The 564,230-nt window shown below is 49.3% G+C and overlaps 6 protein-coding genes and 3 pseudogenes across 21 annotated transcripts; 5 read left to right on the top strand and 4 right to left on the bottom strand.

Annotated features, from left to right (window-relative positions):
- The first annotated feature begins 96,823 nt into the window (after window positions 1–96,823).
- On the top strand, window positions 96,824–229,257 carry LCOR (ligand dependent nuclear receptor corepressor). 10 transcript variants are annotated; one of them, XM_062214384.1, is made up of 10 exons: window positions 96,824–96,939; window positions 97,907–97,980; window positions 98,284–98,348; window positions 151,154–151,219; window positions 151,555–151,634; window positions 179,697–179,829; window positions 186,953–187,240; window positions 189,885–189,978; window positions 192,505–193,509; window positions 195,963–201,881. In XM_062214384.1, the coding sequence occupies exons 3-9, from the start codon at window positions 98,303–98,305 to the stop codon at window positions 193,472–193,474; spliced, it is 1,677 nt and encodes a 558-aa protein (XP_062070368.1). In that variant the 5' UTR covers window positions 96,824–96,939; window positions 97,907–97,980; window positions 98,284–98,302; the 3' UTR covers window positions 193,475–193,509; window positions 195,963–201,881. The 10 variants fall into 10 exon arrangements, with proteins under 10 accessions (XP_062070368.1, XP_062070359.1, XP_062070358.1 ...); XM_062214375.1 differs by lacking the exons at window positions 192,505–193,509; window positions 195,963–201,881 and adding an exon at window positions 216,769–229,257 and having other exon boundaries at window positions 96,824–96,935; XM_062214374.1 differs by lacking the exons at window positions 192,505–193,509; window positions 195,963–201,881 and adding an exon at window positions 216,769–229,257.
- On the top strand, window positions 117,005–117,689 carry LOC133776040 (large ribosomal subunit protein uL6-like; annotated as a pseudogene).
- Window positions 229,258–234,753: 5,496 nt separating the features above from the next.
- Window positions 234,754–397,108, bottom strand: SLIT1 (slit guidance ligand 1). The gene is made up of 37 exons (XM_062213973.1): window positions 396,924–397,108; window positions 375,216–375,287; window positions 373,216–373,287; window positions 370,374–370,445; window positions 287,475–287,546; window positions 285,452–285,523; window positions 284,408–284,479; window positions 283,846–284,009; window positions 281,068–281,215; window positions 280,539–280,610; window positions 280,350–280,421; window positions 278,471–278,542; window positions 277,674–277,817; window positions 271,909–272,072; window positions 271,209–271,232; window positions 270,955–271,099; window positions 270,423–270,497; window positions 270,123–270,266; window positions 267,794–267,937; window positions 267,375–267,541; window positions 265,128–265,260; window positions 263,406–263,474; window positions 260,895–260,966; window positions 259,300–259,371; window positions 258,602–258,673; window positions 250,646–250,809; window positions 249,001–249,125; window positions 248,649–248,746; window positions 245,720–245,859; window positions 245,493–245,586; window positions 243,065–243,202; window positions 239,575–239,812; window positions 238,123–238,253; window positions 237,540–237,694; window positions 236,316–236,604; window positions 235,765–235,976; window positions 234,754–234,992 (listed from the first exon to the last, which is right to left on the bottom strand). Exons 1-37 carry the CDS (start codon window positions 397,106–397,108, stop codon window positions 234,754–234,756), a joined length of 4,593 nt encoding a protein of 1,530 aa, XP_062069957.1.
- A 21,023-nt stretch (window positions 397,109–418,131) lies between these two features.
- On the bottom strand, window positions 418,132–483,540 carry ARHGAP19 (Rho GTPase activating protein 19). Of its 7 annotated transcripts, XM_062214043.1 has the most exons (14): window positions 483,463–483,535; window positions 476,853–476,962; window positions 457,467–457,732; window positions 455,087–455,167; window positions 451,889–452,101; window positions 448,657–448,883; window positions 446,590–446,676; window positions 435,812–435,877; window positions 435,243–435,434; window positions 429,447–429,545; window positions 425,793–425,903; window positions 424,983–425,061; window positions 419,822–419,975; window positions 418,148–418,225 (listed from the first exon to the last, which is right to left on the bottom strand). In XM_062214043.1, exons 2-13 carry the CDS (start codon window positions 476,903–476,905, stop codon window positions 419,857–419,859), a joined length of 1,593 nt encoding a protein of 530 aa, XP_062070027.1. In that variant the 5' UTR covers window positions 476,906–476,962; window positions 483,463–483,535; the 3' UTR covers window positions 418,148–418,225; window positions 419,822–419,856. The 7 variants fall into 7 exon arrangements, with proteins under 7 accessions (XP_062070031.1, XP_062070027.1, XP_062070025.1 ...); XM_062214041.1 differs by lacking the exon at window positions 476,853–476,962 and having other exon boundaries at window positions 483,463–483,540; XM_062214042.1 differs by lacking the exon at window positions 476,853–476,962 and having other exon boundaries at window positions 451,889–452,098; window positions 483,463–483,540.
- LOC133776284 (large ribosomal subunit protein uL15-like) lies at window positions 438,691–439,098 on the top strand (annotated as a pseudogene).
- On the top strand, window positions 458,374–459,024 carry LOC133776283 (phosphoglycerate mutase 1-like; annotated as a pseudogene).
- A 19,243-nt stretch (window positions 483,541–502,783) lies between the features above and the next one.
- Window positions 502,784–505,332, top strand: FRAT1 (FRAT regulator of WNT signaling pathway 1). Its single transcript, XM_062214049.1, has one exon. It carries the CDS (start codon window positions 502,877–502,879, stop codon window positions 503,738–503,740), a length of 864 nt encoding a protein of 287 aa, XP_062070033.1. The 5' UTR covers window positions 502,784–502,876; the 3' UTR covers window positions 503,741–505,332.
- Window positions 505,333–516,017: 10,685 nt separating this feature from the next.
- FRAT2 (FRAT regulator of WNT signaling pathway 2) lies at window positions 516,018–518,213 on the bottom strand. Its single transcript, XM_062214197.1, has one exon. It carries the CDS (start codon window positions 518,077–518,079, stop codon window positions 517,360–517,362), a length of 720 nt encoding a protein of 239 aa, XP_062070181.1. The 5' UTR covers window positions 518,080–518,213; the 3' UTR covers window positions 516,018–517,359.
- A 16,158-nt stretch (window positions 518,214–534,371) lies between these two features.
- On the bottom strand, window positions 534,372–563,211 carry RRP12 (ribosomal RNA processing 12 homolog). The gene is made up of 34 exons (XM_062214411.1): window positions 563,003–563,211; window positions 562,443–562,672; window positions 560,772–560,855; window positions 559,608–559,684; window positions 558,133–558,238; window positions 557,840–557,956; window positions 556,625–556,763; window positions 556,406–556,533; window positions 555,198–555,296; window positions 554,519–554,610; window positions 551,746–551,857; window positions 551,434–551,531; window positions 550,282–550,396; window positions 549,212–549,354; window positions 548,902–549,023; window positions 547,365–547,429; window positions 547,111–547,273; window positions 546,545–546,699; window positions 546,252–546,319; window positions 545,643–545,736; window positions 544,683–544,841; window positions 544,478–544,558; window positions 544,201–544,306; window positions 543,959–544,066; window positions 543,253–543,410; window positions 542,611–542,702; window positions 542,337–542,498; window positions 542,061–542,236; window positions 541,721–541,843; window positions 540,376–540,425; window positions 537,234–537,303; window positions 535,832–535,899; window positions 535,463–535,545; window positions 534,372–534,777 (listed from the first exon to the last, which is right to left on the bottom strand). The coding sequence occupies exons 1-34, from the start codon at window positions 563,139–563,141 to the stop codon at window positions 534,675–534,677; spliced, it is 3,885 nt and encodes a 1,294-aa protein (XP_062070395.1). The 5' UTR covers window positions 563,142–563,211; the 3' UTR covers window positions 534,372–534,674.
- Between the last annotated feature and the right edge of the window lie 1,019 nt (window positions 563,212–564,230).

Below are 564,230 nucleotides of genomic sequence, written 5' to 3'. Positions count from 1 at the left end.
TTCCTTGGATCTGGCCTTAGCCCGTGAACATTGGTCACCATCTCATACGATAACTGGTGGGGTGACCACCGCTGTTCACCGTGCTGCTGTATGCTGGGCAAGGTGCTACACGCCCTTCCACACGTTAGCGCATTGCTTCTTCAGCCCTTTCTGTCTTTGCGTTGGAGCACGAGCAAGCCAGCACCGTGCTCAGCCTCCACGGAGAGTAAATGCTGCTCAGGCGCCACACCAGCGTCCAGAGCCACAGCACCTGCCCAACCCTTCCTACCCCCTTCTTGTCTCTTTCCTTTTCCGGCTCCTGTACTTGACATGACAAGCACCTGCCCTTGGGTCCTCAGGAACCCAGGGTCCAGAGGATGGCCCCAGCCAGCAGAGAGAAGGGCAAATTAGGGTTCAAGTCTAAGTGGAAATAAGTGAATCAGATTTAAGAATGGAACTACTAGAATGAAGGTGTATTGGGTTTTTACTGTTGCTATAATTAATTACCAAAATTTAGTGACTTAAAACAGCACAAACATGGCCTCTTACAGCTCTCCAATACAACAACCGTGTGGCATGCTCTCTTAGGGCCCATGAAGATAAACAGTGCAGCTGGGCCTGCAGAAGGTGCCCTGCACTCGTTCGCAGAGGCACTAGTACTCTTGGATTTCACGCATTTCTTCTCTTTGCAGTACTTGGTAGTTTTTAACTAAATGCATGCTTTTGCTTGCTTTTCCCGCTCTGCCTCCCTCCTCTACAACGTGTCTGTGTCATTCATCTTTGCAGAGCTAATGTGCTCTGTGGAGTTATGCATCTTTAAAGGAATGACTGAAGTATTGAAGCTTCCCAATAACAATAATATAGACAATGAAAACATCACTCTCACTTTCTGGGGGATAATTCTTATTTTTCCTAAGATGCTGATGGATACTATTTTTGAAGCCAGAAATTGTAGTTCAGCTTTTTTTTTTCTGTCATCACAACAAACCCATATGACAGATGTACATTGCTATTTATATTTTATTAATAAACTGAAGCTTGTATTTGTAGAAAAAACAATAGTGTGACATGAATGTGGAATATTCTCAGGTTCTAGGGATTAGAGTGTGCATGCACATCACCAGGAACCATCTCTGGCTCCCACAGGCTGGGGATTCCTAAAGCATATTTAAGCTTGTTGCCTGCAACCTGCTCCTGTTCCCCTGGCCTCCACGCCCCATCAAATACTACCACAGTCCTATGCTCTTGTTTAGTAGAAATTATATAGGGTTTGAGTCATTTTGTGTTTCCTCCACTCAGTTATAAGCACCCCAAAGGCAGAATCCAAGTCCGTCTTTTTCACTGAGAAACCTCCAGCACCTGGAGCTAACTCTGGATAGAGACTACGCTCAGAAAGGGTTTGCCGAGTGAGTGGATAAGTGATATCACCAGCAAGTCCTCAAATTTCAGACTAAAGGATATGAGGGGTCTTTGGGCAGTGAACACTTTGGAAACCTGACACAAGTAGGCCATTCAGAATAACAGCCATCAGAGTAAGGGTGGAAAAAAGCTACAGTTTGGAAGTGTTGAGTTTGAGGTGTTCAGAGGATGTCCTAGGAGTGGAGTCTGTCTTTTCAGGACAGACAGATGGGGACTAATGGCTGGTTGAGGACGTTGCCCTTGGCACTGAAGCTGCTCGAGTGGAAGGGGACAGGGGACAAAGAGCCCAAGGGCAGAGCCATGGAGAGGAAGGACCCTGCTTAGGGCCACAGGCAGAAGGGTCTGCAAAGGGAACCAGGGCAAGCAGACAGGTGGATGAAAGGCAGGGCTGAGTGGCCCAGAGCCCTGGGAAGGAGAGTTTGGAGAAGGTCACCAGAGGGTGGATCCCTGGGAGGGTCTGGGAGAATGAGATCTGATCTAAAAACAGCAGGTCACTGGGTCACCAGTAACATCCAGGAGTCCAGCCCGGAGCAGCAGAGGCCAGGCTGCTGGAGGACGGGGGCTGTGAGGAAGGCAGCCTGGGGCAGGGGACAGAGATCTGGACAGAAAGACACGGGCCTCAAAGTCTCACCTCAGCCCTCCCCCACCCATGTGGGGCCTTGGACAAGCAGTACCTCTGCAAATGCCTCGCTTCCTCGTGTGCAGTGAGGACCCACAGCCCAGTCAGTGCCAGGACTCTGGGAGATACCCTATTTGGAGACCCCTGAGTGAACACCGACCTCCAGATGCTACTTCTCCCTGCAGCCCCCTCACTCCTCACAGGCCTCCATGGCCCTGTGGAGTCATCTCTACCAAAGGTCCATTCATTCAGCCAAGGCCAACTCCCCTGAGGCCCCCACTGAAGGTGTGGTCCTCCCTCCAGCTCCTGATACCTGGGGATGAGGGCCCTTTCCTGCCTCCTAATCAGGAGGCTCTGGACAACTTTAAGTTAAGGAGACCTCTGCACCGGGTACCACTGTTAGAGGGCATTTGCCAGGTGTGAGGGAGGTCTTGGGTGCGGGGCCCACTCTCCAGTTCTGCTCCCACTGCTGCGCAGCACTGACCTCTGGCATTCGGCTGGGAAGGGGATCCAGACCAGCATGCCCCTGGTGAGAAGACACGACTGCTTCTAACACGGGAAATTCTACCCCCTTTTCTTTTTGCAGGTGGGTGGGTTGAGGGAAGTAGTGTCTGTTTGCTTTTGCACCTCCATTTAGTGGGTTTTGCAGACATGGTGGGGGTGGGGCGGGCAACAGCTTCTCTAAAATGCCCCACCAAATGGGTTTGAGGAAGAGAACCTGGACTTGAATACTGCCCACAGACCCATCTGGCCTGGCAAACATGAGGGGCCAGAGTTGGATGTCTGTCATGCAAGGAACAAGGGGCGGGGTGGGGCAGGGAATTCTTGTTTGCAGATACATCTTGAATACATTATATCATAAGCTCTCAAACCTTGGGGCCAGTCTTTTCTCTGCTTCCAGAAGCCTAACTTGCTAGGCTAAAAGGTGGAGACAGAGGACAGAGGACCAAGGCAGACTGGACACTCCCAAGTTGCCTTAATTCTCCTAACTACCCTTTGAGGTTAGGGACTAATAGTAAACCCATTGTATTGATACAGAGGTTAAATAGCTTTTGCCCCAAAGCACACAGCCAGGAAATGCAGAGCTGGGTTTTGAACCCAGAAGGTCTGGCTCCAGGATGTGTGCTGCTGTCCATTAGTGCAGGTGTAAATGCACAGCAGGCCCACAGTGACCGAAGGCCCCGTGCTGGCTTCTCCTCTGTGGCAGGTGGGCAGAGCATAACTGTCACCCAGGGGCTCCCACCTCACTCTCACAAAACACCATCAAAGGCAGAAGGTCCTCCTTGGGAGCTCCCCTTGCATTCCCACTTCCTGTTCAACTCCCAGTTAGTGTCCCAAGACCCTCAGTCCTTTGAGAGTGGGCCTGTGTCTTTCACCACAGCATCTCCAGTGCTTAGCATGGGGCTCAGACCTAGGGGAGGAGTCATTTGTTTTTGAATCACTGAATCCAACCTACTTGTTTTTATATATGAAGGTACTGAGTATGTGAAGATTGGACTGTATGGGGCAGGCAGATGGGACATCACAGGTGCAAAGGTTGGGAAGAGAATCCCAGAGCACCAAGAGCCTGGTCTGGCCTGGTAAACACCCTGGATTAGTAAAGAGTGCCCTTGGGGCCCACATTGTGGCGCAGCAGGTTAAGCTCCTGCCAGCATCGCAGATGAGCACTGGTTCAAGTACCAGCTGCTCCAATCTGATCCAACTCCCTAGTAATCTACCTGGGAAGGAAGCAGAAGTACTTGGGCCCCTGCTACCCACATGGAAGACCACATGGAGTTCTGGACTCCTGGCTTCAGCCTGGTCCAGCCCCCTGCAGTTGTGGTCATCTGGGGAGTAAACAAGTCTCTAACTCTGCCTTTCAAATAAATAAACAAATCTTAAAAAAAAAAAAAAGACTACTGCCCTTTCTATCTGCTTGAGACTGTTGCAACTCAACCTAGTAAGGCATCATATTAAAACCCAATGCAGGGGCTGGCACTGTGGTATAGTGGGTAAAGCTGCTGCCTGCAGTGCCAGCATCCCATATGGATGCCAGTTCTAGTCCTGTCTGCTCCACTTCTCATCCAGCTCTTTGCTATGGTCTGGGAAAGCAGTAAAAGATGGCTACTGGCTTCAGATTGGTGAAACTCCGGCCATGGCAGCCATCTGGATGGAAGACATGTCTCTTTCTCTCTCTGCCTCTGCCTGTCTGTAACTCTGCCTTTCAAATAAATAAATAAATATTTTTTTTTAAAAATGCAGGGGCAGGTGTTTGCACAGCAGTTAAAATGCCACTTGAGATGTCCATATTTCATACCAGAATGCCTGGGTTAGAGTTCTAGCTCTACTTCTGATTCCAGTTTCCTGCTAATGCATACCCTAGGAGGCAGCAAATGATGGCCCAAGTACTTGGGTCCCTGTAACCCATGTCGGAGACCCAGATTGAGTTTCAGCCTTGCCCGGCCCTGGTTGTTGTGGGCATTTTAGGAATGAACCAATGGATGGAATATATCTCTTTTTGCCTCTTTGTCTCTCTGCCTTTCAAGTAAATAAAATACAGACAAATAAATTTTTAAAAAACCATTTTAAAATAAATAAATAAAAAATAAATCCAATGCATGCCATTTGAGAACATGTACAGTGTTTCAGGCACAGCAACTTTGCAGATTAAGCGTAGAAGCCTAGCCCTTCCAAGAGTGCAGAATTCTTCCCAACTCACCAAAATGGCCACTTCTCATGAATATTCTGCTACAGCCTGGCAGTCCCTACTTGGGCCTTTTGGAGCAATGGCAGTGCCCATTTCCAGGTCCTGAATGTTGGACACTTGCTAAGTGGCTCTGAGAAGGTAATCTGCCTGATCCATGATCACTTGGTTAGTAAATGTCAGAGTTGGATTTTGAATTCAAATCCATTTGTTGTCCGAGAGCGGCCTTCATTGACCCATGCTGTGAGCCCTAAGCTATGCTGGCTACCATGTGGTGGTGCTGTGATCTGCAACCCAAAAGGAATGTTGGTAACCAGGAAAGGAAGTATTAGAGAGATGGCTGGTTGTTCCCCCACTATCCAGTCTCCCTTGTGTCTTGGTGACAGAATTATACTTTTATTTGTGGGCAGCAGTGCCCTGCTAAAAGACTCTATTCCCTGGGGCTAGCACTGTGGCATAGCACATAAAGCTGCCACCTGCAGTGTCGACATCCCATATGGGTGCCGGTTCGAGTCCCGGCTGCTCCACTTCCAGTCCAGCTCTCTGCTGTGGCCTGGGAAGGCAGTAGAGGATGGCCCAAGTGCTTGGGCTCCTGCACCTGCATGGGAGACCAGGAAGAAGCTCCTGGTTCCTGGCTTCGGATCAGCCCAGCTCCGGCCATTGTGGCCATCTGGGGAGTGAACCAATGGATGGAAGATCTCTCTCTCTCTTTCTCTCTGTAACTCTTCCTTTCAAATTAATTAATTAATTAATTTTAAAAAAGATTCTGTCCTGGCATCTCTTGCAATTTCGAGGAGATCCATAAAATGTAAATGGAAGCCATGGGCTGCATGCCCATGGAAGTCCTTTGCAAGAGGCTAGACTATGAGGCAAATACACTCTTTCCCTTTCTCTTTCTTTAGTCCTGCCTGGAATGTGAATGGTATGGCCAGAGATCCAACAGCCCTCTTAGGTCATGTGGGTGGAAGCCAGGCACTACAGATGGCAGAACAGAGCCTGGGTCCCTGCTGACCGTGGAGCTCCCACACAAGCCCCATGTTTCCCACCTCTGACTCAGTTTACATGAAGACAGAAAGACATCTCTAATGATTTTGGTGTTTTGCTATATTTACCCAAACCTAATTCCTTTCTGAGAAGGGAATACAAGCAAACGTTGACTGAGCATTGACTATAATCCATGAACCCTCTGATGTAGTCTCACATGATTCTTACAGTAATTCTGCATCATAGGAAGAATCTCCACCCCACAGATGGTGAAACGGAGAGTCAGTGATGTAAGACCACTTTTCCAGGGTCATTCAGCAGGGAGCAGAACTATGACTCAAACCCAGATGGGTGGGAACTCAGTGCCCATGATCTTTCCATTATATAATGACACATTGGATGCCTTCCAGAGAGTTCATTTGAAAGTACTTCCTCCAGACATGTGGGTGCTCTCAAGTGAATCCTCGGCACTTCAAGTCGTGTGCAGATGGCACCTGCAATCGTGCATGAAGGTGTGTCGTGTACATTTTCTACTTCTGCCTTTTGAGGCATTAGAGCAGAAAGTCTAGGCAGCTGTGACCAAAACTTTAGGACTTAACCTCGCAGTGTCAGAGCTGGAAGAGACTCCAGGGGCTCATTATTGAACATATGTGGCATAGGGCCAGGATGGGCAGAGAGACCTTTCCGACATCATACTTCAGTGTGGGGGCAGAGCCAGGACTGGAACTCTTGTGATAATTCCTAGGCGTGCTTGTTTGCTATATCCGATCACCTATTGTTTTCCCTACCAGTAAATTCAACAAGCAGCTGTAGAATGTGTTTCTTGATCTGATGCTTTAAGTTTGTAGTTTCTTCCCATAAGTCTATCACTAGCTCCTAAAAGATTAACCCAACCTTGAATCCCTGGGATAAACCTCACTTCATCGTAACGAATATATTACCCATCTGCTAATATTTTGCTAAAGTTTTTTGCATATACATTCACAGGAGATATTGCTCTGTCTTTCTGTCTGTGTTTGTTTGCAATAACTTTTGTCAGTGTTTTGCCATCAGCATTAATCTGGCTTAAAGAATAAGTTGTAAGTATCCCTTCTTTATTTCCTCTACTTTTTTACACGTCTATGGTTTTTCTTTAATCATGTCTATGGTTTTTCATCTTTCATCAAGGACATTGTTTTTAAAGTTTGTGTTTGTTTTCATTCCATTTGAATAGTAAATAGATGGACAGAGATCTTCTGTCTGCTGATTCACTCCCCAAATGCCCGTAATAGCCAGAGCGGGCCAGAGGCTTGGAAGGGTTTATGAAGCTTGGAGTCCTTCCTTGATCTGTGTTTTCTGAGATACAGCCCCTTCTTTCCGGACTTGGCCCTTCCTGTTGGCTGGACTGTACACTCTGAATTTTAGCTGCCTCCCAGGGCACAAGCTAGGGCCTGCTTGCTGTGGCCAAGTCTATGAAACAGAGAGGCCCAGTGCTGTTTCCTTCTTCTGTGTGTTGACTCTGCTTTAGGGTCTCTGCTTGGTACTACTCTGCTGGGCCTTTTGATCCTTGTTTTTGTTTATTTTGTCCAGCTGCTGGTGGGAGGGTTGGCCTGATAGAAGCTCCCCTTCTATTGTTGGAAGCTAGAACAGCTGATATCTCAAGTCCACAACTTGACTGCTGGACAGTGCCTGGGGTGCCATCTGAACAGAATCTGAAACATCCCAGGAATAAATGAGAAAGACAGTGCCAACCAACTCGTCTTTCTGTGTGTGACTCCTCAGACATTAGAAGAAATGCAAACTGTTTCCTGCTTAAGTAAACACAGTACTTAAGTAGACACGTAGGAGTAAGAAAATTCCACTAATCCAGGCATACTTCTAGGTCAATATGTATCTACTAAACTCGTTCTTTTATAGTTGTATAGAGGCAGGTGTTTGCCTAGTGGTTAAGATGCCAGCTAAAACACCCGCATCCCACACCGCAGTGATCGCGTTTGACCCCAGCCCTGGCTCCTGACTCCAGCATCCTACAATGCAGACCCTAGGAGGCAATGGTGATGACTCAAGTAATTGGGTTCCAGCAACTCACATGGGAGATTTGAATTCCCAGCTCCTGGCTTCAGCTTAGCTGGGTCCCAGCTGCCAGACATACTTAAGAAGTGAACCAGGCCGGCGCCGTGGCTTAACAGGCTAATCCTCTGCCTTGCGGTGCAGGCATCCCGGGTTCTAGTCCCGGTTGGGGCGCCAGATTCTATCCCGGTTGCCCCTCTTCCAGGCCAGCTCTCTGCTATGGCCCGGGAGTGCAGTGGAGGATGGCCCAAGTGCTTGGGCCCTGCACCCGCATGGGAGACCAGGAGAAGCACCTGGCTCCTGGCTTCGGATCAGCGAGATGCGCTGGCCGCAGCAGCCATTGGAGGGTGAACCAACGGCAAAAGGAAGACCTTTCTCTCTGTCTCTCTCTCACTATCCACTCTGCCTGTCAAAAAAAAAAAAAAAAAAAAAGAAGTGAACCAATGGATGAGAACACTCTCTTTCTGGCTATCTGCCTCTCTCAAATGAAAAAAAAAATTAAGTTGCATGATACTCCGCATTAGATACACTGTTGTATGTCAATTATCTGCTGATGGAAGTGGAGTTCTTTTTCTTCACGTTAGCTGCATCTTTTTACTCCTACAAATCCATGCTATAATAAATTTCACTGAACATATTTCTTTATATACTGATGCTATTCTTTCTATAGGATATTGCTAGATCAATGGATATGTGTATTTTAAAATATGTATTACTGAGTGAATTAAGCCAGTCCCAAAGAGACAAATATCATTTGTTTTCCCTGATCGGTGACAACTGAGCACCAAAGGGGAAACCTGTTAAGTGAAATGGACACTACAAGAAACAATGACCTGATCAGCTCTTGTCCTGACTCTAGATGTACAATGTAATACTTTATCCTTTTTAGTATTTGTTGTTGTTGTTGTTGTTCTAGTACTAGTGGTTGAACTCTGTAATTAACACACAATTATTCTTAGGTGTTTAAATTTTAACTGAAAAGTGATCCCTGTTAAATTTAAGAGTGGAAAAAGAGAGGGAGGAGATGTACAATTTGGGACATGCTCAATCGGACTTGCCGCAAATGGTGGAGTTAGAAATGTGTCAGGGGATTCCAATACAATCCCATCAAGGTGGCATGTACCAATGCCATCTCACTAGTCCAAGTGATCAATTTCAGCTCACAATTGATGGCTCTGATAGGTCTAAGAGTCAAAGGGATCACACAAACAAGACAAGTGTCTGCTAATACTAACTGACAGAATCAAAAAGGGAGAGAAGGATCCAACATGGGAAGCGGGATACACAGCAGACTCATAGAATGGCAGATGTCCTAAACAACACTCTGGCCTCAGAATCAGCCCTTAAGGCATTCGGATCTGGCTGAAGAGCCCATGAGAGTATTGTAGGCATGGAAAGCCAAGATACCATGGGAAAAAAAAAAAGACCTAAATGAAAGATCTCTGAGAGTGAGATCCCAGTGGAAAGAACGGGGCCATCAAAGAAGGAGGTACCTTTCTCTGAAGGGAGGAGAGAACTTCCACTTTGACTATGACCCTATCGGAATAAGATCAAAGTCAGCGAACTCTAAAGGCTTCCGTAGCCCTGACAACTCATGAATAGAGCCTAGGGAGATTACTGACGCCATGAACAGGAGTGTCAAATTGTTAAGTCAGCAACAGGAGTCACTGTGTACTTACACCCCATGTGGGATCTGTCCTTAATGTGTTGTCTAATGTGAAGTGATGCTATAACTAGTACTGAAACAGTATTTTTATACTTTGTGTTTCTGTGTGGGTACAAACTGATGAGGTTTTTACTAATTATATACTGAATTGATCTTCTGTATATAAAGATAATTGGAAATGAAAAAAAACAACCTGGTGTTAAATTGGAAATGAAATAGAAAATTAATTAATTTAAAAAAAATATTATATAGGATCTCTGTCTTTAATGTGCTGTACACTGTTATTTAATGCTATAACTAGTACTCCAATGGTAGTTTTTTCACTTTGTGTTGCTATATGGGGCAAACTGTTGAAATCTTTACCTAATATATAATAAACTGATCTTCTGTATATAAAGAGAATTGAAAATGAATCTTGATGTGAATGGAAGGGGAGAGGGAGCGGGAAAGGGGAGGGTTGAGGGCGGGAGGGAAGTTATGGGAGGGGGGAAGCCATTGTAACCCATAAGCTGTACTTTGGAAATTTATACTCATTAAATAAAAGTTTAATAAATGAAAAAAAATGTATTACTATATACTTTGCAGAGTGGCTGCCGAAGTTCACATTCCACATGCATATTGATAGTCTCACCAACCTTTTTCTATTGTTGCCAATCTGATGGATCAAAAATGTTATACTCATTATTGTTAGCATTTCCTTGATGACCAGTGAGGTTAAGTATCTTTTCATTTTGCCTATGATTTGCATTTTGTTTCTGGAATTTCCTATTAAAGTGCTATACCAGATTTTATTTGGATTATATTTTTGATTATTATTATTGGTTTGTAGAAGAAAAGACACATTAGTAATTCTCATCCTTTGTCACATATATTTTAAGTATTCATGCTCATCTATTATTTGTCCTTTGACTTAGTAGTTCCTTTCAGTATTCCAAAAAATGTTAGCTTTTAGCATGAGCATGACTGTGATTTTAGATCATGATCCTTAGAGCTTTTGGGCTTAATTTTTTGCTTCAATTTCTTCTTTACAATTTTATAAATAATTCCTCACATTTGCATCTAATATTTTTATTTTTCACATTTAGACTTTTAATCCATCTGGAGTTTATTTTTGCCTAGAAGTGGGAGAGACGTGTAACTGTGTATCCTTCCAGATGGACAGTCACTTCTGCTTGCACCATACAGTAAGTAAACCATCTTCCCTCTCTGAGATGAAATGCCATCTTTATTTATGTTAAGTTCCCATTCACATTTGGTTTTGGACTATTTATTAAGTTCTACTTGCATTGCTCATTCCTGTGTTATACATGTGGCTTTTATTATAATACCATGATAGTAAGTTTTATTACTTGTGTATACTTTGAAATTGCGTTTGATGGCTAGTCATATAGATGCAGATAACAGAAGTTTGTTTTTTAAGATTTTATTTATTTATTTGAGAGGTAGAGTTATAGATAGCGAGAGAGAGAGACAGAGAGAAAGGTCTTCGTTCTGTTGTTTCACTCCCCAAATGATGGCAACAGACAGAACTTCACCGATCCCAGGAGCTTCTTCCTGGTCTCCCATGCGGCTGCAGGGGCCCAAGCACTTGGGCCATCCTCCACTGTTTTCCTAGGCCACAGCAGAGAGCTGGATCGAAGGAGGAGCAGCCAGGACTAGAACCAGCGCCCATATGGGATGCTGGTACAGCAAGCAGAGGATTAACCTACTGTGCCATGGCACTGGCCTCAACAGAAGTTTTAACAAGAAGTAAATTCATTTATTTCCTGCAAGGAAGTCTTGCATGTGTAGTAACCCCGACACTGGCACGGAGGCCTCACTCTCATTAGGAAGCCAGACACCTTCTGGTAGGCCCTGGCATCTTTAGGAATGGCTGCCCTTGCAGTCTCCTCATACTCCAAGGTGTCTGCGGAAGCTGCAGCCATACAACTCTCTTTCCAGGTAGAAAGCAAACAGAGCGTGGAAGGACCAAGATATCTTTCTTTTTTCTTTTTCCCTAAAGATTTATTTATTTATTTGAAAGTCAGAGTTACACGGAGAGAGGTGAGGCAGAGAGAGACAGAGAGAGAGAGGTCTTCATACACTGGTTCACTTCCCAATTGGCCTCAACAGCTGGAGCCAGGAGCCAGGAGCTTCTTCTGGGTCTCCCACTCGGGTGCAGGGGCCCAAGGCCTTGGGCCATCATCCACTGTTTTCCCAGGCCACAGCAGAGAGCTCTATTGGAAGTGGAGCAGCTGGGAGTAGAACCATGCTCATATGAAATACCTGCACTGCAGGCAGTGGCTTTGTCCACTATGCCACAGTGCCGGCCCCCCTGACTTTGTTTTTAAGAGCTTTTATGAAAGTCTCATGTGGGAAGGTTATTTCTATTTTTATCTGAAAGGGGAGAGGGAAATGAAGTCCTTTAGATCCCAGATATCAGAGTTGAACCGAGTTAGTCTCAACCACATCTAGGAAGGTAACTCCTCCCTGCCCTCATTCTTTCTGATGTTGTTAACTGCTTATTCTCAGACTTTTATATTTTTTCATCAATAAATTTTAGAATAGTTTTAGATTTATGGAAAAATTGAGCAGATAGTACAGAGACTTTTCATAAATCCCCTTCCCACAACTCCAGGTCCCCCTGCCCCCTCTCCCCACAGTTTCCCCTGTCACTAAGATCTTGCATTACATAGTCCATGAATCACAGTTAATGAGCAGTCCAGGTACATTACCATGAACTAGAGCCCAGAGTTTTCACCAAGGCTCTCTCTGTGTTTTGCACTTCCATGAGTTGTGGCATAAGTAGAATGTACTACAGAGTATCAAACAGCATCAATTCATCACACCCAAAATCTACTGTGCCTCGTGCACACATTTCTGCCCCAAACATGCCTAAAGTCCTGGCAGCCCCTGATCCTGCTACTCTCTCTCTACAGTTTTCCTCTTCACAAAACGTCACGAAGCATGTAGTCTTTTCAGATGGCTTCTTCCACTTAGCAACATGCATTTTAGTTTCCTTCATGTCTTCTCATGGCTTGTGAGCTCATTTCTCTTTATTGCTCAATAATATTCTAGCATGGATATACCAGTTGTTTATCCATTTACCTATTGAGGGACATTTTGATTGTTCCCTGATGTAGGTGATTATGGTTACAGTGATTGCAAACAATTGTGTGAAGGCTTTTATATGGACATCATTGCAAACTGATTGGGTAAATACCTAGGAGCACAATTGCTGGATTGTAAGGCAAGATTATGTTCACTTTGGGGACAGACATTTGGCCTAATGTTAAGACACCAGTTAGGACCACATCAGAGTACCCAGGTTTGACTTCTGGCTCTGGCTCCTGATTCCAGCTTCCTGCAAATACAGACCCAGGGAGGCAGAGATGATGGTTCAAGTACTTGGGTTCCTGCCATCCATGTGGGTTACCTGGATTCAGTTCCATGCTCCCAGCTTTGATCTTCTTGACTCTTGAATGAAGCACTGTTCTAAACTCTACAAATATTGACTCATGCAATTTTCTATTTTAGAAAAAAACTTTTATTTATTTATTTTTCTTATCTGAAAGGTAAGGAGACAGAGAGTGAGAAAGAGTGATCTCATCTGCTTGTTCACTCCCCAAATGCTTGCAACAGCCAGGGCTAGGCCAGGCCAAAATGACAGGCCCAGAACTCAATTCAGGTCTCCCCTGTGAATGGCAGGAACCCCTGTACGTGTTCCATCATCTACTGCCTCCCTGAAGGTGCATTAGCAGGAAGCTGGAATTGAAGGGGAGCCAGAACTCTCACTGGGCCACTCCTATATGGGATGTGGGCATACCAAGTGGTGGCCTAATCACTACAACAATGCCTTTCCCCTCCTCTGTGTTTTCTGTTGGCTTAGGAACACTTTCCTTATCACATCTGGCTGATCTCTAGGAAGATTCATTAACAATCAGCCAATCCACATTCAACAAAGTTAATTATTTAAAATAAGTAAAAAGAGATATAGATGATATAGATATAGATTCTTTCCAATAGTTCTTGTTTTTCATCATTTTTAAAAAATATTTACTTATTTGAAACTCAGAATTACAGAGGGAAAGGCAGAGACATGGAGAGAAAGAAATCTTCCATCTGCTGGCTCACTTCCCAGATGGCCACAAAGGCCAGGGCTGGGCTAGGCTGAAGCCAGGAACCAGAGCTTCATCCAGGTCTCTCACCTGGGTGGCAGGGGCCCAAGTACATGGGCTATCTTTTGCTGCTTTTCCCCGGCCATCAGCAGGAAGCTGGATCAGAAGTTGGAGCAGCCAGGACATGAACTGACACCCATAAGGGATGCTAGTGTCACAGGCAGTGGCTTTACCTGCTGTGCCATAGTGCTGGCCCTGTTTTTCATCATTCTAAGAAATCTTCAACCACACAGATAGCTGACTAGAAGACTACACATACCAACATCAAAATTTCCTCCTGGACTTGTCTTTTCCCTCCTTAAATTCTTCATGTACCCAAGTAGTTGCTCGGGAAAAGGCTCCTTATTTCAGAAATTGTAGAACTCAGCAGGTATCCTGCAGAACCTGCTCCACATTGCCACTTCCACTTCAAAGCCCTGAGCCTCTTCTGGCGTCAAACAGATGTCTCTCCCTCTTCAATTGACCACAGCTTTGCCCAACACTGTTTGTCTGTCTCTCTTTATTTGAAAGGCAGAGAGACAGAGACAGAGATCTCTGATCCACTAGTTCATTCCCCAGATGCCTGTAATAGCCAGGGCTAGGCCAGGCCAAAGCAAGGAGGAGTCTGGAACTCAGTCTAGGGTTCTCACATACATGGCAGAGATCCAAGGACAGGAAACTAGAATTGGAAGCAGAGCTGGGATTTGAACCCAAGCACTCTGAAAGGAAATGTGGGCATCCTGAGTGGTGTCTTAACCATTGTGCCAAACATACACCCTCAACACTCTTTCCTGGCTCCTGAAGGAGTTCACTCCTCTCTGGTTCTCCATCTCTGTCCCTTCATCTGTTCCTTTTCTCCCCTATCACTCCTAACTCAAATCCTTCCCTCTCCAGTGGAAGGGACCTCAGTGACTTCCTTTTTCCTGGTTCCAGTCTTGCTGTCACAGACCTCTTTCAGTTTTCTCCACGGTCTCTTCATTGCATCTGAAGTTGTGGTTGTTAATGTTATTTCACATTTTAATGCAAAATGAGTCTATACATTCTCAGGAAAGAGTAAGTAGGGCAAACCTGCACTGAAGGAATAAGGTTCCAGGGGGCCTGATCTTACAGGATATTGATGACTGTATTGGCAGGGATCAATCTGAAGCTCAACAAAAGGATTTGAAAAACCCATTCCACCTATTTACCTAGATTCTTGCTTCCCCATAAAAACACTTTCTTGAGGCTGGCGCTATGGCATAGTGGGTTAAGCCTCCACCTGGCACAGGTGCCAGCATCCCAAATGGGCATCAATTTGAGTCCAAGCTGCTCTACTTCCAGTCCAGCTCCCTGCTAATGCACCTGGGAAAGCAGCAGAGGATGGCTCAAGCCCTTGAGCCCCTGTACTCACATGGGAGACCTGGAAGAAATTCTTGGCTCCTGGCTTCAGATCAGCTCAGCTCTAGCTATTGCAGCCATTAGGGGAGTGAGCCAGCGAATGGAAGACCTCTCTCCCCCTCTTTCTCTTTCTACCTCTCTCTATAACTCTGTCTTTCAATTAAATAAAATAAATCTTTAAAAAAAAAACTTTGTTAAAGTCTCAAATGAGAATTGTGAACCTAGTGCTGATCACAGTGTTTTTGAGGTCCACTGAGCAATGCAATATCTACTCATGTGAAATCCATGTCACATTTATCTGAATAGATGAAAACTCAAGAGTACTAGAAAAGGCCGGCACCGTGGCTCACTAGGCTAATCCTCTGCCTGCGGCACTGGCACCCCGGGTTCTAGTCTCAGTTGGGGTGCCAGATTCTGTCCCAGCTGCTCCTCTTCCAGTCCAGCTCTCTGCTGGAGGTTGGCCCAGGTCCTTGGGCCTTGCACCCGCATGGGAGACCAGGAGGAAGCACCTGGCTCCTGGCTTCGGACTCGCGCAGCATACCGGCCGCAATGCGCCAGCCGTAGCGGCCACTTGGGGGGTGAACCAACAGAAAAAGGAAGACTTTTCTCTCTCTCTCTCTCTCACTAACTCTGCCTATCCCCCCCCCCAAAAAAAAAAGAGAGAGAGAGAGAAAGACTATAAAAAAGGAATATATGATCATGGCAGGAAAATTAAAATAGAGCAAAGAGAAGAGGCTAAAATCAAAAACATCTGCAGTCTCCGGAGTCAGCAGGAGCAGCCACTCTACCAATACAGTGCCTGCAGGTATTCTTGATGCCTGTGTATACAGAGACTCATATTCTTTCACGCACAATTGCAGAAAGTAGAAACCTCTAAAAAACACAAGGTTGTTTTGATTTTGTTTAAGTTTGTAGCAAATTTATTGGGCTACAAAGCCCCATTCAAACTGCTGTGATGCTACTTGTAGTCTTCAGTTATTCTACTTTATGTATACAGTCTCATGTTTCACTGCACAAGTATTAATGAGCTGGATTTTGCTGCCTCAGACACACCAAATGTGTACCATCATAATGTGGTGCCTTTGGAAAAGCTGAAAATTTTGGATCACAAAGCAAACCTCACCCCCAGAAGTCTGAATGGTAGACCTGAGTGCCTAAGAAAAGCCATGAAGGTAACCGTGGTGCTGTTGAGAAGCTGTGCAAAGGCACTGGGAAGCACTTCACACGTATTCATCAGTGGAACCCTTGCAACACCCCTACAAAGTAGAAGCTATCATCTTCATCTCACTTTACACAAGGAGCAGGACTGCATACGGTCCCCACAGTGTTATTACCGCACTTAATCTGTCTTAAACATCTTTCCGTTAAGGGAAGATTCATGTTTGCATTATCTCTAGCGACTGCATCATATCCTGCTGTGTGGTTGTGCTGATGTTTTGCCAGTTCCCCGGTGTTGGATATGCAGGCCGTTTCCACACTCTTTCCGTTGGATGCATTTCTTGGTGAGACCCTTCAGTAGAGACTTGACTGCCCTCCCTCTCAAACCTTTGACCCTGAGAAGACAGTATATCCCAGGACTCGCTGGCTCCTTGAAAGGAGGTAATGTATTTCTTCCTCTTGACCATCTAGTTTCACATTTTTCATTTTTTCTTATTCTAACAGAAATATGCTCATCCTCTGTATGTCCCAAAGGTGCTGACAGCTGAAGGCTCTCTGCTGATGGCACTCGCGGCAGCTGAGCAGCTAGCCCTTCCCGATGTCCTCACCAGTGATACACTGGGACGACTTAGCAACACAGAGCCCGGAGCTGCTCACAACTGCCCCGTGAGAACTGCGATGACCTGTCAGCACCTGGCTGCCATGGCCTGCTCCTGTCCCCAGACTCACAGCTGTCTGTGCCTTCCTGCCATCTGGAGACAGGCACCACCACCTCATCTTCCCCTTTTGATGGCAGAAATTCTGGTTCCTCTTTGGCTGGGATGTGTGGTGCAGAGCAGGGGGAGAGGAAGAACTTAGTTTTCAAGACACATTTCTCTGACAAATATGAAAACAGAAATGGCTGAGGATTCCCACCGTGTTTAAGCCAAGCACAAAGGGTCATTCACATATGCGACAATGGGCCCTTTCTATCCACTTCCCCTTTCAACCATCTTTTAGTATTTTCCTTTCTTCAGCACTTGCTGACCCAAATCCCAAGTTGAGAATTTGAAGCCACTGTCCCATGGCTGGAAAGGGGCCTGGCCACTGCCCTCCCCGGACACACCCCCAAAGGAGGCGGCTGTGTATCTTGGCACACTCAGCAGGAGCATTCAGCTGGTGGCCCTGCACCTTCCGCAGCCCTCTTATCCTTCTTCCTTCAAACATGGGTCTCCACTTACCCACAGAAAAGTGAAGATTGGGGACGGGGAGCGGGGAAGAATGCAAGAATTAGACCTTCACCATTATTAAGGATGAGATAGGAATGTAGACTGGTTCAGCTATTTTGAAAAACAGTATGGCAGTCTCTTATAAAGTTAAATAAATACCACATGAACCAGCCATTCCACTCCTAAATAAATGAAAGCCTACATTCACACAATCACTTGGATGTGAATGTTGACAGCAGGTTTATTCATAATAGCTCAAGCCGGAAACAACTCAAATATCCATCAGATTTTTAGAAGTTCGATATAGTCTTACAACGAAATGCTAGCCAGTAAAAGGAAGGCACTAGTCATATATAAAATTAGTTCCAAAAGTTCATAGAAAATGTAATTAAAAGATAAGTTTCTGTGCAAAAAAAGCCACATAAAATCCATGCAGTGTTTTTAATAAAGTATTTTTCCATGAACTTTTTGAAGACCCCTCACACTCAAAACATGGATGAATCTCAAAAACATGTTGAACAAAATACAGATACATGAGTACATACTATATGATTGCATTTATAGAAAACTCTAAGAAAATCTATTTAGGAGTGGGCATTTGGACTACAGGCTAAGACACCTGCAACCTATGTTGAAATGCCCCATGTTAGAGGCCTGGCTCCTCCTCTCCCTCCCCCTCCCCCCTCCCCTTTCTCTTCTTCTTCCCCATCTCCTCCCCCTCCCCCTCCTCCTCCTCCTTCTTTTTTTTTTTTTTTTTTGAAGATTTTTATTTATTTATTTGAGAGGAAGGGTTACAGACAGAGAGAGGGAGAGACAGAGAGAGAATCTTTCATCTGCTGGTTCACTCCCCAAATAGCCACAACGGCTAGAGCTAGTCTGATCCAAAGCCAGGAGCCAGGAGTTTCCTCTGGGTCTCCCACATGGGTGCAGGGACCCAAACACTCTGGCCATCTTCTACTGCTTTCCCAGGCCATAGTAGAGAGCTGGATAGAAAGAGGAGCAGCTGGGACTTGAACCAATGTCCATATGGGATGCCGGTGCTGCAGGTGGAGGCTTAGCCTGCATCACAGTGCTGGCCTTTGTTTCTGGCTTCTAACTCTAACTCCCTGCTAATGCAGACCCTGGGATGGGGGGCAGCAGGTGATGGTTTAAGTGATTGGGTATTTTCCACCATGGGGGGAGGCTGGGCTTTGGCTCCTGGCTCACAGCTTCAGCCTCTATCCAGTGTTGGCCATTGCAGGCTTTTGAGGGCTAAATGGGTAGGTAAAAGCTCTCTCTCTCTCTGTTGAAGAAGATCAATAAATTTTTTAGACTACATTTTAAAAAATGACTTCTTTAAGTTATCTGTATGTCTATTGCAGCTCAATTCATACTAGCTAAGCTATGGAATCAATCCAGATGTCCATCAGCTGATGAGTGGATTGTGGTGGTGTCTATCTAGTATGGAATACTACTCAGCCATAAAAACAAATGAAATCTGTCTTTTGCAACAAAATGGATTCAACTGGAAACCATTACACTTGGTGAAATAAGCCAGTCCCAAATGGACAAATACCATATGTTTTTCCTGATCTGTGGTAACTAATAGAGTACCTAAACTGTAATATATAGGAGTGAAATGAACATTTTGAGATCCTATGATTGTTTACAGCCCTTGCCTCTACCATTGAGGAACAATTTTTTTTTTCTTCTTCTATTTGTTGAACTCTTTATTTGTTGTAGGGTTAATCTTATGAGCATAAAGCAAACTGAAACTAGATCCTTGTAAAAAAATAAGAGAGGGTGGACTGGCACTGTGGTGCAGCAAGTAAAGCTGCCCTCTGTGACGCTGGCATCCCAGATCGGTGCCAATTCCAGTTCTGGCTGCTCCATTCCCGATCCAGCTCCCTGCTAACATGCCTGGGAAAACAGTGGAAGAGGATGGGCCAAGTATTCGGCCCATGTGGGAAACCCAAAAGAAACTTGGTTCCTGGCTTCAGCCTGGCCCAGCCCTGGCTGTTGTGGCCATCTGGGGAGTTAACCAGCAGATGGAAGATCTCTCTGTAACTCGGACTGTCAAATAAATAAGTAAATATTTGGCCGGCGCCGCGGCTCACTAGGCTAATCCTCCACCTTGCGGCGCCGGCACACCGGGTTCTAGTCCCAGTTGGGGTGCCGGATTCTATCCCGGTTGCCCCTCTTCCAGGCCAGCTCTCTGCTGTGGCCAGGGAGTGCAGTGGAGGATGGCCCAAGTGCTTGGGCCCTGCACCCCATGGGAGACCAGGAGAAGCACCTGGCTCCTGCCATCGGATCAGCGCGATGCGCAGGTCGCAGCGCCAGCCGCGGCGGCCATTGGAGAGTGAACCAACGGCAAAAGGAAGACCTTTCTCTCTGTCTCTCTCTCTCTCTCACTGTCCACTCTGCCTGTCAAAAAAATTAAATAAAAAATGAATAAATAAATAAATAAGTAAATATTTAAAAAAAAATAAGAGAAGGACGAGAGGAAGGAGGAGGAAGGATGGGTGGGAAAGAGGGTAGGGTGGGAAGTATCACTATGTTCCTAAATCTGTGTACATGAAATTTATTCACCTTAAATTTTTTTTTTTTTTTTTTTTTTTTTACAGGCAGAGTGGATAGTGAGAGAGAGAGAGACAGAGAGAAAGGTCTTCCTTTTTGCCGTTGGTTCACCCTCCTGCGACCGGCGCATCTCGCTGATCCGAAGCCAGGAGCCAAGTGCTTCTCCTGGTCTCCCATGCGGGTGCAGGGCCCAAGGACTTGGGCCATCCTCCACTGCCTTCCCGGGCCACAGCAGAGAGCTGGCCTGGAAGAGGGGCAACCGGGACAGAATCCAGCACCCCAACCGGGACTAGAACCCGGTGTGCCGGCGCCGCAAGGTGGAGGATTAGCCTGTTGAGCCATGGCGCCGGCCCACCTTAAAAAATTTTAAATAAAAAATAAATAGTATGAGATTAAAAAAATGACTTATTTTTTAAAAAGAAAATTTATTTAATCTACAGTGGCAGAAAGCAAACCTGCAGTTTCCTGGGGCTACAGGTAGAGGATAGAGAGCACTTGACTATAAAAAAGGTGTAAGACCAAAAGGAACGCCCTGTATCTTGACTATGGTAATGATTACATGGTATATAAATTTGTCATAATTCATTGAGGTGTAAATTTTTTTTTAAGATTTATTTTATTTTTTTGAAAGACAGAGTTACAGAGAGAGGTAGAGACAGAGAGAGAGGTCTTCCATCCACTGGTTCACTCCCCAGATGGCCGCAACGGCCAGAGCTGCGCCGATCTGAAGCCAGGAGCCAGGAGCCAGGAGCTTCCTCCGTGTCTCCCACATGAGTGCAGAGGCCCAAGGACTTGGGCCATCCTCCACTGCTTTCCCAGGCCATAGCAGAGAGCTGGATCGGAAGAGGAGCAGCCAGGACTAGAACCCACATCCATATGGCACTTCAGACCAGGGCTTTAACCCGCTGTGCCACAGCACTGGCCCCCAAGATGTAAACTTTAAATGAACAGTTTTATTGTACACAAATTATTCCTCAAATGAGTTGATTGAAAAATAGAACATATAAGTCAGAATATTCAAGGAATGTGTGAAAAATTAAACCAAAGGTTTTGATTTTCTAGTTATTTTAACTTATAAAACTTACCTTTTAACCATGTGATAAATATAAGAAAAGTTATTAATATAAATAATCCTAATAACAAAGGAGTATAGTCCCAAGATCATTTCAATAGGGATTAAGAAGATATTTAATAAATCCTTAAGACTAACATTTTAGAAACAGTAAAATGAATAGAAACTAATAATAGAAAACTTTTTTTAGAAAAAAGAAGGCTTATTTATTTGAAAGAGTTACAGAGAGAGAGAGAGAGAGAGAGAGATCGATCTTCCATCAACTGGCTCACTACCTAATGGCAACATAGTTAGGGCTGCACCAGGCTGAAGCCAGGAGCCAGGAACTCCATTTGGGTCTCCCACGTGGGTGGCAGGGATCCAAGTACTTGACCCATTACCTGCTGCCTCCTAGGATGTGCCTTATTAGAAAGCTGGAACCAGAAGTGGAGGCAGGAAGGCAGTGATGGCTCGTGGATCAGTGGGTTAAAGCCAGGATTTATAATGCTGGCATCGTATATTGGAGCACTGGTTCCAGGCCTGACTGCTCTGCTCCCAACAGATAATGATCCACGTACTTGGGACCCTACCATCCATGTGGGAGACCTGGAAGGAGTTCCAGGATCCTGGCCCAGCCTCGGCCAGCCCCAGACATTTCTGCCATTTGGGAAGTGGATGAAAGATCTCTCTCTCTCTTTCTGTGTGCATGCATGTGAGTGTGTGTGTGTGTGTGTGTCTCCACTCTCTCTGTCACTATTCCTTTAAAATAAAATTAAATAAAATTAAAAAAAATAAATAAAACATGAAGAGTAGAGGTGGGACTCAAATGGAGGAAGTCCTAGATGGAGTTCCTGGCTCCTGGCTTCGGCCCAGCCAAATGACCCAGCCCATTTTTGTGGTCATCTGGGGAATGAACCAGCAGGTGGAAGATCTCTTTGTCTCTGTCTCTCTGCCTTTCAAATAAATGAAATAAATAAAAATTGTTTAGAAACTTTAAAAAATACTACCACCTAGTCCACTCCTAGATATATAGCAGAAAAAAATATATGTGCACAAAAACTTGAAGTATTATTAATAAGAGAAAAAAGTGGAAATAACCCAAATGTTCAAGTAATCAATGAATAAATCAAATGAAGCATGCCCGTTTGATGGAATACTCTTTGGCAACAAGAAGTACTGATATGTACTGTAGAATGGATGGTCCTTTCGATTATCATAATAGGTGAAACAGTCAGTTTCATCATATATTTTTCATGTATATGAAATTCTCAGAGCAGGCAAGTCTGTGGACAGGAAATCAGTGACTGCCTAGGGCTGGGTGAGTGGAGGCACTGGCGGGAGAGTTATGGCTAAGTGGTGCAAAGTTTCTGTTGGTAGTAATAAAGATATTCTAGAATTAATTGTGGTGATGGTTGCACACATCTGTGAATACACTAAAAGCCACTGAATTGTACATTTTATTTACTTATTTATTTTTACTTGAAAGGCATAGAGACAGAGACAAACTGAGATCTTCCATCCACCCCCTGGTTCATTTTTCAGATGCCTACAGCAGCTGGGACTCAATCGAGAAACCAAATACATCACCTGCTCCCTCCCAGGGTGTGCCTTAGCAGGATGCTAGGATAAAAAATGAAGACAGGACTTGAAGCCAGGCACTCTGATACGGGATACAAATATCCCAAACACTGTCTTAACTGCTGTGTCCAATGTCTGTCCCAAATTGTACACTTTAAGTGGGTCAATTTTATGCCAGATGAATTATATTTCAATTAAACTGTTAAAAAATTTACAAAGAGTACATAATCACTTTTATACTAATTAAAAATCTAGTGATGTTTCGGATAAGTGTATATCTTATCATATGTACTCATTATGTTTTAAAGGTTTGCCCCCAAAACATCCTAACTACAGGCTCCACCCTGAGTTCCCTGGATAATTAGTCTTCTAAGTAGATAAGTATCTAACAAAGGTGAAAAGGAATACAATGCAGTATTGGCAAAAAGAAAAAAAAAAGGAAGAAGGAAAAGAAAAGCAAGATAAAGCAATGAACAAAATGGAGACTCCAGAAATAGCCTTTGCTAACTACAAACTCATTAGATGATTGTGTAAGCTTTTTAAAACTCTGGGGTGAAGACATTTTCTTTGAATGATGTTTGAATAATTAGATAGTATTTTGAGGGAGAAATTAAATGAGATCCATATCTTAACAACATACTGCGAAAAGAAACTCCAGATTGAAGTGTTAAATATAAAAATCACATTAAATAAAAATGAATAGAAATGAGAATGGAATATCCGACAGATCTATGAAAGCTTGGTAACTTTCTCCACCCTAAAAGCCACAGAAACTACCACTAAACCCAGACATTCAAATATTAAAAATGTCTCATTTCCACATCTAAACAATGAAACAAAATTAAGATTTAAAAAAATCAAACTAGATTATAGCAAACTCAGAAGCTTCTGCAAATCAAAGGAAATAATCTTATCCGACCAAGAATTAATATCCAGAATATATCAGCAACTCAAAAAGCTCAACAACAAAAAAGAACCAATACAGTTAAGAAATGAACAAAGTATCCCAAATAGACAGTTCACAAAAGAAGAAAACCAAATGGCCCACAAATATAAGGAAAAAATGCTCAACATCACTCAACATTGTAAATCAATCAAAACCAGGATGAGACATCACCTCACTCCCGTCAGCATGGCTATTATCCAAAAGATAGAAAGTAACAAATGCTGGCAAGGATGTGGAGAAAAGCAACTCTTTTTTTTTAATTTTTATTTTATTTATTTATTTATTTATTTTTGACAGGCAGAGTGGATAGTGAGAGAGAGAGAGAGACAGAGAGAAAGGTCTTCCTTTTTTGCTGTTCGTTCACCCTCCAATGGCCGCTGCGGCCGGCGCACCGTGCTGATCCGAAGCCAGGAGCCAGGTGCTTCTCCTGGTCTCCCATGGGGTGCAGGGCCCAAGCACTTGGGCCATCCTCCACTGTACTCCTGGGCCACAGCAGAGAGCTGGACTGGAAGAGGGCAACTGGGACAGAATCCGGCACCCTGGCCGGGACTAGAAACCGGTGTGCTGGCGCCGCAAGGCGGAGGATTAGCCTAGTGAGCCGTGGCGCCAGCCAGAAAGGCAACTCTTACACATGGTTGATGGGAATATGAATTAGTGTAGCCACTGTGGGAAACAGCATGGAGATTTCTTTAAAAACTAGAAATAGATAGGCCTTATGATCCAGCAGTCTCTCTACTGGGTACATACCCAAAAGACCTGAACACAAAGTATTATAGAGAAACCTGCACAACCACGTTTATAGCAGCACTGTTCACAGTAGCCAAAATATGAATAAACCAAGGTGTCTATCATCAGATGAATGGATAAAGAAAAAAATATACTCACACAAGTGAACATTATTCAGCTTAAAAAAAATGAAATCTATTATTTGAGACAAAATTGTTGCAAATGGAAGACATCATATTGAGTGAAACAAGCCAGACTCAAAAAGATAAATGCCACATATTCTCTCTTGTATGTGAGAGCTACAATTAAAAAAAAAAAAAAAAAACTCAAAAAAAAGAAAAAAAGAAATGCCTATGTGCATCAGTTTTACTGCAAATTTAGTGTTTTGTCAAACTTTGTTTTAAATCTTTGCCAAATTGTTAAAAATGTTTTACTATTGTAATTTTAATGATCCGCGACTATTTTAAAATCTATTGTATATGATGGGGCCAGCACTGTGGCACAGCAGGTTAATGTCCTGGCCTGAAGCATTGGCATCTATATGGGCGCCGGTTCAAGACCCGGCGGCTCCACTGCCAATCCAGCTCTCTGCTATGGCCTGGGAAAGCAGTAGAAGACGGCCCAAGTCCTTGGGCCCCTGCACCCGTGTGGGAGACCCGAAGAAGCTCCTGGCTCCTGGCTTCGGATCGGCGCAGCTCCAGCCATTGCAGCCAATTGGGGATTGAACCAGCAGATGGAAGACCTTTCTCTTTCTCTCTGTCTCTCCTCTCTCTGTGTAACTCTGACTTTCAAATAAATAAATCTTTTTAAAAAAATCTATTGTACATGAGTGAAATCAACTTTCCATTTGCTTATTGTTTTTAGCCCTTCCCATATTCCGCTGGGTTATGATCTTTTTACTTTTTATTGTTCAACTGTTTAGTGGAGCACTAAGCCTTTTACTATAATGTAAGTTAAGAACATGTTATCTCAGAAATAAAAAAGTGAAAAAAAAGAATATACAAACTACTTGTATATTCTTGATGCAAATGGCCAAAAAGTTAAATTACAAAATATTTATCATAAATATGACAAAAGATTAATGGACAAGTCTCCTACCTATTAAAAAAAGAAGAAGAAAGAAAAGAGCTCAGGGGGTAAGTGGACAGAGAAAATGAACAATTTGCATTAGGAGAATTCACAGTAAACAAATATTTATTAAAAACACATAATTTCTGGTAATCAAAGAAATGCAAATTAAAGCCATTGTGGGCCTGTCACTGTGTTAAGCCACTGTCTGCAGTGCCGGCATTTCATATGGGTGCCAGTTCAGGTCCTGCTGCTCCACTTCTGATCCAGCTCCCTGCTGGTGTGCCTGGGAAAGCAGTAGAAGAAGGTGCAAGTCCTTAGGCCCCTGCACCCATGTAGGAGACCTGGAAGAAGCTCCTGGTTCCTGGCTTCAGATCAGCCCAGCTCCAACCACTGCAGCCATTTGGGAGTTGGGGAGTTAACCATCATCATAGACGATCTCTCTCTCTCTTTCGTGCTCTCTCTCTCTCTCTCTCTCTCTGACTCTCCCTCTCTAACTCTGCCTTTCAAATAAATAACTAGATCCTTTAAAAAAAATTAAAGCCATCTCATTCTGAATATTAGCACTACTGTATTAATCCACATGGTTGCTGTGGATCCTAGATCCGTATGTGGTTCAGCAGATACACTGATTTCCAGTCTCTCCTATATCACAGAGTTAACCTCCTGCTCAAGTACAATAACCTCACAATCTATACAGAAATTATCTCCTTTTTATCCTCCTTTTTTCTATACCCTCAAGCCCTATTTTTTCCTCTGAAAAAAAGTTATCAAATGTTTAAATATACTTTGCTTTGAATTTTTTGTCAGCAAATTTAAAGTCCATAAAACATATAACCTTATGTGATCTTTTATGAACCTTTTTTAAAAAGATTTATTTATTTATTTGAAAGGCAGAGTTACAGAGAGGCACAGGCAAAGTGAGGGAGATATCTTCTATCTGCTGGTTCACTCCCCAAATGGCTGCAATGGCTAGGCCTGGGCCAGGCAGAAGCCAGGAGCCAGGAGCTTCCTCTGGGTCTCCCATGTGGGTGCAGGGGCCCAGGGACTTGGGCCATCTTCTGCTGCTTTCCCAGCTGCATTAGCAGGGAGTTGGATCGGAAGTGGAGCAGCCGGGACTTGAACTGCACCCCCCCCCCCCCCATATAGGATGTCAGTGGTGACTCTACCAGCTATGCCATATAATCGGTCCCCTCATGGGAACTTTTTAACCCAGGAGTAACCAGATTTCTCAAAATTCCTTCAGGCCCTACTAAGCAGGCCCATGAAGTGACTCTGATGGGAGTGGCATCTCTCAGCACCTGACCAGCTCTCTGCCTCACAGAGCCCTCACCAGTTCCCCAACTCAACATCAATCACTCTGGAAACCCTTTCTCCTTCACATCTCACAACTTTCCTATCCCAACATGGGCAGTGCTGCTCTGATACTGACCCTTCAAGCCTCTCATTTGATTCTTGCCACATTTTCTCTCTCTCTTTTTAAAAAGAGGTATCTATTTATCTAGCTATTTATTTGCTTATTTGAAAGGCAGAGAGAGAGGCTGTGTGTGTGTGTGTGTGTGAGAGAGAGAGAGAGAGAGAGAGAGAGAAAGAGAGAATCTTCCTTCCACTAGTTCACTCCCTAAATAGCTGCAGCCAGGTCTGGGCCAGGCTAGAGCCAGGAGCCAGAGCCAGGAACTCTATCCTGGTCTCCCACATGGGTGGCAGGGGTCAAGCACTTGAGCCATCCTCTGCTGCTTGCCATGCCCTTTGATATGGCATTGCAGGTTAACCTGCTGTGACACAATGCTTGCCACCCCCCACACACCGTCTGTTTTATAAAGAAAGTTATTGTTTTGTTTTTAAAGTGTTGTTGAATTAGCTAAAAAGTAAAAATAATTTAATGATTAATTTTATAAAAGTGCATTGGTATACTCTCATATCAACTAATGGAAGTGGAAAACCATACAAGGGTCATAAAGTTGTGCATTCTTTTTAATCAAAAAGATGATGTGTGTGCAATGGCAACAAAATATGGCATTCTCTAAATGCACAGCCATAGGGAAGAGTTAAATATATTGTATTATGTCTCCTTGCAAGGATTGATGGGAATAAGGATGCTATCTGTCCCTCAAGCCATCAGCCAGCCAGGGCCTATAATTTGTATGGCCTGGGAAAAAAATAAAAGATAAAATGAGCCTATTAGAGCCAGCCTCCCCAACCAACCTCAAATCAAGGAATTCTTATTGCCAACTAATGTAGGACTTGGGGCTACACCAGTGGTTCTCTAACTTCAACATGCACAAGAATCAGCTGGAGAGGGGCCCAAATTGTGGTGCAACAGATTAATTCTCCACCTACAATGCCAGCTTCCCATACAGGCACCTGTTTGCGTCCCGGCTGCTCCACTTTCAATACTGCTAATGTGCCTGGGAAAGCACTTGGGCTCCTGCCCTTATGGGAGACACAGGGGGCTTTGGCCCCCCTGGCCATTAAGACCATTTGGGGAGTGAACCAGCAGATGGAAGACCCCTGCCTCATAATTCTGCCTTGCAATAAATAAGATAAATCTTTTTAAAAAAAAATCACCTGAAGAGCTTAAAAGAGATTTCTGTGTCCCCCAGAGACACTGATTCAGTACATCTAGTGTAAGGCCCAGGAACTGCCAATTCTATTGAACTCTCAGGTGATTCTGAAGCTGTTGGTGGGGGACCACCAACTTTGAGAACCACTGTTCTAGAAATTGCAAAGCAGCAGCTATTTTTGGACCATGAGCAGGCAGCAGATGTTCCAAAGGAGGGACAAGGCCACAGAGACCAGCTGGATTCCTGACTACTTCCCAGTTGCCATGAGCCCAGTTGTCTTTGGACTTCCGTGTGACCTTTCTTTGCCCTTGTACTAAACTCCTCTTTATTTGACTTCACTAGAGTGAATCTCCTCACAATGTCAAACTCCTGCCAGGAATACAGTTGGAAGGGTACTATGTCCTCCAAAGGAGAAAAAGTTTATTTCCCCACTCCATTCCAATCCTCCCTCTGGAAACCAAGCTTAAGTATCCTTCTCTAAATTTTATATACCCATGTATGCCAGGGTTTTTACTATTTCTTTTATAAACATTAAATTGTTCAGATTCTGTTCCTGAAATAGACCAACATACCTGTGGCTTAAGACAGAATTTATTTCTCTGCTACATAACAGTCTTGAGGTGGGTGGCCCAAAACCAGCAAGGTGGATTGCTCTCTGAGGTCACTGTGGAACCCAAGTTCCTTCCTTCTTGCTGCTTCAGCATCTTGGAGGTTGCCTCAACCACACTCCCAGGGTGGTTCATACCTTGTCTGTATTCCAGCCAACAGAAAAGGAAGGGGGGAAGGGGAAGAGAGCTTTCCTTTCTGGAGGAACAGAATCTCAAAGGCACGCAGATCAGTCCTGATTACTACCCTTTGGCTATAATTTAGAATCATGCAGACAACTAACTACAAGGCTGGAAATAGTGTCTTTAGCTGTTAGTCATTAAAATTCAGATGGTCTATTCCCAAAGGAAAGAAAGCAAATGGAACTTGGGACACATTTAGCAATTTCTGCAGATCAGACTATACACATGCTCTGTGGTTTGTCCATTTCACAATAAATGAATGCCAATAAATATGGAGCCACTTTGGTTTAGTGACTGTCTAGTATCTCATTGCATAGTTATAGCATAATATATTAAACCATTCCTGTATTTATGGATATTCAGGTCAGGTCCATCTTTTTGTACCCATAAAGTTTCTTCAATAAACATGCTTGTTCATGGATTCTTGTTCCCTAAAGCTTTTGTCTCTATAGGGTAAAATGCCCCAGATGAATTAAAAGATATATGCAGTTTTTACTTTTTTAGGTATTGCTAAATTAAGTCCTCAAAAGTCTAGACTTAATAAATTATACATTCCTCAGCAATGAATAATATGAGGATATTATCATTCATTCTCTTATTTTGGCTCATGTGAATGGATGAGAAATTCTAATTCATCATTCCTTAAGTGTGAACTCCTCTGGATACAAGTGAGGTGGGAGGTGTTGGTACATCTCTGTTGACATGCATTTCTCTTCTGTATGCTGCTGGCTCTTATCTGTATCTGGTGGGGTCCCAGTGGAAACAGAATCCTCTCTCTCTCTCTCTCTCTCTCTCTCTCTCTCGCACACACACACACACACACACACCCCTGTCCATGGTTCAGACAAAGGGATGGCAGTGAAGTGACCACTCACAGAGCTGCGGGCAGGATGAGGGAGTGTGTAAGACAGAAGAAGCTGGAAGCTGGTTTGGCACCTGGAGCTGGAAACTGTGGGAAGCTGATTCTGTCTCCCTAGGCTGAAGGGACATAGTGGGGAACAGGTGTTACCCAGTGAGCCCTGTGAATTCTGGAACATGGAGGAAAAGCTGTCCACTCAGAGCTGCTGAGGTGGAGCACCTGCTTCTGCCAGAGACAAAATCACCAGACAGGGGAAACAGCCTGACTTCTCTCTCCTTCAGCTCTTTAGTGACCTGCTGGCTTTTCCCATTGGCCAAACCAAACGGGGAAGCCAGACCAGCAAGTATCCAGGGCATGCAGTACCACATGAGCAACTTCCCAGGACATAGATGCAGGCAGGAGAGGGCAGAGATCTGGGAGTGGGGCAAGGGGCCAACATTGTAGCCCAGTGCATTAAGTCACCTCTTGCATCACCCACATTCCATATTGGAGTGCTAGTTCAACTCCCAGCTGCTCCACTTCCAATCTGCTTCCTGCTAACGTGCCTGGGAAGGTAGCTAAAGATAGCCCAAATTGCTTGAGCCCCTAATACCCATGTAGGAGATTTGGAGAGAGTTCCTGGCTCCCAGCTGCAGCCTGGCTCAGGCCCAGCTATTGTGGCCATTTGGGGAATGAACCAGTGGATGAACCAGTTTTCTGTTTCTCTGTGTCTCTCTGTTGCTCTGCCTTTCAAATTCATCTTTTTTTTTAATGAGGATATATAAATGTCTGAGACTGTTTTATGGTGCTATAAGAGAATGCCAAAGACTGAATATTCTGAAAAACAGAAATTCGTTGGCTCACAGTTCTGAAATCTGAGAAGTCCAACATCAAGGGACCAGCATCTAGTGAGGCTCTTCTTGCTGCATCCTCTCATAGCAGAAGGCAAAGCACAAGCCAGAGAGAGCGAAAGGGGCTGAGCTCCCCTTTTACAATGAGCCCACTCTTGAACTGATGGACTCATCCATGCACTCTGCCTTCGTGGCCTGGTCACCTCTCATTAGGCCCCACCTCCCAATACTTCTACGTTAGGAATTAAGCTTCCTACACACTTTTGGGGAAACACATTCAAACCACAGCAGTAAGTGCTTCCCTGAGATCTGTGTGCCCTCCTCACACATTAACTGAACCCATGGAGTGTGTACCCCCAACTTAAAGCGCACTGGTCAGAAGCACAGGTCACAGGCTGGGGCTTGCAACTGGCATCTAAAGTAGGAGACAGTCTTATGGGACTGAGCCCTCAGTAGTATCTGAGTCTAATCCCAGGCAGATAGCATCAAAATTGAATTGAAGGGAACTGGTTGTTAGTGGGGAAATACCTCCCCCAGTGGTTTGGTGACTGGAAATGAAGTATGACATCCTGTGTTGAGTGATATGAGAGTGGAAAGATTTTGCTGTTTTCCCTGTATCTCACAGTGTGTCTTTTCTCTATGAGTTTGTGGGAATTTGTAAACATAAGGGATACCAAACCTTGGTCTCTAACGTGCATGTAAATTATTTCTCAGTCCATCACTATCTATTGGTTTCTGTCTATAGTTTATTTTCCACATAAGCCACTTTTGTGGTTTAAGATTTCCTACTGTTTCAGAAAAATCCAGGATATGAGAACCAGCTGTCAAAGGCAGAAGACGCCATGAGACCGAAGAATGCAGACCGATCCAAGATTACACAGAGTGTGATTCCCTGGGACTCACAGACACAAGCGCAGTCTCAGGCAGATGTTAGACACATGGATCTCCATGCAGTGAGGCAGAAGAAAAAGGGTTTTATAGACAAAGGTGGCTGGTGTCTAATTGGAATGCACCTGGACTTTTTAAAGGAATATTAACATTCATAAGAGATATTCCTGTTATCAGATGAGTCATCTCAGATAAGAGTGTCAGATAATAGTATCAGATAAGAGCGGCAGGTTGTCTTTATTACTTTGTTTTGGATAACTTCCAGGGTCACCTAAAAGACAACATGTTAGTTACAACCAAAATGGCAGCGGTCCTGTCAAGCTGAACCCTACACTTCCCTTGTTCAAGACATCTCCACCTTGGGTGGCAGGTATCTAGTCTAGCAGTTAATACACCTGTGTCCCACATCAAACTACCTGGGTTCAGTCCAGCTTCCTGCTAACGCAGACCCTGGTAGGCAGCAGCGATGACTCAGTAACTGGGTTCCTGTCATACACATGGGAGACTCAGATTGTGCTCCTAGCTCCTACTGGCCCCAGCCCAGCCTCAATCATTGCAGGCATTCAGGAGGTAAACCAGTAGATGAGAGAAATCTCTCTCTCTCTCTCTCTCTCTCTCTCTTTCTCCTCCACCCCCCTCTTCCTCTTTCTCTCTGTGTCTCAAATAAATAAAATAATAATTTTTAAATTAAAAAAAAAAGACATAGCTCTGGCCTGGCATTTGGCACAGCAGGTAAGACACCACTTGGGACACACATGTGCCCTATCAGAGTAGCTGGGTTTGAGTACCCATTCCTGATTCTAGCTTCTGGCTACACCCTGGGAGGCTGCAATGATGGCTCCAGTGTCTGAGTCCCTGTTACCATGTGGAAGAGCCAGATGCAGTTCCACGCTCCTGATTTCAGCCTGAGCCAGCCCTGGCTTGTTGCAGGCATTTGGTGGTGGACTAGCAGATGTGAGAGCTCTGTTTTCAGTCTTTCAGATAAAATGAAAGTAAATAAAAGAAAAACTAAAAGAAAACTGGTGTAGACATCTGGCACACTGGTTAAGTCACCACATCCCATATGAGAGCTTCCTACTAATGCATACCCTGGAAGGCTCAAGTGGTTGGGTCCCTGCCACCCACATGGGAAACCTAGATTGAGTTTCAGGCTCCTGGCTTAATCCTATTGCAGCCATTTGGAGAGTAAACTAGCAGATGGAAGATCTCTCAATCTCTCTTACTCTGTGTGTGTGTGTGTCTTCCTTTCTTTAAATATATATATATATATATATATATATATATATATATATATATATTTAGTTGAATCTTCAATCCACTGGTTCATTCCCCAAATTGCCACAATGGCCAGATTTGGGTTGGTCCAAAGCCAGGAGCCAGGAGCTGCTTCCGGGTCTCCTACATTCCAGGTCCAAGCAATCGAGCCACCCTCCACTGCTTCCCCAGGTGCATTAGTAGTGAGCTAGATCAGAAGAGAAGCAGCCAGGACTTGAACCAGCACCCATATGAGATGCCGGCTCTGCCAGCTGTGGTTTAACTGCTGCACCACAACATCAACCCCATGTCTGCCTTTTAAACAAATGCAATTTTAAAGTAAATAAATAAGCCACCACAGCTAACCCACTCCCACAGTGATGGTATTAATGCATTCCTGAGGCTGCAGTTCTCCTGATCTAATCACTTCTCAAAGGTCTCACCTTTAAAAATTGTTGACATTGCCACAGTGGCAACTGAATTTTAGCTGAGTTCTGGGGGGCGGGATATTCACTCCATAGCAGGGAGGTTGTTGGTTTGATTACTACACCAAGAAGAGGACTCTGAGGAGAAAGCTATTAGAGAATTCTGAGCAAAGAAGTTATGCGGTTTGATTTATTATGAACACCAGATATGGCTGTCAGATTACTGGATGGATCTAGAAGATTATGGCGAATTTATCCTGAGTGCCCTTCATTTCTCAGTGCTCAGAGTTCAGAAGCACAGTGAAGGGAATGGGAAAGGAAAAACAACACCGTCTCTTCCAACACCTCCTCTTCTTCCCTGATCTGGTTTGAAGTTAACGCATTTCAGTTCCAAGGCACATCTTACTGTATGCAAACAGGAAGGAGGGAAGCAAAGAGGGAAGGCAGGCAGGCGGGCTATTCATGTAGTGAAGAAAGAGATGATGAGAAATAATTCCTGTGAAAACGATCACATTTCTGCTCCAGAAGTCGAGATTGAATGTAGGCTTATCCTGAGTTCCCTTCATTATTATTATTTGGCACTGCCTAATAATGCTCCCCAAGATTGCAGCAAAAGTAAAGGAAGGGAGGAAGGGAGGGAGGGAGGAACAGAGAGGGAGAGAGAGAGAGGGAGAGAGAGACAAAGTTCAATATAAACATTGTGTATATGAACAGGTTTGTGGCACCCCCATTGTGGTGCAGTGGGCAAAGCTGCCTCCTGCAACGCCAGCATCCCACATGAACTCCTGTTCAAGTCCTAGTTGCTGCACTTCCAATCCATCTCCCTACTAATGCACCTGGGAAAGCACCAGAAATAGTCAAAGTGCTCAGGTCATTGTCACCCATGTGGGAGACCCAGATGGAGTTCCAGGCTCCTGGATTTGGCCTGGCCCAGTCTGGACTGGTGTGGCCATTTGGAGAGTGAACCAGCAGACAGAAAATCAATCTCTCTCTCTCTCTCTCTTTCTCTCTCTAACTCTGCCTGTCAAATAAGTAGATAAATCTTTACAAAAGAAGAAAAAAAAAGGTTTGCTTAAGGATGTCTGGATTTATTCTATCACATTCCTTTTTTTCCCCTAAATTAAGCAAACCTAACTCAGTCCCCAATCCCTCCAAAGATTGATAGAAATTCACCTTTCATCATTTTGGGAGGTCTTTAAACCCTCCAAGAACCCAAAGGATTTATGGGTACCACCGAAGTCATTTCCCTAACTGAATCATGATTCCCAGTTCAGACAACAATGGCCTATTCAAGAGCGGACCACTTCCATTGGTGACATTCATTCCTTCCAACAAAAACTTCTGTGGTCCCCAAAGCTAGCAGGCTGGTGCCACGACTCAATAGGCTAATCCTCCGCCTGTAGCGCCAGCACCCCAGATTCTGTCCCAGTTGCTCCTCTTCTAGTCCAGCTCTCTGCTGTGGCCCGGGAAGGTAGTGGAGGATGGCCCAAGTGCTTGGGCCCTGCACCCGCATGGGAGACCAGGAGGAGGTACCTGGCTCCTGGCTTCGGATTGGCACAGTGTGCTGGCTGTCGTGGTCATTTGGAGGGTGAACCAACAGAAAGGAAGACCTTTCTCTCTGTCTCTCTCTCACTGTCTAACTCTGCCTGTCAAAAAACAAAAAACAAAAAACAAAAAACCCACAAAGCTAGGGTGCTTAATACCCATGTCCCAGGCAACCACAGGCCACTGTATCCATTATCTAGTGCTATATAACAATGAAAGTTTTGTTCTTCAGTCTAGCTTATTCTGTCGGGTATAAGCAAATGACGCCCCCAGATAACAGAAAACAGGTGAAAAGGGCACTATTGAACTTGAAAATCAATGCTCAGCTTTAATTCAAATGGGGATTGTCCCATGGGGATTATCTTATTTCTCGTCATACAATGGCCACTTTGTATTAGAAGTTTATCATGTAAATTTGCAAAACACAAACCAGTTTCCCAACATATAAATCCTCCCCAGGTATAAGCAAAGTCACTCTGGAGGGATTTTTTTAAATTTTAAAATTTTCAACTTCCTAAGAATGGAATATTAATATGTAAGTGAGCATTGTGATTGTTCAAAGGCTATTCCACAATATTAAAAGTTAAATTAATTCCCAAAATGCCTATATAACCCAATGGCAAAACTCACTGCCAGTATGTCAAAAAAATCCAATAGGTAGAATTCAATGCAAATCTGTTAAAAGCAATTTAGGGGCAGACATTTGGTGCTGTGATTAGATACTGCTTGGGACACATGCCATAGTGGAGTATCTGGGTTTGAGTCTTGGCTCTGTTCAATATTCCACCTCCCTGCTCATATGCATGCTGGCAGGGAGCAGGCAATGGCTCAAGTATCTGGATGTCTGCCACCCATTTGGGAGACCTGGATGTGTTCTAGAACTCAATCTGTCACAATCCTAGCTACTGTGGGCATTTGGGGAGTCAACCAGCACATGAGAGATCTCCGTCTCTGTTTCTCTGTCTCTCTGCCTTAAAATGTAAACAAACAAATAAATAATTTTTAAACATTATATTATTTGGGGGCTGGTGTTGTGGCGTTGTGAGTGGGGCCACCCTTTGCAATGTCAGCATCCCATATGGGCATCGATTCATGCCCTGGTTGCTCTGCTTCTGATCCAGCTCCCTGCTAACGGCCTGGGAAAAGCAGCGGAGGATGGCCCAAATGTTTGGGCCTATGCCACTCTCTTGGGAGACCTGGAAGAAGTTCCTGGCTCCTGGCTTCAGCCCAGGTCAAAACTGTGGCCATCTGGGGAGTGAATCAGTGGATGGAAGGTTCCCTCCCTCCCTCTTCCTCCCTCTCTGTAACTCTGACTTTCAAATAGATAAATCTTTTTTTTTAAAAAAAAGAATGTATTACTTTTAAAAAGCTATGTAACTTACCACTAACTAGTTAACTGACTATAGATGCACATCATTTAACAACATATGGTACAGACATGGTTCTCAAACTTTAACTGGCATCAGAATCACCTCGAGGGATCATCAAAAGCCCGACGGTCTCAAGCTCCAAGGTTTTCTTTGAGCGATCTGAGATGGGGTCCTGGGTTCGTTTTTCATAAGTCCCAGTTGGTGAGGAGGCTACTGGGGAACCACACAGAGGGCCACAGTCTTCCTAGCTGTTAGGTTAACCATAAAACGGGCATAAACTATTTTAGTTAGGGACAGAAGGGGCTCAAAATGTAGCTCTAGCTTGGGAAACAAACCGAGGTTATCTGTCAGCCTTTTCTTTGGGGTTGTTTCCTACAGTTCTAGGGCACTGGGGGGCGAGGTTCCAACAGAGGTGAAGAGGATGCTGCTGTCACACTTAAATATGTGAAACCAGGTTGCTGAAACCAACGGTGTAGAGGTGCAGTGGATGCCACAGACATTGAGATCTCACCTCAGCCTAGCCTCTGTGCCCTGCCTTTCCCATCACGCTTGCCCTTAAAAAATGAAATCAGATTGATATCTCAGAGCCAAGGTATGAATTAGGTTATCTGTTAATGCTTATCAACATTCTTACAAATTATTTGTCATTAACACAGTGAAAAGCATTTTCACAATAGTATTGTCTTTGATACTGTGGAAATAAAAGGAAAGTTACAAAAAAGCAATGAATGAAAGAACCTTGCAAAAGGGAGACAGGAATTCTTTAGGAAACAGAATTTATGGGGCTGGTGCTGTGGCACAGTGGGTTAAGGCCCTGGCCTGAAGCGTCAAAATCCCATATGGGCACCGGTTCTAGTCCCAGCTGCTCCTCTTCTGCTCCAGCTCTCTGCTGTAGCCTGGGGCAGCAGTGGAAGATGGCCCAAGTCCGTGGGCCCCTGCACCCACGTGGGAGACCCAGAAGAAGCTCCTTGCCCCTGGCTTCGGATCGGTGCAGCTCCAGCCATTGTGGCCATCTGGGGAGTGAACCAGCGGATGGAAGCCCTCTCTCTCTGTCTCTACCTCTCTCTGTAACTCTTTCAAATAAATAAAATAAATCTTTAAAAAAAAAAAAGAGAGAGGTTGTCCAATCCTTGTTTTATAGTCATTTTCATTTTGTTCATACATTTTTGTTGTTTTCTGTCTCATTGTGCTTGTTCCTTTTTATAGTTTTTATAGAAGATAAAAGCGAAGATATAAGCTCCCATTTTTTCTATCTTCCTCAGAACACTTATTCAGAGTTATTCAAACCTGTGTCTCCAAAATTGTGATTCCTAAGATGACAAATAAGGTCCTTCTAATTTGGCAGTTTCTAAGTCTAGATTAAACAGCAATCCTCAAAACAATCCTACTAGGTAGACCTCATCACCCTCATTGTGCGATTGAGGAAACTGAACCACACCACAGATAAATCACTGGCCCAATATTAGAGTTAACTGATGGCAGTGCCAGGGCTCAAACTAAGGCCTTTAAAGACCAAGTACTAGAAGTTTAAGATGTTCAGGGGCCAGTTCAAGTCCCTGCTGCTCCACTTCTCATCCAGCTCCCTGCTAATGGCCTAGAAAAGCAACAGAAGATGGCCCAAGTGCTTGAGCCAGAGACTTGGAAGAAGCTCCAGGCTTCTGGGCTCAGCTTGAATCAGATCTGGCTATTACAGCCATCTGGGGAGTGAACCAATAGATGGAAAATCAATCTCTCTCTCTCTCTCTCTGTCCTTCTTTCTCAATCCCTCTTTCTCTCTCCCCCCACCCCTCCCTCTCTGTAACTCTTTCAGGTAAACAAATAAATATTTTTTTTAAAAAATGGGGCCAACACTGTGGCATAGAAGGTTAAGCCTCTGCTGTTCCAGTATCCCATATGGGCATCAGTTCAAGTCCCAGCTTGTCCACTCCCAATCCAGCTCTCTGCTAAGGCACCTAGGATAGCAGCAGCAGATGGCCCAAGTGCTTGAGACCCTGTATCTATGTGGGAGACTGGAATGGAGCTCCCAGCTCCTGGCTTCGGCCTGGCCCAGCTCCCATCTGGGGAGTGAACCAGCAGAAGGAAGAATCTCTCTGTCTCTCCCTCTCTCTCTTTGTATAACTCTGCCTTTCAAATAAATTTTTTAAAAAGTTTAAGATGTTCAGATATGTATATTTCCAGAAGTACTGAAGCTAAGAATAAAGTCTATTACCCTTGTTACTGTTGCTTCACAAACATGTTAGAAGTGATTAATGACGGTTAAATACATGTAATACCTGTTTTTTTAAAAAGGAAATAGTACAAAAATTGAAAGAGAACATTTCCCAATTTTTAAAAAGGTTGTTAACTTTTATTTTCATTTTATTTGGAAAGTAAAAAGAGAGAGAAGTTGACAAGAGAAATCTTCTATCCACGGTTCACTCCCCAAATGCCACACAGCCAGAGCCAGTCTGGGTCTCCCACATCAGTGGGAGGAGCCCAGGTACTTGAGTTATCATCTGATGCTTCTCAAGGGTGCATATTAGCAGGAAGCTGGATCAGAGCAATGTAGCCAGGATGTGAACCAGGCACTCCAATGTGGGATGCAGGCATCCCAAGTGGCAACATGAGCTGCTGCACCAAACACCTGCCCCTCAAGACAGCCATATTTAGAGAAGATTATTTGATAAGTTTTGATGGACAAACACACCAGTGAGACTATCATCACAATTAAGATAGTGAACACATTAATCAACCCTTCAAAGTTTCTCTGTCCCCTTTGTCCTCTTTCCCTCTCTCATCCCTCCAAACACAAACCTACCCATCCTTGGGCAATACCTGATTTGCTTTCATTCAGTATACATTAGTGATGCTTTATGTAAATGAAATCATATCATATGTACTCCTTTTTGCCTAGATTCTTTCATTCAGCATAATTCTGATCCTCTTCTATATTACCACATGTATTAAGTGTTCATTCCTTTTCATTGCTGAGTGGAATCCCATGATACACACTACAGTTGCTGTATGCATTTACCTATTGGTAGACATTTAAGTTGTCACCAAATGTTGGCTATTTCAGATACAGATATATAAACAATCATGCACAAGTCTTTGTATGGACATATGCTTACATTCTACTGGGAAAACGCCTGGGAGTAGAATGTATGGGCTGTATTGATAGCTGAATTTTAATTTTTAAAGAAATTGTTACTCTGTTTCCAAAGTATTTGTATAATTTTACATCCCCACCAAGAGCATAAGAGAGTTCTAGTTGCTCCATATCCTCATCAATCCTTTTAATTTTGGTCATTCTAATGAGAATGTAGTAATATGTCAATGGGATTTAAACTTATATTTCCCTATGGACTAACATGCTGTTAATCTTTTTGTGTGTTTATTTGTCATCTGTATATCTTCTTTGATGAAGTGTTTTTCTTTTTAGTTGTTTATGTTCTTATTATTGAGTTTTGAGAGTTCTTTACATAATCTGGGCACAGGTCCTTTACCAGAGAGTGGATTTAAAGTTATTTCCTCCCCATTTATGGCTTAGTTCTTCTTTCTTTAAACTACTTCTTATTAAGTGAGGAAATTTTGATGAAGTCTAATTTATCAATTTGTTCTTTTATGGCTTATGCTTTCGGTGTCATATTTAAGAAATGTTGGTTATTCCCAAGGATATAAATATTTCTCCTACGTCTTCTTCTAGAGGTTTAACAGTAATGGATTTTACATTTTGGAGTATGATACTTTCTGAGTTGATTTTTGCTATATAGTGTGAAATATCAATTGAAGTTCTTTTTTTTAAATAGGCAAATTGTTATTGAAAAAACTTTCCTTTCTACAGTGAATTGCAGCTTTGTCAGAAATCAATTGTATAAGTGAAAGTCTATTTCTGGACTCTCTGTTCAGTTTGATTAATCTGTTTGTCTGTCTTTGAGCCAATACCACATTGTCTTGATTATTGTAATTTTATATGTCTTAAAATCAGATTGTGTTACTAGAATCATATTGTGTAAAATGTGACGATATCCATATATATCAAGGGCAATGAAAATATTAACTCCTCCCCCTCCTCCTTCCCAAACTGCACATTTTTGGGAGTTCATTATTAAGAAAATAATTTGAAACAAAAATAACTGCTCTATTTTAAAATATTTTATAATAATTTCCCCTCTGTGGAGATAGAGGCAATATTTTAAAATATTCAACACTAGAGAAATGAATAAGTCAGTTATGTCATCTCTATGTGATGGTGCTATACAGCTTTTCTAAATTTTTATTTAGTTTAATTTTATTTGAAAGGCAGCGACAGGTATTTTCCATTAGCTGGTTCACTCCCCAAATGCCTTAACAACCAGTAGTTAAAAGTCAAAGCCGGCCGGTGCTGCGGCTCAATAGGCTAATCCTCTGCCTGCGGCACCAGCACATTGGGTTCTAGTCCCGTTCGGGGTGCCGGATTCTGTCCCGGTTCCCCTCTTCCAGGCCAGCTCTCTGCTGAGGCCCAGGAGTGCAGTGGAGGATGGCCCAAGTCCTTGGGCCCTGCACCCGCATGGGAGGCCAGGAGAAGCACCTGGCTCCTGGCTTTGGATCAGCGGCCGTGGTGGCCATTGGAGGGTGAACCAACAGCAAAAGGAAGACCTCTCTCTCTCTCTCTCTCTCTCACTGTCCACTCTGCCTGTCCAAAAAAAAAAAAAACCAAAAGAAAAGTCATAAGCCAGGAGCCCATTACTCCATCCAGGTCTCCCACATAGGTGGCAGAGACCCTAGTATTTGAGTCATCACCTGCTACCTGCCAGGGTGCACGTTAGCAGGATTGGAAGCAGAACAGAGACTTGAATCCAGTCCCTCTGTTATGGGATGAAGTATCCCAATAACATCTCAACTCCTATATCAATGCTTCTTTAAGAGACCTTCGTGGTTGTAGTATTCTAGAATTTTGGGCCACTGTAGGTTAAAGTGAGATAAGCAATTTAGCATGACTCTCCAAAGGAAAGACAAATTTCTTCCTTTTTTTATTTTTAAGACTTATTTTTAAGGGCCAGCGTTGTAGCATAGGTTAGGCCTCCCACTGCGATGCCAGCATTCCATATGGGCACTGGTTCGAGACCCAACTGCTCCGTTCCAATCCAGCTACCTGCTAGTGCACCTGAGAAAGCAGCAGAATATGGCCCAAGTATTTGGGCTCCTGCATTCACTTGGGAGACCCAGAAGAAGCTCTAGGCTCCTGGCTTCGGACTGGCCCAGCCCAGCCATTGCGGCCATTTGGGGAGTGAACCAATCTCTGTAACTCATTCAAATAAATAAAAAAAAAATCTTTAAAAAAGAGAGAGAGGCCGGCGCCGTGGCTTAACAGGCTAATCCTCCGCCTTGCGGCGCTGGCACACCGGGTTCTAGTCCCGGTTGGGGCGCCGGATTCTATCCCGGTTGCCCCTCTTCAGGCCAGCTCTCTGCTATGGCCCGGGAAGGCAGTGGAGGATGGCCCAAGTGCTTGGGCCCTGCACCCGCATGGGAGACCAGGAGAAGCACCTGGCTCCTGGCTTCGGATCAGCGAGATACGCTGGCCGCAGCGGCCCTTGGAGGGTGAACCAACAGTAAAAAGGAAGACCTTTCTCTCTGTCTCTCTCTCTCACTATCCACTCTGATTGTCAAAAAAAAAAAAAAAAAAAAAAAGAGGCCGGCGCCGCGGCTCACTAGGCTAATCCTCCACCTTGCGGCGCCGGCACACCGGGTTCTAGTCCCGGTCGGGGCACCGATCCTGTCCCGGTTGCCCCTCTTCCAGGCCAGCTCTCTGCTGTGGCCAGGGAGTGCAGTGGGGGATGGCCCAAGTGCTTGGGCCCTGCACCCCATGGGAGACCAGGATAAGCACCTGGCTCCTGCCATCGGATCAGCGCGGTGTGCCGGCCGCAGCGCGCCTGCTGCAGCGGCCATTGAAGGGTGAACCAACGGCAAAGGAAGACCTTTCTCTCTGTCTCTCTCTCACTGTCCACTCTGCCTGTCAAAAAAAAAAAAAAAAAAAAAGAGAGAGAGAGAGAGAAAGAGAGGGAGAGAGGGAGAGAGGGAGAGAGAGAGAGATCTTCCACTGCTGGTTCACTCCCCAAATGGCAGCAATGGCCAAGCTGGGCCAATCAGAAGCCAGGAGCCAGGAGCTTCTTCCGAGCCTCCCATGTGGGTGCAGGTGCCCAAGCACTTGGACCATTATCTGCTGCCTTCCCAAGACATTAGCAGGGAGGTGGATCAAAACTGGAGCAGCCAGAACTCAAACCAGTGTCTATATGCAATACTGGCATTGCAGACAGCAGCTTAACCTGCTACACCTCAGCACCAGCCCCAGAAAGACAAATTTCCAATTCCCTGGAATTAGTGAAGTGGAGTGGGTAACAAAAATGGGGGGATGCTGGTAGAGATGAATGGTCAGATCAGAGAAAGAGGGGCCAAAGGAGGGGAAGTGGAAAGTTTAGGAGAAATGACCTATGAGGGGCCAGGCGTTTGGTGCAGCAGTTAGACACTGCTTGTTCAAGTCCCAGCTCCACTTCTGATTCCAGATTCCTGTAAGTGTGCATCCCAGGAAGCAACAGGTGATGGCATAAGTACTAGGGTCTCTGCCACCCACTTGGGAGACCCAGATTGGTGTCCAGTCTCCTGGCTTCAGCCTGGCCCATCTTTGGCTATTGCAGGCAACTAGTGAGCAGCAGGTGGGAGATCTCTATTTATGTTTCTCTCTCTGCCTTAGAAATAAATAAAAATAAATTCAAAGATGTTTTAAGTTACAATAATGTTAAAATTAGCCTCTAAAATACTGAACTAATTTTCACTTTTACCTACAGTGTGTGGCTGCCTATTTCTCTTGCTTCTTTGACCTTACTTGACATTTTCACACTTTTTAATACTTATCAATCTTATTGATAGAAAAGTGGTAATTTTTTAATGAATGAAATGGATCATCTGTTAGATTTGTAAAGACTCATTGTTTTTAATTAAGTAATTAATTAATTTCAAAGGCAGAGTGACAGGGAGAAAGAGATATAGAGGGAGAGAGAGAGAGATCTCACGTTCGGTTGTTCATTCACAAAAACCTGCAACAACCAGGGCTGTGCCAGGTTGAAGCCAGGAGCCAGGAACTCCATCCAGCTCTCCCACATGGGTGACAGGAACCAAGTACTTGGACTATCATCTACTGCCTCCAGGTACATTGGCAGGAAGCTGGATTGGAAGGGCAGAGTATCCAGGACCAGAACTTGTACTCCCTGGGTGTTCCAAGTTGGGGTTTATCCTGCTGCACCACAATGCACTCCCCACCATATCAGCACCTTTTAAAGCAATTTGCCTGCTCACAAGCCTTGCCCCTTTTGCAGTTATTCAATTTTAAATTACAGCTATCAGGGGCCTACACTGTGGCATAGTGGGTAAAGCCACTGCCTCCAGTGCCAGCATCCCATATGGGCTCTGGTTCAAGTCCTGGCTCCTCCACTTCTGATCCAGCTCTATACTATGGCCTGGGAAAGCAGTAGAAGATGGCCCAACTACTTGGTCCCCTGTGCCTGCATGTGAGACCCAGAAGAAGCTTCCGGCTCCTGCCTTCAGATCAGCGCAGCTCTGACCATTGTGGCCAATTGGGTTGTGAACCAGTGGATGGAGGACCTCTCTCTCTTTGCCTCTCCTTCTTTCTCTGCATAATTCTGACTTTCAAATAAATAAATCTTTAAAAAATAAAAAAAAGAAAGTGGTTTATGTCATGCACCAAAATCAGCCCTCCCAAAAGTCCTGTCAACTGCCTCTAGTTCTACTCTGACAGCACACAAGGCCATTCCTCCTCCAATCTGCCACCTTCCAGTGAGTGAAGGCTCCTACCTTCCCTCCCTCCCTTTGGCCTGCTTTATGGAAAACTCAGGCACTGACTGAAAAAGTTCTCCACTCACTGACGGATTAACCAGTGAATGTACTTTTCCGCTTAATTTACTATATTTCAAAAATATGTGCCTATAAAAAACTCAAAATCTTCAACTCCTTTATTCCAACCCATTAATTCCGTCTAACTCTGTGGAAAGCCTAGCACTTCCTCGGAGGTCTGTTCGGGTCCGTGTACAGACACAGGCACACACAGGAAGAGCTCCTTTAATGATGTGTGCCTTGCCCCTTCCACTCAGCCAGCGTCATGAGCAGCTTCCTTAGTGCACACAGAGCTCTCCAGGATGCTGTGAATGACTTCATAGTATCTCACAGGATGGAGCTGCCATCATTTATTCAACATTCCCTCTCTACAGTCCTGACGACTCCAGATTTTTCTGGATCTTACAAAAGAAACAGTACGATGGACACCCTTACAATATAGATTGTTACGTATTTGCAGCTTTTATTTTGACAAGACACATTTCTAGAAGTAGAACTGCCGCATCAAAGGATACGTGCATTTCAAGCCAGTGGCTATGGCCAGACTGCTTTCCAAGAAGACTGTGGAAATGTACACATCCTCTGAAAGGTGGAGTGTGGGAGTGATTCTCCAACTGGGAGGAAATTAGGTTGGAACCTGGCTTCACACACTACTCACACTATAAACAACAAGCAGTTCACAGAGAACGACACAAATTAAAAAAACAAAAAACTGAGAACTATGGAAATAGAAGAAAATGAAAGATAACATTTCTCTAACCTAATGGTGGTGTTAGCCCTTTCGTTGCTGTTGTTGAAGATTTATCTATTTATTTGAAAGGCAGAGTAACACAGAGAGGGAGAGACAGAGAGATATCTTCCATCCACTGGTTCACTCCCCAAATGGCAGCAATGGCAGGAGCTGAGCCAGACCAAAGCCAGGAGCCAGGAGCTTCATCCAGGTCTCCCCTGAGGGTGCAGGGACCCAAGGACATGGGCCATCTTCTGCTCCTTTCCCAGGCACATTAGCAGGGAGGTCGATCAGAAGTAGAGAATGAGGCTGGCACTGTGGCGCAGCAGGTTAACGCCCTGGCCTGAAGTGCCAGCATCCCTATGGGTGCCGGTTCAAGACCCATCTGCTCCACTTCCGATCTGGCTCTCTGCTATGGCCTGAGAAGGTAGTGGAAGATGGCCCAAGCCCTTAGGCCCCTGCACCCACGTGGGAGACCCAGAAGGGCTCCTGGCTCCTAGCTTTGGATCAGCACAGCTCCAGCCACTGGCGAGTGAACTATCGGATGGAAGACCCGTTTCTCTCTCTCTCTCTACCTCTCCTCTCTCTGTGTAACTCTGACTACAAATAAATAAATAAATATTAAAAAAAGAAGAAGTGGAGCAGCCAGGATTTGAACTTGGCACCCATATGGGATGCCAGCATCATACCAGCAGCTTAACCCACTGGCCGGCCAGCATTAGCCCTTCTAAAAACAACAGGGAATTTAGCAGCCTTAAAAGAAAAATTGATGGGTTCAAGCACAAAATCATTTAAAATACTATAGTCAAAGCCAAAAGATGACAGACTTGTCATATTGCAACATATGACAACTTCGAAAAATTTCTAAAATACAAATGACTCCTTCAAATTAAAAAAAGGGAATAAATAAACTAATAAAAATGGGCAAAGGATAGGAACAAAAATTAGTAGAAAGCAAGCAGTCAACAAACTAGAGGCAGCATTGTGGCGCAGTAGGTTAAGCTGCTACTTGTGACACCAGTGTCCCATATCAGAGGGCCGGTTCAAGTCCCAATGACTCCACTTCCCATCCAGCTTTCTGGATGCACCTAGGAACACAGCTAATGCTGCTAATGCACAGATGAGGGCCCAAGTGCCTGGGACCCTGCCACCTATGTGAGAGACAAGAATGGAGTTCTTGGCTCCTGGCCTCAGATTGGCCCAGCCCTGGTTAGGGCACTTGGCATTTGGGGATTGAACCAGCAGAGGGAAGATCTCTATTTCTCTGCCTCTCCTTCTTTGTTGTTCTGACTTTCAAATAAATAAATCTTCTAAAAAATAAACAGTCAATAAACTTATGAAATGTTTGTCCTCAGAGGTAGTACAGGAAACACACACTTACACTACTAGTTATCATTCTTGGTCATGAGATGGACAAACTGGCAAGTGCTGCTGATTCCCAGTGTACCTGAGGAATAAGGACACTTGATCACTCTCACAAGTGACCAGTTTGAAATAATCCATGAATCAATTTTTCTTTTCTTGCTTGAGCAGCTGTCTTTCCAAGCAAATGATATTTTATCACCAGCCACAGAAGATAGTACCTGAACAAGACGTGACAACGAATCTGAAACTGCGGCACACGGAAGCCTGCGCTCCGTGCTGGGTGGCAGGGTGCCGCCCCCCCCCCCCATTTCCCACATATTCTGCACAGTGGTTTTCGTAATTCAAGAGGAAAAAAAGGCAATGGAAGGAAGCAGCATTTTCAGACTGTTTCCCGAGCACGCTGCCTGTTGGGAACCTCATGGTGCAATCTGGAAACTGTTTCTGTTTCCACCACCACCAACACACACTGGCTAAGAACAAAATTCTCATTTCATAATAAAGCCTTTCGTTTTCTTGTTGCCTTTACTTGCAGGTAGAGAAAGAGGAAGTATCAGGGGAAGTATCAGGGGAAGTATCAGGGGAAGCTTTTGAGGGGGTTTTTGAGCCACAGAAAGAAACCCAGTTCAGAAAGAGAACCTCAAGTTTATCTGGTTGCCTGGTTCATCCAGAAGAGGAAACTAAGAGAAGACAGACCTCAGATGTCAGAAAATACACAGGTGGGTAGCAGCTGCTGCCAGACCTTGTCATAGCTCATCCAAAGCAGGGCTACCCTCCTGAGGGGGCCCCTTCCGTGGACACACACATTTTTCAGAAGACCCTTTGGCACAGACTCACCACTGGGTGGCACTGTGCATTACTGGGCTAGTTCTGGTTAAATACCCCTGGCCTAGTTACAACTTCAGTTTCTATGGATACGTCCTTTTCAGGCTTGCTAACTCTTAATTCTCCGAAACCAACAAGCCCAGCCAATTTTGAGAACCCTATTATTTTTGGAAAGAGTTGGGGTTTGTGGATTGGAAGACCCTTCCACTTGGGACATCCTCTGGAATTAGTCCACTCCTAATTTGTTATGGTAAAGCTTACCCAGCGTCCACGATCTTGTTGAGATGCCCAGGTGGCAAGCAAGGCCTGAGCTGTGCAGCTTGAGGACAAGTGTGTAGGCAGCAATGTGTACAGAAATGCTTCTTGAGTCCAAGAGAAAAGGAAAATCTTCACAACAAACTGTGTCAAACATCTCACCCTTTGCTGGGATTAATAGTGTTTCAGCTTCTGACTCCAGCTTTCCTGGGATGCAGCAGGTGACGGCTCATGTAGTTGGGCTCCTGACACCCATATGGGAGACCTGTGCTGCATTTCCAGCTCCAGGCTTTGGCCCTTGTACAGTTCTGGCTGTTGCAGTCATTTGAGAAATAAACCTATGGATGAGAACTCTTTTCCACATTTCTCATTCTCTGGCTCTCTGCCTCTCATATAATAAATTATTTTTTTTAAAGATTTATTTTATTTATTTGAAAGGCAGAGTTACAGAGAAAGAGACAGAGAGAGATCTTCCATCCACTAGTTCACTCCCCAAAATGCCATAATAGCTAGGCCAGGACAAAGCCAGGAACCTAGAACTCCATCTGCATCCCCCATGTATGTCATAGGGGCCCAAACACTCGGGCCATCTTCCACTGCTTTTCCCAGGGCATCAGCAGGGAGCTGGATCAGAAGTGGAGCAGCCAGGACACGAACCAGGGCCAATATGAAATGCCAGTGTCACAAGCAGCGGCTTTACTCACTACGCCATAATGCTGCCTCCCCTAACAATTTTTTTTTTAAAAGTAGGAAACAAAAGTAAACACCAACTGATGGGGGTCTGGAAAGGAAGACAGGAATACATTCATTGAAAATGAAGGAAAGAAAAGTGGGGGAGAATGCAGAGGAAGACAATTATTTATAAAATTGAAGTCCTTGAAGAAGGAAAACGAAGAAATGGAACAGAAACAACACTTAAAATTGTAACCCAGGGGCCAGTGTTGTGATGTGGTAGGGTTAAGCCAACACTTGGGACATCTACAACCCATATCAGTGGTGCTTCCAGCCCAGTTCCTCTGCTTCCAATCCAGCTTCCTGCTAGCATATCCTGGGAGGCAGCAGATGATGGTTCAAGTACCTGGGCTCCTGCCACCCTGTGGGAAACCTGGATGGAGGTTCTGGTTCCTGGCTTCAGCCTGGCCCAGCCCTGGCCATTGCAGTCATTTGGGAAGTGAACCAGTAGATAGAACTCTCTCTCTCTCTCTCTCTGTAACTCTGCCTCTCAAATAAATAAATCTTTTAAAAATTTTCCATATAAAATTAAACTTCTGAGTGGGGAAAAATACCATAAACAAAGTAAAAAAAAAAAAAAACCTGATGACCTATGTTCAAATGTTTGTGGCATATATTACAGATAAAGGGTTAGTATAACCAATATTTTTAAACAATTGAAGAATAAAGGTCCAAAATCTCCATAGAAAAAAAACAGAAGATCTTAAAAATGTAAAGATATTCAGTCTCATAATTGGAGAAATGTAAATTTATTTTTTATTTTATTTTATTTTATTTTTAACAGGCAGAGTGGACAGTGAGAGAGAGAGACAGAGAGAAAGGTCTTCCTTTTGCCGTTGGTTCACCCTCCAATGGCCGCCGCGGTAGGCGCACCACGCTGATCCGATGGCAGGAGCCAGGTGCTTCTCCTGGTCTCCCATGGGGTGCAGGGCCCAAGCACTTGGGCCATCCTCCACTGCACTCCCTGGCCACAGCAGAGAGCTGGCCTGGAAGAGGGGCAACCGGGATAGAATTCGGCGCCCCGACCGGGACTAGAACCCAGTGTGCCAGCGCCGCAAGGCGGAGGATTAGCCTAGTGAGCCGCGGCACCGGCCGAAATGTAAATTTAAACTATGCTTCATTACTATTTCTTCCTATCAGATTGGTAAAAATTGGGGGAAAAAAAACCACATGACTCTGTTGGAGAGGCTATGGGGAAGCAGATACTTTTTTTTCCTATTTTTTTCCCAAAGAAACTTTCTATTTAATGAGTACAAATTTCATAAGTACCAACTTTAGGAATATAGTGATTCTTACCACCATACCCGCCCTCCCACTCTCACCCCCACCACACATCCTCTTCCTCCTCCTCCCATTCCCAGTCCCATTCTCCATTAAGATTCATTTTCAATTAACTTTATACACAGAAGACCAACTCCACACTAAGTGAAGATTTCAACAATTTGCACACATACACACACACACACACCCTCCCCCCCCAAAAAAAGCTGTTTGAGGATAAGTTTTATAGTTAATTCTCATACAACTCATTGAGGACAAAAGTCCTGCACTGGAAGTAAGTGCACAGTGACTCCTGTTGTTAATTTAACAATTAACACTCTTATGTATGACATCAGTGATCACCGAGGCTCTTGACATGAGCTGCTAAGGCTATGGAAGCCTTCTGAATTCACAATCTCCATCAGTATTTAGACAAGGCCATAAGCAAAGTGGAAGTTCTCTCCTCCCTTCAGAGAAAAGTATAGCCTTCTTTGATGGCCACTTCTTTCCACTGGGATCTCTCTCACAGAGATACTTCATATAAAACTTTTTTTTTTTTTTCGTCTTGGCTTTCCATGCCTGAAATACTCTCATGGGCTTTTCAGCCAGACCAAAATGCCTTAAGTGCTGATTCTGAGGTCAGAGTATTATGTAGTGATTGTCCTTCTGTGAGTCTGCTGTGTGGACAGAAGCAGGTACTTTTGTACACTGCTGGTGGAAGTCTAAATGGTACAACCGTTAAAGCGGGGAATTTGACAATATCCAGTCATGTACATAATGCACTTACTTCTTGTCCTAGCAATGGTACTCTAGGACTCTACCTTGACTCTCCACCTCCACCATTATGGCACCACATGAGAACAGGGTGGCTCACTGCAATATTATGTCTAATAGCAAAATATTGGAAACAACCTAAATTCTCTGCATGAGCAACTGGTTGAACAAGCGGTGACACATCTGCGAAGTGCTCTGTCTCTATAAAAGAATGAGGAAGATTTATGAATTGATGTGAAGTAATGTTCCAGCTACATCATTAAGTGAAAAAAGCAAAGTGCAAAAGGGGTTTGTTGAAAGGCACTGGAGCTCAGCATCTCTCTTCTGAGTGAAACAATCATCATCAATAAAAATTATTAAAATAACAATAATCATCCTCCCCCCCAAAAAAGCCATTGAAAAGTTCTGAAAATTGCCGTAGGACATGCTGGAAATGAAGAAACATTTATCCAAGAACATCTGCTAAGGGTTGGTAAGGCCAGCGAGATCTGTAGCACTTGACCCACTCCCTCTTTTTGTCCACTCTGAGTGACAAAAGCCATTCCCAATCGGTGTGGCACCATCTTCCCCCAGCACCCAGGCCAGCACTAGGGTATCTCCCCAGGAAGGTCAAGTCATCAGCACTTCTAACCCTCCCCATAAATTCAAGGTGAATGTTGACAAGAGGTTAGAAGCTGTGGCACAGTGGGTTAAAGCCCTGGCCTGCAGCACCAGCATCCCATTTGGGCGCTAGTTCAAGTCCTGGTTGCTCCACTTTCAATCCAGCTCTCTGGTATGGCCTGGGAAAGCAGTGGAAGACGGCCCAAGTGCTTGGGCCCCTGCATCCATGTGGGAGACCCAAAAGAAGCTCCTGCCTCCTGCGTTTAGATCAGCTCAGCTCCGGCCATCGCAACAATTTGGGGCGTGAACCAGTGGTTGGAAAGGTCTCTCTATCTCTACCTCTCTTTGTAACTGTGTTTTTCAAATAAATAAAATAGAAATCTTAAAAAAAAAAGGGGGGGGTTGGAAGAGGTTGGAAGCTGCCTGCTGATACTCCATGTGGTAGAGATTGTACCTCAGGCACCAAGTCCAGGACCCTGGGACCCTCACTGCCCTGAGCCTGATGGTAAGGTGTAAGTTCTATAAGAGCCACTTCCTCTCCCCAGTGCCTTGTTCATGAAGCACTGCTACCAACTAGGAGAAGCAGGCCACTGTCCCCACCCCCAGCTCTGCAGTTATGTACGAGGAGACCCCACTTGTTACCTGTAACAAACCATGGTTCAAAAATATTAAACGGAAAATTCCAAAAATAAACAATTCATATGTTTTGAATTACCTGGCCTTCTAAGTAGCATGATAAAATCTTTCACAGTCCTGCTCCATCCCACCCAGACTGTGAATCATCCTTTGTCTAGCTTATCTGAGCTATATATATACTACCTGCCCAATAGCTACTTCCTAGCTGTCTCTGTCATCAGATTGCCATTGTATCACAGTGTTTGTGTTCAAGTAACCCTTACCTTTTAAAAAAGGTTTAATTGAAAGGCAGAGTTACAGAGAGAGAAGAGACACAGAGATCTTTCATCCACTGGTTTACTCTCCAAATGTCTGTGATGGCTGGGGCTGGGCTAGAGGCTGGGCCAAGCAGAAGCCAGGATTCTGGAACTCTATCCAGGTCTGCCACATAGATGGCAAGGATCCATACACTTGGGCCATCTTCAGCTGCTTTCCTAGGCAGGTTAGCAGGGAGATGGATCAGAAGTGGGCAGCCAGGACTCAAACGGGCACACATTTGGGATACTGGCATCGCAGGTGGTGTCTTAACCCCCTGTGCCACAACACCAACCCCTCAAGAAACCCTTATTTTACTTGATAATTGCCCTGAAGTGCAAGAGTTCTGATGCTAGCAATTCAGAAATGGCAAATGGAAACTATAGGTGCTTCCTTTAACCAAAAAAAGTAAAATAAGTACTTTTATCATAGTATATTGCTATAAGTGCTATATTTTATTATGTTATTGCTGCTAATCTCTTACTTTATCTATAATTTATAAATTAACTTTTTCATATGTATATAGTATATGGGGAAAAATACATACTGTATAAAGAGTTTGGTACTAGCTGAGGTGTCAGAATCCACTGAGGGTCTTGGAACAAATCTTATAAGGATAAGGGGGGGACCAATGTATTTTAAAACAATACAAGAAAAGGAATACTGTAAGACTGGATATAGGATTAAAAGAAACTAGAGGGGCTGATACTGTGGCATAGCGGGTAAAGCCACTGCCGGAGGTGCTGGCATCCCTTATGGGCGCCGGTTCTATCCTGGCTGCTCCACTTCTGATCTAGCTCTCTGCTATGGCCTGGGAAAGCAGTAGAAGATGGCCCAAGTCCTTGAGCCCCTGCACCCATGTGGGGGACCCATAGAGGTTCCTGGCTCCTGGCTTTGGATTGGCCCAGCTCCAGCCACTGCTGCATCTGGGGAGTGAACCAGCAAATGGAAGACCTCTCTCTCTCTCTCTCTCTCTCTCTCTCTCTGCCTCTCTGTAACTCTGCCTTTCAAATAAATAAATCTTTAAAAGAAAGGAAGGGAGGAAGGAAGGGAGGGAGGGAGGGAGGGAGGGAGGGAGAAAAAAGAAAGAAAGGAAAAAAGAAAAAGAAACTAGGGGTTGGCAGCCATAGACCTAGCGGTTAAGATGCCTCTGGGGAAACTGTGTCCCTATCAGAATGCCTGTTTGAGCACCAGCTTCACTACAATTCCGGCTTTCTGCCAATACAGACCCTGAGGGCAACAGGTGATTGGTCAAGTACTTGGCTCCCTGTGGCCCACATGGGAGATCTGGATGGTGTTTCAGGCTCCTGGCTTCGGCCTGGCCCAGCCCTGGCTGTTGCAGGCATTTGGTGAGTGAACCAGCAGATGAGAACTCTCTCTCTTTGTCTTTCTCTGTCTCTGCCTTTCAAATAAATGGAAACAAATAAATTTTAATAAAGTAATTTTTAAAACTTCCTCAAACGTGTGAAGTCTTCACAACATGCTCCTGTCTAAGACGGGATCAACAGGAAAGTGACTGGACGTTCTGGGTCTGAGGGGGACTTTTCACCTGGAGGTTTCATCATGGAGTGATCAGAATGGACTGTTTTATGAGAAACACTTGAGGTCACTATCTTTAAATCGTTCCTAAAAAAGACTTTAGTGACAAGTGTGGTAACGCAAGTAAGGCCACCGCTTGTGATACTGGCATTCCATAAGGACACAGGTTCAAGTCCTGGCTGCTCCACTTTTAATCCAGCCCCCTGCTAATGCCCTGAGAAAAGCAGCAGAAGATGACCCAAATGTTTGGGCCCCTGCCACCCAATGAGAGAGATATAAATGAAGCTCCTGGCTCCTGGCTCCTGGCTTAGGCCTGGCCCAGCTCTGGCCGATGTGGCCATTTGGGAAGTGAACCAGCAGATGGCGGATCTCTCTCCCTTTCTCCTTCTCTCCCTCACTTTCTTTCCCACTTTCTTTCTATGTAACTCTGACTTTCAAATAAATAAATAATTTTTTAAAAGAGAGAGTGAGTGAGCAATCATAAGGTAGTTGTTAAGAGCACAGAGTTTGAGATCCACCACCCATTTGCCAAGTGACTTTGGTCAATTTACCTAACCTCTTTGCCACAGTTTCCTTATCTGTAAAATGGAGATGATTACAGTGCCTCCCCCTTAGCATGAAAACTAAACAGAGTTCTATATACAAAACAGTATTGAGCATACAGTAATCACTAAACAAACATTAGCTATTACAGTTATCATCAGTATTCTGGGCAGAGTTCCCTTCTCCTACCTTGAAAGCATAACTCTGGCTGCCACTCTTCCAACGGGGAGCAGGAGACAAGAGCTGACTGCAGAGTTGGCATTGTGGAGCAGTGGGTAAACCACTGCCTGCATTGCCATCAGCCCATATGACCACTGGTTTGAGTCCCAGCTCCCCCTCTTCAGATGCACCTGGGAAAGCAGCTGAGGATGGCACAAGAGCTTGGGCCCCTGCACCTATGTGGGAGACCTGGAAGAACTCCTGGCTCTTGCCTTTGGACCAGCCCAGCTGGGGTCGTTGCAGCCACTGGGAAGTAAACCAGCAATGGGAGACCTCTCTGTCTCTCCTCTCTGTGTATAACTCTGCCTTTCAAATAAAATAAACAAGATTTTTAAAAAGAAAATGACTACATAGGGAGGCAGCTGACCCGCTTTCTTTGCCCTTTCCTCAGGGGGTTATGCCCTTATTTCTCTATGTTGTCTCTTAGTGGGACTGGGAGAAAGAGCAGAGGCTAATGTCCGTATCAGACCCACACTGTCATAATGATTTGCCAAGCAAATGACCAATGGAAAGTCTCACTATTGAGATGTTGAGTAGATTAGATTACAGAGAAAATCTAAATCATGTATATTAAAAACATTATAAACAAATCATAAAATCATTTTCAAGAACTAAAATTCAAGAAAAGCAACCAAGAATGAAAAGGACATGCAACACATGTGGTACAGAAATGAAGTCCTACCTGGCGAGGACTCAGGGCCTGCTATGGCACAGGAGCCAACCAGTCTCTTGCTTTTGGCAGAGATTCAAACCCTGCCAGGGGAGTGGCAGAGCTTAATAGTGAAAAAAAATGGAAGGTTTCACCTCTGCTCTGAGTGGAGATTTTGGGCTCAGGAAGCTGGAGGGGAGACAGGCTAACTAGAAGCAAGGCATCTAAGGTGATATTTGGCTTTCTCTGGTTGGCCTTGAGTTGGAAGTTGGCGGGAGGGGGCAAAAAAGTAAGGAAGCAATCAAGTCCTTGCGATTCTGAGTGGACTGCTGCAGAAGGCATGGCTTGGCTATTGGGGTGGGTAGCTGCAGAGGCTGCGGGTCAGAGTCCTATTGTCATACATGGCCTGTTTTGTTTTTTAAAGATTAGTTTTATCTATTTGAAAGGCAGAAGGACAGAGAGAGGGGGAGAGACAGAATGAAATCTTCTATTTGCCAGTTCACTCCCCAAATGCCTGCAACAGCCAGTGCTAGGCCAGGCTAAAGCCAGGAGCCAGGAGCTCCACCTGGGTTCCCCACATGGGTGGCAGGAACCCAAATACTTAGGCCATCATCTGCTGCCTCCCAGGTAAGCAGCAAGTTGGATCCAGAATTTGATCCCAGGTACTCCAATATGGGATGTGGGTGTTCCACGCAGTAGCTTACCCCACTGCACCACAATACCCATACCACGATCTGTTTTATACTGTGCTCAGTGGCTGCACTGAAAGATTAAAAAATCTCCGATAGGCCGGTGCCATGGCTCACTTGGTTAATCCTCTGCCTGTGGTGCCGGCATCCCATATGGACACCAGCTTCTAGTCCCGGTTGCTCCTCTTCCAGTCCAGCTCTCTGCTGTGGCCCAGGAAGCAGTGGAGAATGGCCAAGGTGCTTGGGCCCCTGCGCCCACATGGGAGATTGGGAGGAAGTGCCTGGCTCCTGGCTTCAGATTGGCGTAGAACCGGCTATGGCAGCCATTTGGGGAGTGAACCAGTGGAAGGAAGACCTTTCTCTCTCTCTCTCTCTCTCTCTCTCTCTCTCTCTCTCTCTCTCACTGTCTATAACTCTACCTGTCAAACAAAACAAAACAAAACAGAAAAACCTCTGTTGTCCCAAATAGTCAAAGGCTATAGATATATATTCTATAGATTTAGAATTGTAAGTAGCCAACAGTTCAGTAGATTCAAATCCGTTAAATTTGATTTTTTTAAAAAGATTTAATTATCGGGCCAGCGCTGTGGCATAGTGGGTAAAGCTGCCACCTGCAGTGCTAACATCCCATATGGGCACCTGTTCAAGCCTCGGCTGATCCACTTATGATCCAGCTCTCTGCTATGGCCTGGGAAAGCAGTAGAAGATGGCCCAAGTCTTTGGGCCCCTGCACCCACATAGGAGACTGGGAAGAGGATCCTGGCTCCTGGCTTTGGATTGGCACAGCTCCAGCTGTTGAGGCCAATTGGGGAGTGAACCAGCAGATGGAAGACCTCTCTCTCTCTCTCTCTCTCTGCCTCTCCTCTCTGTGTGTAACTCTTTCAAATAAATAAATAAATCTTTAAAAAAAAAAACAAAAAAACAAGTTACTTAGTTACTTAGAGAGAAAAAGAGATCTTATATCTGCTGGTTCACTCCCCAAATGGTTGTAATGGTGAGGAGTCAGGAGCTTCATCTGGGTCTCCCACATGGGTGACAGGGGCCCAATTACCTGGGCCATCTTCCACTGCTTTCTCAGGTGCATTAGCAGGGAGCTGGATCGGAAGTAGAACAGCCAGGACTAGAACCAGCTCCCATACTGGCATTGCAGGGAGCAGCTTAACCCATTGTGTCACACTGCCAGCCCCCTAGATTTGATTTATGTAAATCTGATTGTAAATGCTAAAGCAAAAAAGAGAAAATGAGTCAATTTGTATTCCCCTAGATGAGACGATGTCACAGGTAATGAAGACCACTGTTCAGATGATCTTACAAAATGGACAGGGGTGCGGACGGTTGGCGTTTGGCACAGTGGTTAAGACACCACTGGGATGGCTGCATGCTGTGTCGGAGCGCCTGTGTCTGAATCCCTGATCCACTACCAATTCCAGCTTCCTGCTAATGCATAGCTTGGGGGCAGGAGGTGATGGCTTAAAAACTTGGGTCCCTGTCACCCACATGGGAGACCTGGCTCCTGCCTTCTGCCCCACTCAGGCTTGGCTAATTGCCGGCATTTGGGAGATGAACCAGAATATGGAAGATTTTTCTGTTTCTCTGCCCTTCATTTCTGTGCCTTTCAAATTCAACTTTAAAAAACTTTTTAAATGGATTTGAATGGGGGCCAGCTCTGTGGCATAGTAGGTAAAGATGTTGCCTGCAGCACCAACATCCCATACAGGCATGGGTTCAAGTCCAGCAGACTCTTTTTTCTCTCTTTGTCTCTCTGCCTATCAAATAATTTGAAAAGCAAACAAACAAACCAGAAAATAACAAATATTGCTGATCATCTGGAGAAACTGGAAGCCCTGTTCACTGCTCTCATATTGACACAGGGAGGCAGAAGAAGCAGCTGAGCTACATGGAGGTACTAGTTTTATTATCTCGAAACCTATAGGATACAAGATTGGATTCCCTTGCTCTGAAGATAAACAGACCCCCTGCCTGCATAAGGTTCATACCACTGTAGGGGACTAAGGCTGACCTAGATTTACCCACAGTTCATTATACATTCATTGTAATACATTAGCAAACTAAATAACATACCTCCCAGTGGCCATCACAGGAAATATCAGACCATATACAGAGCAGGTTAGCTAGATTCTGGGAAATCTCCACTTACTTCCCAGAAAACCATGAACATTCTTCCCTTTTATTAGAATGTACCTCCCCTTTTATTAAATGACCCATATGTTAAAATGTAGTTCAGAGACAGAGCCACTCTCCACCAAGTAGGCCCACACTCCTTTCTCTTTCTCAATAAAATGCTTGCTGACTTGCTCCTGAATTCCTTCTTCAGAGGAAGTCAAGGGTCAGCTTCACTGACAAGTGCCAACATGCTTATAGCAATCCCATTTCTGAGTATGTGTATATATATACACATAAATATGTATATATACATATTGAAATAATTAAAAGTGAAGTCTTAAATATTTGCACAGCTACGTTCCCAGCAGCATTACTCATGATACTCAAGGAGTAGAAACAATCCGGCCGGCACCGCGGCTCAATAGGCTAATCCTCTTCCTGCAGCACCGGCACACCGGGTTCCAGTCCCGGTTGGGGCGCCGGATTCTGTCCCGGTTGCTCCTCTTCCAGGCCAGCTCTCTGCTGTGGCCCGGGAGTGCAGTGGAGGGTGGCCCAAGTGCTTGGGCCCTGCACCCACATGGGAGACCAGGAGAAGCACCTGGCTCCTGGCCTCAGATCAGCGTGGTGCGCTGGCTGCAGCACACCGGCCAGACGGCCATTGTGGGGTGAACCAATGGAAAAAGGAAGACCTTTCTCTCTGTCTCTCTCTCTCACTGTCCACTCTGCCTGTCAAAAAAAAAAAAAAAGAAAAGAAAGAAAGAAAGAAAGAAACAATCCAAATGCCCACCAATGCATAAACAAAGTATGGTATATAACTTCAGTGAATATAATTCTTTAAAAAACAAGGAACATCTTCTGCTTGCTACAACATGGATGAATCTTGAGGACATTATGCCAAGTGAAATAAGTCTATCACAAAAAGAAGTGTATATGAGGTTTCTAAAGTAGTTCAATTCATAGAGACAGAAGGCAGGACGGTGGTCATCAGGGCCTGGGATGGGGAGTGTGGGAGCTGTTCACTGGGGGCAGACTTTCAGATTTGCAAGACAGAAAGGTTTTGGAGAGCCGTTGCTCAGCAATGTGAATGGACTCAACACAACTGACCTGTTCACTTGAAAATGGTGAAGATGAAATATTCTACATTATTTTTAACTGCAATTTTACAAAATGATTTTTAAAAACTAGAAAGAGCGGAGCCGGCGCTGTGGTGTAGTAGGTAAAGCTGCCACCTGCAGTGCTGGTATCCTATATGGGCATTGGTTCAAGTCCCAGCTGCTCTACTTCTGATCCAGCTCTCTGCCATGGCCTGGGAAAGCAGTGGAAGATGGCCCAGGTCCTTGGGCCCCTGCCCCCAAGTGGGAAACCCACTGGTTCTGGATAGGTGCAGCTCTGGCTATTTTGGCCAACTGGGCCACAATGAACCAGCGGATGGAAGACCTCTCTCTCTCCACCTCTCCTTTTCTCTCTGTGTAACTCCAACTTTCAAATAAATAAATGAAACTTGAAAAAAAAATTAAAACTGCTGTAGGCAGGCAGATAGGAAAATTTGATTATATTTATGAGCTGGAAGATTACACCTTCACCACACCCCTGTGTGATCTCATCCCCCTACCTGACCCCAACTGTACGCCCACCTGCCAATCAGGCTACGTTACCACGCCCCTTTGGAAGTGGATAAAAGGCCTAGAACAGTGGGCCTGGCCCTTTTTCCCTTCTTTGCCCTTACTGCCCTTTGTTGCCTTTGCTGGCAGCGCCTCTGGGAGCATGGCTTTTGGGCCACCCGCTCTCTCTGTCTTCACTTCACTGCTTGTGCTAAGCTACCTGTGGCTGCTCATAACCAAAAGCTCACTGTATGTGGCTCCTGGCCTGCTCTCTGCTTGGCATGGACCCCAACTTAGTCTCTAGATCTTTCTTTCTCCATTAGACCAAGCCCTCACTCCCCTATGCATTTCTCTCACTGAATAAAATCCTTAAAACTTACCATACTGCCTGGTCTGTTTGAGCCAATATTCAGAATTCTTCTCTGAATTTGTGGCAAGAGTCCACACCCTTATTGATATGGGAAATATTGATAAGCAAAACAGTTTCAGAACAAGATACCATTTGTCTATTAACTTCCTAAAGCTTTTAAGTAATAATGCTAAATGATGGTGGGAGTTTAATGAGATGAGGAGTCTCACACCGTTGGTAAAAGCATTTCCTACCAGAGAGCAGTTGGGCAGCATCTTTCAAAAGACTTAGAAATATTAATAAACCCTCAGATCAGTAGTTCTGTTCTTAAAAACCTATCCTATGGAGTAAAAAAATATAGACAAGGAACTTACAAATGAAGATGTTCATGACATTGGTTTTTCATGTGTACAAAAGGAAAAAGGGCAAACAATCTAAATATTGAGCACCTGGGGAACAGCAGGAGCCCATTCCCATGAACCCTGAAGGGTGGGTAGGTCACCAGTCATGCATTTGTATGATGTAACATCAGAGTCACTAAAACTATATTCAGGAATAATTTTTTAAAGGAACAATATTTATGAAATGTTAGTTATTTTAAAATCATGATTCTCAGACAAATACAGTATAAATACCCTTCAAGATTTTATTTAACTCAATAATTAATAAGATACAGTAAGATACAAAACCAGTTTAAAAGAGAATTCAAAGAATCCCACATGAATTGGTCAAGCAGGGATACTTTAATGAATTGACAAATAAGCACAAAACTTTCTCCACTTGGGGATCTGGAAGTCATTTGTGCCTTCACCCTTCAGGAGTCACTGCCTTGCTATCCCTTAGCAGAGATGTGCAATAGACCTGACATGAAATGATCTTTTTTCTCCCCTTTCGACATCTTTTACAATTTTTCCTAACAGTAGAAGTAATCAGAATATAACATTTAATATGTAACATTGCCCTAGTTAAGGAAAGAAAACATACTCCAAATATTATTTGTGATTTTTACCTCAGTGGTAGATTTACTGGTTTAGTTTCTTTGGTAATTATTTCTTTTTCATATTTTTTACCATAGAAATCTAGTCCTATTGGAATTTTTAAAACAATTTATAGTTGGGGCTGGCACTGTGGCACAGCGGGTTAACGTTCTGGCCTGAAGCACCGGCATCCCATATGGCTGCCAGTTCGAGACCCGGCTGCTCCACTTCCAATCCAGCTCTCTGCTATGGCCTGGGAAAGCAGTAGAAGATGGCCCAAGTCCTTGGGCCCCTGCACCCATGTGGGAGACCCAGAAGAAGCTCCTGGCTCCTGGCTTCGGATCGGCGCAGCCCCGGCTGCTGTGGCCAACTGGGGAGTGAACCAGCGGATGGAAGACACCCCCAGCCCCACCTCTCCTCTCTCTGTGTAATTCTGACCTTCAAGTAAATAAATGAATCTTGATAAAAAACAATTTACAGTTATAATTTTATGTAAATCAGTTTACAGGAGACAAAAAGACATAAAGAACAACATCCCTAAAATTCAGTAGTAAGTGTGAAAATTTATATCCAGAAATCTAAAGTTAACAACATCAATACAAAATGTCTGGGATTAGCTACTTACAGAAATATGCCTAAAGGATTCCTCCAAGGAAAAAATTTCATTATAAATGCTTTTAAAAAATTTTTTTTATTTTATTTATTTTTATTTATATATTGTATTTATTTGAAAGAGCCACACACAGAGAGAGACTCAGAGAGAGAGAGAAAGAGATCTTCCATCCACTGTTTCACTCCCAAGATGGCCGCATCTGCTAGGGCTGGGCCAGGCAGAAGCCAGGAGCCAGGAGCTTCATCCGGGTCTCCCACACGGGTAGCAAGGGCCCAAGCACTTGGGCTATCTGCTGCTTTCCCAGGCATATTAGCAGGGAGCTGGATCAGAAGCAGAGCAGCCAGGACACAAACCGGCACCACATAGGATACCAGCATTGTGACGGCTTTACCCACTATGCCAGAATTCTGGCCCCAATAGTAAATGTTTTTGAGGAGAAAAAAGTTTTCAATTTCCTTGATCATAATCCAGGTCTAACATAAAAAAGATGAGTATATTTTGATCAACTGTAGCAAATTAGAGTAGAACTGAGATCTGTTAAAGGTAGATTTTGGTCTACATGCAGTAGGAGGATAAAAGAACCAGAAATAAATAATTTGCCCATGTTTCTCATGTAGATCTCAGAGGAAGGAATGTAGTTATCTGAGATGGTTGTTCCCAAATGTTTCAGTAGAAAGGCTGTTTAGAGTCGAGTAGAGTGGAGCAGGACAATTCCTCTGCATATTGTACTAGAGGTTACAAGAAGTACTTGTAAAAGAATACACAACTCCGTTTGCTCTCATTCTATCTTCATATTTTTGGGCTTCTATAATCATACTTATTACAATGGCCAGTCGTGTGCACGTGTCATTTTCTATCATAAATACTACCACGTACCACATAAGGATGTTTCGGCCAACAAGAACCCCATATGCCACAGTGATCGCATGAGTTTATAATGGACCTGAGAAATTCCTATCACCTAGTATTTTTTTCATATCTTTCCTGTGTTAGATACACAAATACCATTGTGTTACACAGGGCTGTATGAAATCATTTGGTCTGGCCCTGCTAAGGCAATTGCAAGTACAACTCAAAATTCAATAAACCTTTATATAGCAGGCTAATTTTTAAGCTGATAATTTTACATAGCCTGTGAATGATGTTATAAATATCCAAATGGCCCTGGGAAGAAAAAAAAAAAAGTCCCCCACCCTTGGTACAGTATTCAGTATAAGAACATGCTGTACAAGTGTGTAACCAAGAGCAACAGGCTATCTCATGTAGCCTAGGTATGTGGTAGGCTAGGTTTGTTTAAGTACACTCTATGATGTTTGCACAATGATGCAGTACCCTAATGACACGTTTCTCAGAATGGATCCCCATGTTAAATGATGCGTATCTGTATTAACAATGGACCTCAAACGTGGTTGTAGTAGAGTCTGCCTCCCTCTTTGAAGTTCATCCTGGACCTGTGCTAACAAAGAGGAATCAAATGTCAAGCTGACTCTCTCCAGTCTTGTCAGCAGCTACAACAGTGAGATTCCAGGAGGCCAGGGCTCAGGGCCAGTGGAGGGCAGAAATGGCTGTATGTGGGAGAATTGCTTCCTCACCTATCAGGGTCAGTGTCCACATCCCACAGCCACCATTTACTGAAGGGACAGCATTCCCTGTCAGACCCCGAGGGTGTCTTGGGCAAATGAGCCAGGAAAGGGAAACAAACTAGAGAGAAAAGATATGATTGGGAAATCATAGGAAGACATACATTTCTTTCTGTCCATCATTTTCTGTCCATACAGTTCTGTCCATCATTTTCTTTTTTTTTTTTTTAAGATTTTAATTTTTTTTATTTGACAGGTAGAGTTATAGAGAGAGAGAGAGAGAGAGAGAAAGACAGAGAGAAAGGTCTTCCTTCCGTTGCTTCACTAGCCAAATGGGCACAACGGCCAGAGTTACGCAGATCCGAAGCCAGGAGCCAGGTGCCTCTTCCTGGTCTCCTATGCGTATGCAGGGTCCCAAGCACTTGGGCCATCCTCCACTGCCCTCCCAGGCCACAGCAGAGAGCTGGACTGGAAGAGGAGCAACCGGGACTAGAACCTGGTGTCCATATGGGATGCCGGCGCCACAGGCGGAGGATTAACCTAGTGTGCCACAGCACCGGTCCCCTGTCCATCATTTTCATCCATTAGACTTGTGATTTGTCAGACTCATAATTTCACTGTGTAGTTGTGATTTTATGCTGCTGTTTACATAGTAAAGACTTTCCTGACCTTTTCTCAGCAAGATCAGAAGACAAAGTGTTTCTCTGACTCTACCCCCAACCCTCTTCAATATAAAGAAGGACCTAGGATTTCTCAGACTTCAGTGAGTTTAAAGATCACCTGCTGCATTCGAAATGAAGAGATCTCTCTCCCACCACTAAGATTCTGATCTTTTAAAGGGCCCCAGATGATCCATTGTGCAGCCAGAATAGAGAACTCTGACACCTAGAGTTTTGCCCTCTTTAAGGGGCTTTCACTTGTCTTCCTTAAAAGTGTGTTAAGTGGTTCACTCCCTAATCCCAAGCAGCCAAAGTGTGCAGCATGATCCAGTGCGGCCAATTACATATTGAGAACTTTGACTTCTGATGGAAAGGGTTCAAAGTCTCAGGGCCAATTAGAAATCACTGCTGAAATTGCAGTGGAATTGACTCAGTCCAGAGCACAGGACCTGGTGGCATACTGAGCAGAACTTTCCTGGGTGGGGTTAAGCCCACCGATTTTGCTGAACCTTGAAGATGTTTTTTAACTCCTTATTTGACAGTTGGATGTGACACTTTGGACATATCAATTATTGCAATTCCTTGGCACACAAAAATCCTTTTTCTAAAATGCAAAACTACATTCGATTTAACAGATTGTCCTTGTGTTGTGGGGCAGGTTGTTCCGGGCTTTTATAAAAAAGAATGAGAAAGATTTCAAGGAAGAGACATAAAGATGAGCAGGAAAGCAAGATATATTTAAAGTGGAAGAACATACTCAAGGAATAAGTAAAGAGAATGAGCAGCAATTAGCAAAGTTTAGGGTCGTCCTTTTTATAGATCTGGAGGCAGGAGGGTGATATCAGGGCAGTGTATGTTCTCCCTGATCGGTGACAACTAACCGAGCACCAAAAAGGAAACCTGTTGAAGTGAAATGGACACTATGAGAAACAGTGATTTGATCAGCCCTTGCCCTGACTGTTGATGAACAACTTAATACTTTATCCCTCCTAGTACTTTTTATTGTTTGTTCTACTTAATACTATTGGTTGAATTCTGTAATTAATACACAGTTATTCTTAAGTGTTGAAACTTAACTGAAAAGTGATCCCTGTTAAATATAAGAGTGGGAATAAGAGAGGGAAGAGATGTACAAAGTGGGACATGCTCAAGCTGACTTGCCCCAAACAGCAGAGTTAGAAACATACCAGTGGATTCCAATTCAATCCCATCAAGATGGCATGTACCAATGCCATTTCACTAGTCCAAGTGATCTATTTCTGTTCACAATTGACCATAATGATAGGACTAAGAGTCAAAGGGATCACATAAACAAGACTAGTGTCTAAAAATACTAACCGATAGAATAAAAAAGGGAGAGAAGGATCCAACATGGGAAGCAGGATACACAGCAGACTCATAGAATGGCAGATGTCCTAAACAGCACTCTGGCCTCAGAATCAGCCCTTAAGGCATTCGGATCCAGCTGAAAATCCCATGAGAGTATTTTAGGCATGGAAAGCCAAGACACTCTGGCAAAAAAAAAAAAAAAAACAAAAAACAAAAAACAAAAAAAAACAACCTAAATGAATGAAAGATCTCTGTGAATGAGATCCCAGTGGAAAGAACAGGACATCAAAGAAGGAGGTACCTTTCTCTGAAAAGAGGAGAGAACTTCCACTTTGACTATGACCTTGTCTAAATATGATCAGAGTCGGCGAACTCAAAAGGCTTCCATAGCCTTGGCAACTCATGACAAGAGCCTAGGGTGATTACTGATGCCATAAACAAGAGTGTCAATTTGTTAGGTCAACAACAGGAGTCACTGTGCACTTGCTCCTCATGTGGGATCTCTGTCCTTAATGTGCTATACATTGTGATTTAATGCTATAACTAGTACTCAAACAGTATGTTTCACTTTGTGTTTCTATGTGGGTGCAAACTGTTTTAATCTTTACTTAATATATACTAAACTGATCTTCTGTATATAAAGAGAATTGAAAATGAAAAAACAAAACAAACAAAAAATGATGGCAGAGTTTGGGTGGGGCCTGAGTACCAGCCACTTCTGTTCCCCTTTTTTGGAAATTCTGGAAGTGTCATGGCATCAGGTACTTGATGAAAGTGTGGTTCAAGTATATGATAGGAGTGGGTGTGGCAATCATGGTAATTTTATTATTATTGCAGGCACCCAGACTGCAGCCATATAGCATATGTCTAGTGCAGGCTGTACCTGCAAGGAAGTGGGTAGAGACTGGGTGGTGCACACTGGGCTGCAGTGTAGGGGCTGACAGTCATCAGTTCCTCTTTGCTCAGTACATCCCTCTCTATATCACTTGGGCTAGTAGCTTAACCACACAAAGAATGGTATTTCTTATATGTGAAAAGGAAGGCCTGGAGTATGCATTTACCCTTGTGGTGAAGATGCTTCTCAAGATGCCTGATTCCATATCAGAGTACCTGGGTTCATATCCCAGTTCCACTTCCAATTGCAGCTTCCCACTAATGTACAACCTGGGAAGAAGCAGCGAGGGCTCAGATATTTGGGTCCCTGCTACCCATATGGGAGACCTGGATGGCGTTCTGAGCTCCTGTCTTCAGCCTTGTCCAGCCCCAGGCATTGCTGGCATTTGGGAAGTGAACCAGCCCTCCCTGGCTCTCCCCTGCCTCATTAATTAATTAAAAAAAAAAAAAGATGTGTTGGCTGGTGCCGCGGCTCAATAGGCTTATCCTCTGCCTGCAGCGCCAGCACCCCAGGTTCTAGTCTCAGTCGGGGCGCCGGATTCTGTCCTGGTTGCCCCTCTTCTAGGCCAGCTCTCTGCTATGGCCTGGGATGGCAGTGGAGGATGGCCCAAGTCCTTGGGCCCTGCACCCACATGGGAGACCAGGAAAAGCACCTGGCTCCTGCCTTTGGATCAGTGAGATGCGCCAGCCGCAGCGGCCCTTGGAGGGTGAACCAACGGCAAAAGGAAGACCTTTCTCTCTGTCTCTCTCACTGTCCACTCTGCCTGTCAAAATAAATAAATAAATAAATAATTAAAAAAAAAAACGATGTCTTAACAATACCTACTTCATAGGCTTTTGAGAACATTAAACAAGAATCTGTGTATGAAAGTCCTGTGTGAACTACAAAGAACTTCATTAAGGTTGGCTGGGTGTCCATGTTCATGTGCTTTCATATACACAAACTTTGTAAAAATGGTGTGATTCAGATGATCTTTATAGAATGACTAGGATTTAAACTGACAGAGAGGGGGAGCAATAAATTACCATGTAGGAAAAATGAGTGGATGTGCTAAAGAGTAATTAATCTAAACCATATGAAAGGAGAAACATGAGAGGCCATGATGATGCCCGTTAATTATTATAATGATTATTTACTGTTTTGAAAAGTCTTTCCAATGCAGTAAGAAAGGAAGTAAAAATGAGGAATGACACAAAAAAGGAAGAAACAAAAATCATTATCTGTAGATGATATAGCTTCAATGCTAAAACCAAAAAGGATTGGTTAAAAGTATTGCAATTAGAACTGTAAATTTCTTGTTAGAGATGCCCCCTGCCTTTACCTGGCCAGCTCTCCTCCCAGGCCAGCCAGGTAATGAAAGTCAACAGAGTGCCTTCCCCTAGGAGGTTCACACCTCCCTTAGGATGTACCCCATGCGAAGAGATAGATAGGTCTGGGCCTCTTAACTTACAAGGCCTAAAGCCCACCAGATTATTATCAAGCCCCTTCTGTCAGGTTCTATTTGCCTCTCAATCAGAAAACTTAATTGTAGCTTAGACAGCACCTTTCTTAGCTCCTCTAATAATGACTCTGTCCTTTGTTCTAGACCCTGTCTAGCGCACTCGGGCCTCATTCCTTTGTAATCATAACCTCTACTCTACCACCAATGGCTCTACTCCCAACCTGTGTGTACTGATGGTCCTCTTCCCCACTTAATGCTGTATAATTGTTCAGACCTGGTTAACGCCACTCTTAGGAACATTAGTTACTATCCTCACCCTGTCTTTTATGACCTTGTCTAAATATGATCAGAGTCGGCAAACTCAAAAGGCTTCTATAACCTTGGCAACTCATGACGAGAGCCTAGGGTGGTTACTGGCGCCATAAACTAGAGTGTCAATTTGTTAGGTCAACAACAGGAGTCACTGTGCACTTGCTCCTCATGTGGGATCTCTGTCCTTAATGTACTGTACATTGTGATTTAATGCTATAACTAGTACTCAAACAGTATGTTTCACTTTGTGTTTCTATGTGGGTGCAAACTGTTGAAATCTTTACTTAATATTTATTAACTGATCTTCTGTATATAAAGAGAATTGAAAATGAATCTTGATGTGAATGGAAGGGGAGAGGGAGCGGGAGAGGGGAGGGTTGCGGGTGGGAGGGAAGTTATGGGAGGGGGAAGCCACTGTAATCCATAAGCTGTATATTGGAAATTTATGTTTATTAAATAAAAGTTTAAAAAAAAGTATTGCAATTAGTAAGTGGATTTAGGAAAGCTAGAAAAAATTGATATACGGCCGGCGCCGTGGCTTAACAGGCTAATCCTCCGCCTTGCGGCGCCGGCACACTGGGTTCTAGTCCCAGTTGGGGCGCCGGATTCTGTCCCGGTTGCCCCTCTTCAGGCCAGCTTTCTGCTATGGCCCGGGAAGGCAGTGGAGGATGGCCCAAGTGCTTGGGCCCTGCACCCGCATGGGAGACCAGGAGAAGCACCTGGCTCCTGCCTTCAGATCAGTGAGATGCACCGGCCGCAGCGGCCCTTGGAGGGTGAACCAACGGCAAAAGAAAGACCTTTCTCTCTGTCTCCCTCTCTCTCACTATCCACTCTGCCCGTCAAAAAAAGAAAAAATTGATATACAAAGAAGCAGTAACATTTCTGTAACAGGTAGGAAAAGATAGTACAATTTTGCCTACCTATGATTCCAAATACACTTGCCCTTCACCAGTCAATACATGGTCCAAACCCAGTTTCCCCATTGTCTCTCCTTTCCACTGCCGTCTCCTTCACCCCACATTGACTCTTCCTTGAAGACAATTTCATGTGTTGCATATATTCATTTTTAATGAATAGTATTGAGAATAGCTTTTGTCTTACAGGTTCTGTGCCAACACTTTGGGTGGACAAAGTTTCCCCGAGAAGAGAGCCCCTCATAAAACTGTGATTGTTGTTTTTCTTGATGCTTATCTCCATTCCAGTTTCTCTTAGGTCTCCCTTCCCTTCAATCCCTCCAATTACTATTTATGGTGAGACATAATAACCTGCAGACTGTGTGATAAGCCTGTCATAAATGCCAGTGTCTGCGCATACAAGCAGGCAGCTCAGACTCAGGGAGGGTTTGCACTCCGCTCTCAGCTGAAGCCTTCCCGGAGTCTACCAGCCTCGCCCGCCGAGGCCTGCCGCCTCCCCGCTCACATTAGGGTGAGCACCTTCAGGGCTTCCCTCTCCAGTCTACAGAGTTGTCTTGTCTCTGGCCCCATGGGGACTTTGGCCCTAAACTTAATTTGAAGTTGAAGAATGTTGGAGGCGCTCGGGCTCTGACTGAGAGGGCTGGGTGACCAGTCAAAATGTAGATGAGGGTGGCAAACGGCCCCTTAGCAATGTTTGCAGGGCCTCCTTCCTGGGGCAAATTCAGAACCAGCAGAGGCACATGGAGGGGTCTCAGGAGGGCTGAGTGAGGATGACTCCTCCAACTCGCAGTTCCTACTCAGCTTAACTGCTCTTTCCTGCTTCTTCCTCTGCCAGGTGAGGTGAAAGAATGAGTGGGGAATGAATGTTTCCAGGCTTTGAGGATTTGCTTTCTGGCCCCATAGCTCCATCTACTGCAGGTCCACACAGCTCCTGACTCCAGCTCGCGAGGTTTCCCAGGAAGTTGCAGGAGCGCCAGGGTGCCTGGTCCCCACACACCCTTGACCACCTTACATGGATTCATGTCTTACTCCATGCCTGGGCAGTGTGCTAGGCACTTTGTTTTCAAAATCGAATTCAACCTTTCCATCAAACTATTGAAATAGAGCTACTATAACAAGGAAACAAAAAATTAGAGAAGTTAAATCACTTTCCTAAAATCACTTAGCTAGTAAGTATGGTAGGAGCAGGTCAAACTTTGGTCTAAGGTGATTTTGTAAAATTAATATTTTAAAACTGTACAATTGCTTTAGATTCACAGAAAAGTTGAAGAGGTAGTACAGGAAGTTGCATATAACCCCCCAGCTAGTTTCCCCTATTGTTAACATCTTCCATTAACATGATTCATTGTCAAAATGAAGAAACTAACCTTTGTATGTTGCTGCTGACTAAACTCCAGACTCTGTCACTACTTTTAACTAGTATTAACTAAACTTCAGACTGTATTTCCCTAGTTTTTTTTCCACTGTTTTTTCTGTGTTTTAGGATTCAACCTACAACATCACATTATATTTAAGGAACAAGGTTCTTCAAACTATCATATAAAACTGTTCACAGGCCACTTCCAGTTCCATACTTATACTCCCTTCTAAGACTTTCCATCAAATCTAGGGTAGGAGAAGGGACCAACATCCCAAGAAGATCTGCTCTAAAAGTTGCCTGGGCACTTCTCATCAGCATTTCCTGAGGTATTCTCTCCAGATTAGTATCTAACAGGAAGGTGCTCTACTATTAAAGAAAAGGGGAGAAGGCCGGCGCCGCGGCTCAATAGGCTAATCCTCCGCCTAGCGGCGCTGGCACACTGGGTTCTAGTCCCGGTCGGGGCACCGGATTCTGTCCCGGTTGCCCCTCTTCCAGGCCAGCTCTCTGCTGTGGCCAGGGAGTGCAGTGGAGGATGGCCCAAGTGCTTGGGCCCTGCACCCCATGGGAGACCAGGATAAGCCCCTGGCTCCTGCCATCGGATCGGATTGGCTCAGTGCGCTGGCCACAGCGCGCCGGCCATGGTGGCCATTGGAGGGTGAACCAACGGCAAAGGAAGACCTTTCTCTCTGTCTCTCTCTCTCACTGTCCACTCTGCCTGTCAAAAAATAAATAAATAAATAATAAATTAAAAAATTAAAAAAAAATAAATGCTAGATGCCAAACCCTTTCCTGAAGGGGCAGAATGCCCACCAACCTTGCCCAAAATGTCCCAAATCCTTGAGAAGTCCTGTAACAAACAAGGCCATTTTAATTTCATTTCACAGAACTTTTCTCAAATTCCAGCCATCTGTGTACTACCTTCATGCCTTTGCTAAACTTGCAGACAAGCTGTACTATGATCAACTTAAACTTTTTCCTTTAAATCTACTCACTTTTTAAAAAAAGACACATCCATGGGGCTGGTGCTGTGGTTTAGTGGGTAAAGCCACCACCTACAGTGCCGGCATCCCATATGGGCACCGGTTCGAGACCCAGCTGCTCCACGTCCAATCCAGCTCTCTGCTATGGCCTGGGAAAGCAGCAGAAGATGGCCCAAGTCCTTGGGCCCCTGCACCATTGTGGGAGACCCGGAAGAAGCTCCTGGCTCCTGGCTTTAGATCAGCATAGCTCCAGCCTTTGTGGCCTTCTGGGGAGTGAACCAGAGGATAGAAGACTCTCTCTCTCTCTTTTTCTACCTCTGCCTCTCTGTAACTGTACCTTTCAAATAAATAAATAAATCTTTTTTTAAAAAAGACACATCCTAAAAGGGATCTTGCATTGCTACTATAAATGGAGAATTAGAGTCATTTGCGAAAATTCATTAGAATGGAAAAAATATTCCATTTCAACCCAGAACCTCCTAAGATAATCTCACTGAATACCAGTGATTTACATATAAAGTTTTAGGACACAATGCTTAACGGAACCCTATTTCCCTAACTCTAGTTCACATCCAGGAGATACTGAAGATGCTAGTCTAACTGGTCACCTCTGAGGCCCAGAGGGTGGAGAAAGACGCCCCGGGTCATCCATGTGCTAGCAGCAAAGTCAACCAAGGCTGAAGGTGCCCAGCTGCTTCTCTAGTGCTCTTCCCTCAACTCCACTCTGCTCTGGGTGTCAGACAGTTCCTGGGCATGGCTGAGACACCATGAGGGCCAGAGTTTGTACCCAATAAGGTTCAGATTCCAAGTGATCAGGTTTGATCCCATTTTGGGGATTTTAAAGAGAGTTCCACACCATGCCCAGAAGGTTCCCTGTCTTTTTCCACTCCAAGGGACATTTGGATTTTATTCTCTATCAAAGTAAACAGGAAGAAAGTGTTTCTGATCTCATTTATCATTGCTGCTGGCATCACTGTGACTCCCAGGTAACTGCACTTTGTACAGTTCTTCCTAAAGTCATGTTACTTCTAAATTTAATTGTGTCTGAGTAGGAGGATGTGGCAAGAGGAATGCCCAATAGTTAATCAGTAACAGATAGCAGTAGATAAAGCAGATGGTTCCAGCTGGGCTGGGCACCATTTGGCCTTCCCCTCTCCCTACAGTGGCCCCAAAACATGAGTACTGGCCGGCGCCGTGGCTCAACAGGCTAATCCTCCGCCTTGTGGCGCCGGCACACCGGGTTCTAGTCCCGGTTGCCCCTCTTCCAGGCCAGCTCTCTGCTATGACCCGGGAGTGCAGTGGAGGATGGTCCAAGTCCTTGGGCCCTGCACCCCATGGGAGACCAGGAGAAGCACCTGGCTCCTGGCTTCGGATCAGCGTAGTGCGCCGGCCGCGGTGGCCATTGGAGGGTGAACCAACGGCAAAGGAAGACCTTTCTCTCTGTCTCTCTGACTGTCCACTCTGCCTGTCTAAAAAACAAACAAACAAAAAACATGAGTACTCAGTGCACTTGTTGCATCTTGGCTGCCTTCTCATCCCAAGAGCCTAGACCGTGGATATCACTCTCTCCTCCATTTGTCCAGTTTCTTGTTATGTTGAGTGGGTTCGACAATGTAATGCCCACTACTCCTAGCTCAGCTGGTATCCACCATTAAGACCCGAGTCATCCTTTCCTTTCCTCACTCAAAATACTGAACACCTACAGCAAGTCAGGCTGCACCAGGTGAAATGAGTAATGATAGATAATAGTTACAGATCTCTTGCTCATGTGTTAGGCATTCCTTGTACATTACCTCATTTAATCCTAGGACAACCTTGTGAGATAGTCTTTTTCCCCCCATTTTAGATCAGGTAAACCAGGGATCAAACAATGTAAGTAACTTTCAAATTTTACATAATTAACAAATGACAGATCTGAGATGTGAACCTAGGTATACACTTAACACCAGAGCCTATACTCTTAGTCTTACCCTATTCTACCAGCTTGGGAAAGGCATGGTTTTGATCCTCAAAGACCTCATGTACTTATAATAGCTATTTTGATGTCCTTTAAAAATCTCTGCTGTCTTTTGGAGTGTTTTATTTTCTGTCTTTCTCTATTCGTTATCATATCTTCCTCCTCCTGTCTACTAATTTTTATTGATTGTTATACATTGTAGATGCATTATAGAGCATCAGGACTTCATTGTCATTTTGTAAAAAAAAAAAAATGTTAAGGCTTATTTTTTTCTTCCTGGCATCAAATTAATTTAACTTAGAACACCTTTATCATACTACAGCCTTGTTTTGGCTTTTTTTTTTTTTTTAAGATTTTTTATTTGAAAGTCAGAGTTACACAGATGGAGAAGGAGAGGCAGAGAGAGAGAGCGGTCTTCCATCTGCTGGTTCACTCCCCAATTGGCCACAATGGCCGCAGCTGTGCCAACCTGAAGCCAGGAGCCAGGAGCCAGGAGCCTCCTCTGGGTCTTCCCATGCAGGCGCAGGGGCCCAAGGACTTGGGTCATCTTCCACTGCTTCCCCAGGCCATAGCAGACAGCTGGATTGGAAGTGGAGTAGCTGGGTATCGAACAAGCGCCCATATGGGATGCCAGCACTGCAGGCAGCGGCTTTACCTGCTACGCCACAGCACCAGCCCCTATTTTTGGCTTTTTAAAAGGCTGGTCTATAATTATCTTATTTCACAATTAAAATAGCCATTTTCATAAGGCATTGAAGTTTGGGGATTCAAACTTGAAGTCCTGGGTGTAAAACATCAAAGTCTCCCAACTTTTGTGGTTGGAACTTGAATGTCTCCCATCAATCTCCCAGTGTAAGCTGTATGCTTACAACCCAGAAGTGGCTGTTTTCTGTCAGGCCTTGAGCATGTGTTGTACACGCAAATCAGTTTCGGCCAAAGCCTAAGGAAATCCTTTTGAATATTTCTTGACCTCCTTTTCGATGCAGCTCTTTCTACCCAGAGCAGTTTGGATCTGATCTCTGTCTCCTCAGCTTAGCAACCTCTTTTATGCTCCTCTTGGGCTCCCCCTCCACACAGCATGACTGGGAAAGTGTGCCCTGTACCACAGCTGGGGAGGATAGTTCTGTTGAACATGAAACTCACATCATGCAATTCCATTGGTCAAAGATCACAGCTAAGCACTACCTAAAAGGCATTGTCCAATGCCTAAAAAAGTTGCTTTGTATATTTTTCCAGTGTTATAATTATTAATAGTGAGAGTAAGCCTAATACTCACTACTACTACCACTGCATCTGGAAAGCATATTCCTAACAATATGATGATTTCTGCATTTTAATTGGAACTTTAGTCCAATTACATTAATTGTGAGTATTGATATATCTGATATATAGATATATCATTTAACTTTTTATTATATATAGTCTTCAAAATTTTATTTATTTATTTTCAAATATTTGAAAAGGAGAGAGACAGACCTTCCATCTATCTGCTGGTTCACTCCCCCAGATGCCTGCAAGAGCCATGGCTGGGTCAGGCCAAAGCCAGGAATCTGGAACTCTATCCAGTTCTCTCATTATGAGTGACAGGGACCCAGGTACTTGAACCACCACCTGCTGCTTACTAGCGTGCATATTAGCACAAAGCTGGATTGGCAGAAGAGGAGCCAGGATTCAAGCCAGGCAATCTGATATGAGATGTGGGTGTCCCAGGCAATGTCTTAAGTGCTATGCCAAATGCCCACCCTTGATCTTTATGTTCTTCAGCACTTGAAAGATATTATCAATGAACACATATTTTCCAACATTTGCTGTTGTAAAATCTGTAACTGAGTGGTCATTCATTTATAGTTGATTATTTTTCCTTTTAGGCTGCTTTAAATAATTTCCTTTGTATTTTTTACTATAAAGGTCTACAGTTCTTTTCATTTATCAATTTTGCTATAAATCATGTTTTGGGTATTTATGGGTTTACATTATCAAAGGACAAAATTAATCAACAGAGTTAAATTGGCTTTATATTCAGTTCTAGAATCAAGCAAAACTTCATTCCATTAAATAGAATAAGCATTTTGATGGCCTGAACAAAAGGCATGTTTTATAGAAAAAGAAGAAAACAGAAGCAAACAACAAAATGATTGGTCATTTCTTTTTTTGTTTTTAAGATTTTATTTACTTATTTGAGGTAGAGTTACAGACAGTGAAAGGGAGAGACAGAGAGAAAGGCCTTCCAAATGGCCGCAACGGCTGGATCTGAAGCCAGGAGCCAGGTGCTTCTTCCTGGTATCTCATGCAGGTGCAGGGCCCAAGCATTTGGGCCATCTTCTACTGCTTTCCAGGCCATAGCAGAGAGCTAGATTGGAAGAGGAGCAGCCAGGACTTGATCCGGCGCCCATATGGGATGCCGGCGCCACAGGTGGAGGATTAACCCTACTGTGCCACGGCGCCAGCCCCAGATTGGTCATTCTAAGTTACTTTCCTTGTAAAGTAAAAATGGACAGAGAAAGAGAACAATAGATAGAAAATAGCTGATTGGTTCATGTCAGGTTACTTCAAGTTTCTTTTTGTGAGGATTAAATCATGTAAGGATTAAAGCACAGGGAACTTTATTGCCCAACCATTGTCTGTTTGGGAAACCTAGCCATCTCTCATTCTCCTGACTTGCTAGTCTAGGTTGTTGTTATGGAATTTTAGCATGGGTAACTGCATGCAGGAGCCTACTACTCCAAAATCATGATACTCTGCATCTACTCAGATAGCTTTTCTGTACCAGTATTTTTCATCAGAATTGGAAAATTATCATCTGTTAACTCCAGTATTTCCTTTCATCTATCTATGCTCATTAATGATTCCCCCAGAAATCCATAAATTAGATTTATTGTTCTATTTTGTATCTATCTTTAATCCCGCTTTCATACTTTTCATCTCCTTGTTTTCCTTGGAACATTCCAGGTAATTTATTCAGATCCAGTTTCCATGATACTATTCTTTTTCATCCACATGTAATCTGTTATGTAATTCATGGTTTTATGAAGGATTTGAATGTCAACAGCAGTATTTTTATTTTTAAAATTTTATTTTATTATTTATGTGAGTGGCAGAGAGAGACAGATAGTGAGAGAGAAATCTCCCATATGCTCTGTGTATATATGTGTGTTTGTCTATCTCTAAAATAAATACATTAAAATTTTAAAAAGTAAAATAATTCTTCCAGAATCCCCTTATTTTAGGGTAGTAGAGTACTTTGTAGTTAAAGTCGCTGTATTGACTAAAGTTGAAGCCCTATAGACTGCTTTTTTTCTTTTATTTTTTGGAAAAAACTATTCCTGTGGGACACATTTGGTACAGCGGTTCAAACACTGCCTGGAACACTCATATCCCATATTGGGGTGTCTGGTTTGAATTCTAGCTCTGTTCCTATCCTAGCTTCTGCTAATTTGCATCTTGGGCAGTAGCAGATGATGGCTCAAGTACTTGGATCCCTGACATCCACATGAGAGACAATAATTGAGTTCTGGGCTCCTGGCTTCAGCCTGGCCCAGTCCCTGCTATCTTAGGCATTTGGGAAGTGAATCATTAAATGGATAATCTCTATCTGTCTGCCTTTCAAATAAATTTTTTAAAAAATTTTAAATGATTCCTGTGCATCTCAGTTAATAACAGTAAAGAAGGTAAAACATGCATTTGAAAAATGTGGCAGATATATATTCAAAAATAATAAAATCATAGTAAATAAGATGAAGTTATGTAAACTAAGATTTATATCTTAGTGGAAATTCAGAGGAGGAGGTGGGAGGGAGAGAGGGAAGGAAGGAAGGATGGATCAAGGATAGGCTTCAGGGCAGAAGGTCCCAGGACAGGGAACAATTAAATCACCAGAGATTTTAGTAGGTGGTGCTGTGTCGTGAGACAAAAGAATACTTCAGGAGTCAAATGGAAGCATCTTCAGTCTCTCTTTTCCCTTAACATAAGAGCCAACTTTTGAAGCTGCTTGAGGTAGGAGACTGAAAACTTCCTAAGGGCAGAACATACACTGCAGAAAATCTTCAAGAAAACAAACAAGATAGGGAACGAATCAGAGTTAGATTGCTTCTAACTCATTCCCATTAAACCCATCTCCCCATTCTCCCTCTATCCCGTGGGTCAGTCCCAGACTGAAATGAGATCATTAGCTCCTTCCTCCATGAGTTCAACAGATTAAAGGGTGAATTCCCTATGACAAAAGTGTTAACAAAAACACTTGAGCTCCAATACATCAGACTTAAAATCAAAAGGAAGTTACCAAGGCTAAATTTCATGTCATCAAATCAAAACAAAGCTGTTATTCTAATCTCCTAAGAAACCAGGAGGTTTCTAAATTTCCCAAACTGGACAGTCTCAACTGGCATGACAATGAGGTTCCCTTTCCCTTAATCCTAACACAGAAAAGGTAACCAGAAGTAACCTGATGTTAGCCAGTTATTTTTCTATTGCTTGGTCTCTTCCCCCATCCCTGTTTTACAAACAAAGTAACTTTTTCTATTTTTTAAAAAAGATTTATTTATTTATTTTTATTTGAAATTCAGAGTTACACAGAGAGAGGAGATGCAGAGAGGTCTTCCAACCGTTGGTTCACTCCAAATGGCTGCAATGGCCGAGATGCACCGATCCGAAGCCCAAAGCCAGGAGCCAAGAGATTCTTCCGGGTCTCCCACGCAGGTGCAGGGGCCCAAGGACTTGGGCCATCCTCTACTGCTTTCCCAGGCCATAGCAAAGAGCTGGATCGGAAGTGGAGCAGTTGGGACTAGAATCGGTGCCCATATGGGATGCCGGAGCTTTAGGTGAGGGCGTTAACCCACTGCGCCACAGTGCCGGCCCCCAAACAAAGTAACTTTGAAATAACCAATCTGCTTTTTAGTCTGTTTCTGCTTTTTGCAGCTCTTCTCTGTCTAAACAACCAACCCCCTATAATAAGCCCATTGGAACTTACTCCATTTATGGAATGAAGTGCAAACTCACTTTTAGAATTAGGAAAAAAAAAAAAAAAGCCAAGTATGACCTTTAAACTAAAATTGTAATTTTGGCTTTATTTTTTTTTAAATATTTATTTGAACGACAGAGTAACAAAGAGAGGAGAGAGAGAGAGAGTTTTTTCATCTGCTGGGTCACTCCCAAATGCCCACAATAGCCAGAGTTGGGCCAGGCTGAAGCCAGGAGCCTGGAACTCCATCTGGGTTTCCCACTTGTGTGGCAGGGAACCATGTACTTGGACCATCATCTGTTGCCTCCCAGGTGCATCAGCAGGAAGCTGGATTGGAAGGGCATCAGCTGTCACTTGAACCAAGCACTCCAATATAGAATGTAGGTGATCTAAGGGGTGGCTTAACCCTCTGTGCCACAATATTCACCCCTAATTTTGTCTTCAGATCTGGAGCATGTATAGTCATTTAGACATAATCCATGACACAGAACTGACAATATTTGAACTTGTGAAGGCCAAGACCATAAGACAAATCCACAATTATAATGAGAGTTTTCAATATATCTTCCTTGAGGATTAAATTAACAGAAAATAGGTAAAAATATAGCAGATTGAAAAACACTATTAACCAATTTGATTCCACGTAACAGCCACAGAACACATTCATTTCAGGAGCACTTGCAACATTTACCTAATGTTTTATATATATTCTGGTTACAAAATAATCTCGGTAAATTGAGGAAGATTAAAATCATATAGTAGGTTCTCTGACTACTAGAAACAGAACAATCTACAGAAAAAAACTGTAAATTTTTGGAAACAAAACAACTCTAAATAATTCATCAGTCCAAGAAGAAATGGCATAGTGGGTTAAGCTACTGCTTGGGAGCCCACATCCTATACCGGAGTACCTGCTCGAATCCCACCTACTCAGCTTCCCTCTGGCTTTCTGCTAATGTGCCTGGGAGGCAGCAGGTGATGACTCAAGTACTTGGGCTCTGCCACCCATGTGGGAGACCTAAATGACCCAGTTCTGGCTCATTTGCTACCCAAATGCCTGCAACATTCAGGTCACAGCCAGGCTGAACCCACCAGAAAGGAACTCCTTCTGGGTCTGCCGTGTAGCAGGAATCTAAATAGTTGGGTTATCATCTGCTGCCTTGCAGGCACATTGACAGGAAGCTGGAGTGGAAGCACAGAGTAGACAGGACTCAAACTGGCACTATCACATGGGATCTGGGCATGCCAAACAGCAGTTTAACTTGCTGGGCCACAATGCCCACACCCATTCTGTGGTAGTTTATAGTGATTCCAGGAAATTAATACAAGACCCAAACTGGAAATAACCTAAATGCCCATCAACAGATAAATTAACACGCAAATGTTAGTATATACGTAGAATATAGCTCCACTCTGCAATCAAAAGGAAGAAATTAGTGATACAATCAGCAACATGAATTAATCTCAAAATAACTATACTGAATTAAATACATAGACAGAAAGTAATGCACATGCAATCTAATGTATAGTAACAGAAAACAGATCAATAGTCAAGGATTGTAGGGGGAGTATGTTAGGGAAGGATTGAAAAGGAGAACTTAATTTCACTGCCACTGGGTGTGGGCTGACCTTAGTAACCCCATCCAGAGTACAGAGAACAAAATTATAGAACAGGAGAAATATTTTACAGTGGAGAAATACGGAAGACATCACTTAATGAAGTGGTACAAGTTTGTATTGGCCAGTGATAAATCACACTGATACCATGTGCCACCTGACATCATGCATGGAAAAGGGCACCTCACCTCTGTGATAGTCCTCTGCTAAGCCCCAACCCTAGTCTAGTCATGAGAACATATCAGACACACTAAAACTAAGGGCGTTCCACAAAACACCTGATAAGGAGTCTTCAAAAGGCTCAAGGTCATGAAGAACAAGGAAAGATTCATAGACTGGAGGAGACAAGATGATAAATGTAATATGACACTCCTCACCAGACCCTGGATCAGGAAGGCATTTGTGGGAAAACTACTGAAATAAAGTCTACAGTTTAGTCTATGGTATTGTTTCAATGTTAATTTCTTAGTTTTGAGAAGTGTACTATGGTTATGTTAACATTAAAGGATGGTGAGTAGTATAATCTTTGCAACTAAATTTAGATTTCTATAAAATCTAAAATTATTCCAAAATGAAAAAAAAATGTTAGCCGGCGCTGCAGCTCACTAGGCTAATCCTCCTCCTGAGGCGCCGGCACCCCAGGTTCTAGTCCTGGTCAGGGTGCCGGATTCTGTCCCGGTTGCTCCTCTTCCAGGCCAGCTCTCTGCTGTGGCCTGGGAGTGCAGTGGAGGATGGCCCAGATCCTTGGGAGACCAGGAGAAGCACCTGGCTCCTGGCTTCGGATCAGCTCAGCAGCGGCCACTGGGGGGTGAACCAAAGGAAAAAGGAAGACCTTTCTGTCTCTCTCTCTCACTGTCCACTCTGCCTGTCAAAAAAAAATTTTTTTTAAAGTATGTCAATGGATGGACCAGTGTTAAACAAATGTAAAAGACAATTTTAAAAATTTTAAACATCATCAAAAATCAAATTCTTGGGGCAAGCATTTAGCCTGGTGGTAAAGGCACTGGTTGGACACTGGCATACCACATTTGAGTGCCAGGGTTGATTCCTGGCTCCACTCACTCCTGACTTGAACTTCTTGCCAATACGCACGCTTGTAGAAAGCAAGTGATGGCTCAAGTAGTTCCTGCCATCCACATGGGTGACCTGGATTGTGTTCCCAGCTTGTGGCTTCCTTGAGACATTTGGGGATTGAACTAGCAAAACGTAACTTTCTCTGTTTGTATGTTTCTTTCTTTTTCTCTCTCTGTTTCTAAAATAAAAAAAATATATATATATATATATATATCAAATTCTTGGGGCTTGCATTGGGGCATAGTGGGTTAAACTTCCACTTGCAACACCAGCACCATATATGGATGCCAGACTGCTCCATTTTCCTTTTTTTTCTTTATTTTATTTTATTTTTTTGACAGGCAGAGTTAGACAGTGAGAGAGAGACAGACAGAAAGGTCTTCCTTTCTCCATTGGTTCACCCCACAATGGCCATTACAGCTGGTGCATTGCAGCCGGCGCGCTGCGCCAATCTTTTTTTTTTTTTTTGACAGGCAGAGTGGATAGTGAGAGAGAGAGACAGAGAGAAAGGTCTTCCTTTTTGCCTCCAATGGCCGCTGCGGCCGGCACATCGTGCTGATCCGAAGCTAGGAGCCAGGTGCTTCTCCTGGTCTCCCATGCGGGGCTGTGCCAATCTGAAGCCAGGAGCCAGGTGCTTCTTCCAGGTCTCCCACGTGGGTGCAGGGGTCCAAGCACTTGGGCCATCCTCCACTGCACTCCCAGGCCACAGCAGAGAGCTGGACTGGAAAAGGAGCAATCGGGACAGAATCCAGCACCCCAACCGAGACTAGAACCCCGGGTGACGGCACCGCAGGCGGAGGATTAGCCTAGCGAGTCGTGGCGCCGGCCAGACTGCTCCATTTTCGATCAACCTCCTTACTAATGCACTTGGGAAACAGCAGAAGATGGCCCAAGTGTGCCCTACCACCCATGTGGGAGACCCAGATAGAGCTCCAGGCTCCCAGCTTTAGCCTGGCCCAGCCATGGCTGTTGTGGACATTTGGGGAGTGAACCACCAGACATATCTCTTTCTTTTTCTTTGTAACTCTTTCAAATAAATAAAATAATTTTTTAAGATTTATTGTATTTATTTGAAAGTCAGAATTACACAGAGAGAGAAGAGGCAGAGAGAGAGGTCTTCCATCTGATAGTTTACTCCCCAGATGGCCGCAACGACTGGAGCTGCGCAGATCTGAAGCCAGGAGCCAGGAGCTTCTCCGGATCTCCCACGTGGGTGCAGAGGCCCAAGCACTTGGGCCATCTTCTACTGCATTCTCAGGCCACAGCAGAGAACTAGATCAGAAGTGGAGCAGCCAGGTCTTGAACTGGCACCCATATGCGATGCCGGCGCTTCAGGCCAGGGCGTTAACCCACTGCGCCACAGTGCCGACCTCAATAAAATAAATCTTTTAAAAAAATTAAATTATTGAGAATAAATCTAATGAAAGGTACATGACACATCTATATTAGAAAACAGACAGGGGCTGGTGCTGTGGCGTAGTAGGTTAATCCTCCACCTGTGGCGCCGGCATCCCCTATGGGCGCTGGTTCTAATCCTGGCTGCTCCTCTTCCAATCCAGCTCTCTGTTATGGCCTGGGAATACAGTGGAAGATGGCCCAAATGCTTGGGCCCCTGCACCCACATGGAAGACCCACAACTCCAGCCATTGTGGCCATTTCGGGGGTGAACCAATGGAAGGAAGACCTTTCTCTCTGTCTCTCCCTCTCACTGTCTGTAACTCTACCTATCAAATAAATAAATAAAAAAGTTAGAGTATATCATAGCCCAACTAATTTAAAAAAAAGAAAACAGAATGTTATAGAGATGAATTTTTAAATACATAGAGGAAACAGTCATGTATTAGAAGTCTTATTATTATTAAGATGACAATATCCTCAAATTAGCCAAACATTCAATCCAATCCTAATCAAAACCCTAGCAAGGGCTGTGTATGTGTGTGTCTATAAATAAAAAAGTTGATTCTAAAATTCAGATGGAATTGAAGAGCTATAAATAGCCAAGGAAATCTTGAAGAAGAACATTAGAGAACTTAGATTAACAAAAACTATAATGATGCGGTAGTGATTAAGACTGTATATAGGGGGACGGCGCTGTGGCGTAGCGGGTAAAGCCACAGCCTGCAGTGCTGGCACCCCATATGGGTGCCGGTTCGAGTCTCAGCTGCTCTACTTCTGATCCAGCTCTCTGCTATGGTCTGGGAAAGCAGAAGAAGATGGCCCAAGTCCTTGGGCCCCTGCACCCACATGAGAGACCCAAAAGAAGCTCCTGGATCCTGGCTTCGGATCGGTGCAGCTCCAGCTATTGAGGCCAATTGGGGAGTGAACAGCGGATGGAAGACCCCACCCCCCAATCTCTGTAACTCTGACTTTCGAATAAATAAATAAATAAATAAATAAAGACTGTGTATACCGGTACAAAGAAAGAAAACTTGGTTACAGAAGATAAATGAGCCACCAGAAAGAAAAACATATACAGTTGGGGCTGGCACTGTGGCATGAAGGTTAAGCCTTTGCCTGCACTGCCGGCATCCCACAGGGGTACTGGTTTGAATCCTGGCTGCTCCACTTCAGATCCAGCTCCCTGCTAATGTGGCTGGGAAAAGCAGCAGTAGATGGCCGAAGTACTTGGGCCCCTGTACTCTTTTAGGTAACACAGAAGAAGCTCCTGGCTCCTGGCTTTGGCCTGGCCCAAAGCCATTTTGGGGAGTGAACCAGCAAATAGAATCTCTCTCTCGTGGAGGTGGGACTGTGGCATAATGGGTAAGGCCACTGCCTTCTACAATGCCAGCATCCCATATTAGCACCAGTTCGAGTCCTGGCTGCTCCACTTCTGAACCAGCTCTCTGTTATGGCCTAGGAAAGCAGCAGAAGATGGCCCGAGACCTTGGGCTCCTGCGCCTGCATGGGAGGCCCAGAGAAAGCTCTTGGTTCCTGGCTTCAGATCTGCCCAGGTCTGGTTCTTGCGGCCATCTGGGGAGTAAACCAGCATACAGAAGACCTCTCTCTCTCTCTGCCTCTGCCTCTCTGCACTCTGCCTTTCAAATAAATATATCTTTAAAAAAGAAGAAGAAGAAAAGGTTAAAAAAAAAAAAAGCATCAGCTCTGCTGAAGTATTCATGGGCTTTAAAAAAAGATCTGTCCTCTGTATCTCTGTCTTTTAAATAAATAAATAAATCTTTTAAAAATATATGTAGTCGATTTATGACAAAGATGACACAATACTGCAGTTGGGAAAAAACGTTTGCTAAACAGTGTTTTGGTAATAAGGTAAAAATATGGAGAAATGTATATCTTGATCCCTACCTAGGATGGCTCATAAAAATCAATTCTAGGCTGGCGCCGCAGCTCAATAGGCTAATCCTCCGCTTGCAGCGACGGCACCCCTGGTTCTAGGCCCGGCTGGGGCACCGGATTCTGTCCCGGTTGCCCCCTTCCAGGCCAGCTCTCTGCTGTGGCCCGGGAGTGCAGTGGAGGATGGCCCAAGTGCTTGGGCCCTGCACCCCATGGGAGACCAGGAGAAGCACCTGGCTCCTGCCTTGGGATCAGCGTGGTGCGCCAGCTGCAGCGCGCCGGCCGCGGTGGCCACTGGAGGTTGAACCAATGGCAAAGGAAGACCTTTCTCTCTGTCTCTCTCACTGTCCACTCTGCCTATCCAAAAAAAAAAAAAAAATTCTAAATGTATACTGTAGATATAAAAGTGAAAGATAAAATAAATGTCTTGGAAGAGAACATCTCCTTCACTTTGGAGCAGGCAAAACATTTTTTGAAAAAGACAAAAGCACTAACCAAAAAAGAAAAACAACTGATAAATTACCGTATATTAAAATTAAGAACTTCTGGGACTGGCGCTGTGGCACAGTGGGTTAACCTGCTGTCTGTAGTGCTGGCATCCCATGTGGGTGCCAGTTCAAGTCCTGCCTACTCCACTTCTGAACCAGCTTCCTGGTAATGCGCCTGGGAAAGCAGCAAAAGATGGCAAAAGTGTGTGGGCCCCTACCACGAACATGGGAGACCCAGAGAAGATCCTAGCTCCTGGCTCTTGGTTTCAGACTGGCCCAGTTCCAGCTGTTATAGCCATTTAGGGAGTGAGGCAGCAGATGGAAGATCTCTCTTGGAATAATCCTGCAAAAGACCATTTTGATAGGACAACACTTGGTAACTGGACACACGAGATTTATTTCAACTTTTTTTGTTTTGTTTTAAAACTTACTTTGCTAGATTTTGTTGTGGTTTATTTGTTTTGGGTTTTCCAATTGATGTTTCTATTGAAGCTACTGGTTTATATGGTTTTTGCCACAAGGCAGGCATATATTTCCTTCATATACTGTCTTCCTCCTAGAAAATTACAAATGCCTTAAATTTTGCAGGTGTCACACCATCAAATTAAAATGTGTACGTTCCTACAGACTTGAGTCTACTATTTTACTTAAGAAACTACAGAATGTATTACTAAAACTTTTCAATTCTATTTTACATATTGGGGTATCTTCTTAAAATCTACAAATGCAAAATTGTTTGAAACAACTGACATTGATGAATCTTAATAACTTACACAACTGTGACCTAAGGGAACTTGGGAACCCCCACTCAACCTTCTCCTTGTAGAGAAGTGGATAATAAGTGATAGAGGAATCCAGTTATTTCTCAAATATAGCAAAGCAAATTGATCAGCAAAGGAGATGTCCAATATATTTTTTTAAAGTGTAACCATGACTATGGTCCTCAACTTTCTGAAGGAGTGACTGATCACAGAACTAACCACTCGAGTTTGTCAGAATTAAGTGTCACACAACATGAAAGAGCATTTGTGCAGCAACATCATTATCTGTTTGGAACATGCAGAGCTTCCTGGCATCATTAATACTGAATCTACGAGAGCATCTGTCAAGAAGAATCTGACTGAGAAAAAAGGTTTTCAGAGAGATGTACAGAGTAATCTCCATGAGGGAAATTTTTTATACTAAGGTGACATAAGCTGTAAAGCAACTTGTAGAGATTATGTTTTCCTTTTTAAAAAGTGAACGCATGGAAAACATAGAGCTCTCATTTATCACTTTAGTGCCCTTATTCTCTTTCTTTTGAATACAAAATGTCACCCATTCCATGAACAGATGAACTGCTCTTTGTTTTATGTTGTACCAGTTTATTGACAGTATTGCAATTCTTTCACAGTGTGCACTTTGGAATTTGTTGCCTCTGCATTTCAATTGATTTGGGAAGAACTGGTATTGAATCAACAAGACAATGCTCAAGAAGAAAACTGTAGAAATTATAGACCTTTGTTGCAGGCAAACTAACAGGAGTCATAAGCATATGTAATCATGTTTAGATATTGACGAATACTGAATAATACCCCTTTAGTGACTGCACTTTTTTTTTTTTTTTTTTGACAGGCAGAGTGGACAGTGAGAGAGAGACAGAGAGAAAGGTCTTCCTTTTGCCGTTGGTTCACCCTCCAATGGCCGCCGCGGTAGGCGCACCACGCTGATCCGATGGCAGGAGCCAGGTGCTTCTCCTGGTCTCCCATGGGGTGCAGGGCCCAAGCACTTGGGCCATCCTCCACTGCACTCCCTGGCCACAGCAGAGAGCTGGCCTGGAAGAGGGGCAACCGGGACAGGATCGGTGCCCCGACCAGGACTAGAACCTGGTGTGCCGGCGCCACAAGGCGGAGGATTAGCCTATTGAGCCGCGGCGCCGGCTAAGGTAGAGGTTTTTGTTTTTGTTTTTGTTTTTGACAGGCAGAGTGGACAGTGAGAGAGAGAGACAGAGAGAAAGGTCTTCCTTTGCCGTTGGTTCACCCCCCAATGGCCGCCGCAGCCAGCGCGCTGCGGCCAGCGCACCATGCTGATCCAATGGCAGGAACCAGGTGCTTATCCTGGTCTCTCATGGGGTGCAGGGCCCAAGCACTTGGGCCATCCGTGACTGCACTTTTAAAAAGGTATTTCAATGAGAAATCACACATTTAAATATTAATAGAAATTTATTTTTGGAAAGAGTGTGGATTAACAGAATTATTAAATATATTCTAATGTATTATCTTTTTTTTTTTTTTTTTGACAGGCAGAGTGGACAGTGAGAGAGAGAGAGAGAGACAGAGAGAAAGGTCTTCCTTCTGTTGGTTCACCCCCCAAATGGCCACTACGGCCAGCACGCTGTGGCAATCCGAAGCTAGGAACCAGGTGCTTCCTCCTGATCTCCCACACGGGTGCAGGGCCCAAGCACTTGGGCCATCCTCCACTGCCTTCCCTGGCCATAGCTGAGAGCTGGACTGGAAGAGGAGCAACCGGGACAGAATCCGGCACCCCAGGACTAGAACCTGGGGTGCTGGCGCCACAGGCGAAGGATTAGCCAAATGAGCCGCAGCGCGGGCCCTAATGTATTATCTTTTAAAACTAGATGTTGTTTGGGGCAGGTATTGTGACACAGTGGGTTAAGCTGCTGCTTGGGATACCTACATCCCTTACTAGGTGCTGGTTCACCAGACACCTCCACTTTCCATCCAGCTTCCTACTAATGCATCTTTGGAGGGAGCAGATGAGGGCTCAGGTGCCTGGGCCCCTGCCACCCATACAGGAGAACTGGATGGAGTTCTAGGCTCCTGGCTTCAGCCTAGCTCAGGTCTGGCTGTAGTGGGCATTTCGGGAGTGAACCAGTGGATGGAAAATCTCTTTCTCTCTCTGTCACACTGCCTTTCAAGTAGATGAAAATAAATAAACAAACATTTAAAGAAAAATAAGTGTTATCCAACCCACTGGTTTTTACATTCTGAAGACCTAAAAATTCCAATTAAATGATATAGAACTTCAAAGACTTTGTGGGTAAGCATTTATTATATGCTAGTATTATAGAGTTTAATTTATATAGACCAAATAAAAGGCAAGTTTGGCATCTACCTTTTAATTACATTCAGGGCCAAACTAGCTTTCACCTTGATTTGTGAGGCACTATAGTGAAAGAAATAAAAAATCAAATTACTGAAATATCTCGAGTTCAAATTCTTCCACATACCTGTTTTGTGACCTTCAGTAAGGTATTTTTTGTGGTAATAAGTATTTTGTATGAATTTTATTTTTTCTCCAAATATTTAATTTATTTGAAAGTCAAAGTTACAGAGAGATGAAAGAGAAAAAAGAGAGAGAGGGGGCCAGCACCGTGGCTCACTTGGTTAATCCTCCGCCTGTGGTGCCAGCATCCCATATGGGTGCCGGATTCTAGTCCTGGTTGCTCCTCTTCCAGTCCAGCTCTCTGCTGTGGCCTGGGAGGGCAGTGGAGGATGGCCCAAGTGCTTGGGCCCCTGCACCTGCATGGGAGACCAGGAAGAAGCACCTGGCTCCTGGTTTTGGATCGGTGCAGCGCCGGCCATAGTGGCCATTTGGGGAGTGAACCAGCGGAAGGAAGACCTTTCTCTCTGTCTGTCTCTCTCACTGTCTGTAAGTCTACCTATCAAATAAATTAAAAAAAAAAAAAAAAAGCATGCGCGCTAGAGAGAAATAGAGAAATCTTCTATTCACTGGGCTGGAGCTGGGCCAGGCTGAAGAAAGGAGCTAGGAGCTTCCTCCAGGTCTCCCACGAGGGTGGCAGGGACCCAGGGACCTGGGTCATCTTCCACTGCTTTCCCAAGCACATGAGCAGGGAGCTGGACACGAAGTGGAGCAACCAGCACCTATATGGGATGCCATCACTGTAGGCAGTGGCTTAACTTGCTGTTTTTGAGATAATATATTTTAAATTTACATTATATTTAAGTTTACATTATAGTAAAAGGTTTATGAGCCCCACTGAAAAGTAAAAGTGACAATAGTTCCACAGGAAAATAGGCAAGGGCTATAAATAATAATCAGATAAAAAGATGTTCAAGTTCACTCATATAAAATAAACTTTAAAAGTCACAAAATCACTAAAACTATGGTAATATATAATTCCTATCCATCTGTTTGACAAAGATTTAAAACAAAGTTTGATAAAACTGATACACATAGGAATTTTTCAAGTTTTTTTTTTTTTAGCTCCCACATATAAGGAAGAACATGTGATAATTGTCTTTCTGTGTCTTGCTTATTTCACTTAACATGATGTCCTCTAGTTTCAACAATTTTGCTGCAAATAATAAAATTTTTTTAAAAATAGCTGAAAATAATCCATGTGTATGCACCATATTTTCTTTATTCATTCATCTGATGATGAACATCTTTCATGAACTTAAAAAAAATCTATTTACTTATTTTTATTTGAAAGGTAGAGATATAGAAATAGGATCTTCCATCTACTGATTCACTCCTCAAATGCTTGCAACAGCCTGGACTGGGCAAGCAGAATGCTGGAGCCAGGAACCCAATCCAGGTCTCTTACAGGAATGGCAAATACCCAACTTCTTGAGCTGTCACCTGCTGCCTCTCAGTAGGAAGGCAGCTTCCAGGTAGGAAGCTTGAATAGGAAATGAAGCTAGAACTTAAGCCCAGCTACTTCAATTTGGGTTGACAGTGTCCCAAGTGGTGTGTTAAGTGCTGTGTGAATCATTCACCCAGAGTAAATTATTTAAACTCTATGGGATGGACATTTGGCTTCCCAGCTGGGATACATATCCCACACCAGAGTGCTTGGGCTGGAGTCCTGGCCCTACTCCAGAGTCCAGCTTCCTGCAGATGCACACCCTGGGAGGCAACAGGTGGTGGCTCAGTGTTGGGTCCCTGTCATCCACGTGGGAGAACTGGTTTGAGTTCCTGGCTCCTGGCTTCAGCCCGGCCAGTCCTGGCCATTAGGGGCATTTGGGAAGTGAACCAATAGATAAAGTTCCGTCTGTTAGTCTGTCTCTTTCTGTGCTCTCTGCCTCTCAAAACAAACAAAATTCTGAGTTCTATGTTCTCTATCTCTTAAATGAGACTTAAAAAATAGTACCATCTTGGGGCTAGCATGATTGCACAGCAGGTTAAGCAACCACCTGAAGTGCCAGCATCCCATATTAGTGCCTGGCTACTCCACTTCCAATTCAGCTCCCTGCTAATGTGCCTGTGAAAGTTGTAAAAGACGGCCCACATATCTGGGCCCCTGCCACTCATGAGGAGACCCAGAAGGAGTTCCAGGCTCCTGGCTTCAGTCTAGCCAAGTCCCAGCTGTTGCAGCCATTCAGGGAATGAACCAGCAGATGGAAGATCTCTTTCTATCTCTCCCTTTCTCTAACTCTGCCTTCAAATGAATAAATAAATCTTAAAAAAAAAAAAATAGTGCCATCCTGCAGAATTGTTTCAAGGTTTTTTTTTTTTTTTTTTAAGATTTTATTTACTTATTTATTTGAGAGGTAGAGTTACAGACAGTGAGAGGGAGCGACGGGAGAGAAAGGTCTTCCATCCGCTGGTTCACTCCCCAAAGGGCTACAATGGCTGGAGCTATGCTGATCCGAAGCCAGGAGCCAGGAGCTTCTTCTGGGTCTCCCACATGGCTGCAGGGGCCCAAGGACTTGGGTCATTTTCTACTGCTTTCCCAGGACCTCTTCTGGACTCTGCACATTCTCTATCCAGACCAATGACAGCCAACTCTCTGCAACCTGTCATTTGGAGTCAGTCTATAGTAGGCTCTGAATAATCAGTCTTTTCACAGATTAAATGAAAGATAATTAGAATGGTTGCTTAGTATTGAGGAGGCATTTTTGTTACATAGGAAAATAAACAAGTGGAAATTTTCAAATATACATTTTTTACTAAATCTCAGTGAGGGCATTTAAGTACTTTCTGTGACCTTTTTTTTTTTTTTTTCTTAGTTAAACATTTATTTGAGGACTTCATTTGCTTTTAGACACTTTCATTTAGCCTAATTCAGATGCATTTTACAACTTTTCAAACATAAAAATTCTAACAAATTTTCCATGGAAACAGCTTTTGATTGCTACCTAGTTATAAATAACCCTTCTCTGGTTATTCTTTTAAAAAATACTCCGTACAGTCATCTAACATAGACAATAGTAAATGATGTTTGCTTTTCCTGAAAACTGGAACAAAATATCATGAGTTCTGGTAAATATAGATCAGCATCAAATTTGATTTTTGAAGGCTTATTTAACAGACTAATTTCTTTAAAAATCCAAAAAGTATATTAAAGACAAATATTTTAAAATTTTTACTTATTTCCTTTTTTTTTTGAAAGATCTTCCATCTGCTGGTTCACTTGCCAAATGCCTGCAACAGCTAGGATTGAGTCAGACTGAAGTCAAGAGCCCAGAACTAAATCCATGTCTCCCACTTGGGTGGCAGGGACCCAACCTGAGCCATCACCTACTGTCTAGCAGCAAGTTGCATTAGCAGGAAGCTGGATTAGAACCAGAGGAGCAGAAACTTGAATTTAGGTACTCTGATAGGGGATGTGGGTGTCCCAAGAGGTAACTTAACTGTTGGACCAAACGCATGCCCCTTAACACTGTTTACATCTCAGCCATTAAATTTATTTTACTGTTTTTTTGGAAAATATCTCATTCAAAATATCTTTATGTAGTTTGTGTCATATATTCTTTCTATATGTTCTACAGTACTGTTATTAATGTGAAAGTGCTGTCATATTTTATGATTTTTTGGTTACTCTTACATTAACTGTAAATAACCAGATATCATGTGCTTATCATTCTAATTGGGTAGGTCATTACCCTATTATAATGCTTTAATGTAACCTTTGAGTAGCAAAGATCAAAGACAAATGAACATTCATCAGGGTGCCCATTTTTTAACATGAATCAGTCTAGCAATGCAGGACTTTTTCTGAGTTATATTATCATTTTCCATATCTTTGGGGATAGTGCTAACCAGATTTCACTTTTATTCTAAGATTTATTTCTTTGAATGGCAGAGAGAGAGGGAGAGGGAAAGAGAAAGAGAAAGAAAGAGGAATCTTCTACCTACTGGTTACTCCCCAAATAGTTGCAACACCTGGGGCTTGGTTAGGCGGAAGCAAGGAGCAAGAAATTCCATCTGAGCTTCCCATGTGGGTGACAGGGACCCACATATTTGAGCTATCACCTGCTGCCTCCCAGGCACATTAGCAGGGAACTGCATTGGAAGTAAGGTAGCCAGGACTTGAACCAGCATTCTGATATCAGATGCAAGCATTGCAAGTGGCAGCTTAACCTCCTGTGCCATAATGCCCACCCCAAGAACCCAAATCTTGATTTCTAAATACTATCCTCCATCAAAAGAAACCAGAACTCCTTGGAGAACTGATTTCAGTGCTGAGGCAAGAAAAATACAAGGTGAGACTAGAGCATGTAGTTGCACCAGAAAATAAGAAAATGTTTATAGAGGGACTGGTGCTGTGGCATCGTGGGTAAAGCTGTGAACTGCAGTGCCAGCATCCCATACGGGCACCAGTTCAAGTTCTGGCTGCTTCTCTTCTGATCCAGCTCTCTGCTATGACCTGGGAAAGGTAGAAGATGGCCCAAGTCCTTGGGTCTCTGCACCAGCGTGGGAGACCCAGAAGTTCCTGGCTCCTGGCTTTGGACTGGCCCAGCTCCAGCCTTTGTGGCCATCTGGGGAAAGACCTCTCTCTCTCTTTCTTCTTTCTTTCTCTGCCTCTGCCTCTCTGTAACTGCCTTTCAAATAAATAAATAAATCTTAAAAAAAAAGAAAATGTTTATAGAATGAAGCAGCCATGCCAATAGGACCAGGAAATCAGCTTGAAGGGGTTCCCACTGGCCAAATCAGGAATAATTTGAAAATGAAAGTAAGTAACCATGGTAATACATTACAACTCACTGAATGATACAGGAGCGCACAAGTCCATACTGAGATCAGCAAGAAACTGAACAAGTAAGTAAAAAGGGACAAGAGAAACCCTCCCTTTCATTAGAATGCTAACTAGTAAATGCAGAAGAAAGGATGAAGGAAACACAATCACCATGTGACCATCATCGTGATGAGTGACCAGCCATTCATGAACTTTAAGGCTGGCATGTGAGGGTTTAATGAGGGATGGGGTGTTGGCATAATCTCAGACTCTCTCCTCACAAAATATTTATCAAGTAGAAAGGAAGCAAGGGTGATTTTGGGTGGAGAAAATCATTTGACCAGATCAGCAAAGTTCTCATCACGATGCTCTGGAAGGTTCACACTGAGTGCCTCCTTGTGAGGACGGGTCCTGGAAAGAGCCTAGCTTCCTGTCTTATGGGTTTCCTGTCCAAACATGTGGCTAAGCCTAGTCATGAGCAGACTGGATGGGCCCAGGTGAGGAACAGCTTAAAGAATGCCAGGCCTAGGGGCTGGTGCCGTGGCTCACTTGGTTAATCCTCCACCTGCAGTGCAGGCACCCCATATGGGTGCCGGATTCTAGTCCCGGTTGCTCCTCTTCCAGTCCAGCTCTCTACTGTGGAGGGCAGTGGAGGATGGCCCAAGTGTTTGGGCCCCTGCACCCACATGGGAGACCAGGAGGAGGCACCTGGCTCCTGGCTTCAGATAGGTGAAGTGCCAGCCATGATGGCCATTAGGGGAATGAACCAACAGAAGGAAGACCCTTCTCTCCATCTCTCTCTCTCTCACTGTCTATAATTCTACCTGTCAAACAAATATTAAAAAAAAAAAAATGCCAGGCCTAGTCTCCCCAAAACTGTCAAGGTCACAAAAGACATGAAAAATCAAGGAAATTTTCCACATTGAAGGAGATTGAAAATTCATGACAATTAAATTTAAAGTAAGTTCCTGGATATGATTTCAGGCCAGTTGGAATGTTGTTGAATTAAATGTTAAGATGGTCTGTGTTATGTCAACGATGATTTCCTGGTTTGAAGGGCTGTACCATGGTCAAAAAGGTATTTGTGCTGTGGACACATACACTGGATATTTAGGGCAAAAGGGCATCAAGTCTCGAGTTTTCTTTCAGATTGCTCAAAAGGACTCTAGGTAACAAGAAAATCATGTGTGTGTGTTTGTGTGTGTGTGTGTGTGTGTGTAGAGAGAGAGAGAGAGAGAGGTGGTAAAACATTAAAAACTGAGGAATCTGAGTGAAGAGGACATGAGAGTTACTGTGATTAGCCATTTGAACTTTTTTTCAAAATATATGGAATACATTCATATTCACATTAAAACAAACATGAAAACAGGTCTATTTAAAACTTGTATACGGCTGGCGCCGCGGCTCAATAGGCTAATCATCCGCCTAGTGGCGCCAGCACACCAGGTTCTAGTACCGGTTGTCCCTCTTCCAGGCCAGCTCTCTGCTGTAGCCAGGGAGTGCAGTGGAGGATAGCCCAAGTGCTTGGGCCCTACACCCCATGGGAGACCAGGAGAAGCACCTGGCTCCTGCCTTCGGATCAGCGTGATGCGCTGGCCACAGCGCGCTGGCCGCGGTGGCCACTGGAGGGTGAACCAATGGCAAAAGGAAAACCTTTCTCTCTCTCTCTCTCACACTGTCCACTCTTCCTGTCCAAAACAAAACTTGTGTACAAATGTTCATAGCAGTAATATTCATGTCAAAATGTTGAAAGCAGTAAAAATACTAATCAACTGGAATTAATGAACAAAATCCTGTGTAGTCTTATGATGAAATATTATTTGGCAATCAAAAGTGAATCCTAATACATGCCACAACATGGGTGAATCTTGAAAAATTCTCAGTGAAAGCAGCCAACTCTCAGAATATAACAAAAATTGCTGAAGGGTACACTTTAAATGAGTGAATTTTATGGTGTATTAACAAAATTATGAAATAAAATGAATTTCATATACATACAATATAAAGTAAAGCAATAAAGTTTTCTAGGCCAGTAGTAATAAGGGCAGGCTGAGAAGAGAGGGGCTCTGCAAGTCTTTCACTAAGCAAAAGTAACAATGATATGAGTAGTTTCTCGAAAATACCAAGCCACCAACTGACATGGCCTCCCTCCCATCTCTCATTCCACATTTCCATTGGTTGCACTGGAGGCAAAACAGTACAATAGCTGACTCCGCAGCCAGGTTGCCTGTGTTTGAATCCAAATCTACAATAACCTGTGAGGCCTTGGGCAAAGTACTTGACCACTATGTATTGTTACAAAATGGGGGATAATTGATTGTGTTGTTGTGAGGAATATCACATTATCCATGAAAAGTGCTTCAAAAAGAATCTGCTACTTGCTAGACTTCAGTAGAAGTCAACTGTATTGTTAAAAATCTCCCATCAGGATGTTTTCTTCCTTGGAAGGCCCCGATTCCCCATTTATCTAAGGTCATTTCCCTATTGCCTGCTATTTCCGCCTCATCTGACACAAGGTAGTGTTGGTCTAATCCAGACAGACCCAGACTCACAGTTCACAGACAAATTGCTCCCCTTCTCCACTACAGTTTCTCTGTAATCTATTTCTTCCGGCATCTGGAGCCCACTGAGAGCTACAGAGCACAACTCAGACTACGTTGTTTTCAAAGAATAAGGTCATGGCCGGCATTCCTTCACACACTTACAGACAGACTCTGAGCTGCACAAGCGTCTTGGTCTCCTGTCATGCTGCAGGCTGGGCAGGTAGACAGGAGTTTGGGAAACCTAATCAAGAGATGTGACATGAACCTTATGGGGACAACATGTCAGCAGCTGCAGGGGGATCATTTCATTTCACCTTCACGCAAACCTGGCTTTGTGAAGTTAACTTCCTTTTCACACAAGGAAATTGATGACTAGAACCACACAGCCCCTAAGAGATGGAACCAAGATTGTAAGCAAGCTCACTCTGTTTTCAGTTTGGTTTTTTTTTTTTTTAATATTTTTTTATTTATTTGAAAGGCAGAGTTACCCCAAATGGCTGCAATGGTTGGAGCTGGACCAGGTTGAAGCCAGGAGCCAAGAGCTTCTCCCAGGTCTCCCACCTGGGTGAAAGGGCCAAGGATTTGGGCTATCCACCACTGCTTTTTCCCAGGCACATAGCAGAGAGCTGGATGGGAAGTGAAGCAGTCAGGACTCAACCTGGCATCCCCGTATGGATTCCAGCACTGTAGGTGGCGGCTTAACCCACTGAGCCACAGCACCAGCCCCCCAGCGCTTTTTTTCTTAACTGTTGTATTCTTAACCCTCCCCAGAAGGGGAAAGAGTTTACAGCTAAGGCCCCCTTCCAGGGTGGCCAAAGGTAATGCAGGTCACAAATTAGGACTTTGCTATGTGCTTGTCCTCAGCACGGAGGACAATGCCTAACATTTGACAGGAGCTTAGAATGTGTGTTCCGACTGCTCACCTGGGCAGGGATCATCTCTTCTGCTTCCGCTTCCAAGGCAACTTAGAGGGGTTTGCAATCAGAATGATCTTGGATAGAATTCTGGTCTTGCCATTGCTAATGATGTGACCTGGGACATGGATATATACAACTCCCCTGGAAAATATCGTAAAAAATACCTACTTCATTGCCTTGCTACTCAGATGGAATGGAATCATGTAGTGATGCTAAACATACACAGCAGGCATTCAATAGACAGTAGCTAGCTATTATCACCCTCCTTATCTTTTCTTCCAAAAAGGCCTTTATAAGGGATCAATTATATGTAGGTTCCCAAGGTAAAATAAGTGGAGTAGAGACTGGCATGCAAAGTGAAGCCGTGGAAATAACACTGAAAAGAGAGTTGGGAAACTTGTCTCCTGGCTTTTGCTGCCCTCCCTGTCTGGGAGTTCTGCAGCCTTGGTCAAGTCAGTCACCTTATTTGTCAGGACTCCCAATTCTATGCCACGTATCTGAGAATCTATGACTTTATTTAGAATTGACCTCTGAAACCTCTAGGATTCTCTCCTTGAGACTCTTTAAGACATTATGTTGAGAAAGAATCAATCTTAGTTTGTTTTACACCAAAATTGTGTGGGGTGACTAGAGAATACATTCATTATCAATTCATTTTTTAATTACATTGTTCTTTGCGCCCTGGACATTTTAGGAAACTTACTTCAGATCACAGAAAAAGCTACAAAAAGACTCAAACCCACCACCTAGCGGTGAAGAAAGGACGTTTCCGGATGGGATGCAAGGTGTGGTGCCAGGACTCGGGACAGGACGGTTGTCCCGGCAGCCTTTCGTCTCCCACCCCTCTCTCCTCAGGCCCTGGGATAGTACTGCGTGCACAGAAACTCGACACTCCCTGACTTAACAGCCCGACCATTTGACAGTACTCTTTCGCCCATGAAATACTGTGGACTTTCTAGAATTGCGAAAAGGATTATTTTACACTGAGGGGTGGGGCAAGCCTCTTTCTGCCTAAGCAACTCAGACAGCCCTACCCGAGGGGCCCACCGGTCCCTCTCTTATGGATAGCTTCCTCCATTCCACGAGAGAATGGTTCAGAGAACCAGGAACCAGAACTTTTGAAAAGATCTGATGTAAACACCAACGGGATCCTGAACGACATTGCTTTCCCACTATAGTAATTAAAATTGAGTGTCTGAATTTAAATATCTAAAACCAGGACTGTGCTGTCCTTAATCTTACACCCAAAAGGGGCTAGGAGGCCAGAATCCTAGGGTACCAGTTCTTTGGCGGAGGGCTCTCTTTTCCTTCGTTTTTTCTCTCCCTCTTCTCTCCCCTCTTTCTCCTTTACCTTTTCGCCTTTCGTTGCCCCATCCTTCTTTCTTCGCTCCCCAGTAACAGGTAAGCAATGCACAGGCAGTGCCTTGTGCAGAGACTATTTCACGAGGTACTTGGAAATCCCCTTCCTCATCGAACATGCTTCTCTTCCAGACCTGTGCCGAAATCAGGAATTAGAGCATTTTCCAGCTGTCTGCTTTGAATAGTTCTACCTGAGCCTGCCGTTGACCACCGTCCTCTTTCCCACAATTTCCTGAAACCCCTTGAGAATGTCGCCTCTGATCAGCCTTGCTGGGGAAAGCCTCCCGGCTTTTTCGCTCTCTTAATTTACGGATGTCGCCCAGGTCTTCCAATGACTTAACAGTTGCGTCCAGTTCACCCTGGAGAGCCTCAGGGCCTCCACGGCCCTCCGGGCTTTTACTCCTGCTCCTGCCTCTCCCGCACGCTCCGGGAGGAGCAGTTTCGGCCGAGAAGTTCCGAGGCGCACTTAAGCGGAACTTGCAACAGTTGGTGTCGGGCGATAGGCAGGTGGGACGTGACCAATGGGCCCGGGGAGGGAAGGGGCCGCCGTGGCCTGGGGGGACAGCGCCAGGCTGCGCCCCGGCCGTGGGAAGGCGCCCTCCTGGGCAGCCGGAGGCGGCGGCGGCCGCGGCCCAGCACAACAAGGACGGCAGCCCGACGGGCGCCGACGCGGGGCCGCGGAGCGTGCAGGCCTGCCGGCGCGGGGACCCACGGCGCCCCGGAGCCACGCCGGGGCCACGGCGAGGTGAGGCCGGCCCTGCCCCCGCGCCGCCCCCGGCGGGAGGCGCGACGCCTAGGCCGCGGGTGCGTGCGCGGCCCCGGGCGACGCGGCTGGGCGTGCGCGGAGCCGCGGCGGAGGCAGGGCCGGGCGGGCGGCAGAAGATGGCGAGGGTGTGTAGGCGGCAGCAATGCTCAGTTGAGAGACGCGGCTTTCGGCAAGAACTGGACTCGTGGCGCCACAAGCTCATTCACTGTGTAGGTGAGACCCTCTCCCGGCCGCCGCCGCCCCCTAGGCCGCCCCGCCGCCGACCGCCCCGGGCGGGGGAGGGAGCCGGGGCACAGGCAATTGCTGCTCCGGCCCGCCCGCCCTCGGTGGCTCCGGCGCCCCCTCCCCCACCCCCCGGAGTGCGAGCGCGCGCGACCCCCGGGCGGGTTCTCCTCCCGCGGCCGGAGCGCGCGCGCCGGCCCCTCCCCTCCGCGCGCCTCCCCGGGGCGGGCTCTCGGGCGGGAGCGCGAGCCCCTCCCCCGCGGCCCGTCCCCTCCCCTCCCCCTCCGCGCCGGCCGCCCGGCCGCTGCCGGCTTATTGTGGAGTCTCGGGCCGCGGTGCTGCCGCTGCGGCCGGACGAGGGGTGGCGCGAGGGAAGGGCGTGCTGGGCCGCGGCTCGGCCCCCGCGGCCGCTCTCCGGCTGCCGCCGGCCTCCGCCGTGCGCCCCTCCCCCACGCGCGGCGGCGCGCCCCGTCCCCGCGTGCACGCGCTGCTGGCGGCGGGCGGGCGCCCGGCGCTCGGGCGTGTGCGAGGCGTGAGGTGGAGATGGGGGCGGAGGGAGCCGGAGCTGTCACAGGCCCCGGGTCCGCCTGACCAAGCCAAGTGGGGTGTCATGGCCGCGGGGGGCAGCGGCTGCGCTTCCTCTGCGGGTGCTGGAGGCGGCCGGGGAGTTGGTCCTGGACGCACGGGTCGGTGTGTGCGTATTTGTGTTCGGTGTGTGCGCGGCGCGGAGGCGGGGGTGGGACCGGCCGGACCGCGGAGCCCGGGCGGGGGTGGCTCTCGGCCGCTGCCCGGGATTGGCCGGAGCCGCCGCCTCGCGGACCGCCTCGCCCGCCCTCCCCACCCCCGCCTCCCGGGCCGCGGGCCGCCCGCGGGTGGCTTTTCCCCGGGCAGGAGGGAGGGCGGGCGGCCGAGCTGCGCCTCTCACGCTGTGTGTTTTGTCTTGTTTTTCTCTCCCAAGGTCCCGTTTCCCTCTGTGCGGCGGCCGGCGGGACCATAAGGGCTTAACTCATATATTTAACCCCCCTCCAAAAAGTAAGTGGCCCGTGTGGTGTCTCCGCTCCGCCCGCCGCCCCCCAGCCCCGGCCCGTCCCTGTGTCTGCCTCGCCTGTCCTTCAGCATTGTTGTTTCCCGGTCTGGGCTCCGCTGCTGCCGGGGTTTGGGGAAATGCCCTTTGGTCGTCCTCGGTCCCCCACGCCCAGCCCTCGGGGAGGCCCAGGATTCCGGCACCCCCGCCCGCCCCCGCCGGGAAATAGCCTTGGGAACCAGGTCTTCCCCAGCAGAATCTAGGCGATTGCACCCGTTCGCTTGGGCCCCTCATCCCCTCCTTCCCGACAGGGTTTCGTTGGAAGGAATTATGCAAATCCTGCTTTCTGGTGTCCATTCAGCGGCAATTTCATGCGGTGAGAAGTTCTCTTTGTTGTGCGAGGGGGAGAACAGACACTGATTTAATAGACATATCTGTTGGGGGGAAGGGTGGAGGGGGTGTGGAGAGGCTCAGTTTGGAAGAATTACAGCACTTGGTTAGCGCGGTGTCTTTGTGTTAGACTCTTCTGGCCTGACAGGAGGGTCTGCCCTCTGCAGTGTCCCACAAGGGATGATTTCTGTCACGGATTAAAAAGCAAAACTGAAACTTTGAACAAGTGAAAAATAAGGTAGCCTTTACCTCGAGAATTACAAGCCTTTCCATTTCCGTAGTGCTCATCAGAATGTGTTATGTGAGTTTTGTGGAGGATTTCGACTGTAACATCGAAATGAACGCTCGCATAGGCAACAATGCTTTGCGGTATCTGGTATCACTTTGGTTGTCCAAAGGTTAAAAGTACGTTTGAAAGCATATGCTTGTGTAAAGAATAAAAGCATGGGTCGGTTTTCTGGTATAATATGTCTTGTTGGTTGGATTTAAAAATTCTCCTGTCAGTCCAAACCCAGCTTTTCCCTCCAGGAAATAGCCTTTTGGCTATCAGTTATCATAAACTCTTCTTGTTTATTCTTTCAAGCCTGTCATACATTTGCTGAAATGTTTCATTGGGTTAAGCCCTTCTCAGAATCATGTGTTAGTAGTAGCCCGCACGTAAGAGCAGATACAGGAGGTTCTGAGAAACATGAAATGAATGCGTTGACAGAATTGTGGTAATATAAAATGCTAAATTTTTACTTGTATTTGTTTGAGTTTTCTTAGTGATTGGTTTCTTTCAGTAGGGCTTACTTATTTTTAGAAGATTTTGAAATGACAAACATAACCCTGTAGGTTTTTAAAGTTAATGTTGGTTTATTTTAGGTGGTTTTTAATAAGTTGTTTATCTTATTCTAATTCTGTTTGCTTTGAATCCCTGCCTTCTGCCTCAGGTCCCCTTTTTATCAGTCATTGCTGCCTATCCTTAGTGGTTAGTTGTTCCTGCTTGACAAGATGTTTTAGGGGTTTCTTTGTATTATGGCTGGTAAAATAATTATATAAATACATAAGTTGAGCATTAAAATTTAGATCCACCTTTTTTGAAGGAGCATTTTAATCCGGAGTTCAGTTTTTAAGATCATATTCTTAACTCCAGATTCCCTCTTCAAGGTAGTAAAGTTCAAGAGGAATTGAGTCCAGAGTCCAGAGCAGTATTTTATCCTGAGCAGTAATATGTATTGATAGTCTTCCAACTAAAATCAGCTGAGCCTCACGTTTTTTTCTTTTTATTATTTGTGATTTTGTCGTGTAAGAAGAGATGCTAAGAGAAAGAACTCTGTGCATTTACAAGGAATGGCAGTGGTCTTCATGAAATCCAAAAGGTGACTGTGTTGTTTACTACCAGATGTAGTAATTCCTCTTTATTTTAATGAGATTGGTTTTGAACAGTTAGCCTTCTGTTTGATTTCTTGACTGATTATCTTAATACTTAAGGGTCATTTAGTTTTTAAATGATACTTAATTTATAATAATCTCAGGATTAAAAATGCATTCTCATTTTCAAAATCTTATCTCCCTCTTTTTTAAGGGAAGAAAGGGATGCTGATTGTGGAGAAGGAGCTGTTGATTCTGTGACTGGTTTGGTTGAATTGGAGTTATTGAAGGTTTATTATTCCTCATCCAAAATGCTTGGGACCAGAAGTGTTTTGGAGTTCGGACTTTGTTGGATTTTGGAATATTTACATAGTTTTTACCAGTAGAACATCCCTAATTTGAAAATCCCAAATCTGAACCCTTTTGAGGGTCATGTTAGTGCTGAGAAAGGTTTGGATTTTCAGATTATGGATGCATGACCTGTAGTGGGTTCAGACAGTGATTGTGATCAAGATGGATATTTGGTTTCCAGGTGACTGGTTACTAAGGGGTCCTCTGGGACTCGGATGATCAGTGAAGATTCTGGGAAGACCTAGGCGCGCTCTGCTGTGTGATGTGTAACCTATTGCTGGGCTGCTCCTCACCCTAACTGTATTCTCAGGAAGCTCTCTTCCCGCTCTGCAGACACTTGTAGTGATTTCATTTTAGCTCCAGCTTGGCCAAAAAAGGACAGTAGAACGAATCTCTGTGAGTTACAGAAAGTTATTTCCTGTTTCCCTAAGCCCCTCAAATGTGCTTTTATTGGAGCAATTCATTTGTTAGCCTTATGGGGCGATATAGGATGGACTGGAATTTTTTACATAGTGAGAATTGGTTAGTCAATATCTATGGGAACTTGCCACTTTTGAGTACCTGCCTAATATTAATGCTCTTTTTAGGAACCGAAGGCAGTGCTAGAATGCTTACTTCACATAATTATTTATTAAGTGGCTGCCTTGTAACAGCACTGTGGGCAAGTAAGGCTATTTGGAGAAACTGCCCTAACCTTCAGGAGCTTTATGTTAGTGAAGATTCAGTTACTGTACAAGGCCAAGTGTGTCATTTGATGGTGCAAACTCATGCTAGGTGTGTTTAGAAATTAAAGAAATCTCCTAGATGAAGGAAGGTCTTCAGAAAGTGGTGGATTTTTGGTGAATCTGGACAAGACATTGCATTTGTGAGAGGGTGAGCAGAAGTGGAAGAGGACAAAAGTGAGTTGTTTGAATTCTCCATCACGATAAGTGCCGGGGACGTGTAGGTAATCAGGTTTGTAAAGGTAGGTTTTAGGATTTGTAAATGCAGGTTATGAAGAAGAGAGTTTCTGTTAGGCAACTTGGAGTTTGCAACACATTTCTCTCCTTAGCTGGGAGGAAGAATGTTTGCTTTTTTAATGTTTGCTTTTTTAAGGATTCTACTAACTCTAAAACAATGACACAGATTCTTTTTAACCAGTCTGACAGAGACATTAATATCATCTGCAACAATACTGTCTTCTAATAAATAGGCTCAGTTGGAGGTTACATCTATTTCATTGAACAAAACATGACACAGTTTTTGACATTGTGTAAAATCAGTGGCATAGTCATTCTTTGAATACCCTTAGTATTGGTAAGTTTTCATCCATGTATGTTGGATTTGGTATTTGGAAACCGTCAAAACATAGTTGTTAAGTGTGGCAAATAAAGGTGTATGTTGAATAATGAGATTGCTTTTTTTTGTTGGCACGCAGACTGATTCTGGAAGCTCTGCAAAGGGGCTTGATTTGTTTTGATGTGCCTCTAAACCTGTCTTGCTTCTTACTTCCTTTATATCTGTCCATCTGGATTCTTTCTTTTTCCATCCATCTGCTGTATGGAGTCTGAATTTGTGATGTTAGATAGATGAGAATAAACAAAGCTGTTATTTTTTTTTTTTGTAGCTTGAAGTTAAAAGTTTAATATCGCAACTGTACAAATTATCTTGTCTATCTGCAGATATTTAAGAAACCTTTTTACCTTTCCATGTTCTATATACTTGGACGTTTCCTTGGAGGTAATTCCAGTGGAATCTTAACTCATTTTATTGACTTAAATCTTGCATTTAGGAGGTATCCCAAATACTGTAATCCATACCTTGTTTTTTTCTCTTTTTAATTTTTATTGAGATATAATTTACATGGCATAAAATTCACCCTTTTGAAGTATACAATTCAGTGGTTTGCAGTTAATTCACAAGGTTGTGAATTATTATATCACTGTTTAATTCCAGAGCATTTTTTAAAAAAGATTTATTTATTTATTTGAAGGGCAGAGTGACTGATCTTTCGTCCATTGGTTCCCTTCCTGAATGCCTGCAACAGCTAGGGCTTAGGCCAGGCCAATGCCAGGAACCAGACTCTCCTTCCAGGTCTCCCATGTGGGTGGCAGAAACCCAAGTACTCAGAGCATCATCTGCCTCCCAGGCATATGAGCAGAAAGCTGGATCAGAAGTATGGCGCCATGGCTTAACAGGCTAATCCTCCGCCTTGCGGCGCTGGCACACCGGGTTCTAGTCCCAGTTGGGGCGCCGGATTCTATCCCGGTTGCCCTTCTTCCAGGCCAGCTCTCTGCTATGGCCCGGGAAGGCAGTGGAGGGTGGCCCAAGTGCTTGGGCCCTGCACCTGCATGGGAGACCGAAAGAAGCACCTGGCTCCTGGCTTTGGATCAGCGCAATGCGCCGGCCGCGGCGGCCATTGGAGGGTGAACCAACGGCAAAAAGGAAGACCTTTCTCTCTGTCTCTCTCTCTCACTATCCACTCTGCCTGTCAAAAAAAAAAAAAGAAGAAGAAGAAGTATGGAGAAGCTGGGACTTGAACTGCCACTCCATTTAGGAGTGCATGGGATGCAGGCTTCCCAAGTGGAAGCTTTTCCTGCTGCACCACAATAAATGCCCCAAGGATATTTTTGTTACCCAATAAGAACTACTTACAGGTAATTATTTCCCATTCCTTCTATGAACCAGTTCCTAGCAACCACTTATCTACTTCCTATGTGGATTTCTCTATTTTGGAAATTTTCATGTAAATGGAATCATATAGTATGTGGCCTTTTGATGTCTGGCTTCTTTGTCTTAGCATGCTTTCAAAGTTTTTCTAGGCAATAGCATTTATCAGCATTTTTATTCCTTTTATGGCTAAATAGCATGCATTGAGATACCACATTTTGTTTATTCATCAGTCAGTAGACATCTGGGTTGTTTGCACTGTTTGGATGTGAAGAATAATGCTGTTGTGAAAACATGTTTTTAATTCATTTGAGTTTGTGCCCACGATGTAATTGTTGGATCATATGATGTGTTTTTAATTTTTTGAGGAACTACAAAGTGGCTGCTGTATCTTACATTGCCATCAGCATTGCTGATGTGAGGGCTTCAATTTCTCCACATCTACAACAGTTTCTTTGTGCTTTATATTTAATCTCTCCTCTGGATTTGAAGTGGTACTTCGTTGTGATTTTGATTTGTATTTCTCTGATGACTAATGATGTGAGGATCTTTTTACCTGCTTGTTGGCCATGTGTATATCATCTTTGGAGACATGTCTCTTCAGATCTGTTGCTCATGTATTATTTGGGTTGCATTTTTGTTGAGTTGGTGTTTTTCGTATGTTCTGGATACTAGACCCTTACCATTGTATACCTTGCAAATACTTTTTTTCTCATCATACCCTCAATTTGCAAATGATTCCAGATTAACACATAAGAAGATATATTGTAACGAGCTAAACTACAGATTGCCATGTGAAGGAAATACTGCAATGATCCTAGTGCCAGAGTTGCTCGAGAAAGACTTCCTAGGACTGTTGTTGTGGCACAGGGGATTGAGCCACTGTCTGGGATATGTGCGTCCTGTATCAGCATGCCAAGTTGAGTCAAGGCTACTCTTCCAATCATTTCCTACAAATACACCCTGAGAGGCAGCAGATGATGGCTTGGGTGCTTGGGCTTCTGCCACCCACATGGAAGGCTAGGATCCCATTGTGGATTCCATACTTTGACCTGGGCCAGACCTGGCTGTTGTGGGCTCTTGGAGGGTGAACCACCTGATGAAAGTGTGTGCGTGCTTTTTTTCTCTCTCTTTCAAGTAGGTGAAAATTAAACATGTTTTAAGAAAATTCCTTTCAACCCTTTTCTATGAATTATTAAAATTATTAGTTATTTGGGCCGGTGCCGTGGCTCAATAGGCTAATCCTCTGCCTGCAGCGCTGGTACCCCGGGTTCTAGTCCCGGTTGGGCCGCCGGATTCTGTCCCGGTTGCTCCTCTTCCAGTCCAGCTCTCTGCTGTGGCCCAGGAAGGCAGTGGAGGATGGCCCAAGTGCTTGGGCCCTGCACCCGCATGGGAGACCAGGAAGAAGCACCTGGCTCCTGGCTTTGGATTGGCGCAGCGTGCCGGCCGTAGCAGCCATTTGGGGGGTGAACCAATGGAAAGGAAGACCCTCTCTCTGTCTCTGTCTCTCTCTCTCTCTCTCTCTCACTGTCTAACTCTGCCTGTTAAAAAAAAATTATTAGTTATTTGGTAGAATTGTGCTAACAATACAGCTATACCTTGCTATATCTAAATCTACTAAGTTCTTGCTATTCTAAAGTGAGGGATCAAAATACCAAGTTCAGATAATATGGTTATGCCATATTATTTGAATCTGTTCTATGCTAAAATTTTGGATAATAAATAATGGGTTTGGGTAGGATAGGATTACTAGTATATTGCTGTATCACAAATGTTTTGTCTGAATCTGTTCTACTTTTGGGTAGTTTGCATAGTGAGAGAAATCTGTGCACTAACTGTCTTTGAAATCCAAGATTACTTTTTTTGCCTTTTATAAAACTCAGAAATCTGACAAGTTACAGTTTATGGTAAACAATTTTATGATTTTGTTTCCTGATGCTAAACTAAATACTGTTTTCAAGGGTTGTTTTGCATTTTGTTGTTGCTCTTAGTTCCTCTCTTTTTTTGGCGTGATCAGATTTGGTCTGACGTGAAGTGGTAGATGTGATGATGATTTTCAGGATGCGGTTGAGCATCCTGTAAGGTAGGTAAAAGAATTTTGCAAAATTTTTTTAGTGGATTGTGAGGGGCAAGTTATGAAAAGTATGTAACGATAACTCACAGTTTCCAATGATATTTGTCTTTTTATGCCTTTTTTAAAGATTCATTTATTTATTTGAAAGGCAGAGTTACAAAGAGACAGAGATCTTCCATCCACTGGTTCACTCCCAGTGGCTGCAATGGCTGGAGCTGGGCTGATCTGAAGGCTGGAGCCAGGAGCTTCTTCCAAGTTCCTTACGCAGGTGCAGGGGCCCACTTTTCCCAGGCCATAGCAGAAAGCTGGATCGGAAGGGGAGCAGCCAGGTCTTGAACTGGTACTGCAGGTGCTATGCCCCAGCACCAGCCCCTTTTTATTACTTTTGTTCCACATTTTTACTTGTTTTTAAATAAGGAGAACTGTGGGTTCTGTTAGTATATCACTTAATCACTTTTTTGAACTCAATGTTTTGTAATCCAATGATGTTTCAAGTATAAACTGCTTTTATATTTGTATTAACTGCTCTTAGTATAATGAAATTCTTGTAATTCAGGGTAACAGAAGGGTACAGTTTTATGTTATGTGCATTTTTTAATTGTAAGAGCAGGGTGAATCAAAGGTGTGGCTGAAAGAAAAAACTGCAAGTGTAACCATTGGTTTAGACTGACATTTCACATTTTCATTTTGGGGAAGTAGGAATGAATAATATGCTTGAGACATCTCATCCTAAAGAGAAAAAAATTCCCAGTTATACCTTACAGTCCTATAACCACTATTACAGTACAAAAACTCCATTTGAGGTAAAGCAGCATTTCTTAGAAATTTCTGAATTGTTAACAATCAGCCTGTCACAGTTTTGCAAAGTTTTAAGAGGATCATATAAAAAAAGTCTTACAAGATTTTTTGGCAAGCATTATAAATTGCCTTCCTAAAACTTAACACAAATAGCATAAATTTATTAACAAATATATTGATGATATTACTGTCTTGTCTTCAAAGTGCACTTTATACTTTTCAGAAAACTTGCACGCATTTCATTATCTTTATTTAGAAACATAGAAGAGTGGGTTTTAAAGAACAGTTGGTCAGTCGGAAGACATTTAAAATACTCTTAAAACAATCAGCTTTTGTATAGCTTAGCATAAATAAATACTTTCCTGTTATCCACAGAAATAATTGTATAATATTTTAATGTTAGAAATATCTGAGATATTTAACTTCTCAGGTAAGAATGAAATAGAAGTAACTTTTCTGAAAGCATACTTTTCTGTTTAAATTGCTTAAAGTACTATCTAAAATTAGGCATTTTTTTAAAATAACTTCTGTTAAAAATGATATACACCACGACCTATTTTTTGGGTTAAAAGATGCTTTGAACACCAGTGTTTTCTCATTAGATTTACTATTATTGAGAAAACTATTGTATAATTAGTATTGCTTTTGTTGGTATTATTAGATAGGCTGTGACTCAGGACTGGCTTATTTTTCATAAAATTTGAATCATTATAAACCAGTTGTTACTGTGCATAAAAGTAGAGAGTGTAAAAGCATATACCTTTTCTAAATTCACGATATAAATGGGGAGGAAAAATTCATTAAAAGAATGTGTAGGGGATATCTTGCTTGGTTAAAGAAAAATCTCATATGTGTAAATTTGAATTTCCATAATGAAATGTGTTTTAATTTACAATATAATTCACACCTATTTTAAGTAACAAGTTCAACTAGTAACATTTAGAATGGTTTAAAAAGATTTTTGGCATGGCAGACAATATGCACGCAGGAAGGAATTACTGAATTTGTTAAATTAAGACCATACATTCATCAATTTTTTTATGATTCATTTTATTTATTTGAAAAGCAGAGTGACAAAGTGAGAAGGAGAGACAGAGAGATCTTCCATCTGCTGATTCACTCCCCAAATGTCCATAACAGCTGATCTGGGCCATGCCAAAGTCAGAGCTAGGAACTCTATCTTGGTCTCTTATGTGGGTGACAGGGGCCCAAGTATTTGGGCCTTCCTAGGTGCATTAGCAGGAAGCTGGGTGGGAAGCAAGAAGCCAGAACTTGAACTGGGACTTCCGTATGGGATGCTGGTATCACAAGGGACGTCTTTACCCACTTTGCCACACCACTGGCCTCTACATTAATATTTTTTAAAATTATTGTTACTTATGTGTTTGAAAGGGAGAGAGAGAGAGGTCTTCCAGCCACAAATTCCCTCCCCAGATGCTCAAAACGGCCATGGTTTGGTAGGCCCAGTCCGTAGTGAGAGGAGCCAGGGAACTGTAGTTGGTGACAGGGACCCAACTTACTTGTGCCTGATGCTTCCCAGGGTACTCAGTAATAGGAAGATGGATCAGAAGTAGAGATGAGAGTTGAACCCAAGCTCTCTGATGTGGTTGTAGGTGCCCCAAATAGTGTCTTAACCATTGCTTCAAATGCCTGTCCCTGCATTTATTGATTTTGATGTTCTTGTTTTTCTTGTATTTTTTTTTTTGTGTGTGTTAATTATTCCCAGTACATAGATAGTTTTGGGCTTTTACCTTCATATTCTTCCTTCAGTTCAATCAAGCATATTTGCTAGGTCGTATGTAGCTTTTATCTTTATACCTTCCCCTTGAATATTCTCTAATTCTCTTTTTTTTTCCATATTTCATGTTCATTATTTACTAAAGTTAGAGGGGATGCTAGAACTTTTTTTGTTGTTGTTCAACCAAATCAAATTATTAACAGAAAGGAGTTTCAAAGAAATTTTCATTTTGGAAGACTTCAAGCATAGCCAAAGATAGAAATAATAGTATAATGAACCTAGCTACATCAACTGAGATCATTCTTATTTTTTCTCACTGAATTGTTTTGAAGCAAATGCTAGACATTGTATGTAATATTGAATCTTTTTTTTTAACAACCTTTTGTATGAGTGTACTTCCAAAATAAATTCACAGAAAAATGGAATTAAAAGCTAAGTTTATATTGGTGCAAAAATTTTTAAACCCACAAATAGTTTTTTCCATGATAAGCACTTTTGGGAACTTTTTGAATCTCACTGTATAGTACCATCTTTTTCCTGTTTCCTAAGTCATCAGGTGATTCGTAAATTTAAGGAGATAAATGAAAAATTAAAAATGGAGAAGACAAATTTTTGCTTTTGTTACTAATTTAACCAATTTTTCTTTGGCAGGCAGAGTTAGACAGTGAGAGAGAGAAAGAGAGAGAGAGAGAGAGGTCTTCCTTCCGTTGGTTCACTCCCCAGATGGCCACCACGGCTGGTGTGCTGCGCCAATCCGAAGCCAGGAGCCAGGTGCTTCCTCCTGGTCTCCCATGCGGGTGCAGGGCCCAAGCACTTGGGCCATCCTCCACTGCCTTCCCAGGCCACAGCAGAGAGCTGGACTGGAAGAGGAACAACCGGGACAGAACCGGCGCCCCACGCGGGACTAGAACCCGGTGTGCTGGCGCCACAGGCGGAGGATTAGCATAGTGAGCTGCAGCACCGACCTAATTAGTATTCTTAAAATATGGCACATATTCTGCCATATGTGCCAGAGAAGTGGAGAAGCAGATTTAGAGAGATTAATTATTTCATTCATGGTCATTAAGCTATAGAGTAGTAGACCTGGGATTGGAACTCAGAATCCAATACTCTTTAATCTTAAACTTTACACATATGGGTAAATTCTTTTAGAATTTCTTGTTGCTTTGCCTTTGTTTCTAGTTACTGATTACTTACTGCTTTATGTAAATCAAGAATTCTGGTTTCTTTACCCATAATCTTGCCATAAATGATAAATTACTTTCTGTTCTCTGGGCTAGAATTAAATCCCTTGCCACTTTCACTTTCTCCTCAGCCATTATAGTACTGCTTGTTTTTCCTTTTTACTTTCTTGATTTTTTTTTTTTTTAAAACAGGCAGAGTTAGGCAGAGAGAGAGAGAGAGACAGAGAAAGGTCTTCCTTTCCATTGGTTCACCCCCCAAATGGCCGCTATGGCCGGCGCGCTGCACCAGTCCGAAGCCAGGAGCCAGGCACTTCCTCCTGGTCTCCCATGCGGGTGCAGGGCCCAAGCACTTGGGCCATCCTCCACTGCCTTCCTGGGCCACAGCAGAGAGCTGGACTGGAAGAGGAGCAACCGGGACAGAATCCGGCGGCCCAACCAGGACTAGAACCTGGGGTGCTGGCGCCGCGGGTGGAGGATTAGCCTAGTGAGCTGCGGTGCCGGCCGATTTTTTTTTTTTAAGTTTTGTTACAGTATTTGGAGCTCAATAGATTTCCAAAAATAATGTTTAGCTACTTTAATACTTTTTATAATTAACTGAGTTTTGAGTATATGCTTGGAGAGGAAAGACAGCAAAGAATATCCAAGGGATGCTGGTTCTAGGCTTCAGGTGTGCACTAGCAAAGGCCTTAGGATAACAGTGTACAGGTGTTTGGTCTTGTCTTCTATTCATATCCTTCCCAGAGACCACAGTGGGGTTGGAGGGGCAAATAAGGGAAGGCACATTGAGGTCAGGATTCATGACTCCTGGATGTTAGCCAATTGCCTTCTTGGATCTAGTCTTCTGTGACTTAGCTTTGGTGCATTTGGCAATAAATATTTTTAAATGTGTGATATAAAGGGAAGTTGTTGGGGCCAGTATTGTGGTGTAGTGAGTAAAGCCACCACCTGTAACACCAGTAAACCACATGAGTGCTGGTTAGGGTCCCGACTGCTCCACTTCCAATCCAGCTTCCTGCTGATGGTTTGGGAAAAGCAGCAGCAGATGACCCAAGTTCTTGGGCCACTGCCCCCTTCGTGGGAGACCTGGAAGAAGTTCTGGGCTTCTGCCTGGCCCAGAGCTAGCTGTTTTGGCCACCATTGTGAACCAGCAGATGGAAGATCTCTCTCTCTCTCTCTCTCTTTGACTTTGAAAATAAATAAATAATTTTTTAAGAGAAGTTGCTGAGTACTACTGCATACTTGCTGAGAAGGGGAGACTGGGCAAATCGAAAAAATGATAAATTGTTTAGACAAAATAATGCTTCCTTTAGCAGGCACAGGAAGATATCTGACAAAGGTAGTAGGGAGACATTCCCATCTAAATAAGCTTTCACGAAGAATTTAAAAAATGAAAGGAGCATAAATGTTTGTATTTCCCTTTGTTGAGATGTGGCTTCTTTGTAACTACTAATTTCATCATGTATTAGGTTATGTGGATTTTCCTTCAGCTAATAAGGAAGCTGACAAAGTTTCACTTGTGTGAAAAGTGTATCTGATCACAGTTGGTGATCCTTTAATTATGGGTGGACATTGGAAGAAGTCCATGAATCATTGGTAATCATTACTGACAAAGTCTTCAAAGTAGTCATTTCTCTATGAGTATTTAATAGAACAATATGTCTTCTTTTTTTAAAGATTTATTTATTTTATTTGAAAATCAGAGTTACACACAGAGAGAAGGAGAGGGAGAGAGAGAGAGAGAGAAAGAAAGAAAGAGAGGTTTTCCATCTGATTGTTCACACCCCAATTGACCAAAACAGCCCAGCTGTGCTGATCCAAAGCCAGGAGCCAGAAACTTCTTCTGGGTCTCCCACATGGGTACAGGGGCCCAAGACATTCTGCTTTCCCAGACCATAGCAGAGAGCTGGATCAGAAGTGGAGCAGTCAGAACTCGAACTGGCGCCCACATGGGATGCCGGCATTGCAGGCGGCAGCTTTACCTGCTACACCACAGCACCGGCCCCTAGAATAATATGTCTTTTAAAAATGCTTTTAGTATGTCACCAGTGGCCAAATAGTGCATTAAAATTTTATTTCATGTTTATCTATTTGGAACTTCTCAATTATCTTCAGCAATATTATTTTTTATTGCACTTACATCTATCTAGATCTGGTTTCTGTTCTTCAAAGAGAATACATAGGATAAAATAATATGGAATCATTTCCAACAATTTTTAAGAGGTGTTAGAATTTTGCTTTATTGACTTTTTAAAGGTCAAAACAGGTATGAGTAAAGTGATAAAAGCTGTTTTCTTTGTGAGCCTTAGTGCAGCCAGTTTTTATTTGTATATTTATGATGTACAGCTTTTCACTGTATGGTATTTATTAAAATAAACTCTGTCATGTTATGAAAGCTTATCTGAGAACCAGAAATCAAATATTTCTTCTGAAAACAGTTTCACAAAGATCTATAGCTATAAATGTATAGTCTTACCTAAAAGATAACATTCTCTTGGCCTCCTTACCCTCTGATGAAGAATTGTTTACTTTTATATAACATTTCCAAATTAGAGATTAATACGTTTTATTGATGAAAGGCAAAGGTAGCTGCATAAGTAGGTTAAAGATAGAAAAGCAAAGCTGAAATTTTTTGTTAGATGAGAAGACTTTAGGCAGTTTTCAGGAGTTATAAATAAATCTCTGTGGGACTTGTGTTTTCTTTAAAAAAACAAAACAAAACAACAACGGGGCCGGCGCCATGGCTCACTTGGTTAATCCTCCGCCTGCAGCGCCGGCATCCCATATGGGCACCAGGTTCTAGTCCCGGTTGCTCCTCTTCCAGTCCAGCTCTCTGCTGTGGCCTGGGAGGGCAGTGGAGGATGGCCCAAGTCCTTGGGTCCCTGCACCCATGTGGGAGACCCGGAAGAAGCTCCTGGCTCCTGGCTCTTGGCTTTGGATTGGTGCAGCTCCGGCCATTGGGGAGTGAATCAGTGGATGGAAGACCTCTTTCTCTTTTTTCTATGTAATTCTGTCTTTCAAATAAATAAAAGAAATCTTTTAAAAAAAATTTATCAACCTGCTACCATAAGATAGTGTCTCAGTTATCTGTTGCCACAGTCATGCTGCATATTAAACCATTTCACAACTTTAGTGACATAACTAGAAGTGTTTGTCAAGTTCACAGGTCTAGGGTTCAGTTGATTTGGGTGGGACTTGGTAGTTGGCTCTGTTGATCTTAGCTGACTTGCTTAGGTTGACTTGCTTCATGTCTGGAGTAGGTGTGGTTGGAGTCTGGAGTGATGTTGGTTGACTTTAGTTGGTTTTCTGACTGTTATACTTTACCTTCAACAGGATAGCTGAAGAGTACAAAGTAATGAGAAATTAGGAAGCATTTTTTCAAGCCTCTGCTTATGTAATGTCACTAATATTTCCTTGGCTAAAGCAAAATGCATGATAGAGCTGACAGTCTATCAAGTCTATAAAGTTATATGGCAGGGGCCGGCACCGTGGCTCACTTGGTTAATCCTCTGCCTGTAGCGCTGTTATCCCATATGGGCACCGGGTTCTAGTCCCGGTTGCTCCTCTTCCAGTCCAGCTCTCTGCTGTGGCCCGGAAGTGCAGTGGAGGATGGTCCAAGTGCTTGGGCCCCTGCACCCGCGTGGGAGACCAGGAAGAAGCACCTGGCTCCTGGCTTTGGATCGACGCAGCGCCAGCCGTGACGGCCATTTGGGAAGTGTACCAGCGGAAGGAAGACCTTTCTCTCTGTCTCTCTCTCTCACTGTCTGTAACTCTACCTGTCAAATAAATAAATAAAATTTTTTAAATGATGGAAAGGGCCATCATTTTTTTTTTTTTTCTGACAGGCAGAGTGGACAGTAAAAGAGAGAGACAGAGAGAAAGGTCTTCCTTTTCCCTTGGTTCACCCCCCAATGGCCGCTGCGGCCTGCGCACTGCACTGATCCGATGGCAGGAGCCAGGTGCTTCCTCCTGGTCTCCCATGCGGGTGCAGGGCCCAAGCACTTGGGCCATCTTCCACTGCACTCCCGGGCTATAGCAGAGAGCTGGCCTGGAAGAGGGGCAACCAGGACAGAATCCGGCGCCCTGACTGGGACTAGAACCCGGTGTGCCGGCGCCGCAAGGCGGAGGATTAGCCTGTTGAGCCACGGCGCCGGCCTAAAGTTGTAATATTTCTTGATAGAGGATTTCTTTTTTTTTTTTTTTTTTAAGATTTATTTATTTATTTGAAAGTCAGAGTTACACAGAGAGAGGAGAGGCAGAGAGAGAGAGAAGTCTTCCATCTGTTGGTTCACTCCCCAATTTGCCCCAATGACCGGAGCACTTTCATCCACTGGTTCACCTCCAGAACAGCCAGGGCTATGCTAGTCCAAAGCCAGAGGCTTCATCCAGGTCTCCCACATGGGTACAGGGATCCAAGTACTTGAGCCATCTTCCGCCTCTTATCCTGGTGCATGAGCAGGGAGTTTGATTGGAAGTAGAGCAGCTGGGACTGCATTCAAATGGGATGCCAGCATTTCAGGCAGCAGCTTAAAAACCCTCTACCACTACACTGACTCTGAATAAGGGTTCTTTAACCATCTTGTAAGACCTTCCAAGATACCTGATTCCAACCTACTTCTTTCCCACCTCTCTATATCCTGCCAGTCCTCATTCTCAATTTAAGTCTTAGAACTACAAAACACAGCCTTTTTTTTTTTTTAAGTGTACAGGTATAATCACTTGTTATATTTTATTTATTTATTTTTACATATTTATTTTATTTATTTGAACAACAGAGTTACAGAGAGAGGTAGAGACAGAGAGGTATTCCATTCGCTGGCTAACTCCCCAGATGGCCGCAAAGGCCGGAGCTGTGCCGATCGGAGCCAGCAGCCAGGAGCTTCTTCCTGGTCTCCCGTGTGGGTGCAGGGGCCCAAGGACTTGGGAGTAGAACCGGTGCCCATATGGGATGCCGGTGCTTTAGGCCAGGGCTTTAATCCACTGTGCCACAGCGCCGGCCCGTGTATTTTATTTCTTCCTTCCCCTTTCTTTGTCCTGATGCTGCCAGCAAGAATCTGGTCAGCAAGACCTTTGAAATCAACAACCATATCATGTTTTACTTAAAAAAAAATTTTTTTTTATATTATTTGGGAAGCAGAGAGAAAAAGAGAAAGGAAAAGCAATATGGAGAGAGATCTTCAATCTGCTGGGTCAAAACCAAGAGCCTAGAACCCATCTGGGACTTTGGATTGACAGGCACTCACGTACTTGAGCCACCATCTGCTGTCTCCCACAGTGCACATTAGCAGGAAGCTGGGTGGGAAGCAGGAGAGCCTGGACTGAAGCAAGCACTCTGGTTATGGTATGTGGGTGTCCCAAGTAGTATCTTCACTGTGTACCATTTGCCTGCCCCTAGAGATTTCTGCTGTGTATTCTTTCAGTTTTGTTTACAAAAATAAAAGCAGACATTACTAGTTTTTTTTTTTAATTTCCCTCTTACATGTAATGATTGCTTATAAAATACACTGTTGTGTTCTTTGCTTTTTTTCACTTAATAGGTCTTAGCTGTCTTCCAATATTAATATATGTAGAGAACATTCTTTTTCACAACTGCATTGTATTCCATTGTATGGGTGTACTTTTTATTTAACTAGGTGGTTATTGAACATGTGAGTTTACACTCTACACTTATCCTTAACTACAGCAGAGAATAATACTATATTTAAGTTATTTCCTATGTGTGCTGGTGCTCGTAAGATACATTTCCTCACCGCCGCCGTAGCTCAATAGGCTAATCCTTTGCCTTGCGGCGCCAGCACACCGGGTTCTAGTCCGGTTGGGGCACCGGATTCTGTCCCTGTTGCCCCTCTTCCAGGCCAGCTCTCTGCTGTGGCCCGGGAGTGCAGTGGAAGATGGCCCAAGTGCTTGGGCCCTGCACCCGCATGGGAGACCAGGGGAAGCACCTGGCTTCTGGCTTTGGATCAGCATGGTGCGCCAGGCGCAGCGCGCCGGCCATGGCGGCCATTGGAGGGTGAACCAACGGCAAAGGAAGACCTTTCTCTCTGTCTCTCTCTCTCTCTCTCTCACTGTCCACTCTGCCTGTCAAAAAAAAAAAAAGATACATTTCCAGGAATGGAATTGCTGAGTTAATGTGTAAAAAGTATTCGGGGCCAGCACTGTGGTGTAGTGGGAAAAGCCACTGCCTGCAGTGCTGACATTCCAAACAGGTGCTGGTTCAGGTCCCAGTTGCTCTGCTTCTGATCCAGCTCTCTGCTATGTCCTGGGAAAGCAGTAGAAGATGGCCAAGTCCTTGGGCCCCTGCACTCTCGTGGGAGACCCATAGGAAGTTCCTGGCCTTGGATCGGCCCAGCTCTGGCTGTTGTTGCCATTTGGTGAGTGAACCAGCGGATGGAAGATCTCTCTCTGTCTCTATCTCTGTCTTCTGTCTCTCTCTCCTTCTCCCTCTCCTTCTCTCTCTGTGTAACTCTTTCAAATAAATAACTTTTTTTTTTTTGAAAAAAGGAAACTAGTGATTTTTTTAAGATTTATTTATTTATTTGAATGTCAAAGTTATACAGAGAAGGAGAGGCAGAGAGAGAGAGGTCTTCCATCCACTTGGGCTATCTTCTGCTTTCCTAAGCTGTAGCAGAGAGCTGAATCAAAAGTGGAGCAGCCAGGACTCGAACCAGTGCCCATATAGGCTGCCAACACTGGAGGCGGCAGCTTTACCCACTATACCACAGCGCGGGCCCCATACTTGTGATTTTACTAAGTTGCCATCTACATCAATGAAATAATTTTGTAGTCTGCTCATCATTGTAGGAAGATTCTGGTTGGGAGAAGGAGTCTTCACAGCCTTACCAATGTAGTAGTGCATCTGACTGTAGGATTTGTGTGTATTTCATAGGTAAAAAAGTTCTCAGAGTGGTTTTCATTGGCATTTCCTTTATGATGAGGTTGAGCATCTTATTTCTGAATTTTTGCATATTCAGAATCCCTTATGAATCTGTTAAGAATAAAATTAGGCCAGCGCCGCGGCTCACTAGGCTAATCCTCCGCCTTGCGGCGCCGGCACACCGGGTTCTAGTCCCGGTTGGGGCACTGATCCTGTCCCAGTTGCCCCTCTTCCAGGCCAGCTCTCTGCTGTGGCCAGGGAGTGCAGTGGAGGATGGCCCAGGTGCTTGGCCCTGCACCCCATGGGAGACCAGGAGAAGCACCTGGCTCCTGCCATCGGATCAGCGCGGTGCGCCGGCTGCAGCGCGCTACCGCGGCAGCCATTGGAGGGTGAACCAACGGCAAAAGGAAGACCTTTCTCTCTGTCTCTCTCTCACTGTCCACTCTGCCTGTTAAAAAAAAAAAAAAAAATTCAGTTGCATTGTTAATGGTTTAGGAAGCTTAGAGTGTATGACTGATAAAGCATAAACATTCTTATTCCACCCTTTTCAAGACTGTGGGTGTCAACTGGGTTTTGCATAGTCTCTTTGAACTACTTGAAAGGATTATAGAAAATTGTTCAAATTTTGCCTTAAGGCCTCATCTTGTATGTATCCTAGGCAAGTTGCTAAAATAATTGTTACCTAGTCAGTATAAGTTAATTTTTGTAGACGTTTTTGCTTTCCTTTAATGTGTTGTACAAAATGCTAGATGCCTTTTATGATTCTGTGTTTTCTTTTTGTCTCTAACCTGCCTATTGTATTTGTTCTTTTTGGTACTTCATTCTTTTCTGTTTACTGAATGTTGGAAAAACTGCTTGAGCTTTTGGTAGTAATGCCGCTATATATGTTAACATTCTGATCTGGAATTGCTGTCCCTGAACAGTTCTTTTCCCAGCTAATAATGCCATTAAATATTGTCTTGGCTGAGTTTATAAACGTTGTTACTTAATTTCATTAAGACTGATATCTTAGAGACTACAGGAGAAGTACATAGTAAAATACACAATAGAGATTAAAGGTAATAAGTAAGAATAAGTGTGCCCAATTAAGAAGGGATCAAGAGGCAGAAACTAATGACACAGAGTCAATCCTATATTCTGTTAACTAGGTTGACAAGGAAGTAGTTACTTGGTGACTCATAGATACTAATCCAAAATGTTGTCTGTCAAATAAAGATATATTGACTCCAGTGGATTTTTCAAACAAGGGGGAAAAAAATGTTTGTTTGCACTGCGGACAATCTTTGTTTAGATGGTTTGGTTGGATATTGCATTTTGAATTTATTCATTGAGCAACATGTCTCATGAGCATCTCCACTAGCTACCAAGCACTATGCAGGAATATGTTGATATGCAAGGCAGACTGCTCCTGCTTGCATAACACTTAGAGTCTGATGGGAGAAACAGGGACATTAATCACAGTGGGGAATGAGATGAGTGCTTTGAAAAGAATTATTCTTTGTATATAATTGTGTATGGAAGGGGCAGCGGGGAATGGAGTATTAAAAATACAAAATTTCTGAAAAAATTTTAATTTGAGAGGTAAAAGATGAGTAGGAGGCTCTTTGCCACATCTACTGTGAGAATGAAGACCATTCTCAGCAATCAGACTGTCAGCATTCCAGAAAATGTTGACATCAATCTGAAGGGACGCACAGTTACTGTGAAGGGACCCAGAGGGAAGCCTGCAGAGGGACTTCAATCACATCAATACAGAACTCAGCTTCAAGAAAAAAGAAGAGGCTCCGGGTTAACACGTGGTGGGCAAATAGAAAGGAACTGGCAACAGTTGGCACCATCTGTAGTCAATGTACAGAATATGATCAAGGAGCTTACACTGGGCTTCCGTTACAAGATGAGGTCTGTGTATGCTCACTTCACCATCAACGTGATTATTCAGGACAACAAGTCTCTTGTTGAAATCTGAATTTCTTGGGTGAAAAATATATTCAAAGTGTTCGGATGAGGCCAGGTGTTGCCTTTCAGTGTCTCAAGCCCAGAAAAGTGAATTAGCCCTTGAAGGAAATGACATTGAACTTGTTTCAAATTCAGCTGTTTTGATTCAGTAGGCAACAACAGTTAAAAATAAGGATACCAGAAAATTTTTGAATGGTATCTATGTCTCTGAAAAAGGAACAGCTCAGCAGGCTGGATGAATAAGACATAAAAGTTGTCCTACTGGGGCTTTTGCTGTAAGCCCATCCCATATGGTTCGAGACCCGGCTGCTCCTCTTCCAGTCCACTCTCTGCTGTGGCCTGGGAAAGCAGTAGAAGATGGCCCAAATCTTTGGGCCTCTGTACCCACATGGGAGGCCCGGAAGAAGCTCCTGGCTCCTGGCTTCAGATCTGCGCAGCTCCAGTCGTTGCGGCCATCTGGGGAGTGAACCATCAGATGGAAGACCTCTCTCTCTCTCTCTCTCTCTTCCTCTCTCCCCCCCCTTCCCTCCCTCCCCCTCCCCCTCCCCCTTTCAAATAAATAAATCTTAAAAAAAAAAAAAAACCTGTCTGACTACAGAAACAATAACCCAGATTGTGTGTTGTGTATTTTAATAATGCAATAAAAATTCTATTGATTTGAAAGAGGAAAAAAGATGAGTAGGAATTACCTAGGGGACGGTGGTTTGTAGAAAGGATTCATCTAGACATTACTATGCTTTCAGATGATGGAAAAATTAGATGTTGATTTTCCTCTTAGGATTCAGATTTATATAAATGTATTCCCTTTTCATTACTTAGTATACTTAAATATGCCTTTAAAAGGCCCAATTTTGGCTGTGGAATACACGTATTAGCAAAAATTTAGGAAAACTGAAATATGGAAAATTGAAAGGGGAGCATTGGCTGCGTATATTATTTAAAAAGTTGTAGGGAGGGCCGGCACTGTGGCGCAGTAGGTTAATCCTCCACCTGCGGTGCCAGCATCCCATATGGGTGCCGGTTCTAGTCCCAGCTGCTCCTCTTCCCATCCAACTCTCTGCTGTGGCCTGGGAAAGCAGCAGAGGATGGGTCAAGCCATTGGGTCCCTGCACCCGTGTGGGAGACCTGGAAGAAACTCCTGGCTTCAGATTGGCGCAGCTCCAGCCGTTGCGGCCATTTGGGGAGTGAACCAATGGAAGGAAGACCTTTCTATCTCTCCCTCTCACTATCTGTAACTCTATCTCTCAAATAAATAAATAAAATATCTTAAAAAAAAAGTTGTAGGCAAAAAAGGCACAGTTGTACTCAAGTACTGTATGTTTCTTTAAATGCATAGCTGTACAGTTCACAGAGACATTCTGTAGCAGGCAGTCTGTCAGTTCTTTAAGTTCAGTCTTTTCTAAAATAGGGTTTTTTTACTCTTTTATTGAAATGTAATTAAAATTCAGTTCTTTTTTTTTTTTTTTTTTTTTTTTAACAGGCAAAGTGGACAGTGAGAGACAGAGAGAAAGGTCTTCCTTTGCCGTTGGTTCACCCTCCAATGGCCGCCGCGGTTGGCGCGCTGCAGCCGGCGCACCGCGCTGATCCGATGGCAGGAGCCAGGTGCTTCCTCCTGGTCTCCCATGGGGTGCAGGGCCCAAGCACTTGGGCCATCCTCCACTGCACTCCCTGGCCACAGCAGAGAGCTGGCCTGAAGAGGGGCAACCGGGACAGATTCCGGTGCCCCGACAGGGAATAGAACCCGGTGTGCCGGCGCCGCAAGGCCGAGGATTAGCCTAGTGAGCTACGGCGCCGGCCTAAAATTCAGTTCTTAATGTCAGTTGTCTACACCTCTGTGACCTCTGCCCAAAGATATAGAACATAGCCAGCTTCCCACTGCATAATAATTTATATTACTATCACTTAGTTTTGCTCACACTCTTATTTCATAAAAGGAATCTTGTAGTATGTATTCTTGTGTCTGACTTCTTTGGCTTAAAAATAATGTGTGTGTTATAATTAATTCCTTAGTTGATTTATTGATATAATCGATACAGCATACAGTTCACCACTTGAAAGTATATACAGTTCACCACTTAAAAGTATGTACAGTTCGTTAGTTCTTTGTTAACAGTTCTTTATTATTCTTTATTTATTCTTTACTTGATTATTATTTATAATCAAATTGTAGAACAGTAGTCAGTCCTCATTCTATCCCTTGCCCCACCTTTGACAGTTACTAATTTGCATCTGTAGATTTGTCTATCCTGGGTATTTTTTTAATTAATTAATTAATTTGAAAGCAGAGTTACAGAGAGGTAGGGGTGGTCTTCCATTCGTTGGTTCACTCCCCAGATGTCCACAACGACTGGAGCTGTGCCAATCCGAAGCCAGGAGCTAGGAGCTTCTTTCGAGTCTCCCAAGTGGGTACAGGGGCCCAAGGACTTGGGCCATCTTATACTGCTTTCCTAAGCTGTAGCAGAGAGCTGGACTGGAAGTGGAGAAGCTGGGACTCGAACCAGTGCCCATGTGGTATGCAGGCAGTACAGGCAGCGGCTTTACCCGCTACGCCATAGCGCCAACCCCTTGAAGTATTTCTGATGCGTAAGTATTTAATATAAAAATTGGTGTTATCTTTTTGTTGATTTCTGGACGTTTGTTGTATAATCTGGAATTTTAAGTATTTAACATTGCATCTTTTTAAGACTTGGTTATACAGTATTTGATCTCTTATATTTACATACAAATTGTAGGAACATCTTGTTTGTTTCTTTAGAAGTCTCCTGGAATTTTATTTATTTAGTTGAATCTACTTGAAAGGCAGAGTGATAGAAAAGGGGGAGAGAGAGAGAGAGATCTTCTATGCACTGATTGACTCCCCAAATGCCTGCAACAAACAGGTTGGGTCAGGCTGAAGCCAGGAGCCTGGAACACCATCCAGGTCTCCATGTGGGTGGCAGGGGCCCAAACCCTTGGGCCATCTTCTGCTGCTTTTCCCAGCCCATTAGCAGGAAGCTGAATCAGAGTGGAGCAGCTGGGACACTAAAACTGGTGCTCATATGGAATGCTGCTGTTGCAGGCAGTAGCTTTACCTCCTACATTCGATGCCAGCCCCTGATTTTTTTTTCCTGCCTCTAGTTTTGCCTTTTCCAAAATTTGTGTATTTATAATAATACAGTATGTAGTCTTTTCAGATTGGCTTCTTTTGCTTAGTGATAAGCAGTTCAGTTTCCTCCATATCTTTTCATGACTTGATAGTTCATTTCTTTTTAGGACTAAGTAACATTCCAGTGTCTAGATGTACTATCTGTTCATTCAGCTATTGGCAGTTATGAATAAATCTGCTGTAAAAACATTTGTAGGTTTCTGTAGGTGTATGTTGTCCGTTCATTTGGGTAGATAACAAGAAATGTAATTGCTAGACCAGGTGTTAAGAATATGTTCAATTTTGTAAGAAACTTGTAAACTATCTTCCAGAGTGGCTGTACCATTTTGTATTTCCATCAGCAATGAATCAGTTTCTGTTAAGTCCGATCTTCCTCAACATTTGGCATTATCTTTGTTGTGCATTTGGGCCATTCTAACAGCTGTGTAGTAGTGTATCTTTGTTTTAATTTGCAGTTCTGTACTGACAAGATGTTGAGTATGTATGCTTACTGGCATCTTTATATTGTCTTTGGTGACATACCTGTTAAAATATTTTGCCTATTTTTAATTAGGTTTATTTTCTTGTTGAATTTCGAGAATTCTTCATTTATTTCAGTAAATAGCCCTTTATCAAATGTGTATTTTGTAAATATTTTCTCCCAATGCGTTTTGTCTTCTTGTTTCCTGAAAGGAGTTTCTTCTCTTTCCTTTGAAAAGTTTTATTTTAATTACAGAATTGCTTAGTTTCTGTTATACAATATGTTTCAATATATGGCTATATTGTGAAATGAAATTTTTAATTTAATTTGATTTGATTTGAAAGGCAGAGGTACAGAGGCAGAGAAAGCTGATTGACCCCCCAAATGGCTACAATGACCAGAGCTGAGGGTAGCTAAAGCCAAGAGCCTAGTTTCATCTGGTTCTTCCATGTGAGTGGCAGTTACCCAAGTAGTTGGGCCATCTTCTGATGATGAGCAGAGAGGTGGAGCAGTAGAACTGGCACTCGTATAGGATGCCATTGGTGCAGGTGGTGGCTTACTCTGTGCCACAGTCCCAGTCCCAGTAGTTGTTCCTTTAAAAAAACAAGTAAGTATTTGAAAGAGACAGACACTGGAGACCTCTCCCAAATGGTGCAACAGCCAGGACTGGGCCATGCTAAAACCAACATCCCAGAACTGAATCCACTATTCCATGTGAGTAGGAGGGACCCCAGAACTTGAACCATCCTCTACTGCCTTCTGGGGTAAATATTAGCTGGAAACTGGAATCAGAAGCAGAGCTGAGATTCAAACTCAGGCACTCAGACATGGAATGCTGGTGTTCCAAGCAGTTTCTTAACTGATGCATCAAACATTTACCTTAGAAGTTTCTAAAGTTTAAGAAATGTGAAATCTTAAGGAATAGTGTATGTATTGTTCATATATACAATAATATGAGTATGTTATGATTGTAACATGTGTTTGAAATTTTAAATATACTGAATTCTTAGAAAAATATGATTTGCCTAATATATAATAATTATGAGTAATTTAGACAATTGTAACATAAGTTCTTGGGACTTTGGTCCTTCTGCTGTTTGATCATGATAAGTTGTGTTTGCTGTGTTTCATGATTTTTATTTTTAATTGTAAGAGGGCTTGTGTTTGGCAGAGCCTTTTCCTTCCCCCAATGGAAACCCTTTGTGAGTGGGTTATGAGAGCTTTTCTCTAGAGAAGGTCTGCATTTGCTTCTGCTCGCTTCCCTTCACCCCCTTCAGTAACCTAGAGGACCAACCATATGTTAACTTTATAGGTAGGAAGTTTCCCAGACAGTCCAAATAGTGCAGCGATTCTCAGTGTGGTCTAGGCATTCCTGAGGGTCCAGAAGGCGAGAACTATTTTCATACTATTACTGTGATATTACTTGGCTTTTCACTCTGCATCCTTTCACTGTTTATATTTTGTGTTGAATTACCACCCTGAAAGGTAACAAAATGTCTTGTTTACTTGAGTTTAAACTTTTTTCTTTTTAAAATTTCAAACACAGCAAATACGAGTATAATCCATGTAAACAGAAGCTCTTTAGGATTTTCAGTAATTTTAGGCAGCATAAAGTGATCCTTGGACTACAACATTTGAAAACCGCTGAATGATGTATATCTGGATTACAAATCCATGGAAGCACTAATAAAGGGTTCATCTTTTCCCTGTCTTTTCAGTCTCTTCTTAGCAGTGGATGGGTTTTTTTTCACCAGTCCTTTTCCCACTCCCTCACCCCCAGTCCCCAAGATTTATTTATTTGAAAGGCAAAGACACAGAGGCAGAGGAAAATTCCTGGTGTGGGGGGAATGGTGAGCAAGCTTGTGCTTCTGTCTGGTGGTTGACTGTGCAGATGGCTACAATTGCTAGGTCTTGTCTAGGCTGAAGTCAGGAGCTTGGACTTCATCCTGACCTCCCACATGGGTAGCAGGAGCTCAGGTATCAGAGCCATCTTCTACTGGCTTCCCAGGTACTTTAGAAAGAAGCTGGATGAGAAGTGAGCAGCTGGCACTCCAGCTGTCACTCAAATATGGGATGCTGGTGTCACAAGCAGCAGTTTTTTTATGTTTTTTTTTTTTTCCTTTATTTGACAGGTACAGTTACAGACAGTGAGAGAGAGAGAGAAAGGTCTTCCTTTGGTTCACTCCCCAAATGGCCGCTACTGTGCCCATCCGAAGCCAGGAGCCAGGTGCTTCCTTCTGTTCTCCCATGCGGGTGCAGGGGCCCAAGGACTTGGGCCATCCTCTACTGCCCTCCTGGGCCACAGCAGAGAGCTGGACTGGAAGAGGAGCAACCGGGACTAGAACCTGGTGCGCATATGGGATGTCGGCGCCACAGGCGGAGGATTAACCAAGTGAGCCACGGCACCAGCACATCAAGCAGCAATTTAACTTACTATGCCACAGTGCTGCCACGTGGCCTCCCCTCCACCCAGCTGCTAGTGAATCTTTTCTGTACCCATGAGTACAGTGTCTCTGGGACAATACATCTCAAACTTCAGTAAACGTAAGAATCACCTGGGGGACTGGTGGTGTACAGCAGGTTAAGCTACCACTGGGGACAGCTACATACCATTTCTGAGAGCTAGTTGAGTCTCAGCTACTCCACTTCCAATCCAGCTCCCTGCTCATGTGCTGTGAAAGCAGTAGCTGATGGCTCAGGTACTTGGGCCACTGCCGTCCATGTGAGAGACCATGATGGAGTTCCTGGCTCCTGGCTTTCAGCCTGGCCCAGCCCTGGCTATTGCAGACACTTTCTTTCTCTCTCTCTCTTCTCACCCCCCCCCCCCACTGTGTCTTTCATTCTTTTCTTTCAAGATTTATTTATTCATTTGAAAGTCAGAGATACAGAGAGAGAAGGAGAGGCAGAGAAAGAGAGGTCTTCTATCCTCTGATTCACTCCCCAATTGGCCACAACAGCTGGAGCTGTGCTTATCCGGAGCCAGAAGCTTCCTCCGGGTCTCCCACGCGGGTGCAAAGACTTAGGCCATCTTCTACTACTTTCCCAGGCCATAGCAGAGAGCGGGATCAGAAATGGAGCAGCTGGGACTCTAACTGACACCCATATGGGATGCCGGCACTGCAGGCGGTGGCCTTACCAGCTAGGCCACAGCGCCAGCCCCGTCATTGTTTTTCAAATAGGTGAAAATAAATAACAACAACAACAACAATAAAAGAATCACCTAGGAAGCTTGTTAAAACTGAGGGCACTTTGAAAAAAAAGTCCATGGAAAATGAAATTAAATGATACTTTGTTTTGGTTCAAAAAGTTTGAAGTCCATGCATAGTTTTTTCATAACATGCATTTTATTTTATTTTATTTTATATTTATTTATTTACTTAAAAGAGATACAGAGAGAGGGAGAGATTGATCATCTGTGCACTGGTTCACCCCCAAATGGATGCAATGGCCGGGGCTGGGCCAGGCTGAAGCCAGGAGCCTGGAGCTTCTTCTGGGTCTCCTCCGTGGATGCAAGGGCCCAAGCACTTGGGCCATCTTCTGCTTTCCTAGCTACATTAGCAGGGAGCTAGATCGTAAGTGGAGCAGGTGAGACTTGAATCAGCTCCCATATGAGATGGCTGGCACTGCAGGCAGAAGTTTAACCTTCTATGCCACAGCATTCCCCATAATATACATTTTTTATGAGTTTTTTGAAGACCCCCCCTGTGATTCCTGAGCCCCATTTACAGAGATTCTGACCCAGTAGGTCTGGGTTAAGATCCAAGAAGTTACATTTCCAGGGAAGTAAGCAGCAGATGCTGATGTGACAGGTCAGTGGCCCATACTTTGAGTAACGTTGCTCTAGGGTTCTGATTTTTATGTAAGAGTCCTAGTTTTAACTTAAGGCCTCTCTTCTGTCCCTGCAGAGTATTACAACCCAAGTTCCTTGGTTACCTATATATTATCATCCGTTCAATATGTCAGCATACATCTCTATCTCCTAGATTTTCCATTATTTCTGGCACTTAAGGCTTTTGCTATCTGCACTTTGGACTTAGCTGTGCACTCTATATGCACACTTTTACAAATATTCATTATATCTAATGTATTTGTCGTAACAGGACTTTTAAGTTCTCTTTACATACATCCTTGGATAGGTTTGACTCCACCTATAAAACTAACATTGCTCAACTGGAAATTACCTGTAAATCTTTATAGACCTTTTGGAAAATCTTCCTTAAATAGTATTATGTAAGTTTGGTGCCAGTGATTAATTTAAGGAAGTGCATTGCTTTGTGGTTATGTAGAACATCGCTACATACTTGAATCTGTATACAGTTGTATAAAGCTTTCGGAATTGGACTCGATGTGTTTTCAGCTTACTGTGTGTGTGTGCATGCGTATGTGTGTGTGTGTGTGAGCACTTTCTGTTCCTGTAACACATTTCCTGAAGAAAGATACTTACTTAACTTACAGGAGGCTGAAAGTCAGAGACTGGTGGTCCCATCTCTCCAATCTCTGATGAGGACCTCCAAGGGGATGGCATCACAATGATGCGTGCAGGTGCAAGAGGGATCACATGGGAGGCAGGAAGCCAGAGAAATTCAGGGGCTTTTTATAACAACCCAATCTCAAGGGAGTTAACCAGCATACTGTGAGAACTACATTAATCCCTCTGAGTGTGGTATCCCCAAGGACCTAAAGTAACTTCCTCTAGGCCCTACCTCTTAAAGGTTCCACCTTCTCACAGCAAAGACAGCCTTCCAGCACATGAACCTTTGGAGTTCACATTCAAACCATATCCAAACCATAGTAGTATATAACAATATTTTTTTTATTTTATTTATTTGACAGATATAATTACAGATAGTTAGAGGGAGAGACAGAGAGAAAGGTCTGAAGCCAGGAGTTTATTCTGGGTCGACCATGCAGGTGCAGGGACCCAAGCACTTGGGCCATCTTCCACTGCTTTCCTAGGCCATAGCAGAGAGCTGGATTGGAAGAGGAGTAGCCAGGACTTGAACTGGCACCCAAAGAGATGCTGGCGCTGCAGGTGGAGGATTAACCTACTGTGCCACAGTGCTGGCCCACAATAAATCTTTTTAAAATGGCATTTCTAATAGTTTGCTGTCATTTGCTTCTCAACATTAGAATGTTGAATGATTTTAAAGATATTTTATTGAGAATTTGGATTGGTCAGGTTTTATTTAAAAGTTCTAACATGGGATACTTTAAAGTTTATTCTTTTTTTAAAGTTGTAATATTTCTTGATAGAGTATTTCTTTTTTTTTTTTTTAAGATTTATTTATTTATTTGAAAGTCAGAGTTACACAGAGAGAGGAGAGGCAGAGAGAAAGAGGTCTTCCATCTGTTGGTTCACTCCCCAATTTGACCCAATGACCGGAGCTGCGCCGATCCGAAGCCAAGAGCCAGGAGCTTCTTCCAGGTCTCTCATGCAGGTGCAGGAGCCCAAGGACCTGGGCCATCTTCCACTGCTTTCCCAGGCCATAACAGAGAGCTGGATAGGAAGTGGAGCAGCCGGTACTTGAACCAGCACCCATATTGGATGCCAGTGCTGAGGACTGGGGCCTTAACCCTCTGTGCCACAGCATTGGTCCCAATAGAGTATGTTCTTTCAATTCAAGTATGTATATATAAACACCTTGTCACATATTATTCTCATCCTTAATATTTACTGTTGTTGAACTGCACTCAGAATTCCAGGGATCAGTTTATCACTACGTAATAGGAATACCATTTAGTTTATAATACTCTTCCCAAAGACATCTAATAATTTTGGTTTGTTTTTTTTTTTTTTTTTTAGCTGTAATGACACATTTTGCAGTAATTGGATTCACAGAAGAATATACCATGACATCTAGGATTTACTTATTGCTTAGGCTCAATCATTGTGTGTTTGTGTGTGTGTGTGTGTAGGTTGAGTTATTTTTCCTTAAATGTACTTACTCAGCCTTACAAGATTTTACTGTACAGTTCATCTAGTCAGTAGTGCTACCTGAAAACTCTCCACTCTGCATCTCTTTCTAAGCACTTGGAATAATTAGAAAAAATACCTAAGTATCCTACAGCTTATACTTCTTCAGTCAGAAAGGACCCATTTGTTTCTATAAACCAATACTGTAAGCATATAGCCTTTTATTGTTTTAATCAGCAAACTGAGAACTAAAAAAATATTACAGTATTGATTTGTAACTATTAAGTTATAACTGTTAATTGCTAATTTATTTTTTAAAGATTTATTTTATTTATTTGAAAGAGAGAGAGGTAGAGACAGAGAGAGGTCTTCCATCCACTGGTTCACTCCCCAGATGGCTGTAACTGCCAGAGCTGCGCCGATCCGAAGCCAGGAGCCAGGAGCTTCTTCTGGGTCTCCCACATGGGTGCAGGGGCCCGAGGACTTGGGCCATCCTCCACTGCTATCCCAGGCTACAGTAGAGAGCTGGATTGGAAGAGGAGCAGCTGGGACTAGAACTGGAACCCATATGGGATGCTGGCGCTTCAGGCCAGGGCTTAAATAAACCGCTGTGCCACAGCACCGGCCCCTGTTAATTGCTAATTTAATAAATAAGGCAAAAAAGAAAAACCTTGACAGGCCAATTGATTTGATCTCAGCTTCTCAAAGTGTGGTCCAGTGTTCCCTGGTGGCTCCTGAGACAAGGTTCCTGCTTTCATAATGATATTAAGATGTCATTTGCCCTTTACATTGTGTTGACATTTGTGCTTTGTTGCAAGATTGGTGATGATGGATACAACTACTGTTGCTCAAGTCAAGGCCATGGCTGCAGACTATTAAAATAGTCATTGTAGTCTTTCACTAATATGCACTCACGGTAGAGTAAGTTTTGTTTTTTTTTTTTAAGATTTATTTATTTTGCTTGAAAGAGTTATACAGAGAGAGGAGAGGCAGAGAGAGAGAGAGAGGTGTCTTCCGTCCAATGATTCACTCCCCAGTTAGCCACAACGGCCAGAGCTGTGCCAATGATCAGGAGCCAGGAGCTTCTTCCGGGTTTCCCACACGGGTGCAGGGGCCCAAGGACTTGGGCCATCTTCTACTGCTTTCCCAGGCCATAACAGAGAGCTGGATCGGAAGTGGAGCAGCCGGATCTTAAACTGGCACCCATATGGGATGCCGGCACCACAGGTGGCAGCTTTACCTGCTTTGCCACAGCGCCGACCCCAGTCGAATAAGTTTTATCTAAGAATGCAATTATGTGATGATACTTTTATTAATTCATGAATCTTGGGTACACATGTTAATATTCTATATGGTAAAATGGAAAGTATGCATAAAGGCACTTGTGTTCTTGAATTGTCTTTTCCTTTTATTCATTTTTGTTTGAAAGAGCAACAAAGGTCTGCGATGGTTCACTTCTCTTAATGCCAGCAATAGCTAGGGCTAGTCCAGGCTGAAGTGAGGAGCCAGGAACTTCATCCTGCTCTCCCACATGGGTTTTCTAAGTACTTGAATCATGTGCTGTCTCCTAGGATGCATTAGCAGGAAGCTGGGTTGGAAGTGGAATAGCTGGGACTCAAACCAGCACTCAGATACAGGATACAGGTGTCCTCAGTAGGAGTTTAACCTGTGGCACCACATCTTTCCCATAGCTGCCTTTTTCATGGAATATAATTTTACTTGACAAACTATGGTTATTTAGACTTCAGTGTTTGGTAGATGTTTCTTCAAAAATGAATGAAATGAGCTTATCTCATCAAGGGGAAAAAGACAGTGGTAGCATTCCAGTTTTAGAGAAAAAATATAATACATTTTAAAATTTTTTTATTTATTTGAAAGACAGAGAGCAGGGCTGGGAGAAAGGGAGAGAGAGAGAGATCTCCTATCCACTGGTTCACTCCTCCAAATGGCCTCAACAGCCAGGGCTGGGCCAGGACAAAGGCAGGGTCCAAAAACTGTTCAGGCCTCCTCCTGGAGTGGCAGGGGCTCAGTAGTTGAGCCGTCCTCCTCTGGCAGAGGTGAGGACGTGTTTTCTGCCAAGGTCCCTCTGGATATTTATAACATCACTTGCAGGCCATACAATATTATCAACTTAAAAATTAGCCTGCTGTAGGTGCTGGCATTGTGGTACAGAGAGTTTAGCCACTGTCTGTGACACTGGTATCCCATATGGGTGTTGGTTCAAGTTCTGGATGTTCCACTTCTGATCCAGCTCCCTGCGTGCAATGGAAATCAGTGGAAGATGGCCCAAGTGTTGGGCCCCTGCCACCCACACAGAGACCTTGATGAAGTTCCAGGCTCCTGACGTGACCATTTAGGGAGTGAACCAACAGATAGAAGATCTCTCTCTCTCTCTCTCTCTCTCTCGAATCCTTTTTCTTTTTTTTTCTGAAAATTAGCCTGTTATAGATTTATCGAATTTTAAATCCTGCCTGCAGTTGCTTTGGCAGGTCTAGACCAAATAATTTCTTAGGCTTTATGCAGCTGAACTTTCTCCACCCCAACTCCACTGCCTTCCCAGGCACATAAGCAGGAGCTGGGTTAGAAATGGAACAGAACTGGGACTGGCACTCTGATATGGAATGCTGGTGTCTCAGGTGTTGGCTTAATCCTCTGTACGTCTATACTGACCCTCATTGAAGAATTTTACCTTAATCAACGTCATTTGACCATAGAGGGTTGGTGTATTTCTGAACTATCAGTTTTGTACTGTTGCTCACACACATCTGTTTTTTTTTTTTCCCCTATTCGGGGCCTTCTTGACCTTCTTAACAGTCAGGATTTATCAAAGTTTCCTTGTTACCCGTACTCTGCTATATTCTTGTTCTACAATTACTTCTACTTTCTATATGCTATTTATTATCACAGTAATCATCATTTGTATTTGTCTCCCATGCAGAATTAAATCTCCAAAATAAAGTCTTGGTCTGTATTGTTCACAAGTCTATCTTTCTGGCTCATAGTAGACACTCAATATCTAAAGTCCACCAGGGTAAAGAATCTCAGGAACAAGAAAACTTACTTTTACTTTATTTCAGCTAAGTATTTCTCAAAATTTTTAAGTTTGGGGTTTTATTAGAGAATAGGGCAGTGAGCGAGGAGAGACTACAGTATCCTATCTGTAATCAGCATTGTTTTACTGTGCATTAGCAACAACACTTACTTGGTTGTTACTCATATTTTGATATATTGGGCTTTTAGGGATAAGGAGGAAATGTATTAGATTCTTTTTTTTTCTTTTTTTTTTTTAGCTGCTTTTTTTTTTTTAACTTTTATTTAATGAATATAAATTTCCAGTGTACAGCTTATGGATTACAATGGCTTCCCCCTCCCATAACTTCCCTCCCACCCGCAACCCTCCCCTCTCCCGCTCCCTCTCCCCTTCCATTCACATCAAGATTCATTTTCAATTCTCTTTATATACAGAAGATCAATTTAGTATGAAGATTTCAACAGTTTGCACCCACATAGAAACACAAAGTGAAACATACTGTTTGAGTACTAGTTATAGCATTAAATCACAATGTACAGTACATTAAGGACAGAGATCCCACATGAGGAGCAAGTGCACAGTGGCTCCTGTTGTTGACCCAACAAATTGACACTCTAGTTTATGGCGCCAGTAACCACCCTAGGCTCTCGTCATGAGTTGCCAAGGCTATGGAAGCCTTCCAAGTTTGCCGACTCTGATCATATTTAGACAAGGTCATAAAAGACAGAGTGAGGATAGTAACCAATGATCCTAAGAGTGGCATTTACCAGGTTTGAACAATTATACAGCATTAAGTGGGGAAGAGGACCATCAGTACACACAGGTTGGGAGTAGAGCCATTGGTGGTAGAGTAGAGGTTATGATTACAAAAGAATGAGGCTCAAGTGCACTAGACAGGGCCTAGAACAAAGGACAGAGTCATTATTAGAGGAGCTAAGAAAGGTGCTGTCTAAGCTACAAGTAATTTTTCTGATTGAGAGGCAAATAGAACCTGATAGAAGGGGCTTGATAATAATCTGGTGGGCTTTAGGCCTTGTAAGTTAAGAGGCCCAGACCTATCTATCTCTTCACATGGGGTATATCCTAAGGGAGGTGTGAACCTCCTAGGGGAAGGCACTCTGTTGACTTTCATTACTTGGCTGGCCTGGGAGGAGAGCTGGCCAGGTAAAGGCAGGTGGCATCTCTAACAAGAAATTTACAGTTCTGCCTGCAATGTTGCTGACCCTACTTGACCATCCCCTCAGCTGCAGTGGTCACTTTGGAAGTTGGGCTGAGTGAAGGGCTTTTCAGCTTAGAGCCAATAAGATCTGTGGCTCTGACCTGGGCATCCTTCGACTCCAGGGCAGGTCCATTTCCAGTGATCCAACTCTTGGCAGAGCTGCCAGGGCTCTTCACAAGCTGACTTCTGCTGAAGCCCAGGCTTACCACTTTGAAAGCCACTGCAGTGGACTGGCCTGTTGGGTCTCCTTGAGGGCAGATCACTGTACAGATCAGCCATTAATAGGCCTGCCACCCATTGCTTCTGATGCCGAGCTTTCTCTTCCTCCTGGTTTGTGTTAAAGCAGAGCAGAGGATGCAAGTCAAGGGAGTGCCCAAGTCCCATCTCTAATCTTCAGTGGCCTGAACTACAAGTCTATAGTCACAGGCATGTTCTGTAGTAGTTTTTCTAAGGTAGACAATGCCCATGAGAAAAATTATATTCTCATTTTAAAACTTTCTTTCCCTTTGGTCTGAAAGGGAGGTTTTTTTCTACTTACTGTATACTTCGCTGATGGCGAAGTGAATCTAGCTATGAGATTATTATTTAAGTTCTTATTTTGGCTATGCTATTACAGAAAAATGTTAGCCATCTCTTTTATAAGGTCTGAAGATTAAATTGTGCGTCCTACAGATTCCTTCATAATAGAATTAGTTTCCTACCTTGAAGAGAAATGAAAGAACAAGTTGGGCTTAGAATAGAGAAATGAGGGAGCAAGTCCTAGATCGCTTGCTGACAATAGCAATATTACATGAATACTTAGCAAACAGTTTCAACCATTAGATAACAACTTAAGAAAACATTTACCAGAGGGTCCAATGCCTTCTATAAATTTTAAGAATCATGTATTTGGAAACACCTCTTAAATATCTAACATGGTGTAGTTTGTTTAACCAGTAAACTTAAGCAAAACCATATAAAGTGTTTTTAGTTTCTTTCTACCAACACGTTTAAAACATATGATACACAGATTCAGGTCCCACAAATTAAAATGTATCTTTGATTGATTTTAGCAGCTTAAATTTATGGACAATCTTATCTATAAGCCATTTAAAATAAAACTCTTAATAAAATTTCCCCATGCGGACATACAATATGTACACATATATAACATAGCATAATAGACCAATATAGCAATTTTAATAATAGCTTTTAAAATCTTTAACTCTTTTTGTAGATTGCCAATTGATTTGAATTGCTTTTTGTTTTTAGTAACCTCAGTTAACCATACTTTCTCTCAGTTGGTACTGTTAATACATTATTGGCTTCATCTGTTTACAGAGCCATCCCAAAGTACTGAATACAATAAAAGTGGCTGGAAAAAGTCCATAGGAACCTATAGGAGGACAGCTAAACACAGAACCAACAACGCTTTAGTTTTATGAGCAGCACATCATATATAACTATGGATGACAAAAGACTTTAAGTCGCCATGTTTAAAATTATAAACTCATCAACCAACAAGAGGCACTTGCTTACCTCACAGTATTTTTGAAAGCACCTGTAGGATTTTACAAGTATTTAACCCTTTAGGCCTCTGGGGCTTTCTCATTAAGATAACTATCATGTCTAGTAACACAAGATCATTAGACTTTTTAATTCTCAAACATTTGTATTAATAGCATTTTCCATTATAGAAACTTAAAGTCTGGTACCACATCACATCTTGACAGTCCTTCTAATATACTCCAAATAGACTGATTAGTTGGTGTCTCTATAAGATGAGAGACATAGGTCCTTCGATTTTTTCAGTTGGGCCCAAACTGGACAAACCAAAGTCCAGGATTTACTGGAAATTTTAGAGACCAGATTGTTTGAAACTTTGATTTTTTGAATGCTTGTCAAGAATGCCAAGAAGGCTCAAAATCCAAAATATCTGGTTGAAATAAGATTCCTTAAAATCATGACATAACATAGACCAAATTTGATCATTGTTACAAGGTGATTATTCAAATCTTTGAAAATAAGCACATATTTAAATAACCCATAGCTCTTAATAAAAGTTCAGCTGTTTTTGAACAATTAGAATTTAACAGACATCAACAGAACATAATAGATTGCTTTAACACATTGCTCTAACAGAGCATCAGAGTTTAATTCTATGTCAAAGAGAAATTGAGCTTCCTGTGATCTTTTGCTGTGAGGTTTCCTTCCTTTACCTTCTTTCATATTGGTGACCATGTTTCTGTGTTTCTGTGTGTAACACATCTTTAAGCATCTTTTGCAGGGCAGGATGAGTGGCAACAAATTCTTTCAGTTTCTGTTTGCTATGAAAAGTCTTAATTTCACCTTCATTCACAAATGAGAGCTTTGCAGGATATAGTATTCTGGGCTGGCAGTTTTTCTCTCTTAGTACCTGGGCTATGTCTCGCCATTCCCTTCTAGCTTGTAGGGTTTCTGATGAGAAGTCTGCTGTGAGTCTAATTGGAGATCCTCTGAGAGTAATCTGACGTTTCTCTCTTGCACATTTTAGGATCTTTTCTTTATGTTTCACTGTGGTGAGTTTGATTACAACATGTCGTGGTGAGGATCTCTTTTGGTCATGTTTATTAGGGGTTCTATAAGCTTCCTGTACTAAGATGCCTCTGTCCTTCTCCAAACCTGGGAAATTTTCTGCTAGTATCTCACTGAAAATGCCTTCTAATCCTTTCTCCCTCTCCATGCCTTCAGGAACTCCTAGAACCCGAATGTTGTTTTTTTTACTAGTATCCTGTAGATTCCGGACAATATTTTTTAGATTTCTAATTTCTTCTTCTTTTCTTTGGTTTGCCTGTTTCCTGTCCTGTTCTCTGTCTTCTAAGTCTGATATTCTCTCTTCTGCTTCACCCATTCTGTTTTTAAGGCTCTCTAATGTGTTTGTCATTTGATCTATTGAATTCTTCATTTCATTATGATTTCTCGTCACTATCACAGTTTCTTGTTCCACTAGTTGTTTCATTTCATTTTGATTCCTCCTTAATATTTCATTTTCACGAGAGATATTTTCTATCTTGTCCATGAAGGATTTCTGTAGTTCAAGAATTTGTTTTTGAGAACTTCTTAATGTTCTTATCAATTTTTTGAGATCTGCTTCTTGCATTTCTTCGATCTCATCAACTTCATAATCTTGAATTGGGGTGTCTTTTTCATTTGGGGGCGTCATAGTGTCTTCCTTGTTCTTGTTAGCTTGGTTTTTGCGTTTGTTGTTTGGCATGTTGGAGATATTTGGTTTCTTCACTGTGGTGTTTTTTCTTGTTACACTATGGCTCTATATTAAGTGGACTGTCTGCTTTCGGTGGAGCCTTAGAGGCTTGAGATGAGTGTGGACTGAGAGCTCTGTTTGGTTCCTCAGGGTTGAGGGTGTGTCAAAGATGACACTCCCAGGTTAGGTGTGGTAAATCTCTCTCTCTTTTTTTGATTCAAAAGGGAAGTAATTCCACACAGCTGAATGTAATTGGAGGTAGTTAGCGGGCAAATGATATACCCACAGGAGCCAGAGATCAGAAGATCTTTCCCAAGGACCACACAGGGAATCTCTGCTGCCCTCAGTGTGGGCTCCAATTCTCCTGCAGTCTCCCACTGGGTTGCCAAGTTAGATGCTAATCTCCTGTTATTTCACCCCTCCCCCCAGAGTCAGGTTTTTCTGCTAGGCTCAGGGCCGGTGCAGACCTGAGGTCGCCCTGCTTATGACGTATGTCCAAAATGGCGCCTGCTGTGTCTTGCTTGCTTTTGAGAGGTGAGCGGAGAGAGAGAAACTTGTGTCCGTATCGGTCACTTTTTTTATTTTTTTCCTCTCTCTCTTCTAGTTAGCCTGGTGAATTTTTCCCCACGGAGTTTCAAGCCTCGTTCCCTCTAGCCTCCTCTTTCCGCTTGCCCGCTGGTGTCTCAGGCTATTGAGGTTCGGCTCACCTCGTGTTCCAGCGCTGGTGTGTTGAGTCTGCCGCTGGTGTCCCGAACTTGGGCTCCCACGCTCTCCACGCAGGTACACTGTGAATCACCAGTTCCGGAAGAGTTTCCTCTGCTGTTTCATCCCCTACTCTTCCTTGTCCCTGCAGTATCTCCACTTATATTAACCTGTCTGTCCCCCAGACTAATAGTGTGCTCCCTGCCTATTCCGCCATCTTGCCGCTCCTTCTGTATTAGATTCTTAGTAGACTACTTACAAGGAGGAACTAGTGGATGGGAGGGACATGTGAGTAATTGTAAAGCTCTATAAAGTCATTGAGATTCACAGATGAAAATAAATGAACATCTAAATAGTCACCTCCATTAGCGTGCTATGTCTACTTTAGGGCTAACTCTGGAAAGGAAGTAAATAAATGGGCAAAAGCATCAGGAGAGAATGGGAAGGGTAGAAAAAGAATCCCCTTTCTCCACAAGAATCATTAAAGTTTTAGTTCTGTGTTTCAACTCTAGAAATTCCTATTCTGCCTAAAGTGAGGGAAGTGATTCAGCTTATAATTTCATTTGTACATAGTTCCCTGAACCCCATAGAGTATAAGGTTCCATTTTAACCTTTACCAGTGGCAGTGGTAAGGAGAGACAGGGAGGGAAGAGGAAAAGAAGTTCCTACATTGAAATTTGCACTTTGAATGTCTTTGAGAAAATATGAGAATACTTCAGAAGGTTTGTGGAGGGGTCTGTGTGAGTAAAGCTGCCGCCTGTAACATCAGCATCACATATGGGCACCAGCTGTTCCACTTCCTTTTTTTTTTTTTTTGCCTTAGGAAGTTGTTTGAAAGTCCATTACCATGTTGCCAATTTTTAAACAGATTAAACAAATATTAATAAATGCTCCATTGCAGCCAAGTGAAATAGCTTAGCTTCATTTTAAATTTATTAATTATTCTAAGATTAATATTTCAAGGGCCCTTTCCATGTATTTGGCTAAGAATTTTAAATACTGTCTTGAATAAAACACAATATGCTAAGGTTTAAAATTTATTTGAGGAAGTGAGAAGTACACAGGAACATGAGGGCTATTGGAAGAAGAGGGTTCAGAAAGGTGAACTGGGAAGTCCATACCAGGCAGGAGAGCAGGCCAGGAGCCAGGTGTGAGAAATCCACAGGCCAGAGCTGCATAGAGGAAAATGTGGTTAGGAGTAGCCGCAGATAGTGCAGTGCAGGCAAAAACGGGGAGAAGTGGGCACAGGAGAGCAAGCTGGCTGCTCCACTTCCGATCCAGCTCCCTGCTGACAGCCTGGGAAATGTAGTGGAAGATGGCCCAACTTCTTAGGCTCCTGCCACCCATGTGGGAGACTAATGAAGTTCCAGGCTTTGGCCTGGCCCAGCCCTGGCTGTTGGTGGCCATCTGGGGAGTGAACCAGGGGGTGGAAGATCTCTCTCCTACTGTCTCTTCCTCTCTCTGTGACTTGCAAATGAATAAATAAATTTTTTAAAAAGCTTATGGAAAAGTGAAATTAAAAAATTTATTTTGGGGGCCAGTGATATGTGTTGCACTTCCACCTGCAGTGCCAACATCCCAATCCAGCTCCCTGCTAATAGATCTGGGAAAGCAACAGAGGACAGCTCAAGTGCTTGGGCTCCTATACCCACATGGGAGACTCAGAGGAGGCTCCTGGTTCCAGCCTGGCCCAGCCCTCACCATTTAGGGAGTGAACCAGCAGATGGAAAACTTGTCTCTCTGTAGCTGTGACTTTTTAAATAAGATAAATCTCTTTTAAAAGATTTATTTTTGTGGAGAAAAAAAATCAGAAATGAATTCATAGATTTTTCTTAATGTATGTTTTCTGTGAACTTCTTGAAGATCCTGCATATGCACAGGTTTCAAAATTATTTGCCCAGAAATAAACTTAATCTGTTAATTCCATTTTCCATGAACTTCTTAAAATATCCCCATTTGTGATGGTTGACAAAAAACTGTTAATGGGGGAAGTATGTTCGGCACAGCAGTTAAGATGCCACTTGGAGGGGCCAGTGCTGTGGCATAGTGGGTAAAGCCGCCGCCTGCAGTGCTGGCATCCCATATGGGCACTGGTTCTAGTCCTGGCCGCTCCACTTACGATCCAGCTCTCTGCTGTGGCCTGGGAAAGCAGTGGAAGATATCTCAAGTCCTTGGGCCCCTGCACCCGCGTGGGAAGCCTGGAGGAAGCTACTAGCTCATGTCTTTGGATCTGTGCAGCTCTGGCCGTTGTGGCCAATTGGGGAGTGAACCATCAGATGGAAGACCCCTCTCTCTCTCTCTCTCTCTGCTCTCCTTCTCTCTCTCTCTCTCTCTCTCTCTCTCTCTCTCTCTGTGTGTGTGTGTAACTCTAACTTTAAAACAAATAAATAAAATCTTTATAAAAAAAATACCACTTGGAATGCCTGCTCCTGATTCCAGTTTCCTGCCAATGCTCACCTGGGAAGCAGCAGGTGAAATGGAATTGGGTTCTTGGCTTCTGGCTTTGGCCCAGCCCAGCACCAGTATTGTGAGCATTTAGGGAGTGAACCAGTTGGGAGAACTCTGATCTTCTGTCTTTTGAATGAGTGAATGAATTTTAAATAAATAAACAAATGAAAAAATCCAAATTTTATTAATTTTAAAGATTTATTTTATTTATTTGAAAGGCAAAGTTACAGACAGGGAGAGACAGAAGAGTCTTCCATCTGCTGATTCACTCCCCAAATGGCCACAATGGCTGAGACTGGGCCAGGCCAAAGCCAGGAGTTTTCTTCTGGGTCTCCCACTTGGGTACTGGAGCCCAAGCACCTGGGCCATCTTCCACTGCTATTCTAGGCACATTAGCAGGGAGCTGGATCGGAAGTGGAATAGCCAGGACTTGAAGCAGCGCCCATGTGGAATGCCGGCACTGCAGGCAGAGGCTTAACCTAATTTTAAAATTTATTTATTTGATGGACCTGGCACTGTGGTGCACTGGGCTAAGCCACCACCTTCAGTGCTGACGAGTCTCAGCTGTTTTGCTTCCTGTTCAGCTTCCTGCTAATACTTTACCCTGGAAAAGCCACAGAAGTTGACCTAAGTGCTTGTGTCCCTGCCATCTATGTAGGAGACTCAAATGAAGCTCCTGTCTTTGACCTTTCCCAACCCCGGCCATTGCGGCCATTAAGGGAATGAACCAGCAGGTAGAAGGTCTCTGTCTCCTCTCTATGTAACTCTTTCAAATAAATAAAACCTTTAAAAAAAAATCATGTATTTGAAAAGTAGTGGGAGAAGCAGACAGATCTCTTATCTACTTGTTCACTCCCCAGATGCCCCACAACTGCCAGGTCTGGGCCAGGCCAAAATCAGGGGTCCAAAACTCAATCTGGATCTCCCACATGGAAATAAGGGGCCCAAGTAGTTGAACTATCACCTGCCTCTAGGGTGCATATAAGTGGAAAACTGGAATGGAGAGAAGAGCTGGGGCTTACTTGAAAGTGATCACCTATCTGGATCACTAACCAAATGCTCACAGTTGATAAAGCTGAGCCAGACTGAAGCCAAGGATTGTCTGGACTTCCATATGGGTGATGCAGGGATCCAGCTATGTGAGTTGTCATTAGCAGGAAGCTGGAATCAGGAATGGAGCCGGGGCCCAAACCCAGGCTCTGATTCTGGTATAGGATGTGGGCATCCCAAGTGGTGTCATAACTACTGTACCAAATATCTGACCCATGCTTTAAAGAAAAAAAAATTTAAGTTTATTTACTTGAAAGGCAAGGGGCAGGAGGTAGGAGAGAGAAGACAGGTCTTCCATTTGTTATTCACTTCACAAACAAGCTGGGATTGCAAACTCTTAGTCTCTCCCATGTGGTTGAGAGAAATCAAATCACTTGAACTATCATCACTGCCTCTTAACATCTGCATGAAGCAGGAAATTGGAATCAGAAGCTAGAGCTAGGTTTTGAACCCAAGTTCTCTGATATGGAATACAGGCATCTACATCTTAACTGCTAGACTAAACTCCTGGTCCCAGTAACGTTTTCTAAATAAATGTTGTTATATACTGCAAGGTGTGTTCAGAAGAGTGGTGGGTGTGTTTGCAAGCATTTTTTATTTCATTGACAAACAGTGCTCATGGACTGACTTACTCTGTAATGACTGAGGTCCTCTAAGGAGTTGTGGTCCACAAATTGTGAACTTCTGATATAATTGACTCATTCCTAACCAGCTTTCAATTTGCATTTAAATAGTTTCTTTCTAAGTATAATTACTCTACCCAAGATAGTTTACTGTAATAGAAAAAATGAACCAAAACTGCCCTTGGTTTTACAAATACCTAAATTTATTTTACCTAACAACTTACTACCTTTGTGATTTTGGTTACTTATATAATATCTCTGAATCTCATTTATGCTATTTTGTGTAGTAAAGAAAATTATGTGAAATTATTTTGCTAACATTCTAGCACTCAATACTGTTCCTTGTTAGTACCACTATTTTTTAGGACTTTGTCTTACTATATTTCTGTTTGTGTGCAAAGCCATAATCACAGCAAAGTGCTGTCCTTTCTTTTCATGGGCCAGCAAAGAGAACCCTTAATTCTGGCTTTAGTCCGTAGATACAGAAAACTAGCTTCCCTGGAGTGGACTGCCATCCTTTTTTCCTTCAGACAGAACTTACCCTTCCATTTTATTTATTTCCTCAAGCCTTCAACATGCCAGACACACAGAATGGAGTCTTCATAAAATCTCCATCCACTTAAGTAAGTGTAAGGATATAAGAATTAGTAAAAGTCTATTTGCATTCATTCAGTAAACATCTTGTTTTGGGCACTTGCTTCAAGACTATAGTTTAAGGAACTGGATGAAGTTAAAAGATGAATAAGATTTGGAGGCAGTTATTTGGCTCAGTGGTTAAGATATCTCCTGGGGGTAGGTTCAGGTTCCAGCTGTGCTTCAGATTCTAGCTTCCTGCTAAGTGTGTACCCTGGGATGTGTGCCCTGCAGATGATGGCTCATGTAGGTGGGTCCCATCCACCCATAAGGGAGATCGGGATTGAGTTCCAGGCTCCAGAATTTGGCTTGGCCTCTGGCTGTTGTGGGCATTTGAGGAGTAAACCAGTAAATGGAAGATTTCTCTTTGTCTTTGTGCCTTTCAAATGAAATGAAAGTAATTTTTTTAAAAGAATTATCTACAGTTCTTTGCTCCAAATCTCGTGGACTAAGTGCCAAATAAGTATTTTATAAATCTGAGGTAGCTTTAAAATATTGATTGAAGATCTGCATTCTTTTTTAATTATATTGTTTTTCTTGAAATTTTTGAAGCCATCTCGTACAATCTTTGGTACTGATGAGGATGCTCCTCACTTTGCCTGGGGACTATCGGGTAAGATAAAGGATGACTTGGAGTTAACTTGAAGAACATTGTTGGCTGAGGACATGCTGTGCTCAAATGGCATGAAGTGTTGACATGTGTATGATGATTGATAAATCACTTTGACCAGAGTAAAGGATATAGAGAAAGGAAATAGTGGCAAGGGAGACCGACAAAGGAGCATGGTATCTGACCCATTATCTTTTTTTTTTTAAAGATTATTTATTTTTACTTGAAAATTAGAGTTACACAGAGAGAGAAGGAGAGGCAGAGAGAGAGTGAGGTCTTCCATCCGCTGGTTCACTCCCCAGTTGGCCACAACAGCTGGAGCTGGGCTGATTTGAACGGAGCCAGGAGCCAGGAGCTTCCTCCGGGTCTCCCACGTGGGTTTAGGGGCCCAAGAAGCTGGGCCATCCTCTACTGCTTTCCCAGGCCACAGCAGAGAGCTGGATTGGAAGAGGAGCAGCTGGGTCTTGAACCGGCGTCCATATGGGATGCCAGTGCTTCAGGCCAGGTGTTAACCCACTCTGCCACAGTGCTGGCCCCCGACTTGTCTTCAAGCTCAGAAATTCTTTCTTCTGCCTGCTTAGTTCTGCTAATTTTGTTTCTAATTTCATTTACTGGTATTTTTAGCTTGAAGATTTCTGATTCTTCTTTATAATTTGTCTCTGCTGAATTTCTCATTCATATCATGCATTGTGTTTTGTTTCTAATTTTGTTGAATTGTCTGTCTGGGGCCCTCTGTACCACAGCACTGACCCCCTAAGTTGCTTGTTAATCTGACCTATTTAAAGGATTTTCTTAAATCATCTCTATATTTATTTTTAACGGAAAAACATGAGAAGTGAGTATTTTATCATGTTACAATAAGTACAACAGAATCAATAAAAAAATGAAAATTAATGACATAGAAAGATGGATTTTTTTATAAGTTAAAAGGGGGAGTTTTGGGAAAAAAAAAAACAAAACTAGAATACTTTGTAAGATTGATCAAGCAGCTGGCACCGCGGCTCACTAAGCTAATCCTCCACCTTGCGGCGCCGGCACACCGGGTTCTAGTCCCGGTCGGGGCACCGGTCCTGTCCCGGTTGCCCCTCTTCCAGGCCAGCTCTCTGCTGTGGCCCGGGAGTGCAGTGGAGGATGGCCCAAGTCCTTGGGCCTTGCACCCCATGGGAGACCAGGAGAAGCACCTAGCTCCTGCCTTCGGATCAGTGTGGTGTGCCAGCCACGGCGGCCATTGGAGGGTGAACCAACGGCAAAGGAAGACCTTTCTCTCTGTCTCTCTCTCTCTCACTGTCCACTCTGCCTGTCAAAAAATAAAAAAAATAAAAAAAAGATTGATCAAGCAGTAAAAGACAAAAATGTTGTGAAAATGACTGCAGATAATAAATGTAAAAGACAAAGGAACTATACCAGTCTACATTTATTTTTATATATAAGCAATACTTCTATTTTCAGGAGATTTTTATTCTGAGTCTTTTTTTTTTTATTTAGCTAAGCCACTTTGAGTAATTCTTATTCCTAGAGTGAATGGTCTTTCTAAATTAGAGCACACTAGAAGTTTTTTTTAACCAACATCTATGAATATGTAATAAGCTATTTTTCCCTCAAAATCTTGTTAACACAGGGCCAGATACTTTTACTGATGAAATAACGGGCAGTCTGAATCTTTTCCTTTTATTTTAATTTTTAACAGTCTCCTTATTTGGAGCTTTTAAGCTATTTTTCTCAAAAAAAAAAAGTTTTTAAGATTTATTTGTTTGAAGGCAGAATTACAGAGAGGCAGAGACAGAGAGAAGTCTTCCATCCGCTGGTTCACTCCCCAGATGGCCGCAACGGCCAGAGCTGGGCCAATCCGAAGCCAGGAGCCAGGAGCTTCTTCCAGGTCTCCCACATAGGTGCAGGGGCCAAAGGACTTGGGCCATCTTCTACTGCTTTCCCAGGTCATAGCAGAGAGTTGGATGGGAAGTGGAGCAACCAGGACTCAAACTGGCACCCATATGGGATGCCAGCACTGCAGGCGGCGGCTTTACCCTCTACGCCACAGTGCCAGCCCCTCAAATTTTATTTTAAAAGCAGGTTTTACATGTGTAGCTTTTTACCCATGATCATCTGTAATAGTGCTTCATGGAGACCATTGGATATGAAGACTCTATTACATTAGTAACATTATAAAGTTTTCTTATTTTCCTTCTCCTTTTCTTCCATACCATCAAACTATTTTGCATACTTTGCCTTTTCTTGTTCTGGAAATCCTCTTTTACCAATAGGAAATGTGCTGGCCACTATCTCTAATTTTTTTTTCCTCATGAGTTCTTTGTCTTTAACTCTTCATAGTAATTACGAGGATATTTCTTGTTCTTTTTTTTTTTTTTTTAAGTCATTTCTTTCTTTATTCATTTGAGAGAGATCTCCCATTCTCTGACTCACTTCCCAAATGCTCTCAACATCTAGGGCTAGTCAGGCCAAAGCCAGGAACTGGGAACCCAATTCAGGGCAGCAGGGGCGTATTTGAGCCATCACCTGCTGCCTCTCAAAGAAGGAGCAAGAAGCTGGATTCAGGGGCAGAGCAGGGCATTGAACCCAGGCAGTTGAATATAAGATGTGAGTATCCCAACTGGTGTTTTAGCCATTACATCAAATGCCTGCCCTAGGTTGGTTTTGTAAATCACTACTTTTATGTATATTTTTCTACTTAATTACCTCTATAGTCACATATCACTTCAAAAAAGGATATACTCTGAGAAATGCATCATTAGGTGATTTTGTCAGTTTGAATATCATAGAGTATATGTAACACAAACCTAGACGGTATAGGTCAAGAAACCCAGTAAACATGAGATGTTTGAGGATGCTTCCAGCATAGCAGCATGTTTTACAGTAAACAGTTTTAAAAGTAGAAGCAGTGCTTTATAGAATAATGATAAAAAAAGTATTACAGTAAGTACATGAACCAGTAAAATAGTCTGTTATTAAGCATTAGATCTTGTAAATAATTATATGTGTAATACCTTTATATGAGTGGCAGTGCACTTGGTTTGTTCACATCAGCATCACCCCAAACATGTGAGTAGTATGTTGCATTGTATCAGCAAGGCAATAAGAACCTGTATGTAGTCTGTGGTCAACAGGAACATCATTTTGCAGCATGTAATGCTGTGTGGTTCTCCTCTTTCGCCCTTCCCTATACATTGTTTTTATTCAGGGCAACTTGTTCCTTTTCTTCTTCTTCTTCTTCTTCTTTTTTTTTTTTTTTTTTAAAGATTTACTTACTTTGTTTGAAAGTTAGAGCTACAGAGAGAGAGAGAGAGAGAGAGAGAGATGTCTTCCATCTGCTGGTTCACTCCCCAGTTAGCTGCAGCAGCCGGAGCTGCACTGATCTGAAGCCAGGAGCTTCCTCTGGGTCTCCCACATGGGCACAGGGGTCCAAGAGCTTGGGCCACCTTCCACTGCATTCCCAGGCCATAGCAGAGAGCTGGATCGGAAGTGGAGCAGCCAGGACTCGAACTAGCACCCATATGGAATGCCAGCACTGCAGGCGGCAGCTTTTCCCACTACGCCCCAGTCCTCTCTTTATTAGGTAATAATTGGTGGCTGTTAACAGAAAGCAGGTTTGAACTGATACTTTATAAAATAAAAATACCTTATTGAGAAGTAAGCTTTCTGCACTAAGCTCAGTACAAGCTTGAGGTCAAGTTCTATAGGATCTGGATGTAAAAACTCCTCTAATTTTCTAACGTGTTCTGCTGTGGTTTGAGTGTGTTATAAAAATGAATGTCTAGGGCTGGCGCTGCGGCTCACTAGGCTAATCCTCCACCTTGCGGCGCCGGCACACCGGGTTCTAGTCCCGGTCGGGGAACCGGTCCTGTCCCGGTTGCCCCTCTTCCAGGCCAGCTCTCTGCTGTGGCCAGGGAGTGCAGTGGAGGATGGCCCAAGTCCTTGGGCCTTGCACCCCATGGGAGACCAGGAGAAGCACCTGGCTCCTGCCATCGGATCAGCGCGGTGCGCCGGCCGCAGCGCGCCAGCCGCGGCGGCCATTGGAGGGTGAACCAACGGCAAAGGAAGACCTTTCTCTCTGTCGCTCTCTCACTGTCCACTCTGCCTGTCAAAAAAAAAAAAAAAAAAAAGGAAAAAAAAATGAATGTTAGTTCTTCAGTTTAGCAGTATTAGGAGTGGGGCCCTTCTGGGAAGTGTTTGGGTTATAGGGACAGAGCCCTCACAAATGGATATTCTTACATGACAGAGTTTGCACTCTTAGGGAACTGGATTAGTAACCTTGAGAGCAGGTAGTGATAAAGTAAGTCCACTCCTTGGGTTCTCTTTCTCTACATCCAGCCTGCCCTTCCACTTTTTCTGGTGAGTTGAAGCCACACTAGGCCCCCTTCAAAGACTACACAGATGCCAGCACCGTGCTCTTGGACTTCCTAGCCTCCAGAACCATGAGCCAAAATAAACCTCTTTTCCTTATAACCAACAGAAAATGGAAAAGACTTGTGCCTACATCCCTCAGCACCTCTCTGACTGCTGATCTCTCTATTGATTAGAACCATACTTTCAGTCTCTCCCTAATTTACAAGCTATAGTGCTGACCATAGTTGTTTGTGTATTTGATATGTTCCTATTCTGTTGCTTTTCATAACCTACTTCCTCTCTTTGGGTGGAAATAGGTTATGATTTAGATTGATTGAAGGGAGAAATTTGAGAAGAATTTTAGTTTTGTTTGCTTGCTTGTTTGTTTTTTGCTTTCTAGAGCTGTGTAATTACACCAGAAGCTAAAAGTCAGGCATTTAAAGCTATAGTATAAGAAAAACATTGGGGGCCATTGCTGTGGCATGTCGGGTAGAGTGCATGGTTGTCCCATGTGGGTGCCAGTTTGGGTTACAGCTGCTCTGTTTCCAATCCAGCTCCCTGCTGGTGTGCCTAGAGTTGGGGCAGAGCGTGGCCCGGGTGTTTGGGCCCCTGTTACCCACATGGGGGTGGGGGGGGCAGGAGAGGCTCCTGGCTTTGGATTTGCCCAGCTCCAGGTGTTACTGCCATTTGGGGAATGAAACAGTAGATGGAAGATCTTCCGTGTCTCTCGTCTCATCTCGTCTCTCCTCTCCTCTCCTCTCCTCTCCTCTCCTCTCCTCTTTTCTCTCTCTCTCTCTCTCTCTCTCTCTCTCTGCTTTTCGAATAAAATAAGAGAACTTTGAAGAAAGAAAATAAAAACATTGTGGGGGCTGGCATTGTGGTATAGCAGGTAAAGCTGCCGCCTGCAGTACTGGCATCCCAAAAAAGTACCCATTAGCATCCAAGCTGCTTCCCATCCTATCCAGCTGCCTGCTAAAGTGCCTGTTGAACTCCCTGCTAATGCACCCATGTGGGACACCCAGAAGAAGCTGCTGGCTTAAGCCTGACCCAGCCCTGGCCATTGCAGCCATCTAGGGAATAAATAAGCAGATGGAAGGCTGACCTCTCTCTGTCCTCCTCCCCCCACCCCACCCCACCTCTTTCAAATAAATAAATAAATCTTTCAAAAAAGAAAAGAAAAACATTGTGGAAAATAGAAAAACCTTCCTGGAGCATTCAGTAAGATGTAAGCCTATGAAAAGAAAAAGAAAAATGGAGAGTTTAGGTAGCCTATGACAAATTTATGAAGTAGTCACATAGGCAGTGCTTTACATGTGGTTGAAAGCAGAGATGATAGTAGACAGTTGACTGATTATAAAGATGAGAAAACTAGAAACCATAAGTTCCACGAAGACAGAGACTATGTTCAGCACTGCCTATTCCACGTCTGTGACTGCCTGATAGATGTGGGACTCTCAGTTAGTATGTGTTGAATATATGAATAGGTATTTGTTGAACAAATTACCTTTAAAGAGATGCTTTTTTAAGCCGAAGTGAGATGCAAAGGCTTGAGAAAATATTAGAAGTTAGAAATGATCAGTGAACACAGTGGAAGACCATCCTGACCAGTGGGATGAACAGAAAAATTCTGGGAAACAAGCCTGCTACAGGTAACTTTGGACTAAATTATAAGCAGATTTGACTGCTAGACCTACAGGTTTGGGATTCGTTCTGTAATTAAGCAGTGTGGACTTTGAAGAGGTAGCCTGTTGTCGAAACAGTGTTTTAGAAATAGTCTGAAGACAGTGTAGGTTGCAGTGAGGACGAGTAGAGGCCACATTTGACACCATTGTGATGTTGGGTAGGAATGCTTTTGGAAGTAGTTAGAGACCAGTAAAATATTTTTCTTTATATGTAATACATAAAGATACTCCGCAAGTCCTGGTGATTGAACTTGATGACATGGCAATCTTTTTCACTACTTAATTTTCCAGGGTATTTTGTTACTGAGCTTTGCAGTTTTTCTGTGAGATCATGGTATAAATTTTTAGTGTATTTGTCCTTCTCTTATTTGCCTTTTGTTAATGTCAAGCATAGCACATGAGACATCCCCTGTTGCTATGCAACTGCTAAATCCAATATTTAGTGTTAATAAAACTAAATGGCATTGCCATCTAGTGAATGGAGGATAGCAAATTGTGGCATTATAGCATCTGATCAATAATGTTTGTAAGGTTTAATGTATATAGGAGTAAAAGAAGAATGACCTTTTTATAGAATATTTTGAGCAAAACTAGTTGGTTAAATCTGTATGAGCAGATTTTTTTTTCTGGCTTCCTTTTCTCTTTCCTGCTGGTTTTTTGATCTTTAATTTGGTTTTTGTTAGTTGTGTGTGTTAGTGGAGAAGTTCTTGCTCAGTTTTATTTCTGATTCTATTCTATGTCATTTAAAATTTTTTACCTCCCAAAGCTTTTTTTTAAAAAAGATTATTTATTTATTTATCTGAGAGGCTGAGTTAACAGAGAGAGAGAGACAAAGACAGATCTTATTCCATCCTCTGGTTCACTCTCCAGATGGCTGCAATAGCTGGAGCTGTGCCGATCCGAACACTTGGACCATCTTCCACTACCAGGCCATTAGCAAGGAGCTGGATTGGAAGTAGAGCAGCAGGGACTCAAACTGGCGCCCATATGGGATGCTGGCGTTGCAGTCAGGCTAAACCTACTGAGCCACAGTGCCAACCCCTCTCCCAAAGCTTTTATTTGTTTTTTTTTTTTTTTCTCCCTAGTATTGTTTCTTACTTTATTCACATTTTTCCCAAGATTTATTCACGTTTTTCCAAGATTTTATACATAGCATCATACAACTTTGGAATTTGTTATAATTCCATATAAATACAGTTGAAAGAATGTTAGATTTTGTTCTTCAAGATAGTAGCTACATATAAACTTACAGGTATTTTTGCAGTGTGTATTTGAAAGTATGGAAATATTTTAATGTTCATGAAGTCAGAATTCCTCTTTAAGGGGTAGGAGGACTTAAGTGTTGAAAATAAGCCCCAGGGTTTTTCTTTCTTTCTTTCTTTCTTTTTAAGTTAGCTAATACTGAGAGTGTCTGCTTCCAGAGCAAGGATCAATAGGATTTAGCTGTTCCTTCTCATTGTCTTATTACCAACTTCTCACCCCCACAAACCTTACCCCAACCCTTTCTCCTCTGTAGTATTGGGAGACAAGAGGGCCATAGTGATTTATTGGAAAATGTTTTTTCGGAGCTGGGCCAATCCGAAGACAAGAGCCAGGAGCTTCCTCTGGGTCTCTCACACGGGTGCAGGGGCCCAAGGACTTGGGCCATCTTCTGCTGCTTTCCTAGACCATAGCAGAGAGCTAGATTGGAAGTAGAGCAGCCTGGACTCAAACTGGTGGCCATATGGGATGCTGGCACTGAAGGCGGCAGTTTTACCTGCCACGCCACAGCACCAGCCCTGGAATTTTTTTTTTTTTTTTTTTTTGACAGGCAGAGTGGACAGTGAGAGAGAGAGACAGAGAGAAAGGTCTTCCTTTGCCGTTGATTCACCATTCAATGGCTGCGGCGGCCAGCGCGCTGCGGCCAGTGCACCGTGCTGATCTGAAGGCAGGAGCCAGGTGCTTCTCCTGGTCTCCCATGTGGGTGCAGGACCCAAGCACCTGGGCCATCCTCCACTGCACTCCAGGGCCACAGCAGAGAGCTGGCCCGGAAGAGGGGCAACCGGGACAGAATCCGGCACCCCGACCGGGACTAGAACCCGGTGTGCCGGTGCCTCAAGGCGGAGGATTAGCCTATTGAGCCACAGCGCCAGCCTGGAAAATGTTTTAAATATACTACATAAATAATCAAGCATAGGTACTTCTCCTATCTTTGAATGGGTAGTTTGATTTTGCTTATGTCATTGTAATAATTTTGAAGGGATGAAGTAAGGAGAGTAGAAAAACAGTTGTTTGCTAATAATGAAAACAACCAGAGCCTAGAAAATTGGGTAGAAAAATCAACTCTATTGGTGGCAATGCTGTGTCATAGCTGGCTAAGCTTACACTGCCTGTGATGCATGCATCCCATATGGGCGCCTGTTTGAGTCTTGGCTACTCCACTTCACGATGCAGTTTCCTGCTAGCGTGCCTGAGCAAGCAGCAGAAGAATGGCCCAAGTGCTTGGGCCCCTGTACCCAAGTGGGAGACCCGGATGAAGCTCCTGGCTTTGGCCTGTGGCCATTTGGAGTGAACCAGTGGATGGAAGATCTCTGTCTCTCCCTCTCTCTGTAATTCTTATTTTCAAATAAGTAAATAAATAAATCTTAACAAGTTGGGGGGTGGAGGAGAGGGACCCAGCGTTGTGACGAAGTGGGCTAAGCCACTGCCTGCAGTGCTGGCATCCTATTAAGGGTGCCAGTTTGAATCCAGGCTGTCCCACTTCTTACCCAGCTCCCTGCTATGCACCTGGGAAGACAACAGAAGATGGACCAAGTGCTTGGACCCCTGGGCCCATGTGGGAAACCCTGAAGAAGCTCCTGGCTTCACCCTGGCCCAGACCCTGCTGTTGTGGAAATTTAGGGAGTGAATCAGTGCATGGAAGACCCCCCCCATATCTGCCTTTCAAGAAAATTATAGCATAAACTCTAGAGATTACTGTATTGAAAATTATGCCTTGGGGCCGCTGCTGTGGCGCAGCAGGTTAATGCTCTGACTTGAAGCACCAACATCCCATATGGGCGCCGGTTCTAGTCCTGGCTACTCCTCTTCTGATCCAACTCTCTGCTATGGCCTGGAAAAGCAGTAGAAGATGGCCCAAGTCCTTGGGCCCTTGCACCAAGTGGGAGACCTGAAGAAGCTCCTGGCTCCTGGGTTTGTTCGGATCAGCCCAGCTCCAGCCGTTACAGCCATTTGGGGAGTGAACCAGAGGATGGAAGACCTCTCTGTCTCTATCTCTCTCTCTGTAACTCTTTCAAATAAATCTTTAAAAAATACAATTATGCCTTAATATCAGGGTTAAAAAATCCCTTATATAACCATGCTGCACTTTTACAGCCAGATAAACAAAATATGACTGTCTCAATGGAACCATCTTTTCTACCCCCTACCTATCAGAAACGTTATTGTGATTGTTATTTGTGGTAAAGAAATGTTACATGTTTGTGACTTTTATATATGCAACTGGTTTTTATTAATATTTTTTAAAAAATCTATTATTTTTGTTTCATTTGAAAGGCAGAGAAGAATCTTCTGTCCTCTGGTTCACTCTCCAAATGCCTACCAGGCTGAAGCCAAGAGCCGGGAACTTGTTCTGAGTCTTCCGGTTGGATGGTGGACTCAAGTACCTGATGGCTCCCAGAGCGTGCATTAGTAGACAGCCAGAATGGAGAATAGAGCTAGGATTTAAACCCAAGCACTCTAATATGCAATGTTGGTGTCTCTAGCAGTGGCCTAACCAGTGCACCAAACAGGTGTCCTGGTATTTTCTTAATTATAATAGCATTTTCATGCATTTGAAAAATATGTGTACTAAAATATATAAGCTTATGAATTATTATATATGGATTCATAGACCCCTTGTAATAACTCTTACCTCCCGGTGAGGTTATTCATGATTTATTACAGAAAGGTATAATCTGATTGCCTTCCTCTTTTTCCTGCTTTACTCTTAATAATCTGTAAACAGAAAGATAGCAAAGATACTTTAAAAAAATTTTTTTATTCAGAAAATCAACAGCATTGAGGTAATAATTTAGAAAAAATGGTTTTTCATTTTCTACTTCATTTGTAATGGTAGAAGGATAATAGTTGAAACATTTTATGTGCAGGTATATTTGAATTTTTCTGATCTCTTATGGGTTTAATTTGTTTTTATAAAGGAACAGCAAGTGGTAATTGTGATGATGTAAAATAATTTTAAGGCCTTTTTCTTTGAGAATACTATGTTGTGTCTTGTGTCTGTCTGTGTGGTATACAAGTTTTCAATAGGATATTCCTTCAAGAACTTGTTAACTTGAAAAATCTGTGATCTCAACTCGTGTACAGAAGAATGCTATTGGGATTATTCTAGAAAGTTGTGGAAGTTTTGAAACAATTTGCCTCTTCATTGGGAAAGATACCTGTTTAAATGATGCTTACAGTTTATGTGGTAGACATATTTTGGATTTTGTAAAAGGATAAGATAACCCTTGAGTTTACATTTCATCGCTGATTATTTCTAGTGTCTGTTTTGTCTTATTTTTGAATGTACTCTGGATTTGTGTCATTGAAAACATGCAAATGCTCCTTTTAGATTTGTCATTGACATTTCTTTTCTCAGCACTCCTTTGATAGTAATCTGGGATCCTTGTGAACTGGAAGACACCATTGTTCATGCAGCGTATTATTACTGTACAGTTGGAATGTTATCGTGATAATCGATTTTCTTTTTATCCTTTCAGGGTTTGAAAGTATTCTTGAAGGGCTTTTTGGACCTGCATTATTAAAAGATCTCAGTTTATTTAAAGGTATTCAAAATATTTTTGGTATTTCAAATTCTTCCTGGTAACACATGATATGTTGATGGCTTAAGGTTTATTCATGGTTTCATGTGTGTTGAAACTTTATGTAAGCATCTTTTTGTGTTTAGTTGATACTGTTAATTTGTATGTAACATACAAACTAATGAGCCGTTAAAAATTAACTGAAGAATTAATTTTAAGAGTCAAGAATTTTAAGACACATAGAACCTGTCTACTGCTTAGTAAGATTTTTGTCAAACAGTATTTTTAAAATTATTTTTCATCTACTTTCTGGAGAAAGTTCTATTTTAAAATTATTAATTTATTACTATTTTTTGCAGAGTGTGACTCTGAAAGCATTTCTGATTGGACTTTTGATGAAAATTGTCTGTTCTGTTGCTTGAGAAGAGATAAAGTAAAGGTAACAAGAAGCTTGTAAAATTTTGTCTAGTATGATAAATATAGGTTTTGTTTTCAAAAATTTTGCTACTTTTTGGAGGATTTATAGTAAAATATTTATTTATATATATATTTATGAAACAGTTTGATAGTAAGTCTGGGTTTTAAAACTTGAATGGTTTCTAGCATGTTGATTATTCTGTTGAGATACATGTATTCCAACATATATCACCTTATTTATATAGTTCAGAAGACAGATAACTAGGTCTCAAACTGTTGTTTCTTTGAAAATATGAACTATGTGGTAATTCAAGTAAGAAGAGTTATTTGTAGTGCAGAAAAGAGCAGTAACATAGATCTGGATCTAGCAGTTATTAATTACTGTGGATTTATGGAATATACAGTGGTTATGTTTTAATATCTGGTATGAATGCTCCTTTGAGCCTTTGAATTTTAGTTTTTTCATTGCTTTGTATTAAACATAAACAGAATTTTTGTTTAGAAACATTTCAGTTCTTAAAAACATTTATTAACAATAGTATGCTGTTTGATGTTTCTTCTCCTGGTATTTTTTTATCCCCTGCTTTAAAGCCTTGGAAACATTTTGATTCCTTTTTCTCTCCTAAACACTAACTTCAGATCACCAGATCCTGGCAGTTCTTCTCTCATAATGAATTCCATTCTTTTTCTTTTCCACGGTTATCACCATAGTTCCTAACATTAGCATTTTTTCTGGACTACTATAATAACATGATTGTTCTTCTTGGTTTTCTTCAGTCTGTTAAATACTGCTATAAGATTAAACTCTCTCCTACCTTCACCCCTCAAATAGCAGAGAACTGTTAAACTGTGCTCAGTCTGCACTGACTTTCTCATTCTCTTCTGGATTCATTAGCCAAAAACTCAGTGCCCTAATACCTTCCAAAATTCTGTCCACTGCATCTGTTAACGATGCCCCATTAATCTTCTGTGCAATTCCCTTTCAACTAGAATGGTCTGATTCGTCTTTGGACTACACATTGCATACCTTTTCTCTTAATTCCCTTGCTTTTACCTTTTTCTTAAGACCATTTTTTCCTTATAAATGTTAACATTTCTATTCCTATTGCTGTTGGAACCTTTCACACTGTTGAAATACATCTTATCTACACCAATTATTTGTCAATTAATTTTTGTCTTCCTCTTCTGTCTGAATTTTGTGTTCCTGACTTTATTAACTACTGAAGACTGGACCATGCCCTCTGCTTTATATCCCTTCATGTAGCCACTATGCCAGTATTTATCATTGTGGAGCAAGTTAAAAAGTGACAACTTACGTGAAAGCCAGCATTTAGTCAATTTAAGAGCTTCTTAAAGTTCTTTTGTGGCATCCTCTTGTTTGCTCCATGAAAATGTTGCTGTGACTATCTGGGATGGTTTTCGTTGACTTAATGAGGAAGGTGTTTCTAAGGTTTAATGACTTTGAAAAGAGGGATCAGAAAGTAAAGTAACATTGTGTTGAGCAAAATTACCCATGAGGTTCAAGTTCATAATTGTAAAGTGTGTGTGTGAGTGTGCCTGCATGTTGTAGCTTTTTTTTGGTAGATCTATTTTATTTATTTGAAAGGCAGAGTTAAAGAGACACAGTGAAAGAGGGATCTCCCATACACTGGTTCACTCCCCAAGTGGCTGCAAAGCCAGAGCTGGACCAGCCTGAACCCAGAAGCATGGAACTCCACTTGGGCCTCCCAGGTGGATGGCAGCAGCCCAGCCACTCAGGCTATATCGTCCCCATCTTCCCAGGCGCATTAACAGGGAGCTGGAAAGGAAACAGTAGTTGAGACCCAAACCCATTGCTCATATGGGATGCTGGCATTGCAGGCAGTGGCTTAACCTGCTATACCACAGTGCTGGCCCTATGGCTCTTATTTTTTTAAGTTTTTAAAAAATTTATTTATTTGTTTGAAAGTCAGTTACAGAGAGAAAGAGACAGTGATCTAGAGAGAGAGATCTACCATCCGCTGGTTCACTTCCCAAATGACTGCAACATCTGGGGCTGGGCTAGGTCGAAGTCAGGAGCCAGGAACTTCATATGGGCCTCCACACGGGTGCAGGGGCCTAAGCACTTGGGCCATATTCTGCTGCTTTCCTAAGTACATTATCAGGGAGCTGGGGCAGAAGTGGAGCAGTCGGGACTTGAACTCTGTTGCCCATGTGGGATTCTGACGTGGCAAGCAGCAGCTAGGCCACAATGATGACGTCTCCCTGTGGCTCTTTATTGAGCACATCTTTTAATAGGAATTTTGATAGAGCAGAAGAAAGAGTGATTATTTAGTCTTTTTTCATGATTAGGATTGGAAAGAAATTCTATATTATCTGTCTGATAATATAATAAATTAATGTATTGTCATTGAGTTATCTTCTGTATGAGGATAAAATATTGATACGAATATTTTTAGAAAAATACAGTAGTAAGAAGTCATAAAACAGTGTAACAATTTAAAGTTTTTTTTTTTTTAAATTTTTTTTTAACTTGACAGTTATAGACAGTGAGAGACAGAGACAGACAGAAAGGTCTTCCTTCCGTTGGTTCACTCTCCAAATGGCCGCAACGGCTGGCGCTGCGCCAGTCCGAAGCCAGGAGCCAGGTGCCTCTTCTTGGTCTCCCATGCAGGTGTAGGGGCCCAAGCACTCAGGCCCTCCTCCACTGCCCTCCCGGGTCATAGCTGAGAGCTGGACTGGAAGAGGAGCAACTGGGACAGAATCTGGTGCCCCAACCGGGACTAGAACCCGGAGTGCCGGCGCCACAGGCGGAGGATTAGCCTATTGAGCCGCGGCGCCGGCCTAAACAGTTTTTTTAAACAGTTGTTTTTACTGTTTGTAGTTCTGCAGTTTTGAGTTGATTTTCTAACTAAAAAGGATATTTTCATTTGGCAACTCAGCTTGTTCTGGGAAAGGTCCATTAAATACTATACTACCTGTCTTTGGCATTGATTTTCAAAGATAAACTTTTCATCTATAATGAAAAATAGGAACGGAGACACCCTAGATAATGTAAATTGTCAGGTGTGTATTTTTTGTTGTGTTATATTAAAAGTGGCAGTCCTTTCTATAGGCACCTGGACTATTTGGTCTGAGAGAGACTAGAATTTGGAAATAGAATTTATTCACTGGTTGAGGCTTGCATTTTGAGACTGGTTTAAGAGTCTTCCCCCAAAGGGGCCAGTGCCGTGGCGTAGCGGGTAAAGCCGGCGCCTGCAGTGCCAACATCCCCTATGGGCACCAGTTCAAGTCCTGGCTGCTCCACTTCCAATCCAGCTCTCTGCTGTGTCCTGGGAAAGCAGAAGATGGCTGAAGTCCTTGGGCCCCTGCACCTGCATGGGTGACCCAAAAGAAGCTCCTGGCTTCTGGCTTTGGATCAGAGCTACAGTGACTGTTGCAGTCATCTGGAGAGTGAACCAGCTGATGGAAGACCTCTCCCTCCCTCCCTCCCTTCCCCCCTCCCTCCCCTCCCCCTTCTAACTCTGCCTTTCAAATTAAATAAATTTAAAAAAATTCTCCCCAAAAGGAAATATATGGAGAGTATGATAATAACCAGTAGGTGGCAGCATAGAGCATAATATTGGAATTGAGTTTGAGGTTGGGCTGTGGAGAAGCTGTTAGAAATAGTGCTCTGATGTCTGGGAAGGAGATGGAAGTTACACTTCTTTTTTTTTTTTTTTTTTTGAGATTTAAAGTATTTATTAGAGTCAAAAGCCTCCAGCCAGAGCAGCATAGAGGGGGGCTTCCAAGATAGAAATAAACCCAAAGGGACTGTTGTTCAGTATTATTATTAATTGTATTTTCAGTGAATACTAAAGCTGTTAAAATGGGTAAATATGTTATTTATATTTACCCTTCAAAAAATATGTAAGTAAAATTGTGAAGTGACCTCACCTCTGTGGGAAAAAGAACAGGGATTCATCTAGATCAGTAGTCCCCTCTCATCCTTGGGGGGATATGTTCTAAGGACCTTTTCACTTAAAAGAAGTGCTTTATGGATTCTCTTTGGCATATGCCAATTGCCTGCATCAAAACTGGCACTTTGGGACCATTATTAAGTACAATAAAGAACCTGAACTTGACTCTATCTTGATAGTCAGTCTGATAACAGAGGCTACTCAGTAACCAAGAGATAGGTAGTGTATACAGCTTGGATGCACTAGACAAAAGGATGAGTCATCCCAGGCAGGATGGTACAAGATATCATCGTGCAACTCAGAATAGCACACAGCTTAAAACTTAGGGCACTACTCATTAGTGTCAGTGTCATTGCTTCTAGGCTCCCTCAGTTGTCTAAGCTAGGAAATATGTATGCCTACTAAATTACACATCAGTATCCACTAAAAACCACATTATAGGACTTATGACTGCATCAGGCTGATAGTATGGAAGAGCTGATATGGACTAGAGAGAGGGTACTGGAGAGATGAGAAGGATAAGAAATCACTTGTAGGATTTAATATTTTTAAAACGTAGACTAGTTTCAAGCTATGAATCTGTTCTTGAATGTAACTGAAATGAGGGAAAATAGCTCTTCTAGACTACCAATAGCAAGGATGTTTTGTTAACTAAGGATAATGAGAGGTTAGATTGTTTTACCAAAATAAAAAATTAGTTTATGCTCTTACTTATTATAAGACTTTAGTAGTTTAAATATTTGACTAGTATCTTAGAAGATTATTTTGAGGAAGTTAGAAGTTGAGTTGTAATTTTAAAGAATACATAGTTTTAGAGAGGCACCCCCTGGGTGGAGCAGAGCATTTCTTTGTGGAAGTAGTGAGTGATCCGGCTGGAACTAGATTATAGATATCCTTCAGTGCCCAGCTAAGTCAGAAGTCATGTAACTAGATCCTTTTCATGTTTCTCTTTCCTCTGTAATATTGTGTTTACACTGAATATTTCATAACTTCTTCTGATTCATGAATACGTAACATTGTGCTTTTTAAAAAATTTTATTTGAAAGGCAAGAAAAGGAGGTCATGCTCTCCATTTCTCTGGTTCACACACACCTCAAATGCCTGCTGTGGCCCTTTGCTGCAGCTGAAGTTGGGAGCCGGGAACTCAGTCACTTGAGCAGTCCCTGCTGTTCCCAGAGTCTGCATTAGCAGGAAGCTGGAGTCCGGAGCAGAGCTAGATGCTGAATCTCAGTACTCTGATAGAGATTGCATGTGTCTTAATTCATGTCTTAACCACTGGACCAAACGCTTGCTATATAACATTGTAATTTTTATTTTTTAAGTTAAAACTCCTTCTTGTTCTTTTAAAAAATTTTAAAATTTATTTTATTTATTTGAAAAACAGAGACAGATATTTTCCATTTGCTGGACCAATCCACAAATGCCTACAACAGCCACCTTTTACTGTTGTGAATAATGCCATAGTGAACATAGATATACAGAAATCTCCTTGAGACCCTGCTTCCAGGTCTTTCCTGTGTATACCTAGACATGATACATGGTAATTATATTTTTAAGTTCTTGAGGAAGTGCCAAATTCATCCACAATGACTATACCATTTTATATTCTTACTGACAGTAGAAAAGGTTTCAACGTTTTCCACATTCTTGTCAATGTTTGTTATTTTCTGAGTATTTTGAGTTTTTGTTTCTTCTTTTTTGGTAGGCATCCTAGTGGGTGTGAGGTGGTATTTGCATTTTTCTAGTGGAAAGTGGTATTGAATATTAATACCTTAACAGATATGATTTGCACATATTCACTCCCATTTTGTAAGTTACCTTTTCATTCTGTTGTTTTAAGTTTTTAGTTTTAAATTTAGTTTTTAAATTTTAATGTAGGTCAACTAGCATATTTTTACTTTCGTTGTCTATTCTTTTAGTGTCATATTCAAAATAATCACCAAATCTAATGTCACGAAGCTTTCCCCCAAGTTTTCTTCTGAGAATTTTATAGTTTTATTTTTTGCATTTAGGCCTTTGGTTGCTTTTGAGTTAGTTTTTATATATGAAGTGTAAGGTAAGTGGCCTGTGTTTACCTGTGAATATACTTCCTAGCATTTGTTAAAAATATCTTTTCCCTCATTGGATTGTATTGAAAAATCATCCGACTCCTGGCTCCTAGCTTTGGCCTGGCCCAGCCCCAGCTGTGTCATCACTGGGAAGTGAATCAGTGGATGGAAGATCTCTCTCTCACTGTCTCTCCTTCTCTCTCTCTGTAACTCTGCTTTTCAAATAAATAAATAAATCTTTTATTTTTTTTATGTAAAAAGCACAATAATTGAAGAGATTTTTTAAAAAAAGAAAATTGAGGGTTGTACGAACATTGAATTTCCAATAGGAAACCCTTGAAGGATAGATGTGGCACAGGAGCACCCACATCTCTGCTGGTTTGAGTCCTGGCTACTCCACTACTTGATGGCTCAAGGCTTTGGGCCTCTGCTACCCACATGTGAGACCTGTATTGCACTCCAGGCTCCTGGCTTCAGCTTGGTTCAGCTGGGAGCTTTTGGGGAAGGAACTAGTGAATGGAAGATCTCTCTCTCTCTCTCACTGGCTGTCACTTTGCCTTTCAAGTAAGTGAAAATAAATAAAAGAAACAAAACACACACACACACACAGATATACACATACAAAGAAACTTTTGCTATTGACAGTATGGATAGCTTGCATTTGTCTTCTAATATTAGATAGCTGTACCAATATAAGGGAATAAAACTGTTAACTGCAAATACTGATTATAGATACTGATAAATTAACAAATGTAAAGGTAATAGCAGTCATTTCCAATGTACCCTTTAGATTGGTTTTGTATGATCAATAATAACAATTAGATAAGCCAATAAAAATCATTCTTGGTAGATGTGTTGTACATTTTAAAAAGCAAAGCAAATTTTTAGTGTGTGTTCAGACTTCATTGTTTTCCTGTTCTTTAGCTTGATAACTTGACAAAACTGAAAATAGTATCAGCATATAGCAAAAATTGCATTAAGCATAATTAACACTTTGTTTATATAGAAAGCAGTAATTTAAGTGAAGTAAGGTTTCTTTTTAGATAATTGACCTTAAAGCACGTGAGCATTCAAAATGGTAGAGCCATTTCCCCTAAAACTTGCTGGCATTTACAATAATAAGATGCAGAAAAATGGCATTTAAGTTACTGAGTTGCATCACATCAGCTCCTTTTAGCTTGTTGCTTGAAAAGTCAGTAAGCCATTAGGTAGTGGACATGGCTGTGGCTGTAAGTCCATGACCTGTTCTAGAGGTCTGAGAAGGCTCTTCTAACATAATTATAAAACTTGCATATGTACACAGGCTTTAATGGTATGCATTCAAAACGATATTATTCAAATTTAGACAATCCAGGCACAAAGTGGCCTTTTAAACAGGAGGGACTTTAAACTGTTTCCCCTTCAGTTTTGTGTCATACTTCTGAAAACTATTTCATCTTGCTCCCTTCTCAAGTGAAATTTGGCATTTGGTCTTCTGTTTCCTTTCCTGAGATCTCACATCTTAAAGAGCAAGTAAGCAACTGTGTAAGTGTCCTCCAGTCATCCCATCCAAAACATCTAAACTCATAAGGGGACAAGTGTTAGTTACAAAAGAAACTTTATACATATTAATCTTTATTGTTTAAAGTTTAACTTTACTGACTGTTTATTGCCCTAAGGACTAACTTCTAACTGACATAAATCTGTTACTTTATTTATTCAGTGTTGTTGTTATCTCAAGGACCAAGGGACCTACTTTTATTATAGGTCTTCTGTCAGGGGTCAGCAAATTATGGCTTCTCACTAAATCTTCCCCACAGCCTGTTTATGTAATACCGTCAAGCTAAAGAATTGTATAAAAAGGACAGTTTGCCACAGCAACGGTGTATGGCCTGCAGAAACCAAAATATTTACTATTTGGCCCTTCACAGAAAATTTGTTACTGTTTTTATCATCTTTACCACGTCCTTGAAATATTAACAGAAGCCTAAAGGTTATTAACTTCCATATCCTATGTATTTTCTTTGCTCTTTATCTTCAAATTGTAGATCAGCAACCTGTAACAAAAATACGAATTAATGACAGGGCAGCTGGGATTATGAATTAGAGGGTGGCGGGTACACAAGGGATCTGGCTTATGGCATGAAAGTAGGACTTTGCATTTATCCATCCTAATTTTCTTTCTTAAATTTTGTTTCGGAATAATTTCACACTTGCAGAAAAGTTGCAAGAATACTAAAAATTTCTAAATCCTGCACCTAGATTCACTAATTGTTCACATTTTGCCACATTTACCTTACTATTCATTCTTGTTCTTTCTCTTTAATGGTTACTATGAACAGTGCACATATTTTCTTGAGCCTTGTAAGAAGTTAGACACTGTACCACACATACTTCTTTACTGATATTTCAGTATTTCTCTATTTCTTTTTTTAAAAGTTTTTAATTTTTTTTTAATTTCTTTATGGTGAAAACATTTTTTTTTTTTTTTTTTTTTTTTTTGACAGGCAGAATGGACAGTAGAGAGAGACAGAGAAAGGTCTTCCTTTTTGCCGTTGGTTCACCCTCCAATGGCCGCCGCGGTAGGCGCGCTGCAGCCGGCGCACCACACTGTTCCGATGGCAGGAGCCAGGTGTTTCTCCTGGTCTCCCATGGGGTGCAGGGCCCAAGGACTTGGGCCATCCTCCACTGCACTCCCTGGCCACAGCAGAGAGCTGGCCTGGAAGAGGGGCAACCGGGACAGGATTGGTGCCCCGACCGGGACTAGAACCCAGTGTGCTGGTGCCGCAAGGCGGATGATTAGCCTATTGAGCCGTAGCGCTGGCTTGAAAACTTTTTTTTTAAACTTTTATTTAGTAAATATAAATTTCCAAAGTACAGTTTGTGGATTACAATGGCTTTTTCTCCCCCATAACTTCCCTCCCACCCGCATCCCTCCCATCTCCCACTCCCTCTCCCATTCCATTCACATCAAGATTCATTTTCAATTATCTTTATATACAGAAGATTGATTTAGTATATATTAAGTAAACAGTTCATCCGTTTGCACCCACACAGAACATAAAGTGTAAAATACTGTTTCAGTATTAGTTATAGCATTAATTCACATTGAACAACACATTAAGGACAGAGATCCTACATGAGGAGTAAGTACACAGTGACTCCTGATGTTGACTTAACAATTTGACATGAGAGTATTTTAGGCATGGAAAGCCAAGACACTCTGGCAAAAAAAAAAAAAAAAAAAAAGACTTAAATGGAAGATCTCTGCGAGTGAGATCCCAGTAGAAAGAACGGGCCATCAAAGAAGGAGGTACCTTTCTCTGATGGGAGGAGAGAACTTCCACTTTGACTATGACCTTGTCTAAATAAGATCAAAGTCGGTGAACTCAAAAGGCTTCCATAGCCTTGGCAACTCATGACTAGAGCCTAGGGAGATTACTGACGCCATAAACAAGAGTGTCAAATTGTTAAGTCAATTTTATTTTTATTTATTTGAGAGTTACTGACAGAGGGAAAGAAGTCTTCCATCTGCTGTTTCACTCCCCAAATGACCACAACAGCTGGAGCTGAGCCTATCTGAAGCTAGAAGCCAGGAGCTTCCAGGGCTCCCACATGGGAGCAGGGACCCAAGGACTTGGGCCATCCTCCGCAGTTTTCCCTGGTGCATTAGCAGGGAGCTGGATCAGAAGTAGAGCAGCCAGGACTTGAACCGTGCCCATGTTGGATGCCAGCACTGCAGGCCGGGGCTCTAACCCACTGCACCACAGCACCAGCCCCTCTCTGTTTCTTTTTCCTTTTTTTTTTTCCTTTCTTTTTATTTATTTATTTATTTGATAGGTAGAGTTACAGACAGTGAAAGAGAGAGACAGAGAGAAAGGTCTTCCTTCCATTTGTTCACTCCACAAATGGCTGCTACGGCCAGCGCTGTGCTGCGCCGCGCCGCGCCGATCCAAAGCCAGAAGCCAGGTGCTTCTTCCTGGTCTTCCATGCGGGTGCAGGGGCCCAAGCACTTGGGCCATCCTCCACTGCCCTTCCGGGCCACAGCAGAGAGCTGGCCTGGAAGAGGAGCAACCGGGACTAGAACCCGGCGCCCATATGGGATGCCAGTGCCGCAGGCGGAGGATTAACCAAGTGAGCCACAGTGCCAGCCCCATTTTTTTTTTTCTCTCTCTCTGTTTCTTAAGAGTAATACATCCACTTTATCATCCAATACAGTTACCAAAATCAGGAACATTAATGTTGATATAAAGTTGTCCAATCTGTGAATTGTATTCATATTTTGCCAGTTGTTCCAGTGACTCATATTCCTCCTCATTTCCCCTCTTCCCTCACCCCCTCCAGCTCAGAATTTTATTTAGAATCACTCATTGAATTTGGTTTCGACTCTTCATTCTCTTTCAATCTAGGATGATTCCTCAGCTTTTTATTTATTTATTTTTAATGCCACAATTTTTTTTTTTTTGAAGAGTATACACCACGTTTTGTAGAATGTCTCTCAGTTTAGGTTTTTCTGTGTTCCTTTTTGATTAAGTCCTGCTTTTTTAGCAGGAGTATTGAAGTAAGTGATGTTATGTTCTTCTTAGTGCATCATCTCATGAATCACATAATGTCCATTTAGTAGATGATTATTTGATACTTGATGGGGTTGATAGCTTTCTTCACTGAAATATTACAGTTTATTATATTAAGTACTTGGTGGGAAGATGCTTTGAAGCTATGTAAATATCTTTCCTCACCAAAAAAAATTTTTTTTTTTGGACAGGCAGAGTTAGACAGTGAGAGAGAGAGACAGAGAGAAAGGTCTTCCTTTTTCCGTTGGTTCACCCCCCAAATGGCCGCTATGGCCGGCACACTGTGCCAATCCGAAGCCAGGAGCCAGGTGCTTCCTCCTGGTCTCCCATGCGGGTGCAGGGGCCCAAGCATTTGGGCCATCCTCTACTGCCTTCCCGGGCCACAGCAGAGAGCTGGACTGGAAGAGGAGCAACCGGGACAGAATCCGGCGCCCCGACCGGGATTAGAACCCGGGGTGCATAATTTTGAGAATCAGACTTTGTTGTTGTTTTTTTTCCAGACTTTGTTTTGTGCATATGTATTTATTTGTGTGTTTATTATTTAGTATTACTTTTAAAAGTTTATTTGAAGGGCCAGTGTTGTGGCATAACAGGTAAAGCTGCTACCTGCATGACTGTTCAACTTCTAATCCAGCTCCCTGCTAATGGCCTGGGAAAACCAGTGAAAGATGGACCAAGTTTCTGGGCTCCTACCACCCATCTGGGAGACCTGGAAGAAGCTGCCTAGTTCCTGTTTTTGGCCTGGCCCATCCCTGGCCATTGTGGCCATCTGTTGAGTGAGCCAGCAAATCCAAAATGTCTCTTGTCTTTTCTTCTCTCTCTCTAACTCTGCCTCTCAAGTAAACAAACAAATATTTAACAAAGAAAAAGCTCATTTGAGAAACAGAGAAAGCATTTTTTTAAGACTTAATTTATTTGAAAAGCAGAGTTACAGAGAGGCAGAGAGAGAGAGTCTCCCATAGCTGGTTCACTCCCCAGTTGTCTGCAATGGCTGGAGCTGGGCTGATCTGAAGCCAGGAGCCAGGAACTTCTGAGTCCCACACTGGTGCAGAGGCCCAAGGACTTGGGCCATCCACACTGCTCTCCCAGGTCGTAGCAGAGAGCTGGATCAGAAGAGTAACAGCCAGGACTTGAACTGGTACACACGTGGGATGCCAGCACAGCAGGCAGCGGCTTCATCGGCTATACCACAGTGCCAGCCCCAACATTTATTCTTGATTCACTCCCCAGATGCCCACAATGAGTAGGTCTGGGCTGGGCGAAAGCTGGGAGCAGGTAGTGGAAGTCAATCCTGTTTTCCTCTGTGGGTGGCAGGAACTCAAATTACTTGACTAATCACTACTACCTCCCATGGTCCAAATTAGCAGGAAGCTGGACCTGGAAGCCAAACATATGGGCAGCCCAACACAAGACGAAGGCGTCCTAAGCCGCATCTTAACTGTTAAGGCAAACTCTAATTTTCATTTTCATTTCCCTGGAAGACTGATGTTGATTGTTTTCCCATTTCTAAAAACTTATTATGATAGATCTTTATATATTCTGTTTTAACTCTGTGGTCAGGTATGTTAGAGAAATATTTTCTCCCAGGCTATAGCTTGTCCTTTTCTTAATTTTGTCTTTTGAAAAGCAAAAATTTCTAATCTCTACAAAATTCACTTTTTAAATGTTTATTTTATTAGAAAGGCAGAACAAGGGTGGTGGTGAGGTAGGGAATAGAGAGCTGTCTTTCATCCTCAACATCCAGAAGCTGGGGCAGGCCGAAGCCAGGAAGTCTGGAGCTCCATCTTGGTGTCCCATGTAGGTAGCTGCGCCCAAGCACTTGGGCCGTCCTCTGCTACCTCCCAGCATTAGCAGAAAGCTGATGGGAAGCAGAGCAGCCTGGACTTGGGCTGACATTCTGATACGGAATGCAGACATCCCAAGCAGTAACTTTTTATCATTTTTCCCCTTAAAATTGATGTTTTTAATCACCTGTTCAAGAAATCTTTGCCTAATCCAATATCAGTTACACAAATGTCAGATTTCCTTCTAGAAGTAGTAGTGTTAAGTGGTTTCATTTTGATCATTGATACAGTTCTAGTTAATTTTTCTATATGGTGTGAGATAAGAGGCTTTATATTCCATAAGAAATTGCTGTAGCACTGTTTGTTGAAAAGACTATCTCTCGGCCGGCGCCGCGGCTCACTTGGCTGATCCTCCGCCTGCGGCACTGGCACACCGGGTTCTAGTCCCGGTCGGGGCGCCGGATTCTGTCCCGGTTGCCCCTCTTCCAGGCCAGCTCTCTGCTGTGGCCAGGGAGTGCAGTGGAGGATGGCCCAAGTCCTTGGGCCCTGCACCCCATGGGAGACCAGGAGAAACACCTGGCTCCTGCCATCAGATCAGCACGGTGCGCTGGCCGCAGCGCACGACCGCGGCGGCCATTGGAGGGTGAACCAACGGCAAAAGGAAGACCTTTCTCTCTCTCTCTCACTGTCCACTCTGCCTGTCAAAAAAAAAAAAAAAAGACTATCTCTCCCCAAATTACCTTGGCCCCTTTGTTGTGTCATTGAGCCCTGCACATGTGGGTACATACTTGGACTCCTGTTCTGGGCCTTGATGTGTGGTCACACCAAGTAGCTATTGCCTTAAAGGAATATGAGAAAATTGACACAAACTAGTAAAACTACCAGACAATAGAGTAATGGAAGTTAGATAACCTATACTTTCCCATGAAAGCTATATTCACAATTAAATTTTATACAGTACATATATTATTTTTTTAAAGATTTATTTATATTTATTTGAAAGAGTTACACAGAGAGAGGAGAGGCAGAGAGAGAGAGCGAGATCTTCCATCTGCTGGTTCACTCCCCAGAAACAGAGAAAGAGGAGGATGGGGAGAGGGAGAGGGAGAGGAGAGGTCTTCCATTCGTTGGTTCACTCCCCAGATGGCCACAACAGCCAGAGCTGTGCTGATCTGAAGCCAGGAGCCAGGAGCTTCTTCCAGGTCTCCCACGTGAGTGCAGGGACCCAAGGACTTGGGCCATCTTCTACTGCTTTCCCAGGCCAAAGCAGAGAGCTGGATCGGAAGTGGAGCAGCCAGGTCTCCAACCGGCACCTATATGGGATGCTGGCACTTCAGACCAAGGCGTTATTAACCCACTGTGGCACAGCTCTGGCCCCCAGCACACATATTATTTATTTTTACCAGCAACAGCAGTTAGAAAATGAAAAATCCTTCTCATAATGACAGTAAAAATATAATAAGTACATGGGAAGAGCCAGCAGTGTGGCATAGCAGGTAAAAGCTGTCACCCACAATACTGGTATCCAGTATGGGCAACAGTTCGTGTCCTGGCTGTTCCACTTCAATCCAGCTCCCTAGTAAGGGTGTGGGAAAAGCAGCAGAAGATGGCCCAAGTACTTAGGCCCATACCACCCACATGGGAGACCCAGAATAAACTCCTTGCGCCTGCCTTTGGCCTGGCCCAGTCCTGTCCCGCAGTCATCCGGGGAGTTGAACCGGCAGATGGAAAATTTCTCTCTAAGTGTGATAGTCACCATCTATCAATCACATTTTTTAAAAAGTATATAGGAACTATATGAATATTTTAATAGACACCCGTTAAAAATTCCTTAGATAAATATAAAGCTGCTCCTAAAAGAAGACTGAATATTTTAAGGATGTTACTTCTTCCTGAATTACTTTCTAGATATTTTCTGATCAAAAGCTCATTGTCTGCTTTGAAGAGCTGGTGAAGGTGGGAGAGGAGCAGAATCACCAAATGACTTTAAATATAGAAAGAATAAAACTTGAATGGCCAGGACACTTTGAAAAATACAAGTAACGAGTGAGGATTTGCATTTCCAAATACTAAAAAACATACTATAAATACATGATAGTCCTCAGGATAGGTATTATGGCACAACGGTTAAGCCACCACTTGGGATACCTACGTCCCATATTGGAGTGCCTGGGTTCCAGTCCCCGAGCCTCTGTTTCCAGTCTGGCTTCCTACTAAAGTGTATCATGGGTTGCAGCAGGTGATGGTTCAAGTATTTGTGTTCTTGCCATCTAACTAAGAGAATCAGATGGTGTTCTGAGCTCCTGGCTGTAACCTGCCTGAGTCCTGGCTATTGTAGGTATTTGGGAAGTGGATCTAGCAGATGGAAGATACCTCTTTCTGCCTTTTAAATAAATGAAACTTTAAAAATCTTTAAAGTAATTTAAGGCTTTACAATAAGATAGTAGACTTCATAATCTTTAAATCAGTATTGTTGGTTGGATTCTTTATATTGTTATTGTATTATGGAAATAAAGCCAGAATTCCATTAAGTGAACATTATAGGCCTGTGAAACATTTTCAGGAAAGCCTTTGGGTTAGTTGTGTTATCACTGTTAACAAAGGAGCAAAAATAATATATAAACTTTTCTACTGTCACCCATCGCTTCATTTTTTTTCCAGTTGTTTGTTAAGAAAAGAGCTTTAAAAAAATGGCTACTACCTATTTCAGAGCTATAGAATTGAAAGCTCTGAGGGGTCTGACGCCGTGGCTCACTTGGTTAATCCTCTGCCTGCTATGCCGGCATGCCGTATGGGCACCGGTTCTAGTCCTGGTTGCTCCTCTTCCAGGCCAGCTCTCTGCTGTGGCCCGGGAGGGCAGTGGAGGATGGCCCAAGTACTTGGGCCCTGCACCCGCATGGGAGACCAGGAGGAAGCACTTGGCTCCTGGCTTCGGATCAGTGTAGTGACGGCCATAGCGGCCATTTGGAGGGTGAACCAACGGAAGAAGACCTTTCTCTGTCTCTGTCTCTCTGTCTATAACTCTACCTGTCAAATAAATAAATAAATAAAGATACCAGTAGCAACAAGCTTAGAGAACTAGAAAAATAAATGGCTAAAAAGAGCCTTCCTAGGGTTTGAGCAACCCTGAAACACTGGCAACACCTTGCCCAACTTCCCCTGACCCCCAGTCCCCTCCCCTGTGCCCCATTTCCCGAAGGGCCCCACTTTTGTTTGATCTGACTGTGGAGTAATTTATATTCTAGAATGTGACAAAAAAACATTATAGAACAGCTTACTAACAATTGGTGAAGGTTAAACAGCTGAGTGTATGATGCCATTCCTGGCAGATTAGCCAGAAACATAAAGGAGGAGCAGAGAAATAGACTTCATTGAACTGGGGATAAAGAGGACCAGGTTCTAATTTCTAAAAGGACCAATTCATCAAAAAGACATAATTGTGTATGCGCTTAACAACAGAACCACTACGTGTATGAAATGGAATTGAAGCAAATAGCCAATTTAACAGTTGCAGACTTGTCGATACCCCATTTCCAATAATGGATCTGATATGGTATAACCACGCAGCTGGTTAATCTTATGTGGGCTGGAATTCTTGGAGACCTGTAATGCAATGTTTATCTCTTTAACTGATGGCTTGAAACACCTTCCCAGGACATACCTGTGTCCTCTGGGACTAGGGTGCATGCTAAGAACCCACCTCATTGGTTTACAATACAAATGGGTAGGAGAACAATTTTTTTTGCTAAGGGCCATTTGAATATTTATAACATTATTCACAGACCATTCAAAATTAGCCTGTTGGGGTTAGCGTTGTGGCACAGCAAGTTGTCACTACCTGCAATGCCTGCATTTCATGTGAATGTAGATTCAAATCCTGACTGCTCGACTTCTAATTCATTTCCCGGCTAATGCACCTGCGGAAGCAGTAGATGATGGCACAAGTACTTGGGCCCCTGCTACCCATGTGGGAGACCTGGATGAAGCTCCTGGCTTTGACCTGGCCAAGCCCTGGCTATTGTGGCCATTTGGGGAGTGAACCAGCAAATAGAAGACCTCTCTTCCTTACCCTTTTCCTCTCCTTTTTCCTGTAAGTCTGCCTTCCAAATAAATAATCTTTTTTTTTTTTTTTAAGAAAAATTAGCCTGCTGTAGTTTTATCAGATTTTGAGCCACTCCTGCAGTTGCAGGGCAGGGCCATACCAAATGATTTTGAGGGCCTTATAAGTCCTGTCAACTGGACATTACCCATCCCTGATTTATATTATTAAGATACCACCCCCTACCTCATGAAAAGAGGCCGAAAATGCAGGAGGGGTCTCTCCATCACGGAACATGCTTGAAGATATGGCTCTTTTCTCTCTCTTTATGGCTAGTCCTCTGGCCCACTCATGGTGGATCTGTCTCCATGTAGGGCTGCCCACAGTTAGGCATGAGTGTATGCTTATTCCCTTGCTGTTAAATAAATCCTATTCTCACTTTAGATGCCTCCACTCTTTTTGTTGTTGTTTAAGATTTATTTATTTACTTGAAAGGCAGAGTTAGAGGGAGAGACATAGCGATCTTCCATCTGTTGGTTCACTCCCCAAATGGCCACAATGGCTGGGGATTGGCCAGGCCAAAACCAGGGGCCAGAAGCTTCTTCAGGTCTCCCATGTGAATGCAGGGGCCCAAGCACTTGAGCCATCCTCTGTTGCTTTCCTTGGCATGTAACAGGGAGCTGGATAGGACAAGAAGCATCTGGGACTGGAACTGGTGCTGATATGGGATGCCAGCATCACAGGTAATGGCTTAGCCCACTGTGTCACCATGCCAGCCCCAGATGCCTCAGCTTTGAATTCTGACTTCTGTAGGGGCAAGGATCTGGAATAAAAATTAAGGTACTCAGGCCCACATCGGATCAAAGCAGAAAGTTAGCAGAGATGTGGAAGACTTGAACACGCAAATTAGACCCAACAGATTCTAACCAACAAAAGCAAAATATTCCTTCTTCTCAAGTACACATAAAATATTCTCTGGGACAGGCCACATGCAAGGCCATAAAACAATACATTTTAGAGGATTGTAGTCATACAAAGTGTGGGTTTTCAACCACAATGGAATGAAATTAGAAATAACAGCAACTATAAGGAATTCATAAATAATGTGGAAATTACACACATACTTTTAAATTACCAGTGTATGAAAGAAGAAATCATTAGGGAAATCAGAAAATAGCTTGAGGTTATTCAAAACCAAAAACATTACTAAAACTTAGAACTAACCATAATTAGAAGGCAGCCTATGGGGCCAGCGCCGTGGCACAGTACATTAATCCCCTGCTTATGGCGCTGGCATGCCATATGGGTGCTAGTTTTACTCCCAGCTGCTCCTCTTGCGATCCAGCTCTCTGTTATGGCCTATGAAAGCAGTAAAAGATGTCCCAAGTGCTTGGGTCCCTGCACCCGCCGCATGGGAGATCAGGAAGAAGCTCCTGGCTCCTGGCTCCTGGCTCCTGGCTTCGGATTGGCGGAGCTCTGGCCATTTGGGGGAGTGAACCAACAGGGAAGACCTTTCTCTCTGTCTCTTCCTCTCACTGTCTGTAACTCTACCTCTCAAATAAATAAAATCTTTAAAAAAAAAAAAAAGAAGGCAGTCTAGGGGCTGGTGCTGTGGCACAGCAGGTTAAAGCCCCAGTCTGCAGCACCAGCATGCCATATGGACTTCAGTTTGAGTCCTGGCTGTTCCACTTCTGATCCAGCTCCCTGCTAATGCACCTGGGAAAGCAGTGGAAGATGGCCCAAGTGCTTGGGCCCCTGCACCCACATGGAAAACGTGGAAGAAGCACCTGGCTCCGGATTGGCTAAGCTCTGGCAGTGTGGCCATTTGGGGAGAGAACCAGCAGATGGAAAAACTTTCTCTCTCTCTCTTGCTCTACCTCTCAAATTAATAAATAAAATCTTTAAAACATAAAAAAAAAAAATCAATACCCTAATGATTTCCCTTAACAAACTAGAAAGGAAAGAGCACTAAACCTAAAGCAAGCAGAAACATGAGAATAACAAAGATTAGAGCAGAAATAAATAGTACAGAAAAATCAACAAAACCAAAAGTTGTTTCTTTGAGATCAACAAAATTGATAGCTTTTATTTAGTGCTGATCAAGAATTAAAAATTATTAATCTCAAATGGTATAAGGGAAATCATGACCAGCCATTTGAAAATGTAAAAGATTATATTGGGAATACTGCATACAGTTTGTATGCTAATAAGCTAAATAACTTGACGAAACAGGAAAATTCCTAGAAAGATGCAAACTACTAAAACTGATTTATAAAACTGTTTTGGCTACTAGGGGTACCTTGAATTTTCCTTTGAATTTTAGGATCCATTTGCCCTAAGAAATCTGAGTAGACCTATGTATTGGGCTTTGAATGGGTTCTCCAGAAAGATATGTTAAATTGTAACCACTGATACTTGAATGTGACCTTATTTGCTGTCAAGTTAAGATGTGGTCCTGCTGGATTAGGATGGACCCCAAACCATGACTGGGATAGACATTGAAGGAAGAAGGTTAGTAAAGATGGAGGCTGAGGTTGTAGTTAAACTGTCACATGCCAAGGAATGCCAGAGATTGTCAGCAGCTCCTGGAAGCTTGGATGTATTCTTTCCAAGAGCCTTCAGAGGGGAATGGCCTTGCTGACACCTTAATTTTGGACTTCTGGACCCCAGAGCTGTGAAAGAATAAATCTGACCACCAATTATGATAATATACAAAATCAGCCATAGGAAAATTAACATTGGAAAACAAGTTAAAGATTTTAATAATTCAGAAACTTTGATAGAAAAAATGTCCATAGCCAGGTCTCTTCCTTGGTGATTTCTATTATGTAATTAAAAAAGCATTAATAACCAACTGCTGGCCAGCGCTGCAGCTCAATTGGCTAATCCTCTGCCTGCGGTGCCGGCACACCGGGTTCTAGTCCGGTCGGGGCGCCGGATTCTGTCCCGGTTGCTCCTCTTCCAGTCCACCTCTCTGCTGTGGCCCAGGAGTGCAGTGGAGGATGGCCCAGGTCCTTGGGCCCTGCACCTGCATGGGAGACCAGGAGGAAGCACCTGGCTCCTGGCTTTGGATCAGCGCAGTGCACCAGCCGCAAAGCGCCAGCCGGAGCAGCCACTTGGGAGGTGAACCAACGGAAAAAGGAAGACCTTTCTCGTTGTCTCTCTCTCTCTCTTTCACTGTCTAACTCTGCCTGTCAAAAAATAAAAATAAAAAAAACCAACTCCTTGCCAACTCGAGGGATGGCTTCCTTATTCTGTGAGGCTAGTACTTTTTTTTTTTCCAAAATGAAAATTTTGTTTTCTTCTTTGTCTTTTCCTGATTTTTTTGTTTTTTTCTTTAAGGCATGTGGCATAGCAATTAGATAAAAAGAGAACTGGTCCAAAAGACCCCAATGAGAAGCTAGGTTTTTTTTGTTGTTGTTGTTGTTTTGTTTTTTTGTTTTTTGTTTTTTGTTTTTTGTTTTTTTTTTTTTTGACAGGCAGAGTGGATAGAGAGAGAGACAGAGAGAAAGGTCTTCCTTTTTGCCATTGGTTCACCCTCCAATGGCCGCTGCGGCCGGCGCATCTCGCTGATCCGAAGCCAGGAGCCAGGTGTTTCTCCTGGTCTCCCATGCGGGTGCAGGGCCCAAGCACTTGGACCATCCTCCACTGCCTTCCCGGGCCATAGCAGAGAGCTGGCCTGGAAGAGGGGCAACCGGGATAGAATCCGGCGCCCTAACTGGGACTAGAACCCGGTGTGCTGGCGCCGCAAGGCGGAGGATTAGCCTATTAAGCCACGGTGCCGGCCAAGTATTTTTTTTTTTTTTAAAGATTTATTTATTTAAAAGGCAGAATTACAGAGAGGCAGAGAGAGAGAGGTCTTCATCTGCTGATCAACTCCCCAGATGACTGCATCGCCTGGAGCTGCGCTGATCTGAAGTCAGAAGCCAGGAGCTTCTTCTGGGTCTCCCATGCGGGTGCAGGGTTCTAGAGACTTGGGCCATGGGAAGCTAGTATTATTGGTACCAAAACCAGACAAAAGTATCACAAGAAAACTTTAGATTATATCATGAATGTCAACACCAAAAATGGGGGCGGGGGGTGTTCGGCGCTGTGGTGTAGTGGGTAAACCCACAGCCTGCAATGCCGGCATCTCATATGGGTCCCAGTTCAAGACCCAGCTGCTCCACTTCCAATCCAGCTCTCTGCTATGGCCTGGGAAAGTAGAAGGTGGCCCAAGTCCTTGGGCCCCTGCACCCACAGGAGACCTGGAAGAAGTTCCTGGCTCCTGGCTTTGGATTGGCTCAGCTCTGGCCATTGCAGCCAACTGGGGAGTGAACCAGCGGAGGAAGACCTCCCTTCCCTCCCTCCCTCCCTCCCTCTCTCTCTCTCTCTCTCTGCCTCTCTGCCTCTCTGCCTCTGTGTAACTCTTTCAAATAAATAAGTAAATCTTAAAAAAAAAAAAAAACTTTTTAGTAAGACATTAACACCACATCTGGCAACATATAAAAGGTATTAAACACCACTATCATGTGGAATTTATCTCAGATAAATTTAGCAGAATATGAGACTGGTACTGTGTAATTTACAAAATATTATTGAAAATAAATTAATGAAAAGACTGTCCATGTTCATGGGAGAGAAGACAATATTAAGATGACATTACTCCCTAAATTGTTACACATTTTGTGCATTCTCTGTCAAAATCTCAGCTGTTATCTTTGCAGAAATGAATAAAGTGGTTCCTAAAATTCATAGAAAATTCAAGGTACCCTGTGTAGTCTAAACAATCTTGTAAAAGAACAAACTGGAAGAATTGACACTTCCTGTTTCTAAAGTTAACTATAAAACTGCAGTGATCAAAAGAGGATGGTACTGACATAAAGATAGCTATATAAATCAGTGGAATAGAATTGACTGTCCAGAAATAAAATTTTTGGCTGTGATTTTTTTTTGACAAGGGTCCAAAACAGTTCTGTAGGGAAAGGAATCATCTTTTCAACAGAAGGTGCATGGGCACAGCTGGGTATCCACACTCAAAAGCATGAATTTGGATCCCCTTCTGTATACCATTTGCAAAAATTAACTTGACATTTATCATAGACTTAAAAGTAAGCCTAAGTCCTAAAACTCAGCTCTTAAAAGAAGTCATAGATGTAAATCTTCATGAACTTGAGCTGGCCAAAAGCCAAAAGCATAACTGATAAAAGAAAAAGATGAATTAGAGTTCAATAGAATGAATAACTTGTGTGCTATTAGTGTCAGTGCCATCAGTGACATGATAAGGAAAGTAGCAGAAAGGAGGAAAATATTTGCAAATTATGTATCAAACAGTGAACATGTATGAGAATATATTAAGAATTCTTACAGGTCAGCAATAAAAAAGTAAATAGTCCAATTTAAAAAAATGAGCAAAGACTTTTTTTTTAAAGAGTTATTTATGGCCGGCGCCGTGGCTTAACAAGCTAATCCTCCACCTTGCGGCGCCGGCACACCGGGTTCTAGTCCCGGTTGGGGTGCCAGATTCTATCCCGGTTGCCCCTCTTCCAGGCCAGCTCTCTGCTATGGCCCAGGAAGGTAGTGGAGGATGGCCCAAGTGCTTGGGCCCTGCACCCGCATGGGAGACCAGGAGAAGCACCTGGCTCCTGGCTTCGGATCAGCGAGATGTGCCGGCCGCAGCGGCCATTGGAGGGTGAACCAACGGCAAAGGAAGACCTTTCTCTCTGTCTCTCTCACTATCCACTCTGCCTGTAAAAAAAAAAAAAAAGGGAGAGAGAGTTATTTATTTATTTAAAAGGCAGAGTTACAGAGAGGCAGAGGCAGAGAGAGGGGTCTTCATCCAATGGTTCACTCTCCAGATGGCTGCAATGGCCAGAGCTATGCCGATCTGAAGCCAGGAGCTTCCTCCAGGTCTCCCACATGGGTACAGGCGCCCAAGGACTTGGGCCATCTTGTACTGATTTCCCAGGCCATAGCAGAGAGCTGGATTGGAATTGGAGTAGCTAAGACTCTAACCTGCAGCTGGCACTGCAGGCAGCAGCTTTACCTGCTATGCCACAGCGCCAGCTCCGAGCAAAAGACTTGTAGAACATTTCTGCAAAGAAGATATTCAGCTGGCCAATAACCACTTAAAAAGATTTTCAACATTGTTAGTTATTAGGAAAATACAGATTTAAACCATGAGGTACTATTTCTTATTAAGATGATTGTGATTCAGAAAAATTACTAAACAATTATGAATTTGCAGATAAATCTACAATACCCTCATAATTGCTGTTGGGAAAATGATGCAGCTGCTTTGGAAAATGGTTTGATGCCTACTCAAAATGTTAAACATAGTTAAAATATGACCCAGAAATTCTAGGCTTAGAAGTATATATAAGGGAAATGGAAACATATATCAACACAACGATTTGTGTACAAACCTTAACAACAGTGTTCATATAATATCCCAAAGTGGAAACAGCCCAAATATTCATCAGCTGATAAGTGGACAAATGAAATGTGATATATCTGTACAGTGGAATTTTTTTGACAATAAAAGGAAGGTAATACATATGCAACAACGTGGAAGAATCTTGAAAACATTGTAGGAGAAAGAAGACAGTCCCCCAAAAAACATATGATTCTATCTACATAGAATGCCCAAGATAGACATTGTAGAGACAAAACAAGGTATTAAGTAGTTTCCTAAGGTTGGGAGCCTGTAGAGGAATGGAGATTTGAGTATTAATCACCACAGAATTTCCTTTTGGGGTGTGAAAATGTTCTAAAGTTGGATTTTTATGATAATGACTCAGTTTTGAGTAAAAACTACTGGATATTACAGATTAAATGAGTGAATTATATAACACTAGGGTACTTTTGGAATTAGAAGATAAAGTTGTCTTTGCACAAATTTTTTTCTGAAATCCCTGCAAAGGAGAGGTCTTCAAAAACTTCTTTCAAAAAGAGAAGTATTATGAGAATACATATAGCTTTCAAAATTTTTTGTACCAAAATAGAACATACCATTCGATTCCATAAATCCAGGTTGATAAAATTGATAATTAAGTCAAGAAAGAACTTGCAGCATCCGCCTGCTGAGTGCTAATTTGGTTGCTCTCAGGTGCTTATATCTAAAAGCTTGAATACTGTGTTAAACAGTTTGTAGATAATGTTGTTCAGCGTCTGACTTGAACATAGGACCAAAGCACTTGCCTTGATTTTTTAAAAATCACTGAACAGTAAAATGGCACCAAAGTTAGTTAATAAACTTGAGGATCTTATTGGACTCTTACTAACACCTGTTCCTGATACCTTTTAGATATTAAATCTATATCAATTATTTTATTTGTGTATTTTATTTGTTTTAAGAATTATTTTGATAGTTTCTTTAGTATATAAAAAATATTGTCATATAAAAGAGAATGTTGGCATATACAACTGTAATTAGGGTTCTCATGGTTTATAAGACTTAAAATATTTTGTTTAAAAATTTTAAATTATGTACCAAGTGTATTATGTATCACATAGAAACAAAAAAATTGTTGTTTCAGTTTAAATATGCAAGTGAGTTCTGTTTGTTTGCATTGCTAGATGGTATGTCAGCAAAATAAGTGTTTTGGCAGTACTGCTCACACAGTCAAGTGAAATTATAGAAAATGATTGTAAAAATTAGTGGATATATTTTAAATATTTGAAGGAAATAATTTGTGGGTCATATAACATACCCTCAATGTCTTGTCTAACTCCTTTTCATTGTTCCAAAATATGTCCCATATTTATATTTATAGCACTTTTAAATTTTCCATGATGAAAGTAGATTCATAAATTTATACAGTGAAATGGTTTGAAGTAAATTCTGCATGGGGACTTAATTGACATACTTTGTTTTTCTTTATACTCTTATTTTCTATTATTATAGTCTCCAGTTTCTTTATTAGGTATAAGAGTAGAAGTAAATACAAAGTAGTAGTGTCATCTGTGTCCATTAATCTTATATTCTAGGAGATGAATTTACTGCAGCATTTTGGATCTTTTCTTTTTTTTTTTTTTTTAAAGCATAATCCACTTTAATTTTCTAGAGAATAATTTTTCTTCAGCCCTTAAAGGTTGCACTCCTTACATGGGCTTTGATGGAGGCTGAGGGGCAGCACCGGCAGGTCTAAATCAGGGTGGTGGTGTCCATTCCTTGCAGGCCTCACAAGACTGATTTCTGACCACCTTGCTGTGAATGGCACAACTCACACAATAATGTAGCTTCACATACAGCTTGAGAAGCATGTAGGCATCTGAAACACTCGCCTCAGAGGTGTTCCTGACGGCTGCGGCCTCCACTGTGTTGCAAATGACGAACTTCTTAATGGCCTTGGCCTTGGGCACACAGCAAGTGCAGTTACTGCAGGGAATAGGCTGCATGTGGCCACAGCCCTTTATAGCATGGCAGTTGTTCTTTTCTTTGTCATCTTGGAACCAAGGACCCAAAAAAGCTCTCTTCTTCATCTTCTTGATATTTTATTGGGGCCGGCCCCGTGGCGCAGTAGGTTAATCCTCTCCTGCAGTGCTGGCATCCCATATGGGCACCAGTTCTAGTCCCGGCTACTCCTCTTCCAATCCAGCTCTCTGCTATGGCCTGGGAAAGCAGTAGAAGATGGCCCAAGTGCTTTGGCCCCTGCACCAAGTGGGAGACCAGGAAAAAGTGCCTGGATTTGGATCGGCACAGCTCCAGCCGTTGTGGCCATTTGGGGAGTGAACCAACGGAAGGAAGACCTTTCTCTCTGTCTCTCCCTCTCACTGTAACTCTGCCTCTCAAACAAATAAGTAAAAAAAAAATCTTTAAAATCAAAATTTCATTTGGAAGAGAAAGACAAAGCTCCCATCTGCTGGGTAACTTCCCAAATTCTCACTATGGCCAAGTTGGGGCTGGGGCTGGAGCCAGGAGCTGAGAACTCTTATCCAGGTCTTCCCAGATGCCTGAGATACCACGCAGCCTCTCATGGTTTGCACTGGTGGAATGCTGCAGTCAGGAGCCAGAGCTGGGCATTTAATTCAAGTGCTCTGATAAGAGAGTTGGGCATCTTAATTGCTAGGCTAAATTCCCCCTTGCTATTTTGGAACTTTTTAATCAGAATTTTTAAATTCACATTGGATTTGGTAATATGTTTAAGCATATATAACAATGTTTATACTTAGATCGTGCAAGGCACTCTAGAGAGTACTTCAAATTAAAATAGAAGTTCGTTTTGGAACATAAATTTTCTGAATCCATGTATAGTGGGATGGTTTCACTTTTTTTTTTTTTAATATGTAATTTACTTTAAAGGCAGAGTCAGAGGAAGAAACAGACAGAGATCTTCCATTCACCAATCCACTCCCCAAATGGCCACAACAGCTAGAGCTGAGCCAGAAGCCTGGAATTCCATCAGAGTCTCCCAGTTAGGGGGAAGAGCGAAAGCACTTCAGTTAGCATCCACTGCTTCTCCAGACCCATTAGCAGGGAGCTGGATCAGAAGCAGAGCAGCTGGGGTTTGAACCAGCACTTGTATGGGATACTAGCATTACAGGCAGTGGCTTCACCTGCAGGCCGTGGGATGGTTTCAAAAAGTTCATGCATAGATTTCAGAGTTTTTTTATACCAAAATAAACTCACCTTTTAATTCTGTTTTCCACAGACTTTTTGAAGTACCTTCATATTTTGCAATTTTCAATTTCAGTTTTTTCCTCATGCTAGCTAGCTTTTGAAAGGCAGAGAGACAGAGGGAGATCTCCCATCTGTACTACCCAAATACTTGCACCAGCCATCCCTGGGCCAGGCTGAAGCCAGGATCCTGGAACTCAATCTTGGTCTCTCACGTGGTTGTCAGAGACCCAGCTACTTGAGTTATCATTGCTGCCTCTCAGGATGTGCATTAGCAAAAAGCTAGAATCAGGAACCTAGGATTCTGTGAATTCCAGTGTGGGATGCAAGCTTCTCAAATGATATCTTCACTACTATGCCAAGTGTCTACTTGTATGTTTTTGAATTTTCCTTCCCGGTGGCCCTTTACAAATGGTGTGGGGGCATTCATTTGCCCACATCTCATATTGGAATGCCTGGGTTTGAGTCCCAGGTGTGCTTCCAAATTCCAGCTTTCTGCTTGTGCACACCTGAAAGGAAGTAGGTGATGGCTCAAGTCATTGGTTTCTTGCTATCTACATGAACAATCCAGATTGAATTCCATGCTCCAGGTTTTGGCTTGGCCCAGCCCCAGATATTTGGCTACTTGGGGAATGAACCAGTGGTTCAAAGATCTGTCTCTCTGCCTTTAAAATATATATATTTTTTAAAACTTACTTATTTTACTTGAAAGTCATAGTTACACAGTTACACTGGTTCACTCCCCATATGGCCGCAATGGCCAGGGCTGCGCCGATCTGAAATCAGGAGCCAGGAGCTTCTTCCAGGTCTCCCACGCGGGTACAGGGACCCAAAGACTTGGGCCATCTTCTACTGCTTTCAAAACTAGGCCATAGCAGAGAGCTGGATCAGAAGTGGAGCAGCTGGGAATTGAACTGGTACCTATATGGAATGCCAGCACTGCAGGCGGCAACTCTACCCACTCTGCCACAGTGCTAGCCCCTGTTAAGATATAATTTTTGCCAGCGCCGTGGCTCACTTGGTTAATCCTCTGCCTGCAGTGCCGGCACCCCGGTTCTAGTCCCGGTTGGGGCGCCGGGTACTAGTCCCAGTTGCTTCTCTTCCAGTCCAGCTCTCTGCTGTGGCCCGGGAGGGCAGTGGAGGATTACCCAAGTGCTTGGGTCCTTGCACCCACATGGGAGACTGGGAGGAAGTACCCGGCTCCTGGCTTCGGATTGGCGCAGCACCAGCCATAGTGGCCATTAGGGGAGTGAACCAACGAAAGGAAGACCTTTCTCTCTGTCTCTCACTGTCTATAACTCTTTCTCTGTCTCTGTCTCTCACTATCTCACTCTGCCTGGTGGGAAAAAAAAAAAGATACAATTTTTAAAATGATTTATTTATTTGAGAGTTAGAGTTGCAGGCAGAGAGAGGAGAGATAGAAAGGTCTTTCATCTGCTGGTTCACTCTTCATATGGCTACAATGGCCAAAGATGAGCCAGTCAGGAGCCATCTTTTGCTGCTTTCCCAGGCCATAACCAGAGAGCTGGATCAGAAGAGGAACAGCCAGGACACGAACTGGCGCACATATGGGATATGGGTACCACAGGCGGAAGCTTAGCCTAGTATGCCACAGTGCCAGCCCCTAAAATACAATTTTTAAAAGTAAACTGTTTTAAGGAATTAAAATTAATTTCTAATGAACCAAAAATGTTTGTTTTGTATGTGGACAACTAGATCTCATGCTAGGAGGGCAAACATCTTTAAATGAGATTTAAGATTTAAAACCTTTTTTAAAGAAGCATTTAGTCTGAGTTGTGCTCATAAGCTGTTGATATAACAGAGCCACTATATTTGAATGCTCAAGGAAATTTTCTAGAGGTAATTATAGTTCACAGTTTACCTGTAAGTTATGAACAGAGCTCACGATTGAAAAACCTGGATAAAATCCACCTGAAGAATATATTTGTACTATTTTGTGTCTCTCCACTTGTGGAGATAATATTTTTATCCTAATTTGAAGCTTTCACATATTTTAATTGTATGTAACTAATTTGTCTTCTTTGCTGTTAACATTTGTCTTTAATTATGCATCTATTCTTTTGAAATTAAATGGAGAAAGATTTTCACCAAATGTTTTTGCAGGGACACTTAGTCGGTCTGGATGAACCAGTTTCGGGAGCTGATCAAGAAGCTCTGCTTAAACAAGAGCAAGCAAAAATCATTCGATTCGAGAGACAAGCAGAAGAGTTCCTCAATGCAGTCTTTTATAGAAAAGGTTGGTGTCAGTGAAGAATGATATTTATCATCTATCTTGCATTAATCCTTCTGAGATTCAATGTCATTTCAAACGATAGTCTAAAAAATATGTTTCTTAATTGATGATATGCTTTATATTTTTCTCTTTTCCTTTGGTAAGTTAAATTTGCAAAAGGGGTAAAGGCCCTGAAGTGATGGTGAGTTTTAAGTACTTCAGACAATAAAATTCTGAAGATTGTAAGGACTCAGTAGTTCTATATTTTGTTAGACAAGTTTTCTTATATAAACAGTTTTAATTACTGAGAACTGTAAAACTCTAAACTTTTAGTAATTGTGAAATTTAATTGGACAGAAAATGTAGTTAAGTATATCTTAAAAATAGATTAATAAACTTTCTCTTCCCTAATAGAGTGTTTTTTTCACTGTAGTTTTTAAAAAATGATTACTATTGGTGAAATAAATTTATTTTAGTTTTCCCCTATATTTGAGATGCATTAATAGCTTCACTTGGCATTTTTTCAATTTACATTTCCCCTTGAAACTTTTGTAGTAGGCTTTTTTTTTGCATTTCTTTAAAAATACATAAAAGTTCTCTATTCATACAGTCTTGAGGTTTAGAAATTCTTCATGCAGACATTCAGGTTTCTCTGTCCACAAATAATTGCCACCAGGAAACTTCCTGCCCTGGTCATTCTGGTGAAGAACTTTAGTTTCACAAAAATCTTTCTAGATGGATCTGTATTTCTTAATTACACTTTTCTTCTTATTTCAAAATGCAGGTTACTGTAACAGATTCTGAAAATTTTTGTCTTTTTTTTTTTTTTTGCAAACTGATAATCTTGAATATTCTTATTTAGTATTCAGGAGACTTAGTGATTCCAGTTCCTTTAATATTTCTTTGTATGTCCTAGTTTACACCTCTCATTCCTCTGGAAATTCCCCTCTTCTTCTGAAGTTTGAAGGATGTATTTTGACCGTGCAGTAGTTAAAACTACCAGTTCTGATTGATAACCTCTGGGCTTCTACCTAATGTGATCAGTATTTTCAGATAATGATATGAGGTGAAGTGTCACATCAAATTAAGAATACATAGAGATTATTTTTTCCAGTAGAACTTTTTTCTTTGCATTTCTTGCATTGATTCCTGGGCAAATTAAATCAGTATATCCCTACTTCTCTTTTAATGCCCACTAGCACCCTCAGACTTAAATCTTCCAACTGAGTCTCCCAGTCACTTTATCATTTCCATAAAATACTTTGAATTCCAAAATTACCTTCAAGATAGTCATTTTCTTAATTTTATAAATTTGTTTTATTAAATAATTTACCTTTAAGGTATAAGCAAGTGATAGATCACTTCTATGAATTTAACCAAATAAGCTGTCTTTACAGCTCCTCCCCCTGTAGAGTATATTCAGGGTCATTGCTGTAGTGTGTTGTTACAACAGCCTTCTTTACCTGAAGAGAGGAACTTCTCTCCATAATTTCCATGTAGGAACAATTTTTCATCCATGTATTAGCTTGTTTTTGTTATTTAATAAAAATACTTGAGGTGCATCTTTGGGAAAGAAAAGGTTTATCTCAGTCTACAGTTGGAGGTTATAGGATATGGTGGCCCATGAGTCTGACATCTGATGGAACCTGGTTATGGCAGGTGCAACAGTCATGTTCACATGGTGAGCCAGGAAGGGAGAGAGAGCAAACTTGAACTGAAATAGTCCAACCTCATGTGAGACATTCCTGCGTCCAGACAGACCCAGGGCATGCCACCAGTGTCTGAAAGACCTCCCATTGTACCCACCTCTCAGATAAACTCCACCCTTAATCAATCAGTCATTAACATTAAGACCTCAGAGTTTAAAGAGCTGCATGAAATTTGGGGAGGAAAAATCCTGTTAAATCACTAAATAAAGTCAGCAGATTCCCACAGAGAAATTCCATCTTCCTTCTCTGTTGGTCCCATCCCTTTGTTGCAGAGGAAAAACGTTAGTTCTTATAAATTTTGTTGTTTAGAAATCAGACTTTGGGGGATATAATCTTTAGGGAAGGATTTTTTTTTTTTTTTTTTTTAATAAGGTAGAGTGACAGGTCTTTCACTCCCCAATTGCTGCAGCTGCTGGGCCAACCCAAAAACAAAGCCTGGAACTCCATCCAAGTTTCTCATATGGTGCCGTCCTCTGCTACTTTCTCGGGTACATTGGCAGGGAACTGGATCAGAAGTGGAGCAGCCACAACTTCAGGGACTTATATAGGCACTTATGTGGGATACCATCATAGCTGGTGGCTGCTTAACCTGATGCGCCACAACGATGGTCCCAGGAGGGAAATTCTCAAGATTGGTCTCAGGGTGGATTTCAAGAGCTGAGTCTTCTGAAATTGTCTCTAAAGTTTATACAGTTCTTTGTATACTGGCATATGATGCTCAAAAAACAGCTTTGGACTTGGAAGTTCTCTCTTCCTTGCTTTATGTTTTGGTATTTTTTATATTTTTATTCATTCTCTTGGAAATATCTCAAAGATAAGCATTAATATTCTTAAAAATTAATACCAAAAAGTGGTCAGTATTCGGGGATATGAAAGGCAGTTTAGTCTGAGGAAAATAGTTTTTTTGAATACAAGTTGAATGTTACCTAAAATGCTTGGGAGTTTTTCAGGTTTTTAATGTTTTTATAGATTTTTACCAGTTGAGCATCCCTAATCCAAACATCTGAAGTCCTAGATTTGTGAGCATTAAGTCAGCAGTCAGAAAGATCAGATTTTGGATATTCGGAGCAATTTGGATTTCAGATTTTGAGGTTAAGAACATTCAATATTTAGATGTTTGGGTTTAGACCTTTTTCCTCAAGAGTTGCAAATTTTTTTAAATAGGAATGCAGAGATTAAAGTAGCTAAGTATAATCAAAATGCAATAGAAGTAGGCCTTTGTGATATGGACTCCAAATAAAATCCATCTTAAGAAGAGTGTATCTTCCTCAGCTGTCATCATCACATTCGTTTTCAGCCTGCTTTGTCATGTGCCAAAAAAAATCAAACTTTCTCTAAAAGTTAGATTTGCACCAAGAAAAAGTACCCAAGTGCCTGTGATATGGCATTGACATGTTTTATTTTGATCTGATTTGCTTTTATTTGACTCAGTTGTGTTTCCCTAAGCTTAGATACTGTATTTTTAAGTAAGTCAAAGGATTAAGTATGTTCAAGAAACTTTGAAAAGATGTAGAAATTCAGATGGCACAGATGTCCTTCATAAACTTTGCATATGTTTTGTCTGATGATTGTGTTTGTTCAAGAAAGAGGCAAGATATGTTGCAGGCACTGGAATTTCAGAGGTAGCTTTAGGATCTTTATCCTAAATCTTTGACTCTCCACAGAGCTCTTTAATGGTATTTATTAATACTAGTTAAATACAGCAGCACTTCATAAATTACTTCATTTTGCTTCCAATTTGAAAGCTCCTCTTTATAGTACATATTATTCAACTTTTTAATGGGAAAATGGTACATCACTACATTAAAATTTGAAATTTTATACAGTAGTTCATATGGAGGTTGCTACATAGGGTAAAGTGGCTTTTGTTTTTATAAAAGATTATGTATTTTATTTATTTGAATGACAGAGAGAAAGAGAGAACAAGAGCAGCAGAGACCTTCCATCTGCTTCTGCACTTCCCAAATGGACACAACAGCCAGGACGGAGCCAGAAATTCCATCTGAGTCTCCCACATGGGTAGCAGGGGCCCAAGTACTCAGACCCTCACCTGTAGCCTTCTTGGGAACATTAGCAGGAAGTCGGATTGGATATGGAGCAGCCAGGACTCCAACCGGCCCTCCATTGTTGGATCCCATTGTAGCAAAGGGCAGCTTAACCCACTGTACCACAATGCCCAGCCCCTAAAAATTGATCTTAACTAGAAAGTTAAATGACTGCTAATAGGAAAATATAGTTTATAGATATTTAAAAAGCAATACATGACTAAAGTGTTTTATTTAAACATTTGAGGAATCAATGATTATAGGAACCTCAGAACCTTACGTAATCAGTACTTTTTTTTTTTTTTTTGACAGTTAGACAGTGAGAGAGAGAGAGAGGTCTTCCTTCTGTTGGTTCACACACACACACACACCCCAAATGGCTGATACGGCCAGCGCACTGCGCCGATCCAAAGCCAGGATCCAGGTGCTTCTTCCTGCCCTCCCATGTGGGTGCAGGGGCCCAAACACTTGGGCCATCCTCCACTGCCCTCCCGGGCCACAGCAGAGAGCTGGTCTGGAAGAGGAGCAACCAGGACTAGAACCCGCACCCATATGGGATGCTGGTGCTGCAGGTGGAGGATTAACCGAGTGAGTCATGGCGCCAGCTCCCGTAATCAATACTTTTATTATTAAACTGTAGAATTCTCATGGTCTCTATTTGTAGAGAGGAAAATAGGATGATAAATGCATCTTAATAGGACAGAACATTATTGGTACAGCAAGTCTCTTTAAATTCCAGAGGATAAAACAAATACTGTGACTTCATAAGCATCCTCTGGTGTTGAATATTGTTATTTAGGTAAAAAATGACTTGTTTTATTTAAGAGTCTTGTGAGGGTTTGATAATCTGTTTTAGATTTTAGTAGTAATAAGGGTTAATCCTTCTTTAACTTTGTAAGTCAGCCTCCTAAGTTCCTTCCAAGTTCAAAATACTGTGGGTGAAGTCAGTTTTCTTTCAGTAGCTAATCCTTAAAAGATCAAGGCAACAGGTTTTCTGAGAACCATCTTCTAATAGCCTCAGGAATGTGGTGGGAAGAGTAAAAGTTACAGGTAGAACATTAAGATAGGGGAAGCATTTTAATCATCTGTCACTAACCACCTGTACAGATCTGTAGAGGTCATTTACCCTTTAGATCACAATTGTCATTTGTTTAAAACAAATAAAAAGTATTTATTTGATGGGGATTGATTTGAGTAACCCATTAATTTCTCACCTTAAATTGAATGTACACTTTGCACCAATCAAGATAGATATACAGAGTTAAGCAAAATTTCTGCTTTCAAGAGGCACAGTCTCCTGGATAGATTCACAGTGTGGTGATTACAGCCATATGATATTTATTTTATTTTATTTTTAACTTTTGTTTAGCAAATATAAATTTCCAAAGTACAACTTATGGATTACAATGACTTTTTCCCCCCTATAACTTCCCTCCCACCCACAACCCTCCCAACTCCCACTGCCTCTCCCATTCCATTCACATCAAGATTCATTTTCAATTATCTTTATATACAGAAGATCAATTTAGTATATATTAAGTAAAGGTTTCAACAGTTTGCATCCACACAGAGCATAAAGAGTAAAATACTGTTTGAGTACTAGTTATACCATTAATTCACATTGAGCAACACATTAAGGACAGAGATCCTACATGAGGAGTAAGTGCACAGTGATTCCTGTTGTTGACTTAACAAATTGACACTCTTGTTTATGGCATCAGTAATCTCCCTAGGCTCTTGTCATGAGTTGCCAAGGCTATGGAAGAACAGCCATATGATATTTATGTAAATAATTTCCACTTTCTTCTTACCCCATTTGACCTTCAAGGTCTTTTCTCAAAGTTTTGTGAATGAATGAGTTAGTATGGTCTTTATTTAAAATTTAACACTGATTAGAAATGGATAACTTAGATGTTATTTCATTACTACCCTAGCAATTGTGTTAATAGTAGGCAGGGTATACTTAAAGAACTCATGGAAAATATGTGGTCTTTCCTAGGATTTTGAAATTTAGCAAATAAATTCCTAGCCCAGGGCTTCTCAAATTGTGGTCCCTAGACCAGCAGCATCTAGGAACTCGCTGGAAATGCTGGGGTTTTTTTTGTTTTTGTTTTTGTTTTTGTTTTTGTTTTTGTTTTTGTTTTTTGGACAGGCAGAGTTAGAGAGAAAGGTCTTCCTTTTCCATTGGTTCACCCCCCAAATGGCTGCTACGGCCAGCGCGCTGCACCAATCTGAAGCCAGGAGCCAAGTGCTTCCTCCTGTTCTCCCATGCGGGTGCAGGGGCTCAAGCACTTGGGCCATCCTCCACTGCACTCCCGGGCCACAGCAGAGAGCTGGTCTGGAAGAGGAGCAGCCGAGACTAGAACCCGGTGCCCATGTGGGATGCTTGTGCGCAGGCGGAGGATTAGCCAAGTGAGCTGCGGTGCCGGCCAGAAATGCTGGTTCTTGAGCCCACCCCAGAATTACTGAATCAGAAAGACTCAGTCTGTTTTTACAAGCCCTGAAAGCAGTTTTGATGAACATTAAGGTATGAAAACTATTGCTGTAGTCTGTCAGGTATCTTTTTTTTTAAGATTTATTTTATTTATTTAAAAGTCAGAGTTACACAGACAGAACGAGAGGCAGAGAGAGAGAGAGAGTCTCTTCCATCTGCTGGTTCATTCTCCAATTGGCCGCAATGGCCAGAGCTGCGCTGATCCGAAGCCAGGAGCTTCCTCCAGGTCTCCCTCACGGGAGCAGGGGCCCAAAAACTTGGGCCATCTTCTACTGCTTTCCCAGGCCGTAGCAGAGAGCTGGATCGGAAGTAGAGCAGCTGGGACTCGAACCAGTGCCTATACAGGATGCCGGCACTGCAGGTGGTGGCTTTACCCACTATGCCACAGCGCCGGCCCCTGTCATGTGTCTTTAAATTAAATATCTTTTTCCATAATCTTGTCATGCCTTCAGATCTTGAACAGGAAGGAAATTAAGCACTAACAGACTCAGTAACCCCAACTTCAAAAACTTGGGAGGCAACAGCTATGGGAAAATCTAGGGCAATCTGTGGAATTAATAGGTGTTGACAGGGGAGTAATTATTTCTTAAGATAAGGGTTTTGAGATTTCTGTATCAGGTAAGTGATTCTTGCCCATAAGATCTACTTTTGTTATCCCTTTTTTAAGTTTCATAATCTTGGGGGGTTGGGGGAAATGTTGAGAAATATTTTTCATGAAAATTTTATTTCTAAAAATCTGCAACTCAGAATCTTAGATATTAAAAATATAAGTCAGAGGGTGAATACTATTTTTAGGATATTGTATTGAAAAAAATAAAATGAAATTTTATGTTTGCTTGAAAGCTGTATTTTTTTAGTACATTGTCCCACTTTAAAAGTAAATAAATCTTTGTTTACAGACAGTCCCTGGGTCTCCGACCCCAATATTCCCCTAGTGGCCCGTGAGATCATGCAGCGAATGATCCAACAATTTGCTGCTGAATATACCTCAAAAAATAGCTCTACTCAGGACCCCAGCCAGCCCAATAGCACAAAGAACCAAAGCCTGCCGAAAGCATCTCCAGTCACCACCTCTCCCACGGCTGCAACTACTCAGAACCCTGTGCTCAGCAAACTTCTCATGGCTGACCAAGACTCACCTCTGGACCTTACTGTCAGAAAGTCTCAGTCAGAACCTAGCGAACAAGGTATGGTTTAATATCAAGGTCTCCTCTATCCAATCAGAAAGCTTTAATTTGGGGAGAAAAAAACATCGACCAATAGGGCACCAGCAGCAATAATAGAATTTTTAAAATGTGATTCTTAAATTATTCCTGACTCTTCAGTGATGGAGAAGTATAGATCTAGTTGATAAAATCTTACCCGTGAGCACTTGATAGTCATGATGGATATACCAACCAGGAAAGTCAGGTGGTTATAGTTGTTCCTCATTCTTAAGTTATTTGGTATTGATAGAAGCATTTTGCACTCTCCAAAATATTGTCATGCCCATTTTCTAAAAACTACTTTAAAAAGTTTTCCCTCTTATCCTTCAATGTTCTAGTATTAACACCTACCTGAGAAATACTCCTTTACCTGTTAGATAGAAGTTATACTCTGCAAAGGAAAAAAATACAGATTTGCAATTTTAAAAAAGAAACTTCTAGTCTTAGAAATAAAATATTTCAGAAGTGTTTAATACTTTCAGTATAAAAAGAGCTTTCAGTTTTTTATAAATACAGAAACACATACATATATACATGCACTGTATTAAGAACTAGGCTTAAAATATTTCCAAAAGGGATTTTTTGGTGAGGACCCACATTAAGTGAATAGATTGTTTTGTTTAGCAAATATTTCTTCAGTCTCTCATAGTTTTTTTTTATCTTAAATAGATTAAACATTCCTGTTGCTATGTGACCTCCTTTTACCTTTAATTTCACATAGATGAAGTGAGCATTTCAGCTCAGACTTTGAATCCCTGCAAATTAGAAACTAGTAGCATCTATGCTATTGAGATTTTTATGGTCATAGAAATCTCAAAGTAGGCAAAAAAGTTATAAGACGTGTGGATTTATTGGAGATAAGTACATATTTGTTTTGAAAGTATATTAATTTTAAAATAACCTCTTGAAAGGATCATCTTTTGCTTATTCAGAGTTATTTATAAAGGTTTTATGTTTAATGGAGTGGCTGTAGTTGCTTACTAAGAATGTGTTCTTTGAGTAGTTTTCCTTTGCTTTTTCCCTGTGTCTGGTGGTGAAAAGAAAACATGATTTCTAAGTTCTGAGAGATTCCTGATGGAAGGCCTCCTAGTGTCCCATGTTCACATTAGTCAGTGTGCCTTTGGCTACCATATTTGCAGAGCTATGTGTCTTTTCTGTTTTATTGAGAATTGTATTCTTTACCACATATTGGTAATTTTCATTAAAAATCTCTTTGCTCTAAATATTGCATCAAAAGTTTTAGGTTTATATTAGAATGGCAGCATAGAGGTGTAAAAATATTAATAAGGAGGTTAACAAAACAATGATACCATTTAGTCTAATTTAACTCCTTATACATTGTGTTATTATAAGATATGTTATGCTGGCAGCATGCTTTTATCAAAAAAATTTGAACTACACAATAGCATGCATGAGACAAAATTTTTAAAATTATATTAATTTTCAGTGTTCCCAATTTAAGTCACAGTATTTTTAGACAGAGACAAAATATGTTGCTTATGTGGCTAGACAGATTGATTGCCTAGTTGATTTAGAAGTCTTTGGTTGGAAATATTTTAAGCAGTGCATTTGCTTTTTAGATATCTTACAGGATATTTGGTTCTAACAGCCTGAAATAGGGAGTTAGAGTGCCCTCGGACACAAGTAGATGCTACCCTGAGGTGATTTTTATCATAACTAGATAACAAGACCTTTCTGTTGGTCAACTGACAATCAGAAACATCATCTAGTATCTTGCTCTGTTAATGCTGGACAGAGTGGCAACTTTAAAAGTTGGCCAATTATAACATTTGTTTTCTAGGCATGTCTATAAGGGGGGAAAATGTCTTTGAGGGAAAAGAAAGTTTTTTAATTTTATAATAATGTTAATTTGTGATGTGGGCTAGCTTTCAGGTTATGCTCCCAGGCTATCATTAATGTCAAGATTGTTTCATTCTTCTTTTCTTTCTTTAAACTTTGCCCTACAAGTTTTAATGCTTTCTTAATAGAAAAACCTTGTCTTTATAAATTTCAGCAATTATGTTATAAATATGCAGAGTTTTTCTGAAAGATTTAATCTAAAAACACATTTTTTTGCACTTTTGTCCAAAGAATAATTAGGACACACTCCAATTATTAATCATTAACAATCTATTCATCTTACTATTTTGTTTAGTTTATGCTTTTAATTTAATCTTATAAACATTTAAAGATCATTTTTATCTTATTTAAAATTTTTACATACAAATTTCATGTGCTTTCGGAGTTTCAGGTAGATATAACTCTTGAGAAATTTGGTTTTCTAATTTGTATGATATTGTGAGGCATCAAAATTCTAATAATTCTTAGAACTTCATGCCATGTAAACTGCTCTTTCAAATACTTCACTATCTTTGTATCTTTTGTAGTGTTTTATCTTTTCTTCAGCCTTATTACTAAAATACGTACTCCTCGAAGATATTAGATATAACATGCTTGCTAAATTTATGTTGCTTCAGGAGGAAAAGTATCCTGTTATTGAATTGAATAACTGAAATAAATGACTGATGTATCTGTTTAGGCCTGTTCATTTTTCATTTTTTACCTATTCAGTGCACATTTGCTCCTAGTTTTTAATATCTTTAGGTGTTTCTTTGTGTCTCTACAGACGGCGTACTTGATCTGTCCACTAAAAAAAGTCCATGTGCTGGCAGCACTTCCCTGAGCCATTCTCCAGGCTGCTCCACTACTCAAGGGAACGGGTAAGGGAAAGTACTTGTAGACTTTCATGATTTTATGTAGGTGATTCACCAAAGATTGATGCCAGTCTCCTTTATACACTTTAAAAATCAACCATTCAGAGTAACAGTCTTACAGGTGAGCCTTTCGTAAAATGACTTAATTAGTTGATTAAGTAAAAATACAATATGTGCAATCTGGAATTGCCTAATAGAGATCAGTCTTGTCAGTTTAGTATGTCAGTAAATAATCATGATTACAGAAAGAGTATGTCCTTGGATTTTTTGTTGTTAGGTGTTTGGGAGTGTGAAACCCAAGCTAAGTAATTCCAGTTTAGAAACAAAGACAGTATTATGTGTGCTGAAGTTGTTGAATGAAAATCGGGTTCCAATGTTTATTTAACTTGATATGCCTAGTGGAATTTGTGTATATATGTGCTCATTTTTGTTTGTTTTGGTTATTTTTGCTTTTGGTTGTTGATGTGAACTGCAATTTTAATTCTGTGTGGCAGTTCAGGAAATACACTTTGTTTTTTAGTGCAACACTGGTTGTAGATGTTGATGGGTGACCATCTGAACATTACTACATGCGCAGTTGTGATGACTCCTAGCAGACTACAGTGAATTCTCTGGCCACCTAATTTTTATAGTTTAAGAAATATCTATCTCTGTGTGTATCTAGTAAACATTTAGAAGGGTCAAATATTAATTAAAATATTTAGATACCATATTGAGAGGGCATTTTCATAAAATTGTGTTGTGACCAACTCTATCTAAATATGAAAAACAAGTTATATAGGTTGGAATCAGGTAATATGTAGGTATATTTAACTTTTACACTATAACCAGAAAGCAAGTTAATTGTATTTTAAAGGAATAGATGGACACTAAATGCTTGTCCCGTCACCACTCTTAATATTGATAGTCTTTCTCTCTTAAGAAAATCAAGCTCTTTATGAATGATTAGTCATTTCCAGTTTAATTACCTTCAAACTGAAGAATTTCTTCACTGACTTCTAATATACCCTCTTTCTCTAAAATTCCATCCTATTCTTTTTTCTTTTCTCCTTTATTCAGTCTAAAAATAATTTAATCCATTTTGCGTAGTTCACTAATCTTTTTTTCTTATGAAGCCCTGTTTTTCACTATGGTCTATACAAATATAGGTCAAAATGGCCCCAAATCTTTGGTTCCATTTATATATCAAATTACATCTGAGTTGTAATGAAGGACACAGTCGGAAGAAGCCCAAGTGCAGGCTGCATAAATAAATCCCTCGCTTAAGATTCACCTTGAACTTGGCTACCAAGTCCACACATTGTGTTATTATTGCTCTGTTTATCCACGCTGAATGGAAAGACTTGGGTTTGTTTTATGGAAGACAAATGCAACACCAACAGTACACTCCCATATTTTAGTTGAATAGTCAATGTTTTCCTTATTGTGTTACTTACTGATAACGGCCGTCCCTGAGGAGTTTTGAAGAACATAGCTTATTTAACATGTCTGCAAAAGTCCCACTTTTTCACCTAGTTAATGTAGTCATTCCACCTTGGGCATGCTTTGTCACTCTTTCCCTATTATGAAATTGAAACCTCTATGTATTAACTTTGTGTAGGTTGTTGACTTTTTAAATGTTATTTGAAAGCTGTCCACTTGAAATGTCAAGAGGTGTTTGGTATTTCAAGAAGAAAGGTTTTTTAGTTGAAGAAAACTGCTACAAAATTGTTTATGTACTTAAGGAACTTAAGGAACAAAGTTTGGGGGGAAAATAAAGGGTAATTTTTTTTAAGCTTGAATTATTTCAAATGGAGAATTACAATACTCAATGTATCTGCAACTATTAGTTTCTTTAAAATGAAGATTTGTGGTAAGTTACAATACAGTGTGTCTTTTGGTTTTTTTCTCTCACATGGGGAGCTGGTAGCCATTTATATATATATATATATTATATATAAGAAATGTTATTTGGAATTGTTTATTTTTGAGCATCACCTTGTTTGTGGGAATAAATGAGCAATTATCTATGGGTTCCAACAATGTAAATGGCTTGTTTTATAGCTAGTTGTAATGAATGTTGAATACCTTGCATTAAAATAAATAATTTGACTTACTCTTTTATTGCTGTACTTGTTTAGTGGTAACGTCACATTGGTAACACAATTCTGTGTAGATCTATGGAGACTGATGATTACTTTGTAATTAATAATTAAAGTGCTATTTTCAAACAGTTGCGCGAAACTTTTTCTCCGAAAATTTGTGAACCCAACCAGAGACCAGCCAACAGGTTTAATTTTTCTTTGCCCAAAAAGCTCCTGGGTTTTTTTTTCCTTTTTCCTTTTTTTTTTTTCCTTTTTTTTTCCTTTTTGTGAACAAGTTTTAAAACTAACTGCTGAGACCATTTTTGTTTTTAATTTTTAGAGAAAAATAAATAAATAACACAAAGTGATGTTACCCAAGCAAGGCCTTCTAATAAAGGAGTGGTCCCCTCACCCATCCCTCCCTACCTGTGCAAGTCCTGCTCACATCAGTTTCCTTCCATCCAATTAGGCGACCTGGGAGACCCAGCCAGTACCGCCCAGACGGACTTCGGAGTGGTGATGGGGTACCTCCAAGAAGCTTACAGGATGGAACCAGGGAAGGTTTTGGACACTCCACATCACTCAAAGTTCCACTGGCTCGATCCCTGCAGATTAGTGAAGAACTACTGAGCAGAAACCAATTGTCCACAGCTGCCAGCCTTGGGCCATCTGGATTACAGAATCATGGACAACACTTAATATTATCCAGGGAAGCCTCTTGGGCAAAACCACATTATGAGTTCAACCTCAGCCGCATGAAGTTCAGGGGAAATGGTGCCCTCAGCAACATCAGTGACCTTCCTTTTCTTGCAGAAAACTCTGCCTTTCCAAAAATGGCACTACAAGCAAAACAAGATGGAAAAAAGGATGTGAGCCATTCATCTCCTGTAGACTTAAAGATACCACAAGTTCGAGGAATGGATCTTTCTTGGGAATCTCGCACTGGTGATCAGTACAGCTATAGCTCTTTGGTAATGGGTTCACAAACGGAGAGCGCGCTTAGTAAAAAATTAAGGGCTATTCTTCCAAAACAAAATAGAAAAAGCATGTTAGATGCTGGACCTGATTCTTGGGGCTCAGATGCTGAGCAGTCTACCTCTGGACAGCCATATCCCACATCGGATCAAGAAGGAGACCCTGGCTCCAAGCAGCCTCGGAAGAAAAGAGGGCGTTACAGACAGTACAACAGTGAGATACTGGAGGAAGCGATCTCAGTGGTTATGAGTGGAAAAATGAGTGTTTCCAAAGCTCAGAGTATTTATGGGATTCCCCACAGTACACTGGAGTACAAAGTAAAAGAGAGGCTGGGCACTTTGAAAAACCCTCCAAAGAAAAAGATGAAATTAATGAGGTCGGAGGGGCCAGATGTTTCTGTAAAGATTGAATTAGATCCCCAGGGAGAGGCAGCACAAAGTGCAAATGAATCAAAAAACGAGTAGGAATACTGTAGAGTGCCAATTACTGTACAAACTGGGTGAGCACTACTGCATCATTGTTCAGCTGTCATTGCTTGCACCTAACTTCATTTACTGTGACACTTGTTTCTTTGCAGATTTTGCATTAACTTGTGTGTACAGAGGTGAATGGTGCATTCTGAATGTTGCATATTTTAAAATTTCCATGTGCAGTATGGCTCGGAATATTGTTTGGCCTTTTGCATGTTTCTCTACAAAAGAGAATTGAGTTACCTCACAGAGAACAGATACATGGAAGTGGACTCCTTGCCTGTAGAGCCTGCATGCTTTTCTTTTCTTTTTTTTTTTTTTTTTTTTTCCTTAAGTTATGTTTGCCTTTATTTTTTAAAAAAGAAGAAGAAAAAAGCCCCCTTTTAGAAACCACCTCTGTCATACTGGGAGCTTTATCATTGCAAATTGGAAAGCCATCTTTAAAAATTATTCACATTTTTCTTCTACAATTCAACTAATTGAAGGATTAAACTAAAGAAAAACTAAGAAGAACAATGAGCCTTTGAATTTAAGAAATTTGGTTATTCAGTGCTAAATAATAATTTGGGTCATTTACAATTACATTTTGTAATTTTCTTCTCATTATTAAATTTACTTAATAAATTAGCAATCTATTTAGTGCTCACCCAGAGGGGAAGGAGGTGGAGAATGTGCACACACTACCTTCAGAAATGCTTCAGTTAATTACTTTGAACACTACCTTTGGTATGATTTCATTTGGGATTTTCTAAGGGTAGAATTTGGTCTCACCAACAAGTGAGGATGTAGCCTTATCTCATGGAGGACGAGCTCCTTTTTTACTCAGGAGCAGTCAGGGTACATTACATGAAACAGTGGAGGATGCCTCATTTTAGCAAACTAAGTTAATTTGTATTCAGTCCTTTTACAGAATTGGTCGTTTACTATGTTATTGCAGCAACTAGTTTCAGATATTCAGGATCTGTTAATTGGGAATGGGAGAAATAGGGAAAGGAATGTGTGTAAAGAATTAAAATATCACAAAAAGTGATACTTAGATTTCACAGTCTCAGTCGTCTGCCCAATATCTACATTAAGAGAGATCCATGTTTATAATGCTAGGAAAAACACGATCCCAAAGTAACCCAATATGATTTAGGCTGCATATCAGTTATAACAGTAATTCATTCAGCAGTTAAGCTCATTGGAGTTTCTTTTTTAACTAATCCAAATACTAATACAAGGGTGGGAGAAATTATTTTTTGTTTTTATTTAATTTCATTTGAAATTTTTTCTTGGCATCCTGCTCCTTAACCTTTTCTGGTTTTTTAGCTGTTTTTTTTTTTTTTTCCCCCATGGTTGTTTAGCACACATTTCAGGACTTTTCAGATCATGTCTGAATAAGCACTCCTTAAAAATTTAAGCTTTTTCTGAGATGGGCTTTTAAAATCATAGTAATGAAGTTTGGAAAATTTATTTTCGAGAGTTTTTGCAAGAATAACTGATAACTAAAGCTCATAAGATGTGATTTTTTTCATTGTGACCAAATTAAAATTATTACTTGTGCAAAAACAAAATCCACACCATGTATACCATATACTTTAATTTGCTGAGAAAGGTAGTCAGGCCCTTCTATATGTTTAACCAAAAACAGAAAAATGATTGGAGCTTTTGTGTACAATCTAATTAAATTTGGAGCATTGGTAAGGTTAAAATTGATGCTTAAATGGTTTCAGGAGAAGTAGGTCTAGATATTTGCAAGGCATTAAATTCTTGCCTGGAAACTTTGGAGCAGTTAATTAAATTAGGTTAAGGATAGTTTGCCCTCAGCAACCCATGTGTTCAAAGGTTAGGCACACCATTGCTGTAATTGAAAAACATGCACTGCTCATTCTTACATAGCCTGGGTATCAGTTCTTTTGATTGTCTTGTGTAGCAGTTTAATCAGTGAACAGCTAAACCTGTTTTCTTAGCTTTCTAGTCTCAGCAGAAAAAGCAGTTTGATTTAAGTAGCAGTACATGACTGTGCAGTATTTTCTAGCCTAGCTGGAAGTTGCAATAAAAATACATTATGAAATGTATGGTTTTCATCCGCAGTTGAAGGAAGATGTAGAAAGTTTGCTGAAAGCAAAGGCTAAGCTTACGAAGGAACGCCTCCTTTGTTCCACACTCAAGAACTTGTCAGCACACAATTAATTGCACCATGGTATCTTTTTGCATGATATATTTGGGTTATTGAGTAGCCCAAAATTGCTGTAAAAAGGTCCTTTGAGAAATTAATTTGTGCTTGGTTTTTCCCCTCTCAGAAAGATACCATTAAAGGCCCATTTAAAAATCTGGCCCTAAAAGTTCAACTTTTGTAGAGTTTCACTGTTCAGAGAGGTTTAATCCTATGTGGTAGTCTATATAAGTGACGTATGAGTTGAGTTATGTAAATTTTGTCATTGTAGTGTACATGGAGTGACCATTTTACTAACATAAATATTTTCTATGTGTGTTTCAGTGGATGACAATCGAGCAGCAGAAGAATGGTGTGCCTACCCTTTAATGCTGCAGTTTAAATAAGAGAACTTGTATTGTGTCATTTCAGATTGTAGGCTGAGAGTTGTAAATAGTGAAAATTTGAGTATTTCTATTATTTGTTTTGGTTAGAAAGCGAATTTAAAAAACAAACCAAACTCTAAACTCTCTCAGATTAAAAGTCCTGAGACCTGAAGATTGTAATATTCATGTCTGTGAAGCTTTTAAACATTACACTTGAGATCAGTCATGACTTGATATTCAGGTAAATTTTCTTTTCCAAGAAGCTTTTGAATAAGCATATTTTCTCCAAAGGTCTCTCTTTCTCTTTTTTTGAGTGTAGATTATTTTAAAGCACTAATTGCATTACATTTGTAACTGCAATATAAAATAGCCATTATTGTTTTGTGAAGCATGGTTGAAATTAGATAGTGGTCCCTTTTAAATTTCATGAGCCTCTCAAAAAAAAACTTAAAAAAAAAAACAAAAAGCTGCTGAATATTTCAAAAGATATATATTTTACCTTATTGTAGGTATGTAAAGTTAGTTTGTAATATTCAGGTGCACTTTTAATGTTAAATTTTGTGTTCAGAGTTCCATTATACCATGTATTTCTCAGAGGTGGCTCATCACATGGCTGACTGTCAGTCTTGGTGCCGCAGTGATCCCTTAATATTTTATTTCTCTCTTGCTTTGCCACTATTCTGTATTGGCACTTTCAGTGTAGATATTCTAGTTTGGGGCCGTCCTCATAAATATGTAATGAAGATTGGTCTGTTCGCATGCTTAATTTCTGCTAATCAGAGTTTTGCATGGCCCAGTCAGCAGTTGATCATTTTTATGGTATGGGAGAGTATAGTTCACAATTGTGTTTGTCACAAAAGCCTCTTTCACTCACATTTTCCAGTAGGAGGATGATGACATTACTGAAATCACACCACATTATCTGAACTAATAATAGGAGATAATGTAATTAAAATTGTTGGATTAGATATGCTATGACACTATAAAATCAAAAACACTAATTCTGTGGAAGGATATGTAGTTGGCATTTTTATCTTTGGCTTGCTTGTTTCTGAGACAGCACAGTGTCCTACTTGACAGTAGTACAGGTCACATCAATTTGTTCAGTAGGCTTATAAGTGACTGAATTATGTTTGTGATGAGCTATACACTCCTTTCTGTTCTCCAAATACCATGAAGGACAAGGTCTCTCTTTCAGGAAAAATAATTTATATTTGTGTATAATACTTTTTAATATTGAGTTTGTTGTTATTCTGAAGTTTAGATGTTGCTTGATAAACCTTTGCTGCAGCAGATCATGAATATGAGTAAGGCTTTGTGTGATAATAGGGGTCCTTATGTGAAGTTAATTGCTGTTCAGTTCTGGTGAGCAAGCTCAACAAGTGTGAAGTGTGTATTAGCTTTACTTGGTACACTTTTACTTTACAATATTGAAGTGCTTTTAGAACTCTGGTTATCTTATATAAACCATTACCTCAACCAATTGGCATTTCTATTTCCCAGCATTTTATAATATGAACTGTGTGGGATCAGATAGGAAAACAATAAAAGGCACAATGAGATGTTTAGTTCCCAATTTTCTGGAGAGAACTCTAAATTAGACTAAAAATGACTACCTGTTAAGGCCCATATCGTAACTACCTTCTGTCATTAGGCAGTACATAGCAAACTTTGAGCTGCTAGTGAGCTCCATGTTCTCCCCCTACCCCAAGTAAGCACATGGTGCCAGGCTTGGTTTCTAAGCCTTAGTGATTCTCATTCATTTCATTCACCCATAATAGTGAAGCTTGAATTTGTTTGTCAGAAGCTGAAATTCTTACAGAAGATATATGACAGGTTAGTGTCGTTTACTTTAACAACTATTATCCTTCTAGATTTCATTTTGAAACCACATCGTTTTGCTTTTTATAATTTTCTTTAAAAAACCAAATGCCAGAGGCCATGTTCATATAGATCACTCTTCCTTATATTCAGGTTGCTGTCATTGGTGATGGAGTATGGCAATAGATTGATTTGTTCCACTTAATGTTTTATAGGAGATACTGAAAGTTATAGATTCAATTTTGGCTTTCATGAAGATAACAACAGATTGTTTTCCTTGTTACCTTTCTGTTAGAATTAGGTCGCCATTAATACCATGGTCAGGCCGATGTTACTTAGAACGTGATGGCTTTAGCCAGGCAGCCCATTTGAGAGATTGTTAAGCTAAATAGAGATTTTTTAAAAATCTAATTGCTTTCAATATCTGAAAAGGAAAAAGTGTAATTGTGGTACAAGGAATGCAGATCTCCAGACTCTATCTTCTTAGTTTATTTTGGATTAATTCTGTCCTTGAGACTTGAATAGGATTTGTGAGCATGACTAAAGAGGAAATGGAAGTTCTTTTGCATATGCTGTTTTTATTCCCAAATACTTTTGGCATCACCTTTCAAAGAAGTGGACATTAGCCCTGGAGCATAACACTAGCTGTGTGCCCTAAGTGTTATGAAGGAGTTTGGGAAAAGTGGTGGAAAGTAGAATGGGAAAGTATGTAGACTTTTGAGAAGACACTAAAAATTCTTCCCTATTATGCTGAAAGTGAGTCACAGGATAGATAATGTGAAGTTGGGCCATCTGCGTTTGATAGAAAGATCTTTTAGATTGTTTGAAAGTGAGAATCAAGGCTAATTAGTGTTTTGACAAACTATAAAACAGTTAATCTGCAACCATTTGGGGGGTGATTTTAAGGTTTCCAGTTCACTTAGAGCTGTATCAGTAAAAGGTGGAAAGCAAGCACTTTTAGTTATAGATTTATTGGCTGTAGCAAATATTGTCATAAGACTTAATCTCTACTGTTTGAATGTGGAAATGAACTCTTTACCCCATCTTGAACTGTCACTGAACAGGCTCAAGGTGATCTTTGATCTTTTCAACACTGGAAATGACCCTATACACATACCAAAAAAAAAAAAATGAAAGCAGTAAGACGTATTTGAAGATCCATACCTCTTAAACTTTTTAGATTTGTCTTGGGAAAAAAAAATTATGAACTATAACCAGTATTAGTACAGTCTTGGGTCCCTTGTTCTGCATAATTGCACCCTTTCTCAGGTATGTCCTGAAAACATAAAATTTTAAAATAATCTCTTTAGAGATTAGATTCTCAGTGGATAGTGTGACAGGAGCTGGGGTGGGGAGGGGGGGTAGGGATAGTTGGACACAGGACACCGACAGAGTAGAGCAGGGATTTTTAACAGTCAATAGCCAAATAGAATTTCAATCTAGAATATTTTTACCCCCTCAGAATGACTGAAACAATTCCTGTTATTTGGTTAAATACCTGGTGCTACACTCCTAAAAGTCTTTTTTTTTTTTTTTCATGACTTTTATTTCCTGCTTGATAGAAGGGTATATAGGTAACTTTACTGTCACTAGGAAAGCACTTGTCCAAAATGTTTAAAGTACTAGAAAAGGGATAATTCAGCACTTTTTCTGTTACAACACTAAAGTCTTAATTTATCTTCAGAGTCTTAGGTACTGTATGTTTTAGGATGATTATTTAAAAATATAAAACATACTACATGATATGGGGTCAGATCACATTTATATAAATAATTCTTATTTTAAAAAAGACAATAACATTTTGTACCTTTCTAGCAATTCCAAGTGATTGCCTCATTTTCCCCATTTCATTAAGCTTTTCAGGCTTAAGAATTTGGAATTTGAGAGAAATTGAGGGGAAAAATTCCCCAAAGTTAAAAATTGCATCAGACCATTTTAGAAAAATAAATCACTAGGAAAATGGGTAGGGATTCTCTCCCCTTTTAAGTCTTCAGGGAATGAGCAGTATTTAGAATCTTTGGCTGAAATTCAAGCCTTTTTACTGTGTAAATTTTTAATATTAATTCACTGACATGCTTTTTACATCAGAGGACTGAAAATGGATCTTAATGTTTTTAAGTTGTGGAAGGGTATATTTCTAAAATGGGTGGGGGGATAATTAACTAGATTAGTATTACCAGCATTAGTAAGTTTAAGGAATTTTAGTATGTAATAGCAAAGTGTTTGATTAAAAGTCTAATCCTATATTGCTAGTCAAAATTAGTTACATTCTGATCTAGGAAAGATATAGTCATTGGATATTGATATGCTGTGCTGTCAGAAAACCAGACTAAGAAACCTTTATCAGTGACTCCCACATGTTGCGTGTTCGGATGGGATGGATACTTTACAGCACCTTGTTGCTGCTTTGGAAAAAAAAAAATGTATAAACTATACATTTGGAGTGTTTGCATATAATTCTTTATAACCTCCACTTTAAACTGTCAGACATTGGTATTTTATCAGTCCACGCTGTTAAATAAAACTAATGTTCTTAGGAATCCAACTTGTACACACTGTTTAAAAACCCTCAGGGACAGTTTACACACTTTTCTCACTCAATTCAGGTACTTTGATGCTATTCTTAAACCTAACAGTGACTTGTATTTTTCTGTTTGCTTTTATTTTGACGTGCTGGTAGCACATCTTTGATGAATGTCAACTTAAAAACTCAGTTCAGGTATCCAGGTATAACTCAGCCAAACAGATTTTAAAGCTGCATATTACTCTCCAGCACACGGTGCCTCACACTCTTATAGTGGCATTCTATATATTCAGTTATTACTACTGAGCAGATAATATGGGGGTTCCTGTTAACAGTGTATTTCTGTTTAAATGTGCATAACTAAATTGCCAGCACACATACACAGTTAAAAATTTTTCAATGCCACTAGTAGCCAGCACAATTAAATGACATTCCTAGCTGCTTCTGTAAACTCTAGCAGATGCAGCTCCTCCTTGATGTGGCTCTTGCTTCTTCACCATAGCTACTACTAAATTCAAGCACTGGTCCTTGGGTATCTGACCTCTACATTCTAGTTTATGCAATGTCTTTAGAGAATTCTGTGCACTGGCCACTGTGATGGAACCATTGGGCCAGAAGTGCTTTGAGTTTACCAGTAGTGATTCTGCCAAAGTTGGTGTAGTAACATGAGTATGTAAAATGTCAAAAAATTAGCAGAGGTCTAGGTTTGCGTATCAGCAGTTTCGTCAGTGTATTTTGTATCCTTGAAGTCCCCAGTGACAAGTTTCTTCCGATGTGAAGTGCTAACTTCAGTATTTTAGTCCTTCACATCTTTAATGTTAAGACTTGTCTCTTAAAAACTCTTGCTTTCTACAGAACTATCTGTGGTTAACAAGACAGATTATTCCTCTGCTTTAGTATTTGATATCTTACATCTAAAATAAATTCTCTCCATATATAAAACCCATAGCCTTTGAAGATATGGGAAATGGCATCTTTCAGATTTCTAGAAGTTCAAATGTCAGGCAACAAAACAGGAACCCCCTTTACTCTTATGGACCTCATTTCAATATACTGTTTACAGTTTGACAGAATTGTATAATTTAATATTTCTCTTGTACTGTAGTTTATATTTATTTACAGATTTTTTTGTACTGTGTGATTTGAACTTTTTGTTTCTTGCTATGATCAATGTTTATGTAGTAGAGCACTTATGATCACAAATTAAGTTTTTTTGGTTTGATTGCACTACGTTAAATTTTTTAATGCAGTTCTGATTTTTGACTGGACTAAAATAAGCTGTGTCTTAATGTATGTGATGAGTACTTAAAATTTTAATCCATGTGGATCTCCCCCCCCCCCTTTTTTTTGCATTGTATGTCAGAAGCGCTAGTTCTTTCGTGCATGTGTAAGATTTAATGGTTCCATTGTATTATTTGACCATGACATTTTGGAGAAACATTCCCAGCTGTAATGTTGTGTATGGTAGTTCTCACTGGATGCTAGACTTTTCAAAACCACTATTCTTCTAATAAATTTTGTTGTGAAAAACTATTTTGAAAGCTTGGTTTCTACTTCCCAAGACTTTGGTGCTTAAAAAAAAAAACAGGGGTAAGAGAGTATACTGTGAAATGCCTGTAATAACCAGAGTTGGTAATTTTTTATGATAAATTCTTTCCAGATGAAATCTCTCAGATAATTAAAAATTGCTGTTAACAAAGTTTTACTTCAGCATTCAGGTGCAAAAACATCTTGTAATTCATGTCTTTACTAACTTGATACTTGCCCTGGACTACCTCAGTTTTTGGCATTGGATTGTTTTCATTTAAAAATTCTGTTCAGCCAAACAAGGTGTGTTGACATTTTCATGATCTGGCTGGACATAATGTTTTTAGAGTAAAATGTTATTTCGGGATTGCTTGCCAAAAAAGAACAATGATTACTTATTTTTGTTAGCTCATTTCTGGAGATACTAAGTACAGACACAATATTGCCAGTCCTTATGGTTATTGTAGTTCTGATCCTTGGGAGGGTAATTCTTGTTTACTAGGACAAATAAAAGACCAGATTGTTACAGTTCAGCATCTCCTAAATGTGTTTTATTGTAATAATACTGTTTGCCAGTTGATATTTAGCGCCTCAGTTATGATTGTTTTTTAAAAAAAAGGACTTGTCTTACAGCAGTTTTTCTTTTCTGATTCTGCTGATATTTGGGGGATTAATTCAGGAGCCCTTCTGTCTTAACAGTGTGGGAGTTAGGAAATCATGTGAAGGAACAGGAGTAGCATAAGGGAAATTGAATGGAGAAAGTAGAATGGGTCGTTTCATGCCGGATCCTGAGTTGTGGATTTGTGTTTCTTCCACCCGCCCCCATACTGAATTTCTCTTGCCAGACACTTCTATTCAACTGTAAAAATATACTCTAGGTCATATGATGTTGGTTTTTGTTTTTGTTTTTTTTAATTTGAAAGTCAGGGAGAAGCAAAGAGAGTGATCTTTCATCTGCTGGTTCACTCCCCAAATGGCCGCACCAGCCAGGGCTGAGCTAGGCTGAAGCCAGGAGTCAGGAGCTTCATCTGGGTCTCCCACATGGATGGGAGGGACCCAAATACTTGGGCCATCTGCTGCTGCTTTCCCAGGCCGTTAGCAAGGAGCTGGATTAGAAGCAGAAGCATCCAGGACTCAACTGGCACCCATATGGGATGCCAGTATCTCAGGCAGTGGCTTCATCCTCTACAGCATAATGCCAGCCCCTATTGTTGGGTTTTGTAGCTGAAATGAGTGAATGATCCCTTTTTAATAGGAAGTATTTAATTAGTAACATAGTAGATAACAGTTCTTGTTAATATTCAGTGTCTGCTTTATCGTTTGTTTCCAAAAGGTAAGCATTTTAACACCATTTTATGCATCATATTCAACTTACAGATCGTTGAGCTTTAGAGGAATACGGCAGTACGAATATTGCGTTTTAAAACTGGAGCAAACAGGCTTTTTTGAAGAGGTTAGTGGAAAAGATTCTTAAAACAAAAATTCTTTTAAAAATAGAAGGTTGTTGAGTATATAACTCTTTAAGCCACGATGTGGTGAACAGTTCAACTAGAATGCAGAAAGTAAGCAAAACTGTCCATATTTGTTCTGTTAAATCCTCTGGAGCTTGTATAGGCATGTAAGAATTCTTTTGTTGTTTATTGACTGGTAATTTTTAAATAGTTGTATTCATCTTTCAGCATGGCATGCTAGAAAGATCACTTGTTTATTCATCTGTAAAGTGAGGGTGTTAGACTGAAAGGTTTTTAAGCCTTTTTCAACTCTGGATCTATTAAAATGTAATTTTCTATTAAATGTGACACAAATACACAAACTTGGTTCCTTTCAAGCATGGGAAAATGCAGTGGCAACCCATATTTACCCATATTTATTGAGGTCTAATAAACTCAGGTCTCACCCTTGTATTGCGGCGCTTCCTACAGGAAGCAGGGAAAGATCTAGATGTCATTTTAGATACCTTTTATTTACATCTCACCTTTTTTAAGTTTTTATTATGACTATGAATGTAATTATACTTTTACAAATATTAGCTTGAGCAGTTACATTTTTATTCCAGTTTTAAATTTTGTTCCTCACAATTTCTATTGTGTGCAGGCCAGTTCTACCTTGAAGGTCAGGGCACAAAGAGTTCTGGGGCTTGCTGGTGTAATCAGGCTCAGAACTGACCTTTTAAAAATACAGGTGTCTCAGTTCTGCACTGGAGGCAGCTTATGGGGGTGAGGCTTAGACATTGTGTATTTTCAAAATGTTTCACAAGATTCACTTTTTAATTGTGTTTGAAAAAAAGCATAAGATTCACCATCTTCTGGTATGTTGTTTAGGTAGTGTTAAGTCTGTTGACACTGTTGCCACCACAAGAAGTTTTGGTTGACTTCCTTAGCATTTTAATCTTGAGGTGAAAAACATGAAACATGGGGACTTTAGTGGACTTGCCCCTCCTCATGCAGTGAGTTGCCTGGAGTATTCATGATTCCAAACTGTTACACTTCTCTCTGCATCACTTTGGCAGTCTTCAGTCAAATCAGAGTTAGAATGAGGGATTTTTTCCTACTAGTGGTTTTCTTTTAGATTCAGGTTTGTTTTTGTTTTTTTTTTTAAATTAATTATTTTTAAGATTTATTTATTTGAAAGTGTTAAAAGTTTCCATCAGCTGATTCACTCCCCAGAAGGCCACAATGACAAGGACTGGGCCAGGCCGAAGCCAGAAGCTTCATCCTGGTCTCCCACATGGATGGCAGTGACACAAGCACTCAGGCCATCCTCTGCTTTTCCCAGGCCATTAAGCAGGGAGCTGTATCAGAAATGGAACAACTGGGACATGAACTGATGGCCATATGGGCTGCCAGCATCCCAGGCGGTAGCATTACCTGCTATGCCACAATGCCAGCCCCTAGATTCAGTTTTAGCTAATTAAATCTCAACTATTAATTTAGTTTGATTCTTAAATAGACTAACATCACATTTTAGGAAAAGAATGAAATCTGTATCATAAAATTAGCAATAAAGAAGTTGCATATAAAACTTGAGTGTTAAATCAGCATTAATTGATGACTGGGGGGAAGCCTTCATAAAGGAAGTAGGTCTTGAAAAATAGGGCTTAAAGAGGAGATGTTTCATATTTGAACTGTGATTTTTAATGTGTGAAGTGTAAGCAACATGGAAGAGAACTCCTTGGAGCCAGAAGCTCTAAATGTGGTTATGCCATTGGTTTTGGAATACAGAATGATGTTTTCAGTTTTGTTAATACTGACATGATAAAAATAATTGCAGGCTTTATAGTTTCTTAACTATGTGGTCTTAAGTTGAATCTTATCTGCCTAACTTGTCAAAGGGGCCTATGTTACTATATAGTCACAGATTTGCTATGAGCCTTGACTGAGATTCTGTGCACAAAATACTAAGTACTATGTCAGGTTCTTTCCAGGTGCTCAATAAGTGAAAATAAGACTGAAAGTACATAACAGGCTCTAGTTTAGTATATGAGGGGTGGGAGAATGAGAAACATCAGATTGGAAGTTGGCAATGACACTGTGTTGACCAGAACTTTGAAAATGAGGCTCATGTGTTTATTTTGGACTGAGGCACAGGGCAGCCAATCCTAAGTGAACTCTTCAGTCAAGTAATGAGGTTGAGATTAAAACCTGAGTACTGAATCTCCACATTCATGGTGCATAGAGGAATCTAATCAAGCTGTTAATCATGTTTTATTTGTTTTCAGAAAACAGAAATGGAGTAAACATGGTTTGAGATAGATGCTTAAGATTGAAAATTACAAAGTTACATAGAATTTATCTGCATTTCCATTGTATGCAAATCTTTATACATTTTTATGTGGAAATTTCATAGCTTTGTAGATTTTTACTTTGGTGTGGGTAGTAGAGTTTGCATAATTAAGAGCTAAGTAGGGGAGTGTGAGAATGTGTGTTTATCAAAACTTCAGTTTTCCAGTGGAAGAATTTAGGGATTCTGTTGCATCTTTAATGTTTTAGTCACACTGTTATCAAGTAAGGGTTCCATGCATTTCAAAGTGATGGATCAGATCATAACTAACACAGTATAGAGGTGTTCACTGAGACATCTGTTATATTCACTTGTGATATCTCTACCAGGAAGACTTGACAGTGTAACTTCAGCTAGATGGATTTACATTAAGAAGAAAGTAATCAGTATAGCAAATTCTTAGAAAGTGCTAAGGATTAGTGAGTCTGTAAATCAGTTTTTCAGTGGGACCTGTTAGTGGGTTGTAACGATGGTTTAATGTGATGGGCTCTAAGAAGCTTTGCTTTTTGTGTTGGGGGGAAGGGGTGGTGGAGTGAGACAGAAAACTCCCATCTTCTGGTTCACTGCTCTAGTGCCCTTCGACAATCAAGGCTGGGCCAGGCTGAAACCAGAAGCTAGGAATTCAGGCTGAGTCTCTCATGTGAGTGGCAGGGACTCAACTATTTGAGCTATCACTTCAAGTAGTCTTCCAGGGTGCACAGTAACAGAGCCTGAAATGGAGAATAGAACTGGGATGGGAACCCATGCCTTCAGATGCAGGATGTGGGCATCTCGAGCAGTGACTTAGCCCCTACACCAAGTGCCTGTCACCTAACCAGCATTTAAAAAAAAAAAAAAAAAAGTGCATATAGAAGGGTCAACACTGTTTAACTGAAAATTTTATTTCATTATATACATATACATACAAACTGGAATATATCTACTGGGTCACTTTGCAAAAAGTGTTTCTTTTCTGGATTGCTCAAAAACTATAGTTGCTTTTGAAAACCATTATATAAACCATACCTTTTCATTTGGGTTTTCCTGATACCTGAGAGAGCACACCAGGAACTATCTGTGTGGTTAGGCGCCTATATACTTACTGTCCAACCTTCAGAGTTCTCTCCCTTGTTAATCGAACTCATTTTCATTGAAAGAGTATAATTTTCCTCTGGTTATATGTCAAGATGTTTACTTTTCGCCTTGAAAAATGCATTAGTATTTTCACTACATAGTAACCTACTTGGTATGTTCATTTATTATTTACCTAATGCTACAATGAGCTGAGCCCCAACTCAAGGCACTGAAGCTACCAAGTTAGAAAGGACAAAGTCCTTAACCTAGAGGAAGCTCACAGAACAGTGGAGAAAACAGTTGTATAAACTGTTACCATGCAGCATACATGCTGTTCAATTTAAAAAAAAAAAAAAAAAAAACTATGAGAGTAGAGTAAGAACTAAGTTACTTGTCCCCCCGGGTGAGATTGCTAAGGAGGATGGAGTGTCAACCGAGGGAAGTTGACAGAAGTTTTAAGCAGATGATGACAAGGACAGATTTGGGCTTTAGGAAGATGGCAGGTCATAGTAATGTGAAGCAGACACTAAAATGAAGAGAAGCTGGTGGAAGGGAGCTAACACTATAGCATTTTTCCAAGCAGAGTGAGCCTGTGTATTTGAATTGAAGTGCATGGGGAGCAAGAAAAGTGATGGACCCTAGTGATAAGGATTGAGGTAAAATATCTTCATGCAGATTATCTGAAAAATGTGACCATTATTAATCTTTATGTTTGTAGATATAGATACATCCAGTTATGTTTTGTCTTAATATTCCTAAGAACTTGTATACAAATAATTCCACATAGTTCCCCGCCCCCCCCCCCCCAGTACATTGGCAGTAGCCTCAAGTGTTTCTAGAGTGGGGTGGGGTAAAGGATGGTTATAAGGGACTGTTAATTCCTGGAGCATCTCAGAATGGTAGATATAAAAATGCTTTGCCTATCCCTATATTTTAAATTGTAAAATATTTATGTACACCCTCTGCTTCGCCTTTTCTTTTTTTTAAAGATTTATTTATTTATTTGAAAGATTTACACACAGAAGGAGAGGCAGAGAGAGAGAGAGGTCTTCCATCTGCTGGTTCACTCTCCAATTGGCCACAATGGCTGGAGCTGGGTCAATCCAAAGCCAGGAGCCACGAGCTTCTTCCGGGTCTCCCACGTGGGTGCAGGGGCCCAAAGACTTGGGCTATCTTCTACTGCTTTCCCAGGCCATAGCAGAGAGCTGGATCAGAAGTGGAGCAGCCATATGGGATGCCAGCACTGCAGGCGGCGGCTTTACCCACTAATGCCACAGCGCTGGCCCTTCACCTAACATTTGTAAGGTGAATGATTGAGATCTAACACTAAATCTTACATATGGTATCGTAGGAGTCCTTTTAAATATTTTTATTTTACAAAGTGGTCTGTGTTCCTTAATTACAGTTAGTTACTGTTGAAGGGCGCTGTCATTGAGTTTTTGGTGATTTACTATGTAATAGCAAAAGTAGAATTTGCCATTCTTGAAGTTTTAGGACATACCAAAAATTTGTATTGTCCTAAATCAGTTTCAAGAAGAGAGACTGAACCTCAAGAGAACATGAGAAAACTTAGGACATAGAAAATCTCATAATGAAAAAAGTCAAGACACCATCAAATATCCATTTGGTTATCTAATGCTCTGCTAGTCTTCCTTTCAACAAAAAAGCAGCTAAGGATGTTTGTCATGTAGGTTTATTTCTTGGGAGGAACAAGCTGTGTTGCTGGAATGTATCACGAGAACTATTTAATGTCCTTTTGTCAGCTCCTCATACTGACTTTAGATTTAGCTCCTGTTCGGGCACACACAGCCTGCAAGGTAGTGGTGTGCATTTTTGTAGCGATTATTACTACAGATGAAATACATACTCATTATATAACAGGAATCTTGTTTGGACACTGACTCTTCTCAGTCCCCTCACCCCCCAAGTATTCTGTTGAAGCTCATTATAAATTATATGGTAGTGCACAGTACTGCAGGTTACCAGGGACAGTGTCGAAAGAACTTTGTCCAGTGCTTGGCTTCTGCTGAGTGCTCCAACAGATGTTGCTTTTGCCTCATTCACCTTTAAAGGAGCATCACAAGATGATACATTTTGTCCCTCTTGGAGAGTGAGTACCTCTGTCTAACCTGCTTAAGCAATGGTATTTTTCTAGTCCCATTCTTGTGCTGGCCATTTAAATTGGAAATTAAAGGCAGTAGTCCAGTCTCCCTGGCTTGTTAGGAGCTCTCATTCTCAAGAATGTGGACCTTCTGCCATACCAGTTACGCCTGTAGCATCCATACCTTTCTCTAACCTGGTTATACTAACTCAGTGAGGCGAGTGAATCTCTTGTGCAGTTCAAATCGGCCCTAGCCACAGCTGTCTTCTGTCAGAATTTACCATATTGTTTCCTAATATCTGTTTCATAGTATCTTCTAAGGATGCATAACTATAATGTATATTAGATTATAATTAAAGTTTGTGTTCTCACCAAATTGGTATTTAGTTATATCACATAAGGATATAATTTCCAGGAGTTAATCATTTAAAAAATATACTCCATCCAGTCCAAACTGTCTTTCACAGCCTCTGAACCAATCCTCTTTTTGTTTAAATTAACACCAAATGTAATATATTTCGTCCTACATAAGTCTTACCTGGGATGATACAGTCAAAAACAAAACCTGGTTGTGGGGTGTGGGGGCGTGCAACCCCTTTTAGAAGCGAATAGTTGAGAACTGCCTGTCCTGTGAGGCTGTTACACTCCTGCTGTGCCTAGTGAGCCGTACTCTCTGACTTCTGCTCTCCAGCTAACTTTCTGACTAGACTGTGGCTTCTTGGTATGTTTGCCTATAGAGTTAAGACATGTAAAACACTGAATATGAGAATCTCCTTGGTTATTTTTATTTAATTAAATTTGACAGTCTGGTTAAAGTGGAAAAATAGGAGATAGGAAATTCAAGCCTTAAACTGCATCTGTTGTATTTAAGAGCCTGCTTGGAGTAACAGGCTCTTACCAGGGCTATTCAGCCCTGAGATACAGAAAAGCTAGCAAATGACAGTTTCATGCACATTAGGTTCTCTTGGAAATGCCTCTCCTTTCCCCAGTTCACATGGTCAGTTCATAGGTTTTTGAAACTTGTGTTCTGTCTGCTTTTAGAACTCAGAACATGGTAAATTTCAAAAGCTATTTTCGAAGGGATTGTGTGCCCGTTAGTGTAGATCAATAGTTCATTAAGAACCTAAGCAAGAAGCCATGCTGCCGTCAGCAGTGGGGACCTCTCAGGCTGGGACTCCTAATAGGGTCCTGGGTTTGATACACACACCCCCATCCTCCATGATTCTGGTTTCTGGGAAAGGACTCATTCTCTTCAGCCCTCAGTTTGAGAATGGCTTTTCCTAAATTCTATCCAAATCCAAGTTTAGGTAATTTAGATTTCAGTCACTTGGAAAACAGGTATTAAGCTGATTGGGAGAGGTCACTTTCTATTCTCTGATCTTACCAACTTTCTCAACTTTTCTGTGCAACTTTTGCCTATCCTTTTACTGCCCAGTTCCATGGGAAAAATAAAATTGGTTACTCAGTGGTTTAGAGGTGCACTATGCGTGGCTTTCTTGAGTGAAAAAATCAATTTCCACACTCATACCTGCCTTCTCCAGTGTATATACAGATTTGTCAGAGCCCTTGGAATATCTATATCCAAGTATGGAAGGCATGTAGATGTGAACCAGGCAAAGGCAGATGCATTTCCCAGTGTAGAGTAAGAACTTGTCCGCAGACTTATCCAGGCACTTGAATATACTATGAGCTTGCAGGGCCTGAAGTAAGGGATTAAGGAGCATAATTTCAGATTGTCCTCTGGCAGAAAATTAGAACTCATACCTTGAAGGGGGTCTGAGGATGCATCTTTATGTTTTATTTAAAGAGAAGAGTCAAGCCAGTTAACTTACAACTCCTGTAACTGGAAGTCTCTGTATAAAGCTTTCTCTCCCCTTCATATTTTCCTGGAACTGTATTTTTCTGCCACTTGGATTAGTTCCCATCAAAACATCACTCACTATCACTGTTGACCTTTTCCAGTTAAGAAGAATGTACTTTGGTCTTCGCTGGTGTTGCATTTGTCCATCAGGCAGTCTTGGAGAGAGCACCTGAATCCATCACTCTGAAATTCTAGATGCATAGACTTGTCATTTCAGCTCTCTGTCGTATCTCTTCTCTAAATGATCTTTCATCCTGAAATAGCGTGAGCATTGACCATGCGCCGTTTATATTAACCACAGGAATGTTTTCCTTCAGGAATTTTAAGTACTGCAGTATTGACTAAGAAGGCGAGTTCAGTTGTGTCTAACCTCTGATCTAGAAAAACATCACTGAGTAAATCATTAAAGATATGGTTGTGAAACAACACATCATTCTTAAACTGTACCTTTTAAAGTTTTTATGAATATTATCTTATCCTTTTACCACACCCTTAAGAATTGGGCATTGAGCTGAAGATAGAAAATGTGGTCAAGGTCATGCAAGCCATTTTTAACCAGGGAGATAAAACTGATTCTGGCACTTGGGAGCCAGGTTCCCACTTGTCTTCTGTAGCCATTCCTCCCATTGACCAACTCATGTGTTCTTACTGAGCTGCAGTGGTGGTATTCAAGTATTTCTGATCGAAAACTATTCACTTTAGCCGGCGCCGCGGCTCACTAGGCTAATCCTCCGCCTTGCGGCGCCGGCACACCGGGTTCTAGTCCCGGTCGGAGCACCGATCCTGTCCCGGTTGTCCCTCTTCCAGGCCAGCTCTCTGCTGTGGCCAGGGAGTGCAGTGGAGGATGGCCCAAGTGCTTGGGCCCTGCACCCCATGGGAGACCAGGAGAAACACCTGGCTCCTGCCATCGGATCAGCGCGGTGCACCGGCCGCAGCGCGCCTACCGCGGTGGCCATTGGAGGGTGAACCAACGGCAAAAGGAAGACCTTTCTGTCTCTCTCTCACTGTCCACTCTGCCTGTCAAAAATTAAAAAAAAAAAAAAAGAAAACTAATTCACTTAAACTATTATAGAGAGCCCTCTTTTTGAGCAAAAGAAAAATGAACTCCAGTGATTTCACGTCTGTAATGAGTTCTCTTAACATTCAGTCGCCTTTTCTTGGATGGGAAGGACGAGTGTGATACAGACTAACCACTGAACTACAGCGTACTGCTTCCCCTTTGGTTGAGTTGGAGACATGGTCTGCAGGACAGAAGCTGCCTCTCTAGGTTCCCTACCAGCTGCTAGCTGCCTAAGAGTGTTTCAGATTAGTGCAAGTGCTGTACTTAGGTTCTATTCAAGGTCTAAGGCACTGGAAACATTGAGTAAATAAAAGCAAAGCTAAAGACTTGCCATCTAAAACTTAGGCAAAACTGACTAATAACCATTTTATTTTGACATGAAAAAAACAGTAACATAAATAAACTTTAGGAAGTTGAAGTTACTTTTTTAAAAATAAATATTCAGATTATAAGAAACTAAAATCAAATACGGATGCCAGGGATGGACCAGGCCAGAAAGAGAGAACCTTCCATATGCTGGTTCACTCCCCAGATGCCTACAATAGCCAGGGATTGACCAGGCCAAAGCCAGGAACCAGGAGCTTTATCAGGGTCTCCCATGTGGGCAGCAGGGCCTCAAATTGGGTCTTCTTCCACTGCTTTTTCCAAGCCATTAGCAGGGAGCTGCATCAGAAGTGGAGCAGCAGGGATATGAACCAACACCCATTTGGGATGTCGGCATTGCAGGTGGTGGATTTACCCACTATATCACAACGCCGGTTCCTGGTGCAGACTTTGAAATTCATGTATAGTTTTTTCATAATACACATTTTCCATGTATTTTGACAGAATATTTTGCACAAAAGTAAACTCACTAATTCCATTTTTCCATGAAGTTTTTAAAAGTATGCTTGTATGCATTTCACAGCATTGTAGCAAGGAGAGCCAAGTATCACCTCAGTTTTTTTCTACATGAAGATGCTATAGTGCTTCTTAATCTTTTTCCACAATCCTTTGTCAAACACTTTTGCCTTCTCTGTGTGTTGTTAAAAAACACTTGGAATATATTCTTGGAAACATCAGTAACAATCCAGGAACCAGGAACTGAGCAATGAAAACCTGCACAGCTGAAGTTGTTAGAAAATCCTTGTACTTACTCATAAAACTCAAGCCCTCCTCCAGAGCCCACTATTGCTAAAGTAGCACTGCAGCAGCAGGGTAGAGTTTCTCCGCTGGTGAGTAGAAGGGCATACTCCTTGAGGGGTGAAGTAGAACTCTAAAATCAGCTGTTGGCTATTTAGAAGCCAATAGGAAGAAAGATTTTAATAAAATATGGCTACCACTGTGACTTTTTTTTTCTATTGAAAGAGTCAGATGTACTTACAACTAGTCTCCAAAACTATCAGTATATTTCAGCTTGGGTAATAAAATTTATAGCCAAACTTCAATAGTGTACACTGTAATGATCCTGAGTGTTAACACAGTATAAAATGTATTCAGAGTAATGTGATTTTTCAAAAGACTTCTATCAGTCTTTACAAGTGAAGTGTTTTTAATCTTAAATAGTTGTTTTAAAATGTTTGGAACTTGAAGGGTAAGCTTTATCCAGAAATTTCACTGTTTTGAGTTCTAAGAAAGTAATGCACATTCCTGATCTCCATGTTATTTTTTTTAATCAAAGCACATTTAATTTCATTGGCTGACAGTGGTAGTTGATATTTGCATAAACTTGGTAGGTTTCCCTTTCAGCAGTTCTAAGTGGTAGATGGGTAAGGGTTCCACTGAGACCCAGAATGGTTGAGTGGTTTGGCAAGAGCACATAACTTATTAAGTGGCAAAGCTGCCTTCCACACTCCTCACACATGCTGGATTCTTTAACGCCGGTTACACTACTGGCACCACCTGGTAAACATAGCCACAAATGCCTCCTGGGTGAGTTCTCCGGCAGGGGCCTCCTCCTGACTTCACAAGCTGGAAAGTCTGCTGCTGCGTGCAGGAGTCCATTGAGCTCCCTGGTGTATCTCATTGAGCGTGGAAATGACTAGCAGTCACTCATCCAGGGGTTCACTGTTGTCTTCTCTGTCCAAAGAAAGAAGGTAGAATTTGTCATTCTCACATAGCAGGAGGGACTTATTCCTGATTTTCCAGATGTTTCCTGTGTATTTAAATTTTTTTTCCTTGTTTTCATTTTATTTGAAAGAGGTCCTCCACCTGCTGGTTCAATACCCAGATACCCTCAGTAGCCAGGCCTGGACCAGACTAAAGCCATGAGCCCAGAACTCAGGGTCTCCAGTGTAGGTAGCAAGGACCAAAGTACTTGAGCCATCACCTGCTGCATTCCTGGAAGTGTATTAGCAGGAAGCTGGATCAGAAGCAGAGCAAAACAAACAGCACTCCAACATGGAATGCGGGTGTCCCAGGCAGTGTCTTACCCACTGTACCAGATGCCTGCCCTTGCTGTTACCGTTTTAAAACTTCTTTCTGACGTATAATTACAGTTAGAAAAGCACAAAGAGGATAGGCAAAACACTCTGCATTTTTCCAGTTGCTTGTAGCCTTTTCTTCTTTGGTACATTTTAGTCTGTTGCTGTCATGTACTTCAGAGTTCACCATATCCTTGCATAATTTATAATACTTCTTTAATGTTTTTTCTTGATATAGTCACAATTCAGTGATCAGTGTCAAGTTTGAGTTAGGGGCCAGCACCGTGGCTCACTTGATTAATCCTCTGCCTGCAGCGCCAGCATCCCATATGGGTGCCGGGTTCTAGTCCCGGTTGCTCCTCTTCCAGTCCAGCTCTCTGCTGTGGCCCGGGAGGGCAGTGGAGGATGGCCCAAGTGCTTGGGCCCCTGCACCCTCATGGGAGACCAGAAGGAAGCACTTGGCTCCTGGCTTTGGATCGGCGCAGCGGCCGTTTGGGGAGTGAACCAACGGAAAGAAGACTTTTGTCTCTCTCTTTCTCTCTCTCTCTCACTGTCTGTAACTCTCCTGTCAAATAATAATTAAAAAAAAAAAAGTTTTAGTTATCTTATAAAACATTTCTACTGTCTCAACCTGGTCTGATGGAGGCCCTTTGAGAAACCCATGGCACCAATGAATAACACTACTGTCTTGCTAGTTGTGAAAAGAACGTGTAACCTTTCGTCTTGTAAGGCAGTTTAGGTTAAGCAACAGGTTGGAATAATGTGTTTCCTGGTTTTGTTTTGTGTTTAGAGGTGTTTCGACAGCTTATTCATCATTTGGTCTTAAAAATCTCCATGAGTCAGGAACAGAGAAACTAACATTTTCTCTGCACCTATTCTTTTGTGTTTTATGAATGTTATCTAATAATATCTCTCAACAAGCCTTTGAGATGCTGATATTCACTCCCAATTTACAATGAAGAAATCAAGGTTCAGAGAGATGATTTGACTTGCCTAAGATTCTGTAGATAGTGAATGCCAGAACTGGAAGTGGAATCTAGGCATTAAATATTCCACAGCCTGCACTCCATCCACTCCAACCATGCTGCTCCAGAGGCCAGTGGAGGGTGGGGCGGGAGGTGGAGGGAGTTGTCTAATCTGCCTTTCCAGAAGAGGACCGCATGTAGAGGAGAGAAAAGTCCAAAGCTGGAAACAAGAAGTGTTAGCTGGGAGGGTGCTCTCAAACAGTCTCTGTTCAGCACATGTTTATTAGGCTGCCCTCTGTTCTTGCCGTTTTTCATGTATAGTCAAATAGTAGTCCTTTGAGGAAGTACCATCCAGAGAGAGGGGGTTGAGAAGTTCAGTCAGATTCCAGGAAATTGGAGTGCTCCAACTGCATGGGCTTGGTGAAACCTGGACAGCCAGGCACTGTACCCGGGCCTTTCAAGCAGGTCCTGCCTTTAGCCTATCTTGAATCTAGTATCAGCCTTTCCTGCTAGCCACACTGTTTGGATTATGTTGGAAGAGTTTGTCCTGGATAACTTACGGAAATGCTGGAGAGGGATTCTTCAGTGTAGATAACTTTTTGTGGATCACTGTTTATTGAAGATCTGGGTCTGGGAGAATGCAACGATTGAGGATTGGGTGAAAATGTTGTGCTACTGTTGCCTTAGGTTGACCTGCAATTTCCCATCTGTTTCCTCATTTAGAGGCTACAAATCAGGATTTGCTTGTCATTCTACCTTTTAATGTGTCTGAAATGTAGAATTATTGATTTCTGTCTCTTCAAGCCCCAGGAAGGGGGTAAAAGGATCCTTGCATCACTCTTGGCAGTATTATAAGTCTAATTGGTCATGCTGAGAAACCATCTGAAAACTATAAGTCCTTTAAGTGCTTCTAAACCAGGATTTGTAATATAGTGTGTCTGAACATTTGTCAGTGTTGTGATCTTATAACCAATGATTATTTAACAGGAATACCCAGGCATAAATCAGAAACACAGGCTGAGGATCCCATATCCAAAATACTTGGGACCAGAAGTGTTTTGGATTTTGCATTATTTTTAGATTTTGGACTCCTTAATATACATGAGATATCTTGGAGATGGAACCAAGTCTAAGCACAAAATTTGATTTATGTTTCATATACGCCTTCTACACATAGCCTGAAGGTGATGTCATACAATATTCATGCTTTGTGCATGAAACAAAGTGTCTTGGTGTGGAAATTTCCACTTGGGGCATCATGTTCGTGCTGAGAAAGTTTCAGATTTTGAAGCATGTCAGGTTTTTGGATTAGGGATGCTCACCCTGTATATGTTGATCAACGAGTTTTGATAGTGTGGCCAAAATTTTATTTTTTGATAAAAAAATTACTTTCAAATATTCCTTTTCTCAAGATAAAAATTATATTTGAACAGTCACTTCAAAAGTATGAAGTATATTGTCACTAAAAATCGAAGCTAGAGCAGACTGGCTTTGTATTTTAGTTAGGTAAATACTCTAATTGAATCAGAAGTGAATGGACTGACTTAAAAGTAGTTTTGGCCAGAGTGCTGCCACTTTGTATATACTGTGAATAACATCTGATGAATTTCATAGTACAAAAAGGGCTTTTTGGAAAATGACCATACTAATTCATTCTCTCTCTTTGTCTAGTGAGAACTCAGCAGAGGCAATAGCAGTAGATTCTAACCATCAGTCGAAGTCCCCGCTGGAGAAGTTTATGGTCAAACTGTGCACTCATCATCAGAAGCAATTCATTCGTGTTCTGAACGACCTGTACACCGAATCTCAACCAGGCACCGAGCACCTACAGCCTTCTGAATTGGGAGCAATGGATGCATCTACTTGCAATGCTGGCTGTGCCCAGCTAAGCACCAAACATAAGGAAAAGGATGCTGTGTGTCTTGATATGAAGTCTCCTACTCCTGCAGATTTGTTTGTAGACTCATCAGGCTCGCCTAGCCCTCGACACTTGACAGAACAGACCCTGAAAGAGCCCCCTCCTCCTGAGACAAACCCTGTAGATGGAAGAGAGAATGTCTTGACTCTTCTCCAGAAAGATGCCTCTGAACTTGCAACCACTAAACCTAGCTCTGGCAGTTCAATGGATAGTTCCACTGCAGGATACCTCACTGCATGTAATTCTTCCTCATTAAGCTCCCTCCACATCTCTAAAAGCTTGGAGGGGCAAACCACTGGACAGGAGCAAGATTCAAATGTGAAAATATGCAGCGATGGTCAAGACCATATGCAGAGTTCAGCTTTAGTAGAAAGTTTAATTGCAGTAAAAGTGGCAGCTGAGAATAGTGAGGAGGGCAATAGCTGTGTTGCTTCTCAAAGAAATTCGTTCAAAGCTTTATCCGAAGAGGCTTGGGACTCAGGGTTTATGGGAAGCTCGCCCAGAACTGCTGACAAGGAGAATGCTTTACAGTGTAGCTCAAAAACACCTTCACACCAGGAGTTAGAGGCAGATGAACAAGATGCAAGGCCAAAGCAAGAGAACCATCTTCACTCACTAGGAAGAAATAAGGTAGGTTACCATTTACATCCCAGTGATAAGGGCCAGTTTGATCATTCCAAAGATGGTTGGTTAACCCCGAGCCCTATGCCAGCCGGTCACAAAGCATCTAATGGGCATTCACGAGCCAAGATGATGTCAGCCTCCATTAAGACAGCTCGGAAGAGTAAAAGGGCGTCAGGGTTGAGGATCAATGACTATGATAATCAGTGCGATGTTGTTTACATCAGTCAGCCAATAACAGAATGCCACTTTGAGCATCAGAGGTCCATACTGTCTTCCCGGAAGACTGCCAGGAAGAGTACTCGAGGATACTTTTTCAATGGCGACTGTTGTGAGCTGCCAACTGTTCGCACACTGGCGCGAAATTTACACTCCCAGGAGAAAGCAAGCTGCTCACTGCCGGCATCTGAGGCAGTGGTTACTCCCACACAGATCCTTACAGCTTCACCCCTTAGACATACCGTAGATGGACAGCTTCCCAGAGAAGACCCCCCTGAAGAACCTGGTAAGGAGATCATCTGCCTCCTTGAGGAAAGAGGCCAGGACGCCTCATCTGAGAGAGAGTCTCAAGAGCCTGAGGTTTGCCCGATGAACAAAGCAAACCCAAGCAGCGCCCCCGAGTCACAGGAGACACCAGCTGCCAGCCTGTTGTGTCCTCTCCCTGCTTGGCTCCCTGAAGAGGACAGGCCAGAAGGTAGCCCCGCGGCTTCTGCTCCCACAGCAAGTGGAGTGTCTTCCCCTGCGGGAGACCAGCAGCCAGACCCACTGCTGGATGCCGAGGAGATGAGTGCATCCCAGGACTGCCCCTTGGTTCCCACTACTGAGAGTATCTCTGGGGCAGGCAGGGAAGATGTCTCTAGGCCTCATTCTTCTCCTGAAGCAGTCAGTAGAGGAGAAAGTCCTCTGATCTCACAAAATCAAAGTCCGCCCATGGGCTTAGAGCCTCCCACGAGTCTGGGGAAGGCTGAGGATGACCAGAGCAGCAGTCCTGAGGCCACAACGAGAGACACTCAGGAGCCGGACGCCATCCCGCTCCTGAAGGAAGATGGCGTTTTCACTCACAAAGACCCAGCCAGCGAGACTGAGGATCCTGAGCCAGCACGTGATAGAGAACAGTTAGAGGCAGAGGACTGTGATACAAGATCCTCCTCAGAGAAAGACACAAGCAATCCAACCACTGACTCACCCGAAGAGAATCTGGACAAGAAGAAAAAAGGGAAAAAGTTCCCAGAGGCCTCCGACAGGTGCTTAAGGAGCCAGCTTTCTGATTCTTCCCCTTCTGGTAGGTGCCTAAGGAATCAGAGTTCAGATTCTTCATTGCCTTGCCCTGAGGTCAAGGCTGCTAAAACCCCTGGTGCAAAACATGCTAAAAAGGAAGGCCATGCTGGCAGGACAACACCCGAGGGCTCTCCTGTCAACCATGCCCATACAGCAGCTCAGGAGGACCCTGAAAACCCACCTGCCGACGAACGCCCCACGGAGAAGGGTGCTGAGCAGCAGGAGGGCAAAAGCAGTGGGGTCATCACCAGGCAGACTTTTAAAAACATGCTAGCAAAAGACGCAGTGGGGGAAGAAGAAGTTTTCCCCAGCAGTGACCCCATAGCCTCCATTAGCCAACCACTGCCTGCAGAGAGACTGGAAATCTATGTTGAATCTAAGACAGGGGAGACGAATGCTCCTGTGCCCACAGCAAGTATCCATTATAAGAGGGCCCTGGAAGAGTCCAAAGAGAAGCCAGGACATCCATGTGCCCAGGAGGTGGAGGAGGCTGTGAACGAGGGAGGCAGTGAAAACACCATGCATAAAGGTGATGACACTGACACCCCCTCTGGCCCACTTGGCTCATCAGATAGTGGAGATGGTGAAGCTGCTGGGCCACCAAAATTGGTAGCAAGGCCAAAAAGACTGGCCTCTTCAACCTACAACCTAAGACACACTCACTCTCTGGACTCCGTGGATACTACAAAAATGACTTCCGAACAGGAAGCTGCACGAGGAAGCCCGATGCCAAAGGAAAATAAGGCCACAGAGAGTGGAGATGCCCAGGATGACGATGACCCAGAGACAGTGGCAGACGAGCAGCCAAAGTTTATGGAATGGTGTACCGAGGAGGAGAACCAGGAGCTCATCGCCAACTTCAACGCCCAGTACATGAAAGTTCAGAAGGGCTGGATTCAATTGGAGAAAGAAGTCCAGGCAACGCCAAGAGCAAGGAACAGGTCAGATAAACTGAAGGAGATCTGGAAGAGCAAGAAAAGATCACGGAAATGCAGGGGCTCGTTGGAGGTTCAGAAGCTTTCTCCCGTTCAGATGCTATTCATGTCAAACTTTAAATTGTCTAACGTTTGTAAGTGGTTCTTGGAGACAACAGAAACCCGATCACTGGTCATTGTGAAGAAGCTCAATACCCGTCTTCCAGGAGACATCCCCCCCGTCAAACATCCCCTTCAGAAGTACTCTCCTTCCAGCCTGTACCCCAGCTCACTCCAGGCGGAACGCTTGAAGAAACACTTAAAGAAATTTCCTGGAGCTACTCCTGCTCGGAATAATTGGAAAACACAGAAGCTCTGGGCCAAACTTCGAGAGAATGCTGACCAAGTGGATCCAGAGGATGGCAATGATGCCAGCCTCAACCCTCATTCTGAGGATGGCGTGGAGGACGTCAAGGACGAGAGAAACAGCCATCGTCCTGCAAACCTGCCTACTCCCGCCAGTACCAGGATCCTTAGGAAATACTCCAATATTCGAGGAAAGCTCAGAGCCCAACAACGTTTGGTCAAGAACGAGAAAACGGAAAGCCCATTGGGTCCGGCTGTGGAAAGCAAACAGAGTCGCAAGAGTGTTTGTATCAACCCGCTGATGTCCCCCAAGCTTGCCCTGCAAGTGGATGCAGATGGGTTTCCCATTAAGCCCAAGAGCACTGAAGGAATGAAGGGAAGGAAAGGAAAGCAGGTGTCTGAAATTTTGGTTAAAGCAGAAGCTCAGAATAAACGTAAGAGAACGGAGGGTGTCAGTACTCAGGACAGTAGGGACAGGGGACCAGTGGTGAAAGCCATCAAAGAAAAGCATGTTGATGGAACCACCAAAACCCCTCCAGCCAGGAAGCCAACTGCAAGGGACAAAGCCAGCCAACTGCCCAAAAAGGTGTCTTTGAAAGAAAATAAAGTGAAGATCCCTAAAAAGTCCTCTGGAAAGAGCTGCCCTCCCTCCAGGAAAGAAAAAGAGAACACAAGCAAAAGACCTACCCTGCCCACTGCCTCTGAAACAGTAACGAAACCTGCAAAGCCAAAGGGGGCAAGTGAGTCCGCTTCCAGGCCGCAGAAAGCCACAAACAGGAAGCAGAGCAGTGGAAAGACCCGTGCCAGACCTTTGGCAAAAAATCCAGAAAACAGAGCAGCCCAGAGAAAGCGAAAGCTGAAGGCAAAGCTGGACTCTTCCCATAGCAAACGGAGGCGGCTGGATGCAAAGTGACGGGAGAGCAGCAGCCCAGAGTAGACCTGTTCCAGAGAAGTAACCTTTTATTTTGCATTAACTGAATCTGCTTTTATAAGCTTCTCAAGCCTTTCAAGTTACAGTTAATGGAGAACACCCCCATTTGAGATGTCAGAGAGTATGTCTCAGGTGGAGCAGGGAACTTGCAGAGTCCTTCTCTGAGGCTGAGTAAGGGAAGGTATATATTATATTCTGGTTGTTCCTTGGGTTTTAAACTTGGAACCAAGCAGTTTTCGTTTTAAAAAGTACAGTGCCTTATTTATCCTTTTTGTTTTTAGATTTACAAAAGCTAAAAAGCTGATCTATGTGATTAAAGGCTTGTATTTTATACTTGATGCACACGCACTTGTACTGTAGCCGAGAAGACCACCATCATGCACATGAAAGGAGCTATCCAACAGCCGCCCTGCACATCTCTCCCCAAACAGGTGTCCCTTCTTGCAGACCCCACCCGTGAACTTCCCTCTCCACCCTGTTTGTTTGTTTTGGTGATATTTGAAAGCTAAACCAAATCATTATTATGGTATGTGGAAAATGCAGATTATTAGGATTACTATAAAAGGTTAATATTTCTGTTACTCGGTTTGGAAAAAAAAAAAGATACTCGTTGGTCACTCCTCTCACCTTTGCTCACATGCTTTGAACATGTATTCTGAATAACGTGCTCTTGGGAAGAAAGGTGTCACAGGTGTTAATTCTGGCTTATGGCCTCTAGAAATTACTAGTCACTGCTACTTAACCATCCTCTTTGTTTTTGGCTTTTCAAGCTTGCTAGCACTCTAAAGATTTCATTCTGCTTTTGGGGGGAAAAAATCTAATTTTTTTTTTTTCATCTTTTAGCTGTAATTTGACAATGAAGATGAGAATGACTGTTCTTATTTTCTTTCCTACCAGAGTGCTTCCATACTCAGAAAGCCAAGATGTATTTCCAGTGATACAAGAGTAGAAGGGTATTTACGCACCCAGGCTTTGGGGCACATTTGCATGTGATTATCGGCCACATGTGTCTCCTAATGCCAGTTTTACAGTACAGTTCTTTTTTCCCATGCAATGTGCCAGGTTGTCCATGGGCTGTATCATTAGCACAGGCCAGGTGGTCTAAAAGTGACGCAGTGTCTCCATGAGCATCACCAGGACTTCTTGGCCCCAGACTCAGAAAGGTCTAAACAGCACAGAGTTATGGAAAGGTGAAGAACAGCCACAGCATCTCGTAGTGCACCCACGCTTCCCCCACTCCCAGAGTTGACTTTAGCTGGTGTATTCTGATGTGAATATACTTGTTGGAGTGGAGGTTCATCCTGATTAATCAGTGCCATTTTAGTAGATGAATGGCTTGTAGCATCACTCCAGCCCATAGCAGATCAGGCTATGCTCTGTGGCTCGGAAATGAGAACTGCAATATTTGTAGTTGGTGTTGTTTGCTTTTCCTTGTTGCAGACTGAGACCGGGTGCATTGGCTTTAACTCAGTTGCCTGTGACACTGTTCCATTAAAACACATTTCCCCTGGGCCATTCTGCAAAAGAAGTTTGTTAAAGCCTAAGCCAGCTTCTTTAACATGTTCTATCACCAAAATAGGTTTGTGTAGACAGCTGCTGCCCTCTTTTTTTTATTAAAAATGTTTTCCACTTAGGTTATTTCAGATCCCTTTAGATAAACTCAGATGGACGTTTTTTCATGCACAGCAGGATAAACCAGACCAGCTCTCCAGTCTGTTAAAGGTTTGCTGTATGTCATGGAAGCTTCTGATGATTGGACAGGACTGGAGAAGAGCATTTTACTTGTGAGAAATTGAGAATTGTGTTGGATTTCGTAGATAGTGAAGCTTACAGTTTTCAGTGAAGCCCTCATTTATTTTTTAATGTCTCCTATATCCCATGAGTTTCTCTCTCTCTCTCTCTCTCTCTCTCTCTCTCTCTCTCTCTCTCTCTCTCTTTTTTTTTTTTTTTTTAGCATGTTTGACTTTGGCCATTCAGGAGCTACCTATATTAATGAAACTGCTGAGTGTGTATGTTGGCAACCCTCTCTCAGCATTAAGTTGCACAAAAGCATTAATATGTTTTGAGTAGGTTTGTTTATTTTTTAAAAAATGGTTTTAAGGTTTAAAATGTCTTTTCACATAGTTGTCACTGGATCTTGTTTGTGTGGTGACCTAAACAGCTTATGTTTGCCACTGTCAGGCATGCAGATCCCTACATGTAAGAGGTGCCCCTTGGCTGCATTTAGACTACCTTGGGAGGTGCTTGGGTCCAGTCAGGAGGAGGTGAGAGGTAGTAAGCGGGTGGAACTTTTCCAGTTCCAAGTTTATTACTCATTCCATTACTTTTCTAAGTTCTTCATTTTTAAAAACTAACTTCAAAATAATAGCCTTCTCTCCCTTTCTAGGCTGCATTTGAGAAAAGGCATTTATATCACACACTTAACACTGCAATGGATCATCTTTCAAATCAGCTTACACTTTAGAATGGTACATTTGAGTAGACTGAGATTCTGCATAATTAGTACACTTTAAAGTTTAGAATTGTTTTTATATTTATTGAATCTCATTTTCGCTGATTCAGTTAAGTTTGTTACAAGAACAAAGAAAACAGTAGTAAAACTGAGGGCCGCCCCTGGAAGGCCCTTTCACACCTCACATGCTGGCAGCGTTGTGGGCCAGACATCCCCAAGCCCAGGCTGACCGTGGACTCTGATTTCCATCCCTTGCTGAGGCCTCCTTCCTCTAGCCACCTTCTAGTATGGCTCGCCACCGTATGCAAGGGTGCAAGGCCCACATTCCGATTCCGGATCAGGAATTCTGCTCCTGGGCCTGCACTCAGCGGCATGACTGCCCCAGGACTGGGGCTGAACGTGATGCCCACAGGGCTCCTCCGAGTTTCCAGAGGAGCTGGAAGATGCCTGGGCAGCAAACACGGAAGCACCCCCGCAGCTTCCGCAGAGCTGGGCCTCTTCAGAAGACCCGTTCTCTGTGCCCTGGCGTCCCCCCCGCCCTGCAGTGGGAGGACAACACACAGACTGCTTGCTTGGGGTCCAGAGCCTCACTCCTGCACCCCCTCAGATCTATAGCAATCTTGCAGCGCAGCAGGGAGGCCTCGGACCCTGGTTCTACAGCGAGGCTTCCGTCAGAGGAGTGTCCCTGCCGCTGTGAATCAGTTGCTAGTCCCTTGAATTCCTCGTTAAAGACTAATACATGGCTTTATCCAAAACAGTGATCTTAGCCTGTGGGTTTCATGCCTTGCTGTTTGTTTAGTCGTGTGGCTGGAAGAGGTGCCCTTCATCATCACTTTGCCTGTGTGGTGCTTCCTAATGGGATCTTCCGTGCATCACGTGCTACGCAGGTGAATTTCTCACTGTCCAGGTAGATCATCGATATAAGGTGTCACTTCAGTTTGGCCTCTTTCTTGCCTTGTAATGGTGGCCTCTGTGGGGAAGGCAGGAATTGTCACTGTCACGTATCGACAGCAGTCCTATTGGTGAGTGGACCGAAGAGGCAGACAGGCAAGCACAGCGCGCTCTGTGACACAAACTGTAGACGCTGTAGTGTTAGGCAAGTCTGGTGCCTTCTCAGTAACACCTGGAACTGGGCTGGAATGTCCCGAAGGTCTGGCCAGTAGCTCCTTTTGGGTTTAGGTCAGCCAATGGAGGCTGCCCTTGGCTTTCCCATGATCTGCAGACTGTGGGCTGGTTGCTTGTTTTTGTAAATAAAGTTTTACTGGAACATGGCCATGCCCGTTTGTTTACTTATTGTCTGTGGGACAGAATTGAGTAGGCGCAACAAAGATCATTTGGCCCGCAAAGCCTCAACTATCTACTGCCTGGATCTTTAAGAAACAATTTGCTGCCCCCCTGCTTCAGAAAATAATCCCTTTTCAAAGACAAATCCCTGACTTTTCTCCTCTCTTCTGCCTCTTTTTCTCTCTGTTCCCTTCATTCCTTCCCCTTGCCCCTTCGTTCTTCTGTATTCTTGCTAGAAGAGAGACATATTGATACATCACATAAACCACCATCTCCTGAAACTTGAGCTGCCTGAGCATTCTGTCTCCCCTCAAATCACCCATCAGTAGTGACCGGAGCCAGGCCTCCCCAGCCTGTGGAGCCAGAACCTGTGAGCGAAAGGCAGTGAGCGCTCTCAAGTGCCGGGGCTTGGGCCTCTTGCTGCACTCCAAATTTTCAGTCACACAGCTGACTCTGGATTCACCTCTGGTTTACTGCTGAAGTCAAGATTTTTATTTTTGTTAAAATTAATGGAGATTGTTTTAGATGCACTTTTAACCCTCTGAAATCACAGCTGTGGAAAAAGTCTTCTTCACAAAGGGGAAACAGAGACTCCAAACTCAAAGCATTGTTTATTCTTAATGACATTTTTGATCAGCCTTTAGGCAAACAAAAATGTATTGACATAATCTTTTCAGTCATATGGTTTGAAAGCAATGTTATTAAAGATAAGCCAACAGGGGCTGGCGTGGAGGCATCGCAGGTCAAGCCACCACCTGCAATATCGCATCCCATATCAGAGTACCAGTTTGAGTCTCAGCCTCTCTGCTTCTAATCCAGCTCCCTGCTAATGCACCTGGGAAGGCAGCGGAAGATGGCCCACGTGCTTGGGCCCCTGCCACCCACGTGGGAGAGCTGGATGAAGTTCCAGGCTGCTGGCCTCAGCCTAGACCAGCCCTGGCTGTTGTGGCAATTTGGGGAGTGAACGAGCAAATGGAAGATCTCTCTGTCTCTCTTTCTCTCTCTCTCTGTCTTTCAAGTAAAATATAAATCTTTTTAAAAAGAAAAGCAACAAATAACAGGTTTTGAAGTACTCTGGAAAAAAATGATTCTGAGAAGTTAGGGATTAAATCGTTAGATCTGATCCAGGAAATTCATCTTTCCCCTCCCCTCAAAACTTAAGGATAAGTTTCTATGTCGTTTTTCAAAATGAAGTTGAAAAATTTTTTGCCAGTGTGTCCATAGAGTGACTTAATTGTTTCAGTTTTGAAACAAGATTATCAATTTGAGATGTTAGCTATTACTTTCATGTCTTCTTATGGCTTGAAGTATTAGAAACTTATATGTAAATATGAAATCCACACTATGCATATTACATCAGCAAGGTCATCTTCGTATCCTGGCAGTAAGTACTCTTCCATGCATGTTCCCAAATCCTTTTTCAAGGGAAAATATATTATTGTGTATAAAACAAGCAGAATTTTAGCAAGCCTTTTGAGACAACTTTCAATAGAACTCATCCCTTGAAACATCCAGAGTCCTGCATTCTGCAGTGGGCGTCCTGGAAGACTTGGGTGTGTAGCCTCTATGCGTTAGAGAGGGTCAGACTCAGGCGAAACTGGAGCTCTCTGATTCTGCTTCCAGCTCAAGGCTTCGCTGTGCTGTGCTCTATTGGGCATCCACCTTGGGCATTGTGTGGAGGGTGTCTTTGCTCTTGCCTTTGCCCTTGGAATTGAACCAAAGCTGGTCAGTTCCTTCCCTTGCCTCCTGTCTGTGTGATCTTTTTCCCAGAGCCTTGGTGGTTTATGCTTGGTGCTCAGGGGACATCTTAGGCTCCACCCTTCAGAGGGGCAATTGTGCAGCTATGTTTTGCCCCTTGAGTACAGACTTATGGCTTTTTCACCTGGCTGGGGCCACCCATTCAACACAGGTTCTCAGTATGCAGGCCACGTGAAAGTGCAGGCTGCCAATTGGAAAACCAGGCGCACCGCATTACATGCCAGAAATTGGACATATGGACGTCTTACATAAAGAAGCTAAATGTGGCGCACACAGCCTCAGGTGCTACTGCCTGGACCTTTACAGCCCAAGTTTACTGAACCTTGCAGTGGTCATCTGAAGCCCCATTTTGTTTGTTCACGAGTCCAGCTTTGTGACAGCTCTTCTGAATTTCAGGGTATCTTGCCTGTTGATTTTGGTACACAGCTGCTCTTAGACATTATTCCTGAATAATGCTTATACATTTAAAAGAGAAAAAATATTCTTTCTTGACTGAATATTTGTTGATGATTATGGACATACAATCCTATCTACTAGGGTCTGTAATTCAGCCTAAAAGTTCAGTCGCCTTCCTGTTTATGAATCAGAGTCAGTTTAACTCTGGTGGCGAGGCATTCCACTGCAGCAGGGCTCGCCACTGATGATTTAGAATAACGCCTGGCCCCAAAGGCATACCATGCTAGGTTTGACCCCAGGAGCCCTCTGTATTACTTTTGTATCTAGTGTATTGGCAGGCTTCTTAACTCTCCAAGCTTTGGTCATTACTTGTGTGCGGAGATGGCTGGTCTTTGCCTGTTTGAGCCTTGAATCCAGACCATGGTTTTTCTTGTAGAAATACCAGCATGCCAGTGGCAACCTTTGGGCACACCAGCAGCTTTAGACCGAACAAGTTCAGAGCCCTCTGGCCTGGCCTGAATCACCTCATCTTGAGGAGCCATCGTTAGTACCTTGCCTTTCCCTTCCTCCTTCCGCTTCTGCCACCAGCCCCCTCCCAGGGGACGTCCCCCGCAGGACAGTCTCCCATCCCCGAGTGCTTCACTGAACACAGTTTTGCCACAGGAGACATTTTTCTCTTCTGACTCTTTCATGGTCTGGTATTTAGCCATTGGGTCCAAATGCTATTCGTTGATCACCTTGGTTTTCACCCCCATTTCCCATGATCCTCACCTCCTGTTGTCCTGTAACTGACGCTACAGTACTGGGATCTTGGAGAAAGATGCCATACAAACAAGATTTGTGAAATTTTGTAAATCTATATCATGGGCAGGGATCATTCTGAGAGCCACTGTCACTTAAGTTTATTGATTTCATTGTGGTTTGTGCACTCTCAATTGTTCAAGGAGACTGTGGTTTGATACATTTATATAGTATATATTGATACACACCACTGTGGAATTTCATTTTAGTATGTAAATAGTGATATTTTCCTGTTCAGAAAACTTCTACAGAAAGTATTTATTTTAACAACAACCACCAACAAAAATAACTTCAAAAGGGCTTTCTAAACAAGTGTTCTTTCTAGCCACCGTCCTCACCAGCTGTCCGGCCCAGCCGGGAACATGAGGATGGTGCAGTCAGGCAGGCAGATGCGGCCTTGCAACCCTCGCGGGATTTAGGCAGATGCCGTGGAGAGTGGGAACCTTAGCATTGACCTACTGTCACCCCACCCCAGGACACACAGTGGGTATGGCTGTGCCCAGTGTGGCCTCGGGCTCGCCTCAGGCAGCCCATTCCTTGCATGCACCCTCTGACATTCAAGCATTCACTTCAGCCTGTGCAGGGAAATGAGCCTTAGTTGCAACCCCAAGGAAATACACACATACACACACACACGCGCGTGCTGCCTAAAGAAAGCGTTCAGGTGTATTTCTGCAAGGAAATACACACACACACACACAGACTCACTGGCTGCCTGAAGAAAGCGTTCAGGTGTATTTCTGCTCCCATTGACCATGGGAGGTAAGCATGTTACCTTCTGCACCTTGACAGTACTCGTGAGCACCTTGGCTCTCCTCCTCCCCGCCCCCCGCTTGTCTTTCCTGCACCTCCCATCGCCGTCTCAGCAAGCATCTGTGCAGATGTGGGCCAGTCCCACCTGTAACCAGTGGTTACAGAACAAGACCATCTGTTCTAAGATGTATTCAGCTTTACTTCTCAGGAGTCCTGGTCTGCAGGTCATAGCACCCCCAGATTTCCCCGAGCCTGTGCTCCCTGGTGATTGTGTGTTCTCTTGCCTGTGCCCCACCGGTGGGCGCCCCTGCCTGAGGCCTGATTCTGCCCTGCCAGCTGGACTGAGGACTGCAGGGAGCAGGGGACCAGGCACACAGGGATTTTTGTCATCCATTTGAACCATAATTTGCATATTTCCTTATGGCCTCCCTTTGTCTTTCTAAACAAATGAGGAGGACACTTGAACAGTGATGCTGGAGAATGTTTTTTCTAAGATACTGTTTGTAAGCAAATCTGATGTTAAGATGAAATGTGAATGGGTAACTAGGTGCCAGGGAATTTAGCACTGAACTAGACAGTCAACTTTTTTAACCTTTGCAGGAAGAAATACATTTTGCTCTCATCTAAATGTTCACCAGAAGTAATGTTGTAAATAGTTTTCTAAAAAATATTTATTACACGTGCTGTATACAGAGTTCATGTTCTGAGTGATGTTGGTTTGCATTGTAGTGTTCTAGAAGAATCTATTTTGAGCAGTGGACTTCCTTTCAGAACACAGTTCACACATGGAGAAAGAACAAAAACCAGCAGGTTGAGAGCTGTTTGGGGCATTTGATCTGTAACGCTACATCAAATCCAAGCTTTAATGGCCCCCTCTTCTCATCTGGTTATGTTATATATTATATAAGTTTATATATACAGATGTATGATAAACTCGTCAGTGGTCAGTACCCAGATCTGCTGAGCAGATTTCCAGGTGTTCTTTCTGATGTGTTGCCCATAAGCAATAAGATCCTAGGTGATAACATTAATTCTGGGGTCCACATTGGCCCTTGTCTCAGAGGAGAGGGTGGGGGTAGAACAGCTCTTGCGAAGACCGCTTGCCTTGGCAGGAGAGGTTGCTGTACTTGAATTTTTGCTTCTGTTTGTCTGCACGCTCCCTTGCGTCGTCAAACTCCAGCAATGGACTAGAAACCTGCCAGCACCAGACGCGTCAGAATTGGGCGTATAGCTGGAAAAATGAACACTTTGCCGTGAACCTGTAGAGGTTCCAAATCAGGCTGAAGCAGAGCTCATTTGGCTGTCGAGTAAATCTAAGAGCTTTTTAAAAGAGAAATGTGAGTGACCGATTCAGTGTGCTTTGGCTGTGTCTGACCTACCTTTGGAAGCTAGCCCTTTGACAAGCCGCCTCTGTGCCTGGGCTTGAGATACCTACACAGCTGCCCTCGTGTCTGGGGTTCAGTCTCTTCGGTCATTTAGAGAGGGCAGTGACCCCTCTGTTTCTCCCAGCGTGTTCAGTTCAACAGGTTTCTAAAGCTGTTTCGCAGCCTCTCCTTGTGACCGTCCTAAACTTTGTGAAGAATAATTACCCCACACCCAGATAACCCTTAATAGAAGTAATGTAGTTTTTTAGGCTTTTGAAATATGTCTTTTGTATTTATGATGGTGTTTGGAATTTTTCACTAGTGTTTTTTAGATTGAAGTGGGTGCATTAGGATAACACTTTCCATTGCTGAGCCTGAAAGCAAGCAAAGAGGAAAGCAATTGACCTATGTGGTATTGTTGGGGAGGTGACTACTTGTGGGGAATGGGGTGGGGGGAGGGGCATTGTAGATCATGTTGGGGGTAAAATAGAATTCCGGCCTGAGGCTCCCCAAGTCTTATTACCTTGTAATAAAAATTCCCTTATTAGCCTCAATCTCAATAGAAGCCTGCTGTTTACCCTCAGGGAACAAGTAGTTTTCAAAATTGAGCTCCTCCAAGGTCCTTGGCCAGTGCCTTTGTGCACTGGTGTCTCTGTAAACTATAGCATGGCATTATTTTCCCAGTATGCATTACGATGTTGAGAAGTTCAGCCTACCTTGTATGAGAAGCACAGCCCAGGGTCCTGGCTGAGGCTTGGTGAATGCCTTCGAGGGGCCAGGGGTCACAGGAGGCCCATGCAATGTAACTGACGCTCAGGTGCCGGGTCGGATCTCTCCTTGTAGGCCGCGCCGACCCTTCAGAAGGAGTTTAGGGCAGGGCTGCTGGTCCGGCTGTGGATTCAGGGAGCTCTAAAATGAATCTCTACCGTTCCTTTAAAGGTCTTTCTGGTTCCTCTCAGTGTTGTCATTGCCGAGGTCAGTCTCGTAGTTGTTCACATGTGCTCCTTGTGGCTGTCCTGAGTCTTAGCCAGTGATCCGGATGCCAAGGGACTGGGCCCCGGAGGGCCTCGCCCCTCCTGACCACATGTGTGATCCCGGCCTGTGTGGAGGTGTCTTCCTCAACGCAATGGAATGAGAAAAGCTGCAAGTGGTAACCCAGAAGATCGGGTGTGTTAGCTCTTGGGCCTGGATTTCCACTATGTTAGTGAGTGTAGGACAATACTGTGTCTTTATTGGATGAAAATTCAATGTATGCTGTGAATTTGTTGGTTTGAAACATTGAGAATTTTTCATTAGACAATGTTTACATACCTCACCTGAAGAACCTTTGAGAGTGTATATATGAAATTTTAAAATATATTAAGTTGCTTTAAAACAATATGTATAGCTATAAAAGTTGGAGTTATTTTAACTTTGAATATGTACTGAGTCTCTTAAATATTGAAATCCTGTAGACTTCTGTGCTTCCGTGTTTTACTTTGCTCTTAGGCCATGTAGGAAACTGTGTTCTTGGTATTGGTAAAGGGGCCTCATGGCAGTGCAAGCTTGGAAGGATTTCCTGTGTCGTTTCAGATTCTTGTTTGGTTTTGAGGGATGGGGTGTGGAGCTAGAGGAGGTATTGGGAGGGTTTTCTCTAACATCGATTCCATGAGCTTTTTCAAGGCGCTTATTTTATTGCAGCGTATTAAACTTCTTTGATATTAAAGTGTGTTTGTGTGGTCACTGGCGGGTAGACAGAGTGGTGCTGAAGCCGCGCATTCAACTTGTCACCCACGAAGAACCCAAAGAGCAACACTTGCTCAAGCATAGTGTTGAGGCCTACAGAAAATCAGTGCCTGCTAATCTAAACCATACATCATTTTGTGAGTTATACCCAACTTCAGGGAGAAGAAAACGGGAGAGATCCTTGAGATGCCCGAGGCAGGGCTGGAGAGGCACCAGTGTTTCATCATGAGGGCAGGGAGCAATGGTGGTCCAGCTCCTGACCTCAGGCAAGCCTGTACTGAACATGCACGGCCTGGCCCTGCAGACGAACAGAGACCGGTGATGTCCCTTGTGGGAGTGAGGGTGGGCAGCCTCCCCAGACATCCGTGTGTGCTGCACTGCGCCCAGGGAGCTGGGACCCCGCTGTCCCCAGTGCCCCCTAGGCCTCCCCTCCCTTCAGAAGGAACCGTCCTTTGCCACTTCAGGAGGACTGGAGGGCTCCAGGGGCAAATGTATGTGTGATGGGTTGTAGCCAGTGTGTGGTCAGCCCAGAAGCCCTGTGCCCTGGGAGGGTGAATGCCAGCAGCACCAGGCTCACCCTCAGCAAAGAAAAAAGACCAGCAAGGCAGAATCTAAGTGAATCAATGTCATGTTCACATGGAAGACAACAGACAATATCAACACACCTGAAACAATACTTCTAGGGAAAGGGCAGGTGTGGCTCCCTCACAGGCCTGTTCTAAGGGTTGATCCAAACAACACTACAGAAACTCCCAACCAAAGGTCACGACCACATAGCATCTGAAAAGCAAAACGAGACACTGGATGTTGACTTTAACATATAAAAATACTATAACAAAATGAAATACAAATATATATTAGAATCTGTAAGTATTCTGTATAAAGAGATACTTTCGCGGTTAGGCTAACAGCAGGCAAGGAGGAGACAAAGTCCGGCCTTTTCCATTTCCGAAGACCTTCGCAGGGAGCCGGGCACCATCACCAGCTTCCTTGGGGCTCGTGACTTCAGCGTGTGGTTAGTAGAAATAGCCAAAGGCGACCGCAGGTGAACTGATGGTCTTTACCAAAAGGGAGGTGAGATGTGGAGGTGACCGAAGAGGAAGGGTTCGCAGGTACCCTCTTCCAGAACTGATGAGCCCGATGTGCACAGACCATGTGGGTGAGGACTTGGGTCCTTAGTGCCCAGTTGGCTGGAGGCTAAATTGCAGGGAGAGTTGATCCTGGGGCACTAGGCTCTCGGCTTCTTGCTGCCCTGTCCCTTGTTGGTCCCAGCCCCCAGACTTGGCCAGGATTGACTTGGAGCGGCCAGTGGGGGTGGCTCAAAGCTCAGATGGTGCTCCCTAAGAACCAGCCCACTGCACCTCCCAGCCCGTTGGTCCTGGGTATCACGTGTACTTCCTCAAAGAGGGAGGTGGCCTCCTGCCAGCCAGTGTCCCTCAGTCCCAGGAACTGGCTTCTCCAGGGAATGGTGGTGGCCAGGGAAGCTGCCTTTCTTGGGGTTGATAAGGCCCAGAACACGTGTCTTCCAGCGGCACTTGAGTCAGTCCCCACGTGGCCTGGAGACCGGGAGACTGTGCAGCCCTGGGAGGCCCAGCTGCTGTCTCCCTGTGGGTGAGGGTGGGTACTGTGGCCTTGCTCAGAACTGCAGGAAGAGCCAGCCGGGTCCCCTGGAGGGGCAGATCCAGCCAGGAGTTCACTTCGGGCAGGGCAGAGTCCTCGTCCCGTTGCAAGGTCCCCAGCGGTACTCACTGGCTGGAGTAGCAGTGTGAGGGAACATACAGGCTCCCACAACCACAGAGGCCCATGCCCCTTGGCAACCAGCATCCAGGGCTCCCTGCACCATCCACATGGGCAGGGCACACAGGCCCAGCGCCACTCCAACCCCGCCTTCTGTTTGCAGGTGGAGACAGCTGGGAAAGGAGGGTGAGCTGCTTCAGCTCACTGGCTAGGCTCAAGACCCCCCCCTGTAGGCTTTCACCGTGCACAGAAGACACAACTGTAGCAGCCACGATCCTCTAGCACTGACACTGATGGGGAGCAGCTAAGCCTGGGAGCGTGGAGAGCCTGGGCTGGGGCCGCCACCCACTCAATGCCGTTGTCTTCCCAAGCACCCTGGCCGCTCCTGTGACAGCCTGGGAGCCACTGTCATGTGCCCACCAGAGCAGAACACCCACAATACCCAGCCTGGGTTACGCACAGACATCCTTGGTGATTCCATCTGTGAAAACGGGTCTCCAACACCGCCAGCCTCCCCTCTGACACCACGGTGGGAGAGACCACATTGCTTCGTTTGCCCTCCCCAGAACCAGGGTGGGGGCACAAACTGGCCCAGAGGCTTCCATGGAGGCTTCCCGACGCCTGGCCACGCCTCCCAGGGCCCTTCCTGCCCGCAGTTCAAAGGGCTCTGAGTCCGGCCTCCACAGGACACCCCTTCACACACACTAAGCAGCCTGCCTGTGGCTGGGGAGGCCCAGGGCACGCCCCTTCTGGGTTTAGCTCTGGAGGCTGGTTATGTTGATTCTGCCAGAGCCAAGAACCCTGCCCTCTTTGGGAGAGTCCCCCTGGCCCTCCCTGAAGCTGCTGAGGTCATCCTGCGACTTGGGGGCTCAGACGCCTGGTCCTCAGAAGCAGCTGCACACCTAGCCTCGTGGCAGCAAGAAGGGTCCGCCTCGCCCTGCGCCGCCCACACTGCAGGCGCGGCCCGAGCCCAGCCGGCCGCCCCAGGAGGCTGGCAGTGCTTCCCAGTGGTCCACGGAGGGCAGGGAGCTTCCAGGGCTGGGACCTGGCTTCAGGCCAGCCTGGGCTCCAGACCAAGACAAGGGTCCAAGTCGGGCCCCTTCTTGAGAACCAGGTGTCGGGCAAGGAGAGGCGCCGCCCTTCTGCGCTTGCTGGCCTGACCGCACGCACACACTCATTCAACAAATATTTATTAAGCGCCTATTTGTGCAAGGCACTTGCGGAGAGGGCGGCCGCCGCCCGGCACGCTAGCCCCTCCGCTCCCAGCTCGCGTAGAAGTTGTAGTCTGCAGCCGCCAGGCCAGGCGCGGAGCGGGCACGGTGGTGGCCCGCACCCCGCCCGGCCCGCCGCCAGCCACGCTACGCGCACAGGGCGCAGCCGCACTTGGTGGGCTTCTCCACCTCCTCGGCAAAAGAGGTCCCGTCGCTGCACTCGAAGGTGAGCTTCCTCCGCTTCAGCCGCAGGCCCTGGCAGCAGCCCGAGCCCGGGCACGAGCCCCGGCACTCCACCCACGACAGGGGGCGCGTGGTCTGGCAGATGGCATAGCCCCTCTGGACCTGGTGAAAGTCCCGGACAGGGTCCCCCCGGCACTCGGACTCTGGATGGGACAGACACCGAGAGAAAGCCTCAGGGCATACCCCGGGCCCACCGCTGCCCCTGGGGAGGCGGGAAGAGATGGAGGAGGAGGGGAGGGAGGGGAGGGCCGGTCGTGGAGTGCTCAGACCCCACCCCTGTTCCCAGCATCCTCCGTCCCCGCTCCCTTGTCCACATGCGCATGCACAGGGCCTCCTTCCAGGCCCCAGTGAGGCTGGCCGGTGAGAAGGAATCCTGCAGCTGCCGGGGCGGGTCCAGTGGCCAGGCAGGGCGGGCACCTCCTCAATAGAGATGGGCAGGCATGCTACAGGGATGGCCTGGGGGACCCGGAAGAGTTAGGCCCTTGAGCGGCTCCCCCCTGCCTGGCTTCCACGTGGGATTCCAGCAGAAGCATCTTGGTCAGGCCAGTCAGGAAGGGCCTGGGAGGGAGTCCCCAATCCTCAGGCTGTGGCTGCTCTGAGGGTCCGAGATGAGGGGGTCAGGATGTGGAGCTTTGGCCAGGAGTCGGTAACCTGGGTGGTCTCTGCTGTAAAGACAGACCCCACCAAGGAAGGGCACAGGCCCTGGATCAGGGAGCTGCAGGGCAAGTTAGGCCCAGAACAGAGAGCCGAGGTGGGGCTCCGTGTCCAGAGGACAGGGGACACCGAAGGCTCCGCAGCAGCTCCAGCTGTGGAGGAGAGGCAGGGAACAAGGAGGGGGAAGAACACCTCTGACTGCTAGAACGCAGCTGGCTGGGGGGCCCCTGGAGAAGGTGTGTCAGGAGGGGGGCCCCTGACCTTGCTCACACAGCTCGCCTGAAAAGCCAGGGTCACACACACAGTGAGCCCCCTTGGCGGCCGAGGCCTGGCAGTGGCCATGCAGGCACTGCAGACCCCCGCAAGGCTCTGCCGGGGCCCCGGCCTGGTTGCACAGGGCCCCCGAGTACCCCTCCTGGCATTGGCAGCTGTAGGAAAGAGCGTCGAGGGGCACACATCTTCCATGGACACACCTGCAGGGGGCAGAGAGAGAGACCGTGAGAGCAGCCTGATCCGAGGCCCTCCCCAAAGCGATCCCACACCTTCTGCCCCTCCACTTCAGGGGCCGAGATTCTGTTCCTAAGATTGAACCCAGCGAGCAAAATGGGCATCTGTGTTTGTCCCCAGGAGGACTTCGTCCCAGTTAACAAAAGCTGAAACCCAGGAACACAAGAGTGAAGCCCTGTGTTAGGCCACCGTTTCCAAGGTGAGTGTTTAAGGACGGCTCAGGGGCAGCCCCTGGCCCCTGGCCTGCAGAACGTCCCAGGGGTTGCGGGTTGGGGAAGGGGCCCCTCAGCCCGTCCCAGGCTCACTTGTGGCCAAGGCAGGGGCCGTCGGCTGGCTGGTCGCAGTGCACGCCCCCCCAGCCGGCATCGCAGTGGCACACAGGCCCCGGGGTGGCATCGGGCTGGCAGATGCCGTGCAGGCAGTAGAGCTTGCGGCAGGGCTCGCAGCCGGGCACCACGCCTGGCTTCATCTGTGTCTTGGTGAAGTCCTGCAGCTCGTTGTTGATGTACAGGTTTCGGATGCAGCCGTGGAAGCTGGTGCCATTGAGGATCTGCCACAGGCGGAAGGCGGCCGAGTTCACATCCACGGGCATCCCTGGGGGGGTGGGGGGGAGCAGAGCTGGGCTGAGTCAGCCTCGGCCAGGCCTGGCCCCCACCTCGGAGGTCCAGTGAGCAGCCCCAGTGTCCCCTCTTGCCCCTGGCCTCTGCCCCTGTGTCTGCAATCCGGAGCCGAGGTCCTCTGCCACCTTGGAGGGCCCACATTCCTTTTCCAGAAGCAATGGAACAGCTGCTTCCTGTGGGATTAGAGCTACAGGTGTGCAGTGTGGCTCTGGGGCACCTGTTCCTCACCCAGGGTGGCTTCCTCCCCTCCGGGACACTTGCTCCCAGAGATTCTACCCACAGCAAAGTCCCTGGGGCCTTGAACTCATGGGTATGGCACACTGCCGTCTGCTTTTGTGGGCACCCCTTCATAGCAGTCCTCTGAGCACACTCAGTGGCTTGCCTGCAGTCCCAGCACTAGTAAGGAGCAGAGCCAGGGTTAGAACCCAGGCTCCGGTCCTCGAGTCTGCCCCTCCACAGTGTCCAGGATGTCCAATGCCTGCTTCAACCCATCCTACCAGTTCCCAGGGGTGCTGAGCAGGGGCCCTCTGGCTCGCCAAGGCTCTGGGCCTCTCTGAAGGACCAAGATTGGGAATGGACCCCAAATAGTTTAGAGGCCCCTCTGGCCCAAGGCCAAGAGGAAAGGTGCCCAGGTGTGGCAGGCAGCTGGGAACGCTCCAGGCCCTCCCCCAGCCTTGGCACAAGCAGGCCCCAACCTTCCCGGTCACTTTGGGCTTGGCAGAGAACAGGCAGCAGAGGATCGTCCGCTGGCAGCCAGGCCGCTCACAAGGCCCATCCCCTGCTCTGCTGGCATCACCCCGACCCTGGCTCAGTGCCCCGGGCATGAGCACTCCTGGTCAGCCTGATGCCACTGAGCAGAAAGGGCCCCATCCCAGGACAGCTGCAGCCTCCCGCGGGCCAGATCCTCACCTCCCACATAGAGGGGCGCGTCACTGTTGAGCGTGTAGTGCTTGCCGAAGTTATCCATGGTCATGGGACTGCCGCCGTCAATGGAGAGATTCACCATCTGGTCAAAGGTGACCAGCTCAACGGTGTGGAACTGCCCATCGTTGATCGTCTCGGTGCTGGAAGAAGACGAGGCACCCCCGCCCCAGGGAGAGTGCCTTGGTGTGGACCCTCCTCGTCATGGGTCCCTAGGGTGCTTCCCAAGGGGCTAGTTCTCTGTGGGAGAGGCCCGGGAAAGCACAGATTCCTGTGGCCCACTGCAGCCCACTGCCCTTCCTTGGGACTCCCTGGGGGAAGGCTGAGACATTTAGGGTAGGGGTCTCCTCCTCCCCACTCAGGAGCCTGCTATGACCCTGGGGTGGGATAAGGAAGTGGGGGCCACTGCTCAGAGCCTCAAGCCCAAGCTGGGGTTAGACCTGAAGGTGCCCAGACCCTTGGTACTTGGGTGGCCCAGGTCTCTAGCAACCATCGGCTTTGGCCCAATAGACCCGGGCCCCTGGCAGGGCCCCGCCCTCTGATGCAGCTGGTGGGCACGAGGAAGCCCTACCTGTATATGGCAGAGCTGGGGTAGCTGCCCGGGTCATAGCTGACACGCACATGGCCCTGGTACAGCTCAACCGCGATGTGGTCGTTGTCCCCGTTGTACAGCAGGATCCCATTGTCCTCTGCTGTGGAGACCTGATGGGCAATGGCACTTTCTCTCCACCCTGCCCCACGCAGCAGCAGCACAGGCTGGGAGGTGGGGTAGATGGGGCACCCCGGATCGGAAGAGAGATGCTGTGTGCAGAGCTGCTGTGCCCTGCCTCACCAGTCTGCCCAGGGGCCACCCCTCCAGGAGAGGCAGACACAGGCTGGCAGTCCCTGGTTCAAGTTCCAGCCACTGCCAGCCTGGCCAGAGTGGGGCAGAGAGGGCAGAGGCGCCAGCCGAGGCCTGGAAACTACGCACTGGGGGAGCAGGCCGGGGGTCCTGGGGCAGTCTGCCCGGAGAAGAAAAGGGTGACTGGGACCACAACCTCTTAGGTGGGCTCCAGGGAGCTGTGCACGGTGGGAGCTAAGGAGAGGACCTTTGGCACATGCCCCACCTCCTTGGATTCAGTGCTTGGTCCAGGGAGAGGCATGTGACTGAAGCCAGGCCAATCAGAGCTTTCCCTGGGATTGTGGATTGTTGTCTAATTAGAGCTAGCAAGGAAAAGCCCCTAGAACACTGGCGATGGGAGTTCCTGGGGATATCCAGACAAAGTAAGGGTGTGCCTGGGGCAACGGCGGGTTAGCAGTTTGGTGCGCTGTATTTTATCGAGCAGTTAGGGTAGCTGTTGTCTTGCTGTGTGGACAATGTAGGTGGATAGGACTTTGGAGAGGTGATACAGGGGAGAAGAGCAGAATGAGCATGTTCGAGAGGCTGAAGGGTTCTGAGAAAAAAGGAGAAGAGGACAAAAGAAAAGGGAGAAGAAAGATGTGGCGTTTGTGATCAGGAATGGAATTTCAGGGAAGGACAGAGATGACTCGGGAGGAGTGCGTGTGCTGTGCAGCCTACGCCGCTCTGCGCCCCTCCCCCTTGGACAGCCGGCAGGGTAGCGCTACTGCCCATCCCATGGGGACCAGCCTGCTTTCCTCCCTCGACATGATGTTCTGAGATGACACACGAGACAGCAACAGACAGCTTACGGGCCCCAGGCACCTCTGGCTGCAGGTAAAGCCCATCTGCAGGGCTGGAGGCAGAAGCTGGGGAGCAGCGGCTGAGACAAGGGGCGGGGGGCGAGGACCCTGGCAGGCTTGGCTTAACGGATCCAGGCCCTGTGGGACCACCTCCGCCCTGCCCTGTGTGCGACTCAGTAGCTGTCCCACTTGTCTTACGCTCAGCCAAGCTGGCTTCCCGATGCCCGCAAAGAGCTCTGACTCTGACACAGCCCCTGAGCAGCGATGTGTCTGAGTGTTCTGAGTGATGCCAGGGGCCCCTGCTCCCGAATCCCCTCCGCGACCAGGCCCCCTGGGCGCACACCTGCAGAGTGATGTTGGCGCGTGGCCAGTTCTGCAGGTCGGTGAACTGCAGGTAGGTGTCCCGGTCCACAAAGTTGACGCTGAGCAACTTCTCACACTCAGGGCCGCCGAAGCCCGGCAGGCACTGGCACACGGGCCGGCTGCCCTGGTCCACACAGTTGGCCCCGTTCTGGCACTCGGTGCCCTCACAGGGGCTCCTGGGTGCAGGGGGTTGGGGCGGGATCTCGCAGAGCTGTCCGCTGGGAGGAAAGGACACAGGTCAGAGGGCAAAGGTGAAGGAGGAAGGGGGCAGTGTCCTCTCGCACGGCCCTGTAGAGCCATTCTCTAAACATGGCAGGAAGGTGCAGCCTCCGGGGGACAGAAAAGGCACCCAAGGAGCCATTTTCCATGAGAACTGAGAGCCACAAGGACACTGAGAAATTAGTGTGGTTCCTGGACCCACAGTGTTGACATTTGGGGGCACTTGTCAGAAATGGAAAATCTATGGAAACTGCTTTTTAACCACATCCCAGGTGATTCAGGAAGGTTTGAGAAACACTGCTCGTGCCAACAACTCTGCAAAACAGGTTTCACAGAGAAGAAGAGTGTGACATAAGACTTAAGCAGAAAGAACAAACACCCACATTACTGAAAGCATAAATAAAAGAGAGGACTTAACTACTAACCTTACAGAAATAAAAAGATGTATAAGGCCACACTACAGACAACTGTGTGCCAAAAGTTAGATGACATAGATTAAACGCACAAATTCCAAGACCCAAACAAACTACCAAGACTGACAAAAGAATAAATAGAAAACCTGAATAGATCCATGGCAAGTAAAGAAATCAAATTAGTAATCAGAAAACTTCCCAGGCCCAGGTGGTTGTGCTGGTGAATCCTACCCAACATTTAGAGGAAAATTAATGAATTCCTCACAAGAAAAGGAGAGGACACTCCCCCGCATTACCCTAACACACAAACAAGACGAAGATAGCACAGCAAAACTACAGACCAATATCTCTAATGCATATTAGCAAATCAAATCCAGCATGAAAAGGATTCTATCACAACCATTTGGAACATCCCCCAGGAATGCAAGGTTGGTTTTAACATTTGAAAATCAATTCATGTAATAAATAAATAGAACAAAAACAATGATGCAATCATTTCTACAGATGTAAAAATAACATTAGACAAGTTCAATATCCCTTATGAATAAAAAACACCACACATACCAGCAACAGAAGTGAACTCCACTGGAACTGGTATTGTGGCATAGGGGGTAAAGTCACTGCCTACAGTGCCAGCATCCCATATGGGCACTGGTTTGAATTCTGGCTGGTCCACTTCTGATCCAGCTCTCTGCTAATGCACCTAGGAGAGTAGTGGAGGATGGCCCAAGTGCTTGGGCCCTTGCCTCCATAGTGGAGGGCTGGAAGAGTCTCCTGGCTCCTGGCTTCAGCCTGGCCCAGCTCCAGCCATTGCAGCCATTCAGGGAGTAAACCAGCAAATGGAAGACCCTCTCTGTCTCTCCTTCTCTCTCTCTCTGTAACTCTGCCTTTCAAATAAATAAAATAAATGCTAAAAAATCAAAGTTGTGAACTCCATCAGTCTAATAAAGGGAGCCCAGCAAAACCACACAACTAATATCACATTTTTTTTTGACAGGCAGAGTGGACAGTGAGAGAGAGAGAGAAAGAAAGGTCTTCCTTTACCGTTGGTTCACCCTCCAATGGCCACTGTGGCTAGCATGCTGCGGCTGGCACATCACGCCGATCCAAAGCCAGGAGCCAGGTGCTTCTCCTGGTCTCCCTGCAGGTGCAGGGCCCAAGCACTTGGACCATCCTCCACTGCACTCCCGGGCCACAGCAGATAGCTGGACTGGAAGAGGAGCAACCGGGACAGAATCCGGCGCCCCGACCGAGACTAAAACCCGGGGTGCCAACGCCACAACGGCACCGGCCGAAAATTATCATTTGAATAAACAGTGCTGGGACAACTGGATATCCACATGCAAGACAATGAAGTTGGACTCCTACCTCACACCACATACAAAAACTAAATCATAATGGATCCACGGTCTAAATGTCAGAGCTAAAACTGTTAGGCTCTTAGAGAGCACCATAGATATAAATCTCTGACTTGAATCAAGCAGCGGTTTCTTAGATATGACACCAAAAACATAAGCAACAAAAGAAAAAACAGATAAACCAGACATAAAAATTAAAAACTGCTGCTTCTATGCACCAAGGGACAATATTAAGAAAAGACAACACATAGAACATGAGAAAATATTTTCAAATCATACATCTGATAAGAAACTCATCTATCAAATATAAACAGCCCTTAAAAATCAGCAATAAAAACACAAACACCTCAAATAAGAAGTGGGCAAAGGACTTGACTAGAGATGTCTCTAAAGAAGATGTAAAAATGGCCAAGAAGTACATGAAAAGAAGCTGAACTCCATTAGTCATCAAGAAAACAAATCAAAACCAACAGGAGATGCCACTTCACACTCACTAGGGTGGCTAGAGCCAAAACGACAGGTAAGTCTTGCCAAGGCTGTGGAGCAGTTAAAACCTTCCACCACGGCCAGTGGGCATGTGTGATGGCGCAGGCTCTGGAAAACAGGTAAACACGGAGTTACCATGTGACACAGCAGGTCACACCTGGGTGTACGCCCTAGAGCACCCAACACGCATGTCCACATAAAAACCTACAGAGGTGGTCCTAGCATCAGTATCCACAGCAGTGGAAACCACCTAACTGACGAATGGATGAACAAAACACAGCATCTGATTCACAGAGTGGACTACCACTCAGGAGTGCAGTGCTGGCGAACCTGGACTTCATGCTCACGACAAGCTAGCCACAAAGGACAGCACGCCGTGTGACTTCATCCTATGACACGTCCAGAACAGGCAGACTTATAGACACAGACATCAGCAGATTGGTGGCTGCCTAGAGCTGGGATGGAGGAGGGGTGGCAGTGACATTTAAGGGCTTTGGGGCTTCTTTTTGGGATAATGAAGATGTTCTACAATTGACTGTGGTAATGGATGCATAAATCCAAAATACCCTAAGAGCCATGGAATTTTATACTTTATCTGGGTAGATTGTATGGTATGTGAATTTTATCTAACAAAACCGTTTTTTATAAAAATGACATAAGCAGGGTGTGGGAGGTGGATGGCCAGACTTCTCCAACTTCCCAGGAGAACCAACGTGGGAAGGTGGTGACCTTCAGAACATGTCTTCAGAGGCTCGGCTGGGCAGGTAGTGATGAGGCACCATCCAGCAACCACCTCCCACCTCCTCCAACAGGTGACGGACCTTCTGCCTGGGCTCTGAGCGGTTACAGGATGTCCCCAAGGCCACGCAGCTGGTGATTGGCAGAACCATAGCGAAAACCCCGGCATCCAGCTCCCAGGCTCTGACCCTCACCTCCCCCCAGTGGGATCCTGCCAGCCCAGGAGTCACTCCTGGCACATCCAGGGGCTACGCACCTGTAGCCCTCGGCACAGACACAGGTGTAGCTGTTGACCTCATCCACACACTGAGCCCCATTCTGGCAACGATGATCCCTGCAGTCATCCTGGTTCTCACTGCAGTTGTCACCTGCATAACCCGGTGCACACTCACACCTGGGGGGGGGGGGGCAGAGTCAGTCCCTAAACTCAGCCCAGAGCCCAGGTGGCCAGAAGTGCACACCAGGGCCAGGGGCTGCACAGAGACAGAGGACCCCAAGTCCCAGTGGGTCTGTGGGGCCCCAGTCCCTTGGGAGCCTCTTCTACGATGAGAAGAGAGCTTGTGTGGACTCGGGATAGGCTGGGAGCTGGGTGGGAAGAGCCACCGCCGGAGCCCCACCCTCACCACCAACAGCACATCCAAGGGCGACCCTCAGCCCCTTCCCAACCGCTCCTTCCTTGCTCTCCCAGGATCCCCCAGCCCCCGGCTCTGAGTCCCATGGGCTCACCCATCCCCCTTCTCCCAGTATCCCGGCCTTCTGCAGAGTGAGTGACCCCAGGCCAGCCCCTGGCTTCTGTGCCTCACTGTTGTCTTGAAAATCCACTTGGTTAGCCATTTCCCTATCAAACAAAGGGTCGTTCCTCCAGCCATCTCTAGGCCTGGCTTTGCCAGATGCTATCTGTCCTGCAGGCCAGCACTCTAAGCCTACCCGACCAGGCACATCCCTGCCTTCTTCACACCTGCAGATTCTGGGGTACCCTTTGTTCCCACCCTGCATGGTCTGGCTAGGCTAAGTCAACACCTCACCTCCTCCAGGAAGCCTCCTGTGGATATTCTAGCCCTCACAGAGCAATTCCTTATCCAAGCCCCTTCCAAACTCCAAATGCCACAGCTCAACCACACAACCTAAGCAGATCAGGGTTCTTGCCTGATTACACTCACACTTACACATACACACACACACACACACGTTATGCAACAATACTATCCTTGCTGTGTAACATGGTGTGTGGCTCTCTGATACTTTGTTTTATTTTTTAATTCAATTCACCATCCATGAACAGGTCTCCAGCTGCAATCTGAAAAATGTTGCAGTAGCTGAGCCACCAGCACTCATCATTCATTCATCAATGACTGTGCATTGAACACTTGCTGGGTTCAGGTACAATGCCAGGCGCAGCTGACTGTGTGTCAGCTCCATCTTCCCATGGAGCACGCACAGTGTATAGCAGGCGGCTGTGCTGCAGCCTGGGTCTGACTGTGCTCATCTTCTGTGGCATGAGGGGCAAGTCCGGCAGTTCCAAAATGGACAGTATGCCAGTCTGCTTCATTCCACCCTCTGCAGCTCAGCCCAGGAGCAGGCACGTGCCCGGGGCTGCAGCCGCCCACCCTCCCCACACGGCAGCTTGCCCAGGAGGGTGGCGGTCTCCAGCATCTGGACAGAGGCCCCGGGCAGCCTTGAAATCTTGGATGTGGGCTTCCGGGATCCCCTGATTCCACCTCCTGCCCAGGGGCCACAGGCAGCTCCACCTAGACGGTGAGCTCCCTGGGCGACGCCATCTCCAGCCCAGCCTGAGTCCGGCTTGGGTCCCAGACACAGATCCCAAGCAGCCCTGCCCTTCGCACTCCTTGCTGCTCTGACCAGTGGAATGGGAGATTCCAGAACTGAGGCTGTGTTTGCAAAACTGCAGATGGGACCAACGTTCTTAAACCCCACGACCTTCCTTCAGCAGTCTTCACGGGACAACGCCCTTGCACAGATTCCAGAAACAATGATGAGAATGCTAATAAGGTCAATGACCCCCCACCAACCCACCCACCCAAACCTCCCCTAAGCAGGCTCTGGAATTCCACACCTCCATGTTGTGGTGAAGTCGCCGGAGGCAGGTGAGCGTATGTGACGTGCAGGTAAGCACATGTGATGTCACTTGCTCCCGGGACCTGGGGCAGCCCCGGAGGCACACAGGTTCATGCTTGTGCTGCAAAACCCACCTGTGTGCACAGCAGCAGGGAGCAGTCCCAACTGTGCACAACCCCCTGCCAGGGATCCCAGCTTTTCACACCCGCACATTCGCGTCAGGCCAGATTTTGCCATCAGATGGGCTTGGGGTTTTCAGAGTTCCGCGGGTTTCATAACAAGGGATGAGGAATTGGGGTCTGGTAGGACGAATGCTATTGACCGAGCACTCATCAGAGGTCACACGTGGGGCTTGGTGCCTGCATTTTCTCACCGCTCTCTGCGATCCCAGCTTGCAGATGAGAAAACAGGCTCAGAGGGTCACACAGCAAACCCAGGTGCAGCCGCCCCGAGCTGTAGCCCACCCCCTCCTGCCCTGACTCCCAGAACCCCTGTGCATCTGAGGGAAGCCACACCCACAGGCAAGTGAGGAAATAGGGCGGGGAGGGGGCGGAACCCAGTTTGACTTGGCAGTCTGTTCCCTGGCCCTGGAGATGGGTGACACCGACCTGGGCCCATCCGGGGTGCCCACACACTGGGCCTCGTGCTGACACGGGTTCAGACCCGGCGAGCAGAAGTCCACCAGCTGCTCACAGGTCCTTCCTGGGAGAGAATGGAGCTGCTCTGCTGAGCTCGGCCAGGCAGCTGGACCCAGCAGAGCTCCTGCAGACATGAAAGCAGGCCCAGCCCACCCGTCCACCACAGGGGCTCCGCGAGTTTGCCCTGCTCGGCTTACCCACATACTGCAGCGGGCACTGGCAGGTATAGTTGCCCACGCCGTCCACACAGACACCCCCATTAGCACAGGCGTGCTCCACGCAGTCATCTGAGTTTACCCCACAGGTTGGCCCTTCGAAGCCAGTGGGACAGGTGCACCTGTGGGAGACAGGGAAGATGGAGAGGCATCTTCTTGGGGCATCAGTCATCCCAGAGCTGTGGGCGTTGTTCCTGGCCACGCCCCTTCTAGGCGCTGGGGAGGTGAGAGCTGAACAAGAATGGCCCTGCCCTCATGGTCCAGTGGGGAGGCAGAGACAGACGACCACGGGAGGGCTGTGAATATCAGGACGATGTGAGCAAGAAGCCAGTGAGGGGCATAAAGGGACACAGTGGGAGTGGTCAGGGCAGGCTTCCTGAAGGAGGTGATGGGGAGAGCAGGAAGAGGCAGCTGGGGCAGAGGGCTATGCAGAAGCCTGAAGGAGCAGCAGCCTGCTCATCCTTGTAGTAGTTCGGGAGGAGACTTCAGGGATGGGGGGAGAATGGAGCTGGGCGAGGGAGTGGGCACCAGGCCGGATGCCCTGGAGATCAGCGAGCTTCAAACAGGAGCGTGCCTTCTCCGGAGATGTGTGGACCAGAGAGAGAAGTCAGAGGAGGTAGCTTCCAGGTGGGCACCTTTCTGCACAAGCTCATCCCAAGACTCCTGCTCTGGGACTCCTGGTGCCTGGGGACCGTTAGGAATACCGCCCGGGGACCATTAGGAATACCGATGTTGAGAAAGGAAGCGGGCAAGTGCTTTGGAGGGCTGAGAGGGCTCAGTTCTGTGCGTGTAAAGTGACTGCAGGGAGACCTCATGGACTTGTCAGCCGCGACAGCCCTAAAAATAACGCTGACGACAAGTCGCTCCGGAGATCCTGGCCTGTGAGCTGGCAAGCATTTCCACGAACTGAGTGGCATGGCTAAAATAAAACCCCTTCTAATCCCAGCGCCTTATTTGTGAGCACAGACTCTCCCAGTGTTTCTATCTACACCAGCAAAACAGAACAGAAATAGAGCAGCTACGGCGCCCCTCCCACTGGGACAGTCACCCACTGACACGAGAACCAGTGAGAGAGGGCAAAATGACCAAAAAAGAGCCCCAGCAATGCCACAAGAAGGAAGAGTGTATCTTTATGTGTAATAGTCATGATCACCAATCGCACGTTAGCACACGGCTATGTTGCGACTGTATTGTTCTCGGCGACTGTGCTGACAGCTCAGGGCTAAAGGGACTTTCCCTCGCAGGCCAGGTCACCAAGAATAAGAAAAAATCTGGGAAATTTAACATAGGTACCCATGTTGGTGGCAGTGAAGCTGGGCAGGTGTTCTAGAAAAAAAGCTTCTCCGGCATAAAAATAGATTAGAAGAAAAATGGGGGGGGGGGGGGGAGTGTGAAATGGAAACACAAGTTCAAGTGCAGCGAAATGTATGACGGTCCCTGCAAAGCTGTTCGGGTCATTTTTAAATGGCATCAAACTGCTGTGCCATTCCAAGCCGGCGGCAATGGGGAAGGAGCGACTGAAAGCCATGGTTTCATGTTTACTTGGTGATAGCACTGGCAATATCCGGGAGATGGCTTCCTTTGCAATGTGAAATTGCTATGAAACATCTCCACTGCCAATCTAGGGACACGTGAGGAAGCGCGAGCTTTAAGAACTTGTTTTGGGGATGTGAAGTCCTGAGGCTTGAAAACCCCTGTTGCAGGGCCCGTCCTGAGGTTGAATGTTTCCTGCCAAGGCTTGGGGGATGGGCAGCCGAGGGGTTTTAAGCTGGGGGTGACAGGAGCAGCTTCCCATTCCAGGGGGCAGGACAGCAGCAGGGTCTGCAGATAACAAAGGAGGCCCCGGTGAGCCTCAGGTCCAGGGGTAACTGGGGAGGCGCCCCCCATCTCGGGACCCAGTCTGTAAGGCCTCCAGATGCCTGTACATCCTGTAGGGGCCCTGGCTGGGGACTTTAAGGAATGAGGAGATGGCTTCGCAGGAGCTGCTGGGAGCCTACTGTCAGGATGCGTTGCCAAGGCGACGCCGGGAGGAGAGAGAGGCCATTTAGTGTTTTATTTTTTGCATCAGGTAATTTGGAGGAGCAGAGAGGCGGCTCTGGCCACCTCTGCCAGTGGAGTCCACGTCATCTTCTGCAGCGCCCATGTGCTTGGCTGGCAATTTATTTCCAACAACTGAACACTGCGCATTCCTTGACAAGCTCTGGGAGGGTGTGAGGGGGTGCGTGTTGAGGTCGGGGACACAGCTTGGATGCCACTGTCAGCACTAAAATGACTTAGGAGGTGAGATCCTTAGGCCCAGCCCTTCCCTGTACCCCAGGAAATGGGCTGATCCCGGTGGGGCCAGAGTGAGTCACGAGATGCAGGGAGAGGCAGGGGCCCTCGGGGGAGTGACTAGGACTTGGCCCCACCTCTGGGCAGACCTCACCCACCCAGCGGCAGCCTCAGCTGGATGGGAGGCGCTGGCAGCACTGGCATAACCAGCAAGCTCTTCACCTGGGCTTGGAGGCCTCAGGGGTCACTGGAGATTGACAGGAGTCTCAAATGCCCCAACTGGCCCTGGCCTCATATGCCCTGGGCCATGGATTCCCAGTGTCACTGAAGGACTCGTCTGGCCTGCACCAGGAGACAACAGGGCAGCTCCAAGCCCCAGCTCAGCCCTCTCCCACCCCACTGTGAGCCTTTGCACTGTGCCGCAGGCCAGCACCCTGGCCTCTGTTTTCAGCTCAGCTGGCAAGAAGGGGCTGGCCTGGGACACACAGAGGCCTCTGGCTGTGACTTGAAGTGTGTGCCTGCTCCCCCGAGCCCACCCCATACCGTCCCAGAGCACAGGAGGCCTGGGCCATCCCTGCTGTTGGGGCCACCGGCACCCAGACAACCCCCCCACCAAGGCTCCAGCCCTCCCGGGACTCACGTGAAGCCGGCATCCTCGCCCTCCTGTGCCTGGCAGGTGCCGCCGTTCCCACAGGGGTTGCTGGAGCAGCTGTCCAAGGACACCTCACAGTCTCGGCCCTGGGAAGAAAGTCAGTGAGATGCAGGGGGGTTAGCGCAAGACGGCCAGCCCCTGCGTGGTTCGGCCTCCCTGTCCTAGAAGTTACTTGTTTGCTCATTCATTCATTCATTCATTCGATAGGTCACTGATTACAGGTTCACTCAGTGCCTGCCCTGAGTCAGCTTAGCAAACACAACAGACATAGGCAACCTGGCCTGGCCCTGGCCTACAGCGCACAGAGGAGCCCTCCCCTCCCGGCTCAGCCTGCACTCACCTTATAGCCACTGGCGCAGGTACACCTGTACCTCTCAAGTACATCATTGTGGCAGGTGCCCTGGTTCTGGCAGGGGCTGGACAAGCAGGGGTCACACTTGGCCTGGACAGCCAGGGTTGGGGGACCTGCGACAGACACGGTGTTAGTGCAGGGAGGAGGCAGCGGCACAGGACTGGACACAGGGACCCCCATGAGGCCCTGTCCCCAAGGACACTTTGCCCCTCCCTGTATTTCCTTTGGGTCATGTTTAGCCCCTGCACCATCCACCTCTCTGGCCCCCAGACCCTCCTCTGTTAAATGGGTTCATCACAGCCCGAGCCCTGCATGGCTGAAAGGACCAAAGCAGCAAATCTTGGCAGGCGGCAGGCGGGCAGTGCACACAGGTGCCAGTGAGGGCCCCTCTTACTGAAGTCGGCTGACTTCCTGTGGCCCCTCAGCTCCTCCGGAGACAACTTCCCCCAGCCTGGCCTGGTGGACTAGGATATCGGAAGCCGGCCACTCCCCTCCACTCCCAGAGGGCACATCCCGCCCAGCACCATCTGGCTCTGCATGGAGGCCCCACCAGAGAGAAAGGTCCATTTGCCTTAAGTTGCTCCTCTCCAACCTGTGCCAGGGGAGGCCCCGCCCCCGTCACCTCCCTGGCTGCAAAGGTGGACGGGGCGCTGGCCGCTAGGGGCTTTAGGGTCCAACAAGGCCAGGCCAGTGGACTCGAGTGCCAAGAGGCAGGAGCACAAACAGGAATGTGGAAAAAAAAAAAAAAAAACCCTTCTCAGGGAGAATGCAGGGGGATTTCTGGGGTCCTGGTGGGTTCTGTTGCTTGATGCAGGCAGGCACAGTTAGCGAGCACAACACACCATCGGCTTGTGAGCTGTGTGCTTTTCTGCACACATGTTCGATTTCAACACAAAGTGGAAGCACAGAGCCTCTTCCTGCCAGCACCAGCCCCTGCCCTGCAGTAAACACGAGCAAATGTTACCGCTGTGACAACATCCTGCACGCGGGTGGCCCGAGGCCTCCTCATTAACCTGTGGCTGTCACTTTCATTTCCCATGGTGGCTTTTGAGCTAGTAGGGGGCAGGGGCCAGTACCCTGTGGCCCTCCCCCAACACTCCCCTGCACACAAGCTGGGCCAGAGGCAGCTCCTCAGCCACCTGGCTCTGCTGGGCAGGGCCTCGGGGGGCGGGGCACCGGCCAATCAATCAATCCCTGGACAAGTGGTTACAGATGCCCAAGGGGCGGAGCCTCCACCACATTCCTGCACTGTAGTCTGCCATTGTCAGGACGGCAGCCGGCAGCCGGTCTGCCAGCTCCAGCAGGGATGGGAAGGACCGGGCTCCCAAGCGCTGCACTGCTGCAGGACTGGGCACTGCCATAAACACTGCTGCTATTTTTACTTTCCCTACATAATCACAGGGGAGGATTAAACCCCTGCTAGCCTGAGACTTTTCTGTCTGGCTCTTCTCTGCGTTGCATGCAGGACCAGAAGGCAGCCATCCTACCAAGCAGCAGGTGCCTTGTTCCTGTCACTTGACTCCCCACCCAGCGGTTACAAGGACACAGGAGTGTGTGGAAAACCCTGCCAGGGTCAGGTGAGCCCGGCGGTGGGGGTGGGGCCAGCAGCCAGGGGCAGGGACACTGGGCTCACCTTGGCATTCAAACTTCTTGGCGGGCGTGGTGAGGAGCAGCTTGCCCTCCATGTGTGGGGGCCCAGCGCAGCGAGCAATGCCAGGTTCCTTATAGCCAGTCTTCACCCAGCTGGAGAGCCAACGGAGGTGGCAGTCACAGTACAGGGGATTGGCACCAATGGCCCTGGGGCGGAGGACGGAGACAAGCAGGCATTTCAGCTTCATGCGCCCCTTGGGGTGCCAGGTGCTGGCAAAAGTCCCAGAAGCCCCCATTTCTGAGGGTTTACCAGTTAGCCCATATGTGAGCATTTCACATGCAGTATCTCACTTGGTCCTCACCACACCCTGCTGTTCCCATTTCATACGTGCAGAAACTGAGGTTCAAAAAGGCCCAAGAACTTGGCCAATACCACACAGAGAAAGGGGGGAGCTGGGATTTGAACCCAGGCTTTGGGGGCCAGAGCCCATGGCGAAGGCTCTGCCTGCACAGGTCTGGGTGAGAGAGCGGCCAGCACCCAAGCTGCAGTATATGCCTCTGGGCCTCTCATCAGCTGCAATCTGCTTTCCTCCACCTCAGAGGCATGGGGGACTGAGCCTCACGAGGGCTGATTGGGGTCCCACGGCCAGGCAGCCCCTGGTTCCACAGAGCTGTCTGCCTCGGACGCCCACACCTTGTCATTCTCCTTTTCGTTTTTTAATCAAACAAAGCACATGGGAGTGCATTCGCGCTGTGAGCCCCTTTCGAACACTGCATACAAAGCAAGTGTGGCCCCACGCCGCTCTGGAAATGCACGCAGTGCCACGGAGCTGCACACTGTACACAGGCTCACTTCATATTTCGCGACAACTTTTTCTAAGAGAGCATTGCTAGGTTACCAGCGGGGTGCAAATGGTGTAACTCTTGCTGTGATTTGAGTATTCATCCCTCACTCAGGAATGGAGTCCTCAGTCTTCAGCTCATGGTACCAAGAGGGGGGGACAGTGCTCGGAGACGGGGCCTTCGGGAGGAGAGGGTTGGGTCCTTGGGGTGGGGCCCTCAGCACGGCCTCCTGGTGGCTTAAAAGAGACAGGGACTGCTGTGCCCCCTGCTCCTGGCCACTTGCTGCTCTGTGCACACTGCCACTCAGCCAGCAGGGACACCATCCCCAGACACTGAGGCAGTGGGGCCCATGTGGGTTTGGGCTGTGAACTCCAGAACCATGATCCAAAGCAAACCTCTTCCCTTTACAAAGCCTCAAGTTATTTCCTTAGAGAGGCGAAAAGCAGACCACACAGCTCTGAGGGAGGGGAACTGGGCGATGCCTATCGAACTACAAATGCAGCTGCCTTGGCATCCAGTGATCTGGATCTCACAGATACACCCGTCTGAGCACAAAGGCACTGGTACCACAGTGGGCACCAGTTCAAGTCCCAGCTGCTCCATTTCCGATCCAGATCCCTGCTAATGTGCCTGGGAAAGCAGTGGAAGATGGTACAAGTGTTTGGGTCCCTGCACCCACATGGGAGACCCAGATGAAGCTTCCGGCTCCTGGCTTTGGCCTGGCCCAGCCCTGGCTATCATGGTCATCTGGAGAGTGAACCAGTAGATAGAAGATCTGTGTGTGTGTATGTATGTATGTATGTGTAATTCTAACTTTGAAGTAAATAATTTTTTTTTAAGAGGAGGTTAGGTCAGGGGCTCTGTCCTTGTGGACGGGTTCACGGTATTGAGGGGGTTGTGAGCTATCTCACAAACCCCTCCCCCTACGTGTCACGCCAAGCAGCAGGCTGCTTAGCACCAGACAGCGGGTCTCAGAAATCGCCCAGGGCAGCCTCCATGGACCAACCTTGCTTTGTCAGGGTGGGCACCCTGTGGCTGCCCCAGGGAGGCCGCCCTGACTTGTTCGGGCCAGCACTCTGCCCTCGGCACCCACACCAGATGCCGCCAACACTTGGATGGTTGGCTGGGCAAGCTCAAAATCTTCACTAAACCACAGCAACAGACACGGAGATGGGCAAGATGCGAATCTGGGGGAAGAATGGGGACAAGGTACTCAGTACCTCGTGCCTAGAGTTCAGCAGTCTCGTCGTTACTTTGCAAACAAGGCTGCGTGGCGTGAACACGAACGGGCATGGGTGTTAAGTAGCCAATGGATGCACTGCGCTCCCATCTGTCGTGGGCAGTGCAGAGGAAGGGGTTCTCATGCGGGGTGCACGGCCTGCTGCAAACTGCAGCAGCTCTGAACAGGAATCCTGCCAAAGTAGCCTGGCTGCTTCCGCACAACCTTACAAAACAGGCTGCGCAAGACACAGACTCTGGCCCCACGCAGCTGCTCTCCGCTCGCCCCAAGAGCCTTGAACAGCTCGCTGAACACTCCTGTGATTGGATAAGACCCTTCACTCTAGAGAGGTGAGAAAGACCAGCATGTACAACCTACGATGGGCACCCAGGGGATAACGCAGCCCGGGAAAGAGAGCAGGCTCAACCTCGGCCTGGACTCAATTCTCTCTCCTTACTGCTGAGAGCCTCCATCCTGGCTCAGGGACGGGCTGGACCCCTCCCCTTTCGTTGGGCAGGACCAGGACCCCACAGAGAAGGTCAAATGCTTTGATTGTTTTGAAGCTCTAGTGTGTTAAATAAAAAACAAAGGCTTTTAAACTGAGCAGAAATACAAAAATTGTGGCACATTTAAAGCGTTTGCATTCATCAGATACATATTTTGTATATCAATAACAAGTGCAATATAACATGATCCTGTTATTCAAGACCAATACAGAATTTAGTCTAAATATATTTTTATAGTGCATTGCAAGGAGTTGGCCCGGTAATTTATTAGGAACGGTTTCTCCTTTCAGTCCTGTAACTCAATAGGAAAAAATGGCAGAAAGACTAACTCTGAAGCCATGGCAAACACAGTGGGGGGATGGGGGGTCCTCAGCTCATCTTAGGATCTCCATAATCCCCACACCAATGCCAGTCCAGCCCCACACGGGGCAGCGAAGCGCACCACAGTTCTTAAGTGTCCCTTCCCAACTCTTCATCATAAAACGTAGGGGGTAAAGGCCCATAAAGAACTATCCAAACATAAACCTGGCTGAAGCCACACTTGACTTTCTTGTTTCTGTATCCAGCAGGTGCTGAGCTGGCCCTGAGTCCACCATTTCGAGCTGTAATGTATGCAAAGGCTCAATTTCCGCAGCTGAGAACCATCTCCCCCTCCCGGGCAGTGTCTATAGTTCCCTTTCCCAAGGAAAACCACTGTGAACTCAGTGGGGAGTGGCGAGCCACAGGCCCAGCAGAGGCCTAGTGGGCAGGGGCCAGGCCACTCATCAAACTAAGAGGGCCATGGATTCATTCGGGTGTGCACCCCCGCAAAAGTACGAATAACCTTGCGTTGTTGATTTTCGGCATGAGTTGGGAATGGCCAAAACAGTAGCCATGTCTGCTCATGCCAAGGCCCTGCTGGGTTTCTATTTATGTAACCTGGACTGAAATAGCCTTCTCGTGGCTGTGTCGGGGTCACCAACTTTGGAAGTCAGCATGCACTGAACTCTTGGAATCTCCTTCACCAGCGCACCCTGTCCTGTGCCCATCCTAGTCCCAGTCTATTTGTGTGCAACACCGTCTCCTTCTCCAAGACTCGTATTGGAGTAGAGGCAGCTCCCCGTGGGCAGGGGCCACAAACCTGGGCTGTGCCGGGGGGAGACCAGCAGGCAGCAGTAAACGTCTGCTGGACGAATGCCTGCCTGAGTGCCCAAGAAAGGCACAAAACAGCGCAAAGGGAATCCAGGAGGAAAGGGATCATCTCTCACCCTATAAATGGAACTAATTAAATTACAGTGAACTCCCTTGTGACTCCTGTGTACATATTTGTACATCATTAAAACCAGAGTGTATCATTTTCTTATTCTGCATCTTCACCAAATAATAAATTACAGTGTCATAATAGTCATCAGTATTAATTACTCGCTCTTCCATCCTGTGGGAATGGCACAATTTACTTACTCATGTCATATTTACTTTTCACACCTGATTCTTAATGAATTTGGAAAGCTAACTTTCCAGTGCAACACCAGTGCTAAACTGGAACAATGAAGAATGACAGTGGGGAGCTTTGGCATGGGATCTGGCACACAGTCGATATTCCTGGATGGCTGGATGGATGGACGAGCAGATGCATGGATGGCTGGATGAGTGAACAGATTTAGGGATGGTTGGATGGATGGACAAATGGAGGAAGGGAGGGATGGATGAATGGATGATGGATGGATGGATGGATGGTGGGGCAGATGGACAGATGGATGAAAGATGGGCTAACTGTAAAGTAAACATTTTTTTTTTTTTTGACAGGCAGAGTGGATAGTGAGAGAGAGAGAGACAGAGAGAAAGGTTTTCCTTTTTGCCGTTGGTTCACCCTCCAATGGCCGCTGCGGCTGGCGCATCTCGCTGATCCAAAGCCAGGAGCCAGGTGCTTCTCCTGGTCTCTCATGCGGGTGCAGGGCCCAAGGACTTGGGCCATCCTCCACTGCCTTCCCGGGCCATAGCAGAGAGCTGGCCTGGAAGAGGGGCAACCGGGATAGAATCCGGCGCCCCAACCGGGACTAGAGCCCGGTGTGCCGGTGCCACAAGGCGGAGGATTAGCCTGTTAAGCCACGGCGCCGGCCTAAAGTAAACATTAAAATAGACAACAGCAGAGAGCCGTGAGGGGATTGAAGCCCCTGGCAGTGAAGAGCATTCATAATCACTAGGTCATGTTCAAACTCTAAGGGACCTTAGAAATTGTCTTTTTCACAGGGGAGAAAAGAAGTCTAAGGAGAATATATTACCTGAGATCCCGCTGCACATTGATGGTGGGACAAGGATCTAAAGCCCTGAGTCTTGATTCTTAGTGCAGGGGTTGAAATGTGGTGATCTCAGCTTCCACCACACCCTTGTCCACACTGCCCCTCGTCCACACTGCCAGCAGACAAGAGAGGCCCTGGCCAGCGTCACAGCGGGCAAGGGGACCGCACAGGCACACGGCACATGGCACAGGCACACAGTATAGGCACACGGCACTGCGGGGAGCCGGAAGCCGGAGGATGACTGTCGGCTGACCCTGACTCCTTAGGGAACCTTGGGCACGTTCCTCCCTACGAAGTGCATGTGGCCGGAGTGAATGCAGAGAATCTATGCCGCTCTTTTATATCCCTTGACTCCTTCCAAGTGTTCGACAGATCCTACAAGCAGCAGCAGCAGCTCTGGAGTGCAGCACATGGAAGTGTGAGTGCGCATGCGTGTACACGCCCTGTCGCCTGCGCACATGCACACACACCAGACTGCAGTGCAGACACACTGTCCAGGCCACAGCCAATTTCCACCCCACACCCAGTGCGGTAACAGCAGCGCTGATCCACAGAATGGCTTCATAACAGTGGGCGGTTTCTTTCTCATGGGTGCTGTTTGGTAGAGAAATGGGGCCCAGCTGCAATTAACAGGCACTTCTAATTGCTAATGAGGGGGCCTTGCTCTGCAACTACTGCTGACGGCATCTTTCCTTACTGGTTTATTTCCTGTCAGTTGGCTCTGGCCTCAGGTCCGAGGTCACTTTCTCCTAGAGAAAGTCTGAATGTACAGGTGAGTGCAGACACCACACTTGGCTTTGCAGCTTTAGTTATTGTTTGAAATGCATTTTCACTTCCCCTCAAAAAACCGTGCCCCTAGATTTTGAGCACGCACTCGCGTGGTACTCGCGTGGCACTCGCGTGGTACCCACTTCCCAAGGGGAAGGAGGGCAGGGGGCCAGCCGCACGTTAAATCCCAGGCGTGAGTGCTACCGTGAGGGGGTCTCCGAGGTGGGACAGGTGACCCAGATGTTTGCAAGCGCCTGGCAGGGAAGGTGCAGAGCCCAGGCAGACAGCTGGCTGACACCCGGCTACGCGAGGGAGCCTGAGCAGTCCCCAGACAGCGGCGGCCCGAGCACCCCACAGAGACAAACTCTCTGGAGAGCATCTCCAGTTCAGGTCCTCAGAATTCCTAGAGGCTAATATCCACAGAAATGAGCTCGCAACACCCCAAGTTACCAAGCACAGGTGCAAACGAGCTCCTGTGACTTCAAGTCAGCAGGAAGAGACAACAGTGGCCCTGCCTGGCCCTCGGCTGGAGTCACCCTCTCCAGCCAGACTCACTCCTGCCTCCCACCCCATCGGCCTCCATATGACACTCCTGGTTGTCCACAACTCTTCTTTCAAAGCTCCCTGCTGTCCACAAAAATCAAGTCCAAACTCCTTAGCGTGACACAAGGCCCTTCCCAACAGGACTCCAAAGTCCCTCTCCAGTCTCATCTCTTCCCACTCCACATTTTCCTCCCCTAATACCCTTTGTCCTGGGCTGGATGACACAGCACCCAAGGCATGCCCTTGGCTTCCTGCCTCTGTGCCTTCACACATGCTGTTCTTTCTTCCTGGAATGCCCTTCCCTCCTCTGCAAGTGGCAAACTCCTCATAGATGGCGCCACCTCTGTGAAGCAAGGGCACCTCCTTGGAGTCAGTCTCCACTGCCTTCAAGCTGCTTGATAACATCCCCAGTAGCCACAGAGGCCGGAAGTAAATTCTAGTAAATTCTTCTGCACTTGACTCATTCTGTCACCCAGGATGTATTTATGGAGGCCACCGAGTACAGAACAAATAGCAAGCTTTGGAATCAGACACGCCTAGTTTAAATCCTGCCTCTCATATCCTAGCTTTATGGTCTAGAGAAGCTGCTTAACTGTTCAGAATCTGAAAACTGGAAGGTGGAAACAATAAATCCTGCCACCTAGGACGGCCCCTACCTCTCCCATACACATGGCAGACATTGCTAATCGATCACCACACTCGTCCCACGGAGTCCAGACTGGCCCTGGAATCTTCAGTACTGTGCTTGGGGCACTTCCTGCCAATCAGAGGGAGCTATGCATCGCACAAAACTCACCTCCTGGATCAGTCACAGAGTAAGTGAGTCACCCAGATAAAGCCCACAGCATGGCATTTGACCGGAGCAGATCTTCCAAGAGCGGCACCCACCCACTGTTTTATTTCCTCAAGTCTGAGACTGTTAGATGCACCACTTACGTAACAGGTGTTGGGAGGGGCGGAGAAACATCACCATATTAAATATGCACATCATTTTAAGATACATTCTGGTTTTAGAGATTAACACATGGAAGGGTGGGCATTTGGTGCAATTTAGTTACTGCTTGGGACACCCACATCCCACATCAGAGTGCCTGGCTTGAGTCCTGGCTCCTCTGCTTCAGATACAGCTTCTTGCTAATGCACACCCTGGAGGCAGCAGGTGACAGCTCGAGTATTTTGGTTCCTGTCACCCACGTGGGAAATCCAGATGGAGTTCTGAGCTCCTGGCTTCGGACTGGCCCAGTCCTGGCTGTTGCAGGCATTTGGGAAGTGAATCAGTGGATGTCAGATCTGTTTCTCCCTCTCTCTCTCTCTCTCTCTCTCTCTGTCTCTCCCTCTTTCTCTGTAACTCTTTCAAATGCATAAATAAATCTAAATAAATAACACTTCGATGAACACTGCAGTACAAGCAGCTGTTTGAGTCCCTGCTGTCAGTTCTTTTTAGCAAGCTCAGGAGTGGAACTGCTGGGTCCTGTGTTAGTTCTAGGTTGAGCGCTTTGGTGAATCAAGTCCGGCTTTCAAAGAATCCTCATGGCACTACCAGCTAAACAGTCTGGGGAGCAAGCCTGCATCAGCTACGCCACCTCTTAGAGGAAGTAAATTTCTGGAGCTTGTCCCTCTCTGGGCGCAGGCAGGCACAGGTTACTGGCGTGGCACGTGGGTCCGGAGCCTGCCTCCCACCATCTATCAGGTCTAGGACTTGAGGTCAGCACCAGAGTGCACGTGGGGAGTCCACCAGTTTACTCTCGGGATGGGGCAACCAAAGCTCTGACACCCTGAGGAGGAGGGTCTTCCTCGCAGCCCAAGTGCTGGTCAAGGGCAGAGAGGCCGGGGCTACTCACAGGTGAGACAGGGAGGTCACGTCCGTGAAGGTGCCCTCTTGGAGGGTGGCGACGTCGTTGCCGTGGAGGGACCTGAGGGAGAAGGGGCTGCTGGGACTTGGTCCAGGGATGGGTGACATGGTGAGGGCAGGCCCAGCCCTCTGCAGAATGGGGGCCTGCCTTGCCAGTCCCTCCTCTGGGTACCAGTGCTGTGGAGAGGTAGTGCAGCTCAGGGCCCCTAGGCTGCTGGACACAGGGAAGACACAGGGAGCCTGCAGTAGGGCAGGTGGACCACCCGCCCTGTCTCTGCCCTGGTCATCAGCCCAAGCACGGGGTTTACAAGTGCATCCCAGGCAGCTGTGCTCACCCCATGCCCTGGCTCCCTTAGCTGGGATGCTGAGGGCAGAAGCCTGAGACTAGTGTGGGTGGGGCTGGAAGAATGTCACCTCACCCTGGTGGACTTGCAGGGGCCATGGCAATGACACAAGGGCTTTTGCTCACACACACATACATCACAAACTCAACGTGGGGGTGACAGCAATCGCCATCTCCTGGATCTTTTCCCATGCGTTATTCAGCGCTATTAGGGGCTGGAGTGAGGGCGCACTGGTCTCCCACCACTGGACAGCATGGGCCCTTTTGGGGCCCACATCTGCCCGTTGGGTGGCAGGGCCCTCGGTGGGTGGGTTCCCGGAGGACAGAAGAAGGAAGGGACTTACAGCAGGCGCAGGGAGCGGAGGCCCTGGAAGGCCAGCGGAGGGATGCACTGCAAGGCGTTGTAGCTGAGGATCCTGCGAGAGGGAAGAAGGAAGCAGATAGCACGGCAGGCACAGCCCCGCCCTGCAGGTGCAGGACTCAACAGCTCCGTGTGGGGAGCAGAGCTGCTGGCTGGATACTGGCTGAGGTCTGCTCGAGGGCATAGCTGACCTTGGGAGCGTCCCCTAACCCTTTCTTCCTCCATCAGCTATAATATAGGGACCCAGGGGCCACTGCTGTGGCTTAGTGGGTAAAGCCACTGCCTGCAGTCCTGGCATCCCATATGAGCCCCAGTTCATGTCCTGGCTGCTCTACTTCCAATCTAGCTCTCTGCTATGGCTGGGAAAGCAGTAGAAGATGGGCCAAATACTTGGGCCCCTGCACCCACGTGGGAGACCTGGGTGGAGTTCTAGGCTCCTGGCTTTGGCCAGGCCCAGCCGCAGGCATCATGGCCATTTGGGAAGTGAACCAGTGGATCGAAGATCTTTCTGTCTCTCTCTCTCTCTCTCTCTCTCTCTCTCTCTCTCTGTAACTCTGCCTTTCAGATAAATAAAATAAATCTGATTGAGTTCTGTGGAGTAGTTAGCGCCGGCAGGAAAATACCCTAGAATGTGGGCACAAAGCTGTCAGAGGGCTCTGCTCACAGCAGTGCAAGCCGGGAGCCACCCCAGCGGCCACCACCAGTGAGTGCAGGAGGCAGGGATGGCATCGCCCTGCAAAGGTGCTGTCTCGGCTTCATACAGCACAGGGAGCTCACACACATGAGGGCAGGCCCAGGCAGCCAGGTGCAAAAGAAGATCCTGTATGACCCAATTTACACCTGGCTAAAAATGGGCAAAATTATACCAACGCTGTATGGACAGCAATACTATTTAAAATGCCTAAAAAGTGACCACCATAAAGTCAGAACAGGGGGTCGGGGGACTTGGGGTGCTCAGGGTGTTCTAAGTATCTACATGTGTGCCAGCTTCACGATTGCTAGATACACTGTGCTTTCATATTTTTGTACTTTATCGTGTAGTTTGTGTATTTTCACAGTGAAAGATGTTTTCTAAAAGCTTTTTAGGTGCCAGCACTGTGGCACAGTAGGCTAAGCCTCCTCCTGCTGTGCTGACATCCCATATGGGTGCCGGTTCTAATCCCGGCTGCCCCTCTTCAGATCCAGCTCTCTGCTATGACCTGGGAAAGCAATGGAAGATGGCTCAAGTCCGTGGGCCCCTGCACCCACGTGGGAGACCCAGAGGAAGCTCCTGGCTCCTGGCTTCGGAATGGCACAGCTCCGGCCATTGTGGCCATTTGAGGAGCAAACCTGAAGATGGAAGACCTCTCTCTCTGTCTCTCCCCCTCTCTCTCTGTAATTCTGCCTCTCAAACAAATAAATAAATCTTTTTTTTTTTTTTAAGCCTTTTAGATGCTCAGGCTCTGGTCCACTCTCTGGAGAGGGAGGGTGCCTACAGGCCCCTGGGGAGTGACGAGGGAGCCGCACCACGGACAGGCTGGGGCTGGGGAGCTCCCAGCAGCTGTGGCCCCAGTCCCCACCCCCACCCTGGGGACTCACAGCGTGGTCAGCTGGCTCATGTTGGTGAAGGAGGAATTGCTCAAGGAACTGATCTTGTTGTTGCTCAGGTCCCTGGAAGAGGCAAGGGCAGCATGGTTTAGAAGAACCCAACCCTGGCTCATTTGCACGGTTTCTTCCCCTCCCTCTCTGCCTGAGCCCTGCCCCCACCTCCCCAGTCAGCTGAGCCAGAGCTCTTCTGGCACTCCCAGGGCCCCCTGAACCCCTCCGTGTCCCCAGGGCTTCTGCCTCACTCCTCACCCCACACCCCTGCACCTAGAGCTGCCTGACCCCTCTCCAACACAGAACGGCTCCCACCAAGGCTCACCGCCACCTCCCCAACTGTCGGAGGCAGTGTCCTCTCCATTCTATTCCTGGCCCCATACAGGGGTGGGCTCACCGGCACTCCAACATCCTATGAGGGTGCCCGTGACCCCATGTTACCAGTTAAGACCCAGTGTCTAGGAGTAATGAAGGAACTCCGCAGGTCAGAGGCAGGACTGGATTCAAACCCCAGCCCACGGGACAGCCCCGGGCCACCACCCTGGGCACAGCCCACGCCTGCCCTTCCTGCCCCGTCTTTCCCGTGCCCCTCCCTGACTGCCCCGCTCCTCCTGCCTCATAGACCGTCTCTTTGCATCCTGAGGCCTGCGGCCCTTGTCCACTCAGGTCTCTCTGGAATGCTCTTGTGCTGATGGAGTCCTGTCCCATGGCCCGGCCTGGCTGCTCTTGGAGCCCTGCTTTGGCCAACAGCCCACAGACAGCAGACCCGGGCTCATGCCTTAGTGTCCAGGCTCTGACAACCCACGGGCACAGCCCCCATCCATGTCTCATCACACTCGTGTGACGGAGCCTCTCTCACACCTGCCCCACCTGTCCAGCCAGTGTCACCTCCCTCCTAGGGCCTCCCTCAGACTCTAATCTCACCTTCCACAGGGGCAGGCACCACCACAAGCTTTCTGGAACACAAACCTGACTGATCACGTCCCTACCAGAACCCAGCAGCAGCTCCTGTCCCCCCACAGGGCAAACTGTGGGCTTGCAGCATGGCCACCTCCAGGGGCTCCGGCTCCAGCCGCTGTCTCCCAGGCCTCGCAGGCTGCGGATTTACTCCACTCCCTGGGATTCTCTGAGCATCCCGCGACTCCGTTCCCTGGCTGTCCTATTTCTATGCCCACTGGTGAACACTGCCCCATTTGCAATGTGCTGCTCTCCCAAGCCCTAGCCTGGGTACATCAGCCTTCTCTGAGCCACAGCCCCCCTCTGCCTTTGCTCTGACAGCCCCTCTCACCCTCCGGCTTTCTGTGCCCCCACCCCTCTCTCCAGCACCCTCTCTAAGCCACACAGTCTGGAGCGGGCCCAGGACTTGGCCCACGCAGCTCTTGGCTCGGGAACGTTTAGACGTGAACAGTGTGCCCTGCCCCCTCGTCCAGCGGCCTTTGCTCTGACTCCTCTCGGTCAGCACTGCTTCACTGCGCTTGGGGATGTACTCAAGCGCTGCGCTGAACAGCAGTGCACTCGGAGGCGCCTCCTTGTACCAGGAGGTGGCGCTACTGCAGCCCCAGGAGGCAGTGCCATGGCGCGGACTGGCAGATCGAACCTCCATCCCCCCATGCTCAGCAGGTGCATCCCAGCCACCAGTGCAGCTGCTGCTACAGAAAAAGCAGGCAGGTGAAGTCTCTTTCTTTGGCACTTTGTCACTAGTCACTGAATCAATGGAACCAGTCCCAGGGGGATGCTGAAGACACATCCATGAGGTCCTCAAGCCAAGACAGAGACGTTGGAGCTGCCAAGGCCTGTCAGTGCTGCCCCGGAACTGTTATCAGACCCCGACAAGAAACTAGCACGCCACACCCCGACAAGGAACCAGCAGGCCACAGAGTACACACTGCTTTCCCAGGAACTTTCTCGGTGAAGGAAGCAGGAGGCTGATTCACATCCTGGTGCAAGTTCCTTATCTAATTACAAACCCGCTGCAAACTCTCCCAGCGACCACAACGAGCAGCCCTGCTCCACCCCACGCTAAAGTGGAACATTCTCTGGACTTCTTTCTGGCAGAACCTGGTCAGTGAGCAGATGAAGACCAGTGAGGGCTGATTAGGCTGGAAGGCCAAAAGCTGGGGAACTCTGCACCTCCCCTGGGAGTGGAGAGGGTCAATGTGTGGAAACAACAGAAGGGCAGCCGACAGGAAAAGGAGAACGTAGCTACCTTATTCCACGCTGGCTTCGGAGGCCAAGGCTGCATGGAGAGGAAGGTCTCCTTTGCCCTCTACTTCTGTCCCAGCCCCTGTCCTTGTGAGGATAACCCACATCAGCTCCAGGGAGGGTTGGGAGATGGCCTGGAGTCCCATCTAATGGGGCCAGAACAATGCAATTCCCAAGCAAGGCCACTAGGTGGCAAACAGCTCTAAGTACAGATGTTCCCAGGGGAAGGAGTTAGGGGCACAAACACAGGGTCTGGAAGAAATTCCAGGAAATCTGGAGCCTGTCCTCTGAGCAGGCCTGGATACTCACACAAGCTGCAGGAACTTGAAGGTGGACAGCTGGCCTGGAACCTGCATGAACTGGTTCCCGTCCAAATAGCTATGGAGAGAAAACAGCGGGGTTACACAGCGGAGTGACATGGCCGGCAAAGCCCCATCTCTGGCCAGAATCTTCCCTGAGCCACTCCTCACTCAGAACCGCTCACTGGAGGAGAAAAGAAGCCCACTGAGTAGGCCATTAGAGATGCCACCTACAGAACTTGTTAAAAGCCACTGTCCGTGTGAACACTTGGCACAACTGTTAGGCTGCTTCCTGGGACAGCTGCACCCCAAATCTGAGGGCCTGGTTCCTGTCCTGGCTCCTCTGCTTCCGATCCTGCTCCCTGCTAATGGGCACCCTTGGAGGCAGCAGATGACGGCTCAAGTGCTTGGGTCCCTGCCACCCACATGGGAGACCCAGATTGAATTCTGGGCTTCCGGTTGGGCTTGGCCCAGACCTGGTGCAGCCGTTTGGGTAGTGAACCAGTGGACAGATGATTTCTCTTTCTGTCTCTGTCTGCTTTTCAAAAAAGCCCAAAAAACAGAAGAAAGCCACTGAGCTGGACGTCTCTTCCCTGACTCCCCATCCCACCACTGTGAGCTCCCACCCTCCCCTCCCCCGCTCTGCCCTCTCCCTGGCCACACAGGCCTGGTTTGCAGGATCAGCCCTCACAGCTCCCAGGGCCGTCAGTCCCTGGGGGTTGGCAGCTGGCCTGTCCCATGGAAGCCCCAGACTCAAGCACTCCCAGGGCAGCTTTCCTTCACTCTACAGCCCCTCACGTCCCTGCCCGCCTGTGCACACTGGGCCCAATGGTGCTGCTCTTCAGCCCTGGGGAGCAGGGCCCCCTCGGCGGGCTCCTCCTGCCCACCGGCCCTTTGCATTTGCCCCCCACACACACACAATGCCCCACCCCCGCCAGGCTGCACACCGTCACCAATGCCTGGAGCCCTACAGGCATCTCCTTCCCCTCTCCTTCCTGCTGGCTCCCACTGTATCCATGTCCATCCAAGTCACCACCCTGAGGCCAAGCCCACCCACAGCCTCCCCAGGTTCACTGCCACAGGCCAGTGCGTGGGATTCAAGAAGCTCTGGGTCTGCCCGCCTCCCGCTCCCCCACCAGGAGACTGGAAGTTGCCCGGCAGTGACTCAGTGCTGGGGGCTGGGCCCCAGCTGTGAACAGCCCTCCCCACTCGCCACCCACAGGGAGTGCAGGGGAGACAGCTTTTCCTGGGAGTCCTGCAGGCAAAAGGCAGCGAGGACCCCAGGGTGCGCTGGTTTCTGAGTAGCGGTCTAGCCGAAGGGATGTCCACCTCGGGGTCATTTCCAGCAACAAGACGGAGAACCACTGAACACTCCAGTGAAAGGGGACTTGTTACTGGGGTCACGGTGGGCTTGTGTGAAGAGCATTACGTTGCTGGTCAAAGAAATCACGAGTGTGAGAACTGACCCGCCCAACGGAACTGCTTGCGGTAAGTTTCGTTCCATGGAAGAGGTAAGGTTACTCCTTATCTTCCAGGCAGAGCTTAAAGGGATGACTCCGGGGACAACATGGGGACTTGGGACAGCAGAGGGGGCTTCAAAGAGAAGCCCAGGGCTCTGACCCCAGCTCCCGGCCAGCTCATGGCTACCACCAGGGCCCTGCCCAGAGGGAAATGCTCCCACTGTCCCCGCCCAGGGGCCCCACGTGGAGGGCGCGAGCCTCGGGCCACTCACAGTTCTGTGACATTCTTGGGGATGCCCATGGGCAGGGCCCGCAGGTGCTTGTTGCTGCATCGCACCACGGTGTCCAGGCAGGCGCACTCCTGGGGGCACTGCGGGCGGGGCAGGCAGCCCCCCTCCTCCTGGCCTAGGGAGGAGACAGCGAGAACCGGTCAGTGGGGGGCCTGGGCCTTCCAAGGGCCTCCTGCAGCCAGGGCCAAGCCCCAGGACCCTCGGAACAGAGCCCCTTCTCTGACAACACCTCGGTCAAAGTCTCTCCTGGGCACAGCCCCAGCCATCACCAGGGCCAAGCCCCTGGAGCAGTTCTGAGCTTGAACTTGATCTTGGGCAGGTCCCCTCCACCTGGGGGACAGGGCAAGGTAGAGCGAGGCAACCACACCGGTTCTCAAGCACCCCCCGCAGTCCTGGGCAGCATGGCGTCAACCCACAGAGGGCGGGCATCACGGGCACACAGAACAGCGCCTATCTTTTCCTTCTCGGTTCACAGATAGAGCCCAGCACCCAGTGCGGCGCCTGGCACACAGCAGCCCTCAGAACAGATTAGCTGAGGGGTGGGTGTTTAGCTTCATGGGGAAGATGCCCAGGTCCCTTGTGGGCGTGCTCCGGCTCGCGACTCCAGCTCCCTGTGGGTGCAGACCCTGGAAGGCAGCGGTGCTGGCTCAGGACTGGGTCCCTGCCTCCTTCGCGGACTTCTGGATGGAGTTCCTGAGCACGGGCTTCAGCCCTGGCCCTGCCCCAGCCCCTGCAGGCACTGGGGAGTCAACCGGCAGATGGGAACCTGCTCTCTCCCCTCTCTCCCTGCCTCTGCAGTTAATTAATTAAAAAGAGAACAGATGAGCCAGGTGAATGAGTTTCTATCAGTCGGAGACCTGGAGAGGCTCAGCGGCTCGCTCAGTGGTAAGGCTGGGCTGAGGCGACACAGGCTCGGGGTCCGAGCCGACTCTGGCAGGCACAGAATCTGGGCTTTGGCTCCCACCATATTTACTCACTCATTTACTAATTTGATAAAGATTACAGCGCACCCTCCATGGGCCTTTCTTTCTCTGCTAGGGGACTAGGGATGATAAAGATTCCACGGTCAGAGATGGCAACCACACTAAGAGGCAGGTGGCTGTCAGTTACCGAGGGAGGACCAGCCACACGCAGGATCCTCAAAACATCTCTCTTGGGGGTGCACTACTATGAGCCCATTTTACAGTGAGGAATCTGAGGCCAAGTGGTTAAGTAGCTTGCCCAAGGTCTCCCAGCCTGGAAGTCATGGCACCAGGACAGGGATCCAAGCCGGCTGCCTCCGGAGCCTGCCCTCTTGACCACCAGGCTCCACTGCTTCCTAGCAGCAACCAAGGGGGAACCCGGCACACAGACATGAGAGCCAGCGACAAGGATGGGTGGGCAGAAGTCTCAATTCTCCTAGGGCAACAGCACAGCCCTCCACACCGCAGCTCCCAACACACCACGGTGCACCACATTGCAAGTCTTCCCCAGGCAGCCCTGCAAGACTCCACACGTGTCCTGCACGTGCACACGAGCACACAGCAAGGTCCCGGGAAGCCCCTGTGGGGAGCGGACAGGCAACGTCCTGGGCGGTGGCTGGGAGGCAGGCATCTCAGAGAGCCTGAATTCTCCTGTGTGTTGTCAGGGCTGCTGTTTGTAAGGAATGAGGGAGGATGTATCACTTTTGTGACAAGAAAACTGTAAAGAACCTGGTTCTTGGAAAAAATAATGCAGACAGGTGATGGCATGAGAAAATATCCAGAATTATAGTTAGATTCTTAAAATTCTGAATTAAAAAAACAAAAGACTGGGGGAGGGGGTGTTGCTGGCACTGTGGCACAGCAGGTCAAAGCCCAGCCTGCAGTGCCGGCATCCCATGTGCACCCTACCGGCAGAGGGAAGGAGAGCGGCTGCCTGGCAGACGGGGAATCCAGGCACACAGGCGACCAGAGGGTCCCCTTGCATTTGAAGCACAGGGCCACCCGGAAGTCTGGAGGGCTCAGGAGCGGCCCAGGGGCAGGGCACTGGGCTAAGTGTGTTCACATAGAATAAAGGACGCGAACATGTGTCCTGTGCTTTTCCCCGTGACGGGCTAAGAGGTGACATCGCTTCCCTCCTCCTACCCACGCTTTCCTGCTCTGTGACCAGAGGCCGTGCTTGCTCCCACAACCGTGCCAAGGCACCGCCAGGCAGGGCTGCCTGCCCGTCCCGCCAGCCTGCCCTCCCAGCACTGGGGACCCGAGTCACCTTCCTCGCACCGGAAGTCAGGGAAGGCCACGTCCTGCAGGGGGATCTGCCGCAGGAAGTCCGGGTTCTGGCACCGCGGGTTGCCCGTCACCACCCTCCTCTTGCGCAGCCAGTCGCCCAGCCAGGCCAGCTGGCAGTCGCAGTTGAAGGGGTTGGCCAGGAGGTTGCTGGAGGGGGCAGGCGGGGTGAGCAAGGACACGGCCGGTCCCCCACCCCCCATCCCCACACTGCCCTCTGCTGTCCGCCCCGTGCCTGCTCTCTCCCAGACAGCGGCTGCTGGCGTGAGAGCAGGGCTCTTGGGGACCGAGGCGGAACGCTGAAGAGGGGAAACCGAGGTTCAGCAAACCATGGGGCCCCAAGATCATCCCCTGGGGACGGCAGGCGGGGGCTCCCGGAGCCGGACGGCCGCCCGCACTCACAGCGTGGACAGGGCCTGCAGGGTGTCGAAGGCGCCAGGGGCGATGGTGGTGATGTGGTTGTCGTACAGCGACAGGAGGCGGACGTTGCGCAGGCCCGTGAAGCTGTCGTTGTGGATGCAGCTGATGCGGTTGTTCCTCAGCATCCTGCAGGGCGGGGGCGTGAGGCACAGACACAGGCTGGGCACAGCCGGCAGAGGGCGCTCCCCTTCACTCGGTGCCCAGAGGCCTTCCTGAAACCGTAGCCTCCTGCTGGAAGGCCGCTAGTGGTGTTGCACACGGAGTCATGTCGAAACTGCCCTGTGACCTGCGAGAGCCCACCCATCTGACCTGGAGCAGCTCTGCCCCGCCGGCATCTCCTGCTGCTGTGGACCCACAGAGTCTCCTGCCTGCTGCCGGGTCCTCACTGCCCGCCTGCCCCGGCTACAATACCTTCCTTCCTTGTCTCTACCTGAACAGCCACTGGCTACCCTCTAGCACCTGGTTCAGGGCTGGCGCCATGACGCAGCAGGTTAAGCTACCATCTGCAGCACCAGCATCCCAAATGGGTGCCAGTTTGAGTCCTGGCTGCTCCACTTCCAATCCAGCTCCCTGCTAATGTGCCTGGGAAAGCAGTGGAGGATGGCCCAAGTACTTAGGCCCCTGCACCCACATGGGAGACCTGGAGGAAGCTCTTGGCTCCTGGCTTCTGCCTGGCCCAGCTCCAGCCATTGCAGCCGTTGCAGCCATTTGGGGAGTGAACCACTGGATGGAAAACACCTCTCTCTCTCTCTCTCTCTCTCTCTTTCTCTCTCTTTCTCTCTCTCTCTCTCCTGCCATTTGCTGGCTCACTGCTCAAATGCCCACAATGCCTGGGGCTGGGACAGGCCAAAGGCAGGAGCCAGGAACTCCATCCCCTCCCCCACACGGGTGGAGACACCTAAATACTTGAGCCATCACTGCTGTTCCCCAGGGTCTGCACAGTCAGGAAGCTGGAATCAGGAGCCAGAACCACGCACTCTGGTGTGGGACACGGGCTCCTTAGTGGCTAAACACCTGCCTGGGACAGGGTATGTGCACAGCATGGATTCTGGTGATGGTTTCACAGAGATAGATGAGGAGTCTTCAAAAAGTTCATGGGAAAAGCATGTATAAAAAAACTGTACATGGATTTCAAAATTTTTGCATAAGAATAAATATTTTTTAAGCAAAGGTTTATTTATTTTACAGGCAGAGAGGGAGAGGGAGAGAGATATTTTCCATTGGTTCACTCCCCATATGGCTGCAAAAGCCAGGACTGGGCCAGGCTGAAGCCAGGAGTCAGGAGTTCATCACGATCTCCCATGTAGGTGCAAGGGCCCAAGCACCTTCCCAAGCACAGCAGCAAGAAGCTGGATTGGAAGTGGAGCAGCTGGGACTCAAACAGCACTCCAGTATGGATGATGTCTGCCGGGCAAGCAGTGGCTGAACCCACAGCACCACAACACTGACCCCTAAACTTATCACTGAATTCCATCTCCCCACACGCTTTCTGGGGCACCCTCACACGTGCAGGTGTATACCTCTACACACCTGCAAACATGTGAAACGAACAAGTGAAACTCCATCGTGGGCCCCTCACACACCCATCTGCCTGCCACTTCAATGGCCCGCACTCAGAAGGGGAATCTAAACCCAGCAAGCCAGGCAGGTAGCTTTGAGAGCTGCTTGTCCAGCACCCACTTGTAACTACCCAGGATTTTAACCAAATAGTTACATAAGCGCTCCGCAGCCACACAAGGCTCCCGGACTGGGCTGCGTGGACACGACACATTCCCATTGCCACGGAGTCCCACTGTACAGAGAGAGTCTTTTCTACTGGGAGCCAATGTCCATCTGCTCATGGGAGGAGCCAGCACCACTGGGTGCAAAGAGGGGAGACCCCACCTCACCCCCATGGCATACATGAGGGGTCTCTCTGCGCTCCGGGTGGCTGGTTAGCTCTGGCTGGGCTCTGACTCATGGAGCCCACAAGCCCAGGGATGGAGCAATGTCCCCGCTGCCGCATCTGTACCCACTGAGTCACCTCAGTGAGGTCCCTGCCACGGGCCAGCTGGCCCCTCCTGCTGCAGCTCTGCCGACCACTCCTGAGCACACGCCCTGGAGCACAGGGAGGCCCCAGGACCGGCCCCATGCCCCAGGAACAAGACTGGGCCTTGCCACAGAGGAGTTCCCACTGCGGGAAGGGTCCTCTGCTATCCCCACCCTCCTGCCAGCTGGGGCTGGGGAGCGTCTCCCTCTGAGGGCAACCGCCCACCCCAAGGCTTGGCGTGGGCCTCCTTGGAGCCCCCCCGCCCCCCAGCCCCACACTCACAGGGTCCTCAGGCCGTCCAGCCCCCGGAACATGCCACTGCGGATGGACTCCAGCTGGTTGGCTGTCAGGTGCAGCTCGCTCACGGAGGCCGCGCCCTCGAAGGCGCCATCTTCGATCTCGGACACCTTGTTGTTGCTCAGGTTGCTGGGAGAGGCGTGGGGTGGGGATGACGAATGGCCCGTCCCCTCCCCGGGCTCAGGCCCCTCCCTTCCTGCACCCAGCCCCCAGCCTGGCAGCCCTGCCCCCACTCTTCTCAGCCAGGGTCCTGATGGGCAGCCTGCCCGCCAGCCAGGAGCTCACATTTTCTTCAGATGTGTGAGCTTCTTGAACATCCCCGTGGCCTCTAGGATGGCGATCTCATTGTTGTTCAGTCGTCTGTAAGAGGCCAAGAGGAGAGCTTAGATCCACATGGGGACGGGGAAGCACCTTCCGAGCTGGGACTCAATGCAGAGAACTCCCAGACACGTTCAGCTGGCCAACTGCTCCTATTCCAAGGCAAGGCTGAGCCAGCCACTGGGGATATTTTTAACACTAAAACTGCCATGAAAATGCCCACCCATAAGAGACAGCTGCACACAGGGCTCTATGCACCTGTTTTTAGAGGTTGAAGAAGGAAACAAATAGTTAAAGGGGTTGGGAATCATGCTCTCCCAAAGAAGTCAGAAGCTGGGCTGGTGTCCTGCCCTGGGGGCTGGACTTGGACGCAGACGAGAGCGGGGGGCTGCCGCCTGCTAGAGTCAGCCTGGGTTTGCAGGGCTCCCCCAGATATTGCAGGGCAAAGCCAGAGCAGGCCCAGAAGGGTCAGTGGGAGCCGGGAGCCGGGGGTGCTCACAGCTCGGCTGTGGACTGCGGGATGCGCTCAGGAATCTTGGTGAGCTTCAGGCTGGAGCACTCCACCATGCTGGCCTCACAGCGGCACTTGTGGGGACAGACGACGTCACTGTTGCACTCACTGTTGAGCTGATAGTCCTCTGTGCCTGCAGGAAAAGTGGGAAAGGCTCCTACAGCCATGGCACCCAGGCTGCCACCCACTGCCACCGTGCCCCTCCCCCACCCCGGGCTGGCCTCAGTCACCCCCTTTCCTACCTGGAATGAAGTATTGCTCTTTGGCTGGGGAGAGAGGCAGAAATACCACAATGCGGGGAACAGCCAGGGTTCATGGGCCCAGCCTGGGCCTGGGTCCCACTGCCCAGTTGGTACCCGACATGGGGTCCCCAGAGCCCATCTGCCCAGCCCCAGAGTGCAGAAGGCCTTGCTACAGGGCATCCCTTTTCCTGGCCCAGGCCGATGCTGGGGCAGGACCACGTCCAATTCAACCTCCTGCAAGGAGCAGCAGAACCATCATCCTGCCTCTTGCAACAGTGCAAGGCGGGGACCTCACAGATGGCGGGGAGCAAGGGTGGTCTCAGGCCCTGACCAGGGTCGGGGCTCAGAGCCTGACTCGCACTGTGTCCAGCCACAGGCCAATTGCACTGCTGTTCCTGAGGCCACTCCAGCCAACCCAAAGCCTGGAGGGGTGCCCATCTCATCCAAGAAATCACCCAGCCCTCCCCAGTGTCTTGAAAGGTCTGAAAGTCAAGGACTTGGGCCCTCGCCCTGGGGCCTTCAGTAAGCCCCGCCCCTTCCCTAGGCCTCAGTGAGGGGTGTAACCCCCCCCCCCCCCAGCACGATCCCTCTAGCAGGGGACTCAATTCAAAGCCATCCAGGAAACACCCCTGGATCACTGTGCAGACAGAAGCCAGTCAGATAGGCAGGCAGGCGGGCAGGAGGGCAGGCGGGCAGCTACCTGAGCACCGGAACTTCTTGCTCTTGATCTGCCCAATGCGCTTGTTGGCGAGGCGCCGGGGGCTGGCGCAGCGGGCCCCGCTCGTCTCGATGGGGTTGGTGCGCAGGAAGTCCGCCAGCCACTTGAGGCTACAGTCGCAGATGAAAGGGTTCTGGGCCAGGTGCCTGTCCAGAGGGGCAGTGGAGCCATCAGGAACAAGGGCTACAAACCAGTGCTGTCCGTGTGTCCTGACCCCCATCTGAACAGGGCCCTGCTGTCTGCTGGGGCCAGCGTAGCTGAAGTCCAGGGCTGGCCGTGGCAGAAATGGAGGCGGGGACCACCAGGGCGCACCTTGCCATGCAGGAGAGGGGAGTCCTACCAGTGCATCTCAGGGCCAGGCTCTGCAGCCTGGGCCTTTTGGACACCAGAGCTTCCTTCTGACCCTGCCACACGCCCCTCTACGCCTCGCTGTGTCCCTTCTGCTGCCCTGAGCAGAGGGAGGAGAAGCCTAGAGGCTGGCCACAGTGTCCCTGTCCCTTCACAGCCAAGGGGACGAAGGGCATGACACCCAGAGCCGTCACCCTCTGGGCCTCCCCGGCGGCCATGGCCTTGGTTTGTTCCCCTCTGCAGCAGCCTGTCTCCCACAGCCACCCCCAAGGAGGGGAACGGGGCCCGGGGGCAGGGCTGGACCTGCTGGACCCCTGGGCTGCACTTGGAGTCACCATTCCCACTCCTTGCCATTAGGGCTGCCTCTCCTTGACCATTTTATAGACATCTTGACACAGAACAACTCAGAAAACATCACCGAGTGGCTACTTACTCAAAGTCCCTCCTGGGCTACCAGGGTCACCAGTAGGTGATCATGGCAAGCAGTTGCTAATGGCAACCTCACAGTGACCTTCCTGCCTGCAGGCCCTGACCGCCCCAGCAGGTTCAGAGCAGCCACATCTGAACGCCCCTGTCCCAGACCTGCCCACCTGTGCCTGGGCCACCACAGCACCGGCATGCTCTTCTGTGGCTGTGCAAAGGATAGCCAGGGAAGAGTACTCTGCACCTGTCCTGGCTGCTGTGCCCGACAGACAGCCAGAGACTGCACACAGAAGGACTCGGAGTCGTACCACGGCCACATTCCCTCCATCTGAATGTCATCAGTTCAGGCTTTTTTTTTTTTCATTTTATTTGAAAGGCAGAGAGATAGAGACAGACAGAAAGAGATCTCCCATCTGCTCGTCCACTCTCCAAATGCCCACAGCAGCTAGGGTTGAGCCTGGCTGAAGCCAGGAGCCCAGAACTCAATCTGGATCTCTCACGTCCGTGCCAAGGACACAACGCGTTGAGCCACCACCTGCACCGCCAGCAGGAAGCTGGTCCTGGAAAGGAAGTCAGGGACAGGCACCCGACTGAGGGCGCAGGTGGCTCAGGGATGCCGGCCTGCCCCCACGTGACCTGTGGCCGCAGCTGCAGAGCTCCCCACGCCAAAGTGCGAACCTCGGCCGGGGTCTGTGCCCAGCACAGCTCAGACCTTGGCTGTGCTCTCTCTCATCCACCGCCTCCTGGCTCTGCCAACTGGCCCTGGCCAGGCCCTCGCTCGCTCTCTCTGGCTTAAGGCCTGGTCCTCTCCTGCCCTTTCTGGAGCCACACGGAGCCACTGTGCTCGCTGTCTCTCCCGGCATGGACTGCAGATCCTTAGAAAGCTGCCCCAGCTACCCAGCCACACCCGTCTGGGCCTTCACACCCCTGCCTCCACCTCCAGCTTCCCTTGATTTCACTTTTGGCAGAAAACTTTATAATCAACTCAGTGATGTTGTCAGGGCACAGGTCAGTGTTCACGTGGGACAGAACAGGACGCATCCTTTTTAGCAGCAGGCTATCTGTGCCTCCCACAGACACCCCTCCCCCCCCCCAAAAAAAAAAAAACCTGCAAAATTTGAACCACCCGCAGGGCAAGTGGCTTCTATACAAACTCAAGCATTTGATAAAAAATGGATTTTTTAAAACAGTGACAAAGGGCAGATTGCCACGGAGGACAAATGCTCAGGGGCAAGAACAAGAGATGGGTTTGGGAAAAGGTGACGGTGCTAACGGCACAGCCGGAAGTGAGCCGGCTATGGGGCCGGGCAGTCACCTCCGAGAGCAAGAGCACTTCAGGCAGTGGAAGGGAAGGAAGAGCGGATGGACCCTCGGTGCCCTTCTCGGACAGGCACAAAGGAGTCACAGCTGGAATTCCCTGGAGGCAGATGCTCCACATGGTGGTCCCCGGTGTCCCCCATCAGAGCAGCTAGGATCCATCCCAGCTCCACTCCTGACCCCAGCTTCCTGCTAGTGCAGACCCCGGGGGGGCTATGGTGATGGCTCAAGTAGCTGGATCCCTTCCACCCAAGTGAGGGTCCTAGGTTGAGCTGGTTCCAGGTTTTGGCCTCCTGGCTGTCGTGGACATTTGGGAAGTGAACCAGCGGGTGGTTTACTCAACAAATGGCCGCAACAGCTGGAACTGGGCCGATCCGAAGCCAGGAGCCTGGAGCAGGTGCAGGGGCCCAAGCACTTGTGCCCTCCTCTGCTGCTTTCCCAGTGATGTTAGCAGGGAGCTGGATGGGAAGTGGAGCAGCCAGGACACAAACCGGTGCCGCAGGCGGAGCTCAGCCCACTCTGCCAGAGCACCGGCCCCTGATTTCTTTTTTAGAAAAGAAAATCTGATGGTGGCTTGGGTTTGCCTTTCCGTTTCTCTTGTTCCAAATTTATGCTTGTGTTGTTACTCTGCAACAGGCGTCCACAGGCTCTGCTTTGTGCTACACCTTCAGTAATGAGCGCTATTCCCACAGAGAAAGCACAGTTGAGGGCGAGTCCCGGACTAGGTCAGCGATGGTCAAGCAACGGCTGAAATCACAGCCCTGTTCCAGTGGACGCTCCGCACCGTGGGCGAGCCGCGTAACCGCCATCTGCCTTCATCTCCTTACGAGTGACACCGTGGGTGAGACCCTACCTCCTGCGAGCCGTGTAGGTACCGACTAAGACGATACGTGCAAGGAACAGGGGCTCACACGAGTCCCTCACCCCTCCCCAGCCCCAAGGCTCATGGGTGTTGGTCCTGGGCCACGCCAGCTCTCAGACGCTCCACAGCTGCCTACACCCACCCACCTTGCCCACGTCTCCCTGCTGCCTCTCACTTCGCACGCACACTTGGCAAGCTTTCCCCGTGGGGCTCCATCTTCCTGCCCCCAGCTATCTGTAAATTAATTAGCAGGAGCTAGGCTGACAGCGAACGTGTGGGCTCTAATGAGCTTGTCTTTGTGGCCGACATCCTGTTGCATGCAGAGGCCCCCAGGGAGCGGGCGCTGTACTTCTGCTCCACCTGCAGGAACCCGCCCCGCGTCCCCTGCAGCTGTGATCTGATGGACAGCCTGCCCAGCAGGTATAGTGGCCACCATAGCGTTAATGCTGGATGCACACCAGGGCCCCTGCAGTCAGCTCAGCCAGCCAAACTGCAGCTCGGAAGTAAAGACGTGGGACAGAGGGGCCCTCCAAGGCCTGGCGTTTGAGCACACGGCAGGTGAGGAGACGTGTCGAACCGCGGAGGCATTCCAGCCGCTCAGCAGGGCTCTGTTCTAAAGCACAACTGCACTGGCCCCTTCGGGTGCTGGCGCTGTGGCACAGTGGGCTAAGCCTCCATTTACAGTGCCGGCATCCCATGTGGGCGCTGGTTCGTATCCCAGCTGCTCCTCTTCCCATCCAGCTCTCTGCTGTGGCCTGGGAAAGCAGTGGGAGATGGCCCAAGTGCTTGGACCCCTGCACTCACGTGGGAAATCTGGATGAAGCTCCTGGCTTCGAATTGACTCAGCTCCGGCCGTTGCGGCCATTTGGGTAGTGAACCAGCAGGTGGAAGACCTCTCTCTCTGTCTCTCCCTCTCTGTGTTTGTAACTCTGCCTCGCAGATAAATAAATAAAATTTTTTTAAAAAAAGAATCCAATGTCACCACCAAAGGATCCCCCAAAACTAAGGGGTCCAAGCACAGAGACCAAAGGCTGTTACTTGTTCTTATTTATTTATTTATTTATTTGAAAGGCAGAGAGACAGAGACACCGACACAAAGAGAGAGAGATCTCACACCTGCTGGTTCACTCCCCAGATGTCTACATCAGCCATGTTAGGGCTTCCCTGAGCACATCCTCGTTTGGAGCTTGGTCAGTTTCATGCCTGACTAGCTGACAGACGGACTGACTGACTGACGAATGAATGAATGATTTTGGCAGGCTGACTTAGTAGGGAGAACTGTGTCCTGGCCTTGGGAGGCACATGAGGTCTGAGGCATTTCTCTATGTCATAAAAACAGTTGATGGGATAGGAGTGTGGTGTGGTGGTTAAGGCATTGTTTTGGATACCCACATCCATATCAGAGTGCCTGAGTTCAAGTCCCACCTTCCGCCTAAGGCACAATCCCCAGAGGCAGCAATGACGGCCTAAGTGATTGGGTCCCTGGATTCAGACCCAGACTGAATTCCTCCTCCCGGCTTTGGCCTGGCCCAGCCCCAGTTGTTGCTCCCATCTGGGAAGTGAACCAGCAGATGGAAGATTCCCCCCACCCCTGACTCTCTCTCTCTCTCTCTCTCTCTCTCTCTCTCCTCTCTATAACTCTGATTTTCAAATATATCTTAAGAGGAAAAAAAAAAAAACTTAAGGGAGAGGTCAGCTGGTATCAGCCAAAAACTACAATGCACAGGCCTGAATTCTGGTTCAAACTATTACACCATTGCATGCCATTTCGAGACACTTGGCAATTCGAGCCCTATCAGGGACTTGATGAGACGAAGGCGCTGACTGGTACATTCTGAGATCTAACAGCAGGGCTGTGGCTGTGGCTGTGAGGCTTCCTGTCCTTTAGAGATACACATGCAGCCTGGACGGATGACAAGTGATGCCCGGGACTTGTTCCAGAATCGCCTGAGTGGCAGGGAAGAGAGAGGTCGCGAGGCAGCAGGGTGGCGAGCGCTGACCCCTAGCAGCAGCTCGTGGTGCCAGTGTGCACACGCTGGCTTGCAGTTTTCCACTACAGAGAACACCAAGTGAGCAGATTACTCCTCTCCAGCTTCCACCTCCAACCATCATTGTTAGTGCTGTGCTCTTCTGATCCGGCAGGACCCACTGCAAGTTGTATGGACTCTCAGGAGAGGACAAAAGCTGCCAATTAAGTGACCAATTATCACAGGCATCTTAATTTCAGAGGCGTCCACATGAAAACAAATGTGTGTCTTGGACCAAATGGGCAATATTATTATTATTACTATTATTATTATTGCTATTGTCACTACTCTCATCATGAGCTGAGCAAGCCAGCATTACCACGAGCTAACGTCCAAACGCTCTCTTTAATCCCTCATCCCTCTGTGAATACGTCCCCGGGGCCAATAAGAAGCACAGCTGGGATCTGAGCCCAGGATCACGTACCCCAGGGTCTGTGACCTTCCTCTGTAAGAGGCCCTGCAGTGGGCACAGCAGTCCAGGGCAGGACAGCTGCCCAGACCAGGGTCACAACCTCCCCCGAGGCCAGGGGCGGGGACCTGTTAACTGCCAAGGGCCAGCTGGATATGTAAATGATCGACATAAGAAATGAGCCTGCTATAGACTTGTATTTCGAGTCCTGCCTGCGGTTGCCTTGGCAGGGCCAGACCGAACGGTTCTGGTTCCATGGGCTGGATGTTCTCCACCTCCAGGGTGTACCTGCTGGGGCTCCCAGCTGAGAGTCCTGCAGGGAGGGAGGGAGGAGAGGAGGCCACCCCCGAGGGCCACTCACAGCGTCTGGATGGCCCGCAGCGAGGTGAAGGTGCCCCTGGCGAGACTCTGGATTTTGTTGTCATACAGGGAGAGCAGCGAGAGGCTCTGCAGATCCTGGAAGGCGTCGGGCCGGATGCAGTTGATCTTGTTGGCATTCAGGAGGCTGCGGGCAGAGCCAGGGCCGGGTGGTGAGGGGAGAAGCGCAGGGCCGGGCTCCTCACGGGCCCCGGGGCTCCCTCCCCGGCCTGGCCTGGCCACACAGTCGCACAGCGAGGAGCCGAGGGAGCAGACCTGGGAGCCCAGCCCTCTGCCGTCCACTCCCTGCCGAGGAGCCAGGGACTCCGGTGGCCTTCTCTGTGCATGGGGACATCTCATTCCGCACCCCTCCCCCATTAAGGAGCCATGAGATACGGGGAAAGCAGAGGCCCAGAGGCATTCCAGAGACCCCTCCTCCCAGGGTCCCAGGGTCCCATGGAGGCAGGAGCCCCAGGTGGCTGAAATGGGGCATTGGGGTTCAGTGCCTGGCGTTCCTGGGAGAGTCCTGACCCATGCGTCCAGGACACTGAGCAGGTCCGCATGTCCCCCTGCCACACAGGGCTCCCCAGGAGCCTGCGCGCCCCGACATCCTGCGTAAGCTCTAACCGGCCTCTGCAGAGCCTGCAGCACCCCTAGCCCTCCCAGGTCTGTCCGTCTCCCTTGCTCCTGGTCTCAAGTGAGTCCATACCCCAGGGAAGCCCAAAGGGACAGGTGGCAAGGCCATAGGAACGCTGTTCCCTCCCTGGGTCCCCCCACAGACATGCTAGGACTGGCCCTTACAGGAGCTGTAGGGTGTACAGGCCTGAAAACACACCGCGGGGGAGGTCTGTGATCTTGTTCCCATAGAGGACCCTGGGGAAAACAAGGCAGAAAGGGACGGTGAGAGGGCAGCCGCCGGGCCCTGCCATCGCTCTGAGGGGCCCCCGCAGAGGGCACCAACTCCAAGCCACGGCATCTTCGTGGCACGTTTGTTATAGTGAGGTGCCAGCAGATGGCAGTAGAGTGTCTTCCGAGAGGGTGGCTGGCCTCCAGGTTGCACCCAGGTACCTGGCGGGGACAGGTGGCTGTGGTCCCGAGACCTGCGGGGAGCAGCTGGCTCCCTGGCCCACACACACAGGTGCCACAGAAGTCTGGGAAGCGGGAGCCCTCGTGGGCCATTAACCTGCTCCAGGAAGCAAAGGAGACCTCAGAGGAGGGGTGTCCCCCGGGGAGGACGAGTTCCCAAGTTTCCAGAGAATTACAGGGAAAAGCAGCATGCAGGCGGCCTGTGCAGCGTGAGCACTAAGTGGAGGGATGCGGTGGGTTTCTTACGCTTCGGCACTGCCAGAGTTCGCCAGTGTGAACGAACCCCTTGTGTCATTAGGGAAGAGGGCAAAAGTTCAAAAACCGGACACACAGCAAGAAGGGGTAAAAGTATCAATCGATGGGTAAAAGCATCAAGGTAGGTGTGCCCACCCCAGGGTCAGCCACCCTCAGCCCCGTGGAGAGCCCCAGCACAGCCTCCTGTAGCATGGCATCAGGGTCACTGCCAGGGGGCGGGGGCACTGCGGCAGGACCCAGGGTGGCCCCTGGGTGACCTGGGATGGCCTGAGCAGAGGAAACAAATGGCCGGTTGCTTGCACGTTAGCCAGCCAGCCTCAGGGTGCCTCGGAGCCGAGCTAGGATGCCCACTGCAGAACCAGCCCTCAAGCCGCTGTGTACACAATGTGGTGGAGGAGACGGGAGTTGGAGCAGGAGATGAGACCAGGGTTGACCGGAGTGCACAAGGCTGATGGGATTTGTCAACATGATCTCAGCCTGAAGGTTCCCATATGGCTGTGATCAGGTACCCCTGAGCGACAGAACCCTCCTTCCATCCCCCCCACACACACGTTCCAACCTAGGAGGTTGCATTCACGTCTCAGAGGAAGAGCCTTGCATTTTGGCCAGGATCTGACCTTCTCGGCCAGCGACCGTGACCCTGCAATGCACAGCTGTATAGGTCGTACACTGCACAACTTCAGGGGTGCCATCCACAGTTGGCCCCGCCCACTATCTTGGACTCTATTCAGAGAGAAGAGGGCACGCACACAACACACGGAGCTGCCGGCCTCCTGGACTCCCCCGGCAGGAGCTCCACTCAGTTCTACTTGCCAGGCGTCCAGCCTGCACCAAGCCCATGGCCAGCACTGCCAAGGGCAGGGGGAACCCTCATTCCCCACCCATGGGGGGCTCACCCAGCCACAGAGCACCGAGCACACTCTCCGTACAAATGCATGGGACCCCCAAGGGTGAGGGGCTTGGCAGGCCCAGGGGTGTGAGCAAGGGTTCCTGGGAGAGCCGCACTGTGCCTTGTTGGCTGACAGGCCCCCCTCATCCCCCTCGGACCCCAAAGGGCTTGGAAACCCTGGACAGAGGTGGCGAGACGCGACCTCCCACCACCCACGGGCAGTCACTGCCCCACAGGAGGCCGGGAGAAGCTGGGGAGCACAGCTCCTAGGGCTTCTGTGGGAAGGTGGGGCCAAGATGCCTGTCTCAAAGGATGCTGGGAAACTCCATCAGGGGAGGGGACAAGGGGAGACAACCAGGGTGCCAGGGCCACAGCTCAGACCACCAGGCCTTCCTCCCCGTGCCGGAGAAAGGGGGAACAGGACTGAGTCAGGCCCAGCGCTCTACTCACAGCGAGTTCAGGGAGCGCAGGCCCTGGAAGGCGTCGGGTGCGATCTCCGCGATGTGGTTGTTGCTCAGGTCTCTGCAGGGGAGCAGGAGTGGGGGGCTGGGGTCAGCGGCAAGGGCGGTCAGGGGCCCACCCATCACTGGGCTCTGAAGCGCCTGGCCCCTCGCGCCGCCCGCACAGGGGAGCACTCACATCCTCCGCAGCTTTCTGTAGGGAGAGAAGGCTCCCGGGGGGATGGACTGGATGCCATTGAGCTCCAGGCGGCTGCGGGGAGAGAGCAGGAGGGATGCACGGGGGCCTGGGCCAGCAGCCCCGGCCGTGCCCAGCCGAGCTCACTTCTCCAAATAAGCCTTGAGCCTCCCCCTGCCCGGAGGCTAAGTTCTGGGGCAGGAGTGCTGGCACAGGAAACCAAGAGGGCCGCTGGGATGTGAACACCACGACCCCAGACCCCTGCAGCTGAACGGGCCCCGCGGATGGTGCTGAGTGGTCAGGGGCTAGCACACTCAACTAGGGGGGCCAGACAGACAACCACAGGGGACACCCCTCCCCAGCCCTCCAGAGTTCCCCAGCCCTGGGCAAACTGTGCCTTCTCCATTTGCAACGGCCGGGTTGGGTACAAGCTATGAGTGGCACCTGCCCCAGCTCCCCTCCTACCCACCCCAACCTGGGTTTGGTACAGTAGGGGGAGCTTGTGTCCCAGCACCTGCCCCACCCCACTCACATCTCTGTCATGGTCTCGGGCAGGTTGGCAGGGATGGCGGTGAGGCCTTTGCCGCGACAGTCCACGATGCCATTACTGCAGGTGCACATGGCCGGGCAGGAGCCGGAGGAGAGGGTGCAGGTGGGCACACGCCCCGCCTCCCCCTGGCCTGCGGACACAGGTGGCTGTGACCTCAGGGGGTCCTGCATCAGCACCCTCCTCCCCACAGAGAGACATGGGTGGGGGCAGAGTACACAGTGGCAGTTGCTCAGGATGAGGGTGAACCAGAGGAGAGCCCCACGGGAACAGGAAATGAGAGATTGTGGACTGCGACGTGGCTCTGCATGCCTGGCACACAGAAGGCAATGGTCAGATGTTTGTTGAACTTGAATCTGAAATGAGCTGCACCAGAGTGCGATTCACATGCAGGAAATTCTGGCCTAGAATTCGGAAGCTCCAGGTTCTAGTCCAAGCCACTTAGCAGCCCTGAGCCCGAGTCCCTCCTGGGTCACCTGAGGATGACAACAACCACACTTTCTGAGCGCTCACTCCGTGCTACGTGCCATGGTAAATGTGCTTCCTGCAGAAGCTCACTTCAGTCCTACGAGGAGCATATTATTGTTGCCATTTTACAGGTGAGAAAACTGAGTCCCCAAGTTTGTTCGTGGAAATTCACACAACTGAAATAATAATAGGCAGGGAAACCGGGCTCGAGCCTGGTGTCTGAGATAGAAGCCCACACTTTTGGCCAGTGTAGTGGCATAGTGGGTTAAGCCACCACCTACAAACACTGGCATCCCACATGGGCACCAGTTCATTTCCCAGCTGCTCCACTTCCCATTCAGCTCCCTGCTAATGGCCTGGAAAAGCAGCAGAAGATGGCCCAAGTGCTTGGGCGTCTGCCACTTACACGGGAAACCTGGAAGAGGCTCCTGGCGACAGTGCTGGCTGCTGCGGCCATCTGGGAGTGAACCAGCAGATGGAAGATTCTCTGTAAGTCTGATTTCAAATAATTTTTTAAAAATTAAAAAAAAAAAAGAGCCCATGCTTTTGAAACAGTGAGGTGGAACTTATCTAAACTGTGCTGTCTCAGGCGCGCGGCTGCCTGGACCTCCTCCAGATGTGGGGCAATCATCAGCCAAGCCTGCTCCCCGTTGCTGTGAGCCCCTGGAGACGTGTTCAGCCGTGGGCAGACGGCACGTGACAGTGACGCAGTGGCATGACACAGCAACTTCTCACCAGCGTCTGGCTTTTCTCAGCGTGAGGTCTTCCAGACTCACCAGGCCGGCAAGTGCATCGGGCGCTCGCTCTCACCGCGGAGCAGCGCTCCACTGTGGTGCATGGGAACCCGGTGGTCCACACTCTCGGTGGACATTCGGGTCGTCCCCACCCTGGGCTGTTGTGGAAGAAGCCACCTCGGACAGTACAGGACGCACATCTTACAGGAAACGCGCACAGCTAGCAGTGGGGCTGCAAGGGGCCGGCAGGGGAAGGCGCGCGCTGGACCTGGGTGGCTCCGGGGACAGTCCTAGGAGGGCAGGGCCTGCTCCGGCTCCCACCAGCCTTCTGACCGCTGAAGTTCTCCCTTGCAGCCCCCAAGGGTCGGCACCAGGACCACACGAGGCCAGGCTGTCAGTGTCCCTGGCAGAGAGGGACGGCTCCCTTCTCAGGGCGGGGGCTGCGGTGGGAGGAGTTCAGAGGATGTGTCGTGTGCCACAGAAGCCAGCATGTTCCACAAGCAAGGAGGGGGCTTCTTCCCGATAAGGACCCTTGGAGCGCGCTCCCTGCCGCCCCACCCCGCGGCTATGGACTGCGGCTGCTCCCCCCAACCCCGGCTGTCCTCACACCTGAGCCCGTCCCTGTGGGGGAGCACACGTGCACAGCACATACTGCCACTCTCACCCTATAGCCACACGGCAGCCCTGGGCACAGCGCTGACCACGTGCCATCTCAGGCGTCCCCCAGAGCTACAGGGGAGGAGCCCGTCACAGCCCGGAGCCCCACACTGAGGCGAGGCGGCCGAGTGATGGCTGTTCTCCTTCCGAGCCCCGTGTGCCTGCTGGGGCTAAGCCCACAGGTTTGGAGAAATCGGCACCCTCAGTCCTCCACCACGAGTCTAACACCTCCTGACCGTCTGTGTGCCACGTGCAGGCCAGGACAGAGACACGTGCACTCCATGTGCCCACACAGCTGACAGTCTCCAGGGGACCCCATCTGGGCCGAGAAGGCTCCCTGGGCTCTGCAGGGCAGCCTGCGAGAGGCCGCTGGGGGGTAGCTGCCCCAGAAGGGAGAGGGGGCGAGGCTGGGACACACTGGGTGAAGCTGGGCAGCTCCGACTCCCACAGGAGCCCTGGGGGCTGGGGTGAGCTCACAAGGCAGCGAGCACCAGGTCTCGTGGGCTCTTTGCGGCTCCTCTGGCTGTTGTATGGAGAGGGAAGGGGCTAGGGAGGCAGTGAAGGGCCCCAGTGGGGAGAGGTAGGGGCGCAGGCTCTGGGGCCACCACACCTGAGCCAAAGGTCAGAGGTCATGGTCAGTGACTTGTCAAGGTACAGGGGCGAGGCAGGGGAGGAGGAGAGGCTGTGATAGGAGGGCAGGGGAGGGGGGAAGGGCCAGGAGAGCACCTGTGGGGAGGCACAGGGTGGAAGCAGACAGCAAGGGACAGGGGACAGGAGGGGCTGATGGGTGGGCAGGCAGTGGGGGAGGACAGGAGGCGATGGGTGAGGGGGCGGGGTTCCTTCACAGTTACAGTGGTGATGGGCGGGCAGGGCAGCCAGGAGCCCGGTTACACTCTGCACCCACCTGAGCAGCTGAACTCATTCTTCTGGACCTCGGCCACATTGAGGCCGCGCAGGCTGGCGGGGCCCGCGCACTGGGTGAACAGCCCGATGGTCGGCCGCTGCCTCAGCCACTGCGAGAGCCAGGCCAGGTGGCAGTCACAGAACAGGTGGTTGGAGTGCAGGCGGCTGCAGGGGACAGAGTGGCTCACAACCCCCCTGGACCGCAGCCCCAGGCCAACAGCGGAGGCCCTGCCCCAGGCAGGAGGCCAGCCCAGAGGCCGCGTCCAGCCCAGGCACAGCCCACGCTCCGCCCACTGCGCAGCTGTGGGGCTCCCACGGTCTCCCCCTCCTCCCTCCCAGGCACGCTCTGGGCACACGTCAGATCTCCGAGCTCACTCAGAGCCGCTGCCCAAACCACCTGACTCGCTTCCAAACACAGAAACCACATTTGTTCCCAAGGAAAAACAAAACAGAAACTACTCGGGCTACCTGCGGGTTTCCAGCGGGCGCCCCCCGCCCCTACCCCCGCTGCCCTCTGTGGGGTGGGAGAGCCCGGCCACTGCCCCGCTGCAGAGCTGACTCACAAGGTCCGAAGCTTGGGCATGTGGTTGAAGCTGGACACGGGAATGGTGGTGATGTTGTTGTTGTTCAGGGTCCTGAAAGGAGGACACAGGCTCCTGTGGCATCCGCCCACAGCCGGTTACCGATGTGGGACAGGGCCCCTGCTAACCTCTGAGGAGGCTCTCGAAGCAGGTGCACTGGGCCAGACATGAGGGGCCATGTGGGAGGGACAGGAGGGACAGGGGATGCGCGGACCCACCCTATAGGGAAAGCCCTGGGCTGGGTCAGCGACCATGAGCCAGAGCCTCCAAGTCTACCAAGACAGGGGCACACGGAGCAGGGGCATGAGAGGCTGGGGGTCTCATGTGTCTCATGCTGGGGAGCATGGGTCGGGGTGAGGCCTCCAGAGGGAGAGGGGACAGGATTCCAGGCCCGGCTGTCAGAGGGGACAGATCCAGCCCCGGTGTCAGAGGGGACAGGATCCAGCCCCGGGTGTCAGAGGGGACAGGATCCAGCCCCGGTGTCAGAGGGGACAGGATCCAGCCCCGGTGTCAGAGGGGACAGGATCCAGCCCCGGCTGTCAGAGGGGACAGGATCCAGCCCCGGTGTCAGAGGGGACAGGATCCAGCCCCGGCTGTCAGAGGACAGGATCCAGCCCCGGTGTCAGAGGGGACAGGATCCAGCCCCGGCTGTCAGAGGACAGGATCCAGCCCCGGTGTCAGAGGGGACAGGATCCAGCCCCGGCTGTCAGAGGGGACAGGATCCAGCCCCGGTGTCAGAGGGGACAGGATCCAGCCCCGGCTGTCAGAGGACAGGATCCAGCCCCGGTGTCAGAGGGGACAGGATCCAGCCCCGGCTGTCAGAAACTCTCCTGGGCTTCACGCTGAGCAGGCTGAGCCTGGCCCCACAGTTCCAGGGTACCCCACTGACCTTGTGTCCCCCCCTCCTTGCAGGCGACTGTCACCCAGCAGCTCTCCCTGGCTGTGTCCCAGCCCCCACCTGCCCAGGCCACAGCATCTGCATCAGCGGGGCTCCCCCAGCCCCTGCCCCTCTCACGTCTTACTTACAGCACCTCCAGCCCCCGCAGAGCCCGAAAGGCCCCCTCCTCAATGCAGCTGATCTGGTTCTTGTCCAGCTGTCTGTGAAGCAAAGGAAGCTGTAGAAGGCACAGTGCAGTGCCCAGCACAGGGCGTCCAAACGTGTTGACCCAGAACTCAGTTTTAAAAACAAGAGGGGCGGGGCCGGCACCGTGGCACAGTGGGAAAAGCTGCTGCCAGTGATGCCAGTGTCCCACGTGGGCACCAGTCAAGTCCCGGCTGCTCCACTTCCCATCCAGTTCCCTGCTAATGTGCCTGGGAAAGCAGCAGAGGATGACCATTGTGCTTGGGCCTCTGCCACCCACATGGGAGACCAGGCTCCTGGTTTCAGCTTGGCACAGCCCTGGCTGTTGTGGCCATTTTGGGAGTGAACCAGCAAATGAAAGATCGCTCTCCATTTCTCTCCTCCCCCACTGTAACTCTGCCCTTCAAAAAAAAAATATTAAAGAAAGAAAAAAAGAGGCCAGCAGCAGCTGCAGTGCCTTGGGATAAGCCACAGCTTGGGACCTGTGCATCCCATGTCAGGGTCTCAGTGGCTCCACTTCCATTCTGTCTCCTTGCTAAGGCACCTGGGAGGCAGTGGAGAATGGCCCACATGCTTGGGTTCTTGCCACTCTCATAGGATTCTTGGATGCTGAGTTCTGGGCTCCTGGTGCCAGCCTGGCCCAGCCCTGGCTGTTGTGGGCATTTGGGAAATGAACCAGTAGAAGACTGACTTCTCTTTCTCTCTCTGTCTCCCCTCTTCTGCCATGCTGCTTTTAAAATCAATAGCACCTGGCACCTGGCTTCGGATCAGCGCAGCACGCCGGCCGCAGCACACCAGCTGTAGCGGCCATTTGGGGGGTGAACCAACGGAAGGAAGACTTTTCTCTCTGTCTGTCTGTCTCTCTCTCTGTGTGTGTCTAACTCTGTCTGTCAAAAAATCAATCAATAAATAGGTAAATCTTAAAGAAAAAAAGAGTCAGGGCCCCCTCCCTTAGGCACCCACATCTCAACCCACACGGTGATTCCTCTCAGTCAGGAAAACAAAAGCTTGCAGTTGTTCCTGCTTTCAGTTAAAACAAAAAATAGAAGTAAAAGCGATGCTATATTCCTCTAAGGAGGCTTGAACACCCCCACCCACTGGAGACCACCTGGACGGTGCTGGCAGCTGGGAAATGACACAGCGTGACAGAGGAGTGGTGGCGGCAGGGGCTCAGCCCAAGAGCAGATGAGACTGACATCATAGTACACTCAAGCTGCGACCTGAGCTCTGTGGGAAAGGATCAGTGGTCGATTACCAATGTCTGCCAGAGGCCTGAGAAGGGCCATTCGATTACCAATGTCTGCCACAGGCCTGAGAAGGGGCATTTGATTACCAATGTCTGCCACAGGCCTGAGAAGGGGCATGTGGCACGCATGCCAGGTGGCTGCAATCCTGGTGCAGGCAGACCACAGGGAGCTGCTACGCCCTGGGCCAGAAGAAACCCGAAGACAAGGATGAAGCATCAGGTTGAAATGACACTTGACAGTGTTTTCCTGTATCTCTTGTAAACCTCAGAACAAGCCTGTGAGGTAGCCATGCTGATCCACCTTCTCCAGAACAGTGTATCAAGGTTTAGTGACGTGGGTAGACTTGCAGCAGCGTAGACGTACAATATGTAACTTGACGGGAACACTCAGACTTGGTTCTCCCAATCCAGAGATGGGGAGGGGTGGGGGTCAGGGCATTTAAGCAGCTGGGACCACCCGCTGTGCACCCACAAGCCCCCCCCCCCCCCCAGCACCTGCTTGGCTCTCGCACTGCACCACACTCGGGAGAGAGGCAGGGGCTGCCTGTTCCCTCCAGTCCTGGACCGTTCCAGAAGCCCATGCTGCCACAGCCATTTCAGAGTCGGGGTCAGCTCCTTGGTGGCCTGGACCACACAGCTCAGCGAGACCCCCGAGGACGCTGCCAGGGCTGACCCTGCACCCCTGCACCCCCGCACCCTCCCCTTCTCAGGGCTGTACTCACAAATTCTTGAGGTCGGTGGCGCCCCGGAAAGCTTTCCTGGGGATGGACTGGATGGCGTTCTCACTCAGGTCCCTGGTGGGAGCAAAGGCAGAGGAAAACACACTCAGAAGGAACACTCCCCAGAGGGCCCGGACGGCGCCAGGGAGCTGGGGGGCCAGAGGGCCCGAGCGGCCACGGCCGGAGCCCAGCACCTGGGACAAGGCCCAGCACACCCCGGCAGCTGGGTCAGCAACAAGCAACGAATGAATGAAGCTGGAGTCCCGGCCACCTGCCCCTGGGGCGAAGCGGCTGCAGCTGGAGGGAGAAGCGCAGGGCAGGGAGCAGCCCTGCCGGACCTCCGCCAGCCCGCCAGCCCCAGGCACGGCGCCGCACCGGCTGCCAAGGAGCAAAGACGGGCGAGTGCTCCTGAGGCTCAGCTGTGTTTCCCCGCTCAGGGAGCTGAGCCCCGGGCAGAGACGGAGTCAGCCAGGGGTGGCCGAGCAGGCCTGGACCTCGGGGCTGGATCTGACTCCACATCTCAGGTTCCCCGGGACCCTCTCGGAGCCTGGAGCCTGGGGTGCATCAGGGGAGGAGCCTCACGGCCATGCTGACCCCTTCCCACTGCTGCCCTCTGGGACTTCCTCACCTTCCCCACAAATTCTGATGCCAGGGAGGAAGCACCGCAGGGACTCAGCGAACAGCAGGCCAGCATCCAGATGCTTCCTTGGCTCTCCTGGGAGGACTGGGCCCCCGGCACCAGACCCCTGCCTCTCCCTCCCTCTCTCAGCAGCCTCCATGGCACCCACAGGTGCTCACAAACACCCCTTCCCTGGCTCCTCCGATTACAGAGCTGGCAGTAGCTGTGTCCCGAGCCCCCAGGCTGGCGCTGCCCCGCAAGCTTCATTCAACCCTTGAACCAACCTTGTGGTTAGTGAACACAAGGGCGGGAAAGGCGGCCCAGAGAGGTTGAGGCATCTCCTCCAGGCCTCCCAGCCATAGCTGCAGGCGGCCCCCGAACATGAACCCAGACACTCAAGCCCCCACATGGCGGCTGGCAGCCGGCCCCTTTGGCTGAGGCGGGAACTTGGAGCTCAGTAATTCCTTTGAGGTTGGACCAGAGTGGGGCCCGGGGCACCTGCCCCAGTGCCTGCCTCTGCCATGCTCTCAAGGCCGCGAAGGCGGGTGGCCCTGCAGAACCCGGCAGGCTCCGTGTCCTTTCTCTCAGCCCCTTGCATTACCGGGGCTCAGGAGTGGACCACCCACCGTGCTTCTCCACCACCCCTCAGCACGGGGTTCCCTGAGCCCTGGGCTTTCCTGTTGACATGATGGACCAGGAGCAGCATCGCCAGCGTGGGCCATGGCCATGCCAACTGCCCCAAGGCACACGGCAGCAGTCGGGATGTCTGTGTCACCTGTCAAACACTTGATCCCCAATGTGACATGTCGGGGGGGTGTCAGGGCAGAGTCCTCGTGAATGGGATCAGCGCCCCCTAGAAAAGGGGCCCCAGAGACCCACCCTGCCCTCAGCTCCCCGGCCTGAGGGTACTGCGAGAAGGCATCTTGGTAAGCTGGGAAGGTGACCCCACCAGGCACAGGCATCTCCCAGCTCCGGGATCTCAGGCTCCAGAACCGTGAGAAGTGCGCCCGTCACAGCAGCCCCAACAGGTCAGACACACACCCAGCAAGGAACTGGGTCTCAGGGCGGCGGGGGAGGCAGGCGGCACAGACACACACAGGGAGTCAGGGAGCCAGGGGCAAGACAGGGCAGGGGGCTGCTGGCCATGGCGGCGTCTCCCGCATGCTCGGGCAGGTGGGGGGCACGTGGGGAGGCGGGCCCCCCAGTGGGACCCTGGTCTCGGCCAGGCCGGCACTTTGCCCTCTGGCCACGTCCCCCAGGAGCTCCGGGCCAGCACTCACATCCATTATTCCATTTAATCCTCACCACAGCCCTGCGAGGGAGGTTTTTTCTTGATATTGATTGGCTCATCGATCAAGACCCAACCTTGTTCCAGAAAGGCTTTGAGGTGGCTTACGGGGATTCACAGCGAGAGAGCAGATGCGAAAATGGGGCAAAGGAGAGGAAAAAAATCGATGGTGGCACCCGGGAAGCAGGCGCCACGTGAGCTGCGCACCTGCCAGTGTGCAGAAGGGAATCAGGCAGTCGACGGTTTATACAATACAAAGGATTTCAAAAGTCTGCGGGAAAACAGAATTAAAACATAAATGTATGGGGGCTGGCACTGTGGCACAGTGGGTAAAGCCGCCACCTGCGATGCTGGCATCCCATATGGGCACTGGTTTGCGTCCTGGCCGCTCTACTTCCAATCTAGATCCCTGCTATTGGCCTGGGAAAGCAGCAGAGACTGGCCCAAGTGCTTGGGCTCCTGCCACCCATGTGGGAGACCTGGGTGAAGCTCCTGGCTCCTGGCTCTGCCTGGCCCAGCCCTGGCCATCGCAGCCATCTGGGCAGTGAACCAGCAGATGGAAGACCTCGCTCTCTCTTTCACTCCAACTCTCCAATCTGCATAACTCTGCCTTTCGAATAAATCAGTAAATCTTTTTTAAAAAGTTTTTGCATCAAAATAAACTATCTTTTAATTCCATTTCCATGCCGTTTACAGTTCCTTTGTATTTGTGTAAATTTAAAAGGATCCATTTCTGAGGAGTACAGATGCTTTGGCACTAGAACAAGCCAAGAATTTTCCCAGGAGTCTTCATAAGAAAACTATAGTGTGACCTAATCAATAATGTTGGTCCGTATAATTAATGGGGTTTGAGTGTCTGTTTCTTATAATAGCGTTGCATCGAAGCACAATCAAGAAAAGCAGTCCTCCAAGGACTCACCCAGGAGCTAAGTGGGGGAGGGGAAGGAGGGCAGGGATAGAAGAGGGGCGCTGCACTCTGTGCAGGGGTGTGGACACACGGCCGGGCCTGGCAGGGTCAGGGCATGGCAGGAGCAGCTGGCAGGTGTCAGGCGGCCAGCAGGCGATGGGACAGCCCAGAGGGGCACTGAAGTCTACAGGGGAAAGACACAGCCCCATGCAGGCAGAGGGGATGCCAACACTGCCTCCCAACACCCTAAGATGAGGGGCCCCGGGTGGGTGTGGTGCTGACCCCATATCACATCAGGCAGTGGTGCCCACTGTTTAATGAATAAGACCCCAGGAGAGGCCAGCCCCTAACACAGAGGCAAACAGAAGTCTCAGGAAAATGCAGCATGCTGGGGGAGGCGGGGGCGGCGTTCAGCCTGGCAGTAACAGCGCTGGTTAAGACATCCCATATCAGAGTGCCTGGGTCTGAACGCGCTCCCCTCCTTCTCCCCAGCTTCCCGCGGACGCACACCCTGGGAGGCAGCAGTGGCGGTCCCCGCCACCCACGTGGGAGGTGTGGTTTGGGTTCCCTGCTCTTGGCTTCAGCCAGACACAGTCCTGGCTGTTGCAGGTATTTGGGGGAGTGAGCCAGCAGAGAGAAGCTCGCTCTCCCTCTCCCTCTCCTTCTCTCTCTCTCTCTCTCTCTCTCTCTCTCTAGAAGAAAAGAAACTGGTATGCACAGCAAAGGTGGCAGGGGAAAGGGCTGCACCACACATCAGGAAGTGAGGATTCAGCTCCTGCTCCTGCCACTCACCAGCCGGGGTCCAGGGAGGCTATGGGGCTGACAGCTCCGGGCTCCTTCTCTGTTAAAGGGGCACACAAACACCTGCCACCCAGAGGTTTGGAGGCGCCTATGTGACTTCACGTAGGTTGGCTTCTGAACTAGACCTCCATTCAGCAACACAAGAAAAGCCAGGCCTTTGTCCTGCCCTGAACACAGATCAATTCCTTCCCGGCAGGTTCTGTTGTTTCCATATTGACCACTAAAGGGCGCCAGAAGCCGTCCCTGGACGTGGCCGCCTCCTCCACATGGTAAACTCAAAGCGATTCTCAAATTCTGGCCCTAATTGACTTCTTCCTTGGTTCACGCTTTTCTCATCTTTCCCGAATCCGCCTCCACTTGCATCTGGTATTCCCTGCACTCCTTGCCCAGTGGCAGCCATTCACCCAGATCTCAGATCCTGGCCCGGGATGACCGGAGATTATCCGGAAACTCGGGTGTCACGAATCACTGGTTTTGGTTAACGTCCTCCTCCCCTAGGGGGAAAACCCTCCCAAGGGCACAGGCTTGTTTTTGCTTGTGCCGTGTCCTGCAGCCTGGGGCACTGCAGTCATTTTTAGCTGAACTGGACTCAAGAGCACCTTACATGACTGTCCCTCCCCAATCCCTCAGCATTTTCCTTACCAAGACAAGAAGTTGGGCCATGTGCCAAGCAAAGGGAAGGCAGGGGCTGAGCCAGGCAGGCTGGTTCTGCACCGTGGGAGGCCACTCTCCTGGAACCGCCTAGAGTTTTCCCCGGGGGGCTGCAGGTAAGGCAGAGGTCCCCCCACCTAGCCTGCACCCCATCATCCAAGATCAAGGGCCCGAGCTGGTGGGCTTCCACTGGCACCAGCCTCCACTGGGTCTGGCAGCACCCTGGAGATACCAGCGGCCACCTTCCCTGGAAGAGAAGGGACGGCCAGGCCCACACCCAGACGTGGGCTCCACCCCAGCCCCTGGCGCCCGGCACCAGCCGCCCTCTTTGCACATTCTGTCTATCCTCCGCCAGGGCCCGGGAAGCCAAGGTCAGGACCCCATGTTCTCGCGGTTAATCCTCCTTCACGCTCTAACTTGATTGGCCCCTGCAGGAAGGCCGGCCTCTAAGGGGATTAGCAAGGGGAGTGGGGCCCAGCTGGGAGGGTGCTGGGCACCAGCCAAGGCCGGGTTTCTGCTGTCTGCTCTGCAACCTCCATGCACAGCACGAAGCCTGCTCCATCTCAGCCACCACACTGCACAGCACCGACCCTGCTGCCAGCACTCACGTCACACAGAGGCTCTGGGCGCCCCCACCTGACCCCACTGCTCCCCCCTGCCCCGCAACCCTGTCTAGCCTCCCCACACCTGCTCAGCACCAGGCCCACCGGGAACCTGGGCAGTCCCAGCGTCGGCTTTCCTGTTCGTGAGACTGTTTGATAAAGGACTTGGGGATGGGGGTGTGGGCACAGGTGCTGTGGCACAGTGTGTTAAGCCACCACCTGCAACACCTCCATCCCCTGTTGGAATGCAGGCTCTGGTCTCGGCTGTTCCGCTGACAATCCAGCTTCCTGCTAAGGCAACCTGGGAGGCAGCAGACGAGGGCTCAAGTGCCTGAGCCTCTGCCATCGTCCTCGTGGGAGACCTAGAAGCTGCTCTAGGCTTCTGGCTTCGATCTGGCCGAGCTCTGGAACCAGCAGCAGATGGAAAATCTCAATATCTCTATCTCTCTCTCTCTCTCTCTCTCTCTCTCTCTCTCTCTCTCATTCTGCCCTTCGAGTAGATGAAAAATAAAAAGAAAGAGGCCGGCGCCGCGGCTCACTAGGCTAATCCTCCGCCTTGTGGCGCTGGCACACCGGGTTCTAGTCCCGGTTGGGGCACCAGATTCTGTCCTGGTTGCCCCTCTTCCAGGCCAGCTCTCTGCTGTGGCCCGGGAAGGCAGTGGAGGATGGCCCAAGTGCTTGGGCCCTGCACCCCATGGGAGACCGGGAGAAGCACCTGGCTCCTGCCATCGGATCAGCGCGGTGCACCTGCCGCAGCGCGCCAGCCGCGGCGGCCATTGGAGGGTGAACCAACGGCAAAGGAAGACCTTTCTCTCTGTCTCTCTCTCTCTCACTGTCCACTCTGCCTGTAAAAAAAATAAAATAAAATAAAATAAAATAAAAAATAAAGAGAGAAAAAGAAGAGTCAGACCCTGCAGCAAAGCAGGCCACAGACCCACAAAGTGGCCTCGTGCAAGTTTTCTAAGCCTGCAAGCCTCAGCCTGTGGAATAGGAGGTACTGGCACGTGGCTCAGGCCGAGTGGTGCCGCTGCCAGGGTGGGCAGAGTCAGCAGCCACACTTGCACTTTCATACCAGGCTTCACAGGCCCTGCAGGGAGAGGGAGGGAGAGAGAGAGAGAGGAGGGAGGGAGGGAGGGAAGGGGGAAGGCAGGCCAGGGCACCAGGAGGCTGAGGCTCGAGGCTGGTGCTGCCACTTACCCACTGCGTGACCTTGGGCAAGAGCTGCAGTGGCTTCCGGTGCCGGCCACAGTCCCGAGCTCCCAGGGACACTGAGGGAATCAGACTGCGCGGCGCGTGTCACACACTCAGTGTGCTGCTGGTGGCCACACTGCCATCACTAGTGAGTTCCTATCTGGGATTCCACAGCAGAAAATCCACCCAGCACCTGGCACCTGCCGCAGCAGCACGGCCGCCTGGGAGGAGGTGACACAGATACACTCTGCATGTCTGCAGAATCTCCAGCCGCTCCCGTGCACGGCGAAGCTGGGCAGGGCGGCGTGCGGCAGGCGTGCTGACACCCCAGCTGCAGCCGCAGCAGCTGGGCTCCGGCCCTGTGCTGGCCGGCATTCCAAAGCAAAGGCAGAGGTGCCGGCTGCTACTGTTCAGGGGAACAGGACTTGGACACAGACCGGTGAGTGCACGGAGAGGGGGAGGAGCAACCTGCGGCTTCTCACCTCTGGTAAGTCTCTGCCGCTGCCACAGGGAATGGAGGGTGCCGGCGGGGGGCAGAGGGCGCACCTCACACAGGCTCATAAGAGAACGGCACGCAGCAGGGGACAGCCACACCCTGAGCACGGCTGCTCCAGCATCGAGGCTGATCCCGCCCCCTGCTTCCTGGGTTGTCAGCACAGAAGCGCCAATCATGAAAACCCACAGAAACAGGCAGAACTAACTCATGCTGGTGGAGGGCAGGGGAGGGGTAGCCTCGGGGGACAGGGGTCGGTGACTGGCAGGCAGGACCAGGGCCGCTGGGTACCCCCAATGTTTTGCCATTGAGCCGGTGCTGGTGACGTGGGTGAGTTCACTATGTGACAATCGTGAGACAGACGGGGCGGGCCGGCTTTTCTACCTGTGCTGCGCCTCAAGAAAACATCGCTCAAAGGGGCAGAGGGGACCCTGCCTCTGTGCCAGGTGCCACATGGGCAACCAATGAATGCCAGCGCCCTCCCTCCCCCGCCAGAGGAAACAGATGGGGAGAAAACCTTTGGTGGTGACCCACACCCGAAGACGCCAGGACTGACAATCTTAGGTGATGAGGGGAACTACCCCCGGGACAGTGTGACTGCAACACCCCCAGCTCCAAGCCACGAGGGATGCGGACAGTGGGGGGAGCTGGGGGAACAAGCAGCAGGCACCGCGGGGCCGGAGCCGCAGGCTGCATCGGGGAAGGCGCTGAGATTTCCAGGCCTCTAGCACAGCAGTGCCTGCTTGGGCACCAGGCCGCCCTGAAGAGCAGGGGCCGTGCCCTTCTCTAGGGCGAGAGCTCCGGGGCCTTGGGGAGCCAGGCAGGCTGGGGGAAGGGGGCCAAGGAGCAGCCCTCCGAGCAGCTCTGGATGCCCTTCTGCCCCCTTTCAGGAGGCACTGAAGGCAGAAACGGTGACGACGTAGGATAGGTTATAAACCAGAGCATGGCGCCAAGGAAGGGTACAGAAAGCAAGCCAGGGAGCGGTAAGAAGAGCCAACGGGAGGGGAAGCTCGGCCTATGAGTGCCTTTGCCTCTGCCGCCAAGCGGCCTTGGGGATGTGGAGGCTGGGACGGAAACGCTGGAGGGAGGCCCGGCCTCGCCAGGTCTGAGGCCGAGCATGAGGCCAGTCTCCACAAAGGCAGCTGTAGCAAGCAGAGCAGACCCCTGCTCAGCTCCCATGGGAGCCCCCCAACCCAGGACGCTGGGCACCCCCTTCCCAGTCATTCTCCACAGCCACGCGGAATTAACCAGACCTCTTGCTAAATGTCTTTGTTTCTTTCAACAATTTGGCTTGGGTTCGGCTGTCTCCCATTTGGTTTCACAATGGTGATCTGTGGACGGTTACATCACCCCCACCCGGCCCCCCATGGGCAGGTTCACGGCAGCTCAGACACCAGCAGCTGGGGGAGACACAAATGGAACGGCCCTTAAAATGCCGTTAGAAAGACAAAATGTGAATGAGAGAGTCGACAGAAGTAAGTCAGTTTGATAAATGGTCATTTGACAAATTGGCCATTCAGTGAATTGACTTTTGGCAAATTGGTTCCTAGCAAAACGGCATTTGGAAAATCGGCCCGCTTCTGACACAGCAAGGCTTTCACAGGCAATTATGTACACGCTCCCAGCCGGGCTCGTGCCTGGCAGCAGGGCTGGGGCACATCTTTCTGCAGGTGCATCTAGCACACTGCTCTCAGCCCGACTGGCTTATGCCAAGGTGGGTTCCAGTCCTGGGACTGACAGGAGCAGGCAGACAAGGAAGGGAGCTTCTTGGAGTCCCTGGGGGCACTTCCGGACCTCTCTTCCCCAGATCACCCCTGGCAAGGCAGAAATGGGGTCCATTTCTGTTCCCCAAAACCATGCCCCATTGTCCCCCTCCCCCCAGGCCCTGCTGGAACCCTGGCCTTGAGGGTATCTCAGAAGGAAAGGGCGGAGTGAGGGACTGTGTCAGGCCGGAGGTTGGCCTGGCCAGCACAACCACAGCCCCCAAACCCCCTTTCGCAAACACACACAGGGGTGCCCTTTGAAGACCCCCACCCACCCCTTAGGCAGGCAGTAACCCAGAGAGCCTCTGCATCAGGGGCAATGCAGGTTCTGGAAGGCTGAGGGGCCGGGGCGGCCAAAGCAGAGAGGAAGGAGCTGTGCGCCTGGGATCTGTCCGTGGTCCTGAACCCCTCGGCAGGTGTTTGGGCTCAGGGTTAACGACACACCTCGGATCTCAGCCAGCTTGCGACCTTGACCATCAGCTCTCCGTGTCCTTTCTGGAAGTGCACAGGGGGAACAGGCTTGTAACACCCACCCAGAGGGTCAGGGAGCACGTGGTGAGGCCGTGGGCCCAGCACATCACCAAGTGACACCCATGGAAGGGGAAGCCTGGCCCTGCCCCACTCCTCCAGGAGTCAGGCCTCCCCAACACACAGCACAGACAGATGCTGGGAAGGCATCTGGGCACGCCCCAAATCCTTGCACCAAAGCTGTTCACTTCAATCGTAATGATCGTCGCGACTCCCGTGTAACACAGTTCTCACCAGTGATGATATTGGTAGTAGCGGTGACAGCTACATTTATTGAGCACTTACTATGTGCCTGGCGCTATGTTGTATGTTTTATGTCTTACACACGTAATCTCACTTAAGCCTTAAAAGAGCATTCTGAGATACACCCTCTCCTTCTGGGATGCTGACGGCGGGAGAGGCTGTGCCTGAGAGGGGGCAGTGGGACACGGGAGCTCTTCCTGCTTTTCACTCTTTGCTGTGAACCTAAAGCCACTCTAACAAATGGATTCTGGGGTGGTGCTTGGCCTAGTGGTGAAGACACCTGTGTCCCACGTCTGAGTATCTGGTTCTACGCCCGGCTCTGGCTCCTGACTTCGGCTTCCCGCTAATGCAGAGCCTGGGAAGCAGCAAGCAGCTGAGTCCCTGCCACCCATGTGGGAGACCTGAGTTGAATTTCTCGTTCCTGGCTTCAGCCTAGCCCAGCCCAAGCTGCTGCGGGCATTTGGGGAGTGAACCAGTGGATGGAAGAACATCTCTTCCTCTCCCTTATAAATTAAGAAAGTCTATTTTCAAACAGTCCCCTCACCACGCCTGCGTCCCAGACCCTGTGATAGAAGCACAGTAACTTTCCCAAGTCCCTTACTGCACAGCCCCCAGGAACCCACTCTGCCACGGCTCGGCACATTAGAATCATCAAAGTGACGGGAACATGGGTGGGCGAACTCCCAGAAGCACACACATGTGTGATGACATTTGACAGATGAACTTGGAGGCAGGGGTAGAACCCTAAGAAGCTGAGGGTGGCGACGAACACTCATAATGTTGACGCTGAGGCTTCAGGGAAAGGTTAGACAGTGTTCAGGAGCCTTGGTAGCAGAACTTGGGTAATTGTAGAAGCCAGTATTTAGACATATTCTCATTAAAAGATGGCACACAGCTGCCATGTTTCCCCTGAGCAGTTGTAGGGGAGGGGTGGAGCAATGGCTGGGGACTTCCCACCACCCTGGATCCCCACAGGTGTCTCAGGAGCTGTCACTTCTTCCAAACCCCTGTAGTTTGAAAGACAAAGAAGCAAGCTTTGGAACCCTGTGGTGAGGGGCTTCAGTCAAGTCTGCGGATGCAGCCTGCATCCCTCCCACCCCCACCCCCCGCTGGGCCTTTGAGAATGAAAGGACTCCTGGTGTGGTGCCTTCAGAGCTTCTCAGTCTCTGGCACACACTCCCCAGGCCACGCCCAGGAGCTCCAGCTAAATGCATGGTCCCCCGTCTCCACCTGCTTGTGGAAATGATGGCTGACTCAACAAAGCCTGAGCATGGGGCAAGGTGCTAGAGGACGCCTGCAGTCCTCCTTGTCCCCTCCACAGCCTGGACAGGGGCCCTACTGTGGGCTGCACACAGCTGCCGCGATGCCTGGGACCTCTCATCACCATCTGCAGACCAGCCGACACTACAGATACCTCCAGCGCCCTGACTTGCCCCATCTGTAAAATGGGGACAGGCAGGGTTGTTATCTCAGGGAGGCACCACGAGGACTGGCCACGGGGGCTGGAATTCCAAGGCCTCCCAAAATGGCAGCTGTTGCTACTGCCCTTGCATCGTCCAGCAGCTCGTGCAGAATGGCTGTTGTGAAGAGGCTGTGTGTGCATTCCACAAAGGCTCTCCACCAACAGGAAGCAATTAGGAATTCCCCTTTCCATGAACTTCTTGAAGTGCCCTGCACCTCCCAGGTGGACATGGATGCTGTTGTTATCAATATTTTTTAAAGATCTGATCAAAAGCCCTGGCAGCTTCATGTCTTCTCCAAATACATGGCAATTTTCTCGGGCATTTCATAAGGTACCCCTGCTTATTCTTCCTAGCACTTTCCATAGTTTTGTTTCAATCAACCATTTACTCATGAAATTATTCAGCTAATGTTAATCTCCCAGATGAAATCATGTGTTCCAGGAGGGCAGGAGCCAGGCCTGTTTGCTTTACGCCTTTCCCAGCAGAGTCAAATCCAGCAGAGGTGAGACTCAATCAATATTTGAGGATTACATTCAGCTACTCAAAAGGTCAAGCCCAGCATGGGGGAGGGGCTGTGACATTTGGACCATGAAGAAAACAGACCTCCTGCTCGTCCTCAGCTTGCAAACGGCAGGTGACAAAGCTCAGCAGCTGGACACCAAGAAGAAGCCAAGAAGGCTGACGCCAGTGGCAAGGCAGAAATGGAAACCTCCAGGCCAAAAAGCCCGAGACGGCACGGGCCTTCGGCACCGTGGCTATGGCGCTGCTCAGGATGCCCGCATGCCGTGTCAGAGCGCCTGGTTTGAGTCCTGGCTCTGCTCCTGATTCCCGTTTCCTGCTGTGCACCCGGAGAGGCGGCAGGTCAGGGCTCAACCACTTGGGTCCCTGTCACCCACATGTGACACCCTAAGTGTGTTCTAGGCTTCTCCTGGCTTCCTGGCTGCTCTGGACATTTGGGAAGTGAACCAATGGATGGGAGGTCTCTGTCTGTCTCTCTGTCTGTCTGTCTCTCCCCCCCCCCATCCTCTCTCATGCGCGCGCGTGTGCTCTCTCTCTCACTCTCTTGGTCTGTCTCTGTCTCTTGCTGTCCCTATCTCTTTACCTTTCAAATAAAAGCAAATAATTAAAATTTAAAAAATTCAAAGCCCAACAAGGGGAAGACTCATTGCCATGGAAACCCTGTCCTCATGAGAGGAGCCAGCAGAGGCTCCCGGTCTGCTCCGTATTCCAGAAGGACCCAGCACAAGCAAAGACCTCACCCACTATCTCCAGGACTGGAGAGAAGGAGGCGAGGGCTCCTGCTACGGTCACAAAACCAGGTGGTGGTGACAAGAGCAGGGCTGGCAGGCGGCTGAGCATCTCAAAATGCCCAGATCTTGCCCCTGGAGACCGACTCTGGGGCTGTGGGGCCGGTGTGGAAGCTACTTGGTGTCCCCAGCAGGCACCTGGAGGCAGGAGGGCGGCTCGTGGCTTGGGACTGGACCTCTTTCCCTCGATTGAGTCCCTGAGTAGAGCACACCAGAAATGCATTGCCAACACCACTGTGAAAACTGGTACCGGGGTGCGGGAATCCCAAACCTCATCCTGCTGCTCCCTCCCAGGAGCATGAGCTCTTCGATGGGAAGGAAGAGAAACACGGACTGAGGGCATGAAGCTGTCGTGCCTCCGACCAAGGCTCGGGACTGCCTGAGATCCATTTTTGCTGCAACCAGCAGAACGGGTCCTCACAGACTGGTGTTCTAAATTTCTTTACCAAGAACCTAATTCAACACCTGATTCATTAAAAAAAAAAAAAAAAAGAAAGAAAAACGGCCCCCCTCCCCGGTCTACCCAATAGAATGGCCAAAGCCCAGAGCTCTGACAGCACCCAGTGCTGGCAGGGATGTGGAGCAACAGGAACACGTGCTCCTTGCTGCTGGGGTCGCACGCCAGCACGCTCACCGTGGAAGAGGGTTGGGTGGCTCCCGCAGAAGTCAGCAGCTCTCGCCACAGCACGTGGTGGCTAGCTCCTTGGTTTTCACTCAAAGCAGCTGGAAACATCTGTCCACGCGAAAGCCTGCACAGGGGGTGCTTACAGCAGCGCTCTTTACGACAGCCAGAACTTGGAAGCAACGAGACGCCCTAAGCAGGGGCAGGTGCACACAGCCAGGGCACTGCGATGAGTGCTAAAGACAGTGAGCTCTCAGGCCCCGAGAGGACACACAGGAAACTTAAAATTCACAGCACCAAGTGAAAGGAGCCAAACGATTCAAGTGTCTGACATTCTGGAAAAGCCGAGATGACGGAGGGGGTGGAAAAAAACAGTGAGGGTAGGGAAGGCTGCCCAGGCAAGGCACAGAACATCCGGGGAGTGAAACTGCTCCGGAGGAGGCCACGGCGATGCATCCGTGGCTTTAGACAGAGACGCACAACACCGAGAGAGCAGCCCAATGCGAACCACGGACCCTGTGGGAGTGAGGAGTCAGTTCATATTCACCGGCACAGAGGCACCTCTCTGGGGGAGATAGCGACTGTGGGGGCCGCTCTGCATGTACGGCAGCAGGGAGTGAATGAGCAATGTCTGTGCCACCCACTCAATTTTACTCTAAAATAAAACTGCTCTAGAAATTAACACCTAGGCGCTGGTGTTGTGGCACAGCGTGTTAAGCTGCCGCTGGCACACCGGCATCCCACACTGGAGTGCTACATGGAGTCCCAGCTGGAGTCCCAGTTCCAGTCCAGCTCTCTGCTGTGGCCTGGGAAAGCAGCAGAGGCTGGCCCAAGTCCTCGGGCCCCTGCACCCACGTGGGAGACCCGGATGAAATTCCAGGCTCCTGGCTTTGACCTGGCCCAGCCCTGGCTCTTGCAGCCATTTGGGGAGTGAATCAATGGCCAGATGATCTCTCTCCCTCTGTCTTTCCCTCTCTGCCTGCTGCTCTGCTTTTCAAAAAATAAACAAATCCTTTTTAAAAATAAAAATTAATGTGCACCAAAACAAACTCCCCACTCCTGTGGGGAATGACCTTACCAGACAGCAACATGAGGCTCTCTGCTTACCTTCTCCCAACACACGCACACAAATGTGCAGAGGTACATGCACAATCTCACACAGACATCTGCACACTCTCACATGTGTGCACACACATGCACTTGCACACATGTGCACACCACACACACTCACACACGTGCGCACATACGCATGCACACTCACACACGGGTGCACACCCATGCACACTCGCGCATGCACACATGCACACTCCCACACATGTGCACACCCACATGCACACTCACACACGTGCACACATGCACACTCACACACGTGTGCACACCACATGCACGCTCACACATGTGCGCATGCGCGCGTGCACACTCACACACGTGTGCACACCCACATGCACACTCGCACACGTGTGCGCACCCACATGCACACTCATACACGTGTGCGCGCCCACATGCACACTCATACACGTGTGCATACACAGCCACTGCTCCAAGGAGCCTGTTCTCCAGTAAGTGGTGACAGTCTCTGGCCTGGGGCCAGCTGCCTTTGTGACAGGGTTGGGGCCAGACATGGACCAGCCACCCCCTCCTGGTGGCTCTCACTGTGCCCTGACCCTCCCCTTTACGGTCAGCCAGCATCGACGCACTTGTCACATCGCATGTCTGTGTGTTTCTCACCTCCCGGCGCCACGGTGACAGCCCGGCTGTCTGTCGAGGAGGCGCCTGCCCTCTGCCTGCCTCCTGGAGGGCAGTGCTCTGACAGCAGTGGCCAGGCGACGTCCTGGCGGGCACCTGCAGGCGGGCACAGTCCCCACGGGAGAATCGCCGGCCCACGACACCACCCTCAGAGGTGCCGCTCTGCTGGCCCCCGACACGCCTCCCGGGCTCGGTGACGGCCGCTCTCAGCGCCTGGAGCACACACCTAGCCAGGGCAGCCAAGGCCTGGTCTGAGCCTCTGGGAAGCCGGCCTCACACCCAGAATGCGTTCGCGCTCAGGTTTGCCAGAGCTCCGCGTAGGACTGCGGCCAGTCGGCCCCCAGCGCCTGCGCCTTTCACCTTTCCCAGCTGGAGAACAAAGCCACGAGGAGAACAGGCAGCGCCCCAGACAGAGCCTCGCTCTGCCAAGGGGGTCGGAAGACGCCGAGCCTCGGGCCCTACCCAGGACCCCCGATTCAGACACCACACGGCAGCAGGGGCTCCGCGCACGGCCCAGCTGCACGGCACCGGGGAGCACAGGCTCTCAAACCGGTTGCACCCTGCACCTGCCCGAGCGGCCTGAGAGAATGCTGGCGCCCGGGCCCCTCAGAGGCTCCGACTTCCTTAGTCAGCAGTGGGGCCTGGGTGTCAGGGTTCGTACAAGGTGCCAGGGGGCCGAGCACCCCGACCGCACACATCTGACCTCCAACCCTGTCATCCGTACCCCTCAGGCCCTCGCTGTGTCTTTCCCCAGCCAGTGCCCCCTCCTTCTCCAGTATTCCCACTTTCCCGGGTTCACTGATGCTCCCCAGCTGGTGAGGGAAGCAGGCCTGGGAGAGTAGTTCATACTAGGCGGTGAATGACTGACAGCCCTGACTGCAGGGAGGAGCCCTGATTCCGCCTACTGCATCACTGGCGGCTTCTGCTCAGGCTGAGAAGGTGAATGGAACTCCGTGGGCAGAGGCCTTCCTGTTCAGTGGAACCGACTGCCCTGCACAGGCCCCGCCCACAACCCCTGAGCAAAGATGCCTGCGTGCTCACCCAGGGGGCCGTGCCCAATGTTCGGTCTCTGGCTGCCGTTTTTGTTAGGAGGGAGAGCGAAATAAAGGGGCGTGAGAGAAGCAGCCAGGAGCAGGGCTTAGGGCTGACGCTGTGGGTGGCCGGAGCAGGAGGTGACCAGGTCCCGTGGACGGCACAAAGCCCCACACCTGCCACAGCTTCAGGGCCACTCTGGTGTGTGTGTCCTTACGGCTACCACAGGGGCGGCCCAGAGGCCAAGGGCGGGCAAAGGCCACACCGCATTCGCTCCCCGGACCAGAAGCCGCCCACCCCCACCCCAGCCTGCTGGGCACCCTCAGGGAGGAGCTGCAGGGTCGCAGGCATGGGGGAGCAGCAGCCAGCACCCAGTATGGAAGCCACCTCGTGGCAGAGCCCTCCATGGACAGGCAGCAGGACCCAGGGACAGAGAGATGGGGACAGTCAGGAGCCGAGGGACCCCGACGAGAAATCGGCAGCAGGGGAATGAAGAGGAGAAGCTAAATGAGAGAGGCAGAGTCGGACAAAAGGACGCAGGGAGAGGCCAAGGCCCCCGCGGACGGGAATGAGGTGGGAAACCCAGAGCACCTGGCTTGGAGCGGCCCAAGAGCCAGCGCAGCCGGTCCCTGCCCCGACAGGCAGCCAGCTAAGGTGCAAATGAGAACGCAGCGTGCGGCAGCACCTCTGCTGCAGCTCGGCTCCAGCTGTGCTCCAGGGCGCTGGGCTCCTGTCCCCAGGCCTCTCCCTGGGCTGGCCAGGCAGGCAGGGGTAATTTGCCCATGGCTGGAGGTGTCAGACTCTGATGATGAGTGTGAAGCCCGCGGAGATGCCTCCCGCCTGACTAATCTCGGGCAGGGTGGGAATGGGCTTTGGCTACCTCTGCCCCAGCCTAGAGTCCCTGCGTGGGTTGGAGGGGGGATCGTGCCCTCACCCGTGTCTGGGGAAGGCCGGCATGGAGCCAGCGACAAGGCTTGGGGACCAAGGCCGGCGGGGGCAGGCTGTGGTTCTGGGGGTGGGGTCACTGGGGAACATGGTTCCAGTTCTCTCCCGATTACCACAAACAGATGCTCTACCTGGACAGTGAGGACGGAGGCTCGGACGCCACACTGTCTTGCTTTGAATCCGGGCTCCACTGCTCGCTAGCTGGGCGACTCCCAGTGTGCGATCTAACCTCTCTGTGCCTCACTGAATGCGAACGGTGTCTGGCTGCCGTGAGCATCCCACGAGAGAATATGGGTAAGGATGAGGGGCTGCCCCCTCTGGTCAAGGACAGAGCGCACGGGGAGGAGAGGACACTCCAGCAGAGGAAAGGGCAGGTGACAAGGCCACAAGCTAGGAGGGAGCTTGAAGGGTCAGGGAGGACAAGGAGGGCCATGGCATAAGCAAGGGAGGAACCGCGGACCGAGCCACGGAGGGCCCAGTGGGCGTGGCCAGGATGTGCGTCCATCTACGTGGGGTGGGGGGTGAGGCTGGCAGGAGCCGGTGGGGCGGTGCAGTGGTTAAGACTCCACTTTGGACACCTGCATCCCGCATCAGAGCTCTGGGCCAAGTCCCGGCTCCACTTCTAACTCCAGCTTCCTGTTGTGCACGCCCCGAGAGGCAGCAGGTGACAGCTCAAGTACTTGGGCCCCTGCCACCCATGCAAGAGACCAGAATGGAGTTCCAGGCTCCTGGATTTGGCTGGCCCAGCCCCAGCTGCTGCGGGTATTTGGAGAGTGAACTAGAGGATGGAAGACCTCTGTTTCTCTCTCTCTCTCTCTCTCTCTCTCTTTCAAATAAATAAAACTAAGTTTTTTTTTTTTTCTTCTCAAAGAATCTGGCATTTTCCAAGCGATCTGGCTGCTGGGAAGTAACTGAATCACGCGGTGTTGAGTGGGCAGTGACAACTGCAGGAGGCGGACTTGTAAGATGAGGACACTGGGCTCCAGGACTGCTGCCAGACATCAGGGGCGCCAAGCGGGCAGGAGGCAGGGCGGCGGCCGCCGGCTGGGCGTCCCGGGGCTGTCACCACGGCCGTTCCCCAGAACAGGCTGGCCCTGCTGAGGCCATCGGCTGCTGCGGACAGGCCGACTCCACAGCCCACGCCCGCCCACTGCGGGTGGCCAGTAGACCCCGGGGCGTCTGCCAGAGTGTCCCCCCAAGCCCAGCTCCTCTGCCGGCTTCCCGGGTAGCAACGCCCACCGCGGGGAGGCGGTGGCTGGGGCCGAGGCTGAGATGGGCCACTTCAGCAGAGAAGGACCTCCTGAGCTGCCAAGTGCCCTTTGGTGTCCATCATTCTGTCACCTGTCCCCACGACAAGCAAGCTGTCCCCAGCAGAGGCCAGCGCTGTCCATCCAAGGCACGGGCTGATTTTGGTGTTGTTTTCCCCACTGCACATGAACTTGCAGCTGCATCAGAAAGCCAAGCCCGGTGGGCCTGCTGGACGCAGCCTGCGCCTCCTCCTGATCTTCCATGCTGCGGGCCAGGTCCCCCAGGGAACTCACCTGTGTGTCTCCCTAGTGACTCCTGCCGAGGGCCTGTCCTCGGGGACACTGCGCACGCGCTTGCAGACTCTCATGGGGCAGAGCTGCAGATTATTAGTACTGTCTGCCGAAAAGGTGACCTCAAGGTCACTTCCACTGCCGGGCACAACACAGTCGACTGCTTGCCTGACGCTGTCCTTTCATGTCAGCGTCATCTGAGCTCCCAGCTCCTCCGACTCGTCCCGAAACACCGTCACCCTCACTTGTCTCCCCACTAAGGGGTTGAACAAGCTCCTGCCGCAGAACTGCCGTGTGTTCCTAACTTGGATGTGACCGTCCGTGGGCAGCACCTGCAGGTGGCCGAGGACATGGGGCCCAGAGAGGTCGGCAGAGGGGTGGAGGTGCGCACGGAGCTGGCAGGTGCACAGGCATGATTTGGACCCCCTAGGGCCACTCTGGATCCCGCGCTCTAACCTGAGTTGCAGTTCCTAAGCTGCAAGGAGCCTCAGAAACGCTCGAAGCGAGCGTCTGCATCTCCCAGGCGAGAACAAGCGTCGTGAGAGGCCCTGCTTGGGGCACACACCGGGGACGGGAGAGCAGCCCCTCCTCGCTCACCACTGCCTTCTCTTCTCACCTGCATCTCAGGTGCATGCTCAGTCCGGGCCAGAAAAGCCCCCACCGCGGAAGGGAAGCTGTGGACTCAGGGCCCGCCTTCTCCGGCTCGGGGGGCAGGGAGTGTCCAGTGGGGCTCTGCGCCAGCGTCCCTACAGCCACGCTCAAGTTCTCACGTGTGCCTGCTGCAGCTGACCCCCGGGGGACCTGGGACTCCAAACAGGCTCCCCCTTGTCTTTGAGAGACTGTCCTGGCAGACGCCTCTGGGAAAACATCTTCCCACCCATGCTCGTGCACACGGCAGTCCACCACACGGGCCTGTGTGTGAACGTGAGAACAGAGGAATTCAAAAGTCGACCCCCACGGCACTCCACCAGCAGGCACCGGCGTGCCTCGGAATGCAGAAGTGAGTGCTAGGCCCAGGTCCAGAGATGCCAAGGACAGCCCTGTAGATGTCGTGACCGGGGCACAGAGCAGCCAGGGGCCAGAGCATCTCACTCAGCACAGGGACTCCCCTGTAGGAGTCAGCGCCCCAAGCAGCTCATCGAGTCTGCTTTGTTGCCATCAGCTCAAGGCCCTGGACGAGAGCCAGGTACGTAGCAGAGGCCCAGAAGTCGTTACTGACTATAAGACTGGGTCCAGGGAGGGAGAGAGGGCTGGATGCTGCCTCCTGGAAGCCCCAGAATTCACAGCCACGTGCCAGGCTGGGTGCCGAGTGCTGCACATACACCCTCATCCACTCCCCGCCACAGCCACTCGGGATCCCAGTGCAGGACGAGCTCCATCTCAAGGCTCAGAGGGGTTCAGTAACTTGGCCAAAGTCACAGAGCAGGCGAGTCCAGGCCACAGCCCGCCTGGGCCTGTCCTAACTCCCAGGAAACACAGTCCTTCCTGACTCAGGGGGAGAAGGCACAGAGCAAAGAGGAAGCAGCTGTTCCGTGGGCTGAGCAGGAGGCAGGGCCACAGTGAGGCAGCACCCGCGAGCCCCTGGGAGGGCAGCGGCTGGGGAGGGGGAAACAGCAAGGGGTGGTAGCTGCCAGTTGTTCCAAGCTAAAATCCATTCTCCCTGCCCTCCTTCCTACCGGAACTGTGAATTGATTTGACCCATAATGTGCCCCAATAAAAAAAAATCACGAGGGGTAGCCAAGAAGATGGAAGCAGAAGCTATGGAACTGAAAAGCTTCCTGCAAATCTCTGTAAAGGAGGCTGCCTGCACCGGGAGAGGGGCCCTGTCAAGCTTTCTTCTCTACTTTCCTTTTGCTTCCTGCCTAGAACCTGTATGAGGTGACTGGAGCTCCAGCAGCCATCTTGCACCATGGAGTTGTTACCTTGAGGATGGAAGACAAAATCTAAGAATGCTGGAGCCAACAACAGAAGGACCCCAGGGCCCTAACTCCCAGCTGACTCTGGAGCTGTCATACTTTCATGTGTGAGAGAAACTCCCATGTCTTAATTTAGGTCACTGTGGCTTTTTTGGTTTTTTGTTTGTTTTTTTTAAAGATGTATTTATTTGAAAGAGTTTCAGAGACAGAGGAGAAAGACAGAGAGACCCTCCATCCACTGGTTCACTCCCAAGATGGCAGCAACAGCCTGGGCAAAAGCAGGAACCAGGAGCTTCCTCCAGGTCTCCCATGCAGGTCGCAGGGGCCCAAGTACTTGGGCCATCTTCCGCTGTCTCCCAGGCACATTAGCAGGGAGCCGCATCAGAAGTGGAGGAGCCAGGATTCAAACTAGTGTCCTATGGGATGCCAGTGTTGCAGGCGGTGGCTTAACCCCTGTGCCACATGTGTTTTTAGAGAGCCAGTTTCGCAGCTGGGAGATGACAGAGCTCTGTGGCACCCAGCACAGTGTCTGCAGAAACGCCAGAGAAACAGGTGCAGGACGCCTGGACACCTGGCCCTACGTAGCCACCTGATCCTACCACGCTTGCATCAACTGCATGGCCCCCACAGTGGCTGAATGCTATGCTCGTAAGGATGTCCTAGCCTTCCTAAACAGCGACTGCAGGAGGGTACATGGAACTCAGTTAACAAAGCGAGAGAGATTTCCACCCGAGAGGACACAAAGTCAAGTTTTTGCCCTACTTCAGGACGATGGAGCTGCGTGGAGCCGGTGATGGCAGCACTAGCAACAAGCACTGAGCTTGGGGAGAAATGGGAGTCTAATAAGAATGTGTGCAATGTGTCAGGCTATGACTAGTATCTGAATTGTATTACAATAAACAGAGCTGCTTCACATCCTTTCATTGGTTAATCTTTTTTTGGGGGGGAGAGGAAGAGCGATTACTTTATGATTTAGGGAATGATAATAAATAAATTACTCCAACCGTAATTCCCTACCCCAGCAGAAAAGAGAGAAGGAAAGCAATCTAAGGAAACTGCACCCACGCACTGCCGGGGGGAGGAGGGGCGCACCAGGCTGTTCCCACGGAAGGGGCCCCTTCCGCGGCTCTCCCGCCTTGCTGCACCTGGCGCCTGCGGGTGCCAACACCGGGACCAGAGATGAGCAGCAAGCGCGCCCCTGATGAAGAAAGGGGCGGCCTGGGAGCGTCTTCCCAGAACACCTGGAGCTCGCCTGCCCATGTTCCCCAGGGCCTGGGCAGGAAGCGGCGCTAAGCTCACTCGCTGAGCCTGCACCTGTGTGGGGCCCTACCAGAAGGTGGCCCAGGCGGGGAAGCCGCTCCGGCGACTCCGATTCAAGCCCTTGTTTCCCACCCCTGCTGTGCCATCTTGGGCGACCCCTCTGCCCCCAAGGACCCCACCTCTCCTATCTCCAAGGCGGAGCCTCCCACACTGACAGGTGCCCCCAAGGACCCCAGCGCTCCTATCTCCAAGGCGGAGCATTCCACACTGGCAGGTGCACACGGACTCCGGGGGCGGACACAGGCCGGGAGTGGGGTGGGGGTGGGGGTTGGGGAGGTCGCAGCTCCCGACAAACCCCAGGTGTCACCCTGCACCCTCCGAACCTCGAACCTCGAACCTCAGGATTCAGCGCTCTGGGCAAAAAAGAATCCCTCTCCAGCCTCCACCCTCGTGGGCCCAGGGCTCGGATGCCGCCCAGCAGAGGAAACAGCTGCCATGGCCACAGCGCGGGGCCCACGCAACTGTCTTCCGCTTCGCCTTAGATATCACTTTTTTTTTTAAATCACAGAAAAGCTGGGCGAAGAAGACAAGCCCCTTCCTCGCGTCTCCGCACACACCAGCTGGAGAGCCCTCCCCGCGCCCCGCCGGCCGCCCCGCAGCCCGGGCCCCCTCCCGCAGGGCGGCGCGGGCTTGTGTCAACAGCTCCGACTGAAGCTGGATCCCACTGGCACATACACTCCCTCGTCATTATCGCGCGCTCCCAGCTCCCGCAGCCCAGCGCAAAGCCTTCGATCCGCCCTGGGAGCCGGGCAGGGGCAGCGCAGCGGGCGCCGGAGTGCAAGGTGCCCCCCCCGCCCCGCCCAGCGCGACCCCAGGGAGGTCTCCCCGCCCCCGCCCGCCCCCGCACCCAGGGGCCTCTCGGTTCTCGCTTCTGGTGTCCACGTGTTCTCTCCCAAGAACGGGGTCACGCGGGGTGATTTAGAAACGCGTGGAGGTGAAAAGACTCACGGAGGCAGAAAAATCGATCCCGTTTCTGCGGGTATTTAATGAGAGCCTCCAGCACGCCCCTCCTGGCCACTTCACCCGCAGCGGCGGCTTCTCTCTCGGATACAGGGAAGAACGTGCGGCCCCGGGCACCCAGCCGGCAGAGCCCCCTCCGGAGCCGCCTCTCCTGGTCCTGGGCTCGCACCAGGGGCCAAAGCGCGGACTGCATCACCCTCATGCGCCAGCCCCATGCCCTTCCGGCCACTCAACTGCTGGCCCAGTGTTCTGTCTGCTGGATGAGGTCAGAGTTCATGGGAATTGGGGGCACACTGAGAAACCCTGGTTGTCCCAAGGCCCACTCAGTAACTGCCCCAGACACGATGTCACAGAGCAAGCGGCTCTGGCGGGAAGCACTTGGAGTCAGCTCCATAAGCCGCCGGCTGCAGCGAGAGGTGAGAGCTGCGAGCCTTTGCCAGGACCAAGTGCTGTGAAAGCCCTCAAAATTCAGGTCTCCTTTCTCTTTGTTTATCAGCGATGTCTCCCCTTTGCTGGGTGGAGGCTAACGTCTCCCGAAGCAAAAGCAACCGATCTCAAATGTCTGACAGTGCATGTATTTTGTACAAGTCTCACTCATCTCAAGATGCCCCCTCCACCAAGTCCTCCCTGATTTACTCTGCTCACTCACCGACCATGCGATTTTACAGCTCTCCACCAAAGTGCAAGCCTCGCCCCCCGACTTCTCACTGTTCAAGGAGGGCCTTCTCCAGACAGCCACTGTCCACACGCTTTGTGGGCAGCCCCTGGGCCCCGTCTCGGCCATTTCCTATGAAGAGAGGCGACAGGCTGCGTTGATGGTGTTCACAGCACTGCTCCCCACTTCCACGCACACAGCTGCAGCCTCCAGCCTCCTGTGGACAAGACCGGTCATTCTGATATCACCATCTCGAGTGACTCAGACAGCCCAGCTGCTGATGGTTCAGTCTGCGAATTTCTAGTCACACTTCTGGCTACCAAATGCCTGGCATTGTGTCACAGCGGGCAAAACTGCCACCTGTGATGCTGGCATCCCATATGGGTGCTGGTTTCAGTCCCAGCTGCTCCGCTTGCAATCCAGCTCCCTGTTCATGTGCATGGGAAAGGCAGCAGGAGATGGCCTGAGTGCTTGGGCCCCTGCACCCATGTGGGGGATCCAGATGAAGCTCCTGGCTGCTGGCTCTAGCCTGGCCCAGTCCTGGCTGTTGGGGAGTGAACCAGCAGACGGAAGATCTCTCTCTCTCTCACTCTTTCCCTCTCCCTCCCTCTCTCTCTCTGTCTTGCCCTGTACCCCCAGAATGCTGACTTTCAAATAAATAAATAAATCTAAAAAGGGGGTCCTGGAGCCCAAATGGTGCCTGCCAAGAAACATGCACCTGGGCCAGCCAGGGACCGAGGCCCTCGTACACCACGTGAGGAAGACAGACTTGAGCCAACAGCCGCCGGGACCACTGAAGGGTTCAAAAATGAAGATGACCACATGGGAGTGAGGTCATGGGACAATGACACCTGGTGCCCTGGAAGGATGGCTGGAAAGGGCAGAGGAGGGGGCAGGGCCACCTGGGGACCCGAGCACCTAGGAGCACTAATGATGGGGCTTCCAACCCAGGGGCAGCTGGCTGTCCCCAGCAGTGGCCAAGTCTGGGACACGGTAGCAGGAGGTCAGCGTGACCATCAGCAGCAGCCCTGGGGCTGAACCCACGGAATGATGCTGGGCAAGACGCTCCAGCCACCTTCTGGCCAGCGTCCCGGGCAGTAACGGTGCTGGTCCCCAGCACGGTGCTGGGAGCTGTGTGAGCTGCCCCACATGCAGGCGCTGAAGGAGCCATTGAGCTAACATGTGTGAGGGGCTCTGCTGAGCCCCTGGCTCTCAGTCACCCTGGTCACTGCAGTTGTCATAACGCATGTGACCAGAAACAGGGGTGCTGGGCGGAGCTCACGGCTGGCTTGGGGAGAGACTGGGGCCGTGCCACCGTCTCACACCTGGGAGTACAGTGCAGGGCCAGGGAGAGACTCAAGGCAGGATCTTGATTTGGGGATCCCGGGAGAAAGGGGAGTCTGGCATCATGGAGGGCACATGACCCGGTGCCCAAGGTGGCTGCTGTCTGCGAGTTTCCAAAGCCAAAGTGACACAGAGGGACAGACTGCCCAGGAGCCCGAGCCCGCAGAAGCTGCTGACGCTGCAGTGTGTCTGGCTGGGTGTCTGGGTCTGCGTCTGGCCCTCCTCCTCCCCACACGTCGGGCAGGAAGGCGGGACCAGGCTCTTCCTGTCTTTGTGATCCCTTTGCTTTTTCCAGTAAATCCAGTTTGATGGCCCAGGAGTCAGGAGGGGCAGCCCCAGAAGGAGGGGGCAGCTCCAGCAACATCTTGCCTGGGGGACACAGCCGACACCCTGGCAGGGCCCACACGTGTGCCTGCCGTGAAGTGGGTTTCCGCAGGAAAATCAGGCGAGCGGACAGCCCAGGGCACAACAGCCACGGCGGCGCCGACGGAACTGACAGCTAATTAGGACGCTGCATTGGAGCCGCATACGGAGCAGCCATTTAATAATTAAATGTCTTCCCTGTGTTGAAAGCCCTGTGACAATATATACTTAGTGTGGCCAGACAACCCATCTTCTCACTCCCGTCGCCCTAGCGAGCACGGCAACAGAATCCAGGCTTCTCTCCCGGTGACAGTGAGTGATGTCATGTCACACAGCGGGAATTAGAAGTGTGCCAGCACCCGGGCGCCCTTCCTTCCGGGCCTAGGACTGACCCAGAACAGACAGCCCAGCTCAGAAACACGCCCAACACGATCGTGCCCGTTCCCAGGTCACTGAGCTGGGACCGCACCGGCGCCGTGGGAACCCGAGGCAGCCAACTGGGGGTGCACTGTGCACAGGGCAATGACAGACATCATCAATTATTCATTCCTTCATTCATTCAGCTGCTCATAACAACAGAATAGCAAATCCCACATGGACGGCAGCCTGCTTGTAAGGAGCGCCGTGTGCTGGCAACGTTGGAGTCACTGACGGAACCTGCTCCCTGCAGGCTCCTGGGTGGGGGCCTCATCTATGCAAATGGCCAGGAGGCCGCACCAGGCCTGCTGCAGAGGAGAGGGGCTTGGAGTGTAGGAAAGGAGAGGGGCTGCTGCCTGCCTACAGGGAGGCGTGGGGCCAGGCGTTGTGGCACAGTGGAATGAGCCACCACCTGTGATGCCACATGTATTACCAGAGCGCTGGTTCGAGTCCCAGCTGCTCCACTTCCAATCCAGCCCCCGGCCAATGTGCCGAGAGAAAGCAGTGGAAGATGGCCCAAGTACTGGCAGGCAGGGGAACCACCAGAGAGGGCAAGCGAGTTCTCTAGCTGGGGGGCTGCTCCTCCCTCCCTGCCGGCCATACTGCTGGGGTTCAGATCCTGCCCGCCTTTGAGAGGTGTATACCTCCTGACCTCACACAGCAGCCTGGACTGACCCTGAGCAGCCGAGGCAGTGCCCAGTGCCAGGCAGCACCAGCCCTGCTTTGGGTTGAAGATGAGCTGGCATTTCTGGGGTGCTGAGTCATGACTCGACCCTTGAGTCCCAGCAGTAAGATCAAAGATCTCTCCCACGGCCTCATCACGGCCAGAACCACCCAGACTCCCATTAAATTCACAAGCAGTGAGGGTCTGGGAAAGCACGACCTGCACTGGACACAGCGGTGGTCCTGCCCTGGGGGGGAGGGGCTCCCCGTTCTCCCAGGGTCAGAGGGTGGTGCTCAGGCCAGCAGGTGAGCATCACCAAAACTGAAAAAGCACCCCAGAGCCCTCCTAACTCAAGACCTGCACGGACCTAGAGCCCCTGGGGACACAGGTGCGTGTTACCCTGGGGGGAGGGTGCTGGTCTAGGGCACTGTGGGGACACACAAAGGTGCTGACCTTGGAGACAGGCCATCACTCTGGATACCATCAGAGGCCATCACAGACTGTACTTCCAGGGGACGGGTGCCGAGTTTCGGAATGCACACACCTCTATGAGCCATCACAATGCAGCCACCGCGTTAGCCAAGCTGCTCCATCAGCGTGGGGGGAGCACAAGGCCGAGTCTGCTCACCCAGGCTCCTGACGAGCTCTGGCACCAGCTGCCAGTCCGTTCAGGCCTCTGCACTCATTTCCACCTCTGCCCCGCCACCTCCAGGACACGAGGGCACAGGAGCCCCTGGACATGAGGAGCTGGCTCTGGCCTGGTCCCCGGTGGGCACTCAGAGCAGCAACAGCCATGACTGTGACCCAGGGACAGGGATGGGGAGAGCAGCTGCTGCTTCTCCAAATACCAAGTAGGCAGACCTAGGCCAGCGGAGCGGGGCTGCAAGGCCTGGGGCAGCAGGTGGGCTTCCAGATGTGGAAGGCATGCAGGAGAGAGGCGGTAACTCTGACGGCCTCTGCCATGCAGGCAGCAGGCCCTCTAACTGCGAGGGTTCAGCGAGGGCAGTGCGGACTCACCAGGAGTCCATGGCAGGGTGGCTGCCCTGAGGGGACACAGGAGCCGCTCGGGCAATCTAAGGGAAGGCCAGCAGCCGCCTGCACGACCCATGCAGGCACTACCCACCTCCTGTCTCCCGGCAGCAGAACCACCGGGGACAGCACAAGCATGGAGCTAACGCCCCCAGGAACCTTCTTCCTGACAGCAGCATTTTTTTTTTTTTTAACATTTTCATTTTATTTGAAAGACAGTGAGAGATCTTGCACCTGCTGGTTCCAAGCAACTCCCGACACTCGCTCCCCAGTTCACCAAGAGGCCTGTGCCGCCCGTCGCCTTAGTAACCACCGCCAAAGCCCCTCGCGATGATCTCAACAAGCTGGCGCCTTCCTCCCCACACATTCTGGGTTTTCCAGCCCTCGTGCTCTTTCTCTCCTGAGCGTTCGTTTTAGCACGTCGGAACAGAACACAGCGTGATTTCTGAGCCAAGTTCACGGATCGAAGCTTCTCTTTCAACACCAGAGCTGGGGAATCCTTACGTCGCCCGCACAGCACGGAGCCGAGGTCACTCTCATGGCTTAGAGCAGGGCAGGCTCCAGCTGTCCTGAGCTGGTGACCCTGCCCAACGACTCCACCTTCAACGGAGCCTCCTGGACCACAAAATCAAGGTGATAAGAGAACACTTTTAAGGGGCAGTGGAGGTGACAGATATTTTCATTCAGTAAGTAGCTGCTGGGTGCCAGGCACGGGGCTCCCCGCTGGGAGATGGCAAGAAACCCAGTCCCGGGGCCCGTGTTGTGGCACAGCGGGTCAAGCCGCTGCTTGTCATGCCTGCACCCCCTGCTGCAGCACTGGCTGGAATCCCGGCTACTCCGCTTCTGATCCAGCTTCCTGCTGATGTGCCTGGGGAAGCAGCAGAAGGTGGCCCAAATGCTCGGGCCCCTATACCCACATGGAAGACCAGGATGGAGTTCCTGGCTCCTGGCTAGAGTCTGGCCCAGCCCTGGCTATTGTGGCTCTGAGAGAGAGATCTTGCACCTGCAGAGAGAGAGAGAGAGAGAGAGAGAGAGAGAGAGAAAGAGAGAGAGCTCTGTCTTTCAAATAAATAAATCTTAAAGAAAAAATAAAGGAAACACAGTCCTGCCCAGGGCAGGCAGAGCTGTCAGATAAAGGCAGGCAGTGCTAAGTGCCACCAAGAGAAGGCAGGGGCGGGGACAGAGAGCACGGGACGTGCCACGTGCGAGTGGCCTTTCCTAGGGTGGTCCGTGCAGGCCTCTGAGCAGTGAGCCGAGGGCAGGGAGGGAGCCAGCCCTGTAGGAATCTGGGGGCAGGATATTCCAGGCAGAGGGGACAGCCAGTGCAAAGGGACTAAGGTGGGAGTGTGCTTGTGCAAGGAAAAGCAAGAGCAGGTGGGCTGGGGTGAGAAGTGGGGAGCGAGGTCAAGGCAGGGACCTTGGGCAGCACTGGAGTGCAGCAGGAAGCCGCCGGGGGGCCTGCACCTTTAGCAAACGATGCACAGAAACAGCCCCCTGTGCCTAGCATTTAGTTCACATGAGCAATTGCTTCACCTCACCCCCAAATCTCCACCTGGTCACTCTGTACACCTGTGACCGTGCAGCCCTCTCCAGGGCCCCCAGTATCGCCTCCACCTGCTGAGACAGCCCAGAGCCCTCTGCCCTGGATCCAATACACGTGCCCGGCCACCAGCAGGACACAGCCACCACCGCGGCCCCCGCGCCCCGCGTGCCACACCATGCCCTCCTTTGCTTTTCCTGTACAGTTCTTTCTCCTCTTCTCCGCAGCCGCCTGCTCCCAAGGAATGCCGCCCTCCTGGCACCCCCACCGTCGCCCAGGCAATGCCTGACACTCCTGGAGCCGCCGCCACCACTGCCGCCCACCAAGCCCCACCCATGCCCGGCACCACCGTGAGATGGAGACCCGCTGAGCTCATCTGCCGGCCTTGGCCTTGGCGCTGAATGAGCCGCTGTTAAGATTCAGCTGAGAAACACAAGGAAAAGCCCAGCTCCGGGTGCTCCCAGCCACTCGAAAGGGCCCCGGGCAGCACTCCACCAGGCCACTGAGGGGGCAGACTGGGTCCTCCACCGGGGACCAGGGCCACCATGAAAGGAAAGAGGGGAGCGGGATTCCTCTTCCTGGACAACCCAACCTTCAACAGACAAAACGGCTGCTCCATCCCACCCTCCAGCTACACCTACAGACGTGGTAAGTATCTGACGAGATCAAAACCGGCCAAGAGAAGGAGGACGGGAGATCCACAGCCTCCGCCCAGCACCGGAGCCCCAGGGGCTGCAAGAGAAAGAATCCGAGGCCGTCGGCAATGACGGCACAGCACAAATCACCACCCCGGCCCCCCGGGACACGAATTACTGAGCGCTCAGCTCCCGCATGGCTTCCCACAGCGGTGGATCACACAGGGGTCAGGCTCTTCCAGGTGACTGCCTAACCAGCAGCAGAAAATCACAGGCCACGGAGCCCCTGGGAAGGGTCTTAATTAAGGCGCTCAAGGTGAAAACGGGGCCAGGACACGTGAGCTGTGGTTCTCCAGGGGCCCGTGCCAGCTCTGGCTCCTCTACCTGAGACCGTTCCATGGGGCTGAGCTCAGCCCTGTCCCTGCCCAGGGCCCCGCAGGTGAGGCAAGCGGCTCCCAGAATCGGACCCAAAGGCCTTTGCCGAGGCCACAGTCAGCTGGATGCTGGGGGAAGGCCAGGTTACAGAAGGCGTGGTGAGGAGGTGCCACGGATGCCACTGCTCTGTTCAGGGTTGGTTCTGTCTGCAGCTCTGCTCACCTCCTTTCCCAGGGATCAGCACCCCATTTGGGGATCTGCTTCTCCCCTGCTCAGCGCTGGTGCTCAGGGTCAGAGGACTCGTCTCCCCGTCATCTCCCGGGGTATGCTGGCTGGTTCAGGATGGGCACCAAGTCCCCCCAGAACCAGTACACTGGGTGAGGCCTGAGAGACAGAACCTAGCATTCGTTCCTGGAGGACCTGGGGCAGAGGCAGTGTCACAAAGGGAGAAAATGCTGAGACTTGGGCCTTGTGGAGGAGGGGCTGGGAGAGATGGAGAGAGGACGGATGGATGGTGGATGGCTGACAAAGGAATGCATCTTGGTCCTGGCATCACCTGATCTGGCCTCATCTGATTCAAACCGCGTCTGCTGGGCCCCGGCGGAAGGAGAGAAATGGGCACTGAGTGTCCACTGCTGGGCATGGTGCACATGTTATCACACATGGCGCCTGCAGTGACCATCAAGCTTTATTTAAATGAGGACACAGCTGGCAGACGGGTTTTAACCGGCCCAGCCAGGTGATTCACGGGAGGAGACCTGAGGTCACTCTCAGGCTTCGATCCCCATGCTGGGCCACTCCACCCCCTGGGCAAACAGAGCCCTGGAGAGGGCTGCAGGGCCAGCAGAGCTCACTTTTTAAAATAACTTTTGTCTGTGTATTTATTATTTATTTGAAAGAAAGAGAGACAGAAAGAGGCAAAGACAGAGATTTTCCATCAGTTGGTTCATTTCCCAAGTGCCCACAACAGCCAGGGCTGGACCAGGAACACCCATCTGGGTGGCAGTGACCCAAGTACTTGAGCCACCACCTGCTGCCTCCCAGAGTGGCCATTAGTAGAAAGCCGGAATGGGGAACCCAGGCAGTCTGATATGGGACCTGGGTGTCCCGAGTGGCATCATAACCACTGTGCCAAATGACCACCTCAGAGCTCACATTTTATAATTTTTTAAAAAGACTATATTATTCATTTGAGAGGCAGAATTACAGACAGAGAAAGAGAAAAAGGTCTTCTATCTGCTGGTTCACTCCCCAGATGTCTGCAACAGCTGGAACTGGTTTGATCCAAAGCCAGGAGCCAGGAGCTTCTTCCAGGTCTCCTATGTGGGTGCAGGGGCCCAAGCGCTTGGACCATCTTCCACTGCTTTCCCAGGCCATAGCAGAGAGCTGGATCGCAAGAGGAGCAGCCAGGACACAAACCAGCACCCTTATGGGATGCTGGTACTGCAGGCAGAAGCTTACCCTACTATGCCACAATGCTGGCCCCAGAGCTCACATTTTGATAACTGATCCAAAGGAGGGGGTGCTGGGGACGTGTCTTACGAGGGATTGACACGTGATACTCTGGAGAGAACGCCGCTGCTGCTGGGATGTGCTTTAGAGTCATCTCAGGGCCGCAGAAGGCAGCGGGAGCTGGGGGTGGCAGATCAGCGTCAGCGCCCACAGGAAGCCCAGGTCATCGTACCAGGCAGCAGCCATCTAAACTTTCGCATAGCAGCAGCCCTGAGCTGTCAATCACAACGCAAGACGGAGCCCTGCTAGGACCCAGGGCATTTGCCAGGGACAGGCCCAAAGCCCAGGAAGGCACCAAACGGTGACCCATCAGGGAGGGGCTAGAAACAGGACGGCCGTCGTCCGTGGAAGAACGTGCTGGCTGGCTGGTCTCTGGAGCCCTGCCCATCAGAACCGTGTGGTTGCACGCTGTGAAGCGCAGCACCTTGCTAGCAGATCCCCTCTGCCGCCTGGGCCTCACCTCCTAACCGCACCACACGCCCTTGGGAGGCTGCCGGCTCCCATGAGCTGAGGCCATGGTCACAGCCCAACCCTTTACAACCTCGCTCTTCACTGCCTGGAGATTTCAGTGGGCTGGACCAGGCACCGCTCAGAGTCGGCACTGGGAGTGGCAGCAGGACTCAGGCTGGGACGGGGGTGCCCATGCTCCTGCCCACATGTGTGGCCCATTTCGTCCACACAGAGGAGGCAGACAGGCTGAGGGCCTGCAGGAAGACAGATGAAAGGGGTGGACTCGTGGGGAGAAAGCACGCATGCCAGTGAGGTGTACCTGTGCAGGTTCCCCCCCTGCCGCGGGGCAGTCACCCAGCCCTTCTCTCCCTCTGTCTGGGCGATCCCTCCCTAGAGAAGTCCTCTGGGACTCTCACCCTCTTCCTCCTCTCTCTGCCCACCGTACCACCCCCCCACACACACACACACAGAGTGGGAGGAGCCTCCCCTGCACCTGGATGCAGCAGTTTCCAGAAGGTAAGGAGCAAGGGAAGTGGGGTCGAGGGTGGACCTCCTTGGCTGTCTGGGTTCACTTCCCGCCTCTGCCACTTCCTTCACCACTCTAGCAGAGCTGTTTAATCTCTCCAGGCCTCAGTTTCTTTATCCATGAAATGGGAAGAGGATTAAAACAGCTCATGGGACGCATTTGGCCTAGTGACTGGTCCACGCAAAAAACGTTCATTCTCATGTTTTAAACGTGTCCTTTGCCTCCCTGAACCAAGAGCCCAGAGCCCAGGCTCTGAACGCCCCAGTTTGTGCCCCGGCACATAATCAGAGGCCTCCATGGAACAATCACCCCGTGTGGTTATCGCCAAAGGCATCAGAGGTACAGGTGGTAGTTAGGAACTCACTCGGAGCTCAGCAGACCCGGGCTCGAGTGTGGGGCCGGGGTCAGGGTGCCGTGACCGAGGACAAGTTCCTTGTTTTGCCTGAGCTGCAGCTCCCCTCTCTGCAAACCTGGAATGACAAGCTAAGAACAGCAATGGCCCAGGGCGCGGGTCAGTAAGTCCCTCAGCTTGGGTTTTAGCCACGGTGCTGCCAGCATTGCTCTCCGCGGCTGCAGGGAGCACTCGGGTCCGTGCGGCCTCAGCTACGCTATCAGGAGGTACTCAGAGGAAGAAAGCAGGACAGGAAGAGCAGCCTCAGCGATGCTCGCGCCCTGATCAGAGGAAGGTTCTGGAAGCAGCCTGGCAGGAAGCCTTCGCAGTGGAGAGCCTCGGACCCCTGCTGCTCGCTGCCTCTCCAGCTCTGCCGACTTGGAGCCTCACCCCGTGAGCCTTGTCGAAGTGATGAAAGCGTGGAGTTGGGAAATTAACATTTCAAAGTCAATACTGGAAGACAGGGCTGGCGCTTCCTGCGTGGGCGGACGTGAGCCCTGTCCCCGCAGGTTTGCAGCCTGATGCACCGGCTCTCATTTTCCTCGTGTCCCACATTAAAGAGAAGTCTTGCTGTCCCCTGGCTGCAGCATTGGCCCTGAGGATGCTCTCAGCGGCTCTGGTTGCAACAAGAAACCTGGAAGCTTTGCAAACACACACCGACAGGCAAACGGGTCGAGTGCTGTAAAGGCAGAGCGGGTACTGAGTACAGCGGCTAGGATGCAGCGTGGGACTCCTGCATCCAATGCTGGAGAGCCTAGCTTTGCGTCCTGGCTCAGCTCCCAATTCCAGCTTCCTGCTGTGCACCCGGGAAGGAAGCAGGTGATGGCTCAGGTACTTGGGTCCCTGTCACCCACTTGGGAGACCCGGATGGAGTTCCCAGCTCCCAGCTTCAGCTTGCCCAGTCCTGTCTACTGCAGGCATTTGGGAAGTGAAACAGCAAATGGGAATGTCCTCTCTCTCTGTGTGTCCCCTCTTCCCTCCATCCCTGTCTCTCTTCCTCTAAAATAAGTTAAAAATAAATTAATAAATGTATTTTTAAAATTTAAATAGTTATCGTAATTCCACACAGGGATGACAAGGTAGTAACCACAATTGTCCCTGTCACCATGGCTGGATTCCAGAAACGGGAGCTGAGTTTGGAAAAGGAAAAAGCAGAAGATGAGCAGTTTGGGTCCCTTTAGTAAGAAGTTAGAGAATGAACACAACTTACAGAGCAGCTCAAATACACACACACACATGTGCGGCCGTTAGATGAAGTGCAGCCCAGGGGCACGTGCGCACGTAGCAACAGGAGGAAGAAAGTGGAGGAAATGACAACACAGGCATGCGCACAGCAGAGGCCTCTGGTGCTGAGGCTGGGGGCAGGGGCTGGGGCTAGGGCTGGGGCTGGGCCAGGGGCTGGGGCTGGGGTTGGGGCCGGGGGCCAGGGGCTGGGGACTGGGGCTGGGGTTGGGGCCGGGGGCCAGGGGCTGGGGACTGGGGCTGGGGTTGGGGCCAGGGGCCGGGGGCTGAGGGCTGGGGCTGGGGACTGGGGGCCGGGGCTGGGCCTGGTGTTGAGGCTGGGGGCTGGGGGCTAGGGCTGGGGCTGTGGGCTGGGGGACCCTGCCACGGCCACTCCAGGGCTCTATGACTTAGGTGTGGGATGAATTCACGGGGACTCATTTTATCATTAGGCTTTGCCACTAATAAATGCAGCAAGACACAATAAATATTCCTCTGCATTGTCAATAATTCTAAGAAAAGTCTTTTCATAAAGACGTCTGGCAGTAATATTGTTAGAGACTTCTGAAGGCAAGAAGGGGCTGGAAGTCCGCGAATCCAAAGGACAGCGAGGGTCCCGGTGCCTAAGACCCAGAGACAGACAAAGATTTGAGAGGCCGCCTGGCATCGTGGAGCGCCGCCATGCCCTCCGTGCACCGAGACCCCTGGTGGGGGTTATCCTGACAACCAGGGTGCAAGATGGGTGTCGTTATCACCATGGAAACTACAGCTCAGAGAGGTAGGGCGACAAGGCCAGGGTCACCAAGCTGGCCCGCTAGAGTGCGAAGCCACACACCCCCGCCTGGCCACGCCTGCGAGCGCCGCGTCGCCCCACGATGCCAGGCGGCCTCTCAAATATTTATAGACATAAATGGTGAATGAAGCAAGGCGCAATTCACTGCAACACATATTTATAAATATTTATCACCAAATGTTTTGCTTTGATGAAGTCTATTCTCTGAAGTGCCTGGCGCCAGACAGCGGGGCTGCTGAGCCGGAGCAGGCGGCGGCTCACCTGGGACCGCGCGCCGTGCGCACGCACACACGCTGACGTCTGCGCTCACACCCGGGCGCAGATGGCCCGCCACCCCGCGCTCCGCACCGCGAAAATGAGACGCGGTCGCTCGGGGGCCTCAGGGCGCCTTTGTGAGGGAATTTGCGCCTCTCTGCCAGGATGAAGCCCGCACCCCACATCCCGACCACAGGCTGGGCTCCACTGCGGGGTCTCCTTTGCATCACGCTCCCTCACACCGCACAGGCTGTCCCCTCTGCCCTTCCGCTCTCCACCTCCCCTCTGGCCTGACTATTGTCTACCAGACCCTGGATCCCCAGCGGTGCCTCCTCCTCCAGGAAGCCTTCTCCAAGTCAGCCTCCTGCACAAGACGTCCCACAGTATCCATGCCCCCGCACCAGCTTGCTCCTTTCCTTCTCTTTCACCCACATGGACCCAGGGCCCCTCTTTAAGCAACCCTGGCCTGTGGGCTGGGAGACAGGAGCTCAGAGCTCACTGGAAATAAATGTGTATCCCCTGAGACACAGATAATAACGGGGGTCTGAGACAGATAACCCACGTTGACACAGAGGCCCAGGCCGGCTGAAGTCAGGAACCAGGAACCCCATCCTGGACACTCACATGGATGGCAGGGACCAAAGTACTTGGGCTATCTCCCATTGCCTTCCAGGCACAGTAGCAGGTAGTTGGATTGGAAATGGAATAGCGAGGACTCGGCCTGGCACTCTGATACGGGTCTGATGCTGACCCCAACAGCATAATCCAATTTTATCCTCGCAACCAGGCCATGAAGCACTGCTGGCCACACGTACAGAAGAGGAGAGGTGAAAAGTCCAGTACCAGGAACAAAATTGTCACACAGCTGAAACCGAAGCCCATGATCTACTCCTTTTTTGTTTAAATATTTTTATTGATTGTTTTGAGAGGTAGAGTTACAGACAGAGAGAAGGAGAGACAGAGAGAAAGGTCCTCCATCCAGATGGCTGCAATGGCAGGAGCTGAGTTGATCAGAAGCCAAGAGCCAGGAGCTTCTTCCAGGTCTCCCACATGTGTGCAGGGGTCCATGCCCTTGGGCCATCTTCTATTGTGTTTCCAGGCCATAACAGAGAGCCAGATTGGAAGAGGAGCAGCTGGAACATGAACTGGGGTCCATATGGGATTCTGGCACCGCAAGCGTAGGCTTAGCCCACTACGCCGCAGCACCGGCCTGATCTACTCATTTTGAGTAGACAGTTGGATGCTGTCAGAATCTTGAAACCAGAAGACTTTAGACCAGAAAAGCATTGTTGGAAGCAATCCCAATTTTCAGGGGCCATTTTTGTGTCCCTGATCATTTCATAAAAATTATCTGCAGGGACAGGCATTTGGCACAGCAGTTAACATGCCTCATCTGGGACACCCACATCCCATGTTGGAGCTCCTGCATGGAAGCCAATACCACTTCCTATCCCACTCCCTGCCAGCACACACCCTGGGAGGCAGCAGGAGATGGCTCAAGAAGTTGGGTCCCTGCCACCTATGTGGGAGACCTGGATTGAGTTCCAGACTCCTGGCTTTAGCCTGGCCCAGCCCCAGCTGATGTGGGTATGGTCAGTGAGCCAGGGGATAAGCAAACTCCCCCCCCCCCCATTTCAAATGAACACAAAATTAGGAAAAGTATTGTTTAAAATGTTTTAAATCATCTGCAAAGATACAATGATGACAACACTGTAGACTTTTCAGATGCTCACAATTGCAAAGGATTCTCTGTCTAAATCAACTCTTCTGTAAACCTTCCTGTTAGGACTTCTTTTCAAAGACTTATTTGTTTGAAAGGCAGCGAAACAGAGAGGGGGAGAAAGAGAGAGAGAGATCTTCCATCCACTGGTTCACTCCCCAAATGGCCTCAAGAGCCAGGGCTGAGTCAAGAGCCGGGAGCTCCATCCAGGTCTCTCGCATGGGTAGCAGGAGCCCAAGTACCTGGGTCATCATGCACTGCCTTCCCTGCCACATTAGCAGGAAGCTGGATCATAAACAGAGCTGGGACTGGAACCAGGGCTCTAGTGTGGTATGCTGGCACTGCCAGCGGCAGTTCAAACCCCTGTACTACAGTGCCACCCTCCTGTCAGGACATTAAAGGTGGGCTTATGGGTTAAGGTGGCCTGACCTAGTACCCAGAAGTACCCGCACACATGGAGGGTCTCCTTGGACCCCAGCAGGCAGACAGCAAGCAAAGAACCCCCCAGCCAGCTGGGACCCTCCCCTGTGGCTGCCCTGAGCTGCTCATGGCACGGTGCTGACAGAGCGTCTGCCTCCTCCTTCTAGGGAGCCCAGGCTCAGAGGGAAGCCTGCACCAGCTTCCACGTCTTCCGCAAACAAAGGAGACACAGAGGACGGTGACGGCTGGCCTTGTGGACACAGGCAGGGATATGGGCCGAGCGGACAGAGCACAGGCCCTGGAGCAGTCCTGGGCTGTGCCAGCTCGCCTGACCATGAGCTTGGGCAATCGCCTGGCCACTCTGAGCCTTCCTGTAAAAGCACCACCAACAAAGCACACCTGGTGGGGCTGCCGCAAAACGGCGGCGAGACAGTACGCGGCAAGTTTCTAGCCAGCCTGGGTCGGGGCAGGTGCTAACAGTCTTCCACTATGAAGAGAAGGAAGGGAGGAAGAGGAGCAGGAGCGGCAGGAGAAACAAGGACTCACTGCTGCCCCACCGCCTGCCCCACCTCAAGGGGGCTGCAGGATGCCCCCTGAAGGATTAAGGGCGCCTCCTCCCATGACCTGTCACAAGGCCCTGGGGTCAACAACCCTTTCCCAGCTTCCCTAGAAGAGCAGAGTGGAAGCCACTGACAGGGGGTGACCACTGCCCACTGGTGTGGCTGGACCTCCTGGGCCCTCTCCTTGGTGGTCCTAACCAGGAGTGCACCCTATCTCTCCTGCCCCTGGTCGGCAATGAGCTGTCTCTCCCTTGCCTAGATCATTTCTGGAGACAGGAGGTGGGGGCTAGGCGCCCTGCCCAATTAACACTCTCCAGAATGCCAGCGAGCAGCTGCAAGGCAGTCGGGCTCCCCGGGGAGAGGGGCCCAGGTGTTCCTGCCTCCTCTGCGGTGCACGCAATGGGAGGGGGGAAGGGAGGGGCCTGCCAGGGACCTGCTACCAGGCCTGGCCCCCACCCCAGGGCATCTGGGCTGCCTCCACAGGGGTGGGGGAGCATCCAGCAGCCCACATGGAACTTGGTCCCAGTCCACACCAACAATGCGCTGGTTTCCTCTCTGCCACTCTCCACCCCTACTCAATTGGTGGATAAACCATGCGGATGCCTTGCTTCAGGGAAGAGAAGACAGAGTGATACACACACACGCACACGCACACGCACACACACAGGTGTCTCTGTGCTTCTGAGAAATAGATTTGAAAAGTACTTGGCAGAGAGACAAGTTAAAGGGGGTCTGCCATCCAGGAACCTGGGCCTGGACTATCTGCGAATAAAGCATATGCAGTGGGTGTGCAAAGAGCTAACTGAGTAAACAAAAGGAACCGATACAGGGAGATGATGGACTGGCAACACTGTCTATTAAAAAATCATAAGGAAAGACAGCTTCCTGTCTCCGCTAATTTATTTGCTTATAAAATTTGCTCTAAACATACTCTCCACTCAGTATCTGCTTGATGTTTGCTTGCACTGAGCTAGGTTAATAAAGGTGCTCATCTTCATGTGTTAAAAAAAAAAAAAAAGCATGAAACTATTCAAGGCTGCAGATCCATGAGGATGTAGATCCCCAGGAGCACCCTTCGAGGCACTATAGCGCACTCCCACCACCAGGGATGGCGAGAGTGCACCACAGTAAGGCAACCACAATTCACAGTAATGCAGTCTACCCTGCCGTCTACCCTGCAAGGGACCCTCGTCCCTTCCATCCAGGACAAGACACAGTCTCTAAGGGGAAGAACTGCTACTTCTCCTTAACAGACACACCTAGATTCAAGCCCCCGTCTCTGGTGGGTGCGGGGGGCGCTGCAGCTCAAAGGTTAAGTCCTCACTTGGAACACCTGCATCCATACTGGAGTGCCTGGTTCAAGTCTTGGTTATTCTGCTTCTGATCTGGCTGGGAGGCAGCAGGTGATTGCTCAAGTACTTGAGTCCCTGCCACCCAAGTAGGAGACCTGGATTGAGTTCCTGGCTCCTGGCTATGGCATGACCAAGCCCCAACTGTTGTGGGCACTTGGGGAGTAAAAGAGCAGATGGAAGACTTTCTCTCTCTCTTCTCTCTCTCTCTCTCCTCTCTCTCTCCTCTCTCTCCTCCCCTCTCTTCTCTCCTCTCCTCTTCTTCTGTCACTCTGCCTTTCAAACAAATAAATCTTTAAAATACAAACCCAGCTCTGTCATACACCAGCTGTATAACTTTGGGCAAATGACTCAGCCACTCTGAGCTATACAGCTGCTTCATCAGATAATACAAAAAGCCTCACTCATAGGGATACACTGAGAATTCAGCGTAAAGCATGAGTCATGATCCCTGGGATACAGTAAGTGCTCAATAAATGATAGGCAAAAAGAAATACACGCACATATACACAAGCTGCGGCTTAGACAGCAATGGAAATAAATGCCTGCTCCACTCTGTCCGGTTCTCCAAGATGCAAACAGCACGGCCCAGGGCCTGGAAGGCTCCACACAGCAGCAGTGACCCTGACTGTGATGGGCAGGCATGTGCTGGGCTCACAAACCAGGCTGGAAAAAGGGTGTCTGGCTCAAAAGAAAAGCGAAACAGGTCCCCTGCTGTCTGTAACCTCCAGGGAGCCTCACGGGGACCCCAACTTCACAGGGAGGTGAGGGCATTAGTGCATGGCTGTACACACCAGCATCTGGCCTGGCAGCCGGGGAGGCCCGTGCCCAGGCAGGAGGAGGGGGTCCATTTCTGTCTGGACAGAAGGGGGGGCAGCCCAGCCGCCTCCATGTCCTTCAATTACAGGGACAAAATGGTCTGATGCGGGAAGCAGCCGACATCTGGGTTTCAGTTGGCTTCTGACATGGGGCCTCGCTAATTAATCTGGAAACAGGGACTGACAAAGGCTCCCGCCCAGCGCAGTCAGGGAGAAAGCCGCACTGGGCCCTGAACAGACGGCCGTGTGTGTGTGTGTGTGTGTGTACACATGGTGGAACGGCGGCTGCCCAGGTCCCCACCAGGGTCCAGGCCACTCGGCTCACCAAGCCTCTCCGGCTTTGTCACGCAACCCCCTGAGGACAGGCAGCAGCTGGGAGGGGACGCAGCCAGCAGGAAGACAAAGGGTCCCAAACATCCAAACCCCTCGGTGCCCGGGTGGGGCTGCCCCACTTCTGCCTGGCAACGGTCAGAAGAAATGCACACCAGGGCACGTCAAAACGGTCAAGGAAAACGGAATTGAAAAATAAGTTTATTTGGTGAAAAAAAGTAAAATCTATGCATATGTGGAATCTTCAAAGATTGTTTTGCATCCAAACAAACTTATCTTTTAATTCTACCTGTCATAAACTTTTTGAAGTACTAGTGTTTTTATTTTTCAAAATAGTATATATTTATTCCAAAGTTTGCAACCACTTAACTAACTGGTATCAATCAGTCCCCTTCAGCGGAGCCCTTACTAGGCACCAAGCATGGAGCTATGAGTTTTGCATACGCTATGATATTCTTTTTATTTGAAAGGCACAAGAGAGGGCCGGCGCTGTGGCGTAGCAGGTAAAGCCACCGCCTGCAGTCCCATATAGGCGCCAGTTTGAGTCTGGCTGCTCCACTTCCGATCCAGCTGTCAGCTATGGCCTGGGAAAGCAGTAGAAGATGGCCCAAGACCTCGGGCCCCTGCACCCACGTGGGAGACCCAGAAGAAGCTCTTGATCCTGGCTTCAGATTTGCACAGCTCTGGCCATTGCAGCCATCTGGGGAGTAAACCAGTAGATGGAAGACCTCTCTCTCTGCCTCTGCCTCTCTGTAACTCTGCCTTTCAAATAAAACAAATCTGGAGGGAAGGAAGGAAGGAAGGAAGGAAAGAAGGAAGGAAGACGCTCGAGAGAGAGAGAGAATCTTCCATCCACTGGTTTACTTCCCAAATGCCTGTAACAGCCAAAGTTGAGCCAGGCCAAGCCATCCATCAGGTCTCCCATGTGGTGGCAGGGGCCCAGGGGTACTTGAGCCACCACCCACAGCCTCCCAGGGTGCACGTTAGCGGGAAGCTGGATTGGAAGTGGGAGCTGGGCATCACCTCCAGGCACTCAGGTATGGGATGTGACTGTTGCAAGCTCTGTGTTACAACATTTAATCCTTGTGCCAACCCAACAAAGTTCCTCTCCATTTGAGTAACAGGAGGCACAGAGGCGTTAAGTTAGTCGCCTGCGACCACATAGCTGGTCAGTGCAGAGCCGGGACAGCCCAGGGTCAGCACCAAGCCCAGTCAGCACCTGTAGCTCTCACCCCCCCACTCCCTTCCTCGCTGGCCATTTCACTGTGTCTGCTGGGCTGGGGGCGCTGTTGAGTCACAAAATCTCTGATGCTAGGAGTGAGGAACTCCAAGAGATCACCCATGCCTACCCACACTTGTCCCCACGGCTTTGGGGCTCTGGTAAAAGGGTCCAGCCTGAGGCTGAGGAGCAGCCCCCGCCTGGCCTCCAGTGTCTGCCGTATCTGTGGGGTTCCCTGTGAGGCAACTTTGAAATAAACAGGCCGACTGCCTCCATAATGCATGCTTTCCGGACTCAAACCCAGCAAGTTAAGGGCCCAGTGTCAGAGGGCTGCAGCCCAGAGCCAGGTTCCCGGCCTCCCAGCCCACCCCACACCCCCGTCCCTCGGCAGACACACACACACACACACACCCCGCCACTGTGCTTTCTCAGGTTCTGCGTCCTGCTGAGCGCTCCAGGCTCATCACCCGCCCTCTCTGGGCCTTGCCCCAGGAAGCCTCTGTTGCTAAGCAGACACCACCTGTGGCAGGGTCCGGCACAGGCAGCAATGGACGAGGCTCCCCGAGAGCCTCACTGCTCTCAGCGGCTGCTGGCATTGGCTCCTCCCTCCCCGCCACCCTGCAGGAGAAGCTGTCCACTGGCAGCCAGCGCTGAGCCAGCGCAGACTTAGCATGGGCACCGCGTGTCACAGGGCCCCGTCCCGCCTGGCCACGCCATCACGACTGGTGCGACGTTACTGTCCGGCCTCTCCCCCGCCACCCAGACGGGTCCCCCAGGGCCTGGGACCCGCGTCTCGCCCCTCTCACCGCCGCTGACAGTTGGCTCTGCCTCGCGCTCCCTCCTTCTGGAGCTCTATTCATTGCTCCCCAGTTTCCTTTGGCTTTGGAAAATTAATTATCAGCGATTTGTTAAGTTCATTAGCTCTGCCTCTCAACAGCACGCGAGGCTGCCATCTGGCCCTGGATTTTCACTTCCATGCGCGCTGCTCCGTAATTACACAATCAGCGGTGTCACCCTGCACGCAGGCCACGCGGCTCACCCCTCCTGTCTTCAGCCTGGGAAACGCCCTCGTGGGACCAGCCGATTTGTCCAGCCTGGGGGCTGCCAGCCCCTCCAACACGTGCACAGCTCCTTAAACAGGAGCGGAGCCCTCACCCTGCCCAGAGCCCCTGCGGACGGCCTTCATTTGTGCCCACCGCCAATGAGCTCACTAGGATTAACCCACTTGAGGCTGAGGAAACTGAGGCTCATACGGACGCAGGAAGGAACTGGCCCCCAAATCATGCATCATTGATTAAGGAGTGCAGTCAGGATTTGAACTTAAGTCCCACAAACACCTGGCTAAGCGCAGCCTGATCCTGCCTTGCCGGCCCTCTCCCTCCTATCTCCCACTCCCATTCCTGCCTGAGGGGTTTACGGCTGGGCCCCTCTGTACCCTTGGCAGGGTGACACTCATCACTAACTCCCAAGAATAGAGCACTGGCTACAGGACTATGCTGCTGTGTGACAACGCCCACAGGCTCTGCCATGCGGGAGGCAGCTCCAGGAGTCATCTGTCCAAGACCACTCAGAAAATGACAGAACCAAGACTGGAAGCCAGGCATGCTGACCCCCAGGGCCTAGGACCACACCCTCCCTCAAAGGCAAAGAGCAGGCTGAGCTTCTGGGCGGGGCCTGCTGCAGAGATTCCCCACCCCCTCCCCTCCCCCAGCCAGGTCAGCAGACTCCGCAACAGCCCGCAGGGGCAGGGACCTCCCTGTTCAAGGAGACAGCAACCGGAGAGGAAGCTGACTCTCGGAACACTCAGGACATCCACTGAACACCCACTAGAGAACAAGGGCCGTGCCAGGTACTGGGGGCGCTGAGGAGCAACAGATGTGCACCCCAGTCCTCCAGGGGCCACGGACTCCTGTACAAAGAGGTGAAGTCAAGGGCATGGAGGGAGCGTGTGGTGGAGGAACCCATCTAGGCCAGGAGACAAGGAGAGAGCGCTCTGCCCAGGCAGTAGCATGGCTGCTGTGACCCGGAGTGTATGTGTGTGTGGATGGGCCTGTGCACACATGCGTGGGCACTCTCCCAGGCCAAGGGAGCAGCAGGTGCACTAAGCCCAGCGCTGAGCACAAGGAAAGCACAGCTTAGAGCTGTGAGAAGCCGGTGCTGCCTGGGAGCAGCAGGGGACCTGCATCCACTTGTCCAGCAGATGCTTCCCAAGCACCAGTGCTGCTCCTCGGAGCCCCTCTTCTGCTGGCTACCTTGCTAGCTCCAGCAACCTTGGTCTGGCTTAGGAGGTGGGGCCCAGAGCTGCCTCAGTTCCAGCTTCCTCAGCCCCGTCTCCAGGCCTGTGCGCTGCCCACTCACCAGCTCTCCCTGAAGTCCCTCTCATCTGTCTCTGTCTCAGGGTCACCCCCTCCAGTACTTCCACGCTAATCCTTGCCAACAAATGGGACAGCCATTTAATCCAGGAAGGAAACAGGCTGCTCCCGAATCAGCAGCCTTCAAACACTCTTCAGTGAACCCAACCATCATCCCCATAATCTAAGTGTGCTGTTACTGTCCCCACTTTACAGATGAAGAAGCTGAGGCTCGGGAACTAAAGCTACGCCTGCCCCATGCTCTTCCCAGCATGCCTTGCTCCCTGCTTGCCCCCCTCCAAAAAAAACAATCCTCGGAAATCAATGTCCTGCCTCCCTGGCAGGATTGCTGAAAAGTCACAAACAGAGAGCAGCTGTGACCTCTTCATCGGATGCCACGACAGATTCCTTCAAAGCCCCCTGTGGGTACAAACGGGGCACCCCCAGGAGCTGGCAGAGTGTCCCGTGGGGAGACTGCACAATCACACTCCTCGGGAACGTCTGCCCTGTCCCAGACAACTCGGAACAAGCACCTACTATGTGCTCAGCCCAGTTCCAGGCAACAGTCAGTGACTGAAAAACAAGAAACAGGCAGGGTTCAGGCGAGCTCCTGGCCACAGCGCGATGACCCCACACAGGCACGACGCCCCCAAGGAGCCCTCAGCTCCCCCCACGGTGCACGGTGCCTGGTGAACAGTTCGCCTTTCACGTGGAGCAGACATGGTGGGCAGGGGTGGGGGATGGGAAACCAACTCCCCTGAAAGCCCAGGCAACACCACCCAGGCTCCTCCTTCCGCTATGATGGCTTTGGGATGTTTGAATTTTTACAGTGAGTACACATAACCTTGTCACGTTTTAAACAATCTGAATTAAAATGCCACAAAGTTTGTGGCAGCTTTGGTTCCTCCACACCTTCTTTTTTGAAGAATTTATTTATTTATTTTTAAAGATTTTATTTATTTATCTGAGAGGCAGAGTTACAGACAGAGAGAGGGAGAGACAGAGAGAAAGGTCTTCTGTCCGCTGGTTCACTCCCCAAATGGCTGCAGGCTGGAGCTGGGCTAATTCAAAGCCAGGAGCCAAGAGCATCTTCCAGGTCTCCTACACAGGTGGAGGGGCCCAAGCACTTGGCCCATCTTCTACTGCTTTCCCAGGCCCATTAGCAGGGAGCGGGGTCAGAAGTGGAGCAGCCAGGACTTGAACCGGGGCCGGCCGATATGATTTGCCAGCACTTCAGGCAACGGCTTTACCCACTATGCCACAGCACCAGCTACTGCACATTTTCTTAAATGACAGCTGCTGAAGTCCAGTTAGGCGCTGGCAGGGCAGGAGAGAGGGGGCTAGGATGTCTGCTGACATCCAAAGGGCTCCATCGCCATGGAGAGCTCTGGCCCCAGGTCTGTGCTGCCCCTCAGCCTGGTGGCTGCTCTGCCTCCAGCCTCACTCTTCCAAGACAGAGGCCATTTCATGCCTTATCAATAATTCATGGGTACAAACAGCAATGCCAGCTGGCTCCCCATGGACGGGGGGCGGGGCTGGGGGAGGCAGGCAGACAAACCGCCCGCCACCCCTCCCTGGGAGAAGCAAGGTGCAGCGGCCAGGGTCGGCCTGGCAGCGAGGCCCGCAGCCCAGCTCTGAGCACCTGCCTTGGACTGCTGGCTCGGGCTGGAGTTCTGGCCCAGTTCTGGCCATTGCAGACATCCGGGGAGTGAACCACAGAGAAGGAACCCTCTCTCCTTCTCTCTCTCCTCCCTCCCTCTCTCTCTCTGCCTCTCAAATTAAAAAAAAAAGTTCCAGCTTAACTGGGGACCCTGTGGAAAGCACCCCACATTCCACCCAGGCCCGGGCGACACCCTTCCCCTCCCAGGAACACTGGGCACGCGCAGGCCAGCCCTCAGCCCTAAAGGCAGTGTGAGCACTAGCAGGGTCCCCAGACCAGGAGTCAGGAGAGTGGGTTCAAGCCCCGGCTCTGCCACTTATCTGCTGTGTTCCCTAGCACGAGTGGGTCAGCCTCTCTGTGCTTCAACACACTCCTGTATAAAATGGAGCTGGAATAGACAATGAACAAAGGATTCAAGCAGGCAGTTAAAAAAAAAAAAAAAAAAAGAATACAAATCCCCTTAAAGCATCGAAAAGGAAGATCCCTCACACTCATAATTACAAAAATACAAAAACGACAAGATGTTCCTTTTAGTCCACCGAACTAGCAAAAGGGAAAACGATGTGATGTGAAAAAGCTGTAGAGGGGCAGAGACTCGGGCACTGTGGCGTGGGCCACCAGCGACAGCAGCGGCCCGCACAGTGGAACCGCACTCCCCCGAGCCTGACGCTGCTATGAGCTGTCCCGCAGACGTGCACGGAACCAGTCCCACGCAGACCTGGCCCGGCGGCAAGGCTGCCAGCCTGCACACGCGCCCCTCAAAAACCCCAGACGGCCACGGCCTGCGGTGCTCAGAAAAGTCAGCAGCTCTAAACACGCTGCTGTGCTGGGCTCTCCCAGCTCTGCCCGAGTGAGGCAGACAGATGCGCTGCTGTCTCCAAGACAGACAGGGAGGGGGGAGAGGGAGTTAGAGAGAAAGGAGGGGAGGGAGGAGGGGGAGAGGGAAGGGGGGGGAGGAGAGAAAGGGAGGGAGAGAGAATATGCCTGTGTGTTTCCAGCTACAGCGTGTTTCTGGATGTTTCCTGTCAATCTGTTTTAGTCCCTGCCTCTGGGCAGGAGACCCCAAGATCCACAGTAAGAGCGAGAATTCTCATTGATGTGCTTTCGTCCTTTCTCATCTTCTCAACCAGGTATAGATTATCAATAACTTCCAGGCGCTGGGGGCTTTGTTTGCTTACACGGGAGCAGCTGGGTTGTGGAAGATGGAGCATAGGTTACAGTGCATGTAACCTGTAACACATATGCACACACACAGCGTTCTCTGTGACACATGGGACCTGGGCAGTTCTTAGACACAAAGGACACCCCCGAAGGTCTGGTGAGCCACCAGTTGGGGTGCAGGGCCCACCTGCATGGTGTTCACACCGCATTCACCCCCAGGGACATTTCAGAAGCAACCAAACACGGCAGGATCCAAACAGAGGTTTGGGCAGACAGAAGGCTGTGTCCTTCGAAGCCCCCCAAGAACAGTGCTGGGGTGTACCGGGTTAAGCCACTGTTGTTGCTGCCTGCAATGCCAGAGTTCTATGTGAGCAAAAATTCAAGTCCAGGCTGCACCGCTTCTGGTCCAGCTCCCTGCTAATGCACCGGGGAAAGCAGCAGCAGATGGCCCAAGTGCATGGGCCCCTGCCCCGATGTGGGAAACCTGGATGGAGTTCCAGGCTCCTGGCTTCAGCCTGGCCCAGCCCTGGCTGCTGTGGACATTTGGGGAATAAAACAGCTCTGGAAGATCTCTCTGTCTCTCCCTCTTTCTCTATAACTCTGCCTTTCAAATAAACAAATCTTTTAAAAAATAATAATTAAAAAAAAAAGCCACCCCCAACACAGTCTGGAAACAAACCCCTTTATAAACGTATTTCATCTCTCAGAGAACAGATCTAAGGGACATGTGAGGGTTTTTCTTGTCACTGACAGATTCCAACACAAGGTCGTGAGCTCCACCTGGGGCAGGGGGAACTCCCCAGGCTCCCTGACACCTCACTGGGCGCCTGGCACACAGCACAGCTCAGCAGACATGCAAGGAACAAACGAATGATCCAGCCAGGCGCTCACAGGCAGATTTCTGAAAAGGAGGCCCTGGTACAGGGGTGACTTGCTCCAGGCTCGCAGAGGGAAGGCCCAGAACCCCAACTCACACCCAAGACTTGACTTTCACCTAACGCTTCCTGCCTCCCATCCCCATGCACACCCGGAAGTCACGTCCAGATCCTACGCTCTCAGCCACGCCTCCCTCCACACCCGCTCCGGCTTTCCAGGCTTCTCAAGCAGGTCCCACACTGACACTGCAGTAGAAGTATCTACCCAGTCCCACCCGGCCACCAACTCGGCCTTGAAGTTTAACAAGCAAAAGAACAGACTGTTTCCTCCTTACGCGGCAGCACACAGGTTGGGACCAGGTCTGGGCAGCACCTACGGGCTTCCCAGAGAAAGCAGCTCACTGCCGTCCCAGGAGGGGGACTCAGATGTCTCCCAGGCCAGGTCAGACCCCTGGGACACGCAGAAACAGCCTGAGCTGCCCACAGGAGCCTCATCAGAAACCACGGCCTCTGGGTGCACAGGTGAGCACGACAGGCTCCCTTGGCACATGTCTCGGCTCCCTCCATTAGAGACCCGTGCACTAACCCTCGTGGAGCCTGTGTGTGTCTAGTTCTGATCAGTGTGGAGGAGGACCTACAAGGTGCACAAGCACAGCATGGTGGGGGGGGGGGTGCCAGGGGCTGCCCCAGGGGCCTCAGGACACCAAGCCAGGACACCAAACCAGGACAGGGATTAAGCTTCCCGCTCACCTCATGTAAGACTGAAGCACTGATGGAAAGCCTAGACACTGTGGCAAAAAAAAAAAAAAAAAAAAACGACCTAAATGAAAGATCTCTGTGAGTGAGATCCCAGCGGAAAGAAGGGCCATCAAAGAAGGTGGTACCTTTCTCTGAAGGGAGGGGAGAACTTCCACTTTGCTTTTTTGTTGTTGTTGTTTTTGTTTTTTGTTTGTTTTGTTTTGTTTTGACAGGCAGAGTGGACAGTGAGAGAGAGAGAGACAGAGAGAAAGGTCTTCCGTTACCGTTGGTTCACCCTCCAATGGCCGCCGTGGCCGGCACACCTCACTGATCCGAAGCCAGGAGCCAGGTGCTTCTCCTGGTCTCCCATGCGGGTGCAGGGCCCAAGCACTTGGGCCATCCTCCACTGCACTCTGGGCCATAGCAGAGAGCTGGCCTGGAAGAGGGGCAACCGGGACAGAATCCAGCGCCCCGACCAGAACTAGAACCCGGGATGCCGGCGCCGCAGGCAGAGGATTAGCCTATTGAGCCGTGGCGCAGGCCCAGAACTTCCGCTTTGACTATGGCCTTGTCTAAATAAGGTCGGAGTTTGTGAACTCAAGAGGCTTCCATAGCCTTGGCTGCTCATGACAAGAGCCTCGGGTGATTACTGACGCCATAAACAAGAGTGTCAATTGTTAAATCAACAACAGGAGTCACTGTGCACTTCCTCCTCATGTAGGATCTCTGTCCTTTAATGTGTTTACTGTATGAATTAACGGTGAAACTACTACTCAAACAGTACTTTACACTTTGTGTTTCTGTGTGGGTGCAAGCTTTTGAAATCTTTACTTAATATATACTAAATTGATCTTCCGTATATAAAGATAATTGAAAATGAATCTTGATGAAGAATGGGATGGAGAGGGAGTGGGAGATGGGATGATTGCGGGTGGAGGGTGGTCATGGGGGGGAAAAGCCACTATAGTCCAAAAGTTGAACTTTGGAAATTTATATTTATTAAATAAAAGTTAAAAAAAGAATGAAGCACTGATTCCCCGGGGCGAGGCCAGGGAACCCCGAAGGCAAAGCCTTCTAACGGCCTGACGGGCCCAGCTCCAACAGGGGCTGCTACACAGGCAGACGAGGGAGCCTCCGGCACCCATCCTGTGGCACCAGGGACAGCCATGCACCGCAGGCCAGCTGCTCACTGCCAGCACAGGAGCCTTCCTTCCACCCTTCAGGCGGTCAGGCGGTCAGGCGGTCAGGCGGTCAGCCTCGCGCCTCCCGAGCACAGCCAGCCTGGGCACCAGCCCCTCCATCGATCCTTGGTCTGCACAGCCCTCTCTCTCCAGACCACTCAGCCCTCCCTCCCGTGCACAGCTGCAGCCAGAGCGTCCCAGGGGGCTCTTCAGGGCGGTTGTGAAACAAACCTTTGGAACAAATGTGGGTAATCACCAAGATGGGCCCAGCAGGGTAAACAGGAGAGCTCCTTCTCACCTGGCACGCTGCCCCTGCCACGGCTGTGCACACAGGCACACATGCTCCCCAGATCCCGCTCCCATTCAGAAAAGAGCCGGAGTGTCCGCCAGGAGAGACCCCCCCACACTCAGCTAGTCTCTCCCAAGCTGCCCCCCCAAAGCCCACAGCCCACATTGTGTGTGGACCATGCACAGAAAATGTTGCCGTAAAGAAAGGCACGCCTGGAGCCCGGGGCCCAGAGCCCAGGGCTGGCGGCCGTTGCTAAGAGACAGAGGATGCCCAGCTGGAATCGTGACTGAGGTTTCTTGTTTGTGCAAGAGCAGGAGGAGGAGAAAAGGCCAGGACGCGGCTGCTGTGATGAATTTCAGCCTCCACCGGATCCTGCCAGAGGGAGGGGAGATCTCACTTAGGATTACCCTCTGTCACGCGGCATCCCTCCAGCCTCTGGGTGGCAGGAAAAACTCGAGGCCCCACACTTTCCCTCTCCCTTAAATAAATGCTCTGGAAAACCAAGCCTAAAAAAAAAAAAAAAAGAATCCTAGGAAAGGACAACAGTCAGGCAGTCTCCGGGGCCAGCACTGTGGGGAAGCGTAAAGCCGCTGCCTGGGACACCAGCAGTCCGTGTGGGCGCCAGTTTGTCTCCTGGCTGCTCCACTTCCGATCCAACTCCCTGCTAATGCACCTGAGAAAGCAGCGGAGGATGGCCCAAGTGCTTGGACCCCTGGCACCCACGTGGGAGACCTGGAGGAAGCTCCCGGCTTTGACCTGGCCCAGCCTTGGCGATTGCAGCCACCTGGGAGTGACCCAGCAGACAGAAGATGTCTTTCTGTGTCTCTCCCTCTCTCTGTAACTCTGCCTTTCAAATGCTGTGGAGGAGCATGCCCAAGTCTACGGTGTGGGCTCAGACGGTGTCCGTACAGCCAGCTTCCCTGTCTCCTGCTGCGCGTCCCTGGGCACACTGCTCAGCCCACCTGCGCCTCAGTTTTCACTTGCTAAAAGGAGCTGTCACCAGTTCCTCGCAGGGTGAAGAGGAAGCCCTGTTACCCTGCATGGATCTGAGCACGGCACAGTTCAGGCCCTGCAGTCAGGAGGCCCAAGCATCCACTTCTCCTGGACGTGGGCTGCCGGTGCTGGACTGTCAGGGGTGGCCCCTTATTCCAAAGGGAGGACCTGTGCTACAGATTGGTCTGGACCAGTTCTGTGAGCAGCTCAGACAGGGTGCGGGAAGACAAGGTCCTCTCCACGCCACCGCCCCACACCTTCCCTGACCTCCCCATCTCACCAGCCTCGCCCTGGAAGGTGGCCCTGAGCCCCAGCATTGATGCCCTGGCCCTGCCCTCTTCATTCTCTCACCCCAAGAGCAGGTCCCAAGTGCTGCCGCTTGCCAGGCCCTGGGCAAGGAAGGAGGACAGTGTGGGCACAGCCTGGCTCCCCACCCTGGCTGACACAGACTCAGGCCCCACCCATCCCCAGCCCAGGCCCTCCACCAGGAAGGGGTAGCCTCTCCTCCAAACCTCAGCACTTCTCGTCACCGACTCCCCAGGCCCTGACATCACCCTGGATCCCAAAGCAGGAGAAGGCAGAGAGAGACACAGAAGGAAAGGGCCTCTCCTGCGGGGCAGTCTCTTGGTCTCCAGGGAAAGGGGATGTGGACAGAGGCTGTGGGCGCCACCCCATGTGGCCCGATGCACACAGGAACTGAATCCCAAGTCCAGCACCTGCTCGGATGGGCTCGTTTGTATAAAACGCCAGGTGCACCCTGAAGACGCGACAGCTAGTGAAAGAAGCCAGGCACAAAAGGACAAGTGCCGTGTGGCTCCGTTTACTGCCAGAGCAGCCAGGCTCACACAGCGGCTGCTGGGGCTGGGGGGAGTCTGTGTTTAATGGGCACAGAATTTTGGTTTGGGAAACAAACAGTTCTGTTATGGGTGGTGGTGAGGTACAACAGGGTTAGTATACTTAATGCCACTGAATTGTACATTTAAAATTATTAAAGTGGCAAATTTCACTTTAAGTATGTTTGACCCCACACACACATGCACACACACACACAGTTTGGGAAACATTTTCAACATGATCGCACTAGCTGCCCACTTAACACAGTGTCCTCCTTGATAACCCTGGAATAACAAAACATTGAGAGCAGCACACACAATGTTAGAGGGTGAGTTGTTACGCAGGAAATGGAAACTTTCAGAAAACATTCTTTGAATTAAGCTCACAAAATGCCCAACCCCCAAGTTGCAAAACCCCAGAGTGGTTGGAGCTAAAAAATGGGCATCCTTGTCCACCCAAGAGCATGGAGACCACAGGTGCCTCCCCCAGCGACAGCATGGGTGCCTGGGCCAGGCATGGCCAGAAGATGCAAGCAGGAGATGGGTGTGGCTGGGAGGTGGTGTGGCTGGGAGGTGGGTGTGGCTGGGAGGTGGGTGTGGCTGGGAGGTGGGTGTGTCCAGGAGAGCAGTGTAGGAAAGACTCCATCCCTACCAGGCAACTTCGAGAGTTCATTATCCTATGGACCTAGCATTCTATGAGAAAACTGGGTAATTCCCACCTCTAAGAGGGACTGAGATTAAGCAAACAACCAGAGTGAAGGCTAGTTAGCGAGGAAGAGCTGGGGCTCTGAGCCACACTGCATGGGTTTAAGTCCTGGCTCTTCCACTTCTAGCTGTGTGACATTTGGCAAGCCACTTAACCTCTCTGTGTCTCCGTGTCCCCATCATAAAGACAGCAGCACCTATTTTCAGGCTACTGTGGCAGGCGTTGGGACCACGAGGGCAGCAGTGCAGTCCAGCCGGAGGCCGGGGGCTACGAACATTCCCATCTTCCTGGTTACCCACATTGGCTCAGGGAGCAGGCCCGGCGGTCTGGACCCTAGGGAGCCGAAGGACTCCAGCCACATGGACAAACTCAGGCCTGGCGTTCCAGTTGTGGGTGCCCAGGACGTTGGGTGCAGCCCCTGGAGCATAAGCACCCTGGATGGGTGAGGACCTGGGCTGGGGTCAGGCCACATGGGGGCACCTTGGGCTGCTGTAATCCCTCCCTTCCCACTGGCCAGCCCCCAAGGGGCTGCCCGGGCCAGAAACAGCCTCTGCCTTCTGTGCGGCTGCCCAGCCCTGGCCCGCGAGGGCCTCCTAACGCCCTTTCAGACTCCGCCACCCTCTCTCGCCACACGCACTCTCATCACAAATAGGCCCATTGAAGCAGCTAATTCAACAAATTCCGCCTGGGCGCCGACAGCCTCTGCTAGATGCAAAAACGCAAACAAGGCCTTTCTTCAGGCTGCGCCCACCCAGCCGCGGACCAGGCGGGCCAGGGCCAGGCGGCGACACGCTGAACACATCCACCCGGCACGCAGCACCAGCCACCAGCAGCCAGGGGCGGGAGGGCCCTGTGCACGGCAGAGGTGACTCTGCCCTGGGAGGCTGCAGCGTTCCCAAAGGCTTCACCGACGATCCCTAAACCAGAGGGCTGGGAGTCTGCACCCAAGCACAGAACTTCCTGGAGGTCTCCGGCTCAATCTTAAACTTTCAGCCAACTTTGCATTCTGCTCCCTGCTCTTAGGGTCTTACCAACTGTCAGATAACAGCCACAAAAACAGACAAGGGAGCTTCAAAAAGGTTTAGAAAATGGAACTAAAGCATAAGTTTGTTTTGGTACAAAAATTTTGAAATCCATGCAGACTTTTTTAAAATGTGCATTTTCCAGGAACTCTTGAGATGCATAGATTTCAAAACTTTCTATTTATTTAATTGACGTGAAAGGCAAAGAGACAGACAGCCAGACATCTCTCATCCACTGGCTCACTCCCCAAATGCCTGAAACAACCAGGGGTGGGCCAAGCCAAAGCCGGGAGCCAGGAACTCAATCCAAGTCTCCCACAGGGACAGCAGGGACCCAACCGCTTGAGCCACTGTGTGCTGCCTCCCAGAGAACACGTTAGCAAGAAGCTGGAACAGAGAGCGGAGTGGGGACTCGAACTCAGGCACTCCAATATAGGATGCAGGCATGTGGGGCAGTGCCTTAACCACTGAGCCAAAGGCCTCTGGATTTCAAAAAATTTTTGCACCAAATAAACTTCTTTCAATTCCTTTTACCTAGGACCTTTTGGGAGTTCCCCGATATGTTGTGAGATCACCCCTTCTTTCAGGCCCCTGCTGCGAGCTCTTTATACACATCTCTCCACTGGCAACCACAGGCCCGTTGGGGTCCTCACCTCACAGATGTGGACTTGAGGCAGACAGGGGCCAGTCACGTGGCCTGAGGATGCACACCCCACAAGTGCAGAGCCGGGCTCAGAACCCAGCCAGCCGTGTGCACGCGGCAGTCAAGCTGCGGCCATCATTCCCCAAAGCTCTCCAGCAACACTGAAGCTGCGAGGACAGGCCTATTCAGCACCGCCACTGCACTGGGGGCTTCCCACTGCCTTGGCCCCTTGAAGTGTCCAGACTCTCGCAGGACCTGCCCTCCAAGTTCAGGTCACAGGCTCTGCGAGCTGAGGTCGCCTCTGCTAGCCATGTCCCCCTCCTCAGCCTCCAGAGTCCCTGGCCCCTGCAAGCTCAGGTAGTTCCAGTTCCCAAACAAAGCTGGCTTGAGCCTCCCCAGCAGGCACAGTGCCCGCCCCTCCCCCCATGGTGAAGGAATTTAGAATGGCACCATGCCTTGTTTCCCTCCCATCCCAGCCTGACCCCTCAGAGTCCTCTTGGTTCCTGGAGCCACAGGCCACCTCCAGAGCTGCCCCCACACAGCAGGGGCCACAGCCCACAGTCCACAGTCCCATGGCCAAGACCCTGCACCCAAACTGTCCAACCAAGAGCCACTTTGGCTCTCAACCCACCACCAGGTTGCTGAGTCCTGGCTCTATCCCTAAACTCCAAACCTGACAATCTCAAACACCAGCCCCTCCCTGCAGTTCCAGGGGTCATTCACACTCCTTTTTTTTTTTTAAGATTTATTCATTTGAAAGGCCAAGTGACACAGGGAGGTCTTCCATCCATTGGTTCACTCCCCAAATGGTCGCAAACCAAGAGACAAGAACCTCCCCAGGGTCTCCCATGTGGGTGACAGGGGTCCATCTTCCATGCTTTCCTAGGCACATTGGCAAGGAGCTAAATTAGAAGTAGAGCAGCCAGGACACCAACCAGCACTCCCAAATGGGCTGCCAGCATTGCCGGTGAAGGCTTAGCCTGCTGGGGCACAATGCCAGCCCCTCACCAACAATTTGCACAGAGTATCTCCCCAACTCCAGGGCCCACTGGGCCCACCAGCACCATCTGCCGGGACAAGCTGGAGGTGCCGTGCCTCTGAGGTGCTGCATCGTGCCCACAGCCCAGGCGTCCAACAGGGCTAGCCCAGCACTCCCAGCTCCTGGCCCACCCCTGCCCAGAGTAAGTTAAGAGCTCAGCAGAGGCAGAAGAGTGCTGTTCAAGCAGGAGGAAGCAGCCAAAGATGAGCACCACTGCCAGACACACAACCGAGGCAGCCCGCGCCCAGGACAGTCACTCCGGAGTGTCCAGCTGAGGAGCAAGGGGAAAAGTCGCCCGGGGCACAACAGAAACCAGAGTGGGCCTGCAGATCAGGACAACGCAAGCTCCCAGCAGTGCTAGCCAGGAGAGACAAAGGGTGGGAGCCACACCAGGGTCCATCCACAAACAGACAAATAAAACGTGCACACACAGACGATACAATGTTGTTCAGCCTTAAAAAGCAAGGAAATTCTTTCAGATTTACTTATTTGAAGGGAAGTTACAGAGAGAGAGAGAAAGACCTTCCATCTGTTAGATCACTCCATCCAGGTCTCCCACATGGGTGCAGGGGCCCAAGCACTGGAGCCATGCTCTGCTGCTTTGCAGGTGCATTAGCAGGGAGCTGGATTGGAAATGGAGCAGCCAGGACTGGAACCAGCACTCATATGAGATGCTGGCGTTGCAGGTGACAACTTAACCCACTGCACCACAATGCTGGTCCCAAACAGAAGGAAATTCTGAAACATGTGACATATGGAGGAAGAGCAGGGATGTAATACCAGGTGAAACAAGCCAGTCACACAAAGACAAACACCATGTGGTTCCACTTACACAAGGTACCTGGGAGTCAAAATTGTGGACACAGAAAGTGGAATCATGGCTGCCAGGGCCTGGGATTTATTGCTTGTTGGCCCTAGAGTTTCAGTTTCAGAAACAGAAAGTTCTAGAAATTGTATTACAACGTGAACATACTTAACAGTACAGAACTATACACTTAAAACTGATTGGGATGGTAACTTTAAGGTTGTATTTTGCAATTTTACAGTACTAAAATCAAAGTAGGGAGAGAGCTATTTGCAGCTCACGGGTAATTACACAGAACCTATCACATGTAGGAGATGCTGCGGCAGAAGCCTTGGGAGGGAAGGTTCTAGAAGCATCCTGGGCCTGCTAAAACGTGGCCCTGGCCCCACCTAGGTCTCCTGTGCCCCTGCTTGCTGCTCGGTCCCCGGGGAGGTCCATCGTTTTGCACAACCCTGCATCCCTGCATACGTGTTTGAGCAGCGTCTTGCTGTAAACTGTGCCCTCGGCCTCTCTGCCCCATAGTCAGAGAGACCCCTGACGTCGTCGAGCGTTTCCTGGAGACTACCAGGCCTGGGTTCCAAGGAGCCCCAGCTCCCAGCAGGCATGCCTGAGCCCTGGTCAGACCCCTCACAGGCGTCTGACGCCCCTGGGAGGCCGGGGCGGCCTCACTTCCTCTCCCCCAGAGAGGTGTGTTTGCTCTGCTCTGGGGGAGGACCGTTAGCCTGCCCCATCTTGTGCCCCTCGCCCCATGCTGCCCCCGCCCGCCTTCTCCCACAGGCCCCCGTGTCCCCACAGTCATCGGGAACCGCAGTTGTGTGACAAATGACAGAGGAGGTCCTGGGGACGCCATCTCATTCTGCAGGCGTTATTGTGCCTGACCTAAACCCAAATACCCAGGCCCCAGTCTCCCGGGTGACACCCTGAAGGCCCCGGTTTCCTGGCAACGGGGAACAATGGCCCCTGGGAAAAGCACACACAGTTTGGGAAAGGGCAGGCTTTTCTCTGTGCACCGTGGTAGGGGTGGGAGCAAGGCAGGGTCTGCAGCCACCGAGGCTGGTGGACCCCTGAGGCCACCTCCCCCACCAACCCCAAGCTGCAGGAACTCACCCACCTGGGCTGGCTCGCTGCACCCCTTTCCCTCAACCCAGGTCCCAGGTCTGCACCCTGCCCCTGGAGCTGACCCAAGGCACTCGCACCTCAGCTCTGACGATCTCAGTGCCCACCTTCGGCCAGCAGAAGTGACGTCTCTCTCCGCTGGTCTGACGGTGTGGCCCTGGAGGAGCGAACACCAAGCCGCCAGGCAGGTCGTGGATAAACGTCCCCTCGGCCACTCACTTCCTGTGCGACTCGAGCGCGTCACCAACGAGACAGGAAGAGGGGAGGGATTCCTGTTCCACACGGGACACTGGGGCACAAGGAACACGGGACACTGGGGCACAAGGACACTTGGGTTCAGCCAGGGCAATAGGGGGAACAGCCCAGCTGAGACCAGAGGCAGCCGTGCAAACACGGCTCAACCATCTCTGCTGGCAGAGGGTGCCAGGAGCAGGGCAGGAGCCCAGGCACAGGTGGTCCAGGGGAGCAAGCATGACTGAGCATCACTGCTCCGGGGAAGATGGGCAGCCAAACACCAGAACCAGCTGTGTCTCAGCCAGGGACGCAGGCAGCAGCAGGGCTGGGGGCTCTGGGCCCAGGTCGGTGCACAGGACCTTAGGAGTCACAGATCTGACTCCCAGTGCTAGACAGGCGGCTCAGAGCGAGACTGTGCAGCACCAGTGAGAGCAAGGGCAGAGGCTGGCGCCAGCGCCTTCTCCAGGAGGCCTGCTGGAGCCGCCTTCCAGCGCTGCCCACGGCCCACTGCAGTGGCCCGGCTACGTGCTCCTGGACGCACAAGGCTTCCTCGCACGGTGCTCATCTCCGCCCCGTTAGCGATTAGAGCGGGGAAGAGACAGCTTCTGCCTCTGCCCCTGAAGATGCAGTCAGTCCTGCCCCATCAGCTCCCCAAGTTCTGAATAAAACTCTTCTCTAGGTGGCGAGCGTTTGGCACAGCGGTTATGACGCCTGGAGGGCCTGGGTTCAAGTCCCAGCTGCACCTGATTCCAGCTTCCTGCCAGCGTGCACTGTAGCAAGCAGCAGATGACTGCTCAAGTACTTGGGATGCTGTCACCCCTGTGGGAAACCCGGATGGAGTTCTGGGCTCCTGGCTTGGACCGGGCCCAGCCCCAGCTGTTACAGGCATTGCAGAGTGAACCGGCAGATGGAAGACTTTTCTCTCTGTGTCTGTCTCTGTCTCTGCCTTTCAAATAAAATGATTTTCTTTTTAAACTACAAAACCAAACCTCTTCTCCAGCTCACAGTGACCGCCCTCCCCCAGGACCCGTCAGCTGTACAAAGCAGGTCACTTTTTCCTCGCTACCATCCCCTCAGAGACAGAAACACAGCAGAAATAAATATTTGTTGAATGTGTTACAAGTGAAAGATGAAAGATCAAACCCAGGACAAACCAGAAGCCCTCAGGCTCAGCCTGCGGCAGGCACCTGGGCAGGCAGACCACGCACGGCACTCAGCACGCACGGCCTGGAACCGCGGGGCCGGCCCAGCACGCTGCCTGCCTGACCGGCCCACGGCGGTGCCCCCTTGGTCGTCATCTTGTTAGGGTCTTCACCTGCTCGGTACCCGGCAGCCAGTTCACATTCGGTTCTGAAATGCTGAGGCCCCGTCCACCCCCGGGGCAGCCCCCTCAGCTTCTCCATGGGACCACTCAAGCCCTCCCCCCTCCCTAGAAGGGAAGCCCCCTAGAGACAGCAGCACCCTGGGACGCCAGGACAGTAAGATGGTCACTGCTAATGACGGGGCTGACTTGGACTGGGCCCCCAGCACACTGCTCCCCACCCCACTGCAATCCCCAAAGGAGGGTCTGTTGCTCACCCCCATTTTTTAAAATATTTATCTTGCTATTTATTTGAAAGGCGGAAAGAGAGAGATCTTCCATCCGCTGTTTCACTCTCCAAATGGCTGTAATGGCCAGGGCTGGGCCAGGCAGAAGTCAGAAGCCTGGAACTCCATCCAGGTCTTTATGGGGGTGCAGGGGTCCAAGCACTTGGGCCATCTTCTTCTGTTTCTCTCCCAGGCACATCAGCAGGGAGTTGGATCAGAAGTGGAACGGCCGGGACTCAAACAGGTGATTGGGATGCCAGCATCACAGGCGATGGCTTAGCCCGCTGCGCCACACCGCTGGCCCCACTTTCCCCATTTTGCAGATGAGGAAATGGGCTCTGGGGAGGAGCCGGGGGTTACACTTGGCCTAGAAATAGCAGCTGTGGACTGGAAAGCAAATCCTCACATCCCACAGCCCCGAGCCTGAGGTAAGAGCCCCTTGGGGGAGAGAGAGCAGCAGAAACCCCTTGGACTATGGGGGCAGGAGGGAGAAGCGAGCGTTGTGCACCGGGAAGCAGAACTGGAGCAACAGCGGAAACGTCCAGGCCAGAGCCGGTTTTTGCCGGGTGGCAGCGAGGCCCAGGCCCCAGCCAGAACTGCGTGCAGAGCGGGAGCCAGGCAGGCAGCGGGGAGTTCTTGAGTTCAGGGACTCCTCACGGTGTGGTAGCCCTCAGTGGACACTGCTCTAAGCCCCCGCCCTGCCCTGGGTGGCCACGTGGAGGAAGGACCACAGGAAGGCATTTCTGCAGCCCCTGATGCGGCCACCCCTGTCTTCCCAAACCATGAGGCCAGAGGCCAGGCTGGGGGTTGAGAACGGACACACTGTGCCCCAGGAGGGGTACAGGTGGGGGTGGGGCTGGGAGGCCCAGGATGGGCTCTGGGCAGTCTGCGGTCCTTGAGTGATGCTGGGGTTTAATGCTGGGATGGCTCCAGGGCTGGCCGGAGGGGTTGGCGTGTATCTTGGGCAACGGAGGAAGAATGAAGAATAAATCCTTCATACAACACCAAGAGGGAACCCTGACCCCGACAATGGGCTCTCGGAGCACGGATGCACTGACCAGTGCAGGTTCATCCACTCAGGCGGGAGTAATGGGGAGGCTGTGCGTGGGGGTGGGGATGCATGGGGATTCACAGGACCTTCCACGCAGTTCTGCTGCAAACCTAAAACTGCTCCAGAAACAGTCTATTTAAAAGAAAAGAAAGGAGGATTTCCCATGGAACCTAAGTAGCTTCTGTCCCACGGCCCCTCACCTGCACTGGCCCCTTGTCCAGTGAGAATGGGTCACAGGTAAGACATCCAAATGGTATGATATTTCTGTAAATTTTGCCACAGTGACATTTTTGTATCGGCTTATATAAAGGGAAAGTTAAAAAGTTTTAAACAATAAAAGCAAAATAAAACAAAAAGCTTCAGGCTCTCCCTCAAAAATCAAACAGTGGTAGGCCTGTGGCCTAGGGGCTAAGGCACCAATAAACACGTCTGCACCCCATAGGGCAGTGCCTGGGTTGGTGCCTGCCTCTGACTCCTGCTAGCGGAGACCCTGGGAGGCAGTGGTGACAGCTCAAGTCATTGGGTTCCTGCTACCCACTTGGGAGATCTGGACTGCATCCCAGGCTCCTGGTTTCAGCCCTGCCCCAAGGTGTTGAGGGCATCTGGGGAACAAACAAGAATATGAAAGATTTCCATTTCTCAAATAAATAAATAACAAATAAAACAAAACAAAACAAAAAAGACGGGACTGGTGCTGTGGTGTAGTATGTTAAGCCTCTGCCCGTGGCACCAGCACCCCATATAGATGCTGGTTCATGTCCCAGCTGCTCCTCTTCTGATTCAGCTCTCTGCTATGGCCTGGGAAAGCAGTGGAGGATGGCCCAAGTGCTTGGGCCCCTGCACTCACATGGGAGACCAGGAAGAAGCATCTGGCTCCTGGCTCTGCCCCGCTCCAGCCATTGTGGCCATTTGGGGAGTGACCAGAGGATAGAAGACATCTCTCTCTTTCTGTGTAACTCTGCCTCTCAAATAAATAAATCTTAAAAAAAAAGACAATTTATCTCAAATAAAAATAAAATAAAATACAAGGCAGCTCTACCAGGCTTCTCACAGAGGACTGAAGGATTTGGCTGCCCCTGAAAGGCTGCTAAGCTGGGAAATGAACGGAAAGGAGCGCCCCTTCCATGCTTAGGAAAACTCCTAAGTTCAGAGTTTGCAAGGTCTGGAGCCACACCCCTGGTGTACGAGAGGCAACCCTGTGTCCTCGAGGCCTGATGGGACATGCCCAGGGCGGTGTCTGGGTCACAGCGGAGCTCCTGAAACACCATCCCTTCTGAGCGTGAGCCGAGAGCAACAGGGGAGCAGGCATCAGTACAGACTGCACAGGGCCACGTGCCTGTTAGAGTCAAAACAGATAACTGTCAAGGGCTCTCCCTCCACAAAGACTGATGCTCTCGGAGTTAAATGGGCTGGAAAGACCAGCATCTTTCCAACCTGGACTCGCACCACAGGGAGCTGCCGTGAACTCCAGTGAGAGGGCAGGGGAGCTTTGTGCTGAGTCAGCTCCGTCCCCTCGTCAGCACAAAACGTCGGCATGTTTATCTCATTCCGTTTCCTTAAAAATCATGTTTTCCAGGGGGGACATTTGGCACAGCGATTGACACCACTGGGGACTCCCACAGCCCGTATCAGAGCGCCTGATCAGAGTCTCAGCTCCTCTGATCCAGCTCCCTGCTAATGCACTCTGGGAGGCAGCAGAGATGGCCCAAGGACTTGGGCCCCTGCCACCCCCAGGGGAGACCTGGATGGAGTTCTGGCTCCTGGTTTCATGGGATTTCGGGGCATTTAGGGAGTGAACCAGCAGATGAAAAATATCTCTCTCTCTCTCTCTCTGTGTTTCACATAAAATGAAAATAAATTACTTAAACAATTCTGTACTGTCAGGAAACACTACATATTAGCTGAGACACTTTGCAGAGACATCGTGTCTATGGCTCATTTTTTTCTTGCTAAAAAGAACTCCACAAGTTTGATATCCAGAAATTTGGTTGCCTGATTCTCTTTCCAAAGCAGCTCAAACTACAAATCATCAAAAACAAAACACCTTTGGAGAATTTTTTTCTCTAACATACTCTAAATATAGCATGAGGCTCAAGATGTGGGCTCCTGGGTAATGGAAATGCAATGACTTTTCTTTTATTCCCTGTAGAGGACTTGGACTTAACCATCAAGAGAAATACAAGCTTAATATTTCTTTCTTTCTTCCTTCCTTTATTTATTTATTATTTATTTTTTGACAGGCAGAGTTAGACAGTGAGAGAAAGAGAGAGACAGAGAGAAAGGTCTTCCTTTTTCTGTAGGTTCACCCCCTAAATGGCCAGTGCGCTGCGCCGATCCAAAGCCAGAAGCCAAGTGCTTCCTCCTGGTCTCCCATGCGGGTGCAGGGCCCAAGCACTTGGGCCATTTTCCACTGCCTTCCTGGGCCCCAGCAGAGAGCTAAACTGGAAGAGGAGCAACCGGGACAGAATCCTGAACCCCAACTGGGACTAGAACCCAGGGTGCCGGCGCCTCAGGCAGAGGATTAGCCTAATGAGCCGCGGTGCCAGCCTACAAGCTTAACATTTCTTAATGGTCCCTTCACCAGCATGTAGTCTGCACTCAAGAATCTGAGATTAGGCCGGTGCCGTGGCTTAACAGGCTAATCCTCCGCCTTGCAGCGCCGGCACACCGGGTTCTAGTCCCGGTCGGGGTGCTGGACTCTATCCCGGTTGCCCCTCTTCCAGTCCAGCTCTCTGCTATGGCCCGGGAAGGCAGTGGAGGATGGCCCAAGTGCTTGGGCCCTGCACCCGCATGGGAGACCAGGAGAAGCACCTGGCTCCTGGCTTCGGATCAGCGAGATGCGCCGGCCACAACGGCCATTGGAGGGTGAACCAACGGCAAAAGGAAGACCTTTCTCTCTGTCTCTCTCTCTCACTGTCCACTCTGCCTGTCAAAAAAAAAAAAAAAGAAGGAAGACCTTTCTCTCTGTCTCTCTCTCACTATCCACTCTGCCTGTCAAAAAAAAAAAAAAAAAAAAAAAGAATCTGAGATTAGTCCTCATAATCTGAGAAAACTGAATCTTAGAAAGAAGTAAGCAATTCGCCCCAGGTCTTCCAGCCAGGACGGAGTACAGTGGTTAGGCTCAAGCCAAAAGTTTGTGTTTTTTTTTTTTTTTTTTTTTTTTTTTGCGTTGGTTTACCCTCCAATGGCCGCTGCGGACGGCGCATTGCGCTGATCTGAAGCCAGGAGCCAGGTGCTTCTCCTGGTCTCCCCTGCGGGTGCAGGGCCCAAAGACTTGGGCCATCCTCCACTGCCTTCCCGGGCCATAGCAGAGAGCTGGCCTGGAAGAGGGGCAACCGGGATAGAGTCCGGCACCCTGACCGGGACTAGAACCTGGTGTGCCGGCGCCGCAAGGCGGAGGATTAGCCTGTTAAGCCACAGCGCTGGCCAAGCCAAAGGTTTAATCTCCCTGTCACGCCTGATCCCAGCAGCACCAGTGAATACATGCGAAGTCCAAAGGGGAGCTCCACAGTGGCCGCCCACAGCAGGGCTGCGGGGCACCTGTGCCTTCCAGCATGCACACCTGACGCTTGCGTTTATTGGCCAGGAACACCCCCCTCCAGGGAGCCCAGGGGACGGTCACTGCAGTCTGCGGTCAATGCTCAAATGACCAGTTGTCCCCAGCCTCCCCCTAGGGACAACCAAGGTCAAGTGCTGTGTCCAGCTGGCTGTGAAAGATGCTATTAAAGATCATCAATAAATGAGGTCCAGCTCCTGCTTATACCGCTTACTGTAAGGACCTGCCCACAAGACTTCTCGCCCTTTGTTTCCTATAAGTGGAGTCGTTTCTTGTAGGACACTGGTCGGTCTTTTCCAATGGCCATTGCAGGAGTGAGACATTCAGATACCCAGATGTGGTGGCCACACTTCAATGCTTCCAAGACAGTGGGAGACGGATGGGCCAGGGCTCTGCTGAACAGTGTACCTGTCGCTTCTATCCATTATCTTTTTTTATTATTTCATGGGCACTGGGAGATAAAAGGCCAGGCTACAAACCAGCTATCACAGCCTGCCAGCTCGTGCCACCGGCTCGAAAAGCCAGCAAGCACAGGCAGCAGCACCAATAAGTCCGAGACCGCGTCCCATCAACCCTGACACTGCCCACACCCGACAAACACCAGCATGGGGCAGGCCTGTAGAAGTCACCTGGGCATGTGAGTCCCTCCACACCCGGGGCCCCACAGTCGAGGTGGGTCCTCCAGGAAGGACGGCTGCATCTCAGCCACCACTCCCACACCTTCCGGACAGACGCCGCCCTGGGGAGCTGCCCCGCCCAGGCGTCGGGGGCCAGCTGCCACTCACAAACAGTCAACAGGACTGCATTAGGATTCACACCATGCCCAGAGCCCTGGCAGCGAGAGAGGGTGCCCGTGGGTTCCCAGCAGTCGGCCCGGTCTCTTCTCCCTTCCTAAATATTTTCTAAAGACTATGAAAAGGAGAGCTGGCCACACCCACAAAGATAAATAAATAAGTGCTGTTGCTTTCTGTTTTGTCTTCTTTAAAAAAGCGGAGCATCAACTTGATCGAACGTGGCTAGTTTGTGACAGGGAGAGGACTGGAATGTCCCCCATGAGCACACTGCTGGACTCTGGGGCACCCCGGGCTGTTTGGGGAACCCGTGGCCATCAAACTCCAGCACAGACCGCTAAATGGCTTCCTCCCAGGGCCGGCGCGTGATGGACGCTGTCCCCTTCGAGAGCTGACATGCCCAAAGGACACTCCTAGAAGTGGTGTGCAGAGTTCTGGGGCCTTGGCGGCGAGGGAAAGCCTGCGGTTTTCAGTGTTTCCACGAGGGGCCCGGGGTCCCTGCGTGCACACAGGGCACCAGGCCCGAGGTACCAGCAGCCCCCAGCAAGGTGCGCTGCCTGGGGTGGTAGCAGCCGTGGGTCTCAGCAAGGGGTCACACCCTTCTCTGGTCCCCGACAGTGAGCAGAGTGGGCGGCAGCGATGCCCGGAGGCCATCGCCCCTTGGAGCTCACTTCCAGCCTTTGGCCCGAGGCTCTGCCTGCCTTCCTGCCTTCAGCACGGCTTCCCCCCTTCCTGCTGCCCCTCACCCTGGCCGCGTCCCCGGGAGCCGGAACATCTCCGGCTTTGGCCACGGGGAGGGTGAAAGTGCCCCTGTCTCCACGCCAAGACGGGTGTCACCCCCACCACGATTTATGCACCAGCTCCCCTTGTACCAGCTTTTCCCAGGTACCTCCCCACCCATTACTACCACATTAGTTGCCATGTGTTTCCCCGAGCTGTCACCAGTCCACACTGTCTCTTTGTCACTCCGCCGCGCTCGGGCCGGCCCCTCCCCGACAAGGGGCGACGCCGAAACTTGGCATTGAAATATTTCCTCCCTCTCTCCTGTCCGCCTCCCTCCGCCCTGCTCCGTCCAGCCTGGAGCCTTTGGTAAAACCCGCCTGCCCAAGGGCATTCTCTGCTCTGTTTGCACAGCACGAGTGCCCCCCGAGGTGCCTGAGCCCCCTCCCCATAAGCACACTTCCCCTTCTTATTGGTATTCAGCCTCTACCTTCCCTGCCGCCCCTTCCCTGCTTGGCCCAGGCGCTCTGTGACAGAAGGGCCTTTGTTGCTGCAGAGCGGGGTACAAACGCCAGGGCTGCGGAGACAACAGATCGACTTCAAAGTGGGGCCGAGGGGAGGCATCGCATAGGGGCCCCTCCGAGCGCCTCCAGGACCAGTCGTGTCCTGAGGCCAGCATGGCCCGAGGACAAACGCTCTGCATCTCTCTCCAGATCAGACGTCATCCCTAACGTGATTCATGGGCTTTCATTGTCCCTGCCCCTGGAGCCTGCTCAATATTTTGCTGCACGCTGCGCAGGAACAGCCTTGTGGTAAAGGGTGGCTTCCTTCCCACACTAAGCCTGGGGCCAGGGGACTTCCAGCTCCTGCTGTCTGCCAGGTGCCTGTGTCTGCCAGCCCATGAACCGCCCCACGTCCCTTCTAGAGCGGCCTCGGGCGACTCACAAGCGAGCCCACATTCTTCCACAGCTCTGCACCTACCTATGGCCATCAGCCCTATGTCCCCACCACACAGTGCCAGCCAGCAGGGATTCAGCCCGTGCACCAACTCCTCCAGGGACCCGGTGACAGCAGAGAAGCCCCCCCCCCAGGTCCAGGAAGCCTGCCCCATACAGAAAAAAACCCACCTCCCAGAACCTGCCAGCCCCCGTGCGCAGTTTCTGGAACCCACCAGCTCCCTGCCCGGGACAGCCCTTCAGAGAGAGCTGGAAAGTACTCTCAGGGCTCCTCTGCATTTTCTTTTCATCAAGCAAACAGCCGCGGCCCCTGCCTGTCACACATGAAACGGTTTCCAGATGGCTCCCAGATGCTCCTCCAGAGCGTGATTAGGGGCCTCCCCACAACACAGCGCCGATCCCAGTACCGAGCACTGTTCTCCGATGTGTTCGCATCAGCACAGACTAGAACAGGGCCATCCCTCCCTGGAGAGGACATCTTGCCTCTATTAGTTCAGCCCGAGTCCATTCACTCCCAGAGCCCCCCCCCCCCCCCCCGCACACACACCCTGGGCGCCTCCTGAGCTTGGTCAAGGGCCCTTTCCACAATTCCTGCCAAGCGCTTTTACAGTCATGCCCACATCTGTCAATATTTGGTGACAGCTCATTCACTGCAGTCCAGTTCACAGGCGTCATTCTCCAGCCTTCTGTCCTCTTGGGACAGCGACCACCCCTTCGCAGTCCTGTGCCACCTGCCAGTGTGCTGAGCAGCCCCTTCTGTTCCCTCCGCCAACCAAGCAGGAAAAGCAAGAGAGCGGGCAGGGTCCAGAGATGCCAGGTGACCCATCCAAGGTGTCACAGCCAGAAGAAGACAGAGCCAGACCTGAAACACAGGTGTTCCAGCCCCCGTGCCCCTTACACTCTGCCAACAAGTCCCCAGGACACCTCCCCCGCCTACCTGCTTCCCGGCTTGGTAAATCACATCGGCTTCCTGAGGCTACAGCTCCAGGCTTGCCCACCAGAAGCCTACGGAGGACCCAACCAGCAGACAGGGCCCTGGAGATTCTTCACAAAGTTGCTGGGGACAAATGGGACAGAACCAGGCAGCCAGCAGAAACTCTGGGATGTCCTTGATTCTTGAAAGCCATCTCTACCATGCACAGATAGTCCCCCACGGCCTCTTACAAACAATTCTCACAGCTCTGTCCTAGAAACACGTATGGCTCTGTGACGAATCTACCAGAGACGACTGCTGGTTGAAGGGCTGGCCTTGGCTGGCCCTAGTGCTACTCTAGACAGCAGCCCCAAGCCACCAGGGGGAAGAGGCAAGGAACATGGGGCAAGTTCTAGGAGCCCAATGACCAGAGCTACTTACCAGTTACATGGTGAAGCGGTGAGCGACCACCACCAGACGTGTGTAAGCAGCCCCCGGAGTAGATGACTTTTGTTTTTTTAAGATTTGTTTATTTATTAGAAAGACAGAGTCATGGGACCGGTGCTGTGGCACAGTGGGTTAACACCCTGGCCTGAAGCGCCGGCATCCCATATGGGCACCGGTTCGAGACCTGGCTGCTCCACTTCCTGTCCAGCTCTCTGCTGTGGCCTGGGAAAGCAGTAGAAGATGGCCCAAGTCTTTGAGCCCCTGCACCCACATGGGAGACACAGAAGAAGCTCCTGGCTCCCGGCTTCGGATCGGCACAGCTCCGGCTGTTGCGGTCATCTGGAGAGTAAACCATCGGATGGAAGTTCTCTCTCTCTCTCTCTCTCTGACTCTCCTCTCTCTGTGTAACTCTGAGTTTCAAATAAATAAATAAATCTTTAAAAAAGAAAGAAAAGAAAAGAGAGAGTTGGAATAAATCTTTTTTCTCTGAATAAATCTGGAAGGAAGGAAGGAAGGAAGGAAGGGAGGGAGGGAGGGAGGGAGGGAGGAAGGAAGGAAGGAAGGAAGGAAGGAAGGAGCGCGCCATGGCTCAATAGGCTAATCCTCTGCCTTGCAGTGCCAGCACACCGGGTTCTAGTCCCGGTTGGGGCGCCAGTTCTGTCCCGGTTGCTCCTCTTCCAGGCCAGCTCTCTGCTGTGGCCTGGGAAGGCAGTGGAGGATGGCCCAAGTGCTTGGGCCCTGCACCCCATGGGAGACCAGGAGAAGCACCTGGCTCCTGCCATCGGATCAGCGCAGTGCGCCGCCTGCAGCGCACTGGCCGCGGCAGCCATTGGAGGGTGAACCAACGGCAAAAAGGAAGACCTTTCTATCTCACTGTCCACTCTGCCTGTCAAAAAAAAAGAAGGAAAGAAAGCAAGCAAGAAAGAAAGTCACAGAGAGAGAGAGAGACAGACAGACAGACAGACAGAAAGGAGGTCTTCCATCCACTGGTTTACTCCCCAAACGGCCACAACAGCCAAGGCTGGGCCAATCTGAAGCCAGGAGACAGGAGCTTCTTCTGGGTCTCCCATGTGGGTGCAGGGGCCCAAATACTTTACCGTCTTCCGCTGCTTTTCCAGGCACATTAGCATGGAGCTGGATCAGAAGTGGAGCAGCTGGGACTTGAACCAGTGCTCATATGGGATGCTGGTGTCGCAGGCAGCAGTTTTACCCACTATACCACAATGCCGACCCTGAGTAGATGGGTTTTGTCCCCTTCAAATCTAAACTTCTATGTGCTGTATTTTTGCTGTAACAAGTCACTTGAATAAAAAGTTGTCACTGGATCATGCACAGCCAAAACAATTATGGAAAAAAACACAATTGGAGGATTCACACTTTCTAATTCAAAACTTACTGTAAAGCTACAGTGATCAAAACAACGTGGTACTGGCATAAAGACAGACAAGTAAACCAGTGAGACAGAATAGACAGCCCAGAAATAAAACCCAATGATCTCCAGTGAGACGGCCAAGAACTTTTCATGATGCAAAGACAGTGTCATAAACAAATGGAGTGGGAAAACTGCATTTCCACACACAAGAGAATGGAACTGAACTCCTATCTGACACCACATGCAAAACCAACTCAAAATGGCAAAAGGCATAAAAGTAAAACCCAAAACTCCAGAAAGAAAACAGCTCCGTGATCTTGGACCTGGCAGTGGTTTCTTGGCAACAATATCAAACGCACGAACGACAAAGCCAAAACAGACAAACTACTACATCAAACATAAAGACCTTTATGCATCAAAGAATACAAATAACAGAGTAAATCAACAGGGCCGGTGCTGTGGCGTAGCGGGTAAAGCCACCGCCTGCAGCACCGGCATCCCGGATGGGCACCAGTTCAAGTTCCAGCTGCTCCACTTCCAATCCAGCTCTCTGCTGTGGCCTAGGAAAGCCATGGAGGACAGCCCGGACTTGGGCCCCTGCATCCACGTAGGAGACGCGGAACAGGCTCCTGGCTCCTGGCTACGGAACAGCGCAGCTCTTGCCATTGTGGCCAATGGTGGAGTGAACAGGCAGATGGAAGACTTCGCTCTCTCTCTCTCTCTCTCTCTCTGCCTCTCCTTTTCTCTCTATGTAATCTGACTTTCAAATAAATAAATAAATAAATCCTTTAAAAAAGAGTAAATCAACAACCCACAGAATGGGAGAAAATACTCGCAAGTCATATATATGGCAAGATGTTAATATCCAGAACATCTAAAGAACTCCTACAACTCAACAACAACAAAAAATAAAATAAAATGATCATGGAGCCATAGCAGGTAAAGCAACCACCTGCAGTGCCAGCATCCCATTTGGGCACTGGTTCAAATCCCTGTCCAGTTCCCTGTTAACACGCCTGGGAAAGCAGAGGAAGATGGCCCAAGTCCTTGGGCCCCTGCACCCATGTGGGAGACCTGGAAGAAGCTCCTGGCTCCTGGTTTCGGATCAACACAGCTCTCTAGTCATTAAGGTCATCTGGGGAGTGAACCAGCATATGGAAGATCTCTCTCTCCCTCTCTCTGCCTCTGCCTCTCTCTAACTCTGCATTTTAAACAAATAAATCCTTAAAAATATCAAATGCTCCAACCAAAAACAGATAATGAATTTAAATAGACATTTCTATTTATCTATCAAACATTCTGTCTGATGATATACAGATGGCCAACAAGTATATGGAAAATAACTCAGTATCACTAATCAGAGAAATGCAAGACAAAACCACAAGGAGGTATCACCACACATTCATTAGAGAGATGGGAGGAGAGGTGGGGAGAGAGCAGTGAGAGAGGGAAGGATCGGGGGAGGATCTCCATGAGATGTTTGTTCACCCATGTTCACATCAGCACTACTCAGGACAGCCAGGAAGAGGAAGCAGCCCAGATGTCTCTCCACGGCTGAACGGATAAACAAAACATGGTATATCCGTGCAACAAAGTATTGATCCGCTTTGAAAAGGACGGCGTTTCTGACACACACTTCAACATGGGATGAATGTTGAGGACATTATGCCAAGTGAAGCAAGCCATCACAGAAAGACCAGTACTGTGTGGTTCTATGTATGTGAGGTACCTAGAGCCGTCCAATGTAGAGCTGCAGATAGCAGAGCACTGCTTACCAAGGGCTGGGGACAGGGAACCGGGAGCTGTTGCTCACTGATCTTGCAGGATGGAATATTCTGGAGATCGGCTGCTCATACTACATGTACTTCACACACGGAACTATATGCTTAAAGCTGGTTACGATGGTAAATTTGATGTTCAGTGTTTTTTGAAAGCTGACACTGAAGAAGTCAGCCTAGAACTTGAAGGAGAGGTGGGGACATGGGCTTCCACGGCAGAGAACCAAGCTGCCTATCATCAGTGAGCTGGGAAGTGCTTTCGGGAACATCAACACCAACCTGTTATTACATGCCAACCTGTGCTGCCCCGGTGGGCTCCTAACGCCACATTAACCCGGAGCCCCAAAGAAATCAAACCACACCTGTGTTCTGGAAGGGCCTTCTGATGCTACAAGAGCAAAGAGAAGCAGGGGCGGCCGCGGCACAGGAGCCCAGACACCCCTCGGGACGCGCGCGTCTCCTATCAGGGCGCCTACATTCAAGTTCCGCTCCTGCTCCCAATCCCAGCTTCCTACTAATGCACACCCTGGGAGGCAGCACTCGGGTCCCTGCCGCCTACGCTGGAGATCCTGATTGGGTTCCCAGCTCCTGGCTTTGGCCTGACCCGGCTCTGCCTGATGCAGGCATTTGGGGAGTGAACCACAGGATGGGAGATCTCTGTGTGTCTGGCTTTGCCTTTCTCTCTGCCACTCTGTTTCTGTCTCTGTCTCTGATTCTCTCTCTCTCTTAAAAAATGAAGCAGGGATGGATACAAGTTAAGAATCAAGGGGAAAGATGGGTTTCTGTTGCCAGGTGTTTGTTTCTTTAAATCCCGTGCTACGATGGATGATGAATTTAAGCGCCGCGAGTTATAATTCACGTTAATATTCATGCCAATTTAATAGAATAAAGATTTCTACACCAAGTCAGCTCCTGGGAAATGCGCTCAGAGAAAGAGGTCGCAGAAATTCTTTTTCCATTTGTATGAAGTCGCCACCTCATTTTCAATCTGCAAAACCAGAGAGAGAAGTGACCCAGGGGACCGGCTGAGCTCCTGCCACGGCTGAGCAAGCTGAGACCAGATGCAGAGACGGGAAGCCATGTTCCCACCCGGGGGGACAATGGGGAGAGGGACGCCCTGCTGAGTCAAGGAGACAGGGCCAGCCTGTCCCCTCCTGTGGAGGCCGGGATGAAGGGGTGCCCACAAGGCCTCCAGCAAGGGCAGCTCAGGAAGCTTCTAGGTGAGCAAACCGTCCTTTATGCACATCGGTCACAGCTGGGTGAAGCCTGTCCACACGTCCGCCCTCCCCCTCCTCACTCGTCTCTGGTGACGAACCCAATCACAGCTCCGGCACCAGGCACTCCACACAAATCACCCAAACTCACAACACCTCCCATGCTATCTAGATAAGGGCGTAGACAGGGAGGCTGGGAACCCCACAGCAGTCAGCACCCACGAATACTGGAGAAAACGAGGACTCGGTGCCAGAGAGCCTAGTTTTGACCTGGAAGGGCCAGGAGAGGCGGCCTGAGGCCCTCTTGGGGGTGGGGTGGGGGGCTCCTGGAGCTCCGAGGAGCTGCGCAGGTGTGTGCGTGACTCCGTAGCCCCGGAAGGAGCAGCTCAGCACACAGGCTGTCACCGAGGGGCATCGGCAGCCAAAGGGAAGACATGTGACGGACAGAATAACACCCTCCCACTCCAAAGACGTCGCCATCCCAGCCCCTGAGCCTGTGGCTATGTCATCTTCCAGGGCCAAGGGACTTGAGGACAGAACCTGGAGGGTCCTGGTCTACCCAAGACTCAAGTAGGCCAGAGTCACCTCCAGGGTTCCCGCCAGGCAAAGAAGAAGGCAGGAAACTCAATGCAGGGCAAATGCGGCCATGGAAGCTGATGCTGCCACTGGCAAGGAGCGGGAGCAGCCCCTGGAAGCCAGAAAAGAAAAGGCACAGAGGCCCCTTGAGGTTCCAGAGGGAGCGCGGCTCTTCCGAGGTCTGGATCTTAGCCCTGTGGGACCTGTCTTGGCCTCTGACCTCCAGAAGTGTGAGATCATGACCTGGGGATGCTTTAGGGCCCCGGCCTTGTGCTAGTTTGTCACAGCAGCTGTGGGAAGGCAATCCAGCAGCGAGGGTAGCTGCTGTGGACACAGGGGGCGCCCCTGGAAACCTCAACGTCCCAAGGGGCGGTGCTTGCCGAGGGGTGCTTTGCTGAAGTCAGGAGGGTGGGGCCGCAGGAGGGGATCAGGGCCCTGGTGAGCAGAGGCACCAGACAGCTCCCTCCCTCGCTCGCTCGCTCGCTCTCTCCCTTGCTCTCTTTCTGTCTGTACCACGTGTGGACACAGCAAGAAGGCAGCCAGGTGAGGCAGGAAGGGACCATCGCCGGAATCCAACCACGCTGGCAGCCCCATCACAGACGCCCAGCCTCTCGGTCTGCCAGACAAGCATGAGCTGCTTAGCCACTGGTTGTGGCCCCCCGGGCTGACCGACACGGGCGTTCCTGCCTGCAGCTAGGACCACATTCCGGCTGCAGAACCCCGGCCAGGCGGGGACATGCCAGCGAGTCAACATCCTGAAGGCAAAGACAGTTCCAGGTCCACTAGACTGCGCCAAGCACCACGCAGAAGCAGGGCCGGTGTTTAGCAGCAGTTTGGGCAAGACAAAGAACACAAGCAAATCTTCGCAGCATGAAGACGGGAAAACACACACACCACACACAGAATGCAGAGCGTCTCGCCAGCAAGCGCTTTGCAGTGTCAAGTGGTTCCAGGTATGATTTGGAGGCTTCCTGCTTATTCTAAAGGACAAGTAGCTCCTTCCAAGCCAGGTGCCCTCCTCCACACGCTCTGGTCAGGCCCAGTTCTGACCTGAGAAGCCCAACCCCTCCATGCCTGGCCAGACAGCTCTCACAGCCGGATCCACAGGAGGGGCAGCTCAGGCCACCCGTCCCCTCCAGCAGCTGGCCAGACGGAGGCCTGCCCTCCTCAGCAAAGGTCAACGTGTGGCTGGACCCCAGAGAATGTGGGAAGAGCCAGAGATGTGGCAGAGATTTGGGGTTCACTTTATGATCTCCCTACCTCCCCTTCTCCCACAAATCTAAGCCTTCCCCCAAAGAGCAGGGGGCACTCAGGGCTCCCCTGGGACATTGATGAGGTCTGATGAGAGGTTCCCCATGGGGTCAGCGCTGTGGCGTAGCACTGCCTGCACTGCGGGCATCCCATATGGGTGCTGGTTTGAGTCCCGGCTGCTCCGCTTCTGATCCAGTTCCTTGTAAATGTGCCGAGGATGGCCCAAGTGCTTGGGTCCCTGCACCCAAGTGGGAGACTGAGACAGAGTTCCAGGTTCCTGGCTTTGGCCTGGCCCAACCCTGGATATTGTGGCCCTTTGTAAGTGAACCAGCAGATGAAAGTTCTCTTTCTCTCTCTCTCTAGCTCTCGCTCTCTCTGTAACTCTGCCTTTCAAATACAGAAATCTTTTAAATAAAAAAAAGAAAAAGGCTCCCCATAAAGACCCAAGCCAGACTGACCAAAGCTCCTGGCTTTGGCCATGGCTCAGCCCAGCTGTTGCAGGTGTTTGGAAAGTAATCCAGTGGATGGGAGTATGCTCTTCTTCCCCGTCGACGCTCTGTGTGTGTATACTCATGCCTCTGTGTGTGTATACTCATGCCTCTCATGGAATTTTAAAGAAACATCTGGGCTTTTAAAATATCTTTATTGATGACTTACCCTCCCACATTTCAACTATCCAAGTGCCAGGCAGGGCTCTCACTAGCATTAGGCAACCATGCTTGTGCCACCAAGCTAATGCCAAACTACAAGGTCCCAGCCACAAACCAAAGGCAGCACACTCGAATCAGCTGACGCTGCCTATGGCACACACTGCAAAGGGCTTGGGGAGCCCCACGGCTCCCTCTCTGAACTCTGCAGAATCCCCAGTGGGTGACAGCACCACGTGAGCACAATGCCCAGCTTATGGGAAGGTCTGAATAGCAGGTGCTGGGGGCACCTCATCACCAAGTGGTGAGCCAGTCTGACCCTAACCTGCCATGTACAAGTCACCACCCCGGCCCCTGAGCCGAGCTCAGGCCAACTCACGTCCACCTCCACCAGTGGAAAGGGCCCTGATCCCTCCTTGACCCCCTTCTTCCCTCACCCCCAGCTTCAGCTCCTCCAGCCACCCGGGCAGGGGCCGTGTTCAGGGCCCCTGTGCCCACCCTCCCAGGGAGTGCCCCTGGCCATCTCTCCATTCAACTCACCCTCATTGGCCTTATTTACCCCCCCAAACCAGCTCTAAGTCCTGAACAACTGGCCCCACATTTCTGCCAACCACAGGTCAAGTGGAACAGGGTCTCAGCTGGAAAGTGCTAAGTCCACTAAATCCATGAGGCCAGGCACAGGTCAGACCTGGAAAGTCCCAAACCCAGGAGGCAGGGAGGCAGGAAGTGGGGAGTCTGTTCTCTCCTTCTGCAGCCTTCAGACACACCACGGCCCACCAGCCTTTTTATCCTAGGGTGAGCGAGACCTGCCTGACAGATTGGGGCATAGGAGCATGGACAGGTGGAGGCCATCCAGGGGCATCAACAGCCGCACCAAGAGAATACATCAAATCCATCCACAGAGCGGACAGGCCCCAGCCACTGAGAGCAGTGGACCTCAAAAACCCTGTGCTAGGGGAAACATGCCAGGTGCGGGTCCTCAGTGCACGAGTCCATTTGGATGATGCACTGACGTCAAGCAAGGTCACAGACACAGACAGGACGAGAAGGGCTGGGAGTTGGTGCAGTGGTGAAGACGTCATTGGGACGCTGGCATCGCGTGTCTGGAGGGCTCGGGTTTGAGTCCCAGCTCCTCTCCTGATCCAGCTTCCTGCTAATGTGCTCCCTGGGAGGCAGCAGGTTGTGCACCCTGGGAGGCAGCTCAAGTTGGGTGCCTGCCACCCAGGTAGGAGACCGAGACTGAGTTTCTGGCTACTGGCTTCAGCCTGGCCCAGCCCTGGCTGTTGGAGGCATTTGGGGAGTGAAGCAGCAGATGGGCGATCTCTGTGTGTGTGTCTTTGTCTCTGTCTGTCACCGATTCTTCTTCCTTTCAAATAAAATAAAGTAAGTTTTTAAAGGAAAGAAAGGAGACTGGAGTTGACCAAGGGGTGGGGGAGGCGAAGTGAGTTCTTATTTTCGGTTCAGGTCCTGTTGGGGATGACGAACAGGTCTCGGGTGCAGACGGCAGCAATGGTTACACAGAATCGGGACTTTTTACTGCCACTGAACTGCACCCTCACAAACGGTGACAATGACAAACATTATGTACACTGCATCACACTTAAAATGCCATAAAGGAAATTGGCACTGAGGAGGCAGCAGTGGCTCTGACTGAGGACCTGGGCAGGGAACTGGTGCCCCAGGCGGGCCAGGGCCGAGGCAGGGCCCATCAGCCCCCTGGCTCCTATCTCAGGTGCAGACAGCTGGCAGGAGGCAGGACGCCTGTGTCCGAGTGGGTGAGACTCACTCTCTGCTCAGTCACTCTGCTCTTCTAGAACACTCTGTGGCTCCACCTATCACCCCGTCCAGACTCCTCATTCTAGAACACTCTAGACCCAGGGCCTAGCTACACCTCCTTCCATGCCAAGCCCTAACAGTTCTCTAGAACTGAGGGGCACCTGTCCACGGGGCAGCAGCACTCCCACTCGTGTCCGCATAGCCACTCCGTCCCCTGGAGCCTTGCATTCCTGCCCCCACGCCCCAGCGCTGCCACACTGCAAAGCCACAGCAGCAGTCTCTTCCTGGTCCTGTTTTCTCACTTTTCCCATAAGGAAGGGGTCGTTCAGCACAATGGTGAACACCCTCAAGTCGCACTCTCCATGGATTTTAAGATTTATTTATATATCTGAAAGGCAGAGCAACAGAGAGAAAAGGAGAGACAGAAAGAGAGACAGAAAGAGAGAGAGAGATCTTCCATCTCCTGTTCACTCCCCAGATGGCTGCAACGGTCAGGGCTGGACCAGGTTGAAACCAGGAGCCAGGAATTCCATCTGGGTCTCCCATATGGGTAGCACAGTCTTGAGCACTTGGGCCATCTTCTAATGCTTTCCCAGGCACATTAGCGGGGGCTCGATCAGAAGCAGAGTAACCAGGTATAGAACCGCACTCAGATATGAGAGGCCGGCATTGAAGAACACCAGCCTCACTCCCTGGGTCCTTAGCCTAGATATACCAACAACCAGCAACGAGATTAATTTACTTAACCACCTGTGCTTCAATTCTGCCAACTGTGCAATGGGGAACAGAGTAGCTCCCATTGCATGGACAATGACAATTAAAATGAGGACATGCACAGAAAGTATTAGGCACGTAAGTGCTTTCACAAATGGGCATTACTATTATAACAATTACAAACTGCTGTGGTGTGAAGCTTTTAGGGTCAGGCTTTGGGTGCAGTAGATAAACAGTGTCACTGTTTGGCACACCCACATCCCATATCAGAGTATGTGGGTTCAAGTCCCCCCTCTGATTTCAATACAATGGCTCAAGTAGTTGGTTAGGTCACTGCCACCCACGTGAGATCTGGATTGAGCTCCAAGCTCCTGGCTTCAGGGCCCAGCCCTAGCTGTTGCAGATATTTGGGAAGTGAACCAGTAGATGGAATCAATCAATCAGTCAATCAATCTCTCTCTCTCTGATAAATAAAAATAAAAACTTTATTTTTTAAAAACATTTGGATGTTATCCCAAGCATTTTAAGTATCTTGGTTAACTGAGAAAATGAACATTTGGGGCCAGTGCTAGGGCACAGCAGGTTAAGCTGCTGCCTGCAGTGCCGGCATACCATATGGGCACCATTTCGAGTCACGGCTGCTCCACTTCCAATCCAGCTCTCTGCTGTGGCCTGGGAAAGCAGTAGAAGATGGCCCAAGTCCTTGGGCCCTTGCACCCATGTGGGAGACCTGGAGGCAGCTCCTTGCTCCTGGCTTCAGATGCAGCCTCGGCCATTGTAGCCAACTGGGGAGTGAACCAGCGGATGGAAGACCTCTCTCTCTCTCTCTCTCTCTCTCTCTCTCTGCCTCTCCTTCTCTCTGTGTGTTACTCTTTCAAATAAAAATAAATAAATCTTTTTTTAAAAAAAGAAAGAAAATGAACATCTTCCCTTTTATCTTTATTTTTCTCTATTTTCCAAATATCCAATATCCTAGCAAAATTATTTGCATAATTTTTGAAAAAGAATTTAAACCCTCACTTCCCTAGAAGTTATCCCCTGACAGCGCCCCGCTGCCTGCACATTCTCCGTCCAGGATTTTCTCCACGCTAAGGCATCCGTGGGTCTCACGCCGGCTTCTCCAGCACCGCAGCAGAGGGCAGCAGCTCTGCCGGCCTCTGAGCCCTGGACAGCCCTGCCGGCAGCTGCCTTCGCAGGACACTACCACAGGCGACCCTGACTACTCGCCCCCACCCCCAGCCCTCCTTCACCCCCTTGGCTCCTTGGCTGTGCACAGCTGGGAAAGCCTGGGTGGACCTGAGCCAGCCAGTGGGGAGCCAGGCTCAAAGCCCACAGCCAGCTGCCAGGGTGGGGTGGGGGGACATTCCTCCCCAAGCACATCAGCACACCTGGGAGAGCGAGACGTCACCCCAGGCCAGCTGCCCTCTGCCCATCGGGATGCTCACAGCTGTTGCTGGAGCCTGGGCTGCAGGTGCAGACTTGAGGACTGGCAGGCACTTTGGGAATCCACAGTGTCCACAGCCACCCACGCATAATCCCCAAATCACCCCTGTGTGGCTGCAGGAGGTGAAGTAGGTGCTCGGGGGCCCTACTGACTTCAGCGGGGCTCCCACCCAGGAACCAGGCCAGGCAGTCGCTCACAGGGGCTCCCCATCTAGCCTCACCCTGCAGGCTGGGGAGCAAAGCTCCTCAAAAAATCAAAGCTCTTATCCTTCTTGTCAAGGTGCTCTTCAAGTCACAACACCAGGCCATGTGCGTGACAAGGTGTTCCTGAAAAATGAGTTTTTAAAAATATACTTTTCAGAAGCATTGTAGTTTTTTTAATGTACCTGTTTACAGGGCTAGTGCTGTGTCGTAGTGGGCTAAGCCTCCACCTGAGGCCCCAGAATCCCATACGGCTGCTGGTTCATGTCCTGGCTACTCCTCTTCTGATCCAGCTCTCTGCTATGGCCCAGGAAAGCAGTAGAAGATGGCCCAAGTGCTTAGGACCCTGCACCCGCGTGAGAGACCTGGAAGAAGCTCCTGGCTCCTGGCTTCGGATCGGCTCAGATCCAATCATTTCAGCCACTTGGGGAGTGAACCAGCGGATAGAAGACTCTCTCAAATAAATAAATAAAATCTAAAATAAATACATAAATAAAAATAAATAAATGTACCTATTTACTTGAGACAAAGAGCACACTACCATCCACTGATTCATTCCTTAAACACTTTCAACAGCTGGGAATAGGCCAGGCAGAAGCTGGGAGCCAGGAACTCCAACCAGGTGTCCCACACGGATGGCAGGGACCCAAGTGCTTGAGCCATTGCCTGCTGTCTCCCAGGGTGCCCATCAGCAGGAAGTTGGAATTGGGCGCTGGAGTGGGTGCCAAACCCACTCTGCTATGGGGCACAGGTGTCCACTTCTAGGCCAGACGATCACCTTGAAGTACATTTCCCAGGAGGTTCACAGTCGAATGAGCTTGGCAGCTGCAACACCCTGCATCTCACCAGGGCCCCCGGGGACGCACAGGACTGCAGAGGAAGTCCCCTCCAGTGGACTCTGCTCCACCCAGCGCTGCCCCAGCCACGCTATCATCAATGCCAGGACAACTCACAGACAAAGCCCGTGATGCTCCTTCCTGGAAAAAGCGAAGTTGGACAGCAGCCCCAGCGTTCCTGGCACAAAGAGGCCCTGGGCAGGGAGGGTGGCAGGCGCCCCATCGCTCATGCGCCAGCATCTTTGGAGCCTGGCTGGCTCACCTCCGTGGCTCTGATGCCCGGCTGGACGGTGTCACCACGGCGAGGTCACCTTCCTGCTTCGTGGGATTTCTCTGGGAGGCCAGGCAGCCCCATTTTTAACTGCTCTCAGTCCAGCAGAAGATGCCTCTGGCCTCGGGCTGGGGGCTGGGCGGCCGAGAAGGGCAGCTTTGTTCCCCTGGCTGTGCTGACAGTTTAATTACAGCCGGCCCAGCCAGGGTTGGCAGGGTCAGGCACTCTTCCCCACGGCTCCTGCAGAATCGCACAGCGAGCGCTCATGGTCTCCAGCCCCGCCCCGCCTTTCCAGCCCAGCAGAGCCGCAGAGGTCTGCCTTGTCAGGACACACGATTGTGCCAAGGCTAAAAGGAGGCCCAGGGGACCTGGGTGTCCAGAGCATTTCTGGATGAGGAAGAGGACGGCGTGAGAGCTTCGAGGCCCTTCCTCCGGCCTGGGAGGACAGAGCTGGTGGGCAGGGAGGGGGCTCACCCACCTGCTCCCTGCCTGAGCATGAGTGCAGACTGGGGCTTGTGCTCTGAAAACAGCAGTCAGGGTCCACGCACGCCCCTCTAACCCAAAACGTTACCCCTGCATCCAGCCCCGTACTCAACACCTCTGCCTCCTCTGGGGTGGACAGTCAGGTGACCTGCCACCACAGTACCATCACCCCCACCTGCTGTCAGAGTACACCTGCTGGGAGGGGGAGCGGGCTGCCCTCAAGAGCACTTGTGACAGACTGTCACCTCCCTGAGGGACACGACCACACCTGTCCACCAGCCTGGCCCATCACAGGAGGCCCAGGATCTGCTGGATGCGTGGGTGGGTGTGGTATGGATGGAAGGGGAGGGGGAGTGACTGGGAGAAGAGGAGAGGAGGGGAGGGGTTGACCAGTGTGACAAGTTGAGGGGTGGAAGTGTGTCTAGGGGTTTAGAGGTGGTTTGGCAGGTGGGTAAGGAGGAGGGGTGGGCAGGTGTGAGGGTGGCTGGGTAGGCGAGTGCTATATAGCAGGGCAGGTATGAGGGTGGAGGGGTGGGAGGGTGCTGTATGGCAGGGCAGGTGCAAGGGTGGAGGGGCAGAGGGATGTGCAAGCAGTGGGTGAGGAGACTGCCCAGGGTTTGGGAGGGCAGGACCTGGGAGGCAGAACAGAAATGGGTGGCAGGAGGGAGGTGGGTGGGCAGATGAGCGGGTGGATGGGTGTTGGTGGGTGAAGGGAAGGGCCTGTCGCCACACCCTTGCACTTCTTCATCTGTTAAGCGGGGACTGCTGACCTCACAGGCACTCAGCTGCCATTCGTTGGCAATCGGGCAGGAGCCTGGCACAGAATCACTTCGTGTTCAGCCCAACGTCCACAAGGACTGCAGCATGGCTCTGGGAGGTGGAGGCAGCAAGGGGACACGTGGGCTCCCACCAACTCCAGACACAAAGTGGGGTGCACTCGGCAGGAACTCCAGGCCACCTCAATGGGGGGCAGCCCGAGGAAGGAGAGGACGCCCCTGAAACCGGGATACTACCACCCACCTGCCCCACTGGTGCTCTCCCCTGACTGCTGGCGAAAGAAAGCCACCTGTTGGTGGGAGGCACGGGGACCCCCTTGGGCGGGGGGTGAGGCAGGGATGGGGAGCCAACACCAAGGTTACACAACTGCCCCAGTGTGGGTCAGTCTGGGACTGTGGTGCCACCCCCAGGAGTCGGGAGGACTCACCTGATAGTTCCTGAATGTCACACCTGACGTGACAGATGCACCTGTTTGCGTGAGGAATACCAGTGGCAGGACTTCACCTTCTGGAAGCCACACACACCAGATGCACCAGCTACGTGCCTGTGGCCACAGCTGACCCGGCGCATATCGCCTCCTTCAAACCCATCGTCATGCTGATTTGGTATAACGGCCCCGCATGAATGTCTAGAATTTGCTCCAGATGGGGAAGATTAGTAACAGAACCCTCTGAGGCAAAGAGGGGGAGGGGTGTCAGTCAACAGGTGGGAGATCAGCAAGGCTAGTTCTTGCCTCCCCATGTTACCCCGCCTTCCAGGGGACTGGCTCTACAGTGTCTCTGCACCAGCTGACCCCACAGCCCCGGCCAGCTCCCAGCCCAGGGGTGACTGCCTGACCCAGCGGATTCTTTCTCCCAGAAATCTGGAATTTGGACCCAGCACACGCCGAGGGTCTGAGCTCCAAAGTCACAGGAAGCAGAAAAGGAGCCAGCACCATGGCTAACACCAATCATTCATCACCAAGACATTGTCAGTAAGCCCAGGCCTCTGGTTTGCAGGAAGGAGCGGGCCAGGTGGATATCCAGAAAGAACTAGAAACATCTCTCCCGTGTGAGGGCTCGCTGTTCCTCAGAGCCTGTCCCAGGGAGCACACAAGCTGTTGGCTGTGCCCTCGAGACACCCCACCCCACCAGCCTACGCAGGTTCTGTTTCTGGAAGCAAGCTCCCCCAAGCACACCTGAGTCAGCCCACCCAGGCGATGGCAGGTGCGCGGTCACTAGCACAGGGCTGGGGAGGGGGCCAGGAGCTTCAGCCAATGAATCTTCACACACGTGCCCTCATTCCCTTCCCCAGAACCGTCTCCCAGTGGAAAACTCCGTGAGCCCTGATGCCAGAGAGAACCAGATTAATCAGCAGTTTGTTTAACCAAGTCTCCCACGAGCACCCTCTCTGAGACAGTCTGCCCCGGAGGGGTCCCAGGATGCACTGGCCTCATCTGCGAAGCCAACCCTGGGCTGAGCGAGGCCAGGCATCCTGCACGGGAGTCCTCCCCAGAGGCCTCTGGTGTGCACACCTTGCTTACAGAGGAGATCAAGAAAATGTCAGGCGGAGAGCTAAAGGAAACAGTGTCCCTCCCCCCAGGAAGCCACAACCTGCAGAAGAAATGTCTCCTGCCAGAAGGAAAGGAACCAGTGCCCGGAAAGCGAGCACTGGATGTGTAGAAATTGGTTCTGGCTGTGGGGCCTGCACATATTCTCCAAGGTCCACCACGCCTTCCCCTGGGCGGACCCTTCCCCTACACGTCCCCCTGTCAGCCGGCCTCTCCCCAGAGCAGCCGGAGATTCCCCAAGGTTTCCAGAGGGCACCAAGAGTAGGTGGCCCACAGACCCCCGTCTTCTGCCGTGGCATCTCAGCCCTTGCCCGGGCTTCCCCATGCCAGCCCTTCGCTCCAGAATCTGCTGATTTAACATCCGTTAGAGCCCAGAGCTCCTTTTCCGTAGGGCTTCTGCGGAAACATGAAACCGAGAAGGACACAAGCCAGCACCCAAATGGGCCCTCGCACCCACTGCGAGAAGTCAGGTTGCCTTTCCTGGCTGGACCCTCGAAGGCAATGAAGTGCCAGACCCGGCCTGCATCACGGGGCCGTGCACTGATGGACAAGAGGCTGTACCCAGAGCACCATGTCCCTTCAGGGGGCCAGGTGCTCACCCGGAGCCACCAGGGACACAATCAACACCCATACCAGGTCTCCCACAGGCTTGGAGGTGCTATGGGCACAATCAGACCGCCCCTCCAGCGAACAGGTAAAGAAAGTTAACCCCTGGAAGCCCACGGTAAGAGGGCATCCTCCCAAAAGGTGCCCATGGCTGCAGAGACCCCCGGCAAAGGGCTGGGAGGCACCAAGGGGTCCAAGGCACTTCAAAATCAATGAGGGCAGCTCAGTGTGGAGACCCAAGCTCGGTGGCAACCATGCCACATGCACCTGCTCGGGACCCTCGAGGGTGGAGGCCAGTGGATCAGCAATGGCTGCCAGGGGACAGACCCCAAGCAGGCAAATCCTGCAAAGGTCAGAAAGGCTCAGGGGACTCGGGAGAAGGACACAAACAGTGTGAAATGAGGCCAAGGGAAAAGATGCACTGAATTTTTGTAGAAAGTGCTGTGATAATCCTAGCAAAAGCCAACCAAGAGGAAGGATGGGGCGAGGAGATTAGAACTGCCGGGACTCAAAAATCTCCCAACTCAAAATTCTCTAATATGCAGATCAAAGAATGAAATTGACTGTGTGAGGTAGTGAACTCTCCGTCCCTGCAGGCAGTCAAAAAAAGACTGCAGGACCATTTGCTAAGGGGCCGCAGAAGAGATTCCTTAGCTGATCTCCAAGATCCTGTCCAGCCCGAGATCCCCCAAAATGAAACATATGGTGGAATGACAGACACATCTGGCTTGTCACAGCGGAGTAGCGGTCCCACCAATCCTTCAAACTAGAAAGATGGACAGTGACAGCACATCAAAATAAGACATTTCACCACAGCTAATAAACTTACAGACCATGTTACGCTTACAGGTGGAATGAGCTGAAAACAGAAACAGCTTCAAGGAGGACCTAGCTGAATGAACCAACATTCAACCCCAGACAGTGGGAAACGTGCAAGAAAAGTGCCTGGTGAGGCCGGCCTCGCAGTCAGCAGGCATGCCCAGGCCCAGACACCTCTGCTGCTGTCAGTAGCTGCACCTGCGACTGGAGGAGCCGTGGGTTCTTCCAAGTGCTGACCGTGGAGAAATGCCCAACCCAGCATCTTCCAACAAGGAGGACTGGCCTTGAGGCCCCGAATCACTCCTGCCAGGTAATCCAAGCCCCACGGAACAAATACTGCCCATCTCCCAGGGTAAGGGATGACACCAGAGAGGGGACCTCGCCCCCAGAGCGGCACTCACAGTCGCGACAGAGCCTGGTTATTCTGGAACAGCAGTTCTGGGAGCGTGTGCAGCTGGTTCCGGTTCAGCCGACTAAAGAAAAGACAGAGTTGGAAATCACTTAGACGTCCAGGAAATTAAAAGGACTTCCTCATTATTGTTATTATATTATTTGAGAGACAGAGCTCTCATTCACTCCCCAAATGCCCACAACAGCTGAGGCTGGGCCAGGAATTCCATCCAGATTTCCCATAAGGATGGCAAGAACCCAACTACTTGACTCATCACCTGCTGCCTCCCAGGGTCTACGTTAGCAGGACGTTGGAATCAGGAGCCAGAGCCAGGAACTGAGCCTAGGAATCCAGATGTGGGACACAAGCATGTTGACTGCTAGGCTAAATGGCCACCCCAGTGATAGCTTTTGAGCCGCCACTGCACAGCAGCTCAGCCCACGGAGGGACGTGATGCCCAGGAAGTACAGAAGCTGGGTCCATGGGCCCCCAGCAGGGCTGCCACCTGGGAGTGGGTACAGGTGCAGCATCTCAGGCACTGCCCCGGACTACTGACTCAGAGACTGCAGCTCAACCAGAGCCCCGAGCGACGGGCGGGCACATGAAGGCTGAGGAGCACTGGGACATCAGGCAGCCCCTGCGCCCAAGTTTACACACGAAGATTACCTTAACTGTCCTTCAACCCACTATGATACGCCAACTCAGCAAAAGCTTTCCTTTGGAAGGAGCAGGCAAGAAATCTAATTCTATGTGGCTGGCAGTAGCTGGTCTGTACTTACCTCCTAGAAGGTCTCCCATCATCTGCTATGTGAGAAGGTGAGGTCCACCATGCTCCAGCCTAGCACAGACCCTGGATCTGCAACTCTAGCAGACCAGCTGGAAGACCTGTCCCTAAAGGGAAGCTCACAGCTACTCTGGGGGAAAGAGGCCACCAATATAGTCCTTAAAGCAACAGGAGCGGACATCAGCTGACTCCAAGATCCTCAGCCTCAATCCCACAAGTTAACCCTGTGTTTCCTCTGCCAGGCAGCCGCTGGGTTTTGTTCTACTTCCCCCAAAGTCTTTCCTATTTTTCTGGCTTCAATTTCTGAAAGACATTTAGGAGGAAGAGGAATTCAATGCCAAGTTTAAAGTGGAAAATCAAATGCTCCCAAAGGGACCCAGCATGGGAAGGGACATGCAGGGAACCCAAATATTAATGAAAGTAGTGGAGTCGTTACTGGCCCAGACTTCCTGCCAGGCACTGGGATAAATGGTTCTTGGCCTCATCCCACAGCAGAGGGAAAAGGCAGGCTTCCTTCTCTCGCCCATGCCACCACCTTACACCCACCCAGGCACACAGCCTCCCTGGGAAGGTTTCACCGCCACCAGCCCGCCACTCGGCTCGGCTCCTGACAGGTGCCCGTGGTACGTCTGTTGTCTGTGTTGGGCTGCCCCTCTCTGAGATGAGCTGAGCGCCTCGCCCAGGTCATCACTGAGGGGCAGTCTTTCCTTCGCCCCTGACCCTGGTGGCTCCACAGGGCCACGCTGACTTCCACTTAGGTTGGGGACTTCACCAGACGGTGGAGTCAGGTCTACTCCCACCTGGCCACAGGCCAGCAGCTGCCATGGCACCTGCAAGGCCACACACTTCTCTTTCTGCACTCGAGTTTCTAACTGCTCATAAGAACCAATTCTGTCCATTTCCAAACCTGTTTTGTGGCGGAAGTATTTGTCATTACAATTACATGATCATTTTTTTTTTTTTTTTGACAGGCAGAGTGGATAGTGAGAGAGAGAGACAGAGAGAAAGGTCTTCCTTTTTGCCATTGGTTCACCCTCCAATGGCTGCTGCGGCCGGCGCATCGTGCTGATCCAAAGCCAGGAGCCAGGTACTTCTCCTGGTCTCCCATGCGGGTGCAGGGCTCAAGGACTTGGGCCATCCTCCACTGCCTTCCCGGGCCATAGCAGAGAGCTGGCCTGGAAGAGGGGCAACTGGGATAGAATCCGGCGCCCCAACCGGGACTAGAACCCGGTGTGCCGGCGCCGCAAGGCGGAGGATTAGCCTGTTAAGCCACGGCGCCGGCCATGATCATTTTTAAAGGAGTCCATAAATGGATGAATTACTAGCAGGAAAAGAGTCATTGCTATGAAGACGAAGTGGGATGCTTTGAAAAGACTCATCTGGGGCTGGCGCTGTGGCACAGTGGGTTAACGCCCTGGCCTGAAGCGCTGGCATCCCATATGGGCGCCAGTTCTAGACCCGGCTGCTCCACTTCCTGTCCAGCTCTCTGCTATGGCCTGGGAAAGCAGTAGAAGATGGCCCAAGTCCTTGGGTCCCTGCACCTACGTGAGAGACCAAGAGGAAGCTCCTGGCTCCTGGCTTCGGAATGGTTCAACTCCAGCCGTTACAGCCATTTGGCAAATAAACCAGCAGATGGAAGACCTCTCTATCTCTGCCTCTGTAACTCTGACTTTCAAATAAAATAAATAAATCTTTAAAAATAAATACACAGCACCCCACTCAGTGGCTCAAGGTGGGTGTCTGGCCTAGCAGTTAAGATGCCCATGGCCCATATGGGAGTTCCTGGGTTTGACACCCAGCTCTGGCTCCTGACTCCAGCTTCCTGCTGATGTGTACCCTGGGAGGCAGCAGAGATGGCTCAAGGCCTTGGGTCCCTGCACACAGAGCAACATGGACACGGGTGAGAATACTCCCAGTTCCTCTCTGCTGTCACCTCCCCACGCCTGCAACTCCCTCAGCAGCCAGCCGGGCTGGGCAAGGGGAACCCCCTCGAGCACCGCCTCATTCCCAGCACCCTCTCAGCGCCAGTTCCACCGCCCTGTTGAGCCTGTACCCCAGAGGTACTCACAGCCGCTCCAGCTCCTTCATGTCATCAAAAGCCCCCCGTTCCACGGTTCCGATCTGGTTCTCCATCAGCTGCCTGGGGAAGCAGAGAGGCAAGGACAGCTTCAGGGCGCTGGGCAAGGACTCCTGGAAGCAGCCGGCTCGCGGGAGGAGGTGGGGCAAACGGCCAGGCAACGCTGGCGAGGGAGAGAGACAGAGCCATGCCCAGGGCTCATGCAGGCTCACCCCCTGGCCTGAGCAGAACCCCTAGCTCATGACCCTGCAACTTCCCCATCCTCTGCCAAAGGCTCCTCAGCACCCCCTCCCTGGCAGCAAGACGGGCCTCGGGCCCCACCCACGCTGACCCCTCTGCAGCCACCTGCCATGGGGTCACTGCGCCGAAGGCAGGCTAGGGTGGGCTTGGGCTGCTGGTGCAGGGGCCTGTCTGTGGCCACTATCAGGGGAGGGAGCCTGTGACTGGGCAGGGCCCACACGTGCCTGAGCACGCTCTGCCCACTCCCCCACTCCGCACGGCCCCATCTGCTGTAGGAAAGAGTGGGTGCCCACAGCAGCTCAACCACCCGGCTCTGTGGGACTCCTTGCCGCTCCTGCCCACGAGCTCCAGCTGGGGGTGGGGGCGGGAAGCACTTTCCACCAGGGGGTGACGGTCACGTGGTCATTCTTGAGACATCAAAGAAGGGTTTTCTCCCTGTGTCTTCTCCCTGCCACTCTCCAGCAGGTGGCTTAGGTGGCCCTACAGAGCTGCCACCAGACATTTCTCTGCTCAAAGCCCAGGGGGAGAGGGGAGGGGGCGGGAGGGAGACAGAGAGCGAGCGAGTGAGCTCCCCCTGACTCAGAAGGTCAGAAGAGACTCCCGGAGCCTGGAAGGGGTCAGAGGTCAGCAGACTCTGGAGCAGCACAGCCTGCCGCCTAACTTGTCCTTTCTGACCGCAGAGAAATTGGCCACAAGGTCCCAGCTCCTCCAAGGACTCTCGAAACTGCAGAGCCAGCATCACTCTTCTGAAAGAATCTGGGGGCAGGGGGTGAAGGGTCCTGTGATCCTCTGATGTTGGATTTCCTCCCAGCCAGGCAGCTCGGGGCTCAGAGGTGTGGAGAATGCAAAGAAATGCAGCACTCCAGAGCGCGTGGGCTGAGCCCTGACTGCCTGTGTACCCCGAGAGCAGACAGGGATGGGGTCCCTGGTTCCTCACCCCTGCCCACCCTGACAAGGCTGCTGCCACATGGGGTTTCACTGGCAGTGAGCAACTGAGCCAAACAGAGCTGTGCCCATCACCTCGGCCACAGCTGGGCACCTGAGAGGCACCAGCTCTGTGCTCAGCATCCCCCACTCAAATCAGGGAGTGCTCTTGCTGGGGAGCCTTCCCGGGCACAGGTTCCTGGTAACAGTGGGACTGCTCTGTGCCCACTCAGGTCCCCTGCAATCCACTGCAGCCCCAGCTCCCAAGGTGACTGCATTTGGAGACGGGGCCTCTAGGGAGGTCAAGTTCACTGAGGTCAGAGGGTGAGGCGCCAACCCAGCAGGAAGGGGAACAGAGACCACCAATCTCCCGGGAGAGGAGAGGCCAGCCGTCTGCAAGACAGGAAGGAGCCCTCACTAGACACCAGCCCTGCTGTCAATCACGGCTCGCTGGCCTCCCGGGCCCCTGCTCTGGGACTCCCAGCCTCCAGAACTGTGTGCAAAAAATGTCTGCTGCTTAGAACCCCTCTGCAGACTCAGTTCCAGCAGCCAGAGCTAGAGACCCAAACGCTCATCACGGCCTCCTGATTGTCCCAGGCCCCCAGCTGACAGTGGGCAGGACAGCTTGGGCCCCACGGCCATGCCCACTTCTCCCTCTAAGTCAGGACTCGGCTCCACCCCTGCAGGGTGTCCCCAAGACAGTGGAGAAGCCAGAAGGCCCGCAGCCCTACAACCTGCAGCCAGGGCCCTGCTGAGCCACACCCATGGCCACCACCAGGGGCGGAAGCAGGAGGGAGGTCACGGCCGGGGCAGCACCCCCTACTCACAGCACCCGCAGCTGCTTGAGGCCCGCGAAGTCGTTCTTGTGGATCCGGGTGATGTTGTTGCCATTGAGTTCCCTGGGGAGAAGGAGAAAAACGGAGGTGGAGGGACGGCCGGGCCAGGCTGAGCTCCAGAGCCCGCTCTACCTGGCTCCAGCCAGCCCATCCCTGCCCCCCACTCCAGGTGGGGCTGGGGCTTCCAGCTGAGCCCCTGACAGCCAGATCTATGTCAAAGCAGGCAAGGAAGGAAAGTGGGCACTGGCCAATGAGAGAGCCCATCCAGGTGGAACTCCTGCTGCACCTCAGTTTTCTCACCTATAAAATGGGGCCAGCCACTGTCTCTGCCTCATAGGTTCCCCATTTGCTCGTCAAAAAAGCACAGCTGCCTGGCAAAGGGCCCCACTAGGGACACTGGATGCCATTGTCCAGTGGCACCGCCCCTGCAAGGTGTCTCTATTCTGAGTGTGAGAGAGTAGGGGGGCCCAAGCTGTTTAAGGGAACTGAGGAGACGAGACAAGCCGAGGCCCAAAGGACCACGAAGAGCTGCCCAGCAGTGTCCCAGGGGAGACCACCCAGAGTCAGCCTGGAGCTGGGGTGGGGACAGTAGACAGGCTGAGGCGGGCGCAGAGGAAGCAGGATTGGGGGGAGGGGTGTGGATCCCAGAGGGCCTGGAAGCAAGCAGGGAGCCAGCGAGGACCCCACCAGCCCAGCAGCGCCCACCCTCCGGCCCACCCCAGGGCCAGGTCCGCAGCGGCTCTTCCTCTCTATTATCTGGGCCCGTCCTCCCGTCCAGGCTACACCTGCTCTCCACCATGGGCACTCCCCGACAGCCTCCTGGGCCTTGGGCAAGGACCCTGCCTCAGAGGCCACTGGCCCCAGCGCCCCGCCTCCCAGGGACCTCGCCCCCTCTCAAGAAGCTTTGTCAGCCTGGGAAAGGCACACAGGACACCCAAGGGGCAAGACAGCTCCACATCCCAGCAAGTCCTTCCACGGACTCACACACAGCCAAACCTCTCCCAGGCCTGGCTCTGTCCCTAGCTGTCCCCTCCGACCTCTAATCTCGGGGACACCTCCCAAGCTTTCTCATCACTGTCATAGTCACTTATGTGCTCTGTAACAACCCAAATCCTCCCCCTCATACACACACACACATGCACACACACACAGGCACACACACAGGCACATACACATACCCTGGCCACCCGCAGCCCTGGCCTCTCACTTCACCAACTTTGGTCCAAAGATCCAGGCACAACCACAAGCCCGTCTCAAGTCCAAACCGCACTGGAAACAAGCCCCTGTCCCCACAGTGTGCAGGAAGTGTGTCTGGCTCAGGTGGCGTTCGGCAGGTGCTTCACTGAGGCCAACAGCCTGGGGCAGGCACTCGCCCTAGCGGTCAAGGTACAGTTAAGGCGCCACAGCCCCTGTTGCAGTGCCTGGGTTCAATCGCTCAGCTCCTGCTCCCAGCCCCAGACCCTGGGAGGCAGCAGTGATGGCTCAGGTAGTTGGGTCCCTGCCACCTATGGGAGAGACTTGGATTGAGCTCTTGGCTCCCGGCTTCCACCCAGCCCCAGATGTTGCAGGCACTGGGGTAGCAAACCAGCAAATGAGATCTCTCCCCACCATAAATTAACTAATTAATTTTTAAAAATATTTTTAAAAGACCAGTGTATGTTATTAGTGCCCACACACTGCAGGATTGGGCATCCTCACAGGGGCTGGGAAGTAGTTCTTGCGCCCTTTTTTTTTTTTTTAAGATTTATCTATTTATTTGAAAGGCTGAGTTATAGAGAGGCAGAGGTAGAGGCACAGAGAGACTCCCCTATCTGCTGGTCCACTGATCAAATGGTTGCAATGGCCAGAGCTGGGCCGATCTGAAGCCAGGAGCCAGGAGCCAGGAGCTTCTTCCAGGTCTCCCATGTGGATGCAGGGGCCCAAGGATCTGGGCCACCCTTCACTGTTTTCCCAGGCCATAGCAGGGAGCTGGACCAGAAGTGGATCAGCCAGGACTTGAACCAGCGCCCATGTTGGATGCCAGCACTGCAGACAGTGGCTTTACCCGCTACGCCACAGCGCAAGCCTCTCTTGCGCCTGTCTTACAGGTGAGGGCAGAGCGGCGGCGTGAGAACAAGTGCCCCTACCCCCACCCCATAAATGTCAGAACCCATGCCGTCTGCCCCTGGGGCCCCAGCTTTTCCTACCAGGCCAGGCCGGGTCTCCATACTGATGAGCCCAGCAGCCGTTCCCCACCTTGTTCACCTTGCATGTGCCCTGGGCCTGTCTCCTGGTGCGTGGAAGTGGCTAGAGATGCTGGGTCCCTGCCCTGCCTCTTTTCTAATGGGCTCTCAGGCGCTGGGTCCAGAAGCCAGGCTGAGCCGATTCCAGCATTCCTGGAAGAGGCGAGCTCTTCTAAGCATGACCACCCCTCCCGGAAACAGCCTCACCTGGGCTCCCCCACAAGGGAGCGGTTCCTCCGCGGCACAGCTGCTGTCACCAAGCCCTGAGACCATCCTGGGAAGCTCCCTTCCCCAACCCCAAAACTGCAAGGCACTTTGGGTGGTTGTGCTTTCGACTAATCAATGAATGAACTGAGAGACAGAAACAGACGGAGAGATAGCAAAGAGAGTGCTCCCATCCTCTGGTTCACCCCCCAAATGCCTGCAGCAGCTGGGGCTGGGCCAGGCCACAGCCGGCAGCCAGGAGCTGCATCCCCATCTCCTGTGTGGGTGCAGGGACCCAGTTACTTGAGCCACCACCACGTCTCTGGGGTCTGGTTTTGTGGAAAGCTGGGGTCAAGAGCCAGAGCCAACGATGAAGCCAAGGTGCTCCAACGTGGGACAAGCGCACCCTACCCAGCGTCTAACCGCGAGGCCTACGCCTGTCCTCCGTTGTTTCATTTTTCCTTGTTAGAAACATACGTCAGTTTGGTTTTAAGAGAGCACATGGAAAGCAACTTAAATGGACATCAGCAGGGCACTGCTCATTGAATTCAGCACCTTCAGGAGACAGAACGCCGTGCAGCCATTTAACACGGTCTAGATCTGTTCGCTCCGACAAGGAAAGCTGCCCATGACCCAGAGGGTGGAAAAAGGGTCATGAGACAGCATTGCATTCTATGAGCTCCCAGGCAAACCCATGTGCACACACACGCAAATACACGTGCACACGCACTTACACAGGTGTGTGCACTCAACGAACTGTGTGCACGTATTAACGGCCACAGCTGCAAAACTGTGAGACTCGAGGTGACTGCAGTTTCTTTTTTCTTTTTTGACTTTTCTGCATTACTTGAATGCTTTTAAAGGCATCTATATTTTTATAAGCCAACATAAGATTCAAGTTGTCACATTTAAAAGTAGAGTGATATATGCACACTCCTGACTTTTTTCAATTTCCCAAAGAAGAAATGAAAATCACAAGAGAATCCCATCACTCAGAAAAAAAGCCCCCTTCCTATTCTAGAACGTTCTCTCTCCAGTCCATATCCTTTGGCCAAAATTCCTATATGGGGGAGATGACTCAGCAAATATTCCCGGGCCTTGGTTTCCCCGTTTCTAAAACGAGGACCATGGCACCCACCTTGCAGAGATGCAGTGAGTTTCAATGAAGCTTCCACGACTTCATCTCCCTTTCTTTTTAAGATTTATTTATTTAATTTATTTGAAAGGCAGAATGACAGAGAGAGAGATCTTCCATCTACCTTTTCACTCCCCAAATGGCCAAGCTAGTCCAGGCCAAAGCCTGGAGCCAGGAACTCTATACAGGTCTCCTGCATAGGTGGCAGGCGCCCAAGTACTTGAGCCATCTCCAGCTGCTTTCCCAGGCACATTAGCAGGGAGCTGGATCAGAAGTGGAGCAGCCGGGACACGAAGTGGCACTACGAAATGGGGTGCTGGCGTCACTACGCCGGACCCTGACTTAACATTTCTCAACACCGAGAGCGGTGGCCAGCACACCACTCTAACCTCAGTACTGCCCGTTCCACCAGGAGGGGGCGCCCGGAGCAGGGCCAGACTGGGCATGGAGGAGCCGCCCCAAGACGATAAATACTACGGGAGACCCCTGAGGTGGCTCTTCCTCCACCAGCGATGTGTACACAGCCATCCCTCTCCCCAAGAGGGCAGGCACCCCCTGCGTGGACGGCCCTGACTTGCATGCACTCCTGGGCAGGCCCGGTGACAGATTGTGGAGAGCGTCAACCACGCAATGTCACCAAGGGGAAAGCAGAGCTCATGAGGATTCCTCCAGTCCTCGTAGGAGACAAGAACTTGCCCCCCAGCATCTGGGTGGCTGTGATGAAGCAAAGGATGCCGGGACCTCCCCAGAAGGCAGGAATGGCCGCCCTGGGCCCGGAGGGGTGTGCGGGGGCTCCTGTTCCCTGGGGGCTAAGAACGTCCCCATAGCAGTGGCAACGGGGTGGGGGAGGAGAGCTCAGCTGTACTCCTAAAACCAAGCCCTGTCCTGTGAGGTCCCCCACAACTGACCATGCACACACACACTCCCGGTAAAGGAGCCAGGTCTCCCAGGCTCGAGAGCTGTGCCGCCCTGTGCTTTCCTTTGAAATCTTGGCCTGGCCGAACCCACATTGCTGAATGTCTGCAGAGGCGGACCAGAGAGCTGGAGGAAGAAAGAATTTCCCTCTGCAGCCACTGCCCAGACGTGAGAAAGGAGTCCACATAGGCCCCCCCCCCCCACCTGCAGACGGGCCCCACTCTGACCTGGAGCCCTGCAGAGCCCCCGAAAGGGCTCACCACAGTCACTCTGGCTCCCCTCCAATCTGCTCTCCAGGCCTCAGCCAGAGTGGTCTTTTCAAGATGCAAATCTGATCATGTCACTCCCCACTTAAACCCTTCAATGAGTCCCCATGGCTCTTGGAATCAAGACAAAAATCTCCTTAGTGTGAACCGCAAGTTCCGGCGTGTTCTGCCCTGTCCCCACCGATCCGCCGCTCCTCTGCCCCACTCCCTCCTGTGGCAGGGCCCTTGAACTTGCCAGGCCCTCCCTCCTTCCTGTCTGCCTAGCCCACCCCGGCCTCTTATGGATAAGCCTTTCATGGATAAGCCTTCCTGATCCAGGCCTGCAGAGCGCTCCGACCCTCTCCTCTGTGGCACAAAGCGGGGGCAATTTCATGTGAACTTGGGGGCTCTTTGATGTCTCAGTCCCTAGATGGGATTAGAAGCTCCTTGAGAAAACAGACAGCGTTGGCTTTTTCTCAGTATTGCACTCCAGGCCTGACACAGTACATGGCACGTGACCAGTGTTTCCATGTTTCTTGACTGCGCGGATGAATTTGCATGAAGATTGGCGTATGTCAGGGACAGGTGTTTGGCACAGCGGTTAAGACAACACTTGGGGCACCTGCATCCATAGTCTTGGCTCTGCTCCCAGTTTCAGTTTCCTGTTGATGTGCACCCAGGGAGGCAGCAGGTGATGGCTCAGTACTTGGGTCCCTGCCACCCACAAGGGAGGCCTGGATTGAGTTCCTAGCTCCTAGCTTCAGCCTGGCCCAGCCCCAGCTACTGTCAGCATTTCTGAAGCAGCAGATGGAAAATATCTCTTCCTCTCCATCTCTCTCTCTGTCTCTGTCTGTCTCTCTCTCTCTCTCTCTTTCTCTCTCTCTCTCGATGCCCTTCAAATATTTTTAATTGACATATTTCATTCAGCACTGGGTTGCCTGCATCTTCCATGTTTCCTGCTCCCCCACTCCAAAAAGCAGACTGATAAGTGCTCTTCTCAAAAGGATATCATCCTAGAAAAAGTCCCACACCTGGAGGCTGCTGCCCTGTTACAACCACTTCCTCCCTTCCAGATTCTTCTGCCCCCACCTGTGAGTCCTACAGGAGCCAGGCAATGGCGCCCTCAGGGTTCAGCTGCCAAGCAGGAGAGCTGGGCCTTTCCCGACACCCTCAGGAGGAAATGAAGGCGGGCGGTCTCCCTCCTGCTCCAGCCTCCCTGGGCCTCAGGAGACTCCAAGCAGCAGGTGCACGGGGGGAAGCCTTCCGTGGGCTTCACTGCCCTCACTACACTGACACTAGCTCCCCGTGATTCTCACCAACACCCTGGGTGGGAGTCGCTGCATCATCCTATGGATGAGCCTAGAGAGGCAGAGGCAGAGCTGGGGAGCCGGGCCAGGGGGCTCCACATCCAGCAGCACAGCTCAGACCTTACAGTCCCAGCCCAGCAACACCCAGACATCCTGAGGCCTCGGGGGACACGGCATCTCTCCAGTGTCACTCCCATCCGCAGAGCAAAGCTGTCCAGCAGGTGGCCAGTGAGAGCAGAGACCACGATCTGACTGAAGCAGTGGGTCAGGTGCGAGGTACACAGCCTGGCGCTCCGTGGCTGGCCTGGAAGGACTGGGCCACAGACAGGGACCCTGAGCAGAGCTGCAGGCCGCAGCCAGGGGCCAGGGGCCCTGTGAAGCCCCAGAGATCTGAGCCCAGCAGGGTGAGCTGGAGGCTGCCCCCAGGAAGGCCAAGAACGGCCCCCAGAGCACAGGGGCCTGTGGGGCCCTGGCCCATGGGGTGGAAGCCTAGCTTTTCCCCAGCTCTCTCATTCCCTCTTTTTGAAAAATTTATTTGAGGGTTGGCGCCGTGGCTCACTAGGCTAATCCTCTGCCTGTGGCGCCAGCATCCCGGGTTCTAGTCCTGGTCGGGGCGCCGGTTCTGTCCTGGTTGCTCCTCTTCCAGTCCAGCTCTCTGCTGTGGCCCAGGAAGACAGTAGAGGATGGTCCAAGTGCTTGGGGCCTGCACCCGCATGGGAGACCAGGAGAAGCACCTGGCTCCTGGCTTCGGATCAGCGCAGCAGCAATTTTGGGGGTGAACCAACGGAAAAGGAAGACCTTTCTCTCTGTCTCTCTCTCTCTCACTAACTCTGCCTGTCAAAAAAAAAAAAAAAAAAGAAAGAAAGAAAGAAAAAGAAAAATTTATTTGAAATACAAAGAGAGAGAAAGAGACAGGCACACCGAGATTTCTCACCTGCTGGTTCACCCCCCAAGTGCCCGTACCAGCCAGGGCTGAGCCAGGCCAACACCAGCTCCGCCGGGTCCTCCACATGGGTGGCAGGGACTCAGATGCTCGCGCCACTGCAGGCATGCGCCACATTTGCCTACTCATCCCTTCCTCATCAGGCGCTGGCTGCGGTGAACAACACTGCCAAGAGTGCGGCTGTGCTGACGTCCATGCCCAGAGACGCAGCCGCGGGACCACAGGCAGTCCACGCTTCATTCCTGAAGCGCCCATACTGTCCTCCACAACAGATGGACCATTTCACACTCACACGGCAGTGCACACGGCTCTCAACTCTCCACAACCCCCCACCACCAACAACACTTGCTATATTCAGGTTTGGGTTTTTTAATAGTAGCCGTCCTCGTGGGCGTGAGGGCCCAGCTCTTAACCCCAACTCAGCACATCCTGTCCTGAGGCCTGCCTTGCTCCTGCTCAGCCCCTTCCAGATCTGGGGTCGGCCGCAAAGCCACAGCCCTGAGGCCAGAGTCCTTGACAGCAGCAGAATTCCAGAACTCCATGCCTACTGCCTGTCTGCTCCTCCCTCTCACCCCCAGCCCCGCGAAGTTACCACTCACCAACGCCCTGCAGCTGACCTCAGTCTGCAACACCACCTCCCTGCAGCCCCCCAATTCTGCTCACTGCCCTCCACCCCCCACCATACACCCCACTCCCCACACCAGCCTGCAACTATGGCCCGCCCCTCAGCGCGTGCAGGCAGGCTTCGTGGCCACTGTGCCTGTATGGCCCCAATGCTGTGCACTCCCAAGCAGGTGCTCCAGGAGGGTCTGATGAATGAACGAATGAACGGAGGAATGAAGCCAGGCCTTATTAAGATGCATAGGTGGCAGTCACACTGAAGACCAGTGGAGACCAGAGACTCAGCTCCCCACTGAGCAGCAGCCCTGAGAGGTCTGCCCCGGGTGGATGGCCCCACCTTGCTGAACTTGCTCCTCTAGAAAATAAGGGTAGCGCGTGGCTCACTAGGCTAAGCCTCTGCCTGCGGTGCCAGCACCCAGGGTTCTAGTCCCGGTTGGGGTGCCGGTTCTGTCCTGGTTGCTCCTCTTCCAGTCCAGCTCTCTGCTGTGGCCCAGGAGGGCAGTGGAGGATGGCCCAAGTGCTTGAGCACTGTACCCGCATGGGAGACCAGGAGAAGCACCTGGCTCCTGGCTTCGGATCGGCACAGTGCACCGACCGTAACGGCCACTTGGGGAGTGAACCAATGGAAGGAAGACCTTTCTCTCTGTCTCTCTCTCTCTCTCTCACTGTCTAACTCTGCCTGTAAAAAAAGAAAATAAGGTTACACCGTACCCTCTCCCAGGGCTGACATCGAGTAAGAGAGGGGACACAGGCAAAACACATCACTCCCAGTGCAAGGCAGCGGTGACCACAGACATCATCCCAAGCCCCACTCACCTCTCCCTGCCTCCTCTGTCCCTGGCCACAGCCAACGCTCCCTTTCCCACATGCCCCACTGGCACTGGCTCCCTCCCTCCCACAGTTTGCCCCATCCCCTCCACTGGCTCCTGCCCCTGCTCACTGGGGACCCGTGTCCAACCGCCTCCCACCCTGCAGGGGGCGCTCTCTGCACCTATCTTCTTGGCAAACTTCCTCACGACCTCCTCCATGCCCCACCCCCGCACCTCCCACCTTCCACTTGTCCTGGCCTCGACAGTGACCCTGTCCCCTAACCTCATCCTCAGACAGAGCACTCCCCACAGCACTGGCCCTGCTCTCCTTCTCCCAGCTCCCTGTGTGCCTTTACAACAACTGCTTGGCCCACATTGGAATCCACAAAGGTTATTCAGCCTGAGCTCCCGTGTGCAAAGAGCAGGGCACGAGCCCCTCCATTGTCACGCCCCTTCCTCCTGCCCCCATGATGCAGGTGGAGGCGAAGGGCGGTCCTTGGGGCTCCTCAGAGGAAGTCCTTCCTTCACCAGGACACCCCAGCATCACACGGCTTCCCACGTTGTGTTCTGGGCACCCCCTGGAATCGCCTTTGCCAAGCAGCCACAGAAGAGCAGCTCTGGGAGAGGCCTGGGAGAGGCCATGTGTGTCACATCGAGCCCTGGCACGTCTGACTCCAGGGCTCAGCTCAGCTTCACTCCGCCACAAGCCCATTCTCCCAGCCCCACCTCTGGGCCCCCTCCAGGGCCCCCGCTTGCTCTCAGGCACTGCTGTCCCCGCACGGCCCGCTCCCTCGTGAGCCTCGGCCTCTGTGACGGCTGCAGTAGAGCCTGTGGCTGCTGTAGCAAACGAGCACGCACCCCACAGCGGCCGGGGCTGCCGACGACCGCCGGACTCAGCTTACGGTTGTGCTGCAGGCCACAAGTCCAGTGTCCGCCTCTCGCAGCTCACGTGCAGGGGCCAGCAGAGCCGAGTTCCCTCCCAGACACTGTCACCAGCGAGGCACTCCGTTGCCTTTCTCGGTTTCCACGGGCTGGTTCCTGGGCCCGTGGCCTCTTCCTCACCCCCCTCTCGTCACCTGTCCCGCTGCAGCTCTGACCTCCCCTGCCCCTCACAGGGGCCCTGTGATGATACTGGGCCCACCCAGATAATCCAGGACCATCTCCTCGTCTCAGCTCCTCCACTCGGCCCCGACTGCCAAGTCCCCGGCCACGGAGGGTGACACAGTCTCAACCACTAGTGGGCCCACAGCAATGATTCTAAAGCAAAGGTCAGAATCTCTATTTTTTTTTTTTTAATTTTTTTTTTTTTGACAGGCAGAGTGGACAGTGAGAGAGAGAGAGAAAGGTCTTCCTTTTGCCATTGGTTCACCCTCCAATGGCCGCTGCGGCCGGCGCATCTTGCTGATCCGAAAGCAGGAGCCAGGTGCTTCTCCTGGTCTCCCATGCGGGTGCAGGGCCCAAGGACTTGGGCCATCCTCCACTGCCTTCCCGGGGCCACAGCAGAGAGCTGGCCTGGAAGAGGGGCAACCGGGACAGAACCAGTGCCCTGACCAGGACTAGAACCCGGTGTGCCGGTGTCGCAAGGTGGAGGATTAGCCTATTGAGCCGCGGCGCCAGCCTCAGAATCTCTAATGTGGACAAAGACTGAATAAGAACTCAGGGCTGGTGCTGTGGCATAGCAGGTAAAGCTACAGCCTGCAGCACCCAGCATCCCATATGGTCACCAGTTCCTGCCCCGGCTGCTCCACTTCCAATCCAGTTCCCTGCTAATGCTCCTGGGAAAGCAGCAGAGGGTGGCCCAAGTACTTGGGCCCCTGTTCCCATGTGGGAGACCCAGACGAAGCTCCTGGCTCCTGGCTTCGACCTGGCACAGCCCCAGCCGTTGCAGCCATTTGGGGAGTGAACCAGCAGATGAAAACACCTCTCTGTCTCTCTCTCCCTCTTTTTTTTTTTTTTTTTTAATTTGACAGGCAGAGTTAGACACTGAGAGAGAGAGTCAGAGAGAAAGGTCTTCCTTCCGTTGGTTCACTCCCCAAATGGCCGCCACGGCCGGCACACTGAGCCGATCCAAAGCCAGGAGCCAAGTGCTTCCTCCTGGTCTCCCATGCAGGTCAGGGACCCAAGCACTTGGGCCATCCTCCACTGCCCTCCTGGGCCACAGCAGAGAGCTGGACTGGAAGAGGAGCAACCAGGACTAGAACCGGTGCCCATATGGGATGCCGGCGCCACAGGTGGATTAACCAAGTGAGCCAGCCACGGCGCCGGCCTCTCTCTCTCTCTAACTCTTCCTTTTAAATAAATTAAATTAATCTTTTAAAACAAAAGGATGATTAAAAAAACTCACTGAATACATTTTGAGCATGGCCTGTTACAGCTGCATCACAGTTTGGGTGACCCTCGAAGATCCATGTGTTTAGCCCTTGATCCCCAGAGTCTGTGTTAATGGATTAAGGACAGGACTCGATCCAGTCGTCACATCTGAAGGTGGGGCCTGGGAGAGTGACCAGACTGGACTGAGTTGATGGGATGGAGCCCCAAGATCGGATCATGATTGCTTTATAAACAGAACCCCCCCTGGCGGGGAGGGAGAGCCCGTGGCTCTGCCCCCTGGTGCTCCATCACCAGCTGCCACCCTCACCAGACCTAGCCCGACAGGGCTGCCCAACCTCGAGCTCAGAACCTGCAGCACCATGAGCCAAAACAAACCTTCACGCCTCACAAGTGGCTCCTCTCCCCTCTCCCGGCGACAGAAAGCTGAATAATAACACCAACCGTGCACCGGGCAACAGAGACACAACGATACACGAGACGAGCTCTCCCCTCAAGAAGTCAAAAGCTACAGGCTCCATTGAACAAGTCACCTTATTAAAAGGGAAGAAAATTCTCTTCCTCAGAGAATAATTCCAATTAATAAATGCAGAAGGAATGAGGGGAATAGAAAATCACAGTTGGATAATAATTATTGCAGGCAAGACTGGTTAATGGGTATTAAAATTAGTAGATGAGAATTTGAGGACAAACAGGATATCTCATAGTCCCAAAGTATCTCACCCCAAACATTTAGGAAATAGAAATGAGGGGCTTTGCTGTGGAGAAGCCTGGCAGACCCCTCGTCGCCAAGAGATCAAGGTTAACATCACCAGCAAGAACACACATCTGTGTCATGCACCCCAGCAGGAGCACTGGGAGGGCTGGTCACCACAGGCACGCCTACAGAAAATGCTAGCCCCAATCTAACATGAAAATACGCCAGAGGAATCCAAACTGAAGAGCATTCTACAACGTAACTCACCAGCGCTTTTTTTTTTTTTTTTTTTTAAGACTTAGTTATTTATTTGAAAGTCAGGATTACAGAGAGTAAGGGAGAGACAGAGAAAGGTCTCCTATCTGCTGGTTCACTTCCGAAATGGCCATAACAGCCAGGGCTGGGCCAGGCCAGAGCCAGGAGCCAGGAGCTTCTTCTGGGTCTCTCACGTGGGTTCAGGGGCCCAAGCACTTGGGCCATTTTCTGCTGCTTTCCCAGATACATTAGGAGGGAGCTGCATGGCAAGTGGAGTAGCCAAGACTCGAACCAGGGCTTACATGGGATACCAGCATCCCAGACAGCAGGCTAATCGGCTGCCCCTTACCAGTGCTTTTCAAAATATGATAACAATTAAAAAGAGACTGAGGCCGGCACCGTGGCTTAACAGGCTAATCCTCCGCCTTGCGACACTGGCACACCGGGTTCTAGTCCCGGTCGGGGCACCGGATTCTGTCCTGGTTGCCCCTCTTCCAGGCCAGCTCTCTGCTATGGCCCGGGAAGGCAGTGGAGGATGGCCCAGGTCCTTGGGCCCTGCACCCGCATGGGAGACCAGGAGAAGCACCTGGCTCCTGGCTTCGGATCGGCGAGATGCGCCGGCCACAGCGGCCATTGGAGGGTGAACCAACGGCAAAGGAAGACCTTTCTCTCTGTCTCTCTCTCACTATCCACTCCGCCTGTCAAAAAATAAAAATAAAATTAAATTAAAAAAAAAAAAAAGAGACTGAGAAACAGTGCAGATTGAAGTGTTGAAACTAAGGAGACACGGCCACAGAACGCAACGAGGCCCCTGGATTGTGTCCTGGAGCAGAGAGGACGTTCGTGGGAGAAGCAAGCCTCCCGCTCAGCTGACAGTACTGCAACAGTGCTGCTCACTCCCTAGTTTGTCTCTTCTCCGAAGACATTCACACACCTAGTTTACACCTTATTTGAAAGCCAGGGGACACACACAGAAAGCCTCCATCTGCTGGCTCCCTCAAGAGTCAGGGCCGAAGCCAGGAGCTTGGAACTCAATCCGGGTCTCCCACACTGGTGACGATGTCCAGGTATCTGCTGCCTCCCCACAGTGGGCATCAGCAGAGCTGAATCAGAAGCAGAGCATGGACCTGCGCCAGCACTCTGGTGTGGAATGCAGGCATCCCGTCCCACACAGCCTCTGAACTGCTGCGCCAAACGCCGGCCCCAGCCTGCCGTTTGAATACCTATGCATGGCTAGGAGAGACGTCAAATGTCAGAGGAGACTGGTTGAGGGATCCATGAGAACTCTCTGGGCTCTTTTTGCAACTTTTCTGCATATATAAACTTATCTTAAAATAAAAGTAAAAAAATCAAACAGAATACAATACAGCAATGACAGCAAATCCCCTGACCCAGAAGAGCCAGAGACCAGTCACCATAACCAGCTCATCCCCAGTGCCAGCTGGCTCCCCGCACCCATTTACCCTCCACACCAAAGCCAGGCAACGGAATTTCCCACCACACCACCTGCACGTGTCACTCCCCACTCAAAACCCCTGGGGGGCAGGCGCTCGGAGCACCCCCACGGAGTGGCTTGAAGGGGCTCCCCTCCGCCAAAGCTGAGATAGTCTGAACATCAAGATCAATGAGGAGAGTAACAAATTAAAACCCAGAGAATGAGAGGATAATCCACAAACCCATCCTGCTGTAAACAAACCAACAGATGGAGGGAAGGGAAAGTGCTCTGTTGCAGCAGAGCCTGGCTAAGGGAGAAGAAAGGATGGAAGCCGAAAGTGATCACAGAGCAGGGATGGAAGCAGGGTGACAGCAGGCGCACGTGGCTCCGAAGTCTCTCCCAGAGCAACTTGGTAACAACAAGAGAACAGTGACCTTTCCACGGAGAAGCTGGGACAACCTGGCATCACGAACCTCTGACATGATGGGGGCCAGGGTCCTTTCTCTGGTCCCACTGGCAAAAATGCAAGACCTGGGGCCGGCGCCATGGCTCACTTGGTTAATCCTCCGCCTGCAGCACTGGCATCCCATATGGGCACCGGTTCTAGTCCCAGTTGCTCCTCTTCCAGTCCAACTCTCTGCTGTGGCCTGGAAATCAGTAGAAGATGGCCCAAGTGCTTGGGCCCCTGCACCTGCATGGGAGACCAGGAAGAAGCACTGGCTCCTGGCTTCAGATCGGCGCAGCGCCAGCCATAGCGGCCATTTGGGGAGTGAACCAATGGAAGGAAGACCCTTCTCTCTGTCTCTCTCTCTCTCTCACTGTCTATAACTCTACCTGTCAAATAAATTAAAATTTTTTAAAAATGCAAGACCTGAGTGTAACCAGGGGGTGAGAGCAAAGGGAAGCAGGCTGAGGGGCGCATGCTTCCATCCAGGCCAGAGCTTTCTGACCACCTGCTGGACATCGGGGAAACAGCCACAGAAAGCATTCCGGATGGGGGTAGGATCTGAACGTGCTCTGAACATGAACTCCGGATTGGCAACAGAAGGGTGTCGATGTGAAGTTTTCTGATTTGGGGCAGGCACCCGCAGAGCAGTGCGGACACTGCTTGGGATGCCTGTGGTGCCTAGGTTTAGGCTGCTCTGACTTCCAGTGCCTGCTGATGTCCTTGGGAAGCAACAAGAGACAGCTGAAGATCCTGGCTCCAGGTTTCAGTCTGACCAGCCCCTAGTGTTCTGGGCCCTGGGGCACAGACCAGCAAATGGGAGATACCATGTGTGTGTGTGTGTGTGTACGCATGTACCTCCCTAACAAATAAATAAAATAAATTTTAAAAATAAAAAAATTTCTTACAGCCTTATTGTTCTTAAAAAATACACATCAAGTGTTGAAAGGAAAAACATTAACAATGTCTCCAACCCATTTTGGAGGGGCTGGAATTACATGAGTGGGTGAGTGCGGGTGTGACATGATACAGCACGTAGAACAAACTGTAAACTGAACCTGAATAAAGGACAGGAAGGGACCCTGACACTTTATCGCAGCTCTTCTGTTCCAAATAAAATAAAAAATTACAATGTGGGGCCAGCACTGTGGCGTAGCAGGTAAAGCTGCCACCTGCAGTGCCAGCATCCCATATGAGTGCTAGTTCAAGTCCCAGCTACTCCACTTCCGATCCAACTCCCTGCTATGGTCTGGGAGAGCAGAAGATGGTCCAAGTCCTTGGACCCTTGCACTTGCAAGGGAGACCCGGAAGAAGCTCCTGGCTCCTGGTTTTGGACTGGCTCAGCTCCGGCCATTGCAGCCAATTGGGGAGTAAACCAGCAGATGGAAGACCTCTCTCTCTCTGCCTCTCCTTCTCTCTCCGTTGTAACTCTGAATTCCAAACTAAATAAATAAATCTTTTAAAAAATTACGATGAACACAAGGGACCTTTTTGGGTGATGAAAATACTCTAAAATTGGGGATGGGAGTTTGGCACAGTGGTTAAAAGGCCACTTGGGACACCCGCATCCCATACTGGAGTGCCTGGGATTGGGTCCCAGCTCTGTTTCTGATTCCCGCTTCCTGCTGATACACACCCTGGGAGGCAGCAGGTGATGGCTCAGGAGTCTGGGTCCCGGGGCCAGTGCCATGGCTCATGTGGTTAATCCTCCGCCTGTGGCACCAACATCCCATATGGGCGCCGGTTCTGTCCCGGTTGCTCCTCTTCCAGTCCAGTTCTCTGCTGTGGCCCGGGAAGGCAGTGGAGGATGGCCCAGGTGCTTGGGCCCTGCACCCACATGGGAGACCAGAAGGAAACACCTGGCTCCTGGCTTCGGATCGGCCAGGATTTGAGGGTGATTTGAGGGGTGAACCAATGGAAGGAAGACCTTTCTCTCTGTCTCTCTCTCTCACTGTCTAACTCTGTCAAAAAAAAGAGAGAGAGAGAGAGAGAGAGAGAGAGAGTCTGGGTCCCTGCCACATGTGGGAAGATCCAGATGGGATTCCAGGCTCCTGGCTCCCAGCTGATCCAGCCCTGGTTCCCATGATCATCTGGGGGAGCCAGCAGATGGAAGATCTCTCTCACTTTCTGTCCCTGTCTCTGACTTTCAAATAAGTAAAATACACAAAAATCAAAAGTAAGTAATAAAATTGGATTGTGGTGATGTTTGTACAACTCTAAAAATTATTAAAAATCACTGAATTATTTTAAAAACTTAATAAAAAGTTTTACACACAAAAAACACACAATACATACACGCACGCACATGCGTGCGCGTCCCCCAAATTTCCATACCCTCACTTCACCGCCACTTACCTAAGTCATCCCCTGCCTTCAAGGCCCAGGCCAAATGGTACCTCCTGTCACCATCACCATCAACTCCACCACCCATCCCATCCCACCCCGACCTCTCACTCCCACCTGGAGGCTCCCCTCATCTCCACCCCTGCACCGATGGGGTGCCAGGCATCATTCACGTGAATTATCCCACGGGAACTTAGAGGGAGGTGCTGCCATGGTCCCCATTTTACAGATGAGGAAATCCAAGATCTCTCCGGCAGCAGCAGATGGAGCCAGAACTTAAATGGGGCCACCCGAGCGCCAAAGCCTGTGCTGCCAGCCGCCGTGCTCGGTGGCCCCAAGTCGTCCTTACGTGTTTTTCTTTCTCCCCAACCAGCTGCAGGCTCCCAGAGGCTCGGGCCCACACTCCAGCCCCTCTCGAAGCTGCGCACACGGCAGGTGCCCAACAGCTGTGAGCCTGCCACAGGCTGGGTTCCAGAGAGGAGAGGAGGGGGCTGCAGGCTCCGTCAAAAAAACAAGGAGCCAATTCCCCGCCCCCCGCCCAGCTCTCTGGCTACTGCCCAAGGCCCGGCCGTCATCTGCTCTGGGTAATAAGTATTTGTGTGGCGATAATGACAGCATTGGGGAAGAAAATCCCATTAAGGGAGAGCCCTGCCGAGCTGCTAATGCCGGCACAGAGCTGCAGGCAGCAACGGAGCCAAGCGCCCGTCTGCTCCCAGTAACGCAGGGGCTGCCTGGCCCTGCCGCCCCTCGCCCAGCCCCAGGAGCCCATGGCCGCCCCTGCTGGCAGCCTCGGGTGGCCGTGCCGGGGAAGGGCAGCCATCCCCACATGCTGCAGGGCGGCCCTTGGCCGCCTGGTGGGGGAGGGCGAGGAGGGCTCCCGGGTTCCCTCTGTGTCCCTGCAATCATCTGTCACCTCAATAACCATAGTAACAGTAGCATGGATTGGGCACTTGCTGTCGGCAGGGCCCGCTGCAAAGCGCTCCTCCGAGAGCAGAATCGTCGCACTTAATCCTCACCGCCGTCCTTTGACCAGGTGCCAGCGTCGTCCCCACTTTGTGGGCACGGAGATGGGGCTCCAGAAGTCCCGTTCTCGTCCAGAGCACTCGGCCCAGTTTGCACTCATCCCTTCTCATATTATGTCATTCATCTCCAGGTCCCCAGCTGCACTGCAACTCCGAGGGAGAAAGACAGTGTAGTCTGTTCGCACCATTCACTCGGCACAGCACAGATATTCACATGAGGAAACCCCAATGGTTGAGTTAAAACCCCAGGCATCTGGCCCCAGAGCCACCATCACCACCAGCCACCCTGCACGGTCCCTGCTCCCTGTCCCCAAATCCCAGGGAGGGGACTGGGGAGAAGATGCTCTGAGCAGGGTCCAAGAGAGCCTGGCCGGTGCCCAAGTCCTTATCTCCCAAGTTCTCTTCTGCCCAACCTGAACCCCCAACCTTCAGTTTAAGCTCCTCAAGTACTAACTGGGGCCAGCGTGGTGACACCACAAGCTAAGCCACCACCTGTGGCATCAGCAGCCCATATGAGCATCGATTCAGGTCACAGACACTCTGCTTCCCATCCAGCTCCCTGCTAATGCGCCTGGGAAAGCAGCAGAGCACGGCCCAGCTGCTTGGGCCCCTGCACCCACATGTGAGACCCAGATGTAACTCCTGGCTCCTGGGTTCAGCCAGTTGGGGTCATCCATTGGATAGAAGATAACTGGCTCGCGCTCTCTCTCTCTCTTTCTCTCTCTCTCTCTGTCACTCTTTAAATAAGTCTTTGTTTTCATAAGTCTTTAATAATGATAACATCACCCAAGGTCTGGATCACAAAGGATTTCTCAAACCTGGCCTGAACCCCAGCCATGTGCCACGCCTTGGGCCACACCTTCCACGTGTATTCTCTCACCTCCTGGTCCCCATCAACCTGAAGAGCTGCCCTGAGCCCCTTTTACACACACAGAAATGGGATCTCAAAGCAGGTGGAGGGACTGCATGGAGCCTAATGCCAGTATTCAGCCACAAGCCCAGGGCTCCAGCCACTGTATCAAAGCCTAAGAGAGCAGGAGCTGTTCGCCCCCGCACAGCACAGTCTCCACATGGAGGTATATTCAGAGAGCCCAGGCCAGCCAGGCCCTGGTGGCAGCCACAGCTTACACGGCCCCCGACCTCCCTCGCCACCGCCATCATCCCATCATGATCTGGAATTCCAATCACGCTCCTGGGCAGTCTCGCTTGGCAGTGACCCTCCCCGCCCCCCAACCCTGTTGAATGGGACCACAGAAATCATGGCCTCCCCAGGCCTCCGCAGCATGGATGGAGCTAGGGCAGGTAGACAAACTGGCCAGGAGGCAAGGGACAGAAAGACTGGCCCCACAACTTGACAACCAGCAGAATGTGCTGGCCGGGGGCTAAACAGCAGCCAGCAGGCCCACCTCCCAGGGACCCCACCTGCCTCTCTCCACCCTGGGAGATCTGTCAGAGGGCCAGGCAGACACCTCTCCCCTCTCTGCGTCCTAAGAAAGATTCCATGGCCAGCTGGATACACATTCCCAGGGCGGAGGGGAGAAGCGACGTCCACACACACTGTACTCTGGTCACACTGTCCTGAACAGTCTAATCCAAAAGATTTTAAATTTGCTTTCATTTTATTTGAAAGGCAGAGAGTCAGAGACCTTCCAACTGCTGGTTCACTCCCCCACGTGCCCCTGACAGCCAAGGCTGGGCCAGGCTGAAGCCAGGAACCCAGAACTCAAATCGGGTCTCCCACGTGGGTGGCAGGGACCCAAGTACTTGAGCCATCACCTGCTGCCTCCCAGGGTTTGCATTAGCAGGAAGCTGGAATCAGAAGTGAAGGAGCCAGGATTCCAACCCAGGTACTCTGACATGGGATGGCAGCTGTCCCAAACACCTTCCCCGAATTTTGCTTAATTCCACTGAAAGCCAAAGGCTGTGAGTGGAAGACAAAGAAAGTTAACACTGACACTCCAGTGGCGTGGCTAGATGGCTCTGAGCCCCGGCCCTGGGAACAGGAAGCAACCCAGGCCTCCCTGCACCTGCATCCTCATTGTTTCCACTGCAGGGCAGCCTTCACCACCTCCTCCCCACCGGCCCAGCCGCCCGCAGCCCCTCTGGCTGAAGCAATTTCCTTGGCAGCTCTGGGGCGACACAACCTCTTCCCAGAAGCGCCCACAGCAAACCAACGACAATTTCCTCCCACTCGGTGGAGGGGGCCAGAATGGGGGGGGGGGGGGCAGGCCTGGACCTGGACTTATGGAATCTGTGCTCATAAAGTCGCAGGGGCTCCCAGGCTGCCGCACAAACTGCCCCAAGGACAAAGGCAGATGCGCAGCTGCAGTCTATAAAAATTTCACGGCCGCAGAAGCAGCCGCGGCTGCAGGCTCGGATACCGCACGACACCCATATTGATTAGAGAGAGCATTTGCCACAGTTATTTGGAGTCTGCCTGGGCACGCACCACGGCTCTAAAAGAACGTTCTTTCCCTCTTCAAATGGCTCTCGCGTGGCCTGCCCTGAAAAAGGCATCTGCTTTCCACATCTGGTCCCTGCCCCGGAAGCTGCACACGTACAGCAAAGATCAGGCCCATCCCAGCCCCCGGAATAACTCACCCCGGGGTTCCCGCCAGCAGCCTCTCCAGCCCCAAGTGCCCCTGTCTGCCCATGGCAGGCCCGGCACACTCTGCCCTCTGCCTGCATTGCCTATCCTCTGAGCTCAGCAGGATCCAAGCCTACCCTGGCAGGATGGCCCATCTTCTGAGAAGCCCATGTTCTCACGCCCGTCACAGTGCCCGCCCTGCCCTCTCCCAAACCTCCAGGCCACACGACTCGTGAGGACAGGGAAAGGCTCACGCCCCGCTGCAGCCTCCATGTGCAGGTGGTTCCTGGCTCCGTAAACATTTGCGGAATTAAATAATGAAACATCTCCCCTGTCCCATCCTAACGCTCTCAGAGCACGCATCAGAACACACCTGGCACTCCTCATCCACCATCCCCTACACTCACAAGAACCCAAGACGCCCATGTATCCCCAGCCCCATTTTCCTGATGCAAAGCAGCTAAGGCTCAGAGAAGGGAACTAACTTGTCCAAGGCCACGCAGCTAATAAATGGCAAAGCTGGAACTCCCAAAGCCCAAACTCCTTCTTCTGCACTAGGATTTTTCACTTCCATCTCGCTCTGGTTGCAAAAGACTAGAGAGTTCATGGAAGTCAAAACAGACAGCATCCTTTAACACTAAAGGCAGTAAGAGAGCAAGGGTGCAGGAAGTGCCCTCAAGATCCAAGATCCCAAGGCAAAGGAAGAGGGGCTGATGCGCCCCAGGGGACAAGGCCGGTGAAATGGGGTGCAGGCCCAGAGGGAACAGGAACAGCGACTGCCCAGGCCACCTCAGGGGTCCCCGGGGCAGACTTCTGACCCTCCATGCCTCTCCGGGGCCACAGAACAGTACACAGGCTGCCCCCAAGGAAATCGGGTGCTCCTACCGCTCCCCTGCCCTCCAACGTGCACGCTCACGCACGCACACCGATTCCCATCGAGATGGCAAATTCTCTCAAACCTCCACGGGAATTTTCCCAACGGCCAGGAAGAGACGGAGGCCAATATGTACTCGCTAATTGCTGGCCTTGGGACAGCGTTTGATCCGGGAGACAGCTCTCCCTCGAGTCAGATTTCTGCCTCTGACCAGCTGGGAGCCATGGAAATGTGCTCCAAAGTCATCGAAATACGCCTGCCTTTCCCGAGAGCCTCTGCAGGCTTCAGATGAGCCCGCAGCCTTTCCCCCAAACCGCCTTCAAACACTCCTGTGAAGCCCTGCCTGTGACCCCTCTGCACACGCGGGCCTCCACTGCTGAGGTGGCCTCTTGGACACCAGGACCTCCCATGGCTGCACATTCTGGAGGCAGTCCCAGGAAACAAATTATACAGGTCTTCGCACACACCCTCGCCTGTACACACACACACACATCCTCGCTTAGCAGGTCTCAAAGGGTCACGTTCCCCCCAAGGATCCAGAAGTGGGAGATAACAGCAGAAGAGAAATGAGGTTTTTGTGGCTTGTTTTGGTCCTCTAAGCTTGGGCTCCGCCCCAAGCCCCTGACCTCTGGGTGTTACTATGAGCCAGGACTCACCTACTCCTCTCTGGGGCCCCAACTTAAGGCCTTCCAAGCCCTCCGGCCCCATTGTCTGCGCAGTTGGGATGGTTGGGTGTATGGGGAGGGGAGAGGGGAACCAGTGCCAGGCACCTGCAGGGAGAGAATTCGCCAGCCTCTGGGGCAGACAATAGGGAGGAAGGGGGAGACCAGAAACTTCGGCTTCCTCCCACCACGCTCCCCCTCTTGCAGGCAGCAAGCCCGGCAGCCCAAACCCCCACAACTGGCTCGGAATACGGTCCCAGCCCCGTGTGCCCAAACGGAGCCGCTGTGCCCCGCGAGCGTGGGAAGCGGCCCTCCTGGGGGCCAGGCAGGCTTTCCGCCTCCGCGAATTCGCCCGCACCCTGGAGTAACCCGGCGCCGGCGCAGGGGGCAGGCCTGCGGGTGCGGAACGCAGAGGGCAGGTGTGCGCCGGGCGCTGACAACCCGCCCAGCGCCCTTCGAATACGAACACAGGAGCAGCAGCGCTCCGGGCTCCTGGCTCGGGAAGACCCTGGCTGGCCGGCATTGACCCGTCTGTTGGCCGCGCGGCCGGGGTCCCAACCGTCCTGCCCCGACCCTCAGCCCCGACTCGCGTCTTGGGTAGGGGGAGGCCAACCCTGGGGCTCGCTGCGGCGGGCCGGGGCCGTACTCACAGGCGCTCGGTGCTCCGCGGGATGTTCTTGGGGACGGCCTGCAGCCCCGTGCCGTGGCAGTCCACCGTGGTGCCGCTGCAGGTGCAGAGGGCGGGGCACGCCGAGGCACCCGGGAGGCACGCGGCTGCCCACAGCAGCAGCAGCCAGAGCTCTGGCCGGGACCCACGCCGTGCCGTCAGCGCCATCGTGCCCTCACCGCGTCCGCTCGCGTGCCAGACGGCGGCAGCCGCTGACCATCCCCGTGCGGGGCCGCCTCCAGGTGCAGTCCTGGGCAAAGCCACGCCACAGCCCGCGAGCCCTGCGCTGCGCCCTTGCGGGCTGGGGGGCACCTTGCGGCTCCCAGGGACGGCTCCTGTGCGTGGACCGGGGGAGGGCGCCTTGGGCGGAGGGCGCTCGGCTCCGCTCGGGTTCCTCGCTGCCTGCGTCTCCCTCTCCCTCCCTGCAGCTCCCAACTGACTGCTGCGAGGAGGAAAATGGGCAGGCTCCGCGCGCGCACGCACCCGGCGCACACTCACACACACACTAGCACTCACGCCCGCACGCCGCTCCCACCCGGCAGAGCGCACACCCAGGGCCAGACTCCTCCCCGCCTCCCCACCCCGACCACCGCCCCCGCCTCCCGACCACCGCGCGGCGGCGGCTGTGAGCTGCGTACAGTTTCAAAGGTGGAACCTCGGAGCGCCGCCGGCGGGCAGGGGGCTGCGGGGGAGGGAGGGAGAGAGGGGGCCGGGCTCGCCCTGCCCGTCCGGCTCTGCGCGCGCGCGCGCGTGCACACGTACAGGCACACACGCGTGCGCCCGCACACACGCACCCCGGCCCGCGCGCTCCCCGAGGCTGGCCCTCAGGGGAAGAGGGTGAGATCTTTCCCACAAGGACATCCTTCGCGGGGCCACTCATTACTGCTTCCCCGACGGCAGAAGCGGGCCCTGGCCCCGCCAGCCTCGTCTTGTCAATTTCTGATGAAAGGGAGCCCCCCACCCCAGCCACCCACCTTCCCTAGCCTGGGACCTTGAAACTGCTGGCCCCTGGGAGGCCAGGACCCACAGAAGCCCTGGGCCAAACACAACCCCATCCACCTCCCCTCCCAGCATGTGACCGGCGCCAAGATGGCAGCACCTCTCTCCCGGAGGGAATCGCGGGATCCAGCTGTTCCCAGGAGATGGGCCCCGCACGGCAGAGTTGCCCACCCCAGCAAACTTCTTCCTCTGCTGACAGGTGGAAGAGATGCGCAGTAGAAGGAAGGCAGAGAGGGCTGGGCAGCCTGTTTGGGAGAGGGCAGTACAGGCCCTCCACATGAGACCCCAGGCCCAGCACTCCTGGCAGGGACTTTTCTTATTCTCAGTCAGGGTGGTTGTGGATGCAGATTTCCAGGGAGGGAGGGTGGGGGGAGGCCCTCCCTGGCCCCCAGGACAGCTGCTGCCTCCAACTGAGGAGCCCAGGAGCTGGCTGCCTGGGGCCTCTGTGAGAGCCGGGGGCCAGGCACAGGCCAGCGGGGGTCAGGCTCCCCGAGACCAGAGCCCTGTCACCCACCAGGACCCAGTGGCCACAGGTTTTCTGCGTTTTCTTTCCCAACTTGATGAAGGTTTTGCAGTGGCTCTTACTGGCATGACCCAGGCAGAACTGTGGCCAGGACGTCGCCAGCAGCGTGGCTGACGTCATGGGCCCTTGATGGTTGTCCCAACCTGCCTGGAGCCGCCGTCCTGAGCTGCCAGAGGATTACTCAGGGGAAGGGGGCAGTCTCAAGGGCCCCATGTGGTGAGATGTCAGGGAACCTTCCCAGAGATCAGGTCAGAGTCTAAAAGGCCACCTGCCCCTTCCTCACACCTGCACTCCCAGAGCCTTGGGCAGAGAGGAATCCTCACTGCTGGTTCCTCTCCCTTAGCCAGGGCTCTGTGCACCCCTGCTGCTGGCTCGCTCTCGGACATGGTCTGCGGCAGAGTCCCCCCACCCCAGCCCCAGCCCTGGTGTCCTCGCGACCTCGCTCACCCCAGCACCTGTCCCTTGCTCAAGCGGTGCCTCCCCAGAAAGCCAGGACTGTGGCCAGGGGGAGGAGGGTTGATCCTCCCTGGGCCCTGGGGTCCCTACAGCAGCAGGGGGAGGGGTGTGAGGAGCGGTGGGAGTGGGCAGGGAGGACAAAACCAGCCCTGCCTCGGGGTTCCCAGAGCCAACCCCTGCCCCAGAAGCTTCCAGACTAGCCAGGACAGCGAAACGCAAGCAGGCCCTGAGCCAAGTTGTCACTGGCTGGCAAAGGCTGGCCTTTCCTTTGAAGGGAGGGAAGCAAGGAGGCCCCCAGAGACCCAGGACAAAGACTCCCCCGCCAGCCGTCACGGGAGGCCCTGCCCCAGCAGCCAGGCAGCTCCCCAACTTGGCTCCCGTCCCCAGTTCCTCCACCCCAGAACCTGGCCGGCTCCCCAATTCGGGAGGCAGCACGCCATGAATGAGCACAGCTCGTTAGTGTGCCCAGCGCATTTACTCGTTAAACAAGCGCCTGGCCACCACACCCCCCACCCCCTTTGCTTTTTCGATTTCCTCTCCTGTGCCCCTCCCTCTGGGGGTCTCCCTGCCCCCTCCTTGCAGCCCCAGGCCACCTGCTCCCTCTATGCGGGTGGGAGGAACAGGCCTGGCGCCTTGCTTCTGCCAGGAATGCCCCACCAAGCCCGGCTCTGCCACTGGCCGACCAGCAGGGCAGCCCCTGGGAAAGGGGGAAACCAGGGGTTGGCTCTCCCCAGTGCCTCCACCGAATGCCCTCCCGTCATGTGCACGCAGGAGTTGGGGGCCACCTCCTGCCTGGGGCCAGCCAGCTTTTGCACCGGGTCCTGTCGTCTGCTCCACCTGCCTTTTCTGGAGCACTAAGAAGGTGGAGAGACAGGTGAGGGGGAGAGCACTGTGGTGTGGACTTGGCACGTCTCAGCAAGCACAGTCCGCCAGGCAACAGGAGAGCAGGGTCAGTCTGGCGACAGGGAGTGTGGAATTGCAGAGATCCCAGAGTGAGAGTCCACAGCGGGGCTGGAAGGCTCCCTGGAAGAGGAGTCACCTGAGCTGAGTCTTGAAGGATAAATGACATTGACTGGGCACAGTCCGGCAAATAGAAGTGTGAGAGGTAAGGTACACAGACCGGTACCACCTGCTCCATGGCTGAGCTATGGCAGGTCAAGCCAGGCTAGACCAGGGCTTGGTGGGGCAGGGGAAGGGGGAAACCAGGAGGTCACAAAGCAGCCTCGCCTGGCCTGCCCCCGTCCTGCGTATGTGCGTGCTTGGCCACACTCGGGCCCTGGAGCCAGGCAGGGTGACAAATCCGCCAGACGCTTCCTTTCTGCTGTTTGCACTTTTTGCCCCACCACCAGTGCATTTTTTTAAACCCCTTGGGGTGCTTATTATGCATGCTGGTTCCTCAGACCCTCCCAATCAGGATCCTCACTGTTAGCACGCCAGGGAGGGGAGGAGGAGCCAGGGGCCGAGGGACCCGAAGGCGGGCCGAGGCAGCTGGACATTGTCCTGAGAGTAGTAACGGCCACCAGATGGCTCCGAACAGTACACACGTGGCGGGGGGGGGGGGGGGGGGGTGCTGGAGAAGAGCTTGCAGATCAGCTACTAGAGAGAGACTGCCAGAAGGCTCTGGAAGGCAGAGGGCAACATTGGTTGTGATGCTTTCTCCGTGGGAGCCTTGGCAGCCCGATGGAAGTCCTGAAGATAAGCTGACCCCTTGCAGCTGCCCCAGGTATGGCAAGTGTCTGGCCTGGGCCCCCTGGCCTGGGCAGCCATCGGAGGGGCACTGCCCCTGGAGGGAGAGGCAGTTTCTCCCACTAAGGGCAGGGCCCAATGAGGGCTGACGGCGGGGAGGGGCTGTGCCCAGGCAGCCCTTCACTCCTCCACACAGGCACCCACCAGCGCACGCACACGCACACGCACAGCATGGCAAAGGCAGCCCCGAGCGCGGGGCAGCCCACCCGAGGCACCAGGGAGCTTCCAGTGAGCAGAAGTCAAGGCCTGCAGAGTGACCAGGAACCGGTGAGCCAGAAGGGAGCGAGGAAGAGTGCTTCAGGTAGAGGGAATGGAGCAGGAGAAGGCTCAGAGGACAGAGCTGGCACGGAGCAGACCAGAGTAGATTTTCAGGAGGGAGGGGAGACCAGGGTGGTCGTCAGGAGGGCAGATGCTGAGGGGTTGAGCAAGTGTCTTAGGGAGCTGGGCTGAATCCCAAGGGGAACAGGAAGCCACCTGGGAGTCTCGGCTGGGGCGTGTGGGGAAGGGAGCAGATCCTATACCCAAAACCCACCTGTGAGGAGGAGGCACCTGTGCCAGGAGGGGCCCAGTAATGATGCAGATACCAGAGCTCGTCAGCACGAAGCAGCTGCCACCGGCAGGGCCACTGACCTGTGCCTCTGCACTCAGGGATACGCACAAGGACCAGGGCTTAGCCCGGGCAGTGCGGCTCCCGACATCACCACCCCCCGCAGTGACAAAGCTGCCTGCTGTAGAAGCCACCACGTTTGGCAGGAATAAATTGTTTGGCTGCTTTGGTGTTCAGCAAGGCGGTGTTGGTGCTGGCCAACGGACACTCGCCATGTGGCCCTGGGCACTTGCTCCCAGGGGCTGCCACACAGACAGAGGGGACACTGACTCAGGTTCCTAGGAGAGGGATGGAGTGGGGGCAGGGAGACACGCTGGGGCAGCTGGGGCCATCTGGACCATTCCTGGTGTTGGGGGGTGGCATTTACTGAGCGCTCAGAGCGAAGGGAAGCTGTGCGCCTCTGTTGGATCAGGCAGAACCCAGGCTCTGGGCAGAAGGGGTGGAGCGGCACAGCGGCCCCCTGGGAAGTGCAGGAACCATCGGTGAGGGCTCAGGGCAGCCCTGCATCCAAGGAAGAGCCTCTCTTCCCCGGGCCAGCTCAGTCACCCATCCCGCTATCCAGCCACACCTTCAGCGCCCCTCAGTGGAGACAGACCCATGGTGCCCAGCACCACACAGCTGGCTACATCTTCAGAGAGAACCCCAGCAACCCACATCTTCGCAACAAGGAAGCAGAGCCCCTAGAGGGATGACTGACCCAAGGTCACAGACTGCGGCAGAGCAGACACCCCCTCCCCTGCTCAGCGCCACGCTGTGTACTGACATGGCACCTTCCTGGGCCCCCCTGCCTGTTAGCTCTGTGCCACTCACACGAGCAGTCTAGCACCTAACACCACGGAGCAGCTCAATACACGGGGAACTGAAATGAGCTGGGGTGCAGGCAGAGAACCCAGGTCCTCAGTGTTTGAGGAAAGACGAACTTAGACACCCAGGAATGCCCACCGTTGTTTAGAGCCTGGACAGCTGGCGGCTCGTGAACCGGCCCAACACCAGGACCCCAGGCTGCTACAGGGAACATCAGAGGGCTCCCTCCCTCCTCCACCTGCCTGCTCCTGCCCCCAAGGCTGAGGACCCGGTAATCCTCTGAAGGCTTTGCCTTCAAACCCCGCAGCTGGAAGGAACTTCCATAGCCTCCAGTTATAGCCCATGTAATGTTTTCTTGAGTGATTTTTAAAATTTTCTAAATATATTTATTTGAGATGCAGAGAGATAGAGTGCACCATCCACTAGTTCACTTCCCCAATGCCTGCAGTGGCCAGGGGTAAAGCCAGGTCTCCCATGTGGGTGTCAAGGACCCAGCTACTTGAGCCATTGCCATTGCCTTCCAGCGTCCACACTAACAGGAAGCTGGACTCAGAAGCCAGAGCCAGGGTTGGACTCGGGTACTCCTATGCGGGATGTGGGCATCTTAAAAGGTGTCTTAACTGCTAGGCTAGATGCCCACTTCCTTCAGTGATTTCACTGAGTTCATTCAATCCCTATTGATGGTGCACCCACCAAGAACGAGGGCCTGTGTAGCTGCAACAAGAAGCGTAATCCTTGTTAAAGTCAAAAGCAAGTTCATAAGTCAGGGCTCTTCTTCTACAGCTAGAAACACTTAGTGAGCAAACACAAGTATTTAACACAGACTGTACCACTGGCAGCTATTATTTCGAAAAGCAAAGAACCCAAGTTGAAAGAGGTCATTTTTGCAGAAATGATCCCCTTCTAACTGGAAGAAACGGGTCCCACGCACAGATCAGTCGGCCAAGGAGGTGTCTGTCCCACGCCTTCCCCAGCAGCTAGACAAGGTCCACTCTAAACAAAGCTGAAGAAGATCTGACCTCCTGCGAAAGAAGCCAAGACAAAACCCTGAGCAGTCAAGAACCAGCCTGAGAGCGATGAAGGGTTTAGTCAAGCCTGCGTGGAGCCGAAGTTCAGTCGAGTAACAGGAAACAGCGAACGGTTAGAGAATGAGCCTCCTGGCGGTAGTAGGTGTTTGCTTTTCTTTAGGTCTTGCTCTAAGTCAACTTCTCATCTTAGAGTCAGAGTCGGAGTCCTGGCTGGGGGGCTGCAGCCCAGCACCCTGACAGGTAACGGACTCTCCACGCTGATGCACCTCCGTGCGTGCCGAGGAGAATTCACTTGCCCACCCGTGACCCAGCAGTTTCTCCAGCAGACATGAATGGTTAAATCGCCAAAAGACGGGTACGGGACTGTGTAGGGCAGCCTATCCGTGACAGCTGAGACTTGGCAATAGCTCAAATGTTCATCAGCAGGCGCAGGGACAAACACATGATGGCGCAGCCACACAGTGCAGAAACGAGCGAGAGCAAACCACTGCACGCACGAGCGAACCGCGCCAGCACTGTGCTGAGTGAAAGAAGCCAGAAGCAAGAGCGTGCGCTATTCATACAATTTATATAAAGTAAAACGCAAGCAGAACCGAATCAAAATAACGGTGTCCCATGTCCTGCCACTAGTTTTTCTCCACTAGTGGGGAGCGGAGAGGGAGGAGGAAGTCGACGTGCACTGCAGGAAGTGGCGCCCTCTGGGTTTGCCCAAGGCCCCGTGGCGCCCTGAGACAGCCCGCACGCCGGCAGACCCAGGCTCTTGCCTGCTCCGGAACGGGATGGCTGCCTGCTGCGCTCACTCCTCACTCCTCACACTGTCTTCTCCGATCCAAACCCCACGCCCCACCCGTGCCTTTTCCTTTCCTTCTGGTTTGCACTTTTGCAACAAAGCTGTACACACACACAAATGGCCGGATTGGTCTATCAGATTCATCAAGAAAATGGCAACCCCCCCCCACACACACACACACACCACCACCACCGCCGCCATGGCCTCTCCCTGGAGGTGAATTGTTTCGATATTTACTTCGGGCACATGAGAACACAGCCACACCAAGGAAGCTCACTACAGGATTCCGAGGGCTAAAAGAAGACCTTACAAGCTTCTGGAAAAGGTACAAATGATAAGTCATCAGGGCCGCACTGTGGTTTAGTGGGTTAACGCCCCTGCTTAGGACACCTGCACCCTAAATTGGAGTGCCTGGTTTAAGTCCCCAGCTACTCTGCACTTCCCATCCAGCTTACCACTAATGTACCTGGAAGGCCGCAGATCATGACGAAAGTACCCGGGTCCTGCCCAGGTGGGAGATCAGGAGGGGATTCTTGGCCGGCCTGGGCTGTTGCAGCCACCTGGGGACTGAGCCAGCAGCTGCAAGCTCTGTCTCTCTCTCTCTCTCTCTCTCTGTCACTCTGCCTTGCTAATAAACAATACATAAATCTTTCAAAATAACAATAACAATGTCATCAACAAAGAGCTGGGAATCAGAACGGTTTTAGGCTTCTCAACAGCAACACTGGGTGGCAGAGGGCACTGAGCAAGTCCCTCAACGTTCTTCATGAAGGCCAGCTCCCACTGAGAATTCTGTACCAAGCCAAACTACCCATCAAATGTGATGGCGGGGTAAGGACACTTCGGGACAGCAAAGGTCTGAGGCTGCAGACCCTCCTGTACCCTGTCAAGTCCTTTACCCCCTCGCCCAAACCCTGCCGCTCTCCGCCCTCTTCCGTTCTCTCCATCCTTGCAGCTCATTTGCCTTTTGGGGGTAGAGGGGCAGGGGCGGGGTGGAAATCCCTTTTCTAAAAGTTTACTAGGATTACAGGCTCAGTCAGCTATCGTTACCCATAAATCCCTGCTCTTTGGTACATTTTTATGAGCAACAGACCCTTCTTCAACCAAATATCTGCAAACACGCCGAAGCTGCGTTGCGCTGCCTGTGCTGTGGTTTCTCCCCTTTGGCTGATGGTTAAGAAAGTTGCCGTAGCCAATTAATGAAAAGGGAATGATCAGCTCTGTGCCCATCAACTGGATCTGGGCTTTGGGGATTGGCAACTGTTACCACCAGCCCCTACACACACACACACACAAACAACACATCATGTGCATTTTTGATAAACGAACACACCAAAAGCAATCAAAAGCTGAATGTGCTCAAGCCTCTGGATCCAGCTCTAACTTACTGGAAATACAGAGCCGTGATGCACTGAAGGCGCTGTTGGGAAAATTCAGGCTGAGGGAAATTCCACTGGTCAAATGCCCAAGATTTATTTTATTTATTTGAAAGGCAGAGTTACAGAGAGAGTAGTTAAATCCATCCACGGATTTAACTCCCAAATGGCTGCAACAGCCAGGGCTGGGCCAGGCCAGAGCCAGGAGCTTCTTCCAGGTCTCCCACATGGGTGCAGGGGCCCAAGGACTCGGGCCATCCTCTGCCGCATTCCTGGGTGCATTAGCAGGGAGCTGGATCAGAAGTGGAGCAGCCGGGACTCAAACCAGTGCCCATATGGGATTCTGGCATTGCAGGCAGCAGCTTAACCCACTACGCCATAGCACCAGCCCCTGCCCAACATATATTACAAGTAGAGAAAAGAGGGATGCAGGGAGGATCTTTGGATTAAAAGAGACTTAAAAGACACACAAAGGGGCTGGCACCGTGGCGAAGAGGTTTAAACTGCCATCTGCAGCACTGAGCCCTGGGTTTAGGAGTGGGGCAGCCTTGGGGTGGGCCACCTCACAAGGCTCCCTTGCCAGCTCTGGGCTGTACCATGGAACCCCAGACCCCTGGCGCACAGCCCACCTCCACCTCCAGGGACACGGAGCCCCGCTGGGGTCACGGAGGGAAATGGGGCACAGCAGCCTGACCCCTGGGGTCTCAGCCACACACTGCAGAAAACGAGACTCACATGCCTCGGCCATCAGCTGCCAGGCTTCATAGTCTGGGTCCTCTGATGTGAATTCTGCTAAAATCCTTGTGCCACCATAACGTGCTGCCCCGGGGTCAGGGTGGCCTGGATACTCACACACAGGGCCTCAGGGAGAGGCTTCTCACATGCAGACTGCCCGAGCCTAGGCGATGGCTGGGTACAACTCTGGGCCTCTGTTGCCCGTAGGGAGGGTCGTGCAAGTGTTTTCTTCCCAGGTTGTGGGATCCCAACCCGGCTGAACTAGTTAAGTCTTTTTTTTTTTTTTAAGATGTATTAATTTATTTGAAAGAGTTACAGAGGCAGAGAGAGAGAGAGAGAATCTTCTACCTGCTGGTTCACTCCCCAAATGGCTGCAATGGCCAGAGCTAGGCCAATCCGAAGCCAGGAGCGAGGAGCTTCTGGGTCTTCTGCTAGGGTGCAGGAGCCCAAGGACTTGGGCCATCTTCCACTGCTTTCCCAGGCCATTAAGGGGGAGCTGGATGGGAAGAGGAGCATCCGGGACTTGAACCAGAGCCCATATGGGATTCTGGCACTGTAGCCGTCCATTTTCCCTGCTCCACCACAATGCAGGTCCCCATATACATCTCTGAACTTCATGCAACTCAATACAACACAGCTATATCTTTTCACCGTACAAGGTTGCTGGTGCTGTTCTCCCCAAAAGTGGAGAGACACAAGGTCTCAAGAATCATCGTCCCAGCATCCATCTTTTTTTTTTTTTTTTTTTTGACAGGCAGAGTTAGACAGTGAGAGAGAGAGAGAGAGAGAGAGAGAGAAAGGTCTTCCTTCTCACCCCCCCCCCCAAAATGGCCGCTACGGCCCGCGCTGCGCCAATCCGAAGCCAGGACCCAGAAGCCAGGCGCTTCCTCCTGGTCTCCCATGTGGGTGCAGGGGCCCAAGGACTTGGGCCATCCTCCACTGTCTTCCCGGGCCACAGCAGAGAGCTGGACTGGAAGAGGAGCAACCGGGACTAGAACCCGGCGCCCATATGGGATGCCGGCGCCGCAGGCAGAGGATTAACCAAGTGAGCCACGGCGCCGGCCCCCTCCCAGCATCCATCTCTGCAAGGCTGTCATTACTCCTCAAATTCAGTGAGGCACACTTGAATATAAGTGTAAAGTTAGCTTATTATAATAAACCACATATAAAATAATAAGAAAAAACAAAGGGGCAGGCCTTTGGTGCAGTAGTTAGGACACCAGTTAGGATGCCTGCACCCCTGCAGCTTCCTGCTAATGCACACCTTGGGAGGCAGCACGTAGCTAAACTCGGTTACCCACCTGGGAGAGCCGGATTGGGTTCCCGGCTACCGGCTTTGGCCCCGCCCAGTCCCAAACATGGAGGTCATCTGGGGAGTGAACAGCGGATGGGAGCTCGCGCTCTCTCTTTCTCTGCCTCTGAAGTTAGAAAAGAAGAAAGGAGAAATTAGCCAACACACACACACAGCTGAAAGCGAGGAGACAGCCAGAGGTGCCGGACCCGGGTCTGTGGCTGCCACCAGCCACTCCCAGTCTCTCCCTTCCTCTCCTTGTCCCACGTCCCCGGCACCCTCCGCTTGCCGGGGTCCCTTCACCGCAGGCAGCTCTGCACCCAGGGGCCTCGCCCCGCCAGTGGCCCTCTCAGCGCTGAACCGGCAGCCCGAAGGCCCCTGGGCTCCGACGGGGAAGGCGCCCTGCACGGGGCCGGGCAAGGGCACTGTCCACCTAACAGCACCTTCGCTGGGAACTAAGGCCGCAGGCCAGCCCCGCTTGGGGTTGTGCAGGCAGAAGAGGTGTGCAGGTGAGGGGAAGACGTGAAGCAGGCGCGCCCATCGCACTCGGCCGCTTGACCCCCGCGGGAGAAGCAGCCCCCCCACACACACACAGGCAGACGCTGCAGCCCGCAAGACGGAACCCCAGCTTTCCCAGCCTTCAGCCGGCCTCCACGGCGCCATCAGGCCGTCCGCTTCCTTGGTATAGGGCGAGTGGGGAGCCCCGCGAAGTGCCACGGGCACACACCTGCCGCCGACCGTGCGTGGCTCTGAAGCGAGCTCCCTGGTCAGGAGCCACACTGCACGGAACGCCGTGACGGCGAGCGGGGCACCGCGGAGACACGGTACACGCAGACGTCCCGGGCCGAGAGTGTGTGGCGAACGGGTGGCAGGTCCGGTCCGGACCCAGTGGAGGCCCTCTCCACGGGGAGGGGTCCGGGGTAATCGCCCTGCCTCGGGTGCCCCCCACCCCAACAGGCACGAGAGCGGCCCTTCTCACACAATCCTTCCGGAGGCCTCCTGAGCTCAGCCTGTAACTCTCACCGCAGGGTCTGGGCTCAGCCTCGGGGGATCGTCTACAAAGGCACAAGACACAAGAGACGGCTGTCACCACGGCCTCGCCTCAAACAGAATGGCCACAGTGGAAAGAGCGGGACGCGCAGTCCAGGAAGCTTGCCTTCTACTTCCGGGTCTACCTCCGTGCCACTGTGCCCTTGGCTTGCTCTCCCCAGGAGAGCGGGGACCGCGGCGGGCCCCATCCCCTTGAGTCGGCGACAAGGGAGCCATTTGTCTGCAGAACTTTTAAAATAAGCAGCTAGCAGTCGGTCTCCTTTATGTCATTATCACACACCCGCGGTTCTGAACAGGGTCCGTGTGGGGTAGGCTTTGGCCGGGTGACTACAATGTCACTTGAGACGCCTACATCTCAGAGTAGCCAGGTTCAAGTCGCGGCTCCGCCTCCAGGGGATGGCGCAAGCAGGTGGGTCCCTGCCGCCCAGTGGGAGACCCGGATGGAGTTCCAGGCTCCTGGCTTCCACCTGGCCCAGCCCTGGCTGTTGCAGCTATTTGGATGGAAGCCCACACGTGCTCGCTCTCTCCTATCACTCTGCCTAATAAATGAATCTCAACAATATATACGTATATTGTAAGCTTTTTTTTTGTATTTGTTGTTTTTTATTTTTTTTAATTTATTTATTTTTGACAAGCAGAGTGGATAGTGAGAGAGACAGAGAAAGGTCTTCCTTTTTGCCGTTGGTTCACCCTCCAATGGCCGCTACGGCTGGCGCATCATGCCGATCCGAAGCCAGGAGCCAGGTGCTTCTCCTGGTCTCCCATGTGGGTGCAGGGCCCAAGCACTTGGACCATCCTCCACTGCCTTCCCGGGCCATAGCAGAGAGCTGGCCTGGAAGAGGGGCAACCGGGATAGAATCCAGCGCCCCGACCGGGACTAGAACCGGGTGTGCTGGTGCCGCAAGGTGGAGGATTAGCCTGTTAAGCCACGGCGCCGGCCATATTGTAAGCTTTAAGTCAGTACTTTTTATCTTCCAATAAACGTCGTTATTCTATGCAGATATTAAACTGGAGAACTCCCAGTGACACAGCTGGCCCGACACATGGACTGCGCCGTGTGTTTGTTTCTGGAGTAAGTCTGTAATTGTCTGAAATCTTTTAAGCTCACTTCTGGCCAAAATTTAAACAAAAATCACAGGAGATTTAAGAGAAGTCTGCAGCCACCTAGCTGCTAGCGCCTTAGGTACTCGCTGGAGGGACGGTCACCTGCGCCATCTAGTGGCGGAAAGGGTGGTCTCAGGCATGTGTGGTTGGAAGTGGTGCTGCCGGATGGCTATTGAGCCCTGGAAATGTGATTCAAGACTTAGTATGAAAAAAATCAAAATGTAAAACACCTATTTGACAACCGTTTATACTGACTGCATACTGACTTTATATTGATTACATGTTGAAAGTATAATATTGGGAGTGGGGAGAGCAGATGTAATTATGTAAGTCAGCCCCAGTGCTGAGCGAGCTCATCCTGCACCCATGTTGGGTAACAAGTGCATTCCTTCACTTCCCAGGGCCTTAGTTCCCTCATCCATAATATGAATCAACTGGGACTGGTATTTGCAACACTGTTAAGAAGTCACTTGGGACACTCGCATCCCATATTGGAGTTCCTGGGTTCGAGTCCTGGCTCCACTTCCTATCCGGCTTCCTGCCAATGTGCGCCTGAGAGGCAGCAGACGACAGCTCAGGTGCTTGGGTGCCGCCCATGTGGGAGACCCAAATGGAGTTCCAGGCTCCTGGCTTCAGTCTGGCCAAGCTCTAACTGATTCGGACTGACTGGATCAGAAACTCCCGGACCCAGGCCCAGCCGTGTCTGAGCAGTCCTGCAGGTGATGCCAATGCATGCTAGGTTCAAGAGCCACTGCTGCACACACCCCACACTCCACGGTCAGGGTCCTGTGCTCCTCCCCCCCCCCCAAGGAGTCTGGCCAGCGGACCCCTGCGCGATTGTGGGGAGTCCTCGTGCCTGCCACAGCCCTGCCACGCTCCCTCGCCTCTGCCTCTGGCGATCCCCACTCCTGGCACTGGTGGGCCTTCCACACTTTGGCCACATGGGCACACCACCTTCTGTTCCCTACTCAACGTTTTTGACATTATTTCAACTATACCCTCCTTCCTAAAAATCTATAAATTCAGACTTTTCCCATTACATATTTTACACTGCACATTTCTTTTCATTCAGGCTGGACACAAAGTAGACTCTAAGCTGTTAACAGTTTACTATCAAGGTAAAAAGTTATGTTGGAGTCTTTTTTTTTTTTTTTAAACATTTATTTATTTGAAAGAGTTACAAAAAGGCAGAGGCAGAGAGAGAGAGGGAGAGGTCTTCCATCTGCTGGTTCACTCTTCAGATAACCGCCTCAGCTGGAGCTGCACCAATCCGAAGCCAGGAGCTTCTTCCGGGTCTCCCACGCGGGTGCAGGGGCCCACGGACTTGGGCCGTCTTCTACTGCTTACCCAGACCATAGCAGAGAGCTGGATCAGAAGAGGAGCAGCCAGGACACAAACCGGTGCCCATATGGGATGCCAGCACTGCAGGCAGCGACTTTACCCACTACACCACAGTGCCAGCTCCTTATGTTGGGTTTTGAGAATTTCTCAGGCTTCTGCCCCCGTGCATGTTCCACGGGCATTGACACTTTTCTGAAGCTCTTCTCAGCACTTGACTCATCTGGACTCCATGGCAGTAAGGAGAAGTGCGGACGTCATCATCATCTGTGCTTTGCAGACAGGTGCCCTGAGACCCGACAAGCTGACAAGCCGCGGTTCTCACCCAGCCGGAGGCACGCTGCTGACGTCACTGAGTCTGCACGCAAGCCCCAGCTTCTGGCTGCTGGGATGGTTTCCTGCTCCTGGCACGAGCCGTCAGAGCTCGTCATCCACTGGGAATGTCATATAGGACTGAATTATTTTAATTACTTATTCATTTATTTATTTGGAAGGCAGAGGGATCTCCTTCCTACTGGTTCACTCCACAAAGGCCCACAAGAACCAGAGCTGGGCCAGGCTGAAGCCAGAAGGCAGGAGCTCCATTCAGGTCTCCCATGTGGGTGACAGGGACCCAAGTACTTGAGCCATCACCTGCTGCCTCCCAGGGTGCCCATCAGCAGGAATGCTGGAATCAGAAGCAGAGCAGGGACTTGAACCCAGGCCCCGTGCTGAGAGATGTGAGCAAATCATTGCACCAGAAGCCTCCTCCGGGACTCAACTGCTACCTCAGCTCTTCAAGTGAAACCATGGGCCCACCACCTCTTATTTCTAGGGGCTTCTAATCAGAGGCCAAGAAATGTGACCGTGTAGAGAATGAGCGGGGAAGAATTCTTAGCTTTTAAGTTGAGCTCAGGGCAAACAAAACCTCCTTGTGAAGGTGCTGTTTGCTCCTAGGTTGAACCTTGCTTATGCAGCTGTTGTCAAACACAGCCAACCCCATGTTTCCCTGCAGCAGGCTAACAGGCCCACGAACACAGTCTGCTCACGGCGGCCCTTTCTGAACACCTCCCTAGGCATGAACTCCGACGGCCCCTCTGAGGAGTCGCTTCCGCGCTCCTCTGGCCTGCAACGGGCTCACTTGCTTTTCTTGGTTCTCACTCTGCAACTTCCTGTTTAAGGGTCAGTTATCTTTTTATGCCCAAATTTAAAATGTTTGAATCTGTGGTTCATTCTTTCTAATTCAGTAGAACACTAACACTATCATTTTCCCTCGAGGGCCATCGTTTTGCCCACTGAGCCGCTGCCGGTGGACGTGGATGGTAAAACTGTGAGGATAAATGCGGCAATCAGCCTCACCTCACATTTGCAGCTGCTGTGGCCATGAGTCAAGAGAAGCCAGCTGTGCCCCCATGGAAACAGGCACTCCCCCTGAGGCTGGGACAGGAACGAGGCCATGCACAACACGTGTGGGGGTCGGACCTCAGCTCCCTCCAGCCCACAGCCCTCCCTTTTGGGTTTCTTTGCCCCTGGGGCTCACGAGTTTTGGACACTCTGCCTTAACTCACTGCCCAGGCCCTCAAAACAGCAACTACTTTTTTGGAACTAAGGGGGAAGCTGGCAGGGGCCCCAGGAGCCCCTCCTGTTCCCCTGGCTTCTGACCCCAAGATAGGAGACTCTCATCTGGGCCCTGGAGCCCACTGATGGGTAAGACACGAATGATCAACTCAGCTGAGACATAGCCAGTACTGTTCTTTAGTTTTTCATGGGGAGACCGAGAGGCTGGGCCTTGAGGATCTGTACAAGCACAATATTCTGCCCACCCTAACCTCTTGCCTGGGCCCCACACCCCTGTAATTCAGGAATGTAGGCAGGGACAAAAACTTGGGCCAGGCCACCACAGGGGGCAAAGGCAATGGAGCTATCCCAGCCCCTGTGATCCCTCTCCTACTTTCCAAAGCCTCTCCTGCCCTTCCACCCTTTTTCTCTTCTTTGGATACAACTTTAAGAGTCTCTCCACGCTTCACTTTCCAGGAACAGACCTGGCTCCTGGCTTCACAGTAAATCACATGAATTGGTCCTTGAGGGACTAAGGGACAGAAGGTCTGAGCAGCACCCAAGGAGCCAGCACAGCTACAGCAGCATGTGGGGGACAACTACAGAGCTTTTATTCTATTCAGGATTTAAGTAACTCCTTTGTTACCAAAATAACCGTGTCAGCATCAATAACCTGCTGATTATAAAATTTGTCCTTGGCAGAGAGAGAGAATTACCATTTAATGAATACTTGCCATCTGTCAGCCCTGTGTAAGGCTAGCGGTTCTCAGGATTTCAGTGGTCAAGGACTCCACTGAGACTCTTGTGGAAGCTATGAAATCCTCCTAGAAAAATGAAATGCACACAACATTTACACAGAATTACAGGGGAAAGATTGTCCTAAGGGACGAGAGTTGTGGGTAAACCCACTCCTTGCAACAAAACCTGCATCCCACATCGGAGTGCCTGGTCCCAGTCCCGGGTACTCTACCTCTGATCCAACTGTGCCTGGGAGGCAGCAGATAATGGCTCAACCCCTTGGACCCTGCCACCCACATGGGGGACCCAGATGGAGTTCTGGATTCTTGGCTTCAGCCTGACCCAGCCTCAACTCTTGTAGGTATTTGGGGAGTGAACCAGCAGATGGAAGATCTCTCTGCCTCTGTTGCCCTGCCTCTCAAGTAGCTGAAAATTTAAAAATCAACATTAAGGACTGGTGCAGCAAGTTAAACTACTGCCTGTGACGCCAGCATCCCATCTGCCAGTTCAAGTCCTGTGCTCTGCTCCTGATCCAGCTTCCTGCTAATGCACCTGGGAGGCAGCAGATGACGATTCAAGTACCTGAGCTCCTGCTCCAGATAGCACGAAGTTCCCAGCTCCTGGCTTCAGCCTGGCCCAGCCCTGGCTGTTGCAGCCATTTGAGGAATGAACCAGCAGATGGAAGCTGTGTGTGGAGTGTGTGTGTGTTGTGTCCTTCTCTAACATTCTTTAAAAACCCTCTGTGCAGGCCCTCCCATCTGTTAGCCCATTGAGAACATGGCAAGGCAGAGACAGATACCATTACCCCTGATAAATGAAGGAGCAGGGATTCAGGGACGTCCTACAGTCACATACGTAATAAGTATCTGCTGTCGACTGAATGTGTTCACCCCAAATTCATGCTGAACCATAACCCCCAGTGAGGGTGTCAGGAGGGGACTCTGGGGAGGTGATTAGGTCATGAGGCAGAGCCCTCAGGAATAGGATTAAAGCTTTATAAAAGAGGACCCAGGAGATTCCCTGTCCCTTCTGCCATGTAAGGTGACAGGGAGAAGACAGTAGTCTATGAACCAAGGAGTGGGATCGCGAGATACCAATTCTGCCAGCACCCTGATTTTGGAAGCTTCCGGGGCCGTGAGGAGCACGCCACGGTGTGTGGAAGCCCCCGTCTCTGGTACTTTGTTAGCGCGGCCGGAAGGACTGAGGCAGTGGCAGAAATACCACGTGAACCGGACTGGCCCAAACCCTCGGCCTTCCAGCCCAGACGAAACCACCACCCTGTTTCTACTGCTGTGTAACCATAAGCGAGAGGTAGAGAAGACGTGAGAACCTGGAGGCGGCAAGGCACTGAGGCCGAGCTGCAGGCACTCCGGATCTCAGGATCCCGGCAGCTCCACCTGTACTTCTCCCGGCCAAAAGCCCCCGTGTCCTGAGCCCCCCATCCAGCGGGGCAGCAAGCCCAAGAGGAGCGTCTCCTGGGCCCCCCATTCCCTAGAACAAGAGGCCACCCCCTCTTCAAAATGTGAACTAAGAGACCAGCACCTATGGGTATGAAACAAGGACATTTAATTCCAGAATATTCCAAGAATATAAAAGAAAGACAACATAATATGATTGTTTCTTTACAATTACATATATATATATAGTCAAGTAAAAATGAAACACAAAAAACGGTAAAACCTTTCTCTCTGAAGAAGCCTCGTTCATCTCGTTGAGTGAAGTCAGGGACAGGGCAAAGGCACCTGTGCTATGAAGAAAGGGCCCGCGGAGAGGGAACAGCTTGTCCCCAACATGGCTGGGGGAGTGCTCCATGGCTCTTCAGCTCGGGCTGTGGCCACACACACACACACACACACACTCTGGTTTCCATGGTAACCCACAGGCTGCCGTGTACTCCGCCTCCCCCAGCCTGGTTCCATCAACTACCCTGGAGGAAAGATCTCAGCACAGCGGCCATCCACGGGGAGTTCTGGTTATGCTATTCACCAGCAGTTTGAACAGCGTGCATATCTCCGGAACCCCAATCCTCCCCAGATTCTAGGGCAAGCCAGCCAGATTTCTCCAGGTGTAGTCTGAGTCCTGTCTTCAGTAGGAAGGTGCCAGGGTAGAGCAGACTGAGAATGAGGCGCTCTCCCGGAGGAAGGGGAGCCACCAGCTCCCAGCATCTGTGTGAGGCCCGGCACCAAGTAAGGGGCACAGTCCAAACATGTCCGTGTCCAAAGATGGCTTCCCAGTTACGTGTGGTCACACGGCCACTCAGTGCAGGCGTGGTCCTGACGGCCACAGGCTCTGCAGGAAGGCATACCTTAAACCGTGTACGGCCGCAGGCTCCCGTGAGGGAGCTCACTCATTCCCATTCTGGAGGAGAGAATGGCCCTGCTCTGACACCCTGGGCGGACGGCCTCCCTGCAGGCCAACAAACGGCCACTCCGAAGCGGCCAGCAATCACCACAGTCTACAGCCCTGCGTCACTCCACGTCCCAGTGGGGCTCCCCATCACTCCTGAGCCACCCTGGACACTCAGGCTCCTGTGGCTTCAGCTACGACTCATCACCTGCCTCTCCTATGTCACTGAGGTGCAGTGTCTCCCGAGCCTTCTGTCACTGTAGGGTGGATTCCAAAGACATCTACGGGCCGCAGTGCGAAGGGCCACCCTGTAAAAGGCTGTACACTCACTCTGTCTCACCCACCCAGGGCAGCTCTGACCAAGGAGGCGGCCTGTGTTCTACACTTGTGCCCCTCAGACACTACATCAGAACCCATCAAAATGACCCCAGAAAACAACATTTTAAAAACAACAGAAAGAGGCATTTCCAAAGAGATGTTCCAACATGAAAAATAAACAAAACAGATTTTAAAAATATCTTTAGATTTAAAAAATTAGTTAAATACTGGCTCAAAAATAATACCTGCCCATCAGAAGGGAGATAGCAACCTTCTGCGGCAATGATCAAGGGTATTTGTCTGGATTTTCCTAAAGATTCCACAGGATTAGACCAGTTACATATTAAAAGGTAGAAAGTTATGCTGTTTACGCCTGAAATTTGAATTCCAAATGGATCACAGCTTTTACAGGAAAAATGACCTACAATACCCTTAAAGCAAGGAAAAGCATATCCAATAAATAAACAAAACACAAACCAAGCACATACAGAAACTGCCCAACAGGACCGGCTATCTAGAAGCACGTGTAGGTAACGAACAGCTCTCCTGCCAGCCTCGCCCAGCACACCACCCCCAGTACACATTCCACCCCCAGAACGTGTCTCCTACACCCCAGCCTCCTCCCGCAAGCAGACCCAAGACAGAGCGGGGAACAGGAGGCATCGGCTCACGGCTCTGCTCCGCCCCGCAGCCAGAACACACCCTCCAGGATGCACTCGTGGACCGGAGGAGGTACCGCGCGAAGGGAAGAACACTACCTGGGTTCTGTCTGAGGGCACTGGTTTCTGGTGCAAGGATTTTTTTTCTTACTAAGGAGAAAAGTCAGACAGAGACCTACACAAATGAATTTGTGAGTGAACATTTTTGAGAATGATCTGAAACTGCCCTAGAGAAGAATTTTCAAGCAACTCTGTTCCTAACCATCTACTCCCCCAGTCTGTCGAGCTGGAAGCCAAATTCTACACTGTTCTTGACTAGTGCTGTCCCAGCAGCAGAACTAGAATACAGGAGAAGGGGCAGACAGTGGACACAAAGCCCAGCTCTGCTCCCCCAGAGTTATCTGTCATTTGCAACAATGCAGCAATTTCAACAGTTTAAAAATAGGTCAGCAAGCCATATTTACTGGGCAACTGCTTCCCCATAACAGCTTGACTCAGGGTGACAGCGCTTCCACAGCCTCACAGAGCCCAACACAAACCCGAACATTCTCACCTGCCATGCACTGCTCTCTGGGCAGGGGGTATTTCATAGCAGATCAAAGCCACTGCTCACCTCAAACATATATGAACATACCCAACCCAAAAGCCAAAAGCCCAAAAGCTCTGGTCCCATCTCCAATTACCAGCTGGACATTGTGACAAGGAGAGGAGAGGCTCACGACTGCCCTCAGCACTAAGAACATCTCTCCTTTAAAGGCCATCAGCCCAGCAGACACTGCTGCTCACTTCCTTCCCTCTGCCCCCACCCTGCTCTCAGGAGAGTGTCCAGCCGGCATGCCTGATGCTTGGAAAGGTACAACAAAACCCACCCACCAGGTCAGCCGGGGACATGAAACCAGCCAGCCCCATCCTGGGCACACTCCAGAGCTCCCCACCACATGCCAGTGTTTCAGCAGACCTCCGTTAGGCTCTGAGTCCCAGTGATGGGGGGCAGAAGCACCCCACTGGCACCAGAGATGTTGCAGTGAGAGGAAAGCGAGTGATGGCTCATCAACCACACAGTGACGTCTGCATCACTCAGGAAAGGAGAGGTGGGGAGGCGGGCAGGGAAGACAGCTTCGTAACTGAAATTTGCTCCATATTGTACTGTTCTGAATTCTCCTTTTTCAATACCATGGGTCAAATATACCACAATATCAGACCCAAGAAATAATACAACATTTCCAGGAAAGCTCTAAGTTCTTTGGACATAAATAAGGTCTGAAGGAATGCAGTGTCAGGGAAGAAAGCTCTTTCCCCAGCTCAAAGTGAGAAAAGCTGAAAGGCCTCTAGCTGAGAGACTATTTAGATTAGCAACAACATGGCTTTTAAACAAACAAACAAAAAACATAGCCCCCAACAATATCAAAACAGAGACAAAGCCAAAATACCAGTTAAAAATAACATCAGTTCACTAGAATTGACATTACTTTTTAAAAATTGCTGGCAGTTGAGCACAGATTTCATATTTTCAAAAATTAGAATCTGCCTATACACACCGAGCGAGCACTGGAGCCCACCAGGCCTGCTCGTCTACTGCGCTGGACAGGCTGGAGGTCAGAGGCTTCTCCGTAACACTGAGAGAGAGCGCGCGAGCCTACCCCTCTCTCCGAGGCACAGCCTGCACACATCAGCCAGTGAGTGGGGTTAGAGGCATCAGTCACGGTATTAGTTGACCTTCACAAGTCAAAATGCAGCAAGTAAGCTGCAAGTCCAAGCTTCACTGTGAGTGGTGGTAACACTTGGCCTCCTGGAAAAAAAATCTGCATGGCCAACAGAACTCTGGATCCTTCAGAGGAATCCTAGGTTGAAGAAGAAACAAAGTATTAGACACGGCTATAAATATTTTTAAAAAGATTGATTTATTTGGGGGCTATCAATGTGGTACAGCAGGTTAAGACACTGCCTGTGACGCCAGCATCCCATATGGGTGCCTATTCCAGTCCTGGGTGCTCTGCTTCTAATCTAATTCCACACTCATGCACCTGGGAAAGCAGCAGCAGATGGTCCCAGTCTTTGGGCCCCTGCACCATGTGGGAGACCGTGATAGAGTACCAGGATCCTAGCTTTGGCCTGGCCCTGCCCTGACCATCGCAGTCATTTGTGAAGTCAATCAGCAAATGGAAGATCTCTCGCTTTCTCTCTCTCTCTCTCTTCCTATCTTTGTCACTCTTTCAAATAAAATAAAATAAATACATAAATAAATAAACCTTTAAAAGATTTATTTGAAAAGCAAAGTGTCCCACAGAGAAGGAAAAACACAGAAAGGGATCTCCCATCCATTGGTTCATTCCCCAAATGCCCAACACAGCCAGGGCTGGAGCCAGGCCAGAGCCAGGAGACAGGAGCCAGGAGCCAGGAGCTCCATCCTGGTCTCCCACATGGGTAGCAGGGACACAAGTATCTGGGCCATCTTCCTCTGCCTTCCAAGGTGCATTAGCAAGGAGCTGGAGCAGCAGCAGAGTAGCTGGGACTGAACTGGCGCTCTGATAAAGGATGTCGGCATCACAAGCAACAGCTTAACCCACAGTGCCACAATGTAGGCCCCTTTATAAATGTTTTCTGAAAAAATCCCACCCAAAAGCTACAGAATCTACTCTTAATATTTTTCCAAACTGAAGGTTGAAGAGTTTGAGAACTTATAACTCTATCAAGTAAATATTACCAAGTTTGCTTCACCTAATCTTGGTTCATTTAATCATTGTAATGGCAATAACAGCTACCACCTGAGTGCATACTTTGTGCCACGTGCTGCTGTAATTCTTTATGCACATTATCTCATTTATCCTCACAACCTCCTGTGCCAGAGCTAACACTCCTGCCATCTTAGGAACAAAGAAGCTGCAGCCTTTGTAAGTTAACCTGCCCTGGATAAACAGCTATTAGCAGAAAACTGGGAACTGGACTGAGCCTAACTGAATGCAGAGCCGGTGCCCTTACCACCACTAGTGTCTCGTGCATCAGTGTTCAGTAAATGTCACTGGATGCAAGGCACCTGTCAGCACTGAGGGGAAGAGAAGAACAGGAGACCAGAGGCCACAGATATCTTCTCACGTCTCACCCGTCTTCCAGGAGAGAAATCAGCCCAAGGTAAAACAATACATGTAAAACAAATGAATCATATTCAATGTCTACATTTTACTAGAATCAATAAGAGTACTTATTATACATGGTAATTATATGTCACAGGGTTAGTCAGAGAAGGTTTCAAAGGAGGTGGGGTTTAGAATGGCTAGGGGCTGGCACTGTGGTGTAGCAGGTAAAAACACCACCTGCAGTGCCAGCATCCCAGATGGGCGCCAGCTTGAGTCCCAGCTTCTCCACTTCCGATCCAGCCCTATGCTATGGTCTGGGATAGCAGTAGAGGATGGCCCAAGTCCTTGGGCCTCTGCACTCACGTGGGAGACCCGGAGGAAACTCCTGGCTCCTAACTTCAGTTCAGTGCAGCTCCGGCTGTTGCGGCCATCTGGGTATTGAACCAGCGGATGGAAGACCTCTCTCTCTCTGCCTCTGCCTCTCTGTAACTCTGATTTTCAAGTAAACAAATAAAATCTTTAAAAAAAAAAAAAAAAAAAAGAATGGCTAAAATTCTAACTACTAAAGGGGCCAGCCAGTAAAACCACCACCTGGAATGTTGGCATCCCACATGGGCAGTGGTTTAAGTCCCAGCTGCTCTACTTCCAATCTAGATCCCTACTAATGGCCTGGGAAAGCAGCGAAAGATAGCCCAAGAATTTAGGTCCCTGCCACCCACATGAGACCTGGGAGAAGCTCCTGGCTCCTGGCTTCAGCCTGCCACAGCCCAAGCCATTGCAGCCATCTAGAAGTGAACCAGCAGATGAAAGACCTCTCTCCTTCTCTCTCAGTAACTCTTAAAATAAATTAAAAAAAAAAAAAAAAAGTGAGGTCAGCACTGTGGCATAGCAGGTAAAGCCAACACCTGCAGTGCCAGCATCTCATATGGGTACTGATTCGAGTCCTAGCCAATCCACTTCCAATCCAGATCTCTGCTATGGCCTTGGAAAGCCGTAGAAGATGGCCCAAGTCCTTGGGCCCCTGCACCCACATAGAGACCCAGAAGAAGCTCCTGACTCTGGATCAGCCCAGCTCTGGCCATATCAGCCATCTGAGGAATGGACCAGCAGATGGAAGACCTCTCTCTCTCTCTGCCTCTGCCTCTCTGTAACTGTCTTTCAAATAAATAAATAGATATTTTAGAAATAAATAAAGCTAAATTAATTTTAAAAGTTTAATTATTGAAAATAATGCCCCACTAATAAGAAAGTGCTGCATCAGTTGTGATTTTGGAGTGATTTGGTCTCCTCCCCCACAGCAGACATGTCTGGAGGCATTTTTGGCTGTCACAGCTAGGCGACCAGCACTACCAGCACGTTCTAGGTGGAAGACAGAGATGCTGCCAACCACCAGACAAGGCACAGGGCAGCCCCCACAACAGAGAATTGTTTGGCCCAAAATACCATTCGTGTCATGCTTGAGAAACCCTGTGCTAAACAAACCTTATTGGATTACGCTACTGATGATGATAATAAAACTGCATTCTCTTCTTCAAAGAATATTTATTACTTTTATAAACATGAGTAACGAAACAGTTTAAGGTTATATTCATTGTTGTGTAAAAGAACTGCAAGGCAGGTTCCTGGAGGGATGGACTTGGAGACTAGAAGAGAGTTCACACTGGAGCTGTGGTCTGGAAGTAGTCATCACAGAGAGCAGATCTGAGCTGTGGAAGCCAACCCAGCTGCTAAGGGAGGAAAGAAAGAGCAAAGAGCTTAGGATAGAACACTGGGGAAAACAAAAACAGAAAGAAGTAGATAGGCAGACAGGTCAGCCACCGCAGATAAGGAAAAGAATTAAAGGAGGAGGAGGGGCAGGCACTGTGGCCCAGCAACAACTGCATCCCATATCAAAGTGCCAGCTAGAATCCCAGCTGCTCCACTTCTAATCCAGCTTCCTACTAAGGCTCCTGGGAAGGCAGTGGATGACGCCCTAACTGCTTGGGTTCCTGCCACCCACATGAGATCAGGATGGAGATCTGGGCTCCTGGCTTTGGCTTGGCCTAGTCCTAGCTGTTGTCATTTGAAGAGTAAATTGGTATCACTCCATCCTTCTCTATCTCTTTGCCTTTCAAATATATAGATAAATCTTTTTTATTAAAAGTTTTTAAAAGATTTATTTATTTATTTGAAAGTCAGAGTTACACAGAGAGAGGAAAGGCAGAGAGAGAGAGAGAGAGAGAGAGACAGAGAGGTCTTTCATCTGCTGGTTCAATCCCTAATTGGCTGCAACGGCTGGAGCTGCACCGATGTGAAGCCAGGAGTCAAGAGTTTCTTTCAGGTCTCCCATACGGGTGCAGGGGCCCAAGGTCTTGGGCCATCTTCTACTGCTTTCCCAGGCCATAGCAGAGACCTGGATTGGAAGTGGAGCAGCTGGGTCTCGAACCGGTGCCCATTTGGGATGCCGGCGCTTCAGGCCAGGGCATTAACCGGCTGTGCCACAGCACCGCCCCCTTATTAAAATTTAAAAAATAAAAATCAATAACAAAAAATGGAGGAGGAAACAAGAATAGTATAGCATCCCAACACCAAGGATAGAGGAAGTGACCACGGAGAGAGAATATAGTAAAAACACCACTGAATGTCATTCATTATCTGTGGCCCTCTACTGCTCTGAACCACTAATATACTTGAGAATTTAATAAAACTCCCTCAGAAAAATGCACATATGTATCTATACAAAAATTGCATCAGCAATACCAGGAACTTTATTAAAGACTTCTTTGGAAGTCCACAGATAACGGTTCAAGGATCCCTGCCTTAGAACTTAGTGAAATAAGGCCGGCGCCGTGGCTTAACAGGCTAATCCTCCACCTTGCGGCGCCGGCACACCGGGTTCTAGTCCCGGTTGGGGCGCCGGATTCTATCCCGGTTGCCCCTCTTCCAGGCCAGCTCTCTGCTATGGCCCCGGGAAGGCAGAGGAGGATGACCCAAGTGCTTGGGCCCTGCACCCGCATGGGAGACCAGGGGAGGCACCTGGCTCCTGGCTTCGGATCAGCGAATCGCGCTGGCCATGGCGGCCATTGGAGGGTGAACCAACGGCAAAAAAGGAAGACCTTTCTCTCTGTCTCTCTCTCTCACTATCCACTCTGCCTGTCAAAAATAAATAAAATTTAAAAAAAAAAAAAAAAAAAAGAACTTAGTGAAATAATACACTGGATTATTTTTTAGTTCATTTATATCTTTACAAAGTAACATTGCCAATATAAAGAAACTTGTTATTTACTAATTGTCTTAAAAATAAAAGCAACAAAAGACATATTGACACAAGATATTCTTCAAAAAAATAACTTATGCTTGGTCTTGACTCATAGACATATAGATGGAATTATTTAGACACAAATAGCACAAAAAATTGTGTTCAGACACCTAGCCTAGAACTTTAAGGAGGAAAAAAAGAATTCAGATAAGTCATTCAAGGCTAAGTAAGAAGACTATAGTGAAACGTAATATTCTAGAAGAAAATAAAGATTGATCCAAATTGAGCATTTATTCCTTCTACAGCTGACATCTCAGTCATTATGCTCATGTCCCAGTGGTGAAATGAGCATGTCAAATCAGAGCTCAATTCAACTGCCACATGAGTATTGGACAAGACTGTGTCTTGTCTGGTTTTCTTAGCAACTATTACAAATTGTTAACGCTTTAGCAATTACAATGTGCTTCCAAAATATTATTTCAGTTAAGCCTCATAATAAATCTGTGAAATACATATAACAGGCTAAGCATTTCTTATCCAAAATGCTTAAAAGCAGCAGTGTTTCCATTTGCAGGGTTGTAGATTTTAGAATATTTGCATAGACTCTACCAGCCGAGCATCCCTAATCCACAAATTTGAAATGCTCCAAAATTCTAAACTTTTGAGCATCATGTCAATGCTCAAAAAGTTTCAGATTTTGGACTTCCAGATTAAGGATTTTCAACCTGTGTTATCCTCATTTTCAGAGGAAGAAAGCTGAGTTCAGAGAGGATGAGTGGCTTCTCTGGCCAGAGGAACGGTAACTCAGGGCTCACAGGATCTCCTGGTCTGTCCACTGAGCCACCTCACTTTCTCAGAGGAAAGCACAGCAGGGTTTTCTCAGAGAAGCCTGGGCCAGTCAGCAGCGTCAGCTTTCACTAATCTGTGGACTAGTTCTGAGGCCAGTTATAGCCTCCAAAGCAAGCTGTATGATAGGATTCCCAGTCCTTCAGCACTGGGGGTGTCACTGACTGTGGCTAAAACCACACTTCTATTCCATGAGCACAGTCTCAGCACGGCTGCACTCAGTGCCACAGGCTGGTTTACACTTGTTCTTAATCACCTTACCACATGCTCTTAAGATATTTTAAGCCAGCGCTGCGGCTCAACAGGCTAATCCTCTGCCTTGCGGCGCCGGCACACCGGGTTCTGGTCCTGGTCAGGGCGCCGGATTCTGTCCCGGTTGCCCCTCTTCCAGGCCAGCTCTCTGCTATGGCCTGGGAAGGCAGTGGAGGATGGCCCAAGTGCTTGGGCCCTGCACCCACATGGGTGACCAGGATTCTGTCCCGGTTGCCCCTCTTCCAGTCCAGCTCTCTGCTGTGGCCAGGGAGTGCAGTGGAGGATGGCCCAAGTCCTTGGGCCCTGCACCCCATGGGAGACCAGGAGAAGCACCTGGCTCCGGCCTTCGGATCAGCGCGGTGTGCCAGCCGCGGCGGCCATTGGAGGGTGAACCAATGGCAAAGGAAGACCTTTCTCTCTGTCTCTCTCTCTCACTGTCCACTCTGCCTGTCAATAAATAAATAAATAAAAAGATATTTTAGGGGCAGAAGTCTGGCCTGGCAGGTAAGGTGCTAATTAAGACAGCCACGGCCCACATGATAGTACCTCGGCTTGATACCAGCCTTCAGCTCTCGACGCCAGCTTCCTGCTAATGCAGACCCTGGGAGGCATCAGTGAAGGTTCAGGTACCTGGGTCCCTGCCACCCACATGGGAGAGCGGTCACTGCAGGCAGTTGTAGTGAGCCAGTGGAAAGGGGTGCCCCTGCCACAGCCTCAGAAATTCATTCATTCATCAATTAATTCTAAAAAGGCATCTTATACTATTCAGGAGCTGGGCCAGCATTGTGGTATAGTGGGTAAAGCCACCAGACCCAGAAGAAGCTCCTGGCTCCTGGCTCCGGTCTGGCCCAGCCCTGGCCGTTGCGGCCATTTGGGGACTGAACCAGTGGATGGAAGATCTAGCGATCTCTGTCTTTACCCCTCTTTCTGTGACCCCGCCTTTCAAATTAATCAACAAATCTTTAAAAAAAAAAAAATGCAGGAGCACAGTGTGGGTCTGCTCACACTCCACCCCTCCACAGCTGGGGCAGCGCTAAGCAGAATAGCCGTCAGGTGAATGAATGAATGGATGAATGAATGCAAGGACGCAATTCTTACATCACTTCTGGGAATTCAAAACATGGCTGCTGACTGACCAGAGCAGAAGGAGCGACATCAGTGAGAACAGAGAGTAAGTACCGCTAGTACCTTTCTTCCCCTCTTTCTTCCCCTCAGACCATTTCAGTCTTGTTGGTGTCACCGTGACAGCTGGAGAGCCAGAAAACAACTGTAACGAGAAAATTTTGCAGTGGTTTAAATGTTCTCGAGTCATTCCTACAGACTTTCCTAACAAAGGGATTCTTTACTTGCTCCATTTTCATGTGAAGAGGTTACCAGGACCGATCCATTTATAGCTCATCAATTTTACATTGAGTGTTGGCTTAGTAAGTAGCCAGGACTGGGATATTTACAGGACCATCCCACAGGTAACGTGGGGCCAGGGAGGTCTGGCTCAACTGTTACTTGTCCTGTGGAGTCTCCCAGTAAGAATCAACCACTCAGGGCCAGCACTGTGGCACAGCAGGTTGCCATTGTCTGCAGAGCTGGCGCCCCATATGGGTGCCAGTTCCAGTCCTGGCTGTTCCAATTCCGATCCAGCTCTCTACTAATGCTCCTGGGAAAGCAGCAGAGGACAGCCCAAGTCTTGGGCCCCTGTACCCACATGAGAAACCTGGCTCCTGGCTTCAGATTGGCCCAGCTCCAGCTGTTGTGGCCATTTGGGGAGTGAACCAGCAAATGGAAGATCTCTCTCCTCTCTGTCGCTCCCTCTCTCACTGTACTGTTGACTTTCAAATAAATAAATAAATCTTTTAAAAAAAGAGAGAGAGCATAAATGAAAGGACTGAGAAAAAGGCACAGCTGAATGGCCAAGAGACACAGTAAACAAATGACAGTATGTCAATGCCTGCCTATTACAAGTGTACATACACACACAAAGTCCAAAGAACAGTATCTTACTGAGTTCATATTTTCTCTGCTGGCTCTCTTCAACTCATTCATGGCCACAGATTCTGGAGTAGGATACTTGTCTTTCTTTTCTGACATCATCTGATTTCCAAGGACCTTCCGCTGATTTAGAAACAGAAAATATTTGAGTTACAAACATCTACTGTATGTATATTATAGCTACACTGACCTTCAAAATTATAATCTCCTTGGGTTTAAAAACTCCATAATATGATCAGTTCTGCCATCTTATACAAGACAAAGCATGCTACCCAAAAAAGTTGTTCTTCTGTAAGTGATCACTTTTCCTCCACACTTAAAAGGACTGCAATGGCGGAAGATGGCTCAAGTCCTTGGGCCCCTGCACCCATGTGGGAGACCAGGCTTCTAGCTCCTGACTTCAGCCTGATCCAGTCCCGGCCGTTGCAGCCATCTGGGGATTGAACCAGCATATGGAAGATCTCTCTGTCTCTGTCTCTCCCTCTCTCTGTAATTCTGACTTTCAAGAAAATAAAATAAATCTTTAAAAAAAAAAAAAAAAAAGGACTACAAAGCAAGCTGATAGTTGATTTAAACAAACTTAAACAGGCCAATTCCAGTGTGGCTGTGAGGCCATGAAAGAGACACCAGGTAAGTACCAATGTAACTCTTACCCATGGTGTGCTGCCTGCAGCAGCTGTTCAAAGAACCCCCCTCCATTCTCCACAATGAGACACTTGGGCTGGATCTGCTCCCTGACTCTGCTTCCCTGTCATTCCTCACACAGGACTGGAACATTTGAACAAATTCTCTGAGTTCCTAATAGAGCCACAAGGGGGGTACAGGCCTTCTGAAGGGGGTCACATGACTGCACTGACATTCAGAGCAAGACTAAAAGCCTTTTAATCTTGGCGCAGCTTAGAAGATGGATATAACTTACTGTGAAAGCTGTCAGTGACAACTCTACCATCTTTGGAGAAATCTTCCCTTTTTCTCCCTTAGAGAATAAATTTTAATCCCAAAAAGAAGTCAAAACTAGAACATTAAGCTCAATGTTATAAATATCAGTAGCAGTATTCAGAATACTCTGATATAATAAATTATTTACCTGAGAGAAGATTTAGAAGAAAAGAAAGTCTGGCTAAAAAGGATCAGAACAGGGGGCCAGCATCATGGCACAGTGGGTAGGCTGCTGCTTACAACAGCATCCCACAGGAGTGCCAGCTTGAGTCCTGGCTGCTCCACTCCTATCCAAGTGCTTGGTCCTCTGCCACCCTCGTGGGAGACCTGGATGGAGTTCTAGACTCCAGCTTTCAGCCTGGCCCAGCCCCAATTGTTGTAGCTGTTGAGGAAGATGGAGCGATCGATAAGTCAATCTCTCTGTAACTCTGTCTTTCAAATAAATAAATAAAGCTTTAAAAATAAATAGTGTTATCCCAAAGAATTAGAAGTTCTTTTATAAATTCTAAAGTTATAAGTTCTCTTGGTAAAGAAGTGGACAGATTCCAACCGCTTAAGCTAACAATTAGCAACACAACTTACCTAGAGCCAACTGCAGAAGCTCACTGAGAAACCTACAGCCACCTAACTTCAGTTAAGCAAAGATTCTTTACTGTAAAACTTCCTTCGATCATCCCAATGACAGGGCAGTCAGAGGAATGAACTTTTCTAATTGAGCGGCTGGCAATAAGTACATTTGCAGCGTTGTGCACGCATCACCACCAGCCACCTCCAGAACCACCCAACTCCTCCCAAACAGACTCTACATCTACTACATGGTAATCATCCCCAGGCCCCAATCCTCAGCCTCTGACAACCACCAGTCTACTTTCTGCCTCTGTGAAGTGGGCTGTTCTAGGGAGCACACATACACAGATTCATACAGTTTTCGTCTTTCTGTGCCTGGCTTGTTCACATGATGTACTGTCTGTGGGCTGACCTATGCTGCAGCACAACTCAGAATTTCTTTCCTTCTCGTGGATGAGTAACATTCCCCTGTCTACAGATCACACTTCATGGCATTCCTCTGTCAACAGACAACTGGGCTGCTTCATGTTTTGGCAGCTCCTTGGTACCCTCCTTTAAGTTCTTCAGAGCAGATACACAGAGTGGCATTGCTGGGTTTAACTCTTTGAGAAACTCTCATACTGTTTTCCAGAGGTACCATTGTACATTCCCGTCAATGGCGCACAAGGGTTCCAGTTTCTCCACAGCCTTGTCAACACTTTTTTCTGTTTTGTTTTGTTTTGTTTTCATATTAGTAATCCCAGTGGGCATGAAGTGGCATCTCATTATGGTTTTGATTTGTATTTCCCTAATAATTTGCAATGTTGAACATCTTTTCATGTGTTTCTTGGCCACTGAATATTTCTTTGGAAAAATAGCTATTGGAGTCCTTTGCCCATTTTTTAATGAGGTTGTCTCTGCTGTTGCTGAGTTACAGGAATTATTTATATATTCTGTACATTAACTACTAACCAGATACACAATTTGCAAATATTTTCTCCCATTCCATGGCTTATCTTTCTACTCTGTTGACAGCAAAGGAAATGTTTATGTCAAACAAGCCTCGTGTCCCAGAAGCCACTGACACAGTGGATCAGGAAAGAGAAGTGAATTCTCTATTGCTATACATTATACCCGAGACCAAAATTATATGAATTTGCAACTACTAACAGCTGTACCTTAAAGGAAAAAAAATACAAAGTATTTATCTTTTAGGCCAAAGGTTTAAATTTGAATCAAAGGGCTCCTTAATGTTGCTGGATTTATATATAAAAACAATGTTAAAACGAGTTTAAAAACAATAGAACACAGGATAATGCTAATTTCTCTCCAAGTTAACCAGAACCTTGTCTTAGTTTTTATGCATGGAAATTTGAACCCCAAAACCAGGTTGTCTACTGCCATCTGATGGCCATATTCCTTCACTACAATTTCAGATCATCTGAAAACTTGTACATTCAATCTGTACACAGTGATGGCAGCAACAGCACAGAAGTCTATTTTGCATTTGTTTTAAAAATAAGATTTTTTAGGGGCTGGCATTATGGCATGGCAGGTAAAGCCACCACCTACAATGCTGGCATCCATATGAATGCTGGTTCAAGACCCAGCTGCTCCACTTCTGAGCCAGCTCCTGATTAATGTGCCTGGGAAGGCAAGAGAAAATGGCCACAGTGTTTGGGTCCCTCCCACCACATCGGAGATCTGATGGAGCTCCTGGCTCCTGGCTTGTGCTTGGCCCAGCCCCAATACTGCAACCATTGGGGAGTGAAACAGCTGATGAAGACATCCTTTTCTTTCTCTCTCCTTTCTCTCTATAATTGCCTTTCATATAAATAAATACCTCTTTTTAAAAAAACAAATAAAGTGAATAAAAGAAGTATGCAGCACAAAGCAGGTCAGGAAGCAAACAACCTCCTCACGCCGCTCAGGACTGAGGACTCCGTCCTCATCCCTGGAAGAAACAGAAAAACCTTTATTTCTTTTACTCCATAATTCCTCTTGTCTGATTTGAAATGCAGCAAATCCTTGGAAAAATAAAGCTTGTACAAATTCTATCTTTATTCCTTCACAAATTAACTCGGTATAGGATCCCAAAAAACAGAAATGTTCTGCATGAGAAAAGTCAGACTATCACATTTCTTCACAATCCATGCTAAAAGGACAGCACAGCACACCCACCTTAATGAGCCCGCTGAAGGAGCGCGAGCGAGCCCTCTTCTGTACTCGAGAACTAGAAGGTTCTCGCCCTGGTGTTTGGACCAAAGACTGCTTATTAAACTAAAACAAAACAAAAAACAACACAGAGAAAATGTTAATATTCTGCCATTAAGAGATAGCATCCTGGGGTGGGTGTTGCACACAGAGGGTTAACCTGCTTCCTTGGGACACTGGCATCCTATATCAGAGTGTCCAGGATAGAGTCCTGCCTCCACTTCTAATCCAGCTTCCTGCTCGTGCATATGGGAAAGTGGTAGAGGATGGCTCAGGTATATCCTTCCCTGCTACCCTGTTCGAGACCCAGATGGAATTCCTGGTTGCTGGTTTGGCCTAATCCAGTCTAGGTTGTTGCAGGCATTTGAGGAGCAAACTAGCAAAAGGAGTATCTCCCTCTCCCCTTCCCTTTCTCTTTCTCCTTCTCCTCCTCTCCCTGTCCTTATCCCTCTCTTTTCTTTCTCCCCCTCTCCTTCTCTCCCTCCCCCTCTTTCTCTCTCCTTCTCTCTCTTTCCTTTCAAATACATAAAAAGTCTTTTAAAACAAGAGAGAGCACTGTGTAAAAACCAATAGCTGGGACCGGCGCTGTGGTGCAGTGGGTGAAAGCCCTGGCCTGAAGTGCCGACATCCCATATGGACTCCAGTTCTAGACCCAGCTGCTCCACTTCTGATTCAGCTCTCTGCTATGGCCTGGGAAAGCAGCAGAAGATGGCCCAAGTCCTTGGCCCCCTGCACCCGCATGGGAGACCCGGAGGAAGCTCTTGGCTCCTGGCTTCGGATCGGCACAGCTTCGGCCGTTGTAGCCAATTGGAGAGTGAACCAGTGGATGGAAGACCTCTCTCTCTATCTCTTTGCCTCTCCTTCTCTCTCTGTGTAGCTCTGACTTTCAAATAAATAAAAATAAATATTGGCCGGCGCCGTGGCTTAATAGGCTAATCCTCTGCCTAGCGGCGCTGGCACACCAGGTTCTAGTCCCGGTCGGGGCTCCAGATTCTGTCCAGGTTACCCCTCTTCCAGGCTAGCTCTCTGCTGTGGCCCGGGAGTGCAGTGGAGGATGGCCCAAGTGCTTGGGCCCTGCATCCCATGGGAGACCAGGAGAAGCACCTGGCTCCTGCCTTCGGATCAGTGTGGTGCGCCGGCCGCAACGCACTGGCCGTGGTGGCCATTGGAGGGTGAACCAGCAGCAAAGGAAGACCTTTCTCTCTGTTTCTCTCTCTCTCTCTCTGTCCACTCTGCCTGTCAAAAATTAAAAAAAAATTAAAAATAAAAATAAATATAAAAAAAAACAATAGTTAACTGTAATCCCAAGAAAAGTCCAGGAAGAAGTGAGCCTATGCACCTATGTATTGATTAGTAACTCAGCAAGCAAATCACAAAGGCAGAAATTAAGCTACCCAAAAGAAGTCTAATTTATTTCTTCATTTTCTAGATTTATTTATTTGAAAGACAGTTACAGAGAGAGGGGGAAAGACAGAGAGAGAGCTTCCATCTGCTGGTTCACTCCTCAGATGACTGCAACAGCCAGTGCTGGGCCATGTCGAAACCAGGAGCCAAGAACTCCATCTGGGTCTCCCATTTGGGTGGCAAGGGCCCAAGTGCTTGGGTCATCATCCTCCACTGCTTTCCCTGGCCATTAGCAGGGAGTTGGATCGGAAATGGAACAGCCGGGTCTCGAACCAACGCTCATTTGGGATGCCGGTGTCACAGGCAGCGGCTTTACCCACTACACCACCATGCCAGCCCCAGAAGTCAAAATGTATTAAATTGCAGCCAGAGCCATGGCTCAATAAGCTAATCCTCAGCCTGCAGCACCGGCACACTGGGTTCTAGTCCCGGTCGGGGCGCCGGATTCTGTCCTAGTTGCCCCTCTTCCAGGCCAGCTCTCTGCTGTGGCCCAGGAGTGCAGTGGAGGATGGCCCAAGTCCTAGGGCCCTGCACCCGCATGGGAGACCAGGAGAAGCACCTGGCTCCTGCCTTCAGATCAGCGCAGTGCGCTGGCCGCGGTGGCCATTAGAGGGTGAACCAACAGTAAAGGAAGACATTTCTCTCTGTCTCTCTCTCTTTCTCACTGTCCACTCTGCCTGTCCAAAAAAAAAAAAAAAAGTATTAAATTGCTCTGAGGGGTCCTGGATTTCACATTGCTTAAGGTAGAACTGTCATCTGACAGACATGGAAACTGAGACTTAGAGAGCTTACAGAATTTGCTCAAATTCTCCTGCTGATAATCACAATTTTTTTTGCATCAAGCATCTTGGATACAGAGAGTTACTGGCATGCCCTAAAAGTTCTTAATTTAACATAAATGGCACAGAGAATTTTTAAGAAGTTATTAAAGCTTTCTAAATGGATGTCTATCAGGACTGCCTGCCAGCATTACTGTCAAAAGGAAATACATTAGAATGCAGACTTGTCAATGCTATCAACATCAGGTCTCTGTTTGGAGGTATCGGAAGTAGAAAAAGGGAAGATCCAAGGAATTGTATAATCTTATTCAATTGTATAATCTTAATCAGTTCTTTGATTAGACATTCATCTCCCCACTTAAAAAACAATAATATAGTACCTACTTGAAAAATTTACTCTTCGGCCTTTTCTAACTATGTATACTTCTATGACTTTTTTTATATATAGGTATCAAGAGGTTCTCAAAGTTAATTATCTCAGCTTACCTTTAAAGACTTTCACTAGCAACTATCGCTCCTGAACATATCAAGACAAGTGGAATCCATCATTCCGGATAATGTTGACAAGGCTGCAATAAGTGGGTTCCCTCATATGCAGCTGGGGTGGGGGTGCTAACTGGTAAAATGTTCTCAGAGCACTTCAGAAACAGCTAACCACAGCCTTGTAAACCGCGAGCCCTCGAACAAGAAGCTGACAGCAGCTCAAGCCCCTACGAACAGATCTCCTGGCAGTTTATAGCAGACGCTGAAGATCGGAGAACAAGCTACATAACAACACAGGATGCCAGCAGAAACAACCTGGTTTCTTCCACAATAAAAATAAAGAAAAGGGGATGTGATGAGGAGGGGAAAGAGAGATAACAAGAAAGAGTGTCCAAATACAATGTGGCATCCTTGGATCCTGGAGCAGAATGAGGAAAAGCTGGTAAACCATGAAAAACGTCCTTACTGTTAACAGCAATGTATCAATGCTAATTTCTCAGTTTTGATAATGTTAACATTATGTGGGAAACTGCACTATCTTTACAACTTTCCTCTAAAATTATTTCAAATTTAAAAAACAAACAAACTGGCAATATTGTAGGGAAAACAAAAGGAGGGGTGAGAAGAAAGGATCTTTATATTCAAAGGGATCTAATAGCTGTATCAACCAAAACAAAAAAATGCTTACCCTTTGGTCATGCCACTTTTAGGGAATATTCTAAAATGAAAATACTTAACAACAAATACTTATAAACCAAACAGCAACCCAAATATGTTCACTAGTAGGCAAAGTGTATATAAATCAGGTTATATAGAATGGAATATGCAAACCATTAAAAGTGTTCACAGTATTGTGACTTAGAAAATATTTATAACACAAGCTTAAATGAAGTAGGATATAAACTTGAATTTATCTATTATGATCTTATAATCTTAAATGAGAAATTTGAATATATTTCAAAGTATTAACCAAGGCTATCTCTGGACAGTCACAGGTGATTTCTATTTTCTCCTTTATACTCTTCTGGAAATTTCAATGATTTTATAGTGAGCATGTATTATTTTTATAATCATACAGAAAAAAATTAGGAAATAGTAAAATTATAGTTTCTATAAAAAGATGTGGCAGTATCTAAAAGGTATGCAAGGAATTTACAAGCATACATGAGAAAATGTTTATGCTATAACATTTAGGGAAAACGGGGAAAGTTTCAAAAATTAGTGGTATAGGGGCCAGCGTTGTGGACACATGGTGGGTTAGCCACACCCTGCAAGGCTGGCATCCCACAGGAGCACTGGTTCAAATCCCAGCTGTTCCACTTCTGATCCAGCTCCCTGCTAATGTACCTAGGAAAACAGCAGAAAATGGCCCAAGTACTTAAGCTCCTACCACCCATGTGGGTCTGGGGTTCCAGGCTCCTGGCTTTGGCTTGAGCTAGCCCTGGCTCTCTCTGCTATTTGCGGAGTAAACTAACAGATGGAAGATTCATTCTTTCTCTCTCTCTCTCTCCTTTTCTCCCTCCCTGTCTCCCTCCCTCCTCTCTGTAACTCTGCCTTTCAAATAAATAAGTACTAAAAATAAAAGGCAATGGTATGATCATAACTAAGTAAACATATATCCATAGGATTAAGACTGAAAGACATGCCCAAAATGTAAACACACGTGACATGAGTGATTTATTTTCTTCTTATCCTTCTCTGTAATCTCCTGGTTTTCTACACAGAGCAAAAAATTATGCTTTTTTCTTCTTTTTGTGGTTTCCTCTTACCTTCAGTATTCTTGTTGAGAGAAGTCCTACATGAAAATGCTGTCTTAGTTTCTATCAAGAATAAAATCACTAGGCTGCTTGAAATCTGCAACCAGACTCAAACAACACCCCATAAAATCCTGGTCACAGCAGTTTGCTAGATCTCAAAGTGAACTTCAGAGAGTAACAGAAAGCGTCTACTCAAGGCCTCTCTCAATTGTTACCTACAGCTCAGTTCCACATTTTCTGCGTATTTACTTACGCATGACTCTATGTCTGAGATTAGGTATAAAATAAATAAAAGCAAGACTCTTCCCCTTAAGAAAGTCCCAGTTGGGCCGGCGCCGTGGCTCAACAGGTTCTAGTCCCGGTCGGGGCTCCAGATTCTGTCCTAGTTGCCCCTCTTCCAGGCCAGCTCTCTGCTGTGGCCCGGGAGTGCAGTGGAGGATGGCCCAAGTGCTTGGGCCCTACACCCCATGGGAGACCAGGATAAGCACCTGGCTCCTGCCTTCGGATCAGCGCAGTGCACCGGCCGCAGCACACCGGCTGCGGCGGCCATTGGAGGGTGAACCAACGGCAAAGGAAGACCTTTCTCTCTGTCTCTCTCTCTCTCTCTCTCTCTCTGTCCACTCTGCCTGTCAAAAAGAAAAAAAAGAAATAAAGAAAGTCCCAGTTGAAGAAGAGGTCAAGACCTTGTCTGTTCAGCTAACATTCAAGAGAGACTGAAACAAAACAAATTCCCTGAGAAAGAATTGCTCAGGTCATCAGGATTTACTCAAACTACAGAGTCTCAAAATGGCAAACCAGAGCCCTCATTCTGCCCCGCACACAAACCTAGTCCCTTAGAATGCCTACTTTCTAGTATCAGACCAGAACCCGGAATTTTCAGTGTTTTCTAACAGAACTCCAGCAACAAGAGTACCATTTATATCCTGCTATGCCAGCCACCCTACATAGATTATCCCTAATCTTTGCAACCATGAAATTTGTATGTGACTAGTATCATGTTACAAACTAGACAACTGAAATTCAGGAAGTCATTTGCTAAGAGAATCTGGAGAGTATAAACTTTGAAAACAATATGCTGCAGCTGCTGATTCCAGCCCAGCAAAACTGGCACAAGAGCCGAGCTGCACACCCTCCAAGCACAAGTGGATGGGCCTCGCTGCAGAAATCCAAAAGCCTCCCCTCCTTTCTCTTGTGAGTACAGGGACCATTTTCACAAACAAGCTCACTCTCCTGGCCCAATAAAAGCCGACAGTTACTGAGACTGGTAATGGTATTCCCCAGGGATTCCACAATTGCGATCACGTTCCTCAAGCTCTGTCCTCTGTCCCTGGCTTCAGCACCTGTCTGATAAGTTGCTTCTTCTTTGCTGACTCTGGCATATTGTGGACGTGCTGGAACAGCTCTCTCAGTGCCTCCTCTGTACGCTGCTGGGTCTCCTCCTGCTGGGAACAAGAATCTACTCGGTTCCGTTTCTGAGATTTCACCAGCTGGAAGGACTGAGTCCCACATGAAGCTGTCAGATCCAGGTCATCCTAAAGAGGATGTAAAGGAAAAGTGAATTAACATCTCTGCTTTGTTTTGGTTCCCACAAAAATCTGGGACTCAACCTGGCTGCTCCAGCTATGATCCAATTCCCCACTAATAGTCTGGGAAGAGCAGCAGAGGATGGCCCAATTACTTGGGCTCCTGCTACCCACGTGGGAGATCTGGAAGAAGCTCCTGGTTCCAGCCCAGACCCAACCATTGTGGCCATCTAGGGAGTGAACCAGAGGATGGAAGACCTTTCTCCCTGTCTCTCCCTCTCTCTGTCTATAACTCTCTCAAATAAAGAAATAAAAACTTTAAAAATTTTTTTTCACTAATCTTAACTCTTTTCTAGTTTGGGTTAAGAATAGTTTCCTTTTCTTACCTTTGATGTGTGCGTTCTGGAGCCCAAATAGTGCAATCTGGCACATTCCCGAATATAAGCAGGAGCCTGGGTAAGACATACAAGAAAACCAAGACCCAGTGGTTGTTACTTGGATCTAAATTTCTGTAAAGACAGTCATTCTCTAAATTATCTTACTGGCAGATTACTTGGGAGAAGTCTAAGCTCCTCTATATGTCCTATTCCAGTTCCCTTTCTCTTGCCTTCAAGTAGTATCTCAACAAATCTGATGGAAAAACTGTAAGAAGACACCAATGTAGTAACTGCTGTTTGAAAATCAAATATGTCATGTATAGACACAAATAAACCAGAAAGAAAAATATAGACACTTGTAGTAATGTTTACGCTTGACAAAAGCCATCCCCCAAATCTTTACAAATGGCAAATGGTCTCCAGATGACAGTCTAAAACAGTTTTAAAGAACATACTATTTATGGGGGCAGGTGTTGTGGCACAGTGGGTAAAGCTGCTACTTGGGACACCAGCATCTCTCATCAGGGTACCTGGGGATCAAGTCCTACCTTCGCTTCCCAACTAAGTTCCTGCTATTGCACACCCTAGGAAGCAACAGATGGTGGCCCACATAGGAGACCTAGATGGAGTTCCTGGCTCCTGGAACAGCCCTAGTTGTTATGAGCATTTGGAAAGTGAACCAGCGGATGGAAAAGCGATCTCTCTCTCTCTCACTCTTGCTCTCTCTGCCTTCAAACAAATAAATAGGTAAGATTAAAAAAAAAAAAATACTATTCAGAATTATTCAGAACTACTATGTGGTACAATCTTATGACAAGCACTCTGATACAATCCGCATAGAAGTGTAAATTAATACAAATACTACGGTGGAGAATGACTGTATCTAATAAAATTACACTTACATTTACCCTCTAACCCAGAATTCCACTTTTGGGAATCTATCCTGAAGTTGTAACTCCATTTCATGTATTAATCAAATTATTGGATAGAACCTAAATGTTCATTACTGGTTGAATGAACTTTCATAATCTAGACAATGTGGGGTAATAGTCATAAGGAAAAAAAAAAAAAAAAAAGAGGGATGGAGGCACTTGCTGAGCTGAAAGGAAGTGACTTCCAAGATCTACTGTTGAGCAAGGGAAGTAAAGTGATGAACATATATAAGGTGCCTGTGTGAGAAAGGGAAACATGAATATATAGACAGACACATGTATTACTTACTTTAACAAAAGCACTCAAAGGATAAACCAGAAAATAGTGAGCATGATTAAGGAAAGGACTAACTTTTCCAAAATACAGCCCTTTTTATGTAGTTTTGACTTTTGAACCATTTAAACATAATACTGTTCCAAAAAATAGAATTAAACCCAAAAGCAAAAAATGGCAAAGCCCCAAAGCTAACACAAATGGGAGGAGAACATATCTGTGTATAAAATTCATGAGCACAGAGAAAGGAATTATTTCATGTAACTTTTGAAAACTATATTCTGATTACACATCCTTACTGGAATGTATTCAAGGGAAAACAAACTTCAATCAGCAGATATACTTAGGTTTACTATTATTAGTATTTTTTTAAAGATTTATTTTATTTATTTGAAAGACAGATTTACAGAGAGAAGTAGAGACAGAGAGAAGTCTTCCATCTGCTGGTTCACTCCCCAGATGGCTGCAACGGCCGGAGCTGAGCTGATCCAAAGCCTGGAGCCAGGAGCTTCTTCCGGGTCTCCCATGTGGGTACAGGGGCCCAAGGACTTGGGTCATCTTCTACTGCTTTCCCAGCCCATAGCAGAGAGCTAGAACCTGAAGAGGAGCAGCTGGGACTAGAACCAGCACCCACATGGGATGCTGGCACTTCAGGCCAGGGTGTTAACCTGCTGCGCCACAGTGCCAGTCCCTACTATTAGTATTAACAGCTGTATTACCTTGAAACTAATTTATGCATATTGTAGGGTAAAGCAAATAAAACACGTTATTAAAATCTAGAATTTGCAGTGTAGGAAAAAAAAGACATGAAAGTATAAGGTGAAAGTCAAAAAAAGCTCTGTAATGTAAAATTTGAATTGGCACATTAAAACAATTTCTTTACACAAAATATTTAATCCAGGGGCTGGTATTGTGGCAAAGTAGGTAAAACTGCTACCTGTGATGCTGGCATCCCATATGGGTACCAGTTTGTGTCCCGGCTGCTCCACTTCCAATCCAGCTCCCTACTGATGGCCTGGAAATGCAGCAAAGGATGGCCCAAGTGCTTGGGCTCCTGCCACCCACATGGAAGACCTAGATGAGGCTCCTGGATCCTGACTTCAACCTGGCCCAGTGTTGGCCATTGCAGCCATCTAAGGAGTAATCAGCAGAAGGAAGATCTCTCTTCCTCCTCACCCCGCCCTATAACTCTTACAAAATAAATGAATAAATCTTTTTTAAAAAAAATATTTATGGGGCCCGTGCTGTGGCACAGCAGGTTAAAGCCCTGGCCTGCAGCACCAGCATCCCATATGGGTGCCAGATCAAATCCTGGCTGCTCCACTTCCGATCCAGCTCTCTGCTAATGCACTTGGGAAAGCAGTGGAAGATGGCCCAAGACCTTGGGCCCCTCACCCATGTGGGAGACAGAGAAGCTCCTGGCTCCTGACTTCAAATCAGCTCAGCTTTAGCTGTTGCAGTCATTTGGGGAGTGAACCAGTAGATGGAAGACCTCTCTCTCTGTGTCTCTACCTCTCTCTGTAACTCTTTCAAATAAATAAAATAAATCTCTTTAAAAAAATTTTTTTCATCTGCTGCCTTGCCCTCAGAAAGCCCAGAAGTAATGGCAGCCCCGACAATGAAAACCCAGCATCATTCAAAACCATTAAATCTCTTTGGACTCTTTCATCTCGGCAGCCAACATGCCATCCAGACTGAGGAAGACCCGGAAACTGCGCGGCCACATCGGCAAGCACCGGAAGCACCCAGGAGGCCGAGGTAATAATGCTGGTGGCACACAGCACCACGGGATCAACTTTGATAAATACCACCCAGGTCACCTGGAGAAGTTGGTATGAGATATTACCACTTAAAGAGGAACCAGAGCTTCTGCCCAACTGCCAACCTTGCCAAGTTGTAGACATCGGTCAGTGAGCAGACCAAGAACACGGCTGGAGCTGCTGCCGTCACTGATGTGGTGCGGTCGGGCTATTACAAAGCTCTGGGAAAGGAAAGCTCCCTAAGCCTGTCATCGTGGAGGGCAAATTCCTCAGAAGAAGAGCTGAGGAGAGATTAAGGGAGTGGGGGGAGCCTGTGTCCTGCTGCCTTGAAGCCACAAGTTTCATTAAATGCTTTAAAAAAAACATCTTGGAGAAAAGAACTGATTCCAAATCCAAGGCAGAGCAAATGTAAAGTAAGCTGGGGACATTTTTGGCAGAAAGGAATGGAATCCCATCAACAGATGCAGGAGAAGTCAGCACTGTGGCACAGGGGCTAAGCTGCTGCCTGTGATGCTGGCACCCCGTATCCGAGTGCCAGTTCCAGTCTCGGCTACTCTGCTCCTGACCCAACTCTCTGCGAATGTTCCTGGGAAGGGAGCAGAAGGAGGCCCAAGAACTTGGGATCCTGTCACCCATGCGGATATTCGGATAGCATTTCTGACTCCCAGCTTTGGCCTTGCCTAGCCCTAGCTGTTGTAGCAGCTGGGGAGCAGGTGAAAGATATCTTCCCCCCTCTCCTGTCTCTCTCTCTCTCTGTCTCTCTCTCTCTCTCTAACTCTGCCTTTCAAATAAATCAATAAATTATTTTAAAAGAGTTCCAAATAATGATTTTAAGGAAACTTACTGAAATATGAGAATACAGACAATTCAACAAAATTAGAAACAAAACACAATGCATGATATGAATGAGAAATTCAGCAGAGACAAATTATAAAGAAGAATCAGAAATCTTCAAGCTAAAAATACCAATAAATGAAATTAGAAACATAATTGAGAGCCTCAATAGCAGAACTAAGCAGGCAGAAGAAAGAATTTCTGAGCTTGAAGACAAGTCGGGGGCCAGCACTGTGGCAGAGTGGGTTAACGCCTGGCCTGAAGCACTGGCATCCCATATGGATGCCGGTTCAAGACCCGGCTGCTCCTCTTCCAATCCAGCTCTCTGCTGTGGCCTGGGAAAGCAGTAGAAGATGGCCCAGGTCCTTGGGCTCCTGCATCCACGTGGGAGAACCGGAGGAAGCTCCTGGCTACAGGTCAGCACAGCTCCGGCCATTGCAGCCAATTGGGGAGTGAACCATCGGATTCTCTCTCTCTCTCTCTGCCTCTCTTTCTCTCTCTGTGTAACTCTGACTTTCAAATAAATAAAAAAATCTTTTGAAAAAAAAAAGTCAGATGATAAAAAAGAACAAAAATTAAAAAAATATATATATAGTATTTGAAACTTAAGGGACACGATTAAGTGAGCAAGCATTCATTTGCATTATGGGTGTTCCAGAAAGAGAAGACACAGAAAACCTAGTCAATGAAATAATTGCTAAAAACCTTTCAAATCTTTGGAAAGATATAGACATACAGATCTGGGAAGCCCAAAAAAACTCTAATAGATCTGACCAAAACAAAACAAAAAACAATCCTCTCCAATGTATATTAAAGTCAGACTGTCAAAAATATAAGACAAGGGGCCAGCATTGTGACACAATGGGTTAAGCCACCACCTGCAATGCCAGCATCCTATATGGGTGCTGGTTCAAGTCCTGGCTGCCCCACTTCTCATCTACCTCCCTGCTAATGTGCCTGGGAAAGCAGCGGGAGATGGTTCCAGTCCTTGGGCCCCTGCACCCATGTGGGAGACCCAGATGAATCTCCTGGCTCCACCTAGGCCCAGCCCCAGCTTTGCAGACATTTGGGGAATGAACCAGTGGATAGAAGACCTCTCTCTCTCTCTCACTCTGAAACCAACCCCCTACCCAGAACTCTGCCTCTCAAATAAAATAAAATAAGTCTTTGAAAAAAAAAAAAAAAGTACAAGACAAAGTGAGAATTCTAAAAACAAGGGCCCAGTGCTGTAGCATAGTGGGTAAAGCCGCCACCTGCAGTGCTGCCGTCTCATATGGGCACTGGTTCACGTCCTGGCTGTTCCACTTCTGATTCAGCCCTCTGCTAAGGTCTGGGAAGCAGTAGAAGACGGCCCAAGTCCTTGGGCCCCTGCACCCGCGAGGGAGACCCAGAGGAAGCTCCTGGCTCCTGGCTTCGGATCAGCGCAGTTGGCCATTGCAGCCACTTAGGGAGTGAACCAACAGATGGAAGACTTCTCTCTCTCTCTCTGCCTCTGCCTCTCTGTGTAACTCTGCCTTTCAAATAAATAAACCTTAAAAAAAAAAAAAGTGTCACTTTTCAGGAAATCTCCATTAAATTAATGGCAAACTTCTCAAAGAACCCTACAGGCCAAGAGAGAATGCAATGAAATATCAGAAGTCCTAAAAGATGGGGTCGGCACTGTGGTGTAGAGGGTAAAGCTGCCACCTGCAGTGCCAGCAACCCATATGGCGCTGGTTCGAGTCCCAGCTGCTGTACCTCCAATCCAGCTCTCTGCTATGGCCTGGGAAAGCAGTAGAAGATGGCCCAAGTGCTTGGACCCCTGCACCTGCGTGGGACACCCAGAAAAAGTTCCTGGCTCCTGGCTTCAGATCTTCCCAGCTCCGGTCATTGTTGTCATTTGGGGAGTAAACCAGTGGAAGGAAGACCTCTCTCTCTCTCTCTCTATCTCTGCCTCTCCTTTAAAAAAAAAAAAAAAAAAAAAAAGTCCTAAAAGAAAAAACTCCAACCAAGAATACTATGCCCAGAAAAGCTATCCTTCAGAAATGAAGGAAAAATTAAGACTTTCCATGACAGACACAGCTGAAGGAATTCATCACCCGCAGATCAGCCCTACAGGAAATGTTTAAGGGAGAGGGAGTACTGTACACAGTAGACACGCAAGGATGACAACCACCATTATGGAAACATGCAAAAGTATAAATCTCAACAGGACAACAGACACACAAATTAGAAAATGAAAAATCTAATAATTCATAATTCATTTTTATATTTTCCTGGATTTTATGTGTTATATATTTAAAGTTTTTTCACCATTTTTTTTTTTTTTTTTTTTGACAGGCAGAGTGGACAGTGAGAGAGAAGAGAGAGAGAAAGGTCTTCCTTTGCCATTGGTTCACCCTCCAATGGCTGCCGCGGCCGGCATGCTGCGGCCAGCGCACCACGCTGATCCAAAAGCAGGAGCCAGGTGCTTCTCCTGGTCTCCCATGGGGTGTAGGGCCCAAGCACTTGGGCCATCCTCCACTGCACTCCTGGGCCACAGCAGAGAGCTGGACTGGAAGAGGGGCAACTGGGACAGAATCCGGTGCCCCAACCGGGACTAGAACCCGCTGTGCTGGCGCCACAAGGCGGAGGATTAGCTTATTGAGCCGCAGCGCCAGCCTCACCTATTTCTTAAAAGATTTTATTTATTTATTTGAGAGATACAGTTATAGACAGAGAGCAGGAGAGACATAGAGAAAGGTCTTCCATCTGCTGGTTCACTCCACAAATGGCGACATTGGCTGGAGCTGCACCATTCCAAAGCCAGGAGCCAGGAGCTTCTTCCAGGTCTCCCACACGAGTGCAGGGGCCCAAGCACTTGCACCATTTTCTACTCTTTCCCAGGCCATAGCAGAGAGCTGCACCAGATGAGGAGCAGCCAGACTCGAACTGGTATTGCAGGTGAGGGATTAACCTATGAGCCACATTGCCAGCCCTTTCACCTATATTAATATGGACTATACCCTTAAGGCATTCAGATCTGGCTAAAAAGCCCACAAGATTTCAGGCATGGAAAGCCAAGACACTGTGGCAAAAAATGACCATGAAAGATGAAAGATCTCTGTGAGTGAGATCCCGGTGGAAAAAAGGGGCCATCAAAGAAGGAGGTACCTTTCTCTGAAGGGAGGAGAGAACTTCCACTTTGATTATGGCCTTTGTAGACTCAAGAGGCTTCCATAGCCTTGGCAGCTAACAAGAGTCTCGAGTGATTACTGACATCATAAATAAGAGTGTCAATTGTTAAATCAACAACAGGAGTCACTGTGCACTTGCTCCCCAATGTAGGACCTCTGTCCTTAATGTGTTGTACTATGAAAATTAATCGTAAAACAAGTCTTCAAACAGTACTTTATACTTTGTGTGTCTGTGTGGGTTCAAACTGTTGAAATCTTTACCTAGTATACAGTTGATCTTCTGTATATAAAAATAATTTAAAATGAATCTTAATGAAGAATGGGATGGGAAAGAGAGTAGGAGGTGGGATGGTTTGAGGCTGGGAGGGTGGGTATGGGGGGAAGAACTGCTATAATCCAAAAGTTGTACTTGTGTAATTTATATTTATTAAATAAAAACTTTCTATAAAAAAAAAAATAAGGGGGTTACAGTTCTGTAATATTTTTCCTTCTACTCATTAGGTTTTGTTGTTGTTGTTGTTGTTTAAAGATTTATTTGAGAGGCAGAGTTACGGAGAGACAGATCTTCCATCCTCTAATTCACTCCTCAAATGGCCAAAACAGCCAGAACTGGGGTGACCCATAGCCAGGAGTTTTTTCCAGGTTGCCCACAAGGGTGCATACAGGACAATATGGCTCTTAAGAATGTCACCCTCCCCCACTCCTCAACCGTGGGAGACCGGCTCATGGTCTCTCTCTCTCTCTCTCTAGCCACCGGCAAAATGGCTTGCAAAACTACATAAGTGAAAGGCTTGCAAAGCTTCTGGAGAGCCCCTGGTGTCAAGTTCCCTTGGCAACTAGACCAGGGGAAACCCAGCCCTATGCTTGCAGTCTCTTCACAAGACAAACTGCTGCCCACTCTGCTTCAGTAAAGCAGCCTACCTGTTGAAGTCGGCTCTGTCTCCTCTGTCTGTCTCTCTTTTCTGGAGGTACAAAAGGCCAAAACCCTGAGCCTTTCCAAACCTAACAGTTCAGGGGCCCAAGAACTTGGGTCATCTTCTACTGCCTTCCTAGGCCTCTAGCAGGGAGCGGGACTGGAAGTAGAGCAGTCAGTCAGGATTCAAACACCACACCCATATGGGATGCATGGGCCACAGGCGGAAGGCTTAACCTACTATGCCACAGCGCAGACCCCACTCATTACATTTTGATTTATGGCTATGTTGGTCTCTTAAACCAAGTTAGAAAACATTTGACCCAGGGCTGGTGCTGTGGCGTAGCGAGTTAATCCGCCATCTGCAGTATCGCCATCCTATATGGGCGCCGGTTCAAGATCTGGCTGATCTGCTTCTGATCCAGCTCTCTGCTATGGACTGGGAAAGCAGTGGGAGATGGCTCAAGTCCTTGGGCCCCTGCACCCGCGTGGGGACCCAGAGGAGCCTCCTGGCTTCTGGTTTCGGATTGGCACAGCTCCAACCATTGCAGCCTCTTGGGGAGTGAACCAGCAGATGGAAGACCTCTCTCTTTCTGCCTCTCCTTCTCTTTCTGTATAACTCTTTCAAATAAATAAATAAATATGAAAAAAATTTTTTGACCCTTCTCTATTTTCTGAAAGAATATGTTATTATTTCTTCTTTAAGTATTTACTAGAATTCACCAGTGAAATCATTTAGGAATTTAGTTATCTCTGGGGGGAACATTCTAAAAATAAATTTAATTTATTTAAGTCATACAAGGCTATTCAAAAATGTTTTTCTTACCATGCCAGTTTTTTAAACTTGTGTTCTTGAAGAAATATGCATTTCACGTAAGTTGCCAAAATGACTGACATAAAATTATTTAATATCCTTTAAAGATTTTTAAAAATATAGCAGAAGAAAGCCAGCAATCTCACTACTGGGTATATATATCCATAGGAAATGACATTAGTATGCACTCCCATACTTACTGCAGCATTATTCACAACAGAAAAGTATGCAAATCAACCTAAAAGACTATCAGTAGGTGAAGGGATAAAGAAAATACAGCATATATAAATAATGAACACTGTTCAGCCATAAAGGGAAGGACAAAATCCCATTATCTTCAACAACATGGATGAAGCTGGAGGACATTATGTTAGGTGAGGTAAGCCAGACACAGAAAAACAAATGAATCTAAAAGAGCTCATCTCATAGAAGTTCAGAGTAGAATATTGGTAACCAGAGACTGGGGAGAGAAGGGAGGCAGGAGAAACAGGGAGAGGACACAGTCAGATAGGAGGAACAAGTTCTGTTGTATACAATATAGAGTGACCACAGTTAACCATAATGTGCTGCATATTTCAAAATGGCCAGAGAGAGAATTTTTTGTTAGAGGCAGAGAGACAGAGCAAGACAGAGTGAGAAACAGAGGGAGGGAGCTCTTAACCACTGGTTCACTTTTCCAGTACTCTCAATGGCTAGTACTGGGCAAATGGTGAGGGAGCCAAGAACTCAATCCAAGTCTCCCACTTGGCTGGCAGGGACCTAATTATAATTATGTGAGCCATCATCACTGCCTCCCAGGGTCTGCTTTAGTAGGAAGCTGGAGTCAGGAGCTGGAATTGGGTATTCAACCCAGGCACTACAATATGGTTTAACCACTAAACCAAAAATTTGCCCCAAAAAGGACTTTTAATGTTCTCACCACAAACAAATTATAAATGTCTGAGGTGATAGATAATGCTAATTACTCTAATTTGATTGTTACACTAAGTATACAGGCATCAAAACATCACAACGTAACCCATCTATATGTATAATTATAAGTCAATCAAAAAGAATATTAAAAAAAAATTCCATGACACTGGATTGGCAGTGATTCTTGGATACGACATCAAAAGCACAGGAAAACAAAAAACTGAAGTCATAAATATTTTTTAATTTTTTCATCAAATGTATCAGCAGCAGGTTAAGCTGCTGCCTGCTGGTTTAAGTCCTAGCTGTTCCGCTTCTGATCCAGATCCTTGCTAATGCTCTTGGGAAAGCAGCAGGGGATGGTCTAGGTTCCTGGTCCCCTGCCACCTCTGTGAGAGATTCAGATGAAGCTCCTGGTCCTGTTCTTGGCTTCAGCCTGGCCCAGCCCTGGCCATTGCACCCATTTGGAGAGTGAACCAGCAGATGGAAGACCCCTCTGCCTTTCTCTCTCTCACTTTGTAACTTTGCTTTTCAAATAAATAAATCTTTTTTAAAAAATAGAAATTAATTATCAAGAAAATATACTTTAAAAAAAAAAAGGCCAGGATATGACAGTACAACCTTTTGCTAAAATCTTAGAAACATCAAAACATCAGAGGATCTGGTCACATAAAGAGTTTTTCAAGAGAGCTGGGCTGTGCCAAAAGACCTCCTCCATCAAACCAAAGCCTTTAGGCAGTTTAAAGGTGTTGTCCCTCCGCCTTCTCAGCAAGAGACCAAAGTGGAGAAGGATTTATCTTCACTAAGACCACAAAGTTCCTGAAAAACTAGGCTGGCAGAAACACCACTCGTTTGATACAGAAAGGGATAGAGTACAAAAAGAAATGGAGCTGTGACACTCACAATCCCGGGCGATGGGAGTCAGCAGGCAGGCTAGGAGCTGCCTTTCAGGGGCGGGGGAGGGGGACCAGAGGGTGGAGCCAACCACCCAGAGCACCAAGTCCTAAGTCCTGCTCCACCTCCCATACTCTCTCCTCCCCACTGGGCTGTTCCCCCTTGGTTTTGCCGCTGTCTCTTCTGATTTACAATGCCAGTCGGGATTTTTCTTACTTTGTCATCTTTATAGCCCTGCTCAGAATCTCACCTCATTCCATCTTACTTGTCCTGTTACCAACCAAATGCCATCCCTTACCTACCTTAAACAGCTTCTGGGAATGTTTAATCATAAAGGCCATCCCATTGTTTAGCTTTGTGATATTCTCCTGAAGGTCATTTGCAGTGACCTATTCAGAGGAAAAGAAACCAAACAAAGGATATTAAAAGCTGGGAAGTAATACTGACAAACAAGCATTACCCTTTCAAATAGAGGACAGTATCCTAGCAAAGGTGTCTTTAATACAATGTTTAATTCCAGAAAGGCTTTTTGCTTCAGCAGCTTCTCACTGGATTTGACATAATCTAAAAACAGCCATGCTCCCCGAAATGACCGGGAAATCCTGGTGAGGAATCTTCAAACCCTAATTCTGCGTGAGAAGTAGACATGTAAGCAAAGTGGCTACAGAAAATCTAGTCCAGGACTTAAAGTAGGCAGGAAGAACACAATCTGCACCAGCAACCAGGACAAAAATGCTTCAACAAGACTGGCATTTCTCCAGAGGGGAAGGAGAACTGACACTGCTGATACAAAGGTGCTACCCGCGTGTTATGACCGAGTCCCTTCTCCTGCTGCTTCTGACTCTTTAAGGACTTCAGATCCCTCCTATGCAAAAGCCCTCATCCTCAAAGTAATCTTTGTTACTTTACATGTTTGCTTTTCTAAGGATCTCTTAAGTATTTCTTTTGACAACCATGGTTTACTTGCTCTGTTTCCAGTCTTGGCTAGCTGGTTCTAAAACCCTTCATTAGGCCTTATCTCCCTACTACAGACAAGCGTGGTGTGACCTCTCCTCCCCAACCCATCTCACAGGACCTTTTTGGCCCAGAACTTCCTATCACTTTTTCTATTATTTTCCCTACAACCTTGTGCATAAGTTATGAAGCTACTACTACACCCTGTTAAATGTGAAGGAGCCTATCCCGCACCCGCGTGGGAAACCCAGAAGCAGCTCCTGGCTCCTGGCTTTGGATCAGCCCAGCTCTAGCCATTGCGGCCAGCAGATGGAAGACCTTTCTCTCTGTCTCTCCTTCTCACTGTCTGTAACTCTATCTCTCAAATAAATAAATAAAATCTTAAAAAGAAAGAGAGGGGCCGGCACCTTGGCTCACTTGGTTAATCCTCTGCCTAAGGCGCCAATATCCCATATGGGTGCCGAGTTCTAGTCCCGGCTGCTCCTCTTCCAGTCCAGCTCTCTGCTGTGGCCCGGGAAGGCAGTGGAGGATGGCCCAAGTGCTTGGGCCCCTGCACCCACGTGGGAGACCAGGAGGAGGCTCCTGGCTCCTGGCTTCAGATCGGCGGCCGTAGTGGCCATTTGGGGGATGAACCAACAGAAGGAAGACCTTTCTCTCTGTCTCTCTCTCTCTCACTGTCTAACTCTATCTGTCAAATAAATTAATTTAAAAGAGAGAGAGAGAGAGAGTAAGAGAGAGAGAGAGAGAAGGAGCCTAGCATAGACAAAGGAAAATACAGTGGTTTTGAAGATTCCAACCCACATACTCTGGTTCCCAATCCAATCACACAATAAAATCCATACTACAAATGGGCAGGAATATCAGCTATGTCCCTCCAGGTGAAACTTAATTAAAAGACTTCAGATAATTTCTTTTTCATGTAAGTCACTGAGAAGGCCATGGTCTCAGTAATAAGAATCATACTTGGCTTTATCCAAGGAGACTATGTCTATAGGAAACAGAAAAGTTAGGGCAAGACAGGGTTACTCCATGTCATCTCATCTAAAAACTTGGTAACATAATCTTGTAAGATCATCCAGCTCTGCTCTAAATTTATACCACTCACTCTTCAGAAACTAATTTGATTTCCCAAGAAGGCTTTTGTGTTAAGAAGGTATTCACACTGACCAGTCAAAATGAGTATACTAGTTTAGTCTTCTACAAAGAGTTCTACTAAGCTGCCATACAGGTTTATCAGAGATGAATTTATAAGTGAGGTTAACAGGACCTGGCCCCCTCCAGTCTGATGACTCTTGAATGAACCTCATAAAGCTGAAGAGTAGACTTTGGACCCTTGATAATCTCTCCAAGGTACAGACAGAGGATGAGGCCCAGCCCAAAAAAACAAGCAATCTTTATTTTTTCTGTCCACTCACATTTTTTGGCCACAAGACATGGGGTGCAAACATAAGGGCGAGGTTGTAGGCAGACATTTTATTCTTGTCTTGTTTCTTTGCTGTCTGGTACAGGAGATCAAGCAGTAACTTTAGCAAATTACGATTGGGTGGAGGGAGGATAAGGAAGAGCAGCTGGAGAGCCTCAATTTGCCGCTCCTTATCTGGGACATTGGTCTTGTTTCCTTTGTCATCAAACTGCATCAAATCTTGAGAAGAAAAGAGATTATCTCAGCAAGAAAAACACTATTACTATTATTCTCCCCTCAACTCCCATCAAAGAAGGGAGGGAAGAGATTGACAATAACAAATGCAGAGAAAATTAAAACTTCTGACATTGCTGGTGAGGATGTAAAACAGTAAACCACTTGGGAAAACATTTGGCAGTTCCTCAAAAAATTAGAGTTACCATATGATCCGGCAACTCCGTTCCTAGGCATGTATCCAAGAGAAATGAAAACATGTCCACACATGCCTTTCATAATGTCATCCCCTTCACCTTTCACCCACTCAGACATTTATGGTTAAAAGAAAAATGGTAACAGGATGGTTCTAGGCAGCTCTGTTCACAGCATCAGACAATCACTGCTTCTCCCCTAACAGGCTGCCCAGGTTATCATACAGTCCCTTGGCGAATTAGAATTTCAAAGGACACTAATAACCACTTAGGTATAATTCATACAGATCAGAAAATGATTACAGTGTGTTATTTAAGCTGTTTAACTTCAATAACAATTCCAGGTTTGGGAAACATAGGTAATATTACCAGAAAATGTTCTCTATTAATATGAAATTGAGGCCAGCACCACGGCTCACTAGGCTAATCCTCCATCTGCGGCGCCGGCACCCCAGGTTCTAGTCTCGGTTGGGGCACCAGATTCTGTCCCGGTTGCTCCTCTTCCAGTCCAGCTCTCTGCTGTGGCCCAGGAGTGCAGTGAGGATGGCCAGGGAGACCAGGAGAAGCACCTGGCTCCTGGCTTCGGATCAGCGCAGCGTGCCAGTCGCAACGCGCCGGCCATAGCGGCCACTTGGGGAGTGAACCAATGGAAAAGGAAGACCTTTCTCTCTGTCTCTCTCTCTCTAACTCTGCCTGTCACACATACATAAATATATGTATATGAAATTGAAAACAAAACTTCTTCCAGCTATCAGCAAGGCATTTCAAATGCTGCAACTGTGCTGCACCTCAATATCAGTATATTCTCAAAGAAGAACCAATCAGAAGACGGTGAAGGGGAGGAGTTCAAACATTCACTAAATGAATGAACTCAATTGAAAAGCACATTAAATAAGCATTCTTCATGTAAACACATTAAAAGAATTTTCAATATTTAAGTCTTTTTCAAAGATCTAACAACTTTTATTTCTCCCAAAAATAATTATAAAAGTATACAGCATTTTATTAAGTAATATTTATTCATTTATGTCATTTGGACTGCTACTGAAAGTTCTTTTTAATCTAATCACATTTTTTAGAGTTCAAGACTAGCTTGTTTTTAAGTACTAAAAATTATCCAAATAAAAAAATCTTACATTTATTTTCCTCAAATCAAAAGAAAGGGAAAAAATGCTGAAGTGCAGAAAACTAAGTAAACACTGTATGGATTTCAATGCTGTGTGCACTTGGTGCCTATAGCAGCCTAACAGCTGTGCAACTTAAGAATTCCCTAACAAAGGCATAAAGAGTGAGAAAACTACTATGAGCTGAAAATGGAACACTCTCCAAAATATATTACATGAAAGAAGCAAACCACAGAACTATGCGTCTATGAATGATACCCTACCATTACATAAAAAGAGGAGAAAAGGAAAATATGTATTTCTTAGAATACAAAATATCCCTGAAATGGTTCATCAGAAATCCACAGCACTGTTCTCTTCTACTGGAGAACAGGGGTGGGAGAGAAGCATTTTAGGGCATAGTCACTGAACCTTTTGAATTTTAAATCATGTGAATGTACTGTCTATTCAGAAAAAAAAAATTAAAAAATGAATTTCCAAGTGTAGAGATCACCTCAATTGAGACATAAATTCTTAGCAAAAGCCCCAAACCAAAGCTAACATACCAAACTCATAACCATTTGAAGTATGTTAACTTAATGAATCCAGTCAATACAATGCAATGCAAAGAACACATTAATTAAATAACTAAAATATTCAGAGCACTATGCTAGGATTTTTCTGGGATACAAAAATGATGTGGCACATTGGGTTTAGCTGCAGCTTGCAACATTGGCATTGTAAATGGGAGTGTGGGTTCGAGTCCCAGCTACTCTGCTTTGGATCTAGTTTCTTGCTAAAGTAGTTGAGAAAATAGTATTAGATGATCCAAGTGCTTGGGCCTTTGCCATTCATGTGGGAGACCAGGATGGAGTTCCTAGCTCTTAGCTTTGGCCTGACCCAGCCCTGGCTGATCTAGGCTTTTGGAGAGTGAACCAAGAGATGGAATGTGCCTCCCTATATGTCTGTCTCTCTGTGTCTTTAAAAACTAAACAAAATTGGCCGGGGCCGCGGCTCACTAGGCTAATCCTCCGCCTTGCGGCGTCGGCACAGCGAGTTCTAGTCCCGGTCGGGGCGCCGGTTCTGTCCCGGTTGCTCCTCTTCCAGTCCAGCTCTCTGCTGTGGCCAGGGAGTGCAGTGGAGGATGGCCCAAGTGCTTGGGCCCTGCACCCCATGGGAGACCAGGATAGGCACCTGGCTCCTGCCATCGGATCAGCACAGTGGAGGGTGAACCAATGGCAAAGGAAGACCTTTCTCTCTGTCTCTCTCTCTCTCACTTTCCACTCTGCCTGTCAAAAAAAAAAAAAAAAGTAAAAACTAAACAAAATTTAGGGACCAGTGCTGTGGTGCGCCAGTTCAAGTCCCAGCTGCTCTACTTCCGATCCAGCTCCCTGTTAATGTGCCTGGGAAAGCCACAGAGAATGGCCCAAGTCTTTGGGCCCCTGCACCCACATGGGAGACCCAGAAGAAGCTCCTGGCTCCTGGCTTCAGATCTGCTCAACTCTGGCCATTGCAGCCATCTGGGGAGTGAACCAGTGGATAAAGATCTCTCTCTCTCTCTCTCTCTCTCTCTCTCTCTGTAACTCTTTCAAATATATAAACTCTTTTTTTTCAAATATATAAAATCTTTAAAATAATTTTAAAAAGAAAATTCCAAAGGACTATATTAATTCAAAGAAATATATTTACATAAATTCCCATGCTATATACTCACCAGCAATTTTGAGGTGTGCATGGAAATGTTTATGTGTCAGCAAGGGCTCTGGTAACTCTCCTAGAAACATCTTCAGTAAAGTGGCAACATCATTTGAGTGAAATTCCCCTGATTCCAGGTCAATATCAGCTCCATTATTGAGAGCATCCCTTAAAATCTGCTGTCGGACACTGTTGCCTGGTACTCTAAACAAGCCCTCTACCCGCAAGTCTGCTTTGCATGGAATAAAACAGGACAGGCAAAAAGAGAAATTATAAATAAAACACAGTCAAAACACTATTTTTCACTTAAAATAATCTTCAAAAAGGTGTTAAAGGACATGTTTGCTTTTTTCCCCCAGGACTATTTAGAACCTACTGGCCCCCTGGGGAGACACAGCTGAGCACATCTGAGCACCTGGCAATTGCCCAGATGAAAAGCTGGGCTTCCCAGGAGTCCCGCAGCCTCCTGAGGTGCCCCTGAAAGACCTCGAAGTCAACCTAACCAACCTAACCAATGATCAGAATGAGCAGGGAAAATAACCTGGAAGAAAAGCCAGTTGCCCTGAGCCCCTTTCCCTTGCTCGTCCCAGACTCCGTATGGAGGGGCTGACCTGCTGTACGGAGGCTTGCTGCTCCTGCACACTGTTTTCCCAGACCAATAAATCTAGAGTCTCTAAGTTGCCCTAGGAAATTAGAACTCTAAGGCATCAGGTCACCTTTCAGCCCGTAAGGTTCTCAAAAGCCAAGAGTCACTCCAAAGAAACTCCTCCTCCCTCCCACAAGGTCCTAAACTCATGTCGCTGTAATTTTTAAAAAGGTAGGAGGGGTGAGCAGTGGCACAGTGGTTAAGAGGCCACGTGGGATGCCTGCCTCCCATATCAGAGTAGCTGGATTTGAGTGCTGGCACGGCATCCAGTTCCAGCTTCCTGCTACCAGGCACCCTGGGAGGCCATGACGATGGACCTAACGCTAATTAGGTCTCTGCCAGCATGTGGAAGACTCGAATGGAGTGCCAAACTCCAGACTTAAGCCTGACTCTCCTGGCTGCTGTAGAATACTATTTGGTGAATGAACCAGAGAATTTAAGGTGGGTGTGTGTGGGGGTGGGTGTGTGTGTGCGCGCGCGCACAAGCCTTTCAAATAAATATAAACCATAAAGAATAAAAAGATGAGAGCTCGGGCGTTGGGAGGCGCGGCAGCGGCCAGGCAGCCCAGCCTCGCGAAGGCTCTCAGGCACCGGCACTCGCCCTCCCCGCCCCCAAAGTGCTCCAGAGAAAGGTCAGCTCGCTGAAAGGGCGTAGAAGAGGAGCCAGGGAGGAGGTCAGCGATGTCTGGGAAGCTGCCCAGCCCCACCACCACCCCCTACTCCCGCCGCGAAAGTGCAAGCACAGAGGGAGAGAGGAGGAAAGGCAAAACAGGCCGAGGTGGCCAAACAGGAAGCTAAGGAAGATGAGCCTGCAGAACACGGAGAAACGAAAAATAAGGCGAGTCCGGCCTCTGTGGAAGCTGAGAGAAAGAAGCCAAGTCTGATTAGTATCATACACCATGTCTTATCAGGTGCCAGTCTCCCTTCTTGTACAACCCAGAGGAATATTTTTATCAACTATTTTGTAAATGCAAGCTTTTTAGTAGCTCTAGAAACATTTTTAAGGAGGGAAGCCCACCTCATCCCATGTTTTAAGTGTAAATGATTTTTTTAAGAGGTGAAATCATTTGTTGCTTGTTTATTTTTTGGTACAACCAGAAAAGAGTGGCATATTGAATTATGAGAGGCTTTGACTGGCTTGGGTGTCAGCTGAACATTCCATAGGTGGGGATGGTTGTTATATCCTATAATACAATGCATACTACATGGCAATTTGGAGTCTCAATCCTGTCTTGAATATTTTCAGTTATTCTCCCTTGCTGTTTGGTAGAAAACCACTCCTTGTCGCTGTGTTGGAATCATGTGTGCTCTGTGACACCTTTGGTTTTGGCAGTCCAGTTTTCCTAATGACTTTGTTCATGTGCTGTGAAAGACTGAAAATTTGGGTATGAAGTGTATATGATATTAAATTGTGAATGGGTGGGATTTATGTAACAGGAACATCTGAAGGTACTGGTACTTGATAGCCTCGTAAGGAAGAGTTGCCTCCAAATTTGAAGCTGCAAAGTCACTAGAATAGCTTTTTTAAAGAAGAATGACAATTCATGGCTTTTTAGACTTTTGGTATATATGTTAAGAATTGTGTACAAAGTAAAATGTGTGTGCTGATTCTCAACACCAATAAAATCTCAATTATGGACAAAAAAATAAAAAGATGAGACAGAGTTTTGCTTTGCTCTGGAAGAAATGTGAGCGTTCATGTTTTCAGCTGAAGTACGCATTCATCTTTCTAGAACCCCCTTATGCAGGAGTCCAGCTTCAAAAGCCTGCAGGGCGGCCAGGCGACAGTAAAGGAATGGATGAGCTCTGCCACACACTGGAGAACACAAACCTGAGCTTCAGCTGACTGTCCAGGGCAGCTGGGCCGGAGGAGGCCATATCTATCACCCGAAGATGTTGGAAGCCTGGACTCTACCCATCTTAAAACACTGACAACTACAGCTGCTTTTAATGCAATCCTTTGCCAACCAAACTAAACACAAATGCAGATGACTCAAGCTCTGAAGCTGCCAGTTTGCAGCCTCTGCTCTAGCCCCTAACACAATGCCCCACACAGGGTAAGTCATAACTGCCTGCTTGGGTTGACTTCACCAAGGAAAGATTTTGAATTTTTATCAAGGCGTCACTGAGGTCACACATTTCACATCTGCTCAGCTATGTCAAGCACTGAAGCAGTGATATGGCCCGTGTGACTACGGAAGCCAAAATGGGAATCAGCAGTGTATGTTAATCACAGAATTCTAAAGAAGTAAAGTACCATGCTCCTGTGAATAAACTTCACAATTATTTAAGGACAAAGTATTTTTCCACAATAAATGTCCCTCTGAATTAAGAGGTAAATGTGATTTCATGGACACTATCTGATTTACATACATCTTTGAGAGAATAAAGCAAATCAATACACAAAGTATAAAAAGAAATATATTTTAAAATATGCTGCCTGAAATTATCACTGTTTAGTTCGACTACTGATGATTAAATGTCCTCTACTGATTCAAGGCTGATAGCCCTCAAGACAAAATGGACAATGCTTCATTAAACAAAGAACAATAAAACCTTGTGCAAGCTTACTTTTATGCAGATACTCAATTAGTTGGTATATCTGGGCGATGCCTTCCTCTGTCAGTGGGGATCCAAATACCACTCCTTTTTCTGAAAAACCATATGACAAGACAGGACTATGTTTTACATACAGAGTACGAAATCATCACAGTTAAAACCACTCAAGCATCCTGTTTTACAGTTCAGCAAATGTTTTCACAGGGTGAGTAAATAAAACCTTAAAACTAGAAGCATACCAGGAAATGTAATTAAAACAGCGCTCAGTCGATTTCTCTCTGACTTCAATATTACACTATATGCTCACTAAAGGCAAAAACCATCTTCTTATTTAAAAAATAATATCTAGCATGTAGAGGTTTAGTTTAAAAACGAAGAAACTGGGGCCAGCACTGTGACACAGCCGGTTAAAGCCCTGGCCTGGAGCACATGTTGGAGAGTACAATAAAGAAAGTTCAACTATTTTTTATTGTAGTAGTTCTCAAATGTTTTCATTCTGTGATACGGCAGATACCTATGAACACCAAAAAGAAGCTTTCTCAGAAAGTAAAGACATTATAGCACTGCTTTTGATAAGATATTAAAGAACTGTTTTGTTTTGTTAAGTATAGGAAGTCATTGAGGTAGAAAAAATGATTAAACTTTAACAGATAAGGTCCTGTAGCAACTTCAGTGGATAATCTGTCCTGGTTTTGACAGTCATGGCTCTGTTTCTTCATTGTTTTTTTTTTTGTTTTGTTTTGTTTTTTAAGATTTCTTTTCTTTTATTTGAAAGACAGAGTTACGCAATGAGAGGAGAGGCAGAGAGCGAGAGAGGTCTTCCATCTGCTGGTTCACTCCCCAAATGGCCATAATGGCAGAGCTATGCTGACCCGAAGCCAGAAGCCAGGAGCATCTTTCAGGTCTCCCATGTGAGTGCAGGGGCCCAAATTTGGGCCATTTTCTACTGCTTTCCCAGGCCACAGCAGAGAGCTGGATCAGAAGTGGAGCAGCTGGGACTCAAACCAGTGCCCAAATGGGATGCCAGCACTGCAGGCAGCAGCTTTACTCACTATGCCACAGCACTGGCCCCCTCTAGTATACCATTAATAGGGTATGAAAGGGGCCAGTGCTGTGGCATAGTGGGCTAAGCCTCCACCTGCAGCACTTGTGTCCCAATTCGGTGCCAGTTCAAGTCCTGGCTACTCCTCTTCCGATCCAGTTCTCTGCTTATGGCCTAGGAAAACACTAGAAGATGGCCCAAATGTTTGGGCCCCTGCACCTGTATGGGAGACCCGGAAGATGCTCCTGGCTCCTGGCTTCGGATCAGCCCAGCTCCAGCCATTGCAGCCATTTGGGGAGTGAACCAGTGGATGGGCAACCTTTCTCTCTGTCTCTCTCCCTCTCTCTGTAACTCTACCTCTCAAATAAATAAATGAAAACTTTAAAAAAAAATAAGGTATGGCCGGTGCCGTGGCTTAACAGGTTAGTCCTCCACCTTGCGGCGCCGGCACACCGGTTCTAGTCCCGGTCAGGGCACCGGATTCTATCCCGGTTGCCCCTCTTCCAAAGCTCTCTGCTATGGCCCGGGAAGGCAGTGGAGGATGGCCCAAGTCCTTGGGCCCTGCACCCGCATGGGAGACCAGGAGAAGCACCTGGCTCCTGGCTTTGGATCAGTGAGATGCGCCGGCCGCAGCAGCCATTGGAGGGTAAACCAACGGCAAAAAGGAAGACCTTTCTCTCTCTGTCACTATCCACTCTGCCTGTCAAAAAAAAAAAAAAAAGAATAAGGTATAAAAATCAATGCCTGCCCCCAATAACTACTTACACTAATATTACTTCTCAGGGACTAAATATATTTGCTTTAATTTAATTACTTCTTTAGATAGTTTTATTACTTTTTATCACTAATGCTTCAGCTTTTACTGTGTATGAAAATGAGAAAAATTATCAAAAAATGCTTTAGGGTAATACTAACTCCACAGTGAATGTGCAGATGTTAAAAGTGAAGCCCTGGGGGCCAGCACTGTGGCGTAGCAGGAAAAGCCGCAGCCTGCAATGCCAGCATCCCATATGGGCGCCAGTTCTAGTCCCAGCTGCTCCACTTCCAATCCAGCTCTCTGCTGTGGCCTGGGAAAGCCGTGGAAGATGGCCCAAGTCCTTAGACCCCTGCACCCACAGGGAAGACCCGGAAGAACCTCCTGGCTCCTAGTTGTGGATTGGCGCAGTTCTGGCTGTTGCAGCCATCTGGGGAGTGAACTATCGGATAGAAGATACCTCTCTGTCTCTGTCTCTCTCTCTCTACCTCTGCCTTTCAAATAAAAATAAATAAATAAAATTAAAAAAAAAAAAAAAAGAGTGAAGCCCAGTGAACAGTTGAGACCTGCCCACCATTCACAGACCCATCTCCTACCCTTTCGCTTGAGAGACATTAGAGACCGGAAGAATCCTGAGGCTGGGCCAGCCCCACCAGGCAACTTAAGGTCCACTTCCCCCATCAGCTGAGCCAACTCAGTTCCAGGTAAATCGATAAGCCTTGTGATATTGCTGACCACCAGCTCGGTGAACACCTCTGGTTTCTCATGTCGGAGTTTCTCCACAAAAAAGTCAGGATTGAAGATAATCGGCTGGCCTCGAAGGGAAGAATCATTGCAGATAACAAAACTGCAGATGGCGTCACTGAAAAATAATGAAACGGAAGATTCTTTGGGGGATCCCTTTTGTTCGTGTTTCTCACGTCCACGTTGGGTTCTCTGGCTCCTGAGTCTACACACAGGCAGGCATTTTCTTACAGTCAACTCCCTTTTTAATGGAGCCCATTGCCCTTGGACTCTCATCCTTACATCCAAAAAAGCCTTCACAGAATGGAGGGCACTGACAAGTGCATAAAACAGATATTAATTCCGCTTTGCCCAGTCCACAAATAGGTTTTATTTTAAAATTCTTCGATTCTGGAGGCAGGCATCTGGCACAGTGATTAAGATGCCAGCTGGGCACCAGCATCCCAAATTGGAATGCCTGGGTTCGAGACCTGCCAGCTAATGTGCACCTTGGGAGGCACAAGATGATGGCTCAAGTGCTTGGGTCCCTGACACCCACATGGGACACCCAGACTGAGTTGTAGGTTCCTGACTTCAGCCTGGCCCAACGCTGTCTGTTGTGGGCATTTGGGGAGTGAGTGATTTTTCTGGATGGCACAGGATCCCCAGCCCAGAGCCTTGGGCACCTACAAGCTGGTGCTGACCCTACACAGCAAGAGCACCTGGAATCTAAAGAACCACTTCACTGCTGCTACAAAACTGACCTGAGCCCCACAGGCCATGAGGAAGCAAAGGGCAGTGGGCAAGTGCTCTAACACACAAGCCATTATTTTCACTTCTGCTTCACCACAGTGCAGAAAAGACTGACACAGACCCTCTGGACAGTACTGAATGCCAAGGACCAGATGTGGCTGCCAGTCAGGGCTTGTTGTCTCAACGAGTGGCACTATGAAGATCTGGCTGGCCTCAATAAAACAAACTGTCGCCAAGCACGGTAACAATCTGGAGGCACTCCTGTGATATCCCTCTGCCTCCCGTGGAATCTGACCATCTCCTCTAGAGCAGCATCACTAAGGACAGAGTTGTGCAGACCTCATGCAGATCAGCTGTCCTCCTTGGAGTCTGAAGGACACACTAGCCAGAGCTCTGCCCTTCTGGAATGAAGACATCATGCCTACGTCAAGGAGGGAAGATGGGTACAGATCACAACCCAGGCAGCACCCTGCAGGACACTGTCAAGCATCTGCAGTCTCTCTGAAGAGGCCATCATGGAGCTGAACCTGCCAACTGGTATCCCCATTGTCTATGAACTGGACAAGAACTTGAAGCCCATCAAGCCCATGCAGTTCCTGGGGGATGAAGAAACCGTGCGCAAAGCCATGGAAGCTGTGGCTGCCCAGGGCAAAGCCAAGAAGTAAAGGCAAGCAGGCGGACCACCAGGACCACCCTCTCTGCCTGCCCATCCCTCTGCACCTGTCCCCTGCACATGTCACACTGACCACCTCTGTAGACACCTTAGGTTGTAGCTGCAGGGGGGGACTGGTGGCTCCTGCTTTTCTTTTAGCTATTTTGTCTCCTGCACCACTCTCTTCACACAATCTAGTCAGGACAGCACCCCTGGGGTACGGGCTGTCAGTCCAAGCAGAGGGAAGGGTCCTCTCTCTAAGAGAGTTGAGAGGTCCAAATGCCCATATGTGATAAGTGCTCTATTTACTAAGGGCCTACTGGAGTAGGGAGAGAGAGGAGCCATGCAAAGGCTTGACCAGTGAGGAGAGGCGGGGGGGAGGGATGGGGGCAGCATTGTGGCCCATCATGTTAACCCACCACCTGCAACTCCAGCATCCCATATGAGTGCTAGCTGGAGTCCCCGAGGTCCTGCTACCGATCTACCTCCCTGCTAGTGCACATGGGAAGGCAGCGGAAGATGGCCAAGTGCTTGGGCCCCTGCCACCCCTGTGACCGGGATGGAGTTCCTGGCTACTGGCTTTGGCTTAGCCCAGCCCAGCTCCAGCTGTTGTGGCTATTTGGGGAGTGAATCAGTGGACAGAAGATTGACAAATATATAAATAAATCTAAAAAAAGAAAAAAAATTAGGAGAGGCAGGAGAGTCTGCTGTGTTCCCGGGAGCCAGACCTGTGGCTTCCACAGTCAGGTCACTGCCCCCGGGGCTCTAGTCATTCCAGTGGAGGTGAATGTAACTGCATGGGGATTTAAAAACACCACCGCCACTGCCTCCCTCACCCCAGAGGAGCTGGCTCCAGAGGCTGGGATCAAGCCCGAAGTAACTTTGGGATGCATTTACTTTTACAAAAGTGTGTGTGTGTGTGTGTGTGTGAGTGAGTGAGAAACTGATACTAAACAAAAGCCCTTCTGGGTTCCTAGTGGCGGTTCAGATAGTCCCCAGTGTGGTCACCAGAGAATCAGCCATTCCTCACACAGTATGGGATGAGCCTGGCCTCTAAGGGGTGGGAGCGCCCCCTGCTGCGTCTTAGGATCCCTCCCCTGCCTGTTTTGTGGCAGTGAGATGCCTCTTGATCACGTCCAAGTGTGACTTTCGCTGTCTGATTCTAAATCGTGTTTTCCAGTTGCTTGGCCCTGCCACGTGTGCCCAGTCCTCATTCTGAGCATAACTGTATTGAATCCTTTTTCCAGATCAGAGTAATAAAGGAGTGATGTGTCATTTAAAAAAGAAAAAAACTGTATTATTCCATCTCTAAAGTAGATACATCATTGTTTGTGTCCATTATCTATTAACTCTAATGGCTTATTCTAAGCTTTATTATATAGTCATCTATTACATAAAGGATGAGTAGCTATAACAAGCCAGAAAGAACAAGCTATCACATCTCATCCAAAGTTGAATTACACCTAACTCATATAAACACTCCCACAATAAAAACAATCACAACTTAAAAGTTGCCACTGGGCCAGCACTGTGGCGCAGGTTAAGCCTCTGCCTGTGGTGCTGGCATCCCATGTGGTTCTAGTCCCGACTGTTCCTCTTCCAATCCAGCTCTCTGCTATGGCCTGGGAAAGCAATAGAAGATGGCCCACACACTTGGACCCCTGTACTCGCATGAGACATCCAGAAGAAGTTCCTGGCTTCTGGCCTCAGATCAGCTCAGCTCCAGCTGTTGCGGCCATTTGGGGAGTGAACCAGCAGATGGAAGACCTTTCTCTCTGTCTTTCCCTCTCACTGTCTGTCACTTTACCTCTCAAAATAAATTCAATCTTCAAAAAAAAAAGTTGCCACTACTTCCTAGGTATCAAAGCTCTATTCCAGAAAAAAAAAATGACATCTCTAAATACTAAGTATAACTAATCAGCAACACACTTTGCCAACACTACATGGATAATTTTAATAACAGTATAACAAAAACAAGGTACAAGCTTACTTCCCTGAAAAGTTTTATATCATTTTAACCAAGAGCCCAAATCTTTGGTTGGACTCCTAGACTCCTTTTGTTTTAATCTAACATTATAAGAAATGACATGAAGAATTGAAACTCTGACTGTATGGCCTCAAGCCAAAAAGTAACTAAAAAAAGAGAACTTAAAATGTTTGTCTCCAATTGGGAAATAAGTATAGGAAATTAATTCAGTATTTTATAATGAGGAAGTAATTATCTTTTTAAAATTTTATTTATTTTTGTCTAAAAGACAGAGATTTTCCCTGTGCTGGTATACTCCCCAAATGCCTGAAACAGCCATGAATGGGCCAGGCCAAAGACAACAGCCTAGAACTCAATCCTGGTTTCCCATATGGTGGCAGAGACCCCACTACTTAAACCATCACCTGCTGCCTCAAAGTGTGCATGTGGCAAGACACTGGAATTGGAAAAAGAGCCAGGATTTAGACCCAGGCATTTAGATGAGTTGAGGGTGCCCCCAACCGCGTTCTTAACTATTGTGCCAAATGCCTGCTCCCCAAAATTATCTCTTTTTTAAAGATTTATTTATTTAGTTGAAAGGCAGAGTTAGAGAGAGAGAGCGAGAGAGAGAGAGAACGAGCGAGCGAGCCTCCATCCGCTGGTTCACTCCCCAAATGGCTGCAGTGGGTGGGACTGGGCCAGGCCAAAGCCAGTAACCTGGAATTCCATCTAGGTCTCCCACACCCAGGTAGGTAGCAGGGATCCAAGCACCTGGGCCATTTTCTGCTGCTTTCCCAGGCATATTAGCAGGGAGCTGGATCAAAGTGGAACATCTGGGACATGAACCAGCACCCATATGGGATGCTGGCATCGCAAGTCAGAGCCTTTATTAATTACCTTTATAGTCCTGAGTTACTTAGTTATTTAGATACTTACTATTTTGGGGACTTTTTGTCCATTACTTACTCTTATGTCTGACATTTTAGATGCGTAAAAGCATTTTATAATAGGAGCAGATAGGAAAAAATTTAAGACCACTTCAGTCTTATGGTCTCCTTGTGAAAATATGAGATACCTGAAACCAGCAACTGGGGCTGGCCTTGTGGCATAGTGAGTAAAGCTGCTGCCTGGGATGCCAGCATCCCATATGGGCACCGTTAGAGTTCTAGCCGCTTCGCTTCCCAGCCAGCTCCCAGTGAATGGCCTGGGAAAAGCAGCGGAGGATGGCCCAAGTGCTTGGGCTCCTACCCCGTGTGGAGATCCTGGCTTCATCCAGGCCCAGGCCAGCTGTTGTGGCCATCTGGGGAGTGAACCAGAGGGTAGAAGATCTTTCTCTCTCTCTCTCTCTTTCTCTTTTAAAAATAAATAAATAAATCTTAGAAAGAATTATTTAAAACCACCTCTACTGTGTAGTGCAACAAGGAAACAGTCAAGTACTGGCTAGTGGAAGATGAACACTGATGAAGGGACTCACTTCACCCCAGGAGTTGTTGACTTTCAGGTGCTGCACGAGGTGACCTAAGGCTCTCTGTAACCCTGACTGTGACTCTGGAGTTGGTTTGGGCAGTAGGTTGAGCCTTCCAAGGTTTTGAGCAATCTGAATGCAGTGAAGAAAGTGCTTATAAAGAAACATACAGAGGCCGGCACTGTGTCACAGTAAAGCTGCTGCCTGTGATACCAGCATCTCATTTGGGCACTGGATCGAGTCCCAGCTATGCCACTTCCGATCCAGTTCCCTGTAAATGTGCCTGGGAAAGCAGAGGAGTATGGCCCAAGTGCTTGGGCCCCTGCACCTACATAGGAGATCTGGAAGAAGCTTTAGACTCCTGGCTTTGGCCTGGCCCAGACCAGCCAGTGCGGCCCTCTGGGGAGTGAACCAAAAGATGGAAGACAGGTTGATCTCTCTCTCTCTCTTTCTCTCATTCTGCCTTTCAAATATATACATAAATAAAATTTTTAAAACTCTCATAATTACTGATGGATCAACTAACCTGTCCTATTGTGGCTCTTAAAGAATCTCTCTGTATTAAGTCTTCCTGATTGAATTTAGATGCTGTTTGGGGAATTATTTGGTTTGGTAAAATGAGATTGGTGCTGTCTCAGTATATGAGTAATGCCCAGCAGGTAAGCTAAGGACTAAGGAAGTTTGTGGTTACTAAAATTTTTCATTAACTTTAGAGCTACAATGACTAAGATCTCTATTTTACATAAAACATAACTATTTTATGACAACACTGCCAATATGGAAACTGTTCATCTTTTAGCTTTTTGATATAAAAATTCAAATATTAACAAAAATAGAGGAAACAATTCTTCCCTATATTCATTTCCCAATGACTAATTCACGGTGCGTCGAGTTTCATGTTTATCCCACGCACTCTTCCAATCCACCCCTGGATATTTCAGAGCAATTCTCAGGTATCATTATTTCATTCATAAACATTTCAATATTGTCTCCAAAATACAAAGTTTTTAGTGTATATCTTTTTTTTTTTTTTTTTTTTTTTTTGGACAGGCAGAGTTAGACAGTGAGAGAGAGAGAGAGAAAGATCTTCCTTTTCCGTTGGTTCACCCCCCAAATGGCCACTAGTGCCGACGCACTGCGGCCGGTGCGCTGCGCCGATCCAAAGCCAGGGGCCAGGGGCTTCCTCGGGATCTCCTACGCAGGTGCAGGGACTCAAGCACTTGGGCCACCCTCCACTGCACTCCCGGGCCACAGCAGAGAGCTGGCCTGGAAGAGGGGCAACCGGGACAGAATCCGGCGCCCCAACCAGGACTAGAACCCAGGGTGCCGGCACCACAAGGCGGAGGATTAGCCAAGTGAGCCATGGCACCGGCCTAGTGTATATCTTTTGCTGTTTTAAAAAGTCTATTTAGAGAAATTATCCTGCACTTTAGAATTTTGATCAGTGATAAAACAGTTGGTAGTTATTTTTTACAATGTATTATGTTAGTATCCTATCCTGAAACTTTAACCATTATTTGGAAATACTTATTGTGTTATTTAAAACATATATAACTGGAGTCGGCACTGTGACACAGTAGGTTAATCCTCTGCCTATGGCACCCACATCCCATATGGGCGCCTGTTCAAGTCTCGGCTGCTCCTCTTACAATGCAACTCTCTGTTATAGCCTGGGAAAGCAGTAGAAGGTGGCCCAACTCTGCACCCACATGGAACACCTGGAGGAAGCTCCTGGCTTCGAATGACCTCAGTTCCAGCCGTTGTGGCCAACTGGGGAGTGAACCAGCAGATGGAAGATCCTTTTCTCTGTCTCTCTCACTGTCTGTAACTCTACCTCTCAAATAAATAAATAAAATCTCTTAAAAAAAATTTTGTCTCCTTAACCTTTTTACATAGGATATTTTTCCTGTATGAACATACAGATACCAATGATTATGATATAAGCGGATTAAAATCAGAAACAGCTTCATCTTAAGACTACTGACAACAGGCTCTTTTTTAAAAAATGCTAACTTATTTTAGTCAAGAAACAAAAGTCAATACAAAACTACTGCTTAAAATCACTGCCAGTGAGAAATCACTACTTTACTGAGAGGGTTAGAAAATCATGAAATGTGCTAGCACCAAAAACAATCATCTAATTTACTGAGTCTAATAATTGTACAGAATTCACGTCCTTTTAAATTCTGAAGCCATCGGTCGCTGCGGCTCATTTGGCTAATCCTCTGCCTGCAGCACCGGTACCCCGGGTTCTAGTCCCAGTTGGGGCGCCAGATTCTGTCCCAGTTGCTCCTCTTCTAGTCTAGCTCTCTGCTATGGCCCAGGAAGACAGTGGAGGATGGCCCAAGTGCTTGGGCTCTGCACCCGCATGGGAGACCAGGAGGAAGCACCTGGCTCCTGGCTTCGGATCGGCACAGCGCTGGCTGTAGTGGCCATCTGGGGGGTGAGCCAACGGAAGGAAGACCCTCTCTCTCTCTCTCTCTCTCTCTCTCTCTCACTGTCTAACTCTGCCTGTCAAAAAAATAAAATAAAATAAAAATTCTGAATAACTGATTTCAAATTCGTTCTAACATACAAATGTATTTGAATAGCATCCATTATATTCCTGAAGCAAAAACACATACATGCAGAAACCTACAGGTTTTTACTTTATTAGTGTCCAGAGCAAGACTCAAAGTTAAGATTATAAAACTTTTACCATGTGGGCGCCGCGGCTCACTTGGCTAATCCTTCGCCTGTGGTGCCGGCACCCTGGGTTCTAGTCCTGGTTGGGGCGCCGGATTCTGTCCCGGTTGCCCCTCTTCCAGGCCAGCTCTCTGCTGTGGCCCGGGAGTGCAGTGGAGGATGGCCCAAGTCCTTGGGTCCTGCACCCCATGGGAGACCAGGAGCGGCACCTGGCCCCTGGCTTTGGATCGGCACAGTGCGCCGGCCGTAGCAGCCATTTGGGGGGTGAACCAATGGAAAAGGAAGACCTTTCTCTCTGTCTCTCTCTCTCACTAACTCTGCCTGTCAAAAACAAAAACAAAAACAAACAAAACAAAACAAAAACAAACAAACTTTTATCACTATCATGGTTGGCCCTTCTAGTATTAAACTGAGTCAAACACACAAGTGAGAATGAAGCTGGAAGCGCAAGGCCCCTAGCAGTTTCCCCACAGAATCCATCCCATCTGGCCATCCCTCCAGAAACTGCTCTCTCCTAAAATCTTGTGAATGGAAAGGAATAAAGTTTAAGGCTGTCCCTAGCTAGTTACAAGCAATACAAGAAGAAAGATACCATGGAAGTCCTCACATACAAGTAACATGAAAACAGTCTGCTACCTCCCCTGCTTCTCTTCCCTCCCTCCTCATGTCCATGATATGCCACCTTCTTTCCCCTCCGCCGGCCCTTCCTCAACTTTTGTGATTGGGGAATCTCTGAAACAGAAATGGCTTAAAAAAAAAAAAAAAAAAAAAAAAAAGAAGGAAAGTGGAAGATAAGAGATGAAAAAGAGCACATCATTTCCCCCCCCCCAAGTTATCCTGTATCACAAAGCCTACTAACCCCTTTCCAAAGAATACACAATACCCCAATAAGAGTATGAAGCTAAGAGATCAAGGGACATTTTTAAGAACTAAAGATATTTCTAGGACTAAAGGGAAAAAAATATTATTAAAGCAAAAACAACTCCCTAGTCTATTATATTTTGAAAACAAATTCTAAGTTTGCTCAAATTCAAGAAAAATAAGTAAGTTTCTTACATAAATGCTGAAAGCTTCTGATGAGGCATTGGGAACCGAAGAGACAGGAAAAAAGCTTCCTTCTTACTTGTTGTGACAAAGGAACTCTCCTTTCCCTGCCCCAGCACAGCCTACACAAATTCCAGACGAGCTAGAGGACACAGGGCACATTATGGGGCCTGAAAGGCCGTACTTGTTAGGACTCTGAGCACTCATCTGCAAGCAGGAACAAAACAGAATAAAAAGCTGGACTAGTTAACTGTATCAGCCAACCCATAGATAAAGCGTAAGAGCAGACTCCCATCACCACTGAAAGTTCTATTAGATAAAAGAATCCAGAATGAGCAGCACCCAGACAGTTAGTTTTACAGTATGAGGGGGAATGATCCCTACCTCACATCATACACAGAAAATAAATTCCAATTAGACAAAATAAAGGTGTAAATATGAAAGCCAAACTTTAAAAACTTTAGAAAACAGTATAGCAGAATAATATAGCAGAGGGCTTCATAAGACATAAAAAGCACAATCAACAAACACTAATAAATTTAACTGCTTTAAAATGTAAAACTTATGTGTAACAAATGACATAAATGAAGTTTTTAAAAACGAAGTCACAATGGCTCTGAAGAGGAACTGGATGAAAGAGGAACAGGAATGGGAGAAAAACATTCACTGTGCTCTTTTATATTTTCTTTAGTTTTTATTCATGTGAACATAAATTGACTAATTAATTTAAGGCTTTAAAAGTAATAATAAAGTCATAGACCAGAAAAAGACATTTGTCATGAATATAACTAACAAAGGATTAGTATTCAGAATTTATCAGTAAGCCTAACATTATTAAGAAAAGCCAGAATTGTAACATAGTGGGTAAAGCTACTATCTACAATGCAGACATCCCATACAGGCACCAGTTTGTGTCCCACCTGCTCCACTTCTGACCCAGCTCCCTGCTAACGGCCTGGGAAAAACAGAAGAAGATGGTCCAAGTGTTTGTGGGTCCCTGCCACCCACTTGTAAGACCTGGATGAAGCTCCTGGTTCCTGGCTTTTGGCCTGGACTATTGCAGGCTGTTGTGGCCATCTGGGGAGTGAAGTACAGGATGGAATATCTTTCTCTCTGTCTATCCCTGACTTTCAAATAAATAAATAAATCTTAAAAAGAAAAAGATATTCACCAGAAAATTAGTCTAAGAATATAATCAGTAAGTCATAGAAGAACAGACTTAAATAATGAAAAGAATCTCAATTTCACAGGTTATCAGGATAAAGCAAAATTTTTTTTTAATTGTCAACTTCATTTATTGATGTTTATTTGCAAGGCAAAGAGAGACAGAAATCTTCCAACTGCTGGTTTACTCCCCAAATGCCTGCAACAGCCAGGGCTACACCAGGCTGAAGTCAGAGATGCAGAATTCAATCCAGATCTCCCATATGGGTGGCAAAGACCCAGGTACTTGAGGTAACATCTGCTGCCTCCCAGGGTGTACATTCGCTAGAGGCTAGATTAGAAGCACAGTGGCTGAGCCCTGAACCAGGCAATCAGATATGTGATGCAAGCATCCCAGGCAGCTTCTTTTTTTTTTTTTTTTTTGGACAGGCAGAGTGGATAGTGAGAGAGAGAGACAGAGAGAAAGGTCTTCCTTTTTGCCACTGGTTCACCCTCCAATGGCCGCTGCAGCCGGCACATCTCGCTGATCCGAAGGCAGGAGCCAGGTGCTTCTCCTGGTCTTCCATGGGGTACAGGACCCAAGCACTTGGGCCATCCTCCACTGCCTTCCTGGGCCATAGCAGAGAGCTGGCCTAGAAGAGGGGCAACCGGGATAGAATCCGGCGCCCCGACCGGGACTAGAACCCGGTGTGCCGGCGCTGCAAGGTGGAGGATTAGCCTGTTAAGCCACGGCGCCGGCCCCAGGCAGCTTCTTAATCACTGAGCCAAACGCTCATATCTTCTGTTTTTGGTTTTTTTTTTCTGTTAACTTTGATAAGTTGTATGCTTCTATATTTTGTCTATTTCACAAACATTTTTAAACTTTATTAGTACACACTTGTTTGTAATATCCTCTTATTTTTTTTATGTCTCCAGGTTCCAGGGTGATGGCCTCCTCTTCGTTTCTAATGCAGGCAATTTGTTTTCTCTCTCTTTTTTAAAAGTATGACTATTATTAGGGGGTTAGCAATTTTATTAGCTTTGTCAAGATTCCAACTTTCAGCTTTGTTGACCCTCTTTTATGTGCTTATTGTTTATTTCACTAATTTCTGCTCTTTATTATTTCCTTTCTTCCACTTTTTTTTTTTTTTTTTTTTTTTTTTTTTTTTTTTTTGGACAGGCAGAGTGGATAGTGAGAGAGAGAGAGAGAGACAGAGAGAAAGGTCTTCCTTTTTGCCGTTGTTCACCCTCTAATGGCCGCTGCGGCCGGCTCATCGCGCTGATCCGAAGCCAGGAGCCAGGTGCTTCTCCTGGTCTCCCATGCGGCTGCAGGGCCCAAGTACTTGGACCATCCTCCACTGCCACCCCGGGCCATAGCAGAGAGCTGGCCTGGAAGAGGGGCAACCGGGATAGAATCCGGCGCCCCAACCGGGACTAGAACCCGGTGTGCCGGGGCCGCAAGGCGGAGGATTAGCCTGTTAAGCCACGGCGCCGGCCTCTTCCACTTTTTTAAGATTTCTTTATTTGAAAGTCAAATTACAGGCCAGCGCCGTGGCTTAACAGGCTAATCCTCCGCCTTGAGGCGCCGGCACACTGGGTTCTAGTCCCGGTTGGGGCGCCGGATTCTGTCCCGGTTGCCCCTCTTCCAGGCCAGCTCTCTGCTATGGTCCAAGTGCTTGGGCCCTGCACCCACATGGGAGACCAGGAGAAGCACCTGGCTCCTGGCTTTGGATCAGCGAGATGCGCCGGCCGCAGCGGCCATTGGAGGGTGAACCAACGGCAAAAAGGAAGACCTTTCTCTCTGTCTCTCTCTCACTATCCACTCTGCCTGTCAAAAAATAAATAAATAAATAAAATTAAAAAAAAAAAAAAGTCAGATTACAAAAAGAGAGAGAGAGTTCTTCCATTTGCTGGTTCTCTCCCCAAATGACCACAACAGCTGAGGCCGAAGCCAGGAGCCTGGAGCTTCATCTGGGTCTCCCATATGGATGCAGGGGCCAAAGCATTTGGGTCATGTTCCACTGTTTTCCCAGGCAGATTAGCAGGGAACTGAATCAGAAGTGGAGCAGCCAGGACCCAAAAAAGCAGCCATATGAGATGCCAATGTTGCAGACAGTAGCTTAACCCACTCTACCACAGCGCTGGTCCCTCCTCCACTTTCTTTTACCAAGTTCAGTGCAAATCAGTGGAGTATGGATGACCTTCTTAATAAATAGTGCTGGGACACTTAGATATGAATTTTACACATCTCACACCATAAACAAAGATCAATTCCAGGTAAACTGTAGATCTTAAGATGAATATCAAAACAGGAAATCCCTAGAAGGTAACATAGAAGAATAGATTCTTGAACTCAGGATGGGAAAATAATTTTTTTCAAAGATTTATTTATTTATTTGAGAGAGTAAGAGAGAGATCAAACTCCCATCCACTGATTCATTAGCTGCAACAGCCAGCATTAAGCCAGGCCAAAACCAGGAGCCAGGCCAAAGTCAGCCACCAGGAGCTTCTTCTAGGTCTCCCACATGGGTAGAAGGGGTCCAAACAGTTGGGCCATCTTCCACTACTTTTCCTAGGTCATCAGCAGGGAGCTAGATCAGAAATAAAGCAGCCGGACTCAAATCAGAACTCATATGGGATGCCAGCAGTTTTACCCACTATGTTGTAATGCTGGCTCGGAAAAAAAAAAAAAAAAAAAAAAAAATTTAAATAAGGCCCAGATGAAGCTCCAAGCTCCTGGCTTTGGCCTAGCCCAGCCCCGGTTGTTGTGGCCATTTGGGGAGTGAACCAGCAGATGCAAAATCTCTGTCTCTCCCCTCTCTCTCTCTCTGTAAGGCAACAAAAAGTGACCCAAGTCCTTGGGCTCCATGTGGGAGACCTGGATAGAGTTACAGGTTCCTGGCTTCCTCCAGACCCAGTCCCAGCCATTACAGCCATTTGGGGAATGAACCAAAGGATAGATGGATTTCTCTCTCTGGCTCACCCTCTCTGTCACTTTGTCTTTCAAATAAATAAAATCTTAAAACAAAAAAAAAGAAAGAAATTGTGTTCATCAAGACATTAACCACAGATGGAAAAATACATCTGTAATATACATAATCCAAAAAGAGCTCATATTCTGAATCATTAAGAATTTCCACAAATAAAGCAGGGGGGATCAACAAAAAAAAATGGGCATGAGTGGGAGACCCGGAAGAAGCTCCTGGCTCCTGGCTTCAGATCAGCGCAGCTCCAGCTGTTGCAGCCATCTGGGGAGTGAACCAGCAGATAGAAGACCTCTCTCTGTTTCTACCTCTCTCTGTAACTTTGTATGTCAAATAAATGAAATAAATCTTTAAAAAATAAAAAAAGAAAAATGGGCATGAAATATAAATAAAATCTCATTTTAAAAAGGATAGCTTGGGGCCAGCATTGTGCCTTAATGGGTAAAGCCGCACCTGCAATGCTAGCATCCTATATGAGTGCTGGTTCAAGACCTGGCTGCTCCACTTCCGATCCAGCTCTCTGCTTTGGCCTGGGACAGCAGCAGAAGATGGGTCCCTGCACCCACATGGGAGACCTGGAGGAAGCTCCTGGCTCTTGGCTTCAGATTGGCCCAGCTCCGGCCATTGTTGCCATTTGGGGAGTGAACTATGAGATGGAAGACCTCTCTCTGTCTCTCCCTTCTGACTCTGCCTCTTTGTAACCCTGCCTTCCAAATAAATAAGTAAATCTTAAGAAAAAAAAAAAAAGATAGCTAAATGGCCAATATACTCAATTAAAAAATGCTCAATATTAGTAGACATCAAGGAAATGCAAATTAAAACAACAATGATATACTATTATTTACCAGAATGGCTAAAAGTAAAGAAATTCTGCCACTTGCAGCAACTTGGATGGAACTTGAGGATATTATGTTAATAAGTCAGGCACAGAAAAACAAATACCATATGTTCTCACTCATTTGTGTAAGCTAAAATTTGATTTCATAGAATTAGAGAATAAAATAGGGGCTACCAAGCCCAGGAAGGGCCTGGGGGAGGGGAATGAGAAGAGAAGATGGTTAACAGGTACAGGGGTACAGTTAGATTACAGGAGTAACTTACAGTGTTCTATAGCCGTGATTGACAATAATTAATTGAAGATTTCAAAATAGCTAATAGGATTTTGAATCTTCCTAACAAAGGCATAAGAAACACTGGCGGTGATAGATATGACAACTACCCTGACCTGATCATTACACACTGCATACATGTATTGAAATTTCACATTGTACCCCATAAATATATATAATTATTATGTCAACTAAAAATAAAAATATACTTAGAAATGTTTACTCCAAAGTTATTTTCTAAGCAGCTGAAATTGAAAGCAAAATGGATTTTTTTTCTTTTTAAAAAAGATGTATTTATTTGAAAGGCAGAGTCACAGAGAGAGAGAGAGAGAGGAGAAACAGAGAGAAATATCCTCCATCTGCTGGTTCACTCCCCAAATAACCATAATGGTCAGGGTTAGGCAAGGCTGAAGTCAGGAGCTGGGAGCTCACTCAGGTCTCCCGGGTGGGCAGCAGAACCTGGGCCATCCTCTGCTGCTTTCCTAGGCACATTGGCATGGAGCTAAATCAGAAATGGAGCAGCTGGGAAATGAACCGGGACCTATACAGGATACTGGCACTACAAGCAGCGGCCTAACCCACTATGCCCCAGGGCCAGTCCCAGAATGGATTTTCAAACTGCAATATTTACAATGGAATGTTATACAGTGATAAAGTAGAAAGGATCCAATTATATGTACATCATAACTGAAGTTCACAAATAATGAGCAAAAATAAGACACAAACACTCAGACAACTACATACTAGATGACAATATTTACATCCAATCTTAAAAATAGATAGGACTAGTGTTTGGAGATACTTGATGAAGTGGTAAAACTATAAGAGAAGTAAAGATGTATTTACCATAAAATTCTGGACGATTTTTATCTTTTGTGGGTAGTGATGAAGAGGAGGCATGAAGGCATCAGAGGTAGTTTTGGTCTAAATCTCACGACTTGATATCACAGAAAATCAAAATATTTTAAAGGATAATTTTCTCATCATAAGAGTTTTTTTGCAGAGATGGCCAGAACCAGGAGATGAGTAGGTGGGCACACAGGGATAGCACAGGTCCAAGACAAGTACCCCCAAAGAACGACAGAGATAAGACCTCTCAAAGAGAATCATTTTTATCATCTACTTAGAGTCACAATTACTACTCACACCACTAGATGGAACTCTACATGTAAGGTGATACGCTTGATAAAGACTGAAAACAGAATCCACAGCTGAAAAATCAATTACAGAAAAATGGAATGCAAGTACTTCTGAGGCACGCTGAACCCATGACTCTGCAAAACTTAAGGCAGTGAAAAAAGGTCTGCATCCTGCAGACGTAGCTTTTGGCTGACTCCTAACAAAACTGCATATCCACAAAACTGAAAGTTTCCTCCCTAGAGAATTGCTGAACTTGATTGTTCTCTAAGAACCACAACCTTGGCCGCATCTATCAAAACAGGAGCTATATTTAAAATTGTCTTAGCCTGCCTTGCCACTGTGAGCAAAGTACATACTCTCTTACTGCTTCTCCCATCCTAGGAGGCTTTGGAAACCTGTCTTTAAATGTATCACTTACTGAAAAGCTGTTAGGTGAGTAATACATACAAGCATCAAACAAAAAACTAATAAATTCTTCCCTCTTTCTACATGCCAAACTGAAATTGGTATCATGCAAGTTGTACATAAAAGAGAAGGCAAAAACGGGCCCCAAGGGCCCAAATTAGCAGGTTTTCTTATACAGTTCAAAGTTGGTAAGTAATACCACAAGGTTTCAAGAAACAATATCCTTTTCTTTTTTTTTCTTTTTTTTTTTTTCAGATTTATGTATTTATTTATTTGAAAGGCACAGTGACAGAGAGGAGGACAGAGAGAGATCATGCATTCACTGGTTCACTCCCCAAATGGCTGCCAACAGCTAGGTCTGGGCCAGGCCAAAGCCAAGAGCCAGGAATTCCATCCTGATCTCCCAGGTGGGTGGCAGGGGCCCAAGCACTTGGGCCATCTGCTACCTCCCAGGCATGTTAGCAAGCAGAAAGCTAGATTTGCAGTGGAGGTGGGACTTTATCCCAGGCAGTCTGATACAGGATGTAGGTGTCCCAGGGTGGGACTTAACCTGTGCCTTAACCAACTGTGCTACAGTGCTTGCCTCTGATTTGTTCTTGTTCTTGTCTTCTACCCAAATGTCATGGGAGACCAAGTTTCCCTTGCAGGTGTCCAGGGGTGAGAGGAGCTCCATGCAGTCGGGAATGAGGCACATCCAGCTGGGGCTGAACAAGGTGGGCACCACTACTGCGAAGAACCCTAGGGAGCTGGGTGGAGGGAGGTTGCTAATACCTGAGCTCCCAGGACACAGGATTGGAACAGGCCAGGCCTTCGGGCCAACTGGGCACCATTTCTAGTACTGGCCACCCAACTAATCAGGGAATAGATGGCTGGGGCTTCTGAGAGTATACAACCTTGTGGCTCTTGAACCACATCTGAAACAGCTGCACTTGGTGCTCCTTCAGGTTGGTCTGGCTGCCAGAGCCATCCGATCCTTGCAGCTCATCTTGAAGTGTTCCTTAAGTTTGGCAATGCTGTTCCTCATTATAGATCATGTACAACAAGTCATCAGGTTCTTGCATTGTTCCTGCTGTTGCTGTACATTCAAATCCTTTTCATCTTTAGGATCTAGCTCAAATCTCAACTCTTGTATAAGCGTGAAAGGTTCTCTCCTGTTTCTAATTTTTTTTTTTTTAATTTATTTAGGGGCCAGTGCTGTCATATAGCAGGTAAAGCTGTCACCTGTGGCGCCAACATCCCATACAGGCACTGGTTCAAGTCCTGGCTGTTCCACTTCCAATCTAGCTCTCTGCTATGGCCTGGGAAAGCAGTCGAGGATGGTCCAAGTCCTTGGGCTTCTGCACCTGTGCAGGAGATCTAGAAGAGGCTCCTGGCTCCTGGCTTCAGATTGGCACAGCTCCAGTTGTTGCGGCCACTGGAGGAGTGAACCAGTGGATAGAAGACCTCTCTCTCTCTGCCTCTGTAACTCTGCCTTTCAAATAAATAAATAAATCTTTTTAAAAAAATATTTATTTATTTTTAAGGCAGTGTTACAGAGAGAGAAGGAGAGAAAGACAGAGACTGAGATAGAGAGATCTTCCACCTGTTGGTTCACTCCCAGATGGCTGCAACAGTCAAGGCTGAACCATGGCAAAGCCAGGAGCCAGGAGCTTCATCAGTATCTCCCACATGGATGGCAGGTGCCCAATCATTTGGGCCACCTTTTGCTGCTTTCCCAGGCCATTAGCAGGGAGCTGGATTGAAAGTGGAGCAGCCGGGATTTGAACTGCCAAACATATGAGATGCCAGTGTGGCAGGTGGTGGCTTGACCTGCTAAGTCACAAACACCAGCCCCTACTTTTAAATTCTTTGAGCCATTATTGTCTGTACCACACATTTAGCAGTTAATGATCTTGTATCATATTTTGTGTTGTAGTCTTTGGCTAGCTACTGTTTAAAATCTTGTAGTGGGGTGGACACTTGGTTATGGCAGTTAAGACACCTCTACACTTATGGTTAGGTTCGCAGAATACTGAGTATAAAAGGATAGACGCTCTAAAGAATGTTCAATATATGAACTGGTATAGATATGATGAGTAAGTCACGTGCCAGAGCAGAAGCAGAAGCTGTCTCTTGGATAACAGGCATTCCTTTGGAAATGGGAACACATGGTGTAGAAGTAATCTTTCAAAACCCAGTCTTATCATACATAGAAGTGCTCTGGTTTAACTTCCTGAGACTCATGTTGTTTAAAGCCTGTTAGAAACAGAGGCTCATGAATCTTGGACTTTACTTTTTTGAGGGAAAATAGCTTCTAGATAAATGGTAAGAGGGAGATTAAATTGTCAGTGAAGAATCCTCTATGACTTTCTCCAAATAAATAGGGAATTTCAGTGTTACTTTCCTAATACAAGAAACTTCCATCTCATTTTCTATCAGCTTTGGAGAGAAAAATTAAAGGAGGTTCAACAATAGAATTAACGCCAATTTTTTAAAAGATTGATTTATTTGAAAGGAAGTTAAGAGATTGAGGGGTGGGGGAAGAGATAGAGAGAGATCTTCCATCCACTGGTTTATTCCCCAAATGGCCGCAATGGCTAGGGCTGGGCCAGACCAAAGCAAGGAGCCAGAACTCCATCTAGTCTCCCATGTGGGTGGCAGGGATCCAAGTACATGGACTATCCTCTGCTGCCTTCCCATGTACATTAGCAGGGAGCTGTATCAGAAGTGAAGCAGCTGGGTCGGCGCTGTGGTGTAGCAGATAAAGCTGCCACCTGCAGTGCCAGATTCCACATGGGCGCTGGTTCAAGACCTGGCTGCTCCACTTCCAATCCAGCTCTCTGCTATGGCCCAAGTGCTTGGGCCCCTGCACCCACATGGAAGATCTGGAGGAAGCTCCTGGCTTCAGATAGGCGCAGCTCTGGCCATTGAGGCCATTTAGGGAGTGAACCAGCAGATGGAAGACTTTCTCTCTCTCTCTCTCTCTCTCTCTCTCTGCCTCTGCCTCTCTGAAACTCTGACTTTCAAATAAATAAATCTTTACAAAAAAAAAAAGTAGAGCAGCTAGGATTTGAACCAGCACTCCAATAAGGAGTGCAGGTATAGCAGGCAGCACTTAACCCACTGTACCAATATCAATTCTTGTGACATCCAAAATGATAAAAATTACCAAATAAGTAAATTAGTCAGCAAACTGCCATTACTGATAACCTGAGAAAGTATAAGAAATCCTCAAAAAGTTAATGGAAAATGCATATGATAAGAAAAATGTTTCTCATATGCATGGCTTTCAAAATTTTTTGCACCAAAATAAAGTTGTCTTTTAATTCCATTTCCCATGAACTTCTGGAGGTGCCACTGTATTATTAGCCTTTCTGACAGAACAATACATTGTCATTCCACAGGGTAAAATCTTAGGTTATGTTTCCAAAAATTTAGGTTAAAAAGGTAAGCAAGTAAGAATTTTTTCATCTCTGGCCGGTGCCACGGCTCAATAGGCTAATCCTCTGCCTACGGTACCGGCACACCGGGTTCTAGTCCCGTTTGGGGCACTGGATTCTGTCCCAGTTGCTCCTCTTCCAGTCTAGCTCTCTGCTGTGGCCCGGGAAGGCAGTAGAGGATGGCCCAAGTGCTTGGGCCCTGCACCCGCATGGGAGACCAGGAGGAAGCACCTGGCCCCTGGCTTTGGATCAGTGCAGCAAAAAAAAAAAAAAAAAAAAAGGTTTTTTCATCTCTAAATAGTTCACCAATTTAATTTAGGTCAAGTTGCTGTAAGTAGCTCCAAATTAGTTCAGGCAGACCTTAGAGTGGAGATGTTTAAAATTTTTTAATCTAAGAAATTGGACTCTAGTGGCTGGTGTTTTAACAGTCCAGGTTCTCCATTCTGTCATTCTTATTTGCTTAGAAGCAAATACGTGCATCAGTGTAAACGTACCTGTCAATCAATTTCCTGGCCCCTCTGATCTGTTCCTGTCCCTCCTTGTCCATGCACGTTATCTCTGACACAAGATCTCTCAGTTTTCTACAGAATAGGGTTAGGAAGTCCTGTGGGAAGCAGACACGGAACTTGGAGATAAGAGGATTCTTCACCTGTACACTCTCTCACCATCACCACTTGCTCTGCTCGAATGGAGCTGGAGCCTCCTCGGCAGCTGGCACAACGTCCAGGACCCTGGGGAGAAAGACACTGCAGGAAGAAGGGCCTTTCCCTCTGTGGTTCCAGGATCTCCTCCAGGCGAGCTCCTGCAGTGGCTGCTGCTGCTTCAGCCCACAGCTGCTGAAGAGGTGGCTTCCCCAACAGCCGGCTCCTACAGTGCATGGATGGGCCTCTCTGGCACTAGCCTCCTGCAGCATGGGCAGCTTCTCCTAAGTTCCTGCAGTATACAGCAATCAGCAGCACACACACCCCACACACACCCCCGCTGCTTCTCCCGAGACACCACTTAAAGGGTTGACTTCTGTCAAGTTTCACCACAACAACTCCTCTGCCATTCAGTGAGCCACGGCCACACCATCTCCAAATCTCCAACCAGGTCCTGATCTCTGCCCTAGGGCACTTCTTCTTCTTCTTCTTTTTTTTTTTTTTTAAAGATTTATTTACTTGAAAGTCAGAGTTACACAGAGAAAGAGAGGCAGAGAGAGAGAGAGAGGTCTTCCATCCGATGGTTCACTCCCCAATTGGCCACAACGGCTGTGACTGTGCCAATCCGAAACCAGGAGCCAGGAGCTTCTTCCAGGTCTCCCATGTGAGTACAGGGACCCAAGGACTTGGACCATCTTTTACCGCTCTCCTAGGCCATAGCAGAGAGCTGGATCGGAAGTGGAGCAGCCAGGACTTGAACCAGCGCCCCTATGGGATGCCAGCACTGAAGTCGGCGGCTTTACCCATTACGTCGCAGCACCGGTAGGGCACTTCTTTCCAACATATTCTGGGTTTTTTTGTTTATTTTGAGATATATATTTATTTATTGGAAAGGCACAGTTACAGAGAGAGAGAGGTCTTCCATAAGTTCACTTCCCAAATGGCTGCAATGGTCAGGGCTGAGCCAGGACAAAGCTAGGATCTGTAAGTGTCTTTCAAGTCTCCCACATGGGTGTAGGGGCCCAAGCACTTGGGCTATCTTCCACTGCTTTCCCAGGTACATTGGTAGGGGGCTGGATCAGAAGTGGAGCAGCTGGAACTTGACCCAGCACTCATATGGGATGCTAGCACTATAGGTGGCAACTTAACCCACTACGTCTGGCACATTCTCTCTTAGTTGATTCTTATATCTGCTCTATCTATATTCTTTTAATTTTTTTAAGGATTTATTCATTTGAAAGGTAGAGCGAGCAAGCGAGTGAGAGAGAGACAAAGAGAGAAAGAAATCTTCCATCCACTAGTTTACTCTCTACATGGCAGCAATAGCTGGGGCTGGGCCAGGCCAAAGCCAGGAGTCTGGAACTCCATTTGGGTCTCCCACCTGGGTGGCAGGGTCCCAGGTTCTTGGACCATCTTCCACTGCCTTCTCAGGTTCATTAGCAGAGAGCTAGATGAGAAACAAGAGAAGCCATGACTCACACCAGTGCTTCTGCCATACCACAATCCAGGCCCATTTCTGAATTCTTTAGAGACTGCTTTACTTCTTACTGTTCAATCCCTTGCTATTCTAATCCCCTGTTACTGTTAATAACTTTATATTAATGTTTCTGTTTAAATTACTATGTGGTTTCTATGTCCTGGATGAATCCTGATATATCGGGTAAAATTAGCAAAATATCAGCACAAAATAGATGTGCTCCAGCATCTATAGAAACAACCCATCCTAAAAGATGGTTAATAAAATTGTGGTTGAGAGGGTGCATTGAAAGCGACCAGGGGTATGTTCAGAAGGAAGTATTGATAGTACTGATAAAAAGACAGTGTTGCAGCACAGTGGCTAAGTGGCTTGGGATGCCCACATCCCTTATCAGAGTGCTGGGGTTTAAGGCCCCACTCCACTTCCAATCCAACTTCCCCATAATGAGCATCCTGAGAGGCAACAGGCAGCTTAACTACCTGGGTCTCTGTCACCCACATGGAAAACCCAGATGGAGTTCCTGTCTCCTGGCTTCAGCTTGGCCCAGCCCCAGCTGCAGGCATTTGGAGAATGAACCAGTGAATAAAAGATCTCATTCTCTATCACTATGACTTTCAAATAAATAAATGAAATTGCTTGGGGCCGGCGCTGTGGCATAGCAGGTAAAGCTGCCGCCTGCAGTGCCGGCATCCCATATGGGTGCCGGTTCAAGTCCTGGCTGCTCTACTTCCGATCCAGCTCTCTGCGATGTCCTGGGAAAGCAGAAAATGGCTCCAGTCCTTGGGCCCCTGCACCTGCGTGGGAAACCTGGAAGAAGCTCCTGACTCCTGGCTTCAGATTGGCACAGCTCCAGCTGTTGTGGCCATTTGCGGAGTGAACCAGCAGATGGAAGACCTCTCTCCCTCTCTTTCTCTATCTCTGCCTCTCTGTAACTCTGCCTTTCAAATAAACCCTTAAAAATAAATAAATAAATAAAATTTCAAAAAGAAAAGGATGTAAAAATCTAATCAAATGTACTTCTCCCATGGGTAAAATGCACTAGCAACTTGATAGTAATATATACTTAATTTATATCTAGTATAGTCTTCATGCAAATTACCAAATTTGCATTTATCAGTTGGCTTGGCTTCTTGTGAGCCTGGAGTCAGTCTCTCCGAACTTAACTAATAGATAAGATACTGCATTTGGAATAACAACAGAAAAAACACTGCCATTCTTGGAAAACCTTCTACTTAACCAACAAGCGACCAGTATCTTTAACATCTGTAACCTCATAAACTCTGCAACCAAAGATTAGCAGTAAAGAAAGGTGGGGTGTTTGGGGCAGACGGCACAGCAAACATTAACTATTCACCCCACCCCTTACACAATAATGCATGGCCTATCTAGACCTTACTCTTCAACAAAATCTACTGCTACCTTCTTCCTTCGGCAGCTGGAAGAACAGCATAAGTGGCGCGGCTTCTCCCCTCACTCTCACGCACCTAGGTACTTGCTTTGTTTGAACAGGATGTGGCTCTCAACCCATGCAGACATTTAAGTCCCAAAACCATGCTGACAGGGTGGAGGCCTGATCCACCTGAAGGTAGGGCCTTTGTGAGATGATGGATTGGACTGTGTTGCTGGGGGGGGAGCCCTGTGGTCAAGTCAGGACTGCTTTATAAAGAGAGCCCATATGGAGGAACTTGCTTCCTGTCTCTACCTCCTAACTGGCCATGGGATGCCCCTCCTGACATTTCCCTAGCCACCACCCTCATCAGACACCACACTAATGGGGCACTCAATCTCGGACTGTAAACCAACAAACCATGAGCCTAAACAAACCTTCCTTCATACGTAATTTCTTTCAGGAATTTTAGCTGTAACAAAAAGCTAATACAGTGTTCCAATGGGGAAGCAGAGTAGTTCAGTGGAAATAGCACAGGTTTTGTGGTTGATAACTTGGGGCTTAAATCTTCAGTCTACCACTTTATGACCATTCCCAGCCTGTTTCCTCACTAGAAGGTGAGTATCACAATCCTTCATGGGGCTGTAGTACAGACAAGTTAACAAAATGCTTCTGGAGCAGGCATTGGGCGCAGCAGTTAGAGCCTCATTTGGGATGCCAGCATCCCATATCAGGGTACAGTGAGTCCCAGCTCCACTTACAGTTTCAGTTCCCTGGGGCTGGTGTGGTGCCATAGCCTGCAGTGCGGCATCCCATATGGGCTCTGGTTCGAGTCCCAGCTGCTCCACTTCCTATCCAGGTCCCTGCTAATGCACCTGGGAAAGCAGCAGAGGATGGCCCAAGTGCTTGGGCCCCTGCACCCACATGGGAGTTCCTGGCTTTGGATCGGCCCAGCTTCAGTCATCGCAGCCATTCAGGGAGTGACCAGCATATGGAAGGTCTCTCCCTCTCACTCTTTCTCTTTGTAACTCTGCCTTTCAAATAAAAAAATAAAAAAAAAAAAAAAATTCCAGTTGCCTGCTAATGCACCTCCTGGAAGCAGCAGAGGATGGCTCAAGTAGTTGGGTCTCTGCCATCTACCTGAGAGATCTGGATTGAGTTCTTGGCTCCTGGTGTCAGCCTGGCCAAGCATCAGCTGTTGTGGACATCTGGAAAATGAACACTAAATGGAAGATCTCTCTCTCTCTGCTTTTCAAATAAATTAAAAGTTTTTTTTTTGTTTGTTTGTTTTTTTGTTTTTTTTTTTAAAGGCAGAGTGGACAGTGAGAGAGAGACAGAGAGAAAGGTCTTCCTTTTGCCGTTGGTTCACCCTCTAATGGCCGCCGCGGTAGCGCGCTGCGGCCGGCGCACCGCGCTGTTCCGATGGCAGGAGCCAGGTGCTTATCCTGGTCTCCCATGGGGTGCAGGGCCCAAGCACTTGGGTCATCCTCCACTGCACTCCCTGGCCACAGCAGAGAGCTGGCCTGGAAGAGGGGCAACCGGGACAGAATCCGGTGCCCCGACCGGGACTAGAACCCGGTGTGCCGGCGCCGCAAGGCGGAGGATTAGCCTGTTGAGCCACGGCGCCAGCCTAAAAGTTTTTAAAAGTACTTTTATTCCAAGTTGTATTCACTCTTTCGTGGTACTGTTTCCAAACCAGAAATGATACATTTATTGGAAGAAACTGGGAAATCAGACCCTGAATAAGTCATATTTTAAATAAGAAAAACAATGTTAGGACTAAGGAAGGAATTATCTAGAAATTAACATTAAGTCATGTAAGAAAAACTGACAATTCTGTACCACTACATTATATTTTCCAAGCAGAATCTGAAATAACCTGAACAGGTTACACTGCTGCTACAACACTGACATACCACGTCAGAGTAGCAGTTGGAGTCCTGGTTATACCGCTTCTGATCCAGCTTCCTGTTAATATCCTGGAAAGGCAATAGAAGATGACCCAAGTACTTGGGCCCCTGCCACCATATGGGAGACCTGGATGGAGTTCCTGGCTCCTGGCCTTGGCCTGGCCCAGACCTGGCTGTTGTGGCCATTTGGCAAGTGAACCAGCACATGGTTCCTTGAGTCCCTGCCACCCACGTGGGAGACCCGGGAGCAGCTCCTGGCTCCTGACTTCCACTTGGTCCAACCTTAGCAGTTGTGGCCACTTAGGGAGTGAACCAGCAGATGGAAGACCTCTCTCTGTCTCTCCTTCTCTAACTCTGCCTTTTAAATAAATAAATAAATCTTCAAATTAAAAAAAAATGACAAAGATTATTACTCATTATTGACCACCAACACAAACCTAAGCACTGGCAATACCTACATGAGTCCTGCCCTCAAAAAGCCTTGGGGGGCGGGTGCATTTGAGCTAGCAGTTCTTGAGTTCTGGACTACCAGGCTTCTGATTCCAGCTTCCTGTTGATGCAGACCCTGGGAGGCAGCGATTGGCTCCCGTAAGCTGGTTCCTGCCTCCCACATGGTTTCAGGTTCAAATAAGATTGTGTGAATAGTTGATCCTGTAACCAACACTCATTCAAAATTTAAATTCAATTTGGAAACAGGCTGTAAAGGAACTGAAACTACCCTGGCTATACAATAGCATTTTGTTTGTTTTCGAATTTTCATCACAACTCAGGATTCTGAGGCTGGATGAGGGATGATCTAACCAAACTTACCCCTTCTCTGCAGTTCCCAGACAAGAATGGCCAAGCATTCCCCAGCCACTCTAAGAGTGGAAAACGGCTCAGCTTGGGAAGAACCCCATTCATAAACTCAGGTTTCCCAAGACCCTCGGAATCCCCGATTACAAGGTCCTAAAGGGGAGCAAACCAAAGTACTGCCCCGGCTGATCCAGAAACAAAGTCCACAGCCTCCCTGAAGGAACAGCACCAGTAAGGGGTAGAGAGACCTCGCCTTAGGGCAGGGGGCAGGACGCGGGGCGGGGAGGGGTATCTGAACACCGCTGTGGGTGTTCACCTACGGCCCGGCCTCCCTGGCTGCAGGTTCCAGCCCATCTGTTCGGTCGCAGATCGAGCGCCTATTATTCGCGAGGCTCAGTACGAGGATCCCGAATGGAATTCAGCCCTGACATTCCCTGAACCAGGCATCACGATGTTCTCCTGCAGAAGCCGGAGCTGACAGGGGTTTCGAAACCCGCCCCACGACGCAAACCCATCTCTAGGAGTCGCTGGGGCCCGAGCGCACGAACCGCCGCGGAGCAGGCTGACAGCGCTGTGTGACGTCGGGGGCTAGCTACAACAGCTCTGGGCTCGGCTTCTCGCCGCCGGTACGAGCTCGGGGCGAAGGCGGGCGGCGCTGCCACCTCCAACTGCTGCCTGTCAGCACGGCCGCGGGCGGACCTCCAGTGGGCAGCCGCGGGCCAGCGCCGGGCCGGACCACCGCGCCGCAGCCCCCGCACAAGCGCGGCCAGGCGCCACACCGCGGCTGCGGAGGAACAAGGCCCGGCCGCGGGTCACCGTGACCTAAGGCAGGGCGGATGCGCTACCAGCCCACGGCCTCGTTTCCTAGGCAGCTGGACCGAAAACTTGGCTCACCTCCGGCCGGAGTCGCGAGCTGGCACCTCCCCTTCACTCCGCGCCTCGGTCGCCATCTTCGTCAGCACACCTCTCTCCCCGGTCCCCGCCTCAGGTCCCGCCCCGCGCCTTTGGATTGGCTAGCTTGTTGCCCCGTCTTTCATGCGATTGGACAACTCACCCGCCCCTCCGCACACGGATCACTTTCATGATATTATTGGTCTATTCAAAGAAGAAACCGTCATTGGTCGCCCCCAGCCCGGGCGGAAAAAGGAGTGGGCAGACCCAACCCTCTGAGCTTGGGGCACTTGGAGTTTCTCACTGGACCAACCCCTCAGGTGCCATTGACTTCGAGACTCAAGTCAGAAACCCCCAGGCTATGCTCACATCTTTTTCCATGATACGTAAATCTCAGAAGTACAGAACTGGCGGATTTGAAAGTGACTTTGAGTCACTCTGTAAAATCCAACACTGCTTTTTGGTCTTAACACGGAGACACGCCTGGAAGAGCTGGCCCAGAGCCGGAACCAACCCACAGGCTTCGGCTGAGCACTAACACGCGCAACAGATTTAAAGCATTCGCTTTTTCCGACGTTACATGTGGGGAAGTGGGATTCAACGATAATTTCATTGTAGTGTACACATATTTTGAAATCCATACATAGTTTTCCCAATATATATTTTGCCCATGAACTTTATTTATTTGAGAAACAAAGAAAAAAGAGCTCCCCTCTGCTGGTTCAATCCCCAAATGTCCGCGATGGCCAGGGCTGGGCCAGGCTGCAGACGGGAGCTGAGCCACTAGCCAGGTTCCCTACCTGGATAGCAGGAACTCAGTCACTTGAGTGATCAATGATCATGAGTGATCATTGCCGCCTCTCAGGGTCTGCGCGGACAGGAAACTGGTCAGGGGCCGGAGCTGGGTCACAGGGACTCCACTGTCATAACTGCTAGGCCAACTGCCCCAGTTCTTGATCTTTTTAAAGCACCCTCCTGTTGCTTTATATGCTGGGTTTTTCTAGGGTTATTTTTTCTGTTGTTCGTCCTGCTATCCTGAGGGTCTCCTAACACTCACCCTCTCACTAAGCTCTACCATCACTTTCCTGACAAACTCTTCCTGCCTCGCGACCTCTGCATGTGTTACTTTTTCTGATGGCCCATTTTTCACTTTCCTGTTTTCCAAGCCTCTGTTTAAATGTCACTGGCTCAGGGGCTGGCATGTGACTTAGCAGGGTAAAGCTGCCACCTGTGGTACTGGCATCCCAGCTGTTCCACTTCTGATCCAGCTCCCTGCTAATGCGCCTGGGAAAGCAGCAGAGGACAGCCAGAGTTCTTGTGCCCATGCACTCACATGGAAGACCTGGATCCTGGCTTCAGCTTGGTCCAGCGATTGCGGCCATTCAGGGAGTGAACCAGCAGAAGGAAGACCTCTCTCGCTGTCTCTTCCTCTCACTCTCTGTAGCTCTGCCTTTCAAATAAGTAAAATAAATCTTAAAAATAAAAAAGTCGCTGGTTCAGAGGTCTCATGGAGCCCCACTGAATAAATCAGTTGCCCAACTAAATTTTCTTTTTTTTTTTTTTTTTTTTTTAAGATTTATTTATTTACTTGAAAGTCAGAGTTACACAGAGAGAGGAGAGACAGAGAAAGGCCTTCCATCTGCTGGCTCACCCCTCAGATGGCTGCAACAGCCGGAGCTGCGCCAATCCAAAGCCAGGAGCCAGGAGCCAGGAGCCTCCTCCGGGTGTCCCACGCAGGTGCAGGGGCCCAAGGACCCGGGCCATCCTCCACTGCCATCCCAGGCCACAGCAGAGAGCTGGATCAGAAGAGGAGCAGCCGGGACCAGAACCGGCGCCCACATGGGATGCCGGCGCCTCAGGCCAGGACATCAACCCACTACGCCACAGCACCAGCCCCTACCCAACTAAATTTTCACCGAGAACGCTACTCTTCTTTCATAGTTCTGATCTCAACTTTTAATTATACAGTTGTTTGTGTGACTGTTTCATGTGAGGGTTCCCAGATAGGCTTCCTACCACAAGCAGGCAGAGACTACGTCTGGCTTGTTCCCCATGGAGTCTGGCTCATAGTGGCAGTTCCACAAATATTTTTTGAACTAATATTAAATAAGTCCTCAGACTGTATTATCCAAATAAATAATTAAACCACATGTGCTAATGGATTTTTTCAATTAACAAATTCATATTAAAGGTTTGATAAATGTGTCCAAATAAAATTACATTTAGTTCTATGTTTAACAAACCATCCCTATTGAGCAAATACATGAAAAGCAGCATAAAATTCAATAAAACTGTTCATGGAACGCCAGACAGCACTGGAAAATCCAGGCTGTATTAATTGCATTATAGTAACAATTTGTATATTATACAAAGCAGGAAAATCAAGGCTCCAACTCCACTCTTCCCCCAAATATGAACAAGTATTATTCTTGCCCCATGGCATCCAGCAAGTGATTGATTGAATTAAAGTGAGGTTTGTTGCTTTTTTTTTTTTTTTTAACAGAAGAAATGCTCAAAACTTTGAAGTATTACCACTGCAGTTGGGAAGAACACCAGGAGTCTACACTTCTCCTCCATCTGGTTTGATGCAGAAGCGCAGTTTTGCATCCTGTTTGGGGAATACAGCACCATGGGTCCTGAGCCCAGATTCCAGTCCCAGTTCCGTCCTGGGTGGGTAGCTGTGTGACCACGGACATGCCACTGAGCTTTCCGATTTCAACAATCACTCTCACATGGGATACTGAGCCAGTTCAGGGCGTGGGCCCCAGATTCAGGAATGCTAGATACCTCCAGGCCACTCATCCACCTCCCCTGCCCCCCCCCCGGGGGGGGGGGAGAAGGACCGAGTTTCACCATAGTTCCAGTTTAATCAGTCACTCGGGAGAAGGAAGCGTTTCTTCTCAAAACCGCCTGTTCCACCGGGACTTCTGATTAGAAGCCAATGTCATGGCCGGGAGCTGAGAAAACGCACACTCAGCGCTCGGCCTGCACACCTCGTTTCCCGGTGTCACGACCGCCCGAGGCTGTCCTCACCCTATCTGAGTACAGCCTGGCAGCCTGGCTGATAAGCACAGCTGCGGGGCAGGAACTCAAAGCGGTTCAGCAAGTCATCTTGTTTCCAGCGCGAGCTGAACCAAAGGTCACAGCGGAGCGGGCACAGCCCTCGTGGAGTCTACGGGACCCGGGAGACCAACTGCACCTGTGTTACGTGGAGCGGTACACAGGCTACGTATGGCAGCCACAGAACAGAGCCCTAGGGATTCCGAAGCGCGGTGAAGGGCAGCAGGCCAGGGCTGTCCGGTTGAAAGCAAGGGCACAGATTTGACTTTGCCATAAAAGTCACTACAATTCTGCCTGCGCCCACTAGACCACAGCCTGGGGGTGGGGGGCAGAAGTGGTGTTCTAATCCCTTTCTACTGCCAGCCTTCCAGGGGAAAAGACATGAGAAGGAAGCAAAATGGCAGGAGATGGGAAAGAAAGAGGAAGATCTGCCAGTGACCCGGCCTCTAACCACATCCTCCAGAGGCTAGAAACTTGCAGGCCCCACAGGCATCTTTCTGCTTCCCGTTTTTGTTCTTGCTCTTCCCCTGTTTAAACTGAAGCAGAACGTGTCAATGGCCTCAGGTGCACAATTAGCATTTCTGAGCATCAGTGTGGAGTGTGCTGAGGGATAATGAGACGGGATAGGAGCAGGACTCTAGCCCCTCTCAACCTGACCCATCTCCAGCTCCAGCTGCAAACCAATCAGAGGAAGGAGCCTCCAGACCCTGAACGCAGAAGACCCCCTATGGCCCTGTTAGGGACTTCCCCAACCTGCACTGTGTGCCTGCGCAGAATAGCCAAACGCTCCCAACTTGTGACCTTCCCTAGGGTGGGTGTAGTGAGCCACACCACCGTGTTGGACGTACTTTGGGCAAAAGCAGCACCAACAGCGCCTGCAAAGAAGAACCCGGAGCTGGGTGCAAACTGAAGTGTCCTGTGCCAAGGAGAACTGCCAGGCCTCCCAACTGTTGGCGCTATCAGCAGAACGTCCTCCCGCTGCACTGTCTCCCTTGTGTTCCAGCACAAACTCCAGCCTCTTAACTTCTATTTGCAAGTGAGCCAGAGGACCTCGGCACAGCAGGTTAAGCTGCCGCCTGCGACGCCAGCATTCCATATAGGCATCTGTTCGAGTCCTGGCTGCTTCACTTCCCATCCAGCTCCCTGCTGATGCCTCTGGGAAAGCAGCAGAAGATGACACAAGTACACTTGGGCCCCTGCTACCCAGGTGGGAGACCCAGATGGAGTTCCAGACTCCTGGCTTCAGCCTGACCCATTTGTGTTCCCTCGCTTGCTCTCTCTCTCTTTTTCTCTCTGTAACTCTAACTTTCAAATAAGTAAATAAATCTTTAAGAACTTGGGGTTAGTAGCAATACCATGAGCATGGCTATATATATATATATATTTTTTTTTTTTTTTTTTTTTTTACAGGTAGAGTTATAGACAATGAGAGAGAGAGAGAGAAAGGTCTTCCTTCCGTTGGTTCACTCCCCAAATGGCCGCTATGGCCGGCACTGCGCCGATCCAAAGCCAGGAGCTAGGTGCTTCTCCTGGTCTCCCATGCGGGTGCAGGGGCCAAGGACCTGGGCCATCCTCCACTGCCCTCCCAGGCCACAGCAGAGAGCTGGAATGGAAGAGGAACAGCCGGGACTAGAACCGGCGCCCATATGGGATGCCAGCGCCGCAAGGCGGAGGATTAACCAAATGAGCCACGGCGCTGGCCCCGAGCATGGCTATATTTAAAATCTAAAAATCTGGGGCAGGCGTTTGACTCAGTTCAGGACAACCACACCCCACATCAAAGTGCCTGAGTTCAGCTGAGTTCCAGCTCTGCCTCCTGCTCATGCCCAGCCTGGGAAGTAGCAGGTGATGGCTCAAGCAGTTGGGCCCCTGCCACCCACATGGGAGAACCAGCCTGGGTTCTGGGCTCTTGACTACCTGACTTCAGTCTGATCCAGCCCTGGCTGTTGCAGCCATTTTTGAGGAATGAACCAGCAGATGGAAGATCTCTCCCTCTCCCTCACTCTCTCACTGTCTTTCAAATAAGCAAAAAATTTTCACGGGGGAACAAAAAAGATTGGCTGTAGGAAAAGGAACTGAATGAATGAAAGGGAAGGAGAACCAATCCTGTGCAGCTGAGAGTGATCGAGTCCAGGGCTCCCCAGGATAAAACTCTGGGGGTCATTTTCCAAAGGCAGGAGAACTGCACTGGGAAACAGGCTGTCCAGGCACATTGTGATGGGGAGGGGGACCACTAAGCTCCTCCAGGCACCAACCCAGCACTGGGCTGTGGAGATGACTGCGCCACAGATCCTAGCTCCAGGGCACGCTGTGGCCCAAGGGTAAGGGCACCGTTCTGTCCGGACCACAGCACAGGTGAGGACCGAACTCTGAAAGCTGGAAGGTACCCCCAGCGGCCAGGCCTGTGGTGGTCCCGATCTTGCAGAGCAGGTGGGAAAACTTGCAAACAGAACCGGCAGTTCCTGTAATCAAAAGCAGCCCAGGGCTCAGGTGGGGAGGCCCCAGGTGCCGGTGGTGGTGAGCTTCCCACGGTATCACGAGTAGTACGTGCAGGAGCAGCCTGTACAGGGTGAGCCTGCCCCCCACCGTGTTGAGTGTTATCTCCACAGTCGCATGAGACAAGGCATGAAGGATCCGTTCTTTCTGCCGCTGTAACCCACTCTCATTGAGCCGGTTTGGCTAGAGAGGAATGCTGCACGTAAAGTCTACAGCTGCGAGGAGGCAGGACAAAGGTCAGCAGTGGCCCCTTGGCTTGCCCCACCCCCCCGTGCTCTACGTGGAAGGTTCAGAGCCAGCTTCCAGGACTGCCCCTTCGAAATCAGAAAGTAAAGAAATTGATCCTGGGGCTGCATTTGTGATGTCGTGGGGAAAGCAGCTGTCTGCAGCACCGGCATCCCATATGGGTGCTGGTTTGAGTCCCAGCTGCTCCTCTTCCCAACCAGCTCCCTGCTCATGTACCTGGAAAAGCAGCAGAGGGTGGCCCAAGTGCTTGGGCCCCTGCACTCACATGGGAGACTCAGGTAGAGTTCCTGGCTCCTGGCTTTGGTGTGGACCAGCTCTGGCCATCGCAGGCATTTGGGAAGTGAAACAGCAGATGGAAGACATCTCTCTCTCCCTCTCTCTCTTTCTGTGTGTGTGTGTGTGTGTCTTTCCCTCTGTCCCTGTTACTCTGCCTTTCAAATAAATAAATCTAGAAAGAAAGAAAGTAAGTTGACCCTTAGCCCCCTGGCCTATGCATCCCCACCACAGGGTCTACAGTCATCTCCATCCACAGGGCTCTTCTTTCAAGGTTAGAGGAAGTGAGTGATGCCTTGCTCATTCTCTTACACTTCAGAGTGGATTAAATCCAAGCATAAATGTGTGGAATAGATTAATTTAACAGACTTTTTAATTAATTAATTTTCATTTTATTTGAAAGAGAGAAGGAGAGACAGAGAGGAATCTTCCTCCACTGGCTCACTCCCCAAATGCCTACAACTGCCAGGGCTGGGTCAGGCCAAAGCCAGGAGCCCAGAAGTAAAGCCAGGTCTCTTGCACGAGTAGCAGGGACCCAAGCACTTGAGCCATCACCTGCCGTCTCCCAGGGCACACACCACAGGAAGCCTGATCAGAAGCCGGGTAACCAAGCCCTGATATGGCACGTGGGCTTCCCAAATGGGCCGCAACCACTGAGCCAAATGCTCACCCAGAGAAATATTTCTTGGGCTAGGAAATAGGAAATCTGAAAACCCATTGGAGACACAATCACTATGTCTCAGATTGCCATTTCGCATTTATCACATTTCTCTCTCTCTTTTTTTCTCTCTCTCTCTCTTTTTAAGATTTATTTATTTGAAAGGTAGTTACAGAGAGGCAGAGAGAGAGAGGTCTTCCATCCAATGGTTCACTCCCCAAATGGCCACAACAGCCGGAGCTGCAGCAATCCAAATAAGGAGCCAGGAGTTTCCTCCAGGCCTCCTGAGCAGGTGCAGGTGCAGGGGCCCAAGGACCTGGGCCATCTTCTACTGCTTTCCAAGGCCATAGCAGAGAGCTGGATCAGAAGTGGAGCAGCCAGGACTCAAACCGACACCCATATGGGATGCTGGCACTGCAGGCAGGGGCTTTACCCACTATGCCACAGCGCAGGCCCTACATTTCTCGTTTATACTGTGGTCTGATTAGTGTTGGCACCTTCCCCTGGACTGTGGCTCCACATTAAGGACCATATTTGGTTTTGCTTACCCAACCATTTGTTGACTGAAAGAAGGAATAAATTAATCAAATCAAAGAATTAATAAATGAAGCAATGAGGTTCCCCAGGTCTGATGGAGAAACTCTATCCTGCCTATACTGGACGTGGGTTTTGTTTTGACATACCCAGCATCTCTTTAGGGGTCCTCTGCTCCCCATCTTCAGCCCATGTGTAGTGGGTGCAGCTGACCCCACTCTGACTATAGGAGTGGGCAAGTGACTCTGGCCTGGCCAGTCAGAGGAGCCTTTCCTCGAGGCTCAAGGATCCTTTAGTCTAGAGCAGCCCAAGTCCCTACAGAAAAGAAGTTTGTGGCAAGAGCCCAAGTTGAGGAACTAAACAGAGTGGGAGGAACACTGCCTGGTGGTGAGAGCAGCGAGCTTGCTGGAGGAGGGTTGTGGCTGCAATGAGCGAGAGTGAGACAGGTGGAGACTGGGGAGGGCATTCTGTGCACAGAGAACAGGGCCAGGCATGCAGACACCGGGACAGGGAAGACACTCCTGGAGGCTGCTCAGGGCGCAGCGTGACTGGAGCAAAGCTTGGGTGGCGAGAAGGTGGAAAAGCGGACCACGGGCAGGCATTGGAGACTTCTGCACGCTGTGCCTGTGTCTGCGAGCTGCAGCATGGACCCATGGGCACAGTAACCTGAGCAGAGTTGGCCACTAGGAAGCTGGCCTGTCAAAGAGTGGATTAAAGAGAAGAGTCTGGGGCCCAGACACTGACTGCACAAACCTGGCCAGGGATGGGTGAAGGACATCGGCAATGGGGCCGGAAACAAGGTCTGACTGCTGGCCGAGGGACCAAGGGAAGGATCCACAGTCCTTGGGGACTAAGAACAGGGCAGAGTTAAAAGACCACGTCCCAAAGCCTGAGTAACCACACTGGGCAGTGGTTAGGCATCAGTAGAAACTGAGTGTTGGGCCAGCGCCGCGGCTCACTTGGCTGATCCTCCACCTGCGGCACCGGCACACCGGGTTCTAGTCCCAGTCAGGGCGCCGGATTCTGTCCCGGTTGCTCCTCTTCCAGTCCAGCTCTCTGCTGTGGCCCGGGAGTGCAGTGGAGGATGGCCCAAGTGCTTGGGCCCTGCATCCACTTGGGAGACCAGGAGGGGGCACCTGGCCCCTGGCCTTGCTGGCCATAGTGGCCATTTGGGGGGTAAACCAATGGAAGGAAGACCTTTCTCTCTCTGTCTCTGTCTCTCTCTCTCACTGTCTACCTCTGCTTGGAAGGAAGGAAGGAAGGAAGGAAGGAAGGAAGGAAGGAAGGCAGAAAAAAAGGAAGAAAGGAAGAAAGAAAGAAAGAAACTGAGTATGAATCCTGGCTCTGGGAGTCTCTGTGATCTTGGGCAAGTTTACTTATCTCTGGACTGTCACTTTCTTATTAATGAAGAGGGAATGGTAATACCAACTTCATAGGTTATTTGGAGATTAAAGGAAGTAATATCTGGGGCCTGCACTATGGCGCAGCAGGTTAATGCCCCGCCCTGAAGCGCCAGCATCCCACATGGGTGGCGGTTCTAGTCCCGGCTGCTCCTCTTCTAATCCAGCTCTCTTCTACGGTCTGGGAAAGCAGTGGAGGATGGCCCAAGTCCTTGGGCCCCTGCACCCACGTGGGAGACCCAGAAGAAGTTCCTGGCTCCTGACTTCAGATTGGCTCAGTTCTGGCCATTGCAGCCATTTGGGGATGAACCAGCAGATGGAAGACCTCTCTCTCTGTCTCTACCTCTCTCTGCAACTCTGTCTTTCAAATAAATAAAATAAATATTTTTTAAAAAAGAAGTAATATCTACAAAACACTGTTCAGGGTGCCAGGAATAAAATATTCCATTTAACTGATGGATGCAAAGCTTCTTTTGGGGGCTGATGCCAGTGTTCTAAAATCAGGTTATGGCAATGGCTGCACCATTCTAGAATCTAAAAACAATGGAGCTTTCATTTTACCTTTTTTTAAAGATTTATTTTATTTATTTGAAAGGCAGAGTGACAGAGGAAGAAGCAGCTTCTTTCTCACATGAAAAAACAGACCCGCAGGCAGGCTCCCAGGACTGTACTTGTGTCTTTGAGGTTCCTTTCCATTCACTGCTCTTTCATCACTGGTCCTCATAATGCAGTGTGGCTGCTCGAGCTCTAACTATCACATCCACATTCCAGGCAACAAGTTGAAATAAGAGATGGGCTTGTCCCCTTGGTCCTAGAGAGACTTTCCAAAAGAACCACAAGCTAGTTCCCACTTCTAGCTCACTGGGAAGAACTTAATCTGACTTCAAGAGAAGCTGCCACATGAAATTGTGTGGCTCTGGTGCCGCTACAACGGGGGCTTATTAAAGGGAAGCATGGTTATTGAGGGCAACCCGGAGCCTCTGCTGCGCCTACCACGTGACTGACAAGGGAAGCAGACAGTTAATCAGTAATCAACTTTATTAAAGATCTCTGAAAAGAACACACAACAGGCGCGGGCATTGGGTGCAGCGGTTAAAACGCCCGCATCTCGTATCGCAGGGCCTGGCCTGAGTCCTGGCTCCTCTGCCTCCAACCCAGCTTCCTGCTAGGCACACTGCGAGGCAGCAGGGACGATTCAAGTGCTTGTGCCCTTGCCGCCCAAGAGGAAGACCCAGACTGAGTTCCTGGCCGCTTCTTAGGCCTGGCCTAGCCCTGGGCTACCGGGGGCAATTAGGGAGCGAACCAACAGATGGACAGTCTGTCTCTCTCCGCCTTTCAAATCAAATGAAAATAAAGACAATTTAGGAAAAGAACACACACACAACAAATGAGAGTGTACTTTAGCTTCTGAATGTTAAACCATGTGGCTCATTTTTATCTACTAAAAATAAACGAAGCTAGAAATTTTTTTAAATATAAAAATCTTTTTTTAAATAAAAAATGTTTAAAAGAGTTACACTCCCCGCCCATGTGCTCACTGACGTGTTTACAGCTCCACTGCCACCACAGCTGGTGCAGGATCCAAGCACACACTCACCTCTGCAGATCTGCCTGCCCCTTGGCACCTTCGACCAGGTACACTGCAAGTCTGAGCACCTGCTTGGCCATTCCCACCTCCCCCCATCTGGCAAGGGCAGGGCAGTCCCAGAAATGGGAACAGCCACTCGTTCCGCTTACGTGGAACCATCCTAACAGTCCCTGAGACAGGGTGCTGCCCTGGCCACTTTTCACCTATGCTCAACAAACCATGAGGGACTGACTGATCTCATTTGTCCCATCTCTACATTCCGAATTACTGCTCTAACTACATCTGACTGGGCCCAGCACCACCCAGCATCCATCACGGAGGCTGTCAATACTTAGCTGCCAGCCTGCGCTGCACCCAGAAGAACATTCCCAGGCTTCCTTGTCCCTGCACTCTTGTCCTTGACAGCTTAGGTCTAGTCACTGCCTCTGCTTCTGTCCAAATCTTCCTCTTTCTGGAAGGATACCCACTGCACCAGGGCCCTCCCTAATCCAGTCTGACCTCATCTGAACTTGATATCTGCAAAGGCTCTGTTTCCCAAGGTCACGTGGACAGGTTCCAGGTTGGCAGGCATTTGGGGGCAAGGGAATACTATTCAGAAACTCAGGGCGCTACGCAAGGGTCCCACCTCTGGGCTACGTCCCTCTGAACCACCTCATCAGCCTGGAGCCCTTTCTCCTTTCACAAGCGGCAAGGCTTGCACGCCACAACGTCACTATTAATCCCAAAGCCACGCAGCCACACTAACTGCCTGCTCCCGGATCCCGCTGTTGCAGAACCCTGCCTGGGCAGCGGCTGCTTTTCTCTCCTGCATGATCAGCAGCCCAAAGACTCCCTTGACTTCCGCCTTCCTTGGCTTCCTGGCAGCTACTCTTTTGAGAGGCCTTCAATGTCTCACCAGCGCCTCTTAGCATCTCCTAATCCCTTCCGTTCTCTCCATGCAAATCCCTCCTCCCAGCCAGCCTGACTCCCAGGCTGCCCTGGCTGGGGAGCAAGCAAAGAGGTGCTGATGCTTAGCCAGGTAAAGCCGCTGCTAGGGATGCCAGCATCCCATATGGGCACCGGTTCTAGTCCCAGCTGCTCCACTTCCGATCCAGCTCTCTGCTATGGCCTGGGAAAGCAACAGAAGATGGCCCAAGTCCTTGGGCCCCTGCACCCATGAGGGAAGAAGCTCCTGACTTCGGATCAGCCAGGCTCCAGACTTGCGAGTGAATTAAGGGATGGAATATACCTCTCTCTCTGTAATTCTGCCTTTCAAATAAATAAATAAATAAATCTTAAAACATAAACAAAAATTTTAAAGAAAGAGATGACCCAGTGTCTGCCTGCTGCTTTCTAGGCCTGTCGCTCAGGGATGCTGTTGGTTTTTCTTTTTCTTTTCTATAAAGTCTATCTATCTATATCTCTCTATTTATATTTGAAAAGCAGAGCAAGAGAGATCTTCCACCTGCTGGTTCACTCCCCAAGTGTAGTTTGAGCTCAGCCCTGCTGTTCAGTGTGAGACCCACCACAGTGAGGGAGACAGTGTGCAGCTTCACAATCCCGCCGCCCTGCCCCAGCCAAGCCCGCAGCAGGTGCACGGTGTACGCGTCCTTCAGCAGCCTGCCCTGAGCCCTCCAGGTCCTAAGCAGCTCTAAAGGACGTCACAAAATCCATCCCCCTTTTCTGTGCCTTCCTGTCACTAGCATCTTCTTATAAAATTTTTCAGGTAGCAAAATTGAAAGAAACTGACGGTGAACACCCAGCAGCTAGAGTCTATCATTAACACTTGTTAGCATTTCAAGAGTTGGGATATACTGCACGTAACATAAAATCCACCCTTTGAAGTGTACACTTCAGGGATGGGCATCCGGCACAGCAGTTACATGTCCACATCCCATTTTTTTTTAACTTTTATTTAATGAATATAAATTTCCAAAGTACAGCTTATGGGTTATAATGGCTTCCCCCCTCCCATAACTTCCCTCCTACCCGCAACCCTCCCCCTTCCCGCTCCCTTTCCCCTTCCATTCACATAAAGATTCATTTTCAATTCTCTTTATATACAGAAGATCAGTTTAGTACATATTAGGTAAAGATTTCAACAGTTTGCCCATATAGCAACACAAAGTGAAAAAACTACCATTGGAGTACTAATTATAGCATTAAATAACAATGTACAGCACATTAAAGACAGAGATACTACATAATAGTTTTTTTTTAAAAATTAATTAATTTTCTATGCCATTTCCAATTTAACACTAGGTTGTTTTTTTCATTTCCAATTCTCTTTATATACAGAAGATCAATTCAGTATATAATTAGTGAAGACCTCATCAGTTTGTGCCCACACAGAAACATAAAGTATAAAAATACTGTTTCAGTACTAGTTATAGCATCACTGCACATTAGACAACACATTAAGGACAGATCCCACATGGGGTGTAAGTACACAGTGACTCCTGTTGCTGACTTATACATCCCATTTTTAGAGTCACTGGGTTTAAGGTCAGGCTCCTCTTCCAACCCCAGCCTCCTGTTAATGTGCACCCTGAAAGGCTGTGAGGCATGCTTTAAGTACTTGGGTCCCTGCCACCCATGTGAGAGACCCAGATGGAGCTTTTAAGGCTACAAGTTTCAGTCTGGCCCAGACTGCCTGCTGCAGGCATTTAGTGAGTGAACCAGTGCATGGATGGTCTCTCTCTCTCTCTCTCTCTCCCTCTGTCTTCTCTGTCCCTCAAATAAAATATTAAAAATTAATTAATTAGGGGGCTGGCGCTGTGGCACAGTGGGTTAACACCCTGCCTTAAAGCACTGGCATCCCATATGGGCGCTGGTTCTAGTCCTGGCTGCTCCTCTTCCGAGCCAGCTTTCTGCTATGGACTGGGAAAGCAGTGGAAGATGGCCCAAGTTCTTGGGCCCCTGCACCCACATGGGGGACCTGGAAGAAGCTCCTGGTTCCTGGCTTCAAATTGGCGCAGCTCCAGCTGTTGGGGCCATCTGGGGAGTGAACCATTGGATGGAAGACCTCTCTCTCTCTCTCTCTCTCTCTCTGCCTCTCCTCTCTCTGTGTAACTCTGACTTTCAAATAAATAAATAAATATTAAAAAAATTAATTAATTAGGGGCCAGCACTGTGACATAGCAGGTAAAGCTGCCGCCTGCAGTGCCAGCATCCCATATGGGCTCTAGTCCGAGACCTGGCTGCTCCACTTCCGATCCAGCTCTGCTATGGCTTGGGAAAGCAGTGGAAGATGGCCCGGGGTCCTTGGGCCCCTGCACCCACGTGGGAGACCCAGAAGAAGCTTCAGGCTCTTGGCTTCAGATGGGCCTAGCTCTGGCCATTGCAGCCATTTGGGGAGGAAACCAGCAGATGGAAGACTTCTCTTTCTCTCTCTCTGCCTCTGCCTCTCCGTAATTCTGACTTTCAAGTAAAATAAATAAATCTTTAAAAAATTAATTAAAAAATCAAGTGTACATATCAGTGGTTTTCAGTGTATTCACCTGTAATTCCAGAACATTTTTATCACCCAGAAAGAAAAGCTGTACCCTTAGTAATTAGTCCTAATTCCCTTCTCCTCCCATCCCCTGGGAACCATCAATGTACTTTGTGTGTCTATTCTGGACAGTCCCTACAGATGGAATCATACAATACGCTGCCTGTGTGGCTGCCTTGTTTTACTCAACAGGCTTGCTAGGCTCGTCCATGCGTAGCACGTATCCTGTTACAGTCAATAACAATGCATTGTCATGAATATACAAACTGCACTCGCCCACTCCCCAGCGGATGAACATCTGGCTGTTTCCACTCTGCAGCCGTGACGAATGATGCTGCCCCTGACGTCTCTGTGTGCGTGTTTGTGTGAATGTGCTTCAGGTCCTTCAGCTAGGTCCCTAGGAGTGGAAATGACAGGTCACATGACAGCAGTCACATTTCACTATGCATGCTTTAGCACCCGTTTCCCTGTCTAATCATCTTTTTTTTTTTTTTTTTTTTTTTGACAGGCAGAGTGGACAGTGAGAGAGAGGGACAGAGAAAGGTCCTCCTTTGCCATTGGTTCACCCTCCAATGGCCGCCGCGGCCAGTGCGCTGCAGCAGGCACACCGCACTGATCCGAAGCCAGGAGCCAGGTGCTTCTTCTGGTCTCCCATGCGGGTGCAGGGCCCAAGCACTTGGGCCATCCTCCACTGCCTTCCCGGGCCACAGCAGAGAGCTGGCCTGGAAGAGGGGCAACCGGGACAGAATCCGGCGCCCCGACCGGGACTAGAACCTGGAGTGCCGGCGCCGCAAGGCGGAGGTTTAGCCTGTTGAACCACGGCGCCGGCCCCTAACCATCTTTCGATCCACAGAGTGATCCATCTCATGTCAGTGCACTTCAGAATAAATTGGAAGCATCAGTACACTTCATCCTTCAACTCACCAGCGAGTCTCTTGTTAACTAAGACTCAGTGTTCACAGCTTTTTCTTCTCATATCAAATTTACAATGAACTTTTATTTCTTATCCATGTATTTAAAAGGCAGAGGGACAGAAGGGGGTGGGGAGAGGTCCCCTATCCATTGGTTCACTCCCCAAATGCCACCAACAGCTGGCCCAGGCTGAAGCCAGGAGCTGGGAACTCAATCCAGGTCTCCTACATGGGCGGCAGGGATCCAAGTATCTGAACCATCACTTGCTGCCTCTCATGGCCCACACTGGCAGGCAACTGGAAACAGGAGGCAGAGCTGGGACTCCAACCCAGGTATTCCAATGTGAAATGCAGCCATCCTAACCAGTGCCTCAACCACTACGCAAAATATTCACCTCACCCCCAGTGATTTTTTTTTTTTTTTTTTTGGACAGGCAGAGTTAGACGGTGAGAGAGAGAGAGAGGCAGAAAGGTCTTCCTTTTTCTGTTGGTTCACACCCCCCCCCCCAAATGGCCGCTGTGGCCGGCACACTGCGCCGATCCGAGGCCAGGAGCCAGGTGCTTCTCCTGGTCTCCCACGCGGGTGCAGGGCCCAAGCACTTGGGCCATCCTCCACTGCCTTCCCGGGCCACAGCAGAGAGTTGGACTGGAAGAGGGGCAACCGGGACAGAATCCGGCGCCCCAACCGGGAGTAGAACCTGGGGTACCGGCACCACAGGCGGAGGATTAGCCTAGTGAGCCGCGGTGCTGGCCCTCCCAGTGAATTTTTAAAAGTCCCAGTCCACGAGTTTAACACATCCCTACACCTGTGGGATCCAAATCAAGGGAACAGTACCACGGTCCCCATGCACTTCCTCGTGTCACTTTACAGTCAGTCCTGCCCCTGCCCCTGCCCCACCTGTCCAAATGCAGTCTTGTGATTTTGTTTTTCTGCCAATTAGTTTGTTCCAGAACTCGATACAAACAGCATCACATGGTATGTGCTGTTTTCTCTCTGGCTTCTTTCCTCTGTCTTTGAGCTTCATCCATGCTACCACGTGGAGCAACACTCAGGGACTCCGTGCTCTCCTCCTCATGGATGAGAGTACTGTAGGCTGTGTTTCCTTCACTCAATACTGAACACTTGGGCTTTAGACAATCAAGTTGCCGTAGCACCTGCCTGCGAGCCTTGATGTGGACACATGTGTGTGTCCCTCCTAGGATTAGAACTGCGTTCTAGGGTTACGTCTATGTTTACTTTAGTAAGAAACTTCTGGCCTTTTTCCAAAGGCTTTGTGCAGTTTTCAGGACCACGATGCATGATGCTACGGGCTCTGAGCCAAAGAATACAACACAAACTGTAAACTGCTACTGATTATCTTCATCTTAAAATTTTAAATAACCTGGGGTTGGAATAGTGGTACAGCGGGGTAGGTGCCTCTTCTGATGCTGGCGTCCCATATCAAAGTGCCAGGTTGATCCGCTTCTGCTCCACTTCTCAAACGGCTCCTGCTAATGCACCTGGGAAGGCAGCAGATGATGGCCCAAGTACCTAGGCCCCTACCACCCATGTGGGAGACCTCGATGGAGTTCCCGGCTCCCAGCTTCAGCCTGGCCCGGCCCTGGCTGCTGGGGCCATTTTGGGAAGTGAACCAGCAAATGGAAGATCTTTTTCTCCTCCCATTCTGCCTTTCAAATAAGTAAATAAATCTTTAAAAAGATTATATCATGTGCAAGTAGATAGTTTTGCTTCTTCCTTTCTAATCTGGATGACTTATATTTTTCTTGCCTAATCGTCTTGGGTAGAACTTCTAAAACAATGTTAAAAAGAAGCAGGGCAGTCATTGGGGTGCAACACTTTTAACTTATCTCTTCCAGAGCTCAGGGTGCCCGGGGCCAAAGGTCATGCCATGTAGAAGGGAGGAGGAAGAGGAAGCCAGTGAGGAAGCGGAGGGGGAGGAAGAAGAGGAGGAGGAGGAGGGCAGCTTTTTCCTGCTGGAGCAGTCGGTGACGCTGGGCCGCTGGGCGGTTGCCCAGATCATAGAGACATTGCAGGGCTGCACCCCCGGGGCCCCCAGTGGTGGCTGCTCCTGTAGTTATCAGATGGAACTGGCCAACAAGCCCTGCCCGTCTCTAATCTGGATCTACAGGCTCCATTCTCTTCTTCTCCCACCCTGTATCCAAATGCACCTGCTCAGCATCTCAGTGTTGCTCCCTGCTGTTAAGACTCTCCTGGGTTTCCATGGGTTTCTCAGCTGGTGCTTTATGGCTGATTACTTAAACAACTTTCCTGATGTGTGATGTATATATCATAAAATTCACTCTTTGAAAAAAGATTTATTATTTATTTGAAAGGCTGAGTTACAGAAACAGAGACAGAGACATCTATCCACTGGCTCACTCCCCACTCGGCCACAACTCCCCAGGAACTGTGCCAGGCAGAAGACAGGAGTCCGGAACTCCATCCCAGTCTCCCACGTGGGTGGCAGGGGCCCGAGCACTTGGGCCTTCTGCTGCCTTCCCTGGTGCATCAGCAGGGAGCTGCATTGGAGGTGGAGTAGTGTGACTGAACCAGTGCTCACCCGCATGCTGGTGTTGGTGTCCCAGTGGCAGCTCACTGCGCCACCATGACCCCTATTCACCTTTTTTTTTTTTTAAAGATTTATTTATTTACTTGAAAGTCAGTTACACAGAGAAAGGAAAGACAGAGAGAGAGAGAGAGGTCTTCCATCCGCTGGTTCACTTCTCAGATGGCCGCAACAGCTGGAGCTGTGCCAATCTGAAGCCAGGAGCCAGGAGCTTCTTCCAGGTCTCCCACGCGGGTGCAGGGACTCAAGGACTTGGGCCATCCTCTACTGCCTTCCCAGGCCATAGCAGAGAGCTGGATCAGAAGTGGAGCAGCCAGGGTACAAACCAGTGCCCATATGGAATGCCAGCACTGCAGGCTGCGGCATTAAGCAGCTATGCCACAGCGCCGGCCCCCAATTCACCCTTTTTAAGTGTACTTTAGTTCTTAGAGTCCAAGTATGCCCATCATGCTGATAATATCCCTCCCCAAGGTGTCCACTTTTAGCTACAATGATGGAAAGTTAGCCCTGAGGGGTTTGAGATTTTTAATAGTCTACAGCCTGCAGGCAACAAGACACTGGAAGGGTCATTTTCCACTCTTCCTCCTCTAAGAAAAAAAAAAGAAGAAGTCTTGGCTAACCATCAAGTCAACCATAATATACTAAAGCGTTGAAATGGCCACTATTGGCTGGCGCTGCAGCTCACTAGACTAATCCTCTGCCTGCGGTGCGGGCACCCCGGGTTCTAGTCCCTGTTGGGGTGCCGGATTCTGTCCCGGTCGCTCCTCTTCCAGTCCAGCTCTCTGCTGTGCCCTGGGAGGGCAGTGGAGGATGGCCCAAGTGCTTGGGCCCTGCACCCGCATGGGAGACCAGGAGGAAGCACCTGGCTCCTGGCTTTGGATTGGCGTGGCGCGCCGGCCATGGCGGCCATTTGGGGGGTGAACCAACGGAAGGAAGATCTGTCTCTCTCTCTCTGCCTGTCAAAAAAAAAAAAAAGAAAGAAAAAGAAAAAGAAAAGAAATGGCCACTATTTTATGTTCATGCAAACTCACCATTTTCTTCTCCTGCTACCCTTGGGAGCACCTCCTCCTCTGCTGGGCTGAGGCCTTCCTTAAAATTTTGTGCAGGGTTGACCCTGTGGAGCAGTAGGTTAATACTCTGCTTGCGTCGCCGGCATCCCATATGAGCACCGGTTCTAGTCCCGGCTGCTCCTCTTCAGATCCAGCTCTCAGCTATGGCCTGGGAAAGCAGTAGAGGATGGCCCAGGAGCTTGGGCCTCTGCACCCACATTGGAGACCCGGAGGAAGCTCCTGGCTCCTGACTTCGGATCAGCTCAGCGGCCATTTGGAGAGTGAAAGAGAGTGAAAGAGCGGATGGAAGAATGATCTCTCTCTCTCTCTGCCTCTACCTTTTTGTAACTCTGCCTTTCAAATAAATAAATAAATCTAGAAAAAAAGGAAGGGAAAAAAAAGTCTTTGCAGCTCACAGCCCCTTTCAAGACCAGCAACCTCCAGGTCTCCAGCAGTCCCAGCCCCGGGTGCAAGCCCCCACACCCCCAGGCTTCCAGCTTAGAAACGTCGGTGTGTGGCCCTGCTTTCTTTACCTTTCCCAACTCCGCCAGCCCCATCGCACAACAGGGCTCCCCTCCCTCTCTCCATCCCCGCCAATCTCGCCAGACACCGGCACCCCGACCTCAAAAGCGCAAACGCTGGGAGCCGGCGCGGACGTGCGGAGCGGAGGACGTGTGTAGGTGTGTGTGTAAGTCTCTGCGCTTGTGTGTGGGCGCAACCAACAGGGCGCACGCCGGTGTCCTTCCTCTGCGGACGCCAGCCACGCCGGGCGGAGGGAGCGTGGAGCAGCTCCCCAGTGCGCCCCCACACCCCGCGCTCAGAGACCCACGCACAGACGCGGCGAGGCTTCCCTCCGGACCCCAGGCCGGCAGGAGCCTGTCCTCTCGGGGCATGGCTCCCCCCATCCGGCGCGGTGGTAGGGCCCGGCGCGACGTCACCCATTGTTTACAAATCAACCTGAGCCGGCAGCATTCCGGCTTCGCCGCTGCAGGCAGGCTGCGCGAGCGCCAGCCGGGCCCGGCTTTTGCGTCCGCCCAGGTCCCGGCCCCGACCCCGGCTCCGGCCTTAGCCCCACGCCGGGATCAACCGCGGCCCACCCAACCCGCGGGCCGCCCAGTCGCCAAGCGACGCCTGCAGAGCTCCGGGTGCCCGGGCCGAAGGCCATGCCGTGCCGGAGGGAGGAGGAAGAGGAAGCCGGCGAGGAAGCGGAGGGGGAGGAAGAAGAAGAAGAGGAGGAGGAGGAGGAGGAGGGCAGCTTCCTCCTGCTGGAGCAGTCGGTGACGCTGGGCGGTTCGGGCGAGGTGGATCGGCTGGTGGCCCAGATCGGCGAGACGCTGCAGCTGGACGCGGCGCAGGACAGCCCGGCCTCCCCGTGCGCGCCCCCGGGGCCGCCACAGCAGCAGCCCCTGCGGCCCCCGGCGGCGGTGCGGGCGGACAAGGCCCGGGCCCCCGGCGTGCCGCTGCTGCCGCCGCCCGCGTTAGCCGAGGCGGTGGGCCCGGCTCCCCCGGGTGCTGTTCGCTGCGCCCTCGGGGACCGCGGCCGCGTGCGAGGCCGGGCTGCGCCCTACTGCGTGGCCGAGCTGGCCGCGGGCTCCAGCGCGCTGTCTCCGCTGCCCCCTCAGCCCGGCCTTGATGTTCCGCCGGGGGCCGGCAAGCAGGGCATCCCGCAGCCGTTGTCAGGCCCGTGCCGGCGAGGATGGCTCCGAGGCGCCGCCTCCTCCCGCCGCCTGCAGCAACGGCGCGGTTCCCAACCCGAAACCCGCACGAGCGACGACGACCCGCACCTGCTCCTGCAGCAACTCGTGCTCTCGGGAAACCTCATCAAGGAGGCGGTGCGGAGGCTCCATTCGCGAAGGCTGCAGTTGCGTGCCAAGCTTCCCCCGTGCCAGCTCCCGGGGCCGCTGTCCGCCCCGGCACAGGAGCCCCGCTCACCCCGAAGCCCCCGAGCGGCCTGCAGTGACCCAGGCGCGCCGCGGAGGAGGGCGCAGCTCCGAACTGGAGACGGTGTTCTGGTCCCTGGCAGCTAACAGCCAGGGTGGCCGCAGCGCCGGCCTCCGACTGGGAGGCCACGGGGCTCTCCGAGGGCTGCATCCCTGCTCAGACTAGTGGGGAACTCGCTCCTTTTGATGCAGAGAAAATAAGCTGGTGCAGACGGAGAGCGAGTGTTTCCGCGGCCCCGATCTGCTTGCAATTCAGGACTCGGCCGGCGCTGCGGAAGGCAGATTCTAGAGCGTACATCCCACGCTCGCGGTCCGCAGGACTCCCAGTTGGCGGTGACCCGCGCAGCCCACGACCACGTGGCCGCGGCCCAAGCTTCTCGGGCCCGCAGAGCACGGAACGACTGTGGAGGACCGCAGTTACTTGCTTTACCTTTCCAGGGCTGGTTCCCGATCCGCGCGCGACCTGGGCAGTTTCAGGCAGCACCCCAACCTGCCGGACTTGAAGATTGTACGACACTTAGCAACCCCAGCGCGTGCCTTTCCGGGTGCTGGTTCTTAACAGAAACCACGTGGCCTCGGGAAAGGACCCTCCTGGGGTTGAGTGGGAGTAGCCTTCTCCTCTGCCTTCTCTTTGCAGCTGGCTGCCTTTTCCTGAGTGCACGGGGAAGCCGGTACACCACGTACACCACGGCAGGACGGCGGCGGGGGTGTTGGAGGTGGGAGGGTGGGGTGAGACGCGCAGGGACCCTCTGTCCTCTCTCGAATGTGCTGCGACAGCCCGTCTGCCCCTCCTCGGGTTCAAGGTCACGGAGTTGCGGGGCTCCAGCTGTGCAGAGTGGCCGCGTTCTGCGGTTGCGCAGAGAGGGGCTCGCCGTTTGGCGAGAGCCAGAGGGTCCCGAGAACGCGGGCGTGGGCACTCGGGGACGTGCCGGGACCCACCGTCCCTGGTCGCGCCCCGGGGCCTCCACGGAAACTGCCCTGGGGGTGTGGCCCCGGGTCCCTCCTCGTCCCCCCTGCTTTGCTGTCCTACTCCAGCCGGTGGCCATGGGGATTCCGCGGCCTGAGCAGTGGAGAGCGAGGGGGCTAGGGAGACGCCACGTGACAGGCACTCCAGGGACGCACAGCCTCGCACAGCCGCTTGAAATGGGCTCTCGGGGCCATTTGCAAGAACGCTGCAATTCCCGGGGTAGACGGAGTTGGTTTCCGCCCCCTGCCCCTCCCCCCAGCCGTGCCAGCTCGCCTTTGTAAGGGAAGGAAACCGAGTAGAAAATGTGACCCTCCAAATGGAGACGCTGCGGGCTCTGCCATTGTGATCGTGGGACGTGTTGGGAGCATGCTGCTTACTCCCGGAGGGCGCCAAGACTGTTCTGTTGTTTTAGTTTCATAAAGCGTCAATGGCTTGTTCATGTCCAGATGTGGCTATTGACGGATCTACACTTCGCAGCGGAGTGTCTGGAATCGTGGCTGTCCTGATATAGGATTTTAACTTAACCGAAATACCTGCTTTGAATAAATGTGTTGGGTTATTATTTTTGGGGGGTTGGGGGTGATGATTTTCTATTATACTTGCCATCCGTGGGGAAGATGTACAAAACACATTTCTCTGATCTCCATAAACATGAAAACACTTGAAATCCCTGCCAGCCTGGCTTGCAGATGGTAATTAGAGCGCCTTTGTGTCTGAGCAGCTCACTAGTTAGACAAGGTCTGGGCAGCTGGGTGTGTATTAGTGCTGGCATGAAATGAAATAAAAGTGAGGTCAGGTTTTGGACCAATCCCATCCCCAAACTTGAGGGCCTCTGGCTCAGCCATCAGTGATGGAGATGCTGCTACACCGCCTGTGACTTCGCACAGGATGTCAGATGGGCCATCGCTGCAGATTGGGGGGACGACCGCATTTTTCTTTCTGCTGTGGCCATTGGGTGATTTTTGGTTGGGGGCTGCTCAGAATGCAAGCCTGGACGTGGCAAAGTTGGCCCAAAGCTTATTAAAGGACTCTTCCCTTTCTGCCCTTGACAGATTTGCTACCAGTCTGTCCCCCAAGCAGTGACAAAACAGCCCGTCTGTCCCTCCAGTGCGGAGTTACTGTGGCCTGGGTGACAGAAAGGACACCTAGGGCTTCAGTCCGCTTGGACAAGTTGCCCAGCCTCTGTGGGCTTAGTTTCCTCTTCTCACAAAAGATAATGAGATGAAGGGTGGGTGGTGACAGACATGCCCTGGAAGTGCACGGCAGGGGGTCCCTACCCCTTCCTTCCCAGGGCTGTTCCATAATAGCCAAGTGGCCCGTGCTCGGTTTCTCACAGAACAAGGGTGCGTGCCGGCCCCAAAACCTCCTTCCGGCATGACTGGCCGCTACTTCAAGTCCTGATTTCCTGCCTCTCTGACTCGATGCCCCTTTCTCTCTTTCTCACTAATACACAGACTCTGATGGTTTCGGAAGACTCCCTCCGCACCGGAAGCCAGCCAATTCCCCGGAAGGGGTGGGGGGAGGGGCTGGCTCAGTCTAGTGTGGCCCAGCAAGGAAAGAGCAGTCCTGGAGGCTCCTGGGCCTCCCACAGAGCGCTGGGCTCCTGCCTCTGGGTGCTGAGCACTGGGGGAAAGTGGACAACTGCTGACTTTCCCACAGGAGAGGGGCCCTGAGGTCGTCCTCTGTCCCAATTCTTAGTTGGGGAGGGATCTCAGGGGTCAAGGGTTGAGGAATTCCATGGTTTTCTTTGCATCCCTCAAAGCTACTACACCAACTGTGCTGACTTCTTGTCATAAAAATGATTGGCGAAGGCCAAGCTCAGTCTTAGGGTTCAGACAGTACAATTTTCTCCCTAAGAAAAGGAAAATGGGGTGGGCGTTTGGTGCAGGCCTTAAGGCAATACTTAGGATGCCCACATTGCACATGGGAGTACCTGGGTTTGAGTTCAAGCAGCACTTCCAATGCCAGCTTCCTGCTAACGCCTACCCTGGGAGGCAGCAGGTGATGGCTTCCGACCAGGGTCCCTGCCACCCATGTGGGAGACCCTAATGGAGTTCTGGGATCTTGGCTTCCACCTGGCCCCACACTAGCTCTTGAAGGCACTTGGTGAGTGAACCAGAGGATAGAAGCTCTGTCTCTCCCTGTCTTTCAAATGCATATAAATATAAATAAGTAATATTTTTCAAAAGGAAAACGAGAAAACAAATGCTGGCTATACATAAGGCACTGTAAATGCACTATAATCCCACAGCTTTTTAAAAATCCTGCCAAGCCTTATTATTCAGCCCCAAATGTTCTTTTTAGAATAAGTCAGGATTTACTAAGTCAAGGAAATGGGCAGGGAATAATTTGCCAAAATCATTTATGCAGTCAGAGGCTCTAACAGAATCGGGAACCCAGGTCTCTGGGCTCTCAGTGTAGGCTTCTTCCCAATAGCTCCATACTATGGTCTATGGTCTGTCATCACTCACAGCGAGTCCCTGTACACACGGCAGGATGTATGAAGCACGCACCTGCCATTGGAACCCTGGGGCCCTAGGCTAAGCCAGGGGATGCCAGCTGTGCTGTAACTTTCCTTACACAATCTTCAGCATCCTGAGAAGACAGTGGCCACAGAAAATGGTCTGGAAGAGATAAAAGACCAAAGCCATAAACTGAATGAAAATAAAGCCAAACTGAAATGGCATTGATTGGAAAATAAGCGATTTGGAGAAAATGCCATACTGCATAGAGAACTCCAGAGTCTGCTGCCCCAAGATTTCATTCCTAATTAGGTGTAAGTGCTACAATATTCAGATTCCATTTTTTTTCTTTTTTAGAGCTTCTTTTTCCATCTCAGAAGCAGAAGCATGGAGAGAAGATCAGACACCACTTTCCTAGCCAGCAAAGTCTGTGTCTAACCCTGTGATCCCTTCCTTCCAATCAGGAAAGAGTTACCTTGGCAACCAAATTACTAAGTCACTCAATTAGCTCCCCCCTCTTCTACCAATGCGCGGTAATCACAGAATGTCAGCCCCGGGAGAGCTCAGCTCTCAGATGCCTGGTGCTACTGTCTCATTTAGAGATGGAAGCCCAGAGAGGTCTCCTCTCAGAAGTGCACTCCATTAGCAAACTGGGGAAGCTGGTACAGGCAGCGGGCACACCCTCTGCCACACAACGTTTCCATTCACAGCAGAAGGGAAAACAAATAACCTGCCCATGGCGGTGTTTGTAAGAATACTTAATACACAAAGAGCGTGGGCTTTGCCGGCATCCCTGCTTTCGAGCTGTGTGATTTGAGACGGGATCTGTAGGCTCAAGCATTGTGGTGAATTCATCTACAAACAGGTGTAAGAGTAGAAGGACTGTGTATAAATATTAAACTATATCAAATTCTATGGCAAGCGAATAGTAAACATATAAGTAATAAACAAAACATCCCTCCCAAAAGCTGTTGGATAAATGTCACTTCTATGAGTCTTTTCTCTTTCTTTATGATTTATTTATTTATTTACTTGAAAGAGTTACACAGAGAGAGAAGGAGAGGCAGAGAGAGAGAAAGAGAGAGTCTTCCATCCGCTGGTTCACTCCCCAGCTGGCCGCAACAGCCAGAGGTGGGCCAATCGGAAGCCAGGAGCTTCTTCCAGGTCTCCCACGCAGGTGCAGGGGCCCAAGGACCTGGGTCATCTTCCACTGCTTTGCCAGCCCATAGCAGACAGCTGGATCAGAAGAGGCGCAGCCGGGACTAGAACCGGTGCCCACATGGGATGCTAGCATTGCAGGCGGCGGCCTTACCAGCTATGCCACAGTGCCGGCCCCCTATGAGTCTTCTACTTAAAAAATCCTGTCTCTCAATCACTTCTTCAATCCATTTCTTTTGAAAATTTTTATCACTATTTATTTGAGAGGCAGAGACAGAGTGAGAGAGCATTCCCATGTGCTGGTTCACTTTCCCAACTGTCCACCAACAGCCCAGGAACCAGAACTCAGCCTGAGCTCAACAAACCTGTTTCCTCTGAAAATCAGACCAATTTCTTGATCATCACCGCTGTCACACCAGTAAATGTTAAGATAGGTGTTAAGGGAAGGGATAATCAGTCTCAAAGAGGTTTAATGGGAAAAGAGTGGCGGTCACTTCAACCAAGCTTGGGAGGGAACTCAGGGTTGCAGGAGGAGCCACAGGAATATCACTTGGGGCCCCAAGTCTTACCTCCCCCATTTCCTGTTAGAAAATCCCTTCCCTGGGCTGGCTGGGCGTTGGGCTCAGTGGTTAAGATTCTGCTTGGGATGCCTTCATCCCATAGCTGAGTGCCTCGTTCGAATCCTAGCTCCACTTCCAATTCTAGCTTTGTAGCTTCCTGATAATGTGTAACGTGGGAGGCAACAGATGATTTGAGTACTTGGGTCCCTGCCACTCACATGGGGAACCTAGTTAGAGCTCTGGGCTCCTGGATTCAGCCTGGTCCAGTCCCAGCTGTTGCAGGCATTTGAGGACTAAACCAGTGAATGAAAGATCTCTCTCTCTCTCTCCCCCTCTCTCTGTCTCTACCTTTCTGCCTTTCAAATAAACAAAATAATACAATTAAATGTTTTAACAAAATAAAAAAAAAGCCCATCCCCTTCTAATTCGACATCAGCGCCCCGCGCTCAGTTCTACTGGCCTGCCCTGGCCACTCAGGTCTACAACTGGTATAGAGAAGATGGGGCAGTTTCTTCCTGGGGAGTGACTTGTGAGTTCATCTGGTTCTCACCGTCTTATTTATGTCATTATGGAGTTATCTCAGGGGCTCACATGGCTATGTCTTCTCTTCCCAGCAAAACTGTCTATTCTTTGATGGCAGAGGAATGACAAGATGAAAAGAATGTTTTCGGCAGGTTGTCAGGCACACGGTGTGGGGAGTAGACGGAGGCTGAGGGCGTGCATCTATGGTCAGCCCAACAACTAGTTGGCGTTAGGGCACCCAGGCCCTGGGCGGTAAGAACCTGGGCAGAAAGGGAGAGGAAAAGACAGGAGAGAGAATTTTTTTTTCTTTTTTTTTTCTTTTTCGACAGGCAGAGTGGACAGTGAGAGAGAGAGACAGAGAGAAAGGTCTTCCTTGGCCGTTGGTTCACCCTCCAATGGCCGCCGCGGTTGGCGCGCTGCGGCCGGCGCACCGCGCTGATCCGATGGCAGGAGCCAGGTGCTTATCCTGGTCTCCCATAGGGTGCAGGACCCAAGTACTTGGGCCGTCCTCCACTGCACTCCCTGGCCACAGCAGAGAGCTGGCCTGGAAGAGGGGCATCCGGAACAGGACCGGTGCCCCGACCGGGACTAGAACCCGGTGTGCCGGCGCCGCAAGGCGGAGGATTAGAGGAGAGAGAATTTTGAAAACAAAACCCATGGAGCTCAGCACAGTACCATATGGCTGTAAAAAATGTGGACTCTGTGCCAGACTGCTCAGCTCCTTCCTTTAAAGTTCCTGCCCGTGAACTTGGGCAGGTTACTTCACCTCTAACCTCCGGTTTCTCAGCTGCAAAGGCCAATAATAATAAAAGTTGTTGTGAGGATGAATCGCGGTACTGCTAGTAAAAGTGCTTGGGCCACTGCCTGAGACATAGCCACATTTAGAGAATTAGCATTTAGTCAATATTTACAGAACAAACCAATGGGAGAATTTCAACAGACTGGCCACGGCTACTGGAGCAGGTGCCTCGGACACAGATGATGAGCTGTGGTGCCCAGAAGCCGGAAGAAGCTGGGAAAGGAGGGGGAGCCGCTACACAGGGAAACAGGGCCAGGAGTGACCCGTGCCTGGCCCAGGTGGATAGACGGCAAGGGGGAGATTCTAGAGGAAGGAGTCTACAAAGGACGACACAGGGCCCCAACCTAGACAAGTCTGATGAGCAGGACTCAGGGGCACTGGAGGTGTGAGGTGCCACATGATCGCCCAACACAGAGAGGGACCCGGCTGCAGAAACAACCTAAGGGCTCCTCATGTCCGGGGCTGGGTGTTTCTGTTGCCAGCGATGAATTCTCTGCAGCTGATGCTACAACAGAATGAAAACTAAAACTGATAGCAAAGAGCTTATTAACTGCTTCCCCTTATCAACGGCTAACTGACTCACCGAGGTAAACTCAGAAACCACCCCCACCCTGCAGCCCGTTAGCTGATAGGCTATTGGCAGATAGCAGGCCGTTTGTTTGACTTATTGATTTGGGTGGGTTAAAGCAGCACAAGCCGCTTATCAACCTGCTACCTTTGCCCTGCCTTTTGCCCACCTTTTTCTCAACTGTGAATGAGACTCCACGGCCCCACAGTGAGAGACGCTTTCCTCAACGTCTGCCTCAGACACTGAAGTCCCAAGCAGACCCCTGGCTCCAAGACACACCATCAACACTGCTTCCCTTCCGCGGGGTTAGCTAAGGAGGGGAGAGGGGCCGGTGCTGTGACGTAGCAGGTTAAGCCTCTGACAGTAGCACCAGCATCCCAAATGGGCACTGGTTCAAATCCCGGCTGCTCCACTTCCGATTCAGCTCCCACTTCCGATCCAGCTCCCTGCTAATGGCCTAGGAAAGCAATGGAAGATAGTCCAAGTGCTTGGGCCCCTGCACCCACATGGGAGACACAGAAGAAGCTCCTGGCTCCGGATTGGCCTGGCTCTGGCTATTGCAACCATTTGGGGAGTGAACCAGCAGACAGAAGATTCTCTCTCTGTAATTCTGCCTCTCAAAAAAAAAAAAAAAAAAAAAAAAAATCGGAGGAACTCCATGCAGATGTGCAAAGCACACTTCTCAATGGCACTGATAAAGGGAAGCAGAATTTCCTTCAGTGTTCACAAGACGATGAAAGTCTCTGAGCGAGATCCGAGTGTAACACCCTGGCCCTCTGCAGGCTGCCTGCCCACAGAATGCAAACATAGACATGTGTGTGTGTGCGTGCACACGCACATGTGTAGACACGCTCACATACATTCTACCACGTCTACAGCTCACCCTACAGCCTTCCCTGAGCTTCGACTCCTGCTCTTGCTTGGTCTGCCCCCTCTCTCCTCCTACAGAGGTCTGGTGAGCCGGCCTTTGTGTAGCATGAAGGTCAGGGCCGGGCACATGGTTAGCCTTCTGTATATTAGTGAGCGCTGTTCTGACTGCCCATCTGCCAGCATCTCCAGACTCCATGCACCCCTCTTCGCCCTAACTGTCACATCTTTATCTTCAGCCTGATCTGTCTCCCACTCCTAGCCATTCATGAGACAGTGGGCTGCCCTGCCTGTAACTTCCCACAAACTCCCAAGCAGCCTTCCCCGCCCCCACATCCCCAGCACACCCACAGCTTCTCCTTGCCACTTCCCCATTGCTCTGGCCCTTCTGAGCCTGACACTGGCAGTGTTCTCAGGGAAGCTTAGGCACTGGCCCCTTCAGAAGACAATTGTCCAACTCCGCCCTTGCCCGTGCCCCCAGCTCGGTGCCTACCCATTCCAAGGCACTAGGGACATCCTAGCCAAAATCAATCCTGGGCCAAGTGCTAGGGGGCCAAGTGCTAGCTGCAACACCTTGGAAACGGCCTTTGCCTCCCAGACACAGGAATGTTTCCCCAGGCTGGATCAGTACCAGGGACTGGGGCGTGTGAGAAAAGCGACATGGATGGGCTCAAACAGGAGGCAAGAGGATCCACTTGAGAATCTGGAGTTCGGGGCACTGCTGTGGCACAGCAGGTTAAGCCGCCACTTGGGGCACCCACATCCCACACTGGAGTGCCTGATTGGAGTCCTGGCTATTCTGCTTCTGAACCAGCTTCCTGCTAATGCACCTGGGAAGCAGTGGATTAATGGCTCAAGTGCTGGAGTCCCTGCCACCCATAGGGAGACCCAGATGGAATTCCTGGCTCCCAGCATCAGCCTGGTCCAGCCTCGACTATTGCAGGCATTCAGAGAGTGAGCCAGCAGACGGATGATCTTTTTTTCTTGCTATACATTTCAAATGCTGCTCTACCACCAGTAATTCCTACCTCTCACCATTGAAACGAGCAAAGTAATATCTTGTAAAAGGTGCCTACCAGCTCATTATCTCTTCTCTTTGCCTTTCATATAGATGAAAATAAATATATGTGGGGCTAGGGTGTAGCAGGTAAAGCCGCTGCCTGCAGTGCTGGCATCCTATATGGGCACCAGTTCATGTCCCAGCTGCTCTACTTCCCATCCAGCTCTCTGCTGTGGCCAGGGAAGGCAAAAGAAGATGGCCCAAATCCTTGGGCCCCTGCACATGCATGTGAGAGCTGGAAGAAGCTCCTGGCTCCTGATCAGCTCAGCTCTGGCCGTTGCAGTCATTTGGGGAGTGAACCAGTGGAATGGAAGAGCTCTGTCTCTCCTTCTCTCTGTGTTACTCTGACTTTCAAGTAAATAAATGAATCTTAAAAAAAAAAAAAAGAAATATATGTAAGAAATTATGTAGGGAATTAAAAACAAAAATAGGCCCCACCAGCGGATCCAGCATTGTGGCACAGTTAAACCACTGCTTGAGACACACCAGCATCCCACATCAGAGTGCTGGTTCAAATCCCGGCTGCTCTGCTTCTGAGCATCTCCTGCTAAGGTACCTGAGAAGGCAGCAAAACATAGGTAGCCGAAGCACTTGGGCCCAGCCACCCACGTGGGAAACCCAGATGGCTCCCGGCTTCAGCCTGTCCCAGGCTGTTGTGGCCATCTGTGGCGTGAACTAGGGGATGGAAGATTTTTCTCTTTCTCTGTCTCTGCTCCTCTGCCTTTCAAATAATAAATAAATCACTAAAAAGGTGCCTACCAGGACGCCTGCCTATAACAGGGCCTAGTTCTTTCTCCTTGTCTGCTTAGCTTCTTGGTCCCATAGATCTCATCTCCATCTCCGTGGCCACGGTCACCATTCTCATTTCAGCCCTGGGTGTTACAGATCCACAGGATTTCTACATTTGGGGACCCCTGTCTGTCCTGGCCCTCTGACCTCAGCTTTAAGGAGGACCTAAGCTTCTAAGCAGGAAGCAGCCATTTAAGCCGTTAACTGTGCCTCCTGGTGATGCAACTCCCGTTCCCTGTGTGAGGCTCTCAGCCCCCAGGCCTCCTGTGAGTGCCACCAGGATGTCTGTAAACCTGCCTCATCCTGGATCCTGGGAAGTTTGCATTTCTCTGGCTGATGCACAACAAATGCTAGAGAATGGCGCTGCTGTTATGTTGAAGGTTTAGCAGGGTTGGGGTTTGGAGGATCCACTTAGGAACTTCTCCAAATGCAGTATAGGAGAAAACAGTAGCAAGGAAGTCTTGTGGGGCCGGCGCTGTGGTGTAGCAGCTGAGGCCGCTATCTACAGAGCCAGCATCCCATGTGGACACCCTGGTTCGAGTCCCAGCCACTCCACTTCCTATCCAGCTCTCTGCCATGGCCTGGGAAAGCAGTACAAGATGGCCCAAGTCCTGTGTGGGAGACCCGGAAGAAGCTCCTGTCTCCTGGCTTCGGGTCAGCACAGCTCAGGCCATTGAGGCCAACTGGGAGTGAACCAGCGGATAGAAGACTTTTCTATCTCTCTGTAACTCTGCCTTTCAAATAAGTCAATCAATATAAGGCATTGTCTGATTACATGAAAAAAAACTTTTTTTAAAGGTTCATGTTAAGTGGAAAATTATGACTGGCAGAGCTGGCTGATGACAGAGCCAGACTGGCCAGGGTGAAATCCCACTTCCAGTAGCCAGCACTGTGGCACAGCACATTAAGCCATCTGTGACCCTGACATTCCACAGCGGCGCACTGATGGTCCCCACTGCTCTACTTCTTATCTAATTTCCTGCTTAAAAAAAATAAAAAATGGGCAGGGGAAGATGACTCAGGCACATAGGCCTCTGCTACACCCTTGGAAGACCCAGATAGAGTTCCAGACTTCTGGCCCAGCCCCAGCCATTGTGGCCATTTGGGGAGTGAACCCGCAGATGGAAGGATTTCTCTCTGTCCCTTTCTATCACTCTGCCTTTCAAGAAAAAAAAAAAAAAAAAAATCCAACACCTCATCAAAGGTTGTAATTTTGAGGAAACTATTTACTTTCTTGTCTTCATCTATGAAATGGAAAACCAGTGCCCACCTCGTGGCACACAAACACATGGAGGGCTGGAGGTCGCGGCAGCACTGAGGATGCTGCGTGAGATGCACCCCGAGCTGGGGTGCCCGCCTCCAGGCCTGGGCAACTCCACTTCCAACCCAGCCTCCTGCTAATGCACACTGACAACCAGATGATGCCTCTAAGACCTGGCTCCCTGCTACCCATGTGGGAAACCCAGATCTGGGCTCCTGGCTTTGGTCTGGCCCAGCCCTGGCTGCTGTGGGCATTTGGGAAGATCCCTCTCTGCCTTCCAAATAAATAAAATATTCAAAGTAAATTCATCTTTATGATGGCGGCCACAAGCATTAACAGTTATTTTGTGAGCCCTAAAGCTTCCCACACACCTCGGGTCCTCATTTAAGTCCTATTACGTATTCCTGTTTCAGGTCAGGCATTTGGCCTAGCGGTTAAGACGCCTGTGTCCCACAGCAGAATACCTGGGTTCGATTCTCAGCTCCAGCCTGACTCTAGCTTCCTGCTAACACAGACCCCATGGGGCAGTGATGATGGCTGGAGTTATCGGATTCCTGCCAGCTGCATTGCATTCCCAGCTCCTGACTTTGGCCCCTTGGCAGGCACTTGGAGAGTGAACAATGGGCTTGTCCCTCTCAGATAGCAGTAAAGTAGTATTTCTTTTAAGTAGTAACTGGTTTACTGGTGGGAGAAGGGAAAAGCTCGGAGCGGTGTGACCTGGCCCCAGTGACGCGCTGGTGAAGGCCAGGCTGAGTCCAGCCGCTCCCCGAGTCCCGGGCTTTCCCTGGAGCCCCAGCCTGGGCATGCTGGGCAGGACAGGCCTCCAGGGAAGGGGCTTCAGCAGGACTCCCGCTGGAGAGGAGGTAGAGACGGCTTCAGGGAACCAAACCCCTGCCTGCTCACACCAAGCAACGCCACAACCACTGAACATGCTGGAAAAGCCCCGTTTCTCTCTCCCTGGGCCACAGCTCAAGGCTAGGTCAGTCTCAAGGGGGAAGTCAGGCTGGCTTTGTGGTGCCTTCCCCATTCCTCACCAGATGAAGACCCAGCTCCCTCCCAAGCAGAAGGCATTTCTAGAGCAGGTTCTATATCCACACAGGGCACGGGAGCCCACCTAGCAGCTTTTAGAAACCTGGACTTCATTTTATGATCGTGGGGAAACATCACCCCAGAAGCACTTAAGTCCGGCAGCTCTGCCAGAGCAGAGCCAGCCCCAGCCACCTGCCAGGTCCCCTTGGTCACCAAGCGCGCTCATCAGTACTGGGGGACCCCCAGGCTGTGCTCCCCCTCCCCCACCTCCCCCAAAACTCCAAACTGCGCTCCAAAACAAAAAAAAACCAAATTTATTCAGCAGACATTTTAATTAAGAAATCCTATAAATCAGGACCACCACAATTTCAGACACTCCGTTGCGAAGTGTAGGTCAATAGCTACATCGGAAGGATGACCAAGCCATTGAAACTTTAAAAAAAAAAAAAAAAAACTGGTTTAGCTACCTTAAGTGTGGGGGTGGCACCTTACTAAAGCACCGCCATCAAGTTTCACGAGGGCAGAGCCAGCGGCTTCTCCTCTGGAGAGTCACATTGAAAAACAGCTTCCGTCACTCTCAAAGAGCTGGCACAGCAGGAGGACACATTCCTTGCTGGGAGGGCCGGAATGAGAGGAGAAAGGGCAGGGTCCCTTCGCCATCCCACCAGACACCAGCGGGGCTGCAACACGGAGGGCCGGCTGGCGGGACGGGAGAGAAACTCGAGAGACTGTTCCTAAGTTTCTGAGAAAGCTCCTGGCATGGCCAAGAGCTGCCGTGCAGGGGGAGGAGTTTTGGAAAGAGGAAAGCACAGAAAAAGCAAATAACTCGGCACACGGCCTCTCCGCCTGTGTCCTCGGGAGATTCCAAGCAGTAGCAAAGCACAGACCCCAGCTCTTGCAGCAAGAAAAGGAGAGAGACACCCGGAGTTGAATTCAGAAACCCCAAAGCCTTCCACTCACAGCAAACTGTAACCTTGAACCACAGGTGGCAAGGTCAAGACACTTAAAAGTCCACATTCAAATCCAACTATGGCTACCCTCAGAATTCTCCCCAGTCCTCAAACTGGAGTTCACAATGCACACCTCTGGCCACCACCAGAGGTGGGGAGCACAGCAGGGGGCGATGTGAACTCCCCCCCCCCAGCAAGCCCTCTCCTGTGGCCCCTCCCCCGGCATTTCTGTGCACAGCAATTGTAGCACCATTTGCAGTAAGCTCCTCCACCGGAAAATAACGAGAAAATATATGTGCATTGTTAGTTTTCAAGTATGGTTATAAACCCTCGCGATTCCCGCCCCTCCAAGCTCCATCTTCAAACAATCCAAGCACACGACGCCCCATGGGCTAAGTCAGGTAGAGTCGATGCAAGTAGCTGCCACAGTTGTCCCAGTTTATCCCAGGTCCTTGGCCCCGAGGGTCGGGTAAACGCTCACGCAGCACGGCACGGGCGCGCCCTGGCCGGGACATTTCTCCAAGCTTAAGTTTTCTCCAACAGCCTCGCCAGGGCCGGTAACTTCTCGGTTTGGAGTCGGCCCACGAGCCGCCCCGCAGTCTAGGCGCCTGCTCCCAGGATGACGACGGAGGCTTCGGTTCAGGGCAGAGGAGGGCAGGACGCTTTCGGGTCTGCGCAGCGGCGTCCTCCTCCTCCTCCTCCGGGGGGGCCGAGTTAGAGAAAGGCGCGGGAGGGGTGCAGGGCAACCGGCTCCGGGCCGCTGCGGCCACCCCCAGGCGCAGGGGCGCCCGCGGGGCCCGTGGCTGCCACCGCAGCGACAGCGCGCTGAAGCCTCCGCACCGCCTCCTTGATGAGGTTTCCCGAGAGCACGAGCTGCTGCAGGAGCCGGTGCGGGTCGTCGTCGCCGGCGCGTGCCCCGGCTTGGGGCCATCGTCGCTGCTGCAGGCGGTGGGAGGCGACGGCGCCCCGGAGCCATCCCCGCCGGCACGGGCCGGGCAGCGCGCTGGAGCCCGCGGCCAGCTCGGCCACGCAGTAGGGCGCAGCCCGGCCTCGCACGCGGCCGCGGTCCCCGAGGGCGCAGCGAACAGCACCCGGGGGAGCCGGGCCCACCGCCTCGGCTAACGCGGGCGGCGGCAGCAGCGGCACGCCGGGGGCCCGGGCCTTGTCCGCCCGCACCGCCGCCGGGGGCCGCAGGGGCTGCTGCTGTGGCGGCCCCGGGGGCGCGCACGGGGAGGCCGGGCTGTCCTGCGCCGCGTCCAGCTGCAGCGTCTCGCCGATCTGGGCCACCAGCCGATCCACCTCGCCCGAGCCGCCCAGCGTCACCGACTGCTCCAGCAGGAGGAAGCTGCCCTCCTCCTCCTCCTCCTCCTCCTCTTCTTCCTCCCCCTCCGCTTCCTCGCCGGCTTCCTCTTCCTCCTCCCTCCGGCACGGCATGGCCTTCGGCCCGGGCACCCGGAGCTCGGCGGGCGTTGCTGGCGGCTGGGCGGCCCGCGGCCGATCCCGGAGAGGGGTTGAGGCCGGAGTCGGGGCCGGGGCCGGGGCCGGGGTGGACGCGGAAGCCGGGCCCGGAGGGCACTAGCGCCGCACGCCTGCAGCCGCGAAGCCGGAATGCTGCCGGCTCGGGTTGATTTGTAAACAATGGGTGACGTCGCGCCGGGCCCTACCACTGCGCCGGGCCGGGGGGGGACGCGCGAGGGGGCGCGCGGACGCGGGGCGTCGAGAGCGGCGTAAGGCCGCGGCCGGAGCGTCACGGCGGCGGGGCTCATCGCCCCCCTGAGAGGGGCTCCTGGGTGTGGGGACAGCTTTCGCCCAGTGGCGGCCAGGCGAACAGGACAGGAAGTGGGAGGCTCCGAGGCGGCCCGAGTTGGTTTCTCCCACGCGCGGACACACCCCCCCACACACCACCCCGGCCTCCCTCCCACGTGTCCCCAACGCCCGGGGCCGGCCGGCTCCTCCCCCGCGCGCGCGGCGCCCCGGCCCGGCGGGGGAGGGGCGGGGCGGACGTGAGGTGGGGGCCCCTCCGCCGAGCCCAGGCCCAGGCGCGCGTCGGGAACGGACGCGCCGGCGCGCGGCCACGGGCGGCTCTCTGCCCCGCCCCCAGCCCACCGAGGGTCGGGTGGGACCGAGCGGTGCGGATCCGGCCTCGCGCGCGCCTCCTCTCTGAGGTGTTTTTCTTCTCCGCCTTTTTCCTCTCCAGTTGGTTACACAAGCAGCCGTGCGTGGAGCGCTGCGCTTTCCCACTTCGCGTTACATCACAAAAGGCTTTTCGTGTTATTGCATGCGCTTCGAAAGCCTTTGAATGATTACGTAAGTTTCCATCAAGTGCTGGTAATTGTTTGAATTATTAAACAGCTCCTCTCGGGCTGGCTGTTCGCCTCCTCTCTCCGTTGTAAGTAAGGGTGTGACTGACGTATTTGTGCGTGAACTTCCCACACCGGCCATTCTTCCCTCAGAACAAATTCCCCAGAGTGGAGTTTCAGGTCAAAGGCTCTGGATATTTTAAGGTTTCTGATAAATGTGCGAAATCACTTTCCAAGAGTTGGGTCAATGTTCTCTCCTGTTAGTAATGTGTGAGCATACATTATTCATTGCCCCTTGGCCAGTATTTGAGTAACTACCGTTAAAGGGGTGGGGGGGCTGACTTCATAGATGAAATGCTTTTGGGTCGCATTTCTGACTTTTGTTAGGTAGAGCAGTTTTCTAGATGTTTGTTAACCACCGCTACTTCCTCTTTTTGTGAATTGGCTGTTCTCTAATTAGCTGCTGGTACCTATTTGCAGACCTGCCGCACCTGTTTCTTCAGGGTTTGTGCTGGCTCAAACAGCCATGCTTTTCCCAGATTTTAATGCAGTCAAATCTACAAAATCCCTTACTCTCAGATTCCTAACACTATGCTAAATGTAGAGCATTCTTGCCTCTAAAAAGTTATTAAATATTCAGCTCTATTTTCTTTAGATTTTTCTAATGCCTTGAGTTTTCTGTTTTCAAATCTAGGAATAATTCTGGACTTTGGTGCAGGGAGATAATATGAAATTAATTTCTTGGGGCTGGCGCTGTGGTGTAGCGGGTAAAGCTGCCGCCTGCAGTGCAGGCATCCCATATGGGTGAAGTTTGAATCTTGGCTGCTCCACTTCTGATCCAGCTCCCTGCTGTGTCTGGGAAAGCAGGGGAAGATGGCCCAAATCCTTGGGCCCCAGCACTCACATGGGAGACCCAGAAGAAGCTCCTGGCTCCTGTCTTCGGATGGGCCCAGCTCCGGCCGTTGTGGCCATTTTGAGAGTGAACCAGCAGATGGAAGACCTCTCTCTCTCTCTCTCTGCCTCTGTGTAACTCTTGATTTTCAAATAAATTTTTTTAAAAATTAATTTCTTTCCTGAGAGAGCCTGCCACGAGCGTTGCCCTGGTACTTTCTGGCTGGCACAGAGGTGTGTGGGTGATAGACACAGGCTCTCTGTTCCCCGAGTTCCGGTGCCTGCTGAAGTTGGGAGGACTGGGTGGGGTTGGGAATATTCCAGGCAGTCTGTTGTGTGACACCAAAAGAGCCCCGAACAGGTTGTCCAGAGACTGGATTCCAGTCTCCTTCATTCTGCCTCTGGGCGCGGGACTCCTGGCCAATCAGTTTACAAGTGTTTTCACTTGTAAAATGGAAAAAATAATCCCTGCCCGGCCTCCCTCCGAGGGCTGTTTTCAGGATCAAATGAGATAATGGGGACGGGCTTTGTCAGGCATTACACAAATGTAATGTGGGATTAGGTGCGGGGGCTTACTAACAGAAGCCTGGCCCGGGTCCAGCGAGTCCCCTGTCGAAACAGCTAATATATTAATGAGCCAGCCTCCCCCTGCAGCCCACTGGGTAAAACATAGCCTGAGGCATGCTGGCCTGGCCGGGCCCTTTGCATTCTGTGTGCCTGGTCTACCCTGACCTGGGTGTGCTCAGCACCCGCCCCAAGCCATCAAGGTGTGTCCCGCAACCAGTCGGGCAGGTCTGCGTCCCGACGGCTGCCTTCCCAGCCAGCAGCTTCCTCTGAAGAGGGCGCCTCTCACATTTGGCTGATGAGAACAGGAAGCCATTCCCCCAGAGAGGATTCTCATTTTCATTCTGATGGTACTTACTGCAGAATTTTCATGGGAATGAAAACGAGGGGAGGGCTTATGGATTTCAGGAGAGTTACAATGGTAATTTGTCCCCTCCTCTCTCTAAGATGATGCCCTGCTCCAAGTGGAGAAAAGCAGTTTTATGCTCCATCGACTTTAAACATTAATGGGTCTGGCGTAGCTATTGTCTCTAACCCAGCATCCTTGGAAGTTGTTTTGTCTTCCTGTCAGGGTAATTCCAACAGTGTTCTTAGTACTATAAGAAATGGGCTTAAAAAAAATCTTCTCTTTGTAATGTTGCTTTTGTGTGGCGATTGCTGTGTAAATATGCCAGGGCGGGGATATGATACCGTTCATGATAGAGATGAATTCATCGAAGGAGAGCAGCTCCATTTGCTGGGGGCACTTCTCCAGAGAGCTCTGGGAGGGAAAGTGCTGAGCTGGACCAGTGGCAGGCAGGGGAATGCCCTGGATTAGGAAGCAAATGCAAGATGCTACAGAGGCTCGGATGCAATTAAAAGTAATGAGAGGGTATGCAAAGGGGAAGCGAGGAGAGCTTGCATGCCTGGCACGCTGGCGCCTGCCTGGAGAGGCACTCACTGAGAGCGCCCAGAGCCCCCGTGGAAACAGAGGGAGTCCAGGGGTGCTGCATTCGTTTAGATGTGTTGGAATCCTCCCTCCCAGGGGAGTCTCCCACGTGGACCCCGCTCTAAGTCACCTGCACTCAAGCACCAGCGAGGATGAAGAGGGACGGACGCCAGGCTTGGGGTCCCACCTAGAGGGGCTCCCTTCATCTCTCTGTGCCTTGAGTCCTAATCTGAAAAACGGGGTGTAATTCCTTCCTTGTCAAAGTGCTGGGGACATGGGAACAGGTACAGGGAGGACCACCATGGACTCTGATTAGAGTCCATGTTAGAGTGGGGTTTTAAAGCGCAGAAGTATTCTTAAGGATGTTCACATTCAAAAAGGGCAAATTCTGTCCTGTAGTCCACTGGGGGGGGGGGTCACAGACGTGGGGGTGGGCTTGGGAGCATCCGCGGCCTTGAGCTTGGGCTCCTCCCTTCCTGCATCAGTGCAGTGCTGGTTGACTGCTGCTGCTCTGCTTCCTGTCCAGCTTCTTGCTCACGTACACCCTAGGAAGCAGCGGTGACAGCTCAGGCACTCTCAAGACAGCTTGGGTTTCTGTCTGCTGGTTCACTCCCCAAATACCTGCAACAGCCAGGGCTGGGCAAGACTGAAGCCAGGAGCCAGGAACTCAATCTAGGGCTCCCATGTGAGTAGAAGGAACCCAAATAGTTGAGCCATCATATGCCGCCTCCTAGGGTGCCCATTAGCTGGAAGCTGGATTCGAAGCAGGGTAGCCAGAACTTGAACCAGGCACTCCGATATGAGACACAGGCATCCCAGGTGGCGACTTAACCGCTGTGCCAAACATCTGCCCCTATTATTTTATTAAGACCTTATCGTGGGGGCCAGCTCTGTGGTGTAGCAGGTTAAGCTGCCACCTGCAGTGCCAGCATCCCATATGAGACCCGGCTGCTCCACTTCTGATCCAGCTCTCTGCTACGGTCTGGGAAAGCAGTGGAGGATGGCCCATGTCCTTGGGCCCCTGCACCCACATGGGAAACTCAGTGGAAGCTCCTGGCTTCAGATCGGCACAGCTCCAGCCGTTGTGGTCATCTGGGGAGTGAACCATCAGATAGCAAACCTCTCTCTCTCTCTCTCTCTCTCTGCCTTTCAAATGGAATAAATAAATCTTAAAAAAAAAAAAAAAAAGACCTTATTGTAGGGGACAGCGTGGGTGGGGCAGGGGGGAGACTTTGTGGCATAGTAGGTTAAGCTGCCGTCTGGCGCCCCTGCTCTGGTTTCAATCCAAAGTCCTGCTAATGTGCCTGGGAAGACTAGATGATGGCCGAAGGATTTGGGTTCCTGCAACCTACATGGGAGACCCGGACAGAGTTCTAGCTTCCTGGCTTTGGCTCCAACCAGCCCAGCCATTGTAGCCATTTAGGGAGTGAGCCAGCAGATGGAAGATTTCTGTTTCTCCCTCTCTCCCTCTCCTCTGTTGTTCCACCTTTGAAACAAATGACTAAATCTATTTAAAAAAAAAAAAATCTTATATGTCACGTGCTGAGCTTAGTGCTTTACATTGTGTTTCACTTCATCTCCAAAACAATTGGATAAGTTAGATAGTATCATCTCTGGGGAAACTGAGGCAGAGAAAAATAAAGTAAGCAGCCCATACTCACACAGCCGGCAGGTGAGAGAGTGGACTTAGGGTGACCGAGTGTGCCTGGGACTGCCCTTGCTTTAGCAGTGAAAGTCTTGTTTCTTAAGAAATCCTCCCAACTCCTGGGCAAACTAGAACAGCTGGTCACCCTAACCCAGTGGTTCTCAACAGGGGAGAATTTTGGTGATGGTGGTTATCACAATAATGGTAGTTACTGTCATTTGTATCATTACTATATATGATTAACATTTATTATTTATTTACTTGAGAGGTAGAGACAGAGAGAGCTCCCACTGCTGGCTTTTTCCCCTAAGGCCTCCATCTGCCAGAACTGGGCCAAGCCAAAACCAGGAGCCCAGAATGCAATCCAGGTCTCTCTAGGAACCTGAGTCCTTGAACAGTAACTGTGCCCCGGGAATTCACATTATCAGGAAGCTGGGGTAGGAAGCCTGGGCCGGCATCAAAGCCAGGTACTCCAACGTGGGGGGACAACTGGGCCTTAACGGCTAAGCTAAATGCCAGCCCCTGTATGATTTCTTAGCACTGTGGTATCCCTAAGTGTCTTAGTGAATTTTCTGTTGCTGTGACATTTCAAATAAGTAAATAAATCTTCAAAAACAAGGGCCAAAAGGTAAACAGCCCACATGGGGCACGGTAGGAGTTTTGGGCCAAGCGTCCTCAAACAGTGTCACCTCTGCACCGTAGAAGTGGCCTCCAGCCTCAAAACCGGAACCAGAATTGCCATAGGAGCCAGCAGCTCTCCTCTGGGTTTCCGCCTCGAAGACCTGCAAGCCTGGGCCTTGGAAGACACTCACCAGCAGTGCTGTTCACAGCCGCCCCAGGTGGAAGCAGCCCCAGCGCTGATCCACGGAAGGTGGGTGCACACCACAGACTGCCCCTCACTTTGAAAAGGAAGGCATTGGGGCCTGCGCTGTGGCGCCACGGTTAAAGCCCTGGCCTGCAGTGCTGGCATCCCTTGGGCCCCTGCACCCACCTGGAGGACCCAGAGGAAGCTCCTGGCTCCTGGCTTCAGATCAGCGCAGCTCCAGCCATTGCGGCCAATTGGGGAGTGAACCAGTGGATGGAAGGCTTCTCTCTCTGTCTCTACCTCTCTCTCTTTCAAATAAATAAAATAAAATAAATATTTAAAAAAGAAAAAAGAAAAGGAAGCATTGCGGGCACCTGCCACAACATGGGTGAAACTCAAAATACTGCTAGGTGAGAGGCGCCGGACACAAAAAGACACAGATGATTCCATTCATACGGAAAGTCCAGAAGAGGCAGAGCCATGAATACGGAGAGGAGATTAGTAGTTGCCAGAAGTCTGGGAAAGAGGGAATAAGACACGGGAGTGACTGCTCGGCAGGTACAGGTTTTCCTGTCAGAGTGACTCCAACATCCTGGAGTTACATAGCAGTGATCAATGTACATTTGACTATGCTACAAATCATTGAGCTGGACACTTTAAAAGGATGAATTTTTTTAAATAAACTTTTTAAAAATTTATTTATTTATTTGGGAGGTAGAGTTACAGAGAGAGAGAGAGGGAGAGACAGAGAGAAAGGTCTTCCATCTATTGGTTCATTCCCCAAATGGCCTCAATGACTGGAGCTGGACCAATCCGGAGCCAGGAGCTTCTTCCAGTCTCCCACGCAGATGCAGGGGCACAAGCACTTGGGGCATCTTCTAATGCTTCCCCAGGCCACAGCAGAGAGCTGGATTGGAAGTGGAGCAGCCTGGTCTCAAAGCAGCGCCCATGTGGGATGCCGGCGCTTCAGGCCAGGGCGTTAACCCGTTGCACCACAGCACCGGCCCCCCCAAAACAAATATTTTTAAAAAAGGAAAAAGACACAGGGCCGACGCCATGCCTCACTTGGTTAATCCTCTGCCTATGGCGCCGGCATCACATATGGGCACTGGGTTCTAGTCCCAGTTGCTCCTCTTCCAGTCCAGCTCTCTGCTGTGGCCCGGGAGGGCAGTGGAGGATGGCCCAAGTGCTTGGGCCCTGCACCCGCATGGGAGACCAGGAAGAAGCACCTGGCTTCTGGCTTTGGATCAGTGCAGCACCGGCCATGGTGGCCATTTGGGGAGTGAACCAATGGAAGGAAGACCTTTGTCTCTCTCTCACTATCTAACTCTGCCTGTCAAATAAATTAAAAAAAAAAAAAAAAGGAAAAAGACACTAGCAGCTGCTGCGAGGATGGGAACTGGGACTCCTCAGGCACTGCTGGCGGGAATATAAACTGGTGCAGCCACTTTGGAAAACAGCTGGGCAGTTTCTTCAAGGTTAAACTTCACCTTCCCATACAACCCATGATTCCACCCGAGGCCTCTGTTCATGGGAAGGGGAGACGGCACCACACAAGGACTGGCATGGGAGTGCTCCAAGCCACCGCGTAGTCGGGACAATACGGAAACCGTCCAAGTGTCCATCAGTGGGTGTGCAGATGGACGAGTGTGTATCCAAGAGAACACTATTCCATATTTTAAAAATGATACCTGCTTTATGGGTGAATCTCAAAAATACTACACTAAGTGAAAAGGAGCCAGGCCCCAAAATAAAACATTACGTGGCTTCATTTCCATGGACTATCCAGAAAAGGCAAATTTATAGACAGAAAGCAGAGCAGGGCTTGCCTGAGCCTGCCGGCAGGACAACAACTGGGTACTGGAGAACTTTCTGGGGTGATGGAAATGTTCTGAAACAGGGGATTGGAGATAGGGGCACAATCATGACTTTTTATTAAAAAGTCACAGAACTATATACTTACAATCATTGAATTTTATGGTACAGATATCATAATCAATAAAACTTTTTTTTGAAGATATAATTGTTTATTTGAAAGGCAAAGTTACAGAGAGAGAAGGAGAGACAGAGAAATATTCCATCCGCTTGGTTCACTCCCCAGATGGCCACAACAGGAGCCAGGAGCTTCATTTGGGTCTCCCGTAGGGGTGCAGGGCCCAAGCACTGGGGTCATCTTGTGCTGCTTTCCCAGGTGCTTTAGCAGGGAGCTGGATCAGAAGTGGAGCAGCTGGGAATTGAACTAGCACACCCACGTGGGATGCCAGTGTCAGGCGGCCACCTAGCCCACTGCGTCACAGCACTGACCCCCTATCTTGAAGTTATATCCAGAGTGCAACCACTTCCCAGCACTACACCAAGAAACCCCCAGTCTGAGCCATGGTCATCTCTTGCTTGAATTACGCAAGGGATCGGATCCTTAAGATGAATTACAAGTACTCATATGGACATTGTACCAAAAAGGGAAGTGAACTTGGTCTTGATTCTGGCAGATGCTAATGTTATAGGTCAATTAATGGATGGGGCAGATTAAGGGATTGGGTAATGTAGAAAAGCAGCCAAGCAATGTTACCACCAATGTGGGAGTGACCCCAGTCTTCCAACTGCTCTCCCTGCTTCTGCCTTCGCCCCTCACACAGTAACCACAGTGATTCGCTGGAAAACCCAAGTCCAATTATTGATTGTGAACCCACCGCTCTGTTCACAGCCCTCCGGGGGCCTCTTTCCACTGGGAGGAAACTGGAAGTCCTTACAGTGGCCTACAGGATGCCACCTTGGGGATGCCTGCATTGTAGGGCCTGGTTTGAGTCTGGCCTACTCGGCTTTGATCCAGCTCCCTGCTACTGTGCCTGGAAGGCAGCAGCAGATGGCCCAAGTGCGTGGGTTCCTGCCACCCACAGGGGCATAAGAATGGAGTTTCCAGCTTCTGGCTTTGGCCTGGCCCAGCCCAACAAGCGGATGGAAGATCTTTCCTTCTCTGTCACTCTGCCTTTCAAATGAATAAATCTTAAAAAAAAAAAAAAAAAAAAGACCCCAGGTTATCTGGCCCCTGCTCGTGTTCTGATCCTCTCTCCTGCCACTCCTCCTCTCATTCTCTTGGATTTTCCTGGAACATATCAAGTACATGCCTGCTTCAGGCCTTTGCATTTGCATCTCTTCCATGTAAGGAGTTACCTAAAGGCTCCATTCCTCGCTTCTTTCAAGTCTATAACCACTTTCTCTGATCATGCCATCAAAATTACTTATTTTGGGGCTGGTGCTGTGGTGCAGTGGGTTAAAGCTGCGATCTGCAGTGCTGGCATCCAGCTATTCCACTTCTGATCCAGCTCTCTGCCATGGCCTGGGAAAGCAGAAGATGGCCTGAGTCCTTGGGCCCTGCACCCGCGTGGGAGACCCAGAAGCAGCTCCCAGCTCCTGGCTTCAGATTAGTGCAGCTCTGGCCATTGCAGCCAATTGGGGAGTGAACCAGCGGATGGAAGACCTCTCTCTCTGGCTCTACCTCTCTCTGTGTAACTCTTTCAAATAAGTAAAATAAATCTAAAAACCAATTTTTCTGAATGGCAGAGAAATGGGGGGAGGGGGGAGAAAGGGAGAAAGAGAAATATTTTATCTACTGGTTCACCCCCCAAATCCCCAGAAGTTGGGGCTGGACAAGGCTGAAGGAGCCTAGAACTCAACCCGTCTCCCACTTGGAGTGGCAGGTACCCAAGTACTTGAGCCATCATTTGCTGCCTGCCAGAGTGTGCGTGCATACGACTCTTTAAGGTTATTTATTTGAAAGGCAGAAAGAGAGAGAATCTTCTGTCTTCTGGCTCATCTCCCTAATGTGCTCAACAGTCAGGGATACGCCAGGCAGAAGCCAGGAACCAGGAACTCCATCTGAGTCTTCCATGTGGGTGGCAGGGCCCCAGATACTTGGAGCATCTTCTGTGGCCTTCCCGGGCACATTAGCAGGAAGCTGGATCAGAAACTGAGCAGCCAGGACTCCAACTGCTACTGCTATATGGAATGCTGGCTTAGTAAGTGGTGGCTTAACCTGTTGCACCACAACACCGCCTCTACTGTTTGTTTATTTTTATCTGTTTCCTTCTCATAGCCTTTGTGAACGCAAGGATCCTGTCTTCATCCCTTACTACTCTAGCTCCTATGCTACAAAGTGTTTGGAGTCCTTTACTCAGGATAAGTGCGTGCATGTGTGTGTGTGTGAGAGAGAGAGGGAGAGAGGGAGGGAGGGAGGAAGGCACACCCAGCCCATTCCAGCCCAGCGCTGCCCTTTGTGTCACTTGACACAACTGCACCCACCTGTCAGTACCCAGAGACGTGTTCTGTGGCTGGTCTTCATCGTAGAGATGCAAGGCTTCGGGACCAGACAGCTTGCAAGGAAAGGAACAGAACGGATGCTGCTGTTCCACCTCTGGGCGGCATTTGAGAATTCAGAGCGAAGTCCCTCTCAACTCCCTATTCTCCAGAGAACCAGGCTGAGCTGCGGCAGCGTGGGCTTGAACTCTGGAGGCTACCTGCCTACCTGCCCCGCAGCTCTCAGCTGCAAAGCAGGCATCATAGGCTGCTGACCAGGCCATGATGCCACTGCAGCAGGGATCAGGGACGGGGCGCTGTGTGAGCTCTGCGCAGATCTGAATCTGGCAGGTGTGGTCCGGGTGTGACTGCACGCAGCAGGCTCCAGGCCCTGTGTGAAGTCCGCGGAAGGGGACCCATGTGATCCCTGATGGTTCTCACTTGGGCGGGGAAGGACTTCCTGCAGAACACGAGGTGTCAGCTTTGCTGAGTGTTTTGGAGGCACACCCCACTCACTTGCAAGGAGTTGAACTAGCTGTTGAATGACTAAGGAAGGCAGTTTTAGATATTATCACACCATGATCCAGTCGATACACACAGCCCTGTAAAATCTGCTCGGGGCGATCCTGCTGCTTCTCATTTTGATGAGCAAATTTACAACTGTGCGTTGGTCTCAGCTCATCCACTATGCATGTAACTCAGGCTCAGTGGCCTCAAGTCCAGGGTTACAATTCTAACGAGGCCTCTTGTGAGTCTATGACTGATCAGTCCTCTTTGAACCCGATCAATCCTGATTCAAGACACGCGAGGTGGACCTCCCAGCCCCAGCCACAGCCTCCGCCCACCTTTGCTAATGATTGACCACAGCCTGAAAAGCCCTACAGTTCTGATGAAAAACTAAACTTTTTTTTTTTTGACAGGCAGAGTGGACAGTGAGAGAGAGAGAGAGACAGAGAAAAGGCCTTCCTTTTTCCGTTGGTTCACCCTCCAAGTGGCCGCTACGGCTGGCGCACTGCAGCTGGTACACTGCACTGATCCAAAGCCAGGAGCCAGGTGCTTATCCTGGTCTGCCATGTGGGTGCAGGGCCCAAGCACCTGGGCCATCCTCCATTGCCCTTCCAGGCCACAGCAGAGAGCTGGCCTGGAAGAGGGGCAACCGGGACAGAATCCGGTGCCCCGACCGGGACTAGAACCTCGTGTGCCGGCGCCGCAGGCAGAGGATTAGCCTAGTGAGCCGCTGTGCTGGCCAAGACTTAACATTTTTAAAAAACATCTTTTGAGAGAGAGAGAACTCTCATCCACAGATTCACTGCCCAAATGCCTGCAGCCAGGGCTAGACCATGCCAAAGCTGGGAGCTAGGAACCGAATCCAGGTCTCCCATGCGGGTGCAGGGACCCAACTACTTGATGCAGGGTGTGCGTTAGCAGGCAGTGGGAATCAGCAGCTGGAATCAGGACTTGAACCCAGGTTCTCCGATGTGGGGTGTGGGTGTCCCAACTGCCAAACATGCATCCCCAAAGCAAGACTTTTCAAGAGCTTGCAGACCCTACAGAAGAGCCAGGTCTTGTAGGGGTCACTCCTGGCACCACTCCCAAATGTATCTAATGGCGGTGCTTCAGATCCTCCGAATTCCTGACTTCAAGGATCACCTCTGTGATTGCCACCTGTGGGTCTTCAGGGTGCCATCCCTGGAATCTGGAAACCAGGCTGCCCTCGGGAAGTAAAACCCTTCCACTCCCCGTGACAGTCAGATGAGCCACCTGTCCAAGGCCGCAGAGGGACAGGATGTGTCCCTGGTGAAAGCTGGGAGGGCTGGGCTTGGAAATTCAGTCCAGGCCCCTCTGCACGTGAAGCAGGAGCCCAGCTGAGTCTCGGAAGTTTCCTAACAGCTCGGAAGTGGAGCAGAGTCCCAGAGACACTGGAGAGGAAGGAGCTACCTGCTCCGCAGCACTAGTCAGGGAAAAGGGGGACGCCCCCACGGGCTGTAAGGAAATCCACCAGCAGGTGCAACCTGACGAGATCCAACCATCTTCCCCGAATGCCACGTGGTGCTCTACCACTCGCAGGATCCCCTCTGCCCTGTTTTGAGGTCATCAAAACCCCCAGCTTTGACTTCCGATGCAAGGGAGAGTTGGTATGGAGCGGTCAGCACATCTGGGGCGGTTATACTTCTTATTACCAACTGATGGATTCTAGTTCTGATGAGGCCTCTGGTGAGTCTATGACTGATCAGTCCTGTCTGCACCTGATCAATCAGGATTTGAGACGGGTAACGCGGACCTCCCAACCCCAGCTCTGGAAGGCTAGGCAGTGGCAAGCTGCCACGGCCTCCGCCCACACTAATGATTGACCACGGCCTGAAAAGCCCTCTCTGGGCAGTCCATGGCGCATCCCCGGGACTCAGGATGGAGGAAGCCTGCTGTCACCGCAGCCCTGGCCGGGAATGACTCTGTGGCCTCCAACAGCTTGGTAAGTGGTTCTAATGGCTGCGGCTACATTAAGCATGATTTCAGGAAATGGCAAACCAGCTTACACTGTACCACATGAGGCTTATTTTCTGGAGTACCATCATCTATCTATTCACAATAATGTGTATCGAAAATAGAACAAAGAGCAGTCATCATGCCATTTTCTAAATACTGCTTTGCACACGATCTAGCATCTAGCGATGGCATTAAATTCTGGCACACAGCAAGAAGCAACATCGTCGCCGGCTCCAACATCCTTTACAAGTGAGTGGAGCTATGTCCACAGGGAGATGTTTCAAACTGGGCCACTGAAAACAGCGTCTATGAGGTGTTTGTGTATGCAGGGGGAGGACTTTGCTACAATCTACTGCAAATCTGGAACCCAAACTTATATTTTAAAACTACATCTTTATCTTACTAAAAAATAGCCCTGTGTATAGAGAAAAAGAAAACAGGAATGAAACACACCAGGGTTAAGCAAGCATTTGGCTGGAAGATTTTAGTCCCTCCCTGCTTTTACTTTTCTGTTTCCAAACATTCTGCAAACCTTTGTTACTTTTGTAGAAAATATAGAATACATCTTCATTTTTTTTAAACATTTATTTTATTTATTTTAAAGGGAGAGTTACAAGTTACAGAGAGGTAGAGGCAGAGAGAGGTCTTCCATCTGCTGGTTCACTCCCAATTGGCCGCAACGGCCAGAGCTGCGCCGATCTGAAGCCAGGAGCCAGGTGCTTCTCCTGGTCTCCCATGCGGGTGCAGGGCCCAAGCACTTGGGCCATCCTCCACTGCCTTCCTGGGCCATAGCAGAGAGCTGGCCTGGAAGAGGGGCAACCGGGATAGAATCCAGTGCCCCAACCGGGACTCGAACCTGGTGTGCCGGCGCCGCAAGGCGGAGGATTAGCCTGTTGAGCCATGGCGCCGGCCTAAAAGAAATAAATCTTTAAAAGAAATAAAAAATAAAGAATACTAGGACAGCCATTGTGGGGTGAACTGCCAGGACAGCCATGCCCTGAGCCTTCTGTGAGGATGATGGGAAGGGAGAAGGGAAATAGTGAAAGTGTGGGCATAGGCCAGCACTGTGGTATAACAGGTAAAGCCACCACCTGCAGTATTGCCATCTCATATGGACACTGGTTCAAGTCCCAGCTGCTCCACTTCTGATCCAGTTCCCTGCTATGGCCTGGGAAAGCACTGGAAGATGGCCCAAGTGCTTGGGCCCTTGCGTTCACATGGAAGATCCAGGTAAAGCTCCTGGCTCCTGGCTTTGGCCTGGCCCACCCTGGCCACTGCGACCATTTGGGGAGTGAACCAGTGGGTGGAAGACCACTCTTTCTCTCTCTGCTTCTGCCCCTCCCTCTCCTAACTCTTTCAAATTAATGAAAAAAAAAATTTTTTTTTGACAGGCAGAGTGGACAGTGAGAGAGAGAGAGAGAGAAAGGTCTTCTTTTTCCACTGGTTCACCCCCCCAATGGCTGCTGCAGCTGACATGCTGTGGCCAGCGCACTGCACCAATCCGAAGCCAGGAGCCAGGTGATTCTCCTGGTCTTTCATGTGGGTGCAGGGCCCAAGGACCTGGGCCATCCTCCACTGCACTCCGGGGCCACAGCAGAGAGCTGGACTGGAAGAGGAGCGACCGGGACAGAATCCGGCACCGCGGCTCACTAGGCTAATCCTCTGCCTGCAGCGCCAGCACCCCGGGTTCTAGTCCTGGTTGGGGCACCGGATTCTGTCCCGGTTGCTCCTCTTCCAGTCCCGCACTCTGCTGTGGCCCGGGAAGGCAGTGGAGGATGGCCCAGGTCCTTGGGCCCTGCACCCGCATGGGAGACCAGGAGGAGGCACCTGGCTCCTGGCTTTGGATCAGCGCACTGCGCTGGCTGTGACAGCCATTTGGGGGGTGAACCAACGGAAGGAAGACTTTTCTCTAATTCTGCCTATCAAAAAAAAAAAAAAAAAAAAAAGAAAGAAAAGAAAACAAAGCTCTTGGACAATAGGCTCTAATAAGTCAGTCAGTTCCTTACTTCCTTTGTTCTTACATAAAGAACATCAAGACTGCCACTGTCTCGATTTCAAGCCTACTGTACGTGAAGCTGAGACAGAACCCAGGAAAGGCCTGGGCTTCTCGCTTCAGCAGCACATGTATTAAAATTCAAAGGACTGGCACTGGCTGAATTCTTTAAGGTTTGAGGGGCTGACACTGTGGTGTAGTGGACGAAGCCTCTTCCTGTGGTACCAACATCCCATATGGGCTCTGGCTCGTGTCCCAGCTGCTCCTCTTCTGATCTAGCTCTCTGCTTATGGCCTGGGAAAGCAGTGGAAGATGGCCTAAGTTCTTGGGCCCCTGCAACCATGTGGGAGACATGGAAGAAGTTCCTGGCTTCTGGCTTTGGATCGGCCCAGCTCCGGCTGTTGCGGTCATTTGGGAAGTGAACCAGCAGATGGAAGACCTTTTTGTCTCTCCCTCTCTTTAACACCTCTCAAATAAATAAAATCTTTTTTTTTTTTTTGACAGGCAGAGTGGACAGTGAGAGAGAGACAGAGAGAAAGGTCTTCCTTTTGCCATTGGTTCACCCTCCAATGGCCGCCGCAGTAGGTGCGCTGCGGCCGGCGTACCGCGCTGTTCCAATGGCAGGAGCCAGGTGCTTCTCCTGGTATCCCATGGGGTGCAGGGCCCAAGAACTTGGGCCATCCTCCACTGCACTCCCTGGCCACAGCAGAGAGCTGGCCTGGAAGAGGGGCAACCGGGACAGAATCCGGTGCCCTGACCGGGACTAGAACCCGGGGTGCCGGCGCCGCAAGGCAGAGGATTAGCCTGTTGATCCGCGGCGCCGGCCAATAAATAAAATCTTTTAAAAAATTATTTGAAAAGCAGAGCCATAGAGGGAAAGACAGAGATCTATCTGCTGGCTCATTCCCCAAATGGCTGCGACAACGCTGCCTTCCCAGGTGCACTAGCAGGGAGCTGGATGGGAAGTGGAGCAGGCGGGATTTGAACGGGCGCACAGCAGCAGCCCAGCCCATCGCTCCATGCTGGCCCCTGAACTGGCTTCACTCAACACACCTTGTGCTCAGCGCTGTGCCCAGATGACCTCTGCAAACCCCTAACGCTCACCTCTTTTGACCTTTCTTGCTTACTCTCCTAGGCCTGGTTTCTATTTACAACGCATGTCCACAGCGCCACCTCTGGGCAAAGTGCAGTTCCTCTCTGCTTCCCAACCCAAGATCAGGGACAACAACGGCTCTGCGCCCGTTAAGGCGCAGGTGCCCTTAGAGGATGACAACAGGCGTCAGGAGGGCCTTCCGGGAGCATTATCAGAGCCAAGGGACACTATTGTGGAATGTGTGTGGTCTCATCTCACAGCTGAGAACTTGAGATGGGGAAAAACAACCTATTCTTCACACTGGGGTGTGGTGGGCAGCCCTGGGGTGGCTTCTAGTTGCCTGTTAGGAAAGCACACGCAGCAGGGCCCCTGGGCGGTGGGAGCCCTTGTTTGGCAGAAAGAACGTGAGGACACGGGGAGAGGCGAGCTGGGCACGGGACAGGCTCAGGAGGCACCGTGTGGGGCCCCTGGACAGACTCTGTGCCGGGGGGCCTGCGCTGAAGCTCTATGCCTCCTTTTTCTGTCCCCAGTCCCTGGCGCCCAGTCTCCAGAGACCAGTCCCAGAGCTGCCCCTCCCGAGGCCACTTTTCCAACTGCAGCTCTCCTGTGAAGCCGGGCCGCCCTCCTGCCTGGGTGTCAGCAGCCAGGCAGGCAGGGTCCCGTCACCCCGCCAGCGCTCACTTTCCCTACCCCCGGAGGAGCAGGTCAGGAAGCACAGGGATGAGACACTGTCACGCGTGTTTATTCTACAGCTGGTCACAGTACACCTCAGCCCCAGACCACGGCCGGGCCGAGTGCCCCACGGCCACGGGCAGCTGAGCTGGAGGAGGCCCATCTGCCCCGGTGCTGAGCCGGCCCTGGCAGAGAGCAGAGCCGCCTCACGGGGACGCCCTGAAAGGGCAGCCCCATCCGCCCTTCCAAATCGCAGGCCCCAGTGCCAACACCGCATGTGAGTCCAGGCACTGCAGCAGGGCAGCTGGGGGCTGACGAGCGGCCGAGGCGGGCGTGCGGAGCTGCCCAGGGGCCCGGGGCTTCAGGGCCGGTGACCCTTTCTGCGGAGCCTGTGTCCTGCCTGGGTCCCCCGCTGTGCAGCTTTCACCAGGCCTTTGAACTGTCCCTGCAGCTTCACCTTCTTCCTGCGGGCGCAAGAACACAGGGTCACGTCTCCCGAGACAAGCAGCCCTTTACCCCGGCCACGCACGGCTCGCTCCAGCACGGCAGGGCTGCGGAGCAGGCGCAGGCCGTGCCTGGCAGCACATGACCTGGGCAGACCACGGGTGGCTCCTGCCTTGATCTGGCCACTCTACTCGGGACCACGCTCCCCGGAAACAGCTCCCTTCCTCCCCTCCTCTGACGTCGGCACAGAGAAGTCACAGCTCCTCTCCACCCACCCTTGCCCCTCCGGGGAACTGGTACTCAGCAGAAGCCTTCAGTGACTGAAGCTGAGAGCACCGCTGCCCCGTGACACCTGTTCCCAAAGCTCGCCTCACCCAGCATCTCGTGCGGCCCTCAACCCACCCCTACGAACCCTACTTAACAGCCAAAGTCGGAACCGACCGACCGTCCACCCACGGGGCATCAGCAAAGCAAATTCCATAACACCACTGCAGGCAGCCGCACACAGCAGCGTGAACGGGTGAGCGTGTGCGTGACAGCACCAGTCTGAGAGCAGTCAGCACAAGGCAATGGCACAGGAGGTGCCCACATGCAGGCTGTGCTCAAAGAGAAAACTTAACAACTGCCCAGAGAGGCGAGCAAGTTGAGAGCTTAACGGGAAGGCCCTGAGCTCCCCACCCGAGCCGGCCCGGGGCGCCACCGTACCTGCGGTTGAGCTTGGTTCTGTTGAGGGGGATGTAGGCGTAGGGGTCGAGGCGACCTTTCTTCTTCACGTCACCCTTTGCTTTCTGCTCATCCAGAGACACAGAGTCAGTGCGCCAAGGGTGGAGGGTGCCCCTTCCGCCTCTGCCTGGACCTGACACGCCCACTCCCTCCCCTCCCTTCCCTTTCCCGTCTGCTTAGGTGGTGCCCAAGAGCTCCCGAAGCCCCAGAGGACCAACACCCAGCCATGCCCCTTCTTCCCTGGCCTCATTCCGGCCCACAAAGGTGCCTCTCCAGGACGATGATGGGCACAGCCCCTCCCTGCCCCGACTCAGTACCAGCGGGCTCCACGCTCCTAGCTGCAGCTCTTACCTTGGCCTTGTATTCAGCCCCGGGCACAACTTTCTTGGCTATAGGGCGATGAATGCCAGAGCCTCCAGCTATAGGGAGAAGAGAGATGGAGAGTCAGGCAAAGCCATGGCCACAGGCACCTTCTCACAGTGGCCACAGAGCAGATGGGAACTTGGCTCTGACCCCTAACCAAGCAAGGCCACATACGTTCCTTGTGGAGGGGCTGGCCAGTGACCTGACTGCAGCATACACAACGCACACACAATCGCCCTTCTCCAAAGTCACACCTGTCCCACTGTTCCAGGACAAAGAACACAGGCGTCGAAGTCACACAGACCAGCATCTAAGTCCCTGCTCAGCCACGTACAGCTCGAGCCCAGCGGAGTCTCAGCCCTAACGCAGGGCACGTTGGGTTTTCCCACCCTTCTCTCACACCAGCAGCGAGGGAGCCCAGCGCAGCACCGCACCCCACCGCACAGACGTGAAGGCTGGGGCTTAGTGCTCAGGCCAGCTGTGCGAGCTCAGTTGTCCTGTCCAGCCGGGCTTCACCACAGTCACCGGCGGGCTCCCAGAGTGCCAGTGCCGACTCGGGAGGGCTCCCTGGGGGGGACCAACAAGATCTCTTTTAAAAGATGAGACTCTAGAAGCACAGAGAGGCAGTGTGACCCGCTAAAGTCACACACTAAGCAGCAGCGGGGAGGCCATCCTGAAGCAGGCCTCTGGCCTCCTTGACTGCCATGACTGTCCCCGCACTGCAGCATCTCAGAGCAGGCAGGTGGGCTGCGCCTGGGCTTGTGGGGGCTGCAGGAGGAGCCGTGAGGTTCGGCAGCAGCTGAGGCCACACCTGCTACTGGAATCAGGAGCTTCTGGGCCCCAGGAGCCCCAGCCTGCTAGATGCACAGCAAGGGCTCTGCGACACGGGGCGGGGGCAGGAGCCTGCAGGGCTGCCCTGGGAGGAAGACAGCAAAGGTACCTTGGTCCTTCTAGCAGCTGCTACAGGGAGGGCAACAGCCTGGGGGCCCGGAGACAGAGACCAGAAGCCTCTGGTCAGGCCCAGCACGAATCCAGCTCCCACAACACTGGCCGTGGGTTTCTCCAAACCCGGCTGACTCAGGCCTGGACAAGATTGTTAACCTGGACAAGACAGGCAAACAGCTCCCAGGAGGCGGGGTGGGCTGAAAGCCTCAGGAAGCCGGGGCAGATGGGGAGGGGCTGGGGTTCAGGGGCTCCCTGGGAAGGCTGAGGTCCCCTTCTCGAGTCTTTCCTCAGGCTGTCACCCCACACTCCCTGGGCCCCCAGCTCAGTCCTGGGCGTCAGATCAGCCAATCTGTGTCTGCGCCAACGGAATGCAACCAGGCTGGGCGCCTCGTGGTTCTGCCGCCCTCCCTGCAACTCCCCAGCCTCATGCAGAGGGCAGCCTCACCTTGGTACTGAGGGGGCGTCTCCAGCTCCTCCTCCTCCTCCTCCTTCTGCTGCTTAAGCTTCTGCTTTTTCTGGAGAGACAGTAAGCAGGAGTTCGTGAACGAGGGGGTGTGAGCATCCTCGTTAACGAGAACAGCAAAGGAGCACGGGAGGCCGCTGCCAAGCACACGGCCCCCCACTCACAGAGGAGGAAACCGAGGCCCCCAGCCGGGCAGTGACTGCTCTGGCCGCCATCCTGACTGCTCCTGACATCTCTCCCCTGAGCCCTACTTTAGGGCTGCACCTGCCCGGCTGGTGCCCTGACATCAGACCAGCCCCTTTGTTCCTTTCCAACAGGGCAAAGGGGGTGGCTGGCCTCCTGGAAGGGATGGCTCTTCCAGGTGCTCACTCATACCAACTACACTCCCCACTTGCCTGCTGGACCCCGCTGAGTGCCAGGCCCTGATACAGGGGACACAGGGAACAGGGTCCAGTTCCTGTGCTCCAAGGGCTCTCAGGCAGGAGGGAAATCCCCACCCAGGCCAGTTACCACAGGCCCTCAACAACGCTGCCATCTCAGCAGTCATGAGTGTGGGCAGGGGACGTATCAACTGACAGGAAGTGACTGGCACCTGCAGCACGACGGGCACTGCTGGGACACTGGAGCCCAACTGCTCACAATCAGGGATGCTGCCACGGAGGGAACTGAACAAGGGTAAACCTAGCTCCACACCACGGCCTGTGCTGCCACACCCTGGCAGCCTCTTCACTACAGATTCCTAGGGCTCTGGCCCCACAAGGGCTCCAGAGGTCAGGGAATACTGACAGCCAGGCCCAGGGTCAGCCTGAGCAGAGGGAATGGGCTGGGATGCACAGGTGCGTCTGGGAACAGGGGCTCCAGTCTGGTTGGCAGAAGCTGGCAGGGTGGGCTCCTCGTGAGGACAGAAACCAGGAGGAAGGTGGCTCTGGCTGTACCGTGGGGATGACAGCTGAGCTTGTTTGCCGTGTAGCTGGCACCTACCCCTTGGCCTTCCACTGAGGCTGCAGCTTGCACCCCAGAAATGTCGGCTCCCACAAATGCATGCACAGGAGTAGGCACTTCAACGGCACTGCCAAAAGGCCCCTGGGGACCTCAGTGGCACACACTGACTTTCCAAGAGCCCACGATAAGACATGGCCGCCACGGGGCTCCCTCTATGCCTTGTGACAAGGCGCCCCCATCCTGCTCTGCTCTGAGGGTGGGGGCCATCCCTGAAGGGCCAGGAGTAGGAGCAGACACCGCGAAGGCCCCAGGAAGGCTTCAGTGAGACAGAGTTCCGGGGATCCTACACAGCCAGCCTCGCGTCTCACCACGAAGTGCCAGCAACGTACACAACACCAGGGCTTGAGCCTGGGCAGGGTGGGGCCCCAGACAGACACACTGCACAGGCTACCACTGTCACCTGGAAAGGACACTGGCCTAGGGCTGAAGGTGGGCCTTACTGAGGGGCAGATTTCAGACCAAGGAAGAGAACCCCCAGTGGGCGGAGCTGTCTCCACTGGCACGGGCTGCGCGGGAAGCAGTGGGGGCAGGGACTTGGTGCAGCAGTCAAGGTCCAGTTAGGGCGTCCACACCCACACCATGGGAAGGCATGGATCTGATTCCCGGCTCTGGCTCGAATTCCAGCTGCTGCTACCACAGACCCTGCAGTGACAGCTTAAGTGCTTGGGTTCCAGCCACCCATGAGGGACCTGGAGTGAGTTCCAGCTTCCAGCTTCAGCCTTGGCCTGGCTACTGTAGGCATTTGGGGAATGAACTAGTACATGGGAGTTCTCCCTCTCAAGTAAGTGGAAATTTGAAAATAAATAAATAAATAAAAAAAATATATATATATATATACATACATACATATATATATATACACACACATATATAAGTAACGCACATTCTTGGGCCCCAGCACAGACCTACCAAGGAAGAAGCAGGTTGGGGCCCAGGAATGGCAGCAGGCGCTAAAAGGCTTTTCAGGCAAGGGCAATGCTGCTACTGCTCAAGGGCACCCCAGAGGCGCTCCTGCACCGAGGCCTCCACTAGCCTCAGCCACTGGCACAACTCCCTTCTTCAGCTGGCTCCCGCCCAGCTCTCCAAACAAACATGCGCTACTACCACGCTCCGAGAAGAAAGCAGCTCCTCGGGCCATGGTGTGAAGACGGCAATCGGCAAGGACTACAAGGCAAATGCTCCCAAATATGGCACCAACGACACCGGGACGCTGGGGCAGCCTATCACCAGGCCAGGGCACCCTGCATGCCCAGTCTTGTTTATTAACTGGTCCCAGTAACTCTGCAACGTGGTCCACTCATAACCCCACGTTACAGAGCAGGAACAGAGGCGTGCAGGGTTCTGCTGAAGCCCAGATGGGAACCTAGACTCTGCCTCTCCAAGAGTACCACTGTCCTCACTGACGTGGCACACCTGCCTCCTAAGGACGAGGCCCACAAAGGCTGGGGGGCACTGTGGAAGGCAGGGAGGAAGCGACTGCTTGTGGGCCTGTGATGACAGCCATCAGCTGCTGGGACACACGCGGCGTGGGAGCTGTATTCCATCCCAGGAGGCAGCTGCGCCACATGAGCGGGGGCAGTGGCAGTGAGGGGGTTAAACTCCTAGGACTGTGGAAGCCCCTGGTGCAGGAAGCCCCTCTGGGCTGCCCTATAGCAGCAGTAGGGTTATCCTTACTTGAAAATCCTCTGTCCACCAGGGTTCAAATCCCTGGTTTGCACCTGATGAGCCCTGTGACCCTGGATAAGACACTGACCTTTCGTACACCTCTCAGAAAATGGGGATGACAGAGCCCCTGTCTTCAGTGAGGCTGAGACAAGACAGTGCAGGGCTGCTGGCAAGGGGCCAGGCATGTAGCGCATACTCAATAGTGCACCTGCACCCCTGCTAGGACCAGCTGCTGAAGACTGAGCCCACTGCTCAGGATACAGGCCAGTAGCATGGCGCGTACCCCTTGGTGGACAAACACAGGCCTCTCTCTTTCAACTGGATAACCCCAAAGTGGGCAGGCCCAGCATGCTCCAGAGGCCTGCAAGCTGCAGCTCTGACCTCCCCGCCCTCCCACACGTGCCGTCCTCAGCACGGGCAGGGGGCCAGGTGGGGGCAAGAGGCTGCGAATACTCACATTCCTGACGTTCACATCTGCCATCAGATCAGCCATCTCTTCGTCCTCCCCTGCGAGCCAAAGCACACAGCCAGTGAGCCCACAAACCCACTTCTTCCCCCTGCCTCCTCCTGGTCCCCTGGCTGGGGGATGCCACATGCAGCCCCGGCAAGCTGCCTTCCCCAGACCCATGTCATCCCTTGGTGGGAGTGCAAATGCCCCCTTCTTCCTATCCTAGACCCCAGGACCTAGACAAGTGGGGAGTGTGTGGACAGGCAGAAAAAGGGAGGGGCATTCTCAATGTCAGGAATGCCTGGGCACCAAGGGAGACAGCAGCCGGGGTACTTAGGAGGGCGGGGTGTGGTGGGCATCATGGTGCTGCAGGTTAAGCTGCTGCTTGAAACATCTCCTATCAGAGTGTCTGGCTGGAGTCCGGGCTACTCTGTGCTTCCAATTCAGCCTCTTAGCAATGCTCTTGGGAAGTAGCAGATGATAGGCAAAATACTTGGGTCCCTGCCACCCATGTGGGAGACCTGCATGGAGTTACTGGCTCCTGGCTTTGACTTGGCCTAGCACGTGGTTGTTGAGGGCATCTGGGCAGTGAATCAGTAGATGGAATATTTCTATGTGTCTGTCTCTGTTCCTCCTCTCTCTCCCTTCAAATAAAAAAATAAACAATAAATTTTCTTTGGGGGTTGGCATTGTGGCACAGCAGGTTAAACTGCTGACTACAATGTCTGCATCCCATATAGGCATCAGTTCAATTACTTGGCTGCTCCACTTCTGATCCACTCCCTGCTAATATGCCTGGGAAAGCAGCCGGTAGCCCCAGCACTTGATCCTTGAACCCATGTGGGAGATCTGGATGGAGTTCCAGGATCTTTGTCTTAGCCTGACCCAGCCAGCCCTAGCTATTGCAGCCTTTTGGGAAGTGAACCAGTGGATGTAAGAAACTCTGTCTCCTCTCTCTCCCTCTAACTCTGGCTTTCAAATAAATAAATTAAATTTCTAATTAAAAAAATATTGTTTCAATTATATATGTATAGTGAAGTGGCTTTGCTGCATGAAAAGAAAATTCTTTTAACGTGGTCAAAGTTCGAGAAACTCAAAAGGTTTACAAGATCTGCCTTCTATGGCCATACCACGCTGAACACGCCTGATCGCAGATGCTGAGCAGTCAGGCCTGGTTAGCACTTGGATGGGAGAGAGCTGCCTTAGGTATAAGGTTCTCATCTGTTTTTACCCATGCTTCCTCAGCAAAAAGTCACTGAATGACTGAGTGAATGAACACGAATGAATGAAAGACTGAGTGCAGCCCAGCCCAGGCCAGAAGCAGCTGTGTCCCCAGAATGGGAGGCAGGCCCACCTCTGGTGCCCTCCTCTTCCTCCACCTTCTCATCCTCCTCGTCCCGGATGATCAGTCGGCCGTCGGCGCTCACCTTGAACCCATGGTCCTTTCTCTTGCCCCGGCCAGGCCCTGGCTGTGTGGCTGGTAGAGCAGAGTTTGGCATGAGGGGCTAGAATGACAGTACTAGCCCATTCCCACCCTCATCAGAACCAACAAACCCAACTCTGCAAACCCAAACGGCAAACCATCAGCTCCCGCCCACTGGCCTGGCCTGGAAGCCACCCTCTCCCAACACCCAAGAACACGCTGCCAAGGCCAGTCTGTATCCCAGCTCCCAGGCCTGCTGCTTCCTGCTTACCTAGGACTCGTTGGGTCACCTTGGGATCCAGGAAGTTGAGAGGCTCGTCCCCACCACCTTCCTTCAGCCACGCCCGGCTCCTCTGCCGGGCCAGCTTCCGCTGCTCCTTGCCCCGGCTTCTTTCCTCTTCCTCATTGTCCTCCTCATCGTCCGAGTCAGCCAAAATCTCCTCGATGCTAAGACAGAGAGGTTCCAAGTCAGAGCGCTCCCCGAAGAGGCAGAGGCTGAGTCCGGGTTGGGGGAGACCAGGTCCCCAGGACCCTATCATGGCCTTACCTATCACCTTTGCCCTGGGCGGGCTCCTCCTCCTCCTCCCCGTCTTCCTCCTCCGCAGCCTGGCTCAGGGCCCGGTGCCTCTTGGCCCGGGCCTCGGCTTTCCTAATGTTGACCAAGACTCTGTGGTACTCCTCAGGCAGTAGCCCCTTCACCAGCTCAAACCTGCAGATGGCAGAGGAGGGCTGCTGAGAGCCGTGCCTGCCAGAGGGAGAGCTGTGGCGCCCAGAGAGCTTCCACCCGGCCTGCTCAGCCCCTACCCCACGCGTGCACAGACCCAAACTTGCGGATGAACTTGGTGAACAGGTTCCGAAGCTTGGTGCGGAAGTGCCGCCGCATGTCGTCTGAAAGCTTCCCGATGGCCTCCAGCTATGGGCAGAGCACCAGGTTTAGGGCGGGGGCATCCTCCCAGCCCCCGACCCGAGCCACCTCTCCTCGCCTGTTGTCCAGGCCCCGCTAAGAGGGAGGGATAGAAGGGCCTTGTTCCAGGGCTCCCAGAATCTGGGCAGCCCCCCTTCCCCCAAAGCTCTGTCACAACACAAGCCCTGAGCTCTGTTTCCTGAATGCATGTGGCACTTTTACGCTTATCCTCACAGAATCCTTAGGGTGGCCCAGTGGGACAGACAAGGAAACAGGCACACACGGGAGTCTCCCAGGCCTATCTAATCCCGTGGTTCCTGCTCTGCCCCAACACCAGCTCATTTCTCTGGGTCCCCGGTGTCCCTCATCTCGGTGTTCTCCGGCTGGACTGTCCTCACGCCTCTGCCTGCTTGGTGTGGGCTGTGTGTACAGGAGGCTCTTAGCTGCAGTGTCTCCCCTTGGACCTCCTCCCCATCATCTAACAGGCCCATTCGCAAATCCTGACATTCCTGAGAGGTCCCGCCCTGGCTGCCCCACTGCAGGGGAAGGGGCCACTCACCACCAGCTGCACATGCTTGGCCAAGTGTGTGACGTCCATGACAACCACAGCCACCTTGATGAAGCCCAGTGCAGACTTGACCACGTCGCGGGTGCGGGAGGCCAGGAGCAGGCACACATTCTCCAGCAGCTGCTCCACCGTGCTGGTCCCCATCAGACCTGCGGTGATGAGGTGGCTACTGTCGGAGTCACCCAGGACCCCACCGCCCCAAGACCCCCAGTGGGGAAGCAGCAGCTCCGCCTGCCCGTGTCAGGAAAAACATGAGTGGAAGCTAACATCTGGGCGACCTCCCACATGCCTGGCACAGTTCTAGCCACACTCTGTGGAGCAAGCAGCCTTTTGTTCTTCCATCATCCTGGGAGGCAGCTGTTATTCCTCCTCCTCATTTAAGAGATAGGTTTTGAGGTTTCCAGAGATTAACAAAGCCACTGAAGGTTTCATGTGGCTGGTAAGAAGCAGGACTAGAATCCAGGCGTCAGCTCCAACCTGTTCCTAATCACTCAGATGGGGGTGCGGTGGGCAGGACAAGGAGGCAGCCTTGGCACAGCCACTGGGGCAGGAGACAGCGAGGCAGGCAGCGCTGGCTCTGGCTCCTCTTCCTCTCTCCCGGCACCTTTCCCTCTGTTCTGCGAGCCACCCTGTCCTGACCTTTTGGGCATGTTCTCACCTAGCACCTTCCCCCGCCTTCAAGGCAGTAACTGTTTACCTTTAAACTCGAACAGGAGGTGGGTCAGAGCCAGGATGCTGCAACTGACCATGGTCACCGCGCCCACGAGGCCGGGGTAGATGAGCACGAGGTAGCGCTGCAGGGCCTCTGGGGGCAGAGAGCAGATAGGTCAGGCCAGGGAAGAAGATGTGGGCCCAGAGGAGCAACCTGCCCGGGGTCAGGGTGGGGAGCCCTCTCGGGCTTTTCTTTCACCACTCCCGGCATGCATCACCTGGGCTCACCTTCCTGGTTGGAGCCAAACCGCAGGAAAGCGTGGCCCATCTCCACCAGCAGGGCAAAGGCGTTCTTCCGCGCACCCACAGACACCTCCTTGGTGCACAGGATCACCTGCCCGGACAGCCCCGTTAGCGTGTGCTCCCTGCGCCAGCAGCCCTGGGCTTGGCTGCTGGGGCACAGAGGCGGCACCCGTGTGCCCATGCAGGGCAATCCCCCCCAGCATGTCACGGCCCACGCCCTCCAGCAGCCTGCTGGCCTCTCAGGACCACAGCCCGCCCTCACCTCCGGCACGAGGGCCGCGATGAACTCCGCGTGCTCGGCCGACAGCTGCTTCACGATGTGGATGAGGCACTTCAGGCGGGGCTGTGGGCAGGTGGCGGCAGTCAGGAGCCCTCGGAGCCACCCCTCACCCTTCCTCAGCCTCCCGAGGGGCTCCTCCCCGGTAGGCCCGTCCTCCCTGGGCAGAGCAGGAGCCCGGGGCCCTCACCCTCTTGGCGGGAGAGGCTGTGCTCCTCAGCGAGTCCAGCAGGGTCTTCTTCAGGTCGTCCAGGTGGCTCTGCACGAAGCGGGCCCCCGGGCCCTGGGTGCTGGCACACACCTCCTCCAGCACGCGGTAGGCCTTCTTCTGCACCCCGTGGGCCTTGCTCTGAGAGGGGCGCGAGGGACACAGGGCTGGGCAGGGAAGGCCTGGGCTCACCCCCAGGCCGACATTCAGAGCATCCACCAGCACTGGCCGGCCCGCAGGGCTTCAGAGGCACTGGCCCTGCCTGTGCACAGGTGTGACGAGCAGCATGTGGACAGCAGGAGGCCCGGGGACCCCAGGGCCTGATGCCACCCCGGCCCTCCAGGCTCTTCCTCTTGCTCGGCCCTGTGCCGAGGCTCACACCTGGCTGACCTCTCCAGCTGCCGCACTCTGCCCTCTCCTTCTATACCCACCCCCCTGCCCAGTCCTAAGGGGCTTTGTCTTCTGCCCCGGGGTCACTTCTGTTCACGTGTAGGTACACCTAAGAGCACTGACAGATAGCAGCTGGCCAACTGTAGCAATGAGGACAGCTTTCAGGAGGCCACTGTGAGTTGTGTTCAGCCTGGTCCTTAGCCACAGGGGCCCAGCACATCCAAAGGTACAAACGGGGCCTGTCCTAGCTGAGATCTTCAAGCAGCCCAATGGGCTACAGTAGCCGACTTGGCCTGGTGGGTTAGGCAAAGGCCCTTGGCCTTAGCAGGTGAAGCCTGAGCACAGCCACACGCTTCCATCACTCGCACCCACGTGATAAGCTGCAGAGAGTAGAAGGGGAAGCCACTGCGGGAGAAAACAGGTAGCGCCCTGACCTGAGGCAGCAGCAAGGCATGAAGACGGGAACACATCTTGCCAGGAGCTAGCGTCCTATGCCAGCCATGCACCATGCCTGGAGAGTGGTTGTGTGGGCCACCTGTCTCTGCAGCTCACCTCTAGGTAGGGCCGGATGGTGGAGTACAGCTTGCTGATGGCAGCTTCGTCAGCATGGGGAGCCAAGGCTACGACCAGGTCCAGAACAGACAATCTGCACGGGGCCAAGGACAGGCTAAGGGGGACTGGAGAGGGGCACGGACTCTCAGTGTTCTCAGTCTACTGGGGGCAGAGGAGGCAAAGTCAGGGTAGAATGGGGGGCTCAAAGGAACCCTAGAACAATCTTCCTAGCTGGCACCTACTGGAGCACTTAGAACGTGCCCGCCACTCCTCCTGGGGCTCTACCATGGTGATTCCTTCAATCCCTAAAGCAGCCCTGTGGCAGGGATCATTAATCATGGAATAGTAACTGTTCAAAGTCACACAGCCTGCAAGTGGTAGTGCAGGGACTTGAATCCAGGCAGTGCCTCCAAGGTCCCTGTTCTTCCCCACCAGGCCTAACAGGCCTCTCCAGGAAGAAGGAATTGGTCAGGGCTCTTGGGAGAGCAGGGACTTTCACTATGACAAGACGTGTCCCAACAACTGCAGCGGATCCACAGGGCTTCTGCCAGACACACCACCTGGCTCCCTAGGCTGCCCCACCCACGCGGGAAGGGGCGGAGGTGTCACCTGGTGAACTCGGAGCTGGCAGGGTCCAGCACCTTCTCACTGGCTTTCTCCAGGAATCCGTTCACCAACTGGTGGCCCCACGAGGATTGCAGGAGGGAAGCATTAAGGACAAGAGAGTCAGAGCAGCAGGGGGATGGGGATGGCAGGGCCCACAGCTGCCTCCCTCAAACTCCCAGCCCACCCGTGGATGGGGGACCCTGCACTCCAGGAGGCAGGGCCCCACAGAGTCTGGCAGGTGGGATCCTGGCCTTCCCTGCCCGAATGTGCCCCTCCGCCACCCTCCAGCAGCCCACCTGCGACTCGGTGATGGTGAGGTAAGTTCTGATGGTCTCCAGCACAGCCCGGCGAGGAGCTGGCGTGTCCCCGGCAGCCACAGGCTGCCCGTACAGGTTGAAGAGGATCGGGAGAAAGTTCTTGGCAAAGCGGCTCACTTCAGCACGGTCAGCCTCTGGCAGGAGGACCAAAGTTTGCATTTAAGGGACAGCAGCTGACATGTCAAAATGGCTGCAGACCCACAGCCTTCCAGGGCATCCGGTGGCACAGTGTGGAACCTAGGGGTATGAGGCTTCTCTATGACAAGAGGCTGAGGACAAGGTGCCACAGTGGCCTGGGTGCTCCATGGCTCACATCCTGGGGGCCAGCAAAGCACAGTCACACAACAAAGCCTTTGACACTGACAGTACAAATCCAAAGTGGCTGTCCACAGACCAGGAGGAAAGAGGAGAGGGTGGGGCGGTGTTGGCCTCTGCTGACCCCTAGGTCCCCAGCTGGAGCAGCAGAAGAGGAGCCAGAAGCTAGTGTCCTATGCCATCCATGCGCCATGCCATCCCCCACCCACCCTGCCTCAAGCCCACCATACCCGCCTCACAGCCCTTGGTGATGAGGGTGCGCAGGGCCTGGCACACGGTGACTCTCAGGTCTGGGCGCTCACTGATGGCCATGCCCAGTGTCCGTGCCAGCCCTTTGAAGGAGGTGGCCACATCCGTGGGCCTCGTGCAGAAACCAGGCAGGAGGGTCCAGATCTGGGAAAGGAAGGGATGGTAAAGGAGAGAGGCCCCCAAGCAACGCAGCCCGGGACTCTCCTCCCTACCTCTTCCTCCAGCGGACCCTCACCTGCCACTGGAGCGTTTCGTAGATCTTGGACTCCACCGTGCTGCCTGCCTGGGCTAGTTCCATTGCTGGAGCAGAGAAAGGACACAGAATGACCCTGGGCACCCTCCTAGCCAACTGGCATCATTTTACCAAAACCCAGAGATGGGGACGGGAAGATGAGCAATTTCACCCTCCCCGCAAACTCAGTCACAATACTGTTCACTCTAAAGCTCAGACAGACCTGTAGAAAACAGGAAGCATGGGGCAGGCATTGTGGGTGGTGCTACAGGTTTAAACTGACACTGTGGTACCAGCATCCCAAACTAGGCACTCTGGATGGGCTGCTGGCATCCCAGACAGTGACGTAGCCACTGCACCACACACCTGCCCCTGAGCTGGGATCCAATGCAGTTGTCCAACTCATCATGTGCAGACTCCCCATCCCTACTGAATGGCTTCTCTTTATAGGACCACATTGTACCCCGACACGGGGCTGCGCCCTAAGTAACCACCAAAATCTAGTGACGGAACGGCACGGAGGACATATCAGGTTTTTCACTAGGGTAAGTACATGGCTGGGAGTGCCTTGGTGAATACGTACAGTGGTGTGTCCCGGCCCAGCCACTTCCTCCCAAAGACACCTACATGGAGTGTTGCAAGGACCAAGAGAACACAAGCTCAGCCTAGAAACACTGCCAGTGCTTTAGGTAAGGCTAACGACAGCCCCCAGCTTGGGGGTCCATTTTTCTGATGGGCATGTGTTTCTTCTGTACCCAGAGAGAATGTTTTCTAACATCAGGGAGGAAATTCAAACTCAAGTTGCTAAATGCACAAACTGTAATTAGAATTTAGTATTAAAAAAGAATTTAGTACAAATATGGTACTATTTTTACACATAAGAAAATACATTAAAATGCCAGCAATCATCTCTGGATGGGGGTGAGGCAAATGATTTTTTTTTACTCTCTTCTTTCAAGACTTCCTGTAAGTTCTAAAAGACAGCGTTTGAAATCAGGAAACCCTGCCCCAGAGCGGGGTTTCTCAATCTCCCGCTGTGGACAATTCTGGCCAGCCCGTTCTCTGCCATGTGGGGCTGTCAGCAGTGACAACTCAGGCACTGCCCAATGCCCACGACAGCCCCATTACTGAGAACCGCTGCCCTGGGCCACAGAGAAGCAGACTTTTTCTGTAAAACCCCTGATTTTAGGCTTCACAGGCTATGATTTCTGTTACAGCTGCTTAATTCTTCCAGTAAATAATAGAGTGGGGACAGGCATTTGACACAGCAGTTGGGACACCCACATCCCATACTGGAGGGCCTGAGTTCGAGTCCTGGCTCCACTCCCAACGCCAGCTTCCTGCTACTGTGTGCCCACATGATAGTTCAAGCAACTGGGTCCCAAGGAAGGCACTAGAACCTTGGCTGCCCCTGCTTGGCAGAGGGAAGCTGCTGGATGGCCTGCAGGCGGGGGCACTGGGTTGGAGCCCCTTCCCATGCCTTCAGCTGAGGCTCCACAACTGTGGGAACCCTGGCGTGCACCCAGGCAGGGCCCTGTACCTTTGCTCTTCAGGGTGGTAGCCAGAGGCAAGAAGTAGGTGGTGAAGAAACCCAGTCGCGTTTCCCGAACGTGGTCCCGGATAACAGGCAAGAGCCAGCTCCGTGGAAAGTCCAGAGTCTCCCTGGGAGGCGGAAGGTCCCAGTGAGGAAGAGGTGGCACCCAGGAGGGCAGCATACCCAGCAGTCTGACCCCTACTGAGCCAAGGAGCAGCCAGGCCCGCATGGCAAACCGAGACTAGCGCTGTTCCCCGGAGGAACGAGCCGATGGACTCCCAGGACGCAGACGGACGCTGACGAGGGTCACACTTACTCAGAGCCATCGATCTCCAAAGGCACAGCCTGCAACACCACCTCGGGTCCCATGCTGGTCACCGCGGCCCCCACTGCCTGGTCGAGGGCTGCCGTGTGGGGGAAGTGAGGCGAGAGGCGCAGGTCACACAGGGACTGAAGGCACTGGAGCAAACAGAGGAGAGGGTATGCACCAAGACATGTTTGCACAGCAGAGAGCCAGCACGGAGAACAGTCCATCTCCATGGACTCGGCACCACAGGACACAAACTGATAACCTGCTAGACCCACTGAAGTGTCTGATTATTCCCTGTGGCCTGGGATTTTCACAAACTCTGCTTCACTTAATTCATAAAAACCAGAGAACTTCACGTGCAAATGCCATCCGCAGTCCATGTTGAAAGGGGAAGGTCTGGCAGAGGCAGGTGCCCAGGCAACAACTAGCAGCACCCTCTGGTTCGTCACAGCCCACGCCAGTCTCCCTGCCTGTGGCCATGCCCAGCTTATAGGAGGCCAGGTCTGCCCGCCTGCCCTGCAGGGCCCAGGCTGGGATTCCTGGGGCAGACTGCTGGGGCTGGCTCCTTTTCTCACCCAGTAAAGGCAGAATTCGTGAAGAAGGTCCCACGAGGTCAGGAGCTGGGCCACCTGCTGACAAGGAGTCTGGGGCCCATCCCCAGGTCCCTAACTTTTCTCAGAGCTGAAGCCTGCGAGGATCCCTGGGAAACCCCTGATTCTTAAATGGTCTACTCCGGTGGGGAAACCCCTCTGGGACCTAAGTCTGTTTAAAACACCAACACTGTCCTCAATTTTTAATCCTTTAGCTTTTCTGTAACAAGTAAGAGGGGAAGGGAGAAGGGGGATCACACTGGTTCCCTAAGTTCCAGAACCATAGCTCCCACAAAGGCTAGCAGCAGGTGGCAGAGGGGATCGACTATCCCTCTTCCTATTCTTCCCACATAGGCCCAACCACTTCCCTGGGGACTGAGCTGGGAACCCGCTGGGGCCACTGTCGATGGAGAGTGAGAAGAGTGCAGCCAACAGACACAGCCCCTGCAGGAGCCATCCGAGGCCAGCCCACCAGCCCCAGCCTACCTTCTTCATCACAGGGTGCGCCTGCCTTCCACACGCCTCAAAGAAGACACACAGCAGCTGCAACACGGAGCTCCAAACCGCATGAAATTTGTACGTCAGGCCCTCCTCTGCGGCCCTGCCAAGGGAGTAGGAACAGTCAGGGCCACGGTCATGCTACCCTGTGCACTAGCCAGGGAAAGTCCATACCACACCCAGGTCTCAGCTGACAGCATCCTGATGCTTAGAGAACCCTGAGTCCCATCTTCAGATGGGGAAACTGAGGCACAGAAAGATTGTATAATCTGCCATTGACTACACGGGGTCTCCCAAGCCCAAGTCTTCCCATTGTCCTCTGCTTTCTCAGACATGAGTCAGGGGGCCAGGGTAGAAACAAGCGGCCCAGGCAGAGGTCTAGCCCTTCCCGGCCTGTGCACACCTTGGTCTGCTCCACCTCCCAGGGAAGGCTAGCCCCTGGAGATCCGAGAGGTGGACCGGAGGCTGTGTGGGGGAGGGGTGAAGATGGGGGAGGCCTGATTCCACTGCTTGTGTCTTCCTGCAACTTCATGGCAGAGGGGCCCACAGGAAAGGGGCCTATGTCCCTGTGAGGGACAGGAACCAAAGTAGCAGCCCCTGGAGCTGAGCAGACAGACCCAGCCCTTCCCCGGGGCTGCTGAGGGGCGTCCAGGCTGAGCATCCTCACTGCCCTGCCGGGAAGGTGAAGGCGGCCGCGTGAGTGGCTCCTCTGACAGGCGAGGAGGGCAGCACGGTACGGCAGTCAGAGCGCACGCTGTGCTCAGGCTGCCGCGGGCTGGGTGATCTCTGTTTACTGATGTACAGTGGGGCTCGTCTCATCTCCTCTCCAGTGGTTTGTATTTACTGAATGCCCAACTGTGTGCCGGCCCACTCAACCTTTGTCCCCCATTTTTCTGGACCCCTGAGGGAGAGGCGGGGGCTTGCTCCAGTGCCTGGGGCCTGTGTCCCAGAGCTGGATTGGAAGCCACTGGATGGAGCACATTCTCTTGAATGTTACACCACGGCACCCCTCCGGCTACCGCCAAGCCCCTGCAATGTGGCGGGCGCTCCGCTCCTGTCAGCAGCCTAGCAGGGAGCACTTGTCAGGACACGAGTTTCCTGAGGTGCCCCCACCCCCTAACGTGGACAGCACTTTCTCACCTGAACATCTTGGCAATGTACTGGGCGGGGCCTGAGGCCGAGGAGGTCACCGAGCCGACGGCAGCCATGTGGGGAGCCACACATTCCTTCAGGAGCTCCTAAAAAACACGACTCTGGCTGCTTGGGCCCACGACAGCCCCTAATCAGCACCTAGCACTCCCAAGTGATTGCTTTCTGAAGCCTCTGAGGGGGGGGAGGCTGGAGTCCCCCCCAGGCGTGAGTGGGCAGCGTGGGGGAGAGACAGGGCAGCAGGCACAACTCCTTTTGCTTCCTGCTTCCTCAGCTCAAGCTGGCGCTGAGAAGCTGCAGTACCTTGAGGCTCTGGGTGGCAGCTGTCACCACCTGAGAGTGGGGGGACAGGAGACAGGTCATGGCTGTTCCAAAAAAGCGAGGAAGGTGGCCCAGTCCCAGGTCCCGCTGCAACCTGCCAAAACAAAACACGTCCATGGGGCCTGGCATTGAGCCTCAAGACCCGGGCAACGGGGGCTCAGCCTGCAGATGGTCCATGTTCAGAAACCCCACTGCTCCGCTGCGCTCTACAGGGCCCTGGCGGTGGGGAGATTACAAAAGGCATTGACCTTCAAGCAGTCACCACACATGGCCAAAGATTCACTCAGGTCTGCAGGTGTAGAGCCCAGGGCAAGCCTTCTTCCCATCTGAGCCTCTCCCGTATTTCCCAGGGACAATCAACATCAGGTTTCCTAAGTACTCTCCCTGGCTTTTCTGCACATACACGCAAAATGGTAACAACTACTAACATGAAGTAGCATACTATGTACTAATCAATGATAAAACTACATGAATTCATTTAAACTTTATAACTAATGAAATAAATCCTATTATAATTCCCATTTTATAGATAGTTAAGTCAAGTAACTTGCCCAAGCCACGCAACCTGGTGCAGTGGGGTCAGGATTCACACCCTGGCAACCTGGTTCCAGGGTGCACAAATACAAACAACCCCACCATACCTGCCACTCTGCATTCCACTTTTTCTCAATATATCCTGGAGTTCTTTCCATTGGAGCATGTATACCTACTCAATGATTTTTTTTTTTTTTTTTTTTTAAGATTTATTTATTTGAGAGGTAGAGTTAGAGAGAGAGAGAGAGGGACAGAGAGAAAGGTCTTCCATCTGCTGGCTCACTCCCCAAATGGCCTCAATGGCCGGAGCTGAGCCAATCCGAAGCCAGGAGCCAGGAGCTTTTATCAGGTCTCCCATAAGGGTGGAGGAGCCCAAGTGCCTGGGCCACCTTCAACTACTTTCCCAGGCCATAGCAGAGAGCTGGACCTTAAGAGGAGCAGCTGGGACTAGAACCGGTGCCCGTATGGGATGGCGGTGCCGCAGGCGGAGGATTAACCTACTGTGCCACAGCACTGGCCCCTTCAATGATTCTTAGTGACTGCACAGCATTATGCTGTTGGGGTTGAACCGCTGCCCAGTGGGACACTGGGGAGCATTCTAGCACGCCTGCCATCATAAATGATGCTACCACAAACCTCCCAGGACACAGACTGGACTCAGCTCTGGGCGGGCTCCCACAGAAGAGTGAATGAGATAGCTGGCATTGTGGCCTAACAAGTTAAGCTGCTGCTTGCAATGCCAGCATCCCATGTGGGCACCAGTTTGAGTCCCGGTTGCCCCACTTCCTATCCTGCCACTGTACCTGGGAAAGCAGCAGAGGAAGGCTCAAGTACTTGGGCCCATGCACCCATGTGGGAGACCCAGATGAAGCTCCTGGCTTCAGTCTGGCCCAGCCCTGGGGAGCGAACCAGAGGACTTAAGATTTCTGTCTCTCCCTCCCTCTCTCTGTAACTCTGCCTTTCAAATAAATAAAATAAATGTTAAGGAAAAAAAAAAAAATGAGGCCGGCGCCGCGGCTCACTAAGCTAATCCTCCACCTTGCGGCGCCGGCACACCTGGTTCTAGTCCTGGTCGGGGCACCGGATTCTGTCCCGGTTGCCCCTCTTCCAGGCCAGCTCTCTGCTATGGCCAGGGAGTGCAGTGGAGGATGGCCCAGGTGCTTGGGCCCTGCACCCCATGGGAGACCAGGATAGGTACCTGGCTCCTGCCATCGGATCAGCGTGGTGCGCTGGCCGCAGCACGCCTACCGCGGCGGCCATTGGAGGGTGAACCAACGGCAAAGGAAGATCTTTCTCTCTGTCTCTCTCTCTCTCACTGTCCACTCTGCCTGTCAAAAAACAAAAACAAAAACAAAAACAAAATGAGTGAACGTGGTGGTCTCACTATTTCCTGCCATCGCCAAGTGAAAGGCAGTTTGGTGTAGCAAAAAGACGGTGGGTCTGGCCGACCTGGGCAGGACACGAGGCCTGCCTTTCCTGGCAGCTGTGTGGCCAGTTAATTCCCAGCTGCTGCTTTATGAAACAGGGCTGCACCCTTGCTCGTGGCTGGATGGGAATGGTGAGACGGAATGACGAGCAAAGCAGTCTGCATGTTCTGGGGCCAGACTAACGCCGGGACGCTTTACTGCGGGGAAAACACACAGCACAGTGGAGTCCCAGGGCTTAGACCCTCGCTCTGGGGAAAATGCACCCACGGGGCTCGCCATCTCACACTGCATACTCCATTTCCACCCAGCCTTGTTCTGGACAAGTGGAACTGTCCAGTAGCCTCTATTAAGTGGCCTGGCCCCAACCCTGAATGAACACAGTGACGCACAGCAGGAGGCAGGTTCACAGGACGATGAGACCCAGAGAAGCCACTGGTCCAGGTGGGAAATAGGGTGGAGCTGCAGAAAGCGGACAAGGGAATGAGGGGGCATGGGATGGCACAGCCAGGGGGACGGAGAGTGGGGCTAGAATTCCAGCCCTGACCTGGAGCATGCTGCTCCCAACCCATGGGGTTTCACCTCGCAGTGAGCTGACAAATGCTCTAGCAGGAAAGGAACTGGCCCTGGCCAGAAGGTCTGTGCTGCCCTACCGTGTGCCTCTCCCAAACAGGAGCTGGTCTGCAGCCCTAGGCAGCAAGCTGCCTCACCAGCCTCGAGCTCACATCCTTCCCCTCCATGGCCAGAGCAGGCAGGCCAGATGGAGGGCCTGGGACACCCCTCCTCCTTGTTCCTACCTGACCAGGTTGATGTGGGCTTTCTCCATAACCTTAAGCCAGGCGAGCATGGGTTGTAAGTCATTTTCACTGGGAACGTAGTCATATAAGGCCTAGAGGTAGGAGAGGGAATAAGCAGGTACAGCTGGCAGCAGCCCCAATGACCATGATCCCTTTCCATCCCCAGGGGACCAGCATGTGGCCTGGGAACTCACAGCCCCCATGGCTTTCCTAGTTCCTATCTTGCCCCACTCCAGAAAGTTCTCTCAGTTCCATTTCTTTGAGAACAGCCCCTAGGCATAGGGGAGTAAAATACGTCACACTTATCTGTGCATCCAGCATAAGCCAAAGCCCTTCTCGGGAAAAAGGCACATGAGCACACACACACATTCTGGGGAGGAGGTTGTAGCCCCTTTCAAAACCCACCCACAGATTTGCAAGGCTGGGAGCCCTCAAGCTATCTGTGAATCCCACGAGACCAGGCTGAAATGGTTTATTCAAGAAGGAGCCAGGGCCCCAGCTCCCATGAACACTAATGTGACCCCAGAAGCTGGTCTCTTGTCTGCTCGCTGGCCTCCTGGCTTCTTCCAGTGCAGGAGCCCAGTGCAGCCATTCACCCTTGCTCTGAAGACAGTGAGCAGTACCAGTGTCCCCAGCACAGCCTCCCAAGATGCCCGCCTTGCCCAGCGTCAGGCCTCACCGTGATGATCTGGGCGTTGAGCTCTGCTGACAGGGTGCCTGGGCCTGGCTTGGCATGGAATAGGCTGTGAAAGGCCTGCATGGCACAGGCTGTCACCAGCTGTGGGGGACACACAGGCTTAGAGAAGACCCACAAAGCTAGGGCTGCCCTGGACCCTTAAGTCTCAAACATGGCCCACCCACCCAGACGCTCACAAACTTTTAAATGAGTTAATAAACAAAAACAATGGGGAAACACAAATTTTTTTTTTTTTAAATGACTAAAGGGGGCTAGCGCTGTGCTGCAGCAGGTTAATGCCCTGGCCTGAAGCGCTGGCATCCCATATGGGCGCTGGTTCGAGACCCAGCTGCTCCACTTCCAATCCAGCCCTCTGCTATGGCCCGGGAAAGCAGTAGAAGATGGCCCAAGTACTTGGGCCCCTGCACCCACATGGGAGACACGAAAGAGGCTCCTGGCTCCTGATCGGCGCAGCTCCAGCTGCTGCGGCCAACTGGGGAGTGAACCATTGGATAAAAGACCTCTCTTTCTCTCTCTCTCTGCCTCTCCTCTCTCTGTGTAACTCTGACTTTCAAATAAATAAATAAATAAGCAAAAAATAACTCTTAAAAAAGGCAGGCCACAAAGGGTCTGCATGCTATGACACACCATGTTGCCCCATGTGTTCATGTATGTTACATATCCATAGAAAACAGGTCTGAAAGGGCTCGCAGTTGCTGGCACAGTTACCTTAGGAAATGAGACTTGGAGGGAAAGAGATTGGTCCCATGATATGGTTTCCTCCTTTTAGATAGTGATCATATTGCTTGTATAATAAAAATTTTTAAGCGTATGTGGGTAATCAAGAGAATATATAAAGACTAAGAATTATGCAAGGATGGCAGAGCAGCCAGTCATTTTTAACCTGTCTTTAAAGCTGCGACACTAACGTGTTAGGTAGGCAAACTCTACGTGTGAAGTAGAAGTACCTGACTGAGGCTGGAGCGCGCGGGGGGCGGGGGCCTGACACTTCCGCTGCCCAGACACGGACTCATGCCCCCTCTGCCATGCTCTCTGTGGTCAGCTCCAACTGCCCAGGCCCCTGCGCTGGCCCTACCTATCCCCGCACCACGCACGATGCAGTCTCCTTGGTTTCAGGGCAGGGAAAGCCCGGGCCCTGCCTGGTGTCTGACCATGGCCCCTCTTCCTCTGGCTCTCGGGCCTGAGCTCACCACATGGCTTAAGGTCATGACCCGGAGGAGAGTCTCGCTGCAGCTCTTCACCAGGCCTTCTGGGAAGCAGGCCAGCGTGTCCTTCAGCAGCGTCAGCATGTGCAGCGTGGTGGTGGCTTCCTTGGAGCCTGCCAGGCGAAGGAGCAGTTTAGACGCCAGCCCCCTCCCTGCGGCCGGCCACGGCCTCCCGTCTACCTGCCCGCAGTCTGGCTTTCCCACCTCCAGACTTCTCAATCTCCTGGATGCAGAACTTGGCGGTGGAAATGGCAGCAGGGTGATGGGCAGGGGCCTTTTCACCAAACATGAACTCGCTGCCCTTGAGGACGGAGCACACTCCATGCTGGGCAGCCTTCCGGATCTGGGGGGGGGAAAGAGGAGCACGGCCACATCAGCACTGAGCCAGTACCCTGGGTGCCTGGCACACCCACCAACCAGGCTTAACTGAACAGCTTGCCACACCCCGTGCTGGGCCGGGGCCTTTGTGTGTGTATAGAGGTCTGAGCTGTGGAGCAAGACAAATCTTGGCTCAAATCCCTGCTCTGTTACAGTTTGAGGCTCCTTAATCCAAAACCTGAACCATTCCAAAATCTGAAACTTTGAAGGCCAACATGACACTGAAAAGGTTCAGATTTCAGAGTATTTCGGGTTTCAGATTAAAACGCTGCATCAGTAGCAGCTAGGTAAATATTCCAAAAACTGCGTGACTCTGAAATCTGGAGCACTTCTGGTCTCAAGCCTTCCGGACAAGGGGCACCTGGCCTGTGCTAACTCCCTGATGCCCTACAAGTCCAGCCACTTCGTCTTTAAGGGTGGGGGCCTCGTCCCCCAGCCTGGGGCTCCTGGCTGCTGTGATATTCCAGCCCACAAGGCTCTGAGCACCCATGCCCCACTTGAGAGGCAAACACACCTCCAGACACACACAGGTAAAAAGCACTCGGGGGACAACAAAACAGCACTGCTTCTTTTTATACAGGGGTCGAGGAAGTGTCATTGCTGTGAGGTGACATTTTAGCCAAGGCCTGAAGAAAGTGAGGAAAGACCACGTGAATACACAAGGAAGGAGGCATATGACCATCTGGGATGATGGTACTCAGTACAGGGAATGACCATCATCACTGTGCTTCCCTGCCCTTAATTTCTGGGGTTAACAGAGTGGGCAACCACCTCCCTGAGCCCCCGCTGCCAGCCTGGAAGCGCAGCACGCCTGTGAGAGAGGCAAGAGTCTCAGGTAGGTGTCACGTCCTTACTGTGCAGGCAGGAAGTGGAACCAGGGGATGGACCAGGAAGCTCATGGAGATTAGGTAACTTGCCCCGGGAGACACCAGGCAGTGAATTCAGTCTTCGGTGCGGGTCTGTGTGACTGAAAGCCCCCGCCCCCTGCACTGCGGGGAGGCTCTGCTACCTCTCCATTTCCTGGGGGTCCAGCAGACTCACCTTAGGCTTGCTGTGCACAGTGAAGCTCAGGAGCCCGTGGTACACCTGAAGGGTCACGGGGTAGCCCCAGGCCTCCAGGTTTTGCTTCCGCAGAAGGGTGGCCAGGCAGGAGAGGACCTTAAAGAAGAAAGCCAGAGTCCCTCAGCTCCACCAGCCTCTGCCAGGATGGGAAAGAGCCCAGGTCCTCACCAACTCCAGCAAACCCCAAAGGGAGGCATCTGAGGCTGCACAGAGTACCCAAGAGCAGCCAAGCTTTACCCAAATCACATGGGCTCTGGGTGCCAGACACTAACCCATCGGAGGGCAGAGGAAGAGCCACTGCTGGCCTGAGCTGACATGACATCCATGAAGGCTTTGGAGGTATCGGAGAACTTCTTAATGAGCACAGCACTGGGCACCCTGGGGGCAGAGGAGAGAGGGTCACCCCAAGAGGCCTCTGAAGAGCAGCAGGTGCAGCCCTCTGTGGTGCAGAGCAGGAAGCTGGACAGAGCTGGGGCACTGCTGCCCGAGCCACTCAGAGGGTGGGCAGTGACTTGAGGACAGGAGTCCTGCTTCAGACGTAAGGAACTTCCACCTGACCTCCTCCCGCAGCCTCTCCACTACTCACTCAGCATCACCCATGAGCCGGGTCCTCACTCACACCCATCCTCCCTCCCTTCCCCACCTTGCCTGGCCACGCTCCCCTAGCAGCGAGTCCCCAAACTGGTGCCAACCTGCCAGCCCTTTCCCCTACCTGCTCCCACTCCTGGGCTGCCCCTTCCCCAGGTACCAACTCCCATACTCTATGGGTGTGATGGCCCATGCCATCCCCAGAGCCTGAGACTATAGAATGCCACCTGACACAAGCTATCGTTTCCGAAGTTTTATTTTAATTAGATCATGGTAAAATATGCAGAGCATAAACTGTACCATCTTAACCATTTTTAAGGGCACAGTTCAGTAGTGTTATGCATATTCACAATGCTGCACAACCAATCTCCAGAACTTTTCATCTTCAAAAATCAAGTATCAGGGCCAGTGCTGTGGCACAGCGGGTTAAAGTCCCAGCCTGAAGCACTGGCAACCCATATAGGCTGCTCCACTTCCGATCCAGCTCTCTGCTATGGCCTGGGAAAGCAGTGGAAGATGGCCCGGGGTCCTTGGGCCCCTGCACCCATGTGGGAGACCCAGAAGAAGCTCCTGGCTCCTAACTTTTGATCAGCTCAGCTCCGGCCATTGTGGCTATTTGGAGAGTGAACCAGCAGATGGAAGATCTCTCTTTCTAACTCTGTATTTCAAATAGATCTTTAAAAAAAAAAAAAAAATCAAATATCAGAGAATTGTATCTAAGAACTATATTGAATCTGTTAAAAAAAAAAAAAAAGAACTAAACTAAAATTAAAAAGAAAAATCAGGTGTCTCGGGTGGGTGCTCAGCCCGGCAGTCATGACGCCCATATCCCACATCAATGCCCGGCTCTGGCTCCAGTTTCCAGCCTTCTGCCCATGCAGATTCTGGGAGGCAACGGTGACAGTCCAAGTACTGTGGGGCCCACACAGGAGACCTAGACTGAGTTCCTGGCTCTTGGCTTCTGCCCTAGCCCGGGTCTCAGTCACTGTGATCAGCTGGGGGTAACCAACGAGTGGGAATGTGTGCATGCGCGCGTGCTCTCTCTCTCATAAAAAAAAAATTCTTTTAAAAAATAATGCCCTGGCTCTGTTGCTCCTGGCTACATCCGTTTCCTTCCTGCACAAGCAGAGGTGAGGTTCAAACAGGAGCTGAGACTCACCGCTTCAGGACGAGGTTGAGCAGGTAAGCCACGGCGGCCAGAGACTCCGGAGACTCCACTGCTTCCATAGTGGTCATCTGAGGACCAGATCGAGGGTGAGAGTGGACAGTATGCCACACTAGGCAAAGAGAAAGCAGGGAAGGGGGAACCACGCACCCAGTACAGTGACTATGGCCAAGAACCATGGCCTCACAGGTTCAACCCCAGCTCTGCCACTATGTAACTTTGGCCTAGTAACTTAACCTATGACTCAAGTTCCTCATTCATGATATACAACACACTCCATAAAGTTGTTGTGAGGTTTAATTGAATTAATGTGTGTAAAACGCTTAGAATACCACCTGGCGTGTGAATAGAAAAAAACAAAAACAAACACAACACAAAATCCCACACCATACCCAGCTCCCTGAAATACTTCCTCTCTCCGGAGCAGAGGTGTGCAAGCTCTCGGTAAAGGGCCAGCAGTAATGTCTGAGGCTCTGCAGGCTACATACGGTCCCTGCTACATACTGCTCTCTGTGTGTTTCAGTCCTTCAGAAATGGAAAAACCATTCTTCGCTCCCAGGCTGTACAAAAACAGGCCATGGGTCTGATTCAGCCACGGGCAAAGCCTGCCAACCCCTGTTCTAGAGCAACGGTTTTCAAACTTTTATGTCCTTGAAAATGACCAAGGACTCCCCACGGAGCGGGCTGTGCTCACAGGTTGTATCTGTCGATATTTACCATATTAGCAATCACAACTGAACAATTTCTAAACAAACACAAGAACCTACAAGCGCAACTCCCTAGCTGTCAGAACATAACTTCTGGGAGACTCCACAGTACGCTCACAGAGGTGAAAAAGGTATCATGATGGAAATAATTCTGGCCTAGCCAACCCCCAAGAAGAGTGCTGGGGCCCTCAGACCACACTTGGGAAACCATTTTCCTAGAAGATCCCCCAGCTTAACTGTCTTCGGAGACACAGGAAGAGAAGACAGCCGCGGGCTCCTGCTTTACGAGAACACTGGAGCAGAGGCTGCAGGCCTCACCACGCCCCTGAGAACAGACACCGACAGCGTCCTCACCTGCTCACGGTGAGCCCTCGCTCCCCCCGGGGCGCCACAGCCTGAATAACCGGCTGCGGTCGGTGTCGCCTCTCCTCCCCCCGCTGCACCCACTCACCAGAGCAGCAAAGTACTCGGTCTCCGTCTCCTTCCCGCCCTGGGAGCGGATCACCTCGGTGACAGCGGCCAGCACAGCACAGATCTGCACGCGAGGGGAGACAGCCCATGAAGCATCTCCGACCGACCCTGCCCCACGGGCCCCCCGGCTTGCCCCTTCACGAATCAACAGGAAAGAGCCCAGGGACAGAGAAGCTGAGCGGCACTCAGCCGGGACGCCCACCGCAGGGCCAGCAAACAGCAGGACAGGCAGCATGCTCGCTAAAACTTCCTCATAGACGGTCACTTCGACAGCTACTTGTATGAATGCACAAACGTGTATGGACAGGTTTGTCCACTGCAACAACAAATCAGAACAACCAGTTTCAACAAGGGATTAACGAAGCTGCCATCCGACAGCCCAAGGGCTGGCTAGAGTCTGTTCCACTTCTGGTCCAGTTTCCTGCTACCGTGCTTATTTAGTGTACGTTACTATATAACACAACATATTGAAGTACTATGCACTGATGGAAAAGAATAAGGAACTAAGTGTGTGTGCACATGTGTGTGTATACATATAAACTTAGAAATCCTCCTTGGTGGAGAAAACAGTTGCAGAACAGTGGATGTAAGATATAATGAAAAAAAAAAAAAAAGATATAATGAAAGCAGTGGAAGATGGCCCAAGTCCTTGGGCCCCTGCACCCACGTGGGAGACCCGGAAGAAGCTCCTGGTTTCAGATAGGTGAAGCTCCGGCTGTTGCAGCCATCTGGGGAGTGAACTAGCAGATGGAAGATCTCTCTTTGTCTCTACTTCTCTCTGTAACTCTTTCACATAAATAAAATAAATTGGCTGGCGCTGTGGCTTAACAGGCTAATCCTCTGCCTTGTGGCGCCGGCACACTGGGTTCTAGTCCCGGTTGGGGCGCCGGATTCTATCCCAGTTGCCCCTCTTCCAGGCCAGCTCTCTGCTATGGCCCGGGAAGGCAGTGGAGGATGGCCCAAGTGCTTGGGCCCTGCACCCGCATGGGAGACCAGGAGAAACACCTGGCTCCTGGCTTTGGATCAGCGAGATGCGCAGGCCGCGGCGGCCATTGGAGGGTGAACCAGCGGCAAAAAGGAAGACCTTTCTCTCTGTCTCTCTCTCTCTCTCACTATCCACTCTGCCTGTCAAAAAAATAAATAAATAAATAAATAAATCTTTTAAAAAAAAAAAAATCAAAGAACGTCTGGCCAGCACTGTGGTGTAGCTGGTAAAGCTACCACCTGCAGTACCAGCATCCCATATGGGCGTCAGTTCGAGTCCCAGCTGCAGCTGCTCCACTTCTGATCCAGCTCTCTGTTATGGCCTGGGAAAGCAGTAGAAGACAGCCCAGGTACTTGGGGCCCTGCAGCTCTGTGGGAGACCCGGAAGAAGCTCCTGGCTCCTGGCTTCAGACTGGCCCAGCTCCGCTGTTGTGGCCATTTGGGGAGAAGACTGGTATCGGCCTCTCTCTCTTACTCTCTGCCTTTCAAATAAAAATAAATCTTTAAAAAGAAAAAGAACGTGGGACCTGGGGTAAAATGTAGAGACTCCGAGGATAGAAAAGATGACACAGCAGACAGAAATACCACCTGCGGTCAGTGGACAGCTGTCGGCCAGGGCTCCGGCAGCCCCTCCTCGCTGCCAGGCAGCCGTGCGAGGCCTCCCTACCTCTTTGTGAGCAGCAGAGCTGGACTCCCAGAAGCGCTGCACTTTGCTGAAGGTGACGTTGGTGCAGTCGGAGAGGCCGCTCAGGAAGGTGCCGGAGGACTTCTCGGTGGCAGCCAGCTCCTCCTCTTCCTCCATGGCCGTCTCCGGGGCTCCGTGGCTGCCCAGGCGCAGGGACCCTGACTGCAGCTCATTGTGCAACTTCACAGCATCAACCGTCAGGTCGCTCTTGCCTGCGAGGCGACAGGCACAAGCATCGGCCCCAAGCTCCACCCAACCCTCCCTCGGCCGAGAGAACACGAGCCCTGTGAAACACACCCCCACCCAAGAGGCGGGATTCGGGCCTAAAACGTCCTGCTTCCCCGCGCCCCGGTGGAGACGCTCGGGGAGCCCGCGCCGCTGCAGGTTAACAGCAAGTCCCAACTTGACGCCGCGCCACCCGACAAGTCGCTCCCCACAGCACCTGTTCAGGGCGCTGGAAGAGCTGACAGGGCCAACGCCTGGGCCCCGGACCCTCGGGAGCCCCCCGCCCCGCGCCGACCGCCCCGTCTCCGGCCCGCTACCTGACGGCCGGCTGAAGAAGCGGCTGCGGGCGGCTTGGCGGTGGCGGGAGGTGGCCGGGTTGCTGTCGCTGCTGTGGCCTTTCTTCCAGCGCTTCAACTTGGCCGAGACACCGGAGGGCAACTTCCCCGAGCGGCCCATGTCGGCTGAGACCCGGCGGGGAAGCACCGGCTTCCAGACACGCGCGGAATCCACGTGGGTCCTCTCCGCACTCCACTTCCTTTTCCTCTGGCGTCACTTCCGGGTTCCCGTCCGTCACCATGGCAATACCATCAACATCCGGTTTTGCCTTCGCGTTGAGCCTTGGATCCCAGAACCGTTCCGAGGAGAGCCGTTGCTAGGGAGGAGCTTCGGTTGCTAGGGATTCTCTGGGGGCTCCTTCTCCAGGGCACCAGTTCTTGGCCCCACGGCTGAGCCTTATAACATTGGAGTGCTTTTGCAACTTAAAATAACAAACAAAGCTACGTCTGTATTACTTTTGGAAATCTCATTTCAAAAGTTAGGCATAGAAACAAATTTACTCAAAAGAATCGCATTCCTTGGAGACCTGAGGGAGTGAAACTCAGTGTGGCAGGAAAAGATCAAAAAGCAGCCCAGAGCTCTAGACTCGCTTTGCTGTTTTCCATTATTCCTGGGCATACCCACTGGTATGCCACACTTGCCCCAGACAGCCCTCAGTCCCAAGTTCACCCCTTAATCTCTTTCTCTCTCTCTCTCTCTCTCTTTTTTAAGATTTATTTATTTATTTGAAAGTCAGAGTTACACAGAGAGAGGAGAGGCAGAGAGAGAGAGAGAGAGAGAGAGAGAGAGATTTTCCATCCACTGGTTCACTCCCCAATTTGCTGCAATGGCTGGAGCCACGCCGATCTGAAGCCAGGGGCCAGGAGCCTCTTCCAGGTCTCCCACATGGGTGCAGGGGCCCAAGGACTTGGGCCATCTCCCACTGCTTTCCCAGGCCATAGCAGAGAGCTGGAGAGCCGTTGCTAGCTCCCGGAAGTGGAGCAGCCGCATCTGGAACTGGAACGTGCTCCCATATGGGATGACAGCTCTGCAGACCGGGGCGTTAACTACTGCCTCACAGCGCTGGTCCCATCCATCCCTTGGTCTCTGAATTCCACCTCAGAACCAGCAAGCAATCCAGAGCTGTTCCAACTTCCCTGGAAAGGCCTTCAGACGCTCCAATTGGAATGCTTGCCTCCCATGTCAGACTGCCTGGGTATGAGTCTGGCT

The sequence above is a fragment of the Lepus europaeus genome, chromosome 17 (assembly GCF_033115175.1).
Source record: "Lepus europaeus isolate LE1 chromosome 17, mLepTim1.pri, whole genome shotgun sequence".
NCBI lineage: Eukaryota > Metazoa > Chordata > Mammalia > Lagomorpha > Leporidae > Lepus > Lepus europaeus.
Note: the sequence above shows the minus strand (reverse complement) of the source record. Positions and strands in the feature narration are given on the sequence as shown.

What these genes read in the sequence shown, in the direction of transcription:
- LCOR (XM_062214375.1), top strand. Translation starts at nt 98,303, where the DNA reads ATGCAAATCCTGCTTTCTGGTGTCCATTCAGCGGCAATTTCATGCG. An exon ending in TTCAGCGGCAATTTCATGCG is followed by an intron (nt 98,349 to 151,153) that starts GTGAGAAGTTCT and finishes TTATCCTTTCAG; the next exon opens with GGTTTGAAAGTATTCTTGAA. An exon ending in TGCAGTCTTTTATAGAAAAG is followed by an intron (nt 179,830 to 186,952) that starts GTTGGTGTCAGT and finishes CTTTGTTTACAG; the next exon opens with ACAGTCCCTGGGTCTCCGAC.
- SLIT1 (XM_062213973.1), bottom strand. Translation starts at nt 397,108, where the DNA reads ATGGCGCTGACGGCACGGCGTGGGTCCCGGCCAGAGCTCTGGCTGCTG. An exon ending in CCTGCGCCAGTGGCTATAAG is followed by an intron (nt 248,747 to 249,000) that starts GTGAGTGCAGGC and finishes CTTTCTTCCCAG; the next exon opens with GGCCGAGACTGTGAGGTGTC. An exon ending in GTGCCCGCTGCAGTATGTGG is followed by an intron (nt 245,587 to 245,719) that starts GTAAGCCGAGCA and finishes ATTCTCTCCCAG; the next exon opens with GAAGGACCTGTGAGCAGCTG.
- ARHGAP19 (XM_062214041.1), bottom strand. Translation starts at nt 483,518, where the DNA reads ATGGCGACCGAGGCGCGGAGTGAAGGGGAGGTGCCAGCTCGCGACTCC. An exon ending in ATGTCTTGTGGCCAAAAAAT is followed by an intron (nt 446,677 to 448,656) that starts GTGAGTGGACAG and finishes TCCTCTGAATAG; the next exon opens with GTCACTGCAAATGACCTTCA. An exon ending in ATTCCCAGAAGCTGTTTAAG is followed by an intron (nt 435,878 to 446,589) that starts GTAGGTAAGGGA and finishes TGTCTTACCCAG; the next exon opens with GCTCCTGCTTATATTCGGGA.
- FRAT1 (XM_062214049.1), top strand. Translation starts at nt 502,877, where the DNA reads ATGCCGTGCCGGAGGGAGGAGGAAGAGGAAGCCGGCGAGGAAGCGGAG.
- FRAT2 (XM_062214197.1), bottom strand. Translation starts at nt 518,079, where the DNA reads ATGCCGTGCCGGAGGGAGGAGGAAGAGGAAGCCGGCGAGGAAGCGGAG.
- RRP12 (XM_062214411.1), bottom strand. Translation starts at nt 563,141, where the DNA reads ATGGGCCGCTCGGGGAAGTTGCCCTCCGGTGTCTCGGCCAAGTTGAAG. An exon ending in GCCAGCTCCGAGTTCACCAG is followed by an intron (nt 545,737 to 546,251) that starts GTGACACCTCCG and finishes GGCCCCGTGCAG; the next exon opens with ATTGTCTGTTCTGGACCTGG. An exon ending in GTTTGGCTCCAACCAGGAAG is followed by an intron (nt 544,067 to 544,200) that starts GTGAGCCCAGGT and finishes CTCTGCCCCCAG; the next exon opens with AGGCCCTGCAGCGCTACCTC.